Consider the following 550,337-nt stretch of genomic DNA (forward strand, 5'->3'; position numbering starts at 1 on the left):
TGAACATAAAAATGCTAGATGACTTCTGTCTGAGTGCCTGCTATATATGAGCATTTCATCAAAGAGGGATTATTTAAGTTTTTTACAGTGTAAATTTACAAACGATGTTACCATCAGTGTTCACGCTCCCGTATCCTCAAATTTCTTTCTCTGGGTATACCAGTTTTCCTGTTACCTGACAAAAGATGTGCAGATTTGGATAAATATGCCTTGCTCCTTACCTTTGACACTAAATATGCTTGTTGGATGAATATGCCTTATTCCCCACTAGTGACTTTAAACATGGATTGGGCATGTTTAGAAAATGAATGGATGATTAGAAAATCATGCATTTGGCTAAGCATTTTGCCTTTTTCTTTGTGGAGAAGAAGCATCAGTTACATTGGTACTATTCTTTAATGGTTTTCTGGCACTTAAAAATATATACAGTATTAGGTCTGGTGTTGCATAGACACAAGGACCCATTACCTGAAACTATGCTCAAAATGGAGACTGTCACTTGTCTTGGAAGTAATTTTGAAAGGACTGAAAGTTAACCCAGAAAGCCCTTCTGAACCTAAATTGTGAGAAGAGGTGGCCAGGTGTTCAGCTGGGGGAGAAAGAAAAGCCATAAATAGAAGAGGTAATGTGGTAAGAAGAGAGTCCTGTGTATCTTTATTGCGGCTGCGGAGTGCTTTATGCACCACATAGAAGGAAGGTCATAGAGGGTCAGTAGGTTTATATGCTAGTTTTTTATGTTTACTTGTAATTTTGAGTTCTACCTCTAGCCATATTTCCCTTGTATTCTGTTAATGAAACATCTTTTTAGAGTAGCATTGGTCTACTTGGAGTTATTCTGATATTTAATGAGCAACATCTACTACCCAAAATGTATTTTCACTGTACTCTGCTCACATAACAATAAATTAATCTTTTCGACCTTGATATTATGCACAATCACTGAGTGATACAGTAAATATATTTTGCCATCCATCCATCCATTATCCAACCCGCTATATCCTAACTACAGGGTCATGGGGGTCTGCTGGAGCCAATCCCAGCCAACACAGGGTGCAAGGCAGGAAACAAACACCGGGCAGGGCGCCAACCCACCGCAGGGTACACATACACACACACACACACACCAAGCACACACTACGGACAATTTAGAATCGCTAATGCACCTAACCTGCATGTCTTTGGACTGTGGGAGGAAACCGGAGGACCCGGAGGAAACCCACACAGACACGGGGAGAACATGCAAACTTCACGCAGGGAGGACCCGGGAAGCGAACCCGGGTCTCCAAACTGCGAGGCAGCAGCGCTACCCACTCTGCCACCCATATTTTGACATTTGGCTGACAATTACTGTCAAGTAAACAGTTTTTGTTGCAAAATGTTTAAGATTGGGGGCTTTGCAGTTTCATAACGAATTGCCAAAAGACACTTTATTTTATTCTAGCACCATGACCAATGTAATTGGGGCCATTCTTATGAGTAAACTTACATAAAACACCATAAATTCCATTTGGGAGAATTGCCAGGGTTGGTGACAGCGCTTCAGGATTCTAGAAGGTTTAAAATACACATAAAAAATGGATTACATCAAAGTGATCGCTTCTGTGTTCAGCTACTCTACTTAATCCACTATAAAATGGAAAACGAAAACAGAAAGAGCAAAACAATTATTTATTTGTGTCAGCTGTACAGGTTTATTCCACAGAAACCAGAACAGAAGTAGGCAGTATATGCACACTTTGCAGTCGTCTGTAATTCAGCAATCATATTACCAAGTGTAAGACATACCAGGCCCTACTACAGTACAATATGTCTAGAGGTCATGCAGTCACCGAGAGTAGAGTAATGGCAAATAAAATCATACAATCTTAATACATAATTCACCTGTCTCCTCACTCACTCACTCTCACTCACTCACTCACTCACTCACTCACTCACTCACTCACTCTCACTCACTCACTCTCACTCACTCACGTCCGTCCGAAGCCGAATGCGCAGTCGCCTTCTGTGCAGCTGCCCGAAAAACCTTACGAGACCAACATCCGGCCCCAACATCGCGGCAGGCGGCAGATATATGGTCACAAAAATTCAAAGGGAAAGGTGACTTCGATTAAAGCTCTAGAGGCATGAAATGCGATTTCAACTACAGCTTGAGGCCTAATTACGCATTCTGATTCAATTACGCATTCATTCAATACACCTATATCAGGTTTGTGGTGCTTATACTTATTACTATTCCATACTGTACTGGAACATTCATCATTCAATATTATACTATAGGCCTGGAAAATTCATAAACTAACAGTACAAGCCTGTACAGTAATGAGTAAAGCGGACTACAATCATTACAAAAGAACTTCTTCGTTACTTATCATTTGTTCTTCATACACTGCTGACACAAACTCGTGCCCATTTCATCTTACGTTGTCGAAACGGGCTCTTTGTCTAGTATCATATATTTCACAGATAAACTTATTTTGTCAAAGAATGAACAAGCACAAGGCTCAAAAAACAAAGGGTACTTTAAAGAAAATGTAAGATTCCTGTGGGGATGATTTTGTCAGAAACACAAAATGAATCCCACCAGAAAATAACAATTCCTTTTATAACTTTGTGGGGTTCAGGGCTATCTCCTAACACTACTGCATAATACAACCTTACTAATCTCCATTTCAACCTGCACAGCAGGCAATTTGTCAAACTCCCATCCATCTGCTAAAAGTTTCATCCTTTTACTGCTCCCTTCAGCTTTTAAACCAGAGGTGCCTGACTTGTGGCTATTATAAGCTACAACTTTTCAACAACCATTCCAGCAAGCAAACAGAAGCTGGTTTCCTTTCTTGTCAGTAACAATGAAAAATGACTGCCCTATGCCTGATTTTACTCCTGTCATATAAAAGGTTTTAACATCAGCATTTTAGCAGACTTTAAAATGTTTGTGATGCTAGTTTTAGCTGCCTCAGTCAATCTGAAATTTCACATTAATTTCCAAATGACAGTAGCTTTTCCTACTGAACATGTTGCCTTAAAAAGTGCAGTTTACTAGCAATGATGCAGATGACCTCTATTATATGTGAGCAACAACTCAAATAAAAAATAGAAATGTTTTTGAAGACTCAGGCTTTTTCTATTCCCACATTTTATTCCTTGATCAGCCATGGCAGAAATACTGTCAAGCAATACCGTATGACTAGTTTTCAAGGATTGAACAAAGAAATACAAATGTGGTATGTATAAACCTGCATATACTTACTATAATTTATGAAATGAATGTAAAAAAATATATCTTGGGATAGGATTAAATGAATAATGCATTTTTCATCAAATATTTTAAATACAAAACTAAAAGGGTGAACCCTGGTATTCACATTGCTGTTATTTCTGGATGCTTACCCCATGGTTCACTAACAGGATAGTGCACGAGGTATCAAGGAATCTCATAAGGACAGGTCTATGCACCAATGCTCCGGATAAGATACAGGTGACAAATACTATATTATGATCACAAATGCACATTTTGCTCATGCAAAACCTTTACAAACATAGAGGGGGTACCTTATTAGCTATAGCTAACTAACAGTAAGTTACTACACTATTTACTTTCAGAGCATAATAAATCAGTCAAAGTGTCGAGTCTGCATTTTGTCAAAAGTGCAGCACAAAGATTCTTTTCCATTTAAACCTCAGCGCCCTCATAATTGTTGCACATTAGTTAGTGGTAAACATCTGTTTTAAACTCTTTCTCCTATAATACCTCATTAAAATAATGTCAGCTAAGTTTAGGTGGCTACTACAATAAGCTTGGATGCACGGAGTATTATCCTACTAAAACAGCCAGTTCTCAGACAGGAAGAGTCTTTCTGTGAAGTGATGTACCTGACTGGGAATGGTATTAACAAGTACAGTATTGTAGTATTTTAACTTTGCTCTGGTTGTCCCAAAAGAGTCTGTTTTTGTCTTGAAACACATATTTTCCCTTTATACTGCCACCTCCAATCTACATTTTGACACTTCACATTGTGGATGCACAAAATATTGACTTTTTTACTGTATCCAGGTTTTTGTGGGTTCATCTATGCTTATGTCATTAATACAATAAAGACTCAGAGCAGACTTGGGATGGGGATATTCTTAACTCAATAAAGTTTTTCTGAGGACACTTAATTTAATTGGAAGTATACAAGCTGGCCTTTGTAAAATTCAGTCGGGTGGGTCAGTCAGGGAGGGTTGGTGGAATTAAAGATTTTGGTGTGGATCTTAGGCTGGCTGTTCTTGATCTAGGTCTTTGTGCAGTGTATTCTGTCAATTCTGTTTAAATTGTATATTTAAATTGTATATGTTCCCTATTATACAGTATTTAGCATAAGCTGTGAAAACAGAGTATTCATGACAAACTTTTATTTTGAAATCTTCATCCTACCTGTCAAGTATGTCCCCTCCCAGCTGACATTGCCCCTCCTACTCGACATTCAGCTCATGGATGCGGAGATACATACTTGCAAATAACAGCAAGTGTCTGCAATATAGAGTACTTTTTAGTCTATTTTGTGCAGAAAAGTTAATAACCTAGAAAACTAAGCAAAAGGTCAATACCATGACTCCAGTCTTGTCTTAAGAAAACACAGGCTGAAATAAATTTGTGTGTCATTACCACAGCCTCATCAGAGCTTTTGCTACATTCTGAGCAGGAACCAAGTGAGATACAATCCTGCAACTAGTCAACATAGTGTAGTCAAAATTTTTCTATCACCCATACTTTTTGAGTTATGTCTTTTTTTACACTGTATATTTAGCATATAATGTAAACCCTTGTTAAGGTGCATGGATATTTTAAAAGTTAAATTCAGGATTGAAATGTTTTGATTGCTATTTCTGAACATTTAATAACTTTCTAGAAGGGCATAAAATAAGTCTGTTGTGCCAGAGTTTGTAGACTGTTAACACGTGAAAAGGCAGGAGCCTCCTACCTTCATGAGGCACAGCTGTATACCAGTTGGTGACCAGACATCAAAGTGTAAACATCTATGTGTTTACATCTTTAAAAATTAATTTCTGGGATTCTCATATGGACTTTTGCCCTAGGAATCTTGGAGCAGTCCGGAACGAGCATGACAAATTGTTTCATTAGGACATTTCCAAAATGGAAAAGAGATACAAAGGCAAGATATGTCACAGCATGCTTGCTGGGTACTGCTAGGCACTGAAGAGGGATTATCCTGAGGCAAACTAAAGCAATAAATTGTACACTTCTACCTTTTAGGTAAGACACTCCCAGCCTGTAATAGAGTATAATGTAAATAGCAGCGTTACCTTGTGTGATAGAAAAGGTCTAATTAGATGTTTGAATCCAGCATAAAAACACTAAGATTCACCTAAATTGACTCATGTGACAAAAAAAAGTTACATTCTGTTCTCTGGAGTAATTTAAATAACTGTGTAGTACCTGGTGCTAATGTAAAATTTACAATAAACATACATGGTCATAATGATATGAAAGCTGTGGTTTCAGTTCCAGGAAAGCATTTTCTTGCATTGTGCTATATACAAAACAATTAAACTAGAACTGTCAAAGTTAAAACATTAAAGCAACTGATTATATTTTTTTTTATTTTGAATTTTCCTTAAATATATTTAGAACATGTGTTGTCTGACACCCTTTGCAATCTAAGCCAGTGGTCTTGCCAGGCTGCATATGGTGAGGTTGACATTATAAAAAAATCGGGAGTGGTCTCCCCTAGACTTTCTCGTATACTCAGATATGGGGATGGATATTTGAGAAGTAAACCGCAAGACAATGATTATATTTTTATATTGTGTACATTAAAGAAACATTAACCACAAATCAAATGATATGATATTTTGAACAATCATTACAAAAGTAAAATTAAATAAGTCGTACTCTGCAGCTGAATGAGAATCATAAAGTACCACTTCCAATTAACAAAAATAGCCCAAAATTTGATAGAAATCTACATGTTGTACCCAATACTTGTATGCAAAATTTGATTGACCTAAGTGAAAGTGTACTCAAGTTATTGTGTTTACATACACAGACACACAGACATAATTCCAAAAATGGTATTTCTGGACTCTGGGAGGTCTAAAACATTGAAGTCTAAAACATTAAGATTCATCAAAATCTCAAAATGGAATTTTTGGAGGATTCTAACACTTTTCCTATATTTAGTATACTAGAATGTCAGGGAGGTCTAAAACTATGACTATGAAGCCATTTTTTGTATAAGTTCGACTTCATTGTATGTAATGTTAATTTCTTCAAATAAAATAAAAAAATAATTTTAATGATTGTCTTTTTTAGATAACTGAAATGCTCTTTAATTGTTACATAAAAGTAGACATGAAGTTATACACGAAAGCAGCATTCCTTAACCTACGCAGTACACTAACAGCTGTCAGGTCGCACGCGAGAGAACAAAAAGGGTCATAAATGGAGTAAAATTTGGACATAAAAGGACTGTTGGATACACAGTAGCTGAACCCAAGTCTTAATGTAAGCTCCTTTGTCACATGTGATTAATCGAGACTAATTGAGTGACACTGTGTGATTGATTGTGATTTGTTTGACAGCACTGATATATAGATATACTGTAGATAGGTATATGGGTGCTTTGTATAGTTGTGTCTCATCAGTCCTCCTAGTGCCAGTAATGACTCCATTTCCCAAACAGATTCTGTTACAATCGGCAAGTAATCTGCTGAAAACATTCCTCTTGAGCTCATCAACAAGCTGCAATATGCATAAATGTATCATCTTGACAATAGAGGTTTTTCTACTAATTAACTTGATGAATACAGTATGTCTAAACCGATTTGAGTGGAAGCTGTTCAGGAACAGTTATTACTCTTGATCATATGCTGTACATTTATACTGATTTTTTTAAATATGATCTTTACGTAACCAAATTCCAAATTCTGAAATTGCATTAAGAAAACTGAGTTTAAGAGTGAGTAACAAGAAAGAGACAGTTCAATCCTTTTACAATCAAGCATCCAGCAACTTTCACCTTTACAGTATGTACCTTCGCCCAATCACCTTTATTCACATTATCATGTTTTCTTTCATCCAGAACAAATTTTATTCCCAGTAGACCTTTGAAGATCTACATAAAAAATGATTCATTTTTAAAAACGACCCTCTGCATTTCAAAGCAACTTCCTTGCTAAAATGTAGGGAAGTGATTTTGTATAGCATCTGGCATTTACACAAAAAGTTCTTTAGCTCACAATAAAAAATAAAGACATAAACAAAAAATCTTGCATGGTAAGCAAATTTGTAATTATGTAATCTGACTGCTGACACTTTAGCACAGCATACTGAGTCACATCAAATAAGTATCTTGGAATGATAATGATACTACTTGACTTAATGGTAAAACAACAAGATTTACAGGTGAACAGCTTAGACAGCTACTGTATCAACACACAGATCCTCTTCTAGAAGCCTTTATTAGTTTTTCAGTTACAAAGACAGTAAAATGTATTACTATAAATATATTACATGGCCTTTAAGGTAAAAAGTATACTTCTCACTACGGTACTAATTTTCCTGTTATTTTCCTTTTCATAAAGCACTAAAAATAAAGCCTGTTTCATCAACACAAGCTGACACTTTGTCATTTTCTTTTTACTGTTTTGTAAACATTTAAATACCAAAGTAAAAGGGCATATATTCACAGCAGCAATCTCACAAATGTCTCTTTCATATGCTGTATTGGGCCGTTTCTGGTTTCTTAATTAAAGAACCATATACCTTGTGTAAATGTAACTAAGCAATATCAGAGAAAGGCATAAAGGATCGGTACTCGTTTCCTTGTCACTTTTTTCATTTTTTAAATACTTTGCTATCCTCCCTTATTCTAAAGATGCCCTTATAGGTTAATGATTAGATAATAAATTAGCACAATAGAATGTATGTTGCTAAATGACCTAATGGACTGGCATCCCATCTGTGGTTAGTTGCAGCTTTGATCTGGAAATCCACCACCTTTACACAGTATGAAAAGGATTAAAAATGATGGTTAAGAAAGAAATAAATGAAGGAATGATCTGATTGAGATCACTTAAAAAAAGGATATTTTTCTTCAATGTAATTTTTAAATTTAAAAACTTATTTTGAACTGGCCCTTTGTTAGACTTTATTGCATAAAAAATTAATATTACGTAAAAAATAATGCTCTCAGTAATTTTTTACATCTGATAAAACTATGGCTTGTTCAATTTCCAATTAGTTCAGAAAATAACAGCAAATTATTAAATGGATATAGAAATTGTGCCCCCAAAAACCAAATTAAAATTTGGAAAGTGTTTTCAAAATCATTTTTTATCCTGGGTTATTCTGATGTTACAGCAAGACCTCAAAAGAATCCCAAAGGATTATTCAGCTTCAACTGCTGCATAAAAACAAAAACCAGCAGACGACCCTAGTGTCCTGTACCTCCATTATACAACACAAGAGCCGTTTAAAATGTTTAACTTTAGAATGCAATTTCAATTGATACTTGAATATATATTGTAGTATATTGTAGTCTGGACCTTTGGAGATTCCATAGTGATAAGGAATTATGGGTATTGGGGAGCTTAAAGGAAGTGACATAAAATATAAGACTATGCAACGTGTAATCTAAAAAAGGGACCTGTTAAAGTTTATTACCTTGAACCTGTCTCCGTCTTCTTCCTTTTTATTGGTACAATATTATTGTCCATAGATATAACACTGGCGACGAGGATGCGACGGATTTAAAAGTGCACCGCTATGGCTACGCAACGTGTAAAGTAAGTTTTTTTTTTTCCGCCGGAGAGGAAAGAGAAAAGCTGCAAGTTTTTTTTTCTATTTCTGTGGTAACGTTTCTTAGTCATTCACTGAAGATAAGCACAAGGGATAAAATGGCAATGATAACGGGACATTTCGGGCCATTCGATGATTGAGTTGAGCAATGGGGCGATTATACAGAGCGATTTGAGTTTTTTGTGAAAGCCAACGCCATTGACGATGACTTGAAAGTGCCGACATTTCTTAGCGTTATCGGGGCAAAGACATTTAGTCTACTGAGAAGTTTGGTACGGCCAGGAAAACCCGGCGACAAGTCATTTGATGATATTGCAAAGATTCTGGACTCACATTTTTCGCCTAAGCCGTTATTAATAGCTGAAAGATTTAGATTTCACAAACGAAACCAGGAAGAAGGCGAGTCTGTTGCTCAATATGTAGCGGTACTCAAGAAACTTACAGAATATTGTGAATTTGGTGCTAATTTGGATGACGCCTTAAGGGACAGGCTAGTGTGCGGATTGAGAAGTGAGGGCCTTCAGAAGCGGTTACTCACTGAGGCCAACCTCACATTGCAGAAAGCGATTGAGATAGCCGTGTCTATGGAGCTGGCTGCTAAAGAAGCACAGCAGTTAGGGGCAGCTGCTAGAGTACACAGAGTGCAAGCAGACTCAAACAAACAAACAAGGAGCACATGGCCAATCTGGATAAAACCTTAAGCAGGCTAGAAAAGTATGGGCTGCGTGTAAACAAGGAGAAATGTGACTTTTTCAAAATGTCTGTGGAGTACCTAGGACATGTTATTGATTCTGAGGGGTTGCACACAGCTCCTTCAAAAGTGAAGGCAATAGTAGATGCCCCTGCTCCAAGCAATGTCAGCCAACTGAGATCATTCTTAGGTCTCGTGAACTATTATGGGCGTTTCATTCCACAGCTAGCAACGTTGTTGAAACCACTCCATGAGTTGCTGTGTGAGAGTAGACCCTGGAAATGGTCACAGGAGTGTGAAACGACATTTAGCAAAACCAAGGCCGCGCTGGCTGATAAAAGAGTTTTAACACATTTTGACCCATCCTTACCAATTCAGTTAGCTTGCGATGCATCCCCTTACGGTGTTGGGGCTGTGGTGTCGCATATTATGTCAACAGGTGAGGAGCGACCAATTGCATTTGCGTCAAGAACATTGAGTAAAACTGAAACAAAATATCCTCAAATTGAAAAAGAGGCTTTAAGCATCATTTTTGGAATAAAAAAATTCCACACTTACCTCTTTGGTCGAAAATTTACCCTGCTAACAGACCACAGACCTCTCACGTCTATTTTTGGCTCACACACTGGTGTACCATCTATGGCAGCAAGCAGACTGCAGCGCTGGGCATTGCTCCTTGGGGCTCACAATTATGAGATCAAATACAGGCGTTCGGAGGCACATGGAAATGCAGATGGTTTGTCAAGACTTCCCCTACCTGACCAACCCAGAGAACAAGGGCAAAAGATTTTTTACTTTAAGATGGTGGAAAATGCACCTATCACTGCCCACCAGATTAAGCAAGAAACCAAGGGTGATTATACACTGTCAAAACTACTCACCTGCATTCTTAAAGGGCAGGACCTTAGCACCCTTAATGCACTGCCTGATGTTCAGCCTTACCTTTCACGGGGAAAGGAGCTATCTGTGACAGCAGGATGCCTCATGTGGGGCATGCGAGTAATTATACCACAAAGGTTGAGGAAACCCATTCTGGATGAGTTACATCTTGGACACTGTGGTATAGTCCGAATGAAAGAGCTAGACCGGAGTTATTTTTGGTGGCCTGGACTGGATCGTGATATTGAGGAAAAGGCAAATTCATGTTCATCATGTCAAGGCCTCAGAAATATGCCAAGTCCAGCACCATTGCATCCATGGGAATGGCCTGCTAGTCCTTGGCAACGCGTTCATTTAGATTTTGCAGGACCTGTAGAGGGTGTTATGGTTCTGGTCGCAGTGGATGCACATTCTAAGTGGCCTGAGATCACTGTCATGCCCGACATCACATCAGAAAAGACAATCCAAACCTTAAGAGAGATGTTTGCACGTTTTGGACTGCCAGAGCAGATCGTGACGGATAATGGGCCTTCTTTTGTATCCCAAGAAATGGAAGAATTCCTAAAAGGTAATGGTATTAAACATCTCCTATCCAGCCCTTATCATCCTTCAACTAATGGCCTGGCTGAAAGAATGGTGCAAACCCTTAAACATGCTCTTAAAGCATCCAAAAGTGAAGCACCTTTCAAACAACGTCTTTATACCTTTCTTCTTAAATATCGTAACACACCCCATGCAACAACAGGTATGTCACCAGCTGATCTGTTCCTAAAAAGGCAGCTGAGAACACGTCTTGATTTGTTGAGACCAGCTACCACTCAAATGAGAGTTAATGATAAGCAGCACGATCAAGTAAAACAACGTGCCAAGCGGGCTAAAGATCGTGAGTTTTTCAGTGGAGATGCTGTCCTTGCTCGTAACTATTCCACCACTGAGAAATGGGTACCAGCAACCATTCTTCAAAAGACTGGACCTGTCTCTTATAAGGTATGCACACGAGACCACCAGACATGGAGACGACATGTTGAACAGCTGTTACCCTCTATACCTGTTGAAGAAGCCGGTAGCACAGAAACGTCTGAGGAACCTAGTTTTAGTGAGTTGATCCAAAGCCAGCCAGGAATACCACCTGACTCTACTGTTTCAATTCCTGCCGATGCTGTCGTGCCAAGGTTACCTGAGGTTGCCTTAGGGGATGAACACACCTCAGCTGTACGACGTAACCCTCTCAGAAGCAGGAAGCCTCCTGACCGTCTTAACTTATGAAAACTGACTATATGTATATGGAGATAAAGGCACAAAATAATACCTTATGTTAGCAGGATGTTGAGCTCATTTATCCTCTTTCCTTTGTTGGAATGTAATTGCATTGATAACAGTATGTGTTCTGTTTCATGTTTATTTTCCTGTTCTTAATAGCAGATGTTGTTTGTTATATGTTAGTCGAGTTTACAATTTTAAGCGGGAAGGAATATGTAGTATATTGTAGTCTGGACCTTTGGAGATTCCATAGTGATAAGGAATTATGGGTATTGGGGAGCTTAAAGGAAGTGACATAAAATATAAGACTATGCAACGTGTAATCTAAAAAAGGGACCTGTTAAAGTTTATTACCTTGAACCTGTCTCCGTCTTCTTCCTTTTTATTGGTACAATATTATTGTCCATAGATATAACATATATCTTGATTGTGAAGAAATAATTTTCATCCATCCATCCATTGTCTCCCGCTTATCCGAGGTCGGGTCGCGGGGGCAGCAGCTTGAGCAGAGATGCCCAGACTTCCCTCTCCCCAGCCACTTCTTCTAGCTCTTCCGGGAGAATCCCAAGGCGTTCCCAGGCCAGTCGAGAGACATAGTCCCTCCAGCGTGTCCTGGGTCTTCCCCGGGGCCTCCTCCCGGTTAGACGTACCCAGAACACCTCACCAGGGAGGCGTCCAGGAGGCATCCTGATCAGATGCCCGAGCCACCTCATCTGAATCCTCTCGATGCGGAGGAGCAGCGGCTCTACTCTGAGCCCCTCCCGGATGACTGAGCTTCTCACCCTATCTTTAAGGGAAAGCCCAGACACCCTGTGGAGGAAACTCATTTCAGCCGCTTGTATTCGCAATCTCGTTCTTTCGGTCTCTACCCATAGCTCATGACCATAGGTGAGGGTAGGAACATAGATCGACTGGTAAATTGAGAGCTTCGCCTTGCGGCTCAGCTCCTTTTTTACCACGACAGACAGATGCAGCGCCCGCATTACTGCGGATGCCGCACCGATCCGCCTGTCGATCTCACGCTCCATTCTTCCCTCACTCGTGAACAAGACCCCGAGATACTTGAACTCCTCCACTTGGGGCAGGATCTCGCTACCAACCCTGAGAGGGCACTCCACCCTTTTCCGGCTGAGGACCATGGTCTCGGATTTGGAGGTGCTGATTCTCATCCCAGCCGCTTCACACTCGGCTGCGAACTGATCCGGAGAGAGCTGAAGATCACGGCCTGATGAAGCAAACAGGACAACATCATCTGCAAAAAGCAGTGACCCAATCCTGAGCCAACCAAACCGGACCCTCTCAACGCCCTGGCTGCGCCTAGAAATTCTGTCCATAAAAGTTATGAACAGAATCGGTGACAAAGGGCAGCCCTGGCGGAGTCCAACTCTCACTGGAAACGGGTTCGACTTACTGCCGGCAATGCGGACCAAGCTCTGGCACCGATCGTACAGGGACCGAACAGCCCTTATCAGGGGGGCCGGTTCCCCAAACTCTCGGAGTACCCCCCACAGGATTCCCCGAGGGACACGGTCGATTGCCTTTTCCAAGTCCACAAAACACATGTAGACTGGTTGGGCAAACTCCCATGCACCCTCCAGGACCCTGCTAAGGGTATAGAGCTGGTCCACTGTTCCGCGACCAGGACGAAAACCACACTGTTCCTCCTGAATTCGAGGTTCGACTATCCGACGGACCCTCCTCTCCAGGACCCCTGAATAGACTTTTCCAGGGAGGCTGAGTAGTGTGATCCCTCTGTAGTTGGAACACACCCTCCGAAATAATTTTAACTTGAAAATTTCTAAACTTTAGGCTTTCAAGATTCTCCATCTTAGAAAATAGAATGTAGAGTAACTGGGTTCTTTTCACTTGGGCAACACTTTACAGCATGTCGCAGATGGGTTCTTGCTACATAAAGTCAGGTTCCCATATGTGCTTAGTGTGGAAAGCATATGTCTTAGGAGAATTCCACTGTTTCACGTGACTAATTGGCCTTCTGATCATGAGGGTGTCTGGGTTTGTTTCATTGGAGTACATTCTATTACAAATATTAAAGCCTAAAAGAAGCTTGTATTTAAGATTTGGAATGTCTTCATCAGCCATGATATACACAGTTTCAAGGGGTTTAATGGCTGCTTCTATATGGACCTTTAAATTACTCACCACATTTGTTTATCATTGGTGTGTTTTGGTGCACTTTTGACTTTGCCTAACAAATTAAGGTCCTAAATTAATTACTCCTGGTTCGCTTCTCAGGTCTTCTGGAGTTTGCATGTTCTCCCCGTGTCTGCGTGGGTTTCCTGCGTGTGCTCCAGTTTCCTCCCACAGTCCAAAGACACGCAGGTTAGGTGCGTTGGCGATCCTAAATTGTCCCTAGTGTGTGTGTGTGTGTGTGTGTGTGTGTGCCCTGTGCTGGCTGTGAATGGCTCCAGCAGACCCCCGTGACCCTGTATTAGGATATAGCGGGTTGGATAATGACTAAATGACTAATTACTCAGTAGCGTAGCGTGGGTGTCAGCCGCCCGGGGCGGATGAAAATTCCGCCGCCCCCTTATTTAGGTATGGTTCAAATTTTTACAAGATATTATTATTATTTATTGTGAAATTTTGCCGCCCCCTAAAAGTGCGGCCCGGGGCGGGCCGCCCCTACCGCCCCCACTACGCTACGCCACTGTAATTACTCCTCTTGTAAAAGAGTTAATCTGATTGTTTTTGAGGACGAATTTTAAAAAAGATATTTGTTGCTTGCTTAATTGAAATTGTTTAGCCAATCTAACTGTAAGGGTTGTACAACTTTGATGGGTACAATTGTCACATTTTTAGATTCTTACCTCTTTGCTATCATAATTGTAACTAATATTGATAATGATTTTAAATGTTATATTATCTGTAGCTGTAGACACAACTTTAATCAGAAATGTCACACTTGTGTTATTTTCCTCTGATTTGGTTTATTTTCTAAGCCAGCTAAATCCATAGCAAGTGAAGGTTCATGTTTGTTGACTCTAGCCAGTTTTTGTACAAAACTGGCATGCAGAAAATTAAGCCTTCTCCTGGTGTGTAAATGTATGGTGCCATGGCTAAGAAGCACACATGATAGAAAATACCTGGTTGGTATTATTTTTGCATACCACTTGTAAGGCAGTGATTATATTTCTTTGTATAGTACAGGTATTTATGGGTATTTGTTCTACCTGCAGGTACTCTAGGGATGCACTGGAATATTGTGGTCCAATATCATTCATAGTAATGCACATATCTCCATTTTGACAATAACTACTAACTAGTACAATGAAGCAAATGCTAGAAGGTTTCATTCAGGTAATAAACAGATGGATGAAGTCCCATCTGTAGGCCAATAAATGTAATAAAATCTCCAAGTTGTCTTGAAAATAAAAGTGGGGCAAAACTATGATTAAAGTAACCTTGATTTTTTATTAATTCTGACATTTTAGGCCAATGTCAATGTTTTTGCATTTAAAGCAATCAAGGACCCATTTAGATTTTAATAGGTGTGCCTATGCAGTTGAGTGAGAAATCGACACTGTTAGTCTGCAGACCTCAGGCAATGCTTTCCTAGGTACCTTTCTGGTTCAGAATGTACTTTTAACACTGTGAACCCTTGGTTCTGAAAATGAATCATTCCATTCTCTTTTTTATAGTCTGCATACTGATGTATTTTAAAGTTATTATGTAGAAAAACATTTTTGCCTCTTTTTTTCCTTAAAAAAGTTAATATCTTGTGGTTAATGTGCAGAGTACAGAATCAATATACAGTCAAAGTAAAAAGTATGTGAACCCCTACCTAGGAATTTTCTATATTTATGTCTAATTCCCATATAAAACATGGTTGTATCTTCATGTCAGTCACAATAATGAACAAACACATTCTCCTATAACTAAAGATATACAGATTTTCAGAGAATTTTTGACCATATTGAATAAATCATTCAAACTGTGAAACTGAAGGTTGGAAAAAGTAAGTGAACCCTAAGCTAATGACTTTTTAAAAAGCTCATTGCAGTCAGAATTTCGCATACCTGGAGTCCATTTAATGAAACGAGTTCAGAGTTGTGGCTTAGAATTACTTTGATTGATAAAAAACACTATAAAGTTTGAGTTTGAGCTTTGACAAGAAGCATATCCAGATGGGAATCATGACTCACACAAAAGAGCTGTCTGAAGAGCTACGATCAAGAATTGTTAATCTACATAAGGCTGGAAAGGGTTACAAAGTCATCTCAAAGATTTAGATATTCATCAGTCTACTGTTAGGCAAGTTGTCCATAAATGGAGAGAATTTGGTATTGTGGCTATTCTGCCTAGATGTGGGCGCCCTGCCAAGATGACCCCAAGAGCACAATGCAAAGTCAGCAATGAGGTAAAGAAGAACCCTAGAGTGATAGCAAAGGACTTGAAGAAGTCATTAGAACTAACTAACTAACTAACTAACTAACTAACTAACTAACTAACTAACTAACTAACTAACTAACTAACTAACATGTCTGTTCATGAGTCAACTATACTTAAAACATTGAACAAGAAAGGAGTTATTGGCAGGACACCAAGAAGGAAGCCACTGCTATCAAAAAAGAACATTGCTGAACGCCTGAAGTTTGCAAAAGAACACTTGGACACTCCACAACAGTACTGAGAAAATGTTTTATGGAGTGATGAAACCAAAATTGAACTATTTTGGAGGAACAAGCAGAACTTTATTTGGCATAAAAAGGGCACTGCATATCAACATCAAAACATCATCCCTACGGTATGGTGGAGGGAACATCATGATTTGGGCCTGCTTTGCTGCATCAGGGCCTGGACAGCTTGCCATCATTGAGGGGAAAATGAATACACAAGATTATCAACAAATTCTCCAGGATAATGTGAGGCTGTCTGTCCGTCAACTTAAGCTCAGAAGAGGCTGGGTGATGCAACAGGACAATGACCCCAAACATCGCAGCAAATCCACAGCACAATCCATATTACTAAACAAGAATGGTAAACCGGATATGAACGCAGGGACCTGCCCGTGGACGCAGGAGACATAGTGCGCAGGCGACACACAGAGCCCCCCTCCCCAGAGTGAAACAGGAGAGACTACGAACCGTCTGACATGCCGCAAGCAGGATAAAGCGAGGTCAGAAATAAAACACAGAGTAGGAAACAAAGTAAAACGTCATAAAGAGGTTAAAGAACGGGGCCAAACACATGGAGAGCAGGTTATGGCACCACACAAAATCCCCCGCCCCAGAGCAAAATGGGAGAGACTACGAACCGTCTGACATGCCGCAAGCAGGATAAAGCGAGGTCAGAAATAAAAGACAGAGTAGGAAACAAAGTAAAATGTCATAAAGAGGAACAAATCTACACCTCCCGAAGCCGCAAAAAAGCAATAGACATTTCGCAGGACTCATCACATCCCGGTCATTGCCTCTTCCAGCTTTTGCCATCGGGCAAGAGATACAGAGCTATGAAAACTAGGACAAACCGCCTTAAAAACAGCTTTTATCCGAAAGCAATCATGGCCCTGAACTCAAAATAAAACTGCTCTATATTATTCTTCCAATGTGCAATATATACCTTAGGTCAACAAGTGCAATTTGTATATTTATTACTATTCGGTTTGTTATTATATTCTGTCTTTTTGTCATTTTAACCCTTATTCCTCACACTGAGTTGATTGCACCTTCAATTTCGTTGTTCCTTTATAAAAGTGACAATGACAATAAAGATCTATCTATCTATCTATCTATCTATCTATCTATCTATCTATCTATCTATCTATCTATCTATCTATCTATCTATCTATCTATCTATCTATCTATCTATCTATCTATCTATCTATCTATCTAAAGAACGGGGCCAAACACATGGAGAGCAGGTTACAAATGATGAAAACTGGAATGCAACAGCTTTAAAAAAACCTAGGCACAAAACACATGCACAGCGAGGGACAGAATATAAAGGCGGAAACAACAACAGTTAAAAGTCCACACCACACAGCGGAGGCAGACCCAGAAGGTGCAGGCGCCTACATTGCGCGTCGGAAGGCGCGGGAAAGTACGAAAGGCAAAGGCGCCTACACAGCATGGTGAAACCCGACATAATACAGAAGGCGCAGACGTTGCCGCCATATTGTGAGTGGCACTAATGCATAGTGAGGGCACAGGCATCACCGCCATATTGTGCGTGGCACTACTACTGAGTGAAGTTAGGAATAATGTGCTGCTTGGTGTGCCACACAAACCCCCCCACAGACTACGGAGTCCATAGAGACTACGAACGACATAACCACACAAACAACAGGAGTCAGCGCCCAACCCTAGTGTAAAACGGGACAGAATACGGAGTCGAGAAAGGTTCACAAATCAAACCCGACATTATACGCCACCCCAGAGTAAAACGGGACAGACTACGGAATCCAGAAAGGGTCACAAATCAATTGGAGTACGGAAAGCGCAAGATAGTACACAAAAACACTCTACACAGCTTGATCCACGCACCTCTAATGACCTGCAAGCAAAAACACGATATAGTACAGAAACCCAACAAATACGGACTCCACAACATATTTGAATCACATTACAGTGATACAATCACACAAACAACAGGAGTCAGCGCCCCACCCCAGAGTAGAACGGGACAGAATACGGAGTCGAGAAAGGTTCACAAATCAAACCCGACATGATACGCCACCCCAAAGTAAAACGGGACAGACTACGGAGTCCAGAAAGGGTCACAAATCAATTGGAGTACGGAAAGCGCCAGATAGTACGCAAACACACTACACATGCATGATCCACGGACCTCTAATAACCCGCAAGCAAAAACACGATATAGTACAGAAACCCCACAAATACGGACTCCACAACATATTTGAATCACATTACAGTGATACAATATTAACAGTGCAACCACACAAGACACAAGCACAACACCTGATGGGTAATAAGAATAAACGAACACTCCGTATTAAAGGTTTGTCATCCTCACACGTGAAGACTATACAGCATAAGTGAATCATCACATTACAGTCATACATTATTAACAATTCAACCACAGAAAACGCTACGTATTAACAGTAAGTGCAATCCATTATCCATATTACTAACGCTAAACAAGGAAGAACTAATGCAGTTGCGCTCACGCCTCCAAAACAAGAGACCAGATACCACTGTTAACGCGATGGGCTATATTATGTCCAAAGAATATTAATGTTGATCACATAAATAATTAAGTCGTTTCATTACTTCCTGGAGAAAGCCGCCTCTTTCTAAGTACTGACAAAACTGATTCTGAAGACGACATTGAATATCTTAATTTCCGTTTACAATATCTGAACACTATTAACCCAACCGGATTACCACAACACAATCTCAACCTTAAAATCGGAACAATTGTCATGCTATTAAGAAACCTTAATACTAAACAGGGTTTATGCAACAGTGCACGTTTAGTCATCAACACCATGACAAACAATGTTACTGAAGCAAAAATACTTACAGGATCACATACTGACAATACTGTTTTAATTCCTAGAATTGACCTTACAAGTTCTGCCCTTAAATTGCCATTTACACTTGGGCGACGCCAATTTCCCAGTAAACCTGCATTTGCCAATCAACAAATCCCAAGCACAGACCATGGACAAAGTTGGCATATACCTCTCTGAGCGCGTATTTGGACATGGACAACTTTATGTAGCCTTCTCATGAGTTCGGCGTTCATCTAACATTAAAGTTAAAGTTATTAATACTCCAATACCAAGGAAAACTCATTCAAGGACAACAAACCATCTTTACTACAAATATTGTATATAAAGAGATATTCCAATAAATCTTTGTGATTTACCATACAATGCGTTCTTTACTTCCTATCCACCGTCTGAAACTGCAGAAGCAAAGCAGGCACAGGTTCAAACTGAACAAGCTCAACTAACGGATATTCGCCTACAACGCGCGTCTCAAACCACAGAAGCAGGGCAAGCACGGGTTCAAAACAGCACAAGCTCCTACAACGCGCGTCTGAGACTACGGCTGCCCAGCGGGCATGGGTTCAAAACGCCGGGGGTAGGCGAGCGAAGCGAGCAGGGGGCGGAGCCCCCTTGTGGCTTCAGAAGAACAAACTCCGCCTTTTGGAGTGGCCCAGTCAGAGCCCAGATCTCAATCTTATTGAGATGCTGTGGAATGACTTGAAGAGTGCCATACACAGCAGGGAAGAATGGGCTAATATTCCCCCCGCACGATGCGCAGGTCTCATCTGCAGTTACAGCACGCACTTGGTTGAGGTCATTGCTGCCAAAGGAGGGTCAACCAGTTATTAAATCCCAAGGTTCACTTACTTTTTCCACTACCACTGTGAACATTGTGTGTCATTGGCTTAAGCTCATTGTGTATATCAGTACCTGTGACTTAGATGAAGATCAAATCACTTTATGACCAATTCATGCAGTAAACCAGATAATTCCAAAGGGTTCACATACTTTTTACTTTGACCGTATAATACAGTTAAGCATACATAGTAGAGTACTGCACTTTGTGTTATTCAGTCTAGCTTTGTGTATTTCAAAACCTATTGCATAATTAAACATATTTTACAATGTGTCCTTAAAAGTTAATCAAACTCATTATTGAACAGCAATGTAAGCTGCCATGAAAGTAGTAAGACATATATCCAATGTAAACTTAACCTAAAAAGCATAAACTTCACATATTATAAAAATTGATAAAAATTATATATTGATATATATGGATCTGTACTAAGATCATTTATGTATAATTTACATGTTACATTTAATAAAGTATAATGTGTTTGAGTTGTGAGGGTAGAACAGGTTTGAAAAGATTTATTTTATGTACCGTATATACTCGAGTATAAGCCGACCCGAATATAAGCCAAGGTACCTAATTTTACCTACAAAAACTGGAAAAACTTATTGACTCGAGAATAAGCCTAGGGTGGGAAATGCAGCAGCTACTGGTAAGTTTCAATAATCAAAATAAATACCAATAAAATTACCGTACATTAATTGAGGCATCAGTAGGTTAAATGTTTTTGAGTATTTATTTCAAAGAAAAACAGTAAACTAGCTCTGTAAGTGGAGAAGAGGGTCAACAAAAACAATATGGTATCTCTCTTGCTCGCTCTGTCTCTCTCGCGCCCGTGTGTGTGTCTCTTTCGTGCACGTGTGTGTGTGTCTCTCTCGTGGGCGCACGTGTGTGTGTCTCTCTCGCGCGTGTCTCTCTCATGCACGTGTGAGTGTCTCTCTCGAGGGTGCGCGTGTGTGTGTGTGTGTGTCTCTCTTGCGTGTGTGTCTCTCTCTCGCGCTCTCACACTTCAGCTTTCTGTCGGGTTGGCGTGGGCAGCAGGACCTGACTCGAATATAAGCCGAGGGTGACGTTTTTCAGCACATTTTGTGTGCTGAAAAACTCGGCTTATATTCGAGTATATACAGTAATATATTTTTGGCTAAACTACTAAGGATGTGCAATCCTGTGGAAGAAAACAGGATCAGAGAGGGTCAAAGAAGAATGGCAAGAATCGCACAAGCAAACAGAATGACCATGATCAGGCAAATCACATCCAAAGTCAACAATGGTATGGAGAAAGCATCTCAGAAAGGCACCAATTATCTGACTTTCTTTCAAATAGGTTCCAATGCTGTCAGTGAAATCAAGAAAGTATGTTTCCAATGGGCAAAGAAAAAAATCAAACTTGGACCACTGAGAAGTGGAAAAATGACTTGATATACAGATGTATCCTGTGTCCTTTTGCATCAGGTTAATGGAAGGATTAGAATATGACACATTAGTCTTAGGAGCCAAACGGTTTGGTTTCAGCAGTACGGGCTAGTGTCAGTGGGATGATATGGCGAATGTTTCTTTAGCACACATGAAGGCCACAATACACAATGAAGAATGTCTGAAGGGCAAGACATATGTGAACATCACTGCTGACCACACCCATCCCTTCATGGCTAAGGTTTATCCACACTTGGATGGACACTTTCAGCATGATAATGCCCCATATAAGTCACACACTGTATCATCACAAAGCAGAAATGCAACACTGAGTTTTTATTACTTTAGTGGCCTTTCCAGTCCCTAGATCCCATCCCTATCAACCATCTTTGGAATGAGGTGGAAAGGGCTGTTTGCAGCATGATTGCCTCCATCCAAATTACATTATTTATTATTTATATATAAATAAATAATTTATGAAAAAGATTGAATTCCAAAAATACATTTTACATTTATTTGTGTAGTAAAGGAATAAACATTTTCTTTCTATTATCTGGGTATGTTTACTGTTTAGTGTAATTCTGGAAGGTTAAATTTTGATTGGATGTCTAAAAAAGGTAACTTTGTGACAACCAGGGGCCATACAGCTCCCCAAACAGCCAAACACACCAGACACAGGCACAAGTGTGGGACGAAACAAAACTTTCATTTCTGTTCCTTTTGGGAAAACACTCCCAAATAATTGTTACCCACAGCATCAAGCACAGTCCCAAGCAAAATACAGCAACCACTGGCTTTCACTTCTCTTCCTCTCTCCTCCGCCTCCACTCCTTCTCTGGCAAGCTTTATCCTACTCCTCCTGCTGCTGACTCTGCTCTCAGAATGAAGGTGGGCATCTCCTTTTATGGTGGCTTGTTAGCGAGATCTGGAAGACTTCCCAGGTGTGGCAGTAGCCTAACAAAATAGGGCTCTGTAGCTCCTGCAACACCCCCTGGCACACCCCCTGGAACTCAACAAGACTGAGCCGACAAATACCAATTCCCATATAGCCCTGTGGGACTCCAATGGGCCATTGCACCCCAAGAGGGCTGCCAAATAGCAACTCTGGGGAGATAGTACCCTTCCTAAGCCATCTCCCCCTTTCCTGTAATAATCCTGTCCGTCCCTCACAACTTGTAGTCAAGGTGCAGTGGAAAACTTTTAAAAGCATTTTACATGCAGTGCAGGATAAGGTTATTGCAAAATTTCAAAGCCATTAGATTCTAAACCTCCCTGAAGTTACAGGGACTATTACAAGTATTTAGTGATATGGAAATTATAGAGACAGAAAGAAAAACTGTTTAGATTAAAATGCTGAAACCAAATAAATCACCAGGGCCAGATAACATTGATCCTGGAGTGATTAGGGGAGATCAATAAGTATATATAAATCTTTGATCTGTATAGACTATAAGTAACAAACACATGCAGCATGTTTAAAGAAGTGCAAATTTTATTATTTATCTTGATTTTGAGAAGGCTTTTTAATAAGGTCCTATCTAAGATGCTTCTGATCAAAGTAAAATAACTTGGAGGCACAGTCTCCAAATGTGTACAAAACTGGCTTAAATGCAGGAAATAGGGATATAATGAGAGATACTTTTTATGTATCAATCAGGTGATGCTAAAAGCAATGTCCCTCAGGGATCATTGTTGGGGCCACTACTCTTTTTAATGTACACGCATGATCTTAATAAAAAATATGAAAAACAATCTGGTTAAGTTTACAAATGATACCAAACTAGGTGGAATGGCAGATATCTAGAATCACTTGAATCATTAAAGATGGACATACTGTAGTTCAGACTTGGCTAAATTGATGGTAAATAAATGCTAATATAAGTAAATATACAGTGTTACACAAAGGGAGTAAAAACAAATGCTGGATTTGAATACAAAATTAGAGATTTGAAACTTGAAAGTACACCTTATGAGAAGAAACTAGGAATCATACTGGACTCTCCACTATCTTTATGCAGACAGTGTAAGCAACTAAGAAGCCTAATGGGATATAAGATGATATAGCACGATGTTTGCAGTACATGTCAGCAGCAGTTATGCTTAAGTTATACAACAAACTAGTGTGACCTCATCCAGAGTACGGTGGGCAGTATTTGTCTCCACATCACAAGAATGTCATTGCAGACCTAGAGGAAGTCCAGAGAAAAGTGACTAGGCTTATTCCAGGACTGAAAGGTATGATCTATAAGAAAAAATTGAACTTCTTGATTTAAACAGAAGGAGATTAACAGGTACCATGATTGCAAGTGTTCAAAATTGCATTTAGTATGGTGGATCCAAGCTGTTGCTGTAAAATGAGTTCTTCAACAACAACAACAACATTTATTTATATAGCACATTTTCATACAAAAAAGTAGCTCAAAGTCTTCAGTAAGAACACTATGATTTTCCACAAACATAACATTTTTTCTTCACATTGAGAACTTCAGATATGTGGAATAAGTTACCAAACAACACTGTAGACAATAGTGTATTAAAGACAGGTAAAAGGACCTAGTTATCAGATTTTTTGTGAGTTATTGTGTTTCTACTGTGCTTATTGTGATTTATTGCTTTTTGACCGCTTTTTGGATTCTTATATTGGGCATTTCTGAGACTCTCTTCTGTTTCAGGACTCTTAAGCAAAAACATTATATATATAATATCTTCTTATATAATATGCTACTCTGGCTGTCCATTTGTCTGTCTGGGATTTTAAATCACTTGTAGCTCGCCAACCATTTGAACTATTGACCTGAAATTTGGTACACATATACTACGCGATGTCTACTATCTACTTTCGGTGTGATGACTGACCTCCAAGGTTATTCCTCTTTTTATTTTTATTCTATTTTATTGTAGAATCAACTCCCGGCAGCAGCCAGCAGTGTGGCCGTGTGGCGCATGCGTACGAGTGCTGTTCTCATCCCTACCACCTTCGCTGTTGCTTCCTCTATCTCTTCATATCTTAAATCATTCTTGAGACAGATTGAACACTTAAGTGCCAGCTTAAGTGAAAAATTAAAGAAAACGTACTAAGTAATTGCAACACAAACACTGACTTAATTAGTTTTAACGCGAAAAGATGCCGATGAAAGAAGAGAAGAAGTGGGCCGCAGGGTGGAGAGAAGAAGAGCTGTTCAGGAAGCAGCAAGCACACTGACCACTGAGCAAATAAATGCTAAATGTACAGAGAAAGAGTCTGAAAACTATGAATGCTCAAGTGTAGTCAAGTGTATTCACTGCACGTTATCATGCCGTGTGTCGTTATTGGTACATTATATTAAACATATATCAGAAAAAGCCATGGCTTTAGAACTGATCCCTGAGGGACACCGCTTTAATATCTCCTAATTCAGAAAACGTTCCACTCATTATAACAATTTCTTCATAGTGCTTACACCAGTTTTGTGCATATTTAAACACTCTGCCTTGAATTTCCAAATCTTTTAAATTAAACACTAGCCTCTCATGCGGTATACTGTATTATCAAAAGCGTTCTGAAAATCCATATAAATAATATTTTAATGACCTTTCTGGTTGCATACTTTTGTTGCTTCCTCCTCAATTATTTGTAAAATATTACCTCCTCCATCTGACCCAATGCTGACTGTTTATTAGTACACATGTTATTGATATGCAATTCTTCATTATTTCCTTAATAATCGCTTGTCTTAATTTAACCGCAATACATGTTAAACTTACTGGCTTTTAATTACTTGTATTATCCTTTTATAAAATTAATTGTATAATATTTTCTAGTTTCCAGTCCATAGTAATATCCCATTAAGGACTTTAGGTTAAATATTATCTGCTCTTGAAACATCACACTGTTTCATTGCGGTGCAGAGGTGTCACCCACTGCATTCGGGTCCCAATTCAGGTGGTTCGTCATGTGATGGGTGTGGCAACGCAGTACATGCTCCCAACCTCCTCCTCGACAATTTCAATGATTTCAACCTATTTAATGTACACAACACTTCTCCGTTTCAATTTCCAAACTACTAAATACCTCTGTAATATAACATGTTATTATTAGGAGGTTATCACCTTCTTCACACATAAAAAAAATACAAAAATGCAAGTTCAGAGCATTCATTCTTTGACTGTCTGTATATTTCAGTTTGCCCTAAATGTTAACGCTACATGTCACCTCCTCATTGTCTGTCCTTTTCCTACAAAAATACTAAAAATGCATGATGAATTGTTGTGTTTCACTGTGGCAGAAGATCACAACAGCCAAAGTCAGCAAATCCAAAATTTGTTATCTAAAAAATCCAAAGCTATAGTCAACACCAGAAGCAACCAAACTAAAATAAATTAAAAAACAATCCTACAACAAGGGGAAGCACAAAACAGGAGTCAGAGAATACAAATTGCAGGAACAACCTGATGACGCTGTGCACTAGCTATGGCAGCAGGTGTTTTAAATAAGGTTCTCAGATATATGCTAATCTAATTAAGGAATCACCTCAGAACCCTACCTGACTAGGATCAGGGTAAAGGAGAAAAGCCAAAACAAAATAAGATGAACCATAAACCAAAGTCATATAAGGAAATGGTCTTAATTATAAAAAAACAAAAAATGAAAATGCAAATGTGACACTAGGCTGTCTTCCACCCAGCAGATGAAACCTTGTCCACATTTAATCTAACTTTAATGGCCCTTTGAACAGAAAAGCCTTATAAATTCATGACCACTTCTAGTATCACTTCTAGATCCTATAGCATCATCTCCAGGTCAATTGCTGGTCTCCGTACAAATTACGATCTAAATCTATCCATAATAGCTTACAAACAATTGACCTTAAAGGGATATGACAACCCTTCTGTTACAGAAGGAGTGCTGTTGGTACCTTTTACTGCTTGACTCCTGTCCTGCAAAGACTGAAATGTGCTGCCATGCTAGCCAAGATCCCTTCCACAATATCAATTGCACTCTTACAAGATAATCATGTAGTCCAGCCATTCATAAAATGCATAGCACTTAATACTGTTACTTACACAAGGACATAGTGGGACACTAGTTAAAGACAAAGTTTTTCTTTAAGCAAAGGACTGTAGACAAATAGAATAAATTACCAAGAAGAATGGTGCAGAGTACGACTTGAAGGACTTTCAAATTCTTTCTTGCTTTATGTTATTTTAGACAAATCTAGATGAGCAGGATGGACAGGCTTGTTGACCTGAATGACCTGTTCTTGATGTAATTGTTCAAATGTTCTAATGACTACACTTAGTGCTGGGACATTTACAGATTTTGAATACTGACAAAAATGTGTTTTAGTTATAACCTCTCTGAGGGATGGCTGGGATGCCCTCAGAATGGAGGACTGGGGGGGATAGCAGGCACAGGACATTGTCTTCCCATGATTGCTAGATAGCAGCCCCCTGGGTTGCACCAGTGCCGTGGATTCCCACAAGGCCTAATGTAAACTGGAGTTCTTCAGCTCAGCCTTGTTGGGTTCCATGGATGCCACCAGGGTGTGCTGTGGGGACTGTTGAGACTGTTGAGACATACTTTGTTGGGTTCCAGCCTAAACTAGAAATGCTCCCAGGCCATGATTAAGGGATGCTGGAAATACTGTATCTGCCTCATATCAAAGACCCAGAGTCGGGAGGAGAGAGGAAAGCTTCCTGGATGGAGCGAAAGAGGCAATAACAGAGAGAGAGAGAGAAAGAAGAAGCAGAAGAAAGACAGAGTTACACAGAGAGCTGTATATTATTATGTGCTACTATGCTTACTGCCACTGTGGTTGTGGTGGGGGAAGTGATTCTTGTAAGAGTTTTCCACAATACAATCCTCTTTGTTTTAGCAACTTGTGTCCAGAGCCTGTGTGTATCAGGTGTTTGGGGAGCTTTAACACCCCCTGGTGGCTACAACTCTTACTAAAATCTATTATTTTAAGGTAGAAAAAAAATTTAAATTTACAACGAAGAATTCAAATGTTAATTATTACTGTTATCTTCAACTAATTGAACAATACTGAACCACTGCTAACATTTTGGATATTTCTGTGTCAATGAAGGACTGCATCATTGTAAACTTTTTCTTACTCAGTTCTCTGGAAAGTTAGGGAGGGAAGCCTGATCTGAAGAAGATGTAGTACTGTAAGGCTTATTGATTGATCTGTAATCTATATACTGTAATGAAATTGTGAAGGAACACTCATACAGACAGAATATAAGACAACACATGTAATGTAGCTCTTTTTTAGTGCCCTAACCAACAAAACACAAGACATTTGCTAATATTCAATTTCACTCTTAAGCAAAGATATTTTCATTTTCTTCTTTACATTCAGTTACCACTGTTCATTCTCCTTGCTACTTCATTTATTCTTTTAAACGTTTTTGAATAGTAACAATTTTATGACAATTCAGTCTAAGAACATCTCTACAAAATTCAATTGACTGATGTATATCCTGCATTTAAAAAAAAAACAACAACTTTGGCATGTACTGCTAATATAGAAGTAACAGCAGGTACAGTTCTTCTCAGCATGCAGGAGAAGAGGCTGTAAGAACATGAAAAGGACAAACAGCAGCTATCCAAATAAAGCTTCTCTAAAGATCAAAAAACCAGCACTTGGAAAATAATTAAAGACACTTAAAAGCTGCTGTGTAAAAATGTGGCAAGTAAACAAGTCTCCTGCAGTGTTTGCATGCAGGCAAACTTGAAGCGTGTGCAAATGAGGTATAATTAGACACTCAGGAGAGAAAGAGGCAAGTAAATACACATGTAGATTGTTGGTCACTAAGCACAGGTCTCCAGTGGCTCACCTGCTGAAGATAAGCAAGAGGGTATAACCTGATCATGGGACTAGTGTTGTATTGCTAGTTTAAACAGGAAATTCACAGGGGTGCACGCCATTGGATACATAGCTCCCAAGTGCTAAGAAAACAGCCAATGTGGAATAATGAAATTCTGTAGCATAGACATCAAATATTTCATATGTGGAGCTAAACACAAGCCCCCCAAAAAAAGAATTGAAAAGTCTGTAAAAATATATTTCAATAAAATACTCCATACCAAAATTCACTTTACTTTGTCTTTTATTTACATTCTCTGCTAGCAAACACAGACAGACTAGAGTGGAACTTGGTATATATAACAAACTGGGGAAATATGAATGCTGTCTGTTTTATTGCTTTTAAATGATTCCAGTTGCTTGTTTAGACCCCTTTTGACTTGTTGGCATGCTATTGTGCTTAAATGTAGAATAACAGAAAATATCTAAGGGAGTCTGTTTATATTTTACAGATACTTTAAAATTCATCTAGTCATCCATTTTCTAAATCTTCGTTTATCAGTAGAAAAAAGAGAGTGGCTTTGGGTGCAAGGCAAGGATCAATCCCGGTGTGGGAACTAGCATTTTTTCCAGCATGATATATTTAGAAATGGCGTTATGCTTTTATTCTATTTGTAGATAGATAGATAGATAGATAGATAGATAGATAGATAGATAGATAGATAGATAGATAGATAGATAGATAGATAGATAGATAGATAGATACTTTATTAATCCCAAGGGGAAATTCACATTCACATTGCAGGGAGTGGGGGCCTTTCTCCAGAATGGAAATCTAGTCCAAAGAACATCCACACTTTTTCAGCACTGAATTATTCGCCTTCAAATACAGAATGCATTGTACCAATGGCCTTTACTCTACCAATGAGGTGTTGACTCAGGACCAGTCCTTCTCAGTATATGAGGAATCAACATTTCAAGTCATGTATCTACACAGCTGAGTAACAAATGGAATGAAGGTATCATCTGTGGGATAATGAATGAACTTCCCTAAGTCAGAATTCCAGCTAAAAGTAATGATACCCTTATACTAGGCCAGGTATAGGCTAAGGTTTCCCTATTTGGGGAAGTCTATTGTGGGAAGCTTTTCAAAATATAAGCAGGTGAGTAAACCAGATTAGAAGCGCCTTTCTCTTCTGCATCACATATTTGCGGGGAATTAGGTGCTACATCACATGTAGACAAATAGAAATGATTTAGCTTTGTACCCATTACACGTAAAGAAGAAGAAATTTCACAAAACTCATTTAGACATGGGCAGGCAATAAATGAACAGATGCTAGAACCCAGGTTTCTGGAGCTGCAAGACAGTGACTGCAACCATTGTGCCACCCATAACAGTATTTTTAAAGTCATTATAAATTAAAATCAGAAAATCAATTACTCCACTGTTCACTTTTTTTCTAAGCCCTTCTAACTGGATTCTAGTACAATTAATTTTCATTTAAAATTACATAATTAGTATCTTTTAGTAACAGAAGGCAGAAAACATTTAAAGCACATTCCTGACAAATAATAATACATTCTTACAGTGTAGTACTTGTAGTGCTTTACTCTTTGAATATTATGGCCATTTTGACAGAACACTGGTAAAATAATATTGCTTCTCTCTTGGAGACTTTTAATAACAATAAAGCAAGTGACCATATCCCCAAAATCTCAATCTGACCTTTATTTCAAAGACATTGAAAAGCATAGTAATAAAGTCTATTATAAAGTAAATGGATAATATATCATGGGAAGGTGACACAGTGATTAGTGCTGCTGCCTCATAACCTAGGATTTCTGGTTTCTTGTAAATTTCTATGCAGAATCTGTACATTGTCTCTATATCAGCATGGGTTTTATCCTGGTACTAAACTTTTTCTTATACATGTTAGAATAATATTCAAGTCAAGAACTGTCAACTGTGGATGTGTGTGCACTGAGATGGCTGGCACCCTCTGCAGAGTGTTTTTCATATTGTGCCCAATATTGCCAGAACCGGCACAAGTTCCCTTCAACGTCGAACTAGATAAGTGAGACAAAAAAACATGGATAGATGGGTGAGTGAATGGCACAACTGTCAGTCTAGTTAGAACAAGGCATCATTCAAAACAAAGAATCTGATTAAAAGACCAATAGCGAAGGCAGTCAGCTACAGTACCTCAAAAGGAATTAGAATGTTTTACAGCTTAAGTAGGAAAAAAACTGCATGTGACAGCATTATCTACTGTATGTGTATATCATGTTCATGCTATATAAGGGAATGACAAAGTGAAAAGTCGTATCTGGAGCAAGTATAACATCAAACAAAGTCATAAAAATCCATAGTCTGAAGTCACTTTGATGTTATGGAGATGCGAAACTGACCTATGAGATAACACAACCAATTACATGTGAGAAAATACAACAAGGCTCAAACTGAACAAGTCAACTTTAAAAAAAGGAAACTGTCTCAGATACCAGCCCAGCTAGTCACTTGAGCCAAGAGAGTTCTCCACACTTTCCATGCTTTGCATGGGGTATGGACCAAGACTGCATCCTGGGAGCCCAGTGAAGATGCTCTGTGAAGAGAGTGCTGCTTGTGTAAGGAGAACCTAGTTACAAAGGTACGGTGACATCCTGAAAAAATACTTTCAGCAGTCAGGAACATGAGAAAAGAATCAACTTGAAGTGTAAATTGTCATGCATGTGTGTTGGAGGATCACCTTCCATGTTTATCAGAGGTAAGTGATACCACCCCGGGGTGAGAGGAGGGTGCAGCTGCTAAAATTGTTTTTTTGTTTTTTGCCCACAGCCGTGATAAGATGCCTACTGAGGGCTATAAACTCAGCGCCTACTGGCTGGAGTACTATAAAACAGTGGAGACTCCAGATAATGGCGTCTCATATCGGACCTGAACTGCGAACAGCACGGAGTTCTCGAAGATGACCCGTTGATGCTGGTTAAAAAAGACTCTTCTTTAGTTTTTTCAAAGATCTCTGCATACACCATGAAGTGTATACAAGGAGAGGTAGGGATGTGTGAATATGTGTGGTGTGTGCTTGAGTGTATCTAAGGGTAACATGATGCACATTGATGTAGACATGATGCTGCCTAAAAAGTAGCGACCTCTTTAAAGCTATTTTAAATGAATGGATGCAAGGCACAATGGTTTGCAGTGCTGTTGCACTGCTGTAGTGATCTGTGGTCAATCTAGCCTGATCACTGCTGGCACGGAATTTGTACATTCTTGATTTATGCTCATGTTCTCTGGGTTTTCCCTGGGAACTCTGGGTTCCTCAAACTTCTAACAGGTGTGTACTGCATCTTAGAGTAACCAATGATTCTAAACTGGCCCATCATACATGTATTTATGAGCATGAACATGCTAAAGGATGGATGGATGCCTCATAAAGGTTTAGTTCCTCCCTTCACTCTTCCTACCTGTAGATTGACCTGAGATTCTAAACAGATCCTGCAATACTGTGCGGGAGTTTAGCATTCAAAGGACTCGTATCTTGTAATATTTAGATAGTCACGTGACCCTGTAATCAAAAGGTAGTTTCAGAAAAGAAATGTATGCATATTTCTTTTTTGCTCAAAGCATGACCTTTACCACCACACATGTCTGCTTCCTGGGTGAACTGTGCACTGCCTTAGGAAGACAAAAGCTAGAAAATCGAAAATGGTCTAGGCACAGGCCTCCCTGTGGCTACTCTACTTCTGGAGGTCTTCAGCCAAACTCAAATTGGGGGAAAAAAATCTGCATCAAAGGATGGAGCAGGAACAACAGCAAAGGCAATGCAGCTGGATGGCTTCTGCTGATGACCTCTTATACTCATGTGGTAAAGATATATTAACATAGTCACAGATGATTTTGCAAATGTTTTGACAAGCGTTAAATAAAATATCTTCATTCTATTACTTGCATGGTGTCATCAAGTTAATGTAGATGTTTCTGGGATATAAATGCCTTTATCCATTATGTCTTTATCTATTCTTAATACGATCAAATACTTACATAGAGCATTAAGCAAGAAAAGTCACTGTAACTGGCTGGATTGCCCAACAGGACAGTGATGACAATGTGACTACCAACTGTTTGAAATGTTGTTCTAGCTGCCTTTATTTGTAGTTATGTGCTCTAAGAAGCTTCTTCTCATTTCTGTTTAGAACAAAGCATTCCTTTTTCAGTTCATTCATTTGCCAAACATCAGTTCTATGTGAATTTTTCCAAAAATCCCAAACTCTATGACTTGAGACACCCATATATTAAATGTTACTAACATACAAAGTATTTTTCAGACTCTTTTTACCCACTACCAGGCAGGATGGATTTAGACTGGAGCCTTTTCTGGAAGGGATAACAGTTCATTGCAGAGTACAATCAGTCTCTAATATACAGTAGGTCCAGTTTACATACAATCAATTATCACCAAACCCACATTCTTGTTAAGCATACAAACATACTGTACACTCATTCATATTAAGCCAACCTGATCATCTTTAAACAGGAGCACCCTGTGTAAAAACAGCAAAGATACAGGAAGAATGTACAAACTCCAGAATTTATACTAAGTACCTTTTCATTTACCACTGTTCCATAGTGTCACCTATTTAAAATTCAGTGTATTAATCATTTCACTATTGTCCACAAAACCATAATGCTTAATTTTTTAAAGGTTTATATAACTGGTAATTGCATTCAGGGCAATATTCATAGAATGGGCTGAAACTTTTTTCACCAAGCTGAAGTCAGGCATCATTATCCTTTTGTATAATTACTGTTTTTCCCTATATGTTGTCTTGTTACACTCCTGATAATTACCCATAGTGTGTTGACTATAATAATTCTACAAATATTCTTGCAAAAAGTTTCTTCTATCACTTTACTTGGGTGATTTTGTTTTAATGAGCTTAATTTTATTATATGGTAATTATTATCATTTCATCTCTTGGACTTCTTTTACTGTTTTTTAATAAACAACAATATGATATCTCAGATTTCCCTGTAAACAGTAAAGAAAATGATGCTGCTTTGCAAAATTAATGAATGTTAGCTTTCCAATTATAAAAAATGTAATTGTATTTTTTGTAAATTACATCACTATAATTTTTTGATTTTGCAATATTGTAAATATAATGAATATCAGACATATGACGTATTAATACATACAAATCATTAAATATATAATACATGATTTAAAAATGAAAAATTGCAATTACATTTATTTAATTTTCATGCACTGTGTATAACAAAAACATAGTTACCTAGCTATGGGGTTGGTTTGTGGTAAAGCTAGGGGAGGTTTTGTAAATTCAGCTACTTAAAATATATTTAGCAGGAAATGCAGCAAACTCTGAAATACACTGTGTGTTCTGCAGAATGGAAGAGGCAGAGGAAAAAAATAACATAATGAAGATGACAAAATATCAGGCAACTCATGGTCAAAAATTTAGAAAAGACCAAAACCAAAGATGAAAATGAACTAACCAAAATAAAAATACTAAAGTCATAGACAAAAGCACACAAACGTCTAGAGGTTTTTACTTTAAAGTCTATATTCAGTATAAAAAATCTTGGACAAAAGGAAGTCTTCCTACCTTTATACAGTAATAACATCACAAGTACTGACCTCCAGTAGTAAAAAGGTAGCAACCAAGGGTCACTGCCAACAACAACTTTTTAAACAAAAAACAACAGAAATATAATTTTAACAAAGTAACAATTTTTCAAAAATGAAACTACTAACTACTAATGAAAACTAACAAAACTATACAGAATTGCATACTGCACCTTGAACAAAAAACCTAAATCATGACATAGTATTTAACTCATAACATGTACTTTTTCTATATTGGTGAAGGAATATGTGGGAGATATTATGTAGCACAAAAGTGATATAGAGCAGTAAAACATATATACACAATTCCCATTACGCAGAATATTTTTCAGTAGTAGACATTGGTGTTTCTCTTTATTGTTGATCATGGGAGCTACGTCACAGCATTTTAAAAAGACTCTTAACTGTTTGTAATGATTTCAGTATGTTAAGACCAAAACTATGGCTTCTACAAGTTTTTAAAAGAGGACAAACAGAGCAATGAACTACAGTAATATGTACACTACAGGTGCTCACTCTTTCAAAATATGCATTCAACATAGGTCCCTAAACAAACAGAGATAGATAGATAGATAGATTCCTGGAACTCTCTCTCCCTCCGATCCCAGACCAACCATTCTATGCAACATGTACACTTTGCTGTACAGGTTTACCTTCTTATATGCTTGGTATTAATAGAGTTATCTATTGAACTGGACATAGTCAGCTGACCTTTGTTATTCTGCAATGCTTTGCTACAAAGCAGGTGCAAAGTGTGTCAGCAGGAAGAATGAAGTGTAAAAGCAAAGATGCAGTAAGACAAAAAGCTGTTGTACAACTTTTGAAAAACACCTGTGGTAGTGAGTGCATTTATTATGTTACTTCTACAGTATTTTCCCATTGAAGAAACTTAGGAAATTCATATTGAAATCTTAATTATGGCAGCTGCTATGTAAATCTGAGTAGAATGATGTAGGGGAGTGGGGATACATTAGTTAATGACTGATCGTAAACAACTGTAATAATATACTGGCTGCTGAATGTTGACTTCAGTCTAAAGATGCCCTGCAAACAGGGAATTAGGAAAGCAGTCTTATAAGAATTAATGTGTGTGGTTCATCTAATAGAAAGCTACAGTGACTTTTAAAACTATTCTACCCATTGGATATGTTCACATTTCACTACTTTACAAAATGGAATATTAATATATTTAAAATAGAATTTTAGAAACTGGACAATCCATTATTTCTGGGCTTCACTAGTTATGTTGTCAGATTTGTATGGGAAAAAGCTGGCCAAAAATCATTCCTGAATGTTTGACAAACCATACAATTGGTGCTAAAAACCCTTTAATAGGACTTTTGGACTAGAGGTGTTGGTAATTATTACTAATTGACCAAGTTTGCTGACTTTGGTGTGTTTTTTCAAACAAAATCTTTATCTGTATTGAAATCAAGTAAAATACAATGTAAAGGAAAAATGTGAAAAGTCAGAGAATATTAAAAATTAATGTCAACACATTTTACGAGTCTTTGGCATTGGCAATAAACAATTCTGATATAAAAGAATTAACCATGCTCACTTAAAAGGGACACTGCTGTCAGGATAGTCCATGAGTTGTTAACTTTTATTCCCTTACTACCCTCTTTAAGAAAGTCTGCCAGTAGTTTGTTTCACCCTTAATACTAGGTTCCCTGGAGCCTATAAATAAAGTCGTAATTCCGGACCACCTTACATTCCTTCACACCTCTTCTTCTGTGTCTTTGTTTTGCAAATGTGTCAATCAGCACAAGCAACCTGCTATTCCATCCTCCCCACTGACTCAGCTGAAGTTCTCCCATCTCAAGTCTGTTTATCTGGGAGTGAGGAGCCTGGAGTTGTATAGGGCAAATAGTATATTGTTATTTGGAATGCATACATTTCATGTGTGTTCCAAGTCTGCAACGATCTGGGTAAATGTAGGATGATAGGAGATGTAAGGCAAGAAATGTTGAACACATAACTAAAACAGAATTTTTTTTCATGTTATAATAATGATAAAATGCAGACGTGAAGTGTATAATGCAGAAGAAGACTGAAGTCCTAATATCAAATAAACACTTTCACGAAAGGTATAACAAGAGAAGTGCACCTTTATTCAACAATATAACCTAAGAAAAGGAAATTATTCAATTTACATGTTGCTGCCAATATGTAGAAACTGAAGCGGTGGGAGATGGGATATCAGGCTGCCTGCTGCTTGTGCTGATTGACACATTTGCAAACCAAAGACGCTGATGAGGAGGTGCAAAGGAATTTAAGGTGGCCTGGCATTACAACTTTTTTCATAGGCTTCAGTGATTCTAGTGTTAAAGATTTTCATATGAAAGTTAGCATGTCTTTTCATACGTGTCAGAACTTTAGTATGATCTCTTGACTACACATTACAAGCCCAGCAGTCAAATTCCATAATGAGGCATGAGGCAAGGCATTCCCTTTTGTGAATTTTCATTACTACTCGAGATCATTCCATCCCAGATTAAGAGCTACTTTGGTAATTATATAAATATTTTCACAATATATACTAAAATGAATATCTTAGAGCACTAAATACATAATGTTTACTTTCTAATCCTACTGTAAAATTAGCCCACCGACGGATCAATAAGGTCAAATAAAATTAAATAAAAATTGTAATAATTATTGTGTGATTCTAGGCAATATTGTATTCATCACCTGCTATGGACTGATGCTGCATCCAGCACTGGTTCTTGACTTGTACCCAGTGCTGCTGGATTAAAACTGTCTCTGACTCTGAATTGGTAAATAAACCTGATAATGTCATGTATTTGTTAGAATCTAATAATTTCATCAAATCCTTTTAGTGAACCCATACATCTATTCATCCATCATGTCACCCTTTTTTAAAAATATGTTTAATTCACTTTTATGGTTGAAGACAGATGGAGAAAATCCTAGCAGCATTAGACACAATGAATGAGCCAATCCTGGATGGGCCACATGGCAGAGCATATTCATATTGCATTCCAACACTCTTCAAGCATTTTCAAACTCATTGCCTTCCACGGGGGAAATCACTCCAGAGTTTGATAAAACAGCTCAAAAGTATGTGTGAAAGCTCCATCACATATTAGGAAAATTTATAATCAACCACCCAAAGTAACTTGTGTTTCAGATGTGACAGCAAAAACAGATTTTTTTTATGCAGTAAATTATTTAACTCAATTTGGCAATATTGGCTACGCTGCCAATGTGGTGCAGTTGCACTACATTATCACCTGATCTATTGTTACCCGAATGTTCACGACAGATACTGATACGTCTTGCACTTTAAAGCAGGCACACATTAGTCATTAGATCTATGCCTTAGAAATGTTTTATTTTCATTTTAGTTATAATGCATTTGTTGTGATTATATGCTTGCAAATTTAAATTTGAAATAAAAATGTAAAAAATTAATTTTGATGTCTTGTTCATTTATTTGATGTCCCCCTTGTACAGCTTCAGAACCGCTGGACTAATCTATACTTGGAAGGAAAAATTAATTTGGTTGCAATGACACTTATCTGAGTTCCCATGTTATTTTTTTGGCCTTTATTCTTTTTAATATAACTAAACAATTCTTTCTGACTTTTAGATGGAGTTACTTTTTTAACTTTATAAGAAATATCCTTGCTTCAGAAAATGATTGCTTTAGAAATGGAAAATGGGAATGGAGGCTATTGATATACTGTTAGATGCATTCATGAATAAAGAAAGAGAGGAAGCCACACTTCAAAAATACACTTTTCCTCATTCTATGATAGATATTGATTAATATAATTCAACATCTTATTCAATACTCATTTGTCCAATCCAAGACTACCTAAGATTAGGTATGTCTGAAAAAGATGCAACCAGGTACATTCTTTTTTGGTTATAAGATTTGGATTTTTGTCTGTAGTAATACAGCCTAAAGAAATTTCCATTCTCCTAGTGCTCAGAATTATCTTTAGTGAAAACATTTCAATGATAAATCTAATGTTGTTGCCATTGTTATCTCATTACCAAATTTTACTGAAGTATAGAGACTCTATACCATCATTTACCATACAATTTCATTTGGTTAGGGTGTTATATTATTTGTAATTATACACTTAGAAAAGTGTGGCTGATGTCCCCTATCAGTTCTAAATGAATATATATTTCTTTCAGTCACCAGGGAAATCTTTAATTTTATACATTTTTCCCCATTCCTTACTTTTAAACTTCTCACTAAGTGGGAAAAAGCAGAAAGAAATGACATCAGAAAGAACTCAAATTAATGATTATATTGTGCATGTTAATATTATGTATAAACAATATTCAATAACAATATCATTAGGTCAATTGTGTTGTCAAGTCATTTAAATGGCATATTAACAGCTATCAGCTGGTTTTGGTGAAAATGACGCCTTTACAAATTTGTCTTAAAATTGGAATGTAACTCAATGTTATGCTCTTTCTTGAATGAAGTTAATTGCATTTGTTTCTCTTAAAGCAACTCATTCTGAATATTTTTATTATTATTATTATTATTGTATCTTAATTTAAAACCAGCTTGACAAATAAACTGTCCTGTTCATCAGTGCCTAGTAATTCTCCACTCAGTTAAGTTCTGCCTACTGATAGTGACTAATCATGGAAGGCTCTCTTATGTTTCTGTGTATTTCAGAATAATTAAGTCCATAGGCCTTGTTTCTACATTATTTTTCTACCCTATAAATGCTTGTAATTCTTTTTCTTCTCAGCATTTCATTAATTTTCTTGAATTGGCCTTGTGATCCTACTTTTCATCACATTCTTTTCAATCAACTCATGCAAAACTAAGACATTCTATTTGATGTACAGTATACAGTTCATAAATACAAATATTTTTGAATTAATCATGTTTACGTTCAAACAGTTCTATCAAGAATGAGACCAGTGAAAAGCTAATGCTGCCACAGGATATGTGTGTGAGTGGAGAGGCACATGACAGCCGACAGATGCAGAAAGGTAGAGCAGCTGGGTGCCTGGAAAGTGTTTGAAGGAAAGAAGATGAAACTGTAATGAAGTAATCCTGCAGAGGAGAAACTGATTTTTGTCACGTATACTCAATCAGGACTACTGAAGGGTTTTGGGAAGTTCCCTTATTTTATTAGACACTGCAGAATGTGGAAGATGTGTTTGCAAGCTGGAAACTGGGTTATAGGTCAAGGAGCTGAATTCATTGTTCTGCCTAGCTTTGCATTGAGCACTGTGATGTTTACTCCTTGCTGTTTGATGTCTTAAGTCAGATCGTCAACTTTTCTCAACCTCCTTTTCAATCCAGAAACTAGAATCGAAAATTAAAAGGAAGGAAAATTTACAAAATGCAATAAATGCAGATAGTTGTACCTTCAAACAATAACTATGTTGCTTTTTTCTATTTACAGGTAGGGTAAATGGTGACTTTAAATTAGCCTTATTATTGAGATTGTATTGGTTTGGACATGTGCAAAGGAGAGATGCTGAGTATATTGGGAAAAGGATGTTAAGGATAGATCTGCCAGGGAAGAGGAAAAGAGGAAGGCCTAAGAGAAGATTTATGGGTGTAGTGAGGGACCACATGCAGGTGATGGGTGTGACAGAGCAAGATGCAGAAGACAGGAAGATATGGAAAAAGTTCATCTGCTGTAGCAACCCCTAAAGCAGCCAAAAGAAGAAGAAGAAGATCAGGTGTGTATGTGAGTTTCCTGCCTTGTATCCATGATGCTGTGTCCCACATGATCTTGAAATGGATTAATTGGGTCCAAGAACTGGATGATGGATGGTGATACAAACATGATAAAAGTAAAAAGATGGTAACAGTAGTAAGCATAAACAGCTCTATCTCCTGCAGCTAAAAATTACATTTAAAATATGTAAAGCACCTTTCACATCACAGCAATTTAATACATAAGGCGCATTCTGTACAAATGAATAATATGAAGTGTCAGAGCATCACGGGATAAACACACACATAACGGAGCAGAGGAAGAATGGGAATTAGCACTTTTTGGTAAGAATTTGCCTTTCAAAGAAACACAAAGTATTGCCCTGTACACCTAAACAAGTGTTCCTCTGCAACTTTTGGTTTGCAGATGGCTGTTGCTCTGTCAAAAGCACATGAGACTTGTTCACAGTATAATCCGCCCCTTCTGCCACCAATGCTAATCATGCTTGCTTCAACTTCCAATGTGCCGCTCTTCAATTTTATTTCCTATTTGTAATCTTGTTTCTGTGTTGTGGGTGCTATGGGAGGGTTTTGGATCTTTTGGGGGATGAAGCGAGTACAGTTAGAAATGGGTTAAAAAATATAGCACTTTGAAGTGGCAGGAGGAGGAGGATGGAGGGCGGGGTGGTTGATAATGATTATACAGTGAACAAGCCACTAGTGGAGCACGCGAGCAGCGTGATACAGTGACATTTGATCGAAGGAGAGGCATTGGGGATTCCCTATGTGAAACTGCGGCACTGTGGTGTGGCACAGAATGATTAAGTAACATTACATTGAAGGGCTGCCCTCCATGAACGTTGGCACAGTGTGATTCAGTGATATTCAATGGGGGAGGCAGGAATGGGGGACCTACGTGAAACTGCAAGGAGTAGTGTGGCACATCGCTATACAAATACATCCAAACGAAGAGTGGTCCCCCGTGAAAGTCAAAAGTCAAAAGGCTCCTCACATGACACTTCCAGCAGTTACGCGAAGAAGATGAAACTGGTAGAGGACTGTTCACAAAACTGACACAGATAGATAATGTAGCAGACAGCACGTAGATATAGTAATTGAATCCATGACGCTTGAACTATAAATGTGCACACTTCCAAGTAATACCAAGCAGTACTTACAAATCAAGCATGGCCTTGAGTCCTTCAGCAGATGTGTCGTTCTCAATTGAGTCAAAACTGTGACTCAAGATCTTCATGGTCTATATCAACAGCATTCTATAACTTTCCTAGGACTTCCTCAACTGAATGTTTCCTTTCTTTGAAGAAGAAGAAGAACATAACATTTCCCTAGTATAAACTTCAATAGTTATTTCACATCAACCAGAAAATCTGAATGGAGTCTCACAGAAGCGTAAAGATTAGCTGTCACATACGAATGTATTTCCTTTCTTTTATGCATGGCTGTGACACATAGTAGAAGTGACCAATCATAGACTACTACACATCACTGAAAAAGTCTGAAACTCAGCTATCCAATATTAATGAGTCTTTCACTGTATGTGGCAGGGCATAGATGGGATCTTTTAAAAGCAGATTCACTCAGCTGTAATGCGCATGGTGATACAGTGGCTACATCTCAACTTCTTCTTAGTATTATACGAATGTAACAGCAAATGCTCACACAAATTAACCCTGGATATCATGTCTCCAGTTGGACTACAAAGATTACCATAGAAATTAACCATTTCATTCAGTAAATACATCTCTCTTTTGGGAAACAGCTGCTTTGTTGGTAAATACAGCAAGCCATTGAGGGACACAAGGAGAAATGGACAAAAGAGCTCATCTGCAGCCACAATTGATGTTAAAGGGCTGGTGGTGGGGTGAGTTCTTCCATTTCTACACAAACTCCAAGCCAATACACATTGTATAGTTGATTTTTTTATATGAGATATTCAAATCTCAGGGCAAAACAATGCAGATTTGTTTTGGATTGTACTTCTTTGCTCTGTTCATTGACTGTGTCTCTAGACAGGTAACCATCACTATTTTATACTGTGAGCATGCTTTGTGAATGAATGTTACCTTAAAAGGTCTTGTAGCCACCCATAGCTGCCTCTTGCAATGTAACTAATGCTGTTAGGATTGTGACTAGCTCCTAGCAACCCTCAACTAGAAGAAATGGATTTGTAAAATGGATGGATGAATTGAGCAATGAATCAAATCAAAACATAGTAGTAACATATGGCAAAAATATTACATACAATAATATGAAGCAACATCTGTGATAAACATTTTTTAAAAGACAGATGTCCAAGATTATGAAATGCTGTGATTTTTGAAAATGATGAAGATCCATTGCTATATAATGCTATTCTGTTTGGTGATGTCAAAATGTACTTTACCATGTCACTTGTCTTCATTGCAGGTCTAAAGATTTTAAACTATAACAAATACCAAAATAAAAGAAAAAACTAACTTAAACACATTGTGAAAGAGGAAAGCAGAAACACAAGTGCAGATTTGTTGAAAAAAGTACAATCAAACACAAGCCTTATGAAAGTAAGGGCAACATCCAGCAAAGAGATACTGGGAAAAAGAGAAACTTAATGCTGTTTCAAAGAGAAAATGATGGGCTTTGAAAAATCACCTTTCCATCTTCCCTACCTGCTACAGTTAGGTCCATAAATATTTGGACAGAGACAACTTTTTTCTAATTTTGGTTCTGTACATTACCACAATGAATTTTAAATGAAACAACTCAGATGCAGTTGAAGTGCAGACTTTCAGCTTTAATTCAGTGGGGTGAACAAAACGATTGCATAAAAATGTGAGGCAACTAAAGCATTTTTTCAACACAATCCCTTCATTTCAGGGGCTCAAAAGTAATTGGACAATTTAAATAACTGGAAAGAAAATGTTCTTTTCTAATACTTGGTTGAAAACCCCTTTGCTGGCAATGACAGTCTGAAGTCTTGAACTCATGGACATCACCAGATGCTGGGTTTCCTCCTTTTTAATGCTCTGCCAGACCTTTACTGCAGTGGCTTTCAGTTGCTGTTTGTTTGTGGGCCTTTCTGTCTGAAGTTTAGTCTTCAACAAGTGAAATGCCTGCTCGATTAGGTTAAGATCAGGTGACTGACTTGGCCATTCAAGAATTTTCCACTTCTTTGCTTTAATAAACTCCTGGGTTGCTTTGGCTGTATGTTTTGGGTCATTGTCCATCTGTATCATGAAACGCCACCCAATCAATTTGATTGCATTTAGCTGGATTTGAGCAGACAGTATGTCTCTGAACACCTCAGAATTCATTCGGCTGCTTTTGTCCTGTGTCACATCATCAATAAACACTAGTGTCCCAGTGCCACTGGCAGCCATGCACGCCCAAGCCATCACACTGCTTCCACCGTGTTTTACAGATGATGTGGTATGCTTTGGATAATGAGCTGTTCCACGCCTTCTCTATACTTTTTTCTTGCCATCATTCTGGTAGAGGTTGATCTTGGTTTCATCTGTCCAAAGAATGTTTTTCCAGAACTGTGCTGGCTTTTTTAGATGTTCTTTAGCAAAGTCCAATCTAGCCTTTCTATTCTTGAGGCTTATGAGTGGCTTGCACCTTGCAGTGCACCCTCTGTATTTACTTCATGCAGTCTTCTCTTTGTGGTAGACTTGGATATCGATACGCCTACCCCCTGGAGAGTGTTGTTCACTCGGTTGGCTGTTGTGAAGGGGTTTCTCTTCACCATGGAAATGATTCTGCGATCACCCACCACTGTTGTCTTCCGTGGACGTCCAGGTCTTTTTGCGTTGCTGAGTTCACCAGTGCTTGCTTTCTTTCTCAGGATGTACCAAACTGTAGATTTTGCCACTCATAATATTGTAGCAATTTCTCGGATGGGTTTTTTCTGTTTTCGCAGCTTAAGGATGGTTTCTTTCACCTGCATGGAGAGCTCCTTTGACCGCATGTTGTCTGTTCACAGCAAAATCTTCCACATGCAAGCACCACACCTCAAATCAACTCCAGGACTTTTATCTGCTTAATTGATAATGACATAACGACGGACTTGCCCACACCTACCCATGAAATAGCCTTTGAGTCAATTGTCCAATTACTTTTGAGCCCCTGAAATGAAGGGATTGTGTTCAAAAAATGCTTTAGTTGCCTCACATTTTTATGCAATCGTTTTGTTCACTCCACTGAATAAAAGCTGAAAGTCTGCTCTTCATCTGCATCTGAGTTGTTTCATTTAAAATTCATTGTGGTAATGTACAGAACCAAAATTAGAAAAAAGTTGTCTCTGTCCAAATATTTATGGACCTAACTGTATATGAAATACAAATTCTGTTGGAAAAAATGACAAACATCCATGTTGGATCATTTAACAAAAATTGAATTTACTCATTAAATTTATAAGCTGTTAAAAGAAAAAAATGACTATTGCTAGCTAGTGCTTATAGAAGCACTATGAAGCAAAGTACACTCATTCAAAGGAGTAGAGCTATGACTGGATTTGTGAAATCCTGCAGACTAACAGCACACAGTCTGTGTACTTATTTGTATTTTTTCAATTTAAAGTTAAGGCTGGTACAATTAACTACAGCTAACACTGTGTGAATGACAGGATGTAGAAATCTGTGATGAATCCCTCCATCTATCCATTTACTGGGATCACCTATCCAGAGAAGTGTAGTTGTTGCATGAGACACAAAGTATAAACCATTTATACATCAAGCATCAGGCCTTTACAGAGCACACTCAAACATACACATCCAAATTCGGGCAGACCAGATCAAATTAGATTCACAAATATAACTACCTTAAAAATCTTTTCAGTGTGGGAGAAAAACAAGTGAACCCACAGAAACTTCTGAACAGACAGGGAAGAACATTTAACTACAAGGAGATAACAGAGCAAAATCTGGACAGACTCTCCTAAAGCTAGGAGACAATAGCCATGATCACTTTACTGTTATGATGTGAATCCATCTATCCATTACCCAACCCGCTATATCCTAACTACAGGGTCATGGGGGTCTGCTGGAGCCAATCCTAGCCAACACAGGGCGCAAGGCAGGAAACATACCCCAGGCAGGGCGCCAGCCAACCGCACATGATGTTAACCCCTGATTAAAAAAAAAACAAAAAAACAGAGTAAGAGCATCAAAACGACATGCTTTCTGAAGACTGGCATCAGCTGAGGACTCTTTTATGTTTTTGATTTTTTTTGTGTGTTTTTACTCCTTTACGTTCCCTCTTTTTTGTGATCATATTAAATGCCAAGCATGGCTTCATTTGGGCTCTTTTTTCATCTTCTGCTTCATTCAATAATATTTCAGGAGTTTCACTTTTGGCTTTCAGAGGAGTGAATCTCTAGTCCTGAGAGCATCAAAAGGGACTGTGAGTGTGTGTTTGTAACTGAATCATGTAGGCTCAGTCTGATACTGACAAAGAAAAATGTCCTTTGTACCTCAAAAAAGGTATGTGCATTCACTCTAGATAGCTAATATAAAGAAAAAAAATGTAAGACCTGTCATTATGCCTCTCAAAAACAGAAAGTTACAGGAGCTTCTGACAGTATTGTGGACTGTGCCTATGAACTTGTTTCATTGCTGTCCTTTATGCTGATGATGTTTGCCATAGCCTAGTGGCTGTTTATATAATATCTAGAACAACAACATGCCACAACTGCAAGTACAGTAGTTACTGCTACTGTACAGTATGTCTAATTGCCCAGGAATGGTAACAGTCACAAGTTTTAAACAGAGTACTCAGTGTTTACTGCTTGAGCTCACATTTACATTTCAGAACTCACCCTGAAATAATTCAAAATTAATTTGTTTTAACTTGCATGAAGCTAGCATGTTCAGCCCAGCTGACGAGGCATTCATCCCCAGAGGTATTGTATTTCAGTTTAACAGCTGCTCAGACATGAAGCTGTGTAATATATGGCTATATGCTGAATGTAGAGAACAGCAAGTACTCTAGTCAAATCTCATCTCAGGCACATTAAATTTGTAAAAAATCAAAAGCTGGCTTTTATTGTTCAATAGCACTGGTTCTATTCTCTTTCCCCAGGGCCTCATCAGTTGGGTGCGTGTCTTTAGAAAAAATTGTCACCTTGGCACTCGGCTCTTTTATTTTACTATGTGTTTCAGGGTAGATCCTAGAGATCTGAATTATTTGTGCCACATATACCAGTAAAAAGGGTGGAAGACATTTAAGTTAATTTTCATCAGACACAGGCTTTCTACAGTTTTAACACCTCCAGCTGTGAGAAGCATTTAGCTGATGGTGGCATTGTAATGCAAAACTGTACTAAAGAAAGTGAGGAGGAAACACAATGATGTTGGCAACATTTGGAAAATGTGACATCCTCGTTGCATTCCTGTTGAGAACAGCCATAACCAGTTGGTTGGGTTGTCATGTCATTTCCAAAGTTGCTACAACCTACAAGTACAAGTAAGCAACTTATGGGACAGGCTTGCAGAATGAAAAATAAACATGGTAAAGTTATTCTTTTTTATATAAAAATACATTTTTTTCAGATTACCTGCCAGCTGTTTAATGCTGTATGGGTCATGTGCATCAAGCCTCTACCTTCCCCCACCTAGGAAGCCCTTAACACGCACACACACACACACACACACGTACACACATACTGTATATATACAAGAAATGAGTACTAACTAGTCTTGTCAGAACAATGACCGGTCAAATGGCAAAATGCGTGCAGTGCTCTGCTAATGCCTGTCTCAGTGCAGCAGGAAGATTTATCTCATGTTTTTTTGGCTTAATTTAGATATTCCAACCTTCAGATTTTATCAGTAATTGGGTAACTCAACTAGCTGTGTCACTTGCTCTTCATATATGCTCTTCCCACCACATATGTAAATTACACCCCCAAAACTGTAAACCATTTATGAAATCCCTTGCTTCCCTGATGACCATGGGTTGAGAGCCAATAATAGAGACAGCTTCATCACAACAAAGTATGGTATAGCAAGGCAAGAATAGGGTTGAAATATCATTTGGGTGACAGATATTGTAAGAATGGGCGAGATATCTCTAATATGTTATTTAGCAACTTAACGCATGTATCAACAGCATCTGTGAGTAGAGACATTTTCCTCACATTTTAGATAAAATGTACCAGCTTCAATTTAAACTTCTGTAGTGTTGTTAAAGTGTAGGTTTTATATTAAAGGCTGAGACCCTCCCACTACTAATACCTCATAATTTTATACACCTCTGTTATATCTTCTCTTCAATCTTTAGTTATGCATAAACATGTGAGTACTGCAAAAATAAAGAAATATGTATAAAAAAAGGATTTTTAAGTGACACAATTTTATTCACAAATAAAAAGAATTAATTTAATTCAATTAAAATGCATAGATTCTTTAAATGATTCCCAAAAAAATAACTCTTATACTTTGTCAAAAAATTGTCACCAATTATAACCGTTATCCTGCATACTTTAATCAACTTTTATATGAGGTGTCATTTTCTTTTCATTGTTAAGCTGGTTTAGAAATTTTAATTTAATGAATTCTTTTATGGGCGCCCCACAATTTAATTTTTAGTCATATATGTACAACAAATAGCGTAAGAAAAAAATGTAATTTTTTTACTTTTTAAACTTCAATATCAATCAAAATCATTTTTTTAATTAATTTGTCTACATTGGTCTTGAACCTAATGTTCCATTGTTCCAATGTGCTACCTACCATTTGATCGAAAGTCCAACATACTGGCCACTTGACCAACACCGCTACTTTTTCATATATATGTGCGTTAGCTAAAAGCACACTACTACTGTGTATGTATTCACTAAAAGTATAATTTAAGTAACTTAGAAATTTAAATTTGACATAATTAATATACAGCTCCCGTGTCAAAACTGATGAAATATTGTGCTGTCACCGAATATCAGCATGCATGCAAAGTTTGAAGGAAATCAATTTGGTAAATGTGGGTAAAAAAAATGACTACAAAATTTGACCCAGACGAACAGAGTGGGCAAGTTGAATAAAATTGTGCACAAAAAAAACCTTTAAGCCTGTTAAGATGCTTCTGTGCACTATCCTAGAACAACAATGTATTTACTAGGACTATAATTATATTAGATATTTTATTTCATAGGTATAACACCTTATACTGTAATTACATCAAAATGAATTTACTATATAGATGCTCATATCAAAAATTTGCCCAGGCACAAGTGTCAAGTCAAGTCAACTGGCACAAAATAGAAGCATGGTGTAACATACAAACAAACATAGGTTACGTGCAAGACAAGTACAGAACTATACTATACTATAATAAACTATACTCTACTATAAATAGATATTATGAGTAAATAATAGCTAATGAATACATAGTAATTAATTACGTTGTAAAATAAACAGTAATACAGAACCAGACAGAACTGTTTTGGATCCTACCTTCTTCTAATTGGAAGTGGGACAAAGAGACCGTGGGAAGTGTGGGAGCTGTCGTCCACACTGCTGTAGTCTTTGCAGATGGAACGCTTGATGTAATGCCTTTAATGGAGGGGAGAGGGGTCCCAATGATTTCTTGTGCTGTGTATACTATCCGTTGTAGGACTTTGCAGTTAGAGACTCTGCATTTCCCCAAACCAGATGGTGATGCTACTGGTCAGAATGATCTTGATAATGTCTCTGTGGAAAATGGTGAGAAAGTGGGGTGGTTGCATGCTTTCCTTTGTCACCAAAGGAAGTGAAGACACTGCTGCACCTTCTTTGCTATGGAAGTGGTATCAGTTGGCTAAGTAAGGTCAACTGTCATGTACACACCAAGGGATTTGGAGCTCTTGACCAATTCCACCACAGAGTCCTGTATATTTAAGGGGTGGTGGACAGCATAGGAGTTTCTGAAGGCAACAATCAACTCCTTTGTCTTGTCCATGTTAAGAGACAGATTGTTCTACTTGCATTAGTCTGCCAGATATTGTATCTTTATTCTGAAAGCAAACTCGTTCCCATTGCTGATGAGCTCCACCATTGTCATCAAAATTAGTGACGGTGTTAGAGGTGCATACAGCCACATAGAGCCAGCAGAATGAACAGTGAAGTGTGTGCTGATTATGCAGCATTGTTGAAATTAAGGGGGAGAGGTTGGATGTCGATCAGTGATCAACGTGGTGATGCTGTGGTGATGGAGGTGAGATTTCTGACTGTCTGGGCTCTCTCTATCAAGAAGTCCAGGATTCAGTTGCATAGGAAAGTGTTGTAGCCTAGGATACTCAGCTTCCCTATTAACTTCTGTGGAGTTGATAATGTTGAATGCTGAACTGAATATATATCAATAGCATTCTGGTGTAAACATCACTTATGTCTTTTAAGCATCTCTGGACAGGGCCAGATAACGATTACATACTGTATCCTCAGTGGAATGGTTCAGGTAAAAGCAAACTTGTTAGGGTCATGTGATGAGGGACATCTGGTTTTCAGGTGGCCGATGACTAGTCACTTGAAGCACTTCACAAAGTGAAAATGAGTGCTATAGGGTTATTGTCCTGGCAAGATACAAAAGCCAGAGTACTTCTTCAACATAGATATGATTCTGGTGGTTTTGAGGCACTTGGTGATGACAGCCTGACTCTGAAAAAATGTTCAAGTGTATAGACTTTGTTGTCTTTATATCTATGCAATTACTGTACGTATCATATTGGAATATTACCATATTTCATCCATCCATCCATTTTCCAACCTGTTGAATCTGAACACAGGCTCACGGGGGTCTGCTGGAGCCAAACCCAGCCAACACAGGGCGCAAGGCAGGGAACCAATCCCGGGCAGGGCGCCAACCCACCTCAGGACACACACACACACCCACCCACACACCAAGCACACACTAGGGGCAATTTAGAATCACCAATCCACTTAACCTGCATGTCTTTGGACTGTGGGAGGAAACCGGAGTACCCGGAGGAAACCCATGCAGACACGGGGAGAACATGCAAACTCCACGCAGGGAGGACCTGGGAAGCGAACCCAGGTCTCCTAACTGCGAGGCAGCAGCACTACCACTGCACCACCGTGCCGCTCTACCATATTACAGATACATTTAATTCATTTACACTTTGAAAAGCATATAACCCAGAAAAATCCCTATGGGGTACCACATTTTACTTCACCTACTTCATATGAAGTGTCTTGCAACATAATTCACTGTTTTATATTTCTTAACTCTGAACCAATGTGCACACTATGTTATAAATAATAATAGTAATAATATATTTAATTTATTTGTAGGTGCCTTTCTAAATACTCAAGGACATCGATGGATAATAGATAAATTACAGATTATAAACAAAACTAAAATACAAAATTTAAAATCAGACAGAGGAATTGTAGTCAAAGAGAAAAAGCAGTCTTAAACAAATGAGTTTCAAGTTTAGATTGAAAAATGAGAATGATTCAGTATTTCAAAGCTCAGATGGTAGTGAGTTCCAGAGCTGGGGAGCAGAGCAACTGAATGCTCTGCTCCCCATGGTGGTAAGACGGACAAAGGGACAGTCAAGTGGATGGAGGAAGAGGATCTAAGGGTGCAGGAGGGAATGGCAACATGGAGGAGGTCTGACAGATATGGAGTGGCAAAGTTTTGGATAGCCTTAAAAGTTAACAGAAGAATTTTGAATTGATGGTTGAACTTAACTGGAAGCCAGTGAAGCTGCTGCAAAATGGGAGAGATATGGTGAATAGAGGGGGTTCTAGTAAAGATATGGGCAGCTTAATTCTGGACCAGTTGAAACTTATAAAGAGATTTGCGAGAAAGACCAAAGAAAAGGGAATTACAATAATCCAGACAAGAAGTGACAAGGCTATGAACAAGGATAGCAGTGATGTGGGGAGTGAGGGAGGGGCGGATACAATTAATGTTACACAAGTGGAAATATGCAGACCAGGAGATGTTACTGATGTGGGACTGTTAAAGATAGAGTATTATCAAGGATGACAACCAGACTCTTAACCTGTGGGGAAGGGGACACAGAGGAATTATCAATAACAAATGAAAAATTATCAGTTTTGGATAATGTTGATTTTGTACCAATGAGGAGAACCTCAGTTTGTCATTACTTAATTTCAGAAAATTTGAAGAAAACGAGGATTTAATTTCTGCTATGCAATTAATAAGCGAGGAAGGTGGAAAGGAAAAAGTAGGTTTGCTAGTGAGGTACAGCTGGGTGTCATCAGCATAACAGTGGAAGCTAATGTTATATTTATGAAAGATATTGCCAAGGGGAAGGAGGTAAATAATGAAAAGGAGGGGCCCCAGGACAGAGCCTTGGGGCACACCTGAAGTAACAGCGGTGGGTTGGGATGTAAAAGTTTTATGCTGAACAAACTGAGTGTGGCCTAGGAGATAGGATCTAAATCAATCTAGTGGAGTGTAGGTAATGCCAATCGAAGATAATCTATTAAGAAGAGTAGCGTGACAAATAGTATCAAAGGCCGCACTCAGAGCAAGAAGGATGAGAATAGTGATTAAACCAGAATCAGCTGCCATAAGGAGGTCTTTAGTAATTTTGATAAGTGCTGTTTCTGTACTATGGAGGGGGTGAAAACCAGACTGGAACTGTTTATACAGATTTTTTTGAGATAAATGAGAATGAAGTTGAATAGCCACTATTTTTTCAAGAATTTTGTAAATGAAGGGTAAATTAGAAATAGAACGAAAATTACTGAAATTAGTAGGATCGGCACCAGGTTTTATCAGAATTGGGGTTATTGCAGCAATTTTAAAAGATGAAGGAACAGTTCTAGTGGTGAGAGAGGAGTGAATTATATCAGAAATAAGGGGGATAAGAGAGGGGAGTCAGGCTTTAACCAGAACCGTGAGGAGGCTTAACCTTAAAGACAAGATCTGAGATTTCTGAGAAAGCAGGGAGCTGAAAAGAGGAAAATAGGTGAGTAGGTACGTGAAATTCAAATTAAATCATGGAGGAATCAGTATCGAGAGATTTGTGTATCCTCTGATTTTTTCATTAAAAAAGTACATAAGAGAATTTCAAAAATCATTTGAATAAAGGTGAGAAGGTAGAGAATCCGGGGGTTGTGCGATATTATTAAGCAGTGAAAACAATGACTTGGTGTTACCTTTATTGGAAGAAATTATGTGAGTATAATAGTTAGATTTAGTTTGAGCAATGCAGTCCTTGTAATAAAGAATATGGTTTTTGTACATCTCTTTGTGAACAAATAGTCCAGTTTTTTTATACAACCGTTCAATTTGCCGGCCTCTGCCTTGCAAAAGCCAAAGTTCAGGCGTGAACCAGGGAGCAGAAAAAGAGAAAGAAACGGATATAGTTTTAAATGGAGCGAAAGAGTTACAAATACCATAGAGTCTAGTGTTATAGTGTGAAACCAGTTCTTCAGGAGTGGATAAATTATGAATATCCATAAGGGAATCAATACTATAGGAAAGAAAATCCAAGTTAATATTCTTAATATTCTGGAAAGACATGAGACGGGAAAGCTTAGTATTGGAAAGAGCAAGTTTAACATTGAATGAAATAAGAAAATGATCAGTTATGGGGAGTTCATCTGCAGTACAATCAAGGGGTCAACTCCAGAACAGCAAATCAAGTCCAAGATATGTCCTATAGAGTGGGTGGAAACATCAGTATGCTGCTGGAACCCAAAGCTCTCAAGGCAAGATGTAAAGTCTCTAGTAATAGGGACATTGATATTATCCATATGTACATTGAAATCCCCCAGAAGTATTATGTTTGATGAAACAGGAGAAAAGTGTGTAAGAAAAACAGCAGAGTCATTCAAAAAGTCATTTTTTGATTTAGGGGGGCGGTATACAGTTGCAATAATAGTAGGAATAGGTCCAGTTAATTGACACACAATGGATTCAAAAGAGCTGAAGGGAGGAACAGACAACTGCAGGACTTTCCACTTCTCACGATACATTATCGCGAGACCTCCTCCCTGGCCAGAGCCACGGGGTTGACAGAGTAAACAAACCCCGGGGGAGTGGATTTGTTAAGTTGGGAAAAGTCATGAGGTTGTTGCCATGTCTCGGTTAGACAGAAAAAGTCAAACTTACGATCAGTGAGGAGATTCTGGATGAGAGGCCCCTTGTTCGTAAGTGAGCGGATGTTCAACAGACCAAAGTTGACAATGGTGTTATCGCATTTGGCAACGGTGTTAGCCGACCGGGCTAGGCTGGCTAACACACTGCGATCCACGACCATGCCTGAGTTACATGGAGGATGTCGAGAATTGGACCAGATGGAGTTTATTATTTTCGAAGTGTCAACCTGGAGACTGCGGCTGGACCCACGGTGGATGTATCTCCGATGGGGGGAGGAATACGATGTCCGGGTGGAGATACAGCCCAGTCAGTGGAAGGCTCAGACTGGTGAAAGTGCAGTCGGAGGAGCTTGGCAGCTGAGTATTGAAGCAGGCCCATCGCAGGTTGGATAGCGACAGGAGGGACCAAACAAAGATGAACCAAATAAATATCCTACCGGTCCACATTGTAAGCGAAAATGCAGACAACTCAGATATCCGGAGAACAGAGCCAGGTAAATCTCAAAACAGGGTTAGGCTGAATATAGTCCATACACAGCCACACTGAAGTGTCAACAAAATCACCAGTCGAGCTAGAAATCATCAGTCTAGCTTTAAATGACTGAAAAATAATACTCAAAGAATAAGTCTGCCCAAATGAAAACAGTTGCTCAGTCCATTAGATTGGAAGCTAATCATAAAAAAGTTAAAAAGTTACCGGTGAGCAGCAGCGACCAGTCCCGCCAGCGTTCGCTCAACCGGAAGTTCTTCTAAATTCTTGCCTAAAAAGTTTAACTCAAAAGAAAATTAAGTAAAAACAACACAATGCTGGCCAAAGATATTGCCACTCAGGCTTAGTTCTGGAGGGCTATAGTACATTAGAACAATCTAGATGAGAACAGGCCATTCTGCCCAACAAAGCTCGCCAGTCCTATCCACTTATTTCTTCTAAAAAACATCAAGTGAAGTTTTGAAAGTCCCTAAAGTCTTACTGTCTACCAAACTACTTTGTAGCTTATTCCAAGTGTCTATGTTTCCCAATGTGAAGAAAAGCTTCCTAAGGTCCTCCGAAATTTACCCTTAACAAGTTTCCAACTGTGTCCCCATGTTCTTGATGAACTCATTTTGAAATAACAGTCTCGATCCACTGTACTAATTCCTTTCATAATTTTAAACACTTCAATCATGTCACCTCGTAATCTTCCTTAACTTAAACTGTATAGGCTCAGCTATTTTAATCTTTCCTCATAATTCATCCCCTGTAGCCCTGGAATCAGCCTAGTTGATCTTCTCTGGACCTTTTCTAGTGCTGCTATGTCCTTTTTGTAGTCTGGAGACCAACACTGCACACAGTGCTCCAGATGAGGCCTCGCCAGTGTGTTATAAAGCTTGAGCAAAACCTCCTTGGACTTGTACTCCAAAAATTGTGTTATATAACCTAACATTCATTCCACTACGTCTCCTAAATCCTTCTCATAAGGAGTACTCTTGATTTTCTGACTGCCCATTATGTATTCAAACCTAACATTTTTACTTTCTATGTGTAATACTTTACATTTGCTGACATTAAATTTCATCTACCACAAATCTGCCCAAGCCTGCAAGCTGTCCAAGTCCTTCTGTAATGATATAATGGATTCCAAAAGTATCTGCTAATCCACCTATCTTGGTATCATCTGCAAACTTAACCAGCTTGTTACTTATATTCCTATCTAAATCATTTATATATATTAAAAATAGCAACGGCCCTAGCACTGACCCCTGTGGAACACCACTCTTAATATCAGCCAATTCTGATGAGGTTCCTCGCACCATCACCCTCTGCTTCCTGTGTCTGAGCCAATTCTGTACTCATTTAAAAACATTACCCTGAACTCACAATTCTTTTCGTTTGATGCCCAACCTCTCATGTGGCACTTTATCAAATGCTTTCTGAAAGTCAAGATAAATAATATCATATGCTTCACTTTGATCGTATCCTTTTGTTGCCTCCTCATAGAATTCCAGCATGTTAGTAAAACATGACCTCCCTCTTCTGAACTCATGATGACTGTTCCTAATAACTCCTATCCTTGCCAGGTGTTGCTCAATTTTATCCTTAATAATCCCTTCCATCAATTTTCCTGTGATGCATGTTAAGCTTACTGGCCTACAGTTGCTTGAATCAGCCCTGTCACCCTTTTTATATAATAGGATGATATTTGCCATTTCCCAGTCCTTCAGAATCTCTCCAGTGTGCAGTAACGTCCTAAGAATATGTGTCAAGGGTTTATATATGTACTCGCTAGCCTCCTTAAGAACTCAAGGGTAAATATTATCTGGTCCTGGTGATTTGTTTGATTTCAGCATATTTAGTCTGAGCAGCACTTTCCCTTCTACAATTTCCAAATCCCTGTCTCTCCTTATTAGCCCCATTTACTTCTGGGAGGTTATCCACTTGTGAAGACCTCAGAAAAATGTAAGTTTAGGTCATCCGCTATTTCATTGTATCTTTTAATTCCCCTTTACTATTTCTGATGCATTTCACCTCCTCCTTGACTATTCTTTTACTACTAAAATACTGAAAGAATCTCTTAGGATCTTCTTTTACCTTATCTGCTATATTACTCTCCAGCTGTCTTTTAGCCTCCCTGATTTCCTTCTTAATGGTTGCCCTCAGGGCGTCATGGTGGCATAGTGGGTAGCGCTGCTGCCTTGCAGTTAGGAGACCCGGGTTTGCTTCCCAGGACCTCCCTGCGTGAAGTTTGCATGTTCTCCCTGTGTCTGCGTGGGTTTCTTCCGGGTGCTCCAGTTTCCTCCCACAGGTGCATTGGTGATTCTAAATTGTCCTTAGTGTGTGTTTGGTGTCTGGGGGTGTGTGCGCGCCCTGCGGTGGGCTGGTGCCCTGCCCGGGGTTTGTTTCCTGCCTTGCGCCCTGTATTGGCTGGGATTGGCTCCAGCAGACCCCCGTGACCCTGTAGTTAGGATATAGCGGGATGGATAATGGATAGATGGATGGTTGCCCTCATGTTCTCATACACTCTATGATTCACTTTGCAGTCATTAGTCTTATGTGACTTATAAAGCAGTATTTTCCTTTGCAGGTTCTTTTTTAAATCTTTATTAATCCACTGTGGAGTTTTTTTTAATTTCCTATTAATTACAAATTTAGGTATGTATCTGTCCTGCATTACATGTATAACATTTTTAAACCTGTTCCACTGCTCCTTGACTGTCTCCACATTTAAAAGCTTATCCAAGTGCATCCTCCTTAGACTTTGTCACATCTGCTTCAAATTTGCCCTACAAAAGTTCAACTTAATTTTAATCTTTCATCTGCACTCTTACAAAATACTGAGAATTGTATAATATTATGGTCACTTGACCCTAGTGGTTCAATCACCTCTACACCCTCAATTCTATCCTGATTATTACAAAATACTAAATCCAGACAAGCTTCACCCCGTGTTGGTGCTTTAACATACAGTGTTAAAAAACAGTCACTGATTACTTCTAAAAACTCCTGCTCTTGTGCTCCTCCATCTGCAAGGTTATCCCAGTTAATATTTAGATAATTAAAGACCCCATGACTACAATATCTCCATGTAAACTTTCCTTTCTGATATTACTAAAAAGATGAGTTGAAATTACTGTCTGATTTGGGTGGTCTATAACACACTCCTAAATTAAGACCTCTTTCCCTAATATTTTCCAGGTGAAGCCACATGTACTCACTAAGATGGGGCTCATCGTCCAACTGAAGAGGACTTACATTTAAATTCTGTTTGACATAAACAGCAACCCCACCTCCTTTTGTGTTCTGTCTGTCCTTCCTAAAAATGTGTATCCCTCTATGTCACACTCATCCCCATCTTTGTTACTTAGCTAGGTTTCCGTTATTGCTATAACATTTCTCTTTTTCCAAAGCCAATTACTATATATTATTAAAATCTAATCACACCTTTTTTAGCTAGTTTTCATACTCTGCAACAGAATTCTGTTAGTGAGTTGAATTTAATTAAGAATGTATGCAGTTTTTGCAAAGATCAGTACAGTATCAAATAAGCAGGTTAAATAGCAAATGTACTTCTGTGTACTGAATATTAGAAAATGCACACGTTGTAATGATTTTGTAATACAAATAAATTTTCTACCCATACACTGTTTATAGTTACAGAAAAAATAGTAAGTCTTACTATACAAAGACTTCAGGAAACAGCAATTAAAAACCTCAATTGGTGCTGATTTTCAGTACCTCTGGCCAAACACAATGATAAAAGAAAGCACAAAACGATAAATATTTATAGGTGCAAAAAAGTACAAATGAAACAAATGCAGATAATTATTAAAAGATAACTAAATACATTTTGAAAAGGTAAGAAAGAAAGAAAGAAACAAAAAAACAGTTGTCATTTAACACCAAAACAGGTAAAAGAGGCTTGGAGAAAATGTGGTTAACTGACAAAAGAAACATTTAAGTGAAAAGAGCTAGAGATTATACTGAAAGAGGATAATTCTTCACAGCTGTGGTTAAGTTACATAAGCAATTAGTTTCCAATCACATTAAAGGCCATGAATAAAAATGTTGGGCAAAGACAGATGTTTATTTTGTTGGCCACCAAGGCTCAAAGGTGAGATCACAATGATTTTGATGAAGTGACGATTATTAAAGAGCATTTGGTAGGAGCTTCAGTGAAATATTACATAGATTATTGATATTTCATTAGGAATAATAGCTAATGTGATATAGACATGGAATACAGGGGGCATGCAACTCTGAATCATTTGACTGAAATCTTAGTTGGCGAAGGAAGTTTGATTGACTGAGGACCATTAAGTTCCTCACAGAGAGGGAAAGCTGTGGTAAGGATGTGCTGAACAAATGTTCGTTTTTGTGGGTGATGGGATGCCAAACGCAGAGTCAGCTGTCTGATAAAAAAGATATGTCATCTCCACTTCATTCCCAACAAACAGAGAAGTGTTGTGCACAACAAAACAAGGATAAAGACCAGACTGTTTGCATCCTAAAGGAAAGGATTCTGGTAGCTATTATAATGTGCGACAAATTTTCCTAAGCAGGTTAAACTCTTCAATTATTCCTTTACAAGAAAAGGTAAATGCCAAAATTATACAGTAGAGTTCTGAGTTATCCCATTCATTCATTGGTATTCATTACTGTACTTATTAGTGGGGGAATCAGCCTGGATAGCAATGCCCAAAATCCACATGACACAAATAGTGATTGAATGGTTTGGGGAGCTGGTAAAGATAATATCTGTCACAGTCTACAAATCACAAGACAAGTGAAAATCCAAGATATAGGTAATTCCATACTGCGTTTAATAACTCTTTCATGAAAGCAAAGAATTATGAAATATATCATGAAAGAATGGTGCCAAATGCCTCCAGTACTGAAGCTGTTCTAATAGGTTATGGTAGCCCAATATTGTACTAAGGCAATCTAGATATATTTTCAACTCTTTTGAAATTAATTAAAATCATTCAAATATTTGCTGTCAGCAGAATTTAATAAAATTATATTTAAAAGCAGGAAGCATTGAAGTTATGGCAATCACACTCTTGCAATCCCTTTATGTTACTCTTTTTAGGTGATAGTATCTGTTTTGTTGTGGAATTACACCACAATCTGTCTCAATCCAGATGTTTGCATTCAGGTAACTGCAAGTGGCAAGCCATAAATTTGCATGTCTGCATTATAAAGGCTCTGAGATGAAGCTCCATTTTTTACACCTGCACCAATAGGAGAACTCCTATACTTGTGCATGCAGGGATGGCCTCTAAGCACTGCAAGTGAGAGCTTCTTAGTGATGTCAGCTTAGCTGTCTCTCTCACTCAGCCCCTGTCTTTTGCACTGCATTGCCTCTACACTCCTCCCAACCATAGTGCAAATCCTGACAACTACAGCCATGTTTTTGTCATGGAATCAAATCCTTATATGTTCCTGTCTGGACATTTGCACTGTGGTAACTACAGGAGACCAGCTGCGAACTAGTGATGTTGGCATGACCAGCACCCTGAGAAGAAACTTGCCTTTTTACAAAGAGAGCAATAGGAGAACTCTTATACTTGTGCACTCAGGGATTGAATATAGACATTGCAAGTGAGCGTTTCCTGGTCATGCATGACTGCAAGTAGATTAATTACTTCAGAAGGCACAATAATAAATGAGAAAAAAAGTGAGTAAAACCACCTATATAAATGTCTCTCATTAATGATGCTACAGCCCTGCCTCAACACATGTTGAAAAGAAAAACAGCAGAGGTCATGTCCAGAAATGCTTTGATTTGCGCAGGAGAATTTCAGCATGCCAAAGCAGGAATTGTAGTTGTTGTGGAGGATTATGCATTACTGCGTCTTTTGCCCAGTGATTCCAGGTCTATGGTTTTCTCACCCAATTTGGGTATTTTTGATCGGTGGGAAAAAAATGTACTTCTGCAGTTTGCCTTTTTTTTTTTTTGCTTACTTTTCTTTTTAAAACAACATCGTTTTTTGGGCTATTTTACAAATTACTTCCACCACCTTATAAGAATTTTTTTCCTCCCACTGTTGTTTGATTGTATATGGTTGTTTTATCACTCTCAAATCAATGAGGGGAAACCTACGCTCTGGTCTTCATTGGTATGTTCTATGTATCCACCTTAACTGATACCACAAACTGCTTTCTGACATGTCACTTTGCCAATACTGCCATCACCTTTGTATCCTAAATGAATCTGGGCTCTGCTGGAATAACTCCTGCTGATTTTATTCATTAAATTCAACTGGATTACATATCTGTTAATTAGGTCTGGCACAATGCAGTATTGCTGTTGAGGCTCAAAGAAACTGACTTTTAAGGGCTGATTTTTTCCAAGTAATTCTTCTTTCTTTATATTACCCTAAAAGGTTTGTTTACCTTGCAGATAGATAGATAGATAGATAGATAGATAGATAGATAGATAGATAGATAGATAGATAGATAGATAGATAGATAGATAGATAGATAGATAGATAGATAGATAGATAGATAGATAGATAGATAGATAGATACTTTATTAATCCCAAGGGGAAATTCACATACTCCAGCAGCAGCATACTGATAAAGAACAATATTAAATTAAAGAGTGATAACAATACAGGTATACAGACAGACAATAACTTTGAATAATGTTAACGTTTACCCCCCCGGGTGGAATTGAAGAGTCGCATAATGTGAGGGAGGAACGGTCTCCTCAGTCTGTCAGTGGAGCAGGACGGTGACATCAGTCTGTCGCTGAAGCTGCTCCTCTGTCTGGAGATGATACTGTTCAGTGGATGCAGTGGATTCTCCATTATTGACAGGAGCCTGCTGAGCGCCCGTCGCTCTGCCACGGATGTCAAACTGTCTAGCTCCATGCCTACAATAGAGCCTGCCTTTCTCACCAGTTTGTCCAGGCATGAGGCGTCCCTCTTCTTTATGCTGCCTCCCCAGCACACCACCTCCTGTCCACTCCTGATGCAGCCCACGATAGCAGTGTTGTCAGCGAACTTTTGCACGTGGCAGGACTCCGAAAATGGGACCCAGTTCAGGAAATGTTATATTTTGACAATAGTGTAGAATTTCAGTGTATGGTGAATTAGGGATGAGGCAATATATGACATTTATAATCATGTTTAATTAGACTCAGTTAAGCCAGATCTTCACAATACCTGGACTGACACTCTGGAGGCATCAAAGAAAATAACTCCAGAGTATAATGATTACTCTGAATAAGGGAACCTGCAATTTTCAGTAACATGGGCTGAATGGCATCACTGCTCATAAAGCCTGTGCCTCATTGAGTGATTCCTTGCTTATAGTGAAAATTCTTTTATATAAGAGGAGCGAGACTGAATTCCCTTCACTTCTGTTTGAAATCACATTCATTCTGCTTAACATGTTTAATTTTGATTTCACAACTCTTCATTTTTCTTTTAATAATTATTTATGTATTTATGGTGTTAATCCCATTGAAATAGATAAGCACGTAAAATATGCAATTTCTTGGGGGGAGGGGTTATGCAAAAGTGATATTTACAAAACTAGTAAAGTTACAGCAGATAAGAGGCTGTAGTTCATTGCTGAACAGAAAGACAATTCCTGGACCACAAGTTTCAAAAAATGATTTTTGATTTAAACTTAATTATATGAAAGTAAGTGTTAATGAAGCTATCTCTTAACATCTTCTCAACAATTCTGTAACACATATAGCACAATGTAACTGCAATGTAAGAGTGGTTTGGCACAGTACTTATGAAGGTAGCGAATTAACAATGAAAATGGCAAAAGACACTACATATTTATGTAGAAACAACCAACTACATATTTATGCAGTTACATAACTACATATTATATAGACAAACTACATATTACTATGTATACTAACTACACATTATGTACACACTATATATTTATGTAGAAACTACTAAAAAAAATCTGTGAACTATCTTTGTACATCTACTTTTTTGAAATTTACTAATGTATTAATGTATTAATCTCTAAGCTTAGCTCATTACTAACACAAAACATTTTTAAATCCAACCTCACAAATAATGCACCTCCATCCAAGGTTGAGGGATTCTTATATTCCATACATCATAAGCATACATCTACCTCTAGAGTATAAATGATTCATACTACACACATATTAAAATATATAAACTGAATTGGTGTGCAAGAAGTGGTGTCACTATGTTTAATGGTCTTTAAGATAAAAATACGACAAACTTTAATACAATTGTTTAAAAAGTACTTTTTTACATATGATGCAGCATAAGATGCCTTTAAAAACATTTAAAAAGAACAAAAATAAAATAAAATATCCATTTATTTTCAATCCTACTTAATACAGTTTAATCACTAGGGCCAAAATATGTTCTGGCAAAATTGGGTGCGGGGACATGACTAATTAAAAATGTGCTAACTAACCAAACCTGAATATATTTCCAATGTAGGACAAAATTAGAGGACACAAAGAAAGGCCTGCACCAACACAGAGCAACAATGGCTACAGTGCTAATCACTGTGTTATGGTGCTATTCTAAAGAAAATGCCAAATGTAAAAACACAACTAATTAATATAAATGACTTAAGAATCAGCCTATAAAAAATTGAATATAAGATGAAAAACATTGACATAAAGTTTCTCAAACCTAGATGCTGGAACCTACATTATAAAACAGTTTCTCAAACCTTAAATTATGTTTTGCTAAAAAGCAGAACAGCCAAGAGGCTGAGAAGGATCAAGGACTCCCTACTGCTGACACTATCGGAGTGTTTTTAGATGTTTTCTTCCTGTACAAATTTACAGTATATAAAGACTGAGTCATGGAACAATATGTAACACTGAATGAGAAGATAAGCTTAAAAGTGGAAGCTTGCTTCGTAAGGACAAAATGCATAGGATTAATAGGAATGAAATAAAGGTAATAAAATAAATAGTTGGTAAATTCATAATGCACATTTATTGACAACACACTGGCTCTTAACCTGGCGGCTATAGGAAAGCAGTTTTAAATGTGCATAAGTAACAGTTAAAGATAGTTTTGTTTAAAAAATTCTACATATAACCAAGTGTTTCACTTTAGAAATGTGGTCTACCAGCATGTCATTTTTGCCACAGTAAAAATGACATATCCACATCGATATGAAAAAGGTTCAAATTCAATTCAATATTATACTTTCAGAAGTTCGTACAAAATAGCTCATTTATGGTCTCTTTCAACTACATTCTAAAGACATACAGTTGCCACTTTCAAAGATCACCTAGAGAAACACTTATATATACATATAAAGGATCTAACACAATTTATATATATATATATATTCAATTTTTCAATCCAGTTTACTTTTGTATCACATCTTCACTGAGTTCAGCCTCAGTGCACTGTAACAAATTCACAGATAAAATACTAGGACATCAGGAAACTAATATTCTGATAATCAATTATTTGGGTGAATGATTAATCCATTACTGTGCCTAGCTGAATAATTTTAGTTTATAAATTATATTGGAAGCTGATACTTATTGCAAAAGTGCATATTGTGCAGGAATAATTAAAATTAATATGCATTAATGGCACTAACAGGTTTTTAAAATGGTGATTCTGAAGATATTAAAATAAACAAAGGGAAATGAGATACATGAGCGATTTTTTCATTGTGGTTAATGTATCATTGTTAACAGATAAACTGTCATTTATAATAATCACAAAGGTATGCAGGGAACTGCACTAATGACACTAATGGGCACTGATCATAACACACAGATTTTTTCGTATTTTTTCCCTAAACCCAGGCTTCTGATAGTGAAATGGACAACACAGTTAGCAAAGAAAATCCGATATCTCTTATACATACACTAAATTCATGTGTGCATGGTTTTTCTTCATAATTAATGAAGCCAACATGGAGGTTTATATTTGCAATGTTACACCAAGTGTTAATCACTATCTTTTAAATGAAAAATAAAGACATTATGCAGACCAATTTTAACTCTTTTAATGACCAAACCAAATATATTAAAGACTAGGAAACATACAAAATTTCAGGTCCTTAAATAAAGATAGTTTATATAGAGCACACTGAACTTTTTCATTTTGGTTAACAGTGTTTTGTTTATATCATGAAAAAAATGGAGCTTCATAATGATTTAATTAGTGAGGTAACTTTCCAAAGTAGTGCTCGTTTGTCGGCATTCACTTCTCTTTTGTTCTCATTCTTACATTTTACATTCTGTATTAAGCACCTTCTGCAATGTGCCTGATGCTCAGCAGATGTTACTACTCTTCATTTTCCATCTTCCTGTTATGGAATTCTTTGTCAAAGTCAATGATCAATAAACACAACATTTACATTTGGTAACAAATTCGAAAGAAACATGTAGTGTGTCCTGGAGGATTAAAAATAGATGGGCTTGTGAGGGTCAAACTTTTATTACTATAAACTTTTTTGCTCAGCAGTAAGGTGTTCAGGAGATGATGCTGCTTTTCTTTCTGTCATGTAACTATGTCAATCACTTTACTTTTCTGAGATTGCTGCAACCTAAAATTTTTTTTACTTTTGTTTTTTTTTTCTTTTTAACGTATTAGGTCAGTTTTCGATAAAGACCAAAGTCAAGGTTCTAGCTCTAGAAGTTTGCAAGTACTTGCAAGTTTCTGCACCATCATAGCTTGATACAATTCAGATGCTGCAACTGTTAGAGATAGAGAGAGATAGATACTTTATTAATCCCAAGGGGAAATTCACGAGTCTCCTTCTTCCTTTCACACAAACCCAGTCTCAATCCTTGTTGCTAATATTATCTCGGATTATCTCAATTTAGAATGAAGAACAAGACAAGGGGTACTGTATCACCAGATTTTTTGCGATTACCATTGAACCACTAGCTATCCAGCACTGGAAGCAATCAGAGATAAAAGGTAATGGTTTGAACAGAAAATATCACTTTTTACAGATGGCAAGGTGCTTTCTATCACAGAACTATGTTTACTTATGCTATTAGTATTAAATTTGGCAGAAGAATTTTGTAAGATCTCCAGATTTAAAACTACCGTAGTTTGAATAAAAGCTTTAAACACCTGGAAATTAATAGTACAAAGAAACAAAGATCTCTGTAAACACAATTTTTACAATACTATGGGAACATCAAATAAAACATTAATAAATGGTACTCCCTCCATGTTAATTTAGGTAAGAGAATAAATATTGTCAAAATGAATGAAGTGAGGGCGGCACGGTGGCGCAGTGGTAGCGCTGCTGCCTCGCAGTTAGGAGACCTGGGTTTACTTCCCGGGTCCTCCCTGCGTGTAGTTTGCATGTTCTCCTTGTGTCTGCGTGGGTTTCCTCCCACAGTCCAAAGACATGCAGGTTAGGTGGATTGGCGATTCTAAATTGGCCCTAGTGTGTGCTTGGTGTGTGGGTGTGTTTGTGTGTATCCTGCGGTGGGTTGGCACCCTGCTTGGGAATGGTTCCTGCCTTGCGCCCTGTGTTGGCTGGGATTGGCTCCAGCAGACCCCTGTGACCCTGTGTTCAGATTCAGCGGGTTGGAAAATGGATGGATGAATGAAGTGTAGTTTGTACTTGACGTGTCAATGCTGGTTGTTCGGGCCTTGTGGCAAAAATTATATCTTACACAGCTTGGATGCACTGGGCCCCAATTGTGTGTTCCACGTTAAATTTTTCCTGTCTAAATGGCAATGTGAACTCAGTGACACATATCCAAAATGGAGAGTTTGAAGGAGAGGGCAATATAGGCACCTGTATAATTCCACTTTCTGGGACCACAAACATGCTCAGATGATGAGAAACACATGGAAGGAAATAGCATATAGCACCATAATCAGTCAGTTAGTCAGTCTCCAATCCGCTAGCACCATAATTCATTTATAAAATTGCTCATTATATATATATATATATATATATATATATATATATATATATATATATATATATAAAATACAAATTTCAAATAATAATAATAATAATAATATTAATACATGTTATTTTCTGTACATAGCACCAACATACTGGGCCTGTAATCAGCATTTTTATCTTATTTTTTGTTGTATGCAAACATTGATTTTAAATGGATCTCTGTAAGCGTATAGCGCTCTTTGTTGGGCAAGGATTGATTGTCGATTGTCCTGAAGTGTCTTTGGAACATACAATTGTACTTATTATGTTGCTTTCATGTGACTAAGTTGAGCTTTGTTTCCTAAACAATAAATAAATAAAACCTTTAAAATATGCTCATTTTCTTTAAAAATTGCTTCTTGACTATGTTAAAAAAGGGCATATTTCTTTAAAGAACACCCCAGACCTAGTTGAAGTTTCTACACTAGGGCTGCTTGGGAAGAACAAGTAAATGAGAGGATGAAAATGAATGATTTATACTGACTGTTTTGACTTCTACTCTGTTACTACAGTGCACTCACTATATAAACTGCTGAAATCATTCAAGAAGTATTTATCTTCTTTATATCCCTGTCTGATTTGTAGCCCCCTGGGAGGGAAGAAAACACACCAGACAATGTTTTCTCAATGCAGGCAAAAACTCTTGACTTTACAGTATTATTGAACGTGTTTAAACTGTATGCATAACTGTTGCCTCTCCATTCATCACCCACCTCCTCCCACACTGCAGTGCATGTGAATTGTGTCTTTATAGAGGTGTAGCGCTTCTAGCCACTAGAGTTCTTTTCAAGTTGAAGTTAAGACAGAAACTGCAATGAGTAAATGTGCACATTTTACTCACATTTTATGCATTACACATCAGTACAGAAAGGAGAGTGACTGTAACTTTGTTAGCTATAGGCATGTTCTTCAAGCAATGGTGGCTCAGTCATTCATTTATTCTCCTCAGAACAGGTCTGGTTAGCTTGAGATCAAGATTGTTATATCACTGTCAAAAATGGACTGCCTTTCACTGAAGACTGCTCAGACTATAATCTCTTAGAGCTAATACGCCTTAATCACTCATTTTCACCTCTGAGGCAAGGCTGATGATTGGGTTTGTATTTTATATAAATTTTATATAAATGCTTGTGTGTGCATTTCTGGCTGGGTGCTACAGGAAAGAGGGTTTTATTTAATTTGTTATAGGAAACAAATATTTTTGTATTTTCTTCCTTAAAATGCTCCTAAATTAAACAGTCTAATTTTTGCTTATTACATGTGCAATAGAGAGTACGTACTAAGATTTTTTGCCTGCTACAAAAACTGAACATGACTTGCATGTAAGAAACAACTGATAAGACAATTTGGAGGAGTGTGTAGGGGTCGTTATTAAGTTGGTAGAGAGATAAAAGTTTAAAAATCAGAGCAAAAGATAGATATTACAAGAGTTTAGGCACTAAATTGCTACTGGTTGGTAACTTGGTGTTAAAAGTTTCATGGCAATTTTCAATTCACCTATTACCTGCTTTAGAATGCAAGGCCCCCGTTTGTATAATTTTGAAAGTCATCTGCCCAAACATTCTAAGTTTATTCATAATGCCATTTTATTAGTAACAGAAGCACATAAAGTCTTAATCTGAATTCACTTAAAGGAAATGCATCATGTTATGGTAACTGATGGATGATTCAAGTCACGGATGAAACAGGAAAGTTTGGGAAATTCAAACACATGTAGATCTCTAATATTTGAAATCACCTTTAAACTGCATAAAGTTGTTCATGTTCACAATTTATTTATTTACTTACAATTATTTTTTTCCCCATCAACAGTGGTTAGTTCTTTGCTCATTTATTTATCAAAGCCAAACATTTTTTTTAACAATCAAAGAATGAATGTGACCAATAAATCAATGATCAATAGTCATTCTTCTGCAAAATGAGACATCTTTCAATAGCCATTCATCAATCTATTTATTATACCCACTTTGTGCAATACATGGCAACAGGCATGAAGGTAACTATCAAAGTAGATTTTGGAGCAAGGTTGAAACTATTCTCTACTTGGGGCTCCATCCACGCTGTGGGGCAATTTATAGCCACAAATTAACCTAACATTTTCATTTTTGGGATATAGGAGAAAAAAATACCTGGACACATGTAAACATACAGAGAGTGATTTAAAACTCAACCTATTGACGTAATTAACCTCTTGAAGTAGTCTACATTACAATATATGAAATTAATTTATTAGTGACTATACAATACAATTTATTTTGTATAGCCCAAAATCACACAAGAAGTGCTGCAATGGGCTTTAACAGGCCTTGCCTCTTGACAGCTTCCCAGCCTTGACTCTCTAAGAAGACAAGGAAAAACTCCCAAACAAACCCTTGTAAGGAAAAAATGGAAGAAACCTTGGGAAAGGCAGTTCAAAAAGAGACCCCTTTCCAGGTAGGTTGGGCGTGCAGTGGGTGTCAAAAAGAAGGGGGTCAATACAATACACAGAACAGAGCAAATCCTCAATACAGTATAAAAATAAAAAGTTTACTAGTACAGAGCAGAATTTAACAGTAGATGATATCACATAATATGATTTGGATTTGTTTAGAGCAGGAGGTGGGCAAAGTCGTTCCTGGGGGACCGCAGTGGCTGCAGGTTTTTGTTCCAACCCAATTGCTTAATAAGTAGCCCTTATTGCTCAAGTAACACTTCTGCTTCAGTTTTATTTGGTCACTCGTTAGGATTTTGAACCTTTATTGCTTATTTTAGGCTTAAACAGCTGTATTCTCGGTTTTTAAATGCTCCTTAATATCTATAAGATTCAAATGACAGAAGAAACCAGTAGTCCTCAATTTAGCTTGTTTCCATTTACACCTGTGTGTATTTATCATGCACTGTTTGGTTTAATTAAATTAATAATTACGTAACTGGGTTGGAACAAAAACCTGCAGCCACTGCGGCCCTCCAGGACTGACTTTGCCCACCCCTGGTTTAGAGTCCAAGAGACCTCAGCCATCAAGCTGCCTCCCCCATTTGGCCATTCCACAGCTGAAACAGCGTCAGGCCAGCCAATCCGATGAAAGGACCCCTCTACCCCACAATTCCTGCGATCCTTCATCAGGGATGAATTTACCTTAGGCAGGAAAAACAACATATTTCCTTATCCAGATTTTTAATTCCACAAATCCTGTTTATAAAATAAGTATGTGATAATTTAATTTAATACAACTTTGCACATGACTTCATACTAAACAGAAGACCAGGGAGCACAGGGGATTCTGAAAGGTGTATTTACTGAATACTCTCCAATTTTACTATATATTTAAATTTGTCTTTTTTTTCCATTCACTTTTAAAATGAAAACCCTGATTGTAAGACATGTCTGCTGTTAGTTGCGCAGGTGCCTATTATTTTCCTTCCAAAAGAGGCCTCCTGGTGACATACTTTCCTCTTGCATTCCATCCCTCAATATATTTGCTTATGTGGCAGGTTGGCCCACGTGTACCTCTTGAGTATCAGAAACCTGCTTTGAATAATTCTAATTAGCCACACAGGTGCATAAACAGAAACCACGACTGCTTCCAGCTGCCATGTTTATTGCACTGGCCTAACAACTACTGGGTTTTGTGTAGCATCACCTGCAAGTAAATGCAGAATGGAAAGTGACTGACAGGGCTGCAATGAAACACCTACTACCTGCTTTGTGTGTCTGCGGAATTAGCTCAAATACTGAGATAGCAATACAGTAATGTAAACACAATCATTTTCAGATACCTGACGCTGATGCATTTGGCACAGCAGTTTTTAGACAACACAATCTGAGCAAAAGCTGCTGTTTGTTTTTAACATCAAATGGAGCAACAGGTAAAATGTGTGTTGATATGTGACACTACCAAAAGGCAAAGCATACAAGATATAGTAACTGCAAGAGTCTCCTGCCTGTTAGATTCACATAGTTTACTGATTTGATAGGCAGAAGAATAAACATAATGAATTAAGAAATAATGACAACTTAATCCAGTCCTGGGAATGTTGGAATTAAGTTTTTACTGGGCTTTTATTACTTTAAAATAAACTAGCCAACCCGCGGCATAGCATACGCCGTATAATTATGTATTGATGGGTGAACACTTCCTGAAAGACACAGTTGTCCAAATGGAGTGGGTTTGAGGATTCAACTGTAGGTGAATGAAAAGATGGAACTCTGGAGAGGGCAACATACAATTGTCCGTGACTGACAATTGGAGGACCGCCGTCGCACGCTCATTCAGCAATTCACATCCACGACAAACAAACTGTTTTACACGCTGCATACAGCGATTCACATCCGCGACAAACATGCCTCTTCTTAGATATCCTGCCGTGTCCACCCTCGTTCTCGAAGCATACACACCGCCTGGTCATGTGCCCACTCGCATGACCAACTCACGGAGACTCGCCCACCAACTCTAAGACCATGGTGTGTAAAACAGTTTGCGATGGAGGACGCGGTCGTAACCGAAAAGAATAATGAAAAGTCAACGTGGCTCAGAGGTGCATGTGGAGTGTAGCAGAGACAAACACGAATGATGCCCTGTTTTGTGAGTTGCTGCGTCCGAGTTGGTGGGCGTGGCTCTGCGAGTTGTCGTCGTATCCAATGGTCTTAGAGTTGGTGGGTGTGGCTCCATCCTGCGTGCTCCATGGGTGTTTTGCTTGCGCTGGCGGCTGCTTAGTGAATTATATATATAGATGTTGCTGTACAAGGTGAGCATATGTCAGTGCTACAAGATTATTCATTCACTCCGCTTATCCTAGGAATAGTCACTATATGGCTGGAGCTAAGAAAGACCCTCTGAATTTGACACCGGACTGCTATGCTGCACACACAGACACATCCATTTAGGAAATATTTACCACTGGCAGACAATCTGTTAGATTATCTTTAGACTTTGGCAGCAAACCTGCAGGAGTGTGAGAAGAAGATATAATTTCTAGAAGAAACTGATGCCAAAACAAATTTAAAATAAGGGCACACTCATCAAAGTGGTTTCTAAGATTTGTTTTAATGACAAATTAAATTCCTTCAATTAAAAAAAAAAGAAGAAAATCGTTACAAGACAAAGCAGCCTAAAAATGGAAGCCAGACACTAGGCTGCTAGGCACAAAGAACAAAACCATCTACATGGGAGACATTTGGAGAAGCTGATTAATTTGCTGGGTATCATGTCTAATGTTAAAACAGTCATAATGTAATTACAAGAGTTCAGGAGGACCATTTCAGTCTAGAGAACATTTAGGGTGTTCTTTTAGGGACTCCAGTTTCCTCCCACTCTCCAAAAACATGCAGTCTTGATATGTGTCTTTTGCTCACTGCTGCTGGGACCAACTCCCATAAGAAGAACATAATTAGTAGGGAGGATGGATACTGTATTTTAATGTATTAATTCCTACACCAGGGAAACTTTTGTTGAGAATCAAATATAGCATTCTGTTGTAAAGAAACTGCTTGAAAACATGGCTGAAAAATGACAATTTCACACACCAGAAATGAATACAAAATATTCAACAATGAAAAACTCAGTTACTGAAAAATAAAGTATGCAGTACCTAAATTGAAGTACAATAACAAAAGAAATCTGAATATAGTTTGAAAAAATAATAATACAGGATATTTGAGAGAATGAAGTGCATTCACAATTTACTGCAGGGTAGAGCAACATTTTTATATTTATATCAGTACTGCGGTGGGCTGGCGCCCTGCCTGAGGTTTGTTTCCTGCCTTGCGCCCTGTGTTGGCTGGGATTGGCTCCAGCAGACCCCCGTGACCCTTTAGTTAGGATATAGTGGGTTGGATAATGGATGGATGGATTTCTCAGTATTTGGCTAAACATTCTGAAAAACCATTCAACCTGTAAAACACTGTAATATTTCACCTACCTTTTTAAAGAAATAAATAATAAGTCACTTTCACAATAAGTGCTCTTCACCTGAAAATTACATTTTAATTAACACATTTATTGGTTAAATAATAGATTAACATTTACCTTAAAATTCTGAACAGCATGCAGTCTATAAACCACAGGAATTTATTAATGCTTAAACAATTAGTGACAATCTGGGTAAAAACTGTAGCATGTGCAACTTTGAAGCATGATATTTTTATAAATACAGTTCTTAATAATTAGTATTTATCAAAATTATTAAACATGCACAGCATTTTACAGCAACCTACTTCTGGAACACATTTTTTAAATAATAAAATAATTAGTTTCTGGTTTAAAAAAAATTAAGTATGTTCAACCCATCAACAATATTAACAATAGGAACAGAGAATAGGACTGCCAGACTAAAAGAAGTTTCTTGATTCCAAGATGCTCTTACATTGCTTCTCCAAAATGCACTTTACTATGAAATGCTATTTCACAGAAAAAATCCTTATTGTCATTTTACCCTCTTACTCTGAGTATAAATAAAAGCCACGCTTCTGAAAATAATAACTTGATAAGCAAGAGCAAACTACAGCAATGTTTTTCCAAAGAGCTCGCCAACCTTATCACCTTCTCAGAAGACATGCACCTCATAAAAATTACAGGCCAATTGATAACATTCCATTCTTAGATATTCAGGAAAAAAACGTGGAGAACAAGGGTGTGTTCACAAACAACCATACACTGTACATATAGTAATTCCAAAGATACAGTATAAGGATAAAGCATACATTGCTTTAATTATTCAATGAATCAGAGCAAAAAAAGAAAAAGCAGGGAGAGTATTTACAGAAGAGAACTGAAAATCAATGACCAATATCTCAACCTGATAACATGAGTCAGAAGAGAGAAGCTTGAGTCTAGTGGAAGTTTACCTAGACAACAAATGCTTTACCTATAAATGCTACTGGTCAGATAACGCAATACGTTCAGATGTTAGACTGATACTGCCTACTTTGTCAATAGTACAGTACAGTTGGATTTTTATTTCCTGCATATGAAGAAACTGTAGCTTCCTGGGTTTCAAGAACTTCCTTTAAAGAAGTAAGGTAAGCAATAAGTTTGCAGTTCACCATGGCAGTGATCATTAGTTTATGTTCAAAGGTTCAAGTACAGAAAATGACCAACCTGCAATAGGTTCAGTGGGAATTAGGTACAATTAATTAGTTCTTTTATTCATGTTCTAAACCTGCTTAATCCTGTGTAGGTTTATGGTGGTGATGTATTACAATATAAAATATCATAGGTTCAATATAAGCATAACACAATTCCTTACAAAATTAACAATACACAAAACTGCTTTTTCTGCCTTGGAAGCAAGAACTGTCCAAGGAGTTAAAAGAAATCTAGAATCCAAGTTTTACGTTAGATTAAAAACAAGTAGTCATTTGACTAAAATAAATAAAATATAATTTATGCAACTGACTAATGTAAACTGACTTAGTAAAGAACAAATTGTCCCTAGTGTGTGCTTGGTGTGTAGGTGTGTGTGTGTCCTGCGGTGGGCTGGTGCCTTGCCCGGGATTTGTTCCTGCCTTGCGCCCTGTGCTGGCTGGGATTGGCTCCAGCAGACCCACGTGACCCTGTGTTAGGATATAGCGGATTGGAAAATGACTGACTGACTGACTGACAGTTCTTAATAGTAATTCTGGTTATGTGTAGAAAAAAGATCTCAAATCAAATGAACATTTCAGTTAAAGAAGCCCATCATTCAATTGCACTTTAATTTATGTAGCAACTTTGAAAGAGGACACTTTCAGAAGGTGCATTACAAAACAATCACAGGTCTGTTTTATTGTAACAATATAAGGCTATTCAACATGTCATGAATTTAAGGCCTGTCACACACGTGTGCATGGGAAACAGCTGAAGGGCCTAAACACTTGTAATTCTATGCCAGGCCAGGGGACGGCGGAGTGTACTGACTATCTCTCTCAGTCCCTTGCAGACCTTTCCCGGGAAATTCCGCCTCTTGCCGGCCCCAAGGATGACGTCACTTCCGGACATGAGGACGCCACTCCCAGTTCCTGCAACGATGACGTCATTTCCTTCCCAGGCCTTTAAAACTGCCATCTTGCCTTAACACAGGCAGTTCTGTTTTGGACTCCGAACTATACACATTGTGTATTTAAAAGAGCAATTTGCAGCCGAGCATAATATACGGGTGGTTGCCCCAAACCTTTCTGATGTCTCCGACTCATTCTTCTGACAGGCCTCAACTAACCTAAATAAAAAGTGATAATATGTGGGGCGTAGTATTAAGAGTTCCAAATAATTAAGTTCTATACAATAAGTACAAACGGAGCCTGGTAAAGAATAAAGTTACTTCTATCAATCCAATCATTAACCACACTCACTTGTCCAATTCAAAGTTGGGGGAGGCACAATGGAGCAAACGTTCATCACAAAGAACCTGTACTCACTTTACTGGGTCTGTGTGCAAGTGACAATAAACTTAATTTACCTGGCTTTTGGGATGTGGGAAGAAAATTAGATTCCCTGGAGATATACAGTGCATCCGGAAAGTATTCACAGTGCATCACTTTTTCCACATTTTGTTATGTTACAGCCTTATTCCAAAATGGATTAAATTCATTTTTTTCCTCAGAATTCTACACACAACACCCCATAATGACAACGTGAAAAAAGTTTATTTGAGATTTTTGCAAATTTATTAAAAATAAAAAAATTGAGAAAGCACATGTACATAAGTATTCACAGCCTTTGCCATGAAGCTCAAAATTGAGCTCAGGTGCATCCTGTTTCCCCTGATCATCCTTGAGATGTTTCTGCAGCTTAATTGGAGTCCACCTGTGGTAAATTCAGTTGGTTGGACATGATTTGGAAAGGCACACACCTGTCTACAGTATACAGTATAAGGTCCCACAGTTGACAGTTCATGTCAGAGCACAAACCAAGCATGAAGTCAAAGGAATTGTCTGTAGACCTTCGAGACAGGATTGTCTCGAGGCACAAATCTGGGGAAGGTTACGCACAGTGGCCTCCATCATCCGTAAGTGGAAGAAGTTCGAAACCACCAGGACTCTTCCTAGAGCTGGCCAGCCATCTAAACTGAACGATCGGGGGAGAAGGGCCTTAGTCAGGGTGGTTACCAAGAACCCGATGGTCACTCTGTCAGAGCTCCAGAGGTCCTCTGTGGAGAGAGGAGAACCTTCTAGAAGGACAACCATCTCTGCAGCAATCCACCAATCAGGCCTGCATGGTAGAGTGGCCAGATGGAAGCCACTCCTTAGTAAAAGGCACATGGCAGCCCGCCTGGAGTTTGCCAAAAGGCACCTGAAGGACTCTCAGACCATGAGAGTAATAAGGCTGTAACATAACAAAAGGTGGAAAAAGTGATGCGCTGTGAATACTTTCTGTATGCACTGTATCTCTGCAGCATTGGGGACAATATCAAACTACACAACAGCAGTATCTAGGCCAGGATTTGAAGCCAGTTTACTGGAGCAGTGAGGCATGAGCATTAACAACTGCACCGACATCCTATCCAAGGTACAAGTATAGCTCATTAATAAAATAAAAGAGCAAGTAGCTGAGTTCTTATAAGTAATTTGAATGTTGGTTATGACGTTTTTCAAGAACAGACACAGGAAGAATTCCAATAAGATGGAGGCACAAATGTCACATACAGGAGCGTTTCACAATGAATTTTTGCAATAGTAAGAAATGTAAAGGTCCCTAGGTGTTTGGCAAAATAAGTGTGAGGTACACTTACATGCCAAACACCTGATTTACAACTTTTAAATCATTACGATCTGAAAATGATAAGATATCACAGACAAATGCAGTGCCAATTGGGAAGTGATGTTGATATTAACATTGATTTGTTTGAGTGGTTCCTTTTGACAGTACCTTCCTTGAAAGTCATTGTATAAACCATACATGTAATATTTCTAAGAGATTTTCACAGCATGTCGTATTTTTAAATAATAGGTAAGACACTGGCGGCATGGTGGCGCAGGTGGTAGCGCTGCTGCCTCACAGTTAGGAGACCTGGGTTCGCTTCCTGGGTTCTCTCTGCGTGGAGTTTGCATGTTCTCCGCGTGTCTGCGTGGGTTCCTCCCACAGTCCAAAGACATGCAGGTTAGGTGCATTGGTGATTCTAAATTGGCCCTGGTGTGTGTTTGTGTGTGTCCTGCGGTGGGTTGGCTCCCTGCCTGGGATTTGTTCCTGTATTGGCTGGGATTGGCTCCAACAGACCCCCGTGACCCTGTGTTCAGATTCAGCGGGTTGGAGAATGGATGGATGGATGGTAAGACACTACATAAATTCAAATAAGTTACTCTTTCTTTGCATTCTGTTTTAATTTACTGCATATACTGATAGAACTGCTTCATAAAGTCTTGGGTTTAAGTCCTGGGTCTGAGTCAGTTGTCTTTAAGGAGTTTGTATATTCTGATGTCTATATAGGGTTTTCCAACAGGATCCCAATAATGTGTGCGTGTTAAGTGAATTCACAACTCTAAATTTGCCCAGTGCAAATTTAAATCAGTGCAGGTGAAAACTCTCCAATGGACTACTACTCCTTACAAGTTTTGAATCAAATGCTCTTCAGATAAGTATTAGTTACCAGTGACCTTAAATTGGATTAGAAAGTTAAAAAATTGATGGATATTAATGTACTGTAAACTGCAAATACCCCAGTGTAAAACTAAATCTCTGATTTGATGTCCTCCAAATGTAATAATTTACCCTGTTACTACAGAATTATTGTACAGTTAATACACTAATGCTTTCATGGCCAAAAGTATCAAAAATCTTCATCAGGTGGGACCAAACAATGTGGCAGGCATTTTCCTTATGAGTACAGCTCACCTCACAAATAGAACAAAATTTCTTGTCAGAAGGCCAAAAGCCACTTACTGGTACGGCTGTGCTTTAGCAGATAGTGGGTAACTGCTACCCAGTGGCCTTCAGACTCTAAAGAACTGTTCATGTAAGCCCGGTGCTCCATTATTACTGAATTTGTTTAACCCTCAAAGATATCAGAGAACTTAGTGATAAATGGATTTTGAATTGTAATCTACACTACATTATTACAGAGGCTTGGAAGCCAAGGAAAAATTTATCTTAATCTGATTCTTTGGAAGAACGATGCTTCAAACATTTATAACAAAAATGCATGCTGTAAATAGAAAGGAATTTAGGTTTTAAATGGTTGGAGCCGCTGAGTTAATCAAGTGAAGTAGAGCAATTACCTGTTAATAGCTGCAATTGCAGGGTTTTGTGTTTGGTACATCACTGCACAGAGAACAAAAGCTTGGTAATCAAACTTACAACTAATTAAATTGGTTTTGTTGTTCTGAATTCAGAATGGGAGAGACAAGATAGCTTGTTATATGCACAAAGTAGGAAGTACCCTAATAGTAATTATTTGTTTCAATATTATTGTGTGTATACAGAATCAAGTGCACACCAAGTGGTCTGCAGAAGTCCGCCCCCACAATAATCAACACACCATTCATCTTAGAGTAACACATGGCCCAGTCCTATAACATGGTAGACAATTTTGTGACTGCCATAAAATCAAAACACTTTTAAGACCCAAGTAATGTGCCAACAATACAAGAAACAAAGAGACACAAAACTGCATATTACACAGTCTTCTTCTCCACTGTGGCATTTAGTTTCACCTTTACATTAATATATTATTGGTTGATAAATTCAGCCAGGTATTGTGAATGCAATTGGTTACTTTGAGATGGGATTAGATTCATACCTGGTGGCATGGATCATGGACTATCTTACAAACAGACCTCAGTATGTGTGTCTTGGGAACTGCAGGTCTGACATTGTGGTCAGCAACACAGGAGCGCTGCAGGGGACTGTACTTTCTCCGGTCCTGTTCAGCCTATATACATCGGACTTCCAATACAACTCAGAGTCCTGCCACGTGCAAAAGTTCGCTGATAACACTGATATCGTGGGCTGCATCAGGAGTGGGCAGGAGGAGGAGTATAGGGACCTAATCAAGGACTTTGTTAAATGGTGTGACTCAAACCACCTACAACTGAATACCAGCAAAACCAAGGAGCTGGTGGTGGATTTTAGGAGGACCAGGCCCCTTATGGACCCCGTGATCATCAGAGGTGACTGTGTGCAGAAGGTGTAAACCTAGAAATACCTGGGAATGCAGCTGGATGATAAATTGGACTGGACTGCCAATACTGATGCTCTGTGTAAGAAAGGACAGAGCCGACTATACTTCCTTAGAAGGCCGGCGTCCTTCAACATCTGCAATAAGATGCTGCAGATGTTCTATCAGACGGTTGTGGCGAGCGCCCTCTTCTACGCAGTGGTGTGCTGGGGAAGCAGCATAAAGAAGAGGGACGCCTCACACCTGGACAAACTGGTGAGGAAGGCAGGATCTATTGTAGGCACGGAGCTGGACAGTTTGACATCTGTGATAGAGCGACGGGTGCTGAGCAGGCTCCTGTTAATAATGGAGAATCCACTGCATCCACTAAACGGTATCATCTCCAGACAGAGGAGCAGCTTCAGTGACAGACTGCTGTCACTGTCCTGCTCCACTGACAGACTGAGGAGATCGTTCCTTCCCCGCACTATGCAACTCTTCAATTCCACCCGGGGGGGATGGGGTGGGGGATGGTAAACATTAAAATTATACAAAGTTATTGTCTGTCTGTATACCTGCATTGTTATCACTCTTTAATTTAATAATTTAATATTGTCAGTATGCTGCTGCTGGAGTATGTGAATTTCCCCTTGGGATTAATAAAGTATCTATCTATCTATCTATCTATCTATCTATCTATCTATCTATCTATCTATCTATCTATCTATCTATCTATCTATCTATCTATCTATCTATCTATCTATCTATCTATCTATCTATCTATCTTTTCAGATTTAAAAATGTCATTCCTGATTTTGGTTAATTCTAACCTCATTTTTGTTTCTAGATTACGTGCTGTACTGGTTTCTTCAATGTTCAAATACATTGGAATTCTTATATATACTATAATTGTCTTCTCAGTAACAGCTATCCATTTTATAACCCGCTCATACCATCACTGGGAGATTAGTAGGTAGAAGCAGAAACAAATCTGATAAAAAAGGCACACTCACATTCTCCCATAGCTACCTAATTTACAATTTACCTAATTTTATTTCTAAAATAAACTAACATGCACTCATTTAGAATAAGTGAGGAAATCTGGTGCTCTCAAAGAAAAGTCAGAGGGAACATACAAACTCAACACTGACTAGTTCTAGCCATGCAACTGATGTGTGATCCATAGTTGTCTAATAGTAACACTAATACCATCTTCTTTCAGTAAGCGATGAGTAAAACGTATAAATAGACAGGGAATGTGATTACTGTACTAAGTAACCACCATCTGCTATACTGGATAATAAAATGCACAGATGTATAACATACAGTATAGCACATAAAACAATATACAACAATGAGACACAAAAAAAGTGCAAAATACTTTATAATATATACATTTGCTATTAATGGTTTCAACTCTTCATCATGATAAGTACTGTTCCTAAATATGGTAATAAAAGCTTTGATTCTTATATCAAGGGCATTTGGAATACTATATCATGGCACAGTATTTATTTCTGAAGTGTGTAGCATAGCTTTGTAGAAAGTACAGTATGTCAAAGCTAATGCATTCTGAAGTTGACACAACTCTCTGAATGGACTTTCTCTTTAATGTCATTATGAACCATACAAAATGGTGATGCCATCAGCCAGGGCACTTTTAAAAGTGTGTTCCCCAAGTTAGGTCTTTGAATATCTGCAGCCCAAATATGGGTTGAGAAGCACTGTAAATGCATAATTAATATGCAATTTATGATTACAACAAGTTTTGTGCCTGGTTACTGTTTACTGCTTCTACCCAAATAACCAATGGTGATTACAATTATATTTGTTTTTAGTTTATTTAATACGACCAGGTTATGTTTACTGTGTGCTGCATCTTCTTACCTATAAGCAATTTCCATTTTAGTCAACCTTATACAGTGATTACTGGTCTATATTTTCTGTACCTAAGTCAACTGTCTCTAAAAAACTTAATCTATAGTTCATTCAGAAAGTATTCTGGCCCCTTCACTTTTACAGATTTTGTTATGTTGTAGCCTTATGCTAAAACCGTTGAAATTCATTTTTTCCCTCATCAAATAACTCTTGATACCCCAGAGTGACAAAGCAAAAACAAGAATTTAGAATTTTTTGTAAATGTATTAAAAATAAAAAACTGAGCTATCCCATTAATAGAAGAATTCAGATCTTTTACTTAGTACTTCGTTGAAGGACCTCTGGCAGCAATTATGGCCCAGAGTCTCCTTGGGTACGATGCAACATGCCTCACAAACCTGGATTTACAGATTTTCTGCCATTCTTCTCTTCAACCTCTCAACCTAGCAGGATCATTCATAGTGGTGTCCCTAAGCCATTCCTGTGTCGTTTTTGTTATGTGCTTAGAGCAACTGTTCTGTTAGAAGGTGAACCTTTGGCCAGACTGAGGTCCAGAGTGCTCTGTAGCCGGTTTTCATTAAGGATATTTCTGTACTTTTGTCCATTCTGCTTTCTCTCAACTCTGACTAGTCTCTCAGTCCCTGCCACTGAAAAACATTCCCACAGAATGTTGTTTCACCACCATTCTTCATTGCTGGAATGATATTGTACAGGTGATGAGAGGTGCCTGATTTCCTCCAAATGTGATGTTTAGAACTGAGACCAAACAGTTTCATCATACCAGAGAATCTTGTTTCTCATAATCTAAGAGTCCTCTAAGTGCCTTTTAGCAAATTCCAAGCGGGTTTTCATGTGTTGTCTGGTCACTATGCCATGAAATCCAGTGAAGTGAAGTGTTGCAGTGGAAATTCCTTCTGGAAGTTTCTCCCATCTCTTCACAGGTTCCCTGGAGCTCAGCCAGAGTGCCAATCAGGTTCTTGGTGACCTCTTTTACCAAGGTCTATCCCCCCCAACTGCCCAATGTAGCCGAGCAGCCAAGTTTATAGAAAAAGTTGTAGGTTGTTCCAAATTTATTCCTTTTAAGAGTTATGGAAGGAAATTGTTTTTGGGAACTTTTAATGTTGTGGGAATTGTTCTGTAGCCTTCCCCCTGATTTGTGCCTCGACATAATGCTGTCTCTAATCTCTGCAGGTAATTCCTTCAGCTTCATAGCTTAGTTTTTACTGTGATACATAATGTCAGCTGTGGGAACTTCTATAGACAGGTGTGTGCCTTTTCCAATTATGTGCAATTAAATGAATTGACCGCAGGTAGACTCAGATCAGGGAATAGACAGATATCAATAATGATTAATAAAATGGGATTCACTTAAGTCGGACGGCATGGTGGCGCAGTGGGTAGCGCTGCTGCCTCGCAGTTGGGTGATCTGGGGACCTGGGTTCGCTTCCCGGGTCCTCCCTGCGTGGAGTTTGCATGTTCTCCCCGTGTCTGCGTGGGTTTCCTCCGGGCGCTCCGGTTTCCTCCCACAGTCCAAAGACATGCAGGTTAGGTGGATTGGCGATTCTAAATTGGCCCTAGTGTGTGCTTGGTGTGTGGGTGTGTTTGTGTGTGTCCTGCGGTGGGTTGGCACCCTGCCCAGGATTGTTTCCTGCCTTGTGCCCTGTGTTGGCTGGGATTGGCTCCGGCAGACCCCCGTGACCCTGTGTTCGGATTCAGCGGGTTGGAAAATGGATGGATGGATGGATTCACTTAAGTCAGATTTTAAGGGTCACAGCAAAGGGTCTGAATATTTGTGTCAAGGAGATATTTCTGTTTTTATTCTTTGATAAATTTGCAAAAATTCCTAAAACCCTGGCTGCAACATAGAGTGTGAAAAAAGTGATGAGGTCTGAATAATTTCAAAAAGAGTTTTTGAGATGTGATGTTTGAGATGGACTGATTTCCGACATTGACTTCTACATTGAGTTAAATTTTAGGTGCTATTTTTTCTTTTCTGTATGTAACTTCATTCTTGGGTTCAATCTAACTGAATCTCATAAGCAGAAGAATGGAGCTGTTCACATCACTATGCCCCACATTCTCATCTCGCAGCTGGTGTCTTAACCCCTTGTTATTAGTTAGCGAGAACTGTACAGACTTTATGTCCAAGCAAATTGATGTTTTGTTTCAAATCAAGCCAAATGCATCCTCACAGGTTTCTGTAGGAATACTCCAGGAAACATTTAAGGCATTTTTAAGAGGACAGATTATCTCATATCTCTCCCACAAAAATAAATTGGAAACCAAGAAGGCCTCAGAGTTAATCACTGAAATTACCAGAATAGATCAAGAACATGCCAGGTCTGCAAATGAGGCACTTTTTAGGAAAATGCATGTTTTGCAATCAGAACTCAACCTTTTACAGCAAAAAAACAGAACATCTCATTTTTAAATCACGACATCATTACTATGTACACGGAAGAGAAGGCTGTTAAGATCTTAGCTCAACAAATCCAGAAGCAGGAAGTTCACAATGCAGTATCAGTAATCACCAACACAGATGGTGATAGAATCATTGGTCATAAAAACATAATGCACACATCTACTAAGTTTAAAGAATACAAGACACAATCTAATGTGTTATTTGCTACATTACGGATACCACAGCTAGATACTCTCAGTGCCGAGGAACTGGATAAACCTCTGACACTATCAGAATTACTAGACACTATAAACTCACTTCAGAGTGGGAAAGCATCAAGTCCTGATGGCTACGCTACTGAATGTTCAAATAAATTTTCAATCAAGTTAGCTCCCCTTTTATTAGCAACTTTTATAGAATCCAGAGAGAATAAAATTCTATCTCAAATGTTTTGCCAAGCATTAATTGCCATTTTTCCTAAGAAAAATAAGGACTTATTACAATATGCATCATACAGACCAATCTCACGTCTGAATAATGATGTTAAGATACTCCCCAAGTCCTAGACAGAAGGATTGAGAAAGTGCTCTCTTCAGTAATATCACAAGACCAAACCGGATTTATTAATGGTAGAAATTTGGCTTCCATTCTCTGACGCCTATTTAATGTAATATATTCACCCATAAAGTCCAACACTCCAAAGATCTTATTATCTTTGGATGCTGAAAAAGCATTTGATACGGTTGAATGGGATTACCTGTTCACCACTTTGTATAAATTTGGGTTTGGCCCTAACATACGTGCATGGATCAAACTACTGTATACCAGTCCAGAAGCTTCAGTTTGTATTAACAACACTATCTCAGACTACTTCAAATTAGAATGTGGTACTAGACAAGGATGTCCTTTGTCACCACTGCAATTTGCAGTCACCATTGAGTCATTGGCTGTTCACTTTCAAAATGCATCAGAGATAAATGGGATTTTCAGAGAAGGACTTGAACAGAAAATATCACTATATGCACAAGACATGGTACTGTATATATCAGACCCACAAAATTCAGTGCCTGGAGCCCTAACTGCACTAACAGAATTTCAAAAGATATCTGAACTCAAAATTAATTTGAACAAAAGTGTACTTTGTCCAGTGAATTCTCTAGGAAAAAAGCTCTCTATTGGTCACCTTACCTTTTATAATTGGAGATCAATTTAAATATCTAGGGTTATACATCACAAACAAATACAAAGTTCTTTTTCAACAACATTTTGCTGTTTGCATGGACAAAATTAAACAAGACGTGCATAGATGGTCTACCCTCCATCTTACTTTAGCAGGGAGAATTAACACTATCAAAATGAATATTCTCCCTAAGCTTCTGTTTCTATTTCAAAACCTCCACATTTACATTAACAAATCATTTTTTAAGAAATTAGATTCTATCATAACCTCATTTAATTGGAATTTGAAATATCCATGGATCTAAAGGGTGACACTACAATAACCTAAATCAGAAGGCAGCACAGCTCTATCTAATTTTCAATTGTATTACTATTGAGTGGCAAACATACAAGCTATAAAAACCTGGACACTGACACAAATAGATGAACACACACTAGCTTAGTCTACAATAGAAATGAAATCCTGTAGTACCTCTTATATTCCTTGCTTTGTACACCAGTAAATACAAGGTATCATCAGTATACTAATAGCCCAATTGTCCTTCATGCACACAGAATACGGACCCAATGTACAAAGCACTTCAAGTTAGAGAATATTTTATCTGTGGCATATCTACATGATAACCACCTTTTTCCACCCTCTCGAACCTACACAGTTTTTAATGTTTGGAAAATGTATGGGATTAAATCATTTAGAGATCTGTATATAAATAATGTCTTTGCATCCTGTGAACAATTACACTCTAAATTTAGTTTCCCATCAACACAATTTTCCACTATCTCCAAATTGGAAAGTTTGCTAAACAAAATCTGCCCAATTTGCCTTGCCTATTTCTATTCCGGAAGAGATATTGATCAGTCTTGAAGACTCAGACAGCATTACTACAATATATAAAAACATTTCAAAGTCCCTTCCTTTTAAAGATCTCAAAGTACAGTGCAAAAAGGATCTCTTACTCAACATTTGAGAAAAGGAATGGAAGGCAGCCATGCACAGAATTCACTTTAGCTCTATATGTGCAAAGCATTCAATTATTCAACTTAAATTTTTTTATTGAGCACATCCCTGACAGTAAGATTGTATTTTGGCTGAACTTTATTTTTCTTTAACTCATTTCGATAAATATTTCCTAACCACAGCTCAATATTTTGGGGATGCTTTAAAAAACTCTAAAGGCAATATACTCTTCAATTCCACCCAGGGGGTAAACGTTAACATTATACAAAGATATTGTCTGTCTGTATACCTGCATTGTTATCATTCATTAATTTAATATTGTTTTTTGTATCAGTATGCTGCTGCTGGAGTATGTGAATTTCCCCTTGGGATTAATAAAGTATATATCTATCTATTTATATATTACACTGTTAGTCATTTAAAGAAACAGTCCCACTCTATAAGTAGTGTTGTCTTGGTAAGAGTAAGTGCACTAGTTAAGATATTCTTTGGTGTATGATGTTATTACTTTGTCTATCACTACTGCTATGCTTTATCATTTTTATAATACAGGTTTACTGGATTGGTAGAGTTCCTCTTGATACCTGTTATGTACAATGTGCTTGGTATACAATCATGGTCCTTCTGGTATCAGTCTGTGACACTTTTCTTGCATTTTCTATTTTATTGCATAATGTTTTGTGGAATAATTTAATTTGATAGTGTACTGCAGTTTCAACAGTCCATGCTGTCAATGCTGTTATAAAAAATAAAGACTGATTTACTACTAGTCCTCCTTGGCCTTGTTCAGTTGGTTGGAAGGTCAGAGTCTATTCGCAGGAGCTAGGTTGGCAGCCCTCTAGTATTTTGGGAAAATATAGCAGGCTGTCACACTCTCTTTCTTATTCTTGTTTCAATGGATTGTTTCATTGTGGAGGAATTACACTCACAATGACACAGCATTACACTCCCTCAATACTTCTGACTACCCCCATCAACATTTGTAGATGTGGTGAAATTGGCAGATGAGTGTCTTTTTTTTTTTACTTTGGCTCTTACCTTCCCATCCTTAACACCAAGCTTCTGGCTCTGCAATGAATAATGCCTGAAAACGGGCAACCATTTAAAATTCAAATTTACTTATTTGGCTGACACCTTTATAAAAGGCAAGTTACAACATTTTATGATACAATTGGTTACATTTCTTTTGATTTTCTTCCTGGAGCAAAGGCAGGTCAAGTGACTTGCTCATGGACACACAGTGTCAGGAAGTGAACCTACAACCTCAGGGTATGAAGTCCAAAGCCTTAATTACTATACCAGACTGCCTGCCTATAAGGCTTATGCCACTATCATGTCTATCATTCTGTCCATTTATCCATGCAAAACATCAGAAAACTAGAAAACTACTTTTGATATATCATCCTATTTAATTTACAATCCCCATATTAAAAATGAAGTTCTAGTCTTTCACACACCAATCCGCAATCAGGCACGTCACACCAGTTCAGAGTAACCAATTAAACAATCCTTCAGATCATTGGGATTAATACAGGAAAACCCCAGGTAAACATAAAAGAAAGTGAAAGTGACTGGGAAAGAATTTGATTCCAAGAACTATGAAACAGCAACACTAACTTCCAAACCACAATTATAGCTGTTAAAAAGTGGCCATACTATAGAAGATAACAAATAACCTATATACAGTCATATGAAAAAGTTTGGGAACCCCTCTTAATTCATTGGATTTTTGTTTATCTTTGGCTGAGCTTTCAAAGTAGCAACTTCCTTTTAATATATGACATGCCTTATGGAAACAGTAGTATTTCAGCAGTGACATTAAGTTTATTGGCTTAACAAGAACTATGCAATATGCATCATAACAAAATTAGACAGGTGCATAAATTTGGGCACCCCAACAGAGCTATCACATCAATACTTAGTTGAGCCTCCTTTTGCAAATATCACAGCCTCTAGACGCCTCCTCTAGCCTTTGATGAGTATCTGGATTCTGGATGGAGGTATTTTTGACCATTCTTCCGCTTTTTATTATGACCAGATAACTCAATTTTTGTCTCATCAGTCCAAAACACTTTGTTCCAAAATGAATCTGGTTTGTCTAAACGAGTATTTGCATACAACAAGCAACTCGGTTTGTGGCATGAGTGCAGAAAGGGCTTCTTCCTCATCACCCTGCCATACAGATGTTCTTTGTGCAAATTGTGCTGAATTGTAGAATGATGTACAGATATACCATCTGTAGCAAGATGTTCTTGCAGGTCTTTGGAGGTGATTTGTGGGTTGTCTGTAACCATTCTCACAATCCTGCGCATATGCCGCTCCTGTATTTTTCTTGGCCTGCCAGACCTGGGTTTAACAGCAACTGTGCCTGTGGCCTTCCATTTCCTTACAGATGAAACTGACAGTTTAAACCTCTAAGATAGCTTTTTGTAGCCTTCCCCTAAACCAGGGATGTGCAAAGTCATTCCTGGAGGGCCGCAGTGGCTGCAGGCTTTTGTTCCAACCCAATTGCTTAATAAGAAGCACTAATTGCTCTAGAAACACTTCTGCTTCATTTTAGTTATCTCCCTCGTTAAGATTTTGAACCCTTATTGCTTATTTAAGTCTTAAACAGCTGCATTCTTGGTTTTTAATTGCTCCTTATTAGCAATAAGATGCAAATGACAAAAGAAACCAGCAGTTATCCATTTTGCTTGTTACCCTTTACACCTGTGTGTATTTATCATGCACTATTTGGTTTAATTAAATACTTGGAAGGAAAGAGAAGACAAAAAAATCAAGGATTGAGAATTACCCATCCGTTTTACACTTCAAAATATTTGGATATCTTTAGAATGGAAAAAAAAATCTAGGATTTGAGAATGACTTGACATAGCAGAGTTAAAGCACTAAAAAGCCATGAAATGTAATTATTGGCAAGGATTGTTTTCTAATTAAACAACTGGGTTGGAATAAAAACCCGCGGCCACTGCGGCCCTCCAGGAATGGCTTTGCACACCCCTGCCCTAAACCATGATACTGACCAATCTTTGTTTTCAGATCTTTTGAGAGTTGCTTTGAGGATCCCATGCTGTCACTCTTCAGAGGAGAGTCAAAGGGAAGCACAACTTGCAATTGACCACTCTAAATACCTTTTCTCATGACTGGACACACCTGTCTATGAAGTTCAAGGCTTAAAGAGCTAATCCGACCAATTTGGTGTTGCAAGTAAACAGTATTGAGCAGTTACATGCATTCGAATCAGCAAAATTACAACGGGACCCAAATTTCTGCACAGCCAGTTTTCACATTTAATTTAATTTCATACAACTAATACTGCTTCACTAAAAATCTTTATTCAGAAAACACCCCAGTACTCAGATGTTCCAAGGAAATGAAAGACATACCACTATTATCTTTTTTTGTTGAAAGTAGAGTAAATTATTATGCAGGCTCAGAAGGGTTCCCAAACTTTTTCATATGGCTGTAAGACAATTTATGCCAGTCCAGCATTTACACTCTGTTGGGCATATTCAGAATTAATTATTCTACTTGATGTATTGCATTTTTCATTAAAATAGATGGTGTAACACAAATGTTACCACTGTTGTATAAAGGAAGAAACAGACAAATTGATACAATAACTTAATAATAAAAAGTTTGAGTAGAAAAACATATGGACAAAAACAAATGATTGAGGGAGTATTAAACTCATTCAAGAACATTAAACATAGTAGTAATATTCCCTCATTAATGTTTCAAAATGAGAACAGGAATTAACTGTGTAAATAAACAACATTAACAGCTATGATCAGAGCACACTGGCCTCTTATGGTCCATGATCGAGACCTCTGTGGGCAGACCATCAGCTTACATCCCTCTTGTGACTGACAGTGAGTTCCAATTGGTTTAGTGTGTCCTTTATCAGACTTTTTATTTCCTATCATTTATTTCTATTTAAAACTTTCTTTATTGGATTATGGTGTTGGCTGTCTAAGTAATCTTTTGGAATAACAAATGCAATGCATTTTATTTAGTACACGTGACAAAGGACTTGGAACAGGCACGTTGATAATGAGTCCCTTGAGCGACTTGTCATAAGTGACGTTGCATGTATTGCTTTCTCTATTGAGTTCATTTCAATTACAATTATGCACTTAAATTTAAGCACCAGACCAATAGTTTTCAATTTGCCATGGACTGGACCAGCTAATATAATAAGCTATAAACAGTATATCTGGAGGAAATCAACTGTGGTCAAGCCTCCTGAAATGATGAGAACCTCTAATAAATTCTCTGAATGACCTTCTCATAGTTATCTTGAGTATGACATTGCTGCAGAACAATAGAACAATTTTAAAAATACTTGTGTCACATGTCTTATTTTATAAAACATTAAAACCTGTACTGCGAAAAGATAGCTTCACATTTTATAAAAAGATTTGGGGCCTCATGTATAAATGGTGCATACACATTAAAATGTGGCAAACACCCGATTTCATGCTCACTTTGAGATATATAAAAACTAAAAATGGCGTAAAAACACACACATTTTTACCACAGCCATACACCATGCAAATGCACTTTTCTGCACAATTTTGCAAACAGGTGGCACCCAGCGTCAAAGCAGTGCTACTGGTTCTGTGGTCTTCCTTTCTTCTTTAGATTCACATCCATGACACAGGTTTTATGAAATACACTAAAATTAATTGCGTATTATTTGCAAATTTAAGGCCACTTAATTGCAATCATTCTGTAACAATATAATGGTGCAAAGAATGGTCCAAATTATTCCAAATACCATAGATGCTTTATCGTCATTACTCTCAGTGCACCAAAGAGAGTATTTTAAACCTATTTATTGTATTTGTGTGTGGCACCACAGCTGCAAAGGTTGCGTTGAGAATGAAGAAGATTACAATTTACAGCAGAGGATACAGCTTCCAGCCCTGGAAGACATTTATAGCACACACTGCCACAGGAAGTTACCAGCATCTGCATGGATTCCACTCACTCATTCCACAGGCTATTCGAATTTTTTCCACCCAGCAAAACCCTTCAGAGCTTCAGACCTCGAGGCTCAGAAACAGTTTCATCCCCAGATAAATTGTTAACTTCATCTATAAATGTATACTATTAATAATTAAACATGGTGGCGCAGTGGTAGCAATGAGCTGGCAGCATGTCCAGGGATTGTTCCTGCCTTGCGGTCTATGCTTGGTGGGACTGGTGCGAACCTGGATAGATGGATTAATTAGACATGTACAATAAAGGATTTTTCAATGTTCCTTAAAAGTTCTAAACTTACAGCTGATTTTACATTTATTACACACACTTATTGTGTGGCGATTAGTTATGTGGAGAAATCAAATGGAAGGACAGGAATTGGGGTTGGTATGTCTGACAGATACAGTGCTGCTGCAATAAATTAATCCATCCAGGGTCGCATGTGTCCCAGTAAGCACCTTGCGGGAGACAGGAACAATCCCTAGACAGGGCACCACCTCATTGTTACTGCTACGCCACCGTGCCCCAACATGTTTAATACATACTGTACTTTAATGCATTTTGTCATGTAAATGATATCAAGTATACATCTTAGTATTTTAAAATATTCATAGAGGTGTAATATCATGAATGTTATGTATTCTGTCAAGCGATCACTGCCCGTTGTGTCTCCTGGTGATGACTGCCTGCGCCACTCCTGTTGGCGTAAGAGAAAGCCCATTTAAGAAGCATGTAGCGATTAACAACTTGGTTGGGGAACATATAGAATATAAAGCATATAACGTGCTACTTTAGTTATGATGGGATTTGTGAAACTCTAGTAAATTAAACATCGATTTTAAGATGAAGTTTTATGACATTCTACTTTAATGACAAAATAAACTAGGAGAATAAAGTGAAAATTTCTAGATTAAAGTCAACATCTCGACTTTTAATGTCAACATAGACTTTTTTTTCTTTACTGTGTCCCTATTTTTTTTCTTCTCACTCAGACACTCACCTTTTCAAGTCGACTTTGACATCTGACCACTTTTTTTTATTTTGGGCACTGTGCGACTTTCTGAACTTGAAAATTTGAGTGCCACTCCATTAATTTCCTTTTTTATTGTTTTTTAGATTTTTTTTAGATTGTGGGCTGTTTCAAATAAATCCCGTTATCTACCACTGTCCTATTTGTAGGACAGCGACATATATGCCTATATCTGTCGCAACGAAGCAACCACGTGATCCGGGGGTACATTCACAGCAGACTTGAGGTGGTGTGCGTCACAACACTTCCACGAAAGCGGCCATGTGCCATATAGAGTGTGGGCCGACAGGTTGTCGCTTTGTGTCTTTGGAGGCAGCTTCTGACGTTCCCTACCTGTGACGGCGAGGTCTGGACATTTTGTGCTAGTTTGCTGGGACGGAGAGATTGACGCAATGTAAGTAAACTATCTAACTCTCCGTATTGTTAACTTGTATTCTAATCGCACTTACATAGACGTTATTCTGCGACATTTCCCACTGTCCTGTGAATAGGACATTGGGATGATCGCATGCATATAGTGCCTTTATCTAAAGCGCACCTTATTTATCTTTTTTTGCGTAGCGAGACATGGCAAAAAAAGGTGCTATCACCCTAGATGAAGTGTCACAGCTTCTGGAAGACTGCGAGGAAAAATACTTGGAAGCATACTGTCTGTGTGCTACCGCCAAATACCAGTCAATTGTCAGACGAAGATGAAAGGGGATGAGGACGCTTGCCAATGCAGGAAATGTAACTGTTGCTGATGTTCCGGGAGAGCTAGAAGTCGAAATGGTTGGAGAAGACATGGAAGACGGACACATTGTTTGAAAATGAGGGGGATGACGCTGAAACGGAAGAGAATCAACCATCAACAAGTTCTGCACCTCCAGCGAAACGGCCAAGGAAGAAGAAATGTCCTGCGCCGTCCTGGGACAAAGCAGAAGAAGCCAGCCTTCCCAAAGACATCTGCTCTGAAATGGACAGGGCCGCCGGGTGTTGCAGAAAATAATCTGAGACAAACTTTAGCCCAACATAATCCTGTGCAACTCTTTGAGGAGGTTCTTTTCGCCAGAGATATATGACCTAATCTGTAAAGAAACAGTTCGCTATTCAACGGATTTTAGGAATGATCATGAATTTCATACATCAACTGAAGAAGTGAAGGTCTTCCATGGGATTTTGATTATAACTGGATATCATAAAGTCCCGTCAGAAGCAGACTATTGGAGTGATGCAGAAGATCTTGTCGTACCTATTGCCAAGAATGCTATGTCCCGAAACCGATTTCAGAAATGAAAAGTTATATTCATTTTGTGGACAATTCTACTGCAGACAGCAACATAGGTGACCGATCATTCAAGGTGAAGCCGTTGTTTGAACTCTTGAATGAGAATTTCTGTAAATTTGGCTGTTTTACACCCAATATCAGCATTGATGAGATGATCGTGAAATATTATGGAGAAAACAGCCTGTATCGAATTTATAAAGGGAAAGCCCATCAGATTTGGGTATAAATATTGGGCCATATGCTCCAGCGAAGGATACTGTTACACCTTCACATTTTATTGTGGAAAGGAAACAACTGCAACAGATGTGCCACTTGGTTCTCGCGTTGTCTTGAATGCCCCTGTACAACCTATTGCTGATCCAAGCAGCTATGCTCTGTATTTGATAACTTTTTTACAAACATGGATCTGCTCCTCTCAACTGGCAGATAGAGGATTTCGAGCAACCGCTACCATTAGAGAAAAACAGGATCAATAGAACATGTCCAATGAAGTCATCAAAAGAGATGAAAAAATCAGATCGTGGTGCCAGCGAGTACGTCTATGACAGAACATCAGAGGTACTTCTCGTGCGTTTGGCACGACAAGTAACATTGTAACAGTTGCCACTAATCATGGACTCTATTGAGCCGCTTCATGATGTCAAGCGACCGTGTAAAAAGGCCAGAAAGAAAAGAGCACGGTGAAAATGCCTAATTTGATATATAATTACAATGCGTGACATGGGCGGTGTTGACCATCATGACTGGCTTGTTTCAAAATACTGTGTTTCTATACGTGGAAAGAAATGATACTGGCCCCTGTTTACTCGCTGCATTGACATGGGCAATAGTGAATGCGTGGATTCTGCACAAAAGTATCCATGGGGGAAATGCCATAATCATTGAAGGATTTCAGACGAGCAATTGCCATAGTTTATTTGAAGACCACTGTCCAAGCGCAAGCATGCAGGAAGACCCAGGGTGCCCAGACTACCAACAGGAGCTGACATGATGCGATACGATGGCGTGGGGACATTTTTTGATGCGAGGATGATAAAACAGCGTCGCTGTCCAGCGGTAAAGGATGCAAAGGCACGCCTAAAAACATATTGCACAAGTGCAAGTACAACACTTTGCCGTACTTGCTTTCAGCCATTTCATGGATAAGTAGTGTTGGCATTTGGGACTAATGATTCCTCTTATGTTTGGTAACTTTCTTGTAAGGTCATAATTGTGAGCAATAAATGTATATGTTCTCATATTGTACCATAGAGCTTCTGTTATGTGAAGTCATCCCAGTGTCCTATTTAGAGGACAGGCTGTATCTACATAAGTAAACAAAAAGAAACATGATTACATGGTCTTTCTGTTCCAGGGACTCCAAATGACAATAAACTTTACAACGGAAACAAAAAAAATTTAAAAAAAAATTAATTTGGGAGATAACGGGTTTTTAAAAAAAAACAGCTAAAGACTTTTCGATTTAGGAAAGCATATTAACAAGAATGCTATAATTATTGTTGTTTTATCTGTGTTTTTATCTTTGCCTTGCCTTTGTTTAAACTTTTAATGTTGCACTTTGAGATTTACTGCCTAATGTAAAGTTCCCCTATAAATAAAATGTATTATTATTATTATTATTAATTTCCTTCTTTTGCTCATACCACTGTCCTAAGCCACCAAACTGTACATCTTTTCCTTGCCTCCACTTCACTTAGTAGGACCTCCATTTTGCATTAGGTGTAATTCTTTTTTATATGTGCTTTTACCATTCTCTTTTAACAAAATACTGAATGGAAGGGTGCTATTTATATTTATTTTCATATTTAAATATACCAAATTCTGTAAGGAATCAGGGTGGGGCTGTAGACACATGCATGTGTGTTAAAATTCCTGTTGATTGGGATTTATAAAGGGGAAGTGCGTGAAAGTTTGCTTATGCAGTTTTATGCATCTGAAATGTTGTGCATACTCATATTTCTGCTTTTGTCAGTACACCATGTTTTAGTGTGAATTCTACAAATGGCATTATACGTGAGACCCTTGAAGATGTTCTTGAAGCTGTCTCAGATGAGCTTATTATTTGTGGCATTCACTATGTAACGCTCATATTATGATTACAGTCTATGATAATTTTAAAAGCATGCACTATGCTTCAAGGAAATGTACAGACAAAGCAGGGATTCCAGAATTATTATTGGTATCCTGGCATAGACATGCAATGCCATGAAGCAACCAACTTGTTTATAACACAGTAAGAGACTGCTAATACAAATGTTACACCATTACTAATGGTGGCATTCCCAATGAAAACTTCAGAATGTCCAGCAATTGATAGTGTGGGGCCATTTCAAAATTGCCCTCCGTATGACAGCTCTCCTTTCACACTTACTGTCAATTAGTATACATTGACAGAAGTAGGTTTAGTATTTTCTATTACTTATTGCAATCTTTTAGAAAAGATTAGAAAATCTTTGTACGCTGTTTCCAAAAGGAGATATTGTCATTTTGTTTTACTGAATCTTGAAAGCATTTGTTCTTGAAAGAGATGTCATTATTAATAGGTGGATATTACAGAAAAGGACAAATTGCAGAAACTCTCCCAAAAATACTGCATATTAATACTTAATTAATAAAACAAAATTAACAAAGAACAATAGAATCGCCTAAACAATTATTTCATATGGAGGACACAAAGATTTAAATCAGTTAACTAAACAAAACAATATTAAAGTAAACTGAGTAATTTAACAAGGGACAGAAAATGTTAATTTATCAAAATGGCAAAACAAAAGTGTAATTAAGAATAAACCAAGCGTTGGAACAAATAAGCTACAATGAACTCCTGGTTTGCAGACCAAAGTACAACCAAAATATAAATTCAGGGTAAAATACAAAAAGTCAAAAAAACATAAAGAGAATTAGAGACTAAAGACTGATCAAATCTTGCTAAGGCATAGCAAGAATCAAAACCTAGAAAAACCATGCCAACAGAAGAGTCTTGGAAAGGAAGGGATGATTCTCATTGCTTCAGCGAAGTACTGAAATGAATACTAATCCATTTATTACAGCAAACTCAGTGTGGCCCACTAAAGGTCAGCAGTAAACATGTCTAATTGATAGTGAATGAAAGAATCATCTTTCACTCTTTTCTAAAGGAAAAAGAAGAAAAACAATCAACAAATGGAAGCCATTTAAAGAAAAGGAATTACAAGAAATAGTGTTGAGGCAGAGTTCTAAAGAGAAAACAACACTACTGCAGTTCTGTTTACGATTCACAAGCCAGTGGTGAAATTGAGGTACACAGACATAATCATGCAAAAAACAGATAGCACTGTGAAGGAGGGGGAAGAGTAATCTAAAACAAACTTGCTAAACCATGTTCTGTATTTGTTTTGAAATATACAGCAAACATGGCAAAAAATTAAATTGATTGCATGATGCAATATAATGATAATCCCTGGGAGCTGCATTAAATCTTACACATTCTTTAATTTTGTAATTATATAACTAGAACTGTGCAAAGTTTGAGGTATAATGTATCCTTTTCCTCAGCAGTTTTTTATGATATAACTTAACATTTTATTAGCCTTGTTAGTGACAACTTCTTAATGTACAGAGAATGCGAATGTTTAGCTAATGTACACCTCTAAACTACTGGCAAACATACTAGAGTTACGACACAAGAAACACAGAGTCTGTCTCTCACAGTTTATTATGAAGATAAATAGATGTGTATGTAATATGCTACATTTTTTTCAACAAACAGTAGATGCATATGTATACAAAGTTTCTTTATTTATCTTTTGGTTTATGCCCAAAACAATTCAAGTTGTCCTTTCTTCAATTTGATTTATGTCAGAGTAAAATGCTGCTTTCTTTTGTTAAATTGAAATTTAAAAAATTGGCAATAATATAATTTTGAAATAATCCTTTTATATAGGTTTATTATGAATGTCATAACAGATGGACTGGCACTCTGACTTGTGTGGGCGGCGATACCTTACCCAGCCAGAAGGCCATAACAGACAGACCACTTGGATGGTTCACAGTGCAGGAGAATGAAAAGTTGATAGGACTGGGGGAGTTCATCCCCCCAGTATGATAGGTGCAGGGTTACATGGGATTTCATAGTCCCAGAAGGGCAGCCCTGTCGGGTCCCTTGGTGTCACCAAAAGGTGATACCAGAAAAAGACAGTCCTGCTTTATGTAACCTCTCCAAGACCTGTAAGTGCTTCTTCCATGCAATTCAGTGGCACCAAAAGTACTCCCAGCCTGGCATAAAAGATGCCACTTGATTGGGGTGAGGTTGGGAGGAGGTGGGGGAAGGTATACATGGGCAGAGGGGCATGAAAAAGAGTTCAATTGTTTTTTATTGTGTGCTGGAAGAAGGAACATGTGCTCTAAAGTACGTATATAAATGAAAATCCACTTGCTTTTTGAACCCAGTATTGTGTTGAAATAGCTGTCTGGGGTTTGGGGCTCAGTGGCGCCCCCTACCACAAAAAGTAGGATTCATGAAGAAAAAAGGGGAAGCAAGTCACAAAAGCCCAAGTAAAGCAATCCAGATAAGACTATTGTCGGACAAAAAGAAAAAACAAAACACAATATTATGCTATCCAAGTCAACAGTGTCAAAAACTTCATGACTTGTTTTTTTTTCCAAGCTAATAAACTGATCTGTAAAAGTAAACAAGCCACTGCCTGATACTTGTTTTAAGTTTATCAAAAACATATTTAAAAGAGTAATTTGTACTCACCACTAGCGTTTCCTATCACCATGACCAGCATGAAGACAAGGGATACAAAGGGGCTGACCTGCCCACTTCCATACATCCCACAGGGTTTCAATCCACTCTCCCACAAAGTACACGGAAAACAATTAAAAAGGAATGGAAGAAGTCTTTCATATTGCATCTTGGGAGTTTACAATCCTTGCTGATCTTGCAAACACAGGTCAGTGTAGCTTTTCCCAAAGAGCTGCATTCCAACCACACAAAGATGAAAACGATAATTGCCAAGACAAGAGTTAAGTTACCCAGAGCACCAACTGAATTCCCGATGATTTTAGATAAGTGTGTTTAGAGTGGGCCATGACTTAGCCAATTGAAAACCCTAAGCTGCAAAGAAAAAGTTAAAGAGTCATATAAGACAAGGAAATAATATTTAGACCAAATGACAATGCAACTTTCAGGTAAATAGAGAATCATCAGAAACAATATAAGAAAGCTTTTATTAGGCCTTTTGGAGATTCAGAAATAGAGGTTAAAGGTCAAGAATATCTAATTGTAGAAAGCTCTGTTTACACAAGAAACAATCTAGTTAGGCAAGAAAAGTATTCAGGACAGATTAAAAAATCCTCCAGGTCAGCCATTCATCCATTTATGGACTTTCTTTTCTGACTTAAGGTCATTAATGAAGCCTATACTTCAAACACTGTACAAAAGCAGGAATTAACCACATAACTAATCTTTGTAGAGAAAACCCAGGTACATACCTAAAAATCCGGGCCAATTTACAGAATACAGTAAAACTACTCAGCATGCTTGTGAAAGTTTAGGAGAAACCTGAAAAATCCATGCACAAGTAAATCCAGCTGGAAAGTGAACCAAGATCCAAACACTGTCATATGTATGAAAGCTGTTCTTTAATATGCCATTCAATGGTAATGCCACCCTTTGGCAGGGTTCAAAATGCAGTAGGTGTTGCACTGATGGTTATCTAAATTATATTTTATGGATTTTGTAAATTACATTACTGTGAATAAGATACAAGTCAATGAGGAATACAGTTAGAGCTACATCCTGCATTAATGTTTTGTATCCATCTCAACAACCATCTCCTACTCAACTCGAGAAGCTACTGTAATCATAGAATCCAATATGATGTTCTAGAAATTTGATTCTGTTCATCTGGACAAAGTTTTTAAGTGGGAGAAATATTTCGAGACTTATCCAAGTCTCTTCCTCAGTCTCAATTGACTGCAGGTTTCCCCAACCTTATAAACAGTTCCTTTGCTTAAGGTTATACAAAAGCCAGTACTACAGGCAGAAGCACGGGTGTGCTATGGATTCCCCGGTTTCACCTATAGTAGCCAATCTATATATGGAAGAAGTGGAAAAGAGGGCTCTATCATCCTATCCTGGAACACCACCGAGCCATTGGTTCAGATATGTGGATGACACCTGGGTGAAAATCAGATCTCAGGAGGTACTACAGTTCACAGACCACATCAACGGGGTGGACAAACACATCAAGTTCACCAGAGAGGATATGGAAAATAACAAGCTAGCCTTCTTAGACTGTTAAATTTCCATCGTCAACGGGGGACATTTGAAAGTGGATGTGTATCGTAAACCCCACACATACGGACCAGTATCTAAGGTATGACTCTCACCATCCACTAGAGCACAAACTAGGTGTCATTAGGACTCTACAACACAGAGCTAACACCATTCCCACAGACTCAGAGGCCAGGGAAGCAGAAGAACACCACGTTAAAAAGGCCCTGAGTAAATGTGGATATGGTCCTTTGTCAAAGCAGGGAAGACACCTAAAGAATGCTCCAAGCGATTCATGACAGAGGAAGGACATCCACTGCCTAAGCGAAAAGCCTTAGTGATTCCGTATGTGTCAGGAGTATCGGAAACAGCTGAGGCGCATTTTTCTCGAAACACCGGGTCTCAGTGGCTTTCAAACCCCAAAACACGCTACGCCAAAGATTGGTCCATCCCAAGGATCGGGTCCCACGGCACAAACAGAGTAACATAGTTTTACGCAGTTAAGTGCCAGGGAGGAGTGCCGTGAATTGTACATCGGGGAAACCAAGCAGCCACTGGCTAAGCGTATGTCACAACACAGAAGAGCGTCCTTGTCAGGCCAGGACTCCGCAGTCTATTTACATCTACAGGATAGTGGTCACTCCTTTAAAGATGAAGAGGTGCACATCCTGGACAGGGAGGAGCGCTGGTTTGAGAGAGGAATCAAGGAGGCCATTTACGTGAAAAAGGAACGACCATCTCTGAACAGAGGAGGGGGCCTAAGGGTACATCTGTCGCCATCTTACAATGCTGTGATTGCAGCCATTCCTCAACCCTCTATGAATGGTTCACACGTCTACTAATCAGTGGACAATTTGCATATCACTGATCAACTGGCCCTTTGTCAATGGTGCTAGTCTCTGTGATTAAGCAAAGGAACTGTTTATAAGGTTGGGGAAACCTGCAGTCAATTGAGACTGAGGAAGAGACTTGGATAAGTCTCGAAATATTTCTCCCACTTAAAAAACTTTGTCCAGATGAACAGAATCAAATTTCTAGGATTTCCTTACCTGGATTATTGAGCATGCATCGAGACAATATGATGTTGTCCCAAATTGATATTGCTTCAACTGGCATACAAATGCATATACATTTTGCTTTATTTCCATAGTTTACACATAGCTAGTATTTACATGCACATACACAGTAAAACCATTTAACTATATTGAGAATATTAGACACTATATGAGTTGAAGAGCAAGGATGTTTGAAATCCCAAATTCAAAGAAAAATTAGAAAACAAAATTAGAGCTGTGCATCGCAGGTCTACAGATTACTAGAATTTAAAAACAGAAAAAGATATGTATATTGAAGTTGTATTGTTTATTGGGAATAATACTTGAAGCTGAAGACAAAAGAAAGATAAAATGGGCAGCTACAACATTCTGTTCCTGCTATCTGTTTTGTATTTATATGAGGTAACATCTTCAGCAACAGATTACCTGGGCTTGTTCCTGCTGTAGGAGGTTCATAGGAGGTTAAATCAGCATTAATAATAGGCTAAATGCTTTGTTTTTTAAATGTTTAGGTTTACTGCCATTAGGACTGCTTTTTTAGAGTTATGTGTGGATATACTAGAGTAGTATTATTCTTACAAGGTTATTTTATTTTATTCTTAAGATAAAATAACCTTAATTTTTAGGTGGTAGTTGTCCTTACAAAATATAATACTATTTAAAGCATTGTTTCCCCAAACTCGGTCCTGGTGAACCCCTGTGGCTGCAGGTTTTTGTTCCAACCGGATTCCTAATCAGTGACAACACCTGATAGCACTGATCTCATTTAATTACCTGGTATTATTTTTTCTTTTATTCGACATTCAGAAAAGCATAGCAGCATGATTTTTACATTTATAAGACATTTAGAAATATTTCTGCTTTTGCTATAGATTTAAATACTTATCTCTCTTTTGTTGATTTCATTATACTTTGCCCTTTCTCTGTGCAGCTTTTCCCCCTTTGTTGTATCTTAATAATGACAATTTAAAACGAGCAGAGCAGACACGCTGGCAAACAACACTAAATAATCAAAGGCTGCAAGTACTTTAGCAACTGACCCACTAATGAGTAAATAATGGATTAATTAAACAATTAGAAGACCTAGAAAAGTAGAATGAAAATCAAGATGAAAATACTGTTAAAAAGAAAAAAAATACATTATTCCTATATAACTGCTTGGTACATTTTAATTTTTTTTTTTTTTTTAGCAAACTTAGTTTTCTAATTTCTATATTGTTCCCTAAACACAGAACTTGGGAAATATCAGTTCACTTAATTAGCCCAGGAGTTCAATTAAAAACAGAAGCCGGTTGGAACAAAAACCTGCAGCCACAGGGGTTCACCAGGACCGAGTTTGGGAAACACTGGTTTAAAGGATCTCGAGTAAATGGAAACTATGAGACAGATAAACAAAGATTTCTTTACCAATATGATTTGAGTATAGGACATTCCCAGAACATATGCCCTATCAAAACTGGCCGTGGATTAAAGTGTCTCATCCCTGATGCATTTAGGATAAACTAGTCTAGATGTGTGCAAAATAAAATTATTAACTGAATTACACAATCTTTTCCACAAATCGATAAAGAATGAATATTGTTGATGAATCATATTCATTAATAACAGGAGATTCCAATCAAAAGGTTTCATTCCAAAGGTTGACTTAGATGAATTGGGAAGAATTTTCAGAAATAAATTTGTAAAATCTGGACATAGTTACTACATTTTTTAGTTTCAAATTGGAAATAGTAATGGGAAATTAGAAAAACTGGACATTCTTGTTTAAAAAAAGCTTCTAACTTATACAGAATGAAAAAAGTGCTTTACAAAACTTGTGTTTGAGGTATAATCATTCAAAACATGCACAGAGAAGAGTCTGAGCAGGATTTACTCTTTAAAGCTAACACAGCAGATGCAGATAAGGCTATTTATTTTTCTTTCTTTCTTCACTTTCTCTAACCTTTACTGGCACACAGACTACAAAAAAAGGACATACCAGCATTGGATAAACTCCAGAAAAGAGCGACCAGGCTAATTCCAGTGATACAGGGGATACAATATGAGGAAAGATTAAAGAAGTTGAGCCTTTTCAATTTAAACAAAAAAAAAAAAAAAAAAAACTAAGAGGAGACAAAATTGAAGTATTTAAAATTATGAAGGGAATTAGTACAGTGGATCAAGCTTATCAAGGACACAGGGACACAGTTGCAGTTGTGTAAATTTTGCACAAACATTAGTAAGGTTTTCTTTAAACAGAGAACCATAGAGACATGGAATAAACTACCAAGTAGTGTGGTACACAGTAAGACTTTAGGAACTTTCAAAACTAGACTTGATGTTATTTCAGAAGAAATAAGTGGATGGCCCATTCTTGTTTAGATTGTACTAATGTACTGTGTTGTAGACTTAATTTTAAATGAATACATTTGCTAAAAACTCATAATGGCAAAGTGAAAATATATTATGAAGGTTTGAATATGTATTAGAAATGAAAAAATGAAATCTACCATTCATAAAAGTATTCAGACCTTTAATTCAGTACTTTGTAGAAGCCTTTTTGGCAGCAACTACAGGTTAGAGTCTTCTTGGGTAAGTCTCTACAACCCCTTGCACATTTTCAGGTTTACCCCTTCATCCTGACAGATATTATTAATCTCTATTAGATTGGATGGGAAACATCTGTTAACAGTCATTTTCAGGTCTCTCCACACATGTTCTAAGTTCTAAGTCTGAGCTTTGGTTGGACCACACTAGGACAGTAAAAAACTTGTCGCGAAGCCACTCCAGATTTGTCTTGGCAGTATGGTTCAGGTCATCATCATGCTGAAAAATGAACTGTCACGTCAGTTTGATATTGATAAGCAAAAGTGTCTACAATGCAATAAAATGTACATAAAGTTTTGGGGTCTGAGTACTTTCTGAGTCCATTGTATATTCATAAACAAGCAGTAAGTAGTAAAATTGGATGTTTGCTAGTGTCATGTTGGCTGCTTTAGGTCTTCCTAAAATTGTTCTAATTCATGAATGGGTTTCTAGCATTCAAAATCAACAAAGTCTAATTTAAAAAGTAGATTTGTTCATATACAACATATATGAATAATATTAAAGACAAAAAGTATATTTATGTTAATAAATACATTTATGTTCTAAAAGATATTTATGTTAAAAAATGTATATTTATGTTAAAAAATGTCAATTCTCCAAGCTAATAAGGTGTGAAAAGTACACCATCTATTCCCATTGTACTTAATATATTCCATTAATGTACAAAATTTAATTTAAACAGATATTATTTTTAATATTTTGTTCAAGCATATAGATTTATAGGACTGATATTGTCAAGGGTACAGTGAAATTCATATTTGCATGTGCTAATTAATCAACATGCAATACGTCACCATATATAAGTAAATTTTAATCCTACATACAGTATGATACAGAATTTCACTGATAGAATCAATATGCAGCATATTACAGTGAAGAAAATGGATCAGCAACATACAACACCATATTCGCATGAAGTGACACTTTAATGATTAAATTTTGTCTGTTTCACAAATCTTAAATAAAACAACCTAAATTATTTCCTCGGCAGAACTGTGGGTCAACATTAATGTTTCATAGTTCTAAAAACCTAGATTAAAAGCCCAGTCAATGCTGACACTGAGTTTGGATATTCTGTTGTGTTCACATAAACTTTTATATTAGGTTGGAAGTTGATTCTTAATTGAACCCATATGGTCATGGGAGTATATGCAAGACTGATATGATAGAAATATGCATCTCCCCTGCACTTTACAAAGCTGGTGTTCAGAATATGTATGACTAAGTAACAGAATTTTTATGTTACAGAGTCTAGGGAGGAACTTAGTTAATTAATTTAAGGTGGTGCTTCTATGTGAACTTTCTGATAATTATCATGTAAACTTTTTGTATTGTTTTTGGATGACGATAACGTTAGTTTATTGAAAAAGACAATCGATAAGGAGTTACGTGTGCATGGTGGATCTTGTAGTTATGTAAATTTCACAAAAAGAAACAACAACTAAGGGAAATCCTCAAATGAAAAACAGATAGACTCTATGGAAAAGAGTATTGTAAAAGCAGGCGCAAACTTCTATGACCAAGATAATATGTGGGGTAAGTTGGCAAGACAATTTTTTTGCATACAGAGGCTAAATAGCTCCCCAAAGCAGTTAAAATATGACATTTTACAAATGATAGGAGAATATCTATCAGGCTTATTTGGTTAGCTAATGGCTTAGTTATCCTAGTATCTTATACTAAAACATTGTGAAATATGCTAATATTTCCATTTTAGATGCAGTGGGGTTTTTTTTCTGCACTCCCATACCCTTTTGTATGAAAGCAATGATTTTTTTTTTAATTATCTGAACACTGAGCAGATGAAAATTAATTAATAACACTGTACTGCATCTAATCATTGATTTAATAACTTGCATGTATGCTTATGTGAAACATGTATAGTGGATGATTTTGTAATCCTTGAGTGAACTTAATATTTCATGCACAGGATTCTATTTTCCTGGCTAGCATACTGTTCAAATTAGGTAACTGTTTAAAAGACAGAGAAGAAGATATGTAGCCTGGATGACAGACAGTTTCCATTATTACATGACAAGAGTGTAATGTACTGTATATGGCTGTATTGCATATCTGTGTCGATGAGGTTAACTTTTTTTTCCTTTCTTTTTAAGGGTTTAGACGAAAATGAACTTGACTAACTTTCTAGAGTAATTTTATAAAGCCATCTTTTTGTTGACTAAAATCTGATTTCTGCATGTTGTGATCATCTGCTATCAAATAAAATAGAAGTTAAAAGCTCTTTGATTAATTCTGTAAACTCTTGACTTCAAAAACATATTTCTCTAATACTCTTCATTCATTTGTTCTGCTCTGTATTAATATGATTATATATTTATATGATGAATTTAATATGATAATTTGACCATATATTATGATCTAATCTGCAGCTCCAGTTCATCTGATTGTAAATGGAATGTACATTCCATAAATGGAATGTAAATGGAAAGGTGGGAAAAAAAAAACGCATGTGGGAAAAGACACATTACTGTAGTCTATGAAAAAAAAATTCCTGAAATACTTACAGACTAAATTTAATTTCCAGATTCAATGAGCTGGAAATGCCCATAATAACCCATGCAGAATGGTTTTACAAGATAAATAAAGATGACTTTTGCTTAGTGGAAAATATCACAGATAATATCTCTCTTTTTGTAAGCGTACAGTCAAAGAACAAATTTTTCATAAATATTTTAGACAACAATGTTAAAAAATTTAGTATCTTGTAAACAATATATAATCAATTTTTTCTGATTTTAACAATTATACAAAATTTACAGGGTATTGACACTGATGTACTGTATGTGTTTGTAAACTAACCACTTGCAATACATATTGGTGATAGACCTTAAAAACAAATCTCTCTATTATAAAAAAAAATCCTGCAGAGGAAACAGTAGGGCGTCAAGACATGATTTTCACGTTAAGATCACAGAAGACACTTAAAAGACCCACGAGACTAAAGAGACTGGCCACGGAGCGTCTCGCAGGACCTTAAACATGAGACTTTGTGCCAAGAGATTGACCCAGGACCGTCTCACAATGATGTAGAAGATGAGATTCTTGCAAGACATGCCTACTTACAACCAAATAAGAGCATGGGCAGCAACACACTCAGTCGTGTTTTTGGCTTTGAACACACACAGATTCAGGGCTCTCAACACATATAAAGCGTATAAGGACAATACGTTTATAGATGAAACGTAGACGACTAAGCGAAGAAGAAAGCAGCATGGAGAAAAGAGACTCAAAAGCGTTGGAGAGACAAAAAAGAAAAATCTAGGTGCAAATTCAGAAAATAAGGAAAGTAATTATCAGCCCAGAACAAGTGGAATTAAAAAAAAGCACGTCCAATCTGGACGTTGGCGCTATACACATGCAGAGCAGGTTAGAGATTATGAAAGTAATGGAATTCGAAAGGCTCAAAAAAAAAAAAGTTGGCACGATACATATGTGAAGAAAGTTAAAGAATATGACAGTAGGAAAATTAGAAAGTATAAAAAAAGAAAGTAAAGATCGCAGTAGCGCAAACAAATGGAAATTATTACTTGAAAAAGGGAAAATAATCACCACGGACCAGGTGTCATTGAAACAAAAGCAGGATGAAGCGAGGTCAGAAATAAAAGACAGAGTAGAAAACAAAGTAAAACGTCATAAAGAAGTTAAAAAACAAGGGGGCCAAACACATGCAGAGCAGGTTAGAGATAATGAGAACTGGAATTCAAAAGCCTCAGAAAAAACGTAGGGTGCGAAACACATGCAGAGCAAGATACATAATATGAAAGCAGAAAAAAAAGAGTGTCAAAACAAAGAAAGTAAACATCGCATTAGCGCAAAGAAAGAGAAATTATTACTTGGAGAAATAACGAAAAGGCAAATAGAGATTGAATATATGGACATAGGTGATATGTCAGAAGTATGTAAATATTGTAAACCTTTGAAGTTTAAGTCAGAGAATTTCAAAATGGAGTTTACCTCACATGCATTTTATTGGTTACTTTGCAAAAAAAATTATTAACTGTTGATGATGTAGATCGTTTTGTCTGTGCCAAAATTCCAAACAGAGAAACCTATCCTGAAATATGGTACAAAGTCATTAAACACACGTCTCACTGACCTCATTAAAAAGATTCAGACTATTGGGCCTCGAAAGATTCCAAATATTGTTTTTACAGAAGTTCAGAAATAAAAGTGAAACTAACGAAATAGCAACAATTCAAAGAAAAAAAAATCTTAGAAGTGTGTATCCGGAAAACCAAAAACAGGGGTTGGCGAGTGAAGCGAGCAGGGGGAGAAGCCCCCTAGTGTAAATTAAAACAATATTTTGATGATTCAGAGTGCTGTATTTTCTACAAGTTATTATTTTTAATGCCACTGAATTTGGGCCCATATGTTAATCTATCTGTTAATTTTTTGAACATACTTATTGAGTCCAAGGTCTAAATGAGCTAAAGTACATCCATGCACCAGGTGCAAGACAGGAACAAAACCCTGAAAGACAGACAGAAATCACATCTTCCTCACTTAAATTAACTAAGCAAATATTCATAGTGAGTCATGTCTCTTATGAATTTAATGTGTGGCAGTCAATTCGATATTTCTAGTTGAAATTGTACTTAACATTACACCAGTAATTTATTTTTGTAAAGACATAACTTTGACATTTTCCAAAAGTGTAAACATGAACACCTCTAGAAAATAATCCGTCCATTTTTATAAACCCATTATTTCTGCTATAGGACTGCAAATGCAGAATCAGGCACAAAGCACAAACTAACCCCAGTGGTACACCCACTTACAGTGGGCCACTTTTGACTCACTGGATTGCTCAACGTGCTTGCTTTTGGGATATGGAAGAAAAACTGAGTGACGATGCAAGAAAAATTTGGAAGTGCTGTACAGACAGCAGTAAAGCAAAGACTCCACCACATGAGTCAGGGGCAGTAAATGAGAAACACAAATCATTATGCCACCATTCTATCACTGTGGAAAGTAATCTATTCAGATATATTCACTTATCCAGTTCAAGGTTGATTGGAGTGGGAACCTACCCTGAACAGAGTGCTAGTATGAAAAATAAAAGTATGTGAAAAGTACATGAGTGTATGGTCTCTTACCAGTCTAAAGGATCGTAGAACTGACAGCCCTTCCACATTGGCAAGTCCAAGCTCCATTAAACTCAGGCTGACAATAATGCTGTCAAATATGTTCCACCCCTGCTGAAAGTAGTAATATGGATCCAGGGCAATGATCTTGAAAACCATCTCTGCAGTGAAGATGCCAGTAAACACCTAAAGACAGAAGTTAGAATAATAGCCACACTGCGGGCAATATAAGCATCACTTTCCACTCCCACTCTTTTTGGTAATATTGATTTACAAAAAATGCATCCTGTGGCTCTATTCTCAATTGTCTGTCGGTTCCTCTTAAATTATGAATATTAAGTTTTTAGTTAACATTTCCCCAAACACTGGCTGCTTTGATTTTATTTTAAAAAATTAAGAAAGGCATATTGTTCATTTAAAAAATATATAGTATTTTCTATATTCTTACCAGAATGGTCATTATTTTATAATTTGTTCCTATAAATCTTTAAAACAATTTGGCTAAAATTTGCAGCTATAATAGATATCTAAAACACATAGTTTACTTCACAATAACACCTAAATTTCACATGTATTAATACCTCATTTCATCCATGTACATTGAGCTTTATATTTTCTCATAGCAGACATTTAAATAAATTAATACGGAGGAATCATAGTTTTCCATGTATTTTAGACAGTAAACTCAAAGATAATATGATGATGACAGCATAAAATTATCTTTCAAACACAAAAGCTAAAGCTCATTTAAAAGTTTCTAAAAGCAGATCATCTCAGCTAAGGTAAGCTTTTCCATGCTTTTACTGAGATAGCTTCATCATCATTCTAAACTACGGTATATTCTACATACTGTTTGACCTAAAAAATGATTTAGGGGGTGACAGTATAGTATCAACATATTACATTATGAATGGCATTACATTTGATCATTATTTGAAAAGTGAATAAACAGCTCAATAAATCACACAATAATTTGTGAGTCTTTAGTGTATACTGGTATAGGATACACTATAATATCACAATTTCATCTTATGGTCAGTATTTTATTCTTGCATTTAGGGCAAGAAGAGCACTGGCTCCCATCTCCCAGAAGATGGTGATGTTGAGCAAAAATTAAGTAAGTGGTAAATTCACCACAATAAGTTAATGTCATTTTAAAATGCATATAGCAACTTCAGCAAATTCAACTTAGTCCATCCATTCCATTCAGTTTTACAAACTCACTTATCCTGAGTAGGGCCACAGGACAGCTGGACCCTGTCCTAGAAAGCAACAGGCGCAAGGTAGGGACAATCCCTGGACAGGGTGCCAGTCCATCGCAGGGCAACTCAACTTCCATCCATCCTTCCATTTTCCAACCCACTGAATCCGAACACAGGGTCACGGGGGGGTCTGCTGGAGCCAATCCCAGCCAACACAGGGCACAAGGCAGGAACCAATCCTGGGCAGGGTGCCAACCCACCGCAGGGGCAACTCAACTTAGGAATTATAATTCATTTTTTCTAATTTTCCAACATATGGTTAATGCAATTTCTTGTCTAGGAAAATATTTCTTTTTGGACCATGAAAAGTGTTTTTTTTTTTTTGTTGCTAATCTGCAACAGGTGTCATCAATATCATGAATCCATTCGATTACCTACGCAGAATATGATTTAGCACTTTGCTCAATCATCAAAAATCAGAAATTCATTAAAATCCACTTGCTTTCTGCTTTTGTACTGATATCAATATGTGTTACCTTTTAAAATTGTCCTTGGGTGGTTGCTTTGTATGAATGATATTCATTTTGTGTTACTTTTTATGGCATTTTTTGGATGACATTTTATCACCACTGTGAATGATTTTCTAAAATGATCAAGTTTATAAATAAATATTGTTTAGAAAAATAATGAATAGTAATAAGTTATTATGAATTAACACTCTGGCTTCTCAGGAACATCCACATTACATTTCTTGAATTGTACTAATTGTATTTATTTTTGTTTATTTATTTTATCATATTTCAACAACTTCCCTGTGGTGCAGTTTTCTGTTTTGTTTGTGTTTTGGATGGTTGCTACCATGTGGACTATGTGTACATGACAGCAGTCGTGATGATTATGGTTGCAATGCCTATTGTATTTCATGTATCTTTGACAAAATTCACTATGTGTGAAACATATTGTTTTGTGTATCAAACAAGTAAACTGTTACATTAAGGTCCATAGAATCTGTAACCAGTCAATGTATCCATCTGATTGCTTCCATGTTTGTTGCAATCTGTGCTGCCATCAGGAAGACCATGGGGACATATTAGTATGGATTTCATCATTGATCATCCTTTATCAGGAGGATGAAGGAATGAAACTGTAATTCAAGTAATTGTAAACTGTTTTTCCAGGGCTGCTATTTCATTCCTCTGCCTTTAGCAAAACAACCATTAAAAGTGTCTTTATTGGAGTATTATCATCTTCATAGTTTTCCCAAATCAATAATTTTAGATATTGACCCTCAGGTTTGGTTTGAAATTTTTACAGCAAACAATAATAGGATTAATGTGACCCATTTGGTTTTGGCTTTAGATTAAATGTAAGTAATTGGACAGTGTTTATGACTTCTGTTTAACAAGGACATTAAACTTTAAATAAAGAAGTGGATGGAAAAAGACCAAATATATTTATGGAAAACACATGATCGGTTAGAAACAAGGTTATATGTGTCCGTTGTGATGGATGGCCGGCTAAATATTCCGGCCCACACCTCCAGACCGCCAGGTGGAGCCCTCCCAACAGCATGGAGGTTCCCCGAATTCCAGCAGGGCCTTATGGACCTTGTAGTTTGTATACACAGCCCTGCTGGATACCTTGGGGACCACCGGGAGTCGCTGTAGGGAGGCTGTCAGACTCTTATGTGCCCTATAACCCGGAAGTGCGTCATGATCACATGACAAGAAGAAACGACGTGCTTCCGGGTTGAAGAAACGGACTTTTACCCTGACCCGGAAGTAATAAGGACTTGTGGATTGTGGGACATGAACACCTCCGGGTCAGGGGGTATATAAAAGGACTCTGGGAAAGCCCAGACATTGAGCTGAGCTGGGAGGAAGGGTGGCGAAGTGTCTGGGAGAGGAGGAGTGTTTATTGTGCTTTATTATTGATTATTCTTATTTGTATGTGTAGTGTGGAGTGGAGGGTGCTTAGTGCACAGTATTATTATAAAAATAAAAAGGCTTGGACTTTTACCTGGTGTTTGGTGTACTACCTGAGGGTTCGAGAGGTCTACAACAGCCTCAAAAGTTACACCGTCTTTTGAAAAAAGTCACGCAAGCTATTGGAACTAATTCTACTGGAACAGAAAGACAGTCATTTTAAATTTCAATCAAGTACTGCATGTTTTCTTCACATCACATTTATACTACAGGTCTTGCTGAAGTGTCTGCAGAGATACCTGCATTCATATAAGCTGCCTCTTAAACTTGTGGATCTTGTAGGATAGTGTGCACTGGTTACTCACTCCAGAGATGCCCTACATTTACAGGCTATTAATCCCAAAAACCAAATTGTACTATCAAAATGCTCAGCTGTCATTATATCACATGTTGAATTTGTGTTTAAAAATGCCAATTTTCTACAAATTTTACACATTAATATCCATCTCAGTAAGGATTCAATTCTGCATGCTAATTTAAGAAACTAATAGATATTACTTTAGAAACAGTTACCAACTGATATTGTTACTAGCACAGACAGAGGAAGTAAAATAATTTCCTTCTATCTTCTGATCCATCTTGTTACAGTATGTGTGGTCTCAACAAATAAAGTGATGCTTATTTTCTCCTAATATCAAATTTATTTTGTTTTTAGCATTAGTACATATCTTGAAAAATGGAGGAGGTTGCTCCTCATTCATTGTTATTTGGTCCAGAACAAGTCATATACAATACTTAACATTTGTTCTAGTCATACTGTGAATCTTGTTTAATTAAGGTTAAAATCAATGTTAATATTTTCGGAATTATTCACATAATTTCAGCAGGCTGGAACTACATAATTTTGCTATTGTTATTACTTTCATAAATTTATTTTTCTGTTACAGGATCTTGGGGAGTCAAAGCCTATCACTTCAGTATTGAGCTCCAGAAACAAGCAAGCTTAAGGCAAGTACCTCTCTTTTAAAATGGTTTGCACTTACTTACCTGGTTTCCTACAGACAGCATTTTGGTAAACTCATCAGTCATTGGGTAATGTTCAAGGGCCATGAACAGGGTATTTAGTACAATGCAGATAGTGATTGCAAGGTCCAAAAATGGGTCCATCACCACAAATTTCACCCATTCCTTTATTTTCAGCCAGAGAGGGCAGCAATCCCAAATTAGATACTTATTTGCAAAACGGTACCAGCAAGGATGGCATTTCTGACGTGACTCTTCCAATTCTGAAAGGTAGGAAAACAGTGGCAAGTGATTTTCTGTGCACAGTTGCTTGGGAGAAATGCTGATCTGTACACCTTCAGATAAGAACATCACTAATTGCAAGACGCACAATGGATGGTATGAAAGAAAGTGACAAATAAGTTCCTAAGGAAAATAATGAGATTATAACTATTTCACACAAAAAAAGAGTTTTAAAAAACTGGTAACAGGAGAAATCAGCTATTAGTGCTATATGGTAGCACTCTGAGTAACAGAAGAGCATTTCGTGACTTGATGCTGTCCTCAGGTGTTCAAAAAGCTAATGTGGAGTAAAAGTTTGCTGAACCCCAGACAGTACACTTACTATTACATTACGTATAAAACAATAGGAATTGTCATGATACAAAGTCCACAGAGGCCCTGAAGCATGTAAATGGACTAACTAAAAATCATTAATTATTTAACAAATTGTTTATATGATCCAAAATGCCATTTTCTAAGATTTACATTGATGGAAGAAGGGAAACTCTAAAGGAAACTGGAAAAAAAAACAAAAACTTTGAGACCTTCCACTGTGCCCTGGAAAACTCATGCACTGGCAAAGTAAAACAAGATTTTTCCTTTAAATTAGTTTGAGTTACCAAAACAGCCTAGAAGTTAGGATTCTGGAGCATGCACTGATTGAGTCATATAAATGTCACTTTATAGTTTCCAGAGTGTGTGCCACTTAATTTTTTGCAAATGGAACCCATCAGGTGACGGCACCTTAGGTGGTCGCCTAAGTCATCTAATGACTTGACTGGATGCTCTAAAAACTGTCCACCTTGACCTAAGAGGACGAGTCACACATGACAATGTTCACGGTTACAACCCAGCAAGGAGTTACTGCAATTGTGGAATCCAATTGGACCCATAAAACAACAAATTCTCAACTCACAAGAGCAATGACTTTGATATAGAGGCAGTGTGAATGACAGATGGGACAACTAGCAATGATAACCTGGTCACCATTTAAAACACACACTTCTTAACCCATTGTACAAATTTACTCGGGCAATGGTGGGTACTGCTGCTTGTTGGATATAAAAAGATATTCAGTATGGTAAGCTTTTCAGGGATAGGTAGATAGATAGAACAACATAAGTAACCAAATTGTTTTAATACCTGATTCGATTCAACAGGATAAACTACTTTTAAAGGAAGCCTAAACTACATCAACTATAGTGGAAAATGACAGAAAATTGCACAATTTTATTTCCCAGAGAATGTAAATTTAATTTGATTTTTAGTGCAGTCATATAATACTAACTGGGTGGGATGAGTGGACTCATGCTGTTGCTAACAGCTCACAGTATTCTGAAAGTAGCAATTCTGTCATGAGTTGGGCTGACAGGCACTGATTACAAACAGACTGATTACCACTAAAAATATCAAATGAGGAATCATAGCATGACATAACACTTTGATTATCTAGCTCTAAAACTGCTGCCCAGTAGCTGAAGGCCAGCTAAAAAAAATTTCCAGCGTACCTGGCCTTCATGGATAAAACTACACACTCACAAATCAAATCTGAAACATCTGAAGCAATATTTGTACTTTGCAGAACTTGAGGCCTCCTGATTTTGTACGAAATTTCAGTAGGAGTCTAGTGGATCAATGGACTAGTGATCTCATTCTTTATGCCAGGGATATAACTAAATAACTGAATTATAATTTACGCCAAAACATTAATTGAGCTATTGTGTTATGAAACTAGATGAAATCAAAACTTCAGACCATGATGGTCCCAGAGCTTTTTGAACCCACATTTAATTGTCTTCCCAAATGGTACCTCTGGAAATAGACAGAAGCTGTAGTGCTGTAGCCTATGGGTGCAAAGCACTTAATTGGCTTTTATGAACGCCTTACAGCAATCAGGGGCAGATATGAGAAACTCAAGGACACAAGTGGATATAACACTTCTCTGCAAGCTACACTGTGTTAAGCCATGTGGAGAGCACAAATATATGTATGATCTCTATCTCTGGAGCCAGATATGGTTTTGTTAAACTTGGTGAGATTGTCCTTTGGACATAACCTTTTACAGATATTTTGGGATGACAGGGATAACCTTAGAACAGAGACAGGATTCTAAAAGATAGTTGGCCTAGAAATGTCTGGAGAACCTAGAATCTCTTGCTGGAGAAAAAGGAGTCTACACTATTATGCTCAGCTTGTTTCTACCAGAATCCTTACCAGCACAAGCATTCTAGAAAATGGAAGCTATAGTCTATACCAGGATCATGCTCTTACAAGCTCATTTTCTATTTTGGATCAAGAAATACAAATGTGTCACAAATGTAACTATTACTTCACTAAAATTTGCTTAAAAGAGATCACTGTTAAAGTAATCAATGTCAATATTTACTCAATAGTGTCTTTTTTACTCCAAAGCAATATATCTTCAGTGATATTTCTTTGGGATGGTATTTCTTGCTCAATCAGTACTTTGCTTTAATTCTTATTTTATCATGCCGATCTGAAAATAAGCAAGTGAAATGTTCACTTGATTTAGCTTTCTATGGGCTTTTTCTGCTGGTAAGCAAAAATTAGAAAGATTAATCCTGACCAGGTATAACAGCAAATTGAAATATTGGTAATCCTAAATGTTTTCAAATAACCTTATAGTTGTTATAAAGCTTTAAGTGCACTATATGGACATGTAAGACCTTCACCTTAAGTTGTGGCTACAACTATTAAACAAACAGATTTAAGAATATGACATAAGATCTCTGTTAAAATTAGAAAAGTGGAAGACTTAGAAGAGAACAGCATGAAACAAGAAAGAAAAGGAAGACCCACGTGAATATGACATCCATACAAGAAACGTCCTTTCAAAAAGGCAAAAATATCATGGAATGGACTTATGGAATGGACTGAACACACAATACAGCATGAGACAAGCATGCAAAAATTAAATGGAATGAAAAATCTTTAAAGTATACATGATATGTAGACCTTTTAGAGTCAATGCAACTGGTATCTTCAGGTCAAGGTCTAACTTTTTTTTTATCAAAGCCAGTGAACAGCCATAGTAGTAATGATGTTTTCTTTGCAAGAAAGTCACCAATATTTTAATTAACAATCTGTAAGTGTAATATTATATATGGAAATGATGAAGTGAACACTACTTCTATCTTTAAGAAATTTAAGAAATTAATTTGTCTTGCTACAGATATTCAAAATAAATTATTCAGAAACGTGATAAAAAATGACTGTACAAAACATTAAAAGCTGATTAAAATAAAAATGCACAATAAATTAACCATTACAAAACAATCAACCTAATGATTTTCAGACTTGTTTAAATAGGGTTGTGAGTGGCAGTGTGCATAAGACAACTGTGAAGAGTACACGGTCCATCACATGATACGGTCACTCAAATTCATTAATACTGCTATGTAACCTAACTTGCACATCAATACGATATAGTTGTAGAAACCACAATACACAGATAACACAGATACAGAGGAAGAACAACCAAACTCTGTACAGACAGTGACTTCATCTTGGTTTGAATTTATCCTCTTAGAACTTGGAGACTGCACAACTTTGTGCAGTGCCACCATAACACCCTGTGAGGGACAGCCAGCGGTTCAGTCAGGCCGGGACATCCCTCAACTAAGAGAAAGAGCCTTTTTAGGACACTACATCCCCCAGGACGCTAGATGGCAGCTCCCCTGGAAAAAAAATTAGTTCCCAGGATTCCCACAGGGCAGCATGGGACATGGAGTCCGGTTCTTCAACCCTGTTGGGTGCCGTGGGTGCCACCAGGGGGAGCTCACCAAGAACCCGGGAACTATTATGGTGACGCTAAACTGGAAGTACTTAGGAGTCACGAGGTCGGAAACCCGCAGTACTTCCGGGACACCTGAAGAAGGCATTTGACCCGGAGACGGAATACTTCTGGGTCAGAGACTTTAAAAGGACTGTGGGAAACCCCAGCAGACTGAGCCGAGTTGGGAGGAACGGTGACTGAGCTACTGGGAGTGGAGGATTGTGATTATTGATTATTATTGATTTGTATTATTATTGAAGTATTGTGGAGTGGAGGGTGCTTTGTGCACTTATTTATATTAATAAATTTAATATTTGGACTTTTATCTGGTGTCTGACGAGTGGTCTGAGGGTTCAAGGGGACGACAGTGTCCCCTATCTGTCACAACCCTCAAGATGAAAAAACAGTGTGTTATTAAATAAAATTCGACACAGACTCTCACAACCATCGTGTCCGCTCTTAAAACTCAACCACACCTACAGATTCATAGTGTTTGATTTAACTATGGAACCCTACCTTTCTGGTGCTGACTATACCTTAGTGACAGAAATTACATCAGTGCAGAGATAGACCAATAGCTCTCCTGTCAGGTAGAGATCAGAAGTGCAACCATAGAGACTAAAGAATATTTTTAATGGCAGCAAAGTCCTCATGAATAGTATTTACAGTGCATTGTTCTGTTGAAAGGAAGCAACACAAAAAACAAAATCTCTGATGCTCTGACTCAGCCATATCATATTGTTCTTAACTGTTTAAACATAGATGGGCAACCTCTATTACTATTGATACTGGCAATGAAGCTAAATGCAAAATATCCAATAAACACCGAAGATGATGTCCTTTGGTTTCCCGAGTAGCACTGATCTTAGAAATTCAAGACAGGCATATTAGAGCACATAAAAACACTCAGACCAAACATGATTTTAAATAAGAGCTAGACTCAGAACAGGAGATTAAAAAAATAACACGATTAATTAAAAATAGCTTTAAAATATCAACACGTTTAAAAGGACACTTCATCAGGTGTCCAAATCTTCTCCACAGTATAAGCCTAACCATATAAAAGAAAACCTGCTGGTGGACAGTGCACCTTATGTGTTTGTGAGGGTGCCTTTATCTTTAGGAGCCTACAGATATCTGGGAGAGCTATCTAAAATTTCTGAAAACTGCCAAATCTATGAATTAAGGACAACTAATTTCTGATGATTCTATTTGAAGGAATTAGCTATATTGATAAATTCATAGCTCTCTCCCTATTTAAAAGAAAATTAAAGAATGAAAGAGCTAAGGCACTTTAATAAATAAAGGAATCGACACTAATGAGACTTTTGCCAACTTTACAGTTGCCAGCTGAAGACTAGTAAATACATTTTTTCAATTCTTAAGGTCTGTTTGGATAGAACAGGTCATTAATTGCTCCGCATTACTGTTTACTGAAAGAGCACCTGACATTGATTAAGCAAAACATATAAACTGTCCAGGCTCATTCCCCGCAGAAAGAGAACTACATAACTGTTTCAACTGATAATGTGGTGATAGACCACATTAAAAATAAAAAATAGACGTATTAGGAGAATTCTGGTTGGTTTGTGTCTAATACAGCCCATTATTTTTGTACAGTATGAATATATTTATTTTTTCAGCCAAATAAGGAATTTAATCTTGAACAAGATGCCAGTCTATTGAAAGGCACGCTCTTTCAATCAAATTTGAAAAATTTACAGTTGCCAATTAATCTAATATACAAGCTTCTGGTATATGGGAGAATATATAAGGGTGTTGAGAAAATCCACTCAGAAATAGTAACCAGGCTGGGTCCTAATCAAGGTAAGTTAAGGCCACTTGGTATTTATTCTATTTCAGCTATGCTTTGTGGCAAGAATAAAGACTCAATTACTAGTCAATTGAAGATCTATTTTTAGTTTAGTTATTCCAACTTAATTCTTTCTGTTCCTCACTTGCCCCAAAGCCCTTACCTGGCTACCTGTCCTACACCAACAACTAAACACCAGCCACCCATCACCCCAAAGCGCAACGGCCCTCGGGTGGACATTTTTCTTACCTTCCATTGCATTAGTCAGAACGCTGGCTGTACTCAAAGCCCTTTCTCTTTGGAATGGTTCATCCAGATAATCAACAGATACCCGGTGTGCGATCAGTCCCTTGCTTGCTTCGCTGTCTGAATTAATTGCCTGTTAAATAAATAAGAATGAGACAACCTTAATGAAAACATTCAGAAGACACTATATTTATAAAACAAATATAGCCAAAGAAGGCTGTTTGCTCTTATAGCCGTTGCCTATTTTTTCTTCGGTACAGAAGAATAAAAAGAGAAGTACTGTATAGATATTGTGAAGGATTGCCGGCTTTCTACTCCGGCCCTCACCCCCAGGCCGCCAGGAGGAGCTCTCCCGACAGCATGAATGTGCCCCGAATTCCAGCAGGGCATCATGGACTCTGTAGTTTATATGCACAGCCCTGCTGGATACCATGGGGGCCTCCAGGAGTTGCTGTAGGGAGGTTGTCGGACTCTTATGTGCCCTATAACCCGGAGGTGCGTCAAGATCACATGACAGGAAGAAACGACGTGCCTCCGGGGTAAAGAAGAGTTTTTATATGACCCGGAAGTGTTCCTAGTCACGTGGACAGAGAGGACGAAACACTTCCGGATCAGGACTATAAAAGGACTATGGGAAATCCCAGATGGCGAGCTGAGCTGGGTGGAAGGGTGGCAACGCGTCTGGGAGTGTGGAGGATTATTGTTTATTGTTATTATTATTGAGTATTGTGGAGAAGAGGGTGCTTTGTGCACAATTATTATTATTAATAAATATTCATATTTGGACTTTTACCTGGTGTCTGACGTCTAGTCTGAGGGTTCAAGGGGTCACGGAGACCTCTATCTATCACAATATCTATAAATCTATTTCCTGAACCAGCTTAATCCATTAGGCATATCAGACAGACATATATATGCCTGCTGTATAATGTGTTTGAATTCATGCACTGGACATGTGGTTTTCTGCTTTTCTGGAGTGTCATTCTTCCTTCAGATTTTTTTTTATACTTTAGTACTACAGTTACTGCAGTTGCCATTACAGCTTCTGAGTCCTAAATTATACTCCAGAGACGTACACAGACATTTGACACATACTTGTGTGAATTTTAAAAACATTTGTTAAGTTAATTCTTGCAGGTTTGTAAATTGTCTTAGCAGAAGTGAGTATGTGTCCACTGCCTGGCAATCAATGCTGAATGAACATGATTGGATCCCCTGAAATCCTACTATAGAAACAACTAGCGTATGAATGTACACATGAAAGGAAGAAAACTCTACAAACTCCAGTCCAGGATTGGTAAGTGACGTAAGTTTTACCACTGTGTTTTAAGTATTTTTCTCGGTAATACTAATAAAACATAACTACTGAATGAAATCAATTTCTTGTTTGCTTAGTAAAGTGCCTGGGGATGATGTTCTCAATGTACGGTGCTATGTAAGAATAAGAATAAAAATGATTTAGTATTTGTTTTTGCTAAATATTGTTTGGTGTTATTGAGTTTCAGAGACAGCTAGCTCAAAGTTACAATTTATTTTTCTGTTTGGTCTCACTGAACACTGCTGTTTGGCTTTGAATTCTTGCATGCAGCTTATCACCCAACCTTACTGGCTGCATTGCCTTTCATGATGATCACCATTGTAAAATTCACTACATACACACTACTAACTAACTTGCTCAGGGTGAGACAGTGATACAAATGCCTTGGATGTTCACATTTCAACTAAAATGAATTAATGTAGCTGCATTGTCACCAAGCAGTGTCAGTCTTACAGGCTACAGTAGAAGCAGCATGGTGTTTTCTCAATTCTACCTTGTTCACAGTATAAAATTAAGCAACAAATATTTATTGCAGTTGGAACTGAATAAAGGCCTTATTACAAAAAAAAAAAAACAAAAACAAATGTCCACAAATCCTAAATAACATAACATTCTCAAGCTTGTTTAATACACGGTTCAAGGTTGCAGGGAAAGTAGGGCTTAACACACACATCTTTGCAAACTCTACACAGACAACATCTAGGAATTTGATTTGAACCCAAGATGCTGGTCCATGAGGCAGCAGCAGCACTAGCCACTGCACCACTATACTAGTCCATTAATTTTGTAATAATAAATAATTTCATCTTGCAACATTACACTCATACACACTAGGCCACACTGCCTGTCAACAAGCAAGCTGACCAGAGCCTATACATATTTCAGTAATGTAATAAATAACAATTTTAAGGTAAAAATTGAAAGTTTTTAAAGAAATGTTGTTTGTTGCACTGTGTCATCAAATTTAACATATTCAGGTCAAAGGTTATTGTCAAAGTCAAATATATTACCTTGAAATGAATAATTCAAATGTTCACTTCAAATGCATTATAATATAATAACCCAAAATCAAACAAATGAAAGAGAAAGCATACAATAAAACAGGATGGAATATGCTCACTTCAATATAATATGTATTTCAGGTCTTTCCTGGTCTCTTTTTATTTGTCTATAAAATTAAACTCTTAGTTTCTAAATGTGCAAATGATTTATTGTATTGCATTATTATTATTATTCTGCATTGCTGGATTCTGTAACTTGTCAATCTGCTGAAAAACAATTTATGGAACAGGTGATGAACAGGATCATTAAGGATTTGATTATGCTTTTTTAAGTCAATGTCTTTGTATAGTATTCCACAGATGTCAATCTGCTGCTTGCTTCAATTGAGCATTGTAGCTTAGCTAAATCAAGTGAAATGGCTTTACTGCTATACCATCCAGACACAGTACTACAGCATACAGTGGCATGAAATAAAGTTCCCCAGGACCGCAGTGCAACATACACATAAACACAGGACAAGTGCAAGACAGGTCAAGAATTTTTCTATACTATGAATAGATACATAAATAAATAAAAGTGAATAGCTAGTAATAATTTGAAATAGCAATACATAAATAATAACAATAGCTTATAATAAAAAAACAACAGTAGTAACAAGTGTAAAAAATGTACAGCATATAAATAAGCTCCTAGGAGCAGATCTGAGGGTAGATGGGCAGCACAGTGTTCAGCGACTAGACATCCAAGAGGCAGAAGCTTTTGCTGAATCTAGCAGAACTGGATTGGATGCTACAGTACCTTCTGCCAGATGGAAATGTGACATCTTTCACAATGCTTTAGGTTTTGTAGATGCATAGCTTTATAAAGATGTCTTTAATGAAGAGAAGAGAGGTCCCGATGATCTTTTCAACTGTGTGCACTATCTATTATAGGTCCTTTCATTCTTCTCAAACCAGTGGTACAGCTAGTCAGGACAACTGAGTATAACTGCAGACCGCAATACCTATGAGGTCAGTCACATAATGCCCCAACATCACGAAACACCCTCAACGTCAGTCACGAAACACCCATTGCATTAGATTATGGTTAACATTAGGGCTTTGTTACACTTTGGTTAAGATTAGGGTTGTGGGAGGATTATCTGACTCAAAGGGTGTTACGTGACTGAAGTTGCTGGGATTTCCCGACCTGTGTCATAGGTATTGCAGGCTGTAGTTAGACTCTTCATGGTCAGGACGCTCTTGATGGTACCTCTGTACAATGTGGGGAGGCAGGCTACCCCTTTTCAGTTGCCTAAGGAAGTGGAGACATTGCTAAGCCTTTTTGGCTATAGAGGTGGTGTTATTTAACCAAGTAAGGTCAGCTTCCAGGTGCACACCAAAGAATTTGGTGTTCTTGACCAATTCCACCACAGAGCCCGTGATGTGCAGTTGAGTGTGGATGGCATGGGCCTTCCAGAAGTCAACAAATTATCTCTTTTGTCTTGTCCACATTAAAAGACAGATTGTTGCTCTTGCACCAGTTCACCAATCATTGTATCTCCATTCTGTAAGCTGACTCATTGCCATTGCTGATGAGACCCACCACCATTATATCATTAGCAAACTTATTTATGGTGTTAGAACTTTATGCAGCCATACAATCGTGAGTCAGCAGAGTGAAGAGAAGTGGTCTAAGTACTGGAGATGGTGTTTATGACGGAAAGAGGAAGTCCAGGACCCAGTTGCACAGGGAAGTTTTATAGCCTGGCAGACTGAACTTCTCTATGAGCTAGGTCAATACAGTACAATGTTGTATATTAGGTATACAGTATCTTGAACACATACATGTTAGGTTGATTAACAACTGTAAACTGGGCCAATGTGAGTCTGTGTAAATGTGTTCTGTGATGGACTGGCACCTAGCCAGGGCTGATTCTTTCCTTGCTCTCATAGCTGCAGGGATGGGCATTAGCTCTCTTAATTCTGAAATGAATAAGCAGGTAAGATAATGGATAGATGAATGAAGACATGAATGGATTGATTTATCCTGAACAAACAAGTACTGCATGTCAGGACTATATACAATCACACTATTTTGTTATGTGTGCTTATATATGTACAGTATTTAAAAACATATTCCATCACTTTAAATAGACAAGATAATCTTTTTTTCAGAATCAGAAAAACTATTAATCCTGAAGGGAATTACTTATGTTACAACTATACGAATAAACAAAGACAGAAATCCCAGCCAATCCCAGCCAACAACAGTGCACAAGGCAGGAAATAAACCCTGGGCAGGGCGTCAGCCCACAGCAGAAGACAGAAATAACACGAAGAACAAATATAAAAAATAAATATATAAAATAAAATAGAATATAAATATCAAAATAAACTACAGTAAAACATCTTTCACTATACTTTACAGGTACACAGTGAATATAATAAATACTGTACTTCTACGTCTTTTACAAAATCCCTACATTACTAAACAGTAATAACAGCACACTGAGCTGGAAGTATTTCACATAATAGTAGATATTGCCTGCGGTGGGTTGGCACCCTGCCCAGGATTGGTTCCTGCCTTGTGCCCTGTGTTGGCTGGGATTGGCTCCAGCAGACCCCCGTGACCCTGTGTTCGGATTCATCGGGTTGGAAAATGGATGGATGGATGGTAGATATTGCACATATAAGTGAAATATCACACATTCTGAGAACCAAAAAGATTTATTCACATGAGAAGCAACAGACAAGTTATTGTACATCAAAGTAGTTGAAAAATGTTCTGGGAGATCCATTAAGGAAAGATTATTATGTGGATGAGAGACTAGAAGATGAGTTATAGATCCTGATGGCTGTCAGGAGGAAGGATTTTCTGTGACATTCAGTGGAGGACTTTATGCTAGTCAATCTACTACTGAAAACGCTCCTCTGTCCAACCACAATGCTATAAAGTTGGCGATTAACATTTTCAATAATAGACCAAAGTCTAGACAACATTCTCTAATCTGCCACAGTTTCCAAGCTGTCAAGTTTCTCTCCAACAACAGAGCAACCCTTCTGAATCATTTTGTTAAGCCTCCTAATTTCTGCCACCTTCATGCTGCCCCCAAGCACGCCACAGTGAAAAAAATGATCAATGCGTACGCGGTTGCCAGTGCCATCTGCAGCATAGTGTTGCAGACCCTAAAGAATCTGAGTCTGTGTACGAAATACAGCCTACTTATACTGTACATGTCCAGTGAGTTCTTAGACCAGTCTAGCTTACAGTTCATATGTACTCTCAGATACTTGTAGTCCTGAATGATCTCCACATCCATACCACTAATAGACAGGGGAGTAACTGGAGATTATGGTCTTCCCAAATCCACCACCAGTTCTTTGGTTTTACTGATGTTGACTTGCAGCTGATTCAGCTCACACCAGTCAACAAAACTGTCCACTACCCTTCTAAATTCCATCTCATCACCGTGCCTGATACTTCCCACTATTGCAGAGTCATCAGAGAATTTTTGCAGATGGCAGCTCTCTGTGTTGCAGAAAAAATCCGTAGTGTACAATGTGAAAAGAAACGTTGACAAAACTGTCCCTTGTGGAGCACCAGTATTACACAGCACAGTGTCAGACACAGCCCTGCAGCCGCAAGAACTATGGCCTTCCCATCAGAGAATCCATAATCCATGAAACTAACAGAGCGTCCACCTGCATTGCAGACAGCGGGTGATCCGGCTCACAGGATCCTCATTGTTGTGGACCCGAGAGGCTGGACCAGGCAAAGGGGACGTCCATGTAACACCTGGCTGCGGCAGATAGAGGGTCATTTCTGGAGGGTGGGACTGGATTGCGTGTCTGCCTGGGGATTTACCAACCAGGACCCCGATCTGTTTCGTCGTGTGGTGGGTATGGTAACAAGCTGTACCAGTGCATGCTCCCCAACCTGACATGCCTGAGTTGGGTAAGGATTATGCCTCACAGCTCCAAGAAACTTAGTTTAAATGCAACCATTTAGCCATACAGTACACTCTGCCAAAATCTGTACTTTTTTTCCATATTCCAAGAGTGGGTTAGGTTAAATGGAAATTCTAAATTCATCCACAGTGTCTTTATAAATGTACCCCATGATCATCTACCTATCCACCCAGGGTTAGGCCCTATCCTACTTAAATATGTACAGTAGATACTGTAAGATGGAAGGACTGTTTGAGAATGTGATAGGTGGGGCTGAAGAGGCTTCAAAACCGTTAGCACTTAAAAAGAAGCTACATTCCAATCCAGTGCAGACGGTAACAACGTTAATTGGGTGGGAGATCTGACATCACAAAAACAGACACAAGACTGAAATTAACTAATGAGGAAATAATTACCAGGTCCTTTGTTTGGAGTGCCATTGATATTGAAAGTATTTTTTTTTTTTTTTACGTTCTATAAACATTTACTTCTGTCTACCTAAATATAGTATAATATTCATGTTGATGTAGATTATATCATCAATACTGCAAAATATGCTCAGACTTAGTGAAACACTAGTGAGGCCACTTCTGCAGTACAACGTACAGTTTTTATGACCTTGCTATCCAATAACATACCACCCATAGAATATGTGAAGGGACAAGGAACAACTGGTATGTCCTACTTTCACAGTCTCTTGAAAATTAAACCTTTGGTCTCAAGCAGAGGAAGCTGCATGAGGAGCTAATGCAGGACTTTAATTAAAAGCATAGATAAATTATCTAGTAGAAAAGGACACCTGAAAAGATAAATGGGAAGTGCATGTAAGATGCAGACCAGAAAGCACTCCTGCACACAAAGGATCACTGGAAACTACAACAATGTATTGAGTATTATCTTCTTATACATTATGGTACCATTTCTGTCCGTTTGTCTGTCCAGGATTTTAAATCACCTGTAGCTCGCAAACCATTTGACCTATTGACTTGAAATTTGGTATACATATACTATGTGACCTCTACTGTCCGCTTTCGGGGTGATTATTTTTATTACTCTTTTTATTTTTATTTTATGTTATTGTAGAATCAAGTCTCTGCAACAGGGTGGCTGTGCGGCACATGCATATGGCACCATTCTCATCCATACCATCTTCGCCGTCACTTCCTCTACCTTTTCTTATCTTAAATCATTCTTGAGACAGACTGAACACTTAAGTGTCAGCTTAAGTGAAAAAATTAAGAAAAACATACTGAATAACTGCAACACAAAAACTGACTTAATCAGTTTTAATGCAAAAAGATGCCAACAGAAGAAGAGAAGCGGGTCGCTACAGTGAAGAAAATGAGCTGCTCACAAAGCAGCATGCGCATCAACCTCTGAGCAAACAAATGCGAAACGTATAGAGAAAGAGTATGAAAACTATAAGTCAAGAGTATTCACTGCACGTTATCGTGCAGTCCGCCGTTACTGGTCCTGTATATAAAGTGGGGACACTGAAGTATCTGGATAATGTATTGAACAACTTACATAAATAAAGGAACTTGATTAAGTCAATGATACCCTCTTGATAGTAGCATTTATGGAGTTCTGAAGATGAATTTATATTACTAGAAATACAAAAATATTTACGGTTGGTATTAATCCATAATCTTATGAGAAGTCACAGTATGACTACAGAGGTGAATTTCCATGTTAATATCACCACTTTAACAAAGGATCTTTCAAGTGCAGTGAGGAAATAGGTATAACCTGTGAAGGGAAAAGGCTGTGCTACTGTCTATTCCCTAAGTCTGCACAACTGTCCTTCCTACCAAGTCCTAGATCAAGCAAACTTTTCTTTTTTCATGAAAAGGTTTATGTTATAGCTCAATTTATTATAAAAAGGCAAACAGCCAAAACAAATCCATCCATCAACTTAGTCATCTTGCTTAATCCAAGTTTATGGTTGTATTGATGGAAGCGTAGATATATGCTGTATCGGGGCAATGCAGGAATATAGGAATGGGTAGACCTTTATGACAAGTGTTAAGATAAAGTCAATATCATCAGGAACAGACAAAACAACATAAGCAGAAAGGTACAGAAATAGCTTCACAGGTGGGACTCTCTCTCTACGGCAATGCCAAGCACTCACTGGATTTAAGTGACTAGCTACTGGAGGATCAAGGCATAACATTCATTTATCGAGTGATTTTGATAAAGACAGCATCAAAAAAACCTAAAGGCACTTGAACTTTGAGAGATTTAGTGATGTGGTTATGCTTTACTTTGTTTCCAGTTCTTAACATCATTTAATTTCTTAAACCATTCTCTGAAGATCCCCTAACTTCCATTCACTACGCTTCCTTTCTGAATCTGGCACTTTGAGAACTTGTTTGAAGGAAGGAGAAGCTTTGCCAAGAAACATTCTGATATCTGGTATCACTGTCTGTGGTACACAGTAATATACTACTTACTACAAGTGCTCACTGAGCAAAAGCACTTTCAGATTTCTTTGAAGGCTTGCTCACTCAGGGAGACTGAGTGAAATCAAGATAACAAAGATCTTTCTGACCATCAATGAAGGGGAGGAAAACTAATGTTTGAACAGACTATTTTTTTATACAAGACAGCAGTTAAATCCCCACGGCTTTACAGTGAAGCTGGAAGCTATGTGAGTGCCAGTAGTGATTTTCTAACTACCATTCATAATGATAAGGTAAACCAGGAAGCTGCTTTAACACTAGAATTACCGAAGCCTTAGTAAAACTTGTAAACCCGTGTCACCTTAAATCCAACCACACCTCTCCATCAGCGTCTTTTGTTTGGTAAATGTGTTGATCAGCACAAGCAGTAAGCAGCCTGCTATTCCATCTCCCACTTGATGGAGTTCAGCTCGGGCAAAAAGTTCTTCTAGTTCAAGCCAAGGCTCCTTATATGCATGTGAGGTGCCTGGAGTTGTATTTGGTAAATAATACAGTACATCGTTATTTGGAATGCCTGCATTTCATGTGTGTTCCGTGTCTACAAAGATCTGGGTAAGTGTAGGATGAAAGGAAATGGGAGCCAAGAAATGCTGAGCACATACCTAAAGCAGAAACTTTTTCCATGATATACTAATAATGACGTGAAGTGTATAATGTGTGAAGACTTTAGTCCAAATATCAAATAAACACGTGCCCTTTTATTCAAGAATATAACCAAAGAAAATTATTTTTTTATCCTAAAATTTCCTTTCTGATAGTATAGTAATCCCTCCTCCATCGCGGGGGTTGCGTTCCAGAGCCACCCGCGAAATAAGAAAATCCGCGAAGTAGAAACCATATGTTTGTATGGTTATTTTTATATTGTCATGCTTGGGTCACAGATTTGCGCAGAAACACAGGAGGTTGTAGAGAGACAGGAACGTTATTCAAACACTGCAAACAAACATTTGTCTCTTTTTCAAAAGTTTAAACTGTGCTCCATGACAAGACAGAGATGACAGTTCCGTCTCACAATTAAAAGAATGCAAACATATCTTCCTTTTCAAAGGAGTGCACGTCAGGAGCAGTGACTGTCAGAAAGAGAGAGGAAAGCAAACAAATCAATAGGGCTGTTTGGCTTTTAAGTATGCGAAGCACCGCCGCACAAAGCTGTTGAAGGCGGCAGCTCACACCCCCTCCTTCAGGAGCAGAGAAAGAGAGAGAGAGATAGAGATAGAGAGAGACAGAGAAAAACAAGCAATCAAAAATCAATACGTGCCCTTCGAGCTTTTAAGTATGCGAAGCACCATGCAGCATGTCGCTTCACGAAGCAGCTGTACAGAAGGTAGCAACGTGAAGATAATCTTTCAGCATTTTTAGACGAGCGTCCGTATCGTCTAGGTGTGCGAACAGCCCCCCTGCTCAATCCCCGTATGTCAGGATCAGAGAAAGTCAGCGCAAGAGAGAGAGAGAGAAAAGTAAGTTGGGTAGCTTCTCAGCCATCTGCCAATAGCATCCCTTGTATGAAATCAACTGGGCAAACCAACTGAGGAAGCATGTACCAGAAATTAAAAGACCCATTGTCCGCAGAAATCCGCGAACCAGCAAAAAATCTATATATATTTAAATATGCTTACATATAAAATCCGCGATAGAGTGAAGCCGCGAAAGGCGAAGCGCGATATAGCGAGGGATTACTGTACTCATTCCCACGTATTTCAAAAACAGGACTTCTAAATTTCAAAGTAAAGTGATGCCTTTTAAAAGTCTTTTTAAAGGTGTTCTAAAAAGGCTTGTTCAACATTTAGACATGCTTCCTGACACTTCTGGGAACTGGGCTCAGTTAAGTTCCCTGTCTGTGTTTTTACATATTATCCCAGTGTTTAGATGTATTTTGTCAGGTCCTACAGGTTTCTACCCATTCCAGATATCTTCCTCATCCTTACCTAAGGCCCAGTGTTTCTAATGTGAAAGGTCAAAGTTGCTTATCCATTTAAGTTGTAGGGAACCAGTGTTTCCAAATCACTTCCAGCCTATCTGAATAACAGCAGTTACATGGCAGAAACAAACCCTTAATGGGATGCTAGTTTGTCACAGCACCCACCCAATCGCACATTCTCACTCACACTCATACAGCTTGGGAATATGGGAGGAGAAACCTTGAAAGACAGTGAGAACATGCATACAGCAACTGGGCACTGGAATTAAAAGCAGGGCAATGAATTTTGTTTGGCAGAGGAGCAAAAAGATATTGCTTTTGTTGGTGTAAAGGTTGACTGTAATTCTGGACACTTCTGCATATCACTCCAGCAGAGTTTTCAGATAAAGTTGGAATGAAGCAGTTGTTCCTGTCTTCTTTCCTCAGCTGGCATTACCTAATACAATGAGCTTGAAATGAATGGATAAGGCAAAAATAAAAGCCCCTTTGCTGAAGACTCTGCATTAAATATTTTGCCCAAATGACAGGGATTTGGAGTCTGCTAGTTCACATTTGCTCTCTTTGACCTCGCAATTATTTAATGTCCTTCTGTTGCTCACTAATCAGAGGCATGGACTGCAGACGAGTAGTTAGTGTCTCTCCCTGCCCACGCTCATTTTTGGCTTTTGGGAGCACAGGGTTTGCTTTCCACAACAGAGCAATCCTCTTATTGCCAAATGAGCATCTGTCGCCATGGCACTCGGGATGCATTTCCAAGACAACCAGGAGTCAGAAGGCCTGCCCCCTCAGTGTTATTTCAGAGTGTGCAATTGCCAAGGGACACACTTTGTGCCTCTGTAGTTCCAACAGCCACAACCTGCTTAGAAGTTTAGATGTACAACCAAACCATTTTTCCTAATTTCCAGGATTCTCAGTAGGATGGTTTTAAGATGAAAATAAGGACATATCATGAGCAAAACATTGTCTATTTAACTAGGTTTCTACCAGATTAAACAGATTTGTGTTGCTTTACAGTCCTCAGAAGTAAACAACTGCTTAACTTGGCATTCTTTTTAATACTCTACCTACAGTGTAGAAATCTGCCTAGGTTTTCACTGTCATTCTTCACTACAGAGTGCTTTCAAACAAAAGTACACAAGATATGAATGACAGCCAAGTAATTAATTACCTGTTAGTTTAAAAAATGAGTTATAAACATGGCATCATGGTAGCATAGTGGTTAGCATTGTTGCCTCTTATTTTCAGAGACCCAGATTTAATACCTGGCACAGTCAACATATGTGAGAAGTCTGTGTACCCTCCACATATCCAAGTTGAATTTTCTTTTTTGGTCTCCATCCCATTCCATGGATAATATGGTAATTAACAAACCAAAATAGTCCAAAGAAGTGTGTGTGCATTTGTTCGAGAGAGCATGCCCCATGATAAACTGTTATTAAATCCAGGATTCATTGCAACCTTCTAAGTGTTTCTCCCAATGACCCTGTAATAGAAAAAATGGACTCAGGAAAAGGCTGGATGGAAATGAAAAACTTTATTTTTTTTTAAATGAGGACTGTTATTAGACAGCAAATATTTAGAAATCAATTTCTTTGTGACTAATTTTGAAATTAAAAAAAGTAATTATTTTTATAATACTGAATTTATTTAGATTTGGTTTCTTTATGAGTAACGAGGCTGTTAACAGTTTCACAAAGTGGGCAGTGATCAGTGCTTTCTATGAAAGGACTTATGAAACAAATGCACAAGTTTATGTTGATTTTCAAGCATATTTAACTATTCAGGCCCAAAAGGGCATTGATATAATAACATCAACGCCTGATTCACCTTTCTGTTCATCTATTCATTGTGTGACCATGCTTAAAACACTAGGCTACTGGGCATCTGGCAGCTCAACAGTATCAGACAAAAATGCAGAAGACACTTAAGAAAAAAATGCCAGTTCAACATAGATGCACATTGTGCTGAGTTGGAGAAACATTTTAATGTAACCACTTAAGCAGATTAAGCTTTCTGAATTAAAAAAAATGGTGCGCAACGAGCAAACTTCAATTCAAGCAAAGCTTTTCATCTCAAACTAGTTGTTATTTCAGTGTTGGTGCCCTATAATGACAAAGTGCTGATATCCTTGTTTCCAGTCTTCATGCAACATCAAGTTGCTCAGTTTAAGATCATGGGGCCACATATTTGATAAAAGTGTTTGCACTGCAATTGTCCTTGTGTTGGCTCATGCGTTTGATAGAGCAATATAAAAATCAATTAATTAATAATCAGTCAAATTCCATTTGATCTAGCACTGTTCACAGACTATATACCCTCACAGAATATTTACAAAGCAAACAAGAGTAAAATTCACAGTAACATGATGATTCTATGCATGATGACAATTGGAAGGAAATAATTGTGATGACTATGCATAAGCAAACATGAATTAGAAGTACATGGGAGATGATAATCAGCAATAGTATGCTAAGAACAGAAGAGTCAACTCAAAAATATAGCTACTGCTACATTCAAATAATTAAGAGAAAGAAAATGTGACCTTAAAAACACTTGGTATTGGACAGATCTTAGGAAACAGTTTCAGACACTAGGATCAACAAAGTCAAATCGGCACCGGCAGAAACAACTACACAATATGCATACTGCACATTAACACAGGTTGCATGTCACTGCCCTGCTAACAAGGAATACTTTGTGACACAAATATCTTCATCAAACTGCATAGTTGCTCTGAATTACTGTGAACGCTAAATTATGCTTTTTTTGGCCATTGTGTATTTACTGAAACACAGAGATGGAAAGGAAACCATCCATCCATCCATTTTGCAACCCGCTGAATCCGAACACAGGGTCACGGGGGTCTGCTGGAGCCAATCCCAGCCAACACAGGGCACAAGGCAGGAACCAATCCCGGGCAGGGTGCCAACCCACCGCAGGACACACACAAACACACCCACACACCAAGCACATATTAGGGCCAATTTAGAATCGCCAATCCACCTAACCTGCATGTCTTTGGACTGTGGGAGGAAACCGGAGCGCCCGGAGGAAACCCACGCAGACACGGGGAGAACATGTAAACTCCACGCATGGAAACGAACCCAGGTCCCCAGGTCTCACAACTGCGAGGCAGCAGCGCTACCCACTGTGCCACCATGCTGCCCCTGCATATTTTCATGGAACTCACATTTCACTTGTGGAAGAGTGAACAGAGTTCTCAGTTGGGTTAGTCAGTTGACTCAAGACCTACAGTATGTGGCCTTGTATCTTTCTGTCATGTATATATAAGTTGGCAGCCAGTACTCCATTGTTCAGTAATGTTATCCCTTGAAGTGTTGGCTTTTTTAAATGTGCCTTTAATAGTAGATGCCATGCTTTACACGAGCAGTACAAATTATTCACCTATTTATATATCTAGAGCCCAAGCAGGCTAAATGACTTGATATGAGTCGCAATGTGAATCGCTAATGGGGTTTAAACAACAGGCTACCCAATTTTACACTTTAACAGAAGAAAATATGTATTTCAGTTATCATATTTATTCAGCAAATAAAAAAGAAGATACAGTCATTCAGGATCTGCACAAAGATACAGCAAATCAGGAAACTTTGCTTTGAACTTACAGAGGAGTGAACCTTTTCCTTCATTCACAACAGAAATAGACACAAACATCCACTTACCCATCCATTAATTATCAAACTCACTTAAAGTGTTCGAGAGTCACCTTTGGGTGGATGGGTTTGGGCCTTCCTGGCAATAATGAGCAGTGGTAACAACCTTGGGCAAACATATACATACACACCCTGCCAGTTTAGATTTGTCAGTTAACATAATAATCATTCCTTGGGTGTACTCTCAGGAAAAACAAAACAAAACATGCATACACAAGAAGAACATACCAACCACACAAAGGTATTGATCAGGCTGTAATATGAATTTACGAGTCTGGAGCTGAAGCAGCACTATTATACACTGCACCTTACAAACAAATAAACTCCATATTTTACAGTGCTTTTCAATAGTAAAGTAGTAAACTCCATCTCAATGTGTTTTACACGTAGAGAAATTTAGTACAATTTATAATTTAATCAAGCTACCAGGCAGCACTTCTTTGAGAAACAACATGGCTTGCTATACTATTGTTACTATGTTGGAAGATAAGTAAGGCTTATAATAGGGGCAAGCGTCTGCTAAAGTCATCATCTGCTTCCTTGTTTTCTCTTTAAATATTGGCAGCTAGAAGAAAAATATATGGTGTGATCTGAGCAAATATATTTTTGGACTGGCTACTTTTATTGGGACCATTAAACCTTATTCTCATGGTCAAAAACTACTCATCCATTATTATATAGACTTACATTACTATCTCTATCCTTTGTCCAAATCTATCCATTCAACCATTGTCAAAATGTATCCACATACTGCCTAAACTCACTCACTCACCTATATATTCAACCATTTTCTTAACCATACATTTACCCATCGATTTTTTTGAACCCATCAACGTACCCATCAGTCTATCCAGTTTCAACAGTTAACTTAACCTACTGTATAACTATTCAGTTATTCATTCACTATCTGAACATATGTACCCAACCATCCATCATTTTTACTATATATTTATCCATCCATTGTCCAAACTCAATCATCTCTCTATCTGACTGTCTCATAAACACATGCATCCATCCTTCTAACAGCTGCCTGAACACATTCATCTATTTTTTGAATCCACACATGCATTGTTTATTCTTTACCAGCATAGGCTATATCAAATGCATCATGCAAAAAGCTGCAACAAATTCAGAATCAGTTGCTAGTCCATTGAAAGGTACACTCATGTAAACACCTACAATCAATTACACAAGGCAAACAAGGAGTCATCAGTTAAACTAACAAACATTTCTGTAGTACATAGGAACAAACTGGAGTACAGATCTCTAAAGAACCTTGTTACAACAAGAAAAAATCATATTGTAATCATCTTTATTTCAGGCCTAGATACTCAAGTGAAACCACCTCATGAGATCACTTAGGCCAAAAGATTGCTTGCCTAACCCCTCAAAGGAGATCAATGAGTCAAGTTAATCCTTCAGCTATTTTTAATATATATCCAATTTTTTCAGCTTTGTGCTTGCTAATTTGAACTCTCTCTGTGACATCCATGTTAGAGTGAACTACTACTGGTAAACGTCCACCCAGGTTCTGATGATGTATTACAGGCACATATTTAACACTGCCACAATAGGAAAGATGGAAACAGATCTTTGCCTTGCTCAGAATGCTGAATGAATACACTTTATAGTAATCAACCCCAGCTAGCCATTTGTAATTCAATTTAATTTATTCTTAAACAGTACACTGCATTGAAGATGATCTCAGAGCACTTACAGATTTACAAATATGAAATGGTAAAAGTAATATAGGTCAATCAAGTGTTATTTTACGGTATGGGAGGTGGGGAAATCCCACTTCTTGAACCATTGCAGTCTGTGATAGATCTTGCTGGTTTTCACCTAACTCTGCCATTTGCACTGCCATGTAATTATTCATACCATACCCACTCATTATACATAACAAAGAGGGCAGAGACATTCAGCAAAAGAATGTCCTGCTACCAGACAGAAGTTCGGAGACTAACATGTATGGGGGAGGTTAATCAAAGTGCTCAAGATAAAATTACTACCTTAAGTACATAACTGAAAATAGGACCAAATCGCTAGGAATACTTATTAAAAGAATAAATAGCGCATTTTCATGGAAACTTTCAGTCGTTCAAGAAATGAAATCTGACGCTAGGAAAGTGCATCTTTTGATTATTGAAGCCTTGTTCTTTTTTCTTTTGCTAAGTGTTGTTATTGTAAATGGTTGTTGAAAGTCCACGTGGATGACAGCTTTTGAAGAAGTAATGTAACATCAGATGTTGGATGCTTCTAAAATTGAAATAAGTCTCTTTGCAGGGCACAGGAGTGACTATATGGAGTGGGTATCTCTAAAGAATGGCAAATGTTCTAAGGTTAATTGCTTTGTAAATTACTTTGGTAATCTAACAGAATATTATGAAAAGAGCTAAAAACAATAGAAGAACAACACCAACTAATAACTAAGTGAGGATACTTGAAATCCAAGAGTTAAGAGATGTATAGTATAACATAAATCTACTCATTTATCTAGAATCCTTAATCCAGTTTAGGGTGATGGGGGAACCAGTCCATCACAGGGCACATTCATACATGCATTAACACTCAGTCATAGGGTAACTAGTGATTCTCAACCGACCCCATAACACGTTTGTCTTTTGGACATGAAGGAAACCCCACACTGAGATGGGGAGAACACGTAAAATTGACGCAGACTTTAAGTTGACCAGAATTCAGGCTCAGCCTTTGGGATGAGGCAGTTCTGATAAAGCAATATAAAAATGTAACAGAAACATGTAACTATGCAAGATTTATGTTTATCAGTAAACAGCTGTTGAAATTAACAGTAATGAACACATCGATAAACTTGAGCTGAATATAATAGAAACCAAATTCACAGATTACTTATTATCAAGCTGCCTTGTTCATTTTAATCTTAAATTTTACTCTTTAATTGATTCAACTGTAAGAGAGAACCAACAGCTAGCCAGCTTACTTGATCCCATATGGATCCATCTGTAAAATACTGGGAAATAAATAAGGAAGAAAAAATGTAGGTGGAGAAGTGAGGAGTAGCAATCTGCCCTGAAGCAAAAACGTTCTCAAAATGTTTTCATAAAAGAAAAATCTATCTATCTGACAGGGCATGATGTGACAACTAAAAAGCCAAAGAATTAAATAACACATGTCATAAACAGCACAAACTGGATTTTAAGTAAAAACAAATCTGTGTCCATCCAAAAAAATGACTGTGACACCATTCCCAGTTTAGGATGCCAAGAGACAGGGTAAACTCAGTATGGCACAGTTCAAACCCTTTCATCCTTCAATCCATTCTGTAACCTACTAATCTATTTCCAGATTGCAGAATTGTGTACAAGGAAAGAGTCACCCCTCAGGTACTGCACAATCCATCACAGGCATACTCACCAACCCCTCATATTCAATTAAACCAAGATAATTTACAGTCAGTAATTCACCTTAAAGAGACAAATGCAAGTTAAACAAATGCAGGATCGCCTGCAAATTTGCACAAGTGTCATATCTCACAGTAACGAAAACCTTTATACAGGAAGTAACTGATTGTCTAATAGAGATGGTTTGTCAACTATATTTGCATTTTGAAAGACTGCAATTTTTTCTATAAGTTCAAAAATAAAGTATGTTTAAAGTTTTATTTGTGGTATTCTTGTAGTTTCCTGGACACATAGTTATCATAACTGTTAATAGAAAGATATACAGTACACAAGCCACTCTGCCAATCCTTACACGCATGTAGGAATTCAGACATACTTTCCCTTACCCATTAGTATGATAAAGTTACCCTTGTGCCCCATGAGTTATTACCTCCATAGCTCTGTACCTATACAGTATTATGGCATAGCTCCCTGTTGGTGGCACATTATAACTGGAAATAATAACATCACTGCTGTTCAAGCCACCTATGCACCTTACAACCCAACTACAGACCTGCACTATGGTTTAAGATTGCAATTACAGTCCCTGCCAAGTCCCCTTTAACACAACAATTAGACTCAACCAATAATTGCCAAAAATAATAACTATTGGGTCCACAAATTACTCCCATGAAGGTTTACTAAGATAAAACATATCTAGAATATAAAATTCACTTGAGTTTAAAGGGCATTTCAACTGTATTTGCCTTTCTTCCTCAGCAGCTGGAATTTGGTAACAACTAGAATGCTGAATGTAGTGGGTAAGTTCTGTTTGACACAGTGTACTTTGATCTCTGTAATATGTGGTTATTAAGTAGATGTGATATATTAAATTCTGGGGTATTCTTACATTATTGCTCCAGTTTTCTATCTGATTTATCCTATTTTTTGAAAACATTAAGATTTCCAAGCTAAGCCAGCAGAACATAAGTAAAAACACACCATATACATAACTTTTACACCCACCGGCCACTTTAATCAATTGCTTTTAACGCAAATATCCAATCACCTAATCTCATGGCAGAAACTCAATGTATTTTGCCATGTAGACATTGTCAAGACAACCTGCTGAAGTTCAAACCGAGGATCAGAATGGGGAAGTAAGGTGATTTATGTGACTTAGAACGTGACATGGTTGTTGGTGCCAGATGGGCTAGTCTGAATATTTCCTAAACTATTGATCTTCTGGGATTTTCACGCACAACCATCTTTACAGTTTACAGAGAATGACCCAAAAAAAGGGAAGATATCCAATGAGCAGTAGCTGTCTGGGCAAAAATCCTTGTTGATACCAGGGGTCAGGGGAGAATGGCCAGACTGGTTCAAGCTGATAGAAAGGCAAGTAACTCAAATAACCACTTGTTACAACCGAGGTGTGCAGAAGAGCATCTCTGAATAATCAGCATGTTGAACCTTGCAGCAAATGGCCTACAGCAGCAGGAGAATACACTGTGTGACATTCCTGTGAGTTAAGAACAGCAACTGAGGCTACAATTCACACAGGATCACCAAAATTGGACAATAGAAAACTGGAAAAATGCTGACTGGTTTGATGAGTCTTGATTTCTGCGGGGACATTTGGATGATAGGGTCAGAATTTGGTGTCAACAACATAAAAGCATGGATCCGTTCTGCCTTGTATCAATGGTTCAGACTGGTGGCAATGACGTAATGGTGTGGGGGATATTTTCTTGGCAAACTCTAGGCACATTGGTACCAAACTGAGCATCATTTAAATGTCACAGCCTACCTGAGTATTGTTGCTGACCATGCCCATCCATTTATGACTACAGTGTACCCATCTTGATAGCTACTTCCAGCAGGATAATACACCATGTTGCAAAGCTCAGATCATCTCAAACTGGTTTCTTGAACATGACAATGAGTTCACTGTACCCAAATGGCTTCCACAGTCACCAGATCTGAATCCAGCATTTCACCTTTGGGATGTGGTGGAACAGGAGATTTGCATTATGTGCAGCCGACAAATCTGCCAAAACTGGATGATGCTAATATGTCAATATGGATCAAAATCCATGAGGAATGTTTCCAGCACCTTGTTGAATCTATGTCATGAAGAATTACGGCAGTTCTGAAGGCAAAAGGGGGTGCAACCCAGTACTAGCAAGGTGAACCTAATAAAGTGGCCAGTGAGTGTACAAACTGACATACTTTTACAATTTAAGGTGGTAAAATTGCTGTTGACTCTTTTTGAGGGTTTCTGTGGTCTAAAGATTATTGTTGTGGGCAAATTATTATTTTTTCTGAAATCATAAGAACATTAAGCAATTAAACAAATGAAAAGAGACCATTCAGTCCATCACACTTGTTTGTTTAGCTAATAACTAAGCTGTCCCAATATCTCATCCAGATGCTTCTTATAGGTCGTTAAAGTTTCTGCTTCAACTACATGTCTCAGTAATGTGTTTCAGATTCCCACAACTCTTTGCATAAAGAAGTGCTTACTGGCTTTAGTCCTAAATGCATTTTAACCTTAAGTTGAAGTCTGTTGAATGAACTTTATTAATGCCTTTAAAGATTTTGAAGACCAGGATTAGGTCCCCACCCCATCTCTGATGCTTGAGATTGAATAGGTTAAATTCTCTGAGCCTATCAGAGTAGGACATGTCTTTAAGTCCTGGGTCATACCTGGCTGCTCTCCTCAGAACAGCCCCAAGTTCTGTTATGTAGCATGGTGACCAGAGAAGCACACAATACTCCAGATGTGATTTCACTAATGTTTCACTTTAACAGAAGAGGTGAAAGAAAGATCCCCTGAGGAGACTGTGTTGATGAAGACAACATGTGAAACAGACAACCATTTACATTTATTTAAATCGTGTCTGTTAAGTGTATTTCGGCCACCCTATCAAGTGAAATTCCAAAACACATTAAAAAAGGAAAAACTATATGCAAGAAGGTAAAGCTGAATGGTATTATGGCTGATGAGAAGTCAACAAACAGGAGCCTCACTTGAGACTTGACATCCTCCTGGTTGTTATTAACAGATACAGCTTAAATAAAACTAGTATCTTTGCTTCTCTATTAGCCTGGTAGGAAACCAGAAATGAATCTAATAAGCCTAAAGTTTTCTATAACAGCTTCAGCTTTACATGTTTTTCAGATTATTTCTTTATTTCTGATATCAGAGCCACCAGTATGAATTCATTCAAAGTTAGGTGGTACTGGCTTCTAACTACATTAATTACTGTTGTCTGCTTTAATCGCAACATGAAAGAAAGTATGATGTTAAAAGAAGTTCAACAACTCTGCACAAGATTTCAAACATCTTCCATTAAAAGAGTAAGATTCAAGACTTTTATTTGCTTCAAATATGGTAAAAATGTTCTCAACATCCATCTGTTTAAAAACCTTCTCTCCCTTACCTAAAACCTCTTGCTTCAGGTATTAAACTTGCTCAGTAAAATCAAACTGCAATTAAACAGAATTTATTAAAACCATAAACTAAATCAGTGTTGCTGTTAAAATTGAGACTTTTTAAATTATTATTGCTTTTTGGCAAGACCAACATTTTAATGCCTAACCAGAGTTCAAATTATGTGTGGAGAATTTATGTACAATTTTATTTTTATAATTTAGATTTTTATTCCAAGTTTTAAAAATCATGGGGCAGAGTGCTTTTAGTTAAAACAAGTATGCCTAAATGTACTTTTTATTTGGATTAAAAACATCCTTGTAGACTGTTTGCACTCCAGAATGTATTTTGTTTTTGGAATTTTTGTCTTTTCACAATTGTCTGTTGTAAATCTGAAAGAGCTAAACATGAATGTGATGTGCAGAGCCTTGTGATGGTTTGGCTATGGGTGTGTAGCTTCCTTTACTGACCAGCTGTATTGCTTCTTTTTAGTCAGATTACAAACTGACAGACATCTGTCAGAGATTTCTTCAGGTAACACTGTAGAATTCCCAAAAAGAAATGCAATACAGCCAGTGGGACTGACTGTGGACGTTGTACCACATTAATAATCGTCTGCTTCAATAATAAAGTTTGCCTCTGACTGAATATTAAGATAAACAGCTCTAGGAAAAAAGCAACTGAATGACTTTAAATGCTTTTTCTGGTATTACTGATTCACATCATTGTTCATTAACATTCAGACATGCCCACTGCTGTACCCTCTAACAGCTGCATTGCTGTTTTGATCCATTCTCTCTCTTTATCGAACTCCAGTCCTGGAGGGCCGCAGTGGCTACAGGTTTTCATTCTAATCCTTTTCCTAATCAGTGACCAGTTTTCACTGCTAATTAACTCCTTTTCTCTTCATTTTAATAATCCTATTTTTAAGGATTCAGTCCTCTGAATTGATTCTTTTCTTCATTAAATGGCTGCCAAACTGAAATGAGACATGAAACGAGTCGACAGATGACCAGCTAAATTGGGGCTTCAAACTCCAACGAATTTCTTAATGAGAAGCCAATTCTTGCTGTTAATTAAGCCCGTTATTTATTTCCACAGCTTGTTGCTGCTCTCATTCTGCCACAGCAGACATTTCCAAAACGGTTGATTTTTCTTTTTGTCTAAGAACGCCATCAAAATGTTTTGGTGAGCTGAGAGATCAGCCTTACTGAGACGTTTACCTTTCTTTATTTTCAGATATTGTGTGATGGTCACAAGTGAGCTGGTTATGTGGCAGCTCTTTTTGTGTCTCATTATAGTTATTAAGGAAAAAGAGACAACTAAGGGGCCCGAGTCAAGTAAATTAAAACTAAAGCAAAAGAAGTTAATTAGCAATAAAAACGGGTCACTAATGAAGAAGATGGTTAGAATGAAAACTTGCAGCCATTGTGGCCCTCCAGGACTGGAGTTCGACACCCGTGTTTTAATTGTTTAACAGTCATATGCTCTGTGTGGCTGAATATCTCAGAGAGCATTGTCCCTGTAAAAACCACTCATGCAAGCTTCTCTGTAATCCCATTGAAAATATGTGTCATCTTGTAATTCAACTAGTTTATTATGTAAGGACTACATATTCATCAGGATTATAGTAGGATACAGAAATGTGGTACAATGCCCTGTAGCCACCCCAGCTTTCACTGAATACCTCTGCATATGCATCATTTACCTGTCTTGCGTTCATGATATAGATACAAGTAGCCCTGAGATCTAGCAGCAACTCAAATTGTCTTAGGTTGACTGTAAGCAGCATCGAGATTGCAATGACAGAGGTGCAACAGAATCCACGAAACAGTTAACACAAATAAAAGTGGCATTTTCATAATTCCATGAATAGAAGGCACAAAAAACAAATGCAGGATACTTTGAAACATAAAGAACAGACTTGGGGAAGAACAGACTTGCTGCTAGGCATGAGTATACCAGCATGGGGCTAGGGTTTGGACCCAGGATTCTATAAATAAAATGTATTATTATTTATACTGTTAGAAATGTGGGGCGGCCATATTAAGCACCACAAGTCAAGCACACATACATTAACTACACCATAAATATGTTTTATAAATTCTAAAGGTAAAATAAAGTGACAAACAATACTACTGTATAATAAGAATCTTAACCAAATTATATGTGATAAATGTCACCGCAGAATTTATTACTGAGGTTGCCAATTGGCAATACTGTTCAATAAAGTAAAAATGTAAAAAAAATTAAATTTAGGACACCAGTAAATTAGGGTGCCACTTAAAAATGACTAAAAATGTTTAAGGTCTCTTCTATTTTTTCAGTTGTAAAGTGCTTGCTGTCTGTTTCCATAACATTTTATGGATTTAAAAAAAAATCTGGAGGTGTCACATTCAGCTTGAACTAGTAACAGTTCACGAGCTTTCAGTGTTGTTTCAACTTCAGATGTTGGTTCTACTACTGCAGGTAAATTATGATACTTCTTATTTTTTTAAATATCCTTTCAAATTTACTTCTTTATCACTATTGCCTGCCATTTTGTTGTTTGCTCTTTGTAACAATTACAGTAATTTAGCATCTTTACAGTAATTTGCTTGTTGAATGTGATTAGATGAGTTTTTAATTTATGAACTTTTTTCAAGTTGTTTTTTTAACTACTAGTGTTCCCATTATTTTAAGGTAATTTATTCTTATTTTACCTTCTCTATACTTATTACTCAAACTTACTGCACAATTATAATTGGGGTCAACGTTTTCTTGACTTGGCAATTTGCTTGTGTTTGAAATTTTGTTTACACCATTTGTTTTCTTTGCTTTTCAGTAGTTACATGATGGCCAGTTTGTTTGCACCTTTGACATGTAGCCACAGTACAGTGTGGCTAGTTGGTGAGGCAACTGCTCATATAAGTGATCATAAGCAGCTATACAAATGGAGACACAATTTTGTTACACTGATCAAAAGTTTGATGCTACCAACTGACTATCTTTCAGTTAGTTCAGATGAATGGAATGATCACCCAGACTATCAAGCAGCTGTGCGTTGTGTCTGAGAACTGCGAGTTGTAAATTACTTTTCCAAAAGAGGCATTCTACTTATTCAGGATTACAATTCTGCGATAACAACTGCCGAGGAGCAGAAACAATGCATTCTACAGACAGTTGAAAGGCACAGGAAGATGCTTCCTGATAGCAGAAAATCTTTTGTCACTGCCGCACAGTGACAGCATTTTCTAGTTAATGACTATAATGTTGTGCAATATAATTTTGATTTACTGTTATCTGGAAATGCACCATAGAATGCTATTCAGCGACTACAGAGACACTGCATTTTAATTTTGCATACTAGTGACCAACAAACCTATGATGAATATACTGAATAGTACGGTAAGCATCACATGTACAGAATTTTCATTTCTCTCTGACATTTCGCATACCTTGTGACACCACTAAAAATGCTGTAAACGAAATGAAATTTCTTGCCTGTCATGTCATGTGTACGTATATTCAACACATTCAGGACTGAGAGTTGAGAAATTCCAACATTTAATTTTTATACCCATTTAAGTGCTACCCTAATGTAAATCCTTAATAATATTAATGGTAAAATCACAAATCTATGCATATAATCCTTTTTAGTGCAGGGAAAAAAAACTTTTGTTATACATATTTCAATGCTGTCAGAAGTGTTGGAAAGTCCCTTGTCGCGGACAGCCAGGTCCCATGACCGGCTGGGACACCCCTTCGACATATGTTCCAAGGGAGCAACCACGGGCTGCTCAATACCTCCTCCGGGACGCTTGGTGGTAACGTCCCTGGCTGACGGTGGTGCCTCAGCTTCCCACAGGGCTCCATGGGAGATGGAGTTCTCCATAGCCCTGTTGGGATCTGGGGTGGCTGCCAGTGGGTGCTGCATGGGTCCCTGAGCCGGCCTGGACGAGTCTTCAGTCCCACCCGGAAGTGCAACCGGAAACAGGTGATCAAGCACCTAGAGCACTTCCAGGTGGGCTATAAAAGGGGCCAGCAATCACCACTCAGTGGCCAGAGTCAGGAGGAAGAGGAGGAGGACGACAAAGCTTGACAGGAGGAGTGGTGGTGCCAGAAGGGAGTGTTGTGTTTTTGCTTGTGCTACTTTGGACTGTGGTGTTGTGAAGACGTGCCCCACAGGTGAAGAACATGAAAGTTCTCTTTGTGTTTCTACACGTGCCTTCGTGTCAGTCTGTGCCGGGTCAGGCGCAATATATCGCCATATTACACCCTATATAATTACAATGTATTATTATTATTACTATTGAAAGTGAAAGATGATTGATATAAATAGAAAATGTGTATAAATACAAAATGTACTGAGTGATCATGTATGTAGTGTTTTATGCTGGTGTGTACTCTGTCATGCGAATGCAAGGAGGACTTTTCAAATACAATGACCTAATACAAAATGTCAGCAAAGATATTTGACCTGCAACAAATAACCAACTCATTGGGTCCCACATGTGAATACAAGATACTGCATTAAAATAAAATCGTTGATTATATATATTTTATTGGCTACCATGCCTCTTATGGATAGCACAATTTAAATTCTAAACCTTGTACTAGAAATGTGTAAGCCTTTATCATATCAAAAAAGTTTGCTAGGTCTGCACACAATTTCTCTAGGGAACAGCATAATGTGAGCTAGGGTAGATAAAATATTCTTGCAGTTACAGAATGATAAGAATTTGTAGGCAAGTCCTGATTCATACTCATCTTTTTATGTGTGTGAGGATGTAAATGATTTGCTGAGCCTTAATAATAATGAGTCTGATACTGACAAATAATAGAAATATGAGATGTGACTGCTCAAATGTTGGAAATATTTAACACATCAAACAAGCTTAACATTTGCTTAAATCTATGAAATCTTTATTTGTTTCATCTACATACACTTAAAGGGTATTTACTAAAAACACAATGTGTTCAAAATGTGTCATGATTAGGCATAAAAGAATCTGGTGCAAACTAATTTAGCTTTTTACCTTCAGGCAGGAATTCGGTTAGAGTTTAATATCTGAGTAGATGTGCTTTTATACAAAAGATATAGTGAAGTTAGATTAGTTAATGATAAACAAGTATAAGATCAACAAACCCTCAGGTAGTGCTCCCTGTAGTCAATTTCATTACTGTTCTGTGTTTAGGACTGTATCTGATCTGCACAGTCACAGTACAGTAATTACAGCATTTTAAATTAACAGAGTCTTCTTTAAAATATTCTTTCTACTTTTCATGACTAATGAGATTTATCTTTAACTATTTTTCTTACTGCGGAGATCCTTGACCCACGGTCAGGGTTGTAAACTGCCTATCAGTGCATTGGCTGCCAGCATTAAGACTGCCTAAAAATATGTGCCTGTAAAATCTATAAATCTTTTGTAAACGTAATTTGGCTGTCAGTTTGCTGAGATCATCAGAGAGTGCCTTGACATAGATGATTACAGCCAGAAAGGGTCAACAAAGGCCCAGTTGTGTTGACCCTGTCACAGTTAACATCATAAGGAACTAACAATTAGTAAAGCATGAGCTACCCAGACAAATGCCTACAGGGAAGTTATAGACAATAATCAGCAATGGGAAGAGAACGGCAGTGTAAGTAAATTAGCTGCTCCATTGGTGCAAGTATCTAACTGCTGACTACTGAAAGTAGGAAATGTATAAACCACAGCACTAGGGCGTTTCAGAAAAAAAGAAAAAATAATACTGTAAATCAGCTGTATCACATATATCACAAAGCTATGTTTAAGAAAAAGACAAAAAAGCATAATCAGAAATCAACGTGAATCACCAAAAGTGAACACTCAATCCTTAGCAGTCCTGTAAATAATTTTATTCAAACACCATACAGCATCTCATTTAGCTTAGTTATCCAGGTCTTATACTGTACATCTATACAAGGATAGACTAAGAGTTTTGGTTTCATTTGGGACTGAGGACAAATAAAGTACCACCTGTCTATTTATTACAGTGTCCAATCCAGAACACAACCCTAAGTTCTGACATTAAAATACCACAAACCTTCATCCATCCACCCACCAATTTATTTTCAAACCTGCTTAATCCAATTCAGAGTCTATCCTGGCAGAAAGACACACCACTGGATGAAGTATCATTCCATTACAACGTATATTCACGCACATTTCCATACTCATTTTTAGTTTGCCAATTTAAAGTAATCAGTTAAGCTAACCTGCACTTCTTTCAAAAGCGAGTATTCAAAAAATATCAATGCAAACAGTTGGAGAAATTTCAAAATAAACATTGCCACAGAACTGGCTCAGATTTGAGACATTTTTCTGGGGCTGTGAAGCAGCATTACTGACCCCCATAGCAAACATGAAAATGGAAATTTACTAAATATGAATGTGCCGTATACTATACCGTAATATCAACAAAAAATCAATAAATTAGCCATATAACCTTATTTAAATCATACAGAACAAAATATCAATCTTTAAAAAACACCTTATAAACCATTTTGGTGTTAGTTTTGTGTAAAATGGTCAGAATGGTACTCATTCCTGGGTCAGGGTTTATTGTTACTACTTATCTCAAACCCTGAAACTATTTTCATCACAGAAGTACATCAACCATTGTATGTGAAAGTGGCCAAGCTAAACAGTAACACAATGATTACAGAAATATTTCAGATTGAGACATGTAAAACTATAAGTATCTCTACTCACATTATCTTCAGTTACAGGTTTTTCCACCACTACTGCAGGCAAGTTTAAAGAAGAAGGGGGTCCTAAGGAGACCACTCCATTACGGTTCAGTGCAGCATTCAATTTTCCATTAATGTTCAGGCTTAGGGTATTAGTCTGGGAGCTGTGGCTTGCTATACTAAGGGAACTACTTCGTCGCTTGTGCCATGGTATAAACAGAGAACCTCTGCGACTCTCATTGTCCCCTGCTGCACTGTATTCATCATCTGCAAACTCAGCATCCTGGTCTCTGCTTCCAGGACTTCCCCGATGGCTGGACAAGATTGTCTGACTTAAGCGAGGAAAAACCTGAAAAATTAAAAAAAAAAAACATTAGAATGAAGCACACACTGTATGATAATTGTTCACTGTATTGTTTGACTTTTCATATTTGCTCCATTTACTATTTGTTTGTGTAGGGTAAAGCAACAATCTGCTAACGTTAGGGCAATTGGATCAACCATTCACAGAAAAAACACTACAAGGTGCATAAACGAGACTCTTATCTAGATATTAAATCTGAGTAACAGCATGATCAGCATTTACAATATGCTTCACCTGACTATCAGTGAGCTTAGCCCGATAAGGGCCATGGTGGTAACATGGAAACCAGACCATCCTATCTATCCTAACCAACTTCTTCCAAGCCCACCTGGTAAATTTTTATATGCTACCAAGCAAGTTGTATATAGCCTAATCCTTCCAATGAACCCTGCTTCTGTTCCTGAATCTTTTCTCAATGAGTCATGCATCGGACACCTTCCCTAGGAAACTTCCAGGTGCATTTTTAACTATATGCCCAATCCACCTCAAGTAGCTTCACTTGATCCACTGAAGCAGCGGTTCTAACCTGAGATGTTTCTGTATTGCTGAGTATCCCTGCACTGGAACATTGTTTCATCTGCATGAACTATTATGTAACCACCTATTACACAAGCTAATTGTGATTATAATATAGACCATTTACTTGAAAATGTCTGTCAAAATTCTTTACAAACTTAATTGAACAAAAAAGTATCAATAACAAATATACAAACCAAAGGCAATTTTGTATAAAAAGTGTATACATATCTGAATTCAACAAAACAAAATCTGCGGTGGGCTGGTGCCCTGCCCGGGGTTTGTTTCCTGCCTTGTGCCCTGTGTTGGCTGGGATTGGCTCCAGCAGACCCCCGTGACCCTGTAGATAGGATACAGCGGGTTGGATAATGGAGTGATGGATGGACAAAACAAAATTTCTCCAGCCGTCTGGAGTTTTTTTTTGTTTTTTCTGTCCTCCCTGGCCATCGGACCTTACTCTTATTCTATGTCAACTAATGTTGTCTTATTTTAATTTCTTACTTTGTCTTTTATTTTTCTTTTCTTCATTATGTAAAGCACTTTGAGCTACTTTTTTGTATGAAAATGTGCTATATAAATAAATGTTGTTCTAAAAACATTCCCGAATTAAGACATTAAAGAAGTACTCCACCCAAAAATGATATAGATGTTATTTTTTTATATGTTACTTACCCCATGTACTTTGTAATGGTGGCAGAGAAAAAAAATTGAATTTCATGTTTTCATACAGAATGGGGAGAAATAGGTTTATGACGTAATAGAAGGCAATAGTGAAAAATGCTTTACAACAACAAACGGTTTGAAAATCATCCATAGAAAAAGGAAAAAACCTCATATTACTTATCTTACTATTACTAATCCATATGTACATTATCCGGTCATTATGTTCAAAATACAGGCTTTATTGCTAAAACATTGTTATAAAGTTAATTCCAGAATTATCAGCACACACATAAGCAGGAAACATAAAGCCTTGTGGAATTGACTATTTTTCAGTTTCAGTTCTCATTCATTGGTCAAGAGTACCGTCTTCAATTCAAAAAGCAACTAATGACTGAATAACATACTGCTAATGAGTGGATAATGTACACGTGGATTATGCAACACCAGTAACTTACGTTTTTTAAAAATATGAGATTAAAATAGTTTCTAGGCTAAAGTACATTGGGGTAACATAATAAAGATCATTTGGGGTGAGTATTCCTTTTGGCTTATGAAACATGAGGATTCCTTTCAGACAGTATGTGCAACTAAACAACAAAATACTGTACATGGTTTATTAATATTTTTTTTGATGATAATTTTTTATGAAAGCAGGTGCCATATTATATAGTGCCTATAACAAGTATTCACCTCTTTCAAAGTGTTTGTGTTTTATTGTTATACAATATTATACCACAGTGATCTAACTTGGATTTTCTGACATTGGTAAGCAGAAAACAGATTTCTTCAAAGTGGTCTAAATTAATTACAAGTATAAAACACAAAGTAGCAAACTGCTTAAATATTCACCTAAATCAGCATTTAGTAGACGTACCTCTGAACATGTTGATGCTACTTTATAAGCACTGTACTTAAGGGCATCTTAAAGCGTTAAAGAAAACAGGATAATTTTTTGAAAATTTTACTTTTAAATATTATGCAGTTTAAATAGATACTACATACCTCAAAAATGCACCAATAACAATGCAATTTTAGTATGAAAGTATGTAAAATGTTTTCAAAATAGTAGTTTAGTATAGCTGTCACCAATACGTTACATGAAATAATTTAGCACATTGGACACAGAAGTTAAAAAAAAAGCAGTAAGTATCACTATTAGTGTTTGAATCAGAGGGAAGACCCATCATAAGCTGGTGATAAAAATTTCGTTTTCCATAAAACTCTGTCAAAATGTAACAGGAACTTTCAATCTGCTTCAAGAAATATATGGTAATGCAAACAGTTCAAGAGCACATGAATATATGACTAGGGCCATTTCTGGGCACAGGTGGTCTAGGCAAGTGCCTAGGGTGCCCTGTAGTGGCCAGGTCTTATTACTGCAGCTCCATGTAGAGATTACCATCTTTAGTTTGTTTAGAAAATTGTGTCTGGACCAGACCAGAACACAAAGAAATGTTTATGTCGTGCACCTCAGCAGTGTCAGCACAGTCTGCACTATGCAGTATGCACAGCACAGTCTGTTCCCCAGAAACGGACCTGGGCGACGCAACACTTTTTGTATTTTAAAACAATGCAGACCTACGAACAAACGAACTCAAAGTGAATGTCAGATTATATTGTTATAAATTATTTTTGAATACTAGCAATGTTTGGTCTTAACATCTGACGATCTATACAGTCCAACAATAACATCAACAACAACGATGATGATGCCAATAATAATGATCCTCAAACTGTAGCACAGAAGAGACAGACATGGCAAAATGAAATTAAACAATCAAAACGGCTGAAGGACTGTAGCTCTTGAGTGAATTGCTAAAAGCTGACCATGGTGAAAATGGTTCCTTGTCTTTGCCTGAGCTGCATCATTAGACTTGGTACTCCAATACTGGTGATGCATTGAGGGATCACATCTTTGTGGGCAGATGTTGGAAGCTCCTACAAAACTGCAGTCTACAGAAGTGCTCATTTTGTGAATTCTGATCACAGACTTGTTGTTTCTACTCTGAAAATCCAGCTTAGGTCCAGTAGCTACCACCTACTAGGAGAATGAGGCTGGACATGGCCAGCATCCAAGATCAGGCTGTTTCTAATGAACCTGCACACACTTTTCATGAGGAACTTGCAGATGTAGGTGTGACTGCCAATTCTAATGTTATGTGGGAGACCTTCCGTGACAAGACCGTGAAGGTTGCTGAGGATTGTGTTGGTGCTGCCAGTGTTCCCAGAAGGAGGTATTTCATTTTGCAGTACACCCTGGGTATAATCAAGGTGTGTTTCAGCCTACCACTTTATGGCAACTGGGACTACCAGGAACTGAGAAGGATGGCTGAGACGACTCTGAAGGCAGATAAGGAAGCATCTGTTAGAGGAATCTGTGAGCAAGTAACACACACACCTATGGTCTAATGATCCACGTCCTGCTTACAAATGAATCAAAGCATTACGCACATCTGAATCTGTTCCTTGGAGAGTCGCAGACAGGCTGGGTGATGGAATGGTCTTTACGGATGATGCTGCAGTTGTGACCCACTGGGCTAATTATTCGGCTAAGATGTTGGACATCTCTGGGTTCATGGTTCTTGAGACTGATCCTCCAATTAGATGTGAACCCAATCTCACCAAGATTGCACAGGTGGTGAACCAGCTGAGGGTAGTGAAGGCTGCAGGGATCTGTGGTATCCTAGGTGAACGTCTCCAGGCTGGTGGTAAGGCTGACCTCCTGACACTCTTTGCTGGAAAACAGGGCTTGTCGTCCCTATCTGGAAAGGGAAGGGTGATTGCCTGGATTGTAGCAACTACAGGGGTTTAACACTGTTCTCAGTGCCTGGTAAGGTATTTGCTAGATCATCCTCAATAGAAGTCTAAAATCGACCACATCCTGGTGCTGAGGGTTCTTATTGAGCACAAACGCAAATATAGAGTTTCTTTGCAGCCTTTGTCCATTTTCATAAAGTGTTTGAATAAGTTGATCAAACTGCCCTGTGAGACATCCTGAGACTTCGCAGTATCCCCCTGAAGTTGCTGTATATCATTGCCGGCCTATACACTGGTACTGTGAGTGCTGTGCAGAGTGGAGGCATAACCTCTGCGTTTTTCCCAGTTGATTTTGCAGTTTGTCAGGGATGTGTTCTTGCTCCTACTCTGTTGGGAAGGGTCATGACGTCCAGAGTCTGTGGGGCATCTATTGGTGAAGACAAATTCACTGATCTTGACTTTGCTGACAAAGCTGTGGTCTTCACAGAGTTAATGGTAGCAAATCAGGGCTCTTGAGAGATTTAACGAGGACTCTGACAGTTTGGGCTTGTGAGTGTCCTGGATAAAAACCAAGATCCAGGCCTTTAATCACCTCTTGGGTACAGCCATCAGCAGTGTGTCTGCAGAGACGGTGTTGACTTCATTGAGAGGTTTAATTTCCTCGGCAGTGACATTCATGTCTCTGGTGACTCTTCCTATGAAGTCACTAGACAGATTGGGAGAGCATGGCAGGTCATAAGGTTGCTGGAAGGGGTATGTGGCGATCATGATATTTCTGCAAACGTATGATCCATATCTTCAGGGTCCTGATGCTCCCTGTTTTGCAATATGGTTGCAAGACTTGGACAGTATCCAGCGACCTCAGATGAAGACAGGATTCCTTCTGTACTATGTCTCTTCTGAGAATCCTTGGTTTGGCTTTGTGTCGAATGAGCAGTTGCTCATGGAGTTCCAAATGAGGCAAATTACCTGCATCAGTTATGGTTCTATGGCTATGTGGTGCAACTCCCCGAGGGTGATCCGCCTTTCAGGATCCTCATTGCTGAAGGCTTGAATGGCTGGACCAGATGAGGGGCAGGCCCACGTAACACCTGGCTGTGGCAGATAGATGGTTATTTCTGGAGGGTGGGACTGGACCACGTGTCTGCTGTGGGGGTTGCCAACCAGGATCCCAAGGTGTTTCGTTGTGTGTTGGGTGCATCAACGTGCTGTACGAGTGAATGCTCCCGAACCTGACCTGACCTGAAAGATCCATCTATGCACCAAATTTAAATGGTGGAGACAGAATACTCAATATATAACATTTTCAGCTTATTGACTCTGTTTATATATTGAATTCTACTATTCTACTACAAAACGCAAACTTTAATCTTTATCTGCTTCTTCAAACACATTGATCTCACAGCACAGAAAGTGACTAGCAACATGTACCTTTTCTTCTGCGCACATTTAGATCCTGTAGCAGTCTGTGAAACAATACTCAAACATGATTTTGTGCATATTATTTGTGACTAACATCTTAAATTTTTCAAGACAGGTTTCTGTGACCATCTGCATTGTGACTGGTACTATCTTTGCTGCTCAGCATTTAAAGCTTGATTTGTTTTGTTTTTTTAAATCTCAAAATGTGATTTTGTGGTCAGTCCTCAGACCAACCAATTTCACCTCCATTTACTCACAGTGATGATAATGATAACCAGTAGTGAAAACACCCTTCTTAGAAATGTCTAGTGTGATGGACGATATGCAGGGGCGAGCATCCTGGCCGGGAATGGATTGGTGGCCAGACCTATGCCACTCCAAAAAATGGGGCATGGAAAACTTTCTTGCTCAGAACAGAGGCAGAGGATGTCATTGCCAGAAGGAATACACGGGCGTCCCGGATGGATTAGAGCCAGGAACAATACCCAGCCAGGAGGCCCATATAATGGAAGGACTAGGGAAGACAATAGATTTGGTACATTGCATCCTCCAGAACGTTAGATTACCACAGGGCACAATGGGACTTAGAGTCCTTTGTCTCAGCCCTGTTGGATGACGTGGGTGCTGCCAGGAGGTGCAGTGAAAACGGAGGAGCCATATGGCATGGGGTTTCCACCTAACCCGGAATTGCTTGTAAACTACATGGGCGGAAGAGCAGAAGCACTTCCGGGTTAACCAATATAAAAGGACTTGCCAACCTCATCCAGGTGTCAGGTGGGAGTGGACAAAGCTCGCCTGGGTGGTGTTGAAGAGTAGAAGAGAGAGAACAAGAGGAAAAATGGAAGAGAATTGAACCTGGATGGAAGGTATTTGTATAAATAAATGTGTTTATTTGAAAGGGACTGGTGTCTGTGAAGTTGTGTCTGGGGTTTGAGGCTCTCTGGTGCCCCCTAGTGGATGACACTATACATTCAGAAATCCTGTTACTATATACTGCACATATGAAAAAGAATAGAAATGAGTGAGAATTTGAGAATATACAAAATTATTAAAATACTACACTTTGGCATAAATATACAAAATACAATTTTCATTGATTTACATAAAATGATCTTCATTGTATTATAGACAAAAATGCAAAAATGGGTAAAAAATTATTGTGGACATTTCTTATTTTAAACTTGTACAATATAATGAAATCCTTAGTGGTGCAGGTTTCTTTTTGATAAATTACATACCTTTGGCAAATCAGTGGAATCCATTTTAGGCATTTTCTCCTCATCACCATCTTCTGTCTCTTCAGAGAGAGTCTTCTGTCTTTTTTTTCTGTTTTTCCTCTCTTTGGCATCTTTTAAGGCCAAAGGTGACATTTCTGGAGATAGAACGGAGTCTGTCTCTATTTTACTAACAACTGCCTATAGAGGGTAAAAAGAAGATAAGGAGTTTTTTCTTTCTCTTTAGATAAATTATGAAGAAAGGTATATTACTTTGGTACAACAACTACATGAAAGAAAACAACATACTGCTAATATGTTGATAATTCATGTTTTATCTGCAGTAATAAAACAGCATGTACATTTTTAGTCATCAAGAATACATTTGGTTCAATATATAAAAAAACTTCTGTTTTATATGAAGTGTCATAGAGACCTGAATCCCAGTTCTTCACTCTCTGTGAAGATGTGCCATTTTCCCAGTCCATCTTGGCAGTGATCTCATCAGACCTGCCTCTACTGTAAAAAATCTTGGTGTCATTTTTGATTCCTCCCTCACTTATTCCGCCCACATAAATCACATTAAGAAACTTTGTTACTTTCACCTCCGTAACATATCCCGTGTTCGCTCCTTCCTCTCCTTCTCTAATGCTGAGAAACTTGTCCATGCTTTTATCACATCCCGCATCGATTATTGTGATTCCCTAATGGCAGGTGCCCCTTCTAATCTTATATCACAGCTCCAGCTTATTCAAAACTCAGCTGCAAGAGTCCTTACTCGAACCAGCAGCAGCGAGCACATCACACCCATCCTGCTCCGTCTTCACTGGCTCCCTGTGTCCTACAGAATCGAATATAAAATCCTACTAATAACCTACAAAGCCTTAAATAATCTTACACCAAACTACATCAGTGACCTTCTCCATCACTATGTGCCTGCCCGCCCACTAAGGTCCTCTGATTCTGGCAATCTTGTTGTGCCCCTCACTAATCTACACTCCATGGGTGACAGGGCCTTCAGCTGTATAGCACCCAGACTCTGGAATGACCTACCAAAATTAATCAGGTCAGCTGACTCCATGAATTCTTTTAAAAACAACTCAAAACTCATCTGTTCAGGAAGGCTTTTAGCTCTACTTGACTTTATTACCTTTCTCTCAGTTTACTTCTCTGTCAAGATGCTAATGTAACCTGTATGTGTGTGCGAGACCATCAATTATGTTGTCTGTTTTTTTTTTCAGAATTTACTGTCTTAATCTTCTTTATTTATTTATCTGGTTTGTACAATGCTATATACTGTATATTCTGCCGTTCTTTATTATATTCTGTAAGTGCCTTGAGCATGGGAAAGGCGCTATATAAATAAAATGTATTATTATTATTATTATTTATTTGATGTACAAAAACAGAACTAAATGGTACTATTGTAGCTTGCTTGTGGTACTTTATGGTATGAAATTCTACCCAAAATCAGCTTTTCTTTCTTGAATGTTTGAGGATATGTTTAATTTTAAAACTTTCTCAATTTTACGAACAGTAAACTGGACTTCTCATTTAAAGTTGCACTTACACTGTGTTTCCCCTGATACTGGAATAGAAGTCAGCAGTCATTGAACCATGAAGTGAATATGTATGAAAAACAATTGTAGACCCTTTACTAAAGCAGCAAGACAAGTTCATTAGACAGAGACTGAGATGAACTGACGTGCCAACATCATCCTTATGAGCTGAATTTTAAGAAGAAGCATGGAGTGTGTTGTGTTACTGCTGTTTGCATTCTAGTTGCCGCTAAGGATCTGTGCAGTAATTTTCAACAGCTTTTTTTCCCTTTAGAAGTTTTTTTTGCCCACACATGAGCAAAATAGCGGAGTATTTCGGGGAAGCATTTGAAAAAGATTGTTGTTACTTGTACTTGCACTTGTTACTTGTATTCAAAGATAGCATCGGTGAGGCAAGGCAGGGCAGAAAGCACACAAAATGGAAGCTGAAATCAACAATTCCCTAAGTAAATAATTGTTGTCATAGTGTTGAATAGTATTTTACCTGAAAATGCAGGACATCTCTATCTAATAAAGTCCAGGTTTCACCTAAGGAAAAGTCATCCCAGATGGAGGATCACAGGAATCGTGGGAAAGAGGGGTCCTTTCATCGGATTGGCTGGCCCAGCACTGTTTCAGCCGTGGAATGGCCAAATGGGGGAGGCAGCTTGAAGGATGAAGTCTCCAGGACTCTATACAAATCCAAATCTTATTATGGGATATATCATCTACTGTTAAATTCTGCTCTGTACTTCTAAAATTTATATTTTTTATTTCTTACTATATTGAGAAATTGTTCTGTTCTGTGTACTGCATTGTATTGTATTGTATTGACCCCCTTCTTTTGACACCCACTGCACGCCCAGCCTACCTGGAAAGGGGTCTCTCTTTGAGCTGCCTTTCCCAAGGTTTCTTCTATTTTTCCCTACAAGGTTTTTTTGGGAGTTTTTCCTTGTCTTCTTAGAGAGTCAAGGCTGGGGGGCTGTCAAGAGGCAGGGCCTGTTAAAGCCCATTGCGACACTTCCTGTGTGATTTTGGGCTATACAAAAATAAACTGTATTGTATTGTATTGTATTGTATAAAGTAACAGTGACTCCTTAATGGCAAGAGGTTAAGGCATAAAAAGAATAACTGGATAGAGAACTTACAGCACTTGAAAAAATAACATCTTAGCGCTAGTTGAAACCATGGACATATGTGTTCATTCCTTAGGAAGAATGCATTTATTTTAAGTACAGGTAGGCGGCTGACTTCAAAGCAGTTAATGGGGGAGCTCCACAGTATGTAGACAGGCATCTAGTGAGAAAGCAGCAATCAGGCACAAGCGGCAGTAGAAACAGAGAAGTGAATAAGTAAATAACTTGTCGCAGATTTTCTGTAAGTGAGTTTTCTAAGTAAGAAGAAAGTAGTGTGTAAGAAGTTTTACTCAATAGAACAGTTCTTAGCAGTCAAGAAGGTTAGCGCAATTGAGAGGGCAGCAGCACCAGAGTTTATTAATATCAAGGAGTACAAGCAGTGAAAGTGGAGAACTTCGAAGTAGGCAAGTAATAAGAGGGGAGCAAAGTTAGGAATACAGAAATGGCAAAAAAATAAAGTTAATAATCTCAAAGAAAGACATACAGTATAACAGGCAGTCAAGGGGAGAAGAATAGTGTACAAGCCTAAGGGGCTAGAAGGTGTTAAATAACTGCAACAGTTTTTTAATCGGTTAACTTATAGATTTTAATCATTTAAGTTAAATAATTTAAATTTAGTAATCCAAGGCCAAATTTTACAAATGAAGCCACTACAATGCAAATCTTGTTGGATGTTGGACTTTTTGGAGTATGACTTGGTGTTGCTAGTCTTCCTTGAAGGCTACTTCTGCAGGAGATGTCAGCTAATTTAGCACCACAGGCTCGGGGTTGCTAAACTGGAGGAGGAGCTGGCTGGTCTGGGTTGTAGTAGGGAGTTGGCAGACATAATCCTGGTGAACATTAGGGGGACAGTGTGTACCCCTAAGGTGGCAGAGAAGAAGACTCCAGACCAGACAAGTACAGATAGGTGGGTCACAGTCACAAAACGCAAGGCAAAGGGTGCACACTGCCCCAAAGCATCAACCCTGGAATTGGAAGTGTCAAACCATTTTCAGATCCTTGACATGGTAGGCAGGCATGACAAGCTCTAACAGGCCTCCTCAAAACCAGTACCCAGAAAGGTAGAAGTTGTGATAGTGGGGTACTCAATCATTAGGGGAACTGAAGTGCAAGTTTGCTCCAGAGACTGAGAATCTCAAAGAGTGTGCTGCCTTTCGGGTGCATAGGTGGAAGACCATCCAGTAAGGGTGGATATGCTCTTGGCCAGAGCAGGGGTAGATCCAGTTGTCTTTGTTCATATTGACACAAATGATGTATATAAAGGCAGTCTGTCAGTTCTGTAACCTGAATACCGAACAAAGAGTTAGGTGCCATGCTGAGGAGCAGAACTGACAAGGTAGTCTTCTCTGAAGTTCTGCCTGTGCCACTCACCAGTCCAGGTAAGACTGGGGAGATTTGAAGGCTTAAGAAATGGTTCAAATCTTGGTGTACGATAGAAGGGTATAGGTTTATGGGGTATCAGGATGGGTTGCATATGTACTAGATGGGCTACTCAAGAATTATTTAAACTTGGGAATGGGGGTTGCAAAAGTAAAATAAAATATTAAAAATAACTTGCCTTAATGCTAGAAGTGTCAAAAAAACAATTATTGTGTATGTAACTGAACAGAGTTACGATATTATAGCAATAATAGAAACCTGGCTAAAAAAAAAAGATGTGGATGAGTATAACATATATGGTTACACAATTTTAGGAAGGATAAATAGAACAGTAAAGGGGTGGGGGTTTACGTTTATGTAAAACTGAATTTAAATGCAAGTATTCTTCAGTTAGAAGATGAACTACATCTTAGTGAGGACATAGTTCCTCTGAAAAGCATTAGGGAAAGAGGCCTCATTTCAGGAGAGTGCTATGGACACCCCAATGCAGACAGTAATTTCAATATACATATTTTTAATAATATTTTAATAATATTAAAAATGCACCTTTGCAGGGGAATATCATAGTCATGAGGGATTTTTACTACCTGAATATTAACTGGGCTAGTACAACAGCAGGAGTAAAAACATAATCAGTGACTGTTTTTTAATACAGTATGCTAAAGCATAAATACAGGCGGAAGCCAGTCTAGATTTAGTATTTTGAAATAACCAGGATAGAATTCAGTGTGTATAAGTGATTGAAATACTAGGGTCAAGTGATTGTAATTAAAAACAATTTTTAGTGTTTAAGAAGAGCACATATTCAAAGAACAAAACTGTTAAGTTTAACTTTGGCAGGGCAAATTTTGCATAGATCTCGCAAAGTCTAAAATGGATAAACTGGAATAAGCTTTTAAGTGTAGAAACAGTAAAGGAGCAGCAGAACAGGTTTAAATATGTTTTATATATAATGCAGCACACATACACCCCGAAATTTGCAATTAGTAGGAAATTAAAAAAGGGGTAGGTGAACAGATAAAAAAAGAAGCTGCAAGTTGTATAAGGCATATAAGACTAATAACTGTAATGTTAAGGATATTAGGGTAGCTAAAAAACAACTAAACAGGAATACAGCAGATAAGGTGAAAGGTGACCCAAAGAGATTCTTTCAGTATTTTAGTAGACAAAGAACAGTAAAGGAGGGTGTGAAGTGTATCAGGAGTAGTAAAGGGGAAATAAAATATACAGATAAGGAAATAGCTGATGCTCTAAACTTGTATTTTTCTCAGGCCTTCAAATGTGAGAAAATGTATAAACTGCCAGCAGTAACAGAGACACCAAAAAGGTACTGAGGGATTTGGAAATTGTAGAGGGAGAAGTGCTGCTCAGATTAAATATGCTAGAGTGCTTAAGGAAGTAAGTATGTAAGTACATTTATAAACATTTGATGTATATTTTTTGGAAGACACTGCACACTAGGGAAATTCCAATGGACTGGGAATTGGCAAATATCCTGTTACATAAATAGAATGATCAGGCAGATCCAAGTAGCTATAGGTCAGTAACCTAACGTGCATCAATGGTAAGGTAATGGAAGGAATTATTAAGGATAAGATTGAGAAGTATATGATAAAAGCAGGAATTTTACTAAACAGTCAGCATGGGTTCGGACGTGGGAGGTGATATTTTACTAACTAACATGTTACAATTCTATAAGGAAGCAACAAAAGTATATGATCAGAGTGGTTCACATATTATTTATGTTGACATTCAGAAAGCATTTGATAAGGTCCCACATGAGAGATTGGGCATCAAACTAAAAAAGTGGGAGTTCAGGGTGATGTTTGTAGAAGGGTGCAGAATTGAATAAACACAGGAAGCAGAGAATTGAGAATCTGTTGAATCATTACAGAGGAACTTGGACAGCATTCAGGCTTGGGCAGATTTGTAGCAGATGAAATTAAATGTCAGCAAATGTAAAGTATTACACATAGGAAGTAAAAATGTTAGATTTGAATACATGTTCGGAGATTTGAAAATTTAGAGTACACCTTTAGAAGTTGCAGTGGACTTGTCACTAACTTCCAGACAGTGTTCAGAAGTTATTAAGAATGTTAGGTTATATAGCATGATGTATAGAATACAAGGCAAAGGAGGTTCAAGCTTTATAAAGTTCTGGTTAGGCCTTATCTGGAGTAATGTGTTCAGTTTTGGTCTTCAGGCTACAAAACAGATACGGAAGCACTAGTATAAACCCATAATATTTACTTCTTCTCCAAATTAGAAGAAAAATGCACACTGGAACAAAAAAACTGTTCAATTATTCATACTAGCGGTCCTTAACCATAACACTCTCAAAGCTACTTAATTCAATTCAGGGTCGCAAGAATCAAAGCCTATTCCCAATATGTTAAGCACGGGGCAAGGCCCACTCAAAAACATATCCACACAGGGTAAGGTAATATCAGAAATTAGTCTAACACGCATGACTTTTAAGATGTAGGAGTAAAACTGTAGTGTCTTCACAAAAACACATGCAGAAACAAGGGAGAACTTGCTAATTCCAAACAGATGCAATGTGCAGGCACATATGACATATTAGGCACCATTACTAACCACTGCACCACCGTAATAATAATAATTATAATCATAATAACAATAATAATAATCACTTTATTTGTTGAGTACCTTTACAAATAATAATGCATTTTATTTATAGAGTGTACCTGATGCTGATAGGAATAGCCCCAGCTGCTCATGATCCTCAGACTGAATATTAAACAAATAGGGGGTATATAAATAGATAAAAAGTTTAAAATTTACGACCTTTATCTGATTATCGTGCAACTATGTAATATCGTCATCTCTTTTTTAAAATGAAGCTCTTATATTAACCTATTTCAGCAAGGATTTATCTCCAAATTTGTCTTAGTTACCATGCAGATTACCTGTGGCAGAACAAAAATGATAAAAACATGAATATGTAAAACCATTAAAGACATGCAGGTTAGGTGGATTGGCGATTCTAAATTGGCCCTAGTGTGTGCTTGGTGTGTGGGTGTGTTTTTGTGTGTCCTGCGGTGGGTTGGCACCCTGCCCAGGATTGTTTCCTGCCTTGTGCCCTGTGTTGGCTGGGATTGGCTCCAGCAGACCCCCGTGACCCTGTGTTCGGATTCAGCGGGTTGGAAAATGGATGGATGGATGGATAAACTCTTGTTTTAATTGTAATTCTGTATAGCTCCACAAGTAATTCCAAGTCTCAATGTAGCTTCGCTACTGTACCTGCTGCTCCCGTTTTAACTGCTCCATTGCTAGTTGGAATTCTCTCTCCTTCTGCCAGGCCTCTGCAATGGTAGCCTGGTTCTGTTCTTCATATGCCATGGCAACCACAGCTAGGATCAAGTTCACAAGGTAGAAAGAGCCCAGAAAAATGACTAACACGAAGAAGATCATATACGTCTTTCCCGCAGTTCTGAGAGTCTGTAAAAATGACAAGTTAAATAAGAAAATTGTTGGAAGTTGGATTCTCCTTAACCCCAATGCAACCCACTTTTAAAGGTCCAACAGCCTTTATGATCATACCATTGTCTACAACATGTACAATATGGCTTTGTATCCAGAAATGATACTGCAGGCCAGCCAAGCCACCTATTTCATATACTGTATTTAATTATTACTGGTACTTACTGTATACCTAAATATTGAAGAAAGCCAATAAGAACACATATAAAAGCAAAACAATATGAAAAGGCAGTAGCAAAGATACCTAAAACCCAAGGTTAATTAAATGAAGATAATGCGATTTGATATCAGTAAGAGGTAATTGGAATTAGAATGAGAACTACATACTAATTTTGCTAGATTGTTACTAAATTGATATACTAAATATAAACAACCAAACACTCCTAAATGAACATATTAATGGCTCATTTTGAAAAAAAGTAGTAGATGAGATAGTAGTCTTAGCTCTTGTTTTACACTTAGCAGAATGCTGAACTTAAAACAAGTGCAGGTTAGAAATATGGATAATGGCTTGACAAGATCTTACCCTTCCACTCCATTACCTGTCCCCTCACCATGCTAATGTACACAAAGGTGGTAAACTAAATATATACATAAAAGGATAATGCTACAGAAATTGATAGCAATTTCTGCATATGCACAGACATGCATTTTTTTCCTGGATTCTCCAGTACAGAGGAAAAAAATCGAATTTAGCCTAGGTGCCACAGGTGCAAGAAGGCACCAATGTTAACTTAATAAACATTCTATTGCAAAGCACATTAACTCACACCATTCTGAAAAATTTAAGCCACCTATTATTCAAACATTATGCGTTTAGAAACTGGAAGTAACTTATAATACACACAGAAAGAGTGCAAATATCTCTTAAAGAATGCAACATGAGCAGCCATTAAAATTTGATTTCTAGGACAGTGAGGAGACTGGTAGCCCTGTACTATCATCTAAAGTTCTATCTATCTATCTATCTATCTATCTATCTATCTATCTATCTATCTATCTATCTATCTATCTATCTATCTATCTATCTATCTATCTATCTATCTATCTATCTATCTATCTATCTATCTAGCATCCTAATCAAGTAGAATTCCTTTACTTTTAAATATGAACTAAGATATAAAAACTGGACACTGCAATACAAGGTATCTGTTTAGTGCCTTACAACACTATATTTTCAGACAGAAGAGAATAAAAGCCTTGCTAAATCCTGCAGAGATGTAATACTCTCTATCACAGTTTGGGACAAGAAAATGTTAACATCTCTTTACCATGTTAGATACTGAATTTAAATGAATGTTTACTCAGACTTTTTTAAATTTAAAGGGAGGCTGAGATTTTATGGCAGGACTCTATGTGCCCAGACATATATTAAGCCTTCAGGAATACAACAACATCTCACATATCTTGGGGCACTTATAAAGGGTTTATTACAAACATCACATTAATGTCCTGCAATGGGCTGGCACCCTGCCCGGGGTTTGTTTCCTGCCTTGCGCCCTGTGTTAGCTGGGATTGGCTCCAGCAGACCCCCGTGACCCTGTAGTTAGGATATAGCGGGTTGGATAATGGATGGACATTAATGTTAAATCCACGTCCACCCTCATAAAAGCTCATATTAAGTCACCAGCTGAATGAAGACAATAATAAATATTCAGCATTTAGAAGGTTGATACTGCAACTTTTTGTGATAAATGTTTTTAACAATATAATTAAAATGTAACAGCAAGAAATGATTTTATAACAAATAATAAACCCAAATAGCACTCATTCTAAACTCTTGATCGATGCATTAAGAACAGTGGTATTTCCAATGCACCACACCGCCACACCCATCTAAAGAAAGCACTGCATCATAGTTTCTAATTTCTGCTAATAAAGCATTTGACTATAAAAGGAGAGAATCCCAGTTTTGAATGCTTCTGTTATTCATAATTCAGACAACTTGAGGCAAATTGAACTGTAGAAAGAAGACAGCCACTTCTTCAAAGTTTGTTCCATGTTTCCGGAAAGAACTATGAACTGTTTAGCAGCAACTGCACTCAAGTGCACAAAATGAGGTTAGTGCACAAAGACAGCAAGACCTGCAAGGCCCAGAAGAATATTAATTTGTGGTAAGAGTAAATTGTAATTAAAAACTTTAAAGAAAGTGCAGGAGAAATTATACAGCAGAAAACTTAAACAGGAGACAAGTTCAGTATGTATGCATACACATGCTGGCAGGAGAAGAACAGTAAAAAGATGCCAGGCAAAAACCCCTAAAGTATAATCTTCTAGAGGTGAAATAAAGCCAATGCATATATTGAAACCGAATAAAATGATGGGTAGGGTTTCTTGAAGATTATGATTATATAACATGTTTGAAGACAACTTTCCAGCAAAGAGTTAAGGACAAAGTTAAATCCCAAGACCACTGAGAGAATAGGAGAAAGGAGTTTATAGGAAGATTTATATACTGTGGTATAGACTAGAGAACTGTAACTGGCTGTCTGAGAGGTGAGAATGAGCTTTTAATGGTCAATAGAGAAAGAGATGTGAGGAAGAGATATGAGTAATAGTCCACAGAACCATAGTCCTGAGCTCAGTTACATATAGAAGAAAAGGGAAAAGGAAATAAAGCCAAAGTGGGACTGAAAATGTTCAAATGATTCAATTTCAGAACTAACAAATAGATTACCAAACAGATTTGTGACAGCCAAACTGCAGCCAATATGACTGAAGAGTCAGACAACTGCCTATTAATTTTTAAAAAGTATTTATTTGGCCACAAAACATTGTAACAAAACATAACTAAATCAGACAAATAAGAATAGGGCATGTTTATAAATAATCCAAAATGAACTCGTCATTTGGCCTTTCACCTGACAAAGACAGCAATGTCAATAGAGAGTCCCATCAAAAACGTTAAGCATAACCTTGGCATGTTTACAGAGTTATGTTATGCATGTCACTAGAAATGTAGCTATTTAATGACATATCTAATAGTTGGAGATAGTTGTCATCCAAGTTACATTTTAGACAATTTTAAATGGCATATGCATGATTGTTAAAAAAATAATTATTTTCATTTTAGAGTGTTTGGTACAAATTGAGCTAGAATGTATTTATGGAATGGCTGAATTCTATTCCTTTTCTGAGATTTTAATTGAAATAGCCTGTTTCCATTGTTCCCCAAGTTCAGTAAAGTGTAAACATCTTGAAGCACAAATAAATGATTAACATAATTAAGGAATACTAGAAGTTGCTATATCCCTAAGAAGTGCAAACAAGATGAGGCACAAGTCAGGATTTTTTGATGAAATACAAATATTACAGTTCAGTACTCTCTGGGCATAACAGCTTGATAACCTCTGAAACTCTCAAAAACTGTAAACTCATTGCAGAGTGGAAAACTGTCAGGCCCAGATGTCTTTATAATAGAATTTTATAAAAAGTTCTCAACTCAGCACCAATACTCTTAGAAATGTTTATAGAAGCTAGAAAAAACAACATTTTACCAAAAATTTTATTCCCAGCATCTATAACTTGATGTTACAAAACAGAATATATACTTTTCACAACGTGCCTCATACAAGCCAACTTAACAAATAATGAAGGAATACTATATTCAAAAATTATTTTCTTATCTGTTACTTACTCTGTTTTGTTTATAGTAATGATGTAGTAACATTTCTGATATCATATTTTTATGGAAAAGGGAGGTAATAAATATCTGGGCACAATAGGCTGCTGTGGGGACCAACGCTGAACAAACAGCAAACAATATCAAAACCTCATTGATAAAAATCTAAATTTATTCAAGTGCATAATCCATATGTCAGATATTCAGTCATAGGCTCACTATACTCCAAAACATGTACTTGGCTAAAATATTGTTAAATAAACCTCTTCTGGAAAATCCTCTCATGAACGGCTTTTGAGTGCACTAAAACAAAAACAATTTTTTAAATTAAGGTTCCATCTCCATATATGTTCATGTATACAGGGATGTTATGAAAAATATATAGGAGCTTTGACAGGATATTCATTTTGACAATTCTTCCTTACCAAGTTAGACTCAATTGTAACATAATCTATCTGGAATTCAAAATTTTCACATATGAAAAGAGTGATACTCTCAACTTTATTATAGGGATGCAAATTTTCTTACAATAAAATATTGGAAACTACACCTCCTTTATCTATCTATCTATCTATCTATCTATCTATCTATCTATCTATCTATCTATCTATCTATCTATCTATCTATCTATCTATCTATCTATCTATCTATCTATCTATCTATCTATCTATCTATCTATCAACTTAACAGCAATAATATGGTTTTGGTGATTTGTCATCTGTTAAAGATATGGAGTGAAGGTGTATGTTTTAAGGAAGAGAAGCTATTATCCATTGTAATCAAGTATCCAACCTTCTATAAGTTATTCCAGACTGAACCGATGGAGTTCCCTCAGAATTATGACACTTAAAGAATTCTCTATATTGACATTCAGTATACTGTAGTTGCATTCTTTCATCAATTAAGTTCCACATTTATACTTCAAGGTACAAACATTTTCTTGTATATATTAAGTGTAAACTTTAAAAAAAAAAAAAACAACAATATTTCTAGCACCTTTCGAAGATTTTTGTTCTTGTAGAGATACTGGCTGGTGATTGATGAAGATTCAGGGAGGATCTCAAAAATATATGTAAACTCCTATAATTAACGTATGATCATAAAAATTAAGAGAGACTGCATTTGTCATTTGTGTAAGAAGCTAACTGTCTTTTTCTTTTACGCCAAGTATGAATGACATATCCTATAAAGGGTTTTGGGCAAATTATACAATTTTTACAATTCAAAATGAACCAAACAATTGCATTTCATTTGTAAGAGATGGTAATTGCAAACTCAGTGGCAAACCAGGCTGGAGGCACAGAAAGAATCTCTTGCCATTCCAAATAAATTGAAGAGCAATGACCAAACTTTTGTAGGAGCTGAGAATAACATTTATCTTGACAATCAATATGCAGGGACTGAAAAAGACAAAGAAATATTAGACTGTGTTTGGATTAGCCTCATCCACAAAGGGAAAATGGAAGTTTGATGAGGTGATCTCATGTACAGAGGAGTATAATGTATGTCAGTCACCCAAATTTACAAACTAGTCAGTAACTGGGATTTGAGCTGGAAAATTAGTAGATCATCAGTGTGTTTAAATAGTAGTAGGGAAGACATCAACCAATCAATTTTATAACTTGAAATACTTCTGAAGGATTGAAATGAGAATAAAAAATTTGGGAGAACCTTAGCAGCATTATCTAAGAATGTCTTTAGCATAGGCAAATATGTGCTTGTTAGAGTATTATGTAGCACCTAGCTGTGCTACCCATCTATGACAGGTTGAAATCTAAGTAATCAATGTAGACCTCAGCGTTAACGTTTGTATTACAACATGCAATGCATATGACTCTGTTATATGCCATTTGGTATGGGATTCATAAAAGCAGTGTTCATGTTTGTGATGCACCATCTATTTGAATTACAAATGCAATTTATTTTATTACTGAAAATGTTTGTGATGCAACACCTTTTGTAATGGCAGAGACATAGCAACCAGACAGACACACTGATAGACATGCCCTTTATGAAGGAGAAAAGCATCTACCAGTGGCTGTAATGATAAATTAAAGAGAAGAGGAGAGAAATGAAAACTCTGTCTAGATCCTTACATAATAAGATTTGGGTCAGAAATGTCTGCATGGGTGGAAAAGCACTCGGAAGGAGTGGAATATAATGTCTTAATTATGCCCAAAAAGTGTGCATCAAATATAATTTGTACCACCATGAAAGAAGTAACAATGGCAGGCCTTAAGGGTGTGTTTTGGATACCAGAAGATAAATACGTACCACAAAACTAGCATGGATCATAACCAGTGTCAGATACACAACTGTAGGGAGAGCTTTATGGGATTATGCCAGGTAAAAGGTAGAAGTACAAGGACGAAGTAGAGTGTGACACCACTGCTAACTTTTGTTCTATCTGTTTATCTAGAATAGGGTAAAAGAAACAGCTGGAAGACCATTGAGGTCACTTCTTGTGGCCACAAAATCCCATCCCTTCTGGTCCAACCAATACATAAATGATTACCCCCAGATGATGGTGTTCATTGCTAGTACATCCCCACAGGAACATGGAGCTCTATGCCTCAGACATCCTTTTTGTTACTTTATATAAACATTGGCAATACACTAATTTTGTAATGCATGTCTGTGCAACCTAGTTTCATATTTTTGGACATTCAACCCCAATCCTCATTGGCTTGTCTCTTGTTTGCTTTCACAACTGCCAATTGGACTGCCAATATTGATGCTCTGTGTAAGAAAAGACAGAGCCAACTATACCTCCTTAGAAGGCTGACGTCCTTCAGCATCTGCAATAATATGCTGCAGATGTTCTATCAGACGGTTGTGGCGAGCACCCTCTTCTATGCAGTGGTGTGCTGGGGAAGCAGCATAAAGAAGAGGGACGCCTCACGCCTGGACAAACTGGTGAGGAAGGCAGGCTCTATTGTAGGCACGGAGCTGGACAATTTGACATCTGTGGTGGAGCGACGGGCACTGAGCAGGCTCCTGTCAATCATGGAGAATCCACCGCATCCACTAAACAGTATCATCTCCAGACAGAGGAGCAGCTTCAGCAACAGACTGCTGTCAATGTCCTGCTCCACTGACAGACTGAGGAGATCGTTCCTCCCCCACACTATGCGACTCTTCAATTCCACCCCATGGGTAAACGTTAAAATTATACAAAGTTATTGTCTGTCTGTGTACCTGCATTGTTATCACTCTTTAATTTAATATTGTTTTTTTGTATCAGTAAGGTGCTGCTGGAGTATGTGAATTTCCCCTTGGGATTAATAAAGTATCTATCTATCTATCTATCTATCTATCTATCTATCTATCTATCTATCTATCTATCTATCTATCTATCTATCTATCTATCTATCTATAGATAAGTAAAATTAAAGAAAAAATGTAAGCCAAATCATAAATCAGAATTTTTTTGTTGAAATAAAAAATGCTAAACCAGAAGTCAAAATAGGGAGAAAAGATAGCAGCACTGGTTTTTAAAGTGCTGCACAAGTGACATCATGCCACATGTCCTCTAAATACCCTGCCCTTAACAACCAAGCATCGTAGCAATACAGCTGCAAAATGGTGGCAGTCATTATAAACTAAATAGCTAAATAGAAAATACAAAACCTAAGAATAACAACATTGAGCATACTTATAGTAGAAAGATATTAGCAAAATAATATTACCACTAAACTGTTCCAAAACCCTAAAAAAATTATTTGAAACTGGGGACAAATCTTCTCACATGAAAAAAATCATCAAAATTACCTAAATCACAACACTGTTCTAAAACATTCCTAAGGAATCGAAGGTTTTGCCAGTTTAGGTGATCAAATGCCTTTTCGGCATCTAGTGAGAGAATGTGGAAAGGAGGAGGCTGCATCAACAATCTGAAGAAGTCTGGGCAGATTATCCAAGGGTAAATGGGAACAGATAAAACCAGTTTGATTTACTATATGTGAACCAATTTATGAAAAGATATTGCAGTTGGAAAACTAAAACTTAAGCAGGGAGTTGAGACCTTTGTTTTCCAAATGATAATATAAGTTGGGGCAAAACAATATCAAGCCTAGAGGCCTTTCCTTTATTCATGGAACCCAAAGCTTTTCAGCTGTAAAAGGGACATTTGTGCAGAAAGTTGTCTCCTCTGAGAAGTGGGACAAATTCAAACACTACACTGTGTCACACATGTGCACATGGGAGGCAGCTAAAGGGCTTGAGTGAAGGCAGTTCTGAGGCATGCCGGGACGTGGCAGAGTGCACGGACTCTTTTTCTTGCTTTCCTGCAGACCGTTCATGGGAGATTCCACCTGGTCCTCTTGACGTCACTTCCGGGTGCGAGCCTATGGAAGAAGACCTTGCCGGCTCCGGCCCCTGTGATGTCATGTCCGGGCTTGAGCCTTTGGATGAAGACCCTCATGAACCCGACCCCTTTGACCTCACTTCCTGACTTTCCCTTTAAAAGTCTCCACCTTTCCCCTATTCCCTCAGTTCTGTTTTGGACTCGGTTTTGTGCACAGCAGTGCTATCACTAATCGTCAATTTGCAGCCAGGAAACCAAATATACGGGTGGCTGCCGCAAACCTTGCTATGTCTCTTTGAGTTTGTGACAACTGAAATAAACTAATTTTACGACTTCAGAGAACAATTTTTAGTATTAATTTGTTTTAGTTCACTGATGACTGTACCTGATTCAATATTAACTGAAGTAATAGTAGCAAATGACCCAACATGAAAGAGATTGAGGAAAAAGAGCTTGCTGGGTTTATATCAAGAGACAGCAGTGCATTTAACTCAACCCAAACATTTGAAATTTTAACTGTACATTTTTTTTATCCATTATATAAGGTAGTGACTCAAATGAATGCTCAGCTTCATGTATCAAGTGTAGCCCATTGTTGCTCCACAGAGAATCACTAGATCCTTCAAAAAGATAGTATTAACCTCCAAACATTCTGTTAGCCAGAGGATAACTCATTAGTATTGTGATTATAACCAAATTGGGCAGTAGACCTCTTCTGAAAATCCCAGTCACAAACAAAATGTAAAAATAAAAAGTTAATTTATTAACAGAAAATAGAAGAAATAAAGAATCTGATAAAACTAAAACTAACAACTAAAGCTATAACTAAAATTCCAAAATCCAAACAACATAGGAAAAATTCAAAGAACTGGATAAAACTGGATGATCAGAAAGACCATTGGACAAATAAAATACTAAAGGCACTACCTGGTAGTACCGCACTATACTGGTGGATGACAGAGTTTAAAAAGTCCTCAGGAAATGCTAGTAGACTAATTGCAGCACCCCAGGACTGTTCTCTAATCAGAATTTGTAACACAGTGTGAGGGATGGCCGACAGTTTATCCCGGCCAATACCCCCAAGCCGCCAGATGGAGCCATCCCTGCAACATGGTGGGGCACTGAATTCCAGCAGGGCATCATGTACAGTGTCCATTTTAGGACATCCTCCTCCCTCCGAAAAAACTCCATCCTTCCTACTACCTTCGACAAAATATTCCTCCTCCCTGCGAGGAATCCCCTGTCACCCCTCCTCCCTCCTCCCTCCCCTCTCCTCCCTCCTTCCACCACCTTCCGCTCTCAGTTCTCCGATGTCCGTTTTCCGTCATCCACCCTCATATCTCCGTCATCCGCCTTCAGCTCTCCGTCAAACCCCACACTCTCCCCGCCCCCCATCACGGCATTTTCGTTAATGAAGTGACGTAATACTCCAGCTCCACCTTCTTCACAAGTTCATTCACCGAATTATTTGTCAATTAGATTTCACAGTAAGATTTTACAGCACGACTCAAACGCGGTAACGAAGGTAAATGACGTTAATTGTTGAGTGTCTTTTAATACTATGTAAGCATACATATTAACACATGTGCATTAAAACATATGCATTTACGGGGTGATTTCTCAGGCTTAAAAGCTCACCTTTTATTAAAAGGTAAATGCAAACTTTTTTCATTCTGAAGGGCACAAACCACGTCGGATTTCAGCCGTTAAACGCGCAAAAATTTTGGTACACCAGATAAATAAGCACAACATATTATCAGTTGTATTGTATGCTTACAAAACATATAGAAATGTGTTAATCGTTAACTAATAGTATGGGATGGTATTTTTCGACTCAGCTACAGATGCAGATGGAAACCAGAACTGCTTTGGAAAAATACAAACGCCTTACTTAGGACCGATCTGGAAGAAGGTAACGCAGCGTCTTGATTTAAACGATTCCATGTTTTGGTGGGTTTGCGTAGCTTGTTGTCAATATCTTTACACCTGTTTTTAAGGCTTATTGACTGAAAGGGGCTTTCATGAAAAAAGTTAGAGCTTTGCTACAGGATACACCCTCCACAAGTTAAGGAAGTAAAAATAAAAGTTATATATTTCTGTTTTATTTAAACCTTTTAAGTTTGTATGTGGGCGGCATGGTGGCGCAGTGAAAGGTGCCAGTTAAGAGACCCGGGTTCGCTTCCCTGCGTGGAGTTTGCATGTTCTCCCCATGTCTGCGTGGGTTTCGTCTGGGTACTCTGGTTTCCTCCCACAGTCCTGAAATCCGATGTGGTTTGTGCTCTTCAGAATGAAAAAAGTTTGTGTTTACCTTTTAATAAAAGGTGAGCTTTTAAGCCTGAGAAATCACCCCGTAAATGCACGTTTTAATGCACACGTGTTAATATGTATGCTTACATAGTATTAAAAGACACTCAACAATTAACGTCATTTACCTTCGTTCCCGCGTTTGAGTCGTGCTGTAAAATCTTACTGTGAAATCTAATTGACAAATAATTCGGTGAATGAACTTGTGAAGAAGGTGGAGCTGGAGTATTACGTCACTTCATTAACGAAAATGCCGTGATGGGGGGCGGGGGGAGTGTGGGGTTTGACGGAGAGCTGAAGGCGGATGACGGAGATATGAGGGTGGATGACGGAAAACGGACATCGGAGAACTGAGAGCGGAAGGTGGGAGGAGAGGGGAGGGAGGAGGGAGGAGGGGTGACGGGGGATTCCTCGCAGGGAGGAGGAATATTTTGTCGAAGGTAGTAGGAAGGATGGATCTTTTTCGGAGGGAGGAGGATGTCCTAAAATGAACACTGTACATCATGGAACTTGGAGTCTTTCATCACAGCCCTTCTGGATACCGTGGGGGCCGCCAGGGGACGCTGCAGGGAGGCTCAGGGACTTATATTTTCCTTATAACCCGGAAGTACTTCCCAGTCACGGGGACAGAGGAGATGATGTACTTCTGGGTTGAAGAAACAAGTTTTCACCTGACCCAGAAGTGTTATAAAGTCACATGGACTGAGTGACAGAAACACTTCCGGGTTAAAGACTTTAAAAGGACTGTGGGAAATCCCAGCATTGAGCCGAGTTGGGAGGAAGGGTGACTGAGCTGCTGGGTGGAGTGGAGGAATTGTTATTGTGATTATTATTGATTGTTTATTGAGAACTGGAGGGTGCTTTGTGCACTTATTTATAATAATAAAGTCAATATTTGGACTTTTATCTGGTGTCTGACGTGTGGTCTGAGGGTCCAAGGGGGCAATAGCGCCCCCTATCTGTCACAACAGTCACAATTACTAAACCAAGTAACATAATTAACAAAGAACAGAGATTAATTATTCAGACTAAGACAAATCAATATTGCAACACAATTAACAAATAAAAAAACAAGCAGAACATAGCTAAAACAGGAAAAAGGAAAGAATTAAAAAAAAATCACAAAACAGAAACTGAAGTGAAACCTTTGTGAATCACTAGCAATTATTCAACAAGAATATATTAAACCTGTTGAAATGGATTTGCAAGTGAGGATGATGGGTTTTAGGGGGAATGCTCTTATGGTAAGATGGATGGAAGGGTAGAAGGGAAGAATCTATAAGAAGTTATAACAGTGCCTGGGAAATAAATACTAATCAGTCTGGGTGTAAGATTTCTGACATGGAGAAAAGAAACAGTATTTCCAGGCTAATGGATTATTAATAAGGAAACTATTTACTAAATCAAAGTCTTCACAGATGTTACAATGGAGACAGAATGAGTGAGGAAGGCACCTACGGAGAGAAGACTAATCAATAAGTAGACCCACAACAACATTTATACCTATACAGTACATATGTTGTAGCCCTGAAAGTTAACCAATTGACTACCTACATCAAACAATCAAGAGCCTTGATACAGAATAGATTAATAAATGAGTATGGATATGATCTTGTGTTGTCTCAGATCTACAATTAAGTAACAGAAGCAACCTATATGTTCATGTCCTCGGGGAAATTAACTTTGCCTGGAAATTCCTCCTACCAAGAATATGCACCCCACATTTGTAGGAGCTAAACAAAAACTTGGTAGTATCTATTTTCATTGTCTATGATATCATGTGTGTTCCCAGTTATAACACTATGTGAATATGGTGATCCAGGAAATCAAGACTAATATCACAATTCAGGGCCAATGCATTTTATGAGTTAACAGAATATCAATAGTTACTGCAAAGAGAGAAGAAGAAAGAACAGAAAAAACAGCTTTCCACAGTATAGCAGCTGCGCAGCAATGGGAACCTCCAATACAGCACCAAGAAATAATTATTCACTCAGGACCCCACCAAAATATTCCAGAAATCTCCAGGCAGACAAACGCTAAAGAAGCGCTAAACAAGAACACTTGAAGACATGATACAAGGCTCCATGTTCATCAAAGGACTTACATAATTTTACAGAAGGATGTAACCTATAGATAAACAGACTTGAGCTGAGAAAACTGTGTGGCAGTCGGGGGATGTGATAGTAGGCTGCTTGCTGCTTATCAACACATTTACAGGACAAAAGACGCTGATGGAGAGGTGCGAAGCAATTTAAGGTGGGATGGATCTACGAGTTTTTTCGTAGGCTCTGGTAATACTAGTGTTAAATCCGTTCGCACCTCTCCGTCAGCAACTTTTGTGTTATAAATGTGTCAATAAGCGCAAGCAGCAAGTAGCCTACTATCCCATCCCCCTGCCACTGCAGAAACGGCAAACAGCTCTCCCAGCTCAAGCCTTGTTTATCTAGGAGTGAGGTACTGGGAGCTGTATAGTGTAAATAATATATCGTTATTTGGAACACATGCATTTCATGTGTGTTCCGTGTCTACAAAGATCTAACAAAAGAAGTGCACTTTTATTCAAGACAATCACAGAAGAAAAATAAATTATTTTTTGTGTACTTCGTTGTCACGACTGCAGAGACCTTTTTGCCATTTCTGCAGTGATGGGAGGATGGGATAGCAGGCTGCTTGAGCTTATCGACATATTTCGACAAATCGACAAAACAAAAGATGCTGACGGAGAGGTACAAACGGATTTAAGGTGGGCCAGATTTACAAGTTTTTTCATAGGCTTTGGTGATTTTAAGTTTAATTACTGCTGGAGTCTTTGCATGACTATGCCCTTTTTGGTTATTAATTGAACTCTCTTTTCTTTTCACATTTCTTTTCACAAACCTAGAAATCCAACAACTAGAGAGGAAAAGAGAAAATCAGGGTGTAAGTAACACAGCCACAAGAGCTAGCTAATGCCACTGCAATTGGACTTTCAGGTAGCAAGGACTCTAAGAACAAGGCATCTTAGAAACTCCTAATCCATAAATAACCCCCCAGGTAGACACATATTACAACTGAGGGTAAGAAACAGGAGAAAATAAACAGCAAAAAATAAAACCTACACAAGATGATAGAGCAGGAAAAATTACCAGTTGAGAGAAAACCACAAGCAGAACAAGGCAATGAAGCATTCCTAACAAGAGAACATTCCCTGGATCCTTTATATTTTTCAAAGTGGTACCATTCAATGCAGGAAATAGTCTGGGCCATACTCTAGATCAGTGTTTCCTAAACTCGGTCCTGGAGAACCCCTGTGGCTTCAGGTTTTTGTTCCAACCGGATTCCTAATCAGTGACAACACCTGATAGCACTGATCTCATTTAATTAGCTGCTATTTTTGTTTCTTTAATTCGACATTCAGAAAAGCATAGCAGCATGATTTTTAAATTTATAAGACATTTAGAAATATTTCTGCTTTTGCTATAAATTTAAATGCTTAACTCTCTTTTGTTGATTTCATTATATTTTGCCCTTTCTCTGTGCAGTTTTTCCCCCTTCGTTATATCTTAATAATGACAATTTAAAACGAGCAGATCAGACACCCAGGCAAACAACACTAAATAATCAAAGGCTGCAACTACGTTAGAGTCAGACCCACTAATTAGTAAATAATGGATTAATTAAACAATTAGAAGACCTAGAAAAGTAGAATGAAAATCAAGATCAATACTGTTAAAAAGAAAAAATATGTATTATTATTATATATAAGCTTGGTACATTTTATTATTTTTTTTTAGCAAACTTAGTTTTCTAATTTCTATATTGTTCCCTAAACACAGAACTTGGGAAATATCAGTTCACTTAATTAGCCCAGGAGTTCAATTAAAAACAGAAGCTGGTTGGAACAAAAACCTGCAGCCACAGGGGTTCACCAGGACCGAGTTTGGGAAACACTGCTCTAGATACAACAATAAGTGTTCAGTCCTCCTCTAAGCCTTTAGGAAGCTCACAGTTCATACATGTTTTAGTACCCATTGTCCCTCTGTTCAACCAGCATCAAATTAACTGAGGCAGTTTCACTGTGAAAGATTCCAAATTCATTGCCATGCTTAGAAATTCTGGTGTGCAGAAAACGTGTCTGAACATTGGCATTAGGAGCATTGATTTATTTCAAAATAGATGGGGCTCACCCATGACCTCAACAGACGTTGCCTTCCTCTTTGACAAGTTAAAGACTTCTGAATGGGTTCTATGGGCTGATTGAGATGTCAGGTACTATGGCTGTGGAGGCTGAGGAGTCTAAGAACACCCAAACATGAAATATGGATTGAGAACCCGATTGAAAACCTGTGGTCAATTCTCAAAAAGCAGAACAAGCAGAAGCCCACAAATTGTGATTAACTCCAAGCACTAGAAAAGCAAGAATAGATCACCATCAGTCAGGATTTGGTCTAGAAGCTGATATGCAGCATTGCCAGAGCGAATTGCAGAAATTATGAAGAAGGGTCAACACTGTAAATATTGACTCTTTACATAAATTTGATGTATTTGCCAATAAAAGCCTTTGAAACTTATGAAATGTTTATAATTGTTCTTCAGCATGTCATAGAAACGTAAAAAAAATCATCTGAAAATGCTGAAGCAGCAAAGTTTGCAAAACACTGCCAAACCATTTGGCCACTACTGTAGATACAAGTTGGAAACAGAAGGAAAGCAGACAAGTCATAAGGAAACAAAATGCAAGAAACAATGAGTCAAAATAATAAACATATAAAGCAAGGCACTAGAGTAAGCTAAGTTTTGTACAGTTTTACAGTACCAATAAAAGTTGTGGTTCCTTCATTCATGTGATTGTGGCATCATTTGTTAAGCATATGGGCAAGGTGAGGGGCAATCAACACATGAAAGGAGGGCCAATGGATAAAGGTCAGGCTACATTTTGAAAAATATAAGAAAGATCATTTTTTCACTTGTGGAAATCCCTTGTTTATTACTTTACTGCAAGCTCGACCCATTTCAAATCATATCTTCATTGCTTCTTGAGAAATCTGACGCTTTAATAGAGTGTCCACACTTGACTAGAACTGAGGATGAAGCTTGCAAGCTGTATTGATTAAAAAGTGATGTAGAAATGTGATCATGTAACCAGAATGTCAGGAGGATTCAAAGACACAATTTTCTAGCAAGTGGTAATGAATTATGTATTAATCAGCATAAAGAGCAGATATGGTTATATTTAAGTTCAGCTCAGAAGGTCTTCCCCATAGATTTAATTAAGAACATACTAAAGTGACAAGGCAAAAAATCACCTTCATGAAGGATACTAAACAATCAGTAAAATATGATAACCTAAGAAAAGTTCAAGATACATGAAAAGAATGGCTGAAAAACGGAACACACAGCAGATATAAGGAATAATCTGAAATACGGTTGATATTAAGACTCAAATGGGACTTATGTGAGTGGAGTAGAAAGGAAGTATGGTCAAGAGAGTGAATTTAAATGTTGTATTCCAAACATCAACCTAGTGAGTAGGAACTGCTTATAGGTTATTTGATTGGTCAATGTGCTGATCAGGACTTAGTGGGACTCATTATTCTTTTGCTGCTTTGTATAATCAAGAAACATGTGAAGCATGAGAACTCCACACTTATCTCTATTATGTCTCTGACCATGATCTGGAGTTACATCAAAGATGAGATAGTGTGGTTAAAGCACTCATATGCAGAATCAAAATGAAAGTAATCTGAAAGTATAGTTAGTAAGATGCCATTGCTTCATGTTAATAAATTTTTCATTAAAGTTAATATATTACCTGCTGGTAAAGGTTCTCCCAATAGTCCTGAGTCATCAGACGGAACAAGGCAAGAAAGGCCCACCCAAAGGTGTCAAAGCTGGTATAACCATAATTTGGATTTTTTCCTGTTTTTATGCATGCATAACCATCAGGGCATTTTCTGGAACAGAAAAATCATTGCAAAATAAAAATATGCTTTAAGTACATTGTTTCCACAGAACCTACTATCATTAAGATCATGCCAGAAAATTTTACATTTTACCAAACCTGACTTGAATGAAGTTTTGATTCTACATGTTTCAACAAGATGTTTCCGAGTTTCACATTAACATTTTCAATTAATGACCTCTTTATTAAGTACAACTAAGTCATTTATTGGTTTGTTATCAAAGCACCCAGAATTTTCCATGCATGGTTTTAAAAGCTTGAAATATGTGGTGCAGAAATGTTGCCTTATATCAGTCTCATTTGTGTTCCAAAATTGTAGAACATTAGCTAGAAATGGATCTTTACAACAATATATTGGTCCACCTAAGATGATAAATTACAATGAGATGCAAAGAATGTTAAAGCCACTATAAAAGACTGAAATTACCATCATGTTCTCAAACAATTCCATTGCTTTCATAGTTGCTTTCATTACTTACATACCAGAGTGCACACATAGATCTCAAGATGCCAGCCTACTTAAGATTCCTGGGATTAACAGTAGGAGGTCGAGCTTTTAGTTACAGAGCCCCAAAGTTGTGGAATGATTTGCCTGCTAATATAAGAGTTGTTGCTATTAAATCCAGGCTGAAGACTTACTACTTTAGTCTAGCATACCCTGGCTAGAGCTACTGATTAGCTGTGCATACTGCATTTCTGTTTGTTAGTCATTTGTACAGAAATATACATATCACAATATTTTTAAATCATTACTAACCCTCTTCTATTCTGTTTCTCTTCTCAGTTTATGGATGTGGCACTTGGTGCCACTGCTCTATTGCCAGGCTGCTCTCCTGTGTCTGGAAAGGCCATCTTGGATAAAAAAGCATTGGAATCATTTGATGGAATGATTCTCCCATCAGATTGGATCGCCAGCACAGACTCCACTTTAGAAAACCCAGAAATGGGTAAGTGGCCGGTTTGCCATCATCTCTAGGACTATGATTTTATTTTTGACTTTCTATTTTACAATTTTATTCTCCACCATTATCAATTGGTATAGTCCATCAATTAATTAATGGACTGATAATGTTGGTTTCAATTTATGTTTAATCAGTTTCTACATTTTTCTTTGAGTATTTTAACTAATCTGCATTTATATGTGTACCAGTTCTGTACTTAGTACTTAGTATAATCTACACTTGTATTTTAACTGAGAATTCTTCAATAAATAAGTTGTATTGTATTGTATTGTATAATCTTGTGGCATGAACCATTATTCTGCTAAAAAGCCCATTTGATGCACACTGCTGTAATGAAGGTATGCACCTTATTGGTAACACTATTCATTTACCCATTGGCATTTTCAGATTGCAGTATCTAGTGTTGGTGTCACTGTTTTGTAGCCCACTGTAAAAGAACCATTTGTTTTCAGGCTTTGTGTTGGCTGTCTACTGTCTTTTCTCTTCTAAAACTAGGAGAACTGTGATCTAAAACCCTCCTTTCAAAACCTCCATTATGTTCAGATATTACTTGACTAACTGCTTACTGCCTAAGCTAACTGATCAACTCTAGTCTGGTTGTTTTTGAGGAGCACCTCATTCTTAATGCATCTTAGAACACTGTCAAATATGAAAACCTCAGCTGGGCATTACACAGTTAAATCTGCATGCTTGCTGATATGGAAAGGGGGACCTACAGAGATTAGAGGTGGATCTAATAAAACAACCACCCTGCATGCAAAATATCATTTTCAAGTCTGCTACATGATAGGAGAATTAGGGGCTCCACGTTTACTGTGTTTTATTTCAGAATGTTCCAGGTAGCATCCATTCACAGAACACACCTCCTGCTTATGTGCTCATCATTAGTCCATCCATCCATTATCCAACCCACTATATCCTAACTACAGGGTCATGGGGGTCTGCTGGAGCCAATCCCAGCCAACACAGGGCACAAGGCAGGAAACAAACCCCGGGCAGGGTGTGTATACACACACACCCCCACACACCAAGCACACACTAGGGACAATTTAGAATTGCCAATGCACCTAACCTGCATGTCTTTGGACTGTGGGAGGTAACCAGAACACGCGGAGGAAACCCACGCAGACACGGGGAGAACATGCAAACTCCACATAGGGAGGACCCGGGAAGCGAACCTGGGTCTCCTAACTGCGAGGCAGCAGCGCTACCCACTGCTCCACCATGCCGCCATTGCTCATCATTAGTGACAATGCAAATAAAAATGTTACTAAGGTAAAGAGTAAACTTAGAATGGAAAGTGCAAAGTTATTTTTTAAATAGAGAAAGTTCCTATAAAAAGATTTAAACTTTGCTTCTAGACATATTTTACTAGAACATTTAAGCAAATCATTGTCTTTAAATCTTAAACAAACAACAAGAGAGCAAATTAAAAATTTAGCAAGATATTTTCTATCTACTGCGGTGTGTTGGCACCCTGCCCGGGATTGGTTCCTGCCTTGTGCCCTGTGTTGGCTGGGATTGGCTCCAGCAGACCCCCGTGACCCTGTGTTCGGATTCAGCGGGTTGGAAAATGGATGGATGGATGTATGTATAAAAATATGTATTGTTCATAAACTCTTTTACAGGGGAAATTTGGCTATGGGACACCTAATCCACTGGCATTTCCATGGAGAGAAGCACATTCTTTAAAATAACCTCTTTCTAAAATGGGGTAATATTTTGCTGTTTTGTTTAAAATAGAATATAATTCCATGCTAGAGAAGAAGCTAAAGTGGTCCCTTTAGCTCCTTTTACACAAGAATTTGCTCATTTACAAATACCAGCGTGACTCAGGAATTTTCCAGATTGACAGCATACACACGTGAAAGTGGCAATCTTGGTAAAGGGTTGGAAAAACTGAAAGGTGTGTAAAACATTTATAAAAACCAGTTTCACTATTTAGGTCTTAAAGGAAATACAGTATATATATTCTAACAATACTGGTTCTGTGATTTGTGATGCAAACATTTTTAATACTTAAATGTGAGTAGGGTAAAATATAATTTTCTGCGGGAAGCACAAATCCTACAACTAAAAATGATAATAGTTAGATTACTAAGAAATATTAAGTGTAAAAATAACAGACTGGATATCTCTGATCATTTATTATACTTTATTACTTGGAATGTTAACACTTTCTTTTCAAATAGTGACTGGGATCTTTATCACACTTTTTTGAGTCTGACATAACCTTCTTACACAAGATACACATTAACAATAAAGATCAACCTAGGCTGAGGTGGACAGAAATTTCATTTCAGCTGTGGCAATAAAAAGAGAAATAAAACTACTGATTCATAATACAATCTCTTTTTGTTGCTTTAGACTTGGAAAGGTGTTACTGTATATTATATTGGAGTTGCAAATAGTAGGGAAAAGGGAAAAAAGAAGATGTGAATGAAGATTTTGAAATAATTTGAAACCAGAACCCACAAACAGATCACCCAAAGCACTGATAATAAAAAAAGAAAAGTTGGGTGACCAAGTAGTAGTTGTTGTGATTTTTTCATGATTAATAATTTTTCCAGTGTTTTAACATTTTTGATCATTCTGGCAAGTGAATTTTGTGTTTTTTAAATTTAATTTTATTATAACAAAAGTGAAGCACACCATTATCTTAGATTGTGCTTTGATTGTAATCATTTAGCATCTGTCTTTCTTTCCAAGGTCATTTTGTGCACAACAATTTAAGAAAGGGGTGCAGCATTCTCTGTATCAAAGCTTTGGGATAATAAAAAAAAAACATTCTTTTGTGACCTTTTAGGAAATTCTTCTTGTTTGCTTTGGTTTATTAATTCTGATCCATTCTTTGACTGCTTATTTTGTATTTTCAATTTGGTTTTGGTCACTATATAGTCACAAAGCACCTAATATTTGCCTGCTATTTTGAATTCTAATCATCTCTTAGTCCATTATCTTGTCCTCTTTCAAGTACATATTTTTCTATCCCAAAGTACACGCTACAATATCAATGCATGATTATTATAAAAGGTAAGTACATATGTCGTGAGTATGTTGCCTAACTTTTTTTTCAGTTTTACACAAGTTAGATAGATAGATAGATAGATAGATAGATAGATAGATAGATAGATAGATAGATAGATAGATAGATAGATAGATAGATAGATAGATACTTTATTAATCCCAAGGGGAAATTCACATACTCCAGCAACAGCATACTGATAAAGAACAATATTAAATTAAAGAGTGATAACAATGTGATAACAATGCAGGTATACAGACATACAATAAATTTGTATAATTTTAACGTTTAACCCCCCAGGTGGAATTGAAGAGTCGCATAGTGTGGGGGAGGAATGATCTTCTCAGTCTGTCAGTGGAACAGGACAGTGACAGCAGTCTGTTGCTGAAGCTGTTCCTCTATTTGGAGATGATACCGTTTAGTGGATGCAGTGGATTCTCCATTATTGACAGGAGATATGGATATGGATAGCATATGCTTTAATGGGCCCCTTTATAGTGGAGTGCAACTGTAGACTCGATGGAAAACCAAGCTTGGAATACTGAAGGGCTTACCCATTTCAAAGTGAATGAAAGTGTGTTGTCTATGTCAGATTAAGATACTATGCCTTAGTCTGGTTCTATTGCCATTGCAAATAAAATTGAGAAGCAAAGAATTAACCAATTGGGAAATAACAATGTTTACAAAACCAAGCAGGACTGAGTAAATTTTGAGTTATTTAACCATGCCTGTGTTGTGTTTTGACACCAGAATGGAGAACGAAACCATCAAAAAACTAACACCAAAAATAAGTTAATTTTATTAAACAAATCAAAACCTGTAATCAAAGACCATATTTTTAAGAATTCACTGCACACTGGCAAAATTCTAGAAATGCTGAAGAACTAGAAAATGGCAAAACTCAACTGTCATGAATGCAACAATGAACTGCACAAAATTTAACATCAATTAAACCCCTTGATATAAACGATAGATAGATAGATAGATAGATAGATAGATAGATAGATAGATAGATAGATAGATAGATAGATAGATAGATAGATAGATAGATAGATAGATAGATAGATAGATAGATAGATAGATAGATAGATAGATAGATAGATAGATAGATACTTTATTAATCCCAAGGGGAAATTCACATACTCCAGCAACAGCATACTGATAAAGAACAATATTAAATTAAAGAGTGATAACAATGCAGGTATACAGACATACAATAAATTTGTATAATTTTAACGTTTAACCCCCCAGGTGGAATTGAAGAGTCGCATAGTGTGGGGGAGGAATGATCTTCTCAGTCTGTCAGTGGAACAGGACAGTGACAGCAGTCTGTTGCTGAAGCTGTTCCTCTATTTGGAGATGATACCGTTTAGTGGATGCAGTGATGTAGTCAGTTTATAAGATTTCTTACATCTTCTTGGGATAGACAGATAGAACAGAGATTAACAGTTAGATGGGAAAGGAGTCCCAACAGCTTGTTGTTTGTCTTGTGGAAAATCGAACAGACAATAAGGGTTACTGCACACCTTTTCTGGGAAGTCACCATGAGAAAATCTGGGAAGAACTTAACACAGGTTCCCTCATAGACATTATGTGGCATCTTACAGGTCTCAACCAGATCCTACATTCTAAAAAATGTGGATGAGAGAGCAGGGGGATAAATAGACTGAACATTTCTAGTAGATCCTGTGGGCCCTTTCAATCTTCAAAGTGATGCTGCTTAATACTGAAGACTAGTAATACAGTGACTACAAAACACATTAAGCCCCTTGACAGTTTTTACATGTTATAATTATACAGCATTGAATCACTGTGGATTTAATTGGCTTTCTTAACACTGAAAAAGGCTCTTTAATATCAAAATGAACCAAATTAATTACAACTATATGAGACAAAAATTGTTTATATAAGTATTCACCCTCTTCAAATCAGTATTTACATTATGTACCTTTGTAGCAATGATGTATTGAGTCCTTAGGTCTGCATCAGTTTTGCACATCTGGACACTACCATTTTTCCTAATCTTCTTTATAAAACTGCTCCAGCTCTGTCAGATTGCATGGAGATCCAGCAACAAACTCTCAAATAATTTGCTTTCTGGACTCTAACTCTGCCAATCCAAGACATTAACATTGTTGTTTTTAAGCCATGTCTGTGAAGGGTTGCACAGTACATGGTTTGCAACAATCTTTAAGTAGGTGGCATGTGTCAAAGTAACATTCAAATAAATGCCAGGATCTCAGGATTCCCAGCAAAACATTACCTGGAATATAACACTACCTCCACTGGCTTGCCTTATGTCCATAGTGCATCCTACTGCCATCTCTTCAGCTAAACGACACACGTAACCCCATACACATCAAGCTGCAATGCACTGTATCTTCCGATATTTTTCTCTCATGGCCTGCATTAAACTATTCAGCAGTTTGTGCTATAGTTCTTTGGGATCAAAATAGACATGCTAGCTTTTGCTCTTCACCTTCATCAATAAGCCTTGAGCACCCAGGACCCTAGTGCTGGTTCACTGGTTGTCCTTCCTTAGACCATTTTCGGCAGGTACTATATGTTTACTATATATACACCCAAAACAGGTCCAGTTCTTCATAGCATGGATACCACTAGATATTGGAAACATACCTTTGAGATTCTCATCCATGTTTACATGATTTTATGATGCAATTTCTGCTGATTTGTCAGCTACACATAAATATCTCATTCTACCACATCCTAAAGGTGTTCTACTGGATTCAGATCCAGTGAATGGTAAGGCCACAGAAGAACACTGAACTCATTATCAACACCATGAAACCCGTTTGTGATGAATTTTGCTTTGTGACATCTACGTTATAGTACTGGAAGTAGCCAATTAGAAGATGGGTAAATAGGGGCCAAGAAGCGATGCAAATGGTCAGCAATAATATTCCTATAGACCATAGCATTCAATCAATGATTAATTGGTATTAACATGCCAAAAGTATAATAATAATAATAATTTATTACATTTATATAGCGCTTTTCTCAGTACTCAAAGCGCTAGGCGAATTTTGCGAAAAGTGTTGTTTACAGGGAGGAGCGGCAACAACATGCGTGCGCCAGCGTCCCCTCACCTGCTATTCTCAAGTATGCCCAGAAAATATTCCCCACACTATTATACCATCACCATCAGCCAGGACTGACATCACAAAGAAGGGTGGATACATGGATCGATGCTGTTGGTACCAAATTCTGACACCAATTTTCAAACGGGAGCTGTCAGTTCAGCACTGAAAACACACAGTAAGCAAGTTGTGACGTTGATGTCATCCTGCATTAGCTCCCTTCCTCAGATTAAAGAAAGGATAGCCTTCTTTGGAGAGAAGACAGAAAGTGAGTTCAAGGCCAGGTCAGTAGCCAGTTTTAAATGTTTCCCACATCAACCTTTGGACGACAGACGCATTACGTGGTGAGCCTGCGAACTTGCAGTTACAATGACGGTGCACAACCAATCCCTCAAAGATCTCACTATATATTTATATTATATATATAGTCGTACATGCGCACTTATGGGACAGGCAAAGGGTCCAACACAGGGTGTAAAAGACACCAGGAAAAGGGTTGGTAACGAGTGTTAATGCCTTTTTTCTTTCCTCTTTCAGACCCACAGAAAACTAAGAGAAAACTCGTTACTTCCTTTTCTTTTCGGATGACCTCACTTCCATCCCATACCGATGACATAATTTCATGTCCTGCCATTTTTGTGTAAAACCAACCTGATTGTCATACTCATTAGTCTTTTGTTATTTTACAGAAAAGACTGATATCAGTCAGAATTGGCTACTCTTCAGCAATATACGGGGCAAATCCCCAAATGTTTGTTTTGTTCGACTCATTCACAATAATTCACAACTGGTGTAGTCGGCAGGATCCAAGTTCAAGGAAGGTGACTGAAGAGCAGGACCTGAGCAACATACTCTCCACCAACATGGCCGAACTGCAATGGGTGAAAGTCCAGCAGGAGGAGACAAGAAGATGGCTGGCAGAGTCAGCCACGGCCACAGTAAATTTCGATTAGGCCCGAGCTCCGTCCCAGGTATTGGTGCCCCTCACCAAGGCAGACGATATCAAATCATATTTTTTAATTTTCAAACATACTGGCAAACAATATCACTGGGATCAAGCAAAGTGGGACAAAATACTGGCGCCGTACCTAAAAGGAGAAGCCTCCCCAAAGAACAAGCTGCCGATTATGACCTCGTCAAGGTCGAGGTACTAAAACACTACAGCGTAATGGCGGACCAGCAGGTGAGGGAATGGAGTCTCTGGAAGTTTTACCCTGAGGGGCCGACCCAGGCTCAGGCATTCGAGATATGGGGGAAGACTGAGCGTTGGCTACAGCCAGACTTAAATGATGGTCGGCAGATCGTAGAGCAACTGGCTTGCAAAACCTTGATTAATGCTCTCCCTGATTATCTTACCCAGCAGGTCTGCAAACATCCATATAAAAATATGGAAACCTTGGTGGAGGTAATCGATCGTCAACGGGTGGAGAGGTATATTGGAGAGGGCAGAATGGGCCGCTCGTCTGTCCCGACAGGGATGTGTACCCTCCTCTTAGCCAAGCCAGGGCCCCATGGAACCCAGGTCTGCCGCTAGGCCTCAAGAAAAACAACACAATCTTCCCCACTGTTTCAAGTGTGGGGAGGTTGGGCACAGTGTCTGCCTGTCCCCAGCTGTATGAATCCATGGACTGCAACATTGCCCAAGGAGAAAAGTATTGTGCTGTGGCTAACCCTTTGTCATTTCCTTATACAGGAGTGGTATTAATAAATGGATTCCGGGTGACCGCCATGTTTGAGTAACATTTCCATTGTTGCTTGCCTATTTGTTCTACCTTGACAATGGCTGAAAGGTATGACCAGTCTAACCTGTATTCACGGGAAAACTCGGTGATATAGGTCAGCCTTCTGTGCGATAAGCTATGAGTGTGATTTAAGAGATTACAATGGCCGTTTTACCAAACCCTCTTTTTCCTGTTATTCTAGGGTGGGACTGGTCTAAAAGTTAAACCAGTATGAATAAAACCACTCCTGTAACTAAGCTGGGCCTTGCCATGAACGGGGATGATTCAAACCCAGCTGACCCCACAAATAGTGACTAGGTCACATGTTGCCAAGCAATGTGATGCAGTAGGGGACTCCGAGATTGCCCCGGAAGTGATCCACAACACCGTGACGAGACAAGGTTCCAATACTCCACCGACTGAGGTCAACGGAGTTCCCTTGAGCTCTCTGCTTCTCAGTTTTAAGCCACTCCGGCCTCCTTTAAAAGAGAACAGTGGAACAATGAATCCCTCAAGTTCATAATGAATGCAGTAATTTCAGCTAATGGCCAGCTCACAAACCTTCCCATACCACAGGGACCCCACTTTGTACTACAAAATGATTTATTATATCGGGTGGTGGAAGATGAGGGTGAGGGAAGGTCACTGTTACTAGTTCCATGAACCTACCAGTGGCAGGCTTGTGAACTAGCACACACTCATCTCTTGGGTGCGCACTTGGGCACCGAAAAAACATTAGAATGAATTAAACTTCAATTTTATTGGCCTGGAATAAACATTGAGGTCCAATGGTTTTGCACTTCCTGTCCTGAGTGTCAATTGTGACAGATTTCTAGGAGAGACCATGTTCTTCTAGTTCCCATTCCCCTCATTGATATTCCCTTTGAACGAATCGGTGTCGATCTCGTAAGCCCATTGGAACCCACAGCTTGAGGATACAAATATATATTAGTCCTCCTGGATTATGCTACTCTGTATCCTGAAGCCATTCCCTTGTGCATTCCTACCTCTAAAAATATCGCACGGGAACTGGTAAGAGTCTTTTTGCGAGTCAGGATCCCCAAAGAAGTCTTAACAGACTAGGGAACACCCTTTACCTCAGAAACATTCAGGGAGGTTGCCAAGTTACTGCAGATAAAACAGCTGTCTATCACCCTCAAACAGACGGACTGGTAGAATGATTTAATCAGACTTTAAAAGAGATGTTATGTAAGATGGTCAGCGAGGATGGAAGAAACTGGGATCAGCTACTTCCCATTGTTCTATTTGCCTACCGGGAAGTCCCACAGGCCTCTACAGGATTCTCCCCTTTTGAACTGTTAAATGGGCGACAACCCCCATTTTTCCATAAAAAACAGCGATCCAGGAAGGTGACATCTCAGAACCAACCAGGACCAGAATATGACAACTGATATAGCAAAAGATGTAGAGCTTGCATTTGGCTGACATAGCATTAGCGTCTTTTCTGTTGTACCTTGCACACTTCATTTTGTTTTATTTTTGATCTTTTTTTTTTAATTAAACTAGGTTTACTGGGGTGATACCTCAACATTTCTCTCTGCTCCAGACTGCCTCCTTTCTGCTAGTCATAATATCTAACATTTATTTTTGGCATTAAGATTAATCATCATCATAAAGCTATTGATTTAGAGAGGGTTGATAGTATTTGGTCACCTTCATCCCTCCTTTAAAGATATCCACAGGAATAGGCTGAAGTTAGAAGCAGAACTGTTCCTAACATTTACAATAATGACCATATAAAACAAAAAGATACCCAAATTTCACAAGTAACTCAGTTATTTGTTCATTTTGACCTAGACTTAAATTCTGCTTCTTTTAGTTCATATGTAACTTTATAATTTTTTAAAACTAAAAATATAGAAATATTAAGCATTCTGATTTTAATTCCTAATCAAACCATGATACTGTTCTCACATTAAAAAGTAATTCATTAAAAAAAGCATTCAATATGCATAAGCAAAACTAAGAGAGATAACTACATAACAAACTTTCTGTTATTACTTGTTAAAATCCTCAGATGGGACATACAAGGTTGTCTCTGGTACTTAACAATTTAAGACTGAAGGAAAATGGTGATATTTCAAAATATTTCAAAGCCTGGAGGTGGTACAACAAGAAAAAAAGTTAAGTACCCTAGAGATATCCTGTGACATTTTATTATGCAAGTGTCAATAGTATGCTGTAGTTAAGCATTTGCTTTGACTAAAAGGTCTACTATCATACAAGATCATGCAGTGTGACTACTGTTAGCAGTAAGCAAGATCCACGATCACCTCAGCTTGCAGCATTAGCTTAATATTAGTGAGGGCCCTGACCAGACGATACAACATTTTTGAGGGTCTAGACTTAAAGTTAGGGAATCCCTAACCTAAGCAATTCCATTAATAATGGCAGAGAAAGACATAATGTATAATGGTTGCTTTTGATTTAAAAACCTCCGAGATGGAGGACAAAATTGTCAATACTTGTAAAACTTAGCATCAGCAAATTTAATTATCACAGAAGTCACCTCAGGTAATTAATAAAGTATATCAAATCAAAAAAAAAATCTGGAGTGGTCTCCCCTAGACTTTCTGATATGAGGATGGATATTTGAGTAGTAAACCGCAAGACAATGATTATATTTTTATATTATGTACATAAAGAACAATCAACAACAAATCAAATCAAATTAGTAATAATAATAATAATAATAATAATATTGAAAAATTATTATAAAAGTAAAGTTGAATAAATTGGACTATGCAGCTGCATGAATTAAAGGTAAAGTACCACATCCAGTTAATGGAAATAGCCCAAAAGTTGATAGAAATTTACGTTTTGTACCTAATACTTGTACTTGGCTGATCTAAGTGAAAGTGTACTCAAGTTATCGTGTTTACATACACACACACACGCACACACACCCACAGATAGACACACAGATATAATTCCAAAAATGGTATTTTCTGTCTCAGTGGGGTCTAAAACGTCGAGATTCATCAAAATGTTGACATCAAATCTTTGGACGATTGCAATATTTTACTAATACTTCTTATACGAGAAAGTAAAAAAATCAAAAGTACAATATCCTTGGCTTATTTAATGGTAGGCAGCAAAATCTGTGGCAGATTAAAATTTATAAATGTGCCTTTCTCTTTGTGTACATGAATGAAACACAATCTAAAGTATTAACTATTGCTATTTAATACAAAATGGATCACATCAGACCACTGACCACTAAATATAGCTGAAAATACACATTACCTTAACATGAGATAATTGTGTCATGTATCAAGGATTTAAATGAAGGCACAAGTCTTTGCAGTTTGAGCAGCTAAAAAGGTGTACAGCAGTCACATTCACAGGTGACTACTGGGCACTGCTGAACAACCTTGGTAAAGATGTGATTAATCGCATCTAATTAAGTGACATTTTGCAAAAAATGTTATTCATTTGACAATTCTAATATGTACTGTGTGTTATTATACACACACACACACACACACACACATACATACATACAGTATAAATCAAAAGTAAATAACCATGCACACATTTGGCTGGACTTGAGGATATAATTCTTTAATACATATATATGTATATATATTGTTACACACGTGTGTTTAGGAGACAACTAATGGGCTTGAATACATGTGATTCCATGCCAGACCAGAGGGTGGCGAAGTGCACTAATTTTCCCTCTCGATCTTTTACAGACCATTCTGGGAAAATCCCGCCTGGCTCTGGGGCAGCCAATGACATCACTTCCTTCACTGGCCTTTAAAGCCGCCATCTTGTCTCAAGAGAATCAGTTCTGTTTTGGACTCAGTTGTATGAACATGTCTTGCATTTTGAATCAGTTTTGCAGCCGGGAACAATTATACGGGTGGCTGCCCCAAACCTTCTCAACGTTTTATGGTCGTTATTATGACAATATATATATTAGGCTTTACTCTACTCACCAATTGCCATGACCAACAAAACAGAAAATCCAATGTTTTATTACGTGAAAGCTAAGATATTATTGTCAATTGCAGGTTCAAAAGTCAGTCAAATAATTCCACAGTCTCTGAAGCATATGTTGTCTATTATATTAAATATGTCCTGAATTGGGACCTTTGAAGATTTGTGAATTACCAAATCTGTGCATATATTAACAATATTTTGTATTCTTTGAATAATGGTGCTCCAAATATAATCTTTGTCAAAACACATACTGTATTTTACTGCATGTAAGTTACAAACTTTGCTAAAAGATACCTGGCAACACTAATAATGTTTCTTCACTATCTGCTGAACAAATTATGCATTCTATCTGCGAATAAAAGGTATAGGTAGTATCTCCAAACCATACCAGTGTGATCAAAATAATACACCTTTAGATAATCTGAGATGGAACTGGAAAAAGGATGTTTCTAATAACTTGTCAGAAAATGCATGGAATGCCAGTGTTTCATCTTTGCAAAATAGTTTAACTTAACTTAAAACTATACATCACACACATCTCTCTCTGCTCAGTCAAAAATATATCCAGATAAAGGATCTGTGCTGCGGTGGGTTGGCACCCTGCCCAGGATTGGTTCCTGCCTTGTGCCCTGTGTTGGCTGGGATTGGCTCCAGCAGACCCCCGTGACCCTGTGTTCGGATTCAGTGGGTTGGAAAATGGATGGATGGATGGATCTGTGTGTGAGATGTGAGATGTTTGGGAAATGTCCCCATGCAGAAATCTTTGGAATAAAATCTTCTGCTTATTTATCACATTTTCTTGGGTTCACAGTAATGTCTAATCTTTTAACACCTCTGAAATTTTCAAAATTTACTTCACAAAGTTCTTGTGAGGATGACAGGTGTGTGATAATGCTTTCCTAAATTAATTTAGCATGTTGAAAAATTTATAACATTTTAGATATTTTGGTTTTATTAAGTGAGTACTTCATTTGCAATCTTTTTTTTTCCTCTGCTCTCCAGATGGGTATAACATCTGATTAGATTTGAGTAAGATGTAATAAGTGCTTTGAGTAAGTTAGAAAGATGCTATATAAATGTAAGAATACTAATAAATTATTATTATTGTATAGCTTACTTTTATCTATTTTATTTAAGTGAAATTCTTGAATCTGACAAAATGTATGTAAAAAAAAAACAACACATTGTGAGTAGCAATGTTTAAGCACTGAGTTCATCCTTTTGATGTATTTAATTATTATTTTCTATAATGTACAGTGTACTCAACTTACAAAGGCACATTTGATGCATAAATAGTTCTATAAGTAAGAAACTAAAACACATCATAATCTTTTACTACCGTGTCAGAAATAGTGGAAAACAGCCACTGTAAACTGGATGTCACGGAACTGCATCTGGTGACACGTTTGGCAATCAGACTCAATAATTTGATGGTTGGACACTCAAAGTGAGTTCCCAAGAATAAAAATGAATGATGCACAGTTGTAAGCATTTCTTAATATAAACAGCACATATTGGCTCAAAGGACAATTTTTTTTTAGCTTTTTCAAGGTGCTGACAAATGTCACCTTTACACTAATTAATCAATCACTGTCACTCCATCTCAAAAATGAATTGTTTTCAAAAGTATTTTCATTGTGCTAAACCTACAGTATGTATATTTCCAGTTACCCATAATAGCTTGCACTGTATATCCAAAATGAAAGTCTACTGTTTTACAATATATATCTATCACACTTTGCAAATCAGGAAGCATAGTAATTAATGAATTTTGATTAAGTAACTAAAGCAGTGACTCAAATTTTTGCTGAAAAATAAGAATGTAGGGAAACATTCTACAGTAAAATGCCAACGCATTTACTGAATGTATTGTTATGTGCATTTGCAGCCCAGCGGGGATGCATTATCAGATGGCCTGCTGATGAAATTTTAACTGCCAAACATGTCACTTGGTTCACACAAAAGCAAAATGATTTGTTCAAAAAATCCAGAAATCCTTCAAGGATCTTCTGATTTCTCCATCATTTTGTTTAGAACAAAACAGAAAGAAATGGTCTATTATCTCACTAGATAACTGAACAAAATAAGAAGCAAGCAGGGAGTGAAAACACTGATCACAGCATGTTTGTTTAGAAAAGTGGCAGGCTCTGCTTTATGAGAAGGTTTTACAGCTCCCTTTGACGTATGTTATTTCCTGCAATTTAATCAGAATTAGAAATGATAACAACAAAAAGCCATGGTGAAATCTGGTTTGCCAGGCATGAATATGCCCACAAAATCTTCCATCAAAAGAATTTACGTCAATATCAGTTAAAGTTAAGCTTTTTGCTCAGCAGGTGACAATCTAAGATATAAGCACAGAGCAAGCTAACAGAAAATGCATTTCACCAAAATAGTATATAACTAACTTCCCACAAAGATGGACATGCACTCATTCTTGGTTACGTCACTTTTCTTTCTCATTATAAAGACTTGCATATTGGTTTGATGTGAGTAAGCTTCAGTTAACAATATAAGTAAGCATGTCCTGAAATAGACAGGTGTCTCATCCAGGAAAGCTTCCTATTGTTTTACTAAATAGTTCTTTTGGAGCTCTTATTTTGAATAGAATATTCTTTTTTGCAAGTGCATTTTAAAGCAATGCTTTTTATGCAGGTGGCACAGTGACAAAGTAATTAGCACAATTTGCACATTCTGTCTTTGCCTGCACAGTTTCTTTCACACATTTGACAGACATATGAGTGGTGATTCCAAATTGGCATGGTAATAATGAGTGTAGGAGTGAGTGAGTACAAACGGTTACAGTCAAAAAGCCTGATACTGTTGGAATAGGTTCAGACCCCTTTGATGCTGAAATGGATTAAGCAGATTTGAAAATGCATGTATGAATAGATGGTTGTTTTTAATACTTAAGTTATCAATGTTTTAACATGATTTAAAAGCTACTTACACAATCTCTAATTATAATTGCTAATCTATCTTCAGTAAGGCAGCCATACTTAACAACAGATTCCTGCAATTCACCAATTTGCCACTACTACAAGTCACTTAAACATATTTTATAATAAATCTGTTATTATTTCAAGATTTTAAGGATTTCCTAAACATTTCAAAATTTATAGTTCTTCCAATATCCATATGTTACAAAACAGCTTCTCCAAGAATTATTGTGAGAGACAAGAAAAGATCAAGAAATAATAATTTGAGGCAAGAGTTGCAGATAGGGCCAAGCCAGGCTGAAAACTGTGAGATCAAAAAGAAATGCAAGTCAACACAACACAGGAGCAAACCAAAAATCAAAGTCAAATTCATACAGAGACCAAAACCTTGAGCTGCAAGCCATTGCTAGAGATCTTCAAGGTATGAAACCACAGCCATACTTATAATGTCATCAACAATAACATCACAAAGGCAACAATCGTAATCACATGACATGTAACCCGAGTCATATAAACAAAAGAATAAAATGACATGAAATACAAATAAAAACTTTTTTTTTTACATGATAAAAAGACTAACAAAAACTGACAAGCATGGACAGGTTTAAAATGTGCAACATGGAATGAGGAAGGGGAACTGAAATGTTCCAGGAGTGACAATTTTTATGTCACAGGAGTCACCCTCCTCAGAATAGTATAGGACCCAATATACCTTGGACCCAGGTTTTGAAACAGTAGTTTCAGACAAATGTATCGACTTGTTAACCACACTTTCTACTCTACCTTAAGGATGGCAACAGCCTCTCTTATCGCCCTAATATTTAGAAGAGGCTCTAGTTGCTAACAATTTTTGTCTAACCTAGACCAATTATATAAGAAAGAAAAGAAAATTCCAAAAGAGCAGAAATAGAAGATGGAGGTTCATTACAGCGAAGGATAAGTAGCTTAAAACTATACTCGCATTTGAACAGAAACATTCACAGTGATGCATTGTATAATATGTTACATGAAAATTCAGCCATGGACAACATATCAATCCAGTCCAATTAAGAAACATTAATCGTACACTGCAAAAACTTTTCCAATCCTTGATTCCTTCTCTCACAGAAACCATTGCAACTGGACCCCCCTTTAAAAAATAGACCTTGCTATTTCATTTAATTTAAAATAATTATGAATAAAAAATTCAATTAATGACTTTGCAGTGGTCCTTGTGTCAGCAACTTTCTGTGTAAAGAAGTACAACCGCATATCTAAACAAAATGTACCCTTTTTTAACTTTCCTCTGGGCACCAATGTCTAATGAAATAACTTACTTTGCAGTAAATGCTGACATCATTTTTGCCTTTTCCAATAATAATTATAAATATGTCTTTTATTTTTATCTTTTTTTTTTTTTTAAATTTGCTCTTTAGATAAATAGCCCCTCATTCCTGAAATGGGAGATCTAAATTGAATGGAAGCTCTTTCTTTAACTTTACTCATCTGTGTTGTATTTTTTTTAACATGAAGAAGGAAATGATACATTATTTGAGATATGGCCTCACTGTGTCTTTTCAAGGTAATACATATTCCTTTTTGACTTGTACTACTCACAGCACATAAATCCAGCATCTTATTAGCCATTTTAATCACTACGGCAGAGGGTCTGTTTATGGACAGTGATAAGTTCACTTGTATTTTTCTCAAGGACCAGAGGCCTCGTGTAGAAATGTTGTGTATGCCTGTTTCAATGCTCACATCACGATGTATAAAAACTAAACTTGACGTAAAGCCATGCACATTTCTACAGCAGACTTCCCCCTTGAATACGCACTTTTCTGCTCGATTTTGCCAATAGGCAGCACCCAGTGTCAAAGCAATGCTACTGTTTCTGTGTGGTCTCCCTTATTTCAGATTCACATCAGTAACGTTGGATTTATCAAATACGTATATTGAAGCTAACTGAAAATCATTTACAAATTTAATTTACTTGATTGTAATCATTCTGTATCAATATAATGGTGCAGGGAATGAACAAAACTATTCCAAATACCTAGCTGCTTTAGTGTTGTTACTCTCTGTGCACCACTCAGAGTATTTTAATCCATTGTATATGCATGTGGTATCATAGCTGCAGAGCAGCTGACCGTAAAGTTCTACGGCGGGTTGTGTTCAGAGCACAGAAGATTATTGGGATACATCTTCCAGCCCTAGAGGAAATTTATAGCATATGCTACCTAAGGAAAGCCACCAGCACTACATGGATTCCACTCAGCTATGCTGCAGTGTATTTGAACTTCTCCAATCTGGCAAACGCTTCAGAGCTTTTCCTGCATGGACCTCGAGGCTCAGAAACAGTTTCATCCCCAGAGCTATAAGTGCACTAAATCAGTCCATCAAGTGCTCTGGATAGAAATGATTGTACTTATAATTACAATTACCTCACTGTAAACTTGCACTACAACTGTAATATTGCACAATTTGAGCCACTTTGTGAACCATTTGCATTATCTGGACCGTATGTACATGTTTATTGTACTTATGCTTTCATATTGTATATATTTAATTGTTTTATATCATACTATTATTAATATTGTAATTTTATCATTTTATGGGAAAATAAGTTTATGGAGGATTTGTATATTGAATTATATTGTACCATACAATGACAATAAAGGAATTCAGTACAATTCAATAGAAGACAGAAAGTATTTACAGATGATGATGACTAGCTTCTAAGTTGATTCAGATTTCCAAAAGCTATCCTCTTGGAGCTGTGTGCTGTTAGAATACTTGGATGTATACAGTACTTCATAACATTTAAATGATGAAATCCATTAAAGTATGCATATTACATTATACAGATAAATCATTAACTTCATTTAAATAATGTATACTGTTCATAATTAAACAGGTGAGGGCGCAGTGGTAACAATGAGCTGGCACCCCATCCAGGGATTGTTCCTGCCTCGCGCTTGATCCTTGCTGGGACTGGCGCAAACCTAGATGGGTGAAATAATTAAACATTTATAACGAAGATTTTTCAGTACTCCATAAAAGTTGTGATGAATCGACATTCTAAGCTTACAGCTGGTTTTTACATTTATTATAGAGCTCATGGCAATTGGTTACGTGGAGAAATAAAATGGAAGGACAGGAATTGGGGGTTGGTACGTTTGACAGAGGCAGTACTGCTGCATTTAAGTATTCCATTCAGGGTTGCACATTTCCCAGCAAGCATATTGCTGGAGGCAAGAACAATCCCTGGACAGGGGAGGCAAGAAAAAGCCCTCGATGAGGCACCAGCTCATCGCTACACCGTGCCATTGTGCCCCCACATGTTTAATACTGTTCATGCTTTAATGCATTTCATCATGAAATGATATCAAGTATACATCTTACTATTCTAAAATGTTAAGAGAGCTGTAATATGAATGTAATGAACTCTGTGTGGCAATCAGTGTGCGTATGCTCCTGCCTTTGAAAGAGAAAGCCTGTTTAAGCACAGTGATTCTCACACGTTGAACACATAGAATACAATGCATTTAACATGCTAGTTTAGCTACAATGGGATTTGAGAAACTCTAGTAAATCTAACATCGATTTTAAGGTGAAGTTTACAATGTTCTACTTTAATGACAAAATAAACTACGAGATTAAAGTGGAAATTTCAGATTAAAGTAGACATTTTGACCTGTTTTCTTCACTGTGTCCATATTTTTTTCTTTTCTCTGTGCCCTAATATGCTTCCATATGACACTCAGATGGTGGGCTATGGCTCGCATTTTCATGTCGACTTTGACATCTGACCATTTCTTTTTTAATTCGGCACTGTGCGACTTTCTGAATTTGAACTTTTCAGTGTCATTCAATCAAGTTCCTTCTGTTGCTCACACCACTGCCAAAGCTACCAAAAAGTATATTTTTCCTTGCCTCCACTTCACTGAGTAGGACCTCCACTTTACATTTGGTAAAATTCTTTTTTATACGTGCTTTTGCCATTATCTTTTAACAAAAGACTCAGCTGAAAGGGCTATTTATATTGTTTAACATACTCAAATATGCAAAATTCTGGAAGGAGTCGGGGTGAGACAGCACGTGCGTGCATGTGTGTTACATTTCATACTGACCTGGATTTACTGAACCAAAGTGAGTGGAAGACGGCTTGCACAGAGTTTTGTGCATCTGAATTTTTTGTGCTCACGTACTTTTGTCCGTACACCATGTTTTAGTGTGAATTGCATACACAGCATTATACATGAGGCCCCAGAGCCTCATTGTGTATTTATGTCTAACTTTTAATTTACCAAATAATAAGTCAAATTTGTATTTTTATTTTCCTCCAGTTATAAGGATTTTATTACTGGACAGGGGTGTTAATCTCAGTTTTACTAAGGGCCTAAAACAACATTTCAAGTACCCAATGTAGGTTGGAATAAATCAACAAAACGTAACACAATAAATGTCCTAAATATAACTGTCTCACTAAAAACTGTTCAACAGGTTTTGGCTGATGTGGCTATATTATGCTCCACTATCTAGTTATCATTGCCCATTTTGTAATATCCATCTATCCATCCATTTTCCAACCCGCTGAATCCAAATACAGGGTCACGGGGGTCTGCAGGAGCCAATCCCAGCCAACACTGGGCGCAAGGCAGGAGACAAACCCCGGACAGGGTGCCAGCCCACCGCAGGGCACACACACACCCACACACCAAGCACACACTAGGGACAATTTAGAATCGCCAATGCACCTAACCTGCATGTCTTTGGACTGTTGGAGGAAACCGGAGCGCCCGCAGGAAACCCACACAGACATGGAGAGAACATGCAAACTCCACGCAGGGAGGACCCGGGAAGTGAACTCAGGTCTCCTAACTGCGAGGCAGCAGCGCTACCACTGCACCACAGTGCTATTCTGATATATAATTTTTTCAGTTTTTGCTAACTGAAACTTTTTTTTTTTTTTTAAGAAAACCTTCAAAAATTGAAGCATGGGTGTACTTAGGCCCAACCCTAAAACACAGTGTGGTTGGGAATAGTAGATATTTTGTTTAAATAACAACATCTTCTACGGTGGGCTGGCGCCCCACCCGGGGTTTGTTTCTTGCCTTGTGCCCTGTGTTGGCTGGTATTGGCTCCAGCAGACCCCCGTGACCCTGTAGTTATAGCAGGTTGGATAATGGATGGATGGAAGGAAAAGCAATACATCAAATACAGAATGCTAATTTAAACTATAAGTGTAAAAAGTATTCCAAGTGGAGGGGAACATTCCGCCCCTCAAGATCTACCAGACATGAAGTTTTTGTTTGCAATCAAGATAATGTCAGATGAAAGGCTTTCATCTATGCTGTTAACCTTTTCTTGACCCAAGGTACACTTTGGTTTCACTCAGTATAAAAGGGATCATTCAAAGTCATGATCCATGCATTTAACCCCAAGTACAAAGCACCTGGTTAAAAATACTTCAGTAAAAGAGCTGTTCCTCAAAAGTAGAATAAAAGGAAAAAGGACTGTAGGTTTCACTTCAGAGTGCCAAGTTTAACACACTTACCACAGATATGAGGTCAAGCTCTGACATGATGTCCTATAAGTCACCTGCAGTTCATTTCATTACTTCCCAGTGGAAGAAATCATGATCTTTTTAGAAAATCACACTATCATAAACCTGACAAATGTATTTTGAAAAGCACTGGAACTTATCCAAAGACAAAATAGAGTGCATAAGTGATGATAATGCAGACAAAATTAAATTAAGGGCAAAAGATCACCTGGGATTAGCAGTTGCTCAGTGGCAGTGGTTGTTTTTGGCCACAATCTGCACTCTGAGGTGATGAACTCCATCAAGAGTCACAGACAGTGAACAGATCAAACTCTGGATGTCTGTCAGAGCATCATCCTGATGTTCTCTCACAGCAGGCAGAAGAAGCAGGATCTATTTGTACTTAAAATGTAAAGGGAGCTTGGACTGCCTGAACATGCTATAATAAATGTAGGCTTATGTTTCTTTTCTGACCATGATTATCACATACAGTAAATTACATAATAATAAAGAAGACATCATTTGGAAACCTTTCATTTTATTCTGACAGGACTGTGGTGCTAAGAGTACTAGAGCGCGCTCCAACTAATAGCAGGGTACTGGTGGCTGACTGATGAGCTGATATCTACGTCTTACAATGACAGTGTGTTATACAGGGAATAAATGTGACTCTTAAACCAGTTGCTAACTTCACTGATTTTTTGGCTAGGGAAAAATGTTACTGTTTCATTAATTTTGCCAACTCTGTAGCCCCTGAAAACAGAAATCCTGTGTGATAACAATAAAGATGTGCAACTGACAAAGGGCATCAAGCACTGGATTGTAAATGAACTTGTGAGCAAGTACGAAGGCAAGTCAATCCAAAAATTAAAGCATATTGCCACCACCCTTAATGACCATTTTCACATTAAATGCATGGGTACAGCTTCACTTGAACAGATAAAGCAAGATACAAGACAGTAGTTGGTTCAGATCAAGCATGAGCTACAGCAGAGAACAACTGCATGGAAGAGGAAGATCAGTGTCATGAACAGGGAGATCAATCCCCAAAGGAAAATTCTGTGGCCAGCAACCTTTTAGGAACAAAATATTCAATGGTTTCTTATCTGCTGGAATCTCCTTACAATGGAGAGGAAGATCCTCTCCTACGGTGGTGTCATAACGAAAAATGACTCCTGTAAACAGCGAAACTTGAAAAAAAAAATCTTGTGCACATGTTCCACAACTACCTCATTCAACTCTGTGTTTAGTACAGAGGGCAACATTGCATGTCCGATATGAATGGAGCTTTACATTACATGCAAACCGTTAAAATGTGAAGGGCTTTTACCAGTATCTGTGGGCTTACACTGTATAACTAAAGAACCATCCACAGGATTGAAACTGAAGTGTTTTCTCCACATGAAAAGCACAAAATACCCAACTCCTTTTTAAATATATTTTCGTGTACAGTACACACTTAACAGATCTAAATTTCATGCTAAATGTAAACTAAAAATAGTAGAAAATGTATTCCTAATGTTCAACATGTGTAGTGGCAAGATCTTTGTCTCTGGATATTATTAAATAAAGAAATTTTCTCAAAACAATTACTGGCAGTTTAAAATTTTATTATCTGTCCAACTACTAAGTTGCAATTGGTTATAACAGTAGTGCATTGCGAGTGTTATGGTGAGCCACCACTCCAAAGATAGCACTCTAATGTTCGTGCTGGATTCACCAAGGGGGACTCAAGTGTTGGATTGTAAAAACACTTACATGGAAAAAAGTGGGTCAGAACACCATAATTGTTGAGAAACACTGATTTAGAACACTTTCAAATGTTAAAAGGGTCAAGTAAGAAGTACTTTCTTTCAGTACCCTAAAACACATATAAAACAACCTGTTTTCTCAGTCTCTTTCTCTGACATAGCTTTCAGTGGGGTAACTCATGCTGCTCAGAGAGAAGATGATGTTAACTTTTACAGACTTCAAAGAACAAATCACAGTCCCACCTGTCTGTCCCTATCTGCCATTAAGCTGTGAATACCTGAGCTCAGATGACCACAGACACATAACTGCAGGCAGGAGACATTTCCAGGCATATCGGTTTTCCATTTCCCCTTTCCATCTGTCTTTTTAATATATACGTTTTGAACTGCAGGAACAGGACTGATCCACTTCCAAAAAAGATTAACAAAGATTAACAAATGACATGCCGGTGTAATGCTGCTCTGTGGCCAAATGAGCCTTGTGTAGGAATAATGGGACAGAAAATTGCAAAGTACCAGTCAGAGGGCCTGGCATTTCACTCAGCACCTCAGCAACTGTGCGCATGCTAGCAAAGGAGAAAATGTATTGTGAGGAGGGCTATTTTAGATACAGCCTAGGCCTCATATTTTGCTTACATAAAGCAGACCTATGGAGTTTAAAACCAGCATGTTTACCTTGTATTTACCGATTCTGTGAATATAACAGCCACCAGACATAGGCAATGGGTCCAGCATTCATATCTGTTGCTTTAAAAAATAACCATTTCATCAGGTGAGTCAATTAATGTGACAATGTGGTCTGTGATCCCAATTTCTTTACTAACTATAAAATCATTTTTAAGCTGTATATAAAAAATAATAAATCTTGCACCTGAGCAAACTATACAATAATCATAAGGCAGCAGATACTTGAACAATCTGGCATTTAGTATGCAACAAATATTTTATAGATGAATGAAAGAGGCTGTCTCCTAATACGCAAGAAATATTGATATGTTTCTTACAAAATATTTTTTTTTTGCTGTCACATCCCAAAAGCATCAAAGGTTTAAAAATGTTACACAGTATGTAATTTCTTTAAACTCAGCTGGTTAATTATAATGAATAAACTAGGGGGCTTCGCCCCCTGCTCGCTTCGCTCGCCAACCCCCGTATTTGGTTTTCTGGATACACTCTTTTAAGATTTTTTTTTCTTTGAATTGTTGCTATATCATTAGTTTCACTTTTATTTCAGAACTTCTGTAAAAACAATATTTGTAATCTTGCGAGTCCCAATATGCTGAATCTTTTTAATGAGGTCAGGACAAGTTTCTCTGTTTGGAATTTCAGCACACACAAAACGATCTACATCATCAGCAGTTAATAATTTTTTTTACAAAGTAACAAAGTAAGTAGAGTTCTGCATTGGACTCCTGTCTGTAAAGTCGTGCTATTTTCCTCTCCCAGTTCCAAAAGTACATGGGTTTACCAAGGTGATACCCCAGCTTTTCTCTAGGTTTTTGTACAAGGGCTAGACAGAATGTTTTTGACTCCTGGGGTAAATTTAGGTTTTTAAATAAGCAGTCAGATAAATATATATACACTAACAAAGTAACCAATAAATGCATGTGCGGTAAACTCCGTTTTTGAAATTCTCAAGATTCTTTATTTGTCACATGCATAGTTATACAGGACAACACACAGTGAAATGATCCGCTTATCAAAAACTGTGCAAAGTTAGAAGAATATCAGTTAAATTAACAAAATCTCATAGATCGAAAGATAACAGTATAGTAGAACATAATAAATAAGTAAAATTATGTGAATAAAGTAGAATTAGGTGTTAAGGTGCAATAGTGTAGTAATTATTGTGCAAAACCAAAGTTAGACTGGTGTATAGTTAAATGAGGCAGTTTGTTTGTTTGCGCTACTACGATCTTTACTTTTTTATATTTTCTAATTTTCCTACATTTCTTATCCTTTAACTTTCTCCACATGTGTATAGCTCCAACATTTTTTCTTTTTTTGGAGCCTTTCTAATTTCCCTGGTTTCATAGTCTCTAACCTGCTCTGCATGTGTTTAGCGCCAACGTTTGTAAACATCTCTATGAAGTTCTACTTTGTCTTTTACTCACTGTCATTTAATTAAGAGCCGGATTGGACGTGCTTTTATTTCAATTCCACTTGTTCCGGGCTGATAATTACTTTCCTTATTTTCTGAATTTGCACCTCGATTATTCTTTTTTGCTCTTTTTTCTGTCCAACGCATTTGAGTCTCTTTTGTCTGCGCTTTTCTTTCTTCTTCGTTTAATCGTCGACGTTTCATTTCTACCCTCTTCATTTGATTTCTACCGTATTGACCTTATACACTTTATATGCACTGAGCCCTGAAGCTGTGTGTGCTGCATGACTGCCTTTACACTACTGATTTGTTTTTTTGATATTGCTTGTAAGTAGGGTGTGTCTTGCAAGACTCTCATTCTATGTTCCCGTGAGACGCCCCGTGGCAGGTCTCTTTTGTCTCGCGGGTCTTTAAATTATCTTCCGAGAAAGATCACGTATCGTAGACTATCAGGACAGGGGACAGGATTTCTTTTTATAATAGATAGACAGGACATTTCCCTGAGCAAACAAATGTGTTAAGTATATTTTCTGTTTTATTGTAATTTGTGAATTATCTGTCATATGTTTATTCTAATCATGTATTTTTCTTAAATTTTGGTCTATTTATTTATTATGTAGTTTCTATATGTGTGACACTGTTCTCTTATATTCCATGTATTTTGTAAGTGAAATCTCAAGAGATGGTACTACCCACACATCACTACTAAGAGACTGCCTCCAGCCGAAGAGAATCCCTTAGAGGTTCATTGAGTGAGTTTTTGAAGTATTTTTTGACCATTTTTTTTGATAATCTGTTATTGTTTCTTGGTTTCTTTATGGTTTATGTGAACAGTTTGCTTTAGGATTGCCTTTCAGGCAGCTCCTTTTTGTTCTTTTGAGGCCATGCTTACCTGGGAAAGACTTATCTTGCAGCAGGCCAATGTAGATTCTGGCCTGTTTTTGTGTGTCTTTTCAAAGGCCTCACCATTTCGCTATTTTGTGGTGAAGGCTTACTAATGGACAAGCAAAAGCATTCCACTCTTGCCTAGGAAAATACTCCTGCTCCATTATAAGACACATGATCATCAGAGACCACACTAAACCCCTGTTAAAGAATCTTACTGTTCTATGAGCTTCTTTCAGTTATTTGCAATGTAATGTGAAATTTAAGGTTAAATGCATCCTTTCTTTCCTACTGTATTTCTTTATCTTAATATGTTTGATATGAACCCTGGGAAATGTGTCTGTTCTAGTACTGCTGCAACTACTACAACAACACATTGTCTGTCATATACCATTTTCCTCTGTTGGATGTAATCTTTCTTATGCTGTAGCAATATTTTCTTTAATTCTGTTGTCTGTACTGTTCCTTGCCACCACTCAATTGACTTTTCTGTAACTAACTGGTATCACTCTCTTGCTGTACCAACTTTGCAAAACAATGCATGTTTTAAGAGATTATCTTTAAACTTCTCAGCCATGCCAAGAAAGTGTAGCCAGTAGAACCAAACTCATAACAAGCAGACTACAGGTGCAAACCACACTATATCAGGGCAAATAAAAATGTATTCAAGTATTCTGGAATGTTACTTAATAACATCTTTTATGTTGGGACTAACATACAGGTTTATAAGCTCTTTATTGTCAAGTGTACAGAGTACAGTGAAATTCTTAGTTGCATGTGCTTATCAACATGCAACACATCACCTCATTTTGGCACCATGATTAACAAGCACAGCAATCATACATTGAAACTTTTGACCTCCTTACCTGAAAAAACACACTGAAATAAATAGTTTTAATAATTACAGTGTTTTTAATGCAGAATAATCACTTCTCAGAGATGCACTTTTGACAATAACTTGTATCTGTTGTCCCAATGTTTGAAAAAACTGGGTAAAGGAAATGTAGCAGTGAGTCAGCAGTGAGATCTCCACGAACATCCTACTGCACCTGAGTTCTTTAGCCACTGGGCCTTTTATTGTCCAAAAGAATTTTTGCCAGTCTGTGACCAGGATGGAAATCAGGATGGTCATGGTCTTTCTACAGATTACAAAATCACAAATGTACTTCCCAGAATCCCTACTCTCTATTACAACTCTATAATAACCTTGAGATTTATTAATGGAGATAAATGAGACTTGAACATAGGATCAATGTAGATCTGTCACTATTAGTAAGTTTTGACTTTGATCTCATCTATTGAGGGAGATGGACATCTGAAGCGGAACTCCATTAGCCGTGGTGTTATTTTTTTCTCTTATTTTTTAATATACCAAGGAATCCTGTATTTAATCAACCTGAGGGGGTTCAATTACAGTATATGCAAGTATATATAAACATGAGCGGCAGGACTTCCAATACAACTCTGAGTCCTGCCACGTGCAAAAGTTCGCTGATGACACTGCTATCATGGGCTGCATCAGGAGTGGGCAGGAGGAGGAGTATAGGGACCTAATCAAGGACTTTGTTAAATAGTGTGACTCAAACCACCTACACCTGAACACCAGCAAAACCAAGGAGGTGGTGGTGGATTTTAGGAGGCCCAGACCCCTCATGGACCCCGTGATCATCAGAGGTGACTGTGTGCAGATGGTGCAGACCTATAAATACCTGGGAGTGCAGCTGGATGATAAATTAGACTGGACTGCCAATACATGCTCTGTGTAAGAAAGAACAGAGCCGGTTATACTTCCTTAGAAGGCTGGTGTCCTTCAACATCTGCAATAAGATGCTGCAGATGTTCTATCAGACGGTTGTGGCGAGTGCCCTCTTCTACGCGGTGGTGTGCTGGGGAGGCAGCATTAAGAAGAAGGACGCCTCACGCCTGGACAAACTGGTGAGGAAGGCAGGCTCTATTGTTGGCATGGAGCTGGACAGCTTGACATCTGTGGCAGAGCGACGGGCGCTCAGCAGGCTCCTATCAATTATGGAGAATCCACTGCATCCACTAGACAGTATCATCTCCAGACAGAAGAGCTGCTTCAGCGACAGACTGCTGTTACTGTCCTGCTCCACTGACAGACTGAGAAGATCGTTCCTCCCCCAAACTATGCAACTCTTCATTTCCACCCGGGGGGGTAAACGTTAACATTATTCAAAGTTTCTGTCTGTTTTTACCTGCATTTTTATTACTCTTTAATTTAATATTGTTTTTTGTATCAGTATGCTGCTGCTGGAGTATGTGAATTTCCCCTTGGGATTAATAAAGTTTCTATCTATCTATCTATCTATCTATCTATCTATCTATCTATCTATCTATCTATCTATCTATCTATCTATCTATCTATCTATCTAAACTGACCAGGAACAGACAGGCGAAAGCACAGATTTCCCAGGACCTACAACTATTGCATTGTTTCCATCCGAGAGCGGTAGTGGGAGCGAATGTGCAAGTGAGTCAGGTTACGACAGCTCACTGATTCTAGAAGATTCATTGAAACTGAAAATGGCCTTGCCTTCCACGCTGTCATCTGCTCCTTATGAGCTGGGAGCATCGACTCTAACCAGGCTTGCCACTTCACCCATGGAGTATGGAGAAAACCGAAATGATCTCTTCAACCTGAAAGTAATAATCACCACAATGGCCACCACCACCACTCAAGACATAAAGGAGCTTAAGAGTGATTTAAAGAAAGAAATAAATAATATAAGGAAGGAAATAAACTCTGCTGGGCTAGCTGTCTTTTTCATGGGTGGGAGTTGATTTGTTTCGAATTTAGTTTTGTTAATTTGTTTGACTTGCTTGTATGGAATGTTATTTGATTTTAATAAAGTGCAAAATAAAAGTAGGTTTTGAATAATAGTGACTTGATGTTTCTCTTTGTAAGCCTCTTCTACATTGGTATAAGACGTTAATTCTAGTAAACATTTCTTAACATTGAAAGTCAAAATAAAGCACCCAGGTAACAATGAACCTCTGAATGCTGGGCCCTTTTTAAAACTAAATTCATGACAATTTTTGCAGACAGCATAGGAAGCATGATGGTCTACATAGCCCTTATCCACTAATATCTAGAACCTAAATGCTCTAATAGTTATTTACTCAGTGATCATATGCGTATTACTCATAATATGTATTTAACGCTCTATTTGATAAGGAGATATCAGATAGCAAAATCTGTGATGAGCTAGGCTGAAGGTATCTGCTGTTTCTCTTGTTTGTTGGTTGAAAGGAGTCACCATTTTAACAGGTTCAGCTCCATGACCTGGATGTATACTGCTATGAGAAGGCACTGAGTTAACAGCATAAAGCAAGCTAACAGAAGCCCAAGGTCAGTATGAGGATAAGAATGTTTCATGTTTCTATAGCAACAGTAACCTAGCAGGCAGTTACCACCAGAGATGGCTTCTTGTTCTGTCTCAAGAGTGTCGCCTTGTTTTTGATCTCCATCTCTCTGTTTCTTACACATAGCAGAATAGCATGTATATACCCAATTGTATCAGTGTATCAGAACTGTGTACTACATATATCACACATTACTTATTTAGAATGACATATCAAAGTTTCACAAATCACCATAACAGCCTGTGTAGTGAGTGATTTTGTTAGTGCATTCAAAGTGTTCAAGGCTTTTCATACTTTTCTTAGTTCATCCAATGAATTACTAAAGGCATGCTTAGTGTCTAAGGCTTTGAACTGGAATCTACAAAGCTGGTGTAGCCCATAAATCTGACTAGTTCACTTTAAAATTGTACTCTTATCAAGCACGCAAAACTACTTAGAATATTGTCAGATGCAGTAAGTATCTTATAAAATCAAATTTGTTTTTACTCTTTGAAGTTGTTGACAGGTTTACGGGTGCATTTTTGTAGAATATTGTTGAAATTATGTTCTTAAATGTGTTCTATACTGTAGATCATTACTAAGGATTATTATTTCATGTTTTAAATATTATTGAGGATGTGCTCCTATATTAATGTAGCAAGACTTACTTGTTTGTGATGCTTAAAATATTTTACACAAATTTTGATTTTGTTACCTAAAATTTATGATAAAGAAAAAAAACAATTTTCTTCAATGACTTTAATAGCTGTGACTTGGGCTTTGAGAAGGGCTGTGAATGGAGATAGTAAAATTCAATCATACATGTGTTAGTGATCGCAAATCCCTGAAACAATTCCAACATGGCTGTTCCATGAGGCACAGATTCTAGAGATGAGGATCTTATATAGAAAACATCTTAAAGAGAGTCACGATGTCTTTTTATAGAATGAGTTATCACATGGAAGGGATGAGCCTCTTTTTGAATTTTTCTGAATATTTCACGTTTTATTCTGCTAACTGTATATTGACCGTGTGTAAGTGTATTAGCAGTGAACCACCCAATCTCACTGAGATTACACAGGTGGTGAACCAGCTGAGGAGAGGAAAGGCTGCAGGAAACTATGGTATCCAGGGTGAACTTCTCAAGGCTGGTGGTAAGGCTGTCCTCCTGGTATTGCAAGCAATCTTTGCTTCCATTTGGGAGACCGGCATCATCCCAACTGACTGGAAAATGGTACTTGTTGTCCCTTTCTGGAAAGGGAAGGGTGATCACCTGGATTGCAGCAACTACAGGGGGATAACACTGCTCTCGGTGCTGGGTAAGGTCCTTGCTAGGGTCATCCTCAATAGGATCCGTGATCACTTGCTCACCTACCAGTGACCGGAACAGTCTGGTTTTACGCCTAAGAGGTCTACCATCAACCGCATCCTGGCACTGAGGGTTCTCATGGAGCGCAAATGCGAATATCGGCAGAGTTTCTTTGCAGCCTTTGTCAATTTTCAGAAAGCCTTCGACTCAGTTGATCGAGCTGCCCTGTGGGACATCCTAAGGGTTCGCGGGATCCCCTCGAAGTTGCTGGATATCAAGGCTGGCCTATACACTGGTATTGTGAGTGCTGTGCAGAGTAGAGCCAGAACCTCTGTGTTTTTCCCAGTTTATTCTGGGGTTCGTCAGGGGTGTGTACTTGCTCCTACTCTGTTCAATGCTTGTATGGACTGGGTGTTGGGCAAGGTTGTGGGGTCCAGTGGCTGTGGGGCATCTGTTGACTTTGCTGATGATGCTGTGATCTTCGCGGAGTCAATGGAGTCCCTGATCGGGGCGCTTGAGAGACTGAGCGAGGAGTCTAAGTGTCTGGGCTTGCGAGTGTCCTGGATTAAAACCAAGATCCAGGCCTTTAATAACCTCTTGGGCACAGCCATCAGCAGTGTGTCTGTCTGCAGAGAGAGTGTCGACCTTGTCGAGAGATTTACTTACCTTGGCAGTGACATTCATGTCTCTGGTGACTCTTCCTATGAAGTCAGTAGATGGATTGGGAGTGCATGATGGGTCATGAGGTCGCTGGAAAGGGATGTGTGGCACTCCTGATATCTATGTAAAAGGACAAAGGTCCAAGTCTTTAGGGTCTTGGTGCTTCCTGTCTTGCTATATGGTTTCAAGACATGGATGCTATCCAGTGACCTGAGACAAAGACTGAACTCCTTTGGTACTGTGTTTCTCCAGAAAATCCTTGGGTACCGTTGGTTTGATTTTGTGTCAAATGAGCGGTTGCTCATGGAGTCCTGAATGAGGCATTTTACCTGCATTGTGAGGGAGCGTCAGTAATAGCACTACGGCCATGTGGCGCGTTTCCCCAAGGGTGATCCGGCTTGTAAGATCCTCACTGTCGGGGACCCGAGTGACTGGACCAAGCCAAGGGTTCGCCCACATAACACCTGGCTGCGGCAGATAGAGGGTCATTTCCGGAGGGTGGGACTGGCCCGTGTGTCTACCTGGGGGGTTGCCAGCTGGGATCCCGAGTTGTTTCGTTGTGTAGTGGGTGCGGCAATACACTGTACCAGTGCATGCTCCCCAACCTGACCTGACCTGACCTGTAAGTGTGTACACATGTATGTGTGAATGTTTCTTGCTGAGAAGTCCTGCCTTTTTCAGTGTTCATTTATGCCTGATAATGTCAAAAGGTTAAATCCCTCCAATTCTGTATTGGAATGAGTAAGTTTAGAAAACAACTGAAAGAATAATAATAGTTCTCCTTCCACCCATTTTAAAATCTGTTTCACTCAGAAGTTAACATGGCAACTGTCATCTATGGGGCATATTCATGTAAATACTTGCATTTTCTGATATCCATTTTATTAGAGATAGGGATGCAATCAGAACTTATATTTCAGTAATAAGTCGATAGCATAATTCAGAAAATTTAATGGTACTAGCTTTTTTATAGTATCGGTAGTAGTTGGTAATGCACTCATGCATGACTGCAAGTAGATGAATTAATTAAAAAAACAAAATAATATGTAAAAACTAAGATTACATACAGTATGTTATATTTTTGCTGCATCTGTAAAGGGGAAAAAGAATCATTTTTATAAATAAACACTATAGCCTACATTTCTTGTTATTTCTTCTAAAAGTTTGTAGTGTATTATTTTTTAACTTGTAGCAGAATTGTTAAGGAGATGTTAATTAAAGTGTTTGTCAAATAAAAAATACAATATAACAAGAAGGGAATATTTTAAAGAATATTACAATGCAACATCAATTACATTCAGTAACTCATTTTGTGAAACATTAATAGGCTCACCATGCCTGACATATACATGTAGAATGTACCGTAGATTTACACCAACTTCACGCCTTGTGCTCCCAAGAACCAAATAAGCATATAATGGAGTGGTGGGCTGAAGAAGAGGGTAGTGTTTATTCCACTAACTGGACCAGAATTCTGACTGGGAAGGATACCTCCTAGAAGGAAATCAACCTTGAACGACTATAAACAGCCTTAGCGTTGCTAGCAGAATTCAGGAGTATTTATTTGCTACTTCATTTTTTTTTTCTCATTTTCACCACTGGACATTAGACAGTATCACCCGTGGTACCCCAAAACTTTATCTGTTTCTATTCTTCATTTTTACAATGCTTTGAGAATGCAATGATGTACTTGTCAAGTATGTTGTACCTGATTAATTCATGTAACAAATTTCTAAGAGGAGATGAAATGATGGTGAGAAGCCATCACTCGCCTTTTAATACAGTGTCCTACATAGGCCCTAAAAAGGAATGGAAGCTTTGCATTCATTCTCTGATTGTACTGATCACATCTAGTTATGTCCTACCAAGCATCTATCTATTTTCTAACTGGTTTACCAATTTTTGAGTTGCAGGGGAAACCTTGCATGCTTTCATTGTTAACATAAAGGACTGTGTGATGTTGGAGGAAACTGCACACTGGCAGTGCTAACAACAGTTGTAGCAAGTAAAAAATCAGAATAATTGGCTTGTCAACACCAGTGATAAAATAAACTGCTCTATTTGTTAATAAAAAAATAAAATTCATTTAGTGTTTCAAAGCACAAAGTATAGTTATAATGGCTGGCAAAACAGTATACTTCATTGCTAAACACAAATGTGAGAACACTAAATCTATGTCATTTGTAAGGTTTTTGAAAATATGATGAATGTAGTGAAAGCACATGTAATATATTTGAAAGATACTGTATGTTGATGAATGTAATTCGGTCTATCAGTTACACTGCAGGTAATGTCAGTCCAGTTTAAGTAATAACAAAATTCGATCATTTATATAAGTTAGTTTGAAAACAGCATGACAAAGGGTGTTTTACAAGAGTACTGAAACAATATTTTAATCTAAAACTGGTAAGTTTGATTTCACACAGAAAATTATAAAGATTGGACAAATGTAAAAAAAAATGGAGGGACAGATTTGGAAAAATTAACTAGGAGTCATATTTTAAAATTGAATCAATTTAACTCGTCCAATAAATATTACTGTTTAGTAAGTTTTTTAACCAGCTAATGATGTAAATATGAATCTTACAATATCAAATGTCACAAACCTAACAGAGTGATTCTCTGACAAACCAGAATTTAAAAGCATGTTGGTAGAAAAATACATTAACAAATTTTTTAAAATCAAAATATCCTGAATTATCTTGGAATTCACTAATTCAAGTCAAGTCAGATTTATTTACATATAGCACATTTAACAAAACTACAAACTGACCAAAATGCTATACAGCAAAAATTCAGTACCCAATAAAAACAGAGCTAAAAGCTAATAAATCGAAATACAAACAAACAAATGGCTAAAAAGTTGTACACAGCACAATATTAATGCATAAAAATATTTACAAATTTTAAGAATAAACCCTTTACTATGAGCCAAATGCCAGCAAATAAAAATATCCTTTGAGTTGTGACTTAAAACTATTATTTGAAGCAGCAGCACTTATTAAATAAGGCAGAGCATTCCAAAACCTTGAGGCCACAGCTGCAAAAGCACAGTCACCCATAAACTTCTGATGTGTCCGCAGAATACATAATAATAACTGATCCGACGACCTTAGAGCCCTGGATTGTAAATATGGAGTAAGAAGCTCATCGATATATGAAGGAGCAGACCCATGAAGTGGCTTAAACATCCATCCATCCATCCATTTTCCAACCCGCTGAATCCGAAAACAGGGTCATGGGGGTCTACTGGAGCCAATCCCAGCAAACACAGGGCGCAAGGCAGGAACCAATCCCGGGCAGGGCGCCAACCCACCGCAGGGCTTAAACATAAATAATAAAATCTTAAAATTCACTCTACACTCTAATTGAAGCCAGTGCAGGGAAGCCAAAATAAGTGAGATATGATCTCTTTTTTCGTGCCAGAGAACACCCCTGCAGACACATTCAGAACTGGAGGCAGGACACAAATGATCAACAGACACCAGCATAAAGAGAATTGCAGTAATCTAGGCATGAGGAGACAAAAGCATTATATGACAAAAATGGCTTGACTTTAGTAATAGCTCTCTTTAACACAGCATTTATTTGTTTATTAAATTTAAGTTCAGTATCAAAAATCAGATTTCTTACATGAGGCCTAAAATATGGAGTCAACAGCTCCAGATTATTTGCAATAATATTAGTTGATATAGAAGAACTGTCTTGGATTCTTTTAACAAGAGAAGATATCCTGCCATCTAACATTTAATATCCTCGAGGCATTACAAAAGATAGATTTTAAAAGAATGTAAATTTGGGTAATATCAGCATAGCAGTGATATGCAATATTATGGTTTCTTACAATCCTATACACTGGGAACATGTACAAAGAGAGGAGATCAGATCCCAAATGGGTCCTTGAAGAACCCCACAAGTGTCAGGAGCTACAGGGGACAATATGTCACCAAACTTAACAGTAAATGTCCTGCTCTTCAGATAAACTGAGAAAAACCCCAAGTACAGTATCCTTAAATTACAACCTCTTATTCAAGTTGATTCATCAGTACAGATAAAATAAAATTTTAACTTTTATTTTTAGTGTTCATTTCGAGCAATTTCTTTTAGTTACTGAGCAAAAAATGTCAGAGAATAAATTTGTAAAATGCACAGGGTCTGATAAATCAGGTATGATATTATTCTTTATAAAACTCATGCTGAGAAAAGCCAAGCAAAATGACACCTTTTATTGGCTAACTAAAAAGATTACAATATGCAAGCTTTCGAGGCAACTCAGGCCCCTTCTTCAGGCAAGATGTTGTAATCCCTCCAAGATTAAAAAATTCCTGAGTTGATGTTACATTGGTGGAATCCCCATATCCATCATATATTAAAATTCTAGTTTCCCCATGTCCGTCACACATTAAAATTCTAGTTTTGCATTGTATTTTGATGTTTATAATTGCCAACACTAGTTTACTTAAATGAGAGCTGGGTACAGTAAGTACTTCATTGGATATACCATCATTTCAAAGCTGCTGTGAAAGCTGTTATTAATATTTATAATTTTTATATTCTTTTACAGAAAAAGACATACTGGTAATATTTTTAAACTGAATAATGAATCTGGCATGGTGATATCCCCAATTAGAGATGCCAACTAAGCTATCATGCTGCTGGGATGTGGGAGGAAAAGTGGAGTACCCAGAGAGAAAAACACATGTAAACATAGGAAGAATGCTCATATGACTATGGGGTGTCTGGAATAAATAATAATAACGAACATCACAGTGGCCAGTGCTACTGCCTCACAGCTACAAGGAATTCAAGCAAGTGGTTCAGGAAATGGATAGATCGAGTGATGGTGAAAAAAATAATCACTAATTCCACCTTATTATTATTATGCAGTGCACATTTTTGTGTTAATTGCATTGGCTTTCTTCCCCGCACCATAGTCAACTGGCCATACTTTAACAATAATGTTAATGGACAGACGGTTAGGTTCCATTTATGTTAATAAGTTTGAAACTGCTTTGTCTTACTGTGTAATTAAAAATATCTGTGTCTTTATGCATATGCATTATTAATTTGTAAAGTTTGTAATTGCATCTTACCTGTGAACTTGATATAGCACTCTGAACCTGAATTCAGTCAAGACCACTATACAAAAATAAACTGAATCAAATTTAAGTCTAAAACAGAAAGACTGAAAACTAGTAAATGGACTCTAAACTATTACCAATACTGGTTTAAATATGTTCTTGTTATAATTTAACTATGTTCTTGTTGTAATTTTAAACTGCTGTTCCAATTATTCATCTAATGTCCTAAATTGGTTAGAGACAGGAACTGACATGACTCTGGTGATTCATGGCAAACTTTCCTTTATACTTCTTCAAAACTGGTGCTGCTTCAAAATCTGCAATCTTTTATAATACAGCTGCCAAAATAGCTGTTTAAGAATTGATTAAAATATATAAAGTGGTGCAAAAACATTTTGAAGGATTGTCAGGGTCATTTATTTACTTATGCTTTGACTTTCGTTAGTAGGGGACTTGACTTGGGAAAGAAATAGAATCCATGAATAAAAGATAAAGTGAAAGTCACCTAGATGTTCCAATATGTACAGCATGCACAGTATAGCAAAACGTGTGGGTTTGTGGGTATACATGGTGATGTACAAGTGTGAAAATGTATTTGCTATGAATGTATGGCTGTGGGTCCTAAATGGCATTCCCTCCTTCCTTCAATTCACCCTTCCTTTGTAGCTGCCCGTCATGCTAAATGGACCTTCCACTTTTACTAGCGTGAGCTTTGTGGGCAATGCCAGTTACAAACTGAAATTCCATTGTACCTCCTCTTGAGATATTCTTTTGTTCAAGCAATTTCAGTAACTGACTTTAAAGAGTGAAGTCCAATCTACCAATCATACTGCAGCTTGAAAGTGATGGATCAGGGAAAAAAATCTACCAATGGAATAATTATACCAAAAGCTGAAATCATCTGATTGGTGGCTCTAATCCTTACTACTTCATGCCATCAGAATGTTTTACTGACTTGAAAGATAAACTGGGAAGTCACTCTAAAATGATAAGGTAAGCCAAGATAGTAGGATGGTAAAACTAAAAAAACTTTTCTAAATAAGGGTGCCAAGTCTTAGTATTGCTGGGCTATAGTGACAATAGCAACTCATATGTCACTAGCTGTCCTGCTTCAAAAAGAAGGCCAATTTTTTTAAGTCTCTTACTGCCAGTTAGAGAGCTGCTAAATGATAAAGACATAAGGGGAAGCACTTAGAAGACAATTGGTTTAAGGGTCTCATCAGATAGAGACTTGGGTATGACACTAAAAGCAAATGAGGCACACCTGCATGTCCATGCGAGTTATACTATTTACTAAAGTTATTACATAGTATTTAAGTTGAATTAAAGAAGTAAGTGAGTAATGAAATCTAATTTCTCTGAAAGACTTATTAAAGTGACTAGGGGGCTCTGCCCCCTGCTCGCTTCGCTCGCCAACCCCTGGTGTTGGGAATGACAAAGAGCGTGATGTATGAATGAGATATAGAATAGTGTGAAGGTGTAGATGATGCAAATAGAAAGCAAACAATAAAGTGTGTGGCACAGTGTAAAGGTTTATTGGAAAATTTCTTTGTACACGCCGTTTAAGTGTAAAAGGTAATTCCAGGTCAGAACTGGTAATGTCAATGAAGATGGTTATTGTTGTGATCAGAGTCAAGTTTGTCAGAGCTTAGAAAGAGTTGTGTCTCTCCAGGAAGTAATGGAATGACTTGTGTATTTATGTTTTCCACATTCATATTTTTTGGACATAATATAGTGCGTTGTGTTAAAAGGGGCATTTGGTCTAATGAGATTGCTGTTCCAAATCTGTCTGTAACTAAGTCGTCGCAGATAAAGGCTTGAGGAATTGTAATAATATGTGGCTGAAGTCCATCTGTATTGGTGAGTGTACCATCTCCCAGTTGTAATAAGCAATTGTTATGATCTGGTTCTGGACATCGTATCTTTTTTACTAACTGTATCTTTTGAAAGTAATGCCAATTGTCTGCGTATTTTAAGGTGCACTGAACAATAGCTGAGTGCATGGCATGTGGAAGAATAGCTAAGCACTATCTAAAATCTCCTCCTAATAAAAGTACCTTTCCTCCAAAGCGAATATTATTATTCATAAATGTTTGTAGAAGTTTATGAATGGTGTTGAGTAAGTGACTGGATGCCATTGTACATTCATCAATAATTAACATTTTTGCAAGACGGATGTCACGTGCAGTGCCACCGTTAATGTTCATAGTGGATACCGATTTGTAGGATCTAATGCAGTTGATAAAAATTTCACTTTCAGGTACATCGTTAGTTAGAAGCTTCTGTAGATATTCAGGATATGAATGTAAAGGAGGCAGTCTAATTTGACCCTTTTGACAACAACGTGTAAATGTATTACTTGTATTGCCAGTTGTTTCTTCAGGGAAGTGAACTGAATGACAATGATTGCAAATGACATTCATTAATCCGAATGAATTTTCCTGGTGTATGTTTTGCTTGTGTCGTTTGAGAGGCGCGTTGTTGCATGTGTAGTATTTTGGACGTGTTGTTTTGGAGCTGTAATCGATTTGTCTGTGCTGTGTGAGAAGCCCGTTGTAGCCTTCCTTGCCGTTAACGTATGTCTGAGACGGGAGGTGTTTCGTTTTGAATCCGTGCCTGTTGCGATGCAGCACTTTGATTGATAGATTGCGTCATGTGGATCTAGGATGTAGATTTGTGCATATTTACATTGTCGATTTGTTTCAGGGTGCACTGTTTCAATGCGATGCAGTATTTGTGCACATATGCGAAAGCAGTATGGGCCATTGCCTTTTGGTGGCCTGATATTTACTCCGGTAGATGCAAAAGCAAATGAACTATTGTAGGATCTAATGCAGTTCCTAAAGTTTTTACTTTTAGGTACATCGTTAGTTAGAAGCTTTAGTTGAGCTTTGCATTTTTGTAGCCGAGACATTTTTTCTTCTAGAAATAAGGATAAGTAATAAGGAGTATTGCACTCACTGTTAATATGGATCCTTTTCTGCGGTTGAACGGTTAATAGTGCCTTATTGTAATGAGATCCACCTATGCTGCATAGTGTGAATTGTGTTTGGTCCCGTTATCCGAGCGGTATCGTTTTGTACCTGTGATCGTGAATTCATGACTTGTTTGTTCTTGAGCGTGAGAAATATGGATAAGTAATAAGGAGGATCGCACTCACTGTTAATATGGAGCCTTTTCTGCGGTTGAACGGTTAATAGTGCCTCATTGTAATGAGATCTACCTATGCTGCATATTGTGAACGTGTTGAGATGACGTATGTTTAATACGGACGGTTCATTTAGAAATGGGGCTTTGTGTGTCATTTATTATTTATGTTACTGTGGTTGTGGGTCTGAATCGTCGTTTTTGTGTACGTTTCGTGTGCTATGTCCGTAGTCTGTCCCGTTTCGTGTCCAATGGGCTTTGCGTGGTGCTCGCGGCTTCTTTTTTTTTGTGTGCTTGTGGCTTGTTGAATCCTCCTCTTTGTGTGCGTCCCGTTTCGTGTGCAATGGGATTAAATCCTCCTCTTTGTGTGTGTCCCGTCCATTGCTTGTGTGTGTGTGTGTATGGGGGGGGTTTGCGGGCTCTTTTTTTTGTGTGCCAGGGGCTTGTTGAATCGTCCTCTTTGTGTGTGTCCCGTCCGTTGCTTGTGTGTGTGTGTGTGTGTGGGGGGGGGGGGTGTTTTGCTCGTGCGGCGCTGTGTGCGTCGCCTGCGTTTGACTCCTTTTTTCTGTGCTCACTCCTTTTTTCTGTGGTCTTGTCTGCCTCTCGCAGCGCCTCATTTCTTGGGGCGCCTGCGCAGTACGTCTTTTTGCGGCTACAGCCCATGGCCGGATGTCCCTGCGTCCATCCGGTTTAGCATTCTCAGTTAGTAATATGGATAGTTTAAATATTTGTGCCTAAAGTCTTAATGGTTAAAGGCTGTTGTGTTGAATCTCTGTGTGTTGGCATATCGCTACCTTTTTGCCATCCGTAACATTCCACAGAAACTATGGAGAACAGTGGTTGTAATCTTCTAAACATAAATGAAGAACTAAAGGTTTTGGACAAAGAGATATATAAAACCTTACACTCGCTACAGGCACCTGAAAGTCCTCAAACTCCAAAGCAATGTAGCAGGGCATTTTGAGCAAGCTTCCCCTTCCAGCAACAGCAGCGAAAATCTGATTTACCCCTGCACCAAATAAGGATGGAGTGTGGGAGCACCAATGGAAAAGGTGGCCTCCACCTCAAGCACCCAAAGAAGCACCAATGTTTCAGTTGAACAACCATTTTGAAGCTCTCAACTCTGCACCAGCAGCCTGATAAAGTACTGTTGTCATTTTGGGGGTCTCCATTGTACGAAACTTGGAATGTGCACCTTGTGCCCAGAACACTTTTGTGTCATGCTTTCCTGGTGCATCTGTTCAGGACATTGATTAAAAAGCACAGGCTGTCCTTGCAAAGCCTGAAGATGTAGGCACTGTGGTTTTCCATGTGTGAACAAACGACATTTGTAGTCACCAGACAGAGGTGCTGAAAGACAACTTTGGATCGCTGCTGGATATCGCTCATGAGGAGACCTGGGACTCAGCTGCGTGGATCATCATCTCTGGACAACTTCCAATGCTTTAATGTTCAGATGAATCCTTTAGTCGGTGGTTTTCCGTCAAATCCTCGGTGAAAACCTTCTGTGCTGAGCATGGCCTTGCCTTCATTGATTATTTTGATTTGTTCTAGAAGGAACAGCATTTTTTCCAGAGAGACAGGCTACATCCAAACAGGCAAGGTGCCCAGGTCCTCTCAGATAACATAGCTCAAAAAATTAATCAGGTCTGACTATTTAAAATACAATTACCACCAATGTATGTTATATTTAAAAACTAGCCAAGCTAGTTGCTGAATAGTCTAAACAAGTGGTTCAGTAGAGGCAGTGCAGCAACGTTAATTGAAGCAGCATCTCTGAATTACAATTTTGTTCATTTGGTTCACCAATGTTAAAATGGCGGCAGTCAGTCAGTCATTCTCCAATCCACTATATCCTAACTCAGGATCATGGGGGTCTGCTGGAGCCAATCCCAGCCAACATAGGGGCACAAGGCAAGAACCAATCCCGTGCAGGGCACCAACCCACGCAGGACACACACACCAAGCACATACTAGGGAAAATTTAGGATCGCCAATGCACCTAACCTGCATGTCTTTGGACTGTGGGAGGAAACCGGAACACTCGGAGGAAACCCACGCAGACATGGGGAGAACATGCAACCGGGAAGCGAACCCAGGTCTCCTTACTGCAAGGCAGCAGCGCTACCACTGCAGTTCAACAAGTATTTTCTTGAGCCAATTAAACTGTAAACTGTACAGTAAGTATCTTGGCATAGTTATTTAAGGAGTGATGCAGTCTCTCATATTGACCTTTGTAGAATCCATAAATATAAGGTGTCCTTTACTGAGGAATTATCTGACTTAGTATCTATAATAATAACTAATTACAATAGGTTACTAACTTTGGGGGATTTCAATATTCATGTGGATATTCAGTGCGACCCTAAAGCAAGAGAATTTATTAACTTACTGCACTCTTTTGGTATTAGCCAGCCTACACAATATGAAGGACACATGCTGGATTTAGTCATTTCACCAGGATTAAAATGATGTGGGTTAGGAATGTCTGTTTATCTGACCATTTTTACATTCTATTTAATATAGAAATGCCTGAAACTAAAACCAAACAGCAGCATATTGGTAAAAAACATTTCAGAGCATTCATAGTGCCTAAGTTTGGTAATACTCTCAATAATCAGTCCAAATTAGTGTTTATTCTAGCACAGCAAGAAATGTTACCAGTAAAGTGGAATATTTTTTTTTCTAAGGTGAGAGATGCAGCTGACATAGTGGCCCCTGAAAAAAGTATTAAGAAATCCTTTAAAATACATTGGAAAAGTCATAGATTGTTGGATCTTAAGACAAAATGGCGTATGGATAAGTGTAAATGGTGGCCTCTTTGCCTTGGAACCCATGCAGATTTTGTTTTCTTTTCTCCGGCCCATCTGGAGTTTTATTTTTGTTGCTTTTTTCTGTCCTCCTGTCCATCTTACCTTACTTTATTCTTTGTTCATTAGTATTGCCTAATCTTATTTTTGTTTCATATAAACTTTTCTTTCGTCATCTTATAAAGCACTTTGAGCTACACCATTTGTATGAAAATATGCTATATTAATAAATGTTGTTGTTGTTGGTGAAAGCTTAATTAACAGTACATTGTGAAATATTAAAGGCACATATAGCTGAACACAACAAAACAGTCTGTCTTGAAAATCAGTCCTATTTTTCTAAAATTATAAGTGGTAATGCTGGAAATCCCAAGATTTTTATTCTCAATAAGCGATAGTCTTTTAAACTCAACAAATGGAATGCCTCCTAGAAACCCACAGCGAAACTTGAAGCTTTTACCACATTTTTTTAAACACAAAATAATATAATTCATCCCTCCAAAATTAATCCTGCTGAACCTCAGCATGCTCCTTTTAGAAAATTTAATTCCTTCACTGCTATTTTCAATCTTAATGCTCCTATAAACCAGATTATTTCAAACCACAAGGTGAACTACCATATCTATGCAGATGACACAAAGCTTTATCTTTCTATAGCACCCGATGACTCTAACACTTTGGGCTCTCTGATCCAATGTTTGTGTTGTATTTCTGAATAGATGAGTAGTAATGTCCTCAAGCTAAACAAGAAGAAAAACTGAAATCTTAATTTTTAGTAGAAATGAAAATGAATGAAATGAAAATATTGTTGAGTATTACAAATAAACCGGATCCCTTAGAATTAAAAGTCAAGATGGGAGTAAAGAGTTTAGGTGTAACCATTGACTCTGACCTAAACTTTAAATCACATATTAACAAAATTTTTAATACTGCATTTTCCCATTTAAGGAGCACTGCACACGTTAGACCTCTTAACACTGCAAGATGCTGAGAAATTAATTCACGCTTTTGTTTTAGTTGGTTAGATTACTGTAATGCCCTCCCAACTGGACTAAGAAAGACAATAGGTTGCAGTTAGTCCAAAATGTAGCAGCAAGAATCCTAGCCAGAAAAAGAAAATCTGTGTAAGTATCACCAGTTTTAGCATTGTTACATTGGTTACCTGTGTATTTTAGAATTTACTTTAAAATGCTAATAATGCTATATAAAGCTTTAAGTAATCTTGTTCCTTACAATTTTTTGGAGTGCATATCCCTCTACATTCCAAGTCATAACCTGAGACCTTCTAATACCGGTCTGCTTATTACTTCAATGGCCAAGTACAAAAGAAGTGGTGAAGCAGCGTTCTGCTGTTGTGTACCAAAATATCTCATTTACTTTACCAATAGAGATATCCTAGACTAACACTGAGGATTATTTTTAAAGACTCCTATAAGCCCATTTTAAATTTGACCTTCTTGTAACTGCAATAGATAAAATAGATATGCATAAAATTATCATAATTTTCAATGAATCTGCAATCTTTATTAATCTTTACCTTTCTTGGTTTTCTTTTCCGGTTTTTCTATGGTGGAGAATGCCACCACCACCAGCTGAATTAAGTCCTTTGCAGCCACCTGTGAGGTCCGAATGAAAGACCCACTACACTGAATCCTCTAAAATTAATAAAGAATTACTTAAGTACATTTGTGTCAGGCATGTTAGGCAGAATGCCCAGCGGGGCTGGGTGGTCTTTTAACCGGAAACCTTTACAGATTTTTCTTTTTCCTTAGCTGGAGTTTTTTTTTTCTGTCAACCTTTGGCCAACTAACTTCATTATCAGATTTTTAAATAAATAAATACAATTTTAAAATCTGTATTTAAGGAATCTATTTCTTTTAATTACATTTCTGTCTTATGTGTGTCATTATTTTTTGTATAATATTTATGTATTATTTCTCTTACCAAATTTTAATTTATTTTTCTTTGCATGTAATTACTTCTTTGACACCTTGTAAAGCAGTTTGAGCTACATCGTTTGTATGAAAATATGCTACAGGAGTAAATGTTGTTATCTATTAAAGTTTATCATTGCATCTTAGGAAAGATTCCCCAATCATTACCTGAAGTCAGGAGTAGGTATGTTTATCAGATGTTAAATGAGAGATAGTGAGACAGAGAGAGAGATAGAGAGGAGAGAATAGGAGACAGAAAAGACACTTGGTAAAAGAGTAAAATGTTTTGTAAAAGTTGGTCTCTTTCTTCTCTCTCTCTTGTGAAATTCTGGAAAGTTATTCAATTAATGTCAAATCTAGCCATCGTCTAACAGTGTGCAGACAGTACTACATATTTTGTTTTTCAAAAGTAGTAATGTAGGGGCGGCATGGTGGTGCAGTGGTAGCGCCTCGCATTTAGGAGACCCGCGTTCACTTCCCGAGTCCTCCTTGCATGGAGTTTGCATGTTCTCCCTGTGTCTGCGTGGGTTTCCTCCAGGTGCTCCGGTTTACTCCCACAGTCCAAAGACATGCAGGTTAGGTGCATTGGCGATCCTAAATTGTCCGTAGTGTGTGCTTGGTGTGTGTGTGTGTCCTGCAATGGGCTGGCGACCTGCCCGGGATTGGTTCCTGCCTTGCGCCCTGTGTTGGCTGGGATTGGCTCCAGCAGACCCCTGTGACCCTGTGTTAGGATATAACGGGTTGTAAAATGGATGGATGGAAAGTAGTAATTCAAACAAGTTCAAATCAGATCTCTCCTGCCCATAATTTAAGTATTAAATGAGTGCAAAACCAACCATTTAACAACCACTGAAATTTCTTGCTGATATTAGTGATGATAAAGATACACCTAGTAAGATAAAACTGGAAATACTTAAAAACACACACACACAAGTATCAAACATTAAGACAGAAGATTTAAAGTTCCTAAAATTTGTTTGCCATATCACATTAGGTGTCTCAATGTTATAACTCCTAAAGGCCATTCCTGCTCAGAATTAGTAAAATGTGAAAGAAGAACAATAAAGATCAGTTGTTTAATCCAAATTCAGTCTCACTGAGAACTACAACAAGAACCATCACATGACAGGACATCACACAGCACAACAAACCTCTCCCTAGGGACAAATACATTTCTATCTATTTTCACACAAGTGCGCATGGGAGGCAGCTAAAGGGCTTGAGTAAGGGCAGTTCCGAGTCATACCGGGATGTGGCAGAATGCACTGACTCTTTTTCTCCCTTTCCTGCAGACCAATCACAGGAGATTCCACCTGGTCCTCTTGACGTCACTTCCGGGACCGAGCCAATGGAAGGAGTCCTTGCCAGCTCCGGCCCCTGTGATGTCACGTCCGGGCTCGTACCAATGGCTGAAGACCTTCATGAGCCCAGCCCCTTTGATCTCACTTCCTGTCTTACCCTTTAAAAGCCTCCACCTTTCCCCTATTCCCTCAGTTCTGTTTTGGACTCGGTTTTGTACACATCAGTGCTGTATCTAATTTATAACTTTGCAGCCAGGAAACCAAATACACGGGTGGCTGCCCCAAACCTTGCTATGGCTCTTTGTGGGGTTAGTGACACTATCTACTCTCATACATTCAGACACAATTAAAAATATATGACCAATTTAGTTTTACTAGTTAACATTCATATCTTTAGGCAGAAAAATCGAGTACCTGGGAAAAACAAACAGATACAAGGAGAATAAGCAAAAACCAGGGGAATTCGGTTCTATTCAATAAGGGCACGCACAAAAAGGCGAGCTTCAAAAGGGGCGACCTCAATTGGGCGCAGCGAATAAAGGCAAACGCAACTATGTGCAATGCCACATAGATATTTTATTATTATCTATCTATTATTATCTAAATTATCTACGAACACCTTTATTCGCCGCACTCAAGTGAGGTCGCCCTTTTGAAGCTCACCTTTATTTACGCGCGCCTTTATTCGCCGTGCCCAATTGAGGTCGCCCTTTTGAAGCTCGCCTTTTTGTGCACGCCCTTATTGAAGGATACTGGGGAATTCAGGGCAACTATTGCCATTCCAGGGCAACCCTGAAATGAGCACCAGTTCTCAGTATGGCAAAATCATGCAGATACACAGACAACATGTCAGTTTAGAGTCTTCAGTCAGCCCAACCTGCATGACTATGAGAAGTAAAAGGAAATTTATCATACCGGTAGAAAATAAACGAAGATGTAGTGAGTATGTAGAGAACCTGCAGTTCAGGATTCAAAGTGAGTCTCCTGTCATTGCAAAATAACAACCCTGACCACCGTGTCACACCAAATTCTATTTAATAATCAAACCATTATGAGATGAGACCAAGCAGATTGAATATCATATCTTTTGGCATTCATTTGTTCTTGTAACAGATACCAGATAAGGTATAAGAAGCCGAACCTGAAGATTTAAATCTCATTGTACAATTCTTGTTTGACCCCAAGTGAGCCATTCGCATTCCATAAAAACATGTATGAACAATAAAGTACTTACTGTTCATATAACCAGATTTGAACAGCATGAAAAGTTTTATAAAATTTCAGACTAATTTAAGAAAGTATAAAGAATGAACTAAAGAAAAGTGATGGACAGACTGACTAAGTGTAGCAGTGCTTGAAAATAAGGCTGCACAGGTTCAGATTGTTAAATTCTCTGTCTTTAAGTTGAAGTTGACAGTCATGAGCTAAGTACATAGTAGGTCAAGATCATATAATAATCTGCCAGAGAAGGACAGCTGCCCTGCATCGAGCTCTATATTTAAACCTCTCAGATGCTGTGAAGGAGCTCAATTTGGGCTGGCAGTCTGGCCCTGGCAGAGGGGACTGAGCCAACCCGACAGAAAGAAAGCAGCACTAATCCTCTGTGCGTGGTTAAGGTCAGAACAGCCATTAACAAACCCATTAGAGGGAGGAAAAAGAGCTTAAAAAGGGATAAAATGTGACTAAAACAGGGAAATCCTTTCTATGCACTGGGCACTCTGTAGCCTGCAAGGCATCACTTGTTCATGCCAGCTACAGATCGAAAGATAGAAAAGCCATTTTCTTTAAATACAGTCTGAGATCAACTGTGTTTCTTACTTTTTTCTTTGGATTTTACAAAGAGCATGGCTACAGTAATCTCCCTTTGACTTTTTGGAGTGTGAATACTGTTCAGTTATATAACAACAATGTTAATACTCTTGGTTTATTTGAGCTTTGTCACAGACAAGGTTGCAGGCAACAATAATAATAAATATAAAAGATTGTCTGTTTATATAAAATAAAAGGTAAAAAGAATGCAAACTTAATTGCCTGAATGGTTGTAGGCTAGCAACGCACAATTATACTCTTACCATATCCTAATTATGGACAACTTCAGGTTTCTGGAACTGGCTGTTTACTGCCTGTATGGAGTGTGGCATTTTTATATTTTCCCTGGTGCAATTATTTCCTCCCCAAAGATGTAAGTGTTAAGTTAACTTGCAACCCTAAATTGCTTCAGTTATGTGCAAATGTTAGTGTGTGAGTAAGTCTGCATAACAGCCTGCATCTCCATAAATATCAAGACTGGTGTCTGTTCACCATCTCACAAACGGGCTCACCTATTTACATAAAAAAAATTAGCCTAACATGAAAGTAATGGAGGGTGGCACGGTGGCGCAGTGGGTAGCGCTGCTGCCTCGCAGTTGGGAGATCTGGGGACCTGGGTTCGCTTCCCGGGTCCTCCCTGCGTGGAGTTTGCATGTTCTCCCCATGTCTGCGTGGGTTTCCTCCGGGTGCTCCGGTTTCCTCCCACAGTCCAAAGACATGCAGGTTAGGAGGATTGGCGATTCTAAATTGGCCCTAGTGTGTGCTTGCTGTGTGGGTGTGTTTGTGTGTGTCCTGCGGTGGGTTGGCACCCTGCCCAGGATTGGTTTCTACCTTGTGCCCTGTGTTGGCTGGGATTGGCTCCAGCAGACCCCCGTGACCCTGTGTTCGGATTCAGCGGGTTGGAAAATGGATGGATGGATGGATGGATGGATGAAAGTAATAAAGATGAAATTAGAAAACTAAGTGATATTCCCACACATAAAGTAGGAATCAAGCTGATAACTGAACTCAGGACTTTGAATCTATGAGTTAGTATCAACCACCACACCAACCCTGTTAAGGCCAATTATTGATTTACAAACTATCAGAATACATTTAAATCAGATACATTTACTGACAGGATTAATAATTAAGTGGCAGTCCCAGGAACATACTTATTTACACCTGATTCAAAACTGAAACAAAGGCTTGATATACAAATTTAAAAGTAATGTAACATATAACTGGGACATTCTACTAGTACAAGAAAGGGGGAAATGGATGAAAGTTAGCTGTGTAAAGCATCTGTTCGTCCTTCTAACATAACACAGGATGTGATGGTGAACCCAGTGGCGTAGCTAGGAGTGGGCGGAGGGGGCGGTCCGCCCCGGGTGGCACATTTTTGGGGGCGACATTATTGGCCAAAAGGCTCAGAACACTTCACATGTAAGCAGCAGGGTTCGGAAAAATATCATTCATGAATGAAAAAAAGTCAAATTCTCTGATTTTCATCCACAAATGCTTCAAAAATCATTTTCAGACGGTCCTTCTGTGACGGCATCAGACACGGCAGTTGAAATTTATGAGGCAATAACAAAAATAAAAAGAAATATTACACCGATAATAATTTCTAGGAAGATAAACAACTAATTCACAATGTATAATTTCGTTTTGTTATCAATCCGAATGTGTTCTTGCTCATCCCTACCTATCACTTGTACACCACACCGGTTCTGGTTTTCGCAGCGTAATTATATTAAACTAATAATCAGAACACGGCTTATCAGTGCGTCTGTACTATATTCTTGTCTAGTTGATGCTTATAAATAATTATATGTGAAAAAAATATTGCTGTTTCTCTGTATATAAATAAATCTATGCAAAATGTATCTTAATTTTTCTCTATACGTCATTTTAATTTTCTATTTAAATAGGTTAACATATTCAGATACGTTGGAGGGCGGCAAATTGAAGCCCCACCCCGCCCCGAGTGGTGCAAACTCGAGCTACGCCACTGGGTGAACCAGGTAATTTTATTTATATTCAGTAATAAAATTAGCATAATATTTCCTTTCTTTCTTATGCAAATAGACTATTGAGTCTCATTAACCCCTATAGTAATTTGTAGGGGGGGTGTCATTATTAGCGATATAATGACTAAAAGCAATACTCCTATGCATTGATTGATACAATTATAAACAGCAGTACTATTACTTTAATTATTTTTTCTTAGATTGTGATATATAATATATGCCATCTTTAATGACTATCCATAACGCAGGTGAAAAATTTATTTCAATTACATAATTGTTTTAATCAGTGTGTGCACTTTGTGAAATCAAAGCTCCTGATTTCAGTTATCCTATATTAAATCTCAGGCAATTAGCCTTCAACACCTTCCAGCAGGAATCGCAGGTATCTATCAGCAAACTGTTATAAGACTGCTAAGCACTGGTAATGTATTTTCACTGGAGTGATAAACTAATGAAGAAACCAGGTCAACTGCCACTAACTGACAGACTTTTACTGAGGGCCAGGAAAAGGAAGGTTAACTACAAAGACCACTGACTAAAGGTTGAGGTTCTGATGAATAAAACAGGCTGAAAACTTTCCTACACAGTTGCATTAAAACAAATCAACAGTTATACCCTATCATCCCAAACTATAGCATATGAAGTCTGTCCTGGATATCATTATAAGCATTTTGTTCCTTGTGCTGTGATTTATAAGCAGTGTTGCATTATTTGACGACAGTTTTTGTTTAGGGCAGGTCAATAACAATCACCAACAAATGAGTGGATTTGCTTCTCTAGTTTTCTTCTACAATATTATCCATCCATCCATCCATCCATTATCCAACCCGCTATATCCTAACTACAGGGTCACGGGGGTCTGCTGGAGCCAATCCCAGCCAACACAGAGTGCAAGGCAGGAAACAAACCCCGGGCAGGGCGCCAGCCCACCGCACAGTGTGTACACACACACACACACGCACCAAGCACACACTAGGGACAAATTAGAATTGCCAATGCACCTAATCTGCATGTCTTTGGACTGTGGTAGGAAACCAGAGCACCCGGAGGAAACCCATGCAAACACCGTGAGCACATGCAAACTTCACGCAAGGAGGACCCGGGAAGTGAACTTGGGTCTCCTAACTGCAAGGCAGCAGCGCTACCCACTGCAGCACACCATGCCGCTTCTACATATACTATATCCCTAAAATTCAATTTGGTGGTTCCTTGAGCAAGATACAAATAATTTGTCCTTGCTTTTATTGGAACTAATTGCTTTCCTTTAGCATCTGTACAGGCAGGTGTTGTCACACAAGGCATTAGGCATAATAACAAAAGTTTACCAGTTCAAACCCTGCCCACCTGTCCTTATATAATTGTTAACAAGTTACTTAATCAGCTTGTGCTACTATTTGTAAAAAAATGTACTCGTGAAGTTCAATATCCAAAAACACTACTTAAGAAAAGACTGCATATTTTAAAATTTCCTTTTTTTTCAAATGCCAACAGGAGGACTTAAAAATTACTCTTTTTATAATCTAGGTGACCATCATCTAAGAAGGTCCATGTTCTACATGTGAAGCTCTATAATGACACACAACATATGAAAGTGGGGAGTATCCATAAATAATGTTTGTGCATGCCTCTGTTAGGGAGTATGTCAAAAGCCACTGTGTTGGCCGCCTGGCGTGATGTTAATCCTCCACTAGTCACCAGCTACCTTTGGGACTTCGCTTTAATCAGCTGCTCACGCACATGCCATTGCTGGAATCACTTTCCTCTGGGTTGCCTTGAATTCTACGAGGAACTGTTTCTAAAAATCTATCAACACCACTTGGCACGGAATATCTGTACAGATGGGTATTTAGTTCAATAAAATGAAATGACTTTCTTTGTCAACATGAGAAGCCATTGGGTTTATGAGATTATATGCATTCATGGACAACCAACAAAAATGAGAAAAAAAGACAGAATAGCTAAAAGGTTGCTCTTAATATCACTTGGGCATAATGTTATAAAGAATTACAATTAAAGCAAAAGTCCTTTCAAGGACGTTTGGAAGGAAGAAGGATCCACTTTGCTCTTAAAATCTTTTTAATACAATTCTCAAGGAAGCCCATGTAAACTATGTGGCAAGCAATACTATTGTCTGCTTGCAGTCTATTACTGTAATCTCATTTCTCATTACTTTTCTGAGTATGTACTGCTCTGTAAGAATTGTGAATCAACCTAAGAACACTGCAGACATGGTATTGTACATTATGACACCTTGCTCTGGATCTGATGAGCCCCATCATAAGCACAAAATAAAGTAACAACTGATTTGGGGTGAAGTAACTCAACTACAAGAAACAATTCAAGTAATAATAATAATAATAATACATTTTATTTGAAGCGCCTTTCAAAAAACTCAAGGTCACTGTACAATCAGGTTAAAAAATAAACATTCAATAACTAGACAATTTAAAATCCAAATAAAACATCAGATAAAACAGCAATAACAGTTACAATGAATAAGCAATTTTGAACAGATAAGTTTTAAGATTAGCCTGAAATTGGTGAAGGGTAGTCATATTCTTAAGATAAGCAGGTAATGAGTTCCATAAGGAAGGTGCCGATCTGCTAAATGCGCGATATCCCATCGTAACAAGACGTGCTGGTGGATTATTTAAGTTAATGGAAAAAGAGGATCTGAGCATACGAGAGGGTTTAGTGACTTGTAGGAGCTGTGAGAGATATGTGGGGGCAAGATTATGAATGGCCTTATATGTAAGGACTAAAATTTTGTAGTTGACCCTAAACTTTATTGGCAGCCAATGAAGCTGCTGAATAACGGGTGTAATGTGATCAGAATAGGGTGTTTTAGTAATTATACGAGCAGCCGAATTTTGAACAAGTTGAAGTTTATGTAATAACTTTTGAGGCAGACCAAAGAGAAGTGAATTGCAATAGTCCAGGCGGGAGGTGACCAAACTGTTGACTAAAATGGCAGTAGAGTGATTTGACAAAAATGGACGCAAGCGATTAATGTTTCGCAGGTGAAAGTAAGCTGCTCGAGTAACAGAACTGATGTGAGACTGGAAAGATAACGTGCTGTCCAGAATTACACCAAGGCTTTTTATCTGATCAGTACAGGTAACAGAAGTATTGTCTATTACTACTGAGATCTAAACCTGGCACAGAATTCAATAGAATATGTAGAATAATGGCTTGTACTGTGCTTACTACTGTTTAATGTAAGTATGAGTTTCAATTAACTTCACAGAGCAACCCAACTGAAAGTTACTTGTAGTTCACTTAAACAGCTTAAATGTTGACTTAATGAAAAGAAATATAAAAGGAAATTGTGCATTACCAAATGACTTTTTTAAAATTGTGCTACACATTTATATCATCATCTTTTAAATAATAACAATTATGTAAAACATGTGCACAGCCTTCAAAAACAATAAATTATAAGATGTCTGGTATTGTCTTACAAATCTAACTACTGTATTTTGTGTGGGGTACAAAAGCATTTCAAATAAACTAAACTCAGCTGAGTACACACCGTAAAATGAACTGATATGCTACATACACTTTCCAAACATAATAAATAAGGATGTGATATTGCTTTAGAAAATACTTTGAAAAGTGCACAGATTCTCGGTAGCCTAAACAATTTATTGGTTTACAAACCTGAGACTCTCAGCTGCCACACTAGTTGTCTATGAACCATGGAATCAGGCAATCCTCATTCATTTGATGGCCTTCAAGCATACTGTGTTTGTAAGGAATCAGTGCCTTCAGTTATTCACTCCATGACAGGATATCGTCAGCTTTAAGACTGGATAGCCATAATATTAGTTTTCCTCAGTCTATGAACAGTTTAAGTATTATCTTTGACATTGACATATGATTTGGTGCTCTGACTTAATGCAACTAGCCAAAACCTGTTTTTCTCATGGGTAAGAAATACAAGACAATTAAAGCAATTTCTTGCTATGTCAGATGAAGAAAAGTTATTTATTCAGTTTTTGAAAGTAAAATTTATTTGCATACAAACAGCTTTACTTGGTAAAATTCTAGACTGCAGTTATTTCAAAATGTTTATGCAAGGATTATTGCAAAAACTATAATGCAAAAACACATTACTCATATTCTTAAGTATCTATGATGCCTTGTTAATAATACGGCTTAAAACATAGCATGTCCTTGTACATGTTGTAAATGTAGGAAGGACGGTCCTTGGGTGTGTGGGAACTGTTAACATTTGAATCTGATGATTGCATATAGCACGTAACTGACCTCTTTGTACTATTCTTCCCTCTGCATGTCCTGGAGTACAAAAGAAACACCACCATGCACCAAAATGTGGAGATTGGGTAAAATCAGGGGAAAAAAAAAAACGCGGTCACTGATTACAACCGCAAGAAGGCATGCGAATGAATATGAATAATATGAATAATGTTGCATCAGTGCCACAATGTTTTCCGAAATATACTATACAGGTCATAAAATGAATTATTCCAAATATCATATATACCTACATCTTTGTTTTTTGTCAGTGCAGCTTTGACATCATGGACCATTAGGTGCATACTAATTCAGCGTGAGCAGGAACAATCAATAAAACTGAATAAAACTGACAATGAGATACGAAGAAGACGTTTGTGTGTCAGCTTTTATCCCCCGAGATCAGAGAATTTCTAGTTCCATTGTCTCAAAACACCACTCACATCTACAGTTATTCCCAGTTTCAAATAAAAACTAACAACGTCAGATCTCTTTGTATCGTGATCGTGACTGAGAGAAGAAAAGTGAAAAAAAAATGCTAACTTTTACAAGTACTATAAATTCACACTGGCTGTTACAGATGCAGATCAAATGTATGTTTTTATTGTATAATATTAACAATAAGAGTAGCTCACTACTGAAAACGGTAAATTTGCGTGATACCCAAGATTGAACCCACAGTCTCTTGATTACAAGGCAGCAGTTCTAACCATTAGATAGATGGATAGATAGATAGATAGATAGATAGATAGATAGATAGATAGATAGATAGATAGATAGATAGATAGATAGATAGATAGATAGATAGATAGATAGATAGATAGATAGATAGATAGATAGATAGATAGATAGATAGATAGATAGATAGATAGATACATTATTTGATATTTGGACTTCAGCCTTTACACATTATATAGTTCATGTCCACATTTTGTCATTTATTACTAAAACATGAAAAATGTTTCTGTTTTAAGGATGTGTTTACACAGATTGTTGTAGACACGGAACACACATGAAATGCACGTGTTCCAAATAACGATATATTTTTTTACCCTCTAAAACTATGGTACAGCAGGCTGCTTGCTGTTTGAGTTGGTCGACACATTTACAAGACAAAAGACACTGACGGAGAGGTTGCGAAAGGTGGGCCGGATTTACGAGTTTTTCCGTAGGCTTTGGTAATTCTAGTGATAAGCATTTTTTGCGCATGCTTAACCTTATATATATGTATATATATATATATATATATATATATATATATATATACTAGTCATTAAGCCCGTTACAATAATGGGCGCTAGAACAGTAGTGCATAAACATTAGTAGGAACAGTCTATATTAAATGGCAAGGGACCTTGACCTCATTTTGTTTGTTGGTCCTATTCTTCTTTGTCTTTCAGCCTTTCATTTGTTGGTGTTTAGTTGCTGAGCTGACAACTAACACGGCTGCCGCCGTGTATTGTGTGTCTTTAATTTTCTGTGACAGTAATACTGTCTTGTACGTCCGTAATACACCTTTAATTTCCTCTCACAGTAATACTGGTTTGTATTTCCGTAAAACGCCTGTAATTTTCTCTGACAGTAATATCGCAAATCAAACCGTGCCCGCGCATGCGCACTTAACTAGAAGACACACACACACGGACACCTGGACGCACACAGGGATTTTATTAAAGAGGATATATATGTACCAATAAGAAGTGTTAGAACACCTCAGTTTTTCTTCAGACTTAATCAATTGAATTGTAATGGACTGCCTAAAATAGTGAAAAAGTAAGTGGTAAACTGCCAGAGGTTTAAATTTAAATCTTAGTTTAGCAAAACCTGAAAAAAATAGGAAATTTCAGAATATGACAAATGGTCCTTCTTCAAAATAGGTTACACAATACAAATGTTCTGTAGCAATTGAAGCAAATTAAGCCTTGCAAGTTGAAGCAAGCAATTTGCACAGGTGTCCCAACTTCTGTTGATTACTTAGAAACCCTCTGCCTTTCTTAAAGCTGAGTTGGAACAGGCTGTGTACTACACCCTCTGAAGTACTACTTGGACAGTAGCACACTGAACAGAACAAATAAACAATAGCAAATAAAAAAATAAGTCAAGGAATCATTAAATGTACAAAATTCTATTCAAATTTTTGATTCATCAAAGTAGCCACCTTTTGCTGATATAACAGTCAAACTGTAATAACCCTTTTGATTCAGAATGCCAGTCACTCTGTGCAAGTCACCAACTCTGCCCCCAGCAAAAGAACCCCAGATCACACTTCTTCCTCCATGTCTGAACCAAAGTTGTCAAATTTTGATTCATCGGTCAATAAGACTTTCTTCCAGTCTGCAGTAGTCCACAACCGGTATTTCAAGGCCCTAATTTGTCCTTTAATGAATGTCTTTGTTACTGCCACTTGCTCTATCAAACCTGCAGCACAAAGTCTCCTCTTCACAGTAGAAACACAGACTTGCTTTTTTCTACCTGCACTGTTAAGCTGTGCTTGAAACTGTTGTGCAGCTGATCGCCCTCAGAAACATGTCTTCTGATTGGATTGTGACTTTGGGTCTACTAGATTTCTTCCTATCAAATTTTTTTACAGTTTCAAATTGCCTTTGGATTGTGTAGGATTCCACACTCACTGACACTTTAATTTTTTTATGATTTCTTTAAAGAAAAGGCCTATACTTTTAGGGTAATAATGCTCTATCTCATTTAATTTGCTAATTGTTATTATCATTGGACTTTACAACTTTTTAGAGTGTAGAAGGTGTAGTAACAAAGTCTGCCCCAACTCTGCTCTAAGACAGACAGAGGGTCATGTGTGTGTGTTCATACAGGACAACTTAAAGTCTCTCTCAATTTAAATTCCCCACCACTCCTGGGATTGGAGCTATGTGCTAATGCCTTTTCTGTTTCTCCCTCTGCAGACTGGAACATTGAAGGCTATACCACTGGTGATGTCACTTCCGGTGTCCGTCCACCTGGACCCACCTCCTACAAACAGCAATGACGTTTATAGGCTGCCCCATTCAAAGTAAGCAGACGTTGATGTAAATGTAAACAATTTCAGAGGGTGAGGAGTCAACAAAAGTCCATAGATGAAAATTTGAAAACATTGAAAAGATGAAAACAATGGAGTACAAGTGGGGACCTGTTAAGTTTAAACTTACACCACCTACCCCGCCTTGTCTTGGATCCTAGAATGCTAATTTTGTTTGTACTTCTCTCTCCCTGCCTTTCCTCCTCAGGGGAAGCAACAGCCACAGTGTCTGGCACTAAAGCTTTAAAATCTTTGTCCGTTCCATTTCACACCTCTCTGTACATGGCAAACATGATTACATCTGGCTTTTCCTATCTAGGACACCTCCTCTTCTTCAGCTGTACGTCAATCATATTGCCTAGTGCTGCTGTTGCTTCAGCTGCTTCTGCTTCGTCCTTCATTTGCATTAAGTGTTCTGTCAGCACCAAGCAGAGCTTTTAAGTTAACACAATATTAATAAATATCAATTAATAGAAATTTTACCCACAAAATACAAAAACATGTGTCACCTAATTTTCTTTTTTCTATAATATCCCCAAATTTCAAGCAAATGAGCCAAAGCATTTGTGAGATTTTCGGGTATTTAGTTTTTCTATTGTACATTTTTTTAACCCCTAAATAATGATACATCAAAATGTCCTCTTTTAGCAGATACCAACTGGCCTTGATGTACAATCTTGCTAAATTTCAGCTTTTTATTAAAATGGGAAAAAGTGTTTTTGTTGGTGAGTGAGTGAGTGAGTGAGTGAGTGAGTGAGTGAGTGAGTGAGTGAGTCAGTCAGTCAGTCAGTCAGTCAGTCAGTCAGTCAGCTTGGCATTTTATGTATATATATCAGAAGTGAGACCATACCAAAAATGAGATTTATTAACAAAATTAGTCCTACAGTTCAGGTTAAGACTAGAAAAAATGTCCAGCCCCATCACTGCAGTACACATACTGTCTGGATAGGCTTAGCACCTCAGTGCCTTGAATTGATTCAATTATTAGCACTCTGACTAACAATCTCTAACAAAAAGCCACATTTTCAAAATTGAACCATTGTACCTTAATATGGCATAGAGGTATACAGAGGTATAGAACATTCAACTAAGGATTGGAAGCATGGAGTAAGTGCTTGTTTTCCTCTTCCTCATAGCAAGGTGGCCACATACAGTATTATGTTATTATAAATTCTGTTTTATTTATTACATTTTTCTATTCTTCCATTGGGAACAATCTATAGAAAGGTTATGAATTTAATTTCTAATGTTGATTCAGGCAGATATTTGTGCTTATGTAAATCAATTAATCAGTGTATTGATTAATCATTACAAGGAAAAATATTAATACTATGCTATACCAGTTCCCACTCCAAACCCCTAACCACTATAGCACCCTTCCTTATTTGTCCTATTTGTGAAATATACACACATCTGTCTAGTTGGTTGTTTTTTACTCTTTAAAGTGTATTTTTCAAGAATTTATAAGCCACTGATTTACTCAAGAAGTAATGAGTTGGAAATAAAAACCGTCTAAGTCAACAACTAGTTTACCATTTCGCACACTGCACAAGGGGTTGTCATTCCCTCATAGCCATTGAACAATTATGGCATTACTAAGCAAATGATTGGAAGTTCATGTCCCAGTAATATAATTCTAATTCATTCATTAACCTGCATTGTATCCTTAAACCAAACTACTTTGCTAGCTTTGCCCCAAAAACAATACTTTAGAAACCTCATGAAAATTATTATAAATAATGTACATATGGTATTCTATTATAAAAGAAGGGTAAGGCTACAGCATCAGTGTAACTAAGGAAAGGTCTCAAGAGGTGCCACTGATTCTAAACTCATCAAAAAGTAATATACAGGGTGAGGCAGAAAGGACGGACATTTTTAACAAAATCACAAAATTATTAATTTTTTCTTACAAAGAAATTTATTGAAAGATTTGAGTTCATATTGAAATAGCATTCGACAAAATCAAGTGTGGAAAACAACATCTCCCATGTGGTGTCCGTTATCACTGATGCATTTCTGAAGGCATTCATGGAAGTTGGCCTCCACTCTTTTCAACATCGCTCTGTCGATTTGGGCGACTTCCACGTGAATGGCTTCCTTCAGTTCCTCCAATGTACGGGGCTTATGCTCATATACATGTGCCTTGAGGTGACCCCACAAGAAATAATCGCACATGGATAAGTCAGGAGGTCAATGAATGTCACCAAACATGGAAATGAGGTGACCAGGGAAGAGAGGGTGAATAACATCCATTGATGCTCTAGCTGTGTGGGCTGTCACCCCATCCTGTTGAAACCACACACGGCGGATGGGAATACGTTTTTGTCGTAATTCAGGTGAAAAGAAGTTGTTTATCATCTCGATATAGTGCTCTGAACGATTACTGAGGCCAAGTTCAGAAGATTGCTTCCGAGCAGATCAACTTGGACTGCGCAGCAGGGCTAGTCGTACGCTTTCCACATTTTCAGGGGTACGTGCCATTTGTGTAGCCCCCTGGCGGTCTTTTGTTCATTAGTGTACCTCGTGTATGAAGTGCTTTAGCCCAACGTAGGATAGTGTTACGAGCGGGAACAGCTTTATTTCTGTGGATATTGAAATGGCAGCGAAACTCACGCTGAACTGCGGTAATAGATTGGTTGTTCTTGACAAAACAGTCGTACGCAAAAACGCGGTGTTCTATCGTCCATGGCTCCATGGCTTCAACTAAAAAGAAAATTAAAAAATGCTAGGACTTTGTGAACCTAACGCCACCTACCGCATATCTGTCACTCCACCTAGTGGTGAGTTCTAGCCATTTCAAAGACGTCCGTCCTTTCTGCCTCACCCTGTATATGGTGTTGTCACATCCCTGATACACAGCACCAATAAAGGTTAAAAAAGGATAAAAAAAAGCAATGTCTTACCCAGCATCGCTTCCATTTCCACATAGCAGGGGGTCTTTGGCTTCCTCTTCCGTATAGTAGTTAGCTGAAAAAAAAAGCCATACAACAACCATTAAACCACAAACCTTTGTCTATTTGGTGTCACAAATTGAAAAGTTGAAATGAAACAGTCCGGTATCCTAGTATATGCATTATCACCACATTTATTTCTTTATATACAAGCCATCTATTCTAAATTTTCAAGACAGGAGTCAACCACGAACATAGTGCCAGTCATTCAACTAATCTAACATTCAAATCTTTAGATGTAGGGGTAAAATATACTTTACAGAATATTCAAACATACAAAGGCAACTTAGAGTTTTAATTCAACATCCACCAGTATTGAAAGTGGGAGGAAATTGGAATGCCTACATAAAAAATCCAAAGGAATGAGGAAAGAACCTAAAAAGCTCCACAGTAAGACTCATTTGGCTATAGTTCAAAGCAGGGCATGAGGCTATTAGGCATTTGCACAAACCATTGCACTAACATGTCAACCATATTTTTTTTGTTTTGATGAAGTAAAGTAATACAATGAAATAAAGTAAGCTGCCTTAACTGCAATACGATATTTGGAATGGAAAAGGTGAGGAAAAACATATCTGCAAATCCAGCCACAGTCTAAACTGACTGTGGTTATAAAACAGATGTTCAAATGAGGAAAGTGTCTAACAAGAAGTTTAAACAAATTCTAGTTAATGAGAATGCCAAGGCTATTGTCAAAACCTCACCGCAACCAAAGCAAAGCTGAAAAACAAAAAGAATGTATTTGGATCCCTGTTTAGTTCAGAGTCTCAGTCTTTAATCATAGAAAACAAAATAATGAAACCAAAAGTGACTATGTTTAGAACCAAAGAATAGCCCTATATATATAAGCACTATAGAAGGTCAATTGACATCCTTGGGATCACAGTGAGTCAATGAGGGTGACTGAAGAGGCAATCATGAGGTTAACAGTCCAATACCTTAACCACTTCAATAGGCTGCTACATTGTTTTTGTTACCTTTTATACAATTATGAGGTGATATGATTATACCACTTCTCTTTTGCATCATTTTTGGTCCTCGATGAAAAGGAATAGTCATAATCTAGTTTAGTAGCAAGCAGTCTTATGGGCTTGTTTGGGACAGCTTCACTAAACCTAGTATTTAGTTCAGATTGTTACAGGTAGTCCTAAGCTTTTCAATTTTCTTATGACTTTATTAGGCTTAAATGTCCCAGATGTAAACTTACACTTAAAAAACTAATAACAAAGTAAGGAGTATCTGAACTATTTAATTTTAGTGGCCAACAGCAATGAAACAAATAACTTGATCAATACAATATAAAAAAAGACAATAAGGGTTGAGTGGTCTCCCTTCTAGCTGCATCCAGGCTGAGAGCCAAAAAGGAAAAAATAATCTTTTGCTTCCTCTCTTCCTAACTAAAATGGCTATTGCCAGAACTTGAGGTAAGGACGTAAGATTTATTCCAGAAATAAATGGTGTATTAACTTTGGTGACTCATCCAAAATTTCAAAGCCAAAATTAACAGTGGTTGGGTATCCTTTTCAAAATTCAATGCCATTCTTACGAACACTTCAATTATTCCAAATGCTCCAATTTCTCTGAAACAAATGATAGAGACGTGAAAAGGAGGGAGCCATATCTTTTACAACTTTGAATGTAAAAATTGTGCTGTACAATATATATTCATTTTTTTATAACAAAGTTAGTACCACTGGAGACTTCACTGCAACCCACATTCTAGTCTGACTTTTTGTGTTTCACGCCACCAACATCATTAGCAAGGCCACATAAAATATAAAGCATTGCAATCCAATAGATGAATGACAAGAATGACAACAAATATGTCTAACACCAATGGCCTAGTCTGAGTACAAGGTCAGGGAATATGGCTGACCTGGATGGCACTTCACATTCTGTATTTTTGTGAAATGTGTAAGGAAAATACTCAATGATAATGTATCAAAAGAGACAGAGAGAGAGAAATGCAGTCTTAGAGATGGCGCTATTCAACTATTGAGACATAGCATGCTGTATCACAGTATGATATGTCGGATGCACGGCAAAATACAACAAGTCTCTCCGGGGAGTCATAAACTCAGCACAAAAAAAAAATCACAGGCTGCTGTCTGCCCTCCCTGGAAGACATTGCCTCCTCCCACTATCTCACCAGAGCCACAAATATCTTTAAGGATCCTTCACACCCTGGTCAGCACCTGTTTGAACTGTTGCCCTCTGGTCGGCATTATAGATCTTTGAAAGCACAGACTGACAGATTCAGAAACAGTTTCTTTCCATCGGCCATAAATATATTGAACAAAAATAAGCAAATTAAGGCAGGTTAAACAATTTTTTGTCAGTGCTGGAAAATATAATAATACATACTGCTGCTGCCCTCGTGCAGCTACTCCCTACTGAAATGGCATTATTTATTATTATTCTATTACTACTGGTTTGATTTTTTCAAAGTTATTTCTTTTTAAGTATGCATTTTACATATAATATAATGTTATCTATAAACTGGGCTAAATGTGCAATATCCTTTAGTGCAATTTTTTTTATATTTTTTTATTTTTACTAGCCAACCTGCAGCATAGCATACGCTGCATAATTATTTTTTGATGGGTGAACACTTCCTGAAAGACACGGTTGTCCAAATGGGGTGAGTTTGAGGATACGACTGTGAGTGAATGAAAAGATGGAACACTGGAGAGAGCAACATACAATTGTCCGTAACTGAAAACTGGTTTTGGCAGATACAGGCATATCTTTTTGAAAGTTTGTCCCTGCGCCTTATTAATTGTCATTGCAAAGGCCAATCTAACAGGAAATTGTCTGCGTGTAAAAGTAAAAGGCAAATTTGAATCTGATAGGGTCAGGGAAATCTGGGGAATATGGACAGTTTGTGAGGTAGCAGCTGCGATTGTTTTACACTCTAGTATATTGCGGTGAATGCTGAGAACAGTCAGTCTGGTGCCTTTACAGAGACTTCTTGCTGGCATGAGGTTTCTGAGAAGCATGACAACTGAACCAATTTTAAGTTTGAGTTTATGCGGAGGCATGCCAGTGGGAGTAAGACTGCTAAGAAATTCTTCGGGGAATGAAAGTTGACGTGCGGGATCGTCTGTGACGATGGAGTCAATGCTAGTGAAAGTTACTTCGTCGGTAGTGATAAGTTTCAGTACCTGTTCATTAAGGTGTAGCGAGTCGTCGTTGGTGACGCTTAATATAGCTCGCGTACTGAGTTGTTTCGGTGTCACAGTTGAGAAGTCGATGAAAGCGACTGAGGCGGTGTTTGGTGAGGTGCTGCGTGCCTCGAGAGTGAGGGTGGACTCGGGAGGAGGGTTAGAGTTGGCGGGCGGGGCTCTGTCGTGCGTATCCCATGGTCTTAGACTTGGTGGGCGGGGCTCTGTGAGTTGGCGGGCGTGGCTCTGTCGTGCGTATCCCATGGTCTCTGTCTTGCTGCTTAGTGAATTGTTGGCGGCCGTGGCTCTGTCTTGCGTGCATCTTGCTTGCCATGGACTTAGTGAATTATATATATAGATGTTGTTCTTCTGTGTATTATGTGTTGTACTTTTTTTTCCTAGCTGAAGCGGCACTCATAATTTCATCTTTTTTTACAATGACAATGCAAGGTTTATATTGTATTGTATTGTATTCTAGTCTATATAAAAATTCTGTTTTGCTTAATTTTCAAATGATATGTGTGATATACAGGATCAAATTGAGTGCACCATCTTAATATGTATGTGACAGACAAGGGTGTCATACATGTAAGAATTTATTATTATTATTAATATTATTAGGCCAAAGTATAAAGTAGCACAAGTAAAGGTGAACCACTTATATACTATTCCTTTTTTGACAATATAGTTTTGAGCTAGACACCAAACAGCTTTTGACAGATTGTAATTTTTAACCTTTGGTGTCAGAAACAAATTGAATGAAATCACTGCTTACATTACCTAAAAGTTCAGATTTATATAGAGAGTTATGCTTTAAACACCAAATGAAAACCCATGATAAGGCACATACAATTAACCAAATCCACCCAGAAATTACTCAGACCAGGTGTTAATCTTATATTTTAAGAATCTTAAAGTAGCCACCTAAAATATTAATTTTGTGGCCACCTTGTTAGTTGTTCCTATTTATGTATAAACCTTCTATTTAAAACAACCAATCATATGACTTCAACTTGTTGATGTTCAACCAAACATTAGAGTAGGTAAGACATGTATAATAAGTGACTTTAATCATAGTTTAATTTTTGGTGCTACATGTATATATTGTCATTTCAACATCATACAAACAGTTGCCCTCACGAAATGTTCATGTGGTAGAGCAGGGGTCGGCAACCTTTTAAAAACAAACAGCCATTTTATACTAAATGTTTGACCCAAGATTTACAAAGAGCTGCAATGGGTAGAGAATGGTGTTTGAGATAAGATTTTTTAATGTGGTATGGGTATAAATGAATTTAACACAAAAACAAAACTTCAAGTACTTATAGGAAATAAAGAAAAACAATTTAATGAGACTTCTGACAATGCATTTCCACACAGACTTGTTTCATGTTCAACAAGTAGTTGGAAGTCTTCAATTTTAAACATGATTCCAAGTTTACATCATTAAGCTGACTTCTTAGCTTGCATTTGATATCATTCATGTTGGAGAATGTCTGCTCACAAGAATAAGTGGACCCAAAAATCATCAAAATTCCAAACGCTACCATTTTGAGTTAGCCTGGAAGGCTGTTCCACATTTCAAAAATTCGAATGTTCTGTCCATTTGTAATTCATGGTTAAAGTCGCATTTTCTCTTTCCAGGTTTTCTAGTTCCACTTGTAAAGATGCAAATTTAAAAGACAACAAATCTTTGCTTTTCAAGTCTGTCAGTTGTAGTTCAAACTGAGCTCTGTCAACTGTAGGAAAAGGCAAAAAACTCATTTGATTGACATTTGCCACAAGTGGTTTTGTCACAAATGAAAGAGTTGACTTTTCATTTTTGAAATCTTTGAAGCAACCAGTAAATGAATCATGCATTTTTGTAATAGTTGCCAGAAAGAACTTGCTATCAATGACGCTTCCAGTAGTTTCTAGATGTTTTTTTAAAGATTTGAAAAGAAACAGATTTCCATTTTTCATGTCTTCTGCAAATAAAAGTAGTTTTGTTTGAAGAGGGTAACAAAGCCTTTATTTTTAACTGTCATTACTGGGTGCCCCCTCTGTAGTGATAAGATACCAGTTTATTGATGTCAATTTCCCCAACAGTTGAATTTTTTTTTTTTTTTTAATGCGTCACTCTTTGTTAAAAAATGACTATCAAGATTTGATTTTTTGTTATTGGATAACTTTTCATTGCAAATGAAACATGTTCGAAGACCCATAGAGTTTTTTGTGTCAGTTTTAAATTACTTGGACGCATAACAGCGCAAAGATGACTAATATTACAACATTGTTCAGTTCTGTAATGATAGTCTTCACCCTCACCCCCCCCCCCCCCCCCCTTTCTTCTGTAAAGCTTTGCAGTCATCGGCTCTTCACGCTCCACTTTCACTACTTTAAATGTACTGAGCAAGCAGTGCAAAATGTACTCACCACTCCAAACTCAGCTGGCTATCCATCCATTCATTTTCCAACCTGCTGAATCCAAACACAGGGTCACGGGGGTCTGCTAGAGCCAATCCCAGCCAACACAGGGCACAAGGCAGGAACCAATCCCAGGCAGGGTGCCAACCCACCGCAGGACACACACAAACACACCCACACACCAAGCACACACTAGGGCCAATTTAGAATCGCCAATGCACCTAACCTGCATGTCTTTGGACTGTGGGAGGAAACCGGAGCGCCCGGAGGATACCCACGCAGACACGGGGAGAACATGCAAACTCCACGCAGGGAGGACCCAGGAAGCGAACCCAGGTCTCCCAACTGCGAGGCAGCAGCGCTACCCACTGCACCACCGTGCCGCCCTCAGCTCGCTATAATTTGTTAATATGAGAAAATATAATAATGTTTATGAAGACCTGGTAAGGCATGGTAACGATTAACCACAAAAAGTATATGAAAAAATTAGGAGCCCCAATAAATGTTGAAGCGTACATTCAATCTCAGCTACTGAAGAAAACTCTGGAGAGCATATGATTTGACTGAAAACATAATCTTGTCGAACATAATGACTTTGAGGAGGATGTAGATGTTAAACATAACAGAGATGTGCAATGGATCGCCAGATTCACATATAGATAGAAATATCTAAATGAAAAATAATATTACCCAATAAATAAAACACTTTTACAAAAGTATTATCAAATAATATGTTAAGACATGAAAATGTGAATGTGTCTATCATTCTGGGAAGAGTGGCAGCCATGCAGTCAAAAAGTAGCATGTGGCTCATGAGCCACAGGTTGCTGACCTCTGCTCTAGAGTTTACAGAGAATGGTGCAATAAATATATAAAAAAATAATCTAAGGAGCAATAGTTGTATGGGCAAAAGTACTGTATAATGTTAGTGACAAAAGTCAAAGGAGAATGACCCTAACTTTTCAAGCTAATAGAAATAACTCAAATTCTCAACTGCATTTCACAAGTTGAAGAAGGACACGTCTAGAAATACAACACACTGGACCTTGAAGCACATGGGTCACTGAAGCAAAAGTCCATACTAAGTTTCTACATTTATCAGTAAAGAACAGAAGACAAATCTACACTGGACACCTGATCACCAAAACTGTGAGACAGAAATCTGGATAAATGTCATCTGGTGTGATGAATCACAATTTCTGCTGTGACATACAGATGGTAGGCTCAGAATTGCGAACTGTGATATGTGGTCCATGGCGATTTTTAAATAAGTAATCGAGACCTGACTTGTGCAGGCTAAGGGGTTGATTGGACTGCTTGGCTGATCACGCATTCACGCGCAAATGTGAGTGAGTTAGTCAGGTGCCTCACTCACACCTCAGAGTAGGCAGAGTACCACACCTGCACCCAACAGGCCAGTGAAAAGGGAGCCTGTACTACAGAGAACTGGGAGTTAAGGATCAGGGGAAATGATCAAGAGGATCAAAGAAGAAAAAAGAAGAGATATAAATTAACAGACAGCAGGATTGGGTGACACCAGCGAATGTTAGTGAGGAAGCAGGCAGCTGGGTAGAGAGCCCTGAGAGGAGCGTGTGACTGAAGCCAGAGTAAATTGTTGCTTAGGAGGGCTCTCATGTAAGGTCAAGGAATGGCAGTGGGAGTCAGACAGCAGTAGGGGGTCTGAGCCAGGTAAAAGGTTGGCTGTGCCTGTCAAAAGAACATCTCCTCTGACTGCAGGATCCAATTTGGGTTAAGCAGAGGAGATGGCGAGATTGGAGAAGGATGTATGATGAATGGTCTGTGGAGCCATGCAGATTTTTAAATAATCATTTCCTGAGAGCATGTAGGATCAGAACATGTGTCGGTGTGCTCATGGCAGTGCCACTTTGGGGTTGACTGTGGTGACTGGCTGATTGCACACTCGTGTGCAAATGCGAGTTGGTGCCTTAGTAACACCTTGAGTGGGTGGTGGGGTAACATCTGCACCCAATCACGGCATGTAAAAAAGCCTGCACCTCAGAGAGGGAGGAGGACGAGATAAGGGACAGAAAGATTGAAAGGGAGACATCTGAAGTGAAAGTGAAAGAAAAAGAGAGTGAGAGACAGGATTGGGAAAGCCAGTGGTAAAGAGGAATGGAGGCAGATGGTCAGGTGCGAGTCTCAGGTGCTCTTATTGAGCAATGCTGAGCAATGCTAAGGAATATGAGAAGCTCGTTATGTGGTGTCTCCCTCAGATACCAAGGGACTGGTGGTGGGAGATATGTGTGCAGCTCGGCATTGAGTCTCATGTAAGCCAAAGGACTGGCAACGGGAACCTGAGCCAGGTATTAATGGATGACTGAACCTGTCGGTGGGTGGCTCCTCTGGCTGCAAGGTCCAGATAGGAAAAGCCAAGTGACGTCAGGTTGTGGAAGGAGGCATTGGTGCTCATATTTCTGAAAGAACTATACCTGGATTTTATCCACGTTTTATTGGATTTGTTAATTAGGACTTTTTAACCTCCACATAGTTATCAGTGGTTTTATGGATTATTTATTTATATAGAAGAACTGACGCACTGCACTTTTTGAACACTGTTTTGTTTTTGTTGATTTTAAATAAAAGCACTTGGTTCATACACCAAACCCATGCTGTGTATGTTTTCATTTGCCTGGCTCATCTCAGTCTATGACTACCGAGGGTTTAGGGTTAAAGAAGTTGCCATAAGTGTCAAGAAATGTGAAGAGCCACCCTGGAACATCACAGGATGCACCTAGGATTTTGAGTTTTTACAATTATTTCCTGCCATGTGTTTTAACCTTGTTTTTATGGATTGGTTTTAACCTCCACATTCACCTAATTTTAATCAATTATTTATTTATTGAAGATCATTTTTGAATTGCACTGTTTGGACACTGTTTAAAAGCAGATGACACTACTGCACCAACCCCTTGCTGAATGAGTGTGTCCTCATTTGCCTGGCTCATCTCGATACATGACTATCAAATGGTTATGCTTTCTAACAAACTCCTGGAAGCAGCACAAAGCATGGAACTGATACAAAGCATGTACCCATGGATCTTTCCTGCCTTGTATCATTAGTTCAGACTTTTTGAAGATATATAAAGGTGTGGAGAATGCTTTTCTGGACCACATAAGGCCTCTTAATACCAACTGAGCATTATATAAATGCCACCACATACATAAGCTATGTTGCTCATTATGTGCATCCATTAATGCCACAGTCAACCCTTTTGTTAAATAGTACACATTATTGCATGCTAGTTCCACAAAAAAGACAATGACTTCAGTTTTCTCCAATGGCCCAAACAATCCATTCAAAATAAGCACTTTGGGATGGGATAAAATGAGAGGGTTTCAGTATCAACGAGGGTCCCAGCAAAAGCATGGAAAGGTGTTAGTGGTTTGAGAGCATTTCACTTTAAAAGAAAATGCAGTGGTCTGCTGATGTTGACACTAAATCTGCATATCATCAATTCAGGAACAACTAAAAAGAGACATCTAGGTGTCATCCAAGACTCTCCTGATGCCACAACGTGAGCTACGACTAACTACAAACTGCGTATAGTTGTGTGCTTTGTCAGCTTATTATTTTGGAAAAGCTGTACATAATTCCAGCTATCTGTTTAAATGATAAGGCAAACTTAGATACATTTAGAACTCTTTACATGCAAAAATAAATAAAAGATTCCATCTACTGGTTACTTTCTACTATGATTGATTTTTTTTTAGTTTGTGTAATGCTATGAATGACCCTTATGAATGTTCACAACCAAACTCCAAAATTTCCCATAACACACAAACAAAACATAATTACTTCTAAAACTTATGTTCTCATAAAGATACATGAGGGAGTGTGAGACATTTTCTATAACAGCGGTATGTAAGACTGCAGAGCATCCGCTTAGTAATGCTGTGTAATCCTTTAGCAAACACAAAGAAACATGCCCATCTACTGACAGCTCAGACTGCCGGTTACACAGAAAGCTTCTTATTTGCATTATACATTCACTTAGGATGTTTCAAAATGTGATAGGCTAAGATTGGATTTCAGATATTTGATAGGAGAATAACACCCATTACTTTGATTTGAAAACAGGCAGCTGAATTAATGAAAAGTTAAAGCTGACCTGGGCCCAATCACAATTTGTCACAAACAAGTAATTTTAGTTAAAGCTAAACTTCACCCTTTTTATTGTTTAAAAGCTTTCTATTATCCAATAAAAAGTTGGCTGTGCAGTTACCTTTTTAACAAGCAGTAAGACAAAGGTGGGCAGTAGAAAAGAGCGGAATGCAGCATTTTAATGAAAAAAATCTTATACTCAAGCTTAACATTTAGTTATGTCAATTTTTAACATATAAAAGGTTATTCAATTGATAATTGATCGTTTTCTGTTGTGGCGGACAGCCGGGACCCATGCCTAGCCAGGACGTCTCTTCAACATTGGATCCGGGGGAGCAGCCATGGGATGCAGGCTACGTCCCCCGGAACACTTGGTGGCAGCATCCCTGGGTTGCATCGGGGCCTGTATTATGGAACACCGGAGCTCATTCTGGAAGGGCTCCGTGGCCACCGCCATGGAGAGCTGCAAGGCAATGCAGCCACACCCGGAAGTGCAGCCTAATTTAGGTTAAGCAATTCTGGGCAGGCTGTAAAGGTAGCCTGCAGCCACTACTCAGGGCAGCAGAGTCGGGAGGAGGTGGACGAAGCTGCCCTGGGATGACTTGAGGAAGAGAAGAGAAGAGTAGAGTAGAGTGCGATTTGGGGTGTGATTTACTTTTGGTGTTGTTTTGGGACTGTGTTGGGCCTGAGGGACACAGGGAAGACGTGCTCCATGACAATACACATGCCTCCATTGTCAGTCTGTGTCGGGTTGACGCCTATATAGCACCTTTGCCACACTTTACATTACTTGAATATGAATATTGTTGAGAGTGGCAGCACTACACTAAGCAATGTTTAATGCTCTCCTGTGAGGAGAAGCCACATGGGATTATTACTCACAAGGTGAAAGATGAGGGTCAGGTGCAGCGGCACTTAGGCAACAAGTAGGAGCACTAATGGCTTGCTATCAGCATTTCTGTGGTCTAAAATAAAGCAGTTACTTAGACCTCATGGAACGCAAGATAGTATTTACACATTTGCTTATATTACATTGTAAAGTATTAAGACATTCAGTCAAACCTAGTAGCAAAAGATTGGGGGGAGAAAAGGCCCCTGAAATACTGAAGAGTTGAAGAAGAGGAATGTTACAATAACTGCTGTGCCAATATTTTCAGGTGCCAGTGTACTTTATGAACAGGAATGATAAAAACTACCAAGTATCCTTTAAGCAACATGAAAGATTAACTCTTCTGATAGTATGACTGCATATCTAAAGAACTGAAACTTGACTAATTAAAATACAATTGTTGTAGACTGTTACATAAACAGGGAGGCTATAAGAAATCCTAAGTAAATCTACTGCTACTCTTAGGAAACAAGTGGATGTCAAGATATATATTTTACTAAGGATAATGGTTGAAGGGCGGCATGGTGGCTTCCCGGGTCCTCCCTGCGTGGAGTTTGCATGTTCTCCCCGTGTCTGCGTGGGTTTCCTCCGGGTACTCCTGTTTCCTCCCACAGTCCAAAGACATGCAGGTTAGGTGGATTGGCGATTCCGAAATAGTCCCTAGTGTGTGCTTAGTGTGTGTGTGTGCGTGCGTGCCCTAAGGTGGGCTGGCACCCTGCCCGGGGTTTGTTTCCTGCCTTGCGCCCTATTTTGGCTGAGATTGCCTCCAGCACACCCCCGTGACCCTGTAGTTGGGAGAGAACGGGTTGAATAATGGATGGATGGATAATGGTTGAAACTGATGGTGATGATGTATTTGAAAGACTACAAATATTAAAACCTGAGCTTTTCATTAACATGAATATTTTAGCAAATCTACCTGAATGCTCTAAAATAAATTATCTGCATCTGCCAATAAGCATGAATCTAGTTTTTGAGATAAAGTCAGCCAAAAATATGGCCAATCAGAAGCCAAACTGTAATGCAACTGCTGAGCCTTTGAAAATTAGCAAAAAAGAGTAAAACATGTGTGCAAAAAATGGCTTATGCTGTAAATACAGTAAGTATATCAATGCAGTAATGCTTTGTCGCAATGATATTGACTAAAGGAGCAACTACAATAAAGAGAGCAAGGAATATACGCTAATTGATAAAACATGCTACAATATAATGGCTTTGTTAAATGCACTTTCTGAGAGCTCTGGGAAGTGAACTCTAGAGGGCTCAATAGGAACCAGTTCAAAACCTTTGATTCTTGGACCACCAATTGCACAAAATAGAAAGGTTAATGAAAAGAATCCTAATATACAGTCCATAATATCTTAAACAAAATCTAGATATTTCTAAGAACATACAGTTAGAAACAAAGACTAAAAGCTTAAAAAGATAGAAAAATAAATTGTGGACTTATAGTACAATAAAGCTATTATGAATAACCTGATTTTGAAATGAACTGAACAGATGACAACACCATCTCCTTTTAAGTTTTTCACACTCCAGTTTTATCTTATTATATTTTTACAAGATTTCACTTGCACTGTGCCCACTCTGGTACCGTATTGTCCATAGGCGACTAAATCTTAGTGGTTAAGTGCTTTGGCAAGCAGCCAGTGCAGTCTTTATCAGTTGCCATTCCAGCTGATGGAAGATCAACTGTCAAATTACATTTATAGGCTTGTTCTGTGTGGATTAATTCTTCAATTTAAGGAACAATGGTTTGTAACCTTAAAGTGTATGTGTTAGTAATATGTATTTTGCAATATCTAGTCATTTTAATTTTACAAAATGAAAATTGAAGAACAAATAGTACTTGTTTTTTTATTTTTTTTTTTGAATAGTGAAGATGATTTTGATATCAATTATTCTCCCTGTTTTCTTACCTGACACAACCTGGCAGCATCGTCATTTAATACCATAACTATGTCGAGCAACTTCTTGTCCATATTACTAACCGAGAATGCTAAACCGGATGGACGCAGGGACATCCGGCCATGGGCCGTAGCCGCAAAAAGACGTACTGTGCAGGCGCCCCAAGAAATGAGGGGCCGCGAGAAGTGGACAAGACCACAGAAAAAAGGAGTGAGCACAGAAAAAAGGAGTCAAAGAAATGAGGCGACGCGAGCACAGAAAAAAGGAAAAAGCACAGAAACAAGGCTCCCCCAATACAGGCACCGGACGGGACACACACCAAGAGGGGGATTTAACAAGCCCCTGGAACACAAAAAAAAAGTACACAAAACCACCCAACACACCCTACAAGCAACGGACGGGACACACACAAAGAGGGGGATTCAACAAGCCCCTGGAACACAAAAAGAAAGAAGACGCTCGCGCAACAACAATCCTCAAACCCCCCCCCCCCCCCATCAATAAGAAGTGACACTCAAAGCCACATATCTAAAGGAAACGTCCATATTATACATACGTCATCTCAACACCTTCACACTAGGCAGCATAGGTGGATCTCCTTACAATAAAGCACTATTAACCGTTCAACTGCAGAAAAGGCTCCATATTAACAGTGAGTGCGATCCTCCTTATTACTTATCCATATTTCGCACGCTGAGGAACAAACAAGTCATGAATACACGGTCACGGGTACAAAACGATTCGGATCGGATAACGGGACAAAACACACGAACACGAATGAAACAACAAAATACACGGCGGAGCATACAACGTGCTTCGGAAACTCCGGGAGAAAAAATGTCTCGGATCAAAAAAAGCAAAGCTCAAGTAACCCCGTTACAGAGACGTGCCCAAATGGACAGACACAATGAACGTAGACGCATACGGCGCGCGTCTCAAAGTGCTGCATCGAAACAAGCACGATTTCAAAAGAAAGAGCTTGCGTCTCAGACATACAAAAAAGGGAGCGAAGAGACAGAATAAATGAACGCAGACGTGTACAACGCGCATATGACCTGCCAGAAAAAAAGCAAGCAAGACTCCAAAAGCAGAAAGCTCAACTGACCGACATACAAAAACGGACAAGGCTCGATACAAACAATGCACGACGTAGACTGAAATGGACTTTTCGCGAAGCGGAGGCGAATCAATTAAAACTCAAAAATAGCGCGTCACAAATAATGGACATGCAACAACGCGGCACTCAAACGCCAGACACCTGCTAAACGCTTACGCCAGTTGGCTGACAACGCCTTCAATAATGAGTCCACTATTGAGGAAAATTCATAGGGATTAATGAATGTCATTTGCAATCATTGTCATTCACTTAACTTCCCAGAAGAAACAACTGGCAATACAAATAATGAATTTACACGTTGTTGTCAAAAGGGTCAGATTAGACTGCCTCCTTTACATTCATATCCTGAATATCTACAGAAGCTTCTAACTAACGATGTGCCTGAAAGTAAAAACTTTATGAACTGCATTAGATCCTACAATAGTTCATTTGCTTTTGCATCTACCGGAGTACATATCAGGCCACCAAAAGGCAATGGCCCATACTGCTTTCGCATATGTGGTTAACACAACGCACTATATTATGTCCAAAAAATATTAATGTTAATCACATTAATAACCAGGTCATTTCATTACTTCCTGGAGAGACACGGCTCTTTCTAAGCTCTGACAAAGTTGACTCTGATGACGACAATGAACATCTGAATTTCCCCTTAGAATATTTGAACACTATTAACCTGGACGGATGACCACAACACAACCTTACCCTTAAAAACGGAACAATAATCATGCTATTAAGAAACCTTAACACTAAACAGGGTTTATGCAATGGCACACGGTTAGTCGTCAACACCATGACACACAATGTTATTCAAGCAACAGTTCTTTCAGATTCACATGCTAACAATACTGTTCTCATTCCTAGAATTGACCTTACGAGTTCTGACCTAGAATTACCTTTTACATTGAAACGCCGACAGTTCCCCATTAAACCTGCATTTGCCATGACCATCAACAAATCACAAGGACAAACCATGGACAAGGTTGGCATCATCTCACGTGTTCGACGTTCATCTGACGTTAAAGTTAAATTTATAAATGATCCATGCCAAGGAAGACTCATTCAAAGACAAGACACCATCTTTACTACTAATGTTGTATACAAAGAAATATTCCAATAAAACATTACTCTATGCCAAACACTCTATTTTTTATTTATATAGGCATCATTCAAACCTGCACACTATTCTATATCTAATTCATACATCTCACTCTTTGTCATGCCCCAACGCCAGGGGTTGGCGAGCGAAGCGAGCAGGGGGCGGAGCCCCCTAGTTATACAGAGCAGAAGAGTCTCTACTGCAATATCCTTGCAGAAAGTATAGAAAAGTATATTCTTAAAGTTGATGATTTGCTTAGATTCAAAGAGAATCATGAGCATATATGAAAATAAGCATCATAGTATATCCTGGTGTACGTTAAAATAGTAAGGGTTACAGTTAGTCTTAGACCATGAAGGAGTTTTTAATGTTTATGATTTTAGCACTAAAGAGCAGCCTGCCTGCTCTTTTACTTGCTTTGTTTTGAATTTCTGTGAATCAAGGATGTTGTGTTCTTTGAAGGAGGTGAGCTAACAAGCAGCTAGATTTTGTTTTAGGAACACAGGTGCTGGGTCTTCTGCCTGAAATAGATTAAACATTCAAGGCTTACTTATGGGAACACTATAGGCGAGCTTTCATATTAGCATGTATACATATAGGTTAAAGGTACATTTAAGTTTATATGTTTGTGCATCTTGATGAATAATAATAATAATAAAGTTACAAAAGAGTATATTAAACCAGTTTTAAACTATGTAAGAATTAACCGTTAAGGACCTGTACTTTTATTTTAAGTAGTCAAGAGGCACCATGCCAAGCTGTCTGCAGCTTAGCCCTTATCAGTGAAGCCGCGTGCTGCCGCCTAACTGGCATGGCTGTCTATTATGTCAGCCTTAAGAGATGCTAGTGCAACAAGTAAACATTAATTGAATTATTAATTAAGCAGTTCATCTTTCACAGGTGGGTTCTAATGAGTCCAAAGTTGTGGTGAGAACTAATTAACCAAAGGCCCTCTATCTTTAACAGCTCAGGATTAGGGATGAGTTATTAGGTGATGTTCACCTCCAGGAGGCAAATTCTTCCTTTGAACAAAAGAGATTTTAATGAAGAAATAGATAGTGAAGTTTAAATTGTTATGAGAAAGTTTGCGATGACAGGTGATTGTTATGAGAAAAGGTACTGGATGAGGTCATTATTATTAGAAACCATCTGAACTGAGTCTGTATGTGCACCGTACAATAAAGCTTGATTCCATTGCCTGTCCTGAGACTCCGAGTGCCTTCATGGGGCTGAGGGTGCCTGTGCTGCCTAATCTGCTTCAGCAAGAGTCACACTGTAATCAATTCCAATTTGATTCATCATTCCTTGAGCCAACCCCAGCTTACTATACCTCAATTAAAGATAGAGATTCAGATTTTGATATTTTTTTTAATATTTCATTAGGATCTCCAGGAGCAAAATTACACAGGTCTTACATTATTAAAAATGACTAGACAATAATTTTCAATGTCTTATTTTCATTTTGTTCCTCAAAAATAAAATACAAACAAAATGACATACTATAAAATAATATCTACTGTAAGATTATATACAATAAAGTAAAACAAACAGTTTACAAAATTCTTCAATTTTTAATTTTTAAAAATAAAATAACTGTATTGTTACGTTACACCTGACAGAGTGTAAGTCTCTGTTATCTATTTTCAGTGAATTTTTAAAATTGATATATGGTGATACCTTGGCACTCTTCATTAATTTGTTCTAGAAGGAATGATGAATGGCAAAAATGATAAGTACCAAACAAATTTTTCACATAAGGAATAATGTAAATTGAATGAATCCATTCCAGACCCCCAGGAAGTCCACATTTTATAAGGCATTATATGAATTAATTGAGTTGTATTTTACTAATAAACACTATAAGTTCACAGTCATGAATAAATAAACAATAACTAGCTTAAGGGGCGGCACGGTGGTGCAGTGGGTAGCGCTGCTGCCTCACAGTTAGGAGACCTGGGTTCGCTTCTCGGGTCCTCCCTGCGTGGAGTCTGTATGTTCTCCCCGTGTCTGCGTGGGTTTCCTCCCACAGTCCCAAAGACATGCAGGTTAGGTGCATTGGCGATCCTAAATTGTGCTTGGTGTGTGAGTGTGTGTGCCCTGCGGTGGGCTGGCGCCCTGCCCAGGGTTTGTTTCCTACCTTCCGCCCTGTGTTGGCTGGGATTGGCTTCAGCAGACCCTCGTGACCCTGTAGTTAGGATATAGCAGGTTGCATAATGGATGGATGGATAATTAGCTTAAGTAAAATAATTCTACCTTTACTTTAAATGTACTGAGAGGAGCTGATGGCCTAAAGGGATGGGGGTAAGGAAGGTGTTATGGATGAGAGATATTAATTGTTTGGAAAGAGAGTCTCCTTAATAAAATCTTTGGGCAACTGCCCATTAGGGGGTCTTTCTCTTTTCTGTCTCTTATCACCACTGAACCCTGCTTGAAATTCACCAGGTTTAACTTTCACTAGAAACCTATCCAATGATGCTTGTTTTTGCCTAGGTTTCAAGATGCCTCTAAAGTAGGAAATTGTTTGATCAGTCAACAAATTAACATTGTGGCTTGTTAGAGCTTTGTCAGGGTGATATTTTTCAACAAAGTTTTGCACTTCCAACCATTTTGCACATATTTCCTTGATTAATGAACTGGGGACATCCTCCTCATCTGAAGACAGTTTCTCAGCCACTATCTGTTGCTGCTCCCTCTGAAGCTCCTACAGCTCCTCCATGCTGAGTTTTTCTTTATACTTCTCAACTAACTTCTCCACATCACCAGCATTGACCTCCAGGCCCATAGACTGCCCCAGAGTTGCAATATATTCCACAATACCTGTTAGACTAGGCTCAGTCTCAAAGTCTTCAAAGTCCCTCTGAGTTACAGCTTCTGGCCACAATTTCTTCCACACAGATTTCATGGCTGTGTAAGTGACATCTGCCCAGGCATTATCAATAAGATTTACACAGTGGAGGATATGAAATTGGTTCTTCCAGAATTCTCTCAAAGGTCAGCTCTGTATCTAAGATCACTTCAAAGCAGTTCTGGAAAAGTGCCTTTGTGTACAGCTTTTTTAAAATTAGAAATGACCTGCTGGTCCATGGGCTGGATAAGAGGAGTTGTGTTAGGGGTCAAGAACCTCAAAATGATGAAGTTAAACTCCTCCAAAATGTCATCCTCCAAGCCAGGAGGGTGAGCAGGAGCATTGTCCAAAACAAGCAGAGTCTTCAGAGGCAAATCTTTCTCCTTTAAATATTTTTTCACAGATGGGCCAAACCACTTTATTCATCAGCTCCATGTAGAAATGCCTGATGATGCAAGCTTTACTATTAGCCATCCACATCACACGTAACTTGCTTTTTTTATCATATTATTTTTCTTGAAAACCCAAAGGTTTTCACTGTGGTAGATAAGCGGAGGCTTAACTTTTAAATCCCCACTTGCTTTCCCACACAACAACAGAGTTAGCCTGTCGTTCATTGGCTCATGCCCTGGTAATGCCTTCTCCTTTCAAGTGATGTAGGTCCTCGTGTGCATTTTTTTTCCAGAAGAAGCCTGTTTCATCAAAATTTTTCTTTTCTTTATATTTCTTGGCGCTACTTCCACTACATCCCTGATGAGAGCTAAACTTGAACTGAGGTATCTGGGTTTCCAGGGATTGTACACTCAATGCGTTTGCTGTGACAATCAAATAACTACTAAGTGGTAATCATTTGATAGATCGGTACTTCTCTATACCCAAGTGCTCAACATGTGGGCTTAGACTAGATTGTCTATGCACCAAGTTAATCACTGACCTTTCGGGATGTTTGATAGATACCAGGTACACTTATGAGAAACCTTTTATTTATATATGGTGTTATTTACAGACAATTCCTAACTAGCATACAATTCTAATAATAATTCACTAAACTGATTAATTTCAGGAACACGGTTTCTCCCTATCTTGTCCTTTTGATTCTGTATATCTATACTGTTAGCCATGTGATTACTAAATGCTCGCAATAATACTATGAAATCAGTAGATAGTGAATTACATTTTTTGTTTGTACAAAGGGTGAAGAAATATTTGGAATACACCCAAAACAGTAAATCTGTTGCTGTGTGCAATTCCAGCTTACACAGAGGTAACTCTGCCATTTGCTGTTACAGATTCAAACTGTGAGGCACTTTGTTTTAGTTTTAATTAATGGTGCCCTTGAATAATCTCTAAAAGCACACCTAGTGAAGACTTTGAGCATGTACCATCTCCCTTAATCCTATAGCCACTAACAATAGCTGCTGGTCCTCTTTGCCACTTTATTTTAATGCCCTCCTCTCATTCTCTCTCAGTAGTTTTTATAATCTATCTTTTTGATATCACACCCTACGACAACACACTTAAAATTTTCATCATTCTCCATCTAGTGTGGCCTTTCCCTGACATGAAAGAAGGTAGCAGTGGTAAAGACTGATCAAAGGGTAGGAAATCTAATTGAGGAGCTAGTGTGTCTGGATAGCTGCCTTCTCAGGTGGCCATCCACCTACTGGAATAGAAAGCATAATATAACATTTCAGAAATCAGAACATGTTTGCCAGGAACTGCTTATAAACCAAGAGCATTTCTAACTAGAGAGGACATTATTTTTAAATATTTTACTCCATCAAATATAATTCCACAAATAGCTGAAAAACAAAAAGACTGATATTTGCATGAAAAAAATAAATATCTAAACACATATAAAATATTTTAAAATTCATTAAACATTATGCAGTTATGACTAAATAGTCTTCAAAATATATTTCATATTAATGCTCATACTGAAGAAAGAAACTTATTAAAAATGCAAATGTAACTTTCTGGCTTCTACAGCATTTTCAAACCTTTCTTAATCCAATTCAGGGTAATTGTACACCAAAGCCTATTCTTGCATGATCATGTGCAAGGCAGAAACCAACAATGACAGGTGGGTCTGTAACACTCTTACACATTTTCACAATGGGATCAATAAATCATGGGGATAAATAATGAAATAATAATTCTTTACATTTATATGGTGTTTTTTCTCTTTACTCAAACTGTTCTCCATGCAAGGAGGACAGGGAAGCGAACCCACAACCTCCTTACCGCAAAGCAGCAGCACTACAGATATGTGAGAAAACAAAAGTACCTGGAGAAAAATTATGGAAGAGTATGCAAACTCCACTTCAGCACTAACCACTGTGTCATTCTACTGTCCCTTAATTCATCTTATTAATTTAAAGTTACATAACACTTTTTCAAACTTGCTTAATCAAAGTTTTCTTGGTTGTTGCATCCTATTGCAACCAAGTACTGGAAACAACCTTGAGATGAGGTAAAAATATATACTTTAAAATAAATAATTTTAAATAAATAATCCTAAAAAATGGTGACCATCTGCAGGATTTCCACATATTTTAGAAATAATGCTATCATCCATCCATTTTCTGAATCTGATTTTATTGTATTTGGTTTTAAGTCTAAAAAGTTCCAGATGTTGCAGAATATGTATGTCAAACAATCAACACTAAACAGGATGCCAGTCCATCGTAGGGTACATCCACAGACACATTGAGTTTAATCAGTTACCTAAAAAGCATGTCTTTTGCAATATACTAGAAAATATATAGTGAACATGCAAACTCTGAAGAACCAATGAATGATTCCTGTCTACGAAAACTGTTAGGGAGCAGTGCATTATTAAAGAAAAGTATTGTGTGAATCTACATATTTGCTAAAGCCTCCTCATCACTGCCACTGATGATAAAAAATGCCAAGTAATCAAAAGTCTTTTTTACATAAGGCCACCATAATATTGTACACACACCAAGAGATGCTCATTTCCATTGCAAGCCTAATACATGAACATGATAACCCTTAAAGGACAAAATGGGCATTGCCCCTTTTGTAAGACTTCTATTAACACACAAGACTTGTTAAGAAAGGAGATTTAACATAGATACAGAAAGCAAGCTGCACCGCCAACTGCATTCCATGGTGAACGGATGAACAACATCTGTACCAACACTTTGGTCACCACTGTACCTCATCTGATAGCAAAAGTGTAAATGACAGTTGAACTGGCACCTCTGCAGAGACTCCTTCAGATGAAAAGGAGTCCAAAATGACATTTGTTTTAGGTTCATTAGCAAAAACTGCTATCTAGCTGGCTGTGATGGACAAAATAATGTGCCTATAAGCAGGGAGTGGATCTGTAACAGGAAGGGACCTTGATCCAATCACCAAAGGTTTCATTCTCCTTCAAAACCAGGTGCATTCATCTCTTCTGTCTCTTTTGGGGAGCTGAAAGCTCATGATCCATTCTCTTTAGGAGACCTGAAAAGTGACAATCTGCTCTCTTTGCAGTGAAAAGCAACCCATTCTCTGCAAAGCAAAAAGCTCACAAACTTTCTTTGGCTCAGAAGCTACTTTCCATAGAGTCTTGGAGCTGGATGTCTTAAACTAGCTCTAAGATCCAGTATTTCATCGAAATTTCTGTGCCACTGACTGAGCCCAGTCTGAGAAGACATTACTTCAAGTAGGGAACTTTAGCAGTTACAGTCTTGTGCCAGAAAGAGTAATGCCTTTCTCCATGCTGCTGCAGAGGACACAACAAAGAGCCTAACAATGAGCTGAGGAAGGCAACATCACACTACACCACATTTCAAAAATCAAAAGAAACATGCACTCTAACACAAGAGTCCTGCACTTGATGCCAGAGCAACAACACGCAACTACAACAGCATCGGACATCATCCTCAAAGCCCTAAAATCATAAAACATTTTATCTGTGCCAAGATAAATTTAATCTCTAAATAGCCAGCCTCCCCTGTGTTATGTACTTTATTTCTCTGTCACATCTGCGTTGTGGCCTGCCTTATATGTCGATATAATGTATATGCACTTGCCATATTTCTCTAATCCTTCTGTTTTTCAATAAATTGTATTATTCTGTTTCTTAAAATGAGTGTGCGTCAGTTACCTTGATTAAGGTCTAATGGCCTGAAACCCCTCTTACAAAGAAAAGTAAGGAAAATAAATTGTGTGTCTTTCCAAATTATCTGATTAATTGATGGACTAATATTAACCAGTCAATTCTTCTCACATCAGTACACATTGTCCATACTCTCCACTGTAGGATTTCTTTGCTACTTCCTTTCTGGTCTTCAAATATGTAAGAATGACTAAAATGTAGTGTGCTGTAGACTTTAAACTTGCAGAAAAAATAGGCTTCAAATGTGGTATCAACAAGCAAAACATTAGGAGACATCACTGCCCTCAGTCTGAAGTTACATGACTTGTAAAGGTACAATTGGTCTAGGGAAGGGAGGGGGGGTGTTAAAATAATTTTTAAAATGTCACATTTTCTACAAATGGCAGAATATTACTTATACACACCTCCTCTTTCAGTATGCCACAGGAGTATGTGTGGGTGTGAGTGTGAGGAACCTTTATCTGAATCACAAGTGAGAGTCTATACCAGTAACAATAAGAACAAGGCTAGGACCAAACGTGGCAGACATGTCAATCCACCCACCATTGTGCACAATCAATTTGCTTAGAGATGGCTATCTATAATAATATTTCATTAGACTAGATTGAAACTTTAACCACTAGAGAAAACCCATACAAAAAATAACTAAAACATGCAAACTAAATACAAATACAAATGTAAAACAGTTTCCAAGAACTCTACTTGAAAATACTTTGCCCACCGTGTAAAAACATCAGTCAAATGGTGGAAAATTCACTAATTAAATATAGGACAAATTAATCCAGTGTCATTCACAGATTAATCATTTTAAGATGCCAGTCAACTCAAGCTGCATGTCATTTGAATGTGGGAAGAAATCCAAGCACCTGGACACTACCTACCTAAGCAAGAACGTGCAAATTTCTCATACACGATGACTTAGCTGGAAATGTACCTCTGTCTTAGAGCAGTGAGACAAAAGGACAAACCCTTCTGCTTCAGTGAGTCCTAGTGTCAGAGGAGACAGACACTAAGCAAAGTGAAAAAGCTTAAACAAATGTCAGATCTTTAAGTAATACCATCCTGAGTATTAAGTGAGGTAGGTACAGTGGACTTCTACAAATGTTTCCTACTAGCACAGCCTACTGCTTCAGTCATATGTAAGACAACTCCCATTAATAATTTTGTACATAAAAATACCTGTTTAGAAATCAGAACTCTCTTCAATTACAATTTAAATCATAAATATTATAAAATATATTTGTATTTTGTATTGTCTTGTAAGAAATGTACATAAATCACTGTGCACTTTAAGATCCTGAATAGTGCACCTTTAATTGTAGTATTACACTTGAAAGATAAACAGATCTTTTTTAAATCCATTGATTTCTTGATGCATTTCTGAATCATCTTCCTTTCATACTTCTGAAGTACATCGTGAGATACTGTATTTTCACTCTAAGTTAAAAAGCCATATTCTACAAGATACTTCCACATCTTAAAAAGAGTCTCATTTTGCTGGACATCATAGGTTCTTCAAGGAAATGATAGCTACTCTATTTCTACAGTAATTCAGCTAATGCATCAGTGCAGTGGTATTTTTGTAGCAGGCACATCTGTGTCAACTTAAGGCTCCAGGGAAGTAAGTTGAGTGCTCAGCCTTGCCACTGTTTGTGGGGAGTTTGAATGCCCTCTCCGTATCAGTATGGGTTTTACTGGCAGTGATTTGTTCCTACATCTCAAAGAAATGCACACTTGAATCAACTGTCACTTGTAGGTTAACCAATTTTTATTGAATGTCCCAGACAACTGACTGTCACCTTTTCCATAGGTGGGATCAGTTATACACAACCGTAACTGTAAACTGAAATAAAATGGCTCAAAAACTGAATGGATAAGTTTACACATTAGTCAGCATAAAACAACAGGGATTAGCAATACTGCCTAACAGCATCAAGAACCAGGGATCAACTGTTCTTTATAGCTCCAGGAACCTGTTCAGGTTTGCAAGTTCTCCCAATGTCCTAAAGTTTTTTCTCTAGGTTTCATCCAATTAGACATGGAACACACGTGAAACGCATGTGTTCCAAATAACAATATTAATGACCATATACAACTTCAGGCACCTCACACCGAGATAAACAAGGCTTGAGCTTTTTGCCTGAGTTGAGCTCTGTCGCTAGGAGGGATGGGATAGCTGGCTGCTTGCTACTTGTGCTAATCGACACATTTGCAAAACAAAAGACACTGATGGAGAGGTGCAAAGGAATTTAAGGTGGGCTGGGATTACGAGTTTTTTCGTAGGCTTCAGGGATTCTAGTGTTAAGAATAATGAGTGATTCCAAACAGGTTCAGCATAGCTATTATCTGTGAGTTGACACACAATCACTGTCTTCACCAGAGGCTTTCAACAGACACCCTGACTGCCCACAACCCTATAACAGAAAAAAAAGTGTTTCCAGAAGAAGCATTTAAAATACTAAAATAATATAAACTTAATCAAGATCACATCCTTCCTTAGTTAACACAGTTCCTTAGTTAACACCATTTAAGGTCATATACTGTAAGAAGCGATGCCACCTCCAATCACTGAACTGTTCTCTGATAATGCAATATTCATTGCAGCAAGTCAGGGACTATCCCAGCAACTTTGCATGCATGGGCTGAACTAACATTAGGCAGGCTGCCAGTAAGATGAATTAATGAAGTAACTGAATTAGTTTAGTGCTTCAGGCTAAATAATCTAGAATTAAAATGTTAGAAAAACATACACACATTAATTTGTGTTGTATGTTAAATGAGACAAAAGATCACACTCACTGTTATACTCAAGATAAACTGCCATAAAGCTGTAAAGGTAGTAGAGAACTTAAAGTTTCTTAACACCACCATTCCCAGAACTCCAATATGAGAGTACATGACATCTATTATGATCAAGAATGCTCACCAACGGCTGTTCTTTTTGAGACAACTAAAATAGTTTGGTGTGTCACTGGAGGCAATGGTCCTTTTCACAGGAGTATTATTAAAAATGTTTTATTCTTCTCAGTTATGACTTGGTTTGCAATATCTTTGCCAAATACAAAAAAAAAAAAAAAAAACATCTACACAGTGTCATGTACTGCATAGAAAATCACTGGTTGGCACCTCTCCAGCATAAATTCACTCTGCTTTTCCTGATTTCATAAAACTACATTTCTGTAGGCTGTGAAATACAAACTTAGCATCTTCTACATTAATTTGATCAATATGTTTTGAGTGTATTTTTGTTAAAGTGACTGTTTGGAGGATTCTGGGGAATGATGAATATTGTTGGTGAAAAGAGTGTTGGACAAAGTGATGATTGTAAAGCTAGAAACTGAATCTGTGATGATGAATGTTGTTGGTGCATATGTCCCACAAGCTGGGTATACGATGGATGAGAATGACGATTTCTGGAGTGAGTTGGATGAAGTAGTGGAGAATGTACCCCAGGGGGAGAGAGTAGTGAGTGGAACGGATTTCAATGGACATGTTCATGAAGGGAACAGAAGAGATGAGAAGGTGATAGGTAGGTATGGTTCCAAGGAGAAGAATCAGTTCAGATGGTAGTCAATTTTGCGAAAAGGATGGACATGGCTGTGGTGAATATATATTTTAAGAAGAGGGAGGAACATAGGGTGACATACAAGAGTGGAGGAAGATGCACACAGGTCGATCATATCCTATGCAGGGGGGTCATTCTGACGGAGATTGGAGACTGCAAAGTGGTGGCAGGGGAAAGCATAGTTAGGCAGCATAGGATGGTGGAGGATAATGTTGGTATCAAGAAGAACAGGATAGTGAGAGCAGAGGAGTAAATGGTGGAAGCTGAAAAAGGAAGGCTAGAAGGCTGAGTTCAAGGAGGAGGTAAGACAGGCCTTGGGTGGAAGTGAAATGTTACCAGATAGCTGGGCAACTACAGCAGAAGTGGTAAGGGAAACAGCTAGAAGGGTGCTTGATGTGAAATCTGGACAGAGGAAGGAGGACAAAGAAACTTGGTGGTGGAATGGGGAAGTATAGAAGAGTATACAGAGGAAGAGGGTGGCTAAGAAGAAGTGGGATAATTAGAGAAATGCAGAACTTTGACAGAAGTACAAGGAGATAAGGTGTAAGGTGAAGAGAGAAGTGGCAAAGACTAAAGAAAAGGCGTATGATAAGTTATAAGAGAGGTTGGATACTAAGGAGGGAGAAAAGGACCTGTACCAATTGGCTAAACAGAGAAACCAAGCTGGAAAAGATGTGCAGCAGGTTAGGGTAATAAAAGATAAAGATGGAAACATAATCACAAGCTGGGAGAGTGTGTTGAGCAATTGGAAAGAGTACTCTGAGAGGTTGATGAATGAAGAGAAAGAGAAAGAGAGAAGGTTGGATGATGCTAAAATAGTGAATCAGGAAGTGAAATGGATTAGCAAGGACAAAGTAAGGACAGCTATGAAGAGAATGAAGAATGGAAAGGCTGTTGGTCCAGATGGTGAGGATCCAGGGAGTAGAGTTGGTGAAGGTAGATGAGTTTATATACTTGGGATCAACTGTACAGAGTAGCAGGGAGTGTGGAAGAGTGGTGAAAAAGAGAGTCCTGGCAGGGTGGAGTTGGTGGAGAAGAATGTCAGGAGTGATTTCTGACAGACGGGTACCAGCAAGAGTGAAAGGGAAGGTCTACAAGACAGCAGTGAGACCAGCTATGTTACTCGGGTTGGAGATGGTGGCACTGACAAAAAAAAACAGAAGACAGAGCTGCAAGTGGAAGTCAAAGATGCTACGGTTTGCATTTGGTGTGACAAGGATGTAAAAGATTAGAAATGAGTACATTAGAGGGCCAGCTCATGTTGGACGGTTGGGAGACAAAGTCAGAGAAACGAGACTGCATTGGTTTGGACATGTACAGAGGAAAGATGCTGGGTATATTGGAAGAATGATGTTTAGAATGGATCTGCCAGATGAGAGTAAAAGAAGAAGGCCTAAGAGGAGGTTTATGGATGTGGTGAGAGAAGACGTTCAGGTGGTGGGTGTAACACAGCAAGATGCAAAGGATAGGAACATATGAAAAAAAGATGATTCGCTGTTGCAACCCCTAAAGGCAACAATCAGAAGAAGAAGAAGAAGATGATTATTGTTGCCCCTGTGTTATAGGTTTTCAAAAATATTTTATTTACATGCACTTCACCAAATCACATTTTATGCAATTGAAGTTATTGTGGGAATAAACTAAAGCAACCCAGGATGGAATGCTAGTCAATAACTATGTGCACACCTACTCTCAATAACAATATATAGTGCCTTTAAAAAGTAATCAGACCGCTTCATTTTTTAGCATTTAGCTATCCTGCTGCCTAATGCCCACATCAAACAACACTCTGTACCCTAGAGAGTGAAAACTGGATTTTACATTTTTTTTGTAATTTTCTTTTTAAAATAAAAATTGGAATATCACATTGACTAATGTATTCAGACCTTTCGGTACAACTCTTGAAATCTGGCACAGGTGCATCCTATTTAATTAATCATTATTGAGAACTTGAGATTTTTCTACACCTTGCTTGCAGTTGATTGCACATGGTTAGGAAAGGTACACAACTGTAATTAGAAGGTCTCAATGTAACAATGTGTATTAGAGCAAAAACCAAGCCATGAAGTCAAAGTCTGCAGCATTAAATGTTCCTAAAAACACATAATTCCTAAATGGAATAAGTTTGGTACAATCATGACTCTTCCTACAGCTGTCTGCACTAGCAATAAGCAATAAGGGGAGATGGGCATTGTTAACAGAGGGGACTAAAAACACAATGATCAGTCTGGCTGAGCTCCAGTAATCTGGGCTTTAAGACAGAGTGGTCATACAACACATGAAAGAATAATTGGAGTCTGAAAAAAGGCATCCAAAGTACTCTCAGACTATGAGAAACAAGATTATCTGTTCTGTTGAAACCAAGATTAAACTGTTCAGCCTGAATTCTAAGCGCTATGTCTAGAGGAAATCAGGCATTGCTCATCACCTACACAATACCAATTCAACAGTGAAGCATTGTGGTAGCAGCATTACATTGTGGGGCTGTTTTTCCAGAGGCAGGAACTTGAATACTAGTCAGGGATGGCAGAAAGTTGACCAGAGCAAAGTACATAGATATTCTTAATTAAAAACTACACCAGAGAATCCTGAACCTTAAATTGAGCTGAAGCATCACCTTTCAACAGGGCAATCACCCTAAGGACAAAGCAAAGACAACACAAGAGTGGTTTCAGGACTTGAACCCAAACGAACATCTCTGGAAAAACCTGACAACAGCTGTCCACTGAAAATCTTTATGCAACCTGACAGAGCTTAAAATGATCTGTAGGGAAGAATCACAGAAAATCCCCAAATCCAAGTGCGAGAAGCTTTGAGCTTCACATGAAGAGAGACTCCAGGCCATAATCACAGGTAAAGGTGCTTTAACTAAACCTGAGTAAAGGGTCTGAATGCTTGTGTCAATGTGATATTTCAGTTTTTTATTTTTAGTAAATTTGAAAAAATTCTAAAATCTTGTTTTCTCTTTGTTATTCCGAGGTATTGAATGTTGGTTGATAAAGAAAAAAATGAATTTAAATGATTTTAGCATAAGGTTGCAACAAAACAAAAAGTAAATAGTTCTGAATACTTTCTGAAGGCACTGTATAAACACTAATTGACTAAGCACATGTTTTTCATGTGTTGTCCATAGCTCAACTCATTATTTTTAAATTAAATGAGCATACTATAGCCATCTCAAAACCATGTAACCTATATCAGGTCTCAGAGTGCTTGAGTCTATTCCAGCAGCATTATTCCAAAGGTAAAACCAGCCCTGGGCATGACATTAGCCCATCATAGGACCCACATATGCACACACCAGACCTCACATAAAATACATTTAGAATTGCCAATTAACCTACAATGCATGTCTTTGGCATGGTGGAGGTAAAATGGTGGACCCAGAGAAAAAACAAAACAGACACAGGAAGAACATGCAAACTTTACACAAGCAATGACTGGACACAGGATTTGAACACTGGAAGCTGAATTTATGAGGTAGTGGCATTAACAAAAATGAATGTATTTTTATTTATTAAATTAGAAGACATACAAACACATGTATAAAGCTAAATGTTGTAGTGATAATCACTGCCCCCTAACAGCTTTAGGAGACTGGATTTAAATACTAGCTAAGCCAGTATATTCGTAGACTTTGCTTCTCCACCCTGTCTTCATATGGGTCTTTCAGAAGGAAATACTCCTAAGAAATAACAGCTGGTTAAGTTAACTCTTTGACGGCTGAATATTTTCTCCAAAAAACAGTTTCTGAAAAGCAATGGTTTTAATCAACATAAAACATCTGTTGCTGCATGCTGTGGCTGCCAGTCTGCCAAGAATATGTATCAGGCTTGCTGCCAGGCTGTCTTTGCATGGCTGAGTCAAAGTCACAGTGCATTGCAATCTGGTTTCTACCTCTTATCATCGTTAAGTGGCAGTCCTTCCTGGCGAACATTGTCAGTACAACGATTAGCTGGGGACCAATCAGCTGAAGCTGGAACCTGACATTCGTTTGCAATCACTTGTATCAAAATCTGAGTCCGACGAGTCCAGTTCAGAGATAACAGGCAAAACGTCTTCCACAGAGTGTTTTGCTTTACGCATTCACTTTGATCTCTTGCCAAATGTCAGTGCCATTTTTGCCGTTGTTTGCACCGTGCTACTCACATGAGCGCAGGAAATCTCGGTCAAACCAATTAATCTAATTTTCCTTCTAGCAACGAGCGTCCAACTAAAACATAATGGTTGGTTTTGTCAAAGCTTACAGTCAATTACCATCGTCAACTCCTCCTTTTGACAAAAGTCGACATCAGCCCTGAAAGAGTTAATGATCAACTCAAAACATTTTGATAATGTGTGAATGTGCCTTGCAATGGACTGTTATTCCTTCCAGGGTTGCTTCCTGTCTTATGCCTGACACTGAAAGGATTTGCTATGTAACCTGTTTAGTTCCCCAGTTGGATTAAGTGATAAAGAAAGTTTGAAAATGAACGGATGAAAACTTACTGTAAATAGGGACAGTCATAATTAAAACAGGCACACAGAGAAATTGCATGAAGTCCAGGGCTTGGACTTGAACCCTAAGTCAATACGTTCAAACCATTTCGCACTTGCATGTTACACCTATTGCAACTAAGCTCTAGCCACTTTAAAGTAAATGCCATGTACGTAATTTCATCACAGCAGCTAGGAACAAAAAAAATCTAATGTCTGACCATACCATTAGAAAGGTGCTCCGAGGTGATTTTTAAGATTTAAATGGCAATTTATTCTACAGTACCAGTACATGACCACTGTCACAGAAATGCCTTTCTCTTCTCATGAGTTCCTGTGTGTCAACATATTTATATACTTACCTGAAAAGGCAACTAAAGCAAAACATTCTGTATATAATCAAAATGAGCACAAACAAAAGGCAGCAGTGCCTCTCTTTAGGTTACTTATTCAGTACCATTCATACAGCATGACAAGTTAAGCTACTGTTGGATATGTTTTCTTTGCATATCAAACAGCCAACTGCAGCTGTGCCTTTTTAAATGTTTACAAATTTCCTCTATTTTACACGAATGCAGTCATCCACCCAAGATTGACTCCTTTGTTCACATTTTCTTCTGCACGTAGCTGTTTACACATATAAATATCAGTTCACTTTTGATCAGGGCCTGAAATGTTTTTGAGTCACCAAGACCCCTTAAAAACTCTTACTTTCAAATAGCTCCTGAGCCAAAAAACACTATACAGAAAGATCAATGTTGGTAAATCCATCCATACATACATTCTATTTCAAAATTGCTTAAACCAGTGCAGTGCTGCAGGGCATAAAGACCCTTTGTCAGCAATGTCCCAAGGCAGGAACCAGTTTTGACTGGGCACCAGTTCATCACAGGGCAGGCTAACACATTCACATCCAAAGTTATCAGCTAACCTGACTAACATGACTTTGATGTATGGGAAACAATGGAATCACCCAAGCAGGCATCAGATTTGTATCCAAACTCTTGGAACTTTAAAGTAGCAGTATTAACCACTGTGCCACTATGCTATCCATGCTGACAAGTAATGTAGATGTTTTCTTTGAAATAATTTAGTGAGCACAAAAATGTACTTTGGGAGAGGCTATTGTGTCAAAGGACAGTCTCCTTTCTCAAGAGTGAAAAACCTAAGGCTTAAGAAAACTATCGTACTTTTCATGTATACAGAAATGACTGATGTGTAAGTGAAGAACAAATGCCGACTGTGTCCATTCAGGGAGCTCTGGTTATAATTCCTCAGCACAGTGATAAATTCAGGTCTAATACTAATTGATACATACTGTATTATTAACTACACTATTATTTTATTCATCTCATGAATTTACTGGTATTCATTCACTCATTCAGAATTGTCAGATGACATATTGATTTCCTGGACTGTTAACATTCATACATGAAAGAAACAAATATTTAGCACAAGCCAGCTAAATCATTAAAAAAACAATTTAAGACACAAATTAAACTATAATTAAAAACTAATACAAAGCAGGAAGAATTTAAAGACATTTACCACTGAATCTTCTACTGTTTCTATAAGCACAATTTCTCCCTAATGAGTGCTGAACACAACCCACTTCTCTGCAACCTCTCATAACAACAAAAAGAAACATTTCCTATCAGGAGGGGAAGAACCCGAGTAACAGGCAGGTGTGATGTGTGTAACCAAAACAAGGCTTTGTTTGTAAATTAGTTATATACTCATTAATGATATTATCAGAGTGTCTTATGATTTGCACACTAAAACAGATGTTTTCTCAATGCATATTCTGTAAGGTTATGATAATAATGTGTGTATTTGACCTGGAAAAGTTTCAAAGCAGAAATCAAGGGAAATAAATATGCATATTTTCTTTTACTATATTAAAAAGAAGTTGGAAAAGACTGTTTACGAAAATAAGCACAGACTTGAGAAATTTAGGAACATTCCTAACAGTATTTCCAAATTTAATTTAAAACAGCAGAAATGTTACCTAATAAATACATTTAACTTTATTCTGCTTTTTATTATTATAAAATTCATTTTTACTGAAAATCTCAGTACATTACATGCTAGTAAAACCAGCATGTATAATTAAAAATTAAATGAAATTATAATTAAAATAAAGTACCATGGCATAAAAAAATAAATCAGAAAATTACATGCAATTTAACAGAATAGTCACAATGTTGGCCACTAAAATGTCATGCAGTATATATACAGAAATAAATATACTGTACTATATATGGAAATATGTACAAAGAATTAAACACTTTGTATAAACAATATAAACTAATTTTGGTATTTGCAAATTAAGATTTTGAAGTATTCAAATGACAGAGGAGAAGAGACAAAATTCAAGTGACAAAAGACAAAATTCTAATATCCAAGTGCAATATTTCAGCTAGCTGGCCAGCAACTTCTTTAGGCACTCCGCACACACTTACAGAAATATCTGACTTCAGTCAAACTATGAATAAAATGAATACTAAATACATGTTTTTCTTGATACAGTATATGTTATATTTGTGGGAGCTCAATTAAATAAAATACATCTGCTTACCTGAATCAGAGATGAATGCTTCATAGGAAGTCCAGTTATCATCATTCCAGTAAAATGTGCCCGAAAGGGTGTCATTTAATTTTTCAAAGTCCTTGACACATTTTTGTCTGAGGTTACCCATGAAAAGTTGAAGGCCAATGAGGGCGAAAACACTCAGGCAGAAAACAGTCAGAATCATCACATCCGCTAGTTTTCTTACTGACTGAATCAGTGCACCTACAATGGTTTTCAAGCCTAGAGAAAAAGCAGATAGTGTTATCAATTGTTCATACCAGGTGTTCACTTGGACGGAACATTCCACTGCATATTGGTGAAGTTGCTAGGGACCAGCCATAATCAGTGCAAGCATTTCAGAGAAACCTGCCATTAATAAAAAATATGCTGTGCAGCAAGCTTGCATAATTAACATTCAAAACCCCTACATACAAAACTAATATTGTTTTCTCCTTCTGTCAAAATCCATTATGTACTTTCACTGTTCAAGAAAATCACTATATGAGTTCTCCTGTATCATAATATACACATTAAATATATATAAGAGCATGACAGGCGCTGCAGGCAAAATAAAAGGGCAGGTGGGAGAAGTCACTGTCTAGATGCTGAACTTACAGGTTGTCACAGTTTATACTGACCTCTGGCTTTTAAATAGGACAACTGACCTTAGCTGCACAAACCAAATAACATCACTGGAGTATTTAATAGGGTCTGCAAGCCAATTTACCAGTTGGCTCAAAAAGTGTCTAAGTGTGATTACAAACCAGCAGGATCGTTTTGCTAGGTTACTAGATACAAAGTACTAAGTTGATTGATTTAGTATCTACAGTATATAGTGCCTTGCAAAAATATTCATCAGTATTGATAAGTATTCAAATATTGATCAATTCTATAATTTTACCAAATAACAAATCCTACAATAAATTCTGTTTTCTGTAACACTTTTATTTTCAAGCACTGAAAATATTTTTTATGTGATCTTGTTTTGTATGAAAACATCTTAAGACGTAACAAGAGAAATGTGTTGAGTGCCTTCAGTCCTTGTGTTGTACACTTTCTGAGTTTACACAGGTTAAAAAAATGGATATAGAAAACACAACTGACTTGTAATTGGCCTCTACCAATGAATCACTAAAGCAACTACAATATACGGTAGTCTTCATGAAATCTCACATTTAAAGGATCTTTATTCAAATTATGAATCTGAAAGACAGCTTTGAGAATGTAGATTAAAGAGCATTCAAAACAAGTTAATAATAAAATAATGGAAAAACATTATATAGGAAAGGGTACAAAGCAATATAAAGAGGTTTGGTTGTCCCAGCAGGTAGTGTTGATTTAATCAAGAAGTATATGATATCATATATTGACCTCCCTAGTGGCAAAAGTTGTTATTCGAAATTGGAATCAGGAGACAGAACAGCATCCTGAAAAAACAGGCCAAGCTCATAACCACGTAGGGCAACAATCTAATAAGCCAAGCCCAGGATAAGAACCAGAAGTTGAAGTTTAATAAACAGAGTGAGAGCATCAAAAATGAGTATAATTAACAAAACCAAATCTGAAATTGCAAGATGTAAATTGTAGTCAAAGACAGAAATAGTTTGTAACCTAAAATCTTTATTTCAGCCAGACAATTAAACTGACAAACATGGACAACCAAGAAGTGCATGACACTGACCTTTATATTGTCAAGGTAATGACGTCATGCATTGCACACTCCCGGTTGTCCAGCACAGAAAAAGCACAGCAACCAAGGCACAAAAGTTACAAAATGGCAGCATACCCCCAAAAAAAAGAGAAACAAAAAAACAAAATGATATTGCGGTAAAAGTAATTCATTTTCAATGATGTTAAAAATGCATCAGAACAAAAAAAGAAATGTGAACATTAGATTTTTGGTTTTCTAAAACTCCCAAATCTATGTTTCACATATTTTTAGAAAACAAGGAATAATTGTAAAACAGAAACCAGATCATAACACACAAATCATCCAGGCACCACCTTAAAAAGTTTATCTCCCAAAAATCTTTGTTCAAACAAGGAGACGACTTGTGAAAGAAGCCTTATAGAGGCCAATATGGAGCTACAAAGTTCATTAGCTAAGACTGAAGGTGCACCAATTAACTGTATCAAGAGCTTTGCACAACATCTGGCTTATATGAAAGGGATATACAAAAGAAGCCATTACTCAAAATGAACCATGTGAAAGCACGTCTCGAATTTGACAAGCTGCATAAGAGTGGCCATGTTTTGATGTGAGAAAAGGTTTTGCGGTCAGATGGGACCAAGATAGAGCCATTTGAACAAAGTTCAAAGAGATAAGGTGTTCTGCAATGTAACACTGGCCACGCTTCACAAAATACTATGCCTATAGTGTTTTACTTACAGTATATGGTGTATGATGGTAAGAGCATTATGCCGTGGAGGTGATTTTCAAAAGCAAGCACTAGGTTTATTGTTAAAATAGAAAAATGGATGATTGAAAATGTAAGCCAATATTGTAGGAAAACCTGTTTCAGTATTCTAAAAAACAGGTTGACAATATGAAACAAACAGTGAGTGCCCAGTCAAACTCCTAATTTTAATCCAATTCACAGTCCGTGGCACTACTTGAAAATGTTGGTGCTCTTGCATTATCCAACTAATCCGAACAATCTAATCTGTAGTTTTATTCTTAATTTTTTTTCTTACATAAAACAATGTCACATTAAAAACACAACTAATTTAGGGTTTCATTGCTTTGAAATAATGTCACACAGAACAAAATTTCAGTGTAGGATTTGTTATATAGTAAAATGAGACCAGTGGCTTTTAAAATTTTTTCGTAACCCAATTTTGCTTGTAGAATCGGTGTGAACAGTCATTCCCGACCCCCTTGGACAATCAATGCTTTCTTCCCCCTTGGAGTATCACTAACACACATAGTATAGTGGTGCAATGCTGTTTGGTTAAACTACCCGTGGAGAACCATAGCAAGGCATTGTGACCATTTCCCATTGATTACAATTGTGAATTATGACTTTGTGCGACCCAAAATCAGACAACATGTGAATCATTGTTTAAAAACCGATGAATTACATATTTGATCAAAAGAGTCTTCAAGGTTTTACTGTGAAAGATGTTGAGTCAGAAATCTGTTTAGCTAGACTTAATAGGAGCATAGCGATATGTCTTTTGTGAAATTGTTTTCATTTCTCTTGAGTAGATTTTTTTAAAATCTAAATCCTTTCATGAATCTTATATTGTACACTGCAGTTGCCTAAGTGGACACCCCATCAGACTTGACAGAATCCTAAAGTCGATTTGGGAACACCCCAGTTCCTTACGGTTTTCATTTTTAAACTGTTCCTTAATCAGAGACCAGTTTACTTTGAAGTAAATGTCTTTTCATATTAAGATTATCTTCTCTCCCTCAGCCTGTTGAGTCACAGATGCACTGTAGCGTGTGATTTACTTTCTAAGCAAATTAGGAAATGCTTACATGGGTATTTTTATCAAACAATTTAACACAAAGGAGGTCACTATTTGGTCTTCATTTACATTTTATCATTCTTTATATTCTCTCCCTCTTATTAAGATGTTTACAGTACTTATTTTTTCCAGTAAAAACTGAACAGAAATAGGTCCAGCTATCACCGTTTGTCACAGATGAGAGGTAATTACTTACTTGTGTGAAGTCTACAACATGTTATCTGGCTCTTTTTACAAAGAATATTGTTGCTAAATATTCCTTAAAACAGCAAAGCAAATAATGGTGGTTATTACTCACAAAGCAAACAGTGAGCAGTTTAAAGGATTAAAAAAGTAATAAAGGGATGTAATTACTAAAAAGACATGTTTTACACTCTAGTCTGACTGAGCATGCAAAATGAGGTTCATATTCTCTGTGATAGAGTAACAAGTGTGACAATCTAGAGAATGGCCTGATGGATGAACACCAGTAATATTGTGAATGGATTACTGTATAACGTTTTGGATGTTCAGGAGGAAATGAAGATTGCTGCTGGGACATTTTGCTCTGCTCTGCCTTTTACCATTATAACTTATGGCAGGGCAATGCAATACAAAAATGAGAGATTAAATAAAGTCCAGAAACAAAACCACAAACCAATGTGATCTTGGTCGTTTTCTTTATGGGCCTATATACACCTAATTTTGTCCAATGAAGAAATAGAACTTCCCCTTTTTTGTTTTCAGAAGAGTTTACTTGTTATTTTCCATGCAGTTTATCTGTGTTTGAAACTCCATAGAATAAAAGATTCAAATTGGATATGTTAAAGATTACAACATTCTAAAAGGGTAACATATCCAATTATATACATTACGCTTTGCTAATACTTTTCAACCAAGCTTTTCAACCTGTGGTTTCATGGCAGGTAGATGTGATGTCACTTTGGTATCAGTCATAAAAATGATCTTGTCAGCATACTTGAAGCAGTCTTATAAATGTCTATCTTAAGTTGTAATAATTTAGTTGTTCCAGACAAAACATGCACAGAAAATAAGTACATATACAGGAGAAGAGTGACAACTTGTGGGAATAAGTAATAAACCACTTACCAAAACAGAATGACTACTAAAAATGTAATTAAAACAACATACAAATTTGGAATTTTAACTGCGTTTGTGATAGATTGACGCCAGTGTTAACCACTAGTAATTCTACATAGAATATGGTATTTAGAATTAGAAAGGGATTACAATAAATGTTTACACAGAAAGGATGTCTTCCTCACTAATTGTGTCCAAGTAACACTTCCCAGAGTGAGAAGAACACAGTGTCTTCTCATTGCAATAGACAGTAGGGTTAACAAGACCTTGGCGTATCACAGAATAATTCCTGAACATCTTGTTGATAATTCTTGAAGGGTTATAATCAAACATCTAGTCTAGTCATCTAGCCTGAAAAATTTGATAAAAAACATGGATTGCATCTGGAATTCTGAAACTGATGCCACTCCTGCAAGCTGTTTCCAAAAGAAAGCTTCAAAAACCAGCCACTTGCATAAAAGACTATGGATGATAAAAATACTTTCTGCCCTTAGAGTTATAAAGCTACAGTTTGAATGTGTGTGTTGTGTTCTCTAAAGTATGATACACTCATGTCAGAAGGGATCAGTGCCCTCATTTACCTCCCAAAAATTGTCACCGTCGCTAAGATGCCATATGTTAGTCATATACTGTAGCTAGTATACACCTGTTCCGGTGTTCTTACTACTACTAGTTACACATTTATAAGCAGTATGCGGCGACAACTATACATGTATCAGTTCTAAAAGCCCTTAATTAACTGTGGCTTCCTGGCTGCACCCTTGTATTTTGGAAATCATTAGGACTACACAGTGTTAGAATGAATTCATTCTGATAATATACTGAAAAAAATCAAAGGCAACAGCAGCAGCCACAGAAGCACTGATTGCTGGAATTTATACTCCTATACAGCAATAGAAAACAATAATCATTAAGAGAACTTTCAACACCACTTGGTGAAGAAGTGTCCTTAAGTAAGTTTCATGCATCTTTTTCTTATCTTGGTATAGACATATTACTTTAGTAATAACACTGTTACTCTGAACCACAATGCTTGCACTGGTTATGCTGGCCTAAAAGCAATTCACTACCATGCACATCAGTGGAATAATTTTATTCATTCTCCAATTGCAGTATGGGGAAGCATGAGTCTCTCTCCTAGTATCCGGAGCATTCATTCATAAATTAAATTATTCATTTGTTTAAAGGCTCTGTGTGTTTCCCAATACCATAGCCCTACTTATTTACATATATTTTCTATAACTACCCATATATGTGTTATTTTTAAAAACTTGTTATTAAACACAAAATAACTTACAAAAAAAAAACACATACCATAACTTTATACACAGTTACATTGGTGGAGTGATTTAACCATAAAAAATGCAAAATCCCAAATATTTATGTTTAAAGTCATGGCCAAAAAATTATGTTAATTAAACATAGTTATTTTAAGTGTCAAATGAAAACAGTTACATTACGCTGTTATAAATCTACCAAGTTGGTGTTTGTCCAGTGGCGTAACAGCTCCCCAAATTAATACAGGATAACTTTACTTAAAGGAAAAAATGAATCCAATTATGTGGAATACTAAAGACAGAAAAATTCCCGAATTAGGGATTACAGCTGAAAGTGCTATATACTGTATGTAAAGATCTGTAAACTATTTAGCAACCATAAATACAACATTTAAAATTAAAATAAACATCAACAAGAAACAGTTCCTCACCTAATAATTACTAATAATTATAGCTGTTAAATTAAACATAGAATATTCCTGGATGGGTACACTAACTAGTCCATCTCCAATCGCTTGTACTGAGCCATAACTTGGTCATTTTTGGAATATGTATGACACAAATTTTGTTGCAGTTGAAAGACTAGGAGTTTCAACACTGTTTTGAGTGCATAATTCATGAATGTCTAGCAGGGCCTTCCAATCTTTGAAAAACAGAGAATTGAACAATACAGGTAGACATAAAAAATATTGCAGATATGGGCCTTCCTGTAGCAGTGTTAGTAATTCTGCTCCAATAAAACTAAGAAGCCCTTGCCCAATAACCTCCTCCTTGCATTTAGGGATAATTGCATTTAGCAATCCATTCCACCTTATTGTTACGCCACTGGACATTTGTCAATGAACTTCCTTTTTAACATGGTAAAACATAAAATGAATATTTTAAATTTTATATAAAACACAGATTATTCTCTATAGAATGCTTTTTCTGATATCTAAAGTTATCTGTTCTGCTATATTTTCTTGTTTCTAAGAGGACTAAGTATTACTAAAATGAAGGCTATCTCATTTTTTACTTTGTTAATGTAAAGTCCTCTGATTCACATTCCTGCCTCTTCCGGCTATAAATGACTTTTCTTTGGGCACGAGTGGTATAATTTTTACTTGTATTCTAAAATGTCCGTTTTTTTGTCTGAGGATCATTGTTGTATTGCTGGTAATATTTAGCATAATGGTTATGGTGTTTATGGCCAAAGAAAAGTTAAATATTCATACAAAACAACTGAATTAATAAAAATGTAATTTCCTCTAGAGCTAAATTAAAAAACTGAGCTAGTTTCAAGAATATCCATCCATCTATTATCCAACCCACTATATCCTAACTATAGGGTCACATGGGGTCTGCTGGAGCCAATCCCAGCCAACACAGGGTGCAAGGCAGGAAACAAACTCTGGGCAGGGCGCCAGCCCACACACTAGGGACAATTTAGAATCGTCAATGCACCTAACCTGCATGTCTTTGGACTGTGGGAGGAAACCGGAGCAAACCCACGCAGACACGGGGAGAACATGTAAACTCCACGCAGGAAGGACCCGGGAAGCGAGCCCGGGTCTCCTAACTGCGAGGCAGCAGCGCTACCACTGCGACACCGTGCCACCCGTTTCCATAATCAAGGCACTTTCTTGGTATCCTTGAGAATGTGATTTATGGCCTAAACGAAAGAATTCATATGAATCAACTTTAGCCATACAGTATATTTGTGAATTTTGAACCTGTATTTGGTCCCTTTATAGCCACCTTTATTCAAAACTAAAAATGTTTATTTTGGTAGTCTGCTAGACTAGAATATCCCCTCCAGTCCAGGGGTACATTCATTGTTCTTTTGAAAACTTGCTTTTAAATGTCTGTTTTTATTAATTATGTATGTTAGGTGTATTTATGCTTACTATATGAAAATAGATTATTACATAATCTTTAGGTGTATTATAAAATTTTTTTCTTCATATTGATATACCACATGATCAGACTGACATTATATTAGTTTAGTTCATCTTAATCAATTTTTGAATATGTTTCAGCTATTTCACTATTTTAATATAAGATTATTTATTTATACTTCATAAAGGGAGACCTGATCATTCTCTTTATTCCATTGCCTGCAGCCCTAGTCCTGATCTGTTCTCGCTAAAGAGCATTACCTGCCATAACTGTATAAAATACCACTTGGACAGTGATATGATTCCACAGCGAGATGGGGGCATCAAGGTAACACAATGTTCTATATAGGCAACCCTGTTGCCCATTATTAAGGCAAAGCAACTGAGTGTTTGCCAGGCACTGTAATAGAGCACTGTGGATCAAAAGTGCAGCAAAGTGGTCTCTGGGCTCCTGCACAGTTTATATAACACCAGAGGTACTTCCCAAGTTTTTTCCAGAAGCTATGTATGGTCCAGGTAAAATAGTCCGGTACAGCCAACCGTACTTGGTAAACAGAATTTGTAGGAGGGCAGACGACGAACGCTTGAATATCAAAAGAAAGACAGGCCAGATATCCTTAGAATGTTTGTGTGATGATAAGGGAGAGTACCAAGTTAAAAGTGCACTGGATAAGTGTGTTAGACACTCATACCAGATAGTCAGGGGTTTCACATCCTTGGTAGGTAAGTCCCAAAGGGACAACATGTTTATTGTTTCCTCTTGGTATTAACTGATCCTATGAGGTCTCTTTGAGTTATCACTCAATTGTGTTAATAAATTTAGTTAATACAATGCACTCTAAAGAGGTCCTCTTGACTCTCATTTTTGGTTCAAGTTGAGCTAGACAGCACAATTATTGATCATAACCTCTTGTAGGATATCTTTACAAAGCACATACTGAGAACATACTATATATTTAGCCATTTTGCCACATTCCTTCAATGGGAGATGGCAACCAAAGAACACCTAATGGTTGAAGGTGCAGATATTGATCTACATATGCAAAGCAAGGAGATGGAATGCAGTACTTTCTAAAGTCAATGTAATCAAAAGGAGAACAGAATAGTGTTAGATTTCAAATGGATAAATAAAAAATTGAGCTGGCTGTTTTTGCACCATGACCAGCATTTGGAGTTCTCCAAGAAAAGTAGACATTGAGAACTATCTTCAGAACAGATTATCTCCAGAGATCAGAAAAAAAACAAGAGTTCATACCCATAATAAATGGAAGGAAGAGTAGAAAGAAATGGAAAGACACTTAAGTTTGTTCTAGTAGGAAGGAAGCACATTCACAAAGATGTCACAGAACACAACAAGGACTGTTGAATGTGAGAAATAATGCACAAAACACTTTTAATTTTAGCTCTTATGTCAAACGCAGATGCTAGCAACCACTTCAGCAACAGGGTGTCAAAGGAAATTATGGCCAAAATGTTATATTACTTTACCGACTACACATTATTCTACTAGAGTCTCAGTTCTTCACATTGATAATCATGTGTCACTCATTTTAGGGTAAAAATATGAGCGGTTTTAAGATTAAAACAAACAGGGAAAACATTTTGAGTGGACTAGCACAGCTAAGCTCTCATGACTCTGGCTGTCCACTGTAAGATGCCTATTAACCTGTAAAAATGTAATGTAAAACTCCAGAATCTTGGGTATGATTGACTTTAAGGAGATTATGCAAGTATAACAAAAGTGGACTCATCAGTATGACAATAAGTGTCTTTATAGACTTCAAAGTTATGTTTCAGTTTCTTTATAACTGTTCTAACATGTTGACAACATACCAGTCCATCCATTACTAATTGTTTTTTATTTTCCCCCTTGGGACAAATAAAATACTATCCATCTATACATCTGTCGACTAGCTGGTCTATGGGAGACCTAGTTTTACATACCATTATAGCACTACAGAGCAATTCTGAAGAGTGATCAGGTTTGTGATAGGAGAAGATAAATATAAGGAAGCATGCCTGGGGTCTTGGCATCCACTTATATGGTACCAAGCCCCTAAAGTAGTAGCTTCAAATAAATGTCTACATTACTTATTACATAAAGATTCAGATCATACCAAACTTGCCTAATATAGAATATGTAACGGTGCATAGGATTTATCAGAACCCGATTGTGTCCAGACTATAATGTAGCTATATTTACTATGTATTCCTTAGGAGTCAGAACAAATGCAAAATAATTTCCTTTAATTAAATGCAGTTTAACTAATACTGCTTAAAAATTATACAATAAAGTTACAACTATGGTGTAATACAGGTAAAATAACAAACATTAGGATTTCAGTTAAAAGTAGTTTTGGTCTTGCTGCAATACACTGGATACAGATGCAGTCATCTGGAATTCAGTTTTAGTAAAACTGTGGAGGATCAGACACTATGTCTGTGACATTATTCGGGAACACTTGCAATCTAGGAGTCCACTGTACAACTTGAAAAACTCCCTAGCTAAATTCAGGGAGATGGAAACATATAAGGACACAATGTGGTTGAAAGAAACATTATTTTTGTTTGAGATCTGAGATGTGTTATCTGGCTGGTAACAATTCAATCATGATGTAATTTTGTGTTTCTCTGGAAACTGTGGCAGAAGGAAGTAGGCCTTCCAGCTCCCAGATTCTGACACCAGAAGGTTCTGTTTTCCTTTTTGCCAGTATATACATCTGTTGCACATTAGTTAATCCATTGTGACTAAAGACTTTCAACATATGCCTTGCATCAGTTTGTTGCTAGCATCTGAGAAGGGTGACTTGTACAGTTTAACATGCGAACTCTGCTACCTGGGCTAAATGGCCATGCCGGCTAGACGTGAAACACTAAGGCTGAATGAAACCTGCTCATAGAAAACAGTTCAGGTGCCCAAGGCTCTTTTCACAACTTAAGTTATTTTAGTGGCTTCAGGACTACTTGTTCATTAGCACAAGCAAGAAGGAATTTAACTGTACTCATCATATGTGATAATAATGACACTATGAACTTATAAATAACATATATGTTTGACATAAATACTTTTAGCATTTTTTCCGAGGATTTTTAAATTCAAATATGTTTCATCCATTTTTATTGCTTCATATTGAAAAGAACACAGATTTCCTGGAAACGTGTGTACTGTTTGATGTGTTAAGACATGTTAATTCCATTCACTCATTAATCCATTTCCAGGACATAAAAATGTACCAATAAAAGCTATAATATGAGCTGACAAGTCTGTTGCTTGTGGCAACAGTCACACAGCACTATGTTTGAGCAGAATTAAGTATAGCTTTCTTTTAAAACTATTCAATCAAATAATTTTCACTTAATATAGCACAGGCATGATGCACTGCAAACTAATCTATAGAAACAGTGTAACGCAATATTTTGCTAGGATCACATCCCAGACAAGAGAAGTTCAAGACTATATCTAATTTAAAGGAATTAAGTCGTTTTGGAGAGACAGGTCTGGGATAGAAAAAATCCCAATAAATTATTCTTAAATATATTATAATTGTAAACTGGTTAATGATGAAGACCCAGTACAGTATTTCAGGAATCTAAACAAATGTTAATATGAACCCAAAGAACATTCTGCCTCCTTCAATATTTTTTTTTTTTAACAATGGTCAGAGGGGACGACAATTTGCTAAGTAAGAAATCAGTTTAGATTAGTCAGTCAGTCTGCCCTTCACGTTTTTAGAAGTACCCTAAGAAAGGCACTTTGAAAAGAAATATATCCACATAAATAGCATCTGGATTGAGATTCGAAAAGAGGAATCTGGAAGTGTGAGGTGGCACAAAAAAAAAAAAAAACAGTGCACCATCATTCTGAATGCATGATTTGCTCTTTGGTGTTCACCTTATTTACCATTGAACTGAAGATGGCTGTCAATTAACAGTTACATGTAAAAATGGCAAATGACATACTGTTAACTACTGACAGTGATCCGGTAATAAAGGAATATAATGAAAAACCAAATAGCATGTAGAATCTTTACGGCTAAGTTTCTTTATACTTTCTTCATAATCAGCCAGACAAATACATTATATATTATATATATATACAGTGCATCCGGAAAGTATTCACAGCGCCTCACTTTTTCCACATTTTGTTATGTTACAGCCTTATTCCAAAATGGATTAAATTCATTTTTTTCCTCAGAATTCTACACACAACACCCCATAATGACAACGTGAAAAAAGCTTACTTGAGGTTTTTGCAAATTTATTAAAAATAAAAAAACTGAGAAAGCACATGTACATAAGTATTCACAGCCTTTGCCGTGAAGCACGAAATTGAGCTCAGGTGCATCCTGTTTCCCCTGATCATCCTTGAGATGTTTCTGCAGCTTAATTGGAGTCCACCTGTGGTAAATTCAGTTAATTGGACATGATTTGGAAAGGCACACACCTGTATATATAAGGTCCCAAAGTTGACAGTTCATGTCAGAGCTCAAACCAAGCATGAAGTCAAAGGAATTGTCTGTAGACCTCCGAGACAGGATTGTCTCGAGGCACAAATCTGGGGAAGGTTACAGAAAAAATTCTGCTGCTTTGAAGGTCCCAATGAGCACAGTGGCCTCCATCATCCATAAGTGGAAGAAGTTCGAAACCACCGGGACTCTTCCTAGAGCTGGCCGGCCATTTAAACTGAGCGATCGGGGGAGAAGGGCCTTAGTCAAGGAAGTGACCAAGAACCCGATGGTCACTCTGTCAGAGCTCAAGAGGTCCTCTGTGGAGAGAGGAGAGCCTTCCAGAAGGACAACCATCTCTGCAGCAATCCACCAATCAGGCCTGTATGGTAGAGTGGGCAGACGGAAGCCACTCCTTAGTAAAAGGCACATGGCAGCCTGCCTGGAGTTTACCAAAAGGCACCTGAAGGACTCTCAGACCATGAGAAACAAAATTCTCTGGTCTGATAAGACAAAGATTGAACTCTTTGGTGTGAATGCCAGGCGTCACATTTGGGGGAAACCTGGCACCATCCCTACAGTGAAGTATGGTGGTGGCAGCATCATGTTGTGGGGATGTTTTTCAGCGGCAGGGACTGGGAGACTAGTCAGGATAAAGGGAAAGATGACTGCAGCAATGTACAGAGACATCCTGGATGAAAACCTGCTCCAGAGTGCTCTTGACCTCAGACTGGGGCGACGGTTCATCTTTCAGCAGGACAACGACCCTAAGCACATAGCCAAGATATCAAAGGAGTGGCTTCAGGACAATTCTGTGAATGTCCTTGAGTGGCCCAGCCAGAGCCCAGACTTGAATCCGATTGAACATCTCTGGAGAGATCTTAAAATGGCTGTGCACCGACGCTTCCCATCCAACCTGATGGAGCTTGAGAGGTGCTGCAAAGAGGAATGGGCGAAACTGGCCAAGGATAGGTGTGCCAAGCTTGTGGCATCATATTCAAAAAGACTTGAGGCTGTAATTGCTGCCAAAGGTGCATCGACAAAGTATTGAGCAAAGGCTGTGAATACTTATGTAAATGTGATTTCTCAGTTTTTTTATTTTTAATAAATTTGCAAAAACCTCAAGTAAACTTTTTTCACGTTGTCATTATGGGGTGTTGTGTGTAGAATTCTGAGAAAAGAAATGAATTTAATCCATTTTGGAATAAGGCTGTAACATAACAAAATGTGGAAAAAGTGATGTGCTGTGAATACTTTCCGGATGCACTGTATATATATATATAGCCGGGATGCCTGGAAGGACCGGAAGAGGGATTATGCCTCCTCCGGACCACCACAAGGGGGCAGCCGCCCTGGTTGGTATGGGGACCATGGGAATAGAGCATGGAAGCTCAACCCTATAGGGGCCTGTGGTCACCTCCAGGGGGTGCCCGGATGCCTAAAGAGCCCTGGACATCAGCACTTCCGCCACACCCGGAGGTGCTGGCGGAAGGATCACCAGGGACACCCGGAGTGCTTCCAGGTGCTCAGCCGGCACTTCCGCCACACCAGGAAGTGCCGACAGAAGTTCATCGGGAGGCACCTGGAGCACGTCCAGGTGAACATAAAAGGGGCCACCTCCCTCCATTCGATGCTTGGAGTTGGGTGGAAGAGGACAGAGCTCGGAGGAGAGGAGTGGAGGCGGTCAGGAAAAGAGGCATTAGTGAGAAAGGCCTGGACTAAGGGTGATTGGTGCAGGGGCACTGGGTTGTGTGTAGTATTGTAAATAGAAAATGTATAATAAACGTGTGTTTGGGTTTGAACCATCGGTGTCTGCCTGTCTGTGTCCAGGCTGCTTTCCACAATATATATATATATATATATATATATATATATATATATATATATATATATATATATATATATGCCAAAAGTCTTCCTGTTTCAAAACCGCCAGAGGTGTGGATGCTGGAGGACAAGGACAAGGAGGCATAGATGCAGATGGAAGCTGCTGCTGCTGCTGCAGCTGCTGATGATCCATAGTTTGAGCCATCAACACCCAGAGATCCTCATTTAATTTCTCAGGCAGAGCTCAATGATCTTGTCAGAGATTTGGATTTATCAAAGAGTCAGAGAGAATTGCTCGGATCAAGGTTGCAAGGAAGGAACAAGTTGTCACCAGGCAGAAAATTTTCAGTATTTCGCTGCCGTTATGATGATTTGACAAAATTCTTCAGACAAGTTGACAGTCTGACCTTTTGCAGTGACATCGATGGACTGTTTTCATCATTGTTAAATTTGAAGGATGTTTTGCTGCCCAATGACAATATCTGCCCTTCCATACCTGTTGGGCATGCCATTCATATGAAGGAAACGTATGAGAACATGCAGCTGCTGCTGAAACACATTTATGAATTGAGGTACAACTGAAATTTATGTGGCAATCTGAAGGTGGTTGCAATTTTATTTGGTCTGCAGCTAGGACACCAAGTACTATTGTTTTCTTTGCAAGTGGGACAGCCAGACAAGAGATTTACATTACATGATAAAGGACTGGCCACCTCATAGGAAATTGGTTCCAGGGCAGAAGAATGTTGCAGATGACCCACTGATTGATCCGAAGAACATATTTCTTCCACTTTTGCACATCAAATTTAGGCTAATGAAAAACGTCGTTACGAAAATGAACAAGCAAAGTGAAGCCTAGATAAAAGAAGGTATTTTCATTGGCCCACAGATCTAAGAGGTGATGAAGGATAGTCAGTTTGATGACCTTCTGCAGGGTGCCGAATGTGTCACATAGACTGCCTTCAAGAATGTCATTTTTAACTTTCTGGGCAACTACAGGGCACCAAACTACGTTGAATAGGTTAAAAGTCTACTCCAGGCATACATATATTTTCTTCATTCCTACTTGAACTTCTTCCCAGCCAACCTCAGCACTGTCAGTGACGAATATGGTAAAAGGTTTCACCAACACATCGCCACCATGGAGAAACTCTACCAGGGATACTGGAGTACGTCTATGCTGGGAGACGACTGTTGGACACTGATACGCGACGCATTGGACAGTGACTAGAAATGAAAATCTGGGGCAAAAATTTCTATTTTCTCTGGTGTTGCTTATGTTGCAATATCATAGTGCAGGCCTATGCTGCTGGAGACTACAATATTAAATGCGTAACGCAGTTCTCTTGGAAACAAAATTTTCCATAAGATTTGTTGGCCAGTGAAGAAGTAGAGAAGATACTGTTAGTGTGGATTCACCAGAAACAATTAGATAGGTTTATGTAAATGTACGCTATAATTTGGATGCCATCAGCTTGCTTCAATGCAGTTAAATTGTCATTTCTATTTATGTGTTTATCTCTTCTGTGCATTGATTTCAATGGTTTTAAAATGATTTTTATCATTAGTTATGTATGTATATAAGTATAAATAAGCAATCATGTGGATGTTTGTAACAGATCTATCCTATTTAAATTATTTCCTATGGGGAAAGTTGATTCGAAACTCGACCAAATTGAAACTCAACCAGTCTTCTAGAATGGGTCAAGTTTGTGTTCTGGGGTACCACTGTAAGGGCCTCTTTTGATTGTTCTTATTGGTTTCCAGTCCTCTGCTCTCTATGTCAAGTAATATATATGCTTGTGTCTGTGATTACAGCATAGCTAAACAGCTGATACAAAATAAGGCCCTGTACTGTTCTAAATGCTTAATGAGGTCATAATTGAAAGAAAAAAGGTGCATGGAAAAAAATTAAAGTATTTTGCATTTATATCACAGAATTGTTGAATTAATGAGAACTATACCTGAAAAATTACTGTTTTTTTTTCTCAAAGATTGCAAAATTTCCTCAGATTCTCACATCATGTTCAAGATGTTGTGGTGGTGGGGGGCATTATGGGCTACTCAGCAGCCTGACTCAATGAATCTTAAAACATAATTCCTTGGACTCAACTTAAGCATGTTAAGAATTTAGAGACAATATACCCATTAGTAGAACTATTTTCCCTCTAGAGTAAGTGATTCTATTCACAGGTCTCATTTCCTATGATCCCTTTGCATTCCCATTTCCACAGTCACGTGATTAGTTTCTATGATTAATAGAAAGAATGCAGCATGGTTGAGAATGCAGCATGGTTAGTCAGAGGGACAGCCTTAGTGTTTGACACTGTTCTCACCTGGAATGACAGAGATAGTTTTCAGTGCTCGGAGTACTCGGAACGTTCTTAACGCTGACACATTGCCCAAGTCGACAAACTCAGTAACATATCTGCAACAAGCGAAAGGCACACACATACAATGACAGAGCGGCACCAAACAAGCAAATGCAGTGAGGCTCTGTTGGGGGTGGGAGTGGGGGGGTAGGGCAGAAAGGGTAGTCTAGAAAAAGAGAGCCAGATACAGTAAGTTCCTCCCGACGGTAGCAGCCTGCAGAGTGACTAGAATTTCTTACCTGGTATCACTGAAATAGTTTTCAGAGCTCTCAGCACTCTGAAAGTTCGAAGAGCTGAAACATTGCCTACGTTTACAAATTCTGTTACAAACCTGCAGGATCAAATCACAGTTATTTTGAAGACAACAGCAATTAAACAAAGTAAAGACAGCACATGAGTCTTTTTTTTCTTCACAGATACCCATTTCACATTATACTAAAAGCTTGTTAGTACCAGGGAAAGGACATTTTAAGAGATGAGATAAACAAAGCTTAGCCAAACAAAAACGCAAAACTAAGAAGCTGATTTTTCTAAATCAGGGGTGCCCAGTCCCAGTAGTAGGGGACCATACTGACTATAGTTTATTGTTTTCAACCAAATGCTTACTTTAATGTTAATCTCCTAAACTGAACTTCTTATTTAATCAGATGACTCACTGTAGCTCCCAGTCTGCTGTCTTAGAAATTCATAAAAGGGCGACATCAAAATCCCTTTCAAATGTGTAATATTGCTTACTGCTATTATGAATTTGTGAGCAACAGTCTTTTCATTTGGTACATTGATGAAGTGCAATTAATTTAACATACGTTTGAAGAATTTTAAGTTCCTCACTGCTCTTAACTGAAATGCTATTTACCATGATTCACCGTTAACAAAAGTATAAAAATACTAAGTAAATTCCCTTAGTCTCTTTTTTTTCCCAAAAAATTGATTACATTTCGCAAGGAGCTGCACTTCTATGATGGCATATATATGTCACAGTGGTTTCCAGGAATGGAATTGTAATTGGTGGTAGTACAAGTCTGCATGTTATATCAGTATACCACTTCATAAAAAGGCAAGCTTCACATATGCTGCACGTCAGAGCCTTTCCTAAAAGAAATAATTATTTTGCACGAGAAATAAAAAATGGAACTTTATGTACAAAACACTGCAAAAATGATAATTTTTCAGTTTTGCTTTGCCCCTGCTGTTTTGCAATAAGATTTCTAAATCAATCACTCTGACCCCTAACTGATGATGAATTCTTACCAGAGTTTATAAATATTTTTTCATTTTAGTATATAACACTACTGCCAAAACAGACTGTTTTAAGTTTATGGATCTATAAGAGTCTGTCAAGGTATAGACTAACTCACAAGGTTATTTCCGATGGCAACGGGCGTTCTTAGTAACATAAGTTCTAAGCTTTATTACGAGCACATTTCTTATATCTTTTGGTTCCTAAAAGAGGTGAAAGTATGGAGTGAAGTTACTCAGGTGAAGTAACTATAACAATGAAGTAACACATTTGTTTAATATCAAAAATTCTTTGGTAAACTACTAGATTACACATTTTCTACTGTATAAAAGTAAGTTGTGGAAGTCTTGAGCTTGTCTACATGGAACTGAGTATAAAATATGAACCAGGTCTGGATGGGAAACAAGTTCTTCACTCATGCGCATATACAAAGACATAAAAAAAGGATAAGCAATTTGTGTAACTATGAAACGGGGTGGATAGGTGAGACTAAATCATTATCCATCCATCCATTATCCAACCCGCTATATCCTAACACAGGGTCACAGGGGTCTGCTGGAGCCAATCCCAGCCAACACAGGGCGCAAGGCAGGAACAAACCCCAGGCAGTGTGCCAGCCCACTGCAGGGCACACACACCAAGTAGAGACAATTTAGGATAGCCAATGCACCTAACCTGCATGTCTTTGGACTGCGAAGGAAACCCACACAGACACGGGGAGAACATGCAAACTCCACGCAGGGAGGACCCGGGAAGTGAAGCCAGGTCTCCTAACTGCAAGGCAGCAGCGTTACCACTGCGCCACCCCTATTCATTACTGAGGAAAAAAAATCTTTAGTACTGAATTAGCTATTGAAAGGCTCTATAACTCCAGAAGCTGACTGAACTGATGTTTGTACTTTAATTTGGTTATGATTTTCATGAAACAGATAAGTTTTGAATTTGACTAATAACTATCAGTTTAGACTGTGAGCTGACATTGATCAGAATATTATTTCAAGGACAATCTATAGTATTTTCACTTTGAAAAGGTATGTTTTCTATACATATTATTATTGCCGTATTCATTCTGGGAAGGAAGCATCTGAAGTGACAAATGGTGCAACAGATAAGATGTTGTCTGTTGTGTCTCATGTCACCTAGTAGTGTAAACACAAAAAATAGATTTTTTCCATGGCTTGCCGAAAGGTCTGCAGGATGTCATACAGTGGCTTCACAATGTATTCAGTCCCCTTCACTTTTTTAATTATGTTGCATACCTATGCTAAAATCACTTAAATCCATTTTGCAAATGAGTTAAAGATAAAAAAAAACTTGAGAACCATATTGAAACAACTATTTCGATCCTTTGCTATGGCAATTTGTGCATCCCATTCTATTGACCGTAATTGACAAGATTCTACACCTTGTTTGGAATCCACCTGTGGTTTATTCAATCAATTGCACATGAAAGGCACACACTTGTAAATAGAAGGTCTCACAGTTGTCATTCAGAGCAAAAACCAAGCAATAAGGTCAAAGGCATTGCCAGCAGAACTTGGAGAAGAAGGATTGTGTTGAGGCACAGATCTGGGGTACAAAAAATTCTACACCATTGAAGGTTCCCAAGAAAGAGCACAGTGGTTTTCTTAATTCCTTTTAGGAAGTTTGGAATAACCAGGACTCTTCCTAGAGCTTGCTGCCTGGTCAAACTGAGCAATAGAACAAGAAGGGCCTTGGTAAGAGAAGTCACTAAGAATCTAATGACCATTCTAGCTGAGCTCCAGAGAACCTGTGTGGAGATTGGAGAAACTTCCTGTAGGTCAGCCACAAATGCAACACTCCATTATCTGGTCCTTGTGGCAAAGTAGCCACATGACATATGAAAGCCTCCTCAAGGTTTACCAAATGGCAAATAAAGGACTCTCAGATTATTGAAAACAAGATTCTCTGGTCTGATGAAACCAATAATGAACTGTTTGGCTACACAAAGTGTCATATCATGAGGAAAAAAGGCACAGTTATTCACATGTGTAATACCAACCCCATGATGAAGCATGGTGGTGGCAGCATCATGCTTTGGGGTTGTTTTTCAGAGGCAGGAACTGGGAGACTAAACAGACTAGACAGGATTGAGGAACAGATGAACAGATCAAAGTGCAAGGATATCCTTAATGAAAACCTGCTCCAGACCACTCTAGACCTCAAGATTGGGCCAAAGCTACACCTTCCAACAAGACAATGATCCTATGCACAAATCAGAAACAACACATAGGAGTGGCTTACAGACAATGCTGTGAATATTCTTGAGCAGCTCTGCTAGAGCCCAGACTTGTACTCGCTAGAACATCTCTGAATAGCCCATATAATAGTTGTCCACTAATAGTCTCCATCCAGCCTAACAGAGATCGAGAGGTTCTGCACAGAAAAATGGAAGAAACCCCCAAATCCATGTGAGTGAACTTTGTCATGTCATATCCAAGAAGACTCTTAACCGTAATCCTTGCCAAAGGTGCTTCAATTAAGTATTGAGTAATGGGTCTGAACACTCGTGTCAATGGTATTGTTAATGTTTTTTGTTTTTAATAAATTTGCAAATATTTTTTGCTTTGTCATTCTGGGGTATTGTGTTTTGCTGGATGAGGGGAAAACAGCTTTAAATTATTTAGCATAAAAAATGAAATGTGTAAAAAGTGAAGGGGTCTGAATACTTTCTGGAGGCACTGTATTTTGCCATGACAGCATGTGTCAGCAAACACCTGTATTATGATTTAAATATTTATAAGTATAGTGAAAATACTTGATTTTTTTCCTAATAATATATTCAGGAATTATTAACATTATTGCATTAGAAAAGGGCTTTTTAACAATGCATCTGCATCTGCCTTCCTAAAGACTTAACAACAGAAATCTTTCTTTCTAATTTTTTAATTTTTACTGTGGAATTACTGTTACCCTGTTTTAACTTTAGCTGATGGTATGTCTTGTGTTGATTTTACAAAGAAAGATTACAATTTTTCTTTATTAAATTAATGAATGTTACATATGCATGCCAGAAATTTTAACTCCAATTCCATTGTCTCAATCTTCCATATGAATAATTTTTTCAAAGAAAGGTGATTAGAAGGTGATAAAATAAACAGTTGCTGTATTAGCTAAATCCTGATATTTTGTATATTAAACATTTACAGACCACAGCATCTTTAGCTTTCACTACAAAATGTTCTGCCTTTTCTTATTAGCAGAATCAAAAAGTTAAGATGCTTCTCCTTTCTTGCCCTCAAGCTGTCGAAAAAGTTTTTCATGAATATCTCAGCTTCCCATGACCATCTGAACCTCAGAACATTCTACAGCTTATTTTGACCCTCCATTAATATAAATATATACTATATTAATAAATCAATAAATATATTTAATAGAACTTAAATAGTTCTAGAAAATGTTCTCCTTTTCACCAGCCTAGTCAATGAAAACTGGACTTTTTTAATGATGGTCTTGACAATGAAGGCTGTATTGGCTTATTGATTTTTTTATTTTAGTAAGTCTCCTTGCCAAATTTAAACCATAAAGTCCATTGTGTGTGTTAGTGTGTGTGCGCGTGTGTGTGGGAATGCATAATTGCAACTTTTCAGCTCATTCAAGTATAATTAGCATAAAGAATTAGTTGTCTTTATCTCTTTAGCTGTGCAATTCAGTTTCTACATGGCATGAAAATGTTGAAAATGGAATAGCCCTAACAAAAGAGAGACAGGAACATTTGATGGTGTGTAAAACAATGCCCAGGGAAAACTTTTGTTACATGTTATGCCATAATAAAAGTAATAATAACCTGTGGAAAACTGTTTACAATTCTGGTAGAATCTGTGCAGAGTGATTTTAGTTCTTTAATATTGAAATTAACTCACGTAACTAAATAAGTAAATAAAATATCTGTACATTATAATTAATAATACATGAAGGCTGTACAGGAGACTTTTAATACTGCTCATTGCCATGACTTGCATACCATGTTTATTTTTTATTGCACACATAAACAACTAATTTTTTTTCTTTTGGATTATTAACTACTAGGCAAGTAGACGCAACACACAATCTGTCCTACAAAAATAAGTGATTTTTGCCAATTTACATTTTTAAATAGAAAAACTGCAATATAATAGCTGTACAGAATTCAGCCCTACTTATGCAAGTACCTACTGTAACTATTAATACATTAAAGGCATTTTGAAACATAAAATGCCAAACAGAACATACTGATTTCTTTATAAATGTAGACAATAGGTTTCAGTGTATTTTTAGTTTCAATAAAAATTACATTTAAATCATTCCAGCACAATTACAGATGAAACTGAAAATATAATTATCAGTCTATCTCACAGTGCGATCAGATCACTTTTGGACTTGTATACCTTGGAAAGGTATTGCGCTGAGAGTGTGTGCTTGTTTTTTGTTTAAAGTTTTGGTATAGATATAGTACATGAAATTCATTTTAATAATAAAACTCCATTGTTTATGGGTTGGTGTTTTCCATCAATACAACAAATATACATACAGCCTATGATGTTCAAGTAAAATCAATGACAATGTTTTTCATCTTTTTATTTTGATTTCATTAAAGATTCCTTACATTTCAAATTATTCGTTAAGAATGTTAAAATAGTTTATTTGTCTTATTATTGTCCATGTGTTTTATGTGTTGATGCAAAGGAGCAGTTTTGAGATTCACACTTTGGCTTTTTTAAGTTTGCAGACTGCAAACTGCTTTTGAGTTTGTAAGGCAGGCTGACTTTATGTCTTTAGGCCTTCCTTAAGTTTTAGGGCCTAACCTTTTAGCTTGAAATACTTTTTTGAGTTTCATGGTCATGAAATTACAAATTTTGTCTGATTGTCATTGCAATGTTTTTCTACACTTTACAGTAGTCATGGGATACTGAGATCTCAGAAATCAATGTAGAATCACTAATGCATAAATTAGATGTGAAAATAAAAAAGAAATAGTAGTAATTTAAATTCAATCAAGCTAAGAGTTCTCTATAAAAATAAACTACACAAGTGCACATTATTACTGTGGATAAGTAAAAACGAAAAAAAAGAATATCATCTTAAGATAATTTTATTCAGATTAGCTATCCATTCTTTTTGGTGACTTATTATTTCAATACAGAGTGCAGGAAGCCAGAGACTACCTTACAACAACAGACACAAAGCAAGAACTAACATTGGAGAGAACACCACACAATCAGAAGGCATAGGTACTCAAACTCAAAGTAACTAGTCAACTTAACTTGTCCACCTTGAGATGAAAGAGAAAATCAGAGTACCCCAAACTAAGCAATGCAGACTATAGGAAAACATGCAAACTACACACACACACACTAAGAAGGTAGATGCTACAAGCAAGAACTCTAGAGCTACAAGGCAGCAATGGTAAGCCACCATATGTGTTATACTATAAACTGGCTAGATAAACAAGTTTGATTTCACTTATTTCACTTAGAAATTCTAAACATATTTCATCTTTCCTGTAAATTAAGTGGGAAGCTGTTGTATGAATTACTTTTTTGATAGAGGTAAATATCATGCTTATTTCTTACACAGGGAAAAAGAGAGAGAGAGAGAGAGAGAGAGACCATGTTTGATTCCATTGCTGTTTAGAATCAGATTAGCAAAATGGAGCTTCTTTCTTTCACTAGTTATATTATGTAGTCTCCGCTGCAATGAACATTGTCACAATTAGGTTGCGCACTGTCATTTTCTTTTTTCATTTTCTTTGGAAGTATAGTATTTGTTGAATACCCAAATGAATCAGAAAGACAAACAAGTTACTTGAATATTATTTATTCCATGTGTCGATTCATCCAATGTGACTACTGTTCTAATTGAATTTGCTTATAAAATGTCATTGGGATATTTGATGAGCCAATAAGACTCTGCAATTGTATTAAATTAACTACATGGTAACTGTACTGAGCTTAAACAAAGGAACATTTTATAACTCTGGACCCTATTTATATTGAAAGCAATAGCTAAATATCCTGAATCTCTAATTTTAAGCAATTTCTCTTGTTGCTGCTTGCATCAATGAATGGGCATCAACAAAAATGCCAACATTACAAAAAAATTTCTTTATGTCAGTAATCTGAATTAACATGACCTACTCAAATTTTCATGTGTACAAAATGTTTAGTGCAGATATTTTTCCTTTCATATAGTTTTGGCCAGCCACATTATTAAGTACAAAACTCCAATTGATACAAATCATGGATCAGACTTCAAGTGGGGCCAAAGAAACATTGTGGAAGTAACATCAATAAATCTGAATTTAGGTAGTTTGGATTCTAAAAGTTTTTCAGGGAGCATATTACATAACATTACACAAGTCTGTGCATGTGTCTGAAACATTTTGTTGTGGCTGATATACTAGTCACGTTCATCATACACAAATAATACAAATGCAAAAATTTGAATTTTTTTTACAGTTCTAGCAGCCTATGTGAAGAGGTTTGTCTGTGCACTGTAATTTTACAAAAGTGCTGAATGTTAAGTGTTACCAAATTACTTTAAAATGGAAAGTTATGTGATGTCTTATGATGCCTCTTTTATTTCAGCTAGGCTCCTATATAGCAGCAACAGCATAGTAAACTTGCATTGAAAAACTTTATGAGTTATAAGCTTGTGACTATAGAACCATAACACTCATTTAAACCATTTATTATTGTTAGCCAATAGGAAATAATGACCTCTCCTCACAAGAAGTTTAAAGGGTAAAAAAAGGTAGTAACACTTTCTCCAGCAGACTCCTGGTTTTAGGAATTGTCCTCTGCCGTCTTTTTTACTGCTAACAAATAAAACCTTGCCCCATCCTGAGAGTACTAATTCAAATGGTGATAGCGTCATCAAATTCTAGAATGTGATGCAGCAAGCACAAAACTTTAAGGCACTTGTGTAACAGGAGCACTTTGTAATAACTCATTGTTATTTTCTCCCTACACCACCTCAAAAAAACAAAATAAAGGCTACATTCACACTGTTGCAAAAATTACTCATTCCAGTTTTTGGCTTATATATGATTTTTTTGACCGTGAAATCAATTTTGCAAGAGAGAAAGACCTATTATGATTGTGAACTGATATTTCACTTATATGTGCCTCATATGCACGAAATTATTTAAAATAAATTTTTAAGACAGATGCGACCCAATAGGGCACCATAAACGTAAATAGAATGCTGGCTGCTGCACTGCTTAACACAGTTACAAGAAAGTGAAATATTCATTCATTTACAGTATTCATTTTCCACAGCTTATCCTAAAGCCAAGTTGTAGAGGCAACAGTCTTAGCAGTGAGGCTACAGTGGGATTCCAAAGCATTCCCATCCATGTGGGAGATATAGTCTACCCAGCGAGTCCTGGATCTTCCCCGGGGTCTCCTACCACCCAGTTGTGCCAAACAACTTCCACAATAAGGTGTCCAGCAGGCATCCAGACTCTACTGAATGTTTGCGGTTCTCACCCTATTCCTAAGGGAGAGCCCGGCCACTTTGTGGAGAAAGCTCATTTTGGCCGGTGGTACCCATGATCTCACTCTTTTTGTTTATTACCTAAAGCTCCTGACAGTAGGTGAGGTTAGGGACGTAGATCAAAAGTGAAGCAGAAAATGAAAACTTGTAGCTGTTGCCTTGAGTACAGTTATCACTTTCCTATTTTTATATATATATATCTCAATATAAGAGGGGAGCCAGGACTAATGAGGTTGAGATATGGAGGGATTTGATGCAAAAGAAAAGTAGATTGACAATTTAAGAATGTTGAGGGGATTGTTTGATCAGTTATGTCAATGTTTGTTTGCAAGATCATATAGATTGACATAGAAAACCTACAGTATTCTCCCTACTGGTGTCTCACAGTCAGTAACCAGATTGTCTTCTTGAATTTAAATGCTACATATACGTAAACGTTTAGCTAAATTATCTGCCTGCCCAAACATCATCATAAATGTAATTAACTATTTGAGAATAAAAAAGGACAGACAGGAGAGAGCAAGATTTCTCATAGGAGGGACATAAAAACAATGAAAAGAGACAATATCAGAGAAACATACTGTGTAAACATTTACAGGAGACTTTGTTACATTTCCATTATGATTTAACTAGTCGTAATGCTTACAGCAAAAAAGTATTATATGTTATGTGAAAAATGAATGATTCAGGATCATATACCCTAGGGAGATGAAATAAAAATGAATATCGATCAATTTCTTTTTAATTAAAAAGCAGACTTATTATCGTTTTTTTTTTTTTTTTACTAAGACATGCAACTGTGGTGAAGCTGGAGGAAAAAGGCCTAACCCCGAGGAGATATGTACAAAGTCTGGACTGATGAGGAACAGTATGAATCCAAATTAGACTACATATATTGTGGACAAAGCAGACTGTCTATCCAGTAAGGCCTATACTGCATAACTGATGTCTCCACAGACCAGGGGCACAAGCAGCTCAAAGCGGTAGTAAATCAGGTTTTTCTGCTCAAGTTGTGCAGCGCTACCAGTGGGGCAATATACAATATGTCAGTGTCCAATCGACACAAACATTATACTTCAAAATGAGAAAGAAATACACAATAGGTAACGGGTTCAGGGTTTGAAAAGTACAAATGAGGTCAAATACTTACGCCATGACAATAACACTGAAATCCAACCAATTCCATGGATCTCTCAGAAATGTGAATGGCCCGATGCAGAATCCTCTTGCCAGAATTTTTATCAGAGATTCAAAAGTATATATGCCAGTGAAAGTGTACCTGAGTAGAGTGTTTAAAAAAGTGAAAACATTAGCAATCAATGAACTGGAAGTGAACAGGAATGATGAGGTGCATGCAGCTTTACATTCTTTTTTGCAGGATGAGAATGTGCAGTGTCTATATTTACCAAAGGTTACCATCATTTATAATGGATGGCAATCTTGGCTAAGGCACCAGCAAACAGATTATCTACAAAAAGGATAGTCTGACTAGAAAGTGATGGGAAGGGAATGAGTCGTGAAGCAGCCATGGACCTTGTTGCATTCCTTAGACACACATGTAATGGTTTTTCATACCTCTAAACCCTTCTGAAGGCTCAGACTATCATCTGTTTGCCTACAAATCATTTTCAGCTTTTGAGAAGTTCAGTACCATGTTCCACAACTAAAAATGTCCATGATAAAAATAATCACACTACATGCACCAAAACGTATTTTTAATAATCATTAATTTACAGACTGATTGCTCCAATTATTATAGACATTTTATGTGTTCACAGATTTTTTCTTTATTGTCATTTATAATCCAATCATAATTGTAATTATGAAACTATACATATTTATGTATTATATTTATACTGTATATTTATATTTTATTCCAACCAAATTTGTCATGTCTACACAACTCATCCGGAGAGAGCTCATAAATAAAATGTCTTAAGAAACTGAAGGAAAGTTTACTAAGTAATAATAAAAGAAGTGTGCAACTATACTTCAAGGATATCATTGGTATGCAAATTTACCTGCCATCCCTCTACAATTAACTGCCAGCAATTATACATACATCCTGCTTGCCTGCCAAGGAAATTCAACAGAAGAAGAGCCTGCATCGTATCAGCTACTTCTTTTCAGCAAGCTGCTCAACACCCGCTTATAATAAAGAAACAACATGAACTGACTTTGCTTTCCCTTTTATGCACGAAGTAAAACTTTTTTAGCACAATAGTTCTGTCAATCATATGTAGAAGGTAATGTTCATAACGCTGATTCCTTTATCTGTTAATGAATAAATGCATGTGGAGAACTTCTGCACACTACAGGACCTGACCTGATGTCAGACAGTATTATTCTTACAAGACTGCTTAAAATAATTTTTTTTTGCTTGCATTCCTATTCTATACTTTAGGTACCCAGGTGTCCTGAACCTTTGATTTTACTCCTTCACAAAAACTTTTAAAACTCTGATTTTTGCAGTGGATGTTTGTGCATACATTTAAGGTCTTTAGTACGATGTTGTCTGAAGATACACTATGTGTTAGTAATATATTGCCCATGTTCTAAGGGGAGGAGTCAGACACAGAATAATCCCCAAAAATCTATAAGACGTTTGGCCAAAGCACTATTACTAGTGTCTACTGCTGGAGCAGAAAATGCTTGGTGGCCAGCTGACCCCTGAGACTGCTGAGGCTTAGACTGAAAAAGCTACTAAACGTGGAAGAGATATGTGGGCTCCCAGCCTACAATATGAAAGATCAGAATCACTTTCAATGCCAGTTGAATGACAGGTAAGAGTGGAAAATTTCAAGACATACTTGGACCTTGCAACAAAAACTGGACCATGAGAAGTGAAACACAACCTTTATGTCTGGGAGAGAAAAGCATTGACCCTAGAGCCAATCTTCTCAGTCAAAGTGATTGCTCTCCATTCTGAGTGTGCTTGGTACCCATATTTCCCTATCTAAGTGCCATATAGTTCAAGTGTATTCTGGTATATAGTCCTCTCATTCCAGATACAAGCAGCAAAGTGCAAAACATGACACTACTGTTTGTGTGTATGTGCCAAACAGTTATTCAGAGTAGTACACCTTTTAAGAAACGGATTCAATTCATGAAAGGTACCATCTACTGTCGCTGCAGTCCCATTGGGAGACTTCAATACTTATATGGACAATGAAGCAAATTTGGAGGATCTAATTGAAAACAATGTTTCTCTTAAGTGTACCTGTTACAAGAATATGTTGAAACATAGGTCAATGACCAACTTTCTAATTATGTCTTTTGATCTGAGGCTATATTTTGAGGGCACTCTTATAAAAATAGATGCTAAGCAATCAACCAGGTACTACTTGTTGGTGAACTGTGTCTGATTCAAGTAGTGCACATTGGACAGACCCTGGAAAACTGAAATGGTTAGCACATGTGTGCTAGGAATTACTTCTCCAGAATCCAAAACCTTCACAAGGCTTTCATGAACTTGAGATCAAAAAAGATTTTATTTATTTCACCTTGTACAATTTCTGGTATTAGGAATTTGTTAGCTTTCACATACCCCTTGGGGTCAGAGCGTTGGGTCAGCCATTGTACAGCACCCCTGGAGCAATTGAAGGTTAAGGGCCCAGCAGAGTAGGATCTCTTTTGGCAGTGATGGGGATTCGAACCGGCAACCTTTGGGATTCCAGCACAGATCCTTAGCCCCAAAGCCATTTAATACCTAGAAGTGTAGGTAGGGCCAAAAGGCTGTTGAATGTCATTGTGGCATAGAACTCATTGGTGGATATCAGCAATACATGAAGCAGTCTAGAGGAAGAAAGAGATCTTCCATGCAAGGCTAGTAGGACGGTCTCCAGATTTGACAAAGATGGACTGAAAAGCCAAAGAGCAGCAACAGCAGTAGACAAATCGGAAGTTCATGTGCGGGGAGTTTGGAGAGGACATTGGGAATGAATTATGTATGGTGTTCAGATTTTGGCAGAACAATTGATGACTCACAAAAGTTAGGCAGAGGCTTCATAAGAAACATGAAAGGTAAGTGGTGGAGTGTTTTTAGAACTTGAGGCACAGTGTTTATGTAACAAATAAAAGGGCATGCCACCCCACCAGAGAATTAAGGGCACTAAGCCTTGAGACTCCAGACTTAGTAGAACAGAAAGGATTTCTTTCTACTGTCTTTTTATTGTACACTGTGCTATCCTTTACTTTACTTTTGTGTTTTAATTAAAAAACATGTTTTACATCTTTGAAATTTGCAGTTGTATTGCTCTGGGTAAGGTTGGCACACAGAGGTGCCACTCGTCACTGTAAGTCTGTATATATGTATGTACTGTATGTGTACTGTATATAGCATAACATTCTCAAACCTACACACACACACATGCACACACACGGACACAGTAAATATATATATATATATATATATATATATATATATTATATATATATATATACTGTATATATATATATATATATATATATAGCATAGAAAAATAGATGAATTTTATTGTGCTTATAATATTATGATATTTGCACATAATAATCAACAAAAATAATTAAATGAACATGTTTTATTTTACCCATTGTAACAAAAAGTGTATTATTTTCTATTTTGTTACCTAATCTAATATGGACATTGAAAACAATCATTACTCTTGTCTTTAATGCTATCTGGAGAATATTAACTGCCTTGCCCTTTACATGTTACACACTACATGCCAGTGCAGCGCTCTCAGAAAGATTGAGAGGTATGTTTGTATTTCTCCACCTGCAGTACATGCTAGATGCTAATAATCCTGCTTCAACTCCTAAAGTCATCTTGAACTTTTAAAGCACTCCATCATCGTCCTATTAAATATATTTGCCACATGCATTCGGGGAACTAGACACTTCCCATATCACACACCCTCCTCTGTCCACTCCACATGCATTAGTCAGCCTGTTTGACAGTAAAGCGACCAAACTGAAGAGTGTCTTTCTGGAAATGGGCTACATCCAAAACAAATTTTATCCACTACATCATAAGGTCCATAAAACATGCAAATAAGAAATGTTCTTGATATAAATAAACTGCCTCATTCACAAAACAAATGATTCAATGTAATATACTAAAAGCTGCAATAATAAGTTTCAAGATCTTCAAGCAAATTGTTTGATAATGTCCTCGATCCAGCCCATGTCCAAGGAGCATGATATGAGATTATGACTGGCCAGTTTAACATCCAAATATGTTGGAACTTGGATGCATTTATTTTAATGGAATATCTGGCATGTGGCATAGCAGTCTACTTTTAATGAGGTTCAAGATTCTGTCTGACCATGATTTTTTTTCAGATGTAGCATAGCAGGTGTGGCTGGCAAAGTTACAAGCTGAATAGACTTAAATTATTAACTTACTTGCTACGAGATGTTCACAAGGCAAACAACACCTGGCAAACCTTCACATTGGATAAACAGGGCACAGATCAGAAGTCAATACTTTAAGAAGTGAATCAGATTATACCAAACAAAGAACAGTTCAAATATGTTACTATAGTTAAAGGAAATCAAAAAAGGATAAATAAGTATACTTACTCTACATACTTGGCCCAAGGTTCTGGATCGGTCATAGCCATGAACACACAGTTGGTCAAAATAGTGCACATTATAAAAAGACTGAATAATGTACAAACGTAGATGTTAAGGAAGATGGGACTTATACATCTGTAAAAGCAATACAACAGAGAAATAGTGCCCAGGAAATTTACTTTATAAATTGACTAGTGTTCATTTCACCAACATTTTTCACCAAAGGTACCAACATGTGACGCAACTAGTGAACACATTTTAAAGGCATGTACATTTTTTTGTTTAGTTTAAGAAGCACCTTTTGCAATTAACAGCAAGCACTTAACAAGGATTCTACAGGACACATTAAGGATAAACAAAAATGCAATTAGGTTTTATAGAATGTGGTACAGCCAAATTACAGTACATGAAATGCTCAGGTTGATAAAGTGCCTACACTTAAAACTTTGGATTTTTTTTTCCATCAAACTCTCATAACGTTCTGCTTCACCAGAAACCATTCTCAAATATAAATCAGTAAATCCGGCTGGTTAAAGTGAAGTTCTTAGAGACACTAAATTAGATAGCGGTGCACATTCACAACAATGCTGAAACCAGGCATATTCCTGTACAATTCCAGTCTGAGTTTTTGGTACCTTTCAGGGAATAAATAGCGATGCAGATCAACAAAAATAATCAAGATTTTTTTACTCTATTTATTGTTATTGTTTGATGCATGAGATTTGGGCCTTTTATGGATTATAGAAGAATGGACCACAGCACAATAAAATAGAAGGTTCTGCAGTACATATTACATAAACGGTCAGTTATAATTTACATGCTACCCCTAGACTTTATTATTAGAAAGCATGACATTCAGTTCCATTGCTATGCTGATGATCTACAGCTGCACTTAGCTTTGGATCATAATAATTCAAGTAGTTTTGCCATGCTTCACAACTGTATTAATAATAATAATAATTCATTACATTTATATAGCGCTTTTCTCAGTACTCAAAGCGCTATCCACACAGGGAGGAACCAGGAAGCGAACCCACAATCGTCCACAGTCTCCTTACTGCAAAGCAGCAGCACTACCACTACCGACATAAAGAACTGGATGTCTTTTAATTTCTTTCAACTAAATACTGACAAAGCAGAAGTGGTAATTATGGGTGATCGACAAAATGCTAAGCTGGTTAAAGCTTCCCTGGGAAATCTAGCTGTTAATTTTAAAACAGTGACCAGAAACCTAGGTGATCTTTTCGACTGTAAATGTTGAGTTTCATGTCAAAAAACTGGTTCAGTCTTGCTTTTATCATTTAAGTATTATTGCTAAAGTCAGACCCTTACTAGGCTTTGGGGACACTGAGAAATTAATTCATGCTTTTATTACTTAGCTGGATTATTGGAACTCCTTGCTCTCAACTCTTAGCAAAACCAGTCTGTCTAGGCTACAACTGGTGTAAAATGCTGCTGCAAGACTCCTCACCAGGTCGAAGTCCTCTGCTCATATCACCTCTATTTTAGCCTCATTACATTGGCTGCCAGTTAGTTATAGGATCCAGTTTAACATCATACTTTTAACCTATAAAGCTCTGAATGGGCTGGCTCCAGTATGTATTAAAGACATGCTAATTTTTTATCTTACAGGTAGACCTTTTAGAACATCTGACCAGTGCTTACTTGTTATTCCACACACTAGATTAAAAACAAAAGGGGATTGAGACTTGTCTGTTATGGTCCCCAAACTCTGGAACGGTCTTCCCCTTAATATCAGAGCATCTAATTATCTAATTACATTTAAAAACATTATTTTAGGCAGGCCATTCTTTCTTGTTAGGTTGTTTTTAGATTTTCTATTATGTATTTTATCTATTTATTTGTTTTTAGCTACGATGGCTTTCAAACTTTTTTCTTTTTTCTGTTGTTGTTGATCCAGTTTTATATGAAATATTGTAATTGTTCTTTATTTTACTTTTACTATTCTTTTTTTATGCCTTTTTTGTTCTGTCATTGGCAAGCACTTTGTGCATAGCACTTGAAAAGTGCTCCATAAATAAAATAAATGAATGAAATGAAATTAATTAAAAGATATTAAAATTTATCTGCTTTTGACTTATTTTCTTAGAGCATCTTTTATTAACTAAAATCTTACCATGTGAAGTTCAGGATCCACTCCTATATTTCAGCAGTATAAACCAAAGGTAACACTGTCTTTCTGCATGTCTCAAACCACAACAGCTTTTTTTGCCAGTTGTCATATCTTAACAGTCTTTAGGTTTGAGCCAAAGACTACAGTCTGTATCCATTACCTGGAGCCGTTTCCAAGCTAGAACAGACTCCACTGTACTTTCAAATTGTAATAAGATCATTATTCTTGCCAAAATCAGTAATAAAAACAATTTTCTGTAGAAGACTCAAACTCTAAAGCACTAGTTTTTCTAACCAGCTGATTTTTAGTATATACTTACTGTATACCATATACAGTACAGAATAACCTTCAGCTCTTTGAAAATAAGTTCAAGAGCCTATTGATTTTATTGTGGAGGACTAGATTTTAGGAATTAGTTTAAAAAATGAACAATGAAAGTCAATGCTATTAAGGCTAGAGATTTACAAAACATGACAGAAGGAGACCTGGAGAGGATGAAGAAATGGTTTGTTACATTCAGAAGACAGAAAATGGATAAACTGGAACAACACAACAATGATAAATGCTCTTTCTGAAAATACAAGCTCAAGATTATAAGAATCAGGGGAAAAATTAAGAGATAATGCAGACATCTACACAACAGTAAGTGGATGACAGCTTTCTTACATCTGTCCAACTATCTAATATTGTATCCCTCTCATCTAATTCAGTCACTGGAAGCGAGATCTTATCTCAGCAGCATCAGGCACAAGGCAGGAACCACCAGCACATGCCCACTTTCACTGAGAGCTAATTTGGAATCACCTAATAACCTAACCCGAAAATCACTGGAATGCATGAAGAAAAGTAGAGGAGATTTAGAATAAAATAGTTAGACATGGACAGAACATTCAAACTTCATACAGTTATTGGGCAAGATACCAATTCAGTCTCCTAGAACTGTAAGTCAGTAGTACTACCAACTTGGGCTTGCTTGCTGGATTTAGTGGATTTCATTATGGATACATAGAATGACAGATGGTTAGGAATAATATTCTTCCAGCTCTGTCATCATCTTTCACTCTTCAGCAACTAAAAACATTTCTTGACGTTTACAGGACTAAAACTGGCTGAGTACTTAAATAACCGCTTGTTCACACAGTTACAAAGAACACATTTAGGAGTTAAATTAATATGATGAGATCCTGAGTGATCGTATAGTATGATAAACCAACAGCTTGGCCAAAGAACCTGCATCAGAGTGGTAGGCTGAGCTACACTAGCCAGAATTTCTTTCCTGTAGGAGCAGGAGCATTCTCAAAAGAACTCTGATCTACTGTACCTTTGCTCATCACCCATTTGAACAATGTAGAGAAGAATTATGTTAAATGTCTTTAGTTTTTGTAAGACCCTGTTTCCCTGTGGGTATACTGTCTGAATTCATTAGCAGATTTTACAGCTATTTTTGCCAAACACTTAGAGCCCTAGCAGTCTACTGGTTGGTGTCAACTGACTGTGAACAAGACAAAGGTGACACTTCTAAGGGGATCAGTCTAGTCATAAGAGGACTAAGTTCCAATCAGAGCTGAGCTAACACCTACTCTTGCCTCTGATCCAACTCTTGACTAGCTTATCAGGGTGCTGTGAGCAGGCTGATTAGCCGTCACATATCTGTCAACACTTTGAAAAGTTGTGCTAGTTTCTAAATTTAGTAATAAAAAATAAATAAATGAAAAGGACCGTTACATAGGTGAGAAAGCAGCTTGGCACATGATGCAATTAAACTCACAGGACTGTTAATAATGACAAAGATCACAGATGGAGGTGAGTAATCCTAAAGCAACGCAGAGTTAAGCTTACCAGCAGGGACTGTAGTTTCACCCAGGACATTCAGGAGTCAAATTTGCTTTCAGTGTATTATTAAAGAAACAGAAACATAATGCATGCCCAAGGAAATATGACCAAATAACTCAATTTTTGTCTCATCAGTCCAAAGCACTTTGTTCCAAAATGAATCTGGCTTGTCCAAATGAGCATTTACATACAACAAGCGACTCTCTTTGTGGCGTAAGTGCAGAAAGGGCTTCTTTCTCATCACCCTGCCGTACAGATGTTCTTTGTGCAAATTGCGCTGAATTGTAGAACGATGTACAGATACACCATCTGCAGCAAGATATTCTTGCAGGTCTTTGGAGGTGAGCTGTGGGTTGTCTGTAACCATTCTCACAATCCAGCACATATGCCGCTCCAGTATTTTTCTTGGCCTGCCAGACCTGCTGGGTTTAACAGCAACTGTGCCTGTGGCCTTTCATTTCCTGATTACATTCCTTGCAGTTGAAACTGACAGTTTAAACCTCTGAGATAGCTTTTTCTAGCCTTCCCCTAAACCATGATACTGAACAATCTTTGTTTTCAGATCTTTTGGGAATTGCTTTGAGGATCCCATGCTGTCACTCTTCAGAGGAGAGTCAAAGGGAAGCACAACTTGCAATTCACCACCTTAAATACCTTTTCTCATGATTGGACACCCCTGTCTATGAAGTTCAAGGCTTAAAGAGCTAATCCAACGAATCTGGTGTTGCAAGTAATCAGTATCGAGCAGTTACATGCATTCCAATCAGCAAAATTACAAGGGGACCCAGATTTTTGCACAGCCAGTTTTTCACATGTGATTTAATTTCATACAACTAAATACTGTTTCACTAAAAATCTTTGTTCATAAAACACCCCAGTCTTCAGATGTTAATAGGAAATGAAATACATACCACTATTATCTTTTTTGTTGAAAGTAGAGTAAATGATTATGCAGGCTGAGAGGGGTTCCCAAACCTTTTCATATGACTGTACATGATCATCCCCTCATCCCTAAAACAAATACATTTGTGCAATTCTCATTCTCCTTTAATAATTGAACTTATAATTCACACAAAAAGCACCCAGGACATGAATCGAAGTCTTCTTATTTGCAAGGCAGTGAGAGAAAATGAGAGAGAGTTATGTTTTTTTCTGGGCAAGCCCTTTGTGAATTTGATTCCATTTAAAATGTGTATGTTTTGTGGGAAACGTTTGATTGTTAGTTTGATTTAAAATTTGTATGTATTTGTTTTTATTGTTAAAAGACAGTGTTCATATTATTTGTTTCATTTAGTTGTGCCACCTCTGTGACAGGGATCATTCCTGAGGCAATCAATGCCACCCTCTAATAATTTTCTAAGGGAAAAAGTACTACAGTCATCAGGGCCTGGAACACATGCACAATGTACTTATACTGAAATGGAATATAGCAAACACAAGTCAACTGAGTTATTGCCATCCTACACAGAATAAAAGGAGTGGGACGTAACACAGACAAATTACTTATAAACCACCAGGATTTTTAGGATGGTAAGCATTTGTTTGTCTCAGATTAGACAGTTAAGGAACTATTATTTTCTGGAAGGTACAAAGTGTATGTGACCCTCCTGAGAAAGACAGAGACTGAACATAAAACTGACAAGTGTTTAGCTGGTCTTCTCAACTAATGAGTGACCCAGAAACAAAAGTACACTGACACAAATGCACCTTTGCTTTCCCTTTTCGATTTAGTAATAATAATAATAACAACAACAATTCAGCAATTCCAGAAATCTCACCATCAAAATTGTAATGAACAACAGGTAGAGTACGTCTTACTCAGAAAAAGTAGCACATAATAGAATCATTCAGAAAAGGATACTTTTCAGGTCATTAATCACTGATGAAGTCCAGTAAGCAAAAAATTTGAAGGATAGCAAAGTGATTAATCTTTTCAAGATAAGATTTCTGATTGGCAACAGCTTTTCTTAGAAGTGCCTTACAACACCATATGCCATGAGTTTTGTCAGTAGGCCTTTTATATTAGGTTGGTGTTAATATTTAAAACAATAAGTGCCCCATGTATGGAAAGACTGGTTTGTATGCCATATTAGTGATCATAAACAGAATGACCGAAATTGAGGTAAACAGAAATTAAGTAAAATGTGTCCTCCTCATTTAGTGACACATCTGGCTCACAAATGACACTTGGCCTCTAGGAAACCTGCATCTTCAGGAAATTGGTCACAGACAATGAACAGAATGGGCAGAATGATTTAGTCAGTAATGAAGAACTCCCTTCCGGCAAACACAGTAAACAACATTTAGAGCTTGCTTGCTTGCTATAAAATATAGTCTGGTTTATTAAGTTTTCAGTTAGGGTACTACAGGCAAGGTACTGACTGAGTATGATGGAATATAGGAGCCGGAAACACGAAGATCATCTGAACCTTTTATAGAGGTTAATTTGTTAAACAAAAAACAACCCTAATGGAAGCACAACGCGAGCAGGATGAGCATTCAGGAAATGGTTGATGACGTTGCAGTCATCTTGTGTAACTGAACCGGAAGAATCTTCTAGGCCAGGGGTCTCCAATCACAGTCCTGAAGGGCCACAGTGGCTGCAGGTTTTTGTTCTAACCCGGTTTCTTAATTAGAAAGCAATTCTGCCAATAATTTAATTTCATGGCTTGTTAGTGCTTTGACTCTGCTATGTCAGGTCATTCTCATATCCTAGACTTTCTTCCCCTATCTAAGGATATCATCCAAATGATTTGAAGGCTAAAATGGACGAGCAATTCTCAATCATTCACTTTTTTCTCTTTACTTTCCTTCTAAGTATTTAATTAAACCAAATAATGCAAGATAAATACACACTGGCGTAAATGGTAACAAGCCAAATGGAGAAATGCTGGTCTCTTTTGTCATTCACATGTTATTGCTAATTAGGATCCATTAAAAACTGAATGAATACAGCTGTTTAAGATGAAAATAAGCAATAAGCATTCAAAATCTTAATGAGCGAGACAACTAAAGTGAAGCAGAAGTGTTACTTGAGCAATTAGTGCTTCTTATTAAGCAATTGGGTTGGAGCAAAAACATGCAGCCACTGCGGCCCTCCAGGACTGTGATTGGAGACCCCAGTTCTAGGCAGACATTTTAGTTATTTTTAGTGCAGCATACCCTTACTGTATATTTTCTTTAAATTGATAGGAAGATAATACAATAAAGATTTGAATGGTCCTAAAATACACAGTTTCAAAGATGGGGTGAAGTTCAGATTCATAGACGCAAACACAAATATATTTTCTGTTCATATTATCTGACCTTCACAATAGCAAGGATAAACGTTTTCATAGACCAATCATATCTCTATTGTCTGTCCCTGTGTACCCTGAAATAGTGTTATTCTGATGTTATAGTACACAACTTCATAAGATTCTTTTTAAAAAAAAACACTTTGCATAATATTTTGATGGGATCTACCTGTAGAAGTCACTTAATTATTACATTCTTAATTACGGTTCCAAAGACAATAGACTAAGGCTGTTACCCTCTAACCCAAATAGAAGTATGAATGAGGCAAAGACCAAACTATTCAAGGTGTAATGAAGTAAGTAAAACCTACAAGCAAAAATCATGCATTCTGTCACCAGTGCAGGAAGCAACACAACACCACTCAGCTACAGCAAAGCATGGAATTAAAGTCAATGTAATACAAATGACACATTAATCCTTATGTTGCTCTCTGAATCCAAATACTGACATTATTTAATGGCATTCTCTCACAAGCTTGTTTTAAGTCAGTGGGAGCTCAAAAATGTTATTAATGTACTACGTATAAAATACATGTGAACTTTGACATATTTCCATACTCAAAAATAATTTCAATTTTAAAAAAATTCTGCCAAAAAAACCCTAGTATTATTCAAGTATCTAAAGAGAAATACATCTGACACATACAAACAATACTTAGTGATAATTAAAGCACCTGAAAAGAAAAATCCAACCAGGTAAGCAAAAATTTACATACCCTGATGGTGATATTGTATTATATTTCAACTGCAAAATTTCTTTAAAAAGATATCTTCTTACTACTGATGCATATGTAGTGTTGTCCTTGCTTCAACATTCATTATTAATGCAGAGTAGTACAATTAAGATTTAGCTGTATGAGTATTGCTTCATGGTCACCATACTATGCATAAATCATATTTATTCATTTTTTTTCTAAACAGACTAGGATATCTTTTTTGTATTGTAAATTTTTATACAAATATTTCAAATGGATCTCTCAGCTTTTACTTGGACTGCCTCTTAGGAATACTGAACGGTATTTCAAATGTTTTTGTTTTGCTTTTAATATTTTTAACATTATATTTGGTGATAGCATAGCATTTCCATTTTGCAAATGTTTTTTAACACCTGGCACCCTGCCATTTTCTGTATCCAGTCACTATACTACATGGTCGAAGTATGTGCCATGTTATCAGTGACATCATGGCAGCCTTGGCACATAAAATGGTAGTTCACATAAAACTTGGAGAAATCTTAAACCATGGAAGACTTGTGGAACACTAGCACTCAGTTAAAGTAAGAAAACAATTTATGTAAATCTTTTGGTTTAGAATACTATTTTGGTAATTTCGATTTTGTCTAGTGTTTTGGTTTTAGTAATAATCGCAGAAGAAACATTTGCTGCTCTTTTGTGTTCTCTTCTAAGAAAGACATTTACTCATCTCCTATTACAGTGCCTATAAAAAGTATTCACCCTCTTGAATGTTTCCATGTTTTATTGTTATAAAACAATGAATTATAGTTGATTTTGTATTTTTGGAAACTGGTCAACAGAAAAAGTCTCTGTAATTTCAAAATAAAAATATATCTCTGCAAAGTGGTCTATATTAATTACAAATATAAAATTCAAAATAATTGACTGCTTTAAGTATTTACCCCCTTCAAGTCACTATTTGGTTGATACAACTTTAGCTGTCATACCAACCTTGAGTCTATGTACACAGACCTGTCTTTATCAGCTTTGTATATCTGCACAATTTTTTCTCTATTCTTTTTTTGCGGAACTGCTCAAGCTCTCTCAGGCTGCATGGGGATTGAGAGTGGACAGCCTTTTTTCTAGTCCAGCCACAAATTCTCAGATAGATTGAGACTTGTAGTCTGATTTGGTCACTCCAGGGGCCTCACTTATAAAACTTTGTGTGGATTTGAGTGTGAAAATAACAAAAAATGTGTACAACCAAAACAAATCTGGCAAGTGCACATTTATACACAATTTACTATATGTAAATCATAATCAACTTGTAAATATGAGTAAAATGAACATGGCTCAAACACCGCCGTGAAACATCCATATACTGAGCAGGCTGATCAACCTCGTGCACATGCAATAAAGATGCTGTAGAACTTCCTTGGCTAGTAGAGCAGCTTCTCCTTTCTGACATCTCGATACCTCAACTCCTGAATTCAACAGTATGTGATTGTACTCTGCAACTGAGACCTAAGTGGGTCTTGCAAAGGCATAGGGTGCCAGCGTCTCAGTGGGTAGCCACTATTACCTCAAACATGTAACGACGTGATTGTTGTTACAATGAATAGTACAGGCCGTAGGAAAGACTGAGGGTTCAGCCAGTTACTTTACCAACAAGCCATCCACCACACACACTTTGACTCAAAATAAATGAGTTATGGGTTGACCCAGGCCACTGAGGCACAACATTTGTCAACCACATCTTGGCATCACAGATGACCTGTGCATTAATAGAATATAACTGCATACAGTTAACAAAAGCAACTTCATTTTCACTAGGTGCCCTTGTTTCAATATGAGTGCAGTAAATTGCTGCAATTACCTTAGATAGATAGATAGATAGATAGATAGATAGATAGATAGATAGATAGATAGATAGATAGATAGATAGATAGATAGATAGATAGATAGATAGATAGATAGATAGATAGATAGATAGATAGATAGATAGATAGATAGATAGATAGATAGATAGATAGATAGATAGATAGGAGAACTAGACACTGTGGTAAATTGAATTTTTATGCTGGCAAAAACATGTTATGTTTTCTGTATGTACTCCCACACCGTACCAAAACTGTATGTACTGCCGGCTGGTTAATGGCTTCCAGCACAGCAGAATTATGGAGTTATGCTTGGCTACGATCTTCTTGCTCTGTCAGTTAGTTCCATGACAAGTGTCAACAAGTAGCCGGTATAAACTGACGAAAAATAAAAAAAATTCTTCAGTACAAATATGCAGCATAGCCATTTTAAAATGGTACTATAATACAGTCTGTATATCATATTCATAATTTTAGAGGTGTAACAGTATATACTTGTCACAACACACATTATAATAATGAACAGGTGATATCTATTATTATGGGTGTGAGTCGTCATTTAGCAGGTTTGCCTGCCTTTCGCTACTTTATCAAGGGTGTCATAATTTTCCAGATTCTCCAAAATGTTGTATATGCATGGGTCAGAGCTGCCGTAAATATAGAATGTTCTCCCATTAAGCTTTCTTACACACAATGAGTCTCTGTTTGTGCATACACAAGCTTTAAACTGTAAATGAGGCCTGTAGACAATAACATTGTTTTTAAGCCATTCATGTCTAGCTTTGGCATTATGTTTGGGGTAGATATCTCTCTGGAAAAAAAAATTCTTCTTAGCAGGTTTTTTGCTAACTGCATCAGGTTGTTCTATTCAACTTCAGTGTATTTTGTTGTATTCATTTTAACCTCCACCCTCACAAGCCTTCCAGGGCCTGACGCAGGGAAGCAACTCTATGAAGCAGGCTTCAAGGTGGGAATGGTGCATTTTCCACAAAGTTCAGTGTTTGGCTTGCACCAAACATGGAGTTTAGTCTATTGGTGAAAAAGTCTATTTGTGGTCTCATCAGACCAAAGCACCTTCTTCAAGTTGACTTCTCCAATGTGTCTTTCCAGCAAACTGTAGCCAAGATGTTTTTTTTTTTTTTTTTACAGTGGGGCTTTCTTTTTATCCCTCTCCTATAAAGCTGGTAGTTTTTGGACACGTTCTCCGCAGATATATAGCTGTGCCACACTCTTTACATTTCTTAATGATTAATTTAAATTGACTCCAAGGGATATTGTGACTTTTTCTTGTCTCCATCCTCTAACTTGTGCCTTTTAATTACCTTTTCACATTGTTGCTTGGAGTGTTTGTTTTTGTTTTCACTATGTAGGTTAGGCCATGATACTGATGAAGTTGGATCTTCCAGATACCTAAGGTGCAGGTACACTACAATCAATTAAAACCCCTTAACTATAGGCAGGTGGTCTCTGTTGAAGTAACTGTATCTCTTCTAAAACTAATCGTCTGTACCAGTGATAGATAAAGTGTGTCATATTAAAGGAACTAAATACTCATGTAATCAATTTTTTTATATTTGTAATTATTTTAGACAACTTTGCAAAGATAGGTTTTCACTTTGACACTTTCATTTTGAGTCTTTTTCTCCTGATCAATGTCAAAAAAAGCCACAGTAAGTCCATCACAATTCAATGTTACATAACAATAAAATGTGAAAACTTTCAAGGGGTGAATATTTTTTACAGGCACTGTATACTAAGTCCTAATTGACAGTCTTTCTGTCCAAATCATACATAACACATATTGATTGTCTTTTATTTTTATTAAAGCATCTTATTATATTTTCACCTGAATGTCTGGATTAAGCACAGAAATGTTGGTCTGACACAAGCCCTAAGTGCATACTTATATATCATTAGAGGGTGACATTGACAGAGATGGTATTTCACCACCAAAAGCACATTTCCCCTACAGAAAGCAAACTTGGGTTCTACCAGTTGTTAAGTCTCTCTTGTGGAGAGTTAAAACAAAACAGAACTAACAGACTACAAACATAAAGACACCCTTAGTGTCTACTTAAGTTTTTAAAGTAAAATGTCACTCATTTAAGTCAGATTAGTGCTAGATTAGTGCCTGTTATCTCTATAACCTACAGAATTTAGTATGCCCTTTTATGTACTTTAATTAGGTTGGTGAAAGGTAGCATGCTGTTATAACAACATAGATGGTTACAATTTTTAAATAAGAAAAATAACTGTAGAAAGAACCATTGAAAGAGATAGGCACTCACCAAGTGTAACTTAAGTTCACACTTGAATTGCCAATGTTCATTTCCCACCTTCAATACAAGAGTTGCACAAATAAATAAAATACACAGTGGCATTTGCACACTGGCATTGTCCAGATATTAAAACTGTAAATTTTTCAATACAGGAAATGATTATGAAGACTGAGCAAAGGATTTCTATTTTAACAGCTACCACAAACTCTAATTAATTACCTGGTTTTAAAATGATATGTCTAGCCAACTTGACAGAGTTATATAAGTTCATTTTTAAAAACCAAATGACTTCACAATCTGATGGTGAAGCTTTACATACATTAAACAATTTACTTGGACTATTTCATATAAATAAAACAATACATTTTGCATATCAATTATATAATTATATATACAATTTGCATATCAAATTACTAACCGTTTGCTTGGTGCATCTCCATATATGGTAAACAAAAGAATATATACTATTAAAGTAGTCAAACATGAAAAGAAATCAAGAAGCACCTCCTCTAGTGATGCAGCACTAAATGGTAATGAAAATACAATGGGTGCCTTGAGCATGGGAAAGGCGCTATATAAATAAAATGTATTATTATTATTATTATTAAAGGAATACTCCACCCCAAAATTTTTAATATGTTACTTACCCTATGTAATTTGTAGTGAAGGCTGAGAAAATTTTTTTATCTAATGCATGCATTCAGAATGGACATAAAAAAGCTTATGATACAATACAAGTCAATGCTGACCAATGTTGTACAATGGAAAACAATGTGAAAAACTTCAATGGAAAAAAAGAAAAAATCTCCCGTTACTCATGAGGCATAATCCACATGTCAGTTATCTAGTTGAATATTGGAAATGTGCAAAACACATGCTGATTTTGCAAAAATATTGTTAAATAGAAACATCACCATACGTCATGGACATACAAGTCCCCTTGGCACTGCCTTTTTGAAATGAAGACCCACGTCCCCCCCCCCCCAGTTCACTGCTCAAATGTCTTATCTGAGTAACTGACATGTGGCTTATGCAATAGGAGTAACATTAATTTTATTTTCTTTTTTCACTGATGCTTTTACACTGTTTACCATTGTACAGTATTGGTTTCCATTGTCTTGTATTATATCCTAATTATATCTCCTATCTGCAGAAGAACATGAGATTAAAGATTTTTCTTGGTCACCACAACAAACTATATGGAGTAACATATAAAAATGTAAAGATGACGTATTCCTTTAAGAGAGTATTCTTATGCATATCCATATATATTAAAGTCAGTACTATTATTTTAGCAGATTTGGCAAACACCTTTATGGAAATTTACAAAATCATGATACATTAACAATTCCTTACAAATATTTGTACAGTTTTCAAAGGGGTCGCTGAAAAGACTAAACTGGCATACTTTTGGTATAAATCTATTATATTATCAACTTGATAAGTTCAAACTGTGGTATATCCATATATTTTCAACATAAGATGCTAAATCTTATTTGCAGTTTTGGCAAGGAGAATGAATGTTTTGAAAATGGATGGACAGATGGACATACAGTACATCCACACAATTAAACTCATAGAACGGAATAGTGCAAAGCTGAAAGGGTGTATTGGAATTGTCACACCCCAATAATAACTCAGAAGTAGAAGTAGAAACATCCATCCATCCATCCATTTTCCAACCCGCTGAATCCGAACACAGGGTCACGTGCACAAGATATTCCTGTTTGCTTCAGAGGCCTTACTCCAGTTTAGCAGCACCACTGAATATCCATGTATCTATTCATCTATATATCCATGTTCTGAAATTCCTTCTCCAAATACAGGTTTGACCAGTTCACTGTGTAAGAGGGAAGAGACTATTCTATTCTTATCATAATTCACAGGAAAGGTAGGCTTAGGACCAAGGAGTGAAAAGAAGTGTCTATAACCAAGGAAATCTGTCTTCTCTACAGCAGCTTCAATAAAGTCTGTAGAGATCCCACATTCAGCCACTGCATATAGAGTTAGCAGAGGCCAACTCACACTGTCAGGAATTGAGCAGAGCATGAAACAGCGCTAACAATTTTAATCTCGATTCACGAGTAACTGGGCATGCCACCTTAAACAGTTCCATAGGAGATACCTGTTTCACTAGTCAAGATGGCAGCATTTTTACATGTGATTCTGTTTGACAAATTAAAATAGAGGAAAAAAAGAAGAAATGACAGTAATAAAAACTACTCAAGCACCATCATGTTCATCAAAAAATAAGACAGTCAACACTGAATTTATAATTCTGGTTATTTTTCTTATCAAAAAGGATATGAGTGAACTAAAATTCTAATTGCTGCTCTTCTAATAGGATGGAAAGGACTAAATATATACAGTGCAGATGTGGCACTAAATCGGAAGATGGCTTTTCCTTTGTTCAGTACTATGAAAGTCTGTAGAGAGAAAAAAAGACATTTACAAAATTCAATCAGTGTAATCTCTTTCCAAGGCATATAACAATTCTTTTTAGTCTATATTTAAAGTATGCATATCTAATCTATCCATCCATCCATTCATCATTCCCCATATTATGATATTTTGGGAAATTTAAAGAAACACTGGGAGCAAGGCAGAAACCACATCCCATGTTGCACACATATAGTACCTTTCAGTACAATTTAATCTAATTCATAAATTATTCTAAGGGACAGCCAGGCAAAATGACACCTTTTATTGGCTAACTAAAAAGTTTACAATATGCAAGCTTTCGAGGCAACTCAGGTCCCTTCTTCAGGCAAGATGTAATACAGAAACTGGAGTTCCCTGTGTTTATGTACACACTCTAGGACACAGGATAACTTGCTGCTTCACCTTCAGAAAAAGCTCATAAACATTTAGAAAAAACAAGTTTTGTCCATGGTACACTGTTTACAATGTACTGTATATTGTGGCAGGCGGCTGGGGGCTATGCCCAGCCAGGACGCCTAGAAGGATCGGGAGAGGGACTACGCTTCCCCCGGACCACGAGAGGGCAGCCGCCCTGGCATGTATGGGGGCCATGGGAACTGAGCATGGAAGCTCAACTCTATAAGGGCCCGTGGTCACCGCCAGGGGGCACTCGGATGACTGTGAAGCCCTGGACGTCAGCACTTCCGCCAAAGGACTACCAGTGACACCCGGAGTGCTTCCAGGTGCTCGTGCGGCACTTCCGCCACACCAGGAAGCACGTCCGGGTGGGAATAAAAGGGGCCACCTCCCTCCAGTCAGTGGCTGGAGTCAGGAGGAAGAGGATGACACTCGGAGGAGAGGAGGTGAAGCAAGGGACGGATCCTTGGAAGGCCCAGGCTTTAAGGGTGATTAGTGCAGGGGCACTGTGTGCTGTGCAGGACTGTGTTGGGAACTGTAAATATTGTAAATAAAATGCGTGTGTGTTGGAACCATTGGTGTCTGCCTGTCTGTGTCCAGGCTGAAGCTCCACAATATGTACAATGTGTAATTTTACGGAGAGGTAGCCATTTGGCTAATACATGTATTAATCTTTAAAAGATATCAGAATAAATATAACTGCAATATTTGAAATTTTTACTTCTAAATAAATACTGTAACTGTTAAAAATAATGGTAGATAAGATAAAATCAACTAATTCTTTACAAATTAACTTATACAGCACACTTAGAGGAACATTTACAACTCATGTGCTAGCAATATCTGGCATCAATATTCAATCACCAGAAAGCATAGATGTGTACGAAAAAGGGCCCCAAATGGACATTTTCTATGTATACTTAAGTTATATGTTACAGCAGTACCTTGCCCCCTCTTCATTTTTCTTTGTTTTCAACCAATTACTTACCTTTTTCTAGTTTGTATTTATTTATTTCCCCTAGACCTTGCTTGAAATTGTGTTCTTCATCTGCAAGGACAGAGGATCATTTCAAATTAGCACTACTAGGTGCTCAGGAGGAGGACTCCTTTTTTGTGTTCCACCCTATTCACCCAATGTTTTGGTTATAAGTCTGTCTTTATTCTGCATTTCTCTTCCAGACATTAAAAATTTCATTTTTGGACCTTCAGTTACTTCTCAAGTTTTGGATAGTTTTGCTCTAAGGGTTTAAGTATTTGTTAACTTCTGCATTATTCTAAGTCAGGTCATTTTTCTTGTTTTTGATCATTTAAATCTTTATTTCATGACTTTTCTTTTATTTGTCTGTTGCTGACTTCTTTTGGTTTAATTTCTCCTTTTCAGCTGAATTAACTAATGAGTGATTTGATTATTCCTTGGTTTGTGTAATTCATTTATTCTTGACTCAATTTAAACATATTTTTGTTGACATTTTGAGTTTAGGAAGGTGTTTCTCTTTTGTCCATCCCATTTTGGGAATTATCATAACATAAAAAAGTCTAACACACTTTTCAGCTTGCTCCTTCAATAAAGATCATTAGAACAATCTGGACGAGAACAGGCCATTCAGCCCAACAAAGCTTGCCAGTCCTATCCACTTAACTCTTCTAAAAAAACATCAAGTTAAGTTTTGAAAGTTTCTAAAGTCTTACTGTCTACCACATTACTTGGTAGCTTATTCTAAGTGTATATGGTTCTCTGTATAAAGAAAAACTTCTTAATATTTGTGAAAAATTTACCCTTAGCAAGTTTCCAACTGTGACTCCATGTTCTTGATGAACTCTTTTTAAAACAACAATCTCAATCCACTGTACTAATTTCCTTCATAATTTTAAACACAGTCATGTCACCTTTTAATTTTCTTTTGCTTAACCGAAAAATCTTTCTTCATAATTCATCCCCTGTAGCCCTGGAATCAGCCCTTTTTACCTCCTATGTGTAATACTTTACATTTATTGACATTAAATTTCATCTGACACAAATCTGCCCAAGCCTGTATATTGTCCAAGTCCTACTGTAATGATTTAATGGATTTGAAATCATCTGCCAATCCACCAGTCTTGGTATCAACTGCAAACTTAATCAGCTTGTTACTTATATTCCTATCTAAATAATTTATATTTATTGAAAACAGCAGCGGCCCTAGCACTGAACCCTGTGGAACACCACTCTTAACATCAGCCAATTCTAATAACGTTCCTCTCATCATAACCCTCTCTTTCCCCGTGTCTGAGGCAATTCTACACCCATCTACAATCATCACCCTGATCTCCCACTTCTTTTAGTTTGATGCCCAACGTCTCATGTGGCACCTTATCAAATGCTTTCTGAAAGTCAAGATAAATAATATTATATTCCACTTTGATCATATGCTTTTGTTGCTTCCTCACAGAATTCCATCATGTCAGTAAAACACGACCTCCCTCTTCTGAATGTGCTGCTCAATCTTATCCTTAATAAATCCTTCCATTCATTTTTCTGTGATGCATGTTAAACTTACTGGCCTATAATTGTTTGGATCTGCCTGGTCAACCTTTTTACATAATGGAATAATATTTGCCATTTCCAGTCCTTTGGAATTTCTCCAGTGCGCAGTAACTTCCTAAAAATATGTGTCAAGGGCTTATATATGTACGCGCTAGTCTTTTTAAGAACCTGAGGGTAAATATTATCTTGTCCTGGTGATTTGTTTTAATTTTAGCAGTACTTCTCCTTCTACAATTTCTAAATCACTCAGAACGTCCTTAGTATACTTCCATTTACTGCTGGGAGGTTACCCACTTCCTCACTTGTGAACACCTCAGAAAAATGCTAGTTTAGAGCGTCCGCTGTTTCGCTGTTTGTATCTGTTAATTCCCCTTTACAATTCCTGATGCACTTCACCTCCTCCATGACTGTTCTTTTACTACAAAAATACAGAAAGAATCTCTTAAGGTCGTCTTTCACCTTATCTGCTATATTCCTCTCCATCTGTCTTTTAGCCTCCCTAATATCCTTCTTAATGGTTGCCCTTTTGTTCTTAATGCCCCATAAACCTACACCCTTCTACCATGTAACAAGATTTGAGCCATGCATTAAGCCTTCTCATCTCTTCAGTCTTAGCTGTAGGTTTATGGGGCATTGGAACACATTTTGGAACAGATGGGACCTGTTCTGCAGTGACTGGTTACATCTGTACCGGAGGGACAATATATTGGGGAGACGTATGAGTAGGTTAGTCGAGGATTGTTTAATCTAAGGGAAGGATGGGCAGGGAGTTTAGGACAGACCAGGTTTAGAACTGTACATGGAGGAACAAACTTAACTTAAAAGAAGTGGTGAGGCCGCCTTCTGCTGTTATGCATCTAAAATCTGGAATAGCCTGCCAATAGGAATTCGCCAGGCTAATACAGTGGAGCACTTCAAAAAAACTGCTGAAAACACATTATTTTAACATGGCCTTCTCATAACTTCACTGTAATTTAATCCTGATACTCTGTATATCCAATTCATTATAATAACTATTCATGGTGGCTCTATAATCTGTACTAACCCCTAATCTCTCTTCTGTTTCCTTTTCCGGTGTCCTTTTGGTGGTGGCTTGCGCCACCACCATCTACTCAAAACACCGTGATGTTCCAACAATGACGGATTAAAAGCCAGAAGTCTGCATGACCATAATCATCAAGTCCTTCCGTGAGAACCCTAAATACAAAGAGGACTATTTCATTTATGTTAGGTAGAATGCCCAGAGGGGACTGGGCAGTCTCGTGGCCTGGAACCCCTGCAGATTTTATTTTTTTCTCCAGCCGTCTGGAGTTTTTTTTTTTGTTTTTTCTGTCCCTACTGGCCATTGGACCTTACTCTTTTTCTATGTTAACTAATGTTGTCTTATTTTAATTTCTTATTCTTTCTTCATTATGTAAAGCACTTTGAGCTACTTTTTTATGAAAATGTGCTATATAAATAAATGCTGCTGTTGTTAGCTGGACTGGTGCATGGCATAGGCAGAACTTCAGAGAAGACTACCTTGTCAGTTCTGCTCCTCAGCCTGGCACCTAACTCTTTGAATTTGGTTTGCAGAACTGACAGACTATCCTTATTTATGTCATTTGTTCTAACATGGACATTGACAATCCACCCCTGCTCTGGCCAAGAGCCTATCTACCCTTCCAGGGAGGTCTCCCACCATGCGAGATTCTCTGTTTCTGGAGCAAACCTGTGCTTCCATCTTCCTAATGATTGAGTTCCCAACTGTCACTGCTTCTCTGTTTATGGGAATTGGTTTTGAGGTGGCATGTTGGGGGTCCACTTCCCTGCCTACCACCTCAGAATCATCATAGATATCATCCAGTTCCACAAAGTCCTGAAAACCGTTTGAATCTCCCAATTCTGGGGTTGATGCCCCTGGACATTGCGCACACTTTACCTTGCGACTGTGACCCACTATCTCTACCTGTCTGGTCTGGAATCTCCTCCAGTGCCACCTTAGGGGTGCACACTATCTCTCTAAAGGACAACTGGGCCAGTTCTCTACTACAACATAGGCCAACCATCTCCCCTTCCAGTTCAGCGACCCTGAGATTGAGGTTCTGGTTCAGGTGGCATCTCCTGCACAAGTAGGCCTCATAGAAGACTGGCTTCTCCAAGCCGTCATCTAAAAAGTCCAACACCCAACTGGACTTGCACTGCGCTGGCCTCAATATTAAAATTTGATTTAGGATTAAGGTTGCTACTCCTAAGAAAGGTTTGTTCAGCTTGTGTTTTATAATCCTAGCTGAAGCCTTAGCCTTTTCTATTGCATTCTAAAAACTGACATTTATATTAAATACAATATGTACTGCCAGCCTTCTAGTTATGAAGAGTTTATTCAGTTAATTTAAATTTTGCATTAAACAGCCTGCCTCCTTTTTGTCTCTACATTTGTTTGTGTACTATATAACAACTGAAAAAATTCCATATTCCAATCTGTTTTAATGTATGAACACTGCCAGACATCATTCTAGTAAAAAGCAAGATGTTACAATTAAAGAAAATGTATTTTACTCTTTTGCCAGTTATATTCTCTTCATTGGTGACTCTGAAGCATTTTTCTTTTTTCATTGCCAATACCTAACACATCTATTTGAATTTGACACAAAGAGGTATTTCTAAAGTCTCCTAACATGACAGCTGAATAATGATTCTACATTCTGTAAGACATTTCTCAATTACTCTTTTGGCGCACCATTTGACTAGCACATTTACCTGATTCTATGTGATTGTTGCCAATATACAAAATTTAGTTATGATTTGCAATTTCCTTCAAAAATAAAAAACAAAATTCAGGTAATTGATTACAGTTTACTGTGCATGCTTCCACTAAACTGAAACATTGATCTTTCTACTCTCAGGTCTGCTTGCTAGCATACAGAGCCTCACATTAATAAACAAAAGAAAGAACGAGATCGTGAATACAAGCGGCTGAAATGAGTTTCCTCCGCAGGGTGTCTGGGCTTTCCCTTAAAGATAGGGTGAGAAGCTCAGTCATCCGGGAGGGGCTCAGAGTAGAGCCGCTGCTCCTCCGCATCGAGAGGAGTCAGATGAGGTGGCTCGGGCATCTGATCAGGATGCCTCCTGGACGCCTCCCTGGTGAGGTGTTCTGGGCACGTCTAACCGGGAGGAGGCCCCGGGGAAGACCCAGGACACGCTGGAGGGACTATGTCTCTCGACTGGCCTGGGAACGCCTTGGGATTCTCCCGGAAGAGCTAGAAGAAGTGGCCGGGAGAGGGAAGTCTGGGCATCTCTGCTCAAGCTGCTGCCCCCGCGACCCGACCTCGGATAAGCGGGAGACAATGGAGACAATAAACAGTTTAATATATTCACAATGCTAGGTCTTGGTTTTAATATTCAAGATATTTTATTTACGTCATCTTCCGAGTAAGCAATACTACAAAGGGCGACAGGGGGCACTGTCTCTAACAGTATGGACTCTTTTCCACCTACAGCAATGAGAAGACACCCAGTAAGGACAAATGACTCTGTCTCTTCTGGTCAGAGCACTATAAAAAAATGGATGCCCCAGACAGAGTAGTCTCATTTTGGACCTGAACTGGAATCAGAACAGAGCTCCCGGAAAAGATACACTCTACTGACCTTTTAACCACAGAGAGTCACAAAGACTGTTTCTTATTTCTGTTATTTTCTTTGCCTTTTGCAATACTGAGTACCTGATTTCTTTAATAATATTTGAGTTAGGATTAAGCGGATCAACGCAGCTGTCACCCCAACACTTCCTTGATGCTCTCAAGAGTCTTTCCACCTGTTCACAATGTGGTTAACCATAAGCTAGACACACAGAAATAATCCATGGTTATTTAATTAGACTTTAAAGAGAAGAAAAAAATACAATCTAGTGCACATATGTTTTGAACATGAAAAAAAAAACTCCATACTCCGCAAAGATAGTGGGTGGCAGAGATTTTAAAACCATGATCCTGAACCTGCAAGCCAGTAGTGCTAGCCATTTAAAGAAATGTGTGCAAATATGTACAGTATGTATAGTACATATACAGATCTATACACTCTATGTGTGCTGTATTTAGACAAAAATGTCAAAATTGCTATTTGTATCATATTTTGTTCTACACAAGAGCTAAAAACAGAAATACTTATACATATTTTATAATAATACAGCTTTATATGTGTTATTTAACACCCCATGCGTGTTGAGACAATTGGCTGCCATTTGTTTCTCAGGTGTTTGTGATCATGCTCACATGTAAGTATAGGGAATGTGTCTTTACTATTCTATTTACTGTCTATCTTTTAAGTCTTTATACCTAAGCAGAAACTCCACATCACAGAAAAGCAATGTGACGAAAATCTTTGTCTAAATAATAGCACAAGGAACTGGAACAATAAAATGAAAATATCAAGAAAAATCTATAAGCTGCTAGTGTCCAAAGCTATCTGCAATAAGCATGCTGGGCATAAAAAACAACTGCTCATGACTGCAGAAAAGTAAATAAACCTAAAACAACTATCACCAGAATCATCACCAACCTCCACTTTATTGGGTTGAAGGTATAACAATTTACAGCTTCAAAAAACTAAAGACTAGGTTACAATTAGGGATGTAACATTCATATTTAATTCTTAAATATACTAGGGGGCTTCACCCCCTGTTTGCTTCGCTCGCCAACCCCTCCCAACCGACAGCGCTACACGCCATTGTGAAGAGGGGAGCTGAATGTACCCCAAGGAGACGCGTCCCCTCCCCCGAAACCCCCCTTAAATGGTGATACAATGGGAAACAAATAAGGTTATTTTTTCCTCTCTTTGCTCGATCAGCTACTGGCTTGCTGCTGCTGCTGTGCCGCATGATCTGCTCTTCGCTCACTTACCCCAACCCCCAAACCAGCGCCACGCGACTTTTTGCTCCTCCGAAACCCCCTCTTAAATGGTTATACATTTGGAAACAAATAGCAGTTGTTTTTTTTAACCTCCTCTTTGCTTGATCAGCTGCTGGCTTGCTGCTGCTGCCGTGCTGCATGATCTGCATTTCGTGCGGCACTTCAAATGTTTAAAAGCCTGTACAGCAACTGTCCTTTTGTCTGTCTTCTCTCCCAGACATCCTCAAACACTATTTGATCTCCTTTCACTGTTCCGTTATTTCACCAAGTAATATTTTCCATTTGTTTGCGATAATGCAATCTTTACTCTCATTTTTTTGTGACTTTCGAATTTTCCTACTTCTATTATCTCTAACCTGCTCTGTATGTGTATCACGGGACTTGCTTCCAAAGGTTGTAAGTATGACGTGACTTGTCCGTCTCGCGGGACGTGAAAGTGTCTCTCTTTAAAAGAACTCTCTTCCAAAGATCACGTCTCGTCGCATGATTTTTTTTATAATAGAGAGATTTAAAAGTGTATTACAGTTTGAATAATCAAAAAGTAATTAAAAAGTTCAAAATGTCTGTAGTTAGTACTTTTTATTGTTCGAGTATACTGTATAACAGTTATAGTAAGATAAAAATGCTGTAAAACACAGAAAAAGTATCAATTTCTATTTTAGACTTAATGTACATGAAACTTGCAATGTGTTGTAGTTTTACATCCAAAGAATCTTTGTTTAGGATACATAGTTGATCTAACACAAAGGATCCACTTAATTCAGTTCATGTACTTCACAAACTGTTTTAATAGAAAATTCACAGATTTCCAGAGATTCTTCAACATGCAGAATTTGAGTTGTAATGTGTGCATTTTGCACTTTTAACTTTTTATTTTTTTGGTGGGAGGGCTTTTCATTTTTCATTTGTTTCCTGGTTCCCATGATGCCATGTGCAGGGTATCTCTGTATGTATAGTGTGTGATATCATAAATGGCACTTTAAATAAAAGCAAAATGGCAAACACAAGTATGTAAAGATGTAACTACTTGGGAAACAGTTTATAAAACATTTGTTTGCTTTTTTTCAAGAAAAAAGAACTGAAACAATTTTTTGTTATCAATCTTAGTTTTTTGGCAAGCAGGATTTGATTTTTTTTTCATTTTTATAATGTAATTTGTATATTTATTATTTTTTTACCATTACCATTTTATTTGTGATGTCATCGTGGTGTCATCTTGTTGTTGGCTTCTTTGTGGGTGCCACCATTTAATGATTAATTTTTCTGGCCGGAGCCACATTGTTTATGACATCAACATCCACTGCCAGTCAGTATCTGTTTTAATTATACAGAGACACAGTCTCATGCTTTGGTGCATTTTATTTTAATTGTTTTGTTTCATGTGTCGTTTTATTTATTTTATACTTAAATGTAATGCTGAGCACTTTTCTGCTAGCATTTATTTTTCTTGTTGATTGTTTTATGAGTGGTTTTCTTTTATTCCATTATTATTGTGTCTTGTTTCATTGTTTCTTACCTTTGTATGTTGAGCTCAAAGAGACAAGACCCTGCTAATTTTGCAGATATGTTACAGATTGGGAAAAGCTGTCTGTTCATTATACTCTTCTAAACATTATCTGTTTGATTCCTGTGGGTTGTCCAGCTTGCTGTGTATTGATTGTGTCATTTTTGCTGGTTTAGCAGGTGTTCCAGCCCTTTTGAACTGGATGAAGAATGTTTCTTTTTTTGTGTTTCTTTGTTCTGACATTTGCTTAATGAATTAGTGGCAAACTTGTGCTTTGTCTCCTTTATGCTGTCCTGCTGGTCCTCTACCAACCACGAGCTACATTCTGTGTTACTGGACAGACAGCAAATCACCATTCATGGTGACCTTGGGCTTCATCTTGTTCAGTCTACTAGCTCATGATCTGCCACCACCCACAATGTCTTTAGGGCCTGAATCACTGGCTTTACTTTTGGCTTCTTACTGTATAGTTTGTTCATTTTCAAAGTCTTTGTAAATTGTTTTGTTCATTTTGTTCATTTATATTTTTACTAATTATGAATACTTATTTTTTATGAAATGTAGTATTTTATTAATCATTATTTAGTTTTGTTTGTTAATCATTTTGTTTCTTAATTGTATTTTAGTTTTCCTGTTGCCCTCACTGTTTTCATGTTGGACAAAGTTGCAGATAATGGGACTGATGTTGTCCTCTTATTTAAAGGGTTTTGCAAGACTCAAGCTGATCGATAGGGAATTTTTTTTGTCATTGACCCCCAGTTTATCACGTCTCTAAATTTGGATTATATTAGCAAAATTTACTTTTGTATTGCTTGGCCTTTTTGGCTCATTATAGCATTCTTTTGTACCTTGGCCTTTTTATTTTGCTTGACATTTTTCTCATTAGAGTACTTTTGTATCTTGACCATGACCAATTTGTCACTGTAAATTTTACTTAACGCTCATCTGGTAAGTGACATACAGCTGCCCAAGAGCAGATTGGCTGGAGATGGCGACAAAACCATGTGCTCACAGCCTAGGAACTGTAGCCTTTTGTAAGGGAATGGGTAATTTTACAGTATGAGAGAAATCTGTGATATACTGTAAATACAGATTCTCCTTTATTACATATCATTAAGATCATGGCCAATCACAATTCAAAAGTCTCGTCCCATATTCAGTCTGTCATGGCCACATTCTAGAAAAACAAACTTTAAAGCAGTAGTTGTTAATCTACTTTAGTACCTGCACAGACTACTACTTGCTCTCAGTGTGGTCCAAGAAAGAGTTGTCAATTTATTGTGTCCTATTTCAGGTTGAGGCCCCAAAATTGTTATAGGGTTAACTGGTGTTCTTGACATCTTGAATGGATGGATGGAAGAGTTTAATTGTATTCTAACTTATTCTATCTCTTGCTTAATGCATTTACACAATTAAAGATTTAAGTCAAAAATACTGATACCAACATACTCACTTTCTTATTGTTAAAATAAAAGGGATCAATATCGTCCAGAGGCACACCAACAATGTCAGAGGGAATATCCCCAAAGATGCGTGGCAGCTGTTTTCCAGCCTCCAGGTCAGCTCGTGTTTGTAGCACCTCTTCCTCAGCTCCCGTGTCCTCTCGATACTCCTGCTTGGCATTCCTGGCCTGCTCCTCAGCAATCCGGTTCTCAATAGCAGTGAGAGATTCACGAGTGAACCGGTGCAAGCTGTCAGGACCTGGTGGTAACAACAGCGGTGCCATCTTTTCATCCTGAGTCTTCTGTACTTGTTTTGCTCACAGCTGTAAACAGAAACCAGATAGTTCTCACATCAGAAATAGTTTCTAGTGAGAAACAAATCAAGAAAATATTATATATTGTTTAACTAGACTAAGTCATTGAGTTTTTTTTTTAAACGATGGCACTGCTTTTCAAGTGTAAACTGTTTAAATTTTATTATGATTAATATGACATCTCTGCCCTTTACTGAGTAGGCAGCTATAGTCTACGGCCAGCCTATTCAAAAACAGGCCCACAGGCCAAATGCGGCCCAGAAACAACCTCTGAGTGGCCCAGCTTGTGGTCCCATCAGAAATGCACAGAAAAAACAAGAAAAATACATTTCACAAGCCTTCAGAAATTCCTACATAAATGCCTAAAGTAGTACAGACCATGAATGCAAACTGTGCATAGCCTAGCAACATTCAATCCACAATGCAGCGTGTTGTTGTGTGTTTAAAAGTGGTGGTAGCAGGCTATGATACAGTGATTTTTTTTTTTTTGTGATGGTACAAACCAGTACATTGTACCGGCAACTTGGCCATGACAGCTGGTCATGGCATCGACTACATATTAAATGATTCAATAATCAATTGTGTGCTGAGTCTTACTTGTATTGCGGTTTCATCAAGTGCATGCAAATGTGGGTTTTTGTAAATGAATCCAATTATTACTCCAAGGAGAGCCTCATTACTGACAGGCACCGTCTTCGCACTTCTCTTCATACGATTGGTTGGCCCTCCACTCACACAATTCAATCCTGTGGATTCATGACTGTTACAAGGACAATGATCCGCTATTGACACTCCAAGCAAAGAATGAATTAGAGAGACTGCATTTGATGAAAAATGCAAAAATGTTTGGAATTTTCTTTAAAACTCAATCAAATTAAGCACTGATTGCTTTGTGGGACTACAAAACAAGTTTTTTTATAGAATACAGAGCTTATTATTAGCCTGCTGTTGATATTCTTCAAATTCAGTAACTGTGTGTTTGTAATTTCAAGCACAATATTAAGCAGCACAGTATACCTATGCATGTGGCATAATGGTAATGCCACTGCCTTGTAACAAGGAGATCATAGGTTCATTTGCATAGTGTAATAAGTAGTAAGTAAAGCACTATATAAAGAATCATTATTATTATTATTATTATACTTGATGATTTGTCAATTTCAAATTTTAAACGTTATCGTTTTTCACCAAATAAAGAAAACATACAGCGCTAGGACTCTCTTCCTCTACATACCTGTACAGTACCTCACATTTGATTCAATCGCAATGTATGCGTACCAACACCTTTTTGTTTACAAAGAAGGCAATGCTAATCATACATGTGGTGATTCAAAACAAATCTATATTCCCTCAGTGTGCAAGAGAAGTTGTATTTATGTTTGTTAGTCACTTGCTATTGGTTTGTGCACTGATAGCTTTGATAGCATTGATACTTCTTTTTTATTCTGTTAAATGCAATTTGTGCTGAGCCTGGGTCATATATGTCCAACATATTAATTTTATTTAAAAAGGGAAACAAGTGTTATTGTTAATGCTGTGCACTACTTTGTTTTTGTGCACTTTGAGATGTGCCAAGGTCAGATATGATCAAATTTAAAAGGGAAACAAGGAATAAACGTTGCTTGTTTTTCAATACATTCATTTGTGTTCGCATAAAATGTGTTATTACCTGCTGCTTACCGGCCGGTAAAAATATCTGGCCCAGCTACATTTCTTGGTTTGAAAATCTGGCCCAACCGAATTTGTAATTGAATAGCCCTGGCCTATGAGCACAAAAAGTAAGGATGTCTTTACGTTTTCTTTATTTGTCAAGTATGATAGACACGAACAGGCCTCTGAATGACTCAGATCTAGACCTGAGGAATTTGTACTTGACCATCTCTAAGCACAATCCACCCAAAATTCCTCCTCTGAATTTCTCTTTAATCCACACACTGCAAAATCAACTTGGGTAAATGATGTGTAGGTTTTGTTAGACCAGAGGAGTCAGAGGTCCCCAAGAACAAGAGGAGCTATTTTAACTTTGATTGTAGAGAAAAGCCAAGCAAAATGACACCTTTTATTGGCTAACTAAAAAAATTACAATATGCAAGCTTTCAAGGCAACTCAGGCCCCTTCTTCAGGCAACGTATTACATCACTGGTAGTCCTTTGGCGGAAGTGCTGATGTCCAGGGCTTCACAGTCATCCGAGTTCCCCCTGGCGGTGACCATGGGCCCTTATAGGGTTGAGCTTCCATGCTCAGTTCCCATGGCCCCCATACAAGCCAGGGCGGCTGCCCTCTCGTGGTCCGGGGGAAGCGTAGTCCCTCTCCCGATCCTTCTAGGCGTCCTGGCTGGGCATAGCCCCCAGCCGCCTGCCACAATATACAGTACATTGTAAACAGTGTACCATGGACAAAACTTGTTTTTTCTAAATGTTTATGAGCTTTTTCTGAAGGTGAAGCAGCAAGTTATCCTGTGTCCTAGAGTGTGTACATAAACACAGGGAACTCCAGTTTCTGTATTACATCTTGCCTGAAGAATGGGCCTGAGTTGCCTCGAAAGCTTGCATATTGTAATCTTTTTAGTTAGCCAATAAAAGGTGTCATTTTGCTTGGCTTTTCTCTACATTCATAATGGCTAACACGGTACAACACCCTAGTACTAACATTGATTGTAAATTTTAGAGAGGGTAGCCTCCCTCCGCCTTCGGTTGAGGGGACGGATCCTAACTGTTGTTTGTGCGTATGCACCAAACAGCAGTCTGGAGTACCCACCCTTTTTGGAGTCCCTGGAGGGGGTGCTAGAGGGCATACCTTCTGGGGACTCCCTCGTACTGCTGGGAGACTTCAATGCTCACGTGGGCAATGACAGTGAGACCTGGAAGGGCGTGATTGGGAGGAATGCCCCCCCCCCCATATGAACCCGAGTGATGTTTTGTTATTGGACTTCTGTGCTCATCACGGATTGTCCATAACGAACACCATGTTCAAGCATAGAGGTGTCCATATGTGCACCTGGCACCAGGACACCCTAGGCCTCAGTTCGATGATCGACTTTGTGGTCGTGTCGTTGGACTTGCGGCCACATGTCTTGGACACTCGGGTGAAGAGAGGGGCGGAGCTGTCAACTGATCACCACCTGGTGGTGAATTGGCTTCGATGGTGGGGGAGGATGCCGGTCAGGCCTGGTAGGCCCAAACGTATTGTGAGGGTCTGCTGGGAACGTCTGTCAGAGTCCCCTGTCAGAAGTAGCTTCAACTCCCACTTCCGGCAGAACTTTAACCACGTCCCGAGGGAGGTGGGGGACATAGAGTCCGAATGGGCCATGTTCCGTGCCACTATTGTTGAGGCGGGTGACTGGAGCTGTGGCCATAAGGTGGTCGGTGCCTGTCGTGGCGGCAATCCCCGAACCAGTTGGTGGACACCGGCGCTGAGGGATGCCGTCAAGCTGAAGAAGGAGTCCTACAGGACCCTTTTGTCCTTTGGGACTCTGGAGGCAGCTAATAGGTACCGGCAGACCTATTAGGCAAAAACTCGGGCATGGGAAGAGTTTGGGGAGGCCATGGAGAACGACTTCCGGACGGCTTTGAGGAGATTCTGGTCTACCATCTGGTGTCTCAGGAGGGGGAAGCAGTGCAGTGTCAACACTGTATATAGTGGGGATGGTGCGCTGCTGACCTCAACTCGAGACGTTGTGGGTCGGTGGGGGGAGTACTTCGAAGACCTCCTCAATCCCACTAACATGCCTTCCAATGAGGAAGCAGAGCCTGGGGACTCGGAGGTGGGCTCTCCCATCTCTGGGACTGAGGTCACCGAGGTGGTCAAAAAACTCCTTGGTGGCAGGGCCCTGAGTTCTTCAAGGCTCTGGATGTTGTAGGACTGTCTTGGTTGACATGTCTCTGCAACATCGCATGGACATCAGGGACAGTGCCTCTGGATTGGCAGACCAGGGTGGTGGTCCCCCTCTTTAAGAAAGGGGACTGGAGGGTGTGTTCCAACTACAGAGGGATCACACTCCTCAGCCTCCCTGGAAAAGTCTATTCGGGGGTCCTGGAGAGGAGGGTCAGTTGGATAGTCAAACCTCGGATTCAGGAGGAACAGTGTGGTTTTCGTCCTAGTCGCAGAAGAGTGGACCAGCTCTACACCCTTGGCAGGGTCCTGGAGGGAGCATGGGAGTTCGCCCAACCAGTCTACATTTGTTTTGTGGACTTGGAAAAGGCATTCGACCATGTCCCTCGGGGAATCCTGTGGGGGGTACTTCGAGAGTATGGGGTACCGGACCCCCTGATAAGGGCTGTTCGGTCCCTGTACGATCAGTGTCAGAGCTTGGTCCACATTGCCGGCAGTAAGTTGAAACCGTTTCCAGTGAGAGTTGAACTCTGCTAGGGCTGCCCTTTGTCACCGATTCTGTTCATAACTTCTATGGATAGAATTTCTAGGCGCAGCCAGGGCGCTGAGGGGGTCTGGTTTGGTGGGTTCAGGATTGGGTCACTACTTTTTGCAGATGATGTTGTCCTGTTTACTTCATCAGGCCGTGATCTTCAGCTCTCTCTGGATCGGTTCACAGCCGCGTGTGAAGCGGCTGGGATGGAAATCAGCACCTCCAAATCCGAGACCATGGTCCTCAGCCGGAAAAGGGTGGAGTGCCCTCTCAGTGTTGGGAGCAAGATTTTGCCCCAAGTGGAGGAGTTCAAGTATCTTGGGGTCTTGTTCACGAGTGAGGGAAGAATGGAGCGGGAGATTGACAGGCGGATCAGTGCGGCGTCCGCAGAGATGTGGGCTCTGTATCGGTCTGTCGTGGTTAAAGAGGTGCTGAGCCATAAGGCAAAGCTTTCAATTTACTGGTCGATCTATGTTCCTACCCTCATCTATGGTCATGAGCTGTGGGTAGTGACCAAAATAACGAGATCGCGACTACAAGCGGCTGAAATGAGTTTCCTCCGCAGGGTGTCTGGGCTTTCCCTTAAAGATAGGGTGAGAAGCTTAGTCATCCGGGAGGAGTTCAGAGTAGAGCCGCTGCTCCTCTGCATCAAGAGGAGTAAGATGAGGTGGCTCGGGCATCCGATCAGGGTGCCTCCCTGGTGAGGTGTTCCGGGCATGTCTAACCAGGAGGAGGCCTCAGGGAAGACCTAGGACACACTGGAGGGATTATGTCTCTCGGCCGGCCTGGGAATGCTTCGGGATTCCCCTGGAAGAGCTAGAAGAAGTGGCCAGAGAGAGGGAAGTCTGGGCATCTCTGCTCAAGCTGCTACCCCCGCGACCCAATCTCGGATAAGCGGAAGAGGATGGATGGATGGATGTAAAATTTTACACATTAAGGGTTTCATACTCTGGGGTAATCACCTATGCTGTGTGATATAGGCCAAACAAATTAGCAGACCTTTAATCCTCAATAACAAGTCAGTAGTTCCCTATGTGTCTGATTACACCTAGATTTCAGTCCATTATGCAAGGCATAACTAACGGTACACCAATCTTCTTGCTAAAAATAACCAACGAGACTAATGTGAAACCCATTAGCACAAGACCCACGTGAAGCTAAAGGTATTATTTATATTCAGTGTCCTGGGAACTTTCTGGTAGGAGTATCCAAAGAAAAACCTGTATTTAATCTGGGAAGAATGTAAAAACACCACACAAATAATGACTGTGTGCAGGGCTGCTGAATCGGTCAAACAGCCATTCTAACTACTGTATTGCACCACCATGCCGCCATTAACTCAATCTATTTAAATTTTAAATAAAAAGATTTTTTCTCCCTTAACTAACCATTGTACCCAAAGACATGTCTTCTATGTGTCTTCTCAGCTATTGATAATCTTCTAAACCCAGCTCAATCAATGGAATCAATCCTAAAAACTACTAGTGAAACTTGTGAGACTATCGCTATATTATTTAAACACATAATTAATGACATTAGAAATAATTAAGTGCATACGCCCAAGTTAATCTGACAGTATTCCATTTTAAGTGAGTTAAATTAATTCACCAGAATAGATCTACCAGATCTACATAGAATAATTTCTCAATTGAATCCCTCCACCTGCATCCTTGACCCAATACCAACAGACTTTTCCAAAGATGTCTCTGTTGTGCTAATTGATAGTGTACTTGACATAGTGAACTTGATTGTCTTATGATTGCAACTGTTAAACCCCTGCTCAAGAAAAATCATCTAGACTCTTCTGTTTTTGACTATTTTAGACCAATATATAACCTGCCTTTTTTAAGTAAAATGCGAGAAAATGCAATTATTACACATCTTAAATGATTACTTGAATCAACATTCTATCCTTTACAAATTCCACTCAGAACAAATCACAGTATAGAAATTGCACTGGTTACAGTAGTAAATGACTTGCAGGTTAATGTGGACAGAGACTGTATATCTGTTCTTGTTCTCTTAGACTTGAGTGCAGCATCTGATACCATCGATCACACTATTCTTATAAATTGCCTTAGTCAATGGGTGAGCCTCTCTGGCAATGTCTTAAATTGGCTTCAGTCTTACTTATTAACAGGCAGAAAACTCTTTGTTAGCTGTGGTGATTATGCCTTGGAGACCCATGATATTTTACATGGTAGACCACAAGGATCTATTCTGGGTCCACTGCTCTTTTCAATCTATATGCTTCCATTAGGTCAAATTATCTCAAAGCACAAGGTGAGCTACCACAGGAATGGTGCAATAATGTCACAGGTTATTAACCATGTCATAAGCATATGTAAGATACAGAACAAGACACTCATGCTCATAGAAAAACACAAAAAACTGTACAATGATGACTGAAAAAAGCTAAAAATATTAAGAAATAAATAAAAAAATTTACTTAAAACTTACATGAAACAAATCAGCACAACAACTAACATGTTCCTGACACATTACAAAAATCCTCCCTGCATGGCTACAAATCTGAAATACTTGTACACAAAGACGACCTTCATCACGTAATGGTCACATAAACGAATAATCACTTAGGGGAAAGGAATGCTGGCTATGGACATGGTTTGTGTGTTTCGACTCAGAGTCTGGTTTTGTTCTAGTAACATCTTAAAAAATACATCTACTACAATGCAACAAATCCTTTTCACATACAGTACTTGAAATTTGCTCGGTTCCGTCAATAACAAAAATCTTTAAAATCTCTGTCATTCAAACATAAATAAAATTGTGTTCTTTGTGACTTCAGCTTGTCCTGTTGAACACAACAGATATGACTGCTGCCAATAGTTCTTCTACAGGGCCTTTGTTTTTATTTATTTATTTAGTGAAACTATGAAACAAATTGATTATTAAAAACTAGAAAACATATTTTACCTGATATTCAGCAAAAAAGGCAAAGATGAACTTTAAGGGCATACATTTTGACACAACAGTTTCCAGTGAATATAGTAGATTACATATGTGAGCCAACAAAAAAAAAAACTGGAGGAAATTTATTTAAACTGCTTCATCTTATACCTGATATCTTCCCACCATTTTCCTCCAAGTTACAGGTCCTGCATAGATAACCTACATTTTGTTTGAACTGTGCTAAGCAATTGCCTCTCACTGACAGACTTGCAATATGGGTTCATATGAATTAGAACTGCACTGACAAACACCCAATGTTATCAAGCTGATCACCTGTTCCTTGGGTCACATAAATTAAGCAGACATACAAGAGAACTGGACATTCACAGACAGAGGGATGAGCCTCATTGTAGCTGACTGAAAGAAAACAGCCTCCTGGGTTGTTCATGTTATCACTGTCATATAACAAAAATAGAAATCAATGGGCCAAAGATAGGTGGTGAGAAATAGTGTCTATTGCAGTGGATAATTCATCACCTACCTAGAGTTCACTTTGTGATACTGAGAGATTCATTTAACCTGACTGTGCTACAATTCTAAAAAATAAGACAACTGTAATATACTCTGCTGTTTGGGGAAAAGACCACATAAACACAATAATAGTGATAATAACCATCCATTATCCAACCCGCTATATCCTATTGGCTGGAGCCAATCCCAGCCAACACAGGGCGCAAGGCAGGAACAAATCCCGGGCAGGGCACCAGCCCACCGCAGGGCACACACACCCACATTAGGGACAATTTAGGATCACAAATGCACCTAACCTGCATGTCTTTGGACTGTGGGAGGAAACCGGAGCACATCGGAGGAAACCCACGCAGACTCGGGGAGAACATGCAAACTCCATGCAGGGAGGACCCGGGAAGCAAACCCAGGTCTCCTTACTGCGAGGCAGCAGCGCTACCACTGCGCCACCATGCTGTGCCACCGGTGATAATAACCCATTTTAGATTTTTTGTTAAATCTGATACATGTTGAGTTATTGTGTGTCTGTTTAAGCAGGAAACAAACCATGTAAGAGCATGGATGGGAATTCAGATTATAATTGTTATTCCCAGAATATGACATGTCAGATGACAGTGAAGATTTGCTTTTGAAGCTCATCAGTTTCTTCTTCATCACAGTCATACTAGACTAACTTTTTGAACTAGTGTATTTAAAACAAATACTGTACCTTCAGTGGAGTTAAAATGAGGGGTCATGTTCAGTTTTACCTTGAGGCAATTAAAGAAATGTATATGCATCTTTCTGATAATGTCTAATATTTGAGTAAATGATCACCAGAATCGGAGAAATGGCATGCTAATAATCGTAACTGCAGTACAAATTAAACATAAAGAAACATAAAACAAAAATTTTAAAGGATATTCATTATTTTGTCTGGCTCTTAGCATAAACATAATGTAAGACAGAGTGTGCATGCCTTTCATTTCAGAGCATTACTATCTAAAGTTCAGTGTAGGTCTTATGCAAGTTATTTTCAATACTTCAGTGGAAACTTTGCCAGCAGAGACATTCTGCTTAGTGTAACTTGTGGACTTAAATTGTACAAGTGTGGTTGATTGCTTGGTTTTATTCCAACAAATCTCAAAATCAGGGCTTCAGTGCATTATTCTTAATTTTATTGATCCTGTATGTAAGAATTAATATTCAGGTCCATGAATTCAAGATATAAGAAGGTAACACAACAGGATCACTGTGGATTAAGCTAGTAAGGAAGTAAGCCAGAGATTTGGTTATTGGAGTTTGGAACAAGGCAACACATTCTGATATTTTAAGCAGTAGTTTATTACTTAATAAAATAAGACACGTGTGAAAAAGAAGATGTAGTAATCAATGCTGATTTTAACTTTCTAAGAATTGACTGGGAAGCCCCTATCAGAAATACAAAAGAAATGGTGCTGAAGGCAAATGACCATTTTCGTATCCAGTTTGTTTCAATCTCAACACGTAGTAAAGCCTGTCTAGACCTTATATCTTCTAACAATAAAGACAAAGTAATAAACAGAACATATTGATACTTTAAGTAACAGTGATCACAACATGATAAAATCTGAGATTATCGTTAAAAACACAGAAATGTATACCAAAATGAAAACTTCTAATTTGAGGAAAGCAGTTTTATGGGGATGGGGAAGTATTAAAAAACAAAGAATGGAAAAGTAAAATTTCTGCAAAATGATAGATTGTGTAATTTTAGAGACATTTTGATCCACGTTCAATGTAAGTTTATTCTGAAAATCAATGAAACACAATGTAACAAGTAACTCAAATGGATAACAAGGCCATTACTAAAAGGTAAAACTGGAAAGATCACTGTGCCTTAAAATTAAACAAACAGTCAAATAATTCTGACTTAGAGGAATACCAGACACTACAGCAAGAGAACAAAAAAGAATTTAAAAGGTCAGAAGAGAAACCAGAAAGAAAATTGCTAGTGAAACCAAAACAAACAACAAGCGTTTTTTTCAGTACTACTCCAGCAAAAATACAATAAAAGGAATTTAAGAAACCTCAGAGACACAATAGGGGAAATTATTGAAAATTAGAAGAAATAGCAAATGAACAGATTTTTCATTCTAGTATTTGTAAAGGAAGAAGCAAATAGAATGCTCCATTCAGAAGTAAAAAAGAACAAACTCTGAACTCCTAGATTTTAAAATAGAGCAGTTAGATATGCTTCAAGCTCCCAATATATTGAAAACTAATAAACCTGGACCTGATGAAATTTTACCAGTTGTACAGAAAGAAATTAAATACATCATCTATAAACCCTGATTAGTCATACTTAAGCAGTCACTTGAGATAAAAGAAGTACTAGAAAAACTAGAAATTTGCAAATGTGACTCCCATCTTCAACAAGAGAAACAAAATGGATCCTGGTAATTAGACCAATAAGCCTTACCTCTGTACCATACAAAATTACAGAAATCACAATAAGAAACAAATTTAAAAAGTACTTATATGAAAAAAAATATTATTAAATAACAGTCAGCATGGGTTTATGAGAGAAAGATCTTGCCATCTCAGCTGAAACAGTTGACAAAACAATGCATATGACATCATTTACTTTCAAAAAGACTTTGATACAGTCCCACACCAAAGATCTATTCTAAAACTAGTAGCTGAAGGAATCAGAGGTAACCTAAAAAAAAACTGGATCTCAAGTTGGTTAATCGACAAGAGACAATAAGTCCAGATAAGAGGAGAATGCTCTACATGGAGTGAAGTCACCAGTGGAGTACCACAGGAATCTATCCTTGGACTCTTACTTTTTCTGATTTATATTAATGACATTGATTCTGGTATAGTTAATAGACCAGTAGATGATACTAAAATTAGAACAATGGCAAACAATGAGGAGGCAGTAGCAAAAATTCCCGAAAGACCAAGACATGTCTGAGAACTGGGCAAACACTCAGAAAATGCAGTCCCACATGTGGGGAAAAGGAATGTCAATTATAGATACAAGATGGGAGACACTGCCCTATAGGAAGCAACAGTTACTCAAAATTTTCATTATTTAAGCAACATGCTGAAGCAATTAAAAAGGCAAATAAAATGGGGTAAAAACTGTTGAATATAAATTGGAGGACTTTATTCTTAGACCATACAATGCACTAGTAAAGACTGTACCTGAAGTATTGTCTGCAGTTTTGATTTCCACACTACAAAAAGAAAAACATAGCACTTGAAGCTGTGCAAAGGAGAGCAACAAGGTGCACCACGGGACTTAAGGATATTACTTTAGAGTATGTCATTCTCTAACAGACTCAGAGAAGTAAACCTACTGAATCACATATGTAGAAGACTGCAAGGGGACTTAACCCAGGTCTCCAAAATTCTTAAAGGTATTGATAAATATCTATTTATCAATATCTCTATCTATCTAAAATAGACACTGCAGAATTCTTTCAACTTAACTTAATTAATCACGTACAGAAGGACGCCAGTGAAAATTAAAGGTAAGTGCATTTAACAGTGAAGCCAAGGAATCTGTAACAAACTACCAACACATGAAAATGAAGCAGAAACCCTGACAACCTTTAAGAAGTATCTGAATATTGGACAGCTTAGTTAAACAGAAAAGTCTGATGAATTGAATTATTTCCTCTTGTTTTTCAAATTTCTTATGCTTTTGTGTTCATTATTTAATGAGCTGTCCTCCTTTATTTTCTGAAATACTTGTATTTTTTGCATTTTTAACAAAACTTGAAAAGTTTACATTGCACCCTGTGTTGGCTGGGTTTGGCTCCAGCAGACCCCTGTGACCCTGTAGTTAGGATATAGCGGGTTGGATAATGGATGGATGGATGGATGGATGGATGGATGGATGGATGGATGGATGGATGGATGGATGGATGGAAATGTTTACATGCTCTTCCAATTTTCTTTTCCATTCAGCCTTTTCTTTACTTTACTCCATTCACTATAATAAAATGCTGACAAAACTGAATTCTAAAGGGGACCAATTACTTTGGTGCCATATTCAATTGTTTGCTCATTGGTAAAAATAATTTCTTAATAAGCAGATAATTGAAAATGGCAGTGAAGTAATGGCTTCCTTTGAGCATTCAATGTTGTTTGAACCTTTGCTCATTGCTAATCATTAGTCATTAGAGTACAATTAAGGAAACAAACACTAAAGAAAAAAAAAGTAAATTAAAACGAAAACAACAAAAGAAACATAAGCATTTAAAGCTATGACAAAGAACACAAATATTTATGAATTTCTTAGAAATATTTCTAGGCCAGATAACCAACAATGAGATCAATTACACTAGTCTACAAACAAATATATTTTTTGTTTACTACTGGGAACTTAAGACCAGCTCTTTATTAAGTTTTTTACACTGATTTCATATATGAAATTGGAATTAAGCTAGCACATCAGATTTTTGAGATACACATCATTGCCAGTTTGACACTTTTGAATATCAATATATCAACACGATATCTGGAGTTTGAACTATGTCCCACCAAAATTGTTTGAATGTGTTTATTCTGAAAACAAACCAGAAGACAATACCAGAGACACGTTAAAGCATATTTATGTCAATTTACCTCAATATTAAAGTGAGGTCAGTGTGCTCAGTTGCGCAATTGCTTTTCCGCTTGTACTGCATGTCCGTCTCTCTTTGCATGAACCAACAGTAGTCACCCATCATACTCTGAGTGAATTTTCCCTGATATCGGTTTTCCATCACCTTTATATCTTGATGAAACCTTTCCCCATGCTCATCTCTGACATCGGTTAGATTTGGTGGAAAGAAGTTGAGATGAGAATGTAAAAAATGCATCTTCAGTGACATTCTGGCTCCCGTAAGCTAATATACTATCACCAGGTTCTTCACAAGATCAGCATAATTCTCTGCTCTGTGACTGTCAAGAAAATTCTGGACAACCCACATGAATGCCTCCTAAACTGTTGATTCGGTTGGCTCCAGTTTCCTTTTGAACTCATCGTCAAGCATCAGCTCACAGATTTCTTCGCCAACAAAAACACCTTCCTTAATTTTGGCTTCACTTTTCTCAAGACCAAACTTATTTCTTAAATGCTGAAACTCATCGCCTTTACTGTCCAGTCACCCTAGTTGTCCAAGACCTGGAACATCATATCAAAAAAATGGGACGTGCTGGACGAAAACGGTTTTCAGATTTGGAGTCAGCAAGTGAAATTTGTTAATGTACAGGTGAAAGAATCCCAGTAGCAAAATGGTTGTTGACCAGTGTTATTCAAGATGACAGGATATCTAATCTTTCAAATTACATAACATTTGTCCATGCTTTTCATTCAAATCAACTAGGTGGTTCCTGTACAACGGTTCAAGTCCAAGGCCACCTCCCTCCAATGTGAAAACCTGTATATTATTATTATCTATTCTAAGGAGATATGTATGTAAGAATTTCATTGTACTGTGTATGCTATGTAGTATGTACACATGACAGTGAACTTGAACTTTAACTGAGTCATCCTGGTGAGCAGACTCAAAGCAAAATAGTCAGAGGCTTTGCATACTACAGAAAAGTGCCACTGATTATATAAATTGTATGTATGTATAAATATAAATATGTAGGGTTTGCTTAAAAGGTGAATTTTCTGTTGTTCTTTACTTCATTGAGCATAAGCTTTGGTTCCATATGTATTAAAACACAGGGATTTTCTCACAGCACAGTGGCCAAAACCACGACGTGACTTTTAGCACTTAGTTTACTTTACAGACTTTAATGTCATATTTTGTGGATTATCAGTCTACTTTTTAATGAAATTATTCAGGCCCAATGACTTAAATTGAACAAAGCAGGTTTGAAAACAGAAGGATGGCAATTTTGTCTGTGATCAAATTATTCTGTTCTAAGAAAACTACATGTATACAACAAAAGAGTTTTTCCATTTTAAAATGACCTTCTGATCTCTTCATAACTTACTATATACATCAGCTTATGGGTTCTAATGAACTCTTGGATTTCATTGGCTCTATTTCACCTCATTTCATTTACACCTCTTGATTGCCTTCTTAAGCCCGTCAGCAGAGTGCTTTTCCGCATTCATCGTTTCTGCACATCTCATCCTTCATTTTAATTGTGAAGTATGCCTACTGAAGGTCATTACTGAGTGCAACCACAGGAGAGAAAGGCTATATGGGTGAGGAGATGTGGAGTGAATGATTGTGGTTGTATATTTTAGGTCAACAAATGCAGCCCAAGCTGATGGAAACTAATGGTAATGTTCATTCAGTCCTAATCAGAGGATTCCAAAACAAAGCAATGATTCAATAAGAACCAATTCAATACATACTAAGGTATCTTTCAGCTAAATAAATAATGGTGGCACAGTGGTTAGTACTGAGTTTTCAGTGTAATTAATAAATAATAGCACTATAGTTAGTGCTGCTGCGTTAGTACTCCAGAAATCTGCCTTTGATTTCTAGCCGCACATTTCCTGTTTCTTTTCCATAATCACTGCCAAAGATGCTTCAATAAAGTAGTGAGCAAAGGATCTGAATACCTGTGTCAATGTGATATTTCAGCTTTGTGTTTTAATAGATTTGAAAAAATTTGTAAAATCTTGTTTTTGCTTTGTCATTCTGTGGAATCAAATGTTGCTTGATGAGGGGAAAAATAAATTTAATTGATTTTAGCATAAAGATGCAACATAAAGAATGTGTAAAATGTGAATATTTTCTGAAGGTTTTGTATCTGTTGAGTTAATTGGTGACTATTAAATGGCCATGTGTGAATAGGTGTGTTTGTGATGAACCAGAATTAAACAAGTGTTCATTCTTGTTTTAAATCTAATCCATGTAAACATGTACTGAATTAGGCAGGAACAGAAAATGCATGGGTAGTTACTAACTAAAAATTAAGTGAAATACAATTTTTATGTACTTCCATATTTTCCATTGAACAATATAAAATAGGAAAAGGAATTATGAAAAATCAAACAAGAAAATGAGAAATGAAAAAGTAATTAATTATAAATGATACTTTGGTCCGATGCTTTCTATCTTAGCTAAGGGAATTATTTCCAGAGCTTTAGAAATTTCACATTGTCATACTAAACCACCAGGTGCTGAGTTTGACACATTAAATTGAAGGAGGGGATCCTCTGGTAAAGGTAGACTACTGTCTTCATTAAACAAAAGTGTGCACTTCCTCTTGGGAGAGAGGAAGTTTACTGAATCAAAAAGGAAACTAATAAGAACAACTTCTTCAGGAATGCCATGAGTTAAGCTAGTGCCATTACATCCCAGTGAAACAGGGAAAACTGCTAAGATCTGGAAGACAAAAAATTAAAAGATTCGCAATGCCACTTGTGTATTTGTGAGATAATTGTTTGTCAAGACTTCCACACAGAGTCTGATGAAGTTCAAATTATTGTTATATAGTGGTCAACATGTTTACATAGATTTTCAATTAAGAAGTTCAATGTATATTACCATACAACATTTATATAAAATAAGACAGGAGTCAAAAAAGATTTGAGACCACACTGAAAAATTCAAAAGAAGACATAATGTGAATTTAGCAAAGACAAAACATTAATATGAGAAGGTTTGTACCAGAACCAAGGGCTTAAAGAGAGAAACAGCATCTGAGAATTAATAACCCAGTTCTACAGCTCTGGACTACTTTTGTTTGGAAGGGGAGACAGGATGGGTCTACATTTTCAGTCAGACAGAAGATTTCACACTACATGATTATTCCAATGATTTGAATTTGCAGACTCCATTTGCATAATTTCAGCACTGACTGTAGTTTAGTATCCCCAGCAACTCAATCATACTGCTGTATGACCTACCCAAACAAGCATATGATGCAACCGCAAGTAAAAAGGAAAATCAAGTATTTTGGACAAGCAAACAGAAGAGAGGCTTGTCTTTCTGATCTGTCATGCAATAACAGAAGCGAAAAAAATTGCAACTTAACTCACCATACCTGGAAAGCATTCATATGGGCAATACCACTGTCAGGGAGCATGTTAACTGGCTGTCAGAATGCAGCATGCTCGCAATAGTCTAGATATTTGTAACTGCTGAAAAATTATGAGACAGTTGTTTAATTTAAAATCCCATATGAATCATATTGGTGATATAATAAAGGGGACAAGATGCAGAAACTACATTTGTAAAGTCTGACATGTTGTCTCACTCAAAGTCATGTACTGTGTCACCAACCTGAGGTGAGAAGAACAAGATTTGTATTAAATTGTTATAGGATTAAATAATGCAGGGAATAAGTAATCCCTAAGAGTTGTCAGGATTAGTTTTAAGATGTATATGAGCTGCTCAAGGTTAAACAACTGAATTCCATTCTTCAAGTCAACAGCACATAAAGGATGAATGATTTCTCTTTTAATATTTCTTCTTGAGACCTTGAGTCTCCACAGTGGCTGTCCAGATAATTGAATGGGGTTGACCTAGAACAGCAGGGTCAATGACTCGCCATATAGCTAAATATGCATTAAGAGAAGGCCATACATATGAATGTATTTCCTAGAATAAGGGTTCTTAAAAGCCTTTGATACTTGCACAAAGTGAGACAATTAAACCTTAAAGCAAATGAAAAGTCTGTGTATCAATTTTCTTGTTGGGTACAACCCAACACAGAACATCTTCAGCTTGGTTTCAAGAAGGTTTAAACTTCAATTTTATTGTCACGTGTACTCAGTACAATGAAAAACTTAATCTGCGAGTAATAAGCAAGAATACACAACAATAACCAAAAACACCTCTGGTGCAAAAAAAAAATATATAAAAACCAAACAGAAGTAAAAGTGCATGTACAAATAAATAAATGATTGACTCTAAGCTCTGCCAGTATATGGCCTCAAGAAGGCCTTCCATCCTCCACACACAAGCTACCATGCAATGCTAAGGGGAACAACAACAACAACAACATTTAGTTATATAGCACATTTTCATACAAATAATGTAGCTCAAAGTGCTTTACATGATGAAGAAAAGAGACAAAAAGACAAAGTAAGAATTAAAATAAGACAACATTAATTAACATAGAATAAGAGTAAGGTCCGATGGCCAGGGAGGACAGAAAAAAACAAAAAAACTCCAGATAATAAAATCTGCAGGGGTTCCAGGCCATGAGACCTCCCAGTCCCCTTTGGGCATTCTACCTAACATAAATGAACAGTCCTCTTTGTATTTTAGGGTTCTCATGGAAGGACTTGATGATGATGGTCATGTAGACTTCTGGTTTTTAATCCATCAGTGTAGGGAAGGGCAGTGGATGGGTTTTAATTTATAAGACTGAAGGCATAAGGGAGAAAACTGTCTTTCAGCCTTGTTGTTCTAGCTGATATGCTCTAGTAGCACCTCCTTGATGATATTAGTATGAACAGTTCATGTTGTGGGTGGGTTATGTCCTTAGTAATGTTATGGGCCCACCTGAAAACTCTTGTGTTATTGATGTCAGGATTTGCAATTCCACTAATTTTTTTCACTGATTATACCATCCACTGTACAGCCTTGCAGTCCCATGCTGTACTGTTCCCCAAAACACACTTTGATGAAGGAAATGAGGATACTCTCAAATGTGAATATGTAGAAGTTGCTGAGGATTGTGTTTCCATGCCAAACTTCCTGAACATTCTCAGCAAATACTAACGCTGTCGGGCTTTCCCCACCACTTCTTTGATGTTGTAGGTCCAAGTGAAATCCTCAGAGATGTTAATGCTAAGAAATTTAAATGTGGCCACTCTCTCCACGTCAGTCTATCCAATGTACAGTGGTGGGTGCCGTCCTCTCTTCCTCCCTGTGGCATTAATCATCTTCATTTTGCTGGTATTAAGAAGGTGATTGTTTTCCTGACACCACTTCACAAAACCAACTATCTCCATCCTGTACGCTGACTCGTCCACGCCCCAGAAATCAGTCCAATGACGGTGGTACTGTCCACAAATTTAATAATGCTGGTGTGATGCTGGGAAGCAACACAGTCAACAGTGAAGAGACTGTACAGGATGGAACTCAATACATAACCTTGTGGGTTTCCTGTATTTATGGTTATTGTTTTTATAACTGTTGTTCCCCGGCCTGACTGACTGAAGTCTGCCAATTAAAATGTCCAGGACCCAGTTGCAGAGAGTAGGTGGCACACCTAGAGTGGAAAGCTTGTTGGTGAGCTTAGCTAGTATCACAGTATTAAAGCCTAGCTATAATCAATAAACAGCAATTGGGGCGTAGCAATCCTTATTCTCTAGGTGTATAAGAACTAACTGCATCCTCGGTTGACCTGTTTGGTCAATAGGCAAACTGTAGGGGGTCCACTGTGGTGGGTATGAATGTCTGAATGTGGCTCATAATGATTCTCTCAAGGCATTTCATCATTGTAGGAGTCAATGCAATGGGCCGCTAGTTAGCGACAGTTAGCGTTGCCCTTTTTTTGGCAGTGGTATAATGTGGGGATTGTGGCTTATATAAGGGAGAGGTTAAATATGTCAGTCAGAATATCAGCAAGGGTTGGAGCACAAGTTTTGAGTGCACATCCAACAATGTTATCGGGGCCGGCTGCCTTCTGGAGGTGTAACCTCTTCAGACACATTTCCACATCTGTGGATGATATTGTGAATAGAGGCAATGAACCCTCACTAGCTCCCCCCTGCCCACTGACTCTGTATTGTAGGCCTCGAAGCAGGCACAGAATTCATTGAACTCATCCGGAGAGAAATGGCTGTCAGTGGTCAACCCACTACTTCTGTCCCTGTAGTCTTTGATGTTTACCAATCTCTGCCACACACTCGGAGTATAAGCAGTAGTGTAGTGAACTTCCAGGTTAAGTCTGTTTTTCTTCTTGGCTTCTCTAATAGTTCAGTTTAGATCGTATCTGGATTTTTGTGCTCATTGGCATTGCCTGAGGCATGTGCCTTGGAATAAGTATGAAGTGCGGAGCACATCTCTGAATTAATCCATGGTTTGTTGTTTGGAAATGACCAGATGTGTTTGAGGGACAGTGTAATTATTTATCCATCCATCCATTTTCCAACCCGCTGAATCCGAACACAGGGTTACGGGGGTCTGCTAGAGCCAATCCCAGCCAACACAGGGCACAAGGCAGGAACCAATCCCAGGCAGGGTGCCAACCCACCGCAGGACACACACAAACACACCCACACACCAAGCACACACTAGGGCCAATTTAGAATCACCTAACCTGCATGTCTTTGGACTGTGGGAGGAAACCGGAGCGCCCGGAGGTAACCCACGCAGACACGGGGAGAACATGCAAACTCCACGCAGGGAGGACCCGGGAAGTGAACCCAGGCCCCCAGGTCTCCCAACTGCGAGGCAGCAGCGCTGCAATTGTTTATGTAGCTGGAAACTACTAAACTGTATTCCTCCAGGTTAACAGTGCTATCCTCATTCATAGCAGTCCCACTGAGTACACTGAAAGCAGCCCAGAAGTTCCTGCTCAGATTCTTCTGTCCACGCTTTCCTTACAGTGAGAATGTGTTTGAGGAGCTGTCTGTTTGCTGGATAGAGGAATACAGGGATATCATTAGACTGTCCAAAGTGAGATACAAAACATTTCAAATTTAACAATGTACACAAAAATATAAACTTGGATTTTCAAATATGTCTGCACTATAGCCTGATCAAAAATTCAACTCTGCTTATTGTCACTGTCAATGTTAGGTAGATAGGTCTAAAAAAAGAAAGAAAGGAAAAAATGAAACTTTTTTTCTTGATTTATTTATGTGAATGAATATGGGACATCATGGTGGTACCTCAAGCAACACTGCTCACTCACAGCAACTTGAGTCTGGTTAAATACCCACAGAGATGGCCTCAATATAGATCATGCCTTTCTTTCTCATGTTTTGTTGGTTTCCCTTATGGTCCACAGGAATATTGCAAGGATCCCTGACAGATCTACAGAAACCAGCATGAGAAAGGAAGGATTTGTGTGCATGTGCATCCATCAACCACATGTCATCCCATTTAGGGCTGCAGCACACTGCCAAATACTGCCAGCAAAACATTCATTACCCTGTGATATTGTATTTATTTGGAAAAGAGATCAATATTTTTGGTGCAGCTACAACCATTGCTTTGATCTTGCTAATTCTGATACAAAACAACCAAAGTCTATTTGAATAGTAAGAACAAAACCTTGATGGTCCAAGGTATGGCACAATCATATCCACTGTGCAAATTTACAACAAACCTAGTATGCATATATTTGAGTAGAAAACCATTAAGAAAGAAAATGAAAACACACAAAGAGTGCTTCAGCTTTGATTTCAGCCCCAATTCTGGATTTGTGATACTGTACTGCTACTCACTGCACCACCTTGTCATTCCTTTTGAAAACACTTCTGCAACATAGCAAGAGAGGTTCATTCTAATGAGAAAGCCTAGTCAGAAGCTGATCTAATATCCCTGAGTACTAGCATCTGACAAACCAACTACACTATAGCCCATCAATACATATATATTTTTGCAGAAACATTTAAAGACTGATGCTCAAAATCCAAAAAGACATCCAGATCCAAAACTTTAAATAGACAAACAAACAGAAAGACAGATAAATAGATAGTAATTTATTTGTCAAAACAGGGAAAAAGGAATCTTGTTGTGTTAACATAAGTCAGGAGGTGTAAAGATATGTCATGTATCACCATATTACAATTAATATGCTGAACCTGTTATAGGTGGTATTGTAAAAATGCATTTAATCTTTAAATAAATACTCTGATAGATATAACAATGAGAAAATATCCAAATTAACCCAGTAGTGCAGGTTTTAGGAGGTGTTGGATATATTGTTTTCATTATTAAGAGGTAGTTTCTAGAGACAGAAGGATAATGGGCTTTATTCTACAGGTGGGGGGTGTGCCTCACTTTATGATTTTTGACCCGAAAGGTTGCTAGTAAATTAAATCCAAAAGTATACACCATCCCCAGTTAATAGGTGCTGTGGCACTGTCAGCAATCTACTTCTCAAGAAACCCATCCATCTGTTAATTCATTTTCTGAAACTTCCTTTCCAACATAGACTCACAGGGTGCTAAAATTAGGAGACTGAAGGTATATTGTCCATACTTACAAAGATAGCTATACACAATTAATTTTAAGCTTCTGTCACCTAAAAACATGAATTTTAGATTTACAATTGACTATGAATTGGTCTAGTGAGAGTAAATGTGTGATATTTCTCTTTTAACAGACAAGTTCAGTATTTTTCAAGTCAAAGTTATGTCTTCACAATTATGGCATATATTCATTTGCCACTTGAAATTTTGTTCTAAAGTGAAGCTTTTTTGTAAGTTTTAAAATCGCCTTGTCTGTTTTTGCAGTTTACAATGGGGCAGAATGGTGCTAGGGTCCAAAGGTGAAAGAAAAAGCCTTAAAACAAATATGTCCACTTTGAAGCAGCAAAGGTTTTAACTCAAGAAAACATGCCTTCCAAGTTTATGTGGCACCTTTCTCATAATTAGGGTTGCCACCCGTCCTTTAAAATACGGAATCGTCCCGTATTTGAGAATGAAATTGCGCGTCCCGTTTTGAATCAATACGGGACGGGATTTGTCCCGTATTTTTTTTTATCATTTTTTTTAAAGCAGCGTCTCATGCAAATCATCCCACACGCATTTTATGAAGATGCCTCCTTTCCTACTTTTGATTGGGTAATACTTGATGTCATCGTTAGTTTGATTGGTCTTTTTAACTGTCCAGTGAGGAGGGCGGGTCTTTTAAGTAGAGTCTGCAAAGTGTTGGCACTGGGATGTGGCACCCGCTGCAGTATGCGTCCCTTATTTTTTTGTATTAAAAGTGGTAACCCTAATCATTATGGACAGAACCTAGAAATAATTATCACACACTCTTGGTCCTATTTTCAAGATAAAGAAGCTCATTTGTCTGTTGGCAGCAACCATCATGAGTAGTTCTAACAATCCAGTGCTGAAACACCCGAGTCCTTTACATTCTTTGGTGTTATTTTGCATAGCCTATAGAGCAGGGGTCCTCAATCACAGTCCTGGAGGGCCACAGTGGCTGCAGGTTTTTGTTCTAACCCGGTTGCTTAATTAGAAGGCAATTCTTGCCAATAATTTCATTTCATGGCTGGTTAGTGCTTTAACTTTGCTGTGTCAGGTAATTCTCATATCCTAGATTGTTGTCCCCTTTCTGAGGATATCATCCAAATTATTTGAAGGCTAAAATGGATGACTAATTCTCAGTCCTTCACTTTATTCTCTTTACTTTCCTTCCAAGTATTTAATTAAACCCAATAGTGCATGATAAATACGCACAGGTGTAAATTGTAACAAGCTTAATGGAGAAATGCTGGTCTCTTTTGTCATTTGCATGTTATTGCTAATTAGGAGCAATTAAAAACCAAGAATACAGCTGTTTAAGACTAAAATAAGCAATTAGGCTTTAAAATCTTAACGAGCGAGACAACTAAAGTGAAGCAGAAATGTTACTTGAACAATAAGCGCTTCTTATTAAGCAACTGGGTTGGAGCAAAAACCTGCAGCCACTGCGGCCCTCCAGGACCGTGGTTGAGGACCCCTGCTTTAGAGCTAGATGAACGCCGAGTGGTAACATGGTGAAAACAGCACATGAGTTTAATTTTACTTTGTGCACATAACAGTACTTCTTAACTGAACTGATTACACTGCAATGTATCTTTAATAAAAGCCAAACATCTTTAAAGGAGCCAAGCCACCTATTCTGTGATGTGTATCAGAGAATGAAAAAGGCAGAGTGTGCAACAGAGCAGAGTGAAGCACCACAAACCAAGTCTTGACTTTTTAATACATGATGAATCACGCTCATAGACGATATAATAAAAGACCTGAGCACAGTGTTTTTGACTGAGTAAATTAACTGATATTTATGCCAAACAATCCATAACTACATCGGGAAAACATGCAAACTCCAAGCAGAACACAACACTGTGAGGTAGGAACGACAGCCCACTGTTTATGTTAAAACATCTGTACTGAACTTGCTAAATTTCAGCTCGATTAACCCTAGTTGAATTGGCATTGCTAAGCTGGTCCTGCGGTGTTTGTGCGTGTTTGTGTGTGTGTGGGGGGGAGTGTTTGCCTTGCAATGGACTTTTGGACTGTCTCAGTAATGTACCTGACTCATATCCATCCAAGGATTGCTGGGAACGGTTCCAGCTGTACGGCAAAACTTCCCTGGATAAGTGGGATGAATGCCGATAACATCTGTTCAGTTCTTGTCATTTTATTACATGCAACAGGCAGTGCTTGAAATGGAACCAAATAATTGCTTACATTCTTTTTTGTAGGCTGCTTGTTCCTCCTTGCAATGCATTTCAAATTGAATGCAATGTCTTAAATGAGTAGATGTGGGAGATCCCCTCAGAGTTTAGTGCATGCTGCTAGAAGTATATTATTTAGAAGCGCGGGCAGGGGGAGGTGCTGCAACCATTTACAGTAGATGCTCTGCCTCTAAAACAGAAACAAACGCTGGTACACTTCAAGCCTAGGCTATGGACCAGCTCAATATTTTACCTCACTGAAATACTTGTGTGCTTTGGCAATCCAGTGGTAGTAGGCAGAAAGCAAGAATATAAGCAATCGCATGACCTTTTTCAGTTATTATTGTTTTATTGTCTAAGACAGTAATTCACACGTGGGCATCAACATTCAATGTCAATAACAGTGCTTGGAAAAGACTTTCCAAGGTGGATACACTCCCCTGGCCATGAAGGATGACACACTCTTGTGGAGGAAGTCAAACTTAGCAAAGTGAGGTGCACAGCTGGTCTCCCTTTAAAATGGCTGAATTTAAACAACAATGGTTTGCTTTTTCCATCCATTATCCAACCCGCTATATCCTAACTACAGGGTCACGGGGGTCTGCTGGAGCCAATCCCAGCCAACACAGGGTGCAAGGCAGGAAACAAACCCTGGGCAGGGTGCCAGCCAACTGCAGGGTTTGCTTTTTCCATTCTTAAAAGAACTTGAATACACTGATTTGCAAAATGTGTGTAATCAAGACATGGATCAATACTCATTAACATTTTTGGCAAGTTTTAAGGCTTTTCATCACATTAGGACTCTGATACATTTTAGTTCCATTCTAAAGCACAAGAGCAGGACAGTTATTTTTATTTATTTATTTATGTGTTTGTTTGTTTGTTTGTTTATAAAATTTGGCTCACTTTAAAATGCAATTTCATGAGGAAAACTAATACATACCATGATTGTGAAAAAATAACTTCGACTTGAAAAGTGCCAAATTTAACCTTCAACAAAATGGTGACCTTTCCAGGGCTGTAGTAGATGCAACCAAGATAGTTTCAGACTAACTGCAAACCAAGTGTTCACAAAGCAGGTACAGCAAATAGATAGTTAATGAAACACATACTTTAAAATGTGTTGCATGGTTAAAAATGCAAAGAAATCAACGCTTCTAAATTTTGGAGCAACTAACTGATTACTGAAAGGTTTTCACTCAAGATGTAAAAGAGCATTCATTTAGGCAACTTACACATTAGTAGGTGTATTTAAGAATGAGGTAGCCAGCCGAGTTGCTGGCTACAGTTCAAAGATTATGCACTTTTACAGTGAGCATACAAGATAGACCTGTGGTCTAGTAATCAGTGTGGCCTAATGGTTAAGGCATTTATCAGTCATTTGCAAGGTTGCTGATTCATCCAATTCACTATGTAGCCCTGAACAAGTCACGTCAAATGTTTGAAATATCAAAAAAGAGCCAGGGAAATGGAATTCATAATATAAGGGAGTAATATAAAGTAAGAAGTGTTTATTTACAAACTTTATTTCTGCTAGGAGGGTGCTCCATGAGATACTTTACAGTTAAAATGTCTAAAAATAGCTCAGATAGTATGGGCCCACCATGTGGCACGCAGCTAGCCAAGTGGCCATAGATAAGGACAAATAACCACAGGTCAAAGCTTGAAATGGAAAACAGCCAAACAAAACTCAAAAAAGTCCTTCACCTGTCTTCTGCTCCTCCAGCTGTTTTCCTGTACTCTGTGGAGTGACATTCCCAGTGGGCAGACAGTGGACAAACCTGAAATGTACAAGCACTACTCTTTTGGTTCACCCAGTTTCTACCTTGGTCTTTTAATTAGGTCTATACTTAAACTAGATTTCAACAAAGCCAGTGGTGAAAGAACAGGATAAACCATAACTACACTTGTATACATTTTCCTCAGTGATGTTTAGGAAGAGGGTGGCATGGTGGCACAGTGGTAGCGCTACTGCCTCGCAGTTAGGTGACCCAGGTTCGCTTCCCGTGTCCTCCCTGCGTGAGTTTCCTCCCACAGTCCAAAGACATGCAGGTTAGGTGCATTGGCAATCCTAAATTGTCCCTAGTGTGTGCTTGGTGTGTGTGTGTGTGTGTATGTCCTGTGGTGGGCTGGCGCCCTGCCCGGGGTTTGTTCCTGCCTTGCCCCCTGTGCTGGCTGGGATTGGCTCCAGCAGACCCCCATGACCCTGTGTTAGGATATATTGGGTTGGACAATGACTGACTGACTGTTTAGGATGAGTGGTAAGCTGTGAACTTCAGTTTATATTTACCTCAGTAAATAAAAAGTGAAAAGCCAGGTATCCCAGTCTCTTGGCTTAAAGTGCCTGTATCTTGCATTCTCAAATCCTCTGTCTTCATCACAGCAAGATTTGTGTGACACAGTGCTCCTTGTGCCTTCATTTAAATGGATTTTGAGGCAGAACAGTTGAGTCAAGGGTAATGTTTTCCAGTTCGTAGGAGCAACACCAGAGTTTCCACATGTTCTTTTGTATCTCTTCTCTGTTTCATATGACATTTTCCCAGGACCTTCTTTAATGAAGGGTCTATTTCTGCCCAGAGCGATATTCATATGTAGAATACCTGTATTCACAAAAACAGATATGGTACCCACCCATGACTTTGACTACCTTGAACAAACTACACTGCAATCACAGCAGATAATCCCTGTTATGATATTATCACATCAGCTCCTTCTCACTCTTAGGTAATTAAATTGTACTTAAATTATACATCACCTCTAAATAGTTAAGTAAAACCTAACCATCATTTGAGCATGTCTCCTACTGCTGTAAAGACCACCAGCTGCAGTGCAATGGCTCACCACAGCAGCTGCTCATTCACCTCAATGTGGCTTCCTCCTCATAATCCAACATTGACCTCTTGGCTTCTCATTTAAAGAACACAGCCCCTGATGTCAAGCACCGACTTCCAAGAGTTCATCAGCACAGCTGCTGTTCCTCTTGTTAGTTTTCCTGCCTCTTAACTCACTACTGTCCTCCTGTTTTCTCCAACAACCTTAAAAGACAATGACAAGTATATACATCATCAAGGTTTTCTCAGAAGAATGTCCTCTTTTCCGTTAACCACAAGCATGTGTTTGTAGGTAGGCTGGTAGCAGATTCTCATCTTTCTAAGAAAGGACTTTAGACCAAAATGGGTATTCTTCTCAGGACATCAATAAAAAAGAACATAAATAGAGATTTCAATGTGTTAGTGCCATCTCCGCTCCAAAGTTGTCTCTAACACAAATGTCTAGTTAGTGTCCACAACTTGGAATCCTGTTTCACTGCCTTTCATTTACCTTAAAACATACTGCTCTGACCTTACTGGCAGAGAGACTTTAATTTGAAAATTGATGTCAAGCAAGTAAAGAAAGCAACTTATGCTCAGAGTATTGCTTCAACACCATGAAGAATTAGTAAAGAATATTAGAGCAGAGGCTAGTATGGACACTGTGTTATCACTCTTCAGAGCTACGCATGTTCTTGATGTTTTTGTCATCTACCTGCTTATGTAATTGGGGCTTTCTATTTTTAGTTGCTCTACTCTTGCCGCAGGATTGGTCTGGTGCGTCCTTACGGTCCTTGAGCTTCTAGAGCTTGTCTCTTTAAATTTGCCTGTACTATGTTCATTGCAATATACCTAAAATTCTAGGATCCTTCCAGTACAGTAGTAAAGTGTGATGCAACAAGCCTCAGGTCAGATGGAATTAGAAGAGAAAGAAGAAAATGTACATGTTAAAGGAATTCATAGAGTGAGTCGAATCATTTACATTTACATGAAGATTTACTGACATGCTAGGACAGCCCACAGTGGCTTCCATCACACCTCAGATGCTTTGACAGACATGTACTATATTATCATACAAGGTCTCAGAGCTCCACATGATGCTTTTACTGCACACCCAGTAATTTGACTGGATACATGAGCTCCTTTGGAGATTATGGAGAATATTTGTTGATGACAAAAGAGGTTTATCTGCAGATGCATTGTGCTGCATCCTTGTTACAGTCCTTTAAAACAACAAGGGAAAGGGCTTAGAATATGCAGCTTATAGCTCATTATCTCCTTACTTTCAGATATGAATAATTTCAAAGCAGAGGGAATGAACCTTTATTAATAACTGAGACTGTCTTAATCCCAGCTAGGCATTTATGGCAATGTTGAGAAAGAGGCAAAACGTGCCTATCACATTTTTGTAAAATGCCTAAAATGACTCCCAAAGGAAAAACCTTTGTACAGGAATCTGAAAAATTCCACAGCTGATGTTGTAAAACATACTCCTGAGAGGAAGCTGACAGACTTTTTATGGCCTGAGCTGCCCATTTCAGTTGCACAGCCCACTATCAGGGCACATCATGGCACTCATTCTCAGCAAGTGTGATGAGACAAGAGCGGCACAGCCTCATGACAGCCTGTTGGTTAGACCTGTGGCTTGCTGTCCCTGAAGTGTAGGACAGAAAAGTGACAGCAGTGCCGGCTGCCACTCTACCTGCCTCCATTCACAGCCACATATTCAAAGTGCCTTTGTCAGCTTATTGTTATTCAACTGTCACTTTCCAAGTAGGGAGGCCATGCTTCCCTGTTGATGCATTATCAGCTGAGCACTGTCTCTCTTAATAGGCTGGAGAACCTTAAATTAATATATTTCACTTTTAAATACCAAAATAGGGCGTGTGGCAGAATAAAACTTACCTATACACAAATACGTATAAGCAGAAGGACAGAAGAGTTATCAGGATGTGTGCACTTAGTAAAACAATAAATTGTTATAGTCAACAAAGGTGTTTTGTCTTGTGCAGTTTAACAGTCAACACTATTGTAATGCAATTCACAAACAATTGTTGATGTGTCGTTTTTTTTCCCTTTTATACAGTTGTCATCAGACACGTTAAACGTTTTTTCTCATGGTCACATAGTCGGTCAAAAAAAGAGCTGACTTAACAGCTTTCTGATTTAGAAGTTCAATTCCTGGCAATCCATGGCATGCTTTCAGATTGAGATGATGGCTTTCTGGAGATATCACAACAGCGTGGGTCACTGGGAAGAAGAATCTACTTGAAAAAGCTCCCTTTGTCTCTCAGACAAAGATGAACTCATTTGAAAATGGAACGATCTTCTCACAACGTATATGCCCTGTTTCTTGACAACTTTAAACAATAGATCTCAAAAAACAAAACTGACTTATAAGCCTTTTATACACTTTCCAAAATGATTTGTTCACTGTGAGTTATTTAATGGTTTTATCCTATTGAAACTCAGACAATAAAATAATGTAAAATTGGCTCATTGAGCCTTCAACCTGGAAGACAGGAGTTATTGTTATTGGTTTACTGCCTGCATTCAGGTAGGCATCAATTGTGGAACTTAATTGCATAATAGGTCTTGAACAACTAACAATGCTTCCTCACTGCTGTATTTCAGAGTTACATTCAAAATCACCCAATACCGAAATTACTGCCAGATGAGGGGGCAGAAACTAGTCCCAGCAGCACTGGATACTGAAACAGTCCATTACAGTGCAAATGTTACCACAACACACCAATCTAGAGATATAAATTAATAGTGGAGTATCTTCAGAGAGACCCATGGGGACACTGGGAGAATATCCAAACTACATACTAACAGTGACCAGGCTACAATTCAAACTCAGTGTTTTGAGACTGATATGCAGCACTACTGTCAACTATGTGGCGATATCACTCCTTTCTGAAACATTTATTTTAAATATATAACAAAAATAATCAAAAAGAGTACTGGCTGGATCAGGTGTTCTCCCTACTATGGATGTGGAGTTGAATCCCAATCTGGTCACTGGGCATGCAGAGTTTGCACATTCTCTCTGTGCCCGTAGTTTTTTTTTTTTCTCTCTCTGTCTATGTTGTCTGTTTCTGCCCCCACACACCAAAGTAATTCATATTACATTAATTGGCAAATAGGAATCAGTTCAGTATGAGTGACAGTGCATGAGTGTGCCCTGTGATGAACTGCTGCCCATCCATGGCTGTTTACTGCCTTATGTCCAGGGTTGATGGCACTGGGTCTCTGTATGAGCAAATTAAAAGAAATTGACAGATGTTTGGATAAAAGAATACAAAATAACAAATGATAGCAAAAAGGCAATATAGAAGAAATAAAGTAAAAAATAATCAGCTCAAAGCTTCCAGGTAGATTTGACCAAGATAACTCTTTCTGCAGTTTAAACTGAATTAACATTTTAATGAAATTAGTTAAATAAAAATATACTTAAAAAACCCTAAAGGTTCCAATATTTTCAAATGGCATGAAAGTTACTGATTATATCTCACAGCTTCAGAATATAGAGTTTGAATATTGTCACTTTCTGTGTGGAGTTTGCACATTCTCACCATGTGCATGTGTTTTTTTTCCATGCACTGCAGTTTTCTTAGATCCATATGAATGAGTATGTTCTGAAAAAGTCTTGTGCCCTATCTATGTCTTGCTCCCACCTTTTGGTATTTTTGATGAGAGGGTATCTGACACACCCTGTGACCTAAGACTTGAATTAAGTCACATTCCAAAATGGTTGAATGGACATTTATTTTCAAGGTACAGAGAGAGACAAAAAGAAGTACCACATTTCCAACGTTGATTCTACAAAAACGCTACAAGATAAAACAAATTTCATTACAGCACAAAAAAAGGTACACAAAATACATTTTTTTTACTGTGTTTTAAAACTGATGTCTTCAATGGTGGCCATCATTAGCGATAGACTCTTCGAGACAATGTTTGAACGCTCACATGACTCATTCGGCCATTTCAAGGGGAATTGTGGAGATTTTGTGGTGAGCAGCACCCTTAAGGGCTTCAAGGTTTTGAGGTCAGTGTGTGTATACCTTCAACTTGAGATCCTCAGAAGAAGAAATCACACAGAGCGTGATCAGCCAAACTTGAAGGCCACCAGACATCGATGCGCAGGGAGATCAGCTTCCCCAGAAACATCTCCCGCAAAACGTGAATGGATCTCCGCACCGTATGACCTGTTGCTCCATCCTGTTGAAACCAAGAATCCATCACATCCACTTCTTCCAGTTGGGGCCGCAAAAATTTCTCTAGCATTTCAATGTAACATTCTGAACTGACGGTGACCGTTGCTCCCACCTCCTCAAAAAAGTAAAGGCCTACAATGCCAAATTCTGCAATGGCGCACCAAACTGTAACACACTCACTGTTCAGGAGTCTCTGATGAAGTTCACAAGGGTTGGATTCAGCCCAATAGCGAAATTTTTGCTTATTTACGCAACCATTCAAATGGAAATGTGTTTCGTTGCTGCACATGACAATGGCATCTCGATGAACAGTTTGCAGAATGTTCATGCACAACTCTCTATGGCTCTGCCAGTCTTTCTCAGTGAGTTCCTGCACTACCATCATTTTGTACAGATGGACATTAAGGTCCTCATGCAAAATCCTCATCAAAGACATGTTGGAAATGCCTAAAGCAAAAGCATGTTTATGCGCTCTACGAGACTGCAAAATTGATACCCTTACAGCTTGGATGTTTTCAGGCGTTTGTACAGTCCGAGTATGGCCTGAAGATTTTCTGTTCAATGTTGTACCCGTCTGTCTAAATTTAGCCACCCACTGAAGAATTGTTTTCCGATTTGGGACGTCACAGTTAGGAGGAATGCTGAAGTGTGTTCAGAAGGCACGTTGCACAGTGATGATGGATTCATTGTTTTTGAAGAATGCTTCAACAGCAAAAGCACGGTGTGCACCGGACCAAGGCATGTTACAGACTGAAAACTACAAGGGATCGCCTATCAAAGGACCCCCACCCCAATCCAACCCGCTCGGCTGCCTCTACCTCACTCAATGACCTTGAAAAATGTGGTACTTCATTTTGGCTCACCCTGTACATTAAAAATATACACCTGTATTTTCTCATCTCTCCATTAAAAACATACATTTCCAGTAATCAATATCACACAGCTGCACAATTAATCATATATTAGCTGCGATTACAGCTACCATGATATATTAATCACAAAAAGTGGCTATTACTTTATCCTATTTAGTACTTATGCTCTGTCAGAGAACAAGCTTTCCCAGTTAGAGATTGCTCTATACAGAAAATGAGTGCTTTAACCAATCACTGTTACAGACATTAGGCATGAGTGCATTGGGCAAATCCGAGGAACTTGTATAAGGCTATAAAGGAGACCATGCTGAATGCATTTTTTGGGTGTGATTTCTAAAAATGTCTTTTAAAATGTGTGAATTTCTTTTTCTTCTGTTTCCAGCCACCTCCAGAAAAACTGAAAAGTGTAAGTAATGTTGAATCTAGATTACACAACACTTTTTAAAGTTTAAGTATCAAGATGATGTCAAGTATTCATAATATGAAATTAATGTTGAAACAAAATAGTATACTGGGCAAACTGTTGAACCACTGAACTTAAATATACAAAACCAGCAAAGTTAAACCATGCAGTCCACAAGAGTCAGTGCATGAAAGCTAAGCAAGCAGGACACCAGTAACGTTAGGTCCAAAACATATACAGTATATAAACTTCATTTACCTGTTTACAGTAACGCATGTCCAAATCAAGCAGGCTATCAAACGCAAATTCATATAACCGTAGTCATTTTGTCAAAAGACAAGGCTCCGATTAAAACTGTGCACAACAATAGTTTAAAAATTGATCAACACTCAGGGTAGGAGAAACGTCATCCTTTTCCGCAAATATATTTTCGAAGTTGCATTGCCCTTACTTCATTCCAAATAGTAGAAAGAGATTGGAATGAAACATGTGGTGCTTTATGGAGCCCCAGCTGATTTGTGGTTGAACAGAAATATGGAAGCATGCCTGAGCCATGTTTTAGGTGAGGCTAAAGGAAACCATTGTTCTGTAACAGTAATATATAGGAGTAAACATAGGTATAAAACTGGTTAGGTTAGGTTATTTTTTAACAAGGGGGCAATTACTTTTTCACACAGGGCCATGTAGGTTTGGATTTTTTTTCTCCCTAAATAATAAACACCATCATTTAAAAACTGCATTTTGTGTTTACTTGTGTTATATTTGACTAATGGTTAAATGTGTTTGATGATCAGAAACATTTTGTGTGACAAACATGCAAAAGAATAAGAAATCAGGAAGGGGGCAAATAGTTTTTCACACCACTGTATATATATATTATAAGAATTTATGGAAAAAATAAATAAATTATGTTTTCCTTCACTCAACATGTGTGTGACCTTGTACTTGAGAGAGAGAGAGAGACACAGACAGACAGACAGATAGAAAAGTTAATGGATGCCTCTTAGCTGGCAGGTGGCAGAACAAGGTCTTCTAGCTGAAAAAACTAGAATAAACGGATCCATACAGGGAAGCTTAAAGGCTGTTTGATAGAGAGATCTAACCCTTTAAAATCCACCTAGAAATTAAATGCATAAAGTGGCACTAGTGACCCCTAGGTGACGTTCTAGCCTGGTATCTCATTAGCCAAGAAGAATCGTATTAAAACCACCTCTGAGGAGGCTTTCTATGAGTCTCGGGATAACAGGAGACTTGAAACAAAGGCAAGAAGGAGAGACTGAGGAGACAGAGCTAAAAAAGATAGACTAACATATATTGAAAAAGGAGGTGAGAGGAAAATTGCTTTATGTAATGCCTAGCAGGGTGGCATGTAGAAGAGACTCTTTACCAGAAAGAGAGATCATCATCACTGCAAGAGCTAAACCTCCTCAGCTATTCTCTATCTTGAGTTTTGCATATTCTCCCTTTTTCTGCATGAGTTTTTCTCCAAGAATCGAGTCCTTCAAAGATGAGCAGATGAGGTTCACTGTTTGCTTTAAATCAATCCAGTATGAGTAAGTCTGATTACACATATTAATGTAGGCTGCCATAGACTGACACTTTTCAAATCTGCTACAACCCTTGCTGTTTTGAACTGAACAAACCTAGTTTTGGTAATCCGTAAATAGGTATCTGCACTGTACTTCTGAGTGTTCAGTGTACTACTGTATTCGTTGTGTGTTTTATTAATTGTAAACATACCCATTTTTGATTTCTAGAGTCTCCTCGGCATTACTCAGAATGTGCAGAGATGTCAAGACAGATGTCATTGTACTTTTATAGTTTAAAAAACAAAAACATCCATCCACCCTTTTTTAACCTATTTACCCAGTTTAGCATGTAGAAAAAATGTAAACCTGCTCTGGCATTAAGCCAAGCAGAAAAAAATGCTGACCTCCAAAAACTCCATATAGAGGAAGTGACGCGGAATGAAGCACTGGTCCATCACAGGGCACAATGACACACATACACAAACTTACTCAGACTGGGCCAGTCGGGAATTAAACAAATATACTTGTCTTTGGAATGCTGGAGAAAACTACAGCACCCAGTGGAAAACTCACAAAGACATAACAAGAACATTTACATTCCACAAAAACAGTGCCTGGATCAGAATTTGAACCCACAAGGCTGGCACCAATTAGAAATTATTGTACTACCACACTAATATCATTGTAAATATGTTAAAACTAAAATTCTCATATTAACGATCTTCATATATCAAGCAATATAATTTCAACATAAGTGGCAGAGAAAAATTAAAAACTTAAACATTTTGACAGAAAAGAATCCACCGCCACCTCTTTCACTCTTGACAGCAATTACTACCCCTGTTGATAAGTCACTTCCAACTGTGCACACTGGGACACTTCATATACGCCTTTTATGTTTCAGAAATGCTCAGGCCCTGTCAGCTTGATTGGATATCACTGATGACTGGTGTTTTTAAGAACTGCCTCTCAATGTCCAACTGCATTCAAGCTAAACCTCTCAATTGGCCACCCAAGGTCATGCTTTGCCCTTATTCTCTGGGTTCACTAAACATGGTTATTCTTCCAGTTTTAGGTCTTTAGCAGAACACAGCAACTTTACAGTTTACTTATACATAGCTCCATCATTTCCTCATTGTTCCTGGCCTCCATTTTATTCTCTGCTATACAACCTGTAACATACTACTTCCAGGACCATTCATAAGAGTAACAATGGAACCAATAAGTAATTAACTGTTTTCAGTTTAAGTGACTTGTTCAGAAAACAAAGTTTTAATCATTTTTTGCCTGATTTGAGAACCTTTTCCAGGACATTTACTACTGTATATCGCTTGAATGGTTTGTTACAAACTACATACAAAAGTGAGATTTCCTAAAATTCTTCCACACGGGCCACTTTTGAACACTGATTTGGATACTTTTTGTACAGACTGATACAAGTTGATCCATGCAAGGTGCATGACCAATAAACTGGGCTTAAGCCTATGGTTAATAAGGAAAAATGGTCCTCCCCTATTACAGGAGACTTAAAAATTTCACACATATATACTGTATTAGAGAAGACAGAGTGTAGGATATAGACAATGAAGGATGACCTCCGTTTACTTCTTGCAAAGATAAGTTACTATAGAGTGCACTCTTTTCTATTGTATCATGGGTCAAGGAAAGGCGACCTCCAGTATCTTCCCAGAGATGAATGCTGCTTCTGCAGGTGGTACATCAACTGTATTCAGACACTGTCCTGTAATTCCTATAATAGAGAGGGCAATAGACAGGGCTTCAATTTATTTTGTGACAGAGGAGGGATTTTTCACAAATACAACACTAAATGCAGGGGGAGTGAATTAAGTTTGAGGATTTCAGAATAGGGCTTATAAAAAATTATATGACTATCAAAGACTTAAATTTATCTTATGTGCAGGCACTAAATTTATTCATTTTCTGTACAACTGAACAATAAATACTGTTTAAATTTAGTACTTAAAAAATTCCAAAAATTGTTATTAGTGCCACATCAATGTTACAAATACCAATATTACTAAGAATATTATAATTGCATACAGTAACCTCTTTAAAGCTGCCTTTATAACAACACACTTTTTAAAATCAGGTTTGTCAGATAATCACTAGCCAGGTTTATGACATTTGTTTTAATTAGTGTCTGCATCAGTATATGGAGGTTATATTATCTGGTTAAAAAATCTTACTGAGGAGTAACATTTAATGGACAATTCATATTAATTCAAATTTCGAATGTCAAAAACTCCTGACGCTTTCAGTTTTACAAATCTCCACGTTTTCATCCACACCGGCAAACATCCCAACATTAAACCTACCTCTGTAAAATTAACCTTAAAACAGCTTTTGTTGTTTTAAAGGTATCTTACATAAGTGATCAGACTTTGTTATTGCTTATGCCTAACTATAGTTAACTATAGTAACTACTTAAAATTGTACCATTAAAATATCCGTTTCACTATCAATGTTAGTAGCACATAGAAAATGTAGCAGCGTAGCAGCGTATTGCTGTTGCTACAAACTTATACCAATAATGAAAATCTATAATCATTTCTCACACTGTGCTTAACAATTTTCAAAATTCATTCCATGAAAACAGGCATGAAGAATGCTATTTTTTAGAGTATTTGTATAGCCATACTTTAGAAGTAACACTCATTGTCTACTTCAGTTGTTTTAGCGGTCCATGTAAAATAAATTTAATACCATATGCTATCTAAATATATCATTTATCTATATAATATCTTGTACCTTGTACAATAACATATTTGCTAACTTGATAAACAGATTTCTTCATGATTTTCCTGCACTGATAAATTGGTCAAGCTATTTATTCACTGTTGTGCAGAAACTGAAAACCAGTGTTTTGTTCAGCTAAATATCAAGAAAGTCTCTTGGACAATGAGGGAATACTGCAGTCTTGCACATAACCTTTATACCCATTGAATCATGCTGTATTTTCCAAACCAGCTTTATCCATTATAGGATCATTGCTGTGCAAACATTAGTAGGGTAGCCCAATGACAATATATACATACAATACTTTCAGTATATATTTATAATTTGTAACTTTATATTGACTTATTACAAGCACTTAAATAACATCATAGCCTCATGTACAGATATAAATACAACCAAAACTTTGTTGTGGTATGCGCCTACACACAGGTTGTTCAGTAATTAGGTACAAATTTACAGTGTACTGCAGTTTTTTTGTTTTTGTTTTTTTTTAAAGAACCCTGCTGCAACTTCATTTAATTGTTTTATCTTAACATTATTCACGCAATGCCCATTAAAATGTTGGGGATGTACTTATTGTACATGAAGAAAATAAACTTCTTGTCTGAAAAAAAAGAATGTCTTTTTTAAAATGCTGCTGCATTTAGCTCTGTTTTTGTGTATTATTTCATCTATATATGTTAATTTTATTTACTCATAGAAACTATTTTTAATTGAAAATTACAGTCATATGAAAAAGTTTGGGAACCCCTCTTAATTCTTTGGATTTTTGTTTATCATTGGCTGAGCTTTCAAAGTAGCAACTTCCATTTAATATATGACATGCCTTATGGAAACAGTAGTATTTCAGCAGTGACATTAAGTTTATTGGATTAACAGAAAATATGCAATATGCATCATAAAAAATTAGACAGGTGCATAAATTTGGCCACCCCAACTGAGATATTACATCAATACTTAGTTGAGCCTCCTTTTGCAAATATAACAGCCTCTAGATGCCTCCTATAGCTTTGATGAGTGTCTGGATTCTGGATGGAGGTATTTTTGACCATTCTTCCATACAAAATCTCTCCAGTTCAGTTCAGTTTGATGGCTACCAAGCATGGACAGCCTCCTTCAAATCATCCCATAGATTTTTGATGATATTCAAGTCAGGGGACTGTGATGGCCATTCCAGAATATTGTACTTCTCCCTCTGCACGAATGCCTTTGTAGATTTCGAACTGTGTTTTGGGTCATTGTCTTGTTGGAATATCCAACCCCTGCGTAACTTCAACTTTGTGACTGATGCTTGAACATTATCCTGAAGAATTTGTTGATATTCGGTCGAATTCATCCGACCCTCAACTTTAACAAGGGCCCCAGTCCCTGAACTAGCCACACAGCCTCACAGCATGATGGAACCTTCACCAAATTTGACAGTAGGTAGCAGGTGTTTTTCTTGGAAAGCGGCCATGCAAAGCACTTTTTGTTATGACCAAATAACTCAATTTTTGTGTCATCAGTCCAAAGCACTTTGTCCTAAAATGAATCTGGCTTGTCTAAATGAGCATTTGCGTACAACACGCGACTCTGTTTGTGGCAAGAGTGCAGAAAGGGCTGCTTTCTCATCACCCTGCCATACAGATGTTCTTTGTGCAAATTGTGCCGAATTGTAGAATGATGTACAGATACGCCATCTACAGCAAAATGCTCTTGCAGGTCTTTGGAGGTGAGCTGTGGGTTGTCTGTAACCATTCTCACAATCCTGCGCATATGCCGCTCCTGTATTTTTCTTGGCCTGCCAGACCTGCTGGGTTTAACATCAACTGTGCCCATGGCCTTCCATTTCCTGATTACATTCCTTACAGTTGAAAGTGACAGTTTAAACCTCTGAGATAGCTTTTTGTAGCCTTCCCCTAAGCCATGATACTGAACAATCTTTGTTTTCAGATCTTTTGAGAGTTGCTTTGTGGATCCCATGCTGTCACTCTCCAGAGGAGTGTCAAAGGGAAGCACAACTTGCAACTGACCACCTTAAATACCTTGTCTCATGATTGGACACACCTGTTTATGAAGTTCAAGGCTTAATGAGCTAATCCAACCAATTTGGTGTTGCAAGTAATCAGTATCGAGCAGTTACATGCATTCAAATCAGCAAAATTACAAGGGGGCCCAAATTTTTGCACAGCCAGTTTTTCACATTTGATTTAATTTCATACAACTAAATACTGCTTCATTAAAAATCTTTGTTCGGAAAACACCCCAGTACTCAGATGTTAATAGGAAATGAAAGACAGACCACTGTTATCTTTGTTGTTGAAAGGAGAGTCAATTATTATGCAGGCTGAGAGGGGTTCCCAAACTTTTTCATATGACTGTATATTTATTTTTGTTTATTATTTGTTAACTTATTATATTTTTGTTTATTATAGATGTTGCTAACAAATAACTGGAAAGGTTCGATTAACTTTTTTTTAATTGCCCAGATTAGTGCTATCATAGCTACTCAGCCATACATTTTAAAATATTAACCACAAAATAAATGTTAACTGTAAACACATAATTGTAATGGAAATTATCATGTAACCAGACAGTGACGTTTTCCAGGGGAGACTCCATCCTATTTAACTCCTTTCAGCCCCACTGCTGCATCAGATTTCTGTGGTAAACACGATGGTTATCAAATTTTAGTTGTCAAACTAATGGACATGAATTTGGATTCAAAAACCAACAAACTAGAGAGATTTAGTGTTTGCTGATTTGCTAAGTATGCTGTCGTAGCAGTCCATTCAGTTGAGCACATGTAGAACTGTGAGCTTCCATTAATGTAATAAACAGTGTTTCATTGCACAGAAAGTTTGTGTTTTGTTAATCTAAGGTATATGAATCTCTTGTCAAAATAGAAGTTAGAAAATACTGCCTAAATAAATTTTATTGTGAAATTAAAGTATGGAGCATTTCATCATCATTTTAGACCAGTCCCTGATACAGAGGCCATCACTTGATTTCAAACTTACTACAATTTTTGTTACAATTACAAAAAGCACTGCTTGTGTTTTTCCTCAAAGACCAGCAGGTCAAATTATCTGATGACTCTAAATTGACAATATAAAAATAAGTGTGGTTGTGAGCAAGCATGATGCCACATCCAAGGCTGGTTCCTCCCTTCAGCCCTCTGCAAGAAGGATCAGCATACACCCCTGATCTCCATGACCCTGAAATGGATGAGCCAGTTGCAACATGAATGCATGGTTGGAAAGACTATAGGCAAGTCAATTACAATCAAAGGATCAATGTGAAGCCTCTGTTCTTTCATTGTGTCTATACAAGGTCCTGCTGAAAAAAAACAAATTCATTATCATGTCAAACCTCCTACTTCACAGCTCACTCACAGCTGATTGGTGAACCCATCACATTTTCAAAGGACACACAAATCACACCTTATTATTTCTTCAGTAATTCCTTCATGGAATTAACATTGTAACAATAAAAGCCTTATCTATCTATCTAATTACCTTCAAAGGGTAGTTGAATGTCCCCACTTTATGTAGTTAAACCATGTGGAATTTTTAAAGAGGTGCAATTCCCACAATTTTGCACCAAAGTTCAAGCCCCGATTACACATTGTGGGAAGAACATTGAACATCACAAGGCTATGCTAAGCTCTTTCTCCAAACCCTCTGAGTAGCAGCATGGATGCGTACTGAGCTCAGACTTGGGAGACAAAGAACAGTGGCTTAGAAGCAATTAGGAATTGTTTCAAAAACAAAAAAAAGTGAGTGACAGAGAGAAAAATAAATACATTATGGGTAGTGTGAAGGACAAATCTTTATTTAAGGATATCTGAGACATTACAGTACAAGCAATGAATATGGGAAGGTTCAGAAAACAAAGCTAGTATAAAGTGGCCAATAGGGGTCAAATAACTCTGTCCAGAAATATCTAGCAGACTCTTGTGAGATGTACAGTGCTCCTGCAGTGTTTCGTGTCACCCAAATGAACAGCTTTTGGAGTCATTAAAAGGCAAATGCAGTTGGCAAAACTGTGATTATCACAATGGCAATTCCTACAGAAAATGAGCATTAATTGCAGCATTTTAACCTGTTTCCTTGACTTGTTAAATGCTTATACACTGAAGAGCACTTTTGCTTTATTGAATCTTGGTTACAATGGTACATCTATCAATCCATAATTCTCAAATTTCCTTAATCTACTTCCTAGTCATGAGGATCAAAGCTCATTGTAGCGGCATTGGGCACATAAGGAATGCTTGAATGCACATGCTCATGACAAGCAGACTTAGAGTAAACAATCAACCTAACTTGTATATCTTAAGGACGACAAAGGAAACTCACACTACCAAGAGAAAAACATCTTATAAGAACAAAAGAAGAACAATGGAAGAACATTCCAACATGTAGCAAAGTGTGTATGTTTACACTTTTGAGCAACAGTTTCAATTTCATACTCTTTGATTACTCTAATCTCAACAGACCCTTCACTGCCCTAATATATGTGGTACCAAACCATATCTGGTACGATTGATTAACAAGTATTTAACCCTCTTCAATTTGATTTAATCCAGCATATTTTGCAGATTCTGTGTTAGCAGATTTTTCTGAAAAAACTAAAGCTGATAAAAGGAACCATAACTGAATATACATTGGAGAATAAAAGTAGTGCAATACATATTATTACAGCATTATGTTTAGCTAACTTATTTAACCAAGGTGACTTACAATATCAGGATGTAACACAACTCTTTAAAGAGTTATTAATAGCTGACTTTTGTATTAAAGTTGAAATTGCGGAAAAGGTAGGCAGTAGGCTCTGTCTTATGTACATAGGTTTACTATCATTATTTTCTCCTTACTTGAATTCTATGAGAGAAAATTTATTGTACATTATTGTACATTTACTCATTTGGTTGATGCCTTTAACTTACAACATTTAAGATACAATTGGTTAAATTTCTTTTGGTTTTCCAATTGGAGAACAGGCATGTGAAGAGACTTGCTCATGGTGACACTCTGTCAGTAGCAGAACTTAAACCCACAACCTCCTGGTTTGCAATGCAAATCCTTAACCACTACACCACACTGCCTGGCATTTGGTTTTATTGTAAACATGCCACCTTAGCGTAGGAGACAAGAGTCTCTCACCTCAAACCCAAAATGCAAAAGTGTGGCAACTTTGCATTTGAATATTATATACTAATAAAACTGGCATTGCACTACTGCTCATTTCAATTGGGCTGGTTTTGTGCTATTCTTAAAGAGATTTTAGGCTATAGTTCCAAGTGATATCTGGCAGCACAGACTGCTCTGGGTAAGCAGTTTAGAAGATTGATGGATTCAAGGAGTAATAAAACGCATTGTATTTTTAGCTTAGAACTATATTTGTGAGGTTCAGTTTTGTGATTCTTAGAGTGTCACCCATGCATATATACAGGAAATGATTACAGCTCAAATTCTCATTTGATTATTCCTAAATATGTGCTCACAAGAATGACTTATGAACGCTTTAAAATAACTTCAGTGTTTTTTTCTGTCTGGCACATTCTGACTCACTGGTATGAGAAATCTCCCACATATAACGGTTGACTTGTCCTGATGTGTGGCTGTGCAAGTTATCGAGCTGAACTGGAATTATCAATATTTTTGGCCCTTTATACCTTGAACAACTTTAGGCCATTATTGGACTATATTTTGTGCAGGAAATAACACCCATGTGATAAAGAATTAACCAATAAATAACTTTCTTCAGCAAAAATGATGACAAGGACTTGAAGTTGTATGTACCACATCAACTGACCCAAGAGGTACACCCCCTCTAATAGGATATTGGGACTCAAAGTTATTTCTTTTCACAAAACATTGAAAAAAATGGGAATCATAGGCAATGTGGAGTGTCATTGTATGCAAATTTGAGGGTGCATAAATAAGAGAATACCAGTAACGACGCACTGCATGTTACACTTGACTTTCTTTCTCTGTATGTTCAGCATTCATTTGCTCAGAGGTTGATGCGCTTGCTGCTTCCTGAGCAGCTCATCTTTTCTCCACCCTAGCGGACCGCTTCTTTTCTTCTTTTGTCGGCATCTTTTTGCGTTAAAAGTGATTAAGTCTGGGTTTGTGTTGCAATTACTTAGTACGTTTTCCTTCATTTTTCATTTAAGCTGGCACTTAAATCATTCTTGAGGCAGATTGAAGACTTAAGATTTGAAGAGGTAGGGGAAGTGACGGCAAAGGTGGTAAGGATGAGAACAGCGCCCGTACGCATGTGCCACACGGCCACCCTGCTGCCAAGAATTGATTCTACAATAAAATAAAATAAAAATAAAAGAGTAATAATTCTGTAGTTGGAATCACATTTGCTGTAGCAAAAAAAAAGCTTAATACAGGCTATCAGAGTGTAAAGTGTGTGAAGAAAGCGTTTTGCTGTAGATTAATAGTGGACGTACTTCAGCAATGGTCAATGACAGCTTGATAGCCTATGGAGAAATACCTCAGACAAAATTATATAAATATGTAAGTAAATAAAAGTATTGTGAAATGTGACAATAAATAAACAAAAAAGTGATACATGAATAAATATATCAAGGAATATGTTTTATGGTGTTTATTTATTTATTTAGGGCAGCATGGTGGCACAGTGGAATAAGGAGACACGGTGTGTATCCGGGGCCCTCCTTGCGAGGAGTTTGCATGTTCTCACTGTGTCTGTGTGGGTTTCATCTGACAGCTCAAAGACATGCAAGTTAGGTAAACTGGCAATACTAAATTGGCCCTGGTATGCAATTGGGGTGTATGTATGTTTGCTCAGCGACAGACTGGCACTCTGTCCAGGGTTTGTTCTAGCCTTGCATCCAATGGTGGCTGGGATAGGCTCCAGCATCCCCACGATTCTGTTCAGGAAAAGCCACATTAGAAAATTAAATTTATTTGTTTATTTTTATTTTGTCTGTAATACTCCTCCAAATGCAACAGGAAACATGGTTTGAATTTGAAATTGTCATTTTCACTCTTCTATACTCCTCAGGCGGCACGGTGGCGCAGTGGGTAGTGCTGCTGCCTCACAGTTAGGAGACCTGGGTTTGCTTCCCTGGTCCTCCCTGCATGGAGTTTGCATGTTCTCTCCGTGTCTGCGTGGGTTTCCTCCGGGTGCTCTGATTTCCCCCCACAGTCCAAAGACATGCAGGTTAGGTGCATTGGCGATTCTAAATTGTCCCTAGTGTGTGCTTGGTGTGCGTGTGTGTGTGTGTGTGTGTGTGTGCCCTACGGTGGGCTGGTGTCCTGCCCGGGGTTTGTTTCCCACCTTGCAGCCTGTGTTCGCTGGGATTGGCTCCAGCAGACCCCCGTGACCCTGTAGTTAGGATATAGCGGGTTAGATAATGGATGGATGGATGTAATACTCCTCCAAATGCAACAGAAAAAATGGTTTGAATTTGAAATTGTCATTTTCACTCTTCAAAGTTGAGAGGGTGTGCTCTGACAAGTACTGTGTTTTGACTGGTGAATCATCTGCAGAGTGGACGTAGGTCCATTGCTTGATTTGATCCTCACAGGTGGCGCAGTGGTAGTGCTGCTGCGTTGCAGTAAGGAGACTGTGGAAGATTGTGGGTTCGCTTCCCAGTTCCTCCCTGTGTGGATAGCACTTTGAGTACTGAGAAAAGCACTATATAAATGTAATGAATTATTATTTGGGAATCCTGTGGGTCATGCGTAAGCTCAAAATTGTGACTGTGCACATCAACTACAAGTGCAAAGAAAAGTTGCCTAGAATTGCTGTGGGGTTTGGAGCCTATCCCAGTTAGGATAGGGTGCAAGGCAGGAAAAAAACATGGAGAGTGCTCCAGTCAATCTCAGGGCAAACACACACCAACACGTACACCAAACACACACTAGGGCCGATTTAGTGTCACCAATTCATCTAACCTACATGTTTTGTACAGTTGGAGGAAACTGGAGCACACAGAGGAAACAAACGCTGTCACACAGAGAACATGCAAACTCCACAAAGTGAGGACCCAGGACACGAACCCTGCTGTCCTAACCGCGAGGCATCAGCGCTACCACTGCATACCATTCGGAAGTGTCATATTGGTAAATAAAAATGGCATTTAAAAGATACCATTTTAAAATAAAGCCTGTAACAATAAATGACTTTGTATTTCATAATAATTAAATGAGGTTTAATAATAATTGGATGAGTTTTATTTGAGCTTTTTTTTCACAATTTGACTGTATAAATTGACTTATTCATACTGTATGTTGCATGTGATTATTTATTTCATAATTGGTATTCAAATATATGCAAACAAAATTAAATAAATAAATAGACAACATATACATATTCCATAGCACACTTATGTTAATTTTCTTTATTTTGTATTGCCACATTTCACAGTACTTTTATTTGGATCTTTATTCATTTATTTTATTTGTATGTTTATTTAATTAATTCTTTACAAAGTACTTCTCCCAAAGATAGCAGCAAGTTCTAGTGAGAGTGAAGCATATAAAGGTGACGATTTTACAGAAATGGTAAACTCTGATGCCACTTCTGAATGTGCAATGGTTTGAAAAGAAGCATTAGGTGGCTTTCAAAGCTGATATTCACTGATCTCCAGAGTGCAGGATGGACTGTTTATGAGACAGTGTGTTAGATGTAATTGTGACTGAGCACAACATATGCGCAAAGAAATTGATCCAGCAAAAACACATTGAAACCAGCTTATAGGTGTACATGTGGTTTGAGGTCAGGTGTGACGAGCGGCAGGCTTTCTTTGAATTTATGGAATATTGTACATAATAATTTGAAAGTCTGACATTGAAATAGTCAAGCCAACAAGACTTTTATTTGAAATGGCTTATGTACAACAGGTGATGAGTGAAAAACATTTCAGCTTACGTCTAGGGTGTTTGCATTTTGTTAACTGTTACTTCACACGGTATGGAGAAATCCTTTGAAATAGAATTGTTTTTTGAGGCACTGATAAAAGAGCTTCTCTGAACTTTACATATGTGAGTAGAATGTTTTTGACAAATCCCTTATGGTTTGGAAGCGCTGTGTGGCATTGAAGCAATAAGTATCTCCTGTGCAGTTACTGAGTTGGCAGTATTTCTACAGAACAGTCAGCAAAGTTTATTGGTAGTGTAATAAAAGAGTCCGCAAACTTGTGAATAAGCCTACTGATGTGTTTTTATTTATTTATTTACTCTTTATATATCACTCATTATCTCTCTGTCTCAGATGCTGTTTCTCTGGTTTTTGCTTCCATCCATATTCCTACTGCACACTGTCAGAGATGGGTTTAACTGAGGCCCACAATAACTATGATATTAGTCATGTAATGCTCACAACATCACAGAATACTCATAATATCAGCCATGAGAATGCCCTCTAATGACAATCTTGACAACATATTTATGTCAGATGGTGTAATCGACATTCATCATTATTTGAGTCATATAACCCTCCTACAACCCTAATCTTAACCATAGTATAACCTGACGTACCACATAATGTCTGCAACCTCCTCAATGGTGTGGAGCTCTAGAGGTCTGCATCTAGGCTCTACTGACAAGCAATGGGCTTCTTGACTGACTTTGAGGGTGTTACGTGACTCACGTATCATAAGCTCTGCAGTTACACCCTGTTGCACTCTCACACTACTTGCTGCTCTTGTGTAGGATCTATTTAAGTTTAGATGACTCTTAAGCTTTCATATTACATATTTGTTTTTTCGTGGTTCCTTCAAAAGAGCTGGGTGAGGCCTCAAATAATGGTTCAAGCCCAGAGTCCCCTTCTCACTAAATCTGCTGCTGACAAGACAGTCCTTACTGTAGCAGGCACAACAGGGAGGAGCTGAAATTGATTTAAACATAGTACATACAGTATCATTAGGTATATACACTCTTCATTAGCAAAATGGCCAGTGATATAAGCTGTAGTATGGTGTACAGTTAATTATGCATGAATACTTTCCAGACTTTAACACCATGACTTGATTAAATAAAAAACACACATTATGTAGGTGCACGTTACGAAGACAGATTGTACAAATAAGATTTCTCATGATAAACAATAGCAGCCTAATATTTTCTACATCGAAATTACAGCAGCTTTGTAAGTCAACATAATTACAGTAGTGGTTTGAAAATTTCCTGAGAACTCTATGATTATCTTTCTCAATTTAACAGTTTTTCAGTTGATGATTTAACCATTGTTTCCTATAGTGGCTAGACAGTGATATGGTGGTTTTATATGTTACATATAATACAGTAAATGTTCAAAAAATATTGAGTGTAGATGATGTGTGATATGGTAAATGAGCATCCACCCAAACCTAACATTCAGTACCGTCCCAAACATCCAACTCCTCGCCAAACATATAGTTCCTCCCAAAAGATTCCTCTCCTCCCCATACCAAAGGCTACTTAACATTAAATTTTTAAAGCTAAGAGAAATCAATTCATTATAATGGGTGTGTTGCAAGGATGTGATCATTTTTGAAAGGACAGTATGAATGGTCAACTTAGCATAGTCACTTCATTCAAGACGCCAAATATTGATTAATGTAGTCAAAAATAATTAATCGATGCAGCTTATTTTTCTTTGTCTTAAATAACATTATTTTGGTAAATACGTTTTCAAATGAGCTCCTTCTGTAATCAATACATTTTTGTAAATGAGTTCACAAAAAGTTCAGCATCCCAATTTTCATTTATAAAAAGGGAGTAAAAAAGTTAAGTCACCTAACTATTGCTATAAATGTATGTGATATTTGTGTTTTTATACGAGTGACAAGATATATCTTAATAAATTATTCAGTGAAAATGTTTGAAATGTTTACTGCTAATGAGAGACATCAAGCTGAATTGTCGAGGGATCTGCTCTACAGCCCGTGTCACCCTTTTGATATTCTATGAGGTTCTTGCAGTTCTTTATGGTACAACAAACACGTCCTTCAAACTACCAATAGGGTGACAATATGTCCCTTTTCTCCCAGATGTCCTTTTTTTTGGGACCTAAAAAATTTGTATGGCCAGGTTTTCCAAATGGCCTAAAATGTCCAGGATTTGATAAAGCTTTAATGTTAACATTTTGTCTTCTACAGTCACCGTGAGTTCTGTGTGCATTTACAATACTGTGACCTTTCTCCATAGGTCTCACCTTCTCACAAGAAACACTTGCACAATTGCTCGATTACACCTTACATGCATCCATTGGTCAAACTGGATATAGAGGAGCTCAGTGCATCAGTCTATTTACTGAACACACCTGATCAAATTTTGCAGTTTCTAGTTTTGCGAATATAAGTTTTAAACTGGCAAGCAGCATAACTTTGTATTGTACATACTGGGTAGTAGACATTAATAGGAAAAGCAGAGGAATTTGTATGAATGTCAGTTTGCTTGAGCTATGAGGATGGGGAAGAGAAGAAAACATACAGAGTGCAAAAGATGTCCGAACAAAACAAAACTGTAAGTATAAAGACAAATAAAAATAAATACACACTTCTAACCTGGATGTAATTCTGGCACATGTGTGTCTTAGCAAATAAAGTTGTTTAAAAGTATATATTCACTCAAAAAAGCACAAAGTTGCTGTTAAGCATGCAAGCTTGTCAGTTATTTTTTTTTATTTGTGTGTTTTTGTGGTTTATAATAGTTACACATCAAAGAAAAGCCTAGTTGATCAAAATGATTTATGTATGGGATATGGAGATAATATTTACCTGCTTCATAAGGCTTCAAAGTGTTTCATTAAACCAGACCATTTTTTGCAATCAAGAAAGACTTCTCATAAATTATAATAAATGTAACAAACTCCATTTTATAATCAGACGTTAATAATTTTGCTGTGTTAAAAAATAACAATAAACAAAATAGAGCTTTATTTTGTTATTTGTTTTTTTGCAATTATGAAAGCGAAACAGCAAGCATGCAAGTATTTTAAAAGCTTAGTAAGAAGTTGAATCGCCATTGATAGCCGTTTTATTTAGAAAAAGTAATGAAGATTCATTATTGCCGAGGCATGTGTCAAATGTAGATTAACCCACGCCCCAGTTACTCCATGCTTTATTTTTTTTGAAAACCAAAACATGGTTACCCTAACACTACCAATAGATTGAGATTTATCAAATCAATTTAAAGTAGTGATATGACAAGCTATTTTTCCTCTGCGAGGCACAGCAAACTTGTTTTTGCACCTCTGCTACATGTTTGGATTTAATGTATGCTGTAACAGGGAACACATGATGAGGCACCGACCAACTGTGCATGGTCACTGAAACTGCATCTAGCAAACAATACTGTCATCACACTATACAGGGTATTCCCCCACCATATTAAATCACCCCCCACCTCTAACAACACCACAGAAATCGTCACATCCTGGGGCCGCTCTTGTTGTTTTAGTTATAACATTTCATTCTAGTTTCACGATTCCTTCACTTCACAACATGTCTGTATCATCCCCTGCTCTCTTCCCTTCCGTATATGTGTCTTTCTATGTCAGTCATCTAAGTTGATTATTTCATATACATCATTATTGTATATTTGTGCCATAGAAACAAAAGCACTCTGTGATGAATCAATGGCACTGTTTTACATATTACGCCAATAAATAGTAGCTTTACTTCACAATCATGTGGTGGCCCATCACAAGCATGTCCATGACCCAAATTAGGTCATGACCCATTGTGCTGCTACAGCAGCCTGTGTTAATATTGTTATCAGACTGTTTGGTACATTCCTACCTCCTCCCCCTATTTAATGCATATTGGTATGTCCCTAGCTCCCTTTTTGCTAATGGCGCTGCTTTAGTCTTTACTTTACCTTCCGCCATATTGTATTTTAGGTTAAGGAAATTATCGTCCTTTTACCTTCAAGTTGTCAATGGTTTTTCACATCCTAATACTTGCATGACTTCTTGCAAGAAATCTACATTAAAGTACAGTAATCCCTCCTCCATCGCGGGGGTTGCGTTCCAGAGCCACCCGCGAAATAAGAAAATCCGCGACGTAGAAACCATATGTTTATATGGTTATTTTTATATTGTCATGCTTGGGTCACAGATTTGCGCAGAAACACAGGAGGTTGTAGAGAGACAGGAACGTTATTCAAACACTGCAAACAAACATTTGTCTCTTTTTCAAAAGTTTAAACTGTGCTCCATGACAAGACAGAGATGACAGTTCCGTCTCACAATTAAAAGAATGCAAACATATCTTCCTCTTCAAAGGTGTGCGCGTCAGGAGCAGTGACTGTCAGAGAGATAGAGAAAAGCAAACAAATCAATAGCGCTGTTTGGCTTTTAAGTATGCGAAGCACCGCAGCACAAAGCTGTTGAAGGCGGCAGCTCACACCCCCTCCGTCAGGAGCAGAGAAAGAGAGAGAGATAGAGAGAGAGACAGAGTTTGTTTTTCAATCAAAAATCAATACGTGCCCTTCGAGCTTTTAAGTATGCGAAGCACCGTGCAGCATGTCGCTTCAGGAAGCAGCTGCACAGAAGGTAGCAACGTGAAGATAATCTTTCAGCATTTTTAGACGAGCGTCCCTATCGTCTAGGTGTGCGAACAGCCCCCCTGCTCAATCCCCCTACGTCAGGATCAGAGAAAGTCAGCGCAAGAGACAGAGAAAAGTAAGTTGGGTAGCTTCTCAGCCATCTGCCAATAGCGTCCCTTGTATGAAATCAACTGGGCAAACCAACTGAGGAAGCATGTACCAGAAATTAAAAGACCCATTGTCCGCAAAAATCCGCGAACCAGCAAAAAATCTGCGATATATATTTAAATATGCTTACATATAAAATCCGCGATGGAGTGAAGCCGTGAAAGGCGAAGCGCGATATAGCGAGGGATTACTGTATATGAATTCTCAGCCTTGACATTCTTGGAGAGTAAAACTATCTGTCCACGTTCACTACAACCAGTGGGGCGACGCACACTCCATATGGACTGGGTCTTTGGAGAGAAGCCTCGCTAATACAGTGTTCAGGGACAGAATACCCATAGTTTAAGAAACACTGATTACGGGGTCTAGTCCAGTGGCCTGCCATCTCTCTATGTGGGTGCTTTGCTACAAGTACAAGCACCAAGATTGCCAGACAGTTCAGTTGCAGCAGGTGAGTGGAGAAGCATCCAAAGTTACAATGACAATAAAGATATTCTGATTCTGATTCTGAAAGTGAGAAGGTCCTCCCAATGGATAAAAGGAGATGGAAGAACTGAATTGCTAGTGCTCAGGATGAGCAGGTTTGTCAGCTGTTGCACTCAAAATTCCCCATCAACATTCAATTGCCCATGATTGTGAGAATTTTCCCCCAGTCTGAAAAACTAAAAAGCAAATCTTTTAAGTATTGTTTAGTAATTTACACATTTAATAAACTCTGCTACGAAAAATGTATTTTGAAGAAAGGTTTTGTCACTTGTACAAGTAAGTTATGTTGCTAAAACTAGTTAGTGAACTTGCTCTGGCCATGGTAGAAGTAAAATATTTTAAATTATTCTTATGCAAAATCCCTTTCAACCATCAATGTGCATTCCTGAACACCATATCTGCAGAAGAATTCCATGTTTTTGCACTACATGTGTGTGTGTTCGCCCTGTAATGTGCCCTCTCTGCTGTTGTTTCTGCCTCACACCCTATGTTTTCTGGGATGGGCTCCTGCTGCCCTGCAACCCTGCCCTAAATAAGCGGGTTAGGAAGATGGATAGGCATTAATAAAGTGATGGACACCTTTTGTTAAATATTTGACTTGATAAACAATCAGGATAATAAGGAAATTCAGTGAACGAATTCTTAATTGATATTAAAGTTTAAAAACCTACTTACTATACCTACTACCTTACCTACTATATATTTATATATCATATAAATATATAGGAAACACCAGTCTAAACATGTAAAAGCAGCGCTCTGTACTATGATAGGAACAATTTTATTTTAAAATGGAACGACAAAATAGTGCTAAGGCCAAAATATAATATGTAATCACAGTTTCATTTATAAGTGAAAAACTTTTAGAAAAGCAAAGGTAATCATTTAAATAATAAAGACAGTAACTAAAATCTCTGTTTCTGTATGCCATTTACTGCTGAATTTCTGCCTATCGCTTGATGCTTTATGAGTTGTCATAACAATTGGTAATTGTTACATTGAAATAAATTATATATTCAAAAGATTCTGTTCAGATCTTGGAAATGGTAAACCGACAGCTTCACAGAACTCTACAAGCTAATGCCAACAATTAATTTGTATTTGTGCTTAGATGGAAATTTGACTCTTGTTATTGAAGAATTATCAGGATGAGTATGGGCTGGGTATGATAAGCATGCCACAGTCAGACAGATTATCAATTCCAGACCACTGCAGCCCCTAACCAATTATACATGAGCCTTGAGTTGAGTGGGCAGAGCCAGTGGCAGATGTTCAGCAAGTTGGTTATTACTGGATGATGATTTCATTAAGCATCTGGGAGTCGAGAAAATGTGGAAGGTAAGGAAGCCAATTTCCATAGGAAATTAGTTCACACAGAAAAATCTCCCTCATTTTCAAGAATACCAAATGTTATATGTTTTCCTTCATATTATCCCCATGAAACTCTTCTCCTGCAAAGGAATCCTCCCAACCTGGCAACCTTGGCGATGTGGAGAAGCCGTGAAGCTGAGGGAAGTTAAGAGAGACTGTGTACAGCACAGTGGTGGAGGAGGCAGGGGTTCAAAGAATTCAGGGACTGGAGAGAGGATGGTAACAAACTGGCAACATATATGCAGGTGCGCAACTGACTGCGGCCTAAGGTCATCGTGAGAAGGGACAAAGTAAAGTGGTGTATAATTGTCGAAGGCATTCCCTGTGGCCCCTAATAGTGGAGAAGTTTGCATAGGCAGGCTTGGCTTTAGCAATTCGCCTGTTGTGAAGTAAAAAAACAAAAAATACTGTAAAAACAGCAGGTCCCCTCGTGCCTAAATTGCTCCTCCTTCTTGATATTTCTTTGTCTCTGCCATTGCAGTACACGTCACAATATTAATCTTTATAGCTATTAAGCACAATTTCTGCTTGTTTGCTCATAATGCACAGACATGTTTATCAAGCAACATAATTGAAATTTCAGCTATTTTTGACTTTTTGACTTCTCCCTATCAGGGCAGCATGGGTAATTTAGGGTGAGAGCAAGTAGTATGAAATGCAATGGTGTGATCAATGGAGAAAGAAACACAACTATGTGCAGTTGGTTGTGATGGTAGTGAAATAATTTAACATGCTAGCCTTTTAAACAGGTAATCCTGGTTCAATCTAAGATTACTATATTAATTTTCTCTTTAATCAACCTTATAAACACAATGTCTCATCATTATATTACCATCGCAACATGCCTGACACGGTTTCTCTATTGTATTTGGAGCTGTGCCGTGCAAACCAGTAATTGGAAGCTCACAGCAAAGTTAAAATCACAAAACAATTGGAATTACCCATTATATTTAGTCTAAACCAGTGTTTGAAGTGGACCAGTATTCACCAGTACTCCAGACCAGCACTTCCCCATCCTGCGATCATGAGTAACAGCACTTACTGTGTGTATACCGGCTTTCACCCCACAAGCAACCTGTTTTTAGAAAGTTCTACATCAAGCACTCTTCATAGCAGTGTCTGTATATCAGCATGCATTCAGACCTCCAAGAGTAAACCTCAGCCAAAAAAAGAGGGTTTTTTTCCACTTCAACAACTGGTTTAAAGACAATTATTACCCATTTTAAATTTAGAGCAGAGTTTTAAAAAATATCAGAGCTGGGCCAGAAAACACTAGAGGGAAAAACACAAATACTGTAGGACAGAAAATAAGCTTTAAGAAGGAGCAACATTTGGCTCATGAAGTTTGTGAAGTAATGCCTTATGTCTAAGTGTAGCAGCTTCATCTAGACAAATCATATATTATTTGGAATTAATCAGAATTAGCATTGGCTTCAGTAAAAGATGTCTAATGCATTTTGTCACTTTTTAATAAGTCAATATTACAACATTTGAGCTGACTACCAATTTCATAGTTTGTGAAGAAATGAAATACAATCATGTGCTGATTTCCAGCTGACAGAGTTCGGTACATTCGTACTTACAGATGTGGACAACAAGAAAACAACATAATGGTCTAGTAATAAGTAATTAATAACATTCTAGAAACTCCCAAAACCAGCTACTGCAGGCCACAAAGACCTTTTGTTTATCATGAACTTGCGGTAGCACTAACAACCATAAAATGACATACTCTGCATATAAGCAGTGGGAGAAGTGATGGTGGAACTGCAGAGTTAGCAGTCTCTCAGCTATCTTCCTTCCTATAGTAATACTGCAACTAACAAATGCCACAAACTAGCAATAAGTCAAATATCATTGCACTCATGGAATTAGAATCTCTGGAGCATTGATTGTTCATGCCATGCAGCAGTTTTTTTTTGAAGTCTCATTTCACTTAGCTGGTACATTTTGTTTTTTGTTTCCGATCTGTGCAGACGATTTCCACTTTTTTCTCCCATCAAGAAGATAGAAACGCCTTGTAAATAATAATACATCTTTTGTTATTATTATTTCACAGGGTTTCATATGTTTTCTGACTCTTGGAGGGTCCTTTAATGTTTGTTTTGATCTGTGCAGCACCACGTGGCTAATTCTTATTCCTTCGACCCACATCACCTTCCCTTACATGGAGCCTGTGTGAGACTGCCAAGACTTGAAGATCGATTTGTACTACTCCATAGTACAGTTAAAATATGCACAATGGTGACCTACACCAGACCCACAGAGCCTAAATTTCAATGACCTGGTCATTTTGTGACCAACATACTGCAAATTTAACATACGGCCAAATGACCATTCACAAACTGAGCCATAAGTTGGCACATGACTGTATATCTAAATACAGAATGGTAGCAATTTACACATCTCAGTCCTGAAAAATTTGTCTTCCATTTTCAGGTGACCTGTATTAGAGCTCATTCAACACAAAAGTGTTTGTTGCATTTTACAGGGCCTTCTTGGACTGGTGCCTTCATCATGGCAGTGAACCAGCAAGAAAATTTTTACCATTCTGATTTGCCTAAAGGGAAACCCAATCATAAAATATAAATTTTGTCATTGTCAGTCTGAAATTCTATAATGGAAATGCAATTATGCATAAATCTTAATAACTCAAAAATCATTTTGCATTATGGGGTCCAAGTGGAAGTAACAGAAATTCAAAAATAATTGAAAATCACACAAATTTTCTTCAAAAACTACACTGAGAAGGTTGCCAGGATTTGCTATATGAAGTGATGGACAGGGTACACTAACAGTTACACCCTCATTACCCCCAGTAGTGTTGCCATACTGCATTCACTTGTAATGGGACTGTTTGTCATGAGTTTTACTTGGTGCAGCTCCCAGTTAGACCATTTGGACATAATGCTATTGTCTGAATAAGATGAGTTGTCATATAACCCAGCCCTCACAATTCATGTCATTAATATAATATCTAATTCTCAGATGACTTAATCAAATTCAGAGTTGCAGGGGAGGAGAGACTATCTCAGCAACACTGCACTCAGAGCAGGAAAGCCCTCCAGATGGGATGCCACACACCAGTCCATTGTAGCGTCAATTTAGAACCACTTAACCTAACCAGCATATCTTTGGGGATGTAGGAGAAAACCTCATGCAGACACATGGAGACTGTGCAAAGTCCACATGGGCTATGATTAGGCATTGGACATTATCATTTTACATGTTTGAGCTGCTTGAAAAAATAATGATTAAAATTGCCTAATGTTCTTTTTTAGTTATTTTTCTTGACTTCCTATGGAAAACATGTTGACATACATAATTAAATCTCATTCACCTTCTTGCAAAAATATAATCTTTTTGTTACTCATACTCATCCATGTGCTACGGACACAAAGGCCTAGGAGGCACCCTTGACGGTTCGTTTTCATTCAGTTTGAGTGGACTTTCTGTCCTTTGGCTCAGTTGAAGCCATTCCTACACACCAGCTAATTAAGACTCTAAGCTGCTATGTCAGTTAGGCATATACAGTAACATGTCAGTGGTCACCATTGAACAAATCCATCATTGCAAAAAGACTACAGAATGTAAGCTAATTAAAACAGATAGATTAAAGATGGAAATGTAGATAAAAAATATGAAATGTCTGAGATCACCAAAAGCATACTCTTAATTCCACCCATAAAACAACTTGAACACCCTAAAGGTAATGTACACTCTGTGACAAGAAAAATAGTAGCACCCGAAGACAGTGGCCCAGTTTGCATGGGAATATCAGCTAGGGCCATATGTGCAACTTAATGACCTTGCATGCAAGTCAAACTCAAACTGCAAAAGAAAGCCATGCACTGGACTTGCCATAAACAAATTATTTTGACCTTGAGACGTTTATAAAAATGCTACGGCACCCCAAGAAAGCCTCAATACTACACTTGGAAGCCATAAAGACAATGCAGTGGGTCTGCTGGGTCTAAATCATTGGTTTTGTGTGACATATGGCAAGGCATGTTTGCAGCACAGGTAAGACAGTGTAATGATACAAGCAAGGATGGTTACAACAAGGCTCTGATGCCCATAGAAAAAATATGAAAGAACCAAGAGATCATGAAACAAGTCACCACAGCACTGTTAATTCATTCTATCTTGTACACATATGTAGTGACCAGGCACTGTCTCCGACTATGACCCAATGACTTGCACAGAGGAGGGGAATCCACAAAGGTCACCTTTGCTGACGAGACTGCTGCCAGTCTTGTGCAGAGCTTTGACTGCTATGGTACAGCATTGAATTATCTTCAGTCATGGTACCAAATTCATTCTTGGTGCTGAAGACCATCAGATTCATGCATAAAGATGATATGGGCAGTGATCCAGTCAGGACAATATTTTTTGAATGTTACACTGCTAGAACAGCAGCTGTCAAGATGTCACATGTCATTACATATGTTAGCTGGTTGTCTCTGTTGCTTATTGCCAGGAACACACACAGCCATTTTCTATCTCCTGGGTATATGTACTTGACATCTCTGCCTCTCCTTGCCAGCCACACCGCCAGGCTTGTCTTCATGTCAACTCAACACTCTCTTGAACCATTGCATCTCTTGGAAGAGCAATTGCACAATGCTTCTTTTGATGTCCGCAAAGATGCAGTCTGGCACCTAAAGTACTCTAAGCCGTTAAGAATGTCCACGTGCATGGCCAAGCCGGGGAGTTTTACTCAACACTAATGTATATTGTTCCTATGGTCAGTTTTGGTATATTCTTAATTACAAATAAAATTATAAATTTATCAATTTACATGCACACTGGTTCACTTCTTCTGCTTCTTGATCTTTTTAATGTGGTACCAGAGTTGAATTTATCTGATTTGATAATGGATGCATAGATGAAAAACACATAATATGTTGAACAAAGGGGTGTTAATGCAGAGGGAAAAACAAAAACATTTTCTTCCATGTCAATTGAGAGCTCAACAGTCTGCATGGTATCACTTGGCACAGACTTTGGAAACAGAGAAGAACAAGTGATAGTTAGTGGAACAAAGTTAGTGAAGTTTACAAGGGAACATTGGTCATTGTTATGCCTTGCATTAGGAAAGATAAACAGAATGATTGGAAGTGATCAGAAAAGGAAACGTTAAGCATGCCAGAAATCATAACCAAACATCAAGCCTATCGTTCACCTGATCAAAAATCGTAAGAGTCAAAGCAAGAAACAGATGCCAACAGTCAAGAACTCAGAAATCTAAATAGTACTATATAGAGTATATACACAGGATTATTTTAGTTATCCACAAAACTCTGATGTTGACGCTTGTAACACACCAGTCTGTGTAGAAGTACTCTGATAATGTTAAATGTGCAACAGCCTGGACCATGCTCGGTACCAACCATTGTCAAAACTTGACAACAGCAGCACAAAAAGGTGGCACCCTGGGAAATGTGATAACAAAAAGGATACAAAATAATCCTTAATAACTGAACACTTAATATAGAATACAAATAAATGCCAAGATATTGCCAAGATATGAATCTGTGCCAAAAAATACATAATGGAATTATAAAACTGAGAAGGGAGCCACAGAAATCTGCACAGAAAATTTTGAAGCACTCACATCATAACAGTTATGAAAAGAGCAGTATGTCAAGGAGAAGATTCTTTATACATTTTTAGAAAGCAACTGATAGAGATGAGGAATTGTAGAGGAATGGTTAAAGTCTGCAGTGAGGACAATATCTGTTGTTTGGACAACAGGTTTGAAGTGAGAGTGGAGCATTTCTGTAATAGAAATGGTCACCTGAGAGTTACATGAAGGACTGCCATGGAAGCTCTCAGATAGTGATGATATAGTACTAACTGCAAAATTCTAAATAAAATTGAAAGCGAAGATTCTGAAAAGGATTTTTTTTGTAACAAGGCAGATTCTCTTTAAGAGATACTGGAGTACAAAGATTTTCTGGTAAAATTTTAGTCTGACTAGTCTATCCATCTTACTAACCGAAGGTTGTAAACCGGATATGGACGCAGGGTGCTGGGCACATCGAGGCGCATGCGCACTGCTGCACTGCACAGAAAACACAGAAACGAGAAGGCTGTAAACCAGATGTCACGCGCACTGCCGCACTGCAACGAGCCCACCACCTGTAAACTACACTTGCTCTAATCCACTGTGCCAGTAATGTAGATCACATAACGGTTATTCAGTTTGGCGCCCGCCCCAGAGTCCAGAGTCAAACGCAGCGGCATCCCAAAACGCTGTGGCGCCTGCCGCGTGCGCCTACAATGCGCTTGCGAAAGGAGTCACGGCTCAAACCAAAGAAAACACAGAAACGAGACTACGACCTGTGAACTACACCTGAGGTAAAGCGTGCACGCCAGGTTGTACAGCCGCCCGGACGCAACCGCCCACACCACCGCATATACCCTCCATGATATGTCTTCATGCAGTGGCTTCCCACCGAGGCACATATTGCGCTGTGGTGCTCGCCCCACAGTCAGACGCAGCGGCTTCCCAGAGTCAGTAGGTGGCCCCCAAACAACACAACCTGTTCAAGCAGTCGGTGTCAGACTCATGTCTCCACAAAACGAAACCGCTTTAGTACAGATATGCTTACTGGATTAAATGACATTTCCCCAGACGCACCCACCCTCCATGATATGTCATCCATCCACATATCGGACAGAACAGAAACTGATTGCCATTCTAGGATTTACGATTCGCGGGCTTACTTGTTAAGTGTAGAAAAAAGTAGAAAACTGCTCTACCACTGACCGTTACACCTTGGCAGACTTACGTATTGGGTAGGTAATTGCTAAAGGCTGACTGTTTGTATGGTCTGGAGTGGCAAAACGGCCAATCAGTAAAAATACTTATTCTTAATGGACATGCAATAAACTGGCACTTTGTGCAGATAAAAACAGTTTAGATTGGCACCATTGCAAGTTTTTCTTCCTTACACAAAAGAAGCTGCATTGTGGCACCAAATGCAGCTGAATAAGCATGGCGTTGTAAACAATTATGTAAGGCGTCAATTACTTGTGCATTGAGACTCCCTGATTCCTTATTAGTAGAGCTCCTAGGCTTGAGGAGGGCAAATGGTCCAAGTGATATGTGTGGTTGTGGGGCTGAAGTGCAAATGAAATGCTAGTGAAGTGCCTAGAGAGGCAGATAATGTGATCTAATTTCAAACCCCTTCTGCTGCGGCTCTGAGGCCTGACATTGGGGCCTTTCTGTTCAAATCAACACTGAAGGTATATAATTTATTTGAAACCTAAGCCACATTAAGCTGAACTGCTGCAAGCTTCTTAAAGGAATACAGCTATTAGATGCTCCCGCATTTTAGAGAACATCAAAAAATTGTTCAGAAAATGTTTATTCCAATATATTTTGATCAAAATGAAGTGTGGGTGGATATGGTCAGTGTAATATTGTGGACAAGACAATAGGACACTCCTGTCACCTTAAACATAGCAGAGACATCTATAAATACCAGCTTCCCATACGCCTCAGAATATGAGTCAGAGGGTTCATTCATTCACTGAAGCTTTCATTCATTCATGATGATTTTTCTTTTTTGAACCGAGTGAGTCATACTTTGAGGATTCTGAGTTTCCTCACTTGTGTTACTCCCTGTTGTGCTGTTTTTTTTCCAAAACTACAGTTCCACTATTTGTTGACCGAGAATTAAGTTTTCTTTTTTTGTGTTTGGCACCTGAGGTTCCATGCTAAACAATTTTAGTTCTACAGGGCAATGTTATGTTTTCTTACAACTGGAATCAAGTAAGTAGGCTTACAAGAAACTAGAAAAACACATCAATTCTCCAAAGCTGCTGTCACCACCCTTTTATGGGACAAATGTTTAATTGATAAGGCCAACTCTAAAATGGAAAATCTTCATTGAATTTGTATGTGCCAGTGATAAGTGTTTAATGATCTTGATGTGGAGCCTTCACAGATGTTAAACCACCATTACAAGCCAAGCTGAGTTCATTTTCCTGCCTGTTCTAAGGTATGTGCACATAATTTTGTGCTAGTACTGACTCACAAGATTAAGAAAATATTTTTTTTTTAGACAGAGTACGCCTCTTGTAAAATACAATCACTAATGCCAGAGAAAGAGAAAGTTTGCTATATTCCACCAAAATTATGGACATAACAGTGAAGTATTATGTAGAAAACCAAACGTAGGGCTAGAAAGCTATTTGTCGCATGTTGCTGACCACCATTGGCCCTAAACATTTACAGTATTTTAAAATCTGTATTTCTCCTTTCTGGTCAGTTGACCTTAATCACAAACAGTATATTTATAAATTATCATTTGTTAATATTATTTAAATTCATAAAGTGACAGCTTAGTGGTTAAGGCTGCTCCCTCGCTGATCTAGCATCCATGGTTTGATTTGTGGTCTGGCCACCCTCTGTATGGTATCTCTACATTCTTCCTGTGTTTGTGCTGGTTTTTCTTCAAGTACTATAATTTTCCACATACACCCAAAAACATGTTCCACTAAATGAAAATACTCAATTTGGCCCATGTAGATGTATGCTTGAGTGGGCCCTGCAGTGGTCTGAACTGCCCCATCTAAGGTGATTCTTACTTTGTGCTCAGTGCTGCTTAAATACGCACAGACCTTCATGACCCCAAATCGAGGTAAACAGGTTTGAGAATGTTCTGCTGCATTTGTAAATGTTTATAGTGCTGTGAGTCTAAAAAACTAAATTTCCTATATTAAAAATAGATTAAATTGAATGAAACACACCCAATAAAAACGGATATTGCAACACCACAAAGGCACTGGGTAATTTCCACCAGATGTGTCAGTCATAACATAGATCTGTATCTTCATAAATGAGTGAAGGTTCAGCACAGTAACTGTAGAGATGGTCAAATCATGATGTAAAGTTGTCCTGGAAACTTTACCCTTTGTCTGTGTGAAAAAAAACAAATCCTTCATTGAACTTTGGTTGAATAATGAATACTATGCCTTCTTCTCCTCAACAGAGAAGATGGACAAGAGTATTGCTTCAAAAAGGCATTGAAGGATATCCCAAAAGAAAATATCCAGGCCCTCACTGATTCAAAACCTCATCATGTTCAAGTGTAGCACATGGCTAATGACACACATATTGTTTACTGACTTTTTTGATAAAACTTTGAAAACACTTCACAGAGCTTTGTGTGTATAATAATTTCATATACATCATATTATTCAGCGGACTACAAGACTTAAGAACAGTTTTTACCACCAGGCCATTCGACTCCTCAACAGCAACACCTGAACACTTACATACACTTACATTACATCTACATTGCACTACTCACACACAAACTGTACCTGCACACACTCTGAATACTGACTGGAACATGCATCTGCACTTTATGGAATATGCATCTGTACTTATAAAACATTATCTGTGCAATAACTGTCATTTGTACTTGCTGCTCATCCAACTCATATTGCTCTATAACTTCTTTTACACGTACACATTTTATTTTATATGGCTTGTCTATTTTTAACTTGTACATTTTTTTTTTTTTTTTTTTTTTTTTTTTTAGCTTTATTAGATCTAGGCTGAGTGACTTGTTTTTCTCATCATACACATTTCATTGTATGTTGACCCTGTGTTAACCTATATATGACAAATAAACCTAAACCTAAACCTAATCCAACTAAGGACCCCAGGGTTCTAAAGCCTTTTCCAGCAGTACTGATACTAAGGCAGAAAACAACCATCAACTGGACGCCAGTCCATCACAAGGCTTAGTCATATGGCCAACTTCATGATCATCATTATTATCATAACTGGTTTAATGACCAATTTCCAAGGTTAGCCAATTGCCTCCAAATCTGTTTCCTCCCCTGTTCATGGTCCTTGTTATCCTTTGGAGTGAGGCACACATTTTCATATCATATAACACCACTTGCAACCATGTCTTCTTTGGTTAATTTGGAAGTGAAAATGATGCTATCTTGCAGGTTTGAGGTGAAACCCACACAGACACAGGGAAAACATGCAAACTCTGCATGGCAATATAGGATCAGAGCACAGGATGCTGAATCACTTATACAGCAGCACTATTAAATTTCACAGATGACAGAATGTCATTTAATCTAGCAGTCTTAGTTAATTAGTGACTCTAGTGGTTAAGCTGTCACAATATTTCATCCAGATGTTTTTAAAAATTCCCAGGCTATGCTGTTCAATTTCATGACTATGTCATTTGGCCCAGATTCTAATGTCTTGTTTGTCTGAAGAAGAGCTTATCTGTTTCTTTTTTTTAATGTACCTTCACTTAATTTGCACCAGTGACCTTGAGTATGATGCTCAACATTTAAGTGAACCTCATAACACCCAAATGGAAATAGACGGAAGGCCTGGTCATTATGTTAATGTAGCATGAATGTTCCCTCTGTGTCAACCAGGGTTTTGTATAGGTTTCCTCCCACATCCAAAAAATATGAATTTGGGTGATTGGCAATCCTTCTTTGCTTGTAAGGCTGCTGAGATTGGTGTTAGACACCAATGATGCAATAACAGGCCAAGCAAGTCAAGAAAATGAATGGATAGATCAATGGATATGTACTGTATATAGCATTACTGGATGGAGGCTTTCATCTGCAGGATCTGTTCACAGTATTTTAATCATACTGAAATCAATACTAAATTCTAAATAAATTTTCTGTTTGTCTAAATTCACATCTAAGGTCATTCATTGTTATACATTGATGTCACCAAAACAGATTCACCTCAAACTGGAAGTGCAGATTGCAAGCTTTTGCTGAAAAATGAAATGCATTATATAATTATAATCCTGTATATCATCAGTGAGCTTAATGTGGGGGATTTCATATATAAATAAATAAACAGATAGACAAATGTCACATTAATACTGATAACCAGGAAATGGCCTAAGCAAAACCAACACAGGCACACAGCAAGGTGCTGTCAGCCTCAGGAACACCCACACATGCAAACAAATCTGCACAGCATAGACAGAGTTTACAAAATACAACGCACCCCTCCACCATTGTAAGATTACCCAAATTGGATTAGACATGCAATGTAATAATTAAATTTATTTGTCTGTGTATGTGTATTTTTGTACAGCAAACATAAACATCCATAGTGTATTTAAAGTCTGCATATACAGTGAGCGTATCTTCTTCTGTAATACGCTACCGTGGCTGTTCGTTTGTCTGTCCAGGATTTTAAATCACTTGTAGCTCGCAAACCGTTTCACCTATTGACCTGAAATTTGGTACACATATACTACGTGACGTCTGCTGTCCACTTTCGGGGTGATGATTTTATTTCTCTTTTTATTTTTATTTTATTTTATTTTATTGTAGAATCAACTCTCAGCAGTGCGCAGCAGGGCGACTGTGCGGCGCATGCGTACGGCCGCTGTTCTCATTCCCTACCACCTTCGCTAATCATTCTTGAGGCAGATTGAAGACTTAAATGCCAGCTTAAGTGAAAGATTAAAGAAAATGTACTAAGTAATTGCAACACAAAAACTAACTTAATCAGTTTTAACGCGAAAAGGTGCCGATGAAAGAAGAGAAGCAGCGGGCCGCTAGGGTGGAGAAAAGAAGAGCTGTTCAGAAAGAAGCAAACACATCAACCTCTGAGCAAACGAATGCTAAACAGAGACAGAGAAAGAGGATGAAAACTAGGAATGCTCAAGTCAAGTGTATTCACTGCACGTTATTGTGCATTGAGCCGTTACTGGTATATATATAATCCAACGTCTTTCTGTCTGTCCATTTTTCACGAGAGAACTACTTAACGGATTTAGATCAGGTTTTTTTCTATGATTTGCTTGAACATTCTGGTTGACTTTGAGACTTCTCTCATCACGCTAAGTATCATAGTTTGGTTCCGGTGTTCTGACGATTTGTCCTACTTTGTTGAAGTATCCTACCGTAGTTTATTTCGACACATATATCTATCGATCGTTATAATAAATAACACTAACTAAACATCCTACCGAAAGAGACACAGCCTGATGCAAAGATTTCACAAGACGGTCATTACTTGTGCATGGATACAATGGCCTGTACAAGATTAAAAGTCACACATGCAAAATATTCAACTTATCAAATGTTGACAGTAAATACCTATGCAGTAAACTGTAATAAATGCATTAATGTAGTAAGGCTAAGAAAAGCATACATATTACTGAAATACAGTTGGTAAGCTTCGAGAAAAGTTGCGTAATTTTGGTCTGCGCATGCGTAGTATCAGTGAGTAGATCATTTCGATGGGTAGGGTGTTTCGTTAGAACACCGGCAGCAATTTATTAGTGTGAAGACTGGCTGAGGGGAGGGGGAAGTGTGACGTCAGGAGTGGGGAGCCAAGTGGAGCCCTCCTTACTCACTTGCCAGCGTCCGTTCGAGTCGCTCTACCTCTCATCACGTGTTGGACTGTACCTTGCCTCCGCTTAGCTAACGATACCTGTTTGTTCAGCAGACATTATCAACTATCCATCCATCCATCCATTATCCAACCCGCTATATCCTAACTACAGGGTCACGGGGCTCTGCTGGAGCCAATCCCAGCCAACACAGGGCGCAAGGCAGGAAACAAACCACAGGCAGCACGCCAGCCCACCACAGCATTATCATCTAGAGATTGTTAAAGTGTAACGTTTGATGTTTCTGAAAGAGAGATCACAGCTAAGTGTGTTTTAAAGGGTACCTGCTCATTGGCAGAGATATCACAGATACGTGCTCTTCTCCCCACACAGGAGACGCTCTCCCATTAGAGCTGAACATGATCAGATACAGTGGTAACGTTTGACATTGGAGCGTACCTACTTTCCACTTGGCCAGAGATACCTTGCCAACTTGTTACATTTTTGGCAAAGAGATAACAGCTACATTCTCGCCCTGATAGCAAAACCAAAAATATTGTATATCAAGAGGCCCTCAGATACAAAAGCTATCAATATAAATTCTTCTCAATACAAATTATTACATTTTTTTTAATGATTTTTAAAGTTTGTCCTGTTTCACTACTACGCAGGTGGACCTGTGGGTAACAGCTAGGTTTAAATTTAAAGTTTAGGTTAGCAAAAACTGAAAAAACAAATATCAGAATATTACAAATATGCCTTCTTCAGTGAACAACTAATAGGTTATAACCTACAAATGTTGAGTAGGCATTAAAGTAAATTAAGCCTTGCAAGTTGAAACAAACAATTTGCACAGGTGTTCCAACTTTTTTTGATTACTTAAAAACTCTGTCTTAAAACAGAGTTGGAATAGTCTGTGTTACTACACCCTCTGAGGAACTACTTGGACAATATTCCAATGATAATGGCAAGAAAATGGCAATTAACAATGAAATGAGAAAGAACAGTTTTACCCTACAGCAAGAGTGCTAACAACAAATGAAATACAAAGGGGAGCTTTAGTATATGATGATGATGATGCAGCCAAGCAGAGGAGCACTGAACCTTCATCTAGTTCTTGGTTATCCACTTCCACTTGATGCTCATTCCTGCACCACTGGAGTTAAAGGTCAGGTTTAAGACAGCTAAAAATATTTAGTTTCCAAAAAAAATTGGCTAATCCTGTTTAGGATTGGGCAGCACGGTGGTGCAGTGGATTGCGCTGCTGCCTCGCACTTAAGAGACCCGGGTTTGCGTCCCGGGTCCACCCTGTGTGGAGTTTGTATGTTCCCCCCCGTGTCTGCGTGGGTTTCCTCCGGGCGCTCCGGTTTCCTCCCACAGTCCAAAGACATGCAGGTTAGGTGAATTGGCGATTCTAACTTGTCCCTAGTGTGTGCTTGGTTGGTGTGTGTGTGTGTGCCCTGCGGTGGGCTGGCGCCCTGCCCAGGGTTTGTTTCCTGCCTTGTGCCCTGGGATTGGCTCCTGCAGACCCCTGTGACCCTGTAGTTAGGATATAGCATGATGGATGGGTGGATGTTTAGGATTTTAAAAATTAAAGCAAAGTGAAAGAGGAATTCCTTTAATAGCACACATTTTGAACACCTCCTGCACTTCTGTTTCCAATGCAATTGTGTACTAGTCCCTGTGCAGATACACTTGTGAGTGTATGTGAGAGGCACGTGTTTCTGTTATTCTAAAACCTTTTTTAATACCCATTCTCCAAATTTAAAACATCTGAACTGTGTATAACACAGTATTTGGTTGCTAATTGATGTCATTATTTACATATGATAATGTTTTTCTGAATGATGAACAAAAGTAAAATCTGAGTCAATAGGAGGTTGTGTATCTAGGGTCTTTTATAATATGTGTGTGTCAGTGGGGGCTTTTCATCATCAAGGTGGTAACAAATTTGAAGAAATAGATAATTGCTGTAGCAAAATTTATAAAGTCCCCACTTACTGATCTGTGACGCAGAAACACTAATCAATGTGCCACCCTTCTTCCTAAAAAGAGAAATATTTAAGTCTTAAACAACCAGAACTAACATAAGTAAATTAAGCCATTTGATGCGAAATCCAACTCCAGGTTCTTTGGACAACGTGCCAACATATTGGCAGATTTGGTGGTTACCATGACTTGTTGGCAAGCACTATATGTACAGTATATGCATGAATAAGGACATTTTGTGCATCGTCCTTTCTTTGAGATAAACACTACATGCCATTAGTTTAACTATTAATGTCTTTCTTGTCTTTCCAGGTCCGTACATGGATCTATGAATTTTTCCAACAATACTTCTAGTACACTTCAACTTTATAGTAGTTTATTGGCTGAAATAGCTTTATTATTAATCATGCTTTTGTAAAATTTATTTAGGGAGTGCATGATATAATTGGGCAGCACAGTGGTGTAGTGGGTAGCACTGCTGCCTCGTAGTTAGGATACCGGGTCCTCCCTGTGTGGAGTTTGCATGTTCTCCACGTGTCTGCGTGGGTTTCCTCCGGGCACTCCGGTTTCCTCCCACAGTCCAAAGACATGCAGCTTAGGTGGACTGGTGATTCTAAATTGGCCCTAGTGTGTGCTTGGTGTGTGTGTGTGCGTGTGTGTGTGTGTGTCCTGTGGTGGGCTGTCGTGCTGCCCGGGGTTTGTTTCCTGCCTTGCACCCTGTGTTGGCTGGGATTGGCTCCAGCAGACCCCCGTGACCATGTAGTTAGGATATGGCGGGTTGGATGATGGATGGATGATATAATTATGGAACTTTCACAGAGCCAAATGAACCCCAAGATCATGAATACGGGCGGCACGGTGGCGAAGTGGGTAGTGCTGCTGCCTCACAGTTGGGAGACCTGGGGACCTGGGTTCACTTCCCGAGTCCTCCCTGCGTGGAGTTTGCATGTTCTCCCCGTGTCTGCGTGGGTTTCCTCTGGGAGCTCCGGTTTCCTCCCACAGTCCAAAGACATGCAGGTTAGGTGGATTGGTGATTCTAAATTGGCCCTAGTGTGTGCTTGGTGTGTGGGGGTGTGTGTGTGTGTGTGTCCTGCGGTGGGTTGGCACCCTGCCCGGGATTGGTTCCTGCCTTGTGCCCTGTGTTGGCTGGGATTGGCTCCAGCAGACCCCCGTGACCCTGTGTTCGGATTCAGCGGGTTGGAAAATGGATGGATATGTAAGTTTGAATACACTGTTAGTATGTTCATGGGTTCAAGTGTGCAATTAAAGTGTATATAGTATGAATATGTTGGTCAGCACATGTGACCATAATGACCTTCTAAACATATATGTTCATATTAGTGTACACTATACTATTGTATGCCTAGGCCCAGAATGAATAAAACACCTAAAAGTACAACTGCAGTCAAACCCACTATTATATAACAATGACCCAAGGAGACAATGACATATCCAGTATTTCAAGAATTTACTTTTATGAACATATGGCAAACAACAGAAAAAGGATGAACATGAGGACAAAAATAAAGGCTTGAATTATACAAGTTAAAATTCTGTCGTGTTTCACTTATCTGCTCATTCAAAGGCTAAGGGTTATCATAGTGGTGACTCACACATAGCGGGCATTAGGCCAAGCATGAAAGTAATATGCTCAAAGTATTTTTTAAAAACTTTGATAAAATCTGTCTTACACAATTACTATTTTACTAACCTACTTTTTTACTTGCTCAATTATTTTAATGTTGCATGTTTTGATCACAGAACACTTCTTTTGATCTGTGGTTTGGGAATAGGGGGTAATGCCCTAATGGTATCTGAGTAGTGCAGTGTTTAGGTCGAGCTGGATCCTGGTCTGGTTAATGACTGGGTGGACTTTGCATGCTCTCCCTGTGTTTATAGGAGTTTCTCCAACCTATCAAATGCAGCAAGTTAGGTTAGCCGTCAACTCTAAACTGGCATTGTAAGAGAGAACCGTGTGTTCTGTGATGGATCAGCACCTTGTCTATTGCTGACTCCTGCCTTCCTGACCAAGCTGCCAGAACAGGTCCCAGCTCCCAGCAAGCATAAACAAGGTTCAGAAATGGAAAGATGGATGTACTGTCCAAATATCTAAAAATTTCTTCAGAAAAATGCGATAGTCATGTGTGTGGAATGAAGGAAACTACTACACAGTATGGCTTTAACTTTGTTTTGGGCAGAAAGAAACATGTCTCACTACTAATTGATCATTGCTTCTTGACAAAATTACAGAACAGCACACTAGGAAAATACAGGATATTGTACTGTCTTAAAGAAAAATAAAACAAAATGTTGAACAGCTTAAAAATGAAATCACATCAAATGTATACCAATGTTCTTAGGTAAACATATGTGGTGGACACTAAAAAAGCCTGGAAGACAGAAAATAGATGCTGTTAATTGCTGTTCCAAGTTTGAGTGGCAAAGTAGGTAGCATTGGTGCATTATAACTACAGTGTGCTGAGCCCAGATCCTGTGCCCACATCCCACAGTCCAAAGACATCCAGGTTCGCTGGATCAGCTATGCTATATTGGCCCTAGTGTGTGTGCATGTGTGTTCAGTCTGCGATAAGCTTGCTCCCGGTCCAGCAATTGATGCCATGTTTGTTGGGACAGGCTCTGGTTTCCACATGTTCCTGCTAAAGATAAGTAGGCTTAGGAGATTGTTTGAGTCTCTATGTGTGTCCATCCACCTCCCCAGAGATGTTCACTTTAGGTTATTTGACAATTCCAGACTGGTTATGTCTATGGGTGATGGACTGATGTCCTGCACAGGGCTGTTCCCTGCCTTGTGCCCAGCACTGCTGGGATGGTCCCTCAAATTGGACTAAGTGGGTTTGATAATGTTATGTTTTGAAATTAAAATTTTACTATTAGAAAAGTCTCTTCCTGATACACTAAGGCACATTAAAAAGTGCCATGGATTGAACAGTGGAGTAGCAATCCCTCACCACCCTCTCTGGTTTCCAGTTAGGTAACTGCTAAGGATGCAAACTAATGTGAACCCACAACAGACATGCAAAATCTATACTGGCAGTTACGTAGGCAGCAACTCTAACTCAATCTGCTATGATGTTTCCTTCTGTTTTAATTAGTTTCAGTGCTCAGCATGAAATCGCACAATCAATAACATTTACAATATGGCCCTTTTTACTTTATACAAACTCATCTTTTTCCTATATTAGCATCTAGCATTAATAAGAAATATGAAATTTGCTTTGAAAAACAATTATTCAAAAATGTTTACATTTCATTATATTTTTATGTAATTGTATATGTGTGCATTTGATTTATCTTAGAATTGCAGGAGGGTGCAACAATATCCTATAAATAGCACACTCAGTCACAATTGGTAGCTCAAATATAATCAGGCCAGTGAATAAAGGAATGGATAAACATGGAAACTTCATAGAGTGCATGTTAAAATGTGGAGAATCAAAAATAAAAATGGTAAAATGGCAGTTCTGTAAATACAGTATTAACTAAAATAACTACAAATTTTGCATTAAAAAAGCCAGTAATAACAAGAAAACCACAGAAAAAAACAACATAATCTCTTTGTTCTCTACTCAATGGCCATATAACCAAAAAGACAGACAGACAGACAGACAGACAGACAGACAGACAGACAGACAGACAGACAGACAGACAGACAGACAGACAGACAGACAGATAGATAGATAGATAGATAGATAGATAGATAGATAGATAGATAGATAGATAGATAGATAGATAGATATGGAAATAGTGATATACCATTCATGGCATGAGGCACCTACAGAAAGATATTAAATCACACAATTCTAAACTAGAGAAGATTTGATGCAATTCTTTATAGTGCTCAGGGAATGTGTAAATCAGCTGATGGATGTCTTTACAGACATTTTCAACAATTCCCAGAGGCAGGTGGTTATCCCCAAGTGCTTCAAACAGTCCTCTGTCTCTTGCCTCAATGACTATAATCCTATAGCACTCACACCAGTCATCATGAAATGTTTCGACAAGCTAGTCTTAGACTTCCCACATCACACTGTTGCTCTGACATCACATGTGATGAAGACCATGGAGAAGCTGCTGCTTCACCACCTTAGGCCACAGGTTCAACATGCCCTTGACCCTCTGCAGTTTGCATATCAGGAGAAGGTGGGAGCAGAGGATGCCATCATCTATATGCTACACCGATCCCTCTCTCACTTGGACAGAGGCAGTGGTGTTGTAAGAATTATGTTTCTAGACTTCTCTAGTGCCTTCAACACAATCCAACCTCTACTCCTTAAGGACAAGCTGACAGAGATGGGAGCAGATTCATACCTGGTGGCATGGATCGTGGACTATCTTAAAGACAGACCTCAGTATGTGCGTCTTGGGAACTGCACGTCTGACATTGTGGTCAGCAACACAGGAGCGCCACAAGGGACTGTACTTTCTCCGGTCCTGTTCAGCCTATATACATTGGACTTCCAATACAACTCGGAGTCCTGCCATGTGCAAAAGTTCGCTGATGACACTGCTATCATGGGCTGCATCAGGAATGGGCTGGAGGATGAGTATAGGGACCTAATCAATGACTTTGTTAAATGGTGCGACTCAAACAACCTACAACTGAACACCAGCAAAACCAAGGAGCTGGTGGTGGATTTTAGGAGGCCTAGACCCCTCATAGACCCCGTGATCATCAAAGGTGACTGTGTGCAAATGGTGCAGACCTATAAATATCTTGGAGTGCAGCTGGATGATAAATTAGACTGGACTGCCAATACTGATGAGCTGTGCAAGAATGGACAGAGCCAACTATACTTCCTTAGAAGGCTGGCGTCCTTCAACATCTGCAATAAGATGCTGCAGATGTTCTATCAGACGGTTGTGGCGAGCGCCACTTCTACGCAGTGGTGTGCTGGGGAGGCAGCATTAAGAGGAAAGACGCCTCACGCCTGGACAAACTGGTGAGGAAGGCAGGCTCTATTGTTGGCATGGAGCTGGACAGTTTAACATCTGTGGCAGAGCGAAGGGCGCTCAGCAGGCTCCTATCAATTATGGAGAAACCACTGCATCCACTAAATAGTATCATCTCCAGACAGAAGAGCAGCTTCAGCGACAGACTGCTGTCACTGTCCTGCTCCACAGACAGATTGAGGAGATCGTTCCTCCCCCAAACTATGCGACTCTTCAATTCCACCCGGGGGGGTAAACGTTAACATTTAACATTATACAAAGTTATTGTCTGTTTTTCGCCTGCATTATTATCTTTCTTTAATTTAATATTATTTATTGTATCAGTATGCTGCTGCTGGAGAATGTGAATTTCCCATTGGGATTAATAAAGTATCTATCTATCTATCTATCTATCTATCTATCTATCTATCTATCATGACCTTCTCCAATTGTTTCGCTGAGGATGCTATATCATCTCTCTTTGTTTGCCCCTTTCTCATCTGAACAAAAGGGAGACTTTTTCTAAAATGCTATTCGTAGACTTCATATAAGCAGAGTCTGCTAAGTTACAACTATTCCCTACATAACTGGATCCTGGACTTTCTGACAGAGACCCCCGACAGTCTACATCAAAAAAGCACCATCTCCAGGGCTAGCTATCACACTGAGCAGTGGCACCCCCCAGGGCTATGTAATCTGCCCACTCGTTTTCACTATGCTGATTCATGACTGTACGGATGCATACATCTCTAACACTATCCTTAAGTTCACTTAACAACACAACAGTGACAGGTCTTCATCAGCCTTGGGGATGAGTCCCACTTTACAGAATGGGGATATGACGATTGACAGAGTGGTGAAACAATCTCTTAACATGGATAATGCAAAAGAGATGATATTTGCCCTCAGAAAGGCTCATACACTCAACACCCGACTGCACATTTCAGACTCAGCAGTAGAATTGGACAACAGTACCAAATTCCTTGGTGCGCACCTGGCAGCAGACCTTTCTTGGTCAATTACCACCACTTCCACAGCCAAGAAGGTGCAGCAGCATTTCCACTTCCTTGACCAGCTAAAGAATACAAGCCTGTCTCTCCCCATCTTCACCACATTCTACAGGTGCACCATCAAGAGTGTTCTGACCAGCTGCATTACAGTATGCCTTGCTTGTGAACTGCAGTGCCTCTGACCAAAAGGATAGTGCACAGAGCAAAAAAAAAAACAATGGGGCCACTCTACCTTCCATTAAAGACATCTTTATTAAACATTGCATCTACAAAGCCTACAGCATCATGAAGGACCACTCTCACGCCTCCCATGGTCTCTTGTTCTACTCCAGCAAAAGGTACCATGACAGCAGTTCTTCACATTTCTGCAACAGCTTCTACCCCTGTCCCTCCCCTCATATCTGCTTCTAGTAGTTTATTTACATCCAATACAGTATGTTTGTTGCAGAAAGTGGACAAGAGTACAAGGAGATAAGGCACAAGGTGAAGAGAGAGGTGGCGAAGGCTAAAGAAAAGGTGTATGGTGAGTTGTATGAGAGGTTGGACACTAAGGAAGGAGAAAAGGACCTGTACTGATTGGCTAGACAGAGGGACCGGGCTGGGAAAGATGTGCAGCAGGTTAGGGTAATAAAGGATAAAGATGGAAACGTACTCACAAGTGAGGAGAGTGTGTTAAGCAAATGGAAAGCGTACTTTGAGAGGCTTATGAATGAAGAGAACGAGAGAGAGAAGAGGTTGGATGATGCGGAGATAGTGAATCAGGAAGTGCAACGGATTAGCAAGGAGGAAGTAAGGACAGCTATGAAGAGGATGAAGAATGGAAAAGCCGTTGGTCCAGATGACATACCTGTGGAAGCATGGAGGTGTTTAGGAGAGATGGCAGTGGAGTTTTTAACCAGATTGTTTAATGGAATCTTGGAAAGTGAGAGGATGCCTGAGGAGTGGAGAAGAAGTGCACTGGTGCCGATATTTAAGAATAAGAGATATGTGCAGGACTGTGGTAACTACAGGGGGATAAAATTGATGAGCCACAGCATGAAGTTATGGGAAAGAGTAGTGGAAGCTAGGTTAACAAGTGAGGTGATGATTAGTGAGCAGCAGTATGGTTTCATGCCAAGAAAGAGCACCACAGATGTGATATTTGCTCTGAGGATGTTGATGGAGAAGTTTAGAGAAGGCCATTGCGTCTTTGTGGACCTGGAGAAAGCATATGATAGGGTGCCTCGAGAGGTGTTGTGGTATTGCATGAGGAAGTCGGGAGTGGCAGAGAAGTATGTAAGAGTGGTACAGGATATGTACGAGGGAGGTGTGACAGTGGTGAGGTCTGTGGTAGGAGTGATGGATGCATTCAAGTCGGAGGTGGGATTACATCAGGGATCGGCTCTGAGCCTTTTCTTATTTGCAATGGTGATGGACAGGTTGACAGACGAGATTAGATAGGAGTCCCCGTGGACTATGATGTTTGCTGATGACATTGTGATCTGTAGCGATAGTAGGGAGCAGGTTGAGGAGACCCTGGAGAGGTGGAGATATGCTCTAGAAAGGAGAGGAATGAAGATCAGTAGGAACAAGACAGAGTACATGTGTGTAAATGAGAGGGAGGTCAATGGAATGGTGAGGATGCAGGGAGTAGAGTTGGCGAAGGTGGATGAGTTTAAATACTTGGGATCAACAGTACAGAGTAATGGGGAGTGTGGAAGAGAGGTGAAAAGAGAGTACAGGCAGGGTGTAATGGGCAGAGAAGAGTGTCAGGAGTGATTTGTGACAGACGGGTATCAGCAAGAGTGAGAGGGAAGGTCTACAGTGAGACCAGCTATGTTATATGGGCTGGAGACGGTGGCACTGACCAGAAAGCAGGAGACAGAGCTGGAGGTAGCAGAGTTAAAGATGCTGAGATTTGCACTGGGTGTGACGAGGATGGATAGGATTAGAAATGAGTACACTAGAGGGTCAGCTCAAGTTGGACAGTTGGAAGACAAAGTCAGAGAGGCGAGATTGCGTTGGTTTGGACATGTGCAGAGGAGAGATGCTGGGTATATTGGGAGAAGGACACTAAGGATAGAGCTGCCAGGGAAGAGGAAAAGAGAAAGGCCTAAGCGAAGGTTTATGGATGTGGTGAGAAAGGACATGCAGGTGATGGGTGTAACAGAACAAGATGCAGAGGACAGAAAGATATGGAAGAAGATCATCCACTGTGGCGACCCCTAACGGGAGCAGCCGAAAGAAGAAGAAGAAGAAGAAGATATTTGTTGTTTTTATAACTGGCTGATGATAATATTTAGTTGTTCTCTTTCAATGTATTGTCTATTATTTATGTATCTATTTATAGTATAGTATAGTATAGTATAGTATAGTATAGTATAGTATAGTATAGCATAGCATAGCATAGCATAGTATAGTATAGTATAGTATAGTATAGTATAGTATAGTATAGTATAGTATAGTATAGTATAGTAAAGTCTAGCATAGTAGTTTACTTGTCTTGCACTTGTCCTATGTTTATATGTATATATGTTGTACCACAGTTTCGGTAAATGTTATTTCATGCCTCTATATGCTGTAATACTGTGTATGGATGGTATGACAATAAAGGAACATAACTTGATTCCACTTGAGTTGTAATCCTGCCAGAGTGTCTTCAGTAGTAAAATAACTGCCAAAGAACTTTAAGACTACATCTATGGATCAGCAGGGCTTGTCATCATGACTGAAATCATCATTGACACTCCTTAATCCAAAAAAATATTTTGCAAAGTCGAGATTCATATTATGTTATCAAGGTCTAAAGCACTGATTATTAATAAAAAATCTATTCTCATTAGTTATACTTAAATGTTTTTTTGGCTGTATGGATTCCATTATGTCTCGAAAAAATTATATATCTCAACAGTTTGCACATACTAACTGTCAGAAGTTTGGGCAACAATGCCGTGGTAACTCAGGACCTGGATAACAAAGAAAACTACTTTTTATCAGTGGACTGCACAGCATATGTGTTTGCCAGCTAAAGATGAAGTAGAGTTAGGTCACAAAGCAAGACAAAAATCTCAACCAAACTACATTTTTACAACAGAAAGGCAATATTTAATCATGTTTGACATTTTACCATGACTATACTAACATGGAGGAGAGGTTAATGTTGGTGCCTTACAGCTCCCACACCCTCAGTTTGAATTAAATACCGATATCTGTCTGTGCAGAATCTGCTTGGACATCTTTATTAAACATTGCAAAGCTTACAGCATCATGATGTTTTTTCTGCATTGGCCGTGCATGATTAGGTCTTGCACTGTACTGGGTTGTTTTCTGCCTTGCACATGTGTTCCTAGAATAAGCTCCAGTCCCAAGTGAATATTACCCAACCTCAGGTTATTACACTAACCTCATGTCCTAGACACCATGGAAATGTTGTGGAGATAAGAGAAATGAGTCACTGATGCCTTAAAAACCTAATCTTTCAGAATTAAAGCAGTTAACTATTGAGGAGTTGACCACATTTTCACTTCCATGTTGTGAATACTGTATCTATGATTATAATTATACTTTTGCTTAATTAATTTATTGCCATACGTAGCAGGTCCAAGCAAACTGGAACTGTTACTTAACACTTATTAGAAACAAATAAAAAAAAAAACACAATACAAACCAACAATGTGTGTTATATTCAGAACACAGTGTATATAATAACACAATGTACACGTCGAAAGTGTATTCTGATATGATGGTAAGATCATAAGGTCAGACACGTTGCCAGAAGTCTGCACTCCAAGCTGGCAGCAGCTTTGACATTTTCCGAGCAGCCTGCTGACTCAACTAACCGTCTCCAACATTGTTAATCATGGGACTCTGTATCATCAACCACATTTTTACCTCATGTGATGAGCCTCTATGCCTCATTAGGAAAGCCCACATAGTTCGAAAGTGCCACCACTACATTGAGATTTTCTATGGTCCTCCAATCTGAGGACATTTTAGGCAATGTCTTATAATTTGTATGGATGGAAATTGAGGTTATCGGGCAAAATCTTCCTCAAAGACGTGTTAGAAATGTCTAAGGCAGAAGCATGTTTGCACGTTGAAAGTCTAGGAGACTGCAAAATTGATGTCCTTACAGCTTGGATGTTTTCAGGCATTCATACAGTCCAAGGACAGCCTGGAGATTTTCTGATCAATGTCATACCCGTCTGACTAAATTTAGCCACCCACTGAAGAATTGTTTTCTGATTTGGGATGTCACCATTAGGAGGAATGCTGAAGTGCGTTTGGAAGGTGTGCTGTGTAGTGTTGATGGATTCGTGGTTTTTGAAGAATGCTTTGATAGCGAAAGCACGGTGCACAATGGACCAAGGCATGTTGCTGACTGAAATATACAAGGGATCGCCTATCAAAGGACCCCCACTCCAACCCACTTGGCTGCCTCTACATCGCTCAATGACCTTGAGAAAAAGAGGATCATCTACATGCAGTCTGTCTTCTTGGAGGACGATGAGCCAGTGCTGCTAAAAAACTGCACATAAGCAACAACTGCATCTGTGAAGGCCATTATCCTTAACATAGGTCATTGTGTTCCCTTAATCTCTAATTAAAATTTTGGTAAAAGCTTGCTAAAATATTGTGTGAAAAATACAGACATGCTGCAGCCATTTTATTAGGTATACTTCTTACTACTGGGTAGCACCCCTCCTTTAACCTCCAGAAAAGCCTGCATTCTTTGAAACAGTGATTCAATAATCTGCTAGAAACATTCCTTTAGAATTTTGGTCCATGCTAGTTCAAAAGCAGCAGATTTCTATCCATACATTTGTGTTGTTAACAAAGGTGCTGTACAGTATTACTTTGCAATCTGGTGAATATTCAGATCTCTGAAGTCAATGGCATGTTTATGAAACCAGTTTGGGATGAAGCATGTTTTGTTACTTATACCCTACTGGAAACAACCAAACATGTTAAAAAAGGTAACCTATGGCAGTGGCACTCAAGTCCTGTCCTGGAGTCCCCATGGGGCTGCAGATTATTGCTCCAACCAATTCTGCTTTTAATTGAATTCTCGCCTTAATTAAGCAAGCTGTTATTTCCATTTTTCCTGTTTTAATGTTAATCCAAAATTGATCAAATTTGGTTTGTTAAATGTTTTATTTAGCAAGCATTAACATATGAGATAGATAGATAGATAGATAGATAGATAGATAGATAGATAGATAGATAGATAGATAGATAGATAGATAGATAGATAGATAGATAGATAGATAGATAGATAGATAGATAGATAGATAGATAGATAGATAGATAGATAGATAGATACTTTATTAATCCCAAGGGGAAATTCACATACGCCAGCAGCAGCATACTGATAAGGAAACAATATTAAATTAAAGAGTGATAAAAATGCAGGTATAACAGACAATAACTTTGTATAATGTTAACGTTTACCCCCCCGGATGGAATTGAAGAGTCGCATAGTGTGAAGGAGGAACGATCTCCTCAGTCTGTCAGTGGAGCAGGACAGTGACAGAAGTCTGTCGCTGAAGCTGCTCCTCTGTCTAGAGATGACACTGTTTAGTGGATGCAGTGGATTTTCCACAATTGATAGGAGCCTGCTGAGCGCCCGTCGCTCTGCCACAGATGTCAAACTGTCCAGCTCCATGCCAACAATAGAGCCTGCCTTCCTCACCAGTTTGTCCAGGCGTGAGGCGTCCCTCTTCTTTATGCTGCCTCCCCAGCACACAACCGTGTAGAAGAGGGCGCTCACCCCAACCGTCTGCTAGAACATCTTGTTAGGATAATTTATTGCTTTTATTCTGGACAAAGATTTTCAACATTTATCATTATGATTTGGTTTTCACTTTTCCAGGTGTTCTGGTTATTTAAAAGGTTATTTACTAATGAGAATGTTGGAATATCTGACAGTGAAGTAGCTGCAGGCTTTCAGCATTTAGTGATGTCTGCCTCTGTGTCTACTCAACACCTTGTTGTCATTACATTAGGATATAACTAAGGGAACAACTACAGCAAAAAAGGTAAATTAACAAAAAACAACAAAGGAGTTAAGAAATTCTAAATATTTAAATGTTAATCTGACTGTCATTTTCAGAAAACAGAATAAGAGACAAAGAAAAGAACAGCTAATTAAACAATGAGATCAATTCAAAGCAAAATGGTTCACTGATAGTGGAACTGGCTAGAAAAAAACCCTTCAGCCACAGGGGGCTCCTAAAACTGAACTCAGGAAGCACTGGCCTATGGCAATAATGTGATGCAACATGCTTAGGCACGCTGTGGTCTTCAAATGACACTCAACTGGTATTAAGAACACACTGGATTTTTTTGTTTATCATATCATTATCTGTAAACGCCAGAGAATGGACCATATATCAAGTGTCTTGTCTATTCTAGTATCTGGCTGAACAACAGCTAATTCTGTTGACCAGGTCTGCAAGTCATACATATTGAGTTGAGGCCGCAGAATTGGCTCTCTGTGTGAACAGGTGGACCTAATAAAGTGCCCATTGAATGTACAGTTGTGCAGCAGAGAGGAGAAGAGTTAGTGACATTGCTGACCCTAGCTCACTCACTGTCTGTGTGGTCTATCCAGGGGCTCTGTGTCCATGTCGGTTTCTCCAAGTTTTTTCCCCCAAATACCCAAGGTGCAAGTGGAGTCACTAAATGTATGTAGTGTGAGTGCCTGTCTGTGTATGTGTGAGCACATCCATTGATGCATTGGCCTGTCGTTTTTTTGGCTGGTTTCTGCTGGGTGCTTGATGCCGCAAGAGCAGATAATTCAAGTTCTCAGATTCTGTAAAAGTGAGTTTACAAAATGGATGGACAGGTAGAGTGATGATTGTAGATAAGAGTTTTGCTTTGAAGTTCATGTTAACAGGATGTTTCCTTTAATTTGATAGTATATTTGATGTTATTTTCTATAATATGTCAATACCAATAAAGATGGACCACTATACATACCATTACTTTAAAGATGAACATTAAAGTGTCTTGTACATAGAACTCCAAACTGCATGTTCCACTTATTAACATCTCAGGCATTTACTCTATTCATGTGACAAGGTCTCACAGGGTGAAAGAGGGTTAAGCTGGACAAGAACTGGTACTTTTTGTTACCTTTAATAGATGAGTTCCTGCTAATGTTATGATCTTTAATTAGTTTAGGTGTGAGTTCTCAGATTTCACACATTTAGCATACATTGCATGGAACTAGCCCCAGCTCCCACCATGGCCTTCTCTTTCTTTGCCAGAATTATAATCGATCTCTCCTTTCAAGGCTGCAGCCCCAAAGCTCCATCTGTTTATGGTCAACAGATGTGAACACTAATTACTTGGCGGTCACATGAGAGGAGGAGACAGGACGACAGGAAGAGGAACTGTCCTGCATTCCTCACTCTTGAATTGGGTTTCATTAAGTTCTGACCGCTGCTTGTGTTCCTCTTGGCATTGCTTTATCATTCATGCCCTTTTTAAAAGTACTTTAATCTGGGCTATAAGCTTGTGACAGTGTTATGTTGAGAGTTTACTGGACTGTTTTCGCTATGTCCGATGTCCTTTCCAGGTTGATGATGTTATCCTTTCTGATTTGGCAGAGGGGCTTACAAGTGGATATATTATCACCAATGACAAAACTGTGTCAGACCTTCAACATATTCTAATAGAATAATTTAATTATATTGTGGTAGATTGTTGATTACACACAATGGTCACCTGACCAACAGAATCTGGGATTAGAATTTTGTTTTTTTCTCCTCCATGTCAATTAAAAAAGAAAGAAAAAACTACACATGTGTGTACAGAGGCCACAAAGCAGCTTCCTCCTCACAAATCCAGCCTCCCGAGTTTGAATCCTGTACCCAGTTATTGTTCTTGCAAAGTCTGCAGGAAAATTAGTGACTCCAGTATGTGTGTCTATGTGCCTTTCACAATGAATATATATATATGTATGTGCATATACACATACTGTGCATATTATTAGGAAAACCTGTACACCTGCATATCCATGTAATTCTCTAATCAGCCAATAATGTGATTGCATAAAATCTTGCAGATACTGGTCAGGAGCTTCCGTTATTTTCACATCAAACACCAGAATGGGGAAAAAAGTGATTTCAGTGATTTCAATTTTGGCATTATTGTTGGTGCCAGGCATGCTGGTTTGAGTATTTCTGTAACTGCCGATCTCCTGGGATTTTCACGCATGACAGTCTCTAGAGCTTACTTAGTATGGTGCAAATATAAAATACATTCAGTGAGTGGCAGATCTGTGGATGGAAATGCTTTGTTGATGAAAGAGGATGGAGGAGAAGCTTACAAAAGGGCTACAGTAACTCAGATACCCACTCTGTACCACTGTGGTCAGATGAAAAGCATCTCAGATGGGTACAACAGCAGAAGACCATGTCAAGTTCCGTTCCTGCCAGCCAAGAACAGAAAACTGAGGTTGCAGTAGGCACAGATTTGTGTGATTAAAGACTGGAAAAGCATAGGTCTGGTGAATCTCAATTTCTGCTGAGGTACACAAATAGTAGGATCAGAATTTGTGGCCAACAGCATGAATCCATGCACCCAATCTGCCTTGCATCCAAAGTCCAGCTTGGCAGTGGTGGTGTAATGGTGTGGGTTTCTTGGCAAACTTTGGGCCCATTAATACTAATTAATCATTGCATGAATGAAACAACCTATTTATGTATTGTAGCTTACTAGATGTGCAATTCTTGATGGACACAGTTTTCTCATCTTCTAATGGCTACTTCCACCATGATGATACACCATGTCTCAAACTGATTTCATAAATATGATAATGAGTTTAGTGTTCTTCAGTGGCCTTCCCAGTCAACAGAAGTGAATCCAATACCTTTGGATTGTGGTAAAAGTAGAGATACACAGAATTAATATGCAACTGACAAATCTGCAGAAACTATGAGATGCAATCGTGTCAACATGGACCAGACTCTCAAAGGTTTCCAAAATCTTGTGGAATCTATGCCACAAAGAATGAAGCTGTTATGAGAGCAAAATGAGGCCCTTATTAGTATAGTGGTCCTAAGAATTTGCTCAGTGAGTGTACGTAGAGACCTGGCTGTGAAAAGGTTAATAAACCCTCTTTCAATTCTGTGGTTAGCACATTAAGATATAACTGACAATCACCCAGTTGAGCGTTTCTCAACCTTTAAGTATTTGCAGCCCGAGTTTTCATAACAGTTTTAATCGCGCCCCTCTAACATTTTTTTGAAAGGGGCCCACTAATACCAAATTGTTCTTTTATAATTAATGATATATCATAGATGCATATGTTATTATACCTACTTAACTTTTATCGACATTTATCTAACTCTATATTTAGTTTTCTAGTATCAGAATGTAGCTTAAGTTAATTTGTTTTGGTTTCAATAGATGTATTTTTCATATTTTCGATTCTTGTTTTCTTTTTCCACATCTTCGCGCCCCCTTTTTTGTTACTTCACGCGCCCCACAGTTTGAGAACTGCTGATCTAGTTCTTAAAACTCTTAAACATATTGTGGTGGACAGCTTGGGTCCATGCCTGGCCAAGACACCCCTTCACTGTATATTCAGGGAGAGCAGCCCTGTACTGTGCAATACCTCCCCCTGGACGCTAGATGGCCGCCCCCTTGGGTTGAAGCAGTGCCTCAGTTTCCCGCAGGACTCCATGGGAATTGGAGCTGGGTGCAGCCCTGTTGGGTCCCACAGTTGCCGCCAGGGGGTGCTGCAGCTGGGACTACAGAGCCCGTATGGGCAGTGTATTCGACACACCCGGAAGTGCAGCAGCCGGAACTCGGCAGTCCACCACCTGAAGCACTTCCAGGTGGACTATAAAAGGAGCCAGCAGCCACCATTCAATGGCCAGAGTCTGGAGGAGGAGGACGACAAAGCTTGGAGGAGTAGTGGCACTGCCAAAAAAGAGTGTTTGTGCTTGTGTGTTACTTGTGGGACTGTGTTGTGCCTGTGGGGATCACGGGGAAGACGTGCCTCACAGGTGAAGAAAAATAAAAGTGTTCATGTTTTCAATACATGCCTCCGGTGTGAGTCTGTGTCGGGTCTGGTGCCTATATAGTGCCTTTTTGTTACAATATATAAACTTAACCTCATGTGTCAAAAAAAAGATAATTACATTTTATTTTGTTAAATTGTATTGAAGAAAATTAGCCAAGGTGTAGAACTCATACGCACCTCATCATTGGGCAGCTTGTAGAACACCCCTTGCCAGATATTTATCATATATGTATATTTTCTATGTACATTTGCAATTAGAATTTTCTTTCTTGCAATTTTGTTGTGTTTGTTTTATTTTCACCATACTATATTTGTAAGAGTGAGGACTGTAAATAAAAATGTTAAGTGCGCTTAATCAATTGAATTTAACTGAACTGAAATTTGATCTTATATTTCTTTTAATTATTCACTTGTGTGAACATACCTGAAGATGCAGCTCTTCTTCAGGATACATTTCTATTTATAGCAGTATCTTCTCCTTGGTAATTAGACATTTGTACATTTTTCAGAAATAATACTGAAGCTGAAGTACTAACAATAACATAAAAACCGTAAAATGTAAAGAAACATTGTGAAAAGCATAAAGAGATTTTTGTGTGCTAAATCTTCGATAGCTACAAATTGATCTTTGTATATCGCATGTCTGCTTATTCTAGTGGGTTTGACAATGTTATGAATTTAACTTGACAAATGAAGAGAATAATTTGTTGCCTACCAGAATAATCAGCCAAAGGGGTTTGGTTTTGATAACCTTGAATTCCTAAAGATATTCCATTGTGCTCATTTGTTAGTTTCTTAAAACTATCTATGTGCTATATAATAATAATCATAATAATTCATTACATTTATATAGCTTACACTATATGTTATTTCAGGAGGTTCTGCACACCAAATAACATAACACTCTCAAATCCAGTTAATCCACTTCAGGGTTCTAGAGAGCCAGAGCCTATAATGGCAACATCGGGCACAAGGCAAGAAACAGGCATGGGCAGGGTGCCAGACTCGATGACCCTTTCACAATCACAGAGGGACAATTTGGAGTTGCTAGTTATCCTAATCCTGCACCGTTTTGTGGATGTGGGAGGAAAAGCCACACAAACACAGACTGCAATCTCCACTTGGACAGCAACCAGGTACAGAATTCAAAATCAGGAATTTTGCACTAACCATTGCATTCTAAACAGTTGAACAGATATAAAAAGAAGCATTTAAAGTATTTATTTCAGGGACTTATTATTCAATGTTTCATAAAAAACTCCAGGTCACTCTTTGCTGTGACCCATACCATAGCCTTCAAATAAAATTTGTCAAGCAGGAAAAAACATGTTATTCTGTTAAAAAGAAACTAAATTAAGTTGTAATCACTGGAAATGGGTTGTGTACGCTGTGTTTGGCAGGAAGTGTGTGAGTTCGGGCAATGCTGCACGGAGCAGGGTGTTGAGCTGACATTTTTAAAATGTAATCTGAAAGCTTGCTCTGCTCTTTATGCAGATTTACACAACTACTGTCAGAGGAGCTATTGTTTAAAATCTTCATTTATATTCCATATATTACAGTTATTGTAACCTTCAGTAACCAAGCTATGATAAGTGGTCATTTTATTCAGGACCCCTACCTAATGGAAAGCAGGTCTGTTATTTGCCATCTGATTAGCTTGAATTTTCCTGGGCTTGGACTCAACAAGGTGTCAAAAATGAAGCCCCGGGACAGGCAGGCTCCCATGATCTTCTGCAACTCAGTTCAAAACCAGTTCGTGACTGGTTTGTGACTAGGTGATCCAGTAACTGGTGGGCATGCAGTACCGCACTAAGCTACATTCACTGTCATTTTCCTGGAGCTATTCTAGAGCTTTTTTTAGCCTTATGGAATGAGTAGTGATGTTTTTAGTGTGAAACATCTGATGAGAAAGACAATATTAAAATTTATAGAGCAAGTTTAAGAACCAGAGGGTGTGTGTGTGAGTGAGTATAAAGCACGTAAACAGCAGAACTTATGAGGCCCTCCACTACTTAAGTCCAGTTTTTCAGGTACATTTCTACCAGCAAATCTTGGGAAGGATCATAGCGTGGATCAGCTCACACAGTTGGGTAAAGTGAGGGGAGATCATGTTGCATTTGACCCCAAGTGAGTGGTGTGAGGCAGAGCCAGTAGAATGGATTTGCAGGTAGGGGATACAGCAGAGAAAGGATCATTGGAGCTGCATGGAAGGAGCTGCGGAAGATCGGAGTAGCAGGACTGGTCTTGTACTGTAGCTGAGGAGGTGGTCTCCAGTAAACAGCATGTAAAGGAGTGAAGGAGAGATTCTGTGTTTTATAATGTATTAGGCTAACAGAACCAGTGATGGTAGAATGTCATCTATAGTACACAATGGCATAAAACAACCCCATAAAATGAAGATCTACCAATATATTGTCATATAGTACAACCGCCAAACGACAGTATTAAAAGACATGTCAACATCAACAAAAATGCTCAAAACCAAAAGCTGAAAAGCACATTTTTTTGTTCAATGGACAAAGTGCTAAATCATATTGTGCGTTAGTAATCAACGAAATTCATGATAACGATGACAGCTACTCAAAAACAGCAATATGAAGATATTTATGGATACTTTAAAACTGCATCAGAAAAAAATAACGAATGGGTCACGTAAAAGTGCTGTAGCCTTTAAGCCCTAAGCCAGGACTGAAAAGTTCAGGCTGCACATGCACACCCATGAGCAAAGGTACGTCAAGAATACTGCCATTTCAAAGGGCCTACTCAGGCAACACTGAAAACAGCCTAGTAGCACCAAAAAAGTGATAGGTTTCTATACTTCAAAATGAAACACTTTTCTAGATAGTGTGAGGGATGGCCGGCTTAATATTCCCGTCCACACCTCCAGGCCGCCAGATGGAGCTCTCCCAGAAGCATGGAAAGTCCCCAAATTCCAGCAGGGCATTATGGACATTGTAGTTGTTATAAACAACCCTGCTGGATACCATGGGGACCACCAGGAACCGCTGCAGGGAGGCTTACAGAAGGCTACGTGCCCTATAACCCGGAAGTGCATCATGATCACATGACAGGAAGGAACGACGTGCTTCCGGGTTGAAGAAAAGGACTTTTAATCTGACCCGGAAGTGATGAGGACTTATGAATTGTTGGGATGGAACCACTTCCGGTTCAGGGACTATAAAGGACTCTGGGAAACCCCAGACGAGTGAGCTGATCTGGGTGGAAGGGTGGCAATGCGTCTGGGAGTAGAGGATTGTTTATTATTGATTATTGTTCTTGGATTTATTGGAGTAGTGTGGAGTAGTGGCGCTTTGTGCACTTATTATTATAATAAATATTCATTTTTACTTTTATCTGGTGTCTGACGTCTGGTCTGAGGGTTCAAGGGGTCACGGGGACCCTTTAATCTGTCACAATAGGAATTTGCATTACGCATATCATGGAAAATTTGATTACGATGACTAAGTTTAGTGTGCTAGAACATTTTAATAATACATTCAACTATTGATATGAGAATAGTTATTTAAATCTTGCACAATGGCATCATTTACTGTGAAACGGGAGCAATGCTCCACTTGCCTTTAATGCAGAGATGCCACTCTGTTTAGAAGACGTGTGAAGATGCATGTTCAGTCAAGTGGAAGTCTAATTTGGCACCATATGAGACATCGTGGCTTTGTTCGTGAGTCCTTGGCTCCTGTCTTACTCCTGCCACTGCTGGAACAGGTTCTCATTGCTACAACCCTGAACTGGATTAAGCAGGTTTGGTAATGGCTAGATGGATGGATGGATGAGTTTTGAAACTGACCAATCTTCCCCTTGGGCTGCATGCCAAAAAAATGTTGAAGTTGCTGATGGGGTCAAAAATGTGCTATCAAGTTCAGATTCTGATTGTATGATATTCAAAAAGCAGAGAAATGTTGATTTTAGCATGGCACCTGTATGTGTGACAGTCTGTGTGTGTGTGTGTGTGCCTTGTTACAAATCCCAAGTCTATTGGCTTTGGTCCCGTTTGGTCTTGTACTCATTTCTATATCCTTTAAAAACAGTTTGACCTATGTCCATTGATAATGGCCAAAGAAATAGTTTCATTTAACCCTGATTTTTGCAGTTTGCTACATTTAGTCATAGAATTGGGCCTACTGATTTGCAAAATTGTGTGTAAGTAGTTTTTAAAATACTTAAGTTATTTAAATATACATACACACACAAACTAACACACTCAAAGAAATTTCTAAATGAAGATAACTGAAAGCTTGTTTGCCCTTCCAGAGCACATGCTGGATAATAAAGAGAAAGCAATGAACACCCACAAAAACACAAAAGGCATATCATGACTTATCTGTAAAGGCTGGGGAGCAGAGACATTAACCCACCAACCTGAACCAATCTGCCCATCTAAGCAGCTTCTTTACTTCACTTGATCCAATGTGTTTATAAGTTTCAAATTAAATATTATTGAAGCTGTTCACTTCATTCCATTTCCTGTTTCTTGTACTTTACATTTATTATTTAATAATAAACATACACGCTCATGTACTTTGTTGTGTATTATTGCACAGAACAACTGTTTGTATTGTATTGTATCACCATCATATGGTGCTATTTCATAGACCATCAGCTTATTATACATTTCAGTGAATACCACAGTGGCTTGCTATAGTGAAACAAAGACATTTCTTGCGTCTTCCAGGTGGGCCCCTGCTGGTCCGTTTCTTAAGCTCGTTTTCTGCTTCTCCCTACTCTACCTGAGGAACAGCTTAACGACTTCATACATAAGACTTGTCAGTTAGGAGATGCAACCATACACTACTGAAATTAGTAAGTGTGTGTGGCTTAATTTACCTAATGTTTGACAGCCCAGGATTTCATCATTAGGTTGTCTGCCTGCCACCTCCATTTATCTTTGCCAAAATGCTGAGGACACACAGAAGAACTGCTTGACACTCTGGCAGGGTACTTAGGCTGACCTCAAAACCTTCTGCCTGCAACAAAAAAAAAGCCTGCTGCATATGTGAGTGGTTTCAAGTAAAGCATTTTATGTTATCCATCCATTCACTTACACACCCTGCTTATTCCAGTTTCAGGGTTGGGGAGAGCTGGATCCATTAAGACACTGGGCTGAACCTCACTCTAAATGGGATGGCAGTCCATCTCATAAGCCCAGGCCCACAACCTGTTATAGATGTATAATTCAAAATAATACAGGCTTAAATAGAGTGATCCTAGAAATTCGATTCTGTTCATCTGGACAAAGTTTTTAAGTGGGAGAAATATTTCGAGACTTATCCAAGTCTCTTCCTCAGTCTCAATTGACTGCAGGTTTCCCCAACCTTATAAACAGTACCTTTGCTTAATCACAGAGACTAGCACCATTGACAAAGGGCCAGTTGATCAGTGATATGCAAATTGTCCACTGATTAGTAGACGTGTGAACCATTCATAGAGGGTTGAGGAATGGCTGCAATCACAGCATTGTAAGATGGAGACAGATGTACCCTTAGGCCCCCTCCTCTGTTCAGAGATGGTCGTTCCTTTTTCACGTAAATGGCCTTCTTGATTCCTCTCTCAAACCAGCGCTCCTCCCTGTCCAGGATGTGCACCTCTTCATCTTTAAAGGAGTGACCACTATCCTGTAGATGTAAATAGACTGCGGAGTCCTGGCCTGACGAGGAAGCTCTTCTGTGTTGTGACATGCGCTTAGCCAGTAGCTGCTTGGTTTCCCCGATATACAATTCACAGCACTCCTCCTGGCACTTAACTGCGTAAACTATGTTACTCTGTTTGTGCCGTGGGACCCGATCCTTGGGATGGACCAATCTTTGGCGTAGCGTGTTTTGGGGTTTGAAAGCCACTGAGACCCGGTGTTTCCAGAAAATGCGCCTCAGCTGTTCCGATACTCCTGACACATACGGGATCACTAAGGGTTTTCGCTTAGGCAGTGGATGTCCTTCCTCTCTCATGAATCGATTGGAGCGTTCTTTAGGTGTCCTCCCTGCTTTGACAAAGGACCAGCTGAGATATCCACATTTACTCAGGGCCTTTTTGACGTGGTGTTCTTCTGCTTCCCTGGCCTCTGAGTCTGTGGGAATGGCGTTAGCTCTGTGTTGTAGAGTCCTAATGACACCTAGTTTGTGCTCTAGTGGATGGTGAGAGTCAAACCTTAGATACTGGTCCGTATGTGTGGGTTTACGGTACACATCCACTTTCAAATGTCCCCCGTTGACAATGGAAATTTCACAGTCTAAGAAGGCTAGCTTGTTATTTTTCATATCTTCTCTGGTGAACTTGATGTGTTTGTCCACCCCGTGGATGTGGTTTGTGAACTGTGGTACCTCCTGAGATCTGATTTTCATATCACTGATCAACTGGCCCTTTGTCAATGGTGCTAGTCTCTGTGATTAAGCAAAGGTACTGTTTATAAGGTTGGGGAAACCTGCAGTCAATTGAGACTGAGGAAGAGACTTGGATAAGTCTCGAAATATTTCTCCCACTTAAAAACTTTGTCCAGATGAACAGAATCAAATTTCTAGGATTTCCTTACCTGGATTATTGAGCATGCATCGAGACATAAATAGAGTGATCTTCATCATCATCATCATTACTTTATCCTGATGAGGGTCATGATTTGCAACATCCTGAGCCATATAGGCTAGGCCACCCTATGCTCGGCAACAGAATTACCAGATCTTTCCAGGCCAGTCAAGAGCTATAAATCCTGTTATATGTCCTGATCCTGGACAATCTTCCAGTGGGCCATGGCTAACATTCTAACTATATGTCCAATGTGCCTCAACTGTCTCCTTTAATCCAAAGAAACAGTGGTTCAAATCTGCCTTAGAGCTAAAAACTCAAGTAGCAATGGGGAGAGTGTGCAAGCGCTCACTTAAAATTCAGGATTCAGACCCACTTGGTGCTAAGCACTGAGCTACCATGCCATCCCTTTATGTTATTAGTATTTTAATTTGATTTGACAGTTTTGATTAACCTAAACTAAAAATTGTGTTACAGTGTGTTATTAAAATACAGTATAAAGCGAATTTCAGCGGGGGAAATCAAGCACCGTCAATGCAAGCTCTCAGAAAGGAGGCTTGAGATTAAAAACACGTTTTTACATGCAATAGAATGCCTTGGGGCGTCGAGTGACACAGCAGAGTTACAGCAAAAGAAGCCAGAGGTGACTTTGACATGCTGCTTAGAGCGCACTCATCCAAGCGCTGTCACTGTGCTAACATTTTACATTCATTGGATTAAAGGTAGCAGATGCCCCGTAAAACAAAAAAAAAAATGGCTAGCTGTAATCCAGAGCAGGATCAACGACTCGTTAAAATTGTAGAAGCTATACCAAAAACTAATTACCGGAGCGGAAGATTGGAGGATCCTACAAAAGCGATCCTGAACCATCCTGCTGCCCACATCTTTTTGGAAGATATGGCAACAACAACTGTACAGAAAGCAATTTGTTTTATTGTCTGTGCTGTCAGATCCAAAATGCAGCAGACTTCTCATTTCAGGTTCAATGTCTGGCTGTTCTTCCTGTCTGTTGGAAAGGCAAGATGACTCAGTAAGCTCTGGCAGGGGGCAAACAATTATATTCCGCCCCCACCAGCTTTTCTTGGATCAGGAGTTATCCTAAAAGCCTGCAATCTCCGTGCAATCCTGGTTTTAGGAGGAAACAACTGAACTTTACCACTGATTTATCATTCTCTTTACTGAACAGTTGCTTCAGTTACAAGATTACGGGAGCCAATGTCCACCCTGGCAAAGTTTTATATATGGAGAAAACCAGTAGCACTGGGGAGACTGATGTGCACACTGGTGGTTATTCAAACCCATTGATGATGGGGTCATCAGTTAATGAAAAATAAAGACCTTTTTGTGACGTGTATTGAGAGGTTCTGGCTGAGATGCCAATCCAGAATTGGACATGCATACAATCAGCAAATGTATACAAAGACTATGTCACATTAGTTATTTCTTTCATTTACATAACTTTAGAGGCAGACAGCGGCATACACCCGTGAAAGCCAGTCATCTACTCTGACATGCCTAGCGACTCATTCCAACTGGCCTGTGGCTCAGCCTGACCAAATCAAACAGGTTTCATTTTGTCTTTAGTCATAGTGGTGGGCTTTGTGTGCGTGAGAGTTGACAACAAATGAATGCTCACCTTAAAGTGCAATGTGTGCAAAGCAGTGACAAGGATAAAGGAGCACCTCACAAACAGAAGAGAAGCCTGTCTCTCAGATATCTGGTGTTTTCCATACTAGAATAGAATGGGAAAAAGAAAGCATACTGTACCAGTTCTGTTGGGCAACACGTTACTACCCATCACTAAAAGGGGTGAGCATGACTTTTCTGTAATGCCGGGACGCAGTCATTAAATGTGACCTCCCCAGCAATTTCCTACCATTTAAATTAACATGGTCCTGCAACACGATCAGCAACTGTAGCCAGCAAATTTGACATTCCCAACAACTAGAAGTCGCGTAATGTAACATCGGCTTAGCATTCATGTGCTATCGAAAAGGTCTGAAGAAAACAAAGCTACCTGAAGTCTCCAAGCTGTGACATAACAACTGACGTTTCAACGTAGCCAACTGTATAAAATAAAACATATAATCTTGTCAGTGAGAAATGCCGTTTTTGGTTGAAATGTATTTGGAGTAAAGTGACGCACATTTAATATGTCTATTTTGCTCATTACTTTCCTAAAAAAGGGGCAATTATCTTTAATTGATTTTTTTTTTCAGACCAAGTAACAAATCAACAGCAACCTCACATTTCTCTGAATGGTCTAAACAGAAACCTAGGTGAACAGTCTGAGAGCACATAAACACAACATTAACAGATGAGTGCTTTGGGTGTGAGAGACATGGTCAGATAGGCCCAGACAGACCACATCTGCTGAACATAACGGTAACCTAATGAGCCATTTGTCCCTGCAGTTGATGGGGAACTATACTAACACATCACCACTTTCATTCACCCATATTCTAATTCATTTATTCAGTTCAGGGTCATGAGTAAGTGGTAGTTATATTGGTAGCTATGGGCATAAAGTGGGAACCAACCCTCTGCCGAGGTAAGACTTCATCAAGGGACATAACCACACATCCACACCCTGGGGCTAATTTAGAGTTATAAATTAAGCTAAACCGCAAGTCTTTAGGATGTTGGTGAAAAATAAATTAATATATTAGCTAAATTAATGAAGCAGCAGCTCTCATTTGGCATTTTATTAATGTACAATAGAACAAGTGCTCAATCTGGGTGAGATGCCATTCTGCTTATTGGCACAAACAGAGAAATTCATTTCTGTTGTTATAAAGCATGACAGCAGCTTCCTCTTTGTTCTTGCTAACATTTAAAAAAAAAAATACATAAATAAGCAAAATGAACAAAATGACTGCCTCTTTGTGCTTAGCATCACCTGTCCCTTGTGCACACTTTCATGCAGACAAGGCCTAACTTTGTTAAAAACCCATCCCAATGTGCCTAACAAGCATGCATTTCCAGAAATTGTGCTTTTTCCCGTAAAGTGCAAGCTTTTCATTGGAGGAAAATCAGTAGATGTGGAGCCAGCAAACTGCCACTGAAACCCCAGGAGAATGCAGGAATATTACATTGAGAGGGCTGGCAGTAAATAAGTGATACCATTTTTTGGACAGACGCAGAAGCACTTTTTGCTTTTGTTTAGCCTATTTTGCTGCCTGTTGTGTATATGTACAGTATGTGTCTTGGGATGAGAGGTGATTGAGTAGGTAGTTGTAACTGTCAGGGCTTGTGTGAAGGAAATCAATCCCTCAACCACATCACATCAGGAAGGGGGCGCTATTATAATGGCTTTCCCAAGCAGGCCAAATAATACAAAAATTGTGCTTTTACTGAAAACTGAAACACATAAAAAGAAAAATAAACAGGAAGAGCCCAAAAGTATGAACCAACAGAATGAAAAACAAAATCCTGCAGCTCCTCCAGACCTACTTTAGAGGCAATGGTCCTTTTCTATCAGCAGGGATCACTCATCCACTACCCATCTCAAGGTACTGCACAAAAACATTTCATTTTCTCACCTTCTCTCTTTCTCTCTCACACACACAATCCTGGACTCTCTTTTTAATGCCTGCTGAGCCTTCACTTCATTTCACTTACAAATCTAAACTCAAAGTGTCTTTGGTATAAGGCACAATGAAATCATATCTCGCTGTCACTTTCAGCCAAACCCCAAGTCACTTCAAGGAACAAGGCTGGGTCTAAGACATCTTAAGTCCACTAAGACATGGTGCCCTCTGGTGGCTCTCAAGGCCACTGCACCCTTAGCCTTAAAAGAGACAGGCCTCATAGTATGATTATGGGCTGACTTACATAAAGAAGAATTCCACACAAAAATAATATATTTTAATAATATATTTTTTATATGCTGCGGTGGGTTGGCACCCTGCCCGGGATTGGTTCCTGCCTTGTGCCCTGTGTTGGCTGGGATTGGCTCCAGCAGACCCCCGTGACCCTGTATTCGGATTCAGCGGGTTGGAAAATGGATGGATGGATGGATGAATTTTTTATATGTTACTTACACCATGTAGTTTGGATTTCTATCTCATGCTTTCATGGAGAAAGGGCATAAGCTTTCTGATATAATGAAACCCAATGGTGATAAATAGCGAACATCATCAAAAACGTCCATTAAAAAATCTCACGTTGTTCATGATGCATAATCCACACATCAAGTCAACCAGTCTTATAATCAAAATGAAGGAAGTCCACAAATAGGAAGCCCCTTTACATGGGGTCACACTTTTGAAATGAAGATGCAATCCTGCCCCAAAATTCAAATGTGTTATTGTGGATGTTTTTGATATAGTTTGCTGGTTTCCAGCATTGGTCACCATTGGGTCCCGTTTTATTAGAAAACTTGTCATGTCCTTTCTATACAAAAACATGAGATCACATTTTTTTCTCAGCCAGCACTACAAACTACATGGGGTAAATAACATACAAAATCAAATTTTTTGGCGGAGTATTCATTCAAAAGGGCCTTCCACTTGGAGAGATTGTGCTATCCCATAAAAGACCATGGGGTGACAATTGTCCTCTGACCAGTGCACCCTTTAAAAGGGCAATATGGTCTCAGTCATGAGCTGGGATCATGTACTGTCCTTTTTTGATCAGAAGGCATCTGACCTTCTGCCAGCACTTGGTTGGTTTTACCCCACTCTCCAAAGAAAGTCAGAAATCACCTACACCTGCTCATTCATCTGCTTACTTGCTCCTAGAACATTTCATGGTGAACATGGAGAACATTTCATGGTTCTTGGGTCATACTTTTTGACTTCCATACACTGACATTGAAAATCACCCATGATTTTGAGAGATGTTGATACTATTAATGTAATGTAACTATTAATAATGTAATGGTCAAATGACCATTGCTGCTTGATCTGTTATTGATTACTCACATAAGACTGCAAAGCCTTTATTCCAGTGTCCTAATGGTAAACTCTGTTAGTTCATCCTTAATAATAAAGTTTAAATTCTAACTTGTTATCAGTGAAACGTTTTGTAATTGTGTCTGCATAGATGAACCCTGTTATTCTGTTCAATATAGAGAGTTACTTGTCTTATCTTGCGTTGCAAGAAACTGACATTCCTAAAATTCAATTTTGAGTTAAAAAAAAAGGGTCAAAATGAAACAGCTTTCTCAAGAAACACATCAGTCTATTGTTGGTTTTTGTGAAATGAAGGCCAATTAGTTTTTATAATAAGAACTGAAAAGGTCATGACACAGACTATCTCATCCAGTGCCTCCTACATTGGTGCAAGAGGAGTGTAACACACCTGTGAATGCTTACATCTGTTGAGTTTCTACTTATCTCTGTATTATAAAAAAAAACATCTTGGAAGACTTGGAAGGAAACGATACGTGATCTTCTCGGAAGACAATTTGACATCCCGCGAGACAAGGCAGTGAGACAAAAGGACAGCTGCTGTACAGGCTTTTAAATGATCGAGGCACAGCGCGACAAGCAGAACACGCAGGTTCGGCAGCACCAGTAGAAAGACAGCAGCTGATCAGACCGCATCTCCTTAGCATGTGTTCAGCTCCCCACTTGACAACGCGAGCGGCAGAGACGCAAAGTTACCTGTTCTCAAACGTTTCTCCTATTTGCAGTGAGACAAAAGAAATAAATCCTCCTCTTTTGAAAGACTCCAAAGAATGATAATGATTTTCATTTTAACACTCAGTGGTCACTTTATTAGGTACATCTGTTCTCTAACACAAATGGTATGTTTCTCCAAACAACCAATCAGTACATATAGCACACAGACATCATCCAGAGAAGGGATCTACAAAGTAAATCCTGGAGGGTCATTGTAGCTGCTGGTTTTTGTTTCAACCCAGTTTTTTAATAAAAAGTCAATTACTACTGTTGAAGCATTTATTGCTCCAGAGACATTTTTATCTTTCATTGTAGTAATCTCACTTGTTAAGATTCCCCACGCTTAACTGCTTATTTTAGTCTAGAACAGCTGCATTTGCAGTTTGTAATTGGTCCTTATTAGCAGTAATAAGATGCAATGGTTCTCCATCTGACTTGTTTACATTTACAGCTGTGTGTATTCATTGTGAATTATATGATTTAAGAAATTATTTAGAAGGAATCTGAAGAGAAAAAAGTGAAGGACTGAGAATTACTCATCTGTTTCAAGCTACAAATTATTTGGATGATATCTGTGGAAAGGAAAAAAATGTATAATATACGAATGACCTGACATGGCAGAATCCATAAAATGAAATAAGATCCGTTATTGGCAAAGATTTTTTTTCTAATTAAGCAATCATGTTGAAAGAAAACCTGCAGCCACTACACTTTTGTTAATGCAAACAAAACAATGAGAAAGATGCATGATTTAAGTTGCATTAAACATGGTAGGATTACTTGTACCAGACATGGTGGTTTCAGCATCAAAGAAGCAGCAGCCGCCTTGGGATTTTCATGCAATTTAGTCTCTGGAGTTTACAGAGAATGGTGTGATAAACAAAAAACATTTAGTCAGCAACAGTTCTGTGGGTGAAAACAGCTTGTTAGTAATAAGAGGTAGGAGGAGAAGAGACAGACTCGTTCAAGCCAATAAAAAGGCCACGAATTATCAAATAGAGTGGTGTGCAGAAGGGAATCTCTGAACACAAATCGCATTGGAACAGATAGGCTGTAGCAGTAGAGGACCATGCCATCTCAGGTAAAAACAGCGTGCATGTAATCACCAAAACTGGAAAATTGAGGACAGGAAAAATGTTGACTAGTTAATAAATTTTGAATGTTGCTGTGGCTTGCGGACTGTAGGACCAAGATTTGGCATAAATAACTTGAATCTAAGGATCCATCCTGCTTTAGGATAATGGCACAGGCTGCTGGTGGTAGTGTAATAATGTGGGAATATTTTCATGGCACATATTATATTTCTTAATACCAAATAAGCATCATTTGAATGTCAAGGCATACCTAAGCATTGGTGTTGACCATACAGTATGTATCGCTTTATGGCCACAGTCTACCCATAACAATTGGATACTCGATGTCACAAAGAATATAAAATTTCAGGCTGGTTCAATGAACATTACTGTGAGTTCACTTTACTCCAAAGGCCTGCACAGTCAAAAGATCTGTTCTATGGATGTGGTGGAACTGGAGGTTCACAGAATAAATGTGTAGCCAGGAAATGTCCCGGGACTGTGTGATGCTATTGAGACATCATGGACCAAAATCCCCAAAGATTCCATGCCTCAAAGAATTTAGGCTGTCCTGGAAGCAAAAGGTAGATTATATCTGGTACTACATAGAAAAACTAACAAAGTGGCCACTAACTGCCTATGAACTAGTACAGACATAGCTAGTGTGACACTAGAGGGCGCTGTCGCTCCTCAAAACCCACAGACAGATTGTCCAAGACTCCAGGTAAAAGCACCAAGAAATATTTTTTAATTATTTTCTTCAATAAAGTGCACAAAAGGGTGGCACGGTGGCGCAGTGGGTAGCGCTGCTGCCTCGCAGTTGGGAGACCCGAGGACCTGGGTTCGCTTCCTGGGTCCTCCCTGCGTGGAGTTTGCATGTTCTCCCCGTGTCTGCATGGGTTTCCTCCGGGTGCTCCGGTTTCCTCCCACAGTCCAAACACATGCAGGTTAGGTGGATTGGCGAATTTAAATTGGCCCTAGTGTGTGCTTGGTGTGTGTCCTGCGATGGGCTGGCACCCTGCCCGGGATTGGTTCCTGCCTTGTGCCCTGTGTTGGCTGGGATTGGCTCCAGCAGACCCCCATGACCCTTTGTTCGGATTCAGCGGGTTGGAAAATGGATGGATGGATGGAAGTGCACAAAAGCACCACCACTCCAATACACAATAAATCCAATAATCAAATACAATAACACAATCCTCCACTCCCAGTAGCTCCATTACACACCCTCCCAACTTCGGCTTAGCCTTGCTGAGTTTCCCATAGTCCTTTAAATAGTCCTTGACCCGGAAGTTCTCCTGTCCTTCTGTCCATGTGATTCAATAGCACTTCCGGGTCAGATGAAGACTTATATTTTTTCTTCAGCCCGGAAGTACTTCTGTTCTTCCCTCCCCGTGACTTGGGAGTACTTCCGGGGTACAGGGAAAATAAAAATCCCCACATCTCCCTGCAGCATCCCACGATGGCACCCACGGCACCCAGCAGGGCTGTGAAGCCAAACTCCCTCTCCCATTGTGCCCAGCGGGAATCTGGGGCACCTCCATGCTGCAGGGAAGATGCTATCTAGCGGCCTGGATGTGTCTGCTGGGATGACCTGCCAGCCGTCCATCACACTAGTTACAGTACATCACAATGAAATTCACTTATTCTAGTTTTGTGCAGGGCAGCACGGTGGCGCAGTGGTAGCGCTGCTGCCTCGCAGTTAGGAGACCCGGGTTCGCTTCCCGGGTCCTCCCTGCGTGGAGTTTGCATGTTCTCCCCGTGTCTGCGTGGGTTTCCTCTGGGCGCTCCGGTTTCCTCCCACAGTCCAAAGACATGCAGGTTAGGTGTGTGGGTGTGTTTGTGTGTGTCCTGTGGTGGGTTGGCACCCTGCCCAGGATTATTTACTGCCTTGTGCCCTGTGTTGGCTGGGATTGGCTCCAGCGGACACCCGTGACCCTGTGTTTGGATTCAGCGGGTTAGAAAATGGATGGATAGTTCTGTGCATTTTGATAAATAGTCATCAATCACCTTAATCAGCATGTGCTCAAGTACAATGAAACTGGAATAACCAGCTTGAGAAAACAGAAGTTGAACATACAGACTCCACAGAGATAAGGCCTAGGCTGGGAACTGAACCCAGGACTGTGCTGAACATTGATCTACTTGTGCAATAAAGGTCACCTACTAATTGTTGACACAACTTGATTCATTCTTGTCTTAAGTGTTCACTCTATGTGGATCTACATAAACATTTCTGTACCCCACAAACTGATGGGAATTGATTATACTCTATTGAAACATTTAGGAATTCCTACAAGAAAAAAAAGCAGTGCTACCCAAGTATTTCCAGTTTATTTCTGGACCAATTTAGTTCAGGATTTTATAGCTGACAAATAGCTGTCAGGTGCAGCAGAGGAAGCAGAGTGGTACAAGTCAGATTTTAAAAGATGGATCTACAGTATGTTAATGACAGGAGTGCTCCTCCAAATGCCAGAGTGACTAAGTGGGGAGTCACCAAGCATTGGCTTTTTTATAAGCTGCCACCAAAGTATATGCTCCAAGGGTGCTGAAGCAATACAGAGGTCATGAGGGAACAAACAGAGCACCAAGAGACAGTAAAGCAATCCCATGTTAAGCACATGGCACCCTGCTGACTAATTCTAGGCAGCCAGTTTGATAGTCTCTAAGGTTGCCTGAATGTTTCATAGGAAATTGTAGAATAAGAATGGGAGGATATCTGATTTCATAAAAGGATACTGTATTCTAATGGAATGGCTGTAAGAAGTAACTAACTTATATGTAACCACTGGGTGGTGATTAAAGATGGTGGTCTACTGGGAATTCACTTGGGACACAGACTAGAGCAAATGCTCAGTTGGCAGTGAGGCAGTCCATTCAAAAGTATTAAAAGAGAAATAGAAGGAGAATGGAAGTTGAGTGAGAGCTTGTGTTTGGTGATTTGGCATCACATCGAAGATGGGCAAATGGACAAATCAGCCATCCTGTTGGTAAGACCCAGCAGGACAGCAGAGGTTCCCTTTCTGTTCTATGTAACACTTTGTTACTTTGCAGTCTCCCTGGGTTCACCCCTCTCTAGTGTTTAGATATTTCATTTTCTATTCAATGTATAATAATTATCTTTGTATTTCTTGGATACAGAGTCACTACACCAGAATGCCTCATAGAGTTTGTGTGTGTGTACACTTTAATGGATGGACTGGTATCCCAGCCAGGATGGACCCTGGTTCTTTACCTGGCCAGAAGACTAGAATAGTAGATGAATTTTCTGAATGGAGAGGCATCCCAAATGGGATGATTAGCAGCCCCTTTACTGGTCAGAAGGCCAGAAGAAGTGAAGGACAGTGGGAGATTGCCTGCCAAACTCCCTGAGCACTGGTTGTATAGACCCTCCCAGGGCAGCATGGGAATTATGGCTTCATTGGGGTGCCATGTTGGGTTCTATGGTGGCTACCAGAGGGAGCTGTCAAGAGGTAGATGGTCGATTTTAAAAGGGAGCCCTCCACATTGTCCAGTGGGTTGGAGTCATGAGAGGAAAGGCATAACACTTACCTAGGATTAGTGGAGGAGAAAGAACATGAAGGAAGGAAATAATGTGAAAGGAAGGAAAGGCTTGTGCATAGCAAAACCAAGGAGCTGGTGGTGGATTTTAGGAGGCCTAGACCCCTCATAGACCTAGTGATCATCAAAGGTGACTGTGTGCAGATGGTGCAGACCTATAAATATCTGGGAGTGCAGCTGGATGATAAATTAGATTGGACTGCCAATACTGATGCGCTGTGCAAGAAAGGACAAAGCCGGTTATACTTCCTTAGAAGGCTGGCGTCCTTCAACATTTGCAATAAGATGCTGCAGATGTTCTATCAGACAGTTGTGGCGAGCGCCCTCTTCTACGTAGTGGTGTGCTGGGGAGGCAGCATTAAGAGGAAAGACGCCTCACGCCTGGACAAACTGGTGAGGAAGGCAAGCTCTATTGTTGGCAGGGAGCTGGACAGTTTAACATCTGTGGCAGAGCGAAGGGCGCTCAGCAGGCTCCTATCAATTATGGAGAATCCACTGCATCCACTTAATAGTATCATCTCCAGACAGAAGAGCAGCTTCAGCGACAGACTGCTGTCACTATCCTGCTCCACTGACAGACTGAGGAGATCGTTCGTCCCCCAAACTATGCGACTCTTTAATTCCACCCGGGGGGGGTAAACGTTAACATTTAACATTATACATAGTTATTGTCTGTTTTTCACCTGCATTATTATCATTCTTTAATTTAATATTATTTATTGTATCAGTATGCTGCTGCTGAAGAATGTGAATTTCCCATTGGGATTAATAAAGTATCTATCTATCTATCTATCTATCTAGATGTGTACTGTTAAAAAAGAAAAAAACCTGTAGAGTGGCACTTTTTAAAAATTAAATAAGTTAATTTGAACCCAAGAATGTCTCTGGTTTAGTTGTGTTTGGAGCTCTGCTATGCCCCCCATAGGCCACTAGATAGATAGAAGTCATGCATGTTAAGATAAGGGACTATCTGCCAAGTGTGTATGGGAAAGTGTTTGAGTATGATATCACCACTATCTCCATTTCTGTTTCCTTTACAGAGAAGGACAGCACCCCAGAAGACTAGTTCTGACCCTGCTGCATCCACACCAATAAGACTCTGATTAGACTCCATTCAGACTGGAACCAGCTTCTAACAAAGACACATCTCTTCACGAGTAAAGCAAATGTGACAGATTCAGGCAGTGTAAAATTGCAAGCTGTTCACATTTCAAAACCAGTTAAAGGACACTCAGAAACAAATCCCTGGAAAAGTGAGGGAGCCTGCCACTGAAGGGCAACAAAGAGAGGGTCCCCAGTTACAGTCACGTGACAATATAAAAGAGGGATAGGACCTGAATGAGTCAGTTAACTTCCAGTCGTGATGCACAAAAGAACTCCGCCACATAATCCTAAGGTGACAGAGCAAAAGAGAGATCCTATTCTTGACTTTTAGGGAAGGAACTGAATTTGCTCACTGTTTTCTTTCTTTCTTTATTTTAAATATTTGGGTTGTTGTATAAAAGGAAAACAGCGTTAACCCCAGTCTCAATATTCATATATATAATTTTGTATCTTTTATATATTGTAATTGAGTACATGGATTAGCTGTTATTTCCGACCGTGATTGATGGTTCCTTACCAAGTGGAGTCATCCATTATGAGGGCCTCCCACCTGGGATGGTAGCTATTCCCTTAACTGTTCAGGATAATATTATAATGGAAGGGTGGAAGGAGGCTGTCTCTCAGCACTATGGATCCCTCTTGTGCACACCTACAGGGCTGCATGGGAGTTGTATTCTCAACAGGTGGCCCTGCTGAGTTTCCTAGGAGCTGCCAGGGTGCTTACAGAGAGGAGGCTTCTGTGTTTTAAGATGTTTACACCTGACACATGTCATGACCTGCTTTTGAATTAATTTTTTCTTGCTTTATTTTCACATGCTTTATTTTGTTATCTGTGGAATTCATTTCTGTTATTAGTTTCTGGCATTCTCTTCTTAAAATGGTTTACATTCTCCTAAAATGCCATTTTGCTTCTCATGGATGCCACTATTTTGTTCAATATTGTTGTAGCGGTTGCTATAGCATTGCAATGGGTGACGTCTGGAGTTATGCTGCACATGTCATCGTGGTTAAAGGTAGAAAGGGCAGCTCCATGCACTTGCTGATGTCTGAGATTGCATAACAGACTTTTACGCACTGGTGCACTTTTTTGTTTCATTCTCTGCTTTTTTAGAATCCTTGCTTTGTTCTCAGACTTTGATTTCTGTTTATAACTCAATTTGGTGAAAGATAGGACAGACTTTTGGCTAAAGAATCTAGGCTTGGCTCTCAGAAACTTTACATCTTCTGATTTCAGTCTTTTCTTACATGTTCCTGCATGGGCAATAACAATCCAGAAGTGCTTCCTAGGTGAAATATTGGAGAGGAGTAGGACAAAGCTTGCAAGAAAGAAAGAAAGAAAGAAAGAAAGAAAGAAAGAAAGAAAGAAAGAAAGAAAGAAAGAAAGAAAGAAAGAAAGAAAGAAAGAAAGAAAGAAAGAAAGAAAGAAAGAAAGAAAGAAAGAAAGAAAGAAAGAAAGAAAGAAAGAAAGAAAGCTGTGTGTATATGGTACAAAATAAGTCTTTTGCAATCAGAACTGTTGTCTGTGCTGTTATGTGTTTTATTTTGGGTTCTGAGATACCCCCTAGTGTTCACAATAGACAGTATGTGTTACATACAGTATATCTTTATATATAATACGCTACACGCTACCGTGGTTGTTCATTTATCTGTCCAGGATTTTAAATCACCTGTAGCTCGCAAACCGTTTGACCTATTGACCTGAAATTTGGTACACATATACTATGTGACGCCTACTATCCACTTTCGGAGTGATGGTTGACCTCCAAGGTTATTTCTCTTTTTATTTTTATTTTATTTTATTGTAGAATCAGCTCTCGGGAGCGGCCAGCAGGACGGCTGTGCGGCGCATGCATATGGGCGCCGTTCTCATCCTAACAACCTTTCCCATAACTTCCCCTACCTCTTCATATCTTAAATCATTCTTGAAGCAGATTGAAGACTTAAGTGCCAGCTTAAGTGAAAAATTAAAGAAAATGTAATAAGTAATTGCAACACAAACACTGACTTAATCAGTTTTAAAGCAAAAAGATGCAGATGAAAAAAGAGAAGAAGCGAGTCGCAACGGTGGAGAAAAGAAGAGTTGCTCAGGAAGCAGCAAGTGCATCAACCTCTGAGCAAATGAATGCTAAACGTACAGAGAAAGAGGATGAAAACTAGGAATGCTCAAGTCAAGTGTATTCACTGCACGTTATCGTGCAGTGCGCTGTTACTGGTTAAATGACATTTGTAAAGATACATGTTATTTCAAACATGATTAAATGTTCAGCCTCATGTCACATCACACGACGCGCATGTCACATAAGCTGCCAGTGGTCTTCAATAGAAGAGGGCTGAGTCAGAAGGGAAGGAGCTATAAAGGGTTTCAGCAAAGAGTGGGGTGGTTGAATTTCCACTGCTACATATATGATTGCGGATAACTGAAAACTAAATATATTTTGATCCATTTTGTAATAGTCTTTTAAGAATGCAGAGCAAGAAAATATTAATGAGAGAGTTCTGGAAATATAAAGAAGCTAATATTTGTCACACTTCATTGGAATGGATATCAACATCCTGTCCTGAGGCAAATATTGCATTGGTGTTCCACACCTTTGCAACAGAGGTATGGTGTCCCATTTTTAACACAGTGGAGTACCATCATTTTTGTGTGTAGATCCAGAGTCATTAATGTAGATAATTGTGTTCATAAAAATTACTTGTCAAAGCTTTGAACCCACTTCAGTTTTTTTTTGTCCTGCATCTCCTGACTGACAGGGACGAGAAAGCTGCCACATACAATATGCGATTTGACTCATCCTGATGTCTAGTTATGCAAACTTTTAAGAGTCACCTCCATGTTTGGCCCTTTACACCTGAAAAACCCATGTTTTAGGCCATTTTTGGACCATATTTTGTGCCCGAAATTACATCCTTATAATAAAGAGTAAATCTGTGGGTACCTTCAGCCAAAATGATCAGAAGGGAGTTGTGGATGCCAACATCAGCTGGCCCTAAGGGTTCAATCCCTAATGGGATACAAGTGGTCAAAGTTACTCTTTTTCACAAAACATACAAAAATGGCATTTTATGCTATTTCAAAGTTGTTGTTCAAGAATGTGATAATATTTTCAATACTTGATTCTTTACTGATGGTCCTAGCCCTCCAAGAGCCACTCCCGGAGGGTTACAAATAACAAATTTACAACATAAGAATGTAGGATGTCATTTTAGACTGTTTTTATCTTTTTTTTTAATCTTTACATTTCTTATGTACACCCTGGATTAGGGCATAATATGCTAATTTAGACTTTTTAATAATAACAAAGCGGACAAAAAAGATTTTGAATAAAGTGTTCTTCCTTTTAATTTGATAACACAAGAGAATAACACCACATGTAACAGAATACACCTAACAAGTGGTAGGAAGTTATGGAAGGATATTTTAATAAGAAGGTTCAACTCAATCCCCAACCTTAACACTAACCCGGATTTGTGAATTTCCCCTTGGGATTAATAAAGTATCTATCTATCTATCTATCTATTCATCTTTACTGAGGGCGCGCCATACAGAACTGAGTTATTTTCATCTCCCTCCCTCTCTCTGTGCTTTGCTGTATGCGAGTGAATGTCCTGCACCCACCACTCTGTTTATATTGCTTATGCTGTACATATATACAGTATGTGTTGTCTGCCTTGGTTATACCATATTCTCATATTGAGTGTGTGTGTTATCAATATAGGTTATAGCAGCATTTGATTATATTAATATTGATTGACATGTTGTCATGTTATGCCTGCAGCTCTGCAATGGTGTTCAGGGTTTAGTGCCTTTTTGTTTTGGTGGCCTTGGCCTAATGCTGTTCTTTGGTTATGTCTAATTTGGCATCTCAGAAGAAGGTCTATCCTGTTGATATTAGTTTGTGTGTTGAAGCGTAGGATGTCCGCTCATAGTGGCTCTGACCTCTTATTACGCCCATTCTTTTTAATCTAGTGCTTGATTGATTAGTATGTCAGCATCACTGGTGTTCATTTAATTTCAATCTTCTCACATCAAAGCTTTTTAAAATGATTTCTCAAAGCCAAGTCCAGGATTAATTTGATTTTATATTGGAGGTTCAAATTGACTAGTGAACAGATATAGAAATGCTGTCATAACATTTGGTGCAGCTGATGGATCTGTGTGCATCACCACTACCTCCTCAATGGCATTGTCTTGTAATCCACCAGGACATCACATAACCTGGAAGCGTCTCTGCATACATTTTTCCAAATTCTCAAACTCTATATTAACTGAATTTTTTCCATCAAGTGCTTCTGCTATAGTGGCAATAATTTCATATTACTGCATTCTATAGTGAAGTCCTTGCCAGGATACTTTACAGATGAATGTATTGAATTTGTGACATTGTGTTCTGCAGTCTAACACCTTTGCCATTAAGCTATGCTGCCTGTCATACTTTCATATGTACTGTATTCATTTTGAAACAAGAGTTTTTTATGGTTTTCATTTCTAATCAGGTTTTGCTTTTCCATTTCTTGCTGTGTGTACCCATCTACATCGGAGAATCACAATCTGAAGCACTTTCAAGTTAATGGCTTAGTTTGTTTTGATACATTTGATGAATCATTGTGTAAAAAGGAACAGATTCTCTATTGATTGTCATATTGACTTTGTTTTCTGCTTTTCTCAGTCTTCTCTCTGGTGAGTATTAGTGTCTCTGTGGCATTGGCCATAATGAACGTCTTAAGCACAGTGGGCTGTGTTGCTAGGATGTCAATATCCCTAAGGGTTATGTACTACCTGTGAGCAGGAGGCAGCTTCTTGGTCTGGAGGAGCCTGCACATTCTGTTGGGAAATCTTTAGTGAGACCTTGAAGGAGGGCCTCCATTAGATTACATTCAGTGACATGAGATGGTTCTCAGGTGCATAAGCATTGCACTAATGGCTGCAGTTTTTACAATGTGCCATAAATAAGCGGAAAGCATGTGCAGCTTGTGAGGCACCTCTGCTTGCACTGTTGTTCCAGAGTGTGCGCCGTAATTCCTATCCATGTCTTTGCATTCCAAGCCCTTGTAGGACACACATCTCAACTTTCATTACTATTTATCATGCTTGCCAGCATGACAGGTGGGCAAACAGAATTACTGAAGAAGTTAACACTCTTTCTTGGGTCTCCACTTTAATTTATGATTCTGGAATGGACTAAGGGAAAGAAGGGAAACGTCTGGGAGGAAGGACAATCCCCAGTTGACGTAATTACCTATTCATGTCATTAAGCTGGTCACGTGGCTTCCTTTCAGTTTCCCCTGTGCAACCGGTGCTTGTGTTGCTCCACTGTCTCCCTTGCTTCAGGGTGGTAGAAAGTTACAATAAAACATCCATGCAGCCATGCTTTAAGTAGGCAGTTGGCCAGATGGTGCTCTATTCTGAGTTTAATTCATTCTCAAAAATCTGACCTGCTTCTTTTTTGAGATGTAATTGCATTTTCTGCAATTTTTCATATACTGTACTTGAATATATGATGTGTTTTCTTCAGTGTGAACTGGTTTAGAGCAACATGCACAGAGGGCATTTCTTTTTGTTGTTTTGGTGAATTTAAGACCATGAAAGATGACGCTTTAGCGTAATGCTGAGTTACAACCAGTGCAGACTAACCGATCTGGGTATGAAACCTAATCACCCTCACAAAACGGGCACCCAACAATCAGTAAAAAATGTCATTTTTTAAGATATTGAATTCTTCCTGAAGTAAAAAGTATTATACATACACTCACATGTGCACACATAAACGTGCTTTGACTTTTTATGCAAAACAGCATTTTTCTCTTTAAAAAAACTATTAACAGGCAGGCCTAGCAGTCTTCTTGAGCAGGCCCACAATACACCTGGCACCAGGTCAAGGTTTTAGGGGCAAGAGACACCAAGGGGCATTATACCCGGAAAGATACAATGATGTCATCTGAAAATGTCACTAAACTTGTGTTTCTAAGGTTAATCCCAGATGAACCCATCCCTCTGACATTCACTTCTTGTGGTGGCAAAATGGATGCAGTAACGTTGACATTATTTCTTTCTTCCAACTCTTAAACTCTAATTCAATTTTGCTAATGAACTTTTTTTTCTGAGAGGAGCACCAATTACACCTTTCCATGCTGTTGTCATTTGTTTTCAGTATGCACCACTGGTAAAGGTCAAGAGGCAATTATGGGGTCACCAAAAATGTGACAGCTTTATTAGAAAATATTTACTGCTATTATTCATTTAATTCTTGACTGGTACAATTATACAAATACTAAAAAGTGTATTAAGCAACTAAGAGTAAATTGTTGTAGCTATGTGGCACATTTTCCAGGCAGGTAAAGGTGTTGGCAATAAGACTTTGAAATTCAACAGGAACAGAAAACAAGCAGGCCTGCCAGTCCAGATCATAATCAAGGTCAAAAACAAGAGTACAGAATTCCCAGGGTCACCGCAAATATATACAGAAAAGAGAGGAGAAGCAGTAGCAACTTTTCTTTAGCTCTCAGTCAGTGCGTTCATATCTTAGAAGGAAAAACAAAATGTCACATCTCACTTGAGCCTCACTTGAACAAAAGAAAGAGATAGAAAGAGATGGGCATATCTGCAAACAAGAGGAGGAAGCATCACTCCGATACATTACAAAAGCAATGGAAATATCTTTCTGTTATATCCCAAAACGAATTAAAGCATCTCCAAGATAACCAAACCAATGGAAGCAATGGCAAGTTACATCCCAAAGAAATACAAATGCTCAAATGAACATGCTCAAATAAACTGGAAAATCATCAAGATCAGACCGTATCTGATGGAGTATGCAGCACACCTCCTGGTCCAGGCTCTGATCTTGTCACATCTGGAGTACTGCAACTGGCTACTGGCAGGAGGACCAGTATGTGTCACCAAACCACTGCAGATGATTCAAAATACAACGGCACATCTGGTGTTCATCCAGGTGAGGTAAGCATGTGTCACTCCTCTCTTCAGAGCACTACTAGGCCCCCTGCAGCAGCACATATTAAGTTCAAATCCTTGACTTCTGCCTATTGAGTAGTCAACACGTGAGAACCCATATACAGGGTGAGTCAAAATTATGTTAACATTTGAATGGCGGAAACAATTTATTCTCAAAACATACTTCATATGTGAAAGATGATTTATATGAATGTCTCAACCTGTTCGTCATCATGTTCAACACACAAAAACCAATGAGCAACAGTACCATTTAAAGCCCGGACACGTATTTTGCGGATAATAGGTGATACCACAGTTCATATTCTGTCCTTCATGTCAATTGATATCACAAACTTTCCTGCTATACACGTGCTCCTTCACCATAACCCATAACCAGAAATCGCAGGGTGTCAAATCAGGGGAGTGCGGAGGCCATGGCAATGGTCCACCACGACCTATCCATCGACCTGGAAAGGTGTGGTCGAGAGATAAATAATCCATTAAATGTTAACATAATTTTGACTCACCCTGTATATGGAGACACTTGTGATGTCCTATGCTCCTTCTCACCCATTCAGGTCTGCTGAAGAACAAGGTCTGGTGACACCATCTCTGCGTGGTATCAAATCTCAATCCAGACTCTTTTCAGGGTAGCTGCTAGCTGGTGGAATGGGTTGCCCGCCTCCAATCAAAATGCTGATTCCCACATGTGCTTTAAACACATTTGAGGACTCTTAATTGGTGTATTTCTGTCTAACTGATATTGGCCTTGTAAAGTTTTTGTAACTGAGGAATTATAACTCACTTGTATTTGGTTCTGAGCTTTTCACTTATAATGATCAATTTTGTAACCTTGTCCTGTAACTCCTGTTCCCAAACAGTCCCCCAGACTAATGTTTACTTGAATATGGTGGCCTTCCTTGTACGTCCCTTTGGATAAAAGTAATGTAAAGGTGTGTTACTGTACATCGCAAAACAAATGGAAGCTATTCCTGGATAAATCCCAATACTACTGTAGACATCTCCCACCACCCAGTTAGATCACAAAACAAGTCGAAATATAAATAGAAACACCTCTCAGTTACATCCCAAAATAAACTTGATAAAACAATTCCCAATTACATTTTGTCATTCAAGATCATTATTTCCACAAAATAATGAATGCATTCTGGTCACAGTCACAACCCAAGTTATTCCCAAATAACTGAAATGGTATCAGGGTAACAGGAAGAGGAAATATTCTGAAGCAATGACAATACCTCAGGGTTACAGCACAAGGATAAACAGAAAACATTCTTTAACAAAATTAAATGTCTTTCAGTTTTGTCCCAGAATTAATGGAAACACAGTCCCCTGAAGTTCCAAAAAGAAACAGTAATATGAGCCATGTAAATTCCAAACTAAAATGAAAGATTTCATAGCTAATTCTCAAGGTGGAAACTTCACTCAAGTACGAGTACATTGCAAAACCAATGGAAACGCCTCCTAGAAACAGACCTGCTTCCAGTTACATCATCCAGCAAAAGGAAACAAACTAAAAACAAATGGAAACACCGGCTGAGGTAAATGAAACACCCACAGCTCCATCCCAAAATAGACTCTGGACACCTTCCAGTCATATTTAAATGGAAGTATGTAGGACGAATACTGGGGTAAAATATCAAGAAGTAAATATCAGTCCTAAAATCCAACTGAAAACAAGGAGAAGAAACCTGTCTCAAAAAACCCACAGAACAAATAAAATCACATAATAAACAAAACTTCCTCCGACACACACTGGAAAACAAACAGCAAAAGCATGCAATTGTAAGTGACCTGAAACATCTCACTGTTACATCCCATAAACGCATGCAGTGCAGCGTAGTGATTAAGGATTTGGACCTCCTCCACTGAGATCTCACTAGTGACACTATGTGACTTTGAGCATATTACCTCCTCAACTGCTCAAATTGGAAAAAAGGAAATAAACTTCATCATATCTCAGACTTTGTAAGTTGCTTTGTATAAAGGCATCTATCAAATAAAAAAATGAAAATGAATTCAAGGAGATAACTGCCACAACAAACATCTTCCATGTATTTGTGAAGGAGTGGTGGCTCTGAGGCTAGGGATCTGCACTGGCAATTGGACGGTTGCCGGTTCGAATCCCGTAAAATGCCAAAAGGGACTCTGCTCTGTTGGGCCCTTGAGCAAGGCCGCTAACCTGCAATTGCTAAGTACTTTGAGTAGTGAGAAAAGCGCTATATAAATGCAAAGAATTATAATTATTATTAAACTGAAACAGTCAGTAGTTATCTCTGAAACAGCACCAGTTACAATTAGAAACAAACTTCCTAGTGACATTGTAAAAGAAAGGGAAACAGTTAAAGGACGAGTCCTAAAACAAAAGGAAACTCCTTCAGCTCCCATTCATTCTAAACAAACAGATTTACTTCCAAGTTACAACATACAACTAACAGAAACACTTCCAAGTAGACCGGTTGTTTATTACCAATGATTTTTTATTGGGAAAATACTCTTTTGTATTTAAAAACTATTTTGAAACATAGAAAGCAGGGATGGACTGACCCTTGTCTGGCCAGAAGGTTTATATGAGGGAACAGGGAGACCACCTATCAGGGCTGTATACTCCACCAGTGCACTAGGTGGCAGCTTCCTTATGATGGATCAGCCATTGTGTATACCCATGGGGAAACCTGGGAATTGTAGTCCCGTTGGGTAGCCCTGCAGAGTGCCATGGATGCCACAAGAGGGAGCTGCCGAGAGTAGGTATCTCTGTCTTGGGGGGGCTTCCGCCTGAGCCAAAAGTGCTTCCTCCACGCAATGTTGTGACAGCAGAAGTATTCATGGATCCGACATAAAGAGAGCCACCTCACCACACTTGGAGAGTCCACGTCAGGTGTGACGGGGGAAGAATACAAAGTAAGAAAAGAGACTGCACAGTGTATTGTGGAAAAAAGCTGATTGAAGGTATTTTTGTCATAGCAACCATGATCAAGTTTTTGCAATTATACGGGGCTGGTGGAAACTGAGCGTTATGTTAGGTGGTAGCTTGTGCATACGTGCAAAGTCATCAATGTAGATATTAGTGTATATATTAGTATTTTTTTCAAAAATTACGGTATGGATATTAGAAAGTGCATAAAATCACTCCCATAACTTCTGTTACAGACAAGACTGGAAAAGACTCTGCTTCTTTATCCGGTATTACAAAGATGGAGACTGGAGACAGAATGCAGTTACCAAGTGGCAGGAACAGCACTTGAGCTCGTCATAGCCTTGAATGAGGACTGGAGCAGAGTCAGACTAAATGACAAGCGCCACATTTGTTCACTGTGGATGACATGGGCTCAGACAATCCTGATGAAGTGATGCTGAACACATACTTGGGGAGCTCAACACACTGCCAGCTATTATTTCGTCTCTCCTTGCATTGCTGTGTGTGTGTGACTCCTGCACCCATCATGGTGTTTGTATTGCTTATAGCAGGAATTTCATCATCATCATCATCCAACCCGCTGAATCCGAACACAGGGTCACGGGGGTCTGCTGGAGCCAATCCCAGCCAACACAGAGCACAAGGCAGGAATCAATCCTGGGCAGGGTGCCAACCCACCGCAGGACACACACAAACACACACACACACCAAGCACACACTAGGGCCAATTTAGACTCGACAATCCACCTAACCTGCATATCTTTGGACCGTGGGAGGAAACCGGAGCGCCCGGAGGAAACCCACGCAGACACGGGGAGAACATGCTTACTCCACGCAGGGAAGACCCGGAAAGCGAAACCAGGTCACCTAACTGCGAGGCAGCAGCGCTACCCACTGCTCCACCGTGCCGCCCCGCAGGAATTTAAAAAATTAAAAAAATATAGAAATCTAGTAATATAATATTTCATTAATATTAACTCTAGTTGGCCTACCGAGTTATAGATCTATTCTGGCCATGTTGGTTCATTTTCCGGAACACAGAATGTCTGCCCATAGTGGTATTGACTTCTTGATAACAACCATCTCTTCAATCTAGAGAGTAATCGATTCCAGCATCATTTGGCACTGTCGTACATTAAAATTTAAATTCTTTTGACATCAATACTTTATTAGAATAGTTTTAAACCTGGACTTAATTATTCTCCTTAATTAAGAATTATTTTTTTAATATTTGAAATGCATACTGACAAGTTTGCTCACAGAGAGGCAGATACCTGCCTTATGATTTGGTTTCGGCGATGGGTCTGCTTTTAAGTGTCCTACACCTTGGCTGTATCTTCAGGGGTCCAGCAAAGTGAGCAGTACCACCCCAAACTGAGGACAGGCACTGTCTTTATCAATCTCTCCTTTGCCTCTCTGCTCAGAGGGACTTTGGCCGGAGGATGAATGACATCACCTCTACAATAAGCACACAAGTTCTGCCCCTACCAGAAGTTGGCAACCAGAAATGAACATTCATTAAGGACCTGTGTCTGGCAAAAAACAGAGCTCCAGGTCAGAAGCACCCTTTTGTTTCGTCATGCTATTTGTCACCCTTGAGTCTTCTTTCCTTTTCGTTTTTAGTTCAACCAGCATTATGTAGGATTACCACTCTTGTACCCCAACCTTCCATTTTGACTGCTATTTTGCTTACTTAGAAAAGATAATCATAAAAACCCAATGTGAAAAGTTTGCAGGTTCACCATGAAACAGAAACACTTACAACTGGATGTCAAAACAAGCTCAGAATACTTTCCAGTCAGGATTAGCACTGGTGTAAAAAAAAAAAAAAAAACAGAAATACATTTAGTCATGGCTTGAGTGCTCCAGTTGTTTTATAAATAATGGAATTTAAGGAGAGAAAATACAGAAACTCTACCAAGTTATGTACAATCCCAAACAGATGTACCGTATAACCCCCTGAACAGAGGCCAGCCCTCTGTGTGTGTTGCCAATGCCAGTGTGCTCCGTCCGTCCTCCCTCTGTGAGCCTGACACTGTCTGTTGCCGTCCATTTTCCTTGACTGCCCCTTGCTCCCTAGGCACTATGTACACAGCACAACCCAAATCCAATGGAACCTCCTGCTCCCGGCCAGACACCACAAAAACCTCACAGATGCAGACTGAAGAAACACTAGAAACAACTTCCAGTCACAAACAAGATAATATGAAACTACACAAGTAAAGTATGACAACAAGAATACACGTCAGTCACCCCATGACCAAACACGCAGAGGAATCCTGCGCAATCCATTTTAAAACACATCTCGAATAAATCCTGAATGAAACCGGAGACACTTTCTCGTCGCATCACAATCAAAGCAGTTAGGTTAAGCACCCACAAAAACAAACGCATTACTGAGTTGCATTACTGTCACACTTTGACTCGGCCACATCCTCTCAAAGCACGCTGGAACACACCTTCAGCCAAACTGCAACCCTTTATATCTCAGCAAAAGCAGAGAAGCCAGCCATGAGTGGACATGAGCAGTTACATTCTTAGCCATAACTCACACGGCGGAAACATCTCAGCCAAAGTCCCCAGATGAGCTGATGAGGAAGTTGTTGCTCTGGCTCAGCCCGCCATTTTACTGCACTTTGTAGAGTCAGAAATGGAACCGCGGTCTAGTTTAGCCACAATGGAAATGTGAAGAGTAACAACAAGTGGAAGTGTCTTACATAACTTGTGCTCCAGCCACCTCCTCCATTCTGAGTAACAGTACACATCATTTTAGGTGTCCGCCTCTTTGCTTTTAAACACATAAGCATATCTGCACTGCTAGTGTTAACTCGCTTCAGAAACCCGAGCTACTTGCTAATCAGAGCCTGGTGTTCTTTACTTTTAGCCCTGGCCCTTTTTTATCCTATGTGTGCTGTAGCACCATCTTTGTGTGCTGGTTTTTCAGTTAAAGCTACCTCATGTGTGCCAGATGTATTCTTTGTGTATTGATATCTAAGCATTGTATTCCACTGCACACACACTGCTTTAGCAAAGCTGATAAATCCATTAGAATAACAATCCACATCTGAGTTCAACTGAATATATTACATTAAGCCACAATCAAAGCACAAATATTAACTTTGGCTGACCATTCTCAGCTCCAATAGTACAATAAAAACACACACAGATGAGATGGCTTAACCTTCCTCTGCCAGCACAAACAGATCCTTCCCACAAACAATACCCCGTACCTGATCTGTAAAGCGAGAACAGAAGCAGACAAAGGTTTAACTGTCAACATTCAGGGAGAACAGCCGTGACTTCATTGTCGAATGTTGCCTAAGAAAATACATTTTTGACTCGTATATCCAGCATTGCCTCAAGATTAGTGCTTAATTATAGATCAGTTATTCACACCAAGTGCCCACTGAATGCCACAGAGTTTGAAGAATGTCCGTCTCATGCTCCTATCGCCAAGTACAGCGAGCTACTCGCTGACTGCGTCTAAGCAGGCAGACCACCATAAATGGGATAGATAAAAGATCAGAGCACAGTTTTGCATGTAACAGTGTGGTATGGTGCAGATGACATTATTCCTTTAATAATGTATTAATTAATCAATCCTCTTTCGCATATTGCTTACTTATTTAACAAATGGTAAGCTCTAAAAGAAACTGCTGGCCATAATGAGGCGGAGTGGTGGCTCTGAGCTTAGGGATCTGCACTGGCAATCGGAAGGTTGCTGGTTCAAATCCCGTAAATACCAACAGGGACTCTGCTCTGTTGGGCCCTTCAGCAAGGCCCTTAACCTGCAATTGCTGAGCGCTTTGAGTAGTGAGAAAAGCGCTATATAAATTCAAAGAATTATTATTATTAAAGAATTATAGTTAGTAAACATCTTAAAGGCCAATAGTTAACCGCTCCTTGAGCACCTTGATAGGAAGTAAAAATCACATACGGCAACATAAAAGTCAGACAAGTCTTCCTGTTTACGTCGGAGTATCATTGTATAGAAATGTATTATGTGGTATGAAAAGACGCTAGTGAAACAGACAACACAAAAGGATTATTTATATTAATAATTCATTCTGCACTTGTATGAGGTCTTTAAACATGCTTGTGCCAAAGCTCATGACAACAGACTGGACAACTAAAATGAGTTCTAACAAAAACTGCATTTATGAGTTTAAAAAAGTGCGTCTCAAATATGTTATTGTAATAGCAGACACCGTTATGGCTTTAATTCAGAGCACCAGTACTAAATTATATTAATATTATAAACACACAATTTTAGACATTATGCCTTGGTCAAATTTGTTTTTAAGACCATTTTTCTTGATTTTATTTAAATTAACAAGTTACCTTGTTGCAGTTTTTTTCTATTTTTGTTTTCAGAAAAGTGTTTTCTTTTCACTTAAATTAAGCCCTATTTAGGCTTTAGAATTTTTTTTTTACAAATTTTATTCCTCTTTTTATCAATTAGATTTCTTAATCCTTGTTTAAATTAACCAAATTGTCATTTTTATATTTGGGGCAAATTATTGGTATTATATATTTTAATCCATACATTTCCTTTTTTCTGTAATAAAGCAAAACACTGTATTGTTGTACTGTAAATGCTATTTTCTTACTAATTATGTGCACTGATTTTATATTTAAATTATACAAAACATAAGGCATCCATTTTTTATTGAACAACTATTGATTTTTCATTTTACTTCAATTTTTATTGAACAACTGAAACATTTATTCCATTTTTTCTGTTGAACTGCATGTTAGTGTTATTAACTTTTTATGCCCAACATTTCTTTTCCTAAATGCCCTTATTGGTTTTATGTAACAGGTATTTTCTTTAATTTCGTAATCAAATTGAAGTTATGCTGCACCGCCTGTGTTTAGTTCATATTGATGTCATGCTTAACAGCACACGTTATAAAAAGAAGATAAAGCAGCCCACGGAAAGGGCATTTAGAGAAGAAAAAGTAATAAGAAAAAAGGGCTCTGCGGGACTTTAGATTTTGCACAAAAACTTTGCCTAATAAGTGAGTTACAGGCATTGAATTGTATTAGTGTTAATATTTGTGAGCTGAAAAAAGTCACGCTACAGAAAGTTAAGCTGCCGTTTCAGTGAAAGTTAAATGCGTGTGCCTTTTTCAGCTGCGTGGCTATTTTGCTTTTCAAAGTAGATGAATAAATGAGTAAAAAGGTGCTATTTATCTCATACTGTTCCTTAAAAATTCCCCTTCAGGTTCTGATGCCAAATACATTAACCTTTCAGAGGCCGCAGGTGCCGACACCTCCAGCCCGTCCTACAGTAAAGGTAGCTAATGTCCTCTCCCCAAAAGCGCGCCTGCTCATTAATAGTTTACACGGCTTGTAATTGAGGTCGCACTCGACCCAGATGGCTACTGTGAAGCGCACCGTGGCCTCGGCTTCTTCATGAAGTCACTTTTGAGGAACGCTCTTAGGCAGCTTTGGCATAAACAATTTACACTAGGAGGAATAGTGTTTAACTAAACATTGGCACTTAGTAAAGCCATACATAAGGAGTAATGCATTGGGCAGCTGTACAAAATAACTCTTCTGTAAAGCTTTTACTGCGGTAATTTCAGAAAACTTGGCATCGCCGCATGAATTAGCTAAAGTAAGCTGCTAACCAATTAAGCCAAGCAGCCGTATTCATTTATATAATTCTTTGTTTATATTTGTTCCGAGCCACCTTTCATTACCTTGCTGTACTTAAACTGTTGATTCGCTTTGCTTACCTCTGTTTTCAGATATTAGGGGGTTTACTTGGCTTCACATAATCCATAGAATAAAATACGTGTATTTGTGAGATTAAGCACAAAGGCAGAATGCTGCAGTGAAAACCTTCACATTACATAAAAACCCCGCCACAACAAAAGCTGCCCGGATGATTATTTTATAACATGAGGCTATGAATACAATATGCACCCCCCACCCCCAATAAAAAGCATTTGTGCCGGGGGGATGCAACGCGACTGGCCAAAGACTTAAAGTAAGACTAATTGCGAATGGACTATTAAAATAGTTAGCATTCCATTTTACAAAACTCTAAATTCAGGTCCTACCGTAGCTAAAACCGGCAGGGCATATCGGTGTAGGATACTTAGCAAATATGTCTTGTAATCCACTGAAAACAGTCCATGCGCGGGATACTTCTGTCCCACAAAACAAAGCTCGATTTAAACTTTAGGTATCGAATTCACTTTGAATAGTTTGAGTATAGATAGATTTGAAAGGTGCTATATCATAGATAGATAGATAGATAGATAGATAGATAGATAGATAGATAGATAGATAGATAGATAGATAGATAGATAGATAGATAGATAGATAGATAGATAGATAGATAGATAGCATTTTGCTCTGATGTGCCAACGTGTGTTTTACCCTCCCTGTGCTTGTTGTGCGTGTGTGTGTGTGTGAACACAAACAATGGCTGAAGCTCTCCGCATTCCCAGCTGTTGTGACTCATCTGTCAGGGACTGCGCCACTGATTTTAAGTAAAGCGACCTAATACGTGTAAAAAGTATTTCAAGACAAAAGGTAAACACCGAGATGCTGAGAAGTGCGCATAGCCACACTTCGGAGTCTCGGCCATCCCAAGCATTTCAGCACCTTGACGAGAGGACAGCGGTGCGCCCGGACTGCGCGCTTCGCACACTTGACGGGGTTTTCAAGTCACCTTCCTGGCCTTCGCTGCGTTTTTTAACCTGTAAAACTGTCAACCATTTAACACATTTAAGCAGCATCTGTTGCTGTTTGTTAGAAGCATGTGATGTGTGGGTCTTTAGGGGGATACACCTCTTTATTGACTTCTGCGAACCGGCAGATGATTTTCGAGAGTTAAGGAGATTGGAGCGGGTGAAGAAGAGCTCAGAAAACAAGCAAACAAGAAAACTAAGTAGTGAATATCGGTCATTTAAAAAGCAACTTAAAAAATGTACCTGTTCCAGATTTTAAAAGAGACTTTACTATACTGTTTAGTCCGTCATAAAATTATATCCGTCACAAGAATCGATTTAATAACTGAAAAAATATAGTACATTTAAAATCCTCTTAAGCCATATTCTGAGCATATTACAGTAAAGCCCAAGGCGTGAGCACTATTAGATGAAAACGCAGCTGTAACTTTTGATAAATTGCAATTAGTAACAATACTCCTTTCTTTCTATGTTATGTTGTATTATTTTCTTTGTAGATTTATGATTGATGTAAATAGCACACCGATGACATTCGATAAAGTATAAAGTGGTTAAATCATCATGCTACGGTAAAGATCATACTCATTTTAATATACTGAGAAGCAAACTTTAACAAAGTGAATCATTCTCTCACCCTATAGATTGGATGGATATATTAGATAAATTAAACAGATAGGTAGTGCTATAGCCAATCAGTACATGTACTATAAAGAACAGTGCAGAAACATTAAAAGACTGATGCTCAAAATCCAAAAAAATCCAGATGAAAAACTTTGGAACGACAGAGATAGATAGATAGATAGATAGATAGATAGATAGATAGATAGATAGATAGATAGATAGATAGATAGATAGATAGATAGATAGATAGATAGATAGATAGATAGATAGATAGAATGGCGCAGATGCATCCTTGAGGACACACATTCTTCCTAAAGGGCTGCCATTTAAGGTGATTATAGAGGACATATTCATAACGGCGTAACCGCGCTATAACAATTAAATCGATGTTCTACCAAAGCTCTGCGACTGAAACCTTCCATAACACGCAATCCGATCGACGATTCCAGGTGGAAATATCTTTTGGTTCAACTGCCTAAGGAAAATGCCAATGTGACTAACTGGAACTTGCTGCGAATGTAACAGATTTGCGCTCACCAGGCTGGATCGTCGCTCTTACTTTCTATTATTAAAAGGTGGTCACCGATAACGGGGACTAATCTGTTTTGTATGACACTAACTCCAAAGGCTCTTTGGTATCATAACTTGCCACGTACAGGAAACAGTCACTTCACGACATAAAGACACCTTACCTGCGAAAGTCGTACGTTTACAGCATTGCATTCAGCACGAACCGGTCGCGGCTTCTGGCTCTTTATTACTGTGACTGTTTAAAATTTCCACAAAGTGATGCAGGTGCCCAACTTGTCGCCATGTTGACTAGTCGCTCCCTGTAAATCTCCCACTCATCTTTGCCAACTTCAATTCCAAGTTGAATAAGCCAACAATGAGCGCACAAGCCCGATGTCGCTTTATTGCTAACGAGAGCCGGCAGAGCGTCGCCGGCACAGGCAGGCGCAGAGTGGGCGCTGCGCAGCGCAGTCCTCAAGCCGGGCTCGGCGGAAGCACCGTGGATCTTCTCCCCAACGCTGAGACCCCCTCCGTCCCCAGGCGATTCTGACACCACATGCTCTTCCCAAACAGGCGTCGCCCCTCTCCTGATTTCTCCTCCCAGTTTCCTTACAGCTGTTAATGGGCCCCGGGGGCGTTGAACGCCTAGCGACAGCAACGCGTTGACTGTCACGGCCACAGACCTGCCCACTATGGTGTTTTCGGTGCTGTCCACTACGTGAGTTTTGTAGGTTTCCGTTTCTCTACCTTAATTATTATAATCACACAACTGGAAACTGATGAATTGGCAGGCACACGCACCGGATGTGAACCCGCACCCTTCTCCCAACTTCAATTGAACTTTATCTCCACAGCTTTCCACAGGCTTCGTTCCCAGTTTAAAAAAAAAATAAAAAGTACGTTTTTTTTTTCTTCCATTCTCGCAATACTTGCTTTATAGTTGTTTGTCATTAGAAAGCTCCAATTTAATGAAAATTACGGGTTTGTTTTTAAACTTTAAGAAGAATGAGCAGCTATACATTGGCACCGGTAATGGCAAGAGCAGTAACCTAGGATTATAATAACACGACACATATTTGCATCCTATTTTATGTATGTTTTGTCCGTTGTCGTTCTTGTTTACTAGTCTGTTACTTCTGTGACGTCAGAGCCACCTGTAGTACAGGAGTCGAGCGCAGATTTTTAAACTTGTGGCGTCAGCGCCCCCTAATGTCGAAATGTCAGAATAATCGCCTACCTCACCGTTGTGCTCAAAAAAGATCTCAGCGGGAACTGAGGGGGAAGCACAGCTACTTATTATAATGGCAAATGCATGCTCAGTGACTAAAAAAGGACGTTTAGTAGTTTTTTTTCATTTTTACAGCGGTCATCATAATTGAGTAAACATCAGTTTGGGGGACTGTTTGGGAACAAGTGTGAGATTAGAGATTATATTTGACTAGATGATACTTTATTTGTCCCCATGAACGGATTACAAAATTCATTACAAGTGAGGAGCACAGAACAAAATACAAGTGAGGTACAATTCCAGGGTTACAAAAACCTAACAGTTAAATCAGTTAGGCAGAAATTCACCAAACAAAAGATTCTTTAAAAGCTTCTTAAACACAATGACGGAGGCTGAATTTCAAATTGCTAGTGGGAAGCTGGTTCCAACAGCCAGGAGCTTCACATGAAAGGAGTCTGGAATGAGAGTTGATGCTACACAGAGATGGCATTACCAGGCGCTTTTCATCAGTAAACCTGAGTGGTTGAGAAGAAGCCAAGGACTTCACAAGTGTCTCCATGTTATACTGGAGCTGACCCGTTGACTACTCTGTAGGTGAGCATCGAGGATTTGAATTTAACACATGCCACTACAGGGAGCCATTGTAGTGATCTGAAGGGGGGAGTGGCATGTGCCAGCCTGGGCTGGTTAAACATGTGATGTGTCGCTGCATTTTGAATCATCTGCAGAGGCTTGATGACACATGTCACAACCCCAGCTGGCAGAAATTGGCAGTAGTCCAGAGATGACAAGACCAAAGCCTGGGCCAGGAGTTGTACTGCATTCTCTTGACAGATACAGTCTGATTTTGCGAATCTTGTATAGAGGGAATCTGTAAGACAGAGTGACCATAGAAACATAGTCTTTGAAGGACAGCTGGTCATCAATCACCACCCCAAGGCTGCATACAGACTGGGCAGATGTTAGTAATAATGAGCTAAGCTGAACAGAGATGGGGTACTGGATAGACAGATGAGTGTCCAAATAAGAAGGTCCATCTTTGCCAGGTTAATCTAGAGATGATGATCCTTCATACAGATTGTAATATCAGAAAGACATGGAGAGATTGTAGCTGATACCTCTGCATGGAAGAACAGATGAGGTATGATCAGCATACTGTAGCACTGATATGAGAAACCATGGGACCAGATAACAGTGAGCAGGTGTATAAAGCGAAGAGGAGAGGACTCATCACCAAACCTTAGGCACCCCCATGCTCACATGGACACACAATAGGATCTGCGCAAGAGATACAACTCAAAGTACCTGAGGGCAGTCCCAGTGATGCCAAGGTCTTAAAGGGTGGCAAGGAGTATCTGGTGGTTAACCACGTCAAAGGCAGAGGAAAGATCTAGCAGACAACTCTCTTTGGGCAGTGATATAAAAGACAACTACTGCCTGCAACCAACGATAGTCGAACTTCGGGTATGCTTCACTGGTCAACATGATAGGCAAAGTCAACCTTAATCCAAATCTTCAGATGAGCACTTCCATTCATCCATCCATCCATCCATCCATTATCCAACCCGCTGAATCCAAACACAGGGTCATGGGGGTCTGCTGGAGCCAATCCCAGCCAACACAGGGCACAAGGCAGGGAACCAATCCTGGGCAGGGTGCCAACCCACCGCAGGACACACACAAACACACCCACACACCAAGCACACACTAGGGCCAATTTAGAATCGCCAATCCACCTAACCTGCATGTCTTTGGACTGTGGGAGGAAACCGGAGCGCCCGGAGGAAACCCACGCAGACACGGGGAGAACATGCAAACTCCACGCAGGGAGGACCTGGGAATCGAACCCGGGTCCCCAGATCTCCCAACTGCAAGGCTGCAGCGCTACCCACTGTGCCACCGTGCCGCCCCACTTCCATTCACAAAAATTATAAAACAAGTAGAAAACTGTTATACTTTTTTAGATGCCACAAAGCATCCTAGGCTGTCAAATCCCTCTGACACTACCTGATCATTTACTTACAACAGTAACAATGAAATACATATATAAATGACAATAGATAGATAGATAGATAGATAGATAGATAGATAGATAGATAGATAGATAGATAGATAGATAGATAGATAGATAGATAGATACTTTATTAATCCCAAAATACGATGAAACCACACAAATACCGAACAATAAAATGACAGTGGCAAACATGTCTGAACCAGTACAACAGAGTTACCACACCTTTCTCAAACTCAGCTATTCAAATTCAAGGTACGCGGGCGATAATGGGCACAAGACAGGAAACAGCCCAGGACATGGTGCTAGTTCATTCACACTATGCACGTCCTCACGTCGGGGCCAATTTGAAATCACCAGTTAGCTTAATAGGTATATCTTTGGTAATTTAGGAGGAGAACCTGAAAGAAAAGCCACAAGAAAATGTGCAAACTCTGCGCAGAAAATGAGGGGCTATGGGGTTGGAATTCAAGATGCATAAACCGTTGTGCCACAAAATGACACTACAAGTAGACATACTGTATACAGCGCCTAGAAACAGCATTCACACCTTGAAAGTTTTCGCATGTTTAATGTCATAGAGAAAGCAGATCTTTCTAAGGAAGGCTCCATTTTGTCAGCACAGTGTCCATGTCTTTGCACTGGGGCATTGGGATCCACACACAGACCATAGGGTAGGTGCCCCCAAGTTGGTCTCGCCAATACCTCTTCCAGCAGCAACCCAAGCTTTTCCTAGATGGTCTCCCATCCAAGTACTGACCGGGCCTGAACACGCCTATCTTCAGGTGGATGACCTAATCTGGAGTGCAGGTGGTATGGCTGCATTGGTTGACTCCAACAGATTATATGTGTCTGTCATTCAGAGGAATGTGAGAAAGAGTTAGGTGTCTTTCATGGCATGGTTGAGGCTTCTTGCTACGGTAGGATGACTGTATAAAGCGCCACCATAATGATGCAATTTACAGTGTATTCAGAAAGTATTCAGAACCCACCACTTTCTGTAGGCTTAGATTTAATTTTCTCACTTTTGCCCTTCAAACTACACTCAATAACCGATAAAGACAAAGTGAAAATATGTTTTCAGAAAAGTTTATTAAAAATTAAAAAGTGAAATACTTCATGTACATAAGTATCCAGACCCTTTTTGTGTACTTTGTAGAAGCCCCTTTGGCAACAATTACAGCTTTAAGTCTTCTTGTGCAAGTCTCTACAAACTTTGCACACCTGGAGTTGGGCAGTTTATCCCATTCTGCCTGGCAGATCCTCTGAAGCTCAGTTAAACTGAATGAGAAGCGTCATCAAGGCTCTCCACAGATGTTCTATGGGTTTTAAGTCTGAGCTTTGGCTGAGCCACTTAAGGACAGTAGGAGACGTGTCCTAATGCCATTCTATCTTTGTTTTTGGCTGTGTTCAGGTTTTCTTCAAGGGCCTATCTGTATTTGGCTGCATTTAGCCTTCCCTCAATTCAGACCAGTCTCCCTGTCCCTGCCACTGAGAAGCACTCTCATAGCATAATGCTGCCACCACCATGCTTCACCATAGTGATGGTATTAGGTAAGTGATGATCACTGCTTGGGTGGCATGGTGGCCCAGTGGGTAGCGCTGCTGCCTCGCAGTTAGGAGACCTGGGTTTGCTTCCCGGGTCCTCCCTGTGTGGAGTTTGCATGTTCTCCCTGTGTCTGCATGGGTGCTCCGGTTTCCACCCACAGTCCAGGTGCATTGGCAATCCTAAATTGTCCCTAGTGTGTGCTGAGTGTGTGTGTGCCCTGCAGTGGGCTGGCACCCTGCCCCGGGTTTGTTTCCTGCCTGTTGGCTGGGATTGCCTCCAGCAGACCCCTGTGACCCTGTAGTTAGGATATAGTAGGTTAGATAATGGATGGATGGATGGATGATCACTTCTTGGTCTTCGGCTGATATAGCACTTGGTGTTCTTCCCAAAGAGTTCCATTTTTTTGTCTCACCAGACAGGAAACAAAATTCTGCTCTCAGAGTCCTTTCAATGTCTTCTGTCTAGCCACTGTGTAAATAAAGACTCGATTTGATGGAGCGCTGCTGAGATGGTTGCCCTTCTGATAGGTTCTCCCATCTCAGCAGAGGACTGCTGAAGTTCTGTTAGAGTGGCCATTGGGTCCTTTCTTGGCCATCTCCTTGGTCAAGGCCTTTGTTGCCCTGTTACTTAGTTTGACCTGATGGGTTCTATTCAATAAGGGCGCGCACAAAAAGGCGACCTTCAAAAGGGCGACCTCAATTGGGCGCGGAGAATAAAAGCGCACATAAATAAAAGCGATCTTCAAAAGGGCGACCTCAATTGAGCGCCGAATAAAGGCGCGCGTAAATAAAGGAGCGCTTCAAAAGGATGTGCCTTACTGGCATTACCTATAAGTAAATAAAATTTGTCAAGTGTCCTCTGCAGTGTTGAGAGGCATTTGTTTGGGGAAAAAATCAAAGTATAAAGAAAGGAAACTTGCCTTTTCCTTTTGTATAGAATGCAGATGGACATCTTCACTGACCTTATTAGCGCCTTTTGGAGAGTGTCGCGGTAGGTCTCGTGCAGTATGGAGAGACAGCCTTGCCATTAACCGGCCGGGATGGCATTAACGGTTTTCCACTCTTGCGTGTGCCTCCTGCGACCCCATAACTGTAAAAGTGTAAAAGAAAGGGTGGAGCGTCATAATATTAGTTTACCGCGGTTTAGAAAAGGAATCCCATGTGTGAAGTTGTCTGGGCAGTAGCTCAGGGGAAGGACGTAAAAAGTTAAAAGTGCTTACTGTAACTTAAGGCAGAAGCGCAGTTGCGTCTCAAAAGCCGGCACAGCTATGCGCGCGCGTGCCGGCTGCTCGATTTAATATAGCATTTTTGCAGGGCAAGAGATGCCACTTCTCGCCGACGAGTTCTCGTCATCGCGCGGTTGTAGAGGGATGACAATGGACAGTTTAATTGGTCGGTACAAGGGCACCAATTATAAATGGAACGCATTGCCCCAGAGCATGGTGCTTTTTTGATTAGACCCTCTAAGAGAAAGGTACTCGGTAGGACAGTTCTGATTTACCAGACATGACGGCTTGTGCATTGTTTTTGTAAATATTTGTTTTTGTAAAAATATCTCTGGAATACTTTTTGGTGGAGGTATTTATTTGGGTTATGGGTTTTGGTGCACTGTTTATTTTTGTATATAGTCACTATTTTTGAACATCATTTATTTACTGTTTTTGTGTGTCTTTTGCGGTATTGAACTGTGTTTTAATATATAAATTCCGCAGGACATTATTTTTGTTAAGTGCACCTGTAAATAAAACTTCACTTTATTTTTAAAAACCCAACCCTTTTTGTGTCCGTGTCTCCCTGTCATCCATTATCATCCTGGTCACGCTCGGTCCCATTTACTAGACATCCAGAGTGTAGACTGGTGATTTGATTCCCACTACACGGGGTGTCACACCTTGATTATGCTAATAGACCGCATCTCGAATATCTACGTGGCATTGCACATAATCTACAGCTTCAAGTGTAACTTGCTTTCACCTTTTTATACATTCAGTCATTGCCTTTATGTAATAAATTTTCTGTAATAATTTTGTTGCGTTTGCCTTTATTCGCTGCGCCCAATTGACGTCACCCTTTTGAAGCTCGCCTTTATTTACGCGCGCCTTTATTCGGCGCTCAATTGAGGTCGCCCTTTTGAAGATCGCTTTTATTTATGTGCGCTTTTATTCTCCGCGCCCAATTGAGGTCGCCCTTTTGAAGGTCGCTTTTATTTATGTGCGCTTTTATTCTCCGCGCCCAATTGACGTCACCCTTTTGAAGCACTCCTTTATTTGCGCACGCATTTATTCGGCGCTCAATTGAGGTCGTCCTTTTGAAGCTCGCCTTTATTTACGCGCGCCTTTATTCGGCGCTCAATTGAGGTCGCCCTTTTGAAGATCGCTTTTATTTATGTGCGCTTTTATTCTCCGCGCCCAATTGAGGTCGCCCTTTTGAAGATCGCTTTTATTTATGTGCGCTTTTATTCTCCGCGCCCAATTGAGGTCGCCCTTTTGAAGGTCGCTTTTATTTATGTGCGCTTTTATTCGCCGCGCCCAATTGAGGTCGCCTTTATGTGCGCGCCCTTATTGACGGATACCACCTGATGTAAGAGTCCTGAGCCCTCACGTTTGGTTAATGGCTGCCTGATCTCATTGTCACTAGAGAGGGACCAGGGCACGAAAAAAAAGAGCTTTCACAAATGAAGAAACCTGAGGTGTTAACACATTAATGCTGTCTGTTTTTGTCTGCTTCATAGCCGCCCTCGCAAGCTCTTAATGACGCTTTCCTGTTCGAGTTAAAGGCCGTATTATTTTTCGTATATTACGTAGAGGGGATTATGGGTTTTTGTGTTGTAAAAACAAACAATCTAAATGTATTGTGAAGATGCTTGTGTTAGCAGCGCAGTGTTTAATTACATGGGCAGACTGTTCAAACCGGGATATTTTGATATTCTTCAGTTATTTATCGGGAAGCATAACCTAAAATCGGAGCTCTCGCTGTTACCGGGGCGTCTGATGAAAATAATAAAGTTGTGAATCTTTGCAAACAGCAGATAATGGAGGCATGACGTTGGTTTAGTGTGAGGTAAATACTAAGCAATTGTTTATTTGGTCTGTGCACAGCGGCTTACATGCCATAGAGTCCCCTATTCATATCAAAATAACGTTTTGTTTTCCATACTTGTATGTTATACTTTTACGGTTAGGAAGATTGTTTAACTTACAAAGCATCTGATGGAGTAAGATGCTGCACTGCTTGTCTTCTTTCTGAGCTCAAGCCGCTCTGAAGACTTCACAAGGCAGAAACTACTTGCTGATGTTGAGGTTTTCCCGCACGCGTCCATGTCGACTTGCAGATGGAGGATTGCCACCCCGCGCACGCGCAAGCAAGGCGCCGGCGTCAGTGACTCCCTGTACCCGCGCACGCGATCTGCGGCAATCGGAGGTGAAAAGTGGAAAACATACAAATTGGTGTAATCGCTGTCAAGGTCAAATCAAAAAAAGTAAAAGTATTTCGTAGTTGAAGTCATGCAGAATGTTTCTCTGTTTTAACATAGACAAACTCGCCACATTTGCCAATGCTTTTCCGTGGCAGATTTTGAAAACTGTGAACTGTGTGATCTGTTCAAGACACCTCAACAAAAGTTTAACCGTCTAAATTAATTTCCTTGAAAAATAAGTGTGCTACATTTCAAAAACATTGGCCCACGGGTGGCCGAGTTGTTCCATGTAGGCAGACAGATGGACAGACAGACAGACACGGGCTGTCGCAGTAGCTGCTTCGAACTGTCCTATTAACCCTTCATATCGCAACGGCTCCACCAGGAAATAGGCTATGGGCTGTCAAAAAAAGGAACCAGTAAGACTGTGTTGGAAGTCAGCATGCAGTCGCTTAATTTGACAAGCCCAGCGATTTTCAGTTGTATAAATGGACAGAGGTCGGTAAGTCTGACATACCCAATGACTAAAAAGTCTCGAAAGGTGAGTTCAGCTTTAGAAATCAGTGTGAAGAACCAAAATACACGTGGAGCTTTAAGTGCCTTACTGTATGTTGTTTATTTACAAAACTGAACTTTATAATGATATAATATAATATAATATCTTACCGACCCTTTCAATTATTTTTCAACATTTCATATTGTGGAGACAGAGAGAGATGAACCTGAGCTTTTGGACTCTTATTTTTATGCATATTTAAACATTCTAAATACTATTATGTAATTAACATACACAGTTTTTAATACTTTTCCATTCTGCATATAACATTCTACATTTAAGCTTAATAAACTACACTTGCCACATTTCTTTCCAAAATTGAATTCTGTCTGGATTGGATTAACTAGTGAAGTGGTTGTAACCATAAATCCTTCAGTATCTCCTACCACTACAGCCAGTACTGAAAATCGGCTGTAAATCTTGGCCTAACCGTTAGATTCTAATGCTCTCATTAATGGCGGCTGTGGTTTGCAATTGATTTTTGGTCACTAGCACTCAGTGAGGTTTTTTTTATAGTTTTAGCTTATCAATCTTTTTCTCAAAACCTCAGGAGCTGCCCTGGTTCCATACTACATTGATATAGTCTTTCATTTTCTGAGCCCTTTATTCTAACACTATCCAAAGTACTCAGCGTATCTGTGTGTCGGTCCAGTTGCAATGTCTCTGTCATTCCAACAGATGGTGCATCATGAACAATTGTGGCAATAAAATGCATTGCATTTGTCATTCCAACAGATGCCCATCACAAACATTAACATTCACTTTACAAATCCCATATTGAATGGCATATAACAGAGACATATTTATTGCATTTGTAATTTCAACAGATGATACCTCACAATTCCATCCATCCATCCATTATCCAACTCACTATATCCTAACTACAGTGTCACGGGGATCTGCTGGAGCCAATCCCAGCCAACACAGGGTGCAAAGCAGGAAACAAACCCCGGGCAGGGCGCCAGCCCACCGCAGGGCACACACACACACACGGAACAATTTAGAATTACCAATGCACCTAACCTGCATTTCTTTGGACTGTGGAAAGAAACCGGAGCACCCGGAAGAAACCCACGCAGACACGGGGAGAACATGCAAACTCCACGCAGGGAGGAGCTACCTCACAATTATTTGTTGTAATCTTCTTATATAATATGCCACCGTGGCTGTTTGTTTGTCTGTCCAGGATTTCAAATCACCAGTAGCTTGCAAACCGTTTGAACTATTGACCTGAAATTTGGTACACATATACTACGTGATGTCTACTATCCATTTACAGAGTGGTTATTGACCTCTAAGGTTATTCCTCTTTTTATTTATATTTTATTTTATTGTAGAATCAACTCTCAGCAGCAGCCAGCAGGGCGGCCATGTGGCGCATACGTATGGGCGCCATTCTCATCCCTACCACCTTCACCATCACTTCCCCTACCTCTTCATATCTTAAATCATTCTTGAGGCAGATTGAAGACTTAAGTCCCAGCTTAAGTGAAAAATTTAAGAAAACGTACTAAGTCATTGCAACACAAACACTGACTTAATCAGTGTTAATGCGAAAAGATGCTGACGAAAGAAGAGAAGAAGCGGGCTGCTAGGGTGGACAGAAGAAGAGCTGCTCAGGAAGCAAACAAATGCTAAACGTACAGAGAAAGAGGATGAGGACTATGAATGCTCAAGTCAAATATATTCACGCAAAGTGTGTTTTAATACTACATGCATTACAAAATGCATTCCACCAGATGTAGCTCTGCAAACAGTAATGGTCTACGTTGATTTCCTAAATTTCAGCCCATCAGAGACAGGTATCACAGTCAGTATTTGTATGATGTGTTAAGGTAAGAAATCAAATGTTGGTGTGTTTTCTGACTGTTGACCCTGTTGTCATCTTGAATCTTTCACTACCTCAATATCAACTTTTGTCTTCATGATTTGAGAATTTGTTACATTTTAGTTTAATTGGATTTTGTAATTGCAGGAGCTCCCTGTTGGGTTAGAACCATAAACGCTACTTCTTTGTATTTCCTGGTTCACTGTGATTTCATGAATAGATGTTTAATTATCCATTAATAAACTTGATAGCTTGTTAAATGAACCATGGGTATGACATGTAAGATATTCAAAACTACTCTTTTTTGTTGTTCTCTTTATTGAACCCCTGATAAATGATGAAAGTTTAGAAATTTCATAAACTCCATATGTTAATTTGACTTACTTGTAATATACAGTCAATTCGTCTTATCAGCATGGGGTACCTAAAAAAAACAGTGGATATGGAAACTGCAGATACTGAAGCATTGGTCGTATGGGAAAAATGGAGTTAGAGACTTCAGCTCTGGGGGAGGACAACCGGGGGTGGACAGTGTGGGATGGACACGCCGACACTCCACTCTCGCCCCTCAGGTTGGTAGTGATCCTCTCTCAGGTTGACCTACAGAAACCATTTTGTGGCTTTAACATCCTATATAGTCCACTCTGATCGTCTTCTAAGCTGCCAGCAACTGCAGAGGGGCTGGTTCGAGCACCTCACTAAACCACCCAATTGGTAGTAGTGACAGGTGGTGTGTACAAGGGGCAAAGACTTAATTGGCACATGGTTATGACCTGCACTTACTGGAAAATCCTCATTCATTAGGAACAAATACAAGCCCTGGCCCCCATCACAAATGGGGTTCAATGGTTTACCCACATCTTTCAGCGCTGGCTAGACACACATTGATCCATTCAGTGTAGTGCACTTGCAGCCGCAGACATCGAAGGGCATCATAGACCTTTTATTAATCAAGTTCACATTTTGCTGCTTTGTGAATTAAGTTGCTGGAGAAAAAAAGACATTAGAAATGTCTGATGGGGCAAAACGTAGATCATGACTGAAAGAAAGCATTAAATAACAGCAAAACGTAACATTCTCAAGTTCACTTAAACCAACTGAGTACCTGTCCATCACTGGCCCATTTATATATACAAGAATCGTCACATAGGACATTTAAGACTGTCGATTAACCTAACAAACTTGTCTTTGGGGCAATGGAGATGCACCAAAGCACAGACGAAATCTCAAAAAATTGATAGGACTGAAAACCTTAAGCCACAACAGCCCTTCTGGACCTTAGTCAGACACCCCTGCTCTACAGTATATAGTGCAAAAAACATGTAGCATTCTTGTGTCTCCAACCATACAGGTCAGGTCAGGACAGGTCATGTTGGGGAGCATGCACTAGTACAGTGCGTTTCTGCACCCACCACACATCAAAACAGCTTGGGATCCTGGTTGGCAACCCCTCAGGCAGACATACCATCCAGTCCCACCCCCTGAAAATGCCCATCTATCTACTGCAGCCAGGTGTTACATGGGTGTTCCCTTGGCCTGGTCCAGCGTGATCAACCTTGGAGAATCATGCCACATGGCCATAGTGCAGTAACCGACACTCCCTCACAATGCAGGCGATGTTGCCATTTGGGACTCTGTGAGCAACCGCTCGTTTGAGACAATGTCAAACTAGTGGTACCCAAAGATTCTCAGAAGAGACCCAGTACTGAAGGAGTCCAGTCTTTGTCTCAGGTCACTGCATAGCATCCATGCCTCACAACCATATAGCAAAACAGGAAGCACCAGGACTCTGAAGACTAGGACCTTCGTCCTTTTGCAAAGATATCAGGAGCACCACACACCCCTTTCCAGCGAATTCATGACCTCCCATGGTCTCCCAATTCATCTACTGACTTCATAGGAAGGGTCACCAGAGACATGAATGTTGCTGCCGAGGTAAGTAAATTTCTCGACAAGGTCAATACTCTCTCCACAGACAGACATCCTGCTGATGGCTGTGCCCAAGAGGTCATTAAAGGTCTGGATATTCATTTTTATCAGGACACTCACAATCCCAGACACTCAGACTCCTCACTCAGTGTCTCGAGAGCCTCGATCAGAGCCTCCATTGACTCCGCGAAGATCACAGCATTGTTGGAACACATTGGGACCGACACAATCCTCAGAGCCAGTGGTCGCATTGAAGTAACCAATAATCAGAGGAGTGTCACCTCGCGGGTAACCATCATCCACAGAGTGAAGTCGCAAATAAAATATCTCCCTCAACGAGACATCACTCACCATGGTTGGAGCATACACTGAGACAACAGACAAGGCACAAAGAGGGTGCCTTAATCTGAGTCTCTTAATATGCTCAGTTACTCCTTGAGTATGACAGCCATCAGAGTGACCAGACCAGTAAAAAATGTACCCACCTACAGAAATCTAGCCAGGGTGCCGTCACTGAAATACGGAGTTTACAAAGCTCCTCTGACAGCAGGGGAAGATGATCATCATGCCAGAAAGACAAGACGTTCCACGTGCCTATCCAGATGGGCTGCTTCAAATTGGAACCCAAGAGCTGCCATGCAGCGGCCAAAGCCTCAGTACCACACCAGTTCTGATCCCCGACAGGCCTGGCCCCATTGGCTCTCTGATGGGTTTGACTCTTCCAGGTATGGGGCTCTTGAGGTCTTTCCCCCCATTCCTTTTCATAATGCGAGCAGCCTTCTTATGGGCAGCTACAGCAGAGCTAATCCCGTGGAGAGCAGAAAGGAGACCTGCCTGCTGTGTTGGAGCTGCGTGAAATATTTTACAGTGACTGGGATGCCAGTCCTGCCACCAATCCCAAAGATTTCCCTGCAAGTTGGAGTACCACTTGCAGGGTCGGATGCAGTTTAACATCATACCCGGGACAGACACCATACAGGGGATATAAAATAAATGACTCATGCCTTTAAGAGGAAAAATAGTATAGAAAATGGAAAAGTCTTGAAATTGATCCTGGAGCTCTTTGATGTTGAAATTGTGGTAGGATTACATGTTTGTACTTTTAACAGATTAGCATAAGTATCACGCTATAGTTAGCTAGAGAGACTAATCAAACAAGTACTGATGGAGGGCTCAGCTCCTTTAAGCCTACTATTAAAACATTCACTCACTCATGACTGTCTGTCAATCAGACGATGATGCTGTCTACCTATTTGTCCATCTCCATCATTCTCCCTCCTATGTGTACGCTGATGGGTGAGCAGGCTGGGGGCATGATGGGCAAGGGAATTATTCCCCAGGCACAGTGGGTTGGTTTTGATGGTGATGTGTTGCCATTCTCTTCTCCTTTTTTGATGCGTCCATTGTTGTTCAAAGTGATGGACTCCTTTAATTATTGTCGCGTCTCTGTGATGGACTCCTTTAATTATTGTCTCTAAAGTGCATGGTCCCCAGCAAGTGTGGAATGGAGCAGGCCTTGAGGGAATGCTTCAGGTAGATCCTCCAGCATTTCTTCAGTCCACCTTGAGGTCAGGATGCTTGAACGAGTTCACCAAATAAGACCATCCAGGGAAGCTGAGTTGTGTCCAATGGTCTTGTCATGCAGTCTCACACAGATGGTTCAAAAACCCTCCAACCTGTGAAACTGCATAGAGTTTGTCTGCCTCAGTACAAATGAGTTAGGTGTGAGAGGGCACCCGAACTCCCAGAGTCGTAACATGTGAGAAAGTGGCGTAGTGTATTGTCACACTAAACAGCAATGACTGCTTCTCAGTGAAGTTATCACCAGTTGCAAAGGTTTCAAACTTAAGAACACCTTGTGCCAGGGACGGTGCACCAACATTCAATATGCCAATCTGTTGTGTGACTCTTAGAGAGGGGAAATCTGGTTTTGGCTACCAGACAATATGAAGTACATAATTTATTTATCCATCCATTATCCAACAAACTATATCCTAACTACAGGGTCACAGGGGTCTGCTGGAGCCAATCCCAGCCAACACGGGGCGCAAAGCAGGAAACAAACCCCGGGCAGGGCGCCAGCCCACCGCAGGGCACAATTTGTCACATTGACAAACATACGGTGTACATGATATCAGGAGTTAATGTGCTTCTTAGCAAAATTCATTCTGAGGTTTATTTAACAACTTTATTTCTTAATGAACACTGAAGCAGCTTCAAACTGATGTTGTACTTTTCACAGCAATGAACATTAAATAGAATAACAAAAGATAGGCCAATGGACGTGTCTAATGGACGGTGTCAGGCACAAACTGACCCTGTCACTCCCGGTGACTCCATTTCATAAAACGCCCTAATTCCCTTCAGAGTGTTCCTGTTAGAATAGAAGTTGTATTTGGTTACTGTTTCTTAGGTAATAAAGGCTGTGATAGGACAAATCCTTGTGATAGCCCCCTACCGCCAAGAACAACATGCAGCAGGCAAAAGGTTGACAAGTAAATTGCTAAAAAAAAAATAAGGAGGACACAGAGTGGGAAAAATACAACACAAAAACAAGAAAGATTCACAGGCCTTCTGAACCAGAAGAGTTGGCTCACCCACTCACCCACCTTAAAGTCCTGTAAACCCTCCTGGCCTCACCGCCCATGTCTTAACCTCTTAAATGTACCCAATAACCACTTTTTTATATGTTACTTACTCCATGTTGTTTGTAGTGATGGCCAAGAAAAGTTTTTAATCCCATGTTTTCAAGGAGAGCAGAGATAACAAAATTTTGATGCAATTTGTTTAAATGTGTGCCAATGCTGCACAACCACAAACAAAATATCAAAATGTCTCTAATCACATTATCTACATGTTAGGCATCAGTCCATATGCTCACATTGTCCAAAATATATGTGTTTTGGCTAAAATATTGTGAAATAAACGACTTCCGGAAAATTCTCTCAAGTATGAAAGCAAAGCACATTCAAATGGGGTCGAGCTTCTGACCTGAAGGCTCGTCTCTCTCCTCATTCAGAGGTTGTTAAGCCGCAGCACCAACGCTCATCCAATCTTTTCTACAGCAGTTTGTGAAATTGCAATACATACACAAAGCATACATTCCACCTGTTAATGTTTTTCCTCGCTTTTCCTTGACCTTTGATCTCTCAGACCTCACTCCGTAATATTAATGGTAAGGATACAGTGGAGTGCCCAAGGGTTATTGTGAGCACTTTAAACATCAAGAGATGTCAGGATGAAAACAGGGGTGTAGTCAGAGATAGGAATAGGGGTGAAACTATCAAATCAAGCCAAACCAGGTGACCAGGAACAAAAGGAAAAACAAAATGAAATAAACAAAGATAAACAAAATTAAAAGGTTAAAAGATTTAACTTAAAGATTTACCAATGTTGTTTCTTGTCCTAGTGTGTATATAAACACAGGGGACTCCAGTTTCTGTATTACATCTTGCCTGAAGAAGGGGCCTGAGTTGACTTGAGAGCTTGCATATCGTAATCTTTTTAGTTCGCCAATAAAAGGTGTCATTTTGCTTGACTTTTCACAAAATTAAAAGGCAAAGTGAAGTGAAAAGCAAAACACAGTTTGAGAAGAGGTTTAACCACCAGGGAATAATGTACAGTCCATTATAACTCAGCAACTGCAGTGATGTGATCTTCAAAACAGCATCGCATAAATGAAAAAAGATGTTAATAAAATTATATGTTGTGATCATAATTCCAAATGTAAATTAAACATTTGGATCTGAAACCTTATGGGTCAAAACCCAAAAACACATAAACATGAGCAGAAAAAGTGTTTATTATTACACTAGATGTGATGAAAAGTGTCATGTTGGGTCGATGTCACATTACACGACGTCTAGTCATTGTGCATGTCAGAACTGTCAACCATTGTTGCTGATCTCGTCTCCAGACCACGTCAATTTCCCCTTGGGATTAATAAAGTATCTATCTAGTTTATACAACTGGAAATCACCAAATGGCAGATAACAGAGACGTGTGCATTGCATGATGCACTGCAGACAATAATGCTGAAGTTTATGTTGATTACTTGGGTCTCAGCCCGCCTTAGAAATTTAGCACAGCTAGTATATATATATGTGTATATAGTATATACATATACTGTATATACATGTATATACACTAGGGGAGCAAGCCCCCCTGGTGCCTTTGGCACCCAACCCCCAGTTGCAGCCAGAATATTATTAAAATCTGTAAATGTACAAAAGAAAAATTATTATTTATTGGAATCAAAATCATAAATGTATATAAATATGTAAAAGAAAATTAATTATTATTTAACAGAGTAAAAATCATGAAATGAGAATAAAATATTTACTCTCTTACCAATCTGAGTATTCCCGTTAAACTGAGGTCCACTATGCTTGATGCATGACTTTCTTGATATTTTAGTTTATAATTTAAAAACGAAATAACAATCTGAAAATCTAACAACATCACATTAAAGTTTGATAAATTCTGGAAAGAATCATACCAAACATATATATGTAGGTTTTAAAATAAGCCCAATTTAAAGAGTGACATAAAAACATCACATAAAATCGTTGCACTTTTAGGCTTAGGCTTTTATATATAGAGAGCAGATATATACAGGTGCTGGTCATAAAATTAGAATATCATGACAAAGTTGATTTATTTCAGTAATTCCATTCAAAAAGTGAAACTTGTATACAGTATTAGATTCATTCATTACACATAGACTGATGTATTTCAAATGTTTATTTTTTTTAATGTTGATGATTATAACTGACAACTAATGAAAGTCCCAAATTCAGTATCTTGGAAAATTAGAATATTGTGAAAAGGTTCAATATTGAAGACACCCGGTGCCACACTCTAATCAGCTAATTAACTCAAAACACCTGCAAAAGCCTTTAAATGGTCTCTCAGTCGAGTTCTGTGGGCTACACAATCATGGGGAAGACCGCTGACTTGACAGTTGTCCAAAAGACGACCATTGACACCTTGCACAAGGAGGGCAAGACACAAAAGGTCATTGCTAAAGAGGCTGGCTGTTCACAGAGCTCTGTTTCCAAGCACATTAATAGAGAGGCGAAGGGAAGGACAAGATGTGGTAGAAAAAAAGTGTACAAGCAATAGGGATAACCGCACCCTGGAGAGGACTGTGAAACAAAACCCATTCAAAAATGTGGGGGAGATTCACAAAGAGTGGACTGCAGCTGGAGTCAGTGCTTCAAGAACCACCACACACAGACGTATGCAAGACATGGGCTTCAGCTGTCGCATTCCTTGTTTCAAGCCACTCTTGAACAAGAGACAGCGTCAGAAGCGTCTCGCCTGGGCTAAAGACAAAAAGGACTGGACTGCTGCTTTCTGATGAAAGTAAATTTTGCATTTCCTTTGGAAATCAAGGTCCCAGAGTCTGGAGGAAGAGAGGAGAGGTACAGAATCCACGTTGCGTGAGGTCCACTGTAAAGTTTCCACAGTCAGTGATGGTTTGGGGTGCCATGTCATCTGCTGGTGTTGGTTCATTGTGTTTTCTGAGGTCCAAGGTCAACGCAGCCGTCTACCAGGAGGTTTTAGAGCACTTCATGCTTCCTGCTGCTGACGAACATTATGGAGATGCAGATTTCATTTTCCAACAGGACCTGGCACCTGCACACAGTGCCAAAGCTACCAGTACCTGTTTTAAGGACCATGGTATCCCTGTTGTTGATTGGCCTGCAAACTCGCCTGACCTTAACCCCATAGAAAATCTATGGGGTATTGTGAAGAGGAAGATGCAATACGCCAGACCCAACAATTCAGAAGAGCGGAAGGCCACTATCAGAGCAACATGGGCTCTCATAACACCTGAGCAGTACCACAGACTGATCGACTCCATGCCACGCCGCATTGCTGCAGTAATCCAGGCCAAAGGAGCCCCAACTAAATATTGAGTGCTGTACATGCTCATACTTTTCATGTTCATACCTTTCAGTTGGCCAACTAAAAATCCTTTTTTTGCATTGGTCTTGTCCGAGATACTGAATTTGGGACTTTCATTAGTTGTCAGTTATAATCATCAACATTAAAAGAAATAAACATTTGAAATACATCAGTCTGTGTGTAATGAATAAATCTAATATACAAGTTTCACTTTTTGAATGGAATTACTGAAATAAATCAACTTTGTCATGATATTCTAATTTTATGAACAGCACCTGTATACAGTGTATACAGTATATGTATATACTGTATATTGTGACCAGCCACCCAAACCCAACACAAGCTGACATCAGGACACAAGTTTTGCACACAGCACACATTTTTTATTCACGTGGGGAAGCGCTTTCCCTCACTCCCCACGGCAGCACAGTACTAAAGCACCAAAGGCACAATACAACACATTACTTTTCTTTTTTCCTCCTCCTCCTCTCTATCTCTTCTTCGCCTCTACTTCTTTTATAGAGCACCCAGAAGTGCTCCAGGTGATCTTCTTCAGTCAGCACTTCTGGGTGTGGTGCAAGTGCTGACCACTCTCTCTCCCAGGGTCCTTCCATAATAATAGCATCCCACCAGGGCAAGGGTCCTGGCTATCCACAGCAATATATATACACACACACACACACTAGCTGATTACCCGGTGGCTTCACTCACTGAGTGCAAGGGAAAAAAAATAAAATGTAGTATTTATAAAATAAGTTTGTTAATTACCAATGTTATTTTTGAACAAATAAAGATCATTTACAATAAATAGAAATTATATAAATATTAATTATTAAGTAGTAAAACATTTTGATAAAAGAATTTGAAGAAGATATAAGAAGCATATAAATTATTAAACAGTCAAACATTAACATTTAAGAAGTAAAGATACATTGAGTGCTACTGCAGTGGTTTCGGGCAAACTACCTGCTTGACAACCTTGCACTATGTGCCTGTGATTTAAGAGAAAAAGTATTCTGAGAAATGTGGACGCTGCGTTTCCGGCTTAACGGGCAGAAGGTCCAAACAATTCCCAAGTCTAATACTTAACATGAAGAGGTCGGTACATCTTTTTAGATGTAAGCCCTCCATTTTCTTAAAAGAATTCATCACAAAAGCAACCTTGAATGTTGTGGGGTTTTAGTGACCTGAATTCATCTTAAGGAACAGTAAGTAGCCGTGCACCGCAATTTACCAAGAGAGTCCCGCTTCGATAGCGCCGATTACACTTATTCGCAAAGATTTCCACTGTCCCAGGAGCCGACGGGGCACTTGAAGTGTGACAAACAGTGCGAGAAGATTGTTTACAGTTCGCCGCAGTTAAAAAGTAGAAAGACGCAAAGCTGTTTTCTACATCTCTTTTACTATCAAGGTGTAGCGCATTCCTCTTAATTCGAATGAGGAGCCCAGCACATACAAAAATCTCCTACTCTTAGGAAAATTAATTCTATTAAGTACAGAACCCAACCGAACCATAGCCCCAATTTGATATCCTCATCTGGAGTTGTCTTTTATGAATTTATACAAAGGAAATAATCACCCCAACAATTTTTTAAACAATCAAAAAAGAAAATATTATAAATCAAACAAAACAATAAACACCCTTTAAATCCTTGTCAAATCTATAATAACTACACAAACCCTAATTAATATGCCACCCCTTAAACACTCTATAATATACTCCCCAGAAAACGGCGAAACAGCAAAGAAAGAAAGCAAGCAAGGAAAAGAAACAGAAAATTACCCTATTTACAAACAGCACAAATATATTCACAGTACTTAAACATATATTACATCTATATACAAATATAAATTAGACACACACACAATCCCCACACGTTCCCCAGTCTCTTTTATATCAACTTTGTTTTAAAGTCTAAATTCACACGGCCTGGGAAATCTGCAATGAATCCAATGATCAAGTCAGATGCGTACGTTCCGCTGACTCGTATACTGAATTTAAATGTAAAAGAAGCGATCTCATCAGCCTGGCGACGATTCCTTTGTTGAAGGAAGAAGTCCATCTCACCCAGGTGTCTCGGCTTTAGCGTCCATCCATGGTCGACGCCTGCACCATAAAAGCAAAGTAAAGCCGTGTGCTCCGAAGGTCCTTCTAGGTTATCCGGCACTCCTTCTCCGTGCACCCAACCGTCCTTATTATACGGAGTCTCACTTCCTTTACCGCTGGCTTCTTCTTTACATTCACCTTCCCAGCTCATTTAAACAAGTCTTTTTTCTTCTTTTCATTATCAGTAAAATAACTCTCACACAAATAATAAGTTCCTATATTATAATATGTTCTGTGGTCATACGTAATTTCCATTACCTGTGGTCATACGTCATTTCCGTTTCAAACACAAAAATAATTTTATATATATATTTTAATAAAATACAATAAAAATGATAGAGAGTTGGGGTGCCAGCTGGTGATCCCCCTATAATTGTTGACAAAATAACAAAATCAATAACGTCTCCCCAGAAGGGAGTCCATGGCTAGACTAAAGTAAGATGGCCGTGGTGATGGCGGTGGCTGTTAAAGCAGGAAGGCAGGAAGAGTCAGGGCCAAATGACTGGACACTGGAAGAAATATCATATATACAGTACTGTGCAAAAGTTTTAGGCAGGTGTGAAAAAATGCTATAAACAAAGAATGCTTTCAAAAATGGAAGTGTTAATCATTTATTTTCATCAATCAACAAAATGCAGTGATTGAACAAAAGAGAAATCTAAATCAAATCAGTATTTGGTGTGACCACCCTTTGCCTTCAAAACAGCATCAATTCTTCTAGGTACACTTGCACACAGTTTTTGAAGGAACTCGGCTGGTAGGTTGTTCCAAACATCTTGGAGAACTAACCACAGATCTTCTGTGGATGTAGGCTTCCTCACATCCTTCTGTCTCTTCATGTAATCCCAGACACACTCGATGATGTCGAGATCAGGGATCTGTGGGAGCCGTACCATCACTTCCAGGACTTCTTGTTCTTCTTTACACTGAAGATAGTTCTTAATGACTTTGGTTGTATGTTTGGGGTCGTTGTCCTGCTGCAGAATAAATTTGGGGCCAATCATACGCCTCCCTGATGGTATTGCATGATGGATAAGTATCTGCCTGTATTTCTCAGCATTGAGAATACCATTAATCCTGAACAAATCTCCAACTCCATTTGCAGAAATGCAGCCCCAAATGTTCAAGGAACCTCCACCATGCTTCACTGATTGCCTGCAGACACTCATTATTGTGCCGCTCTCTAGCCCTTTTATGAACAAACTGCCTTCTGCTACAGCCAAATATTTCACATTTTGACTCATCAGTCCAGAGCACCTGCTGCCATTTTTCTGCACCCCAGTTCTTATGTTTTCGTGCATACTTGAGTCGCTTGGCCTTGTTTCCACGTCGGAGGTATGGCTTTTTGGCTGCAACTCTTCCATGAAGACCACTTCTGGCCAGACTTCTCTGGACAGTAGATGTGTGTACCTGGGTCCCACTGGTTTCTGCCAGTTCTGAGCTGATGGCACTGCTGGACATCTTCCAATTTTGAAGGGTAATAAGCTTGATGTGTCTTTCATCTGCTGCACTAAGTTTCCTTGGCCGACCACTGTGCCTACGATCCTCAACGTTGCCCGTTTCTTTGTGCTTCTTCAAAAGAGCTTGAACAACACATCTTGAAACCCCAGTCTGCTTTGAAATCTTTGTCTGTGAGAGACCTTGCTGATGCAGTAGAACTACCTTGTGTCTTGTTGCTGTGCTCAATCTTGCCATGACATGAAACTGTCTTCCATAACCTCACCTTGGTAGCAGAGTTTGGCTGTTCCTCACCCAGTTTTAGCTTCCTACACAGCTGTTTCTGTTTCAGTTAATGACTGTGTTTCAATCTACGTGTGACATTGATGATCATTGGCACCTGTTTGGTATAATTGGTTGATCACACACCTGACTATAATCCTACAAAATCCCTGACTTTGTGCAAGTGTACCTATAAGAATTGATGCTGGTTTGAAGGCAAAAGGTAGTAACACCAAATATTGATTTGATTTAGATTCTTCTTTTGTTCGCTCGCTTTGCATTTTGTAAATTGATAACAATAAACAATCATTATTTATATTTCTGAAAGCATTCTTTGTTTACAGCATTTTTTCACACTTGCCTAAAACTTTTGCACAGTACTGTATATATATAAAATAGGCTTCCATTAAAAAGCATTAATAAACTTTACTATTATTTGCAAAACCATTTGGAAAATAAAGTGTGAAAAGTTCAGAAAAATGAATAAATACAAAATACTGATGTACATCTCTTTCCTCTCAGAATTGTGGGCTGGTCACTGCCTGTGTAGCATTTGCATGCTCTCCCTATGTTTCTAAATACGTTGATGTTTCTCCTACATTTTCTTCTTCTACATGCCAGCAATGCACAAATTAGATGACTTTGGTGAGTCTAAACTGCCCAGTATGTGGGATGCCCTGTGATGGCCCTGTGTGACCCTGTAACACAATGGTGTGTTTTGTAAAGTGCAGAGGTGGACCTACTGCACACATATTAATAGTTGTGAATATACACACAGTATAAGAATATACCCACACCACTGCCTTTCTTTCTACATAACATCTTTTACATGCACAGCTCCCACTCTGACCAGCTTGTAAGTCTTCTGTCTTCTTTTGTCGTCTCGGCCTGTTTCTGTGTTTCTGTCTCCTGTTTTAACACTGCCCCCCCCAATAACCAATGCCATGATAAAAGTTCATCTCATATGCCACGTTGAACCTAGCAGCTGTTCCTCAGCTACCCCACGTAACCTCTGCGCAGCTGAAAAACGATATCAATCCACGTCCAGCAAGTCCTGATTGACAATATGACTGCATCTGTTGTTGTGGAGATGTGTAAGCAATGGCAGCCGCCCCCAGTCTCAAACCCCATCACCAGTAACAAAAATCATTCTTGGATTGAACATAAAAACTACATTTTTACAATGGTCATATTCACTTAAAAAAAGAATTTCAAATGATGTCTTTGGCCAACACCTGTTTCCTCCCCGCTGCTGCCCCCATCAGAGCCCCTGTGACATCCGTAACCCCATTCTGTATTGTATCTCAGTGTGATCAGCACATACGCTGCATTATCTGTGCTCTTCCATCTTCCTGCACGCATCCCAAAATGACACTGGCATCCACTCCCCAGATAAAGCCGTGCCACATGTTCCTGCCTGCTCAGCTGGCTTATCGCAGCACATTTCTTTCACTGGTGGTCTTCCATTACATGCCTTCAGCACTTCGTATCCCTTGGCTGGACCGATCCATAGTCTGCCCAAGCAGCAGAACTTACAGTCTTGTGGCTTATGTCAGCTGACCCTGAACCTAAAAGAAGCTGACTTCTGACCCGTCTCTTTTGGAATGGCTGGAAATTTCTTTTCAAGTATTATCATAGTAGAAGAAAAAATTAGGAAATGAGATTTTGCGTGTGGGCAAAAGTAATTCACTTAGGCAATAAGTTATTTTTAAGTAGACATTACAATAATTAGACACTGTTATTGGTTTTTGGGTGGGGAAATATTATTGTTATACTCATGATATGGTCATGTATGAAAACACCATCAGGTTTACTGTTCTTCACAAACATGCCATGTTTAAGTCCATTTCAGCATTTAGATTTGCCCATTCTCCCTCTCAGTTGCCTTCACCAATGTAAGCTATTTAAAATAAGGAAGACAGAAATGTCAACGTAAAGTTGCTATACTTACAAATCATAGAGGCAGAGAGTTGTAACGTGTTGCATGTTCACAATGCTCTGTACATGTGGTGATAAGGTCGCTACAAACCTGTAGCTGATCCATTGGCACTTGGCTACCAGAGTGCACGTGGTCTGGTGAGATTATCATGGACTGAGCAGTCAATTCTGTAGGTGTACCTAATAAAGTGCATTCTTTGCACACACACACACACACACACAATTACAGTATATGTAAATAAAACCGCAATATCCCCTGTGTACATTGTTTCATATTATTTATCCGTTTTGAACACTATGGACCTCACGTCAGCTCTCAGGTGGCATTGTGTCTGTTTGTAAAAACAACTGAACAGATTTTAATTCAATTTTGCAGGGTTGTTTTACACTTTATGTTGCCTGAACAGACCCTCATCAACACAGCCTTATCTACAGTATATAAATAAAATCACAATAATTTGTGTGCGTCTTTTGCACACTAAGGAACTCATTTCAATTTTTGTTTGCTAATAATACAAAAACAGGTGAATGGATTATCATGAGATTTTGCATTTACAGTAGGTTGCCGTTTAGGTGGCGTTTCAAAAACGTAATCAGGGATGTTGGCAATGCAAAAACTGCACATTACTCTAAAAGAGCAGACTCGATCTTATCATTCCCAAAGAGTCATGCATATGTAGACTTACACTGAGAAACAGAGTTATAATGGTATTGGGGGTGGGGGGGCAAAACTGCTTAATCACCCAACGACGGTTCAGCAGGTTGTAATTAGTTTGAATAAAGTGCTATTTCATGTGAAGGGGCTTCTTCTTTGTGGACTACTTTCATTTTCCAGAGATATTTATTAAGTAATATGTTAGAAAACAAAACATTGTAGCCAAACGACTGGATGACTGGACATGTGGACAATGCGTCACGAGTAGTGGGAGATTTTTCATGGACATTTTTTATAATGCTTGGTGTTGTCCAATAATGGCTATGGTAGGTTCCCATTATATCAGAAACTTAGTCATTTTCATTCTCCACAAAAACATGAAATGACATTGTTTTGGCCATCACTACAAACTAAGGTAAGTAATATAATGTATAATTTTTGGGTGGAGTATTCCTTTATGTAAAATTCAAAAAGGATAGGAAACTGTAAAAACCTGTGATGCAAAAATGATGCAACAAAGGACTCTATAAAAATGTAATACAAGAAAAGATATATATAAAAAAATCAAAACAAATACAAAAAACCGCCAAAGGGATGTGTCTAAAATGGCAACCTAAAGCAAACAAATCCACACTGTAATTCAATTCTTAAGTCACAAAAACATCACCAATTAAAAAAAAACTGAAAAACCCAAGGGCGGTACGGTGGCGCAGTGGGTAGCGCTGCTGCCTCGCAGTTGGGAGACCCGGGGATCCGGGTTCGCTTCCTGGGTCCTCCCTGTGTCTGCGAGGGTTTCCTCTGGGTGCTCTGGTTTCCTCCCACAGTGCAAAGACATGCAGGTTAGGTGGACTGGCGATTCTAAATTGGCCCTAGTGTGTGCTTGGTGTGTGGGTGTGTTTGTGTGTGTCCTGCGGGTGGGTTGGCACCCTGCCCGGGATTGGTTCCTGCCTTTTGCTCTGTGTTGACTGGGATTGGCTCCAGCAGACCCCCGTGACCCTGTGTTCAGATTCAGCGGGCTGGAAAATGGATGGATGGATGGATGAAAAACCCAACACAAGGATCCCTCCAAGATCTTCACTCCACCAACTCATCATTTATACCAGCCAAAGCAGGGTCTCATCCAAAACTAATTCCACTGTCTCACTGGATTACAGCTTTTGTCTAAGAGTACAACTTTGTGTCTCATCATGGGCTGTGTTTAGCTATATTGAATTTTCAAACGACAATTTTTCCTGATTTATTTATCCTAGTGGTTAGTTATTAGTAAAGAAAATCATATATAAAGCATAACACACAGGAAGACCAAACACATTACCAAAAAAAATGTAAACACTCATATTTAATAAAAAAAATATGAAAGTACGGAAAACTTTACTTGAGCGTAGGACAAAACCCTGGCTAAACCATAACAGAGTTAGCCTACACATCATGTCCAGATGGTACCATAAGTTCACATTAGTCTTTGATCCACAGCCTCTCCATACAGCTCCTCAGTCCTCAAGCCATTTTTAACCCTATTCTCTTGATAACAGCAGTAAGTGCATCTCAGAAGGGTTAGAAATGAATGAAACAATTCACTCAGTGCAGGGTTACTGTCATGGGCTGGTCTAGACGTGATGGCACCTACACCAAGTCTCCTTGGTATCGCTAGTCAGTATTTTATATTGAAGTGACTTTCGGATTCAAGATTTGAGGTTAACTGTACTGAGGTAAAGTGAGCCTTTGGTCATCTTCATCCCATTCTGTTCTCGTGAGCCCTTGTGTTCATCTGCCCCATAAACAGTTGCTCTAAGATTTCATTTCCATAATTCTTTAACACACCAAGCACACAACATGTAAGCTTTTTCTTGACATTAATAATAAAATTGCTCTTTAGGTGATCGTCTGTCCGGAAATCCTGTTTAAAATTATATACAGCCACCAATTTGAAGGGTCCCTGTGGTGTCCAGTGGTCTTTCATTGAATTGCACACTACATTTGGAGACAGCACATCAGGCAAAAAGGCTCCAGGAAAGTGATTTATCGACAGCTCTCTCCACTTACTTCTGTCAATAGAATTCTTGCTGCTTGTCTTTTTCCATTCAGGATAATCTGACGCGAGGTTCACTCCTTGTAAGGCCACACGTCTAGTTAGTTGAGTGATGTCTGCACTTGCCTGCTGGCTCCAGTTCAGACCTCCCAAATGTGTCCTGCAATTTTGATTTGCACACCTCATGTAAATTGCATTAGGATATTGTGACCAACATGGGTGGCCATGAAAATTCCACAGAATATTAGGGAGACCAGAATTTGAGAAAGAAAGAAAGAAAGAAAGAAAGAAAGAAAGAAAGAAAGAAAGAAAGAAAGAAAGAAAGAAAGAAAGAAAGAAAGAAAGAAAGAAAGAAAGAAAGAAAGAAAGAAAGAAAGAAAGAAGCTTATAATAGGTTCAGGTGTGTGGAGCACTTAAGGTATCTTGTGAGAATAGAAACATTAAAAATAATCTCACTGATAAAATGTTTTTAATTGACAATGAATGTTTGACAGATAATTGCAAGATGATTGGACTGAATTCACTTCATGTCTCCTGAGGACACTGAGAACACTCACCTGGGTTACCTAAAGTTCTCGAGAAGTTCATTCCCTTTAGCTGTCCTCATTAATTATACATAAGGAATGCCTTGAAGGCCTCTTGGCTCCTGTGTGGTCTTCATGCCCTGTTCTCAATGTTAATGGATTTCCATGCCCACTGCACAGCTCAAGGAGGCCACTCTTATTTACAACAGTTCCTCAAGTCAAACCCAGATACCATTGTCACTCAAGCAAAGACACATGTATCCATCCATCCATCTATCTATCTATCCAGCCCTCCACCCAACCATCCATCCATCCATCAGCAAACCTCCTTAATCTTGTTGAGAGTCACTGGTGATAAAGAGATATAAAGTCATTTGCCTTTTGCATTGCAGGATCATCAATAGAAAGTGCAGCTCGACTGTCAGAAGAAGATGAATACATATTGTATAGATAATACTGAGAGCTGGTATGGCCAATAATGAGTCCACCACTTTTCATCAGTATGGCCTGATCATAATAAAGGACCAAGTTTAGTTGATATCACTGCTGTTTTCTGCCTTTATGCTTAATCTTACAAATAAACATATTTCATCCTATGGACTATGTAAAGCCTGGTAAACCTCCCCTAATATTTGAAAATAGAGAGAGGTAAGCAAACAGAATCCATAATTTTCAGTACAACAAGGTAATGAAAGGTGGCCTGGAATAAATTTAAAAAAGAATTACATACATGAATAAGGCTGCTTGGCTTAATCCATATCTAAGAGAAATCATCCGTTTGAATCTTCATTCTCCAGTTTCAACACACGGGTGTCCAGAGTCCATTCTGGCAGCACCGGGCCTAAGGTAGAGGACAGTCTTTGATTTGACACCAGAATACACTGGAACACAGTCAATAACCTGGGAGTCACTAAAACCTTCAGCCAACTCACTATCGAGACTTTGATATGAGTGGCCACATGAAAAACGAAGAAATCGCAAATGGAAGAGCCATTATCCTTCCCACAATAAAAGTTACAGGGTTATAGTTGTCTTAAAGGTTAAAGAATCAGGGCCTGGAGATGGTTTCATTTGTCACTGCCCAAACAAAATTTAACCCAAAGTAAAAAAAAAAGACAAAAACAGGAGTAGAATTGATTTCAATTTAGTTCATCCTTTCTAGTGCTCTTCATGTAGGACACATACAGAGTGGACTTACAGATTCACAAATCCAACACAATAACAAGAAAGCAGCCAATTATAACCCATTTACACACCAAAGCACACACAATGATTTAAGGGATCCATACACTTTGGTAAAAATGTAACAGAAATCGCAATACCCGAAGACAAGGCCCATCAGCTCCATGTCTGTAACTTTGTTTGCAATGCACACTGTAATAGTGAGAGGCACCTCCCCAAATTTGAAATTTATGCCAAAGTTAAAGATTTTGAAAGAAGACACATTAAAGCACAAAAAGGGAAGGATACATTTCACCTCGGAGATTAATACAGTGTACCAAAAATAAAATAGGGATGGTTCAAATTCCTAAAGACAATAATAGAACAGGCCTATGGGGTCTGGCTGTGACAGGCCTATCTGCCCTGTCTGTCAGGTGTGAAGCCTCACGCACCTCTCAAGGACCACCATTTCCTGTTTACTCACTGAGCCTCATCCCAATCTCTCCTTTCAGTCCTAGAAGTATTAAACTGCTGGACTGAAGTGGCTTTAAATCTCATCCTGAGAGAACAGCCAGGTCTGGGATGGACCTCATAGGTGACAGGGACACCAGGAGAACTGAGAGTGCCAACTGAGCAAAGCAGCAGTTGTTATGAATAGAGATGGGACCAGAAGATTCTTATCTTCTTATTATTCTGTTTCTCTTTTTGGTACTCAAATGTGGCACTTGGTGCCACGGCCCACCTGCCAAGTTGTTTTGCCTGCCTAAGGTAAAGTCATTCCTGATGGAGGATCACAGGAATCGTCTTGTAGAGGGGTCCTTTCATAGGATTGGCTGGCCCAGTGCTGTCTTAGCTGTGGAATGGCCAATAGGGGAGGCAGCTTGATGGCTGAGGTCTCCAGGACTCTAAACAAATCCAAATCATATTAGGTGATATCATCTACTGTTAAATTCTACTCCATACTTGTAATATTTTTATTTTTATATTGTATTGAGGATTACTTGTGTTCTGTTCTGTGTATTGTATTGTATTGACCCCCTTCTTTTTGACACCCACTGCATGCCCAGCCTACCTGGAAAGGGGTCTCTCTTTTTGAACTGCCTTTCCCAAGGTTTCTTCCATTTTTTTTCCCTACAAGGGTTTTTTTTTTTGGAGTTCTTCCTTATCTTCTTAGAAAGTCAAGGCTGGGGGGCTGTCAAGAGGCAGGGCCCTGTTAAAACCTATTGTGGCACTTCTTGTGTGATATTGGGCTATACAAAAATTAATTGTATTGTATTGTGTATTGTAAGATGAACTGTAAAAAAAAAAATAACCAGTCAAGGTCAAAACTGGTAGGACAAAGTTTATTAGCACACATGAGACAAAAATTGTAAGTAGAAAATCTTAGTGAGAAGGTTAGAAACCAAAAATAACAAATGGAGCCAATGTTAAAGACTTACTGTGAAATGTTCAAAACCAGAGACTTTTTTAAATGTTAAAACAAAAAATGCCAGGCATTAGGTTCTTTCCACAAACTTAGACAATGAGTGCTCTATGTTGCTGGCATATAAGTTGACACACTGATGCTGTTCCTTGGTGTAATTTCTGGGAGGCATCATGTGGCATCTTGTTAATGCATCCACATCTACAGGTTCTCAAGATACTGGCACCCCTAATGAAGACAGCACCGCAAGAGAACATGTTTACTTTTATATACCATTAAAATGCATCAGATTCAAAATCATCAATGTGATGATCAGATTCCTTGACCTCTAAAAACCCCCCAGCATAAAGTTTTGATCAGTTTTAAAGGCCAAGGAGGATCTATAAAAAATTAAAAATAAAGTCCAGGGGCCTCATGTATAATGCCGTGCATAAAATTCACACAATAACATGGTGTACGGACAAAAGTGGAATGTTCGTACGCACAAAAAAATCCAGATGCATAAATCTGTGCGAACGGCAACTTTCACGTTCTTCCGCTACATAAATCCCAGTCAGCGTGAAAAGTAACGCACGTGCAAGCGTCAGCTGTCCCGCCCCAAACTCTTCCCAGAATTACGCCTCTTTGAATATGCAAATCAATATAAATAGCCCTTAAGCAAAGCACGGGGGAAAACAGAAGAATTTCAGCAAATACCAAGTGTAGGCAAGGAAAAACTTACAATTTGTTGGTTTAAACTGATATAATGGGGTGGGGGTTGATTTGTTCTCAATCCTATTCTTGTAAAATTGATCTATTTGTATGGAATGTTGTGTGATTTCAATAAAATCAATAAAATGTAAAAAAAAATACAAATAAACAGTGATATAATCAACAAAAGGAAGTTGATCGAGTGACAGAGTGTCGGAGAAACTCAAAGGCTCAAGTTCACAAAGACGCACAATGCCGAAATAAAAAAGAAGCGGTCAGATTTTAAAGTCGCCATGAAAAGGCATGTTGTAGCCCACCGTCTGAGTGTCATTTGAAAGCTTATTAGGGTATAGAGAAAAAAAAATAGGGACACAGTGAGAAAAAAGCTTGAAATGCCAAGTTTAATCTTGAAATTTCCACTTCAATCACATAGTTTATTTTGTCATTAAAGTAGAACATCATAAACTTCACCTTTAAATCATTTAATTTACTAGTTTCTCAAATACCATCGGAACTAAAGTAGCATGTTAAATGCTTTGTGTTGTATTGCATCTTCTATGTGCTCTATGTATGTGAATCACTACGTGCTTCTTAAATGGACTTTCTCTTCCTCCAACAGGACACAGAATCCATTACATTCATGATATTACAGTTCTCTGAATAATTAAAATACTGAGATGTATACTTGTTATCATTTTCATGATGATAGGAATTAAAGCATGTTATTAAACATGGGAACACGGTGGCGCAGTGATAGTGATGAGCAGGCACCTCGTCCACAGAATGTTCCTGCCTCCCGCAAGATGCTTGCTGTGCCGTGCGTGACCTTTGATGAAATAATTTATTGCAGCAGTACTGTCTCTTTCAAACGTACTAACCCCCAGTTCCTGTCCTTCCTTTTCTTTCTCCAAGTAACCAATCGCCACACAATCAGCTCTGTAATAGACGTTAAGCCATCTGTAAGCTTGGAACTCTGATTCTTCAAAACTTTTAAGGAACATTGAAATATCTTCGTAGTACATGCTTAATTATTCTATTCATCTATCCATCCAGTGTTGTGCCAGCACCAGCAAAAGTACAGCAGAAGGCAGGAACAATCCCTGAACTAGCAAGTGCTGCGCCACTGTGTCTTCACATGTTTAATTATTAACAATATAGATTATTTAAATGACGTTAACATTTTATCTGTATAATGTAATAAACATATTTTGCTGCATTTTGTCTTAAAAATGATATCGTCATCATATGTAAATATGCGCTTTATAAAGTGGCGCAGGTTGTGCAATATTATGATGTCAATATTATAACTGTATCGTAAGTTTACAGGGAGGTGATTGTACTTGTAAGTACAAACAGTTCTATAAGGAGCACTTGATGGACTGATTGAGTGTGTTTATAGTTCTTGGGATGAAAGTGTTTCTGAACCGTGAGGTCCGTACAGGAAGAACTCTGAAGTGCTTGCCAGATGAGAGCAGATCAAATAGCGAATGGCTGAGGCAGTGTGTGCTTGATTCTGTATACTGGTAATTCTCTTTCCAATCAGCTGCTCCAAGTGGTGCAGTGAGAGTAATATGGAAAAAGATGATCCGCTGTGGCAACCCTTAACAGGAGCAACTGAAAGTAGAAGAAGAAGGTGCAGTGAGAGTAACAACGCTAAAGCAGCTATGGTATTTAGAATAGTTTGGCCATTCAGTGGACCATTATATTTTTACAGGTTAATTACAATCAGATGCCTTAAACTAATAAACAATATGCAGTTAATTTCAGTGTATTTGATAAAGCCAGAATTGTGGATGTACAGTAATAAAGAAAGGGTAACCACACAGGAACAGTAGCACTGCTTTGATGCTGGGTGCCGTCAGTTTGCAAAACCGAGCGGAGAACTTGTGTATGCCAGGGTTGGAGCTACCATGAAAATATGCATGGCTTTATGCCAAGTTTAGGTTTTATACATCGCGATTTGAGCATGGAAACTGGCTTACGCAACATTTTTGTGCGAATGAACTGTTTATACATGAGTTCCCTGGTCATGACTCTTATAAAGTACTGCAGACTGCCCAGGCACCACAACCATTCACTCTTGAGTAAGTTCCTGGAAAATTTTCACTAGGATGACGCGCAAAAATGTCAGGGTCTGTCAACTCCCAACGGCCCAGACTAAACTCGCTGGCAGGCAGCAGTGCCCCCTCGTTGCCAGTGTAGTTCTCCACCTTTATCTAGTGATTTTCAAAGAGACTGACCTCAGCTTTCTTTGCCCATTAACATTGTGTGTATATAATAATAATAATAATAATAATAATAATAATAATAATAATAATAACAATAATAATAATAATAATTCATTACATTTATATATACCAGAGTAGAACATAAGGGGGCACTTTAGTAGTAATTCTCAGCATCCAGAATGAAACCCAGGAGACCAAAAAAGGTGTCAGCACAGACACAAAAGGGATAAACCAAAGTATAAATAAACAAACAAAAGTAATAGCCCTACTGGACCTACCCTAATAAACCATGTATCTCTGTCTACTGTCTCACTTGCCCAAATCAAAAGTACCACCAAGCTGTACCACCTGTGTCATTTCCTACCTTCCTTCCTCTCTTTATTTTTGCCTCTTTCTCCTACCTGTGAGTCTTTGCCCCAACTCACCTCTCAAGTCTACACTCAATTTCTGCTTTATCATGGGGTACGCTTAAACGTCACTCCTGGGTCACTGCTGGCAAATTACATGAACCCCAGAGTAGATCCCCATCTAGTGGCCTTTGATGATTTCACAACCCAAGATATTTAGTTACCTTTCAAAGTCATGGAGCCATATTCAGTCTCAGTCAGTGGGTTTACATGCAAACACAACACCGGGATAAGGTGAGGATGAGTAACCCAGTTATGGATTAAACCTGGTTTCTTAAAAATCCTTGTTTACCTATGCAAGTCTAGGTATGAAGTTCTGCATTGGAAACACACTCATATGTCATAGAAATGTGCTAAAAAAAACAAAAAATAATGAAAATCTGTTGTGAAACCAAAAACGGACATGATGGAGCCCGAGATTGTGCTGCCGAGGTTACAACTGTTTGTTCAGCTCATCAACATAAATTTAGCAATTTCTGAAATATTGACACAGATTATTTCAACCTTTAGAAGGAACAATGCAATTGTCTGAGCATTTACCTCAAGAATTTTATCAAAGTAGGGGCTTCCACCATTTTCTACCCATGACTGTTGGATGTGCGTACAGAACAAAGGCATGCACAGGCTTACTGAGTGCAACAGACATACAGACTAGGAACTCCTTCACTGCAACTTTGTTAAGGGTATACATGGTGTGGTCATGAGATGTATGACACAGGATCGAAAATAAATGTTGTGGAACAGTTGGGTCGCCTTGTTTAATTCACAAACTAGACTTCAACAAAAATAGTATGTGATGGCACTTATAAAGCAAAATAAGGCGTTGAAATCCCTTCCTGGGGTTCTCTGATCTGGAGTAGCGCTCCGTCTCTGCCAAATGTTAGTTCACAATGAGACGTCACCTTCCGGGAGCACCTTGAATATACGGTCCTCCATCCAGAAGGGGTGGAGTCAGTTGCCCTCATTGGGCATCTTATCAATGCTGTAGGAACAATGATATCATTAGTGACAGGGCCCCCACTAGCACCAGGGTGGTATTGCTTACCAAGGATGAGCCAGGAGGGTGATCCTCTGATGTGCATGCACGACAATGGTCACATAACTGGGTTACTCACAGAGAAATCTACATGTTGTAGCCCAGTTTCTCTAACCAGAATAAGGGTATACATGGCATTTTTGAAACTAGCTTTCTGTGAATTATGGTGGATTATTAAAGAACATGTAAACACACTTTTAAGGCTATAATGGCAATACACTGCTCATCCTTCCACTCAGAGACTGTGTTCCTACAGCTGAAAGGCTACAGGTTTGCACCTTCTCTTGGCTTGATACCGTGTGCCGCCTCCTATTGGCCAGGAGGTATTCTGCTTTCCCATAAACTCTTTGTGGCCTCACTCACTCTGTAAGGTGATGCCCAGAATTCTTGGTATCTGCTGGGTTGCTTGCCATCCATTGCCTTTGTATAATTTTAGATGCTTATACTTGGGCTGCGTCTAATGCTGCATTCAATTTGAACTGGGAAGTCAGAATTTCAGAGTTCCTAGTAGGATATTTCAACTGGAATGCCCCCACAAGTTTCTATTTGGGAAGTCAGGAGAGCCTCCCCCACCCTGACCTCAGAATCAAAGATGACTGCACTGTGCATCAACAGTAAGTGCAAGCTGTAGAATGAGTCTGTTCATTAGCAGCTCTGTCTATTTGTCTCATTAGATCAGCTGTACACACAGTTTAGTCCGACCTCCATCTGTGGACATGTTGCTGCGATGTTTAGATGCACAAAATACCACATAATGCATTGTTGAACAGTTGTCTGTATTCCCGAAGAACAAGTACATCAAAGGTTTTCCTGGAGGCATCCATATTGATTTTCCAAATGCTTTTCTGGAACGCAGTCAACTCGGGTGTGATGTCACCCAGCATGATTCTCCGCTCTGCTTCACTTGGTCTGTCTCTGTAGAAATTCATGATGACTTGTATCAAATACATCAGATCTTGCAACCAAAATATTACTGTAAAATCTTGAGTATAATATGCACAATGTTCACTAAAACATGGGGTGCACTTTACACATGAGACATAATTTTAATGCAATAGTTTTTCGCATACAGTTAGGTCCATAAATATTTGGACAGAGACAACTTTTTTCTAATTTTGGTTCTGTACATTACCACAATGAATTTTAAATGAAACAATTCAGATGCAGTTGAAGTGCAGACTTTCAGCTTTAATTCAGTGGGGTGAACAAAACGATTGCATAAAAATGTGAGGCAACTAAAGCATTTTTTTTAACACAATCCCTTCATTTCAGGGGCTCAAAAGTAATTGGAAAATTAACTCAAAGGCTATTTCATGGGCAGGTGTGGGCAAGTCCGTTGTTATGTCATTATCAATTAAGCTGATAAAAGGTCTGGAGTTGATTTGAGGTGTGGTGCTTGCATGTGGAAGATTTTACTGTGAACAGACAACATGCGGTCAAAGGAGCTCCCCATGCAAGTGAAAGAAGCCATCCTTAAGCTGCGAAAACAGAAAAAACCCATCCGAGAAATTGCTACAATATTACTAGTGGCAAAATCTACAGTTTGGTACATCCTGAGAAAGAAAGCAAGCACTGGTGAACTCAGCAACGCAAAAAGACCTGGACGTCCATGGAAGACAACAGTGGTGGATGATCGCAGAATCATTTCCATGGTGAAGAGAAACCCCTTCACAACAGCCAGCCAAGTGAACAACACTCTCCAGGGGGTAGGCGTATCGATATCCAAGTCTACCATAAAGAGAAGACTGCATGAAAGTAAATACAGAGGGTGCACTGCAAGGTGCAAGCCACTCATAAGCCTCAAGAATAGGAAGGCTAGATTGGACTTTGCTAAAGAACACCTAAAAAAGCCAGCACAGTTCTGGAAAACATTCTTTGGACAGATGAAACCAAGATCAACCTCTACCAGAATGATGGCAAGAAAAAGTATTGAGAAGGCGTGGAACAGCTCATTATCCAAAGCACACCACATCATCTGTAAAACACGGTGGAGGCAGTGTGATGGCTTGGGTGTGCATGGCTGCCAGTGGCACTGGGACACTAGTGTTTATTGATGATGTGACACAGGACAGAAGCAGCCGAATGAATTCTGAGGTGTTCAGAGACATACTGTCTGCTCAAATCCAGCTAAATGCAGTCAAATTGATTGGGCAGAGTTTCATGATACAGATGGACAATGACCCAAAACATACAGTCAAAGCAACCCAGGAGTTTATTAAAGCAAAGAAGTGGAAAATTCTTGAATGGCCAAGTCAGTCACCTGATCTTAACCCAATTGAGCATGCATTTCACTTGTTGAAGACTAAACTTAGGACAGAAAGGCCCACAAACAAACAGCAACTGAAAGCCACTGCAGTAAAGGCCTGGCAGAGCATTAAAAAGGAGGAAACCCAGCATCTGGTGATGTCCATGAGTTCAAGACTTCAGGCTGTCATTACCAGCAAAGGGTTTTCAACCAAGTATTAGAAATGAACATTTTATTTCCAGTTATTTAATTTGTCCAGTTACTTTTGAGCCCCTGAAATGAAGGGATTGTGTTAAAAAAATGCTTTAGTTGCCTCACATTTTTATGCAATTGTTTTGTTCACCCCGCTGAATTAAAGCTGAAAGTCTGCACTTCAACTGCATCTGAGTTGTTTCATTTAAAATTCATTGTGGTAATGTACAGAACGAAAATTAGAAAAAAGTTGTCTCCGTCCAAATATTTATGGACCTAACTATATGTCAACATAAAACGTCTGTTGCTGTGTGCAGTTCGCTGTTGCTGCATGTTAGCTGTATCGGCTGCAAAAGAGGGGAGGTGGTTTGGGGGGTGTGCAGTAGCGAGAGGCTGCCAGGCTGTTTTCTGAAAAGCACACAAAGCAATTGTTTAACATATAAATCAACATAAAACATCTTGTTACTGTTTTTTTGGCCACTCTCGCTGCAGGTTTGCCATCTCTGGCTACAGTGGCAGCATCAGCGGATGTACCTGTTGTCATTGTAAGTGGCGGTCCTCCCAGGCGAACGTTGCCATAGATGCGTCAGCCACACAAGAATGTTCAGCACCACAATCAGCTGATGCCAGTACCTCACTTTTGTTTTAAATCTCAATCTCCAGATTACTTGCACCAAAATCGGACTCCGACAAGTCAGAGTCCAATTCAGAATAATAAAGTTATATGCAAAATGTTGTCCACTGAGTATTTTGCCTCGCTTTTTCACCAGATGTCGATGCCATTTTTGCTATTGTTTGCTCTTTGCTACTCATGCACACACAGGGATTAGATGTGACAGGTCAACAAGTGGAACATTCCTCCAAGCAAAGAGAGTCTACCTTTACTGTAACGGCAAGTTTTATTTACAGCTTTACAGCTGATTATCGACCTCTCCCCTCCTGTCAACAAATGTCGATATCCGACATAAAATCTTGAAAGGTTAATGGTGCACATTATACATGAATTTCTTTTTTTACCTGAAAAGTTTGGGCTAAATCAGCATACGCAAAATTTTATGGTGAGTGGAAAACTAAAATAATTTTAAAAACCTTCAACACTTTGTTGTGTAAATTCTTTATTTTCATCTTTGTGGAAAGCCCTGTTTATTCCTCCCATTCTCCTGCCAAAGCCCTTGACCTCAGTGAAGACAAGTGGCCCATTAGTTTGACGCTGGCATCATTATATACCAATGAGAGCTGATAAGGGTGTGTAGACATATATGTCCATTTTTAGATGGCTTCAGCAGTTCAATTAGCCATCTTTGGGGGGGGGGGGGGGGGGTGTCTTTGTTTTAGGCAGTTTGTCTCTGGTGCTGCACAGTGCCATTGGCCTGACAACTGCTCTGCCCTTGTGTTTGCAAAGGATACTTTGGGGGTCGCTGTACCTAAATTAACGAACCAAGGACATAATCTGTCAAAGGTGGCCTTTGGAGTGTAAACTCAGAAGCACATCTTGCAATCGACCCAAGCCTCATAAAGCAGATTTGTCATCCAGCATGCCTTGGGGCAGGCTCACTGAAGAGAGCCAGCATTGCTAGTTCCTTCATCTTCCTGTGTAGAGCGACGGCTTGTTACATCATTTTTTCCTGGTAGTGACCAGCTTCTCTCCCTGCCTTTAATTCCTTTATATCCCCTACAGTTCACTCCACAGAAGGTGAAAATAGAAAGCATGCAAGCCACTTGGGAGTTGAATTACTAGGATCACTTTAGAAAAGACCGTATCTAATGGATCCATTTGATGTCAAGTGAAACAAACTTACGGCTGAATAACGATATCTTCAGCTATTTAGATACCACAGGCAACCAACATTAAGTGATACTCTTGACTAGATAATGGAAGATCATTAGCAGTGAGTGACTCACGGTGTCTGCACCATCTTCAATATCATACCTCAAGATAGATAGCTGAATATTGTGGGCAGCTGAGCATCATCAGCTGTTAAGAAGCGGCAAAATTGTTTTTTGATAGCAGAATGAGTGCTGCTTTTCATCTCTGTTTTGGTGTAGTTGGAAAATCGTCCCCTCTCTGAATAATGTGTTACTTGTTACATAGGCTTCCCCTGGTTTTTGAAAGAAACCTGCCCCTGAAACCCACACTGTAAGGTGAATGTACATAACATGAACACCTAATTACCATTAATTTAATTCAAAAACATTTACAAGCATTCCCTGACTCCACAAATGATCCCCAGTTTTGTTCAAATAACACCAAAGTTCATGCAAATTGATGGAATTATGAGTAGTTTAACAATAACATTAGTCATCCAAAAAGCCTATAAAGACATTGGACTTCATGAAATAATGTTAAATAAAGCTGTTCATGTACCCTTTGCCACTGCAAGTTTCACATTCAAAGCTACGCCCTTTCAGTGTTTCTTGGTCTTTTCACTATTGTTTTCAGAGCCATGATGTTCAGGATAATACAACAGGACATGTGACCCATAGCGCCTGAACACACACGTGCACCTCGCTGGATCCTGCTGATCCAGTCCCACCACATTTGGTAAGCTACCATGAGCACCGTTTCTGAATGCAACAACAGCTGTGAGAATGACAGAGATGGCACATGGCCAACATGGTGCCCAGTCTAGTGGGCTGTACTTGACTGTGAAGATGATCTTGTGCCAGCACTATGGGGGTGTGTATGAAAATCGCTCCAGACTCACTTTTCACAAGCAAGAAAATAAGAGTTTCATTGTCACTTGTCAGATGAAAAAGAATACTGAAATGCTCTCTTTATATACATAAACATTTGCTAAGTGTTTATTCATAATTCAGGGGAAGCCTGTATTTCATTTTCTGGAACAATGTCAAGTAAACGGGGGCAGCGAATTGGAAACAGGAATTGTACAAAATCAGATGGTGGAAGATCTTGCTGCCTAAGAATGGGGTGTGGTATGCTGTGAACAACTCATCCCACTGCTGCCACCATTAGCTTGTGAAACATTGCGTCAAAAGCATTCAGATGTTAGATGTTGCTTCCTCTAGACTCGACAGGTTTAGATAGCTTGTGACAGTCCCCCTGGACAAACTGTTAGACATCTTGACAGATGAGCATTTATTCCTTAGTTGTTGTAATGGACACAATGAACTTGACTGTAGCCAGCGAGTTAATATCAGAACAAGCACAATTAGGAGATGGACTACTTTAAAGTCACAGGCAAGTTCTTAGGCAAGAAAGAGACAAGGGTCAGAAATACCTGGAAGACAGTCAGAAAATGCTTGTCAAATCCAAAAGTATAAAACACAGAAAACAAAGTCAAAAGCTACCTGAAGCAAAAGGTCCTCATCAGCAATGGTGGCATTATTTGGTAACGAGTCCTAAGCTTGAACACAAGGCAAAGGGTGCAGTGGTGGCCGTAACACAATATTACAAGTTACAAATCACACGATTAGCAATAGAGATACCCAACACACAAAAGGGCACAAAATATGAAAGGAATGTTCAAAATAGCTACAGCGGTAGAAAATATTATTTCAAAAGGGGGACTCTAAGCGAGGGCGGCACGGTGGCACAGTGGTAGCGCTGCTGCCTCACAGTTATGAGACCCGGATTTGCTTCCCGGGTCCTCCCTGCGTGGAATTTGCATGTTCTCCCCGTGTCTGCGTGGGTTTCCTCCGGGTATTCCGGTTTTCTCCCACAGTCCAAAGACATGCAGGTTAGGTCGATTGGCGATTCTAAATTGGCCCTAGTGTGTGCTTGGTGTGTGGGTGTGTTTATGTGTGTCCTGTGGTGGGCTGGCGCCCTGCCCGAGACTGGTTCCCTGCCTTGTGCCCTGTTTTGGCTGGAATTGGCTCCAGCAGACCCCCGTGACCCTGTGTTTGGATTCAGCGGGTTGGAAAATGGATGGATGGATGGATGGATGGACTCTAAGCGACAGCACCATCATTATAACAATAAGCAAAATGAACTGCATAAATGCTAAAAACGAACATCTTAAATAGCAAACGTAGGTTCACAACAGCTTTCAAAACCAAAAGAAGTGATTCAGTGTTATGATGTGCACGTCTTTATGAGGTGAACAAGACTTTAGGGAGCAGGAGCATTCATTATTCTCCACCCAAAAAAACTATTTAGTGGTCTTTGCATTTCACAATTGTGAAAATGCCTGCAAACCGAATTTTGGTGTTTTGCAATTTTGAATGTGAATTACAGCTTGCCTTTTTTTGCTCATCACTATCTGGGAACAGTAGCCACCTCACTGATAAGGTCATGTAGCTCATGCATCCTGCCCATTAGGGTGGTCCAAAAAAAAAAACTAACAGATTTAAGTTCCCCACCTTTTTATTCTACTTTTACTCTTTTTAATATTTGGCAGTTTTTATGTCATCTGACCTGAACAGCAGACGACTTGCAGGTTGACAGTGTTAGTGTTTTTGTCATGGCCGGTTTGTGACCAGATTCTGTTCCTTGTGCTTTGTCAGTCTCTAATTGTACTTTTTGACTGCGTCATTCACTACCACCATGTGTACAATCTATTGCAGATTGTATCAGCTCTCCGCTATTCTGGTGGTTTCTTGAGAAATGACTGAGACCTTTTGCCTTTTTCCATAAGGACATCAAAGTATGTTGCTCTTTATGTTGCCATGTCCTCCAGCTTCTGCTGTTCACATTCATCTGTCAGCTTAACACGTCAAGGAATTTCTGGCAATGGTGGCCATTGCATGCTTTGTACCATCTTTTCATTTCTTTCTGCTTAGACTTGGACCTCAAAAAGGGCTAATCATGTCAAATGTTCAGATCAGAGGTGCCCTAAAACCACTGCGTAAGCATCACCAGCAGCAACCTGGCTTGAGTAAGTCTTAAAATCTGATAAAGACTGGAAGCTTGGAATGTACTGTGTATGTTGCTTCATTCCACTGGCTGACATTAACAAGACTGACCAAACAGAGAAGAATCCGTCATAATCCTGGGTTCACATGCAGTCATCCTGGACTGAGGCTTAAAGGGGAATAATGTCAACACTTAAGTGCCTTTCCCCATCCACCTTGTGTGATGTGATAGACCTGGAGCTTGAAGTCAGAGATAAACAAGAAAGACAAATGTAGAAATTCCAGATAATTGTTCTTTGGCTGCTGGGCTCCAGGAGCACATTGTGAGGCATGGTCAGGCATTTCACGGTGCACTTTGCACGTTAGCAAGTCCTCAAAGAGGTCATCAGTAGCCACTGCATATGTATCTTGATTTATTGATGGCCATTCTTTCAGATGACAGGCCTTCTGTTAGAACAAATAAACATAAGAAAGCATTTGACAGCACTGCTTCCATGGCGGTATGATGTCCTGACCATTGCAGTTCATAGATCTCGTTCAGTTCTAATGCATAATCCTTTAGAAAGCCCTTATGCTGCTGGCTGTTGTGCGTGTAATGACTAATCAGTTGTGAAGTTTTCTACACTTTATGTAGGCAATGGTTGTTACCAGACACTTTAAAAAATAGACTAAAAAAAAACAAGAAATAAAAGAGAAGTTCCTAGTTACTACTAGAATGTTCTTGAAACACTTATTAACACTAAAATGTTCTGGGAAGTCCACCTTAGTACTAAAATATTCTTGCTTTCTTTTTGTTTGCTAATTACTTAGCCAGTTAAGAACCTCGTACAAGAGTACATGTGTACTAACAATACAAATAAAATGTGCAGAGTGGGGTGACCATAAATGGTTCACAATGAGACTGACAGTTCAAAGGTAAGTGAATGAATGAGCCTTGTGGAGAAATGATTCCATAAACATCAGTTCTTTGGATTGGTTTGTGGACCACCGTACTGCCCATACCACTGTTTGGTTGACTTTGTCTGCAGTGTTTAAATGCTGAGGTGGCTGTTTATATTAATGACGGACTCACAGCAAGCGATGGCTGATTTTGTTAATCGATGCATTTATAAGAGTGCCGATGGTACCTGAGCGCAAGTCTAATAAACTGAAATAGGACGCCATTAGGTGAGTGAAAACTTGTAAACTTATTTTCACCATAAAAACAGGACCTATAAAAAGTCTTCATTCTGTTGGAAGCTTACCAGTTTTACTGTTCTACTACTTTGCTCAACAGAAAGAGACACTTTAATGACAAAGTGAAAACAGATCTCTGCAAAGTGGGCTCATAAAAAACACAAAATAAGTGATCCCCTAAGTATTCACCCCCTTCAAGTCATGATTTAGTAGATGCACACAGTGCCATCTTAATGTATTTGCACAATGGGTACTGGCCAGGGGCCCCAGAAGAATACATAGGAGCCTGCGATATTTCTGATGCCTATGTAAGTTTCTGCCATGCTCTCAAAACAGGGGCCTCAGCACAATGTTTTGCCCAGGGGGCCTATGATGCTGTTAAGATAGCCCAGGGTCACACACCTTTGGCAGCCATGCCAGCCTCGAGTCTGTATGCACAGGTCTCTATTAGTTTTGCACATCTGGACACTTCCATTCCCCCCCCCCCCCCCCCCATTCTTCTTTATAAAGCTGCTCAAGCTCTGTCCAGCTGTATGGGATTTGTGAGTGGACAGCCATTTTCCAGTCCACCACAGATTGTCAGTTGTATCTGGACTCTGACTTGGCCACTCCAGGACATTAAAGTTATTGTTATTTAGCCATTCCTGAGTAGTTATGTTTGGGGTTGATTTTCGGCTGAGAGACAGATCTCCTCCCAAGGTGCGGGTTTATTACTGTTTTTTCCAGGATCTGCAACAGTCCCACAGCATGATGCTGGCCCCACCATGCTTCACAGTAGGGAGAGTGTGTTTTGGATAAAGACAAGGCATTAAGTCTGAAGGACAAACATCTTAATTTCTGTCTAATCAGACCTCAAAACCTTCATCCAGCCAACATAAGAGTCTCCTGTGTGCCTCTGGCTGAAATGTCCCACGTGTGACTTTCTCTTTGCCCCTCACCTTTAAAGCTGCAACTGGTGAATCACCCGTGCAACAGCTGTCTGCCCAGTCTTGCCAATCTCAACCACTGAAGCTTGTAACTCCCTCAGAGTTATCACAGGTCTCTTGGTGACCTCCCTCACTTGTCTTCTTCTCACATGATCACACTATTTTTTCTGGATAGCTTGCTTTAGGTAGATTTATTTACATCCAAGAATATTCAGTGACTTGGATATTTTCTTGTCTCCATTCCCTGACTTCTGCTTTTCAATCCCCTTTTCATGTAGTTGCTTGGAGTGTTTTCTTGTCTTCATTGTGTAGGTTAGACCACCATACTGACTCACCATAAGCTGGACCTTCCAGGAGGACTACAATCAATTGAAGCCCCTGACAGGTGACAACCATTGAACAAATTCTGTGCCTTCTTAAACCCCTGATGATTCAGGTATGTCGTATAAAGGGGTGAAAATTAATGTGATCAGTTATTTTGAGTTTTACATTTATCATTAAGTTTTACATTTATCATTAATTTAGACCACTTTGCACAGACCTGCTTTCACTTTCACATTAAAGAGTCTCTTTCTGTTGATAAGCATCAGATAAGGCAAATTAAATTCAAAGTGATTCAGTGCTGTATAACAATAAAATGTGAAACCATCCAAGGGCTGAATACTTCTTATAGGCTCTGTAGTTATCTTTGTGCAAGACTTTCTTAGATAAGGACCAGCATGAGAGGATCGAGTCATGCAGAAAATGCATAATGTTATGGAGCTCAGATTTTACTGGAAGGATAAACAGAATCATAAAACCTTTTTGGAAATTAGGAGCACAACTGTTTCTTTAAAATCACCCAAAATGTAATCATTCTCAGAAAATATTGAGACGTGCACTTGTTTCATTTTCACACGAGCATTTCACAGGGTTTCTCTTATAAATACGACATATTTATCGACTACCTTATTTATTTTTTCCATCGTTCTGCACATTGCTCCAGCTAATCAAATATTTATAAGCAATACTTTTTTGTGGTGAAACATGTGCTTTTATTGAGTTTTATTGATCTGCAAATGTAGGCCTGTGGTCAGTGGGATTTGAAATAAGAGCTCGGCCTGCACTGAAGAACGCAGGGTGTTAAAACACACTGAGTGAAGGACACAGATTAGAAACGGAGTGGACAGGTCAGGAGAACAATCCAAGGCTGACAAAGAGTAATTCGCAACAGTCGGCACTCAGCCTTAGGCAATGTGATTCAGACTCAGTAAGTGATTGACAATATTCTTCTTCCTATTATTACTGTTATTATTATTATTATTATTATTATTATTATTATTATTATTATTATTATTATTATTATTATTATTATGCAGTATTTGGCTGCCAGTCTTATCCAAAGCTACTTGGAAAACCAAGGAATGTTCCATTTGTTTGGCATTGTCTGCAGATGGAGAACAGGCAGGTTACATGACTCAACATGATCACAAAATGGAGCAGTGGTGGAAACAGGAGCTGTAACCTTCTGATTGAAGTCCACTGCCTTGGCCACTACTTCATAGTAGATGCACTTTCTATAACAAGCAGTGATCTTTCGTAGCCTAGAAAACTGCCTCCAGCCCCTGAGGCTAGCACTGACCTGCCTTAGGTCCCAAAATGTCTGTAAGCCAAGATGAAGGGTACTTATCCTGTCTGGAAATTAATCCAGTCCTGGCCATTTTGTACTTAAATTGCATCCTGTCCAGAGTATTGAGTCAAAAACTGGACAACTTCCATCCCAGTGTCAGGGCAAAGTCACTTCTGTAACCTCTGGATGATCTTTGACCCTGCAGATGCATGCAGTCTCAGATGTTCTCTCCAGTTCCTTGTGACTAATCCTGCACAAAGTTGTAAAGAGCAGGCATGAGTGACTTAAATGGTCTGATTGTGATGGTTTTTTTCCTCAGTAAATGGCCAAAATGAGCTCCTATCCCCTAAATATGCGTGTTACATGTTTCTAGCATTTGTGGCTTATAGTACATGTTTCATTTTCTGGAACCAAGTCAACAAGGACACCAAAAAATTACAAAATTAAGTTTTATGCTGTTGCTCACTGTGGAATACGAAGAGGACTGGTCCACACTGATCAAGTGAGAGTGAACCTCTGAAGGCACTGTCATGATCTGGGGAGTCCCAAAAATACAAAAGCTCCAAAGCACCTTCAGAGTAGCCCTATGGGGGAAATACAATCAAACCCTGATAAGAAAGGGCCCTGAAAAATCTCTCTATTATAAAAAAAAATCCTGGAAAGCAAAAGCAAGGATACAATACGTGATCTTCTCGGAAGTTCTCGGAAGACATTTAAAAGACCGTGAGACAAAAGAGACTTGCCACGGAGCTCTCGCGGGGATCGTAAACATGAGACTTGGTGCCAAGAGATTGTCCCAGGGCTGTCTCGCAGGGATGTGGAACATGAGATTCTTGCAAGACGCCCTACTTACAAAAGATATCATATAAGAGCGCACCCATCAAAAAACACTCAGTCGTGTAGTACACGCAGATCATGTGCTCTCGGTACATATAAAGCGTATAAGGACAATACGGAGAATAGAGACCCAAAGGCATTAGAGAGAAAAAAAGGCAGATAAGAGATTATGAAAGCAGTGGAATTCGAAAGGCTCAAACAAACGATGGCATGATACACATGCAGATTAAGGTACAGAATATGAAAGCAGTAAAATTCGAAAGTATTGTAGCATCCCAGCCAGGTTGAGGGCTTTTTGGTTTTAAGTGACTGTTAGGTCAGATTGAGGGACGGCAGAGTACAGCACGGAAGACTGATAGCGGGGTATTAATTGTTGTGGTAAGGGGGGGGGGGCGTTGGAGAGGGTGATAGAAAGTTGTGTTTGGGGTTAGGAAGTCAGCGATTGTTCAAGTAAAACTTTTGTGACACTTTATCATGTCAGTCGCTACAAGCAACGACAAGTTAAATTTCAAAGAATACACAATTCGGTCAGGTGTATATTGATGATCACGGAGAAGCGATGCAAATTTTAACAGGCAAAAAGAAAGGTAATGTATATATTCCGCGAATAACATTACACACCAAAGGAGATCGTGATATGCCATTAGTATTAAAATGTTTACAGTTTACCATGAGAATAGTGTTTGCTATGACAATCAATAAATCACAGGGACAAACATTAGAAAAAGTCGGATTATTTATTAGAGAAACAGAAACAATATTTCACTCAAGGGCAGTTATACGTTGCGTTGTCACAATGTGTCTCCAAAAAATATTGTTTTTAATGAAGCTTTAAAGTAAAAGTGCAAATAATGAAATTGAAACAATTCCAAAGAAAAACTTTTAAATTGTATATCTGATTAACCAAACACAGGGGTTGGTGAGCAAAGCAAGCAGGGGGTGAAGCCCCCTAGTCTTTATAAAAATAAAAAGGTTTATTTTGGGAGCGAGATCCTGCCTCTTGGGAGCGAGATCCTGCCTCAAGTGGAGGAGTTCAAGTATATCGGGGTCTTGTTCACGAGTGAGGGAAGAATGGAGCGTGAGATCGACAGGCGGATCGGTGCGGCGTCCACAGTGATGTGGGCTCTGCTTCGATCTGTCGTGGTGAAAAAGGAGCTAAGCCATAAGGCAAAGCTCTCAATTTACCAGTCGATCTATGTTCCTACCCTCACCTATGGTCATGAGCTATGGGTAGTGACCGAAAGAACGAGATCGCAAATACAAGCGGCTGAAATGAGTTTCCTCCGCAGGGTGTCTGGGCTCTCCCTTAAAGATAGGGTGAGAAGCTCAGTCATCCGGGAGGGGCTCAGAGTAGAGCCGCTGCTCCTCCGCATCGAGAGGAGTCAGATGAGGTGGCTCGGGAATCTGATCAGGATGCCTCCTGGACGCCTCCCTAGTGAGGTGTTCCAGGCACGTCCAACCGGAAGGAGGCCCCGGGGAAGACCCAGGACACGCTGGAGGGACTATGTCTCCCGGCTGGGAGTGGCCAGGGAGAGGGAAGTCTGGGCATCTCTGCTCAAGCTGCTGCTCCCACGACCTGACCTCGGATAAGCGGAAGAGGATGGATGGATGGATGAAAAGGTTTATTTTCTAAAGTCTATGCAGGCACAAGCTCTGAAGACCACAAAAGAATTGCCTGAAAGGTAAGATAAAACACAGTAAACAAAGTCTTAATTGGGAATCCAAAAATTGCAGTCCAAATACACAGCAGAGGTTCAAAAATCATAAAACAAAGTCCCAATATGAAATTCACAAAAACATTGTTGAAAAACAGAGCATGTTGTCGAAAATCTGGGAAATCGATAAACAATAGCACTAAACACAGAAAACACAATAACTCACCACCCCTTAGCGTATTCGAAATGAACTACTAGGAACTATGGGAGGCTCTCCCTCAACCAGGGTGCAGGGCCAATGCTGGCAGTGACTGGCAGGTGGCCCCGCCTCTTGGGGAGTCACCCACAAAACACAAGCGACATAACCTAGAACATTATTACTTACAAATAATCACAAAGAAAATGTACATAATAAATAAAATAAACATTCATACAAATAAGTGACATAAAATTAGACGCAAGACATGACTTTGAACCCCAGCCAGGGGGAAAACGCTGGCTGAAACATGACAGGCACACTGCTCCACAGCATTTGGAGTTCAAAGACAACACAAGTGGTACAATGAACTGGACGTCAGCAGACTGGCAAAAGTTGAAAACTAAATTACTCCTTAAATGTAATAGCTTGTTCTTTAATGAGTGATTCCTTTGTTTTCACAAACAGCAGAAAAGTACTGATCAGGCATCTTTGTGGTAAAGCAAGTTAGGGGCTCGTGGCAGAGTGTGATTTTCATAAAAACATTGCAGGTCTGGCATGGTGGATGTGGGTAAGTGCCACTTGAAAACCATGAGTGCAATGCAGAAACTGTTTGATTGTGTGTTCACATGCAAATGCGATCAGCTCAGCCGGTGTCCTCATTGACATTTTACTGGGTGTTAAGCAAAGCACCTGCACCCACAAAGTATGAAAGGTCAGAGTAGGACAGTTAAGGGGAGATCAGAAGAATAAGAAAAGGTGATTAAGAAAGAAAGAAAGAGATGGAGAGAAAGAGAGAGATAAAAAGAAGAAGCAAAGGGAGAGAAGGCATAGCAGAGAGTTAGTTATGTTGCAGATCGTAAGTGTGAGCCGGTGCAGTTGACAGGAGACAAAGCAGTCAGGAGGAGGCCCAGCGGTGAGTAAGAGGACCGGCACTCCACTCCAGGGGAAGGTGAGTGGCCAATTGGCATCAGGGAGCATCCTACAGATGCTAAAGGGGATGGTGGTAGGAGCAGACAGTGCCGGGCTTTAGACATCCCGGTGGTGACCAGCTAAGGTGATTTGGAGACCTGATGGGTTAGTGAGGAAAAACATTTAATAGACGCACTGTATGTAGCTGGCAGGAGAATAGAAGAAAAGCAACTCAGATTTATCTCTGTCATTAAATTCCTGTTTTTACATTCTTTTTGATTATTTATTGATTGTATTTAACTCCTACAATGAGCACTGGTTTTTTATTTTGATTATTTATTTATTGAAGAACTGCATTGCACTTTATTTATTGGACACAGTAATTTGAAATAAAATGTACAATGCATATTTGCACCTACCTTGCTTGTTTTGTGTCCCCATTGCATTAGTCCATCTTAGTTTCATGATTATCAATGTCCCAGGACCAAGAAGATGCCAGGCACCCATGGCATGGCCTCACAAGTGGTGGCAGTGGTGGGATGCATTGGTGGCAGCCAGGGATATAGAGTGAACACAAACAGTAAGAGGATTTGGTGCCTTACTTAGGAAGAACACACACAACCAAGCAAGAGTGGACTGAACGAAAACTTAACTTTTAATGAACTGTTTATTTATTTTAAAAGTTCTTAATGTTTTACTGCTCTAGATTTTAAAGGGGGGCTTGGTTGTCTGTTAGTGAGGGGTTTTATGTACTTTTAAGAGTAGGTGCATGACTGCCACCGGTTTGCATGAGCTGGGCTGGCTGTACACCTCTGATAAATAAATTGTATGGAAGGCCGAGCCATCAAGCGCCACAGTTAAGACGAGCTTCCTAGCAGAACAGGGCATTAAAGCAGCTCATGTACAAACACCCATCAAAAAATAATCAGTACTTGTATGAAAATAACATACTAAACAACAGCCAGTATGGGTTTATAAGAGGAAGATCCTGACAATCCAATCTTTTTGTTTTTTTTTCAGCAGGCAACTCTAATGGTTGACAAAAGCAAAGCATACAACATAATTTAGTTATGAGTTTCAAAGAGCCTTTGATGCAGTGCCACACCGAAGAGAAATTCTGAAACTAGAAGCTGTAGGCATCAGAGGTAACGTACAGAAGAAGAGTACAGAAAAGAGAAGAATACTCCACATGGAGCGAGGCCATCAGTGGAGTCTCTAAGTGGTCTGTCTGCGGTCCCTTACTTTTTCTGGTTTATATCATTGACATTAATTATAGAATATTTAGTACACTTATAAAGTTCACTTTCTTGAGGAGGCAGCAAAACAATTCAGAAAGACCTGGACAAGCTTCAGAACTGGGTGGATATCTGGAAAATGCAGTTCAGGTTGGAGAGGTGCGAAGTGCTACATGTGGGCAAAAGGAACAGCAATTATAAATGCAAGGTGGGAAACACCGTCCTATAGAAAGCAACTTCGGAAAAGGATTTGGGGGTTTATGCTGACACAACATTTTCATTGGCCAAACAATGTACAGAAACAATTAAAAAGGCAAATAAAATTAGGGTTAGTTCATAAAAACTGTTGAATTTAAGTTATGGGATGTTATGCTTAACCTACTTAGCGTTACATTTATTATCGAAAAAATGTAAAAAGTGCTGCAGTTTTTGGCTTATTATTGAATTTCATCTTTCTACAGTAAAACATGCAAAACACTGAAAGTACAAAGTCAGAAGTGTAGAAAGTATAATAATGATATAAAATAATAATAATGATGAATAATAATAATATGAACAGCACACTGCATATGTGAGAGTGACACAAGTATCACTTTCAATTTCACTGCCTGAAGACAGATTCACTTCATCATCACTGATGAGAGACGTACGAGACACCATTATGAGGCTAGGAGAAGACGTATCTACACTGTTGCCCGAGTGACACTCAGTACTAATGATGTTGGCACATTTACAGGCCAAGTAAACTGTGAGTCTTAGACGAAACACATCTATGCTGTTGCCCGAGTGACGCTCTGATCTAGCACTAATGAGGTTAAACTCCACAATGCACTAGTGAAAACATATCTAGTCACCACAGTACAAGAAAGACATAGCAGCACTTGAAGCCATACAGAGGAGAGCAACCAGGTGCATCCCAGAACTTAAGTACATGCTGTAGTCTGACAGACTCGGAGAATTAAATCCATTTAGTCTCAAGCAGAGGAGACTGCGTGTGAACCTAATCGAGGTACTTAAAATCCTCAAAGGTACTGATAAAGTAGATCCAGCAGAATTCCTTCATCTTAAGTGTGAATCATGTACTCAAGGACATCATTGGAAATTAAGGAGAAGTGCCTTTAAGACTAAAGCCAGGAAGCACTTCTTTAGAGTTGTGGGAATCTGAAAAAAACTATTGAGACTTGTAGTTGAAGCAGAAACCTTGACAACCTTTAAGAAGAATCTGGATGAGATATCGGGACAGCTTAGCTATTAGCTAAACAAACAAGACTTGATGGACTGAATGGTCCCCTCTTATTTGTCACATTGCATATGTTCTGTTCAGTGATGTCACAACTGTATACTCAATGGTATGAGAATCACAAATAATAAAAATAAAATGAACCTGTTAAGACATGAGTTTAATTCCTGACACCACTCAGCATACTCTTCAGTGAGAGTGCATATTGTCGACTGTACTGTGACTAAAGCTGCATTCAGTCCAACACGTCATGCATGAAACTTCATGGTGACTAAACAAGACTTAGACAAGGTGATTGGAAATGTTATGTGACAAGTGAAATTTCATTCATTCCCTCTGGGGACAAATAAAGTTTTCTTTCTTTCTTTCTTTCTTTCTTTCTTTCTTTCTTTCTTTCTTTCTTTCTTTCTTTCTTTCTTTCTTTCTTTCTTTCTTTCTTTCTTTCTTTCTTTCTTTCTTTCTTTCTGTCTGCCAGTCTGTCAGTCTGTTCAGCCCATCTTTGTCCAACTGAAGTTCCATATTAGTCAGTGTGTTATGTACAAACACAAGAGCCAGTCAGCAGTACTGAAAGTGTCGTTTTTAAAACTAAACTGTGCCCGCGTCTGGCATGGATCGTGGACTATCTTACAAACAGACCTCAGTATGTGCGTCTCGGGAATTGCAGATCTGACATTGTGGTCAGCAACACAGGAGCGCCGCAGGGGACTGTACTTTCTCCGGTCCTGTTCAGCCTATATACATCGGACTTCCAATATAACTCAGAGTCCTGCCACGTGCAAAAGTTTGCTGACGACACTGCTATCGTGGGCTGCATCAGGAGTGGGCAGGAGGAGGAGTATAGAAACCTCATCAAGGACTTTGTTAAATGGTGCGACTTAAACCACCTACAACTGAACACCAGCAAAACCAAGGAACTGGTGGTGGATTTTAGGAGACCCAGGCCCCTCATGGACCCCGTGATCATCAGAGGTGACTGTGTGCAGAGGGTGCAGACGTTTAAATACCTGGGAGTGCAGCTGGACGATAAATTGGACTGGACTGCCAATACTGATTCTCTGTGCAAGAAAGGACAGAGCCGCCTGTACTTCCTTAGAAGACTGGCATCCTTCAACATCTGCAGTAAGATGCTGCAGATGTTCTATCAGATGGTTGTGGCGAGTGCCCTCTTCTACGCAGTGGTGTGCTAGGGAGGCAGCATTAAGAAGAAGGATGCCTCACGCCTGGACAAACTGGTGAGGAAGGCAGGCTCTATTGTTGGCATAGAGCTGGATGGTTTGACATCCGTAGCAGAGCAACGGGCACTCAGCAGGCTCCTATCAATTATGGAGAATCCACTACATCCATTAAACAGTGTCATCTCCAGACAGAGAAGCAGTTTCAGCGACAGACTGCTGTCACTGTCCTGCTCCACTGACAGACTGAGAAGATCATTTCTCCCCCAAACTATGCGACTCTTCAATTCCACCAGAGGGGGTAAATGTTGAACATTATTCAAGTTATTGTCTGTTTTTTACCTGCATTTTTTTATTACTCTTTAATTTAATATTTTTTGCTGCTGGAGTATGTGAATTTCCCCCTGGGATTAATAAAGTATCTATCTATCTATCTATCTATCTATCTATCTATCTATCTATCTATCTATCTATCTATCTATCTATCTATCTATCTATCTATCTATCTATCTATCTATCTATCTATCTATCTATCTATCTATCTTAAGATGCAGCCTGTCACGAGCAAAGAGTCTAGAGGTGCAAGCAGTCAGCTTTCGGCATTCAGACAGATGTCGCCCTCTGTTCCCCTGAAAGTCCAGCCTTTTGCTTCAGAACCTTCATGTAGTCCTTTCCCCTGTGACTACAAACGCAGAGCAGTATTGTGTTTAGCTTATAATAAGTGAAAACTTTCAATGATCAATGATTTCAATTTACAAAACCCACAGAATAGAAAACTAAAATATGATCATTACTGCATGTGGCCTCAAAACGATCAAAGTGACAGCTGAGATCCTGATCCATACTATTGATCTGATGTCAGTTACTAATCAGTGACCACGAAGGCTCAGCCTCAATTACTCTCCTTGGCAGAGAAAGTCTGATCTTTAAAGTTGAAACTTACAACCACAGATCATTTGACTTCGGACATCACAATCATTCTGAATAAGCTGGGCTGCACCCCACTGGTTTTATTTCTAAGGTCAGCGGTTTTAACACACAAAAGGCTCTCACATCACACTCTGCGTTCTCATTTTAAGTGAACTGTGTTCAGACCATGAAGACAAGTTCTAACTGATCTTGTTAATGTTATGACAAAACTGTTCATTATAGGCAGCTGTAGCCAGAGATGAAAAATAATCTGTAAGCCTTCATACTGTTGTCACGCATGTGTGAGTGGGAGACATTCAAAAGGCTGATGTGTTGTTGATAATACCACCCTGAGTCAAGAGACCTACAGACCAGAAACTCCGAAACTCGCAAGGATCTGTGATGTCACTTCCAGTTCCGCCCCTTAGCCCTGCCTCAGAAAGTCAACAGAATCCATATAAACTCCAGCCCTGCCATCATGAAGTCAGTCAATCCATAGACTTACGTCTGTGAAGATGTCTTTTCTTCTGCTCTTTAAAAAAAATCTTTGTTTTGCTTTACAATATATGGAGATCACCAGCTAGTACCGCCAAACTTTTTCTGATTTGTGTCTACTCATTTACACTGTATACACATATACACACAGTGGACAAATTATTAGGAACACCTGTATACTTGCTTATCTGTGCAATTTATTAATGAGCCAATCAGGTGAAAGAGTGCAATGCATGAAATCGGGCTGATGGAGGTCAGAAACGTCACTTAATGTCAGTTAATGTTCACATCAAACACCAGAATGGGAACAAATGTGATCTCAGTGATTACGATTGTGGCGTGATTGTTGGTGCCAGACGGGCTGGTTTGAGTATTTCTGTAACTGCTGATCTCCTGGGATTTTTCACACACAACAGTCGTAGAGTTTACTGAGAATGGCGCAAAACACAAAATATATCCAGTGAGCAGCACTTCCGTGGATGGAAAGGCTTTGTTGATGACAGAAGTCAGAAAAGAATAGCCAGACTGGTTTGAATTGACAGAAAGGCTACAGTAACTCAGATAACAACTCCATACAATTGTGGTGAGCAGAAGAGCATCTCAGAATGCACAACACAGTTGGGCTACAACAGCAGGACACCATGTTGGGTCACCCAAGAACAGAAACCTGAGGGAGCAGTGGGCACAGGGACACTAAAACTGGACAGCTGAAGGCTGGGAAAATGTAGCCTGGTCTGTTGAGGAGCTCAAATGGTAGGGTCACAATTTGGCATCAACAGCATATGTTCATGCACCCAACCTGCCTTGTGTCAACAGTCCAGGCTGGTGGTAGTGATGTAGAGGATTTGGGAATGTTTTCTTGGTGCACTTTGGGCCCATTAATACCAACAAATCATTGCATGAAAGAAACGGTCTATTTGACTATTGCAGCTCACTATGTGCAGTTCTTGATGACCATAACTTATTCATTGTCTAATGGCTACTTCCAGCATGATAATGCTCCATGTCACAATGCAAAGTTGTCATCTCAGACTGATTTCATGAACACGACAGTGTTACTCAGTGGCCTCTCCAGTCACCAGGTCTGAATCCAACAGAACGCCTTTGGGTTGTGGTAGAACAGGAGATTTGCAGTAAGAATGTGCAGCTGACAAATCTGTAGAAACTGTGAGATGCAATCATGTCAAACATGGACCAGAATCTCAAAGGAAGGTTTCCAACATCTTGTGGACTCCATGCCATGATGAACTGATGCTGTTTTGTGAGTTAAAGGTGGTCCTTCCCAGTATTAGTGTGGTGTTCCTAATAATTTGTCCAGTCAGTGTATGTTAAACTTAAATACAGAAGATGCATCGAAAGATGACGTAATGACAGTAACGCTAGCAGCAGCTTAAAGGAGCAGTAAATGAAAGCCAAAGCAAGAACAGATCTCAGGCTGCAGTGGTGGGCCGTTACTCAAATAAGTCACGGCAGCATCAGCTGTAGGAGAAGCCTATAAAAAGCGATCCTGCCAAAGCTGCAGGCTGTTATGGTTTTGACTGCTGCCTGAAAATTATTTGTCTGTCTTTCATACATACACCAATCAGCCATAACATTAAAACCACCACTCTAATATCATGTAGATCCTCCTTGTGTCACCAAAACAGCTGTAACCTTTAGAGGCATGGATCCCACAAGACCTCTGAAATGTGAAGTCAACACCTTAAACTGTTTATCATCTTCCCCACACCATTACTGATGAATGTTTGCTGAGCGGCTGGGTACATTAACCCTGCTGAAAGAAGCCACTGCCATCAGGGAGTACCTTTGCCATGTAATGGTGTACGTGCTCTGCAACAATCCTTAGGTAGGTGGTCCGTGTCAAAGTAACATCTAAATCAATGCCAGGAATCAAGGTTTCCCAGCAGTACATTGCCCATAGCATCACACTGCCTCTGCCAGATTGTCTTCTCCCCACAGTGCACCCTGATGCCATCACTTTCCCAGGTAAATAATACACATGCACCCAGCAGTCCACATAATCTCAAAGAAAACTTCATTCATCAGGCCAGGCCACCGTCTTTCACTGCTCCGAGGTTCAGTTCTGATGCTGACATGCCCATTGTAGGCACTTTTGTGTTGAACAAGGGTCAGCATGGGCATTCTGACCTGTCTGCCCTGTACTCTTCAATTTTACACACATGTAAGACCACATGAGACAGTCACAGAGGGGGTGCTAAGACCCTGATACCTGCAACGACCTACTCCACTGTAATATACATTTGTATGAATGGACCTTGAAAGAGGACCCCCCACCCTGACCTCTGAAATTCTTGAAGTGGGCCGATCCTTCCCAATGCTGTGCTTTTGATTACCGGCACTATTAGAAGTCAATCGGCTCTCGTCATCGCTCTTCACGTTAACACATCAGTGTGACACATAGGGGACCGGCGCAGCTTTGCATGTACAACGCTGTACATTCACATCTGTAGGGCTACAGAGGGACCACATACGACCGACAAAAAACACGAAAAGAAATACTGTACTTGAGTGAACGGCATAAAGAAATGAAAATCGGGAACATCTAATATTGGTAAGAATATCTGCTCTCTATATATAAAATCCTTTAAGACTTTATGTCACATTTGTGTGCTGTGTGTAAAACTTGTGTCCTGATGTCAGCTTGTGTTGGGTTTGGGTGGCTGGAGCACCCTGGTCAGGTCACAATATATATATACACACACTGCATGCACTGTATATATATCTGATCTCTATATATAAAATCCTAAGCCTAAAAGTGCAACGATTTTATGTGACGTTTTTTGTCACGCTTTACATCAGGCTTATTTTAAAACCTACATCTATATGTTTGGTATCATTCTTTTCAGAATCTATCCAACTTTAATGTGATGTTGTTAGATTTTCAGATTCTTATTCCATTTTTAAATTATTAACTAAAAAATATCAAGAACTCACACCCTGCAAGACGAGACTTTGCGCCAAGAGATTTAACCACGCCCGGGGCCGGAAATAAAAGACAAAGAGTAGGACAGCTTCTGTACAGGCATTTAAATGTTCAAAGCACCGCGCGAGATGCAGATCACGTGGCACGGCAGCAGCAGCTGATCGAGCAAAGAGGAGGTAAAAAAAAAAACATATTTGTTTCCCATTGTATCACCGTTTAAGTGGGGGTTTCGGAAGGGCAACCACATCTCCTTGGGGTGCATTCAGCCCCCCTCTTCACAACATGACCGGCAGAGAAGCGAAATGGCTGGTGAGTGGGGGGAACCCCCTAGAGTATAATAATAATAATTTCAAATTATTCCTACTGAGTGCCCATTTTAATTCAAATGAATATGCCTTCTTGTAAGACTGTGATTCTCAATGACTATCAACAAAAGCCAGGTCACTAGGAAAAGCAGGACTTGATCTAACGCAGGAATGTTTGCTCCTGGACAGTTGTGTAGAGCACGTTCAAGCTCCAGTGACCCAGTCTTATTCCTTGACTGCTATCTTTGTCCAAGGTGTCTTACAACATCTGACATACAGCTTGTTATGCTGGAGCTCAGACCAGTTGAAGTGACTTCCTCATGGACACACAGTGGGATTTGAAGTCCAAAGCCTTCACCACTACACCACACTGCCTGCCAGTGCCCTGAACCCTGCATTACTGGGCACAGAAAAACACTTAGTGAGTTACCAGCACTTGTGATTAGCCGATAGCACTGTAACCAATGGCCATTGTCTCATGAAATTTCCTGAGTAAAAACCGGGTACCACAGCTTAAAAATATATAAACAAAAGATTTCAGTTTTTATTTTTATTTTTAATAAATTTGCAAACTTTTCTAAAAACATGTTTTCAATCTGTCATTATGGTTATGGAGTGTAGATTGATAGGCATAAATGGAAAATGTATCCATTTCAAATAAAATCTACAACACAATAAAGTGTGCAGGAAGTCAAAGGGTCTGAATCGGCTGTAAATCTGCTTTGCCACTTTTGACATGTGATTCAAGAGCGGACGTCACAGTCTTTGGGAATGAAGAATGGCGTTTCACAAGAAACACTAATGTGACAAGAGGAATGGCGATGGAGGGGGAGGAAATGATTACCTAGGCCTTCATTTCACCTTTTAATGGCTCAATCTGTTATTATTACTTCATTTATCTACAACACCCATTTTATTGTTCAGGAGTGTCATTATTTGGATTTGTCCCCAGGGATTTAGAGAATATTCAAAAGAACGATTGCTTCTCAGCCATCACGCCTGCAAACGACAGAATAAAAAGTAGTCTGAGAAGGTAATTTGCAGAAGTGCGTCGCTGACTTGTTCACAGTAGATCCCAAGGGCAAGGGGGGGTGCAAGGCGGCATCTCAGGACAGGACAGGACAGCCCACTTACACCCAGATGGCCAGCACACTGGAGGAAATTCAGCACGCTTAGGGTTAGTCGAACGATGACATGTGCAAAACTCTCAGGCCATCTGGAGAAACATTCAGCCCCCTGGCCAACTGCATGTTTTACTGAAATGTCCTTCTCTGCCATACTTTTATTCCTAAATACAGAAACTCAAAATTATTTTTAAGGTGACATTGTTCTATTAAAATATCTTAAGAAAACATGAAATGTGCTGTGTGTGTTTAAGTTTATGTTTTGGTTCATTCGCTGTTCAGTTCTGGGTTACAGGAAGGTGGAGAGTACATTGGGAACACTGGGCAAAAGGCAGGCCCACCTTGGATGTTTTGCCAGACCATCACAAGGCACACACACACACACACACACACACACACATTTCCTTATTTTCTTAGGAGATTAAAGTACAAGGAGAAGACTTACTTTAACACAGAGAAACAGATTGGAGGGTCCAGCACAGACTTTACTGTGGAATTCCCAGGAGAAGAGGGCAGCCATTTGACTGGCAGTGGACCCCACAAGGCTGATTTTATCGATGGACGCTGCTGACTGGAGTTTTTGTTTTCTTCTCTTCCTGGCCAGAGGTCGGGTCAACAACTTAATTAATGGACAGATATTGTTAGGTTTCCAAGTGCCTCTGAATCACGCCTATTCATCATATATCCTGTGAAGAGCCCCACAAAAAATCAGCCGCAATGAATTGAACTGAATGGTGGCCAGTGTACGACTGTCTGGCATTACCCATTGTGCTTTACTTTACTTTGGCACACAAGACTTGGCTAAACAGCAGCTGCCACACATGCTTAACTTCACCTCAAGTTTCTCTCCACTGAGCCTTTTCAGAAAGCACTTTCTGGGAATTATCTGATAAGGCTGGTCAATCGCAGACAAAGTGACATCCAGGGCTGTCTCTGTGACGCACCATCTAAAACCTGCTCAGTGAACAAAGAGCTGTAACTCAACAATTGGCAGCCCTCATGGACAAAACTGTACACCAATTAAAAAATCCCTTCCAGCATTAGATTTGTGCTCTCTCTGTATGCTCACTGGCCTCAACCTGGACACAACCTCTGCTGTCTTTAGCAGGGGTCCTATTGCCGAGGATGTGGCTATAACAGAGGATGGAGTGATCCATTTTACTCCAAAGGGCAACCTGCTGCTGGATGGGAAGACTTGTCTGTATTGTAATTAGATGAGGGTGCCATTTGCCCAAACCTTGCTAAGGAATACAAGATCACAAGCAAGTGATGGACTGTACGTTGTGAGGGATGGCCGGCCAAATATTCCGGTCCACACCTCCAGGCCGCCAGATGGAGCTCTCCCAGCAGCATGGAAGGTCCCCAAATTCCAGCAGGGCATTATGGACATTGTAGTTGTTATAAACAGCCCTGCTGGATACCATGGGGACCACCAGGAGCCGCTATAGGGAGGCTTACAGAGTGCTACGTGCCCTATAACCCGGAAGTGCGTTATGATCACATGACCGGAAGGAACAACATGCTTCCGGGTTGAAGAAAAGGACTTTTAATCTGACCCGGAAGTGATGAGGACTTATGGATTGTTGGGATGGAACCACTTCCAGGTCAGGGACTATAAAGGACTCTGGGAAACCCCAGACGAGTGAGCTGATCTGGGTGGAAGGGTGGCAATGCGTCTGGGAGAGGAGGATTGGTGAATAGTAATTGAGTATTGAGTATTGTATGTGTAGTGTGGAGTGGAGGGTGCTTTGTGCACATTATTATTATAAATTAAATAATAATTGGATTTTTACCCGGTGTTTGGAGTGGTACCTGAGGGTTCAAGGGAGCACTAGTGCCCCCTACTGTGACAATGTAAAAGCCTTGTGTTCATCTATTTGAAGACAGGAGTTGACTGAACACCAACCACCCAGTAGATATAAACATTGCTAATACAAGAGGATGCTGTGTGTAAAACTTAAGAGAAAACTGCTGTACCGCCTGCAAGTAGAAGGAGCGACCAAGGTGAAGAAGGAGAACAAAGAAAGAAAGGTGTGCTGGAGAGCTTTCCACATGTGATGGAGAAAGCAAACCAGGAAGGAAGAAAGCATCACCTACACCAAACCAAGCACATCTACTTTGACTCGGATTAACTCTAACTTAGTAGTTCGGGTAAAGCCAGCTAATGTATTCTGGTATTGGTATCAGTGTAACTGAAAAGTAATAACTTCTTTAACACTTTAGCTCTTGCAGAATTTCAGAGTAGCATCTCACACACACAAACACACACAAACACAGAGCAACTGTGTTGTAGGGGTAAATCACTGTAGACTAGTTGTGAGCACATCAATGCCACCTTCATGGTGCAGGCACTAGAAACCTTATGACTAGCTAAGAACTTAACTGTCTTGACCACATGATTTGAAAGATCAGAATTCATAAGTTATGTGCCTTTTATCTACAGAACAGAAAAAGTTTAATTTAACTACCATAAATCTATGTTTTGTGTTATTGCTTATTGTCCTTGGTTTATATATCTATAGAGGTATATCTCTGTATGTATATTGTCATGCATGCACATCAGTGGATCATCCTCCAGGCTCGTCTGAGACATGTACTTCCACCCCGGGTCAAGAAGATACCCAGTGAGGGCAATTGAATCCACCTCTTCCAGTCCCTCCACTACATATCCTGCTGTACCCGGAAAGAGGTGTCACTTATTAAGAGAATGCACTGCAGGATGGAGGTCATTCCCACCATGACTTTGACAGGCTTTATCAGCCAAAAAAAGTTCATAAAGCAAGGACTTGATTTTTCGTTTGTTTGGAGCCATCGAACGCACATTTTCATTTGATCGCTTGTTTCAATCGATTGCTTGAGGCAATTGGGTTGGCACCCCAACACTTCACCTTGTGAACCTACAGTTCCTTCTATCGGCCACAATGTATATTGTGATGTGGGGGTTACCGACTTGCACAAGAGAGAAGGAAGTGAGCCCAGGTTTCTGAGAAAATTAGCTTTATTGTAGTGAAGACAGGAACAGTTTCCACATGTAGTCAAACTGGAGCTGTTACTTCAGCACTCACAAAACACAGCAAGCAGGCAGTGATGTTGTCAGTTGTCGAGCGTTAGCTCCCTTCTTCAGTGTAGGAACAGATAGCCTCTCTCGTGAAGTAGGGAGACAGCTCATTGTGGAGGAGAGAAGACAGAAAAAGAGCGCAAGGCCAGGTCAGTGGCCGGTTTTAAATGTTCTCTTCATCAATCATCGGGTGAGAGACACATTACGTGGTGAGCCTGATAACTTGCATTTGTGCAAAACAACGGACAAGCAATCCCTGGGCTGTCAGGGTCTCAAAAATCTCACAATATATTTCATATATATAGTCACGGTGAATCACCCTCTGAGCTCATTTGAAGGAGTTACTAGCACCCTGGGTCAAGATGGAGTGCTTGCCCTAACTTTCTACTCTTTTTGTCCCTCTGCAGCACTGAGAAGATACCCAGTGAGGGCAACTGACCCCCCCCCCCCCCCCCATCTGGTCTCCTGTCTTTAAAGCCCTCCACTGCTGGAAGGAGGTTGTCAGTTGTGAACAGACTGCACTGTAGAGTGGAGCTCCCTATCACTTGAAAGATGCCATTACTACAGACAGACAGCTTTCGATATTTATGCAGTTTCTTTTGTTGTTTGTCCTGGTTTGCATGGCGGGTCTTTCTTTTTATTATTTGTGACTGAATTAAATGGGGATGACCGGGTTGGCATCCCAACATCATTAACCTGTAATAAACCTGCAGGCAGTGCCTTATTTGACCATTATATATATTGTGACCCTGGCAACCCCCTAATAGCGCTCGACAAACCTCCAACTGCGCAGAAATTCATAGGCAGGGTTGGTTGTCTTCTTCTGGTTCAACTGCAAGTCGGCAGATTCACCGCATAACATGTCTGTCACCCCGTTTAAAAGTGGCAGGTCAGGCCTTGCTCTCTGCCTTCTCTCCTCCAGGATGAACCTGCTACAGCCGCAGATCTGCAACCGTTGAATCGACCTGATGTACTTTTAATCTGAAGAAGGGAGCTAATGCAGTACGATCAACAACATCACTGCTCGATTGCTGTGTTTTGTGTGTGCTGAAGTGACAGCTCCCATGTGAATAAATGCTGATACTGTTCCTGTCTTCACTACAATAAAGCTGATTTTCTTGGAAACCTGGCCTCAACTCTGTCTCTCTTGTGCAAGTCTGTGACCCACATATCACAAGATATAGGTACTGTATGTATCATATATATATATATATATATATATATATATATATATATATATATATATATATATATATATATGTATATATATATATATATATATATATATATATATATATATATATATATATATATATATGTATATATATATATATATATATATATATATATATATATATATATATATATCCTCTTTAATAAAATCCCTTTGTGCATCCAGGTGTCCGTGTGTGTGTGTCTTCTGGTGAAGTGTGCATGCGCGGGGCTTCTGGTGAAGTGCACATGCGCGGGGCACGGTGCGATGCGCGATATTACTGTCAGAGAAAGTTAGAGGCGTTTTACGGAAATACAAACCAGTATTACTGCGAGAGGAAATTAAAGGTACACAATACAGTGACGCATATTACAGCCACATTCAAGCCAGTATTACTGTCAGAGGAGATTAAAGGCATATTACCCACGTGCACGCCTGTATTACCGCCAGAGAATATTAAAGGTATATTACGGACGTACAAGCCAGCGGACGTACAAGACAGTATTACTGTCACAGAAAATTAAAGACACACAATACACGGTGGCAGCCCACGAAGAACGGTCAGCTCAGCAAGTAAACATCAACAAAAGAAAGGCTGAAAGAAAGAAAAATACGACCAACAAAAAGAATGAGGTCAAAGTCCCTTGCCATTTAATATAGACTGTTCCTACTAATGTTTATGCACTACTGTTCTAGCGCCCGTTATTGTAATGGGCTAAATGACTAGTATATATATATATATATATATATATATAGTTATATACTGTTTATCACATCCTTTATCTGCAATAAACTAAGAATGTTTGGGTTATTTGTTGTCATCAGGTCCACGCCACAACAGACAAAGTGAATGTTACTTGATGTAGAGTTCCCCTGATTTATGAACAGTGTTGATCCAGTAAATTGTTCAGATCTCTTTATATTTCTAGTGTTCCAGCTGTGAAGTGAACAGAGGTCCTTCACACATCCTACACCAGGTCAGGAATGGATCCCTCTAATGCAGTCAGGCAGCAGCTCTTGCCATGCCCTGTGGTGCCATAGCCCAGTACTCCATAGTATTTAGTGATATAACCAATGAAGGAACTGCATAAACACTGATGGCCACTCACTCCTGGCTGGCAGTGTACATTTTATCAAAAGTCTCTACCCTTTCACATTGCTTACTGTTCGCTTTTCTTGGTGAGCGGTGAGGTGGCAGCATGCCATGTTACACAGACTATGCCACCCCATTCTCAGCAATTTTATTTCCAGCGACTTCTTGGGAATTTCCAGACACTCTCAGGCCTGTTAAGAGATAAGATCCATCCAGCATGTACTGGGTATTCTCTGAATGGGTCATGCCTGGCACACACCCTTGGCACAGACATACATGGGGTAGAAGCATCTCTAAAGTTAAAATAGAAATGTAATTAATGAGAGGTGATAGCATGGCCTTGATATTAGGGCACACGCATGTCCAGCTCTCAGAAAATGCTTTATCAGGGATGAGTTTCTAATTAAAGATAACTTGGCCTTAATATTGGGGCACACTGAGCCCTGGCTATCAGATTTATCAGGAATCTTGAAAGTTCCTGTTAAAATCTAATTGAGGATGGCATGGCTCACATTACTGGCTGCTGGTGCAGCTTTTATCAGAACAATGTAAGGTGTTGATTGTTCTGTAATGCAGAAGGGAATGCATCCCAGTCTTTACTGAATTTAGGAGACTCCTGTAGTGTCTGATGTCAATTCAGTGGCCTGGATGGTAGCCCAACGGGTGGGATAAACAAGCGCCAACAACACTCAAATGCTGCATGGCACCTTCACGGGCAGGATACACAAATTCAGCTGCTTCAACCTCCTCACTCACTGACATCAGCCGCACACTTCAAGTGATTTGTTTCTGCTTCATCCTGCTCTTTCGTTTTAAATCCCTGCTCTGCTGTAAGTTCACCACATTTTGTATTTTTAAGTCTTTTTAGTGTTTGTCACTTTTGTAATTTTCCCTCACTCCCTTCTTTGTCCACCACCTAAATTTCTTTAAGCATTTCTTATTTTTTCTTTAGTTCATTTTTCCAGAATTATTTGATTAGATCTCTCAGTTCTTTTGAAGGCACCTGCTGCCCTGGGGTCCGTGCTGTGGCATTAACTCTCTAAGGCAGTTGCCGTTCTGTTCTTTCCCGTGTTGGTGTGCAGCCTTTGTTCAATGACGTTTTCAATCTTTAGGGTATGTTGATACTGGCTTTGATACTAAGAATTCAGCATTTTAGATTTTGGACTTTGGCTTTGGACTGCCACAGTTAGGCAGCAGATGAGATTAACAAGCACATGACCAAGAAATAAGTAAAAGGAACATTGCCTTAAAACTAGTTTCGTTATTTACAATACACAAAATTGTCAGGGGGTGCAGGCCTCTGAATATCCTAAACCAGACCATTACCAACCTGCAACACACAAGCATTCTTCACCTCAGGCAGCCTGATCCCAAACTCAAAAGGAAGGCTTTGAAGCACATTCAGGCCCAAAAAGGGGCTCAGGCTTTTAAAGATCAAAAATATGCTTTAAATGTCTCAAATCTACAAAGTGCCCTTCAAGGGAGAGGAAACCATAAAAACCTCTGACTTAAAGGACAAGGCCAGTGAAGAATATATATAAAGGAAGAGTTTATTTATATTAACAAAGATAAAGACAAAAAAGGTATGTCTAAACAAGCTATCCAAAATCAGGCCATAACCCAGAATCAGAAACCATAACGAAAGACACAAGAAATCCAACAACAACGCTCACAAATGCAGGCAGTCGTCAATTTAACGACCACGTTCAGTTCCGATGGACCAGTCGCAAGTTGATCTGGACGTAAGATGGGCCAGTATATGTATTGAAACTTGAACGTAGATACATATATACTGTAAATACATTAAGTCATATTGTTTGTTTTGTATCCTTTCTATCATCGTTCTTAGCACATTGTGTAGATTTTATATCTTTTTTTTATAAATTATATTTTTATTTTATTATTTTGTTTCATTATTAGTGTTGTTCACATGCGTGCCGAACCTTTAACAGCTTCACAAAGCCGTTTTTGTCTGTGTTGTATTACATCATCAGTGTGAGTCTCTCCCAGTGTACCTGTTCATTCCGTGATGGTGTGGCTTTTAATTCTTCATCCCGAAGATGTGCAGTTAATTGGGTTAATCAACAATTCCAGAACTGGCTCAGTGAGGGTGTGATGAACCAGTGCCCCATACAGACTTGGTTCTGTAAAGATCTTGGATCTTCAGTAGCCTAATGTTGGCTTTACTGGACAAGAAAGGCAGGAGATTAATGAACAAGAAGGAAAGGCAAAATGAGTGGACAGCACAGAAGCAAATCAAACCAAACTGCAAACCCTGGAACAAAGTCAGAAAAGTGTCCTAACACTAACTTGTATTTCTTACTGCTGCTTATTCTAAAATATTCAGTTGGCATTTGTAGGGAGGCTTTGGTCAAATCCAGAATTGCTGTTAGCTGAGTGCCTCCATCTTATATAGGAAACAAGAACTGACATCACAGTGTTGTGTCATCATGTCATGTGTCCAGCAGCAATACTCAAGCTGGCTGTGGCCTTAACCGAGCACACGAAACAGCAACACCCGGTGAAGAAAACAGAAATTGACATCATTTTCAAAGTAAAAAATAAGAATTGTTGACGTCTGAAAAAACTAATGCGACATGTGCCAATTTTGGGAAAAAAAGACTTCAAATCATGATAGGTTCCCACCTCACACAGTGGTCCGGTAGATGCCACGAATCACTCTTAAGACCAGTGAATGAGGCATTGAGGCTGTCTAGGTTCTTAAGAATATGGTGCATAAAATTTTTTTATTTTACTTTGGGTAAGAGTTTTCAGTTCATGAGACATTAAAATTTTGAAAGCTGAACTTTCAAGCTCTATTTTCATGTCGTGCATCTTAATTGTATTTCCTTGCCTGAGAGAGGTATTTTTTTTCTGTTTAAGTTTTAAGTGCCTCACACCACCATTGCAGAATCTCTGCAGGTGGATGAGGTCTTGCCTGGTTGCTAAGGACCCCCTACCAAGAGGAACCACAATTCACATCATGGAGACTATCTTATACATTTCAGTTCTGCCTCAGTAGCCCTTTGTCCAAGGTTACGGATTTGACCAGTGAACAACTGCAGTTTAGTGATTTAAGTTCTGGCATTTGGGCTTACAATTCATAGCTTTCTCATCTCAACTATATATTTTTTCTTAGCATTGTGGTTCTGGTGGAAAAACAGTATTCTATTAAATGATTCTTTGCCATTCGCGTCCAACAGTGATAATGGATTAACCTTCTTGAGAAACAGGTTTATTTTCAGGTTCCTTGTCAAAAGAAACACACATCTCCTGGTCCACTGCTAATTACATCTTATCAGCTGCTCCTCTCTCTTTTTGTCAACAGACCATTTGATGGGATTAGCTAGAGATAAAAAGGCTGGAGGTTAGCATCCACGTTGCGGACTTCAGATTTTTGTGACAAGCATGGTGGAAAAAGTCCAGAGAAGAGTGACTAGGCTGATTTCAGGGTTACATTGGATTAAAAGATTAAAAGAGCTGAGCCATTTCAGTTTAAGCAAAAGAAGATTAAGAGGAGACATGATTGAAGTGTTTAAAATTATGAAGGGAATTAGTACAGTGGATCGAGACTGTTATTTTAAAATGAGCTCATTAAGAACATGGAGTCACAGTTGAAAACTTGTTAGGGGTAAATTTCACACAAATATTAGGAAGTTTTTGTTAACACATAGAACCACAGACACATGGAATAAGATACCAGGTAGTGTGGTGGACAGTAGGACTTTTGGGACTTTCAAAACTAGAATTGATGTTATTTTGGAACGATATAAGTGGAATTAAGTAGATAGGACTGTAGAGATTTCTTGTGCTGAATGGCCTGTCCTCCTCTAGATTGTTCTAATGTCCTAATAACAGAGATGAGATACAAGTTGGAGTCAGAGATGTAGTGAAAGGGCTGCAAGCAAAACTGGGCCAGGACCTTCACTGACCAGCCTGGAAGAAGCACACCACAATCCCACTAGTTCTCTAACTACTACCTGTAGGCTTCAGCCTAAGCAGGCCCCAAAAAAGCTGGCTTTAAAAATTCAAAAATCAAAGCAGCCCAAAAATATATCAAAATGTCTAACAAGGGAGTAAGTAACCTACATCTCTGGCATGTAGAAAAAAACAATGAAAAAACAAAATGAGAAATAAAGCTTCATTAACAAAAATAGGAAAACATCAAAAAGAGCAAAAAAGGATTTGCTCAAAAGGCAATCAAAAGCAAAGAAATTTCAGTGTGCTGTCCACAAGCAAAGTCCAATGAGAGAAGTGAAAAAGTCCACCAAGCAGAAATGAGAAATGAGACAGTACTTACACAAAGACCACTCTCCTCTGTCTCAATATGCAGCCTGAGGGAGGTCTCAGTACTGGTGATGTCAGGGTGGCCCCGCCTCTTGGGTACCACCCACAGAACACAAGGAATAGCTACACACTTAAAGGGACAGCATACAATTAACACATAATAAACAAATCTAACAGAAATAACATCCAATCATGAAAAATAATCATTCATAAAAGGCAACAAATAAATACAAGCCATGGAAAAAAATCCCTAGCTGTAACATAACAAGATGTGTAACGTCCTGAAGTCACTCTGATCCAACCCACTCCGGTGGTCTGACACAAGGCCCTCAAGTGATGGTTGCATGCTGAACCGGCATGTGAATGTGGCCATGCTGAGCGCTCATTGCGGTTTTCATTCAAGTTAGACATGTCTATGTGGGCCAGCGAACTGCTAAAAGTGCAATACTAGAATGACTCATTCATGACAATGGGGATTTTTTGGTTGTTTTCTGGTTGTAATCATTTTCAGGGTTAAGGTTATTTCTTTATTGCAAATGTTTCTTGAAGCCACCACAAGTTTGTGACTCAGAGACGTCTTTGATGCTCGATAGGCACTCTATTTGCTCTCCCTGCAAGTGATTCTTTGTGACCTTGTGACTGGCATCACCAAATAACAAATAAGGAGTCGGTTAGTTTTGGGTTTATCTACGAGAGTAAATCATAAAGGCAATTTGAAAATGATGCAGTAACTACACTGGATAAAAGCTAACGCAATACGGCACATTCACAATGGCTTATGGGTAGTTTGGACCCACACGGCACAGTGCTCTGCTGTTAGTCTAGTAGAAGCCAAGTTCAAGTGAACATGGACGCTCTGCTGTGGGTAGCATAATTGTTGAAGAGCACACCGTAGTGAGATGTCTTTGGGCTGAGGGAGCTAAACCTGATGAAATTCTCCACAGGATGTTGGCTTGTGCAGATCAGTAAGCTGTTTGGGTACCCATCTAACACAAACATTATGGCCATCATCCACTATGCCATGAACATTTCCATAGCTGATATCCAAATGTGCAGCAGCAGCGGACAACATAACCTGCCGGTCTCCTCTTTGATGAAGGCGTTCACCATGTCGAGGTGGGCTTGTGTGTGTGATGTTGATGGTCGACCACCTTGAACTTCATCGGTTACACTTGTTCTTCCTGCTTTAAACCTTTCTACCCATTCATAAACTTTTTGTTGAGTTCTGTTGTTTTCACCAACCTCCTTCAGTGAATTTCAGCAGGTTGCCCTCCCTCTGCCCAATGAAACCTCACTATAGCATGTTGTTCCACAATGGTGAGTCCTGCGGCGGAGTGTCCATGTTCATTTGACCCAGGCTTCACCTAAACTAAAGGCAGAGTGCTGCGCTATGTATGTGTCAAGCTACCCATAAGCCATTGTGAACGTGTTGTATCCACTTGTATTCACTGCAGTTGTCACATAATTATCAAATTACCATTACATTTTGATTTACCCTCGTATTTCTAGAATAAGGCTGTAAATAATTAAGCAGTGCACTTCTCAAAGGAGGATGGTGGTGCATAGCAGCTCCAAAACATGGAGTGGACACCCGATGCGCCATGCTGTTTCATGGAGTACAGGCGGTGCAGATGGATGTTGGCAAGAGACAGAAGAGAGTTGTGCTAGCACAGAAGGGCACATGTGCGAGGGAGTGTGCGCGCACACGGGCAATGATATAATTGAGGAATTCCAAACCGGTGAGGGACATGCTATGTCAGGACCTTACCTCAGCAGGAGTTACGATGTGATGATTGAAGGCGTAGGGGAATGGACAAGATCTTTCTCACTGGCTCATTTAAAAAGTTGAATGAGTCTTGGAAAGGGTTGTTCGCTCGAGGGATCATTCAAGTCTCCGTTCGAGGTGTTTGTTGGAGTTCTGCAGTGTCATTCAGATCGGTCGGATCTACTGAACGTGTGAGAGCGATTGTAAGGGAGACTGGTGACACGTGAACCTGACCTTCAGTTTAGACGAGTGGTGGAACTGGATGGTTGGTGTGGATCTGGCGATGGACGTAGAGCATCGAAGAGTGAAAGAAAGCATGTGTGGGACTGGTCTTTGGTTTCACTTGAAGAAAGCAAATGAGTGACTTCAAACTTGAGAGCTCTGAATGAGTCCAAGAGATGAATGGATAGCTTGTTGAATTATTATTTTGCTGTTTATTAAAATTTTTATGCTGGCACTTTTTGAGCATTTACCGTTGTTGTTTTTTCAGTTTTTGAATGTGCCACTATAGACTTTGATTGTTCTTATAAAGAAAGTCACTCATTTACGTTTGGTTTGACACTGAATAACAAAGAACGTGCCGATTCGGCAGTACTGTGTGGTGGTCTGCGTCTCTCCTTCCCTCACTGCTGCTTGGCTATAAACTTCAACATGCCCAGACTGGGGGGTCTAGTGGCACAAGGCATCACAAACCTCATCATCTGTGGGGGGATTTAATATGGCGCTACTGCTGATGTCCAAGAGTTTGAACTCAAACAGAAAACTCCTGTGGCTCCAGCTAGCAAATCAATTAATCAAAACGCTGCTCAGATCGCAACTCTGGTTTTGGGTTAACATCCTGAGCTTTGGTGCTTCGTTTTTTCTGATCTCTCTGCTTCTGACCTTGGACTGTTTTTTGATCACTCATTTTTCCCATGATCCTCCCCTAACATTGCCTTTTTTATCAGTAAAAACCTGCAAATTATCGGTTCAAACTGTGGCCACGGCACTGCTGTTCAATCCATCTTCCATTGCTTGACTGGGCTTTTTCATTTTTCAGAATTCAAAGGTGACGGTACAACTGCCATGTCTGTCTGCACCCACAATCAGGGCGAAACAAGACAAGGAAGGACAGCTGCTTTATTTTGATCAAACTCATTATTTTTAAATAGAAAATGTGACCTTCAAACGTCTCAGAGAAATCAACAGAATTCCATTTCTTCTCAGAAAAGAACGTGTATGAAGCTCATCAGAACGGCGTACACAGCACAATTTGTCATTTTGCTCGTCTTTTTAAACATTTCAGATCTCACAATGCATTTGAAGTGCATCCCGAGGAAACAGAGTGGCTCTCCTGCACCCCAAATGAATATTTAATCAGATAATTGAATGTGGTTGGTGTTTTATTAGTTCTACGAATGTCTGATCATTTGTAAAACCTCGTGTGGCAGGAAAAAGGAAATAATGCTCACAAAGTGAAGAAGCGGCTGGTTTCACTTCACCACTAAAGCCTCTTACATGCATGTCGAATCAGCTACTAATGGATACTAACGATTGGATCGCTTGGCGTCGTGACCCATTCCTTACAGCCCCAAACTGGTCCTAAAGCCGGCACATCCTGTTTTGTACCCACTGCTGCATACTGAAAACAGGCCAGCGCATCTTCTGGTCACACAAACTCACTGAATGATGAGGGAGCGAGCACAGCAGCCCATAATCACAACGTATCAAAGATGAGTGTGGAGCCCTTGCAGTCTCCTAGCTGGTGCCGACACTGGCAGACTTGTCAGCTCACGTGTAATGCTTTACATCTCTCTATTATATAAAAAAAAAATCTTAGGACGAGACATTTTCAGAGAGATAATTTCAAGTCCCGCAAGAGGAAACTTTGTGCCAAGAGCTGAATTGAAAACCTAACAGGTCCAAGTGGGGGTGGAAATAAAAGACAAACTGTAGAAGAAGAAAAGACAAAGAGCAGAAGACAAAGTAGAACATCGTAAAAAGGTTCAAAAACGCTGGCGCGATACACATGAAGAGTAGGTTAGAGATTATGAAAATACTAAAATTCAAAAGTCTCAAAAAACTGATAGTAAAGATTGCATTAGCGCTAACACATGGAAATGATTACTCCGTGAAATAACAGAACAGCAAAAAGAGATTGAATATATGGACATAAATGATATGACAGAAGTATGTTGTTATTGTTCGGCTTTAAAATTTAAGTCAGAGACTTCTAGATTGTCTAATTCGTGTTGCCATCAGGGAAAAGTAGTGTTTCTTCCCAATGAAGAGGCGTATCCACGAGAATTAAAAGATTTGTTATTTGGTGAAAGTGAAATCCACAAATACTACAGGCAAAACATCTGAATCTACAATAATCTGTTTGTGTTTGCATCATTCAATGCTCAAAACATAGATTTACACGATTTGGGACCATACGCCATGAGAATCTGTGGTCCCACAACAATTAAAGCTACAACAAGTGTAATTTCAAAGAAACCACAATTGGGTCAGGTTTATATTTATGATCACGGAGGAGAGATGCAGCATAGAATCGAAAGAGTTAAACGATCGGACATATTAGAAATTCAACAGCCAATAATGGATACAAATCCATACTTCCAAAAGTATCGCATTTTACATGAAATTTATCTGCAAAACACGGACAAATAAGTTTTCTTGGATTTCTATATGAATCAGAAAGATCATGCTCGCATATATAATAAAGCAACATGTGACAAATTGTCAGCGATAATACTTTCAAAAGACATAGATATCAAAGACAGAGCTGACATTCGTGTTTATCCAAAAGAACAGCACAATTCATTGCAAGTGGCAGATCCGGGAAATGACAAGCGCGTAGGGCCTGCACGGGGGTTGGCGAGCGAAACGATCAGGGGGCAGAGCCCCTTAGTTTACATTTAAATTCATTTGCCACAAGTCTGCCCAAGCCCTTCTGTAATGATTCAACAGATTCCAAATTATCTGCCAATCCACTTAGCTTGGTATCATCTGCAAACTTAACCAGCTTGTTACTTATATTCCTATCCAAATCCTTTATATACATTAAAAAGAGCAGCGGCCCCAGCACTGACGTCTGAGGAACACCACTCTTAACATCATCCAATTCTGATGAGGTTCCTCGCACCGTCACCCTGTGTTTCCTGTGTCTGTGCCAATTCTGCACCCATCTACAAACATCACCCTGAACTCCCACTTCTTTTAGTTTGATGCTCAGCCTCTCATGTGGCACCTTATCAAATGCTTTCTGAAAGTCAAGATGCAAGAGCACAAATATGCCAATAAAAAACATGGAAACCATATTTTCTATTTGGACTAAGTGAAGAATGATACTGAATCAAGTGTATTTAACTCAATGCCACAGAAAAAGACTAGCAATGTTTATATTGCATAATAAAAGAAAGAGAAAAATACAGAACAGTCAACATTTAATCAATAATCCTCAGCCAAAATACCACAGAGCTGGTGCTGCCAGTCTCTTCCATGTGGTATCCCTGTGGAGTGTCATGAAGGGGTCTGTGCAGGTGCCCTGCAGATCTGATCTGAGATCTCGTGTTTTTGAACACATCTGTATTCTTGTATGTGATAGTTCTGTATTTAGTGAGTGGTGTAACCCGTTCTTGCATTTTGCCCTGTAGTTTCTACTATTGTATTGCATTGTATTATATTTCCATTATTTTTTACTTAAGATTTAAAGAATACCTTCAACACTGGTTACAAAGTTGGGTTTGTAATGAATTAATAATTTGGGTGATGGTGAATAACAAAGGGGATGGCTGTATTTCCCAATTACAGACTGGCCATCTAGCTCTGTGAAGACAATTACTTGTACTCTGTTTTGTATGTTGTGTTTATTCCATTTATTTTTTGAAACCCGTTGCAAGCCCAGCCTACCTGGAAGGGGGTCTTCTCTCTGAATTGCCCTTCCTAAATTTTCTTCCAAATGGTGCCTGTTAAAGCCCACTGAAGCATTCCTTGTGTGAATTTGGACTATACAGGAAATAAGTTGTTGTTGTTGCTCAGAGACAACACTGTTAATGTCCCTAAGTGGTCCAGCAAGACCCCCAGGCTTGAAGACCTCTGGAGAGACCTGACAACAGCTGTCCACCGATGGCCTTTATCCAACCTGAGGGAGCTTGAGAGGATCAATAAAGAAGAATAGAAGAAAATCCCCAGATCCGGGTGTACAAAGATTATCACGTCATACCTAAGAAGATTCCAAGCCGTAATCACTGCCAAAAGGCCAAAATTCCTATTTTCACTTTGTCATTCTGGGACATTGATTTTAACAGTTTAGGCTGCAACACAATGAAATGTCTAAAAGGTGGAGGGCCTGAACACTTTCTGAAGGTACCATAAACATTACTTGTCATCCTCCTTATATATTGTGATGGATGGCCGGCTAAATATTCCGGCCCACACCTCCAGGCCGCCAGGTGGAGCTCTCCCAACAGCATGGAGGTTCTCCGAATTCCAGCAGGGCCTTATGGACCTTGTAGTTTGTATGTGCAGCCCTGCTGGATACCATGGGGGCCACCGGGAGCCGCTGTAGGTAGGCTTTCAGACTGCTATGTGCCCTATAACCTGGAAGTACATCCTGGTCACATGAACAGGAGAAACAACGTGCTTCCAGGTTGAAGAAAAGGACTTTTACTCTGACCCGGAAGTAATGAGGACTTGTGGATTGTTGGACAGGAACCACTTCCGGGTCAGGGGGTATAAAAGGACTGTGGGAAAGCCCAGACACTGAGCTGAGCTGGGAGGAAGGGTGGCAACGCGTCTGGGAGAGGAGGATTGGTGATTGATTATTGATTAGTGAAGTATTGTATGTGTAGTGTGGAGTGGAGGGTGCTTTGTGCACATTATTATAAAATAAATAATAATTGGATTTTTACCCAGTGTTTTTCGCGTGGTATCTGAGTGTTCAAGGGAGCTCTAGCGCCCCCTACTGCGACTATATATATATATATATATATATATATATATATATATATATATATACTGGCTATACTGGGCCACTCTGACCCCTGAATTAAGTAAGTCCAGCGCCTGGTTGTTGCTCATCTACAGTACGCACGCTCTCCCTGTGTCTGAATGAATTTTTCTTCCCACATCCACAAAGATGTGTGTGTGTGTGGATGTTTGAGTGAGCCCTGCCACGCACTGCTGCCCTATCCAGGATTGGCTCCTACCTTGTGCCCGATGCTGCCGAGAGGCCTTGGCCCCTCGTGACTCTGAATTGGATTAGGACGGTTTATGATTTTTATGTTCCACTTCTTGTTGCTTCCATGGTTCGACTGGAGTCCAGTAACTGTATTGTAGCAGAGATACAGAACTACACATTGCCATTGATTTGAATGAAAGAGATGCTAACAGAAATAAAAAGTTTATTTGGAAAGCGGCACTAATACCCTAAGAATCAAACAGTTACAAGGGAAAATTGGTAAAATCCTACACATGATGTCTCGTACAGCTCATCTTAATAGCAAATGAGCTCTCCTTCCCTCGTAGTCGGGTGTCAATGGTTTCTTCTACGAATACCCAACTTCTCTGGCTGCTTGGAACTGTGGCCTCAGGAACGCTTACCTGGTGGAAATCAAAACTCACATTGTAGTTAGTGCCACCCCACAGATAAGCACATGCTGTTTGTTATTCCTCCTCTAAACACTCCTTTTCAAGATCCTTTATCACATATGTCAGAATTAGGTGATCAAGGTATAATCCAATGAATAACATTCACTTGTTGCATCTCAACAAGGTCTGGCAAAGGGTGCTGAGGGTCTAAACCTGCAGGGAGGCCCACCACAGCCTTTCTGTCACTTTAGTTTTAACACTGAATTCCTCACAAATTATACATCCATGAAAAATGGGGTGAGGCACAATTCAAGCATTTTCCCCATCCATTCAGGAGTTGGTATTGACCACTGTGTGGTTGCGACTTTAAGAAACCGTCTAGGAGTTCATGTGAACCGCTACCAATGTATAGCATCATAGAACCACCCAGGACCTGGTCTGGAGGAGGTCACATCATTGACAGGAGATCTAAGAAGGTCACCAAGCCATCAGTCTCTCCTCTGGGCCTTGTGGAAGCAGCATAAGGTCACATTTATGGGTGCTAGCTTCCAGGGGGTTTCTGAGCAACCTAGGAGAATGTTCGATTGGATGGTCAGTATTTCAATGGTCCTCCTTAAAAAAGACCTCTGATCTCTTAGCTGAGGGAGCTTGCAGTCAGGAGTAGAGTACGAGCAAGGTCTCATCTGACAAGGAGGTGGAGGGGATACGATAAAACCTGAGATGAGAGGAGAAGGAAGAATTAAGGTAGGAAGGTAAAGAACCGAAGCATTTAGTCGAGTCCTTGAGTGGCTTCCATACTCCTGTGCACTTATGCCTTCCTGAAAACCCCTTTCCCTTCAATAAATTTCTTCTTTTGCTCTACTTGTGCTCTAATTTTGTCGCAGTTATCTTCTTTAACCAGCATCACATACTCTTCTATGATAACTTCCAAAAAAGGTTTAGTTTAAAAATTACCACAAGGCTGTTGTTGTTTCCGTGTTGCGAACATGTGGTTTAGGACGCCTACCTGGGGCGCGAGGTGACATTTGCCAGAAGTCACACTGATGGTGTAAGTTGCCAGAGTGCTTCTGTTGTCTAAGATTAGGGATCCTTTCTCTAAAACATCTTGTGCTTTTTTAATTTAAAGTTTGGGGAAAATGATTTATTGACCCAGCTTCTAACTCTAGATTCTTTGGCAGAGGTAGGCAATGTCGGTCCTGGAGGGCTGCAGGTTTTCATTCCAACCCAATTGCTTAATTAGAAACCAATCCTTGCCAATTTCAGATCTTATTTAATTTTACGGCTTGTTAGTCTGCAATGTAAGGTTCCTATATCATAGATTTTTTCCTTTCCAAGGATATCATCCAAACAATTTGAAGCCTACAATGGATAATTTTCAGACTGTCACATTTTCTATTACGTGTTTTATTAAATCAAACAGTGCATGATGAACCACAGAGATGTAAATGGAAGCAAGTTAGATGGAGAACTGCTGGCTGCTTTCTCATTTACATCCATCCATCCATCCATTTTCCAACCCGCTGAATCCGAACACAGGGTCATGGGGGTCTGCTGGAGCCAATTCCCAGCCAACACAGGGCACAAGGCAGGAACCAATCCCGGGCAGGGTGCCAACCCACCGCAGGACACACACAAACACACCCACACACCAAGCACACACTAGGGCCAATGTAGAATCGCCAATCCACCTAACCTGCATGTCTTTGACTGTGGGAGGAAATCGGAGCGCCCGGAGAAAACCCACGCAGACACGGGGAGAACATGCAAACTTCACGCAGGGAGGACCCGGGAAGCAAACCCAGGTCTCCCAACTGCGAGGCAGCAGCGCTACCCACTGCGCCACCGTGCCACCCTCTCATTTACATCTTATTGCTAATAAGGAGCCATTAAAACAGCGAATGCAGCTGTTTGAGATTGACATAAGCAGTTAACGTTGGGGACGCTTAACAAGAGACACCACTAAAATGAAGAATCAAAATGTCACTTGAGCAATAAGTGCTTCATCAGCAATAATTGACTTCTAATTAAGAAATTGGGCTGGAACAAAAACCAGCAGCCACTGTGGCTCTCCAGGACCGACATTGCCCACCCCTAGTCTATGGTATGGTGCTTCCGTTGTCTAAGAATGTACAGTAGATATGTTCAGTAAAACATTTTGTGTGTTTGTGATTTTCATTTTCGGGAAAATAATGTAATGACAGTGTTTCTAACTTCGATTCTGGGTTATATTTTGGTTCAGCTGAAAAACAGGGCTGATCTTCAGATTTTAACTTCAGTGTGTTTAATTATTTGTGCTTCATCTTTCTTGCCTTTGTGATCTGCCACTTATTACACCTCAGCAGTACAATTTTGTCACATCTGAGAATCATTCAGGGTTTATGGTTTGCTCTAGGGTGCCCCCTAATGCTAGTAGCTATAAAATCACACAGCTGCAGGTTCAATCCCTACCTGCCACTCGCTGCTCAACTTCAAATGAATCCTGCCTTCAACACACACCATCAGCCTGTAAAGCAACATGGGCAAGTCAAAGACTGAAATGGCTTTAAGAATGGCACATTATGATCACCTGGCACACTGGCATGGGTGCCAATCTGCCAGGTATCAACAATGCAGACTGTTGATGGTGCTGTTGGGTTTGCTTTCATTACGCACACTAGATTTTTTGACGTGACTAAAGTCTGAATACTCCACCAGCTATGAACAGTGTACTGATGACAAGCATCTCATCATGGCAGGGGTGAATGGGCAAAGCAATGCTTATTGTCACCTAGACTGGGGCAGTAAGGAGGGATTTTTAGTCAAACAGAAAATGTCAGAAATAAAATAAGCCTTTAGTAGTGCCGCTCCACACTTCTTTATATAATTCAGCCTGCTATTATGACTGATTTTAAACCAAATGCCAAGAATTAAGTTCTAAACTGGCATTTTGGTATCGATTGCATCACTTGTAATAGTTTATCTTATCTATTTATTTGTCTTATTCTTGTAAGTTTCTATTACTTAATCTCAATAAGTGCCCTTGAGTGCTATGAAAGGCTCTTACAAATAAAATGAATTCTTATTATCTTCTTCTATAATATGCTACTGTGGCTGTTCGTTTGTCTGTCCAGGATTTGAAATCACCTTGTAGCTCGCAAACCGTTTGAACTATTGACCTGAAATTTGGTACACATATACTACGTGACGCCTACTATCCGCTTTCATGGTGATGATTGACCTCCAAGGTCAAAGGTCAACCCTGGAAGGTTAAGGTCAAAAGAGACCTGAGTGTTTACATTTTAGACTGTAGTTCCCAAACCATTTGACCTATTGATCTATTTAACTGAAATTTGGTATACATATTATATTACGTGATCTCTACTGTCCACTTTCGGAGTGATTGACCTCCGATGTCAAAGGTCAACCAAGTAAAGTCAAATCAAGTGTATTCACTGCACAGTTGTGTACAGTGTACCGTTACAGTCACCTGCAGCTCCCAAACCATTTGACCCACTGATCTAAAATTTGGTACATATATATGGTCAACGAAGGTCAAGGGTAAATGGAGTATGGTCAAATGAAGTGTATTCACTGCACGATAGCGCCGGTACTGGAGACTGATATTTGGTAGCACGCTGGCACGGCTCCAGTGTCCTGAGTTTGAATTCTCTATCCAGTGGTCACCCGTTTAGAATTTGTGTGGGGGTTTTCTTCCGAGTACTCTGGTTGTCCTCCAGCATCCACAAAGGTACACGGGTTAGGCTGATTGACGATTATTTTAAATTGGCTCCATATGGGTGTGTGATGAACTCTCACCCTGTCCAGGGCTGCTTCCTGCCTTGCGACTAGTGCTCCTGGGATAGGGTCTAGTCACGGCATCCTGAATTAGATTGAGGGAGTTTGAGAATGTCATGTGACCGACCGACCGACCGATAGATAGATAGAGGTGTTTAAAAATGTTACTTTAGACACACAGACAGGGGTGTCTGAGACTGTTATGTTAGAGTGGTGCTTTAGGGCATCTGAGAGCTCTTTTGGAAATCTTGCCTTAACTTCTTGCCACTCGTGCTCCTCCATTCAGCATGACTGTTCAATGAAAGTATCACACTAGCAGGACAGCATGGGCTTCTATGACAAGTCTGAACATCTGATATCCCTTTGGCATCCTTCACACCTTCTACAACTCTGTGATGGCCAGTGCATTTTTCTATGTTGTATTGTGCTGCTTCTGTGACATCACTGCAAGAAAGGCCCACTGAATCAACAAGCTCAGCTACAGGACACAGTCTGGACCCCCTGGAGGTCGTGACAAAGAGAGAATCAAAACCAAACTGAATGCCATTATAAAGAAAGCTGCACACCCATTCTCTGACACACTAACACTGAGGACTTTCAGCAGATGAGTGTCATGAAAATGCAATGGAGGGCTTCTTTATACCAACAGCATCACGCCTCACTGTGACTGGGACAGCCAAGTTCAGTAAGAGAGTTAGTTTGCTAATGTGTTTTTTTTCTTTATTTCTTTGCTTATCATTTAGTACCTCTCACACCTATCTAAAAACAGCAACATCCCAGGGACTCCATTCACCTACCTGAGGCTGCACTTGTGCCCACTACTGACCATGAAATTGCCCAGTCATCCTGACATGTGTTAACAAATAAATCCTAGGAAATTCCTCAGATGGTTAAGTCAGGGATTCTCCAGATTCTATGCATGAAATGGGCTCTGGCAGCTGCTTCAGTTGACCACACCTGTCACTTTTTCTCAAACTGCATCCCCTGAGGTTACAATAATGAAGCCCCCTCCTCCTAGGTGTGTATTCTTTACCAACGAGAGTAACCTGCACTCTGAGCTTTGGTGATCTCTTGGGCTGCTTGTTACACGGCGCTGCTCACTTCTTGGATGGGTTGGATTGAGTTTAACAGACAGATTTATAATCTTTTAGGGGAACATTCTGTTCTCTAATTGTGTTTTCAGTAGCAATTGGAAATTCTGCAAGTCCAGTCCATAAAATGATTTATATCAAACATTAACATACTGTCTACCACAAAATAAGCTAGCTGTATTGAAATAATGGTCACGTTAAAATAATGTTAACAAAAAACAGATGTCACGTGGAAGACTGAGCCAATGAGAGGCCAGAAAAGAACTGATTGGGCTGGGTTAAGAAGAAAGGTATCAGGAGTTTCCATTAATGTCACTTGTCCATTAAATATGACTCGCCTTGAGTGTTATTAACGAGCCGAAGTCTTCTTCAAATGTTGATGCTGCGTCACCGACCTGGCAAAGTGATTTTCTGTACAACCTGAATTGAAAATAGTGTGACGATACGAAAGCAACTTTAAAAGATTTGGGCAAATGAAATTGTCCGATATTATTTCGATAATCACTAATTCACATAGAAATGGCATGAATTTGAATTTTAAGTACTGGGTTTAATCAATTTTAAGCAGATAAACAGAAACTGTAAGTGAAAAAATGTAATAGATGCACATGGCAAGATAAACTGGGTAGTCCATGACATTCATATCATTAAGAACATTAGAAATATTCAGACGAGAACAGGCCATGCAACCCAACAAAGCTCGCCAGTCCTATCCACTTAGTTCTTCTAAAATAACATGAAGTCAAGTTTTGAAAATCTGTAAAGTCTTACTGTCTACCACACTACTTGGTAGCTTATTCCAAGTGTCTGTGGTTCTCTGTATGAAGAAAAACTTTCTAATGTTTGTGCGAAATTTACCCTTAACAAGTTTCCACCTGAGTCCCCGTGTTCTTGATGTCGCCGTCTTGATCTACTGGACAAATTCCCTTCATAATTTTAAACACTTCAATCAGATCTCCTCTTATTTTTCTTTGGTTAAACTGTAAAGGCTCAGCTCTTTTAATCTTTCCTCATAATTCATCCCCTGTAGCCCTGGAATCAGCCTAGTCGCTCTTCTTTGGACTTTTTCTGGTGCTGCTATGTCCTTTTTGTAGCCTGGAGACCAACACTGCACACAGTACTTCAGATGAGGCCTCACCAGTGTGTTATAAAGCTTTATCCATCCTTACTATCCTGACATCTACCAATTTGGTGTTACCCTGGGGGAAACCCCCCTTTCTATGACACATGAAGTTCAAGCTCTGAACTGTATTATTTTATGCAAAGTAAAAGTATGGAAAGCTTTTGGATGTTTATGGTGTATCAAATGACACTACTGTTTATACAAAAACAAAATAAAAAAAGGTGTACATAAGAGAAAGACAATGGTGCAAGACCATCTATAATGCCATGATACTCCCACCCCCAAATATGATAAGGGGGGGGGGGTGTACAAACAACCAGTGCTGTCTGTGTATAACACACATAAAGAACCCACGCCAGACTTTTCCCCTAATGCTCCCAATTTCCACCTCGTCTCCCTCCATACTTTTATGTTAGTCTCATATATTCCATGCCATGTTGATTCTCATCTTCCTCACTATGGTAACCCACCTGTCACACCCTTGCAAGTATTTGCCTACCAGTTAAGAAATGTGTAAGCATTTTAAGGATGTATAAATACTGAGTATCACATTATTGGATGCACCATAATTCTAATAAAAATGCTTAAATAGAATTTTTTGTGATCAAATTACTTTGAAAAAATTACCTACTTTAAAGAAACAATAAAACAGAAACCACCCCATCAATGAAGCAGCACACAATGTGGCACCTAATTGATGGAAAAAAAAAACCCAAAAAGATGGTGGGGAGGAAGAGGAGCAAATAATGGAACTGTACGTCTTAACGACTAACTGATCGCCTAGAGGTAAGCAAAGAATGGAGGAGGAAAGGAAGATTAGTAGGATTTTGGTGACAACAGGCAGTTCTACGGTGGCCATGAAGTGTGGGACACAAAGTGAAAATAAATCAAATAAAAACAAACGCAAAACCGAAAAAAAACCCAAACCTGTAAACACAAGGGGTCAGTTGCAGTGTGCTCTGAGCTTAGGATGATCCCCTGTTGACGTGGTCTGCATCCATATTTATGTTAACAAGGCTAACTTTCAGGTTCATTGCTGTTGCAGTATGCCACAGAGCTGCGGATTAGCGGCAGACCAAGACAAGACTAAGTGCAGGGGCAGTGGGCTTCTTGTAGCTGGACAAGGGGAACAAAGTGATGTTCTCACTTAGACCACAAAGGGAGCAAGTTCAGTGAACATAGCAGAGTGGGTGATGTTACAAAATGAATTCTGCATGCATCAGACAGGGAAAAAGCACAACAATGCCACTAAAATATAGAAACAATATTTTATATTTACATTGGTACTGAAGTATGGTGTGCTATACTTAACTCAATGTCACAGATAAAGACGAGCAATGCACGTAAATATTTATATTGCGTATTATAAGAAATCAACATATAGTACATTTAACTGTTAGTCTTCAATAAAAAGTCACAGAGTTAGGGTCCCTTAAGAAGTCGCTCGGCTGTCAGTTCAGAAAGTGTGCACTGAAAGACGCTGCCAGTTTCTTCCATGCTGTATTCCTTCAGAGGGTCATGAAGATATCTTTACAGGTGTCCTCCAGATATAATGTGAGATCACTTAGAACAGGGGTCCTTAATCACGGTCCTGGAGGGCCGCAGTGGCTGCAAGTTTTTGCTCCAACCCAATTCCTTAATCAGAAGCCCTTATTGCTCAAGTAACACATCTGCTTCACTTTAGTCATCTCGCTCGTTAAGATTTTGAACCCTTATTTCTTATTTTAGTCTTAAACAGCTGTATTCTTGGTTTTTAATTGCACCTAATTAGCTATAACATGCAAATGACAAAAGAGAGCAGCATTTCTCCATTTAGCTGGTTACCATTGATATCTGTGTATATTTATCATGCACTGTTCAGTTTAATTAAATAAAGTGAAGAAAAAAACACGAAGGACTGAGAATTACTCCTCCATTTTAGCCTTCAAATCATTTGGATGATATCCTTAGAAAGGGGAAGAAAATCTAAGATACGAGAATGACCTGGCATAGCAGAGTTAAAGCACTAACAAGCCATGAAATTAAATTATTGGCAAGACTTGCTTTCTAATTAAGCAAGTGGGTTAAAACAAAAACCTGCAGCCAGTGCGGTCCTCCAGGACTGTGACTGAGGACCCCTGGCTTAGAGGATGTGTTATGTAGAGCTTGGGCTGCAATGTGATGTTCTTTATGTATAGTCTGCCACCTCTGACTTGGTATTTTATACATTTTGGTGACTGTTGGTTTAATTCGGTGTCACACACGTGCGCATGGGAGGCAGCTAAAGGGCTCGAGGGAAGGCAGTTCTGAGGCATGCCGGGATGTGGCAGAGTGCACTGATTCTTTTTTTCCCTTGCCTGTAGACCATTCCCGGGAGATCTCACCTGGCTCTCATGACGTCACTTCCGGGACCGAGCCAATGGAAGAAGACCTTACCGGCTCCGGCCCCTGTGATGTCACCTCCGGGCTTGAACCAATGGCAGATGATCCTGAGCCAGACCCATATGACCTCACTTCCTGTCTTCCCCTTTAAAAGTCTATCCGTTTCCCCTATGTGTCAGTCTTGTTGTGGACTCTGTTGTAAGCACTTCAGTGCTCTTTATTTTGCATATATACGACTTTTCAGCCAGGATACCTCATTATACGGGTGGCTGCCCCAAACCTTTATCTGTGTGATGTCTCGTTATTGCGACATCAGTGATTAGGAAAAACTGGCCGCATAACAAATAACAAGCATCATCTCTTCTGTATTATCTACGTACAGTGATCCCTCGCTATATCGCACTTCGCCTTTCGCAGCTTCACTCTATCGCGGATTTTATATGTAAGCATATTTAAATATATATCGCAGATTTTTTGCTGGTTCGCGGATTTCTGAGGACAATGGGTCTTTTAATTTCTGGTACATGCTTCCTCAGTTGGTTTGCCCAGTTGATTTCATACAAGGGACGCTATTGGAAGATGGCTGAGAAGCTACCCAACTTACTTTTCTTTCTCTCTCTCTTGCGCTGACTATCTGTGATCCTGACGTAGGGGGTGTGAGCAGGGGGGCTGTTCGCACACCTAGACGATACGGACGCTCGTCTAAAAATGCTGAAAGATTATCTTCACGTTGCTACCTTCTGTGCAGCTGCTTAGTGAAGCCACATGCTGCATGGAGCTTCGCATACTTAAAAGCTCGAAGGGCAAGTATTGATTTTTGCATGTTTGTTTTTCTCTGTTTCTCTCTCTCTCTCTCTCTCTCTCTCTCTCTCTCTCTCTCTCTCTCTCTCTCTCTCTCTCTCTCTCTCTCTCTCTCTCTCCCTGCTCCTGACGGAGGGGGTTGTGAGCTGCCGCCTTCAACAGCTTTGTGCCATTGTGCTTCGCATACTTAAAAGCCAAACCGCCCTATTGATTTGTTTGCTTTCTCTGTCTTTATGACAGTCTCTGCTCCTGACGCACACTCCTTTGAAGAGGAAGATATGTTTGCATTCTTTTAATTGTGAGACGGAACTGTCATCTCTGTCTTGTCATGGAGCACAGTTTAAACTTTTGAAAAAGAGACAAATGTTTGTTTGCAGTGTTTGAATAACGTTCCTGTCTCTCTACAACCTCCTGTGTTTCTGCGCAAATCTGTGACCCAAGCATGACAATATAAAAATAACCATATAATAACCATACATATGGTTTCTACTTCGCGGATTTTCTTATTTCGCGGGTGGCTCTGGAACGCAACCCCCGCTATGGAGGAGGGATTACTGTAATTGGAAAATGAGTTGCAGCAAGACCAGAGTAAGACCCCCACAGGCACCAGGGTATCATGTATATTTACATTCTATTAACATCACACATAAAGTTACAACAAACAGATGGTGGTCCCCTTCAGAGATTTGAACTTGTAGCAACTTGTACATTACCTCTTTCAACCTTAGAGATTTGAGCGCAATGATACTATGACATTATATCAAGCGGTGGTGTGGACCCCCTCAGAGACTTAAGAGAGCGGTAACTTGTACACTACATGGGGGGTATACAATGTATAAGTGACCGTGTACATATGCTTTGTGAAATACAGTGTATTGTATAAATACAGAAACAGAAAAATGCTAGCGTTACCTTTTTTCTCACATTTGCCAATATACCAAGGACCCCTAACAACCAGAAGCCAGGCCATTTACCACCAGAACACCCCAATGGTAGATCCACTCTTGAGTTACAGAAGACAGTTATGCTTCAGATATGCTTCTACCAATGCACACCTCTTGTCAGCATTACTTCCCACATAGGAATTTCTGGGTCATACACTCAAAGTGAGTGACGTTTACAATAACGACAGCTGACCTAATGTAGCTGAACAATTGTAATTTTTATTTAGTAAGTTTACATGAGGTCGTACATCTTCTTCCCTGTGCTCTGTCCCTTAAAATCAAAAGGAATGTGTAGCTTCATGTCGTTAATTAAGAGTGAGCGAGATGTTACCTGCCAGCACATTGCCATTAACAAGCAACCGGACAGACGGCCAGCTGAGCAAACACAAGGCCAAAAATAGCTAAGCTGTGGATTACTTAAACTTGGTACTGATCTTGTTCCTCTGTTCACTGAGACAGCACTTAGCCCTGAGGATCATCTCCACTTAGTATCACACTACGTAGCCTGGCCTTGAACCGCTGCCAGTGCGGTGCTACCTCAGGTACACTGCAGAAGACCCAGCGATGCATTGAAAAGCACAAAAACAAAATGGAGTGGCCAAAGTAAATTACAGACTGAAGCACACAGGGGAAAATGAAAAATTATATGAGTAAGTATAAAAAGAACATAAAAACAAAACAGAAAGCAAGTACAAACAAATTGAAAAACACCAAACAAAAACTGTTTAGGCTCTGACTTTCCTACCAACAAGGTGGTATTGCTGACAGATGAATATGGCTGTAAGACTTCTGACGCTTTATGTCCAAGTCTCCGCACCTTTGCCATCCCGCCCACTGAGACTCTCTGACTGAATCAAGTTGCACGTCCACCTTTTTCTGTGCACTTCAGTTTAGTGTGTGCTGCTCTTTTTGTTTGCATGCGTCCAACAGCTGTTTGCGGAGTCCTCATTTGGTCCATGTGCTGCTCATTTTTTTTTGCATTTGATGCGTCTGATCCGATTTCACATTTTTCAGTTTGTTTTGGTGTTTTCTCATTAATTTGAATTAAGTTCCACACCACTATGGGCTTGCAGCAATTGAGATTAGAGAAGCAAACTCTGCCAGCCCAGTTAATGAAACTAAAACACCAAAACTAGGGTGCATTATGTTACGCAACGTTTTGTCTTTCTGTTACTATCAAATTAGACTCAAAACAGCAAAATCAGTAAAAGGAAAAAGAAACAGGAACTCCTTACTGTGAGCAGGAGAATGAATTGCAGCTTCCAATGCTTCTTGATGCAATGCTGCAGGGAAGAAGAAGAAAAGTGAGCACCAGTGTTATAAAAGTGGAGCCTTTTGTGCTCAGAATGTCACTTTACTGTTTGAGAATATTTAATCATGCCTCGCAGTTAGGAGACCTGGGTTCGCTTCCCGGGTCCTCCCTGCGTGGAGTTTGCATGTTCTCCCCGTGTCTGCGTGGGTTTCCTCCGGGCGCTCCGGTTTCCTCCCACAGTCCAAAGACATGCAGGTTAGGTGGATTGGTGATTCTAAATTGGCCCTAGTGTGTGCTTGGTGTGTGAGTGTGTTTGTGAGTGTCCTGCGGTGGGTTGGCACCCTGCCCAGGATTGGTTCCTGCCTTGTGCCCTGTGTTAGCTGGGATTGGCTCCAGCAGACCCCCGTGACCCTGTAATTAGGATTCAGCGGGTTGGAAAATGGATGGATGGATGGAATATTTAATCACTCAGCCATTTTTAAAGAAGCTTTTCCACTACGGGGCTGGGAGCAGTTGGGCTACCCAGACGTTTTTCTAATGTGACAGATGGCTGCCTATTGTACTTCTCACTGGCAAAGCTATGTAGTTATCTCCTTGGCCTGTGGCTTCAGTGATCTATACAACCAGACCAAAGACTGGCCCTTAGCATAAGCGGGTAATATTGGTGGAGGCCTGACAACAGCTGACCTAATGTAGCCAAACAATTGTAATTATTTTTTTTATATGTTTACACGAGGACATACTTCTTCTGTTTGCTCTGTCCCTTTAAATCAAGAGGAATGTGTGGCTGTACATCATTAATTGAAAGAGGGCAAGACGTTAATTGCCATTAACAGCCAACCTGATGAGGTGAAATCCACAAAAACACTGTGGGTGGATGAATGTGGAACAGGCTAGAGGCATGGAAAGTGATGAAAGGGGACCCCCACACCCAGTCAGAACTTTAAATGGGCCATCATCTGCTGAAAACTGTGTATCACACACACACACACTCCTCTCTTCTCTAAAACTGCCTAAAATGTGTCTAGCACAAGATCCAGTTCTGAATGATATAACAAGCACTTGCCTTGCTAGGTCATGTGTTCTGGGAATGTTTCCTGTTAAAAGAAATGTGTATCTCGCAGAAAGCATCAGATCTAACATTGTTACCCATCCTTCAAGGTGCTATTTAGGATAATATTTTGCAAAAACAACTCAATTGTGATATTCTATAATCCTACATTACAATGCTTGCATGAAAACTCGTTTTAACTTAAGTGGAACAATGATAACTCAACCCCTCAATGGGAAAATGAGGTTTTATGTTATCTAAAACTGGGAAAAACTCATTCTGTCCATGAGGAATGGTTAAACTGGGAATGTTACTGAGGCACTGAAAGCAAGCTCAGTGGGAAGTTAGAGTTTATCCTTCCAGCAAACCTGGCGGGCAAACAGTCCGCCTCAGGGCTCCACTCACCCCAAAAGGAACTGCAAATGGAAACTGGAATTAATGGAGTAAATTCAGCTTGATTTCAATTTACTCTTCTGTAGCACTGAATAAACTGATAAAACAGCTTACAGCCATCTGCATCCATTTGTAATTATACTATGTAAACATAAATTACTAAATGATACTCTTATATTTGAGTTAAATATACAATCTAACAAAACTGAATCTCAAATAATTTAAACCCACGTAACATCAAAAAGGCACAGAAGTTCACAAAAGAAAATCAGATGGAAAATGAACCGACCTTGAAAGTCCTTAAAACAAACAAAAAAATAGTTTCATCACAACAAACAAAGATGTAAAAGATGGTGAACTTGAAAGTTAATATCTGTTCATTGATACAAGTATGAGCTAATCATACTGGAACATTTCATGGAAATAAAAACAAAAAGTCCACCATTGCAGCTCTTCAAAGTTCAATCACATCAAGCCTGGCATTGCTGGTTATATAAATCGGGAAAAACTTTCTTTTTGAAATTCAACATTGTTAAACACAATCCATGTGTGGTATAGCGGGTCCACAGCTCCCGTTCAAAAGGCCCGTTTTAAAAAAAATAATCGCGCTCGCGGCTTAGCGAGGGGGAATGGTGGTTGTGTGGCTGAAGCGGTCCTCAGGTCCTAAGTGCACAGGTGAGAGACCGCCCACATCCGTGATTGTTCCTGGGGCTGCTGATTTGCCGCAGCTGCTATGCCCTCTCGATATATAGAAGCGCGAGCTGGCTGAGGGGAGACGGAAAAAGTAAAGGAAAGAAAGAGAACGGGAGGTAGCGAGAGAAGACAGGAAGCAGGTGGAGAGAGCCGGTGTGAGGAAGAAGGAGAGCGAGCGAGTGAGTGAGCAACAGCAGGCTCGCATGAGAGAAAGCAGGCAGCTGGGAGGTGAGCCCACAAAGGGAGTGTTTGGCCGACACTCAGTGGGGCTGAAGGAAGCGGTTACTCCAGCTGAGCGATTTAGGAGCTGGTTGTGACCAGTAGAGGCGACGACTAACCGTTAACAGGAGCGGGAGTCGAGGAGGCTTTGGGCTGGTTTAGCCTCAGCGTGAGCACCTTGGTCGCTGGGGATTTAACCAAAGTCTCGGTCCGGTTTAGAGCCCGACGTAGCCAAGCATCGGAGGGCTACCGGACCCGAGTGAAAGGCAGCTGTTCCTGCAGGTAGGCGACTCTCCTGTTGAGCAGCCCAGATGGGAGTACCAGGGGAGCCGTCATGGTAAAAGAAGACACCGGGCTTTATAATTTTAAAGTATTGCTTCCTGTGATATTTTAACCTCGTTGTTTTTAGAAGATTTTTCTATTTGTTTTTAACCTCCACTCTTCACGTTTTGTTTTATGGATTATTTATTTAATGACTGTGATTTGATAAAGCACTGCACTTTGTGGACACTTTGTTTTTGTTGATTGGTTTAATAAAAGCACTTGACACTTTTGTACCATCCCCTTGCTATGTTGTGCCCCACTGCTAAGCTCATCGGTAACATTTCCGGCGGTGTAGGGTTCAAGGGCTCCCAGAAAGATGATGGGAGCATGAGCAGAACCCACATCGTCACACCATGATGAGACAAAAGGGCTAATCCAGAGAGACAACAAAACTATTACTAAGACTAACGGAGAAGAAAGTGCGGAGTGTACTGGTGGTCAGTAGAAAACTGTGTATGCGCTGAAGACAACATCCTCCGTCAGCTCCAGCGTAGTCCTACTGCCTGATGAGAATTGCACTCCCTGTGTCGGGGCTGTTTTTTAGGCTGCCCTCCTCCCATTATACCCCCCGTTCCCTGATATGACATGTATCTTATATTTTAAGTCAAACCAATGGCAAAGCACATGCAAATGTCCTGATTAGATTACAAACAGACAAACAAAAATCCAAACAGCTTATGATTTTGTTTATCAGATTTCTACCATCAGAAAAATGTATTGAGTATACTGGTTGTTTTCCATTTCTGATGTTAAATCCCGTAATAAAAATGCAACTTCTCCCACTTCATGTTGTGGCTTTCGTTGATGACAGAGACCAAATGCTTCCCCATTGCATACATGGCAGAAAGACAACAGATAACAACATACAGTAGCAGCACGTTTACGACATTATTGTGAGCTCCAGAGGTAATACATCCAATTGAAAAATATCTGTGTATTCAAGTCTAGACCTTCATATTCAATATCAGTGTTATGTCCGTCCAGAAATCTCTCCATCTACTGAAGTGGTCTTTTCCAATTTGGAATCACATCAGGGGTGAGTTCTGTCCTGGTAGCACTGGGCAGAAACCACCCTTGGTCTGGACAGCATCAATCACAGGAGACACACACCAATCACCCCAGGCCAGCAAGAAGACATTAATAAATCTGGCATTTGTGTTATTCTGATGCGAGAAGAAACTAAAAAAGAAACCAATACAAACAAATCTCTGTCTTTATAATACAATGGAAACATTTGCTTCAATAAATGTAAGAACAACTTTGAAGGCCATTCAGCCCAACATAGGCTTCCAGTCCCTATTCATATAATTTTTTTCAAAGTACTACCATCTGCCAAATACTTAATAACATTTTTACATTTACCCATGGTGTCGAGGGAGTGCTGCACAGTATGGCGGGATTGTGAGAGAGAGAGCTTGGTTGACATCACAAGAAAGAGGTCAACACAGTCAGTCCATGTGTGAACAGCCAGCGGAGTTCTCCTTTAGCTTACGCATTAGGAACACCGCTTCTGAGGGACCTTTGTAATCCAGATGTTGCAGGTTCGCAGTTGACCACTGGTAGCTCCCAGTGTGAAAAAAATGCACTACCTGAGATGGATTGTGGTTTGACTCCTCAAAAATACACTTGGCGTAGTCAGCAGGATATACAATGTGGACAGGTGGTGTGTGGATGTGATGCTGGGATTGGATTGTGTCACGATTCTACAATAATACATATGGTACTTTGCAACTTTTGTGTATAATTTCCCCTTAACAAATGACAATTCATTAAATAGCCTCCCAATCATGAATGCTAAACAAAAACCTTTAAACTTCTTACTGTCTCCTTCGATAAAATGTGTCCACACCTGCCTCTCCACGGTAACTGCAAAAGGAAGAGAAGACCAAAAACCATCAGACATCATGCTCTTGATATAAATTTCTGATGCACTACGAAACTAGTAACACCCCGAAGAAAATTTACCAGGCCTGGTATTTTTTGCATCCTGTAACTACAGATGACCCAATTGTTCATGTCTAGTAGCTTAATGAGCAGTATAGAGCCATAAATGCCATGTTGGCTCTAGTAATACTATCATGTGTAGATTTGTTTTTTTTTTTGCCATGAAGAACATGAATGAAAAAGACTCATTTGAAACAAAAGCATTGATATGGGTGGGAAACTGAGAAAACAGGAGAGAAAACCAGAAAGCAGCAGTAATGTGAACAAACTCCTCCTCTTCCCCAATTCAGTGACATTAGGAGTGGGGTGGTCTCTTCTACCAGAAATACAGTGCATCTGGAAAGTATTCACAGCGCATCACTTTTTCCACATTTTGTTATGTTACAGCCTTATTCCAAAATGGATTAAATTCATTTTTTTCCTCAGAATTCTACACACAACACCCCATAATGACAATGTGAAAAAAGTTTATTTGAGGTTTTTGCAAATTTATTACAAATAAAAAAATTGAGAAAGCACATGTACATAAGTATTCACAGCCTTTGCCGTGAAGCTCGAAATTGAGCTCAGGTGCATCCTGTTTCCCCTGATCATCCTTGAGATGTTTCTGCAGCTTAATTGGAGTCCACCTGTGGTAAATTCAGTTGACTGGACATGATTTGGAAAGGCACACACCTGTCTATATAAGGTCCCACAGTTGACAGTTCATGTCAGAGCACAAACCAAGCATGAAGTCAAATGAATAGTCTGTAGACCTCCGAGACAGGATTGTCTCGAGGCACAAATCTGGGGAAAGTTACAGAAACATTTCTGCTGCTTTGAAGGTCCCAATGAGCACAGTGGCCTCCATCATCCGTAAGTGGAAGAAATTCGAAACCACCAGGACTCTTCCTAGAGCTGGCCGGCCATCTAAACTGAGTGATCGGGGGAGAAGGGCCTTAGTCAGGGAGGTGACCAAGAACCCAATGGTTACTCTGTCAGAGCTCCAGAGGTCCTCTGTGGAGAGAGGAGAACCTTCCAGAAGGACAACCATCTTTGCAGCAATCCACCAATCAGGCCTGTATGGTAGAGTGGCCAGACAGAAGCCACTCCTTAGTAAAAGGCACATGGCAGCCCGCCTGGAGTTTGCCAAAAGGCACCTGAAGGACTCTCAGACCATGAAAAAGAAAATTCTCTGGTCTGATGAGACAAAGATTGAACTCTTTGGTGTGAATGCCAGGCGTCACGTTTGGAGGAAACCAGGCACCGCTCATCACCAGGCCAATACCATCCCTACAGTGAAGCATGGTGGTGGCAGCATCATGCTGTGGGGATGTTTTTCAGCGGCAGGGACTGGGAGACTAGTCAGGATAAAGGAAAGATGACTGCAGCAATGTACAGAGACATCCTGGATGAAAACCTGCTCCAGAGTGCTCTTGACCTCATACTGGGGCAACGGTTCATCTTTCAGCAGGACAACGACCCTAAGCACACAGCCAAGATATCAAAGGAGTGGCTTCAGGACAACTCTGTGAATGTCCTTGAGTGGCCCAGCCAGAGCCCAGACTTGAATCCGATTGAACATCACTGGAGAGATCTTAAAATGGCTGTGCACTGATGCTTCCCATCCAACCTGATGGAGCTTGAGAGGCGCTGCAAAGAGGAATGGGCGAAACTGGCCAAGGATAGGTGTGCCAAGCTTGTGGCATCATATTCAAAAAGACTTGAGGCTGTAATTGCTGCCAAAGGTGCATCAACAAAGTATTGAGCAAAGGCTGTGAATACTTATGTACATGTGATTTCTCAGTTTTTTTTATTTTTAATAAATTTGCAAAAACCTCAAGTAAACTTTTTTCACGTTATGGGGTGTTGTGCGCTGTGAATACTTTCTGGATGCACTGTACATGTATGCCCCATCCAAACCCGAGCAGAAAAATTTAGAAATGAAGTAACCATGGCTACTGTTAATGATCTGACCTGCAAAAGAAAAAATTAGGGCATGGAATGATGACATTTATGCATCTCTGAAGCAAATTTAAAGACCGCATAGCTGAATGAGTCAACTCTCCTCCATATGCTACAACAGTAAGTCGAAACAAATCTTGGGCAGCACCTACCTGATCTCAATCAGGGAACTGCTTATTGTTCATTCTAATTCTAACCTCAACCCCTTTTACATGTAACAGAATTTGCTATTAAACTCACCACGGTAAAGGAGAGTAAATGCGTCCTTTGCTTTTGGAATTCTCCTCTTGAATGCATCTCGATACCTAAAGGTAAAAGAAAATGAATACTGCAGAGTTATAAGGGAGCCCCGAGTAGAAGAGTTCAGGTACCCTTGACCTTGGTTGTGACTGAGGGTTGAAGAGATGATGAGTTGTATAAATCTACAGACAGTGATTTTGGATGAAGCTTTCAAAGTATTAGATAATCTACACCTCCTGTCTTTGCTATCACCACCAGCTATGGGTGGCTGACCAAAAGAATCACATCACGGGCACCAGTAGCGGAAATGAGGTTCCCACACGGGATGGCTGGTGTTACTCTCTTTGAAAGGGGGTGCAGTTCAACAATACACTAGGATCTTGACTTGTCACCTTTGTTGCCCTGATCAAGATTATGTAGTAAGTAAGGACTGAAGATGCCTTCCACAAGAGGTCTACAGGCATATCCCACCTACAAAAGACAAAGATACCCGGGGTATGTTGGAAGGATTGTGTTTGTTGGTTGGCTGTGGAGTGCCAGGAATTCAGTTTATTTAGAGAAACCCTTCAATCTGACTGTATAGTACCAGAGAGTTGGTAGCCTTTCTCAGCAGCTTGTGGGTGGGTAGGTGGGTAGGTGGGTAGGCAGGCAGGCAGGCAGGCAGGTAGGTAGGCAGGCAGGTAGGCAGGTAGGCAGGTAGGTAGGTAGTCAGGTAGGTAGGTACTTTATTAATCCCAAGGGGAAATTCACATACTCCAGCAGCAGCATACTGATTAAAAACAATATTAAATTAAAGATTGATAAAAATGCAGGTATAACAGACAATAACTTTGTATAATGTTAACGTTTACCCATACCACCCCCCCCCCCACCCCCCCCCCCCCCCGAGTGGAACTGAAGAGTCGCATAGTGTGGGAGAGGAACGATCTCCTCAGTCTGTCAGTGGAGCAGGACAGTGACAGCAGTCTGTCGCTGAAGCTGCTCCTCTGTCTGGAGATGACACTGTTCAGTGGATGCAGTGGATTCTCCATGATTGACAGGAGCCTGCTCAGTGCCTGTCGCTCTGCCACAGATGTCAAACTGTCCAGCTCCGTGCCTACAATAGAGCCTGCCTTCCTCACCAGTTTGTCCAGGTGTGAGGCGTCCCTCTTCTTTATGCTGCCTCCCCAGCACACCACCGTGTAGAAGAGGGCGCTCGCCACAACCATCTGATAGACCATCTGCAGCATCTTATTGCAGATGTTGAAGGACGCCAGCCTTCTAAGGAAGTATAGTCGGCTCTGTCCTCTCTTACACAGAGCATCAGTATTAGCAGTCCAGTCCAACTTATCATCCAGCTGCACTCCCAGGTATTTATAGGTCTGCACCCTCTGCACACAGTCACCTCTGATGATCACGGGGTCCAGGAGGGGCCTGATCCTCCTAAAATCCACCACCAGCTCTTTGGTTTTGCTGGTGTTCAGTTGTAGGTGGTCTGAGTCGCACCATTTAACAAAAGTAGTCATCCTAAATGTTATTGTAGTCTTCCTGTGGCTGTTCCTACACTGCATGGCAAATTAAAGGGAAGTCTTTAAAGAGGAGGGTCTTTTGTTTTTCTAAAAATTCCCAGATATTTCCATTTTTTTTTTTTTGTTGTTACAGACTTTGACAAGGACAATCTACTTACGCATCCAGTATCTGGTCAGCAGAAGCGTGTGGTCCTACACTCAAGATGTGTCGGGCTTCCTCTTCACTTAAGTTGCTCTGTGAAAGAAGTTTTATAATATAAGAGTTCATGTTATGCAATTACAGTAACATTTAGATTGCACAGTTGATCACCGGACTATGTTACCTTTTACTGTCCCAACCATAAGAATACATGACTCTGAACTAGAAGGTTTGCAGCTGTCTGCAAATGTAGCATGAGAGTTGGATATGTTCTTGATAGTCTTGTTAATATCAAATTATCACTTTGTTTTGGTCTACTTGCATATTAAGATAATCTGCTTCCCATTCCTGTTATCAAGAAATGATGAGGTGCAAATGTCACCTCTCCAATTCTGAGCAATCCTCTACAAGCTCCCAAATGTTGTCAGCGAAAAATTGTTTGAAGCCTTTCCACCTCACCATACAGAGAGGAAGGCGGAAAACATGGTGAACTCCTTTAGCTCTGGTTTTCCACTGGAAGAAGGGGCTCCATGGGGGCAAAAGAGACAGGACTGGGAGGATAGAGAGGAATCAAAAATGAAAGCAAAAGGTGAAAACTAGGAAGTCAATAAAACCTAGCATCACAGTCAAAAGGTGATCCCAACTCAAAGTGGAAATTCAGAAACTAAAGAGTTGTCTTAAAGAACCTTAACTACACACGTTTTGTACTTGTTTTCAGTGCTTCATTAGAATATCGGAAAATTTGTGACAAGAAAGCCCAATTAGCCCAACAAGCTCACCCATCCTATTCACCTTGTCCAAATTTACATCAAGTCAAGATTTGAAGGTCACTAAAGTCCAACTGTCCTCCATGCTACTTGATAATTTACTCTACTAGGGGGCTTTGCCCCCTGCTCACCAAGCTCGCGAACACCCCAGTCCTGCGCTACGCGCTAGCCTCTTTGCGGTTCTGCCACTCATGTATGGAGATCTCTATTATAAAAAAAAATGTTGGTGGAAGGGAGACCAGCGAGACGAGATGTGATCTTCTCGGAAGACACTTAAAAAACCCGTGAGATGAAAGAGAATGGCCATGGAGCATCTGGCAGGGACCTTAAACATGGAGACTTGGTGCCAAGAGATTGCAGTGTGACATCCCGTGAGAGACACTTTAACGTCGGCAGTGAGACTGCATTTAAAACAAGTTCACGGACATTTAACCAAGCAGTTGTTAGAATGCTCTTGGTAGTCAGACATCATGTGCTCCCAGCTCTTAAAACAACGACAAGCAGAATGCGCAGGAAGCCAGCAGATGATCCGACTGCAACTTCTTAGCATGCGTTCGCCCCCCCCCCCCCCCCCCCCCCTTTACAACACGAGTGGCAGAGACAGTGGCAAAAGGACAGCCTTTTAAATGATCGACGCGCAGTGCGAAAAACATAACAGGCACCTCGCCAGCAGCAGCAGCAGCAAGACAACATGATCTGACTGCATCTCCTTAGCGTGCGTTCAGCCACAGCCGCCTCCCCTTCACAACGCAAGCAGAGTTATACATCCTGCGAGAAAGAGATTTAACCGCGCCCGGAGCCGGAAATAAAGGACAAGTATTGTTTTTGCAAAAGTTTTAAAGTAAAAGTGAAAATAATGCATATGTACTGTAACAATTTCCATTGTATATCCGGTAAACCAAACCCAGGGGTGGGCGAGCGAAGCGAGCAGGGGGCAGAGCCCCCTAGTTAAATAAAATGACTTTTTCAAGGTTTTGGCTCTGAGATTTGTTAATTGTCTTGGCAAAAGCTATTCTAACTGGAAACTGTTAACATTTTAATATAAATGGCATATCAAGATCTCCTTTGGTGTCTAATGTTATCCACAGAAGATGTACTACATTACCTTTCTTGGATACGTCTTTCTTTCTACAGTAGTTCATGCGGTGGAAGACCGGATGGTGTTAACGGTTGTAGATATTCTTTGTGATATTGTAAGTTGTTGTTTTCATCTTCCACATGATCACCACCAACTGTTTCAGCATAGTCTATTGATCTGCATTTAACTAATTTACAGTGTAACCGTTCAACATTTTTGGACATATTTAACCAATTTGATGTGTAACCGATTGACATTTTTGGCATTAATTTGTTTGGCTTCCTTGTTTCTTGGTGCTAGGATTGCACATGTACTATTTTTTTTATGTTGATAAGCCTTCGTGATGAAATTTTTCAATAAGATTTGAACATAATGCAATTTTTTAAATTGAGAACTTAAAGTGAGGAAAACTTTAAAATGTATGAGAGCTGAGAGCGCAGAAACTGTGTCTGACAAAAGCGTTCACGCAAATGAGAGTTGAGGTCTTGTTTGAAAATGTTTAAGAGGAGGGCATGACCTGAAAAAATGTCATGGCAAAAGTCTCATCTTGTGGGACTTGAAAAAATCTCTCTTCCAAAAAGTCTTGTCGCGACACGGGATTTTTTTATATAATAGAGAGATTTTTTACGTAAAGAAACATTCATGAACAGCCAAGACTCAGCTTCTGAATAAGCAATTTGAAAGAATGAAATGAGCAGCTACAGCAGGTGCCCAGCAGCAAGACAAGAGCAAAATTAGATTACTGAGGAGTGGCCCAGTGATTCAGACATTAGCACTGCTGGGGACCTGGGCTCAGATCTCTCAGAGGAGCTGGTGGGTTGGATCTCACACTGCTTGTGTGTTCTCTGGTTACAGCATTGACATTTCAGACCATGTGGGGCTGAGTACTGTGCTGTTTGTCACTTACCATTTTAAACATTGAAGTTTTATTCTGATATGTTCACTAATACAAAGTTATAGAGATAACACAGAGAAACTTCCACAATCAAAGCACAGAACCACCTAAGCCAGTGGCTCTCAACCACTGGGTCAATGGCTGCTACTGTTGGGTCGCGAGTTGCTCTTGTTTCTAATGGTAGTGAGTCACAGAGGGTTGTAAAGATGTCTGTGGCGAGTCGCCACCCAGCAAATCACACTTGATTCATCCCCCTGGGACCACCCCCATTCTGGAAATCGCGTTTGATTCACCAAGGGGTGAACCCCCCCTGTACCAGTAGGCTGCAAAGACACTTACATTGGAAACAGTGAGTTACAACATCAAAAAGGCGGAGGGACACTGACCTAAGCAGCTATAAGAAATGGCTAGCAGGCTGCTAACCTTTGAATTAGCCAATCAGAGGAGAGCAACTTGTTTTGAATGTGACGGACTGGTGAATTTTATATACAGTAATCCCTCCTCCATCGCGGGGGTTGCGTTCCAGAGCCACCCGTGAAATAAGAAAATCCGCGAAGTAGAAACCATATGTTTATATGGTTATTTTTATATTGTCATGCTTGGGTCACAGATTTGCGCAGAAACACAGGAGGTTGTAGAGAGACAGGAACGTTATTCAAACACTGCAAACAAACATTTGTCTCTTTTTCAAAAGTTTAAACTGTGCTCCATGACAAGACAGAGATGACAGTTCTGTCTCACAATTAAAAGAATGCAAACATATCTTCCTCTTCAAAGGAGTGCTTGTCAGGAGCACAGAATGTCACATAGATAGAGAAAAGCAAACAAATCAATAGGGCTGTTTGGCTTTTAAGTATGCGAAGCACCGCAGCACAAAGCTGTTGAAGGCGGCAGCTCACACCCCCTCCGTCAGGAGCAGGGAGAGAGAGAGAGAGAGAGAGAGAGAGAGAGAGAGAGACAGAGTTTGTTTTTCAATCAAAAATCAAGCCCTTCGAGCTTTTAAGTATGCGAAGCACTGTGCTGCATGTCGCTTCAGGAAGCAGCTGCACAAAAGATAGCAACGTGAAGATAATCTTTCAGCATTTCTAGACGAGCGTCCGTATCGTCTAGGTGTGCTAACAGCCCCCCTGCTCAATCCCCCTACGTCAGGATCAGAGAAAGTCAGCACAAGAGAGAGAGAAAAGTAAGCTGGATAGCTTCTCAGCCATCTGCCAATAGCGTCCCTTGTATGAAATCAACTGGGCAAGCCAACTGAGGAAGCATGTACCAGAAATTAAAAGACCCATTGTCCGCAGAAATCCGCGAACCAGCAAAAAATCCGCGATATATATTTAAATATGCTTACATATAAAATCCGCGATGGAGTGAAGCCGCGAAAGGCGAAGCGCGATATAGCGAGGGATCACTGTAAGGCTGATGGAAGGGTCCCTACCAAGCTGAAGCTGAGAAGGGAGTGTGCACCTACAGTATAACAGTCACAACCTAGGACAAGACCCTCCAATTTTCAAGGTAGACAAACCACTTTTGTAGGAAATGAGGAGACATTTAACTCGGTAAATTAATTATCAGTTTGCCTTCAGCAATGCCGTAATTCATCAAATTGTCTGGTTAGGCTCTTACTTTATTTACATTATCTTTCTCTGAAGGAGCCATTAGACTTCTACCAAGGTACCTGGAGCACACTTGTTTTAAGGAACAGAATACTACAATTTATTGATAAGTATAAGGAATTTGAAAATATGATAACTGCATATACATATTGATATTTAATACAGGAAGGACACAGAGGGGCTGGCCGTTTACTTGCTATTTAGAGTTCGGATTTATCTTGGCACAGATAAACAGTTTTACGATTCAAAGTTTTAAAAGGTGATGTCCATTGTTGTGTGGTGTTATTTCTATGCTGCTGCTCTGGGTTCAGGTGGAGGACTCTTCTTGTGTTGGAGTGGACTCTTTCTCTTTGCTGTGTCACCCTTTGTCGGTGGTGTGCAGTGCTTTTCTCAGTTAGACCCCTTGCTGCATTGTTCTCTCTGGCACAAGAGTTTAGATACTTAAGTTCCTTGTTGAAGTAATAGCAACCTCTCAGCATTTTCAGATTACTGGCACACTGTTTTGGCTTGGCAGTCTGGATCTTGGCTTTCTGGTCCACAGTTTCAGCTCCCCAAAGAGAAAGTGGCTCATCAGCTTGAAGTTTAAGAGAGAAATTTCCGGAGAGGTCAGTGAGTGTAAGCAGGGGATATACTCAGATGGAATACATGTAACTAGTTTATGAAGAAATGCGGGACCTCTCATGATTAGATTAAAGTCCCTTCCATTTAAAAGATCAGTTCCTTCTCATAGGCGAGTTATTCTGCCCATCATGGTTGTCATCCCTTGAATTATAGAGTCAGTTTCATGCCTTCTGGCTCAAGAAGTCTACACAGGGGTCCTCTGAAAAGATGTCAGTTCAACTCTGACTTGCATGCTTTCATAGATAGAAGCTGGAGTTCAGTCACTTAATTTGGTATGTCTGCTAAATTTGCTGCCTTAACAGCAGGGTGTGCCATTAAAGCCCAGCAGAATGGGCAATGCCCACTTTGCCCTACACTTTTAAAGGAAAACTGCCAGGGTGGGCTGTCACTTGCCATGAACTGTTAATTACATGTGCCTGCTTGCCTTGGCAAAAACAGACTAGCCTGCCCATTAACCCTTTGGACAAAAAGTCTTTTAAAAAAACCCTATTAGACATATAAATGTGTGTTATGTGTGCAGAGTGCATACTGCATGTTTTAAAAAAACATAACCTAACGATAGGGGAAAGCCTTTCTATGGCATCAGATGATACGTTGGCATTTGACGGCATCAATGCACAAATGCTAAACGTGATGCCATGTGCGCTCTCTGTTGTTCAGTGCTACGAGCCAATGTAACTTTGAAAGAACTGGCAGCTATGCCTGTGAAAACATGAACTGAAAAGTATGCATTTGAAGTAAATGGTGGGTCACACCCTGTCAAAATGACTGCCGTGAAGAAAGCCGATAATGAAGATGCATGAAACGCAGATTTCGTACTCAAAACACCCGAATCAACAAATCTGCCTAATGAAACCATTAAAATTGGAGAGAGAGCTGCACAGCATCCACCTTCTGACTGAGGGTTAAATGAATAACTGAAGAAATTTTAACATTACTGTCTAACTGGAAATGCAAATGTGCCAAGATAAAATAGCCGCAGAGTTGTAACATGTCGGATTTCCATAGGCCACACAACTTATCTAAACTCTATTTGCTGTTGGTATTCATATAGTGATACAATAATTAATATGACTGAAAGATATTATAGCAGACAGAGGCACTTTTTTTAAAGGTGTGGATCCCCTGTAGCTGCAGTGGTCTACATGTGTGTGTCTGTCTGTCTCCACTATCACTGCACTCATTACAACGTGCAAATTAATTTAAAAAGCTTCAGTTACCTTCTGTTACTGAGTTCCTAAATGATTAACAGCAATTTTAGCTTTTTTATTTTCTCTCAGCAACAAGTCTTTTGTTCAGTATCTTTTGCCCTCTCCCTGATACCCCGATGGCAGTTTAAAATGCACGGACTGGAGGAACTAGGGGTGGGTGTTTTAGGAAGAAGCCCTGTGCTTGGAGTCTTTGCAGTGCAGGACTTCACTACCGTTCTCATTTGAGAATCACATCTGGCCAAGTGAGACTAAAACACTTCAGTTTAAAGAACTGCAGATTAATATAATAATGGAAGTGTTTAAAACTATGAAAGGAATTGTTATGGCTAGCAATACTAGCAAGAACAATTTTTAAGTAACTCGAAGGAAAGAGATAAGATGGAAACTGGATACTGTAATTAAAACTGAAACATACGACAAAAACCATAGTAAAAAACACAGGTATGTTTCAAAAAAGGATTGATTCTTAGGGTAAAAGCACAAAGGCAAAAAAGGGATATAAAAATCTGTCTGTTCAAATCAGGAAGTGATCTTTCCAGACGAGTTTTAACTTGGTAGGGTCACGACCTCTGAGAACACGCCCCTAGAAACGCAGGAGTGGCTCTAGCAATTGGAACTCAAAATGGCATCAATCGCAATGACACAAAGTGGGGGTGAATAAGGGCCAAAACAATATTAGCTAGAATAAAAGTGACAAAAGATATGTAATCTACAGCGAAATAAATAACTAAAAACACAAAGTGTGAGAATGCACAAAATGACCATGGGGAATGCAGAAAAAAAAAAAAATAAGTAGTCCAATAGAACAGGAATGAGAAGAGTACATTCTACCCTAAATATCAATGGGGGCACAGATAGAACTCTCTTGAGAAGGAAATTTGGCACAAACTTTAGAAGGAAATTCTTCACACAGAGAACAAGAGATACGTGAATTACAGTATTGTACCAATTGTACCAAAGTGCTAGAATTACAGCACTTTGAAGACTCGACAATCTCGACTCAACAGTTTTCTTAGTGTTTGAAGAACCAAACAGCCTGCTGCTGTCCCCAGCTTTTTCGTGCTCATCGGAGTTTTATACAGGTGTTACTGGACAGAATAGTCATTGAATTCTTTTCGATTACACAGCAAGTGATGGATTATTTTCTCTATCGTCTTGATTGTCTTTTGCTCATTAGCACATTTGAGGATTCTTTAACTGCCATCTGTATTTTCATTTTCTGTACTGCTTATTCCAATTCAATTTCGAGGACCAGGGGTCCAGCCTGAAAGCATCAAGTGCTGGACAGTAACGAGCCTTGCTGGGACACCAACCTGTCCCGAAGGTGATTTGGCTTTTTTGCTCAGACTTTCCACCTTTATGATACACATTTTGAAGCTAAAATGTCAATAGGTAGTTAACAGAACATTTTCAAAGCAATGTAAACCATTACACCCACTTGGGAATCCAGCTTGTGATATGGGGAGGCGATATGACATCGCAGATGTCTGCAGGAATATAAGATGAGTGTAACATGACAAGAAAGAGACTACAAACATCTGTGCATAAAATTCGAATATGAACTGGGGTGCATCAAATCACACCAAAAACATACAGTAAGAAGAAAACTCAGACATTCAGAAAGTGTGGGTGAACTATTTAAACTAAAGATCTGATGCACGTCACGACTCTACCATAAATGATCTGCCTCACCATCACTTTGAGTTAATGAGAATGGCCGAGTTCTGTCACTGAAAAATCTCAGAAACCGACAGTGAAAGCTATTTTATCATGACAGAAAATGAAGAACCTCTTGTGCTCTAGAAGTCATGGTGGCTGTGAGCTTCCTTCTGAATTTGAGCAAATAGAGAGGTCAAGCAAGGCTTGTAATTAGATAACAAGATAGACAACATGACATCAATAAACTGGTTGGAACAAAAACTCTGCAGCTTTGTCAACCCTTTAGGACCAGCACAGCCCTCTCTGGGCTAGAAGATACTCCAAAATGAAATTCTGTCTGGAAAGAACCACAGGCCACTGTGGATTATTCCAGCAGTTGGTCTGAATCTCATGTCCTCCCCAATGAAGAAGCTGACAGAAAAATTTAATTTAATTTTAAAATCAACCAGTATAAGCCCATTAGAACATCAGATCAGTCTACATGAGAACAGGCCATTCAGCCCAACAAAGCTCACCAGTCCTATCCACTCAATTCCAAAATAAAGTTTTGAAGGTCCTAAAGCTCTGCTATATACAATTCTATTATTTACCCTTAACAAGTTTCCAACTGTGCCCCCATGTTCTTGATGAACTCATTTTAAAATAACAGTCCCGATCCACTGTACTAATTGCCTTCGTAATTTTAAACACTTCAATCATGTCATCTCTTAATCTTCTGTTGCTTAAACTGAAAAGGCTCAGCTCTTTTAATCTTCATAATTCATCCCCTGTAGCCCTGGAATAAGCCTATTCACTCTTCTCTGGACGTTTTCTAGTGCAGCTATGTATTTTTAAGCCTGAACACCAAAACTGCACACAGGACCTCGGATGAGGCCTCACCAGTGCGTTATAAAGCTTGAGCAGAACCTCCTTTGACTTGTACTCCACACATCGTGCTATATAACCTAATATCCTGTTTGCCTTCTTAATGGCTTCTGAACGCTGTTAGGAAGTTGATAGTGTAGAGTCCACTACAAGTTCTAAATCCTTCTCATAAGGCGTACTTTATCATTTTCTGACTGCCAATTGTGTATTCAAATCTAACATTTTTACTTCCTTCAGGTAATACTTTACATTTGCTTACATTATATTTCCAACAAAGACAAAGGCCAACCAAGACTTAAGGAGTTAACAATCATCAGCGCTGTATGGGAAAAGGAAGATCGTCTCATTACTGATGTCCACAGGCTTTGCTATTACATCCATCACGTCGGCAGAGCTGCTGATGTGACTACCATCTGTCCTTCATTGAACACCAGTGAAGAGTCAGATTATGTTAAGAAGATCTGTGGAGAGTGTAGAAATTACACATTCCAGTTCTGGGACAGGATACTTGTGTGTCACTAGAGGTGACATATGAACAACAGATGCCCCCCAGAGTGGACAACACTTGACAACTGGACTTGAAGGGTTTGCATTCATTAGGCAGGGATTATCTTGAGCACATGGAGACTTCTCCAACAGGGAGGGCATGGACGACAGGCCAAGTGGTCTAGTAGACCAAGCTCATTTGTCAGATAAGAGGGGCTCCTCTATGGTGACCAAGACACCTCACTCTGGTTGGACCATAGATGACCCTATCACCCTCTGTTATGGAAATTCACTCAAAGCTCCAAAGTGTTGGAAATGCCCTACCAAACACAAGGTGGTCAGTGCCAGCTGCAAGAAGAAGAAGAAGAAAGATTGTCAGGGAGACAAAAATAAAAATTGTAGGCAGTGTGGCTTAGTGGCTAGGCATCTGGATTGTGTATGGTGAAGATGCCGGTTCAAGAGCCACACTGAACGAGTCAATTAACTCACCAATTACAAAAAGCAAACAGACCAGTAATGTCCTGAATTTGTAGGTCATGTGTCTGCTAAACAGAAAGAAATCAACGATAGCAGTAAGCTCAGGTTTGAGGCTGTGTGTGATACCAGACAGTATTGCCGTTTAAAACAAATACAGTGTGAACGTGCCAACTCTATAAAGTGTCTTCAATCAAAGGGAATATTCTTCACAACCAGTACCACCAGCAATTAACACTTTTCAAAGCAAAAATAGATATAGCAGATACTAGAAAAATCAAATGCAGGTTAATTTAGACAGCAATACTGGGACATTGGGAAATACCCCATCATCAATCGGATAAAAAGTAGCATGGAGCAGTAACACCAATTTGTATGGCTACAGGGTTCTGAGTTCAATTGCCAGCCTTACTGCTGTGTGCATCCTCTTCATTTCAGACATCAAGAGTCCAACACTGATTTTCGTGGCCAGAAAACAAAAACAAACTCTGGAATCCTGACTCTAATCAGGATGGTCCCAATCTACCTGACTGACTGCACTAAATACCGGGATGTGTCCCTTCATCCAGCATGATGCATAAAAAATGAACTCAAATCAGGGCCTCGGCATTGCACTTGATGGCCTCAATAAGAGATTCAGTATTCTTGTTAATATCCACGTTGAATGTCCTCACCTGTTTATAGAAAAATGCTTTATTTCGTAGTCTTGGCCCATGCTGCTCTCACTGTTGTACACAAATATGGTTTCTGTCCTGTGTTATCACAATGACCAAGTTAACTAGCTGAACAGCCGCATAACAAAACATTAACTCTGTCGAACATAACCGATGTAAAACCAGGTCACCGGGGCTAAGGCTATCCCAGCAGTGCTGGGCAAATGCCAGGACCCTGCTAAGAGATGGGTGCCAGTTCACTGTATGCCCACTTATCCGCATACCCACTGAAATACAGAACGACTCGGACTCGCTACCACACTACCTGGTAATTTCTTCCATATGCCTGTGGTACTTAGTGTGAAGAAAACCTTTGAAACATTGACATGAGATTTTACCCTTAGTAAGTTTCTGTCTGTGCTTCAGAACATATTTTAAAGTAACAGCTTGGACCCACCATACTAATTCCCTTCACAATTTTGAATTAGAATTTCCATCTCTGTTCTGCACTTCCTCATACCTCTTAGTCTTCAGCCATGTCCCTCTTCTCCAAACTCTTTTTTGTAATATGGAGACCAAAACCGTACACGGTAGTTCAGGTGACGCTTCACTAGTGTGTTATGAAGCTTAAGCATGAGCTCCATTGGCGTGTACGCCTCACGTCGCGCTCTGTAATCAAACTTTCCAAGCCTTCATGATGGCTTCTGTACATCGTTAGGGTATGGAAAGTGATGGGTCCACTGTGACTCCTAGCGTCTTCTCATAAGGCATAATTTCACGTTTCAAACCTCTCATTGTGTTTTCAAATCTAACATTTTTCATTCCTGTGTAATACTTGACATTTACTTACTGTATATTAAATTTCATCTTCCACAAACCTGCCCAAGCCTGTATGCTATCGAAGACCCTCTGTTAACAATTCAATGGATTCAAGATTATCTGCCAATCTAGCAAGCTTGGTATCATCTGGAAACGTAACCAGCTTGTTTTTTATATTATTATTATCCAGACTGTTTGTAAATTTTAAAAAGAGCAGCAACCCCAGGGATGCCACTGTTAACATCATGCAATTCCAAAGTGCCTACTATTTTGTTCATGTTGCTTAAGTCAGTTTTGGACCCACCTATGCTGAATTTCCACTTCACTATTTCAATGCCTAGCATCTCATGTGGGACCTTCTCAAACGCCTTCTGTAAATTAAAATACATCATCGACACCATTCTGATCTGATGCTTCGGTTTCTTCCTCACGGAATTCCAGAATATTAGTAAAACTCACGCAGAATATTCACTAATACTCCTGTTCTGACGCTGGGTACCTCCTTCCATTAATTTTCCTGTCATACATGTTAAGCTTACTGGCCTATCAGCCTGATCACCCTCTTGATATCATAGGACATTTGCTAGTTTGCAGTCCACAGGACTGTGCCCAGCGGCATACACGTCAATGGTGTTTATATTCACTCATTAACCTCCTCACATGGTTGGAGATCAATGTTATCTGGCCCTGGTGATTTTAGATTTCAGCCTGTTTAATCAAAGCAGCACTTCTCTCTCTTTCTCTCTACAATTTCCAAATCACTAAGGACCACCTTAATAACCTCATCTTTCTCTCGGAAGGGAAATGGAGATTTCGAGCAACTTCTATTTCACTGTCTGGATATCTGAATTTAAACCTGGTCATTTCTAGTACTCTTCAACACCTCAATTGTCCTTTTACTATGAAAATTCTGAAATATTCACCTTTACACAACGGCTTTCTAACTTTCCTCATTTCCTTTAAAAACTTTGCTCTCATAATGCCCCCAGGGGTTTCACTGAAGTCTATTTGTCTTGTATGCTTAATACAGCTGTTTCTTTTATTTTTTGTCTACTTATTTATCCAGTGAAGGAGTCCTCCTTAATTTATTACTGTTCTACATTACACATTGCACTTTAAGACTTTGCTGCATCAGCTCTAAGTGTGCCCTACTAAAGTTATAAACTTGACAGTTTTACTTTCTGGATCTGCATTCTGCCACAACACTCTTAAGTACATCCAGTTATGGCCACTACATCCTAATGGTTCAATCCTTCTATCCCATGGACTCTCTCCTGATTATTGCAAAATACTAAATCTACAGCAGACAGGCTTCTCCTCGTCTTGGTGCTTTAACATGCAGAGAAACAATGCACTGCTTGCAGTGGTGATGCTTCCCTTCCAGATGTTTTAAATAACTTCCATGCATGGTTTGATGCCCTGAATGGTATAACTGGAAGGACGGCCATCCTTGCTCAGTTTGTCCACAGCTGATGTGAGAAGAACTTTGTTGAATGTAAACCTGCACAAAGCTGCTGGACCAAACAACACAACTGAGTGCTCGGGAAAGGGCAAACCAGTTGACAGATATGTTTACAGACATCTTCAACATTCCCATGAGGCAGACATTCGTACCCAAATACTTCAAAACCTTCACCATCATATCTGCTCCAAAGAAGTCCTTTGTCTCTTGCTTCAATGACAATTGCCGTATGCCGCTCACTCTGGTCATGATGAAGAGCTAGAGGCTAGTCTTAGGACTTCCATATCACACGACCCTCGCCTGTGTGCCTATCACCCGAACCTCTCTGATGAAGACACAAGAGGTATCATTCTCAATCCCAAGCAACTCAACCTTTCAGTGCATTTTACCCATCCTTCTTTAAAGTTGCAGAGAGCTGAAACCCTGTCCAGCAGCATCGGATACAAGGCAGGAACCAGCCCTGGCTGGGGCAAAATAGCCTATTTTACATTACAAAATTGTGATATTTTATTTCATTTTACTCTTTTTCTAAGAAAGCCAGACATGGCTTGTATAATATACAGCTTTACCTGGCTTGACATGATGACAGAGAACCAGACTAAACGTCCAAATGACCAAAACAAAAAGCCAAAAGACACCTTCTTCTTCTTCTCTGAATTAGTCAACAATGAGTGCACTCCAGGTTAGGAGGAAAGAGAAAATGAGAGGAGTGGGAGGAGCAAGATGGTGGGCGGGGCAAGTATCAGCTGTCATTCACAGTTTCATCTTTTAGGCCAACAGACAACAAAAAAAAAGGAGCTCAACAGAAGCTGATTCTCAACATGGGTGTAAGGCAATCATAACTCATAAAATTTACAGTGAACATGATGGACTTTTTTTACTGTTACTGTGACACACACAATTATAGTGTAGAAGTTCGTTATTACGTCTATTCAGTGTGTATCATAGCTGGGAACGTGAAGGTCTACATGGTGGGCATTAGAGGTGGACCCAATATGGAGGTGACTGAAATATTCATTTACAAGCCTGCATTGTCCAATTCGGAGTCATGGAGGCAGCATGAGGTACAAGACAGAAAGCAACCCTTGAGAGGTTGTGCCATTTCATTCCATTCTAACACACAAATATCCATTTGTGGGCCCAGAGTTGCCAATAAAACCAAAACACCTGCCTTTGGGCTGTCATAGGAAATTCAGAGTATCCGCATGCTCCCAACTCCAGTCTCTCTCTCCTCTCCACACTGACAGTCAATGGGCATGGAAATACTACAACACTCACTTATTTCTTGTATACCCCCAAATCACACAAGGAATGACTCAATGGGCTTTAACAGACCCTTTTTTTGACAGCACCCCACCTTGAGAAAATTTCCAAAAAATGGACAATAAATAAATAAATAAATAAATAAAATGTAAGAAACCTTGGGAAACACAATTCAGAGAGAGACTCCCTTCCAGGTAGGTTGGGAGTGCAATGGTTGTTAAAAAATGGGGTAAAAATGACACGTAAAACAGAACACAAGAAATCCTCTTCACAGAGCTGGACTGCCAAGCTACCATTGGGATATACATACCAATCCCTTTTGTTCACCATCACCAACATTATGAATTCATTACAAAGCCAGCTTTGTAGCCACTGTTGAAAGTATTAATTAAATCTTCAGTAAAAAATAATGGAAGTTTGTCTTTGAAAAGTGGAGGTTTGCACTCCATGTAAAAGACGTCCGTGTTACTCCTCTTTGTGCCTATCCATTTTATGTGAGGGCTACTCCACAAACTGCCCATATGTTTCAGGCCATCATTACTCCTCTGTTCAGCATCTACAAGATCTCTGGACTGAACAAAAAGAATATTAGCCACTGCCCAGGCTTAAGGGCGTCCCAAATCCAATCCCACTCCAAGAGTCTTTTCAGGCCACCATTAAATTCACAGGGAGGGATTTGGCCATTTTTGAGGAAAACATTTTGGGCAGATATTTCAAAACTCTTATAATTCTAAAAATCTTCAAAACACAATGCCATTTTCAGAAAAAAAAAATCCTTCCCACCATTTCAAGTTATACTATTCTCAAACAACACCGATTACAATTATTATATTGTGCCACTATTACTAATCTATATATATAATTCACTAAGCAGCCGACCTGGGCACGCAAGACAACCATGGGATACGCACGACATAGCCCTGCCCACCAACTCTAAGACCATGGGATATGACAACAACTCACAGAGCCACGCCCATCAACTCTAAGACCATCGGACGAGAACGCCTGCCTGCCCGCTCGCCTGACTGTTACCAGCATTCACCGCAATGTACTGGAGTGTAAAACTATTGCAGCTGCTAAGCTTTCAGCCACGTGAGATTGAGCAATAACAGGTCTGTGATGCCCTTAGATGTCTGGGGCTGCACGTGCGCTACACTGAATGGATCAACGTGTGTCTACCTGGCGCCGAGAGGCGTGGGTAAGCCGTTGAACCCCATTCATGATGGGGACCAGGGCTTGCAATTGTTCCCCACGAACAAGGAATTCCCAGTAAGTGCGGGTCATAAGCTCACCCTGATTAAGTCCCTGCCCTTTGTACACATCGCCTGTTGCTACTACCGATTGGATGGTTTAGTGAGGTCCTCAGATCGGCCCTGCCGCGGTCGCTCGCGGCCTCTGGTGGAGCACCGAGAAGATGATTGAACTTGACTGTCTAGAGCAGGGGTAGGCAACGTCGGTCCTGGAGTGCCACAGTATGTGTAGGTTTTTGTTCCAACCCAGTTCCTTAACGAGAACTCAATTATTGCTGATGAAGCACATATTGCTTAAGTGACATTTTAATGCTTCATTTTAGTGGTCTC

General features: G+C 39.0%; 2 protein-coding genes across 2 annotated transcripts; one reads left to right on the forward strand and one right to left on the reverse strand.

The window, feature by feature from the left end:
• Nucleotides 1-9,560: 9,560 nt before the first annotated feature.
• Nucleotides 9,561-11,639, forward strand: LOC127528341 (uncharacterized protein K02A2.6-like). The gene has a single exon (XM_051928792.1). The coding sequence runs from the start codon at nt 9,561-9,563 to the stop codon at nt 11,637-11,639; it is 2,079 nt and encodes a 692-aa protein (XP_051784752.1).
• A 41,607-nt stretch (nt 11,640-53,246) lies between these two features.
• On the reverse strand, nt 53,247-440,320 carry LOC114653135 (sodium channel protein type 5 subunit alpha-like). Its single transcript, XM_051928793.1, has 17 exons — nt 439,958-440,320; nt 322,316-322,627; nt 311,418-311,536; nt 297,024-297,113; nt 292,612-292,740; nt 282,689-282,780; nt 266,379-266,612; nt 234,029-234,092; nt 174,281-174,422; nt 158,015-158,212; nt 150,721-150,897; nt 143,783-144,109; nt 115,963-116,092; nt 109,868-110,106; nt 105,706-105,879; nt 57,688-57,796; nt 53,247-53,314 (listed from the first exon to the last, which is right to left on the reverse strand). Exons 2-17 carry the CDS (start codon nt 322,586-322,588, stop codon nt 53,247-53,249), a joined length of 2,565 nt encoding a protein of 854 aa, XP_051784753.1. The 5' UTR covers nt 322,589-322,627; nt 439,958-440,320.
• Nucleotides 440,321-550,337: the final 110,017 nt, after the last annotated feature.

Source organism: Erpetoichthys calabaricus, chromosome 6 (assembly GCF_900747795.2).
Source record: "Erpetoichthys calabaricus chromosome 6, fErpCal1.3, whole genome shotgun sequence".
Classification (NCBI taxonomy): Eukaryota; Metazoa; Chordata; class Cladistia; order Polypteriformes; family Polypteridae; genus Erpetoichthys; species Erpetoichthys calabaricus.

Bases quoted from the DNA above. Each gene is read 5' to 3' on its own strand.
- LOC127528341 (XM_051928792.1), top strand. From the start codon at position 9,561: ATGTCTGTGGAGTACCTAGGACATGTTATTGATTCTGAGGGGTTGCAC.
- LOC114653135 (XM_051928793.1), bottom strand. From the start codon at position 322,588: ATGGCACCGCTGTTGTTACCACCAGGTCCTGACAGCTTGCACCGGTTC. The intron at 150,898-158,014 runs GTACAGTAGCGA...TACCCTCTATAG, and splicing joins AGTTAAAACGGGAGCAGCAG to GCAGTTGTTAGTAAAATAGA. The intron at 57,797-105,705 runs GTAAGAGACCAT...TGTGATTTGTAG, and splicing joins TTCTACGATCCTTTAGACTG to ACTGTGACAGATATTATCTT.